Genomic DNA, 576,716 nt, shown 5'->3' with positions numbered 1-576,716 from the left:
TAGGGCAGGGGGTATAGCTAGGAGGTCAAATGCCCCTGGGTTCCATCCCCAAACCCACAAATAAATAAATAAATAAATAAATAAATAAATAAATAAATAAAAAGGACTGAAGGTGTAGCTTGGATGCCTCTGGATTCCATCCCCAGACCACTGTGTATGTAGTGGTACTTGGACATTGCTGGCCTAACTATAGAGCCTATCTTATTTACCTTAAACATGAGATAAACATTTCATTATTAATCTCATTTTACAGAAGAGAAAACCAAGGCAGGAGGATGGCAGTTTCGAGGCCAATCTCAGCAACTTAGCCAGGTCCTCAGCAACGTAGTGAGACCCGTTTCAAAATTAAAAAAATAAAAAGGGCTAGGGGTAGCTCAGAGATAGAATGCCTCTGGGTTCAATCCCCAGTATCATGCCACACACACAAAAGTATATACAAAAGAAAGAAAATATTTAATTTCCTAAAGAAGTAGAGGCTTTCTGATTTTATAGGCCGAGCTTGGCATCCTTCAGCCCTAAAGGAGAAACGTATTCTGCATCTCCTGTGTTTGTATCAACAGAGAACAAGAAAACAATAGAGAATCCTAACAATACTTGGCTTCTGAACTTGGAACCCCGTTAAAGATACTCATAGTCCACTCACTCACTCACTCACTCATTCACCCAACAACTGCCAGGAGCACCCATCACGTGCCAGGCAAGGTGCAGGTGCTGGCAACAGATGAAGCCCACACCGCATCTTCCCTCCAGAAACGCAGGTGCAGGTAGGAGAGTCAGGCAGGTCAAGGCATCATGGGATTGGGATGAGAGGCCTGAGGCCTGGGCAGGGCATGAGCATTTTGCAATTTAACTCTCTAGTAAGAAAACTCAGCTGCCTTACAGGGTTCTCATGACGATTCTGTACACAGAAAGCTCGCCGCCTCATCCCAGCACGAGTCAGCCGATCGCTGCTAGGGACGGTGGATGGAGACTGGTGCGTCCTCTGGCACAAGGATGCCCTCCCCAGGAACCCAGCGCTATCTGGCCAGCTGCGGCCTCCTCCCAGCAGCCTCCAGAGCTAGTTCTAACTTATAGTCCCTTGGTGGCCTCTCTTCTGGGTGCAGCCACAGTAGAATCACTGTCTCGCTGGACTTCATCACCCTCCCAGGGTGAACAGTCTCTCAAGGCGCTCTCAAACATCGCCCTCCACCATGCTTGGCTCGCAGAACACCCGCCCAGTGCTTTTGGCCCCATTTGCTAGGTTTCACTTTATCTTCCTGGGACAGGAAAATGACAGCTCATTACACAACTCCCTGGCTGCACCACGGGGGAGGGTCCCCCTTCAACAGTCTAAGGACAGAGCCACCTGGAGTCTCAGAGGGGGAGCCCCAGGTGCATTCGTGGGAGAAGCCGCCGAGGAGACATGCATGCTGCACCGCGAGGGAGAAAAAACGATCAATGACTTTTTATTTTGCCACTTCACCAAACCTTACCTCTTCTTTAATAGTTCCCTCTCCTGGTTTGTTTTGTCATGCTATCAGCAAAGGCAATCAAATATTACAAGTCTTTTCTAAATATTCCAGAAGCCAGATGGTAGGAATACTACCGCAATAAAGCAAAACTTGCCAAAAGACTGCGATGCGTGTGCTGGCTTGATGGCTCCTGGCTGCGGGGACTCACGCAGACACCTCCCCAGCCGTCCAGTTACCCCAAGGACCTTACGCTCACACCTCATAATTCTAAGACCAAGACCAGCATTCAACTCTGCAATCTGAAACGGGCTGGCAAGACAATCCTGCTTGTACGCCTCTAAGTTCTGAATTTTAGAAGATAGTGTAAAACCCCTACAACATGCATTAAGACAATTTCTCCCTAGATGTAATGTTCTTGTACCCTATGTCTGTACCACAGTCGGCGTATATTTATAACATGCTTGGCATTAAAAGCAAATATCTTTTTCCCTGCGGAGTTATTTTTGTAGGGTTTTAAAACTTTAGCATTTAATAAACATATTATTTATAAACCCTAGCGTGGACTGACCAGGTCTCTTCAGACCCTAGCTAGCACTGACCATTCCTCCCTGGTGAGAATTCTAAATGTTTTCCTTTGTCGTTAGTCCTGTTTTCTTTTCTCAGATCTTTTCTGAGGTTCCTTTATTTATTTATTGCGCATGTACCAGAATGACTGTACAATCACAACCTGTACTATATGGTTTTTCTGAACAATACATCTCCTAAAAAGAGCGTTGCCAGGATGGGCCAGCTGGCTTGCTCCTGTTCCTAAAACTGTATGTTCTCTCTCACACACACGCTTCGCCACCCCTTCTGCTGCTGGTGTGACACGATAGCACACTCACAACAGCCTGAGAACACAGACTGATGGAGGTAGCCTCATCAGCCAGCTTATGCTGCACACCTAGAATCTAAAGTCTAGGTGCCCAGGTTCTTACCCTCAACTTCCGTCCACAAGTCATGGCATCTCTGCTGCTTTTTATTTTCCCATCTGTAAAGCAGGTGCAGCAGTGATGATGCCTGTCTTTGCTGCTACTGTGAGTCTCAGGAGGCCTCTTTCTTTGGTCTTTTGGCTCCCTATCTAACCCCCCTTTTTGTGGTTTTTAATGTGTTTTTAAAATACATTAGCTGAAAAACTGCTGCAATCTTTGTGCTACTACTGTAAGTGATTTTGGCATTCCATCTTTATTTACATTTTTATTGGGGTAAATTTATCTAAGTCAAATGAAAGTCGCAAGGGCGTAAGTTCAGAAGTTTCCTAGGTGCACCCCGGTGACCACTACTGAGGTGGGGGGGGGGCATTTCCTGCTTTCTGGAAACCTCCCCTATCCCTGGCGAGATCAACAGGAGACCCAAAGGTCTGAGATCAAGACCTCTTCAGACCTTCATGGCCATGGGTTAGCTTTGCACAGAGTTTAGAACAAATCAAAACCAAAAAAAAAAAATTTTTTTTAAAAGAAAAGGCTAAAATCGCAGCGACAACTATTAGTGCTGACCGCAAATGCCCTCCCCCACCCCCCATCCTCAGTAACAAAGGATCCCAACAAGGCGAAGACAAGAAACACAAACTTTCTAAACCACCCAGGTCCTGCAGACAAAGGCTCTCATTTACAGCCGGGCCGGAGGTACACACCAGCCAAGTGACAGCCCGGCTTCCTGCTACAGAATAACTTTCCTCCCAAAGGCAGAGAGAGGGTCACCTGCTCGGAGTGTCCGGGTGCTGCTGGTGGTCCCAGCGCCCCCGCCTCTCCCCCAGCCGTTCTGCCCAGAACGTCTCCCAGGCAGCGGGCTCGCGGGGTCCCCGGCACCCACGCGGCTGGCGCGCCCCTCGGAAGGCGCAGCCCCCCAGTCCTGGCAGCCCGGGGGTCCTCCCCCGACGCTGTCCCCTCTTAGGGTCCAGTGTGTGTGTGTGTGTGTGTGGGGGGGTGATCTCCGCCACCTCCCCTGACCCCTCCAAAGCACTCCACCGCCCCTCGGGGAAGGCGGTCTGGACTCCAGCCCCCGCTCCGGAGCCCAGCGGTGTGACCTTGGGCGAGTCGCTTCGCATCTTCGAGTTGGCTTTCTCGCCGGGGACGGCTTCTGTGTCCCCGGAGCCACCCCCGACTCTGCGGCTCCTCCCGGGCAGCCCCCACCCCAGCGAGACCCCAGCCTTTTGTTCTGGGGGCGAAGCGAGGAGGGCGGGCGCAGAGAGCTGCGCTCAGCGCCGGGCCGCGGCGACCGGGGCTCCAGGGGTCCGGGGGTCCCCGGCGACCCCGTGGGGCCAGGTTCCCTCCGCGGTCCGATCCCAGCCGGGCGGGGGAAGCGGGTGCGAGCGGGTGGCGGGCGCTAGGGCAGCGCAGAGCGGAGCCGCGGCCCGGCCGGGGGCTGCAGCCGGGGTCCCCGCCCGCGCCCGCAGCCCCGCTGGCCGAGGCCCGGGCGCCCCGGGACTGGCCCCCCGACACCGCCCTCCCCGCGGCGCGATCGCACGCGCGGAGCAGCTACCTGCGTGGCCGAGCGGGACCGCCTGCAGCTCCGCGCCGCCCTCCCGCTCGGGCTGGGGCTGGGGCTGGGGCTCGGGCGCCCTCCCGGGCTCCGGGGACGGCTCTGCGGCCGGGCGCTCGGGCTGCGCTCGGGCTGCGCTCGGGGCTCCGGCGGCCGGGACGCGGGGCGGAGGCGGGGCTGCCACCCCCACCTGCGCGGCTCCGGCTCCAGGGCCCGCCCCGCCGCCGGCGCCTCCCAGGTTCAGAGTCCCAAGTCTGAGCTGCGGGGCCGGGGTCCGCCAGCCGCAGCGCCCCAAACCCGGGCCCCCCAAGCCGGCGACCCACGGTCCGCCCGCCCCGCCACGCGGGACACGCCGCTCCTGGGTTTACCCCCCAGATTCTGAGCCCTGCTGAGCTGCGGTCGGTGTCTTAAGCAATGGGGGTGGGGGGGTAGAAGGGACAGGACTGCCTCTTGTCCCCACGCAGTTCACGGTCTAGAAAGGGAAACCACCCTAGGGACAATTACCCAACACAATCGGGTGCTGTCGGGCCAGAGGTCTCTGCAGGAGGCGCCTGACCCGGGCCTGGGCTGCGGGTCACAGAAGGAGGAGTTGGTGTCCAGGAGAACAGAGGGTGAGCACGAATAATCTGGGTGATCTGAAGAGGCAGGGCCTGTCGGTGAGTCCAGAGGGAGAGAAAGCGCTTGGGAAGCTGAGGTGTGAGCCCCCAGAGCTCCAGGGGGAGCCATCCCGCCAGGCTTCCCGTTCAGACCCTGGAAGAAGCCCGGTTTGGGTGTGATCCACTGGGCTTGCTGTGTGGTCCCAGGAGCCCCGTGGTCTTGGGTGAGCAATCCCTAGCTCTCACGTTCACAGCCCCTACCAGATGGGGGAGTGCTTGTAGAGTGTCAGCCTTCACCATTTAGACACCTCGGGGCCAGCTGTGCAGGGCCAGGGGCTGTGCTGGGGAGGGAGGCAGAGTCTCTAACTCAAAAGGTCAGGAGGGCAAGGGAGACCAGTGGGCCTCTCCAGGAGGCTTGCTGGAAACCCTGGGAACCCAGGGGAGGGAGCAGTCATTGCCAGCAGCCTGGATCTCAAACGGGATTCCCACCTGTTCCCAGGTTCAGATTTTGTAGCAGCTGCTGTCAAAGTATGCTCCCCGAGCAGCCCTCAGCTACTTTCTTAATTACTCGTGTTTATAGCCTGACAGTGTGTAGGCTTGTGTTTATAGCAAGGATTAATTATGTTCCGGATGTCTTTCACTCCAAAATGGGCATTCCCCTGTGAGTGAGGTGAAGAAGGGTGTGTGTACCCAGTGCAGACCCCCACAAGGCTTGCCCCCCACTTGATGTCCTGTGCTCTCCACCCCTTCCTCCTTTAGAACCGTAACAAGTCACCGTGAACCTGGGACCTGAAGATCACACTCCAATCTAGAAATCATAAGCCGCCTGCTGCCATGGTAGTGCAAGCCTATAATTCCAGCTACTTGGGAGGCTGAGGCAGGTGGATCACAAGTTCCAGGCCAATCTGGGCGATTTGCCAAACCCTGTCTCAAAATTAAAAAAGTCTGCAGGTATAGCTCAGAGGTGAAGTGTCCCCTGGGCTTAATTCCCAGTATTACAACAAGTAAATAAACAAATAGATCACAAGCCATTTTGCAGGGATGATTGCTACACACACACACACACACACACACACACACACACACACTCCAAAATTTTACCCAGGGACTCTCCTTCTCTGGGTTCCTAATACTTCCTCTTAATGACTAATGTTTTGGGAAAGAAAAGAAAAAGAAAAAGTGAATTTGCAGAGAAAATATTTGCATGGGGCTGTAAAATTCCCATTAGATCTTCTGTGGAGCAGGCCAAGTGTGAGCTTATCAGATGGGAGGCTTATGTATCTCAAGAGATGGGTAGATATTGGCAGGTATCAAGTTGTTGGTTATTTATTATTATTATTATTATTATTATTATTATTATTTACAAAATGCCTGGTTTGAAGGGATGGGAGGGAGGAATTTGGTAAGCAGGGACACTGGGACTGAACGCTTCACAAGAATCTTAGGTTCAGATGCCCAGGGTCTCATATCTACCTGCAGTGCCCCTGCCGTTAGCATCTTGTCCCCATAGCAGGTTTCATTACTCTGTAGCTCCATTAGACTGTAACTCTGAGAAGGCTCTCGTTATTCTTCATGGATGATCCTCATTCAGTGGCAGATGCTAAGAGGCTCCTTCCCTGTAACTGAGCATTCTCTCCTTCTTCCCTCCAAACAGAACCCAGGGTCACGATTGGTCTAAGACTTTCATGACAATCCCATCCCGAGGGTCCAGACTTTCTTGCAGCTAGGGAAGAAGTCTTTGAGCCAGTTCAGGCCAATGAATTGTAAGAGGTCGTTGGCTGGGGAGATTCTGCAAAATGTTTTGCTGACCCTGCCTTTCCACTTCTCACTGCCTTTATGCCTCAAGTACAAATGAGATGTCTAGTGATTACAATGAGCACGAGGCTGAAAGGCCAGTATAAAGAGGACAGCAGTGGAGAAGAGAATCGCCCTGGTATTGCTAGATACTTGAGCCAAAGCCCGCAACTCTCCACCTTATGTGGAGAAAAATAGCTCCTGTTTATTTAAGCCATTAAGATTGAATTTGCTAAACTTGCATCCAGCTATGTTCCTAGTGACCTGGGAAAGGGCAAAACCCCCCTATCTGTTTCTGTTGCTCACCAAATGCCTATAAGAGCTGGTCTTTCGCACCTTCTACTTGCAGCGAAGACACTTGAAATGTGCGTTTATATCCGATCTGTAACTTCTGAGCTCTTTAAAAGAAAAACACTACAGAAATCTTAAACGTTTGCTTGTTTTACTCCTGTCCCGCACATCTTTACAGCTCAGCTATTATACAGCGGGGAGAGTGTGAAAATGGATTCACAGCTCTGACCCTGGGGAGCCAACAGCTCAGTAGATGACACACGCTTGTAAATAGAGCGTTGCAATTCTGTGTAACCAGGAGTCTGTCCCGGATAGAGAGCTACTATGGGAGAAATGATAGACTCTCAGAGGACTGGGAGAGGAGGGGCAGAGGATACCCGAGTCAAGCTTCTGTGGGTGAACAGGGATTCCTCCTGCCAGGAACTGGGGAAGAGAGGGCACTTCAGATGACAAAGCCTTTGAAGGAGCTTGCTGATCTAGCAGCCTCAAACCCCCCATGTCTAAAACCAAAGTTATGGTCTTCCTCCCAAACCTGATTCACTCTTAGTGTTACCCTCTCCCCATTCCTCCAGACTTCAGACATCAGACTTACCTAGTGAATCTGTCTATTTTCACCCATCTGCACCCCAACCCCTAAGACCTAGGACCTCCACAGTAACCTCTTGGTGGTATACTAGTCTGTTTTCCACCACTGTAATGAAATGCTGGAATGCCGGGTAATTATAAAGAAGATGTGTTAGCTCACAGTGAAGGGGCTGAATTTCAAAAGAGGGTGCATTAGCTCACAGGCTGAATTTCCAAACAGCATAGTTTGGGGTCTTGTGAGGCCCCTTTGGCAGCATCATCTCAAGACAGAGGCCACCACAGTGAGCGGCGACGGTGAGATCACCGGAATGTAACATTTAGGTATCGAAGCAGGAAGCTGGCGAGCGATTCAGGGGTCCAGCTCCTGCGAGAAGTAATCAGGCCCCCAGAGAACCGTAATCCTCTGAGGGGACACCTGACCAACTCCTAGTAGACCCCCTCTTAAAGTTCCTACCACCTCAACATCACTGCACAGAGAGGTCTCCCGAGACTCTCAGGAACACATGAATTCTTGGAAACACACCACGTTCACAGCCAAAGCACAGCAGCAGCTTGTCCCTCTAACATGTGACTTCTCTCTTCCAAACCATTCTTTACAGCGCGGCCAGAGACATCACCTTGAAGCCAAAGGTGACCCTAGTAACTGCCCTTATCTGGTGTTCAAGGACTTCCCTTTGCTCTGATGGTAAAATCCAAGATCCCGAGCTTTGCTGGAAGGTCCGCTCTGACGCTCTCTTCCTTCCATCTCTGTACTCCAGCCACATGGGCCTGCTTTCACAGCCTCCTGCTTGTAATAGTCCCCCTCCTCAGAGACCCTTTGGACATGCTCTTCTTTCTCTGTAGGGAATACCCCAAGTATGAACCTCTCCTCATTCTTTAGGTCTCAGCTAAACTCCTTGCCACTAGGTCCACTGGACCTACTGGATGTTCTTATAGCCTCCTGTGTCCTTCTCCTGTAGCACGTATGACAGTTGTAATGATGACATTATCTGATGGATTATTTGATTAATCCCTGTCCTTATCAGATTAACATCTGACCAAGGTACCCATGACCTTAGAAGCCACATGTCACCAGTGTATCCTCATATCACAGCACAGAGACTGGCACACACTCAGTACACACTCAGCACACACTCGCCGAGTTAGGGAGAAAAGGGACAAGTTGGGGTTGGAGCCTTGAGCTGTACATTTGAGAGATGCTAATCATTTTTATTAAAAGTTAAAACTTTTAATATCAATATTGAGGAGACTTCTTCCTCTTCCTCCCTCCTCCCTCCTCCCTCCTCCTCCTCCTCCTCCCCCTCCTCCTCCTCCTTCTTTTTGGTGGTACTGGGGTTCCTGGAAGCCCTTCTACCTTCGGCCTACACTCCCAGACCTATTTTTTAATATTTTTATTTGGAAACAGGGTCTCTTAAGTCAGCACAGCTGGCTTTGAACCTGCGTGATCTTCCTGTCTCCGCCTCCCAAGCGCGGGCATTACAAGCGTGCGCCACCACGCCCGGCACAGAATCCACTCGTTTTAAGTGCATAATTTGATGGATACTGATGGATGCATACTCTGGTATAACTCCACCTATTGCCCAGGAAAGTCTCCGTGGGTCTCTTTGCCACCAGTCCTGACCCCCAGCCCCAGGCGACCACAGATCTGATGCTACAATTTGCGTTCTGTTTTCTAGAATTTTGTGTACTAGAACCATACACGATGATTTGAGGCTCATCCCTGTGTTATGAGTAGTTGGTACCTTTTTACTGCTTTATGGATATACCGAAGGTTGCTTATTCACTTACCTGCTGAGAGACATTTGCATTGTTTTCAGTTTGGGAATATTGTGAAGAGTTGCTCTGAATGTGTATGTAACAGCCATTCCGTAGATAAGCATTGTTATTTTCCTTGGGAAAATACTTAGCACAATAGTTTTAAGAGTTAATCAACATTGAAAATAAAGCCTGAGATCCATGGTGAGATGCTATATGAGCCATATGAAGAATTGAAATAGAAGTTGAAGATGCTACTGAGTTAGAACCCTCATACGCTGCTGATAAGAATGCAAAAAAAAGGGTGCAGCTGCTGTGAAAAAGTTTGGCTGTTCCCCCAAAGTTAGGCATAGCATTAAATCTGACTCAGAAGTTCTACTTCTAGGCACATACTAAAAAGAACTGAACACAGAAGTGTAAACAAAAACTTGCACAGCAGTCCCTGCTTATCCGTGAGGCGAGGGGACATACTCCAGGACTCTCAGCAAGTGTTTAAAGCTGCCATAGTACCAAACCCTACATATACTAGGTTTTTCTGAACGTAAAAGTTTATGATAAAGTTTACCTTACAAAGTAGGCACAGTAAGAGGTTATCAATAATAACTACTAATAAAATAAATCCATTATGATGATATACTACACTTAAATTGTCAACATCATTACTCTTGTACTTCAGGGCCATTATTAAACCGAATAAGGGCCCTTGGAACACAAGCAATTTAAAACTTATAAATTGTTGATTAAATTTTCCATTTAAGATTTTTGGATTACAGTGGACTGTAACCTTAGAAAGTAAAAGTTGCAGATATAAGGAGCTACTGTGTGAATTTTTATGCTGCACTATTTCTGAGAGCAAAAGATGAATACAAGTCAAATTTCCTTCAGTAGATGGACAGCTTCACACATGTTCTTAATGTATAGTGTCTGTATAAAGTGTAGTATGTAATGTGTAAAGCTGTAATGTGTCCACAATCAAATATTATTTAACTCTAAAAAGGAACAAAGTATTGATATGTGGTTCAGCATTGGTAAAGCTTGAAAACATTTTCAAAGTGAAGGAAACCAATACTGGATGAATCGATTTGTATCAAATGTCCAGACAAGGCATACCTATGGGAAACAGAGCAGTCAGCAATCTCTATGGCCTGGAGGAAAGGCACCGGGGAGGGCTGCTTACCGGAACAGGGTTTCCATCTGAGGGAATAAAAATGTTCTAGAACAGACAGAGGTGAAGGTTCTCCACTACTTGTGAATGGACTAACTGCACTGATGTGCATGCTTTAATATGGTCTTAAGGGTGAATTGTATATTCTATACATTTTATCATAATCATAATAAAAACGATGAAACCTTGGAGGAGTACAAGAGTCTAGGGCTGGTCTGAATCTTCGGTGAAGTTCCTGCCCCAGGCGGAGGCTCTGTCTTGAGCCGGTGAGAGTCAAGAGCTGTGGGTTCTATCACTGGATGTCAGGCTGGGCTGTGCAGATTCCGGGGTGAGGGAACTGGACTTCAGAGCACGGCACACAGAACAGGAGGAAGTTCTACTCAACCCGAGTTCTGTGCCAGAGGAAAGGTGAAGGCATGGTTCACTACTGTGAATGGAATAAAGAGACCAAAAGTCCGCCATCCCACAGTGCACCGAAACACAAAAAGGTTGAGGTCTACCATTTTCCCTTGTGGAGTAAGAAGAGAGGAGGACCGAGACTGTGGAGAACACACAGCCTTACAGACAGGCAGGGAAAGAGAAGTGAGCCCACCGGGCCTGTGGGAGAGGAGAGGGAAGGGTGAAGAGCCCAGCCAGAGCGAGGCCACAGAAACCAAGGGGGAAAGAGGTGGCCCATAGCATCGTGCTACTTGAAGGAGTCCCGTTCAGTAGCCCAAAAACGTGACAATGGGAGGAAATCATCGGCGACTCTAGAATCTGGGAGTCGGTGCAGTAGGACAGGCAGACGCCTGATCCTGGAGGTCTGAGACGTGACAGGGGGCTGGGAAAGTGCAGAACACACGGAGCGGGTGGGTGTGTTTTTAAAAACCCAGAAAAGAGGAGAGAGGCAGGGTCAGGGCCACAAGGGGAGAAAGAGTCCAAACAAATTCTGTTCTTAACATGTAGGCACAGAGAAAAGAGCCTGTGGAGAAAAAAGGTTTCAAGATTTAGGAGAACAACCCTAAAACAACTTGTTTCCATTTGCAAATGGATAAAGGAGTGCTCTGAAATACTGTCTTAGAGAAACTGAGGAAGGATTTGCTGAACAATATTTTACAGTTTTCAAGGCCTTTGATCTCTCTAAATAAATAATGTAAAGTAGTATAGAGTGTGAATTTTAAAGCAAAAAAGATGTGGATTTAAGCTGTTGCCAATTATGTCTGATTTTATGATATAAATAGTGTGTCAAACCCTCAAAATCTTAGTTCTTTCATCTAATGAATGCAGTGATTTCTGTTGCACTTCGGATTCACTGGTGGGATTCCAAGAGGCAGGTTCTATGAAATTCATAAATTGAGTGCACTTTGCTTTACCTCTGGGGGCCACTGAAATGGAGGGAACACTACCTGCCTTACCATATATTTTTGTTGATTCCATGCTCAGTAGAAACAGCTCTGAAAATATAATTATTATTTGGAGTGAGAAATGTGACTGTAACTGTTTCCAGGTTACAACCTCTCTCATGCTATTTCAGAAAATTCCCCTTCATCTACAAAAGGCCACTTCCTTTTACAGTGTGACTAGAAAGGACAGTCAAGGCGGCAGAGGAGTGAGGATGTGATGGACCTTCAGAGTCCCCTGTCACCTCTCCAGGTCTCTCCCTTTCTTTCTCTTTCTTTCTTTCTTTCTTTCTTTCTTTCTTTCTTTCTTTCTTTCTTTCTTTCTTTTTGTCTCTCTTTCTCTTTCTCTCTTTCTCTCTTTCTTTCTTTTTGGTACTGGGAATGGAACCTGGAGGCATTCTACCTCCGAGCTACACCCCCAGCATTATTTTTTATTCTTTATTTTGAAACAGAGTCTCCCTGAGTTGCAGAGGGCCTCACTAAGTGGCTGAGGCTGTCCTTGAACCACGATCCTCCTATCTCAGCCTCCCAAGGACTGGGATTACAAGCGTGGGTCACCGCTCCCGGCTCAGTGATCTTCTAAGATTGGCTTTCTTCACCTTGTCATTTCTGGACTATTCAGTGATCCATGTGGTTCATTATCAACAAGGCAAACTCTATTTTCAGCTTCTTTGGTGGAACAGTCATTTGGACTCTAGTGATTTGCAATTTATTAAGGGTTTCCTCCTGCGTTGTCTGTCACAGCGATCATCCTCACTAACTGAATGGGCACCATATTTGATGGTGTAAAGAAAGCTCATAGAGTAATGGACTTGCAATAACTCCAGGGCCGGTGAGAAACACCGTCAATAGGAACTCATCCTCTGCTTTGCCACCGTGTCACAGGCGGTCATCTCCTTGCTGAGCCCAGGGCCTGTCACTGTGATGGTCATTGGATGACTCACGACATCTCAGCTTGTTGGCGCCCACCGTGGCAACTCCACTAACAAGCCCCCTTTTCTGCTCCTTCTCGGGAACTCTAGCCCCAGCTCCTGCTCCCCAGGCAGGCAAGGACCATACCTTCTTTGGTTTTAAGTAGAAAAAATAGTTTTATTAAAGGTGTGTTTTAATTTTGTTTTTAATGATAATAGATGTTCTTTAATTCCCTGTAGGGAGAATTTGGAAAATACTAAAAATGGCAAAGAAACCAATTTATAAATCGTCCATAATTACTTGACAACCACCGATAGTTTTTTTTGTTTGTTTGTTTTTGGTGGTACTGGGGTTCTTGGAAGCCCTTCTACCTCCAAGCTACACTCCCAGACCTATTTTATACTTTTTTTTTTTTTAAACAGGTCTCTTAAGCCAGTGCGGCTGCTTCAAACCTGCACGATCCTCCTGTCTCCGCCTCCCAAGCGTGGGGATTACAAGCGTGCACCACCACGCCTGGCCACCGATAGTTTTTTTAATGCGTTTCTTTGAACGCTCAGAGCCGTCTGTGTAACACGCACGTGGACGTGTCCTGCTGTTGTTACTCTACGACACTGTGCAGAGTTCCTCGTCCTTCTGTCGTCCAGTGGTGAGGATGGGTGGCCCGGGAACCTGAAGCTTCATAGCAGTTCACCTGTCACTCCGGTGACAGTCGCTCGAGATCACCTTGACTTCAAACTCCAATGATAATTTGGAGTGAGATTGGTGAACGGAAAGTTTGCAACTACACCCCTGTGTGACCTTTCACGAGGGGTCAGATCACAGGCTGGCAAGGAGAGGAAGGGCGGGGAGCTCAGTTATGGCAGGATGGGATCCTTCTCGTTCCTTCTCCTGGTTGGGGTCAGCACGGAACCCCAGCTTGGCCGGTGGGGACAGGCGTAAGGCTTGACCCACCGCTTTGCTGCTTGTCTGTGTTGTACACACTTAAAAGGCCCTCCAAGTGTTCTCCGATTGCTGTCTACAGGAGAGAAAGCCTCCCAGGGCTCCTCTATCACCTGCTCTTTCAGAGACAGCGAGAAGGAAAAGAACACCTGGGCGCTGTGTACACGTGACATAACACGGCGCACGCCGGCCTGTCAGCCCGTGAAATGCTCCTTGGAATCGCGGGATTTCTTAGTGACAAATGCACACGGTGAGTTTTCAAATAATCCTTGTCTTGGGAGAGATGTTATGTTAGCTGTCTCCTTCCCAGATTCATTTTGACAGGTTCTTTCTGTCTCTACAATTTGTCTCGTTAATGCATTCGGGCTCTTCCCCCCAGTTCTTCTTTTCTTTCTATCCACAGTTAAAAATGGGTTTCTAAGGACCCAGGAGTTAAACAGTCTGGTGCTATGTAAACCATTCTAGTGTATCTTTTGTTCTAACACCTTCAAACTGAATCGGTGAAAACGAACAGAAATGCCATGTGCGTGGTGTGTGGTGTGTGTGTGTGTGTGTGTGTGTGTGTGTGTGTATTGTTTGCATTCTGAGATAAAATGGCATTTTTTTGTGATTACTGAGATTGAGAGTGATAAACCTTAACGCAGAAACCTTGATTTCCTGAATCTATAGGATTGAGGAAGAGAGGAATTGCTATAGGAGGGAGGAATTGCTATAGGAGAGAGGAATTGCCTCCCTAATAAAGATAAGCTTAATGTGAATGAATCTACTCGTTTATTTCATTTAATATTCTATTGAGAATAGAATATTCAGGGAGAATGGCATTGAAATAATTTGGATAATTTAAAGAACATCATGGCCGTTTTCAGTGTTGAAATATTTATTTTAAGTCATGCAAGATAATCCACACTGTTTAAATATATGCTAACATGCTAATACAAAAAGCAGAGTTTTCTTGTTCCAGCACGCATCTTCTTCATCTCCAGGGGCAAAGGCTCTCAACTCTTTATCTGCTAATCTGTCCATATTTTTAAAAATATTTGTGAACTTCTCTTTCTCAGTTCATCTATTTTAGACTTTAGTGGCTGACTTCTCTCATAATAGATAAGGATTTAGCTTTTGTAATTGCTTTATTTTTATATTTTCTCAGTTTTCTGTCTATTGCTAAATTTTCTTACACCCTCCTCCAGTTTCTCCATACAGATTTCAGATTGTCTATTTATTCTGTCCTCCTCCGCCAAACTGGGTCGATCGCTCTCTGGACCTGCAGACCAGCTGCCCTCCTGGGAATTTCCCCACCGTCCTCCCACGCTGGCCCCTCTGTCTCCTGGATCCTATTTCCCCCTCTTTCATGATTTTTTCCTAAGCAAATCTTTCAATGGTTGAAATTCCCCACACATTGGGTTATTTGTTTGCCCAGGTTTGGAACTTGAGGATGAAACCCCGTTTCTCAGGTTGTCAGCATTGCGTCTCTGCTTCTGGCTCTAGGGATGCTGTGGAGAAGTCGGTTTCCATCCTTAGCCCTGATCCTCTGTGAACTTACCTTGGATCTTCTCTGCATCCAGCAATCTGAAATATTGCAAGCATGGACCTCAGTGGGATCCTCGCTCACTCATTTTTCTTGGTACATAGCAATTACCCATCTGGAAACAGTTTCCTTAGTGTAATTCTGAGTATATTTGAGCCATTTCCTTCTATCCATTTTCTCTGTTCACCCTACGTAGACTTGCTATTAACCAAAAGTTGAATCCTATGACAGACTGTTAATTGCCTACCTAAATATTTGCATCCTCCCCTTATTTCTTTGTAGGAAAACTATTATTGGTCAATTGTGGTTAAGCACCCAGGTAAGAGTCCATTCTCTGACACCTTCGCTGTTAAAGGAGATCAAGTAAATAAGCTCTGGTCAGTAAGTTATAAGCAGAGGCAACAGTGTAGGATTTCTTGGAAAACTGCTTTTGGAGCTGACTTAGCTCAGAGTGGTGCCCTTTGACCCTTCTGGCTTCTCATTTCCTTGCGCTAGAATGCAGACAGAGTGGCCAGAGCTCCAGCCGCGATCTTAGACCATGAAGTCAATTCATACACATAAAATATGCATATAAAAGCTACCTGCAAATAGGAGCTGCATGCTGAAAAAGGCAGAAAAAATGGAAGAAGTCTCTCTGGGCTGCCGTACCAACCTCATTTTAAGAGAGAGCAAACCCTTGTGCTTTTAAGCCAATGGCATTTAGCGTTTTGGGTATATATACCAAACCTTAATCTGTACAGGCCTCCTACATGAATAGCCACATTTTGATTTTGATGCTGCTTTCTCTGTTTTTTTGGCAAACCTTTTTGGGTTCTTGAAATTTCCTCTCTCATTTTGGCTTTGATTTTTGTATCATTTCTTGGAGTTCTTGTTCTGTGATTGTCCTTTTTTTTTTAAATGCAAGCAGTGTCTTCTCTTACCTCTGTTTTTACTTTTAGGAGAGAGGGCAAGTTTTCTTCTGTCTCCAGCAGTGTTTCTGTCTCTAAGTTCCTCATAATCATCACCATCACCATCATCATCATCATCATCATCATCTTCTTCTTCTTCTTCTTCTTCTTCTTCTTCTTCTTCTTCTTCTTCTTCTTCTCCTCCTCCTCCTCCTCCTCCTCCTCCTCCTCCTCCTCCTCCTCTTCCTCCTCCTCCTCCTCCTCCTCCTCCTCCTCCTCCTCCTCCTCCTCCTCCTTCTCCTTCTCTGTGTGTGGTACTAGGGATTGAATCAGGGACATCCTATCTCTGAAATATGCCCCTAGTCCTATTTTTAAACAGGGCCTCACTAAGTTGCAGAGGGCCTCACTAAGATGCTGAGGCTGGTCACAAACCCAAGACCCTCTTGTCTCAGCCTCCCAAGTACTGGGATAACAAGTCTGCACCACCAAGCTGGCTCTCTTTGTCACTTTCTTGTGTCTTTTTCATGTCAGAGGAAGAGGGGCCTTTGTAGTTAAATTCTAAGGAAGAGCTCCACGTGCAACTGGCAGCTCTGTGTCTGCAGAGGAGCTTTGGTCATGGGCCAGCTGCTCCACAGAGGCCCCGGAAGGAGGGAGTCCTTTACGCCATCTTCCCCTCATGTCAGCATTTGAAGGTATTTTTCTCTTTTTTTTTTAAGTTTTATTTTTTTTAAATTTTTTTGGCATTTTTTTTTATTGGTGCACTGTATTCATGCATCATAGTAGGATACAAACTTTTGTAGACATACATGCACACATCACCCAGTCAGCCCCCACCTGATCCTCACCCCATCCTCTCCGCATCCCTCCCTCCCATGCTTGGCTTAGTGGTTGACATCTAGTATTATAGCAATTTATCCAAAATTAAAAATGATAATCTCACATAACAGTTTCATTTGTCTGATACCAAGCTTTTGATGACTTAAAGATAACATTTCAATATTTCTTTTTACTTTCTTTCTTACCAGAGAATATTTTTTTTCTATTTTTTTAGGTGAAACTATCATATATTTATATATTTATTTTTCATGAAAAAATCTATCCTAATATGGAATACGGACTCTAGATATCCAAAACGATCTTGAAAAAGAACAAAGCTAGAAGATATATATTTTCTGATTTCAAACCATATAAAGCTACAATAATTGAAACAGTGTAGTACTGTTCTAAAGGCAGATATATAAACCATTGGAGTTAAATAAAAGCCTAGAGCTAAATTCTTCCCTATATTGTCAAGTTATTTTTGACAAGGTTTCCACAAACATTTGGTGGTGGAAATAATAATCTTTTAACTAAATATTTTTGAAAAATAATAATTACATGGAAAAGAATAAAATTGGACCCTTACCTAATCCCATATACAAATATTAACTGAAAATAGATAAAAGACCTAAATATAAATCTTAAGACTATAAACTTTTAGGAGAAAATCTGGGTCATAAAACCTCACAACATTGAAATTGGCAGTGATTTCTTGGATATGATTTCAATGGCACAGGCAACAGAAAAGTATACAAACTCCCTAAAAAATATAAAAATTATTGTATATCCAAAGACAATGTAAACAGAGTTAACAGTTACTAATAGAATGGGATAAAATATTTCCAAATGCTATATCTGAAGGTATATTAATATTCCAACTAGAAATCCTAAAAATTAACAACAATAAAGGCAAACAATACCATTTAGAGATAGGTAAAATACTAACATAAATAATGAATCTCCACAGATAACCAATCTTAGTTGTCTGTTGGATGGAAACTCTTGTTTCTCTGGTTCTGGTGTGTGTTACCTATTTCCTCTTTGTAGTTAATCTCTTTGAGTATTTTCTCTAGTGCTGGTTTTGAAGACATAAATTCCTTCAGTTTCTGTTTGTCATGGAAGCTTCTTATTTCTCCATCTAATTTGATAGAAAGTTTTGCTGGGTAGGAAATTTTTGGCTGGAAGTTGTTTTCTTTCAGAGTTTGGAATATGTTACTCCAAGCCCTTCTGGCTCTCATGACTTGGTTTGGGAAGTCTGGAGTGATTCTAATTGGTTTGCCTCTGAATGTCACTTGGCCCTTTGTTTTTGTTGCCTTTAAGATTCTCTGCTTGGCTTCCACATTGGTCATTTTGACAATTATGTGGCATGGGGATCCTCTTTTCCGATCCTGTCTAAAGGGAGTTCTATAAGTTTCCTGAACCTGTGTATCAACCTCTTGCTCTATGTTTGGAAAATTTTCTGCTATTACTTCCTTGAAGAGATTGTTGATCCCTTTGGTTTCACTTTCTTTTCCCTCCTCTATTCCAATTATTCTTAGGTTAGCTCTCTTAAAATGGGCCCATATTTCTTCAATATCAGGTTCCTGCTGTCGGATATTTTTTCCTAGATTAGAAACTATGCGTTCATTTTTGGAATGGTCATCTTCTAGGAGCGAGATTTTGTTCTCCATGTGGTCTAATCGGTTGTTTGTGCTTTGAATTGAGGCCTTTACTTCATTAATTGCATCCTTTATCTCTTTTTGGCTCTCTCTGAGTTCTTTTCGAAGCACCTCTATTATTTCTACAGTTATTTTCCTGATTTGATCTTCTAGAAATCTCTGATTTTCTGTTTTATCGGGTTCTGATGTTGTGGGGTTGTGGGCATTCATTGCTCCAGTATTATTCCTCTTTCCCATGATTTCAGAAGTTTGTGCCTTCTCTGGGTTCTTCCCTTGGGTCACTATGACTTCACTTAAGGTGTTCTGGATCTCGAGTCAGTAGTATCTCTGACCCCACTACTCCTTTACTGGGTTGTATCACAGAGTCTCCGACCCAGAGAGTCGATAGAGGCTGCTTTAGACTGTGGGGGGTGCTAGGTTGCACGTTCTCCTATGGTGTGATATCTCTGCCACCGCCACTCCCCCACTGGGTCAAGTCCCAGGGAGTACAGTACTGGGATTTCTCCTCTGTGGCCCGCAATTTGACTCACTGTTCTTGAGTACATAGATGTAGCTGTACTGGACTCGGTGAATTCACTGCTGCCGCCGCCGGTGGCAATATGGTGCTACTGCCACGCCCTCGGCCGTGAGGCTGGCGTATTTTTTCTTCTCTGGTTTTGAGTTCCACTCTGAGTCCCTGCAGCGTGTGCTGAGTTCAGCCACTAGGAGCTTTAGATGCTCCCTGCGCTGAAAGATCCCGCCTGGCTGTTCCGCAGCGGCTCACCTCGGCTTGCTGTAGCCGTGTGGTGAATTCGCCGCTGCCGCCGGCAATATGGCGCTGCTGCCGTGTCCTCGGGCGTGAGGCTGGTGTATCTCCTCTGTGGCTCTGAGCTCTGTTCTCAGTCTGCTTTCTCTCTGGAGCCTGGTGGTTTTTTTGTTTCTCTGGTGATGGTGTTTTCTGGCTATGAAAGGCGCTGATTTTGTGGTAATGGAGATTGGTTGTTAGCGGGGCTCTTAAGCCCCGCTTTTCTCAGTCGCCATCTTCCCGGAAGTCCTGAAGGTATTTTTCTCTGAGTGTTGAGTTTTTCTAGCAAAGGATCTTCTAGTCTCCCATAGGATGCAGTAACCCAACTGTGGAAGCTTTGGGACCTGAGAGCTTTGCAGATTCATTGGCATGCCGGCCATCTTGTTCCCTTGACCTCTCTCCCACCCTCTAGAGGGGCCTGCTGTCCCAGGGTTGGAATGTCTGTGGTTGACCTTCTTTCCTTCTCTTTTGTTGGTATTTGGGATTGAACCCAGGGCTAGTCTATCTCGAAGCTACACCCCCAGCTCTTTTACTTTTTATTTTGAAGCTGGGTCTCACTAGGTTGCTGAGGAAATCCTTGAAACTGTGATTCTCCTGATGTAGAAGAAATAAATAGATAAAAAGGAGACATACAGGAAGGAAAAGTAAAATATTACTTTAAGAACCTTGTGCTAAAGTGCCTTAAATTTTATTCCCCAAGCCAGTTCTCTTTCCCAGGTTTATTTCTACCAAATTCTTGTAAATCTACAGATGCAAGAGTTAAGTAAAAGAGACTGGAATTGTCCTGTACATCATTAACAAGACAGATAGATACAGTATCTTGAGAAACCTACAATTTAGGAGACTCTTCTGGTTGTCTATTGATCCTATAATGAAGTTCTTAATCAGCCTGAGGACTCTAAGGATGACCAGACCACCAGAAACAGCCTCGAGGCTGCAGGACTGAGGTCGCCCTCACATATCCCCTCCTGCTCAGCCCTCATGAAAGCCCCCTCTAAAAGAAGAGCCCAGAGCCCCCAAAGGTGCCTCTCCCTCTTGAGACGACCCACATTCTCCCTTAAATATTTATTTCCTACTTTCCTAAATAAACCTCGGTCTAGGGCTCTAATTGGTGTGTGCTGAACTTTCATTTTATCATGTAAAGCAAGGACCCTGTTGATCCTGAGTTAAGGAATCAACCCTTCCCCTCTGACACTCCTGTCTCACCTCCCAAGTGCTGGGAGTGCGGGTGGGCACCCCATGCCCATCTCTGGATTTTGGTTATTTAAAATCAAATAATAAAGCCAAATCTCATTACTGCCTTCTTTCTTGATTTGGCTTTAGAAGTTAGCGATTGATTAGCCAGGTGTAGTGGCGCACACTTGTAATCCCATTTGGGAGGCTAAGACAGGAGGGTCGTGGTTCGCAGACAGCTTCAGCTACTACTTAGTGAGGCCCTATGCAACTCTCTGAGATCCTGTTTCAAAATAAAGAATAAAAACTAGGACTGAGGGGTGTAACTCTGAGGTAGAATGCCCCTGGTTCCATCCCCAGTACCACAAAAAATAAATTTAAAAAAGAAGTTAGTGATTGATGATGTAACTTCAAAGGCCTAGAGTATCAATATGATGGGTAAAAGGCAGCAAAGGCCCCTCCCCTGACACACACCATAGAAATAAACCAGGAAATGGGTAGACAGGGACCAGGACCTGAGCCAAAGGCATCTGTGTGCCCCTCCGCCTCCAACTTGCACCTGCCATTGGCCTCGAAGGCAGGGTGTCCCCTTTCTCCTCCATATAGTCCTGATCTCAGCAATCCCCTCGCCTTTCATTTTTGTGGAGAGAGAAGACTGGAGAAACCAAAGCTCCAGGCGTCACCTTTCATGTGACTCTTCCTGTGAGTGGCGGCCAACACTCCATCGTATCTGCTGATGAAGAGGGTCTGTGAGTGGCGGCCAACACTCCATCGTATCTGCTGATGAAGAGGGTCATGGTGCGGTGATAATACACTCATGGCAATGGGAGTTGGCAGGAAATGCTCAGAAGATGAAGACAATAGCAAGAAGAAGAGCTGGCTGTGCTCTGGGCTCTGCCATGTATCATCTCAGTGACAGTGATTCGTGCAGGGTGCACCAGGCGCTTTATCTGCATTTGTCAGGTGAGGAGAATGAGGTGCACAGAGAAGTAACTTTGTCCCCAATTGCACTGTGTAAGGTGAGGATCTGGGATTTAAAAATATGTCTCTGCCAGTGGGAAAATGGAGGGAGGAGGGAGTGGGAATAACAGAGGTTAGAGGAAGGGGAAAAATAATGTTCTGTTCATATATGAAGGTTTCGCCACCCATGTCACTGGCATGTGTGGGGAGGGAGGGGGCCAGGGGGTGGGGTGGGAGAAGGGAAACACACCAAGAGATGAGTCACATGTAAACGTGCCACTCTGAATCTTACTGCCATGTATGAATACATCACATCAATAACACTATAACATAAATGAACAAGTAAGAAATAGAAAACATGGCCTGTCTCCATTGGTTGCATAGAGATGTTATAATGTGCTTTATTTTTGTCTTTCCTAGACATTAAACATGGAGTATATTTTTCTACATTATTTTCTGTGCATATGCTAATATTTACATTTTTTAAAATGGGATATAGTTTTAATCTCAATTGTGTTTTTAAAATAAAACGATGCTATATTTTAGTAACTCGCTGGGCACTTAGTAATTTGCTCATTCAATGCTGATAGTTCATCTCCCTGGCTATCTGCTCTCTTTGGTTGATGAACCATACACTATCTTCTCTCTCTTAGTCTTTATAAATATAATAGTTTTCAAACTTGCAATCAGACACTTTACCTGTTAAGGAATGAGACAGTCCACCCTGCTATTAGCATGAACTTTTAAAAAGAGGCTTATTATATCTCTCATTCAAGAATTTTAAGAGCCAGGTGTGGTGGCACACACTTGTAATCCCAGCAATGGGGAGGCTGAGACAGGAGGATCCCGGTTCGCAGACAGCCTCAGCTACGTAGTGAGGCCCTCTGCAACTCAGTGAGACCCTGTTTCAAAATAAAGAATAAAATAATAGAGCTGGGGGTGTAGCTTGGAGATAGAATACCCCTGGGTTTCATCCCCAGTACTCTAAATAAATAAATAAATAAGAATTTTAAGACAAGCTGAAGATACTCCTGGCTGATCTGGTGTAATGAAGACAAAAGTAAAATTAAAAACTAAAGACTAACATTGGGTTTCTGTCCTAATTTTAGCCCCTTTTCAAACCTCGTTTTACCCATCTAGGAAGCAGGGATAACAGAACTGGATCCTGTAATGTCCCAATCAAAAAAAAAAAAAAAAAAAAAAAAGCCAGAATGCCCGGAAAGCACCTGCAGAACAATACAGTCTTTGTGTTAATTAGGTAGTCGATTTGGTGCAAAGAGAAAATTCCAAGCTGCCGAGGAGGCCACAGTAAACTCTCTTCCTCCTTTATAAAAGCACAGGTGCTCACTTAGGATTGGAACTGCTAGGCTTCTAATTGAATAGTATATCTATAGAGCCAGACAGCATGGCCTATGTATAATCCCTGTACGTGGGAGGCTGAGATGAGAGGATTGTAAATTCAAGGCCAGCCTCAGCAAGTAGCAAAACTCTCAGCCACCTAGTGAAACCCTGTTTTAAAACAAAAAAAATACAATAGGATTAGTGGTGTAGCCTAGAGGTAGAATGCCCCTGGGTTCAATCCCCAGTACCACAATACTCCCCAAATAATTATATATCTATGTATATAGTTATTTTAAAATAATCCAAGTGAAAACAAATAATTAAAAAACCATATAAGCTTAGCTGCTGCAGGCTGGATGGAAATCAATAAACCAGAGCCTTCTCCAGTCCCTCTTACGAGGCATCACCGTGCACAGCTGTCCCACAGCTGTCCTCGGTTCAAGTGACAATTTGCAGAGCTGCTTGAGCTTTGAGTTCTTGGTGAGGCTAGGGTGTGACCTGTCACCCAGAAAACAGTCAGGATTCCTCTTTCTCTCTCTTGAGAAAACAGGGAGGAGGAGACAGAAAGATTTTGGAGACTTCCAGAATCTTCAGGCTGGTTCAGTGGGCAGCGCTCTGGCGATCCCAGCACCAGTGAGCCAGACGCGTTTTTGCAACTGTTCACAAACTGCAACGAGATGAAAACTCAATGAAGAAAAAGAGCCCTTGGTATAACCGCTGATCTTATATAACTCAAAAGACAAGATTGAAGGAGAAAAAGGCAAAACTAAGCCCTGGTCTAGCTTAGCGCACAGCAACACAGTGTCTTCCTTGGAGGAGACAGATTACTTATTTATTTATTTACTTGTTTATTTATTTATTTTTTCCTCTTTGAAATTATCTGGGAGAAAAACAGGAGAAAAACAGAGGCAGGGAATGGAACTCTAGATTGTGTCCCCAGAGGAATTTGAAAAAGAAATGTTCTTTTGGCCTTAAGTTTTAAAGGCTGCTCAGTGTGGTGTTTGCCATCCCTCCTGGGAATAAAGCGCGCCCTTGTGCCCTTTTATCGGCCCCCAAGATCACAAGAACTCACTCGCACGTCCTGTGAAAGTGAAGGAGCAGACAGCAAGTCCGACCTTCTCGCTCTTCCCGGGGCGGTATCCCTCTCCCTCTGGAGACCTTAGCTGGTGCTCCCAGCCCTGACATCCATCTTTATTTGCTATTATTGCTGCTTGGCTGCCTTCGGAAGATGGAATCAGGGCCCATTCTCAGTTTGAGTAATGACAGGATTCACTGTTTTCCAACAGGCAGGCTTCCAGGAGCTTTTAAGGAAATCGTTACAGGTTAAATCATCCCAGGTAGGGGCCTTAATGCACTTGCTGGCAGTTGCTTTCTGCAACCTGAAAGCTAAACAGTTTCTTTCTCCTCCTCTTCACAAGTGCATTTGAGGTTTTTTTCCCTTTTTTTGAAGCTCAGGTAATGTCAACTTTTAAAAAAAAATCCCTAAGAGCTACACAGAGGGCAGAATCAATCTTTGCTCTCAAATTGAAAGCTTTTCAGATTTAATAAACTTAAACTGAAGGTGAAAATCTCATTAGCCTTTGGAGGGGGAAAAATCTTCTTTTTCTCTCTTAGGAAGGGATTGAGGTTGCCCAGGGAATGAGCCTCAAAGCAGCTTAGCGGCCTCCCGAGGAGCCCTACCTCCACAAAATCTACTCTGGATTTGCACAATAGCCTCAGAGAGAGGTCTGAAAGCCCTTCCCCAAGGAACCCAGTGCTGGTACGCCTGCCTGCGGGAAAGCACAGGTCTTGGAATTTTAAGCCCTGATTCTATGGCCTGGCTCCTACCTACCCGCTGTGAGATCCTGGGCAAATGACCTAACTTCTGGGTAAGTCTCCTTTACCTTGTCTAAATTTCTGGGGTTGGAGACACTAGAAGTGCCTGTTTATTTTCCAAGGCTGAGCACAAAACACAGACATCTTCATGAAGATCTTTGTGCTTATTAATGGTTGCTATATTAGTTATATGTTTTTATATTATTATTACACTATATTATGATGTCATTTACATTATTTCAGCTTCTCCGTTTGTATGTTTTTTAAAGCATCTCAAACACAATGTGTTGCAAAGGGAACTTGTAGTTCCTACCCCCTGTCCCTTCCTGAAAGCTCCCCTCTAAAGATCTGCTTTATCAGCCTCTAACCTGGCAAATGGGCTTTGAACTGTGTCCCACTGTCCCCTTGTGGACTTCCCAAATCACAAGAACGTGCTCAAATCATCCCATATAAATAAACTTCAGAGGCAAAGAGGCTGCTTTCCTCTTTCTTCCTGGGAGACATTACTCTCCTCCCTTCCCCAGCTGCTTAGGAATCATCTTCGCCTCCTCTTTATTTTAACCTCCATTAACGAATACTAATTGAGCCCTATTGGTTCTGCCCTCAAAATCTACCCTAACCCTCTGTCATGATTTATGACCATCATCTTCTCGCACCTGGTTGCCCTGCCGCCAGTCTTGACCTTCATCCAGTCTTCCTATACCCAGCTCCAAGCAGTCTTTTAAAAAGGTAAATTAGTTGGGCATGCTGGCCCAAGCCTGTCATCCCAGCTACTTGGGAGACCGAGGCATGAGGATTGCAAATTCAGGGCCAGCCTGGATAATTTAGTTAAACCCTAGGGCTGGGGATGTAGCTCTGTGCTAAATACCCTTGAGCTCAATCCCAGCAAGACACCACACACACACACACACACACACACACACACACTCTGTAAATCAATGCCTTCCAAACTCTTCTCCAGGGCCCATAATCCCCTACGTCATCTGACCTTCCTACCTCTCCTACTTCGTCTCCCCTACTTCCTGACTTGTTATGTCCCATTTACACCCACATATCAGGTCTGCTCACATCTCCGGGCTTTTGAACCTTCCGCTCCTGCAGCCCGGAACACTTCCCCGCAGATCGACTACCATGCAGGACTTTCCTCAGTTACCACCTCCTCAAATTAAGTTTTCTGATGCCTTCATCTACGGTTACTAGAGTCATTTTTCCAGATGAGCTGAGTTTCAAATATTGCTTTCTAAAACATGTCCAACTCCAAAGCACAGACCATACCCACAGGCTGTGACGGGAGGCTGTGATCTGATGACTCCAAATTGTTCTTTGAAGATGATGCCATTAGCTGAATGAGAAATGTGTGATGCTGTGAGCACTGGTAGGTCGTAAGGCCACACGGGGGGGGGAGGGGGGGCAGGGTACCAACAGGGTCAGGTGCCAGGAGCATTACAAAATAACCAGACAATGTGTGCAGAGAAAATCAAGGACAATTTACTAACTAAGATGATAATCATGAGCATTTCTGCTCAAGACAGAGCAATCACAGTAAAAGATTACATTTCAGTCTAGAGTGCCCTGAGTATCTTTTAAAGAAGAAATCCGTATCAGCATGAGAAAGGACCGCTTAGGTGTGTATTTTGCATCAAGACGGAGCAAGTCCATTCGCCTACTTGTCTACTTCTTTATTTATAGCTCTAGTGTAAAAAAAAAAAAGGGGGTTGATGACTGGAAGGAGAAAGTTTTGAACCAGATCAATGCCCATGGATCCAGAAATATAAGCCTAAGAGAAAGAAAGAGAGGAATAAAAAGAAGAAAGGTAAGAAGGAAGAAAGCTAGCTGTGTGAAGGCAAGCTGGAGTCTCTAGGGGCATCAGTCAGTGGCTGGGGGTGGCCTCAAACAAGCACAGCTGTAAGAGAGACTTACCCACCTCCTCAGCCATGGCTCACTTAAAAAAAATCTTATTATTTTAGTTTGAGGTGCTGTAATAAAACATCATAGACAGAGTGGCTTAATCAAGTCACATGTACTTCTTACAATTTTGCACAAGTCCAAGATCCAGGTACTGGCAGATTCATGTCTGGTGAGGGCTTCCTTCCTGGCTTGTGTTGGCAATGATAGCCAGATCTATCATTACACAATACAAATTGTTTCTTGTGTGTCTTTTGTGTGTGTGTGTGTGTGTGTGTGTGTGTGTGTGTGTGTGTGTGGCACCAGGGATGGAACCCAGGGGCATTCTACATCTAGGCTGCTAGGTTCCCAGCCCTATCTTTATCCTGTATTTTAAAACAGGACTGTACTAAGTTGAGGAGTGCCTCACTAAATAGCTGAAGCTGGCTACAAACCTGTGATCCTCCTGTCTCAGCCTCCCAAGTACTGGGATTACGAGTGTGCGCTACCACACTGGGTAGTGTGTGTCTCTTCGTATGAGGGCACTAATCCCACTCTTGGGGGCTACACCCTCATGGCCCAATTACCTAAAGCCTTCATTTCCTAATGACAGCATTTGTCCCTCAAAGGAGGTAGTAAGGAGGCTCCATTTGAAGCAGAAACCAGAATCTCACCAGACACTTGAGTCTGCTGGTGCCCTGATCTTGGACTTTCAGACTCCAGAACTATGATGCATCGATTTCAGTTCTTTATCAATAACCCAGGCTGTGGTATTTTGTTATAGCAGCACAAAGGGACCGAGACACTCGTGAAGATATCTCCTCTATTTTCCTTTCACACTCACATCTGTGATCTTCCTCAAGTAAGTTTTGCCTCATTTACTTGTCACAACTTCTTTCTAGTAAACCCTGTCGAATGATTTAAAATATTCTGAGGTCTTTTAATTCAAAGATTTATGGTGCCATTTTCAAGTTGAGATTCAAAGGGAGCCTACATGCTATTTATTTCATCTTGGCAGAGCTTCCAGAGCTCTCCAGGCTGGTTTCCAGGTACACACTAATGCACTGGCAGCGCCCTTCCTGAATTTCCACCCACAGTCTGAGGCCTTGTTCACAGACGCACCAGAAGCAGAGACGAGGGAGGTAAAGAGCCAGTCATTATGTTCTTTGAAGCCTTAACCCTCCAACTCAAAACAGTTTAAAAAGTTTTTAGGTGTAGAAATACAATTGTCCTTAGGTTGCGTTTTTACCAAGAACGTGACTGCAGTGCTGGTAAGACAATCTCTCCACCGCCTTGGGCCCTCAGTTCCTTGGAGCTGCCGAGGACAGTCTGACCACTGGTGCTTTTTTCCTGGGGTGTCGAGGAACGCATGTGGCTCTGTCCCAGGCCAACCTTGAGTGGGGTAGATGACCCTGCTGTCAGCTAGCCAGCAGCCAGCAGCCATCAGAAGGACAAGGGAGACAAGGCCACCCCTGCCTGGACACAGACGCTCTTCTGGTTTGGAGAGAGATTGTTCTCTGGAAAAGTTCACGTATCGGTAATGCAAAAATGTTCAGAGGTGGAATAATTGAATCACAAGGCTTCTAATCTCACCAGAGGATGGATTAATAGCTTGAGTGGATTTATTGGGTGGTAATATGGGCAGGTAAGGTGTTCCTGAAAGCGGAAGGTCACTCGGGCTGTGGCCTTGGGGACCTTCATCCCTTCCCCTTGCTTCTGGCCTCCTTGATGCAAAAGTAGTGCCCCTCCACCCACCCTGCCACCACCACCGCCATTTATGCGTTGGACTGAAACCAGCCTTATGGATGGAAACCTCCAATTCTCCAAGTCTCAGTAACCCTTTCTTCCCCAAAGTTTTTTGTGTTGGTCAGGTCTTTAGATTGCAGCGGTGAGAAGCTGACTGAAACAGACACAGCTGTCTCTTCTTCTGAGAAAGGAGCTTCCTATTTTAGATACCCCTGCAGCGTCCCAAAGCAGAGCCCTACATCCCTCTGCTCTTTACTGCTTGCCTGCATCCTTTATGCGTTTCACTCCTCTCGGTCTTTGCTACGTAGCACCACTTCAGAGGGGTCACACGAGGTACCCAAATTCACATCCCAGGGATGGCGGGTCTGGATGCGAACCTAAACTTTTTGGTCCTCTGAACTAAATGATTCTACTTCTCATTTTTAGACAGTTTCTTTGCAGATGGGTTGTTTTTAATCCAGAGTCTCCTTTGCATTCCTTTGGAAAGCCTCAGATTTTACAGAGACAGCGTTTACCTGTGCAATCGGGCCGGCAGAGGCCCTCCCTTTCCTCAGATTCAGATTATTAAAAGGTTCCTTGAAATTAAAAAAAAAAAGTTTTAGAGTCTGGGTGGGATCAAGAGGAGCTCACAAGGAGCCCTGCTGGCTGCCAGGCGAGGCGTGGGCGGCCCAGTCGGAGATGGTGGGGATGGTAGATGGAGTCCTCCGCTCCTGTGTCTGCACCAGTCCTGTTGGGGCTGATCTCCAGCCCCTGAAGGCGTCCCCAGGGCTCCGTTAACATTCCTCGGCCTCAATTGTATATTTCCTTCTCTCCTGTGATTACATGGAAGAATAATGATGCTTATAATAAATAATCAAAGCCTTTTGTAAATAAAACATAAAGTACAGAATGTTCTGAGCTTTTCTTCTGATTTTCTTCCCACGTGTTGCCCCTCTCTGAGGTACACACGTCCCACGGCAGTGAGCAGCCCTGAGACTGGTTAAAAATGTGTGCGGATGTTATTATTATAATCACAGAACCTCTGGGTAGCAGGAAACACCCACTGTGTTTGTTCAGTGGGGAGCTCTTCCAACCAAACGAATTATACAGAAGGTTCTTGGCTTAGGGTCAGAGGCAGAGGGCGGAGAGAAAATAGAGTATCCCCCTTATCTGAAGGGGGATATATTCCAGGATCCCTAGTGGGTTTCTGAGATGGATGATAGCACCTAATCCTATCTATAAGGTACTATGGTTTTTCTGTACGTATATGCCTATGCCTGTGCTAAACATTTACCTTTCACTTAAAGGAAGCACCTCATGTTTGGTCGGAGCAGGGACGGGGGCAGCCCCCCACCCCTGAAAGTTCCAGCTGGCTGATGCATGTAACTGCAGTTAAACAACAATGGCCTAACTACCCTGGCTGATGCGTACAACCGCAAACACATCTGTCACCCAATTCTTGACACAGGTGTTGCTGAGTTCCAAGAACTTCGATACGGACCACTGCTTAAGAAACAACAACCTACCTGCCCGGAAAGCCCCCAACTCCCCGCTCTCCCCCGCCCTCAAGAAACAGCCCCATAAAAAGGTTCAACCTGTACATTGCAACTTTACACCTCACAGCTTCTCCTTGAATATCTGAGTTTCCAGCCTCGCCACTCTTACGCATTGGGCCATTATTAAGTAGAATAAGCATCACTTGAACACATGTGCCGTGATACCACACGGTCAATGGGATAACCCATATTGCTAGTAAAATGACTACCAGGCAGGTGCGTATACAGCCTGGATGCACTGGACAAGGGCATCCCCAGGGGGAAGGCAGAGATTTTATCGTGCTTTTCAAAAGGCACACAAATTAAAACATTTGCATTATTAGATTTTGCAATTTTCCACTTAGTATTTTCAGGCCATAGTTGATGAGGGCAACTGAATCTGTAGAAAAATAAACCACAGATAAAGTGAGGGGGGGCTGCTGAGAGAGAAGGCTGTGAGATGACAGGAGGAGAAAGCACGAGTTTTGTTTGAATCAGCTTTTCACTGCTGGGACAAAGGACCTGAGAAAAACAACTTAAAGAATAAAATATTTATTTTGTCTCTCAATTTAAGAGGTTTCAGTTTATAGGTAGCCATCTCCAAGGCCGAAGCATCGCAGCTTCTAGAAGGGTGTGGCAGAGGGAAGCTGCTCAGCTCACGGCAGACGGGAAGCAGAGAGAACAGTGTCCAGAAGCAAGATGGAGTCCCCAAGGGCTTGCCATTAAAGGACTTTCTGCTAAGTCCTGCTCTTACAGTTTCCACAACCTTCCAATAGTCCATTCAAATAATAATCCACCAAATGGATGAACCCACATAGCCCTCATGATGCAGCCCCTTCCCCAGAGCCCTGACTCTGAGCACTGCTACAGTAAGTCTTTACCTGAGTCTTGGGGGACATTTCAGATCCAGAGCACAACAAGGTGGCAGACGGGATTGCAAAGTTTTTCACAGGAGAGGCCTTCCCTGGGTGCATCAGGGTGAGACAGAAGAGGACATGGCCTGTGGAAAGCCTCACCATTGGGTGCCACCCAGCACAGAGGGAAGCAGAGCTGGCTTTCCCACGCTGAGCTAGCATTATGTTGAGTTTGCTCAAAGTTTGGTGCACGGACCAGCAGCACTGGCATCACCCAAAAGCTTGTTTAGAAGACAGAATTGCAGGCCCAATCCAGGCCTTCGTAATTGGAATCCCCAGGTGACTTAAGTGCATACTTAAGGCAGAGAATCACCAAACCAGGAGACAGCAGGCAGGTAGGAGAGGGGCTTGCAATGTGGGTTACAGTGGGACATCAGTGGAGGAAGCCAGGAACCAAAACAAACAGGCAGATATTGAAAGGTTTGTGTAGGGATAGTTCAATCAAATTCTGGAGAGTTTCTTAATCTGTTTGTCCAGAGAATCTTAAAGGCATCAGGCTTTGAAGGGACTACAATTTATTTTGCTAAAATAGATATAGAGTTTTGCCAATTTAACTCCTGGAGGAAGGTCCGGATACTAAGCCAGCCTGCTGGGGCCAGATAAAGGTTTCTAAATGTGGGAACCACAGAGAGTTGGAAGTGAGAAGATAAAGTAAATTATGGAGAACTAAGTGTCTTTTGTGCATATGTTTTTGTACAGCTTTGTCCCAGACACAAGAGATAGGCTGGGAAGGCAGGTGCTTCACTGAGCTGAAGGAGCCGGGAGGAGGAAGGAGAGAAGAAAAGAGTGGAATCTGTGAGGATCTTGAGTGTATGCAAATACAGGGGGAACTGAAGAGCTCCACCTAGCCAGAGAGGTGATTCCATACATGAGAGAAGTCAGAAACCAGGTTGGTTACGTAGGATGAGGTCAGAGTTTGAAAGTCCCTTACTCCCAGACTGGGGAGTTTGGACTCTGAATTATGGAACTCAAGCTTCTCAGGCTCATTATGAAAGCAAAGCTGAATGAGACAAAGTGATTAAACTATTACAAACACCACAGGCTCCAGGTTCGAATCCCAGCCCTGCCACCTATCAGCTGGGAGGTCTTAGGCAAGTGACCTAACATCTCTGGGCTTCAGGATCTTCATAGAGAGACCCTCCATCAAAGGCTGGTTGTAAGGAAAGTTACACTGTCTGTGAAGTCTTAGAAATGTTCCTGGAATGGTAGTTCCAAGAGCTGTTATTGCTGTATTAGTATGGTCATTGTTGTTATCGTCGTGTGTGTGGCTGCTGCAGATGGGCTGCAGAGATTAGGCGCAGGAGAAATGGTTTCCAAGTTGCAGGGAGTCACATCAAATTGGGAAGAGAGAGATGACAGTCATCCTTGGAACTTACCCCAGGATAAAAACAGCTGATTTCATTCTTGTGTAAGCAGCTCTCCTGTTTACCAAGGGCACTAATAATAACCAGCCTCTGCAACTGTTCCACATATCACGGACACCCCCGCCAGCTCAGAGCGCGTCACGCACAGCTCCTCCCCCCTGCCATGGGCACGGGGTCACTGGAGTGCACGCTGAACAGGTGGGAGGGAGGATGAGTTGGAAAGTGACCTGACACTAGGGGTCAAAGGGAAGCCCTGGCTCTGCCCGGGACCCTCGGACTGCAGGCTTTTGTGCCAAAATGCCATCCATGATCCTTGACCAGCTGTGTAATTACAGGAAAATATCATGGCCCCACGCTGGCTTTGGGGTCATTGGCCTGGACTCGGAGGCTTGCTTAAATCCTGCCCCCTGCTGCTTTCAGTCTTGAATTTACCAGGATTGTTAGAGACTGGCATGGCGGTGCATGCCTGTCATCCCACTGCTTGGGAGACCGAGACAGAAAGATTGCAGGTTGGGGGTCAGCTTCAGCAATTTAGTGAGATCCTGTTTCAAAATGAAAAAGGCTAGGGGGTGTAGCTCAGAAGTAGAACACCCTCTCTCCCATTCAATTCCCAGTTCAAAAAAAAAAAAAATTGATAACCTTTCCAAAGATATTGGCTCTGAGGAGTTGAACTGGTAGCTTTATTAATTTAAAGATGAGGCAGGTGGCTCAAAGGATTTCTCTCCCTTCCTCCACTGTTGTAAGTGAAAGAGTTCACAAGCACCTCTTTTAAAATGTGAATGCCTTGCCGGGCATGGTGGCACAAGCTTGTAATCCCAGCATTTGGGAGGCTGAGACTGGAGGATCGTGTTTTGTGGACAGCCTCAGCTACTTAGTGAGGCCCTCTGCAACTCAGTGAGACTCTGTTTCGAAATAAAGAATAAAAAAAATAGGGCAAGGGGTGTAGCTCAGAGGTCAAATGCCTCTGAGTTCCATCCCCAGACCCGCAAAAAAAAAAAAAAGAAAAGAAAAGAAAAGAAAACAGAGTGATTGTTCACATTAAAAATTAGCATGTGCTCTGCTAATTATAGAAAATTTGGAAAATATGAAAAAGCAGGAGCAGAAATTACATTTTGATTTTTTGGTAAAATAACATTCACTCTTAATGATTCCAAAAATTGCTTATTCGAAATTACAGAAAAGTAGGCAAAATTCAATCTCTTGTATTCCCAGTATTTAGAAATAATTGCTCCATGAATTTTGATATGTTAAAAGTTAAGTCAACTCAGGAGTATTAACAGTTCTTCCGGGTAGTATAAAGAAAGGTTAGATGACAGATAATATAATATTTACTCTGGGTGACAATTAAATTTTCCCAAGTAAAAGCATCTTTTGAGTCAATGAAGATAAGTTTTAAAGATGCAAAATATTATTATTCAAATTCTTATGCTCAACTATAAAAATGCCCATCGTGTTGTTCTATGTGATTCTGCACTTAACAAGGGGGGGAAAAGACTTTTTGTTTAACATTTCTTCTGGCACAGAGCTCTAGCGGAGTAAAAGTGTAGCCATTGTTAGCAAGTTCTGGAAGAACAACCGTGGTTATTGTTTCGCATCCTCAACATACAAAAAGCAAGAAATTCGGTCTGATCTGATGGGTGGAGGTTATCGTTCAAGTAGTATGAACATGTATCCTCGCGCTGCGTGAGGAAGAGCAAAATAAGATGGTCAGTTAGTTGAAATGACCCAGGGTCAGACTTTGCTCTGAGACTTAAGGATGCACCAGGGTTCCTGAATTTGGGGTATAAACTGACTAAGGCAAGATTTTCTTATGCTCTAGAACTATAATTTTGCCCTTCTCCCCATACTAATTTCCATCCGTCTCTGATTCGGCTAGATTGTTTGAGTATCTCACCTAAAGAATGACTAGGAGAGGCGTGCCTTATGAGTACATAAGCATCTGTCCATTCCTTCATCCATTTACCCAAAACATTCATCACGGCCAACATGTGCTGACCTCAGCTTTACTCCTTTAACCTAGGCATACTGTTGTATTTTTAGGCAATACATGTGTGCCCTTAAAGTAAAATATGGAAACAAGAGGCCTCAACATAGCAGATCAGTTTTTAATTTATCATTATTATTATTTTCAGTCCATGGTAGTCAAAACAGAGGCATAAAGTACATGGCCTCTGATACTGCTACTGCCTCTTTGTTTTTCTTTGGGAAGTGGTTGAAGACATTTGCAGGGCATGTAGTGCATTTTTATTTATTTATTTATTTTTGGTGGTACTGGGGGTGGATCCCAGAGGCTTTCTACCTCCGGGCTATACTCCCAGACCTTTCTTTACATTTTATTTGCAAACAGGGTCTCACTAAGTTGCTGAGAGCCTCACTAAGTAGCTGAGGCTGGCTTCGAACCCGTGCGATCCTCCTGTCTCAGCCTCCCGAGCGTGGGGATTACAAGCGTGCGCCACCACGCCCGGTGTACATTTTTACTCTTGTTGTGGGAACAGTGAGCTCTCTAGAAATAGTTTCAACCTCTAACATAATATGAACAGCTCATTGAGTTTCAAGTATTCTGTTAAATTTGTGACCTTTTAAGAATGGCTCCCACTAAGAAAGCTATTTACCCTGTTCTGGATGCTGCCAGACAATGCTCTCCATAGAAGGCTGGACCCTGCATCAGAAGACAGTCCACGGCTCCACCTTCCAAGCATCTTTCCTTAGGGGGACTTGAGCAGCAGCTCATTGAGGTATTCTACAACTGCCAAAGACATACTGCTAACCCTATAGCTGTGAGCCACAGAGTCCACATACGTATATCTGGTTTGTTTTAGCATGTCACAGGCAGACATTTCCCCTAAAGCATCTGTGATACTTTACGAGGCAGGGAGCCAGATGTCTACTGTGCTCGAGGAGATGAGAAGTCCCAGAAGCAGCCTAGGGAGCACTAACACTTGGACCTGGGAAGTTACATGCATCCTTAATTGGTTGCCTTAGTCCATTTTGTGCTACTATAACAAAATGCCTGAGACTGGGTGATGTATACAGGACAGAAATGTATGGCTTACAGTTGCAGAGGTGAGGAGTGCAAGATGGAGGAGCCTAGAGTCCCACCTCCCCACATTGCTTTTGGTTTTCAATGCATGCTTTTTTGAGGGATACCTTCAAACTATAGCACCAATCTCACAGATGGAGTTTTGGGCAGTGAGATTCTATTAGTGTTTTCTGGTCTTTATCTCTGCACTTTGAGACGTCCCACCATGGCTGAACAGTTCAACCCTATTTTTGAGCTTTAATAGGGACAGATTGTCTCACTAGAGAAAAATCTGTGACACTCTGGACTGGCAACCCATTTGATTCTCTTTGAACAGAAGACCCTTGAAGTGAGAAAATTCCATTATGAAATAGAAATGGTACATCTATTTTTTTTTTTTTCTTTTTTGGTGGTACTGGGGTTTCTGGAAACCCTTCTACCTCCAGGCTACTACCCATTTTTATATTTTTATTTGGAAACAGGGTCTCCTAAGCCAGCGAGGCTGGCTACGAACCTGTGCGACCCTCCTGTCTTCGCCTCCCAAGCGCGGGGGTTACAAGCGTGCGCCACCACGCCCGGCTGGTACATCTATTTGATTGGAATCTGATCTCAAGTCCTCAGCCTAATTCATAAGCCAGTGGCTGTTCATCCAAAAGGCATTTTGGTGACCCCACCTGATGGCTTTCTGGAACTGCAGCTTGAGTGGGAGTCTCAAATGCAAGATTTATCCCGATAAGAAAGTCCTGTTTCCTAACAGGATAGCCTTCTGCCATGATGGACAAGTCCCATGAAGGACTACTGCATTGGCTACTTTGGAAAATGGGTAGAATTTCAAGAGACACTTAGCCATAGAGCTTTCTGTCCTGACACTGACTGAAATATACCTCTCATAGGCATGAGAGGTTCTTTTGTGGTTTTTTTGTTTTGTTTTGTTTTGTTTTGTTTCAGTACTGGGGATGGAAGCCAGAGGCATTCTATCTCCAAGCTATACCCCAGCCCTATTTGTGTGCGTGTGTGTGTGTGTGTGTGTGTGTGTGTGGTACTTGGGGTAGAACCCAGGGACTTTTCTACCTTCAGGCTATACTCTCAGACCTATTTTATACTTTATTTGGAAAGAGGGTCTCACTAAGTTGCTGAGAGCCTCACTCAGTAGCTGAGGCTGGCTTCGAACCTGTGCGATCCTCCTGTCTCAGCCTCCCAAGCGTGGGGATTACAAGCCTGCGCCACCACGCCCGGCCTCATGAGTGGTTCTTAGAGGACTTACTTATAACCAGAACACTATGTCACTCAAGGTTGAACTGTTTAGGGCACAGTCATCAGGGATGACTCTGTGTTAACAAATACAACCACTCAGCTATGAGCTTGACCTAAGCACCTTTTTATAAGAGAAGATCACATCCCAGATACAATATTTGGATAAAAAATTTATCAGATCTCAGTGGTTCTCATATCCACGGAGGTCTGCTAAACCCATACTGAAACCCAAACTGTCACAAACCACCATAAAGTTACATGTTTTTTTCTATTAATGTCCTATGTAAGTTTTAAATTTAACATTCCATTATATTAAGTTCCAGAGCAATGTCCTTTTCCCCTTGTCCTGGAAAATATCCATAGAATGAATTTCCCTAACTATGTAACCCTACAATTTAGAAAAAGCTTGTTCCAGCAGTACTTGGAATATCTGTGCTCTAGAGTGAAAGAATTGTGTGACATGTCCATATTGACTCACCATGACTCAATTGAACATTGTGTAGGACTGTGTTCTGTTTAGGCAGCTCATTTAAACTTTTTTAAACTTTTGGAGAGCTAGTTTAACTCCTGTTCTTCAATCAGAAGTAACTCTACGTAAAGTTCTATTTCAATGTCGCTTGTTCCTGAGCTGTCAGAAAAATAGACGTTTTATGGTCTAAAAATAAATATAATAAGTTTCCTCATTCAAAAATGGCAGAACAGATTTTATACAACTGTTCCACCAAATTGTCCGCATGACACTGGGTTTGGAAAGTCTCAGAACCCAGAATGATACCATGGAAACTTTTGGGTATGGAAATAAGGGCTAGAATGGAAGGCACTCCCTTTCCTTCCTTGCTTCTGAAAAAAGATAACATTAGTTGTGTGCGCTGGGTGCACACCTACACAGTGCCTCTGGCCCCACTTATGACCCAAAGCAAAACAAAATCCAGCACCCCCAAGCCTAAAAAAAGCTCCAAATTCTCACAACCCGCAGGAATGCAAAGACAATTCATTTGCAAAGTTTTTCTTGGCAATGCCCCAGGTTCATAAAGAAAGTCCTCTATTAGCAGCCAGACTTTCACTTACTATTACTATTTAAATCATTACTCTAGAGTTCTCTAAAGAACGTTCCGGGAATTACTAGCTCTTGAAGATAAGTATTATTTGCACAAAATGTTACAGGGTCAACAAAAACTATAAGAAGTACTGACTAAAGGCTTCACTGGTTTATGGACTTCAGGACCTCTTAATGCAATGAACCTCCACGAGTGAACTAGAGAGTGTAGGTTGGGACTCTATTTTCTAGTAACGATGGAATGAAACACTAAGAAATTCTGCATAAAATATATGATGTTAGCCGGGCATGGTGGAATACATTTATAATACAAGTACTTGGGAGGCCGAGACAGGAGAATTACAGGTTTAAGACCAGCCTTAATGATTAGAAAGACTCTCAGTGCCGGGCGTGGTGGCGCACGCTTGTAATCCCCGCGCTTGGGAGGCGGAGACAGGAGGATGGCGCAGGTTCGAAGCCAGCCGCGCTGGCGTAAGAGACCCTGTTTCAAAAATATAAAATAGGTCTGGGAGTGTAGCCCAGAGGTAGAAGGGCTTCCAGGAACCCCAGTACTGAGATCCTGTTTCAAAACCAAAAATTTAAGAGTGGTGGGTATAGCTCAGAGGCTGAACACTCCTCAGTTCAATTCCCAGTACCACACATACATACACAAAAAAAGCTATGATCTTATATGCATAGTTGAGCAAAATTAGAAAAAGCTTCAGAGGAGAAAAACAAACAAACAAACAAAAACAAAAGGAGACAGAAAAGTGGCACACACATTAAGCTAGTGCTGAGCCGCGTCTAAACTGAACTTTCAGTCAATCATGAAAAGCTAGTGCTGAGTTTTAGAAGTTGCATGAGGGATAAGAGTGGGAACTGAAACCTCTGCACTAAGTCTGGGTCCTTAGATGACGACTAGGTCAGGTGGAAGAGGAGATTGAAAAAAAATCATTCACAGAAAAGAGAGAAGATAAGGAATGTTTCTATCTTGATCTACATTATAAGTATGGGAAATATTCCTATATTCCCATTGGGATTCCTAATCGTGTACTACCTTTATCATCTGAGAAAGCACAAGGCAAGAAGTTAATTTAATATGCTTTCAGATTATAAAGCACTATAATGCCTGGAACAAGCAAACAAAAATTCCTTCTGAACAGACTTCTCTCCATGAAAGCTTTCCAACATTCACACATACAAAGCCCATTGAACCTGAGCTCAAAATCCAGAATCACAAAACACTTAAGGAAACAAATTGTCCTGAGTTGGTAGAAACAATTAACATCAAAGTTTTATGCCCATGGACTTCAGATATTGGAACTATTGGATAGAAGATATAAAATTAATTATTAAATTACCTAAAGAAAGGAAAGGGAAAAGCAAAACCATGAAGAAAGAATAAAATGTTTTGAAAGCAGTGATAGAGAAGGGAGGGAGAGGTAGGATAAAGGGAGGGTGGACGTAATCAATGCACGTTACAAGCATGTATGACAATGTCACAGTAAAACCCACTGATCTGTACAATTAATCTGTATTAATAAGCCGGGCGTGGTGGCACACGCTTGTAATCCCCACGCTTGGGAGGTGGAGACAGGAGGATCGTGCAGGTTCATAGACAGCCTTGCTGGCTTAAGAGATCGTTTCCAAATAAAAATATAAAAATAGGTCTGGGAGTGTAGCCGGAGATAGAAGGGCTTCCAGGAACACCAAAAAAAAAAAAAAAAAAAAAAGTGTTCATAAAAAGATACTTTTAAAATGATCAGGAAGATTTGAAAAAGAAACAGAATTTCTAGAAATAGAAAATAGCATTATTGAAATTAAAATCCAATGTTCAGATTAAACAGCAGATAAGACATTGCTAAAAACATAATTGTAAACTAGAAGATAGATCTGAAGAAATTATCCAAATTGCAGTACAGAGAGACAGAAATAAAGAAGGTTTAAAAAGACAATGTGCCGATGTTACTACATCCAGTCGGAATTCCAGAGGAAGAGAATAGAAAGAGAAAATAATATACAAATGGGCAACGGCAGAAAGTAGCTGGAATTCATGGAAGATACCACTATAGGTTCAGAATCACAGTGACTCCGAGGTATAATTAACTAAATTCATGTCTAAATCTATTGGAATGTAGTTAGGAAGACAAAGAAAATATCTTTATCTGTTGAGAGATAAAAGATGAAAAGTAGGTTCAGTGAGATACCGATTAGATTGACAGCATGACGGCAGACTTCTCAACCACAATACCAAAGCTGGAAACACTGGAACGTTGAGTGAGATCCTGGGAGAAAAATAAGCACTGATATAGAATTGTATGCTCAAAAGAAGATGAAATAGAGACATTTAAAAATATTTTAAAAAACTGAGCCTGCCTCCAGCAGACTTTCATTAGAAGGAAGTTTCACTAAAATAATATATTTTTGGAAAAACAAACAAAATTGGCTCTAGAAAGTCCAAGAAGTAGTGAGCAAAGAAATTAGTTTGAAAGGTGATAAGTCTGAACAGTTTTATTGTATAAAATAGTAATATGAAATATAGATTACATAGATAATATTATATATAATGTTATTAGATAGTAAATGTAGATGTATAGATAATAAATATATGTTATTATGTAGATAATAAAATAAGATAGAAACAAAATACTGATTAAGAATAGCCTGTAAACAGGGATAGAAGCAATCACAGTAGAAGAAAATGCAGAATTTCTCACTTTTATTTGTGCATAGGTCTTAAATTTGCAAGCATCCTGTGGGAGTATGTTGCCAGGAAGTGTGCTTTGTGTTTGGCTTGGCAGAGATGACTTCAATAGAAGTCTTTTGGCATCCTGCATCCTAGACAGGGCTGGATAGAGCCGCTTTTGCCCTGCCATTTAGAAAGTCTAGTGGCACTTATGTTCATGGCTGGTTAGTGTAGCGGCGCCAAATAAAATACCAGACACCCGGTCGCATTTGATTTCTAGATTAACAACAGATAAAAATTAATCACTGTTTGCCTGAAATGCAAACTTAACTGGGTGTCCTGTGTTTTTATTCACTAACTATGGCAACCCCAGGTGGATGGAGAAGTGGGGAATGAATTGAGATGAGAATGATGGAGGGGGAAGGAGAGGTCTATGTGACCTCGGGAACTCCTACCCCTAAGTCTCAAAAGGACCAAAGAGCGAGGGTCCTCACACACATGTGCAGGTCGTAGATGAATAGACTGTGTTAGTTGTGAGTTATTACCTGGGATCAGCTTTGGGCATTTCTATGCTTTGCTGCCCAATCACAGCACAAGTGCAATGGAATGTGCCAAAGAAGGAAGAAGAGACGAGGGAAGGACCATCGATTCTGACAACCATCCTTATCTGTGCTCCACTCCCAAGGACTTTGGAATATAGTTCAGCAAAGGGTTTGCTCAGAAGTAGAGCCACACTTTATAACTAGGGGTAGGCCATTAGTTATCATCTCCTGTAAACTCTGTCCATGAATCAGAACTCTGAAACCATGATATACTACTAATAATAGGGGATACTAATTAGTAGTGCTTCGGTGTGAAGATGGTCTGGGTGTGTCGACTAAAGGGTCAGGTGCTGGTTGCTTGGTCGCCAGTGTGGTGGAATTAAGAGGCAGCGGAACCTTTAAGAGGTGGGGCCTCGTGGAAGGTGATTAGGTCATTTGTGGACGTTGCTCTCAGAAGGATTCCTGTTGGTTTATATACTGAATTCCTGTGGGAGTAGTTGTTATAGAGACGCAAGCCTGGCCCCTGAAGGTCTTTGGCTTTCTGTCTGGTTGTGTGATTGCTCCCTCTTGCACACTCCTACCACAGTGACACCCAGCATGACATGATGTAGCTAAAGAGGCCTTTGCCAGTGCCAGTGACATGCTGCTTGGACATTTAGCCTCCAAAACTGTGAGCTAAGTAAACCTCTTTCTTATATAACATATACAGACTTAGATATTTTCTTGTAGCAACAGAAAACAGACTAATACAGTATATATAAACAAAACTGTTAGAGTGGTACGTGGAGGATTATGGTCAGACCCTAACACCGTGAATACCAGAAACATGCCCCATCTTGTCATATTTGTGTAAGGCAAACCAGTTACATCTGGCCTGGATGAAAGACCCCTTTGTCCCTAGCGCTATATAAGCCCCTCCCTCTGACCCAAGTCCTGAGGATCCACGGATCTTGTTATTGACCACGCTTCTGTCAGTCCCTCAACATTGTGTTTGGTGGAATTCTGCACCTGTAGCTTCTTTCTTTGGTCCCATAGCACCTTTCACCTAGGCTGGTCAATTGAGTCTCCAGGAACAAGATCTGCTGGGAATGTCTCTCGACTCTGGCTGCCCATCGGAGCCAGGCTGAGACGCCTTATAAGAAATCTAATGCTTTTGTTCTACCTTCAAGGAAATGTAATTTACTTTACCTGGGCAGGCGCGGTACATCAAGATCTCAGGTGAACTTCTGTGCATCCCGTGTCGAGACGTTATGTTGCAAGTGTGTTATCTCATCAGGACCCACTGGAAGGACTTAACTGGGTCCACTGCACAAGTCTGGGGCCTAGGAGGCAGAGGACTGCTGAAGAATCTGTGTTCATATCATAGCGTAGCATTAAAAATCTGAACCAGGCACGTGGTGAATACCTGTAATCCCAGTACTTGGGAGGCTAAGACAAGATGATTGCAGTTTTGAGGTCAGCCTCAGCAATTTAGCAAGACCCTCAGAAACTTAATGAGATGCTGTGAGATGGACCGAGCTTGGTCGGAGCACTGAAACCCGTTTTTGGAAGGTGGGGCAAAGGCTTCGGCTGATTTCTGCAAGAGGCTTCTCTGCAGCGATTTCCCTCTCTTACCAAGTAAAACTCCTTCAAGTCCTTGTTCGGCGCTAAATGTGGGGTTTATCCCCGGGACTTGGGAGAGATAAATCTGAAATGACTGACACGGACAATTGCCTCCTCTCGTGCAATTGACAATTTATTTCCCAAAACCAAGATTTTTTATATTCTTCCCCAGTGAAGTTAATAGTAGAAGAGTGTAAACACCAAAGGACAATAGTGAAGGACATGTAAACAAAACAAAGGGAAGATCTGTGACATTACTGGTCTTGTGATTAAAATCAATCCCTTGGCCTTGCAGATGGGCGGCTTTAGAAGGCAAATTCCAGAAGGGACAGGCACGCCCAGGGCTTTGGAGAATTCGGTTTTTAGAATCTCTTTTAACTCATTCGGAACTTTCCGTTCCTAGGGCTTAGTCCATGTAGTTGGCATGGGGAAATCAGATGGGTGCGGGCCGTGTACGTCTATGACGATCCAAAGGACTGCGATGAATGTCTGTCAGGTCCTGGCTGTAAACAACACTCACAATACATTTTTAGCAGACAGTGTCCAAAAAACAACACGAAATTTTTAGATTTAATTATCAGATGTACTTCCCTAGTCTCTACCTGCTGCTGAGCACTTTCTTCTTGGGAACACACAAGCGGTAGGCTTATTAGAAACCTACTCCTCTTTTAATAATCCACCTTCATACCACAATCCTTCTGCAACTTGCTTTTTAACCTTCCTGTTTTTTATCCTGATCCTTTCTTTCCCATTTGGGACAATCTTAGGATAAACTTTACTTCACACCAAATGCTTTCTTATTCTTGCAAGATTTCCTTTCTTTATCGCCATCAAAACTTCATACCTGCACACTTATTATATCTGTCTTTTGTTCTGATGTAACTATTTCCTTAGCCAGGTGGTGCCTCTTTGTCTCTGGGCAGGGCACGTACTAGGTGCAAGGCTCAAGAATCTTCCTGGCCCTCGGCTCTATTGTATTGGGCAGTATCGGTTGCTCATCAACTAGGCTGCTTTGAAGTCACACAAAAAGTTTACCTTTCCTATATTCAGGCTGGATCACAAGGAGAGTAGGTAAACAGAGACACTGGTTGCCTTTCTTGTAGTTTTAGGGCTAATGGCCTCAGTTGACTCTTAAGGCTTTTACTATAGGTTAATGATTAGAATCAAGGGCAAAGATAGAGAGGAACTCTGCATTGTAATTGCTGCAGCCTGAATGCTTTCACAGCACTTAAACTATAACTAGATTTTATTATAGCTTGGAGCAAGGCAGGGGGAGTCTGAGGGCTCAGACATATATTACCACAATTTTTATCTTCCACGGACTCAGTTTCTCCCATAGTCCTGAGTTTTGGGACCCCGTTTTACATCACTGGAGCTATTAGTATAGAATCATTACCAAAAGGATAATAGCTTATAAAAGAACATCTAAGAACAAGGAGTAGTTTGACCAGGGGCCACGCTCCCTCAGGGCTTTTCCTCCTTGAGGTTTCATGCCACGTCATGCGTGCAGGGTCACGCGCACTCCAAGGGAGGCAGCTGTGGCAATGCTGTTTCAAAATAAAATAAAAAGGGCTGGGGGTATAAGTTGGAGGTAGAACACCGTTCAATTCCCAGTACCAAAAAACAAGATGTGGTTCTTCTCTAAACTGCATGACCTAGACTAGTTATTTTTAGTTTTTATTTTATCCCTACAAGAAGGATGGTGATGGTAGCAATCCTTACAGTATTGTAAAATAATACGTCAAGAACTTGACAATATAGGGAAGAATTTAGCTCTAGGCTTTTATTTAACTCCAATGGTTTATATATCTGCCTTTAGAACAGTACTACACTGTTTCAATTATTGTAGCTTTATATGGTTTGAAATCAGAAAATATATATCTTCTAGCTTTGTTCTTTTTCAAGATCGTTTTGGGTATCTAGAGTCCATTTTCCATATTAGGATAGATTTTTTTTCCTGAAAAATAAATATATAAATATATAATAGTTTCACCTAAAAAAATAGAAAAAAAATATTCTCTGGTAAGAAAGAAAGCAAAAAGAAATATTGAAATGTTATCTTTTTTTTTTTTTTTGGTGGTACTGGGCTTCCTGGAAGCCCTTCTACCTCTGGGCTACACTCCCAGACCTATTTTTACATTTTCATTTGGAAACAGGGTCTCCTAAGCCAGTGCGCGCGGCTGGCTTCGAACCTGCGCGATCCTCCTGTCTCTGCCTCCCAAGCGCGGGGATTACAAGCGTGCGCCACCACACCCGGCTTGAAATGTTATCTTTAAGTCATCAAAAGCTTGGTATCAGACAAATGAAACTGTTATGTGAGATTATCATTTTTAATTTTGGATAAATTGCTATAATACTAGATGTCAACCACTAAGCCAAGCATGGGAGGGAGGGATGGGGAGAGAATATATATATAGCTGGGCCAAAAAAAAAAAAAAAAAAGAACTTAGAACAGTGTCCAGCTATTACGGTCATCCCTATGAGTAGGTTAGACTAGGTGCATACTATTCCTTAGTATTTATCCCAAAGAACTAAAGTCAGTATACTATATCAACACATGCATAACCCATGTTTTTTTTTTTTTTTGCGGTACTAGGGATGGAACCCAGGGGCATTCTACCTCCGAACTATACCCCCAGCTCTATTTTTTATCCTTTAGTTTGAAACAGGGTCTCACTGAGTATACCCCCAGCTCTATTTTTTATCCTTTAAGTTTGAAACAGGGTCTCACTGAGTTGCAAAGAGCCTCACTAAGTAGCTGAGGCTGTCCGAGAGCCGCGATCCTCCTGTCTCAGCCTCCCAGATGCTGGGTTACAAGTGTGCGCCACCACACCCGGCTGCACACTCATGTTTATAGCAGCACAATTTGTAATAGCTAAGATCATCGTGTCTGCCCACGATGAAAGGCTAAAGAAAATGATGCGTATATACACAATAAACATTTAGTTCTCCATAAAGAGGAACAAAATTATGTCATTTGCAGGAAAACGTGGAGCTGAAGAATATCATGTTTAGTGAAATAAGCCAGACTCAGAAAGTGAAGGGTCATGTGCTTTCTCTCATATCTGGAAGCTAGAGATAAATCGGGAGAATGTTATGGAAATAGAAGGGAGACCATTGCGAGGTGGAAGCGGATGGGAGAGGGGAGAAAAATGAAAAGTACTGGGGCATGGAATGAATTAGTTTATGTTTTGTGCATGCATAGATATGGCACAATGAATCCACTCATGTATAGTTATAATGCATCTATAACTTTTTTTGTTTTGGTGATACTGGGGTTCCTGGAAACCCTTCTACCTCCGGGCTACACTCCCAGACCTATCTTTTTTTTGGTGGTACTGGGGGTGGAACCCAGAGGCTTTCTACCTCCGGGCTATACTCCCAGACCTTTTTTTTTTTTGTATTTTATTTGGAAATAGGGTCTCACTAAGTTGCTGAAAGCCTCACTAAGTAGCTGAGGCTGGCTTCGAACCCATGAGATCCTCCTGTCTCAGCCTCTCAAGCGCAGGGATTACAAGCGTGAGCCACCACGCCCGGCTTTCAGACCTATCTTTATTTGGAAACAGGGTCTCTTAAGCCAGCGCGGCTGGCTTCCAACCTGTGCCATCCTCCTGTCTCTGCCTCTCAAGTGCGGGGATTACAAGCGTGCCCGCCGCACCCGGCTATAACATTTTTTTTAATTTAGGTTAGAAGAACAACTCCCTGACGACATGTTCTTGTGTGTTTCAGGCACCATGGGGAAATGTGGGATTTATGGACGCACACCCTGAGAGCGAGTGTGTGCGGTGTGACTCCCCAGAGACCATCATGGCTTCTCCCAGCACAGTAGCTTCAGAACTGAGAGTCTGGAACACATGCCAGCCACCCAGCTCCACCGCGCAGGGCAGGGCGCCAGGGCCACATGAGCGCTCTCGCCTCAGGCTAGCTGTCCCCTGGGATGTATGGCACTTTTCCTTCCTCGGTATTGCTTTTAAAACTCCAAAGGAAGCCGGGCATGATGGTGCACGCTTGTAACCCCAGTATACTTGGGAGGCTGAGACAGGAGGATCGCAGGTTCACGGACAGCCTCAGCTACTTAGTGAGGCCCTCAGCAACTTAGTGAGATCTTGTTTCAAAAAAGAAAGAATAAAAAAATAGGGCTGGGGGTGTAGCTCAAAGCCCAGTACTGCAAAATAATAAATAAATAAATAAATTATAATATAATATAATAATATGATAATAATATAATAATATGATAATAATAAATAAATAAACTCCAAAGGATAGAGATATAAAGCCACTATCTCACTAATCCCTGTCTGAAATTTTGTGCAGGGGAAGGATGCTCAGGGTATCACAAAGCTCACGAGGGTGCTGGGCGCACAGACACCTGCCCTTGAGCCGAGGGGAATTGTAACAACAGTGTCAGCAGGCGGCCTTCATCGAGTAAGTACTAAATTTCAGGCACTGTGCTAGTGTTTTCTTCTTTTAATCTCATTTAATCCTCAACTAAAAAATACCATCTTTATTTCTCAGATGAAGAATCTAAGTCCTGGAGCCTCGTCCAAAGGCGCACTAGTCAGGAAGTTTGACTGAGAGTTCATGCTGTTAACCGCAGTGCTCTCCTGACTGACATTCCTAAGGCACTTGTCGTATCCTTTCTTCCGTGGGGAGGTATGGCATCATATATAATCTGGTACCCCAGATCTGTGGTCAGCATTTGGAAAGGGGAAAGCAGACCAGAATGACGGTTCTTTGGTATTTGAGTTTAAGGGAGGGACCTTGCTTTGTGCCAGGTGGTGGTGCCTGGAGAGAGCGAGGAGGGGTGGAAACAGGACAGTGTGAAGCCCCTGGCAAGCTGTTTAGATAAGAGATTTCCCATCCATCTATTACTCATTAGCCATCTTAGAGAGGAAGGGTCTCCAGCTTATCATTGGAAGGTGATAGGAGTCAGATTCCTTTTTTTTTTTTTTTCTTTTGTGGCACTGAGGATTCAACTCTGGGGCATTCTACCTCTGAGCTCCACCCACAGCCCTATTTTTTTTTTTTAATTTTGAAACAAGGTCTTATTCAGTTGCAGAGGGCCTCACCAAGTAGCTGAGGCTGGCCGTGAACCTGTGATCCTCCTGTCTCAGCCTCCCAAGTACTGAGATTACAAGGGTGCGCCACCATACCCGGCAGACTCCTGGGTTTAAACCTTCACCTTACCACCATCACCGAGTCACTGGGAAAGCTGCAGAACCGCTTTCTGACTCAGTTTCCACACAGTAAAACTGGGGTATTAGTGGTACCACCTTGGCTCAGTATGAATATTCATGAGTTAATATACACAAAACATCCCCAAACAGTGACTGGCTTCCAGTAAATGTTCAGCAATTATGGCTGTGGTTACGTTGCGTTTTTGGCATGAGGGCTGTGTGGAGAATCAGACAGCAGTTCAGGATCTCAGACTGAAGAGGCAGATTAATATGGTCGTCCAGCCTTGTCTGCAGTTTCTCTCCTTCCCGCTTCATTTACCCACAGTCAACTGCAATCAGAAAATGTCAGCGTTTGTCAGAGACCACATACACATAAGTTTTATTACAGCGTATTCTTATAATTGTTCTATTTTATTACTTCTTGCTAATCTTTGACTGTGCCTGATTTACAAAGTAAGCTTTATTTCAGACATGCATGTGTAAGATAAAGCATAGCATATGTAGCGTACGGTCCAGTACTGTCTGTGGCTTCAGCATCCTCTGGGGGTTGGAGTGCATCCCATGTGGGTAAGGGGAGATTCTGATTCTGTCACTGTGGTGTGTGTGCTGAGAGGGCTGTGATGGGGGCTGCAGCAGGCGCATCTGACCTGTTTTAGGTTGAATCTGTGGAGAGGAGTCGGGATGGGCTTCCTAGAGCACTGATTTCTTTCTAGTCTTGCAGGACACAAAATTAACCAGCGGAGCTGCAGCAATCCAACTAGTGAGTAAGGAGGCACTGAGAGAAATCAGCTCACATCTGCAGGGTTACCAGATTTAGCCACAAAAAGCACAGGATGCCCTGTTAAATTGGAATTTCAGATCAACAACAGGATACCTTTTTAAAAATCAGTAAGTGCCAGGTGATATTTTTAGCACAAGTATGTCCTATATTTTGTCTAACCATACACATTATTTGTTGTTTATCTGAAATTCAGATCTCACTGGGAATCCTGTATTCTGCCTGGAAACTCCATCATTTCACATAGAGGAGGTTCTGCATGCTTCAGTGTGGCTGGAGAAACGGGGAGGGAAGGCAAAGCGGGGAGGACGTAGATGTCAGATCTGGAAAGACCTGTGCCATGTAGAAGGATTCGGGTTTTATCCTTTAATTAACGAGGAGCCACTAGAGAGTTTCAATCACTAGGATGAGAAAACACAGAGACGGCAGTGTTAAACGTGTTACCTGGTGTGATGGAAAAGTTTTAGTTTCTATCGCTGCATGACAAATTACCCCAAACCCAGTGTCTTAAAACAACAAACGCCAGGCGTGGTGGTGCACGCTCGCAATCCCAGCATTTGGGAGGCTGAGACAGGAGCACTGCGGTTTGTGGACAGCCTCAGCTAGCTAGGGCTCCCCCAACATGGGTTTTCTATGAGGCTGTGGACAAGATGTGGACCAGGGTTGCAGGCACCTGCAGGCTTCCCTGGGGTTAGAGAATTTCCTTTCAAGGTGGCCCGCTTGCTTGTCGTCAGGAGAACGTTGTTCCTTGCCACATGGACTCTCCATAGTGCTACCTGAGCATCCTCTCAACATGGCAGCGGGCTCAGGGAACCTGGAGGGTAGAGAGCTGGGCACATGCCCTTGTGATCTTGACTTTGGAAGTCAAGCACTGTTATTCCCATGATATTCTAGTGGCAACACAGGTCAGCTCTGCCCTGTCCAGGAAGGTATGTAAGAGAACGCATGCAAGAAGGTCCGATCATGGGGCTATCTTGGAGGCTGGCTGCTGCAGTGGGGAACTTCTCTGGTGATGCCTCTGATCTTGGAGGTGGAGGATTACGGCAGCATGGGATAGTGAAGAAAGGCTGGGGGAAAGAGATCTGGGAGGAGAGGGAGACACAGGGAAAGGAAAGGGGAAGATAAGATGGAGCATCTGCAGCCCATTACAGAGAACGTCAAAGCCATCCCAGGAGAAAATAGACAAATCGCTTTTTCTTCCAGACGTGCTTTGAAAATGGCTGCGGAACTCCAGAGAAGAGCCCAGAGGCTTGAAGAGTGGAAGCGTGGGAAGGTAGTACCTCAAAGCCCAGCCTTCTGAGCTCAACATTAAGCTTCTTTGGTGGGACGGGAAATGAACATGCTTAAAGAGAGAAACGAGTGTTAATTGTCCACGGGGACATAATTACACATGGTTTCAGCATTAATGGATAAGAGAAGTGCCACAAAAGTAATCTTTGGTTCTATCTATCTATCTATCTATCCATCCATCATCTAACGTCTGTCATCCAATTATTTATCTTTATTCATCTATTCATCCATCCATATATTATCTTATCTCTTCTATTTTCTACCAGATTCCCCCCCAAGAAGGCATAAACTTGTTAAATAAGTTCAAATGACAGACATTTTAGCATGTGTTTTTGAGAAAAGTTCAAATAGAAACTAACCTGTAAGATGAGCGCCCTCTGCTGCCAATTGTAGGAAATAGATATTTTGTCTGGCTATAGCAAACAAAACACGCAGGTAGGTAGGCTATTTGGCTTGTCTATAATAAGAAAATAATAATAATAATATTACATTCAAATAAGCAGCATATTTACCTCTTTAAATACCCATGAAAATTTTCCTGCTTTATAGAAAGACAGGTTTATACATCTTTCAATGTGGTTTTATTCTTTCAGTAGATTTTCATGCAAATATATGTAAAAAATGTAGGCACTAAATAATGACTCAGTTATCTAATCAGGAGTGTTTTCTGAACTAATTAAGTGCCATCCATCCCCTGCTAGGTGCCGAAATCCAGGAGTCACCACCAGGACCACCCTACCAGGAGCAGAAGAAAATGGCTTTGTGCGCTCCAGCGCATCAGGAGCAAGTGCTGACCTCCACAGGAACTCGCTGGCCATTCCTGTGAAGGAGGGGGCAGAAGGACAATTCCTTGGCCTCGAGGACACAAGAACAGAAGGGATGCGTTTGTTTCGCCTTCCGTACTAAGCAACATATTGAAGTAGAGGGCCTCGGTGCCTGTCTCCTCTGGTCATGCTGGAGGCGCCCTCCCCAGGAGGCGGCCCAGAAGCTTCTCCACTTGCCATGCCCTCTCCCTGCTCTCACTGCCAGGCTGCTTGGTGGCTTTGGGTTCCAGCTTCTGAGCCTGCATCCCGCTCTGCTGCGTCACTTCTAGCTCCTGTTTAACCCAGGATTTTGCAGGACTATTTTGTGGCTTGAGCTTTTGCATTGCTGTGTGTGAAGCCCGGGACCTGGTGCAGGTTGGGCAGGTGCTCTACCACTGAGGAATCTTTCTTCTTCCCTCAGTACTGGGGATGGAACCCAGGGACATCCTACCTCTGAACTACACTTCCAGCCCTACTTTTTATTCTTTATTTTGAAACAGGGTCTCACTGAGTTGCGGTGGCCTCGCTAAGTAGCTGAGGTTAGCCACAAACCATGATCCTCCTGTTTCAGCCTCCCGAATGCTGGGATTACAAGCATGTGCCACCACACCTGGCTACTGAGCGATCTTGATCCTGAAAGATTTGCAACTTCAGGCAGGAGACTGACTCTGAGATCAGAGTCATCCCAGCCTCTACCTTGGAAAAGGCTACATTTGTTGGCAAATTACCTATTTTTTCTAAGTCCCAATTTCTTCACCTATAAAATGGGAACAATAAAAGAATATACTTTTGTTGGGCATGATGGTATGGGATTGTAATCCCAGTACTTGGAAGGCTGAGACAGGAGGATTGCAGGCTCGAGGGCAGCCTCAGAAACTTAGTGAGACTCTGTTTCAAATAAAAAATAAAAAGGGATGAAGTAGATGCCTTTGGGTTCAATTTCCAGCACTACAAGACAAAAACAAAAGAATTATGAAAATTATAAAAATTGTGAAAATTATAGCTAATAAAGCACTTCAGTTAAATGTCAACTGTCATATTAATAAAATAATTATTAGGTGCTATAGAAATGTTCCAAGCAGAGGACAAATATTAATAGATAAATATCTAGTGGCCACGGCCAAGCCAATAAGAGGAAGATTTAAAAAATCAAGAGGGGTGTTATGTTCATAACAAACTAATTTAAAAAATACATAAAAATAAATCTGGAGGTAGCGTATCAAATGTTAACAGTGTTTATCTTTGAAAGGAGAATTTTATAGGTGTGTCTTTCTCCCTCTCTTTTTGTCAAATTTTCTATAATGAGTATGTAGGTTTTTACAATGATGTAATGGGTCTGGATTTCACCTGTGCTTCAGGATTTTTGAAGAGCTTCGCATGAGGTGGCCTCACTGTAACAGCCGAACTATGTCCCCATCAAGCGCCATTCATTGTGAGTCTTTTCCTTTTTTCCAACATAAGGAATACCATGCAATACGTGTTCAACTAACTTGTTTCGTTCTGTAGTATGCCTGGAGGTCCTGCAATGGCAATGCATTTGATTTTTTAACTGTTATATCCAATTCTCCAGAAAAGGATTTGCATAGTTTATTCAGTCTTTATACTAATGATGAACACTATGGTATTTCTTTTTTTTTAAATTTTTTTTGCTGTACTGAGGATGGAACCCAGGAGCATTCTACCTCCAAGCTACACCCCCAGCTTGCTTGCTTGCTTGCTTGCTTGCTTGCTTGCTTGCTTGCTTGCTTTCTTCCTTTCTTCTGGGTCTGGAGATGGAACCCAGGGGCATTTGACCTCCGAGCTACACCCCCTGCCCAATTTTTATTCTTTATTTTGAAACAGGGTCTCACTGAGTTGAGGAGGGGCCTCCCTAAGTAGCTGAGGCTGTCTGCGAACCGCGATCCTCCTGTCTCAGCCTCCCAAATGCTGGGATTACAAGCGTGCGCCACCACACCCAGCTTTTATTCTTTATTTTAAAACAGGGTCTCACCAAATTTCAGAGGGCCTCACTAAGTAGCTGAGGCTGTCTGCGAACCACGATCCTCCTGTCTCAGCCTCCCAAATGCTGGGATTACAAGCGTGCGCCACCACACCCGGCTAACACTAGGTTATTTTTAATATGTGTGCATGTGTGTGTTATATGCGCCTGTGTTTGTTACTGAGGATTGAACCCAGGGTCATTCTACCTTCTAGCTGCACCCCCAGACCAATTTTATTTTATTTTATTTTGAAACAGGATCTCAATAAGTTGCTGAGAGCCTTGCTAAGTTGCTGAGGCTGGCCTGGAACCTGCAGCCCTTCTGAATTACAGGCATACCTAACCGCGCCTAACTTATTTATAACTTTTTATTTGTACATTGCAGATGATCTGAAATCCACACTCATATTTTGTGGTACTCACTTCTGGCTTGAAATCAATGCTCTTATCCGTGTCTTTTTATGTACATATGGAATTGTTTCTCTGAATAATAAAAAATCAGAGTTGCTGGGTCATAGACTATATGCTTTATTGTTTTTAACGCATTATGACAAATGCCCGCTGCCCTGGCTCGTTCGTCTGGCGATCCCTGTTTTTGGAGGGGTGGTAGGATGTTCTCTGACTTCACTGTCACAGCTCAGAATATTCCTTTGCAACCCAAATTGCTGTGTTTTGATGCCGATGTTAACCATCTGGGTTATATCCAGCGAAACGCCTTCGGTTATTGTCAACTGATCGCCAGTGAGAATGTGTTCATTCTCTACAAACTTTAGTGCACTTCCAGTACAGCAAAAATTGGAAAGAAAAACAAAATAATAACTACATTTCCATTTCTATACTTTCCTGTAGGTAAGGTTCTGGGTGCAAGATTGGGTCCTGCCAATTCTTTTTTGTAAAGAAAGATGCATTATCTGGAACTGAAAGTGGTACTTTGACTAGAGCTTCTCTCTGTTGCTTTGGGGGCTGTTTTCTGATATCAGGTATGTTCATAGAATCTAGTTTGCTTGTCCACCCCCCCACGGAATCCAGCATCCAGTCTCCAGGTTTGTGGATGGTGTGGGTGCCTGTAACTCCCATTACGTCTTGGATCTCATCTGTACTGGCATTTTCGGGGACTCTATAGTTCCACAGGCGTTCTCTTGATTTTTCAACCTTCGCAGGTGGAGCAGATGTGATGGTTTTCCTGGCAGGCCAGGTCATGTTGTTCCTAGAGATTTGCAACCAGATCTCCTCCAGTCCTTTCGCCAATTTCAAAATAATCCATTTCTCTATATTAAACCCCATTCTGCATAAAATTTCTCTAATGAGGTCTGTTCCTGCAGTCAAATCTTGACAGACGCATGCTTGCTAATTTTAAATTCTCAGTTATGGGCAGTGGCCCTGCTTAGCCATAATTGATGGTCTCAGTTTCCCTGTTGGTAGAGAAAGTTCAGAAACTCTTAGCATTTGGTACAATGAATTTATACAGGGAGAGAGAGAGAGAGAGAGAGAGAGAGAGAGAGAGAGAGAGAGAGAGAGAGAGAAAGGGCAGTATTTAGCTGAGCCTCAGCTACTGGAGCTAACAGATCGGAGACACTATATCAAGGTGGAAAGGAAGAACCACCCCAGGCTGAAATTCTGTCCCCAGTTTCTAGCCTTGACTCTGCTCCTTACCAGTTAAATGACCTTCGTAAACCCTTCCCTTTCTTGAAATGGTTTCCACGACTTTTAAAATAAGAAATCCTGGAGATCTGAGTCAGGCATCATGGTGTTACATGCCTGCAATCCCAGCACTCGGGAGGATGAGACTGAAGGAGAACAGGTTTGAGGACAGCCTCAGCAATTTAGCAAGACCTTATTTCAAAATAAAAAATAAAAAGGGCTAGGGTAGCTCAGAGGTAGAATGCTCCGGGGTTCAATCCCCATTGCCCCCAAAATCAAATAATTTAAGGGTCTGGATGACGTTTAAGGTCTGGTTTAGCTCAAAAATGCTGTAGCACTATAATCCCAGATGCATGGAATGGTTAAGTGCTAAATCACCTCATGGCCCACTAAACCCTAAAATCCTTGCAAATGACACGCTCACTCCCCTTCCTCCTTATTCCACTCGTCAGCCACTAAGCTATCTCTGTTCTTCCTGCTTGCTTTTGTTTCATTTTCCATTAATAGTAAATTGACATAAAATCGCAGTTCCTGAGAATTAGAGGAGTTGCCATGGAAACAGCTTCGCTTCATTCCTTGTAAACATGAAGCTGTTGATGCTAATCTCTGAGATGGTGGTAAAAAGAAAAACAAAATAAATGTTAGCGTAAGAATGACATCTTGCTTTCAGAGAGAAGAACGTATCCCGAAGGTATGCAATATAGGTATGCACAAATAATAAATACATACATGTATGTGTAGTGCACTTGCCAAGATTTGGAGGTGCCCCCGGTCTTTGGGTCTCCCTGACCCAGTGTGCGACAGGATGTGGCAGGACTGAAACATGGTGTCGATCCTGAGCCCCTGAAGACAGAGATAGCCATCTCAGAACTCACTGCGATCAAAGTGAAACAGTCTTCATTGCGGGCCTTTGGTTGTAACTCAAAATTATCTTCTGTGGGGGCACACGGAATTTTATTTCTTCTTTTCAAACCATCTTCAGAAATATTTCCTTTTTTTCTGGTTTTATTGAGATGTCATGCACATACAATAAAAACGATTTATTAATGTGCCTTTTGATTGATTTTGATGGTTGCATGAAGACACGTAACTTCCACCAGCATCAAGATGCAAAATCGGTCCATGGTTCTAAGAAGTCCCCTGTTGTTCCTTTACAACACACACCCTCCACCTTGTTCCACCCAGATAAACACGATCTGCTTCCTTTCCCCACAACTTTGTCTTCAGCAGAATAGTGTGCATGCAGTATTGCGTTGGACTTCTTTTACTTAAAATAATGTCTTTGATACGCCGGGCATGGTGGCGCACGCTTGTAATCCCCGCGCTTGGGAGGCTGAGACAGGAGGGTCGCACAGGTTCGAAGCCAGCCTCAGCTACTTAGTGAGCCTTTAAGCAACTTAGTGAGACCCTGTTTCCAAATAAAGTATAAAATAGGTCTGGGAGTGTAGCCCGGAGGTAGAAAAGCCCCTGGGTTCCACCCCTAGTACCACAAAAATAAAATAAAATAAAAATGTCTTTGATACTCATGTAGGTAGTTGAATATAGCTTTTAGTTCCTTGCTCTGTGTGAGGTTACATAACATGGATAAACTGCAGTGTGTTTTCACTGCCAGTTCATAGAGATTGTGTTACTATAGATGCTGCTCCTTAGGAGTTTTTTTGTGAAATCAGTTGCTATTTCCCTTGAGTAGCAACCCTGTCACAGAATAAGTGAGTTGTGTAAGTGTGTAGGGTTTCTTAACTTTATAATAAATAACCAAACTCCTTTCCAAAATGGCTTCAGCACTCTGCATTTCCACCTGCTATGTGGGAATGGGTTCCAGTTGCTGCACATCTTTGCCAACACCCACTATCATCTTTTGCGCTGGCTCTTCAAAAGTTTATGGACCACATTTGAGCAGGACTGCTTCAAGCTATTCATAGGAATACTTTCTGTAATTAGAAAATACATATATCACTTGGGTATGAGGGGATGGTGGTGCATACCTGTAATTTTAGTATTTGGGAGGCTGAAACAGGAAGATTGTAGGTTGTAAGCTTCAGAAACTTAGCAAGACCCTTAACATTTTAGTGAGATCATGATTCAAAACAAAACAAAACAACAAAAAAGGGCTGGGTGTGGTGGTACACACTTGTAATCCCAGCATTCAGGAGGCTAAAAGAGTTGGATCGTGGTTGGCAGACAGCCTCAGCTACTTAGCGAGGCCTTCTGCAACTTACTGAGACCCTGTTTCAAAAATAAAAAGACTAGCCGGGCGTGGTGGCGCACCCTTGTAATCCCCGTTCTTGGGAGGCAGAGACAGGAGGATCGTGCAGGTTCGAAGCCAGACGCACTGGCTTAAGAGACCCTGTTTCCAAAAATAAAAAAAGTATAAAATAGGTCTGGGAGTGTAGGCCAGAGGTAGGAGGGCTTCCAGGAACCCCAGTACCACCAAAAAAAAAAAAAAAAAGACTAAAAACTAGGGCTGGGGGTGTATCTCAGAGGTGCAATGCTCCCAGATTTCATCCCAAGTACTGCAAAAAAAAAAAAAAAAAAACATAAGAAAAGAAAAAGGGCTGGGAGTGTATCTTGGAGGGGGAATGCACCTGAGTTCAATACCCAGTAATGCCGGGCGTGGTGGTGCACGCTTGTAATCCCTGCGCTTGGGAGGCGGAGACAGGAGGGTCGCGCTGGTTTGGAGCCAGCCGTGCTGGCTTAAGAGACCCTGTTTCCAAATAAAAAATATATCAAATAGGTCTGGGAGTGCAGCCCGGAGGTAGAAGGGCTTCCAGGAACCCCAGTACCACCAAAAAAAAAACAAAACCCCACAAAACCCAGTAACACACACACACACACACACACACACACACACACACACACACACACATTTTTTGCAATCAGAAACCAGACATGCTGGTTATCTGCAGCCTGAACAATAAGCTCTAATGATGAAAACTTCTTTCAATCAAGAAAAATGAAAACCACCTAAGTCTATCTCTTTTTATGGACTTCACTTTTAGTACTGATATTAGAGTACACTTTTTGTTCAAGAAGCACTGTGAGTTTTCTTTCTTTGCCAAATAATGGAAAGAATGAACCCCAACCTATCTCTGACATGCCTCGTGGCCTTGAAAGCGCCTCCATTAGCCTCTTTTCTGGCCTCCTAAGCAGAAGTATGGTGGACGCAGTCGGGCTGAGGACCACAGGCAGTGATGTACGAGCTGGATCGGGTGCTGGGGTCATAGAGAGACTCCTTGACAAAGACCATACAGGACATAATTAGGAGCCAAGGAGGATGGGATGGAGCCCCAGAGGCAATGGCTCAAGCAACTTTCCAGTTCAGCTCAGCTTCTCAAACCTTTGGTGCAGGGAGGAGGAAAGAAGCCATTGATCTGGGATGTCAGGTTAACCTTTGGCTTTTTCTATCTTCTGACCCTTTACAAGGCAAATTGGAGTTATGACACAGTCAGGTAAACCAAGTGCCACACAATTATGCCTGTGCTCTGAAATACCTACCCAGGAGCCCCAGCGGCAGGTTGATTTGCTGATTATTTGTGACGGCCAAGCACATTAGGTTGGACTATGGGGGAGTGCATTAAAGCGTTCTTATCTCTGATCTCTTACAGAGGATGGGTCAGAACTGAGTAGGCTTATTTTGCTAAATAGTGCTCAAGAAAGTCCATTAAGAGATTGATTCTCGAGGAAGCAATTGTACTCCACAGAGAATAAAAGCAGCCTCAGAGTGTGGGAGGTTCTGTACCGACAGCAAGGCCACTGCGCTGAGGGGCTATTTTTGGCAATTTATTCTGGATTGGGATACAGTTATTAAAGACACATGAAGAAATATACCCACAGTAGAACAGAACACACATTTCTTTCCCACAAGAAGTTGGGGTTTGGAAAGGTTTATGCCGAAGAGTTATCTTGGGTAAGAGAATCCAGGAAGAGTAATTTTGAATTTGGAAATTCTCCTCTTTTTTCCCCCTTTGATTATAATTAGCATAAATTACACTTACAATGGCTCTGAGGATTAAAATGTGCTTACCTTTTAGGCAAAAATACCAGGTTAAAAAATTCCCAAGCTTAAGCCAGGCGTGGTGGCGCACGCTTGTAATCCCCGCATTCGGGAGGCTGAGACCGGAGGATCGCGGTTTGCGGGCAGCCTCAGCTACTTAGTGAGGCCCTCTGCAACTTAGTGAGACCTGGTTTCAAAATAAAGAATAAAAATCAGGTCAGGGGGTGTAGCTCGGAGGTCATATGCCCCTGGGTTCCATCCCCAGACCCCCCTCAAAAATATATATTCCCAAGCTTATCAATAGGGAAGGGAGGCGCTACAGAATGCTTTGCGCATTTTACAGACATTCATTACATGATCGTTGTTGGGTCTGCAAGTGTGCAGGACTCTCTAAAGGGTTGATTTAAGTAAAATAAATTTTTTTTTGTATACGTGGGGGCATGTATAGTACTGTGGATTAAACTCAGGGATATTTTAGCCGGGCGTGGTGGCGCACGTTTGTAATCCTCCTGTCTCAGCTTGGGAGGCTGAGACAGGAGGATCACCCAGGTTCGAAGCCAGCCTCAGCTACTTAGTGAGGCTCTCAGCAACGTAGTGAGACCCTGTTTCCAAATAAAATATGAAATAGGTCTGGGAGTATAGCTCAGAGGTAGAAAGCCCCTGTGTTCTACCCCCAGTGCCACCAATAAATAATTAAACTCAGGAATGTTTTACCTCTGAGCTACATCCCCTTCCTTTATATGAAATTTTTCTTATTTTGAAACAGAATCTTGCTAGGTTACCATGCACTGGCCTCGAACCTGCAATATTCCTGTTTCAGGCTTCCAAACACTGGGATTACTGGCATGTGTTACCATGCCAGCTATAATTTCATTTTTTTTTAATTAGAAAAAAGTAGGCACCCAGTTAGGTGGTGCGTACCTGTATTCTCAGTGCTTGTGAGGCAGAGACAAGGGAATTGCACGTTCAGGGCCAGCCTCAGCAACTGAGCAAGACCCTGTTTCAAAAAATAAAAAAATTAAAAGGGCTGGGAGTGTAGCTTGGAGCTAGAATGCCCCGAATTCAATTCCCAGTTGCAAAACGAACAATCAAAACAACCCTAAACATGCAAATGAAATAATTAAAAGTAGGAAAATGAAATGACTGGACTTTGGGTTAAGGCTGCTGGGCAGAGATAGCTGACCGCCCTGCTGCCAGCACGCACACTTTCCAAAACTAGTCAGGAAAATGAGCCCCCAAATCAGTTGCAAATTACAACTGCCAAGGATCAAACACACTAGCCAGCTCTTGCATTTGAGGATAAATGCATTAGCCTGGATGTCTAAGAGGCTGCTGATCTCATGGTAGGTGGAAGCTCCAGAGACTCCGATCGATTTCTTGGTGCCAAGCTGCCTGTTAGCTCTCTGTTCCACAGAGACCACTCTGTGAGGCAGCCATGTTATCTGTGCTCTAGCTCAGTACCTGACTTTCCACTTCTTCTCCAAGGCTGGGATTTATAGAACAGGAGAGCCAGGTGTGGTGGTGCACACTTGTAATCCCAGCATTTGGGAGGCTGAGACTCTGTTTCAAAATAAAGAATAAAAAATAGAGGTGGGAGTGTATCTCAGAGGTAAAATGCCACTGGATTCAATGCCCAATACCATAATAAGTAAGTAAATAAATAAATAATAAATATTTTAAAATGTTAAGTTATTCGCTGGGCGTGGTGGCGCACGCTTGTAATCCCCGCGCTTGGGAGGCGGAGACAGGAGGATCGCGCAGGTTCGAAGCCAGCCGCGCTGGCTTAAGAGACCCCGTTTCCAAATAAAAAGTATAAAATAGATCTGGGAGTGTAGCCCAGAGGTAGAAGGGCTTCCAAGAACCCCAGTACCACCAAAAATAAATAAATAAAAGAATAAAATGTTAAGCTATTTGAAAATGTAATTAGTGGGATGTGACTTTCAGAGTGTAAAATTAGCTTTTTTGAAGCGTAATGGATACTTAATTTCAAAATGAAAATAGTTTCCTATTTTTCTGGTTATGGAAATTAAATGTAAGTTTAAAGGGGTTCTCTATTTTGTCTCTTTGGAACTGGGGATCAAACCCAGAGCACCGCACCTGAAAAGCAGGCGCTTTGCCACTGAGCTACATCCTGGCCCCTTAAATGTAAGTTTACAATTTTAGAAATTATAGGGGGGGGGAGAAAGCTGTGCATAGTGGCACCTACTTGTAATCCCAGTTATTTGGGAGGCCGAGGCAAGAGGATCATAAGTTCGAGGCCAGCATGGTCAACTTAGCATGACTGTCGCCAAAAAAAAAAAAAAAAAAAAAAAAAAGATTGGGGATATAGCTCAGTGGTAGAAGACTCCTGGGTTCAGTCCCTAGTAGCACGCGTGTTCACACACACGCACACACACGCGGGTGTGCGCACATACACATAACACAAAAAATCTCAAAAGAAAAAGTACAAATGAACCAAAGCAGCATCTCTCGGAGATAAAGATGTTAAAATGAGTATATTCCATATGGTCCTGTGTGCATGTGCAGGCACACACTCTTGTAGCATTAATATTATTTCCATGAACTAGAGCACACTCATGTGGAAATATTTTTTTTACTCAAGACATTTATAGAAATCTTTTAGAGTCAAACTTATATACTTTTACCATCACATGTAATGATTACACAGTGTTCTGTTGTAGCTATGCCCCCAGTTTTAAACTAGTTTTCTGTTGATGGGTGTTTTAAACAACTCAACAGGACCAGGGCAATGCAGCTAGACATACTGCGATTTATTTTTAGAAGAAAAGTCTGTCTTTTCCTGTTAGTCTATTTTCTAAGAGTGAAAATAGGAGGATGACCTTGTTTGTAGGTGATAGTATCTAAGAGTGCGTACAGCCTATACACTGAGAGTGCACATACCAGGCACACACGCCAAGCACACACGCCAGGCACACACAGCAGGCACACATGCCAGGCACACACAGCAGGCACACATACCAGGCACACACAGCAGGCACACATACCAGGCACACACGCCAGACACACACAGCAGGCACACATACCAGGCACACACAGCAGGCACACACAGCAGGTGTGCGTGCAAAGGTTTTCTCATGTCACCAACTGTGACGTCCTGGCAAGCCCTATAAGAAGCGAGGTTTACACGCACACGGCACTTGGTGCCCCCCATCTCCCCATTTCCCCCCTCCCACTACAGGGTACTTATGGTGTGAGACTATAGTGCACCAATAAGAGCGTACTAAAAAGTGAAGAACAGGGTTTAGCCATGTATACGGTGCACGCATGCCATCTTAGTACTTTGAGAAGTTCAAGGCCAGCCTCAGCAACTTAGTGAGACCCTGTTGGAAGAAGAAAGGAAGGAGAAGAGAAGAAAGGAAAGGAAAAAGTAACAAAGGAAGGAAGAAAAGAAGGAAGGGAGGGAGAAAGCAAAGAAAGTAGGGGTGTAGGTAGAACACCCCTGGGTTTGATCCCCAGCACCACACACACACACACACACACACACACACACACACACACACAATAGCACAAATAGCTCCTGTCTATCTTTCGTTAACATTATACCTACCTGTAGAACATTTATCAAAACTAAGAAATCAACACGGGCTCGTCCATAAATCGACTGCAGACTGCGCTTGGCTTTTCTCAGTATCTCTTCCCTCTTATCCAAGACCTAGAGTAGGCATCCTGCTGTGTCCACTCGACGGGTTCATGTAGACGTCTCTGAACAGTGAGAACTTTTCCATTTTGCCTTGTTTTTCAGGAGCTTGACAATTGTAAAGAGTGCCAGTCAGGTACCATGTGGAATTCTCTTAAGGTCATGTGATATTTTATCAAGGTGAACCTGGGGTTATGATTTTGCGGAAACAGTACCGCAGAGGTCACACACTGTTCTTGTTGTATCATGGTAGGAACACGTGTGTAATTAATAGGGCTTATCATGGGTGATGTGTACCTTGGTCAGGGTGAGGTCAGTTTTCTCCACTCCAAATTACTGTTTCCTGTTTCAATACATACCAGTCCGTGAGTCTCTGAGTTCAGCCCACACTCCAGGGGAGGGGAATTAAGTCTCACTTTTTGGAAGGATATATAAATAAATACTGTGATGTGTTAAAATTGCCATGATAACTAATAAGGATTTTGAGAGAGGCCTTTTCTGTGGTGATGCTGGAGATTGAACACAGGATATTTTACTTCTGAGTTACACTGCCAGCCCTATTTTATTTTATTTTATTTTATTTGAAAACTGGTTCTCACTAATTTACTGAGGGCCTCGTTAAGTTGCTGAGGCCGACTTTGAACCTGGATCCTCCTGTCTCAGCCTCCCAAGTATTGAAATTATAGGCATGTACCACTTTCCCCAGTGAGGAAGACTTTTTTTTTTTCCCCTGTACTGGGGATGGAACCCAGGGGCATTCTATCTCCAAGCTACACCCCCAGCCCTATTTTTAAGTCATTTTACATCTGAATCAGGGTCTCACTGAGTTGCAGAGGGCCTCACTAAGTATCTGAGGCTGTCTGCAAACTGCGATCCTCCGGTCTCAGCCTCCCGAATGCTGGGATTACAAGCGTGCGTCACCACGCCTGACTGAGGAAGACCTTTTGAAGCTTTGCAAATATCCTGACTTGTCCACTGGTGTTAACATTCACGTCTGACTTTGGCTACACAATTGTTATTCTGGGATCCTACAGATGACTTCCTACTGTTATCTTTATTTTAACCTGCTTTGTTTGGAATTCTGTCTGTAAGGGAGACTTTCCACCTCTCCTCATCTATTTACTTACCCAGTCATGTATTTATATCAGTATAAACTCAGATATTTATTTCATGCCTTGGGTTCTTGTATAATACTGTCCTTATTTGTTTTGTTTTTCAAATTATTCCAGCTTCAGCCACTCGGAGCTGCCCCAATGTTCCTGTGGCCTGTGACCTCACTTCTGTCCCCACCTTTTAAAGAAGCATTTGCTTCCTGGTGCAGCAGTCCCCCTTATCTGAGGTTTTGCTTTTTGAAGTTTTAGATGCTTGTGGCCAATTGCAGTCTGAAAATGGGAAATTCAGAACAGTTAATAAATACCAAGTGGGACCATGGGATGAAATCACTGACACGCTGTTCCATCTTACCCAACACAGGAGTTACCCCTCAGCCCCGCGTATCCACACTGTACATGCTACCTGCCCGCTAGCTACCCAGCAGCCGCTCTCCTAATCATGTCTCAGCTGTCCAAGTGCCGCAGTGCTTGCTGTTAAGTGATCCTTTGGAGTAGCCTAATACTACATCACAGCGACGGTGTCATCCATCCTCCTTCCTCTCACGCACAGGCCTCCTATCATCTCCCATCATCGCAAGGAGGAAGAGCTCAGTAAAGTATGATGTTTCGAGAGAGCCCACATCCACATAGCTTTCATTACAGCTTATTGTCATAATTGTTCTATTTTATTATTTCTGTATGTGGGTGTATGCACTAGAGATAGAACAAAGGGCCTTGAATAGTTGTTGCTGTTAATCTCTTACTATATCTACTTTATAAATAATTATGCAAATGTATGCACTGGGTCTGGTGCTCTCCATGGACCAGGCATCCCTGGGGCTCGGAAGCTATTACCCTGGGGAAGGGGGATCCACTCTACTGCGCAGGTGCTCCAGATTCGTCTTGGGGTTTCCGTGCTGCAGGCCTGAAAGGTCCCCTTTGTCCAGGGGACTTTGCTTCTGTTACTTGCCAGTGGTGTTTAGAAGCAAGATCAGGCGTCCGGTGTACACCTTACCCCTGGGCCAAAGATATTTCTAGGCCCTCTTGGGAGATGAAACCAGAAAATACCTATGCACGTTAACTCATAGAGGTACATATACCTACATACATATATTTTACCTGTATATTTTAAAAATAAATATTAGCATATCCTAAATATATATGTGCCTTCTATCTACATATATTTTGAAATAAACATAAATTCTTCCTAATATATTCAGCTCTAACTCACAGGCTTCATTCTAACCTTTTCTGGAGAATATTTTTATTTTTTATTCATTTTTGCGGTGCTAGAGATTAAACTCAGAGGCATTCTATCTCTGAGCTGCACCTCTCTACCCTATTTTATTATTTTTATTTTGAAACAGGGTCTCACTAAGCTGCAGAGGGCCTCACAAAGTGCTGAGGCTGGCTATGAACCCGCGATCCTCCTGTCTCGCCCCCCCACCCCAAGTACTGGGATTAACAGGCGTGTGCCACCATGCACAGCTGAGAATATTTTAAAATGTCCTTGCCCAGCCCCAACTCAGGCCAATTAAACTAGAAATTCTGCAGGTTGGGCCTTCATTGGTGTGTGTGTGTGTGTGTGTGTGTGTGTGTGTGTGTGTGTGTGTGTGTACATTTTTTGTCTAAAACTTCCCAGATGAACTCAGCTAGATGGGCGCAGTGGCCCTTCCTTGCTTGTCTCTTGACGAGGGCTGGCTCCATGGCCCAGCTGCCCCTCTGTTCCCTTTGGGGTCCCCAGGCCGGCGCCTCCTTCCTCCTCCGGCTCTGTTCAGCGATGTGCTGCGCTTCTACCCCTAGAGATTGGCTGACTTAACGACAGGAGCCTTCGAGAGCAGCTGCTAGTGTTATTATCTGTTCCTTTTAATCCTTGGACTAGAGGAACTAATCCTGAGCCACCAGCCCTAGGAAGGAGACCTCTGCTGGCAACCCACGACAGGTCCCCTCACCCTGGGACCCAAATGGAGGCTGGATGCACTTAGGGAGAAGGGCTGGTATGGCTGGGAACTCAGGGATATGACTGCGGTGGCTTTTAGACCAAGCCACTTCCTCTCAATCACGTGCCCAAACTGCTAAACTCAGGTTATGGAAATAAAAACTCTGCAGGTGTCAGAAAGACCAGAGAGACAGAAAGAGCTGGTCTGTTAAGGAGAAAGAGCTCAACCTGCAGCTTTGTAATTGTTCTTATAGCTTATACAACTCTTGATAGAAAATATGTCTCCCCCACCCCATTCCTCCTCCTCTTCCTCCTCCTCCTCCTCCTCCTCTTCCTCCTCCTCCTCCTCCTCTTCCTCCTCCTCCTCTTCCTCCTCCTCCTCCTCCTCTTCCTCCTCCTCCTCCTCCTCCTCCTCCTCCTCCTCCTCCTCCTCCTCCTCCTCCTTTCCTTCTGTTGGTAAGTCTAACAAAACCTTCAGGAGTAGCATCAGCAGCGTTCTGTTTCACTCTGGAAGTCAAGTATGGAGGAATGAGCGGGCATAAAAAAATGGAATAATTTTAAATGAGTGACTGAGGTGTTAAAGTGTTCGTTTCAGAGAGATCAATTATCAAGGGACAGAGACAACGAAGGTTGCAAACGAGCCAGCTAGGCACTATCCACGGTCTTGGCTGTTAGGAAAACAGGCTGTGCTACCTGAGGCTCTCTGGGTTCACAGTTCCTATAGAGAAATCGTAAAAGTAGCTGGTGAAGAATTCGCACACACAGTTTCTTTTTTTGTATGTGTGTGGATTGAACCCAGGAGCGTTCTGCCTCCAAACTACAACCCGGGACCTACTTATTTTTATTTTGAAACAGAATCTTGCTGGGTCTCATTACTTGAGAAGCTGTCCTCAAATCTGAGACCCTCCTGTCTTAGCGTCTCAAGTGCGGGGATTATAGGCGTGTGCCACCACTCCCAGCTATGGCGCTGATTTCTAACACTAGAGGGACGCACTGTGGTTGACATTGGAGGTGGCGTGTGAAGTCTCCTTTGACAACTCAGACCCGCCGTACAGGAGCCAAGGCATAAATATTTCTGACTGAGTCAGAATTACTATCTAGGAATTGCTATCAAGACTCGGGTAAGGTTGTGACTGGGAGTAGGCTGGGGTCGTCTCAGCTTTCTCCTCTTTATTCCTACTCTCTCTCCCCAATCCTCAGTGCTCACCCTGCCCATGGGAAAGCTATCTACTTCCTGGATGGGGGGGGGAGTATTTGTATCTTCAAAGAAATCTTTTGGGGAAAGTCAATATTTAAACCAGTGGAAGGGATGGTCACCTGTGAGCCATGGTGTGTGGGCAGAGGCCTTCAGTGGAGATATTTCTTGGTGAAGGACTTTTCCTTCAATCATACTATGTATGATATGTACCCCTCACCACCACCACCATCAATTCAGCTCTCAAAGAATGGAGCGAAAGAAAATGGGAATGTGATATGCAATGTCTTGTGGAGACATTCATAAATAGTCATGGCCAGTTAACATTGTAGGATATATTACATGGATTCTTGATAGAAATCTCCCACTAGAAGCCAGGTGCATGGCACACACCTAAATCCCAGTACTTGGGAAGATGAGACAGGAGGATAATAGATTTGAGGCCAGCCTCAGCAATTAGTGAGGCCCTGTTTCAAAATAAAAAATAAAAAGGTCTGGGGAATAGCTCAGAGGTAGAATGCTCTGGGTTCAATTCTCAGTAACGCGTGCATGCGTGTATGTGTGTGTGTGTCCGCATGCACACACAGAAAGAGAGAGGGAGAAAGAGAGAAAGAGAGAAAATCTCCCACTACAAATGCATGATTCTTCTCGAATTTGTAATTAAACCCTTGTGGCCACTTCCTGCGTGTGTGTGTGTGTGTGTGTGTGTGTGTGTGTGTGTGTGTGCTGGCTGATTGATATTTGAAGAAACAATTTCAAAAACTGACAAAGGAAAAGCAGAGCCTTTTCAAGAACGTCTTGTTTTGTGCATATTTAATAAGAAAGGGAATTCAGGTTAGGGAACACATATGATTTATATTAAGAGTTCCTCAACCAGCACATAGTACTGGGAACAGAACAAATATTTATGGGTGGATTTTTAATACCTGCAATCCTAAGAGCAGGTTGGAGGTGAGTGCTGGACTTTTATTCCTTCTTCAGGCACTGGGGGTGGAGACTGGAGAGCAGAGTGAGCTTGTTAGAGGCCTTGGGCACGTGGGTGCGGCTCTAGGGACTGAAGGCTTCCTTCCAGAGCCTCTCATTCCTTTGCTGGGCCACGCCCAGGGCCGACTTTCTACTAGGCACCAATGGAGGGCTCAGGACATTTTTAGGAGTCTATGAAAAAGTTTTAACTTTTTCTAAAATGAGAAAAAAGGTTATATCCACCTTTTATGATATTTTATATCATAAAATAGAATCGTTAACTATTTATTTATTTATTGGAACTGGGGATGGAACCCAGGGGCATTTCACCTCTGAGCTACATCCCCAGCCCGATTTTTTATTCTTAATTTTGAAACAGGGTCTCACTGAGTTGTAAAGAGCCTCACTAAGTAGTAGCTGAGGCTGTCTGCAAACCACGATCCTCCTGTCTCAGCCTCCCAAATGCTGAGATTACAAGCGTGGGCTGCCACACCTGGCCTGGCGTTAACTCTCTTTTTTGGTGGAGGAAGTGGCCCATGAATTCCTAAGGCAGCTCTGCTGACGCTCTTCCAACCACACAAGTGAGGAGGCTGTCCTGCTGTGTCCCTCTCCAGGACAACAGGCACCACCACAAGTCACACCTTTCGCCACAGCCTCCTCCTCTCCCCTAACTGCCCCCCACCTGAAAATCAGGTTTAGGGATGTCTATCTTACTTGTAGCAAAATTCCCTGCTTACGTGTGGCTCTGTGTGTTTTATGTGTGGCCCTGTGTGTTTTATGTGTGGCCCTGTGTGTTTTATGTGTGGTTCTATGTGTTTTGACAGACTCATTCAGTTGTAAACCCACCACCAGAATGAAGACATGAAATCTTTCCACCATCCCCAAATGCCTTCTCTGTAGGCACCCCACTCTCACCCCAGCTGAGCTCCTGGCCACCGCCTATTCATTGCCCAGCGAAGTCTTATCTTTTTCAGAACAGTGCACAAAAGGATCCTTACATTACAAAGTCTTTGAGTCTGCCTTTTTTTCCCTTCCCAGCCGAATGCATCTGAGATTTATCCAGTAGTATTCATTTATTTGTATTTATAGCTCAGTAGTACCCCATCTAGAGTTGTCTTATTCTTTTCTTAAAAAATCTATTTATCAATGAAAGCCCATCAGATTTTTTTCCAGCTTTTGATAATAACATATATAATAATCCTTTGCAGGTATGTTTTCATCTGAACACAGGTTTTCATTTACTTGGGTGAATGGTACTTGCTTAGGGTTGCTGTGTATGGCTATAACTACATCTTCCTACCCATCCTCTTCAATACCTGTACCCTAATCACCAAAGGCCATGGATATGTTATATTAATATGGCAAAGGGGACCTGGGCTTGCAGGTGGAATCAAGGTTGCTAATCAGCTGGAGTTAGGTCATCCTGGATTGTCTATTAGGCCCCACGCAATCACAGGAGTCCTCAAAGCAGAGTCCATTCCCGGCTGTGGTGCGAGAGGGATGGTGACAGAAGGGGTGCAGGGAGTTCGTGTGCCGTTGCTAGATTACAACATCATGCATCAATTTTCCTGCATTTCTGGAAGTCTGAACTCTAAACCAGTGTTGGCCAGGCCCAGCTCCTCCCGGATTAATGTCAAACTTGAAAAGAATAGACAGTCCCTGGTTAGCAATGGTTGGACAAAACTTTTTTTTTACTTTAGGATGGTACCAAAGCCATACCCATTTAGTAGAAACTCTGCTTTGCATTTTGATCTTTTCCTCAGCTAGGAATATGATATCCTCTGGAGATGCTGGATGCTCTAGCTCCCACTTAGCCCCCAGTCAAAGGGAAAACGAAGGACATTCCAGTGTGTTTTTAAGCTGTGATGTTCTGTAGGGGAGGTGGATTAAATGCATTTTCGATTTGTGATAGTCTGAGCTGATGATAGCTCAGTCAGGACATAACTTCCACCCACGAGCATCCCTGCTATCCCAGTAGGAATTCCAGGGGCCTCATTTTACAGATCAGGAAACAGAGGCCACAGGTGTTGGGCAACTTTCCCAAGGTCCATTGGTGGAGAAAGTGGCTCTGGGTCCCCTTTCCACAGAGAGATCTATAAACCACGGGCCACCTCTTCTTTTCTGTTTTCTTTCTATTGGCCCCTGATACAGTATCGGGGAAAAGAATACCTTTGAACTAAGAAAGCGCAGGCCGATTCCCAGGATGTTCTGCTGTTGACTAAGAGCCATGTGAATGGCCCCCTCCCTCTTCCCTTTGCCTGTCTCCCCGCAGGGAGCCAGCCCATTATGGCTGCCACACTGGCCCATTCAGGGCTGCGTCCCTGCAACTCTAGGAGTGGCCCACTGAATCGCCAGCTCCTGGGAGAGTGCCCAGCCTGGAACAAGGGATGCAATTTGTTGGCCTCATTGTTCATGTCCTGACCAAGGAATACGTAAAACAAACAGATGGTCTCAGGTCTCTTCTAGTTGGCAGTGTCAGGCCTGTGAGGGGACAGTTGCTTGGGAGTCAATGCATGAGCCAGACAGAGGCGGCAGAGGAGGCTCCGTCTCGCTGTCCCTGCTTATTCTATCTGTGTCATCATCTCCCATGCAACCATCCTGTCAGAGTACTGTCTTCTATATGCCCTGTCTCCTGACCTTTGACAAATCGCTCTTTCTAACCTATTTTTTTTTTTTTTTTGGTGGTACTGGGGTTCCTGGAAGCCCGTCTATCTCAGGGCTACATTCCCAGACCTATTTTATTTTTGGAAACAGGGTCTCGTAAGCCAGCGCGGCTGGCTTCGAACCTGCGCGATCCTCCTGTCTCAGCCTCCCAAGCGCGGGGATTACAAGCGTGCGCCACCACGCCTGGCCTTTACTTTTTATTTTGAAGTAGAGTCTTACCAGGTTGCCGAGTATCTTGCTACTTGCTGAGGCTGGCCTCAAAACTGCGTTCCTCCTGCCTCGGTCTCCCAAGTACTGGGATGATAGGTGCCCACAGCCATGCCTCACTAATTTTGACTTTCTAATAGACTTTCTAAAGATTTGAGCCACCTGTTCTTGTAAATCGTTGGGGGTAGGGCATGGGAAGAAAGAGAAAAATATTCTTTTTCTTTTTCCGAAGGAATTGCCATTCAGCAGCAGCATCTGTTGCCATTTTGACCGAGTGAAGTGAAATAGAAACAAGTGCTTAGTGATCAGAGGACAGCGGAGACAGCCAAGTCCAGAAGCTGCTCTGGTCCAGCCGCGGCCGGCTCCCCTCTGCTGCGCTTCCAGGAGCTGGACACCCGCCACTCCACGCGGCTCCCAGGGCAGCACCAGGGGCCGGAGCCCGAGCCCTGCTCCTGGGAGGCTTCTCACTGCCGTCCACGGGAGGCCCGGCAGCGGGGGCCAAGCGTCATGTCTGCTCCTGGGGACCCCAGGGGCCGTGGCCCCTCTGAAAGCAGAGAGCCGTCCAGCCGGCCATTTTTCTTTCCCTTTCCTCCTCCAGCTCTGTCACCGTCCTTCCACAGTTCCCGTCCTTTCCAGATCCTCTCCCTCCTCTTTATCTCTGCCAGTTCCTTACTTAAGGGCTTTCCCACGAGGTGCGCAGGCTTCACCGCCGGCTGCGGACACACCAGGAGTCCAGGTGCAGAAGCCCCTCAAAGTGAGCTCTCAGTCACTGTGGTGGTACATGTGTGTGCCAGAACTCTGGAGCCTGAGGCAGGGGGGTTGCTGGTTCAAGCCCAGCCTCAGCAATTTTGTGAGATTCTTAGTGACTCAGCAAGATCATGTTTCAAAAAAAACAAAAACAAAAACAAACAAAAAAACATATGTATATATGCTTGAGGGGTATATTCAGAAGTAGCATGTCCCCGGGTGGGTCAATCCCCAGTACCATATACATATACGCACACACAAAAAGAAGGGAGGGAGGGAAGAAAGGGAAGGAAAAAATAAAATGAATAATAAAAGAAAAAAGTGAATTCTCAATACAGATAAGTGGTCACTACCTGGTAGATTGGCCTAAGACATACTATTTAGCCTTACCTCTTTGCCTTGCTCAGAGAGTGACTATTAAACGTAGTGTAAAATGGCGTTTTCCTCGCTGCTGTTGCCCTGACTCTAGCGCGCCACCAGGTGGCGCTCATTCGAGGCCTCAACTCATCCTTTTAAAGCATCTTGGAATTCGCCCCTTTCCATCTTTTAAAAGCTTTTCTAGGTGTTGGTGTCCAGCCTGCAGATTCTCCTCCCACTGGCTCAGGTTCAGTCACTTGGGGACAAATGACCGGAACTGCCATTATCCCCACAATTACAGGGCTGTTTCCCTTTTAGTGCATATTCATTGTGAAAATCTGTTTGGATGTCAAGGACACATTTTCTAGAATGTTCGTTAAAGGGTCAGAAGGCAGACAGTACAGGGTTGAGTCTTGACCTGTTGGCCTCAGGTAATCGATGTTATCTCTCCAAACCTCAAGTCTCTCATCTATTGGGTGGAGCCAGAGAAGGTATGTGTTTCAGAAAGTACTTCTAAAAACACAGAGGAGATAATATTAAGGGCTTGGTTCAGTGCCTGATACACAGAGCTATTAGTGTTACAGTCATTATGATAGAGGAGGTTTGTTTTGCATTTTTGCAATGTTTCAAAAGGAGCCTCAGTAAATATACCTGGCCATGAACATGTAAAGAAATTTTGGGACCATCTCATTTTTTATTTTATTTTATTTTACTTGTGGTACTGGGGATAGAACTCAGGGGCATTCTACCTCTGAGCTACACCTCCAGTCCTATTTTTTCGTCTTTATATTTTTTGAAACAGGGTTTCACTGAGTTATGAAGGGCCTCACTAAGTAGCTAAGGCTGTCCTTGAACCATGATCCTCCGGTCTCTGCCTCCTAAATGCTGGGATTACAAGCGTGTGCCACCATGCCTGGCCCTGGGTCTTCTGGAAGAGGTCAAGTTACTGTCCATTTAGAAAGGCAGTTTGCAAAGAGCTGAGAAATTGTAGAGTGTGATATAAAACTGACTCAAGAGCTGCAAAAGATGCTGAACCATTACCTTATGGCAAGAGGCCCCATTGAAGCCCAAGGCATGTAAATTTTATTCATGACCCCCCTATGCTAGGTAGCCATGCTCTGCTAAAACTATATGAATTCTGATTCCACGATGCAGTAGCCCCCTTATCTAACAGAAGGATACATTCCAACCCCCCCATGGATGCCTGAAACAGCAGAGTCATGAACCCTATATGTTGTATGTTTCTCCTATACATACATAACTATAATAAAATTTAATCTATCAATTAGGCACAGTATGAGAACATTGATGAAACAGAACAGTAATAATAATATATTATAATAAAAGTTAAGTAAATGTGGTCTCTCTTGCTGTTTCTTTCAAAGAGGGTAAGCTGAACTCAAGCACTGTGATACCACAACAGTCGATCTGATGCCTGAGATGGCAACTAAGTAACTAACAGGCGGGTAGCAAATACTGTGTGGATACGCTGGACCAGGGAAGATCCAGGCCCGGGTGAGTGGAAGGGACAACCGAGCTCTCATTCATGCTCCTCAGAAAGGCATGCCACTTAAAATGTATGAATTGCTTATTCTTGGAATCTTCTATTTCCCATCTTCAGACCATGGTCGACGGCAGGTATCTCTAGCAAGTGAAACTGAAGATAAGGAGAAACTACTGAACAGGAGTGAGTTGGAAATAAGAAAAAATTATACTCAGATTGCCCATCAGAGGCTTCTTTGAGCTGTATGACTAAATTTTAAGTCTATTTATACACAGTTTCCAACAACAAAATACAATCTTATTTTAGAAGGTTTTGGAGAATGCTTTGTGAGTTGACCTGGAAACAGAGGTCATGCCTCATGGCCGGTGTAACCAAAGACAACCTGAGACAGGCTTGCTGATGGCAGCCCCCAGTTGTTATCTGTCGTTCCAACTGATTATTACAGCTATGCCCCACGTGGTCTCGATAAGCAGAGACCTTTTTATTTTTATTGTTCAGAAATGCTTTCATTGTCAAGATGCTGCACGGATCCTCTATGGCCCGTGTGGTTTTTGACAAGAAACTCTCTTCTCTACAGTCACTTCTCCTGGGTGCTGGGGAGAGGGCGGCACCAGCAGGACTCAGGAAACCAGGCAAAGCCAATCACAAGCCCTGTTCTTTTGGTCACAATGATTGACTCAGAGATGACCCAATGACCTATTCAGAGCCATCGGGACAAGAAGAGACCCTTGCTGAGAAGTCTGGCACAGCCTCACTGAGTTGAGGGATGAGACACCAGGCTTCACTGAGCCAACATGTGAAGAAAGGCAGCTGCTGGTGAGCTCCTTGGAGCCATCTCTGTCGCTGGACTTTTGATCTAAGTGAATCAATACCGTTTTTATGTGTCGATCCAGCTTGCCCTGGGGTTTCCATGCCAATGCCTCCAGGACTGTTGTGCAGCTTCATGGAGGCAAAGCACAGCCCAGCGCCTGGTGCAGGGGTCGCCTGGAGACTCTCTCCTCTCTCCCAGCAGTGGTGTCTCTAGCTTCCTGTGCTGGGTTGCTCAGGGAACACTTCATGGAGGGCACTGCGCTGGGTCTGAAAGTTTGGGAATGACGTAGAAATAGGGAGCAGAGGAGGGGGAAAGGGAATTTCCTGTAGAGTCCTATCAGGAATGAGAAATACAGGCTTGATACACAGTGAGGAGACAACCAGAGGAATCAGGAATCCTGGATAGGGAAACCATAAACCGGCCTGCCAGCAAGTCCAAGGCCTGGATTGCTGCAGATCTCCAGCCAGCCGGAGCTTGGACTTTGCCTGTCAGATACAGAGAAATGTTGCTGCCTGGCTTGACCTGACTAATCAGCATTAATCTGACAACTCCCTGGCTGCCCACGATGACTGGGCAGGGCGGACATTTCTGAGGTGGGCTAGATAGAGCTCAGGCCTTTCCCAGAGCGGGGCCGAGCAGAGGCTGGGGCAGCAGAGGTGCAGGTAGGTGCGGTGTTGGTGTGCACCGGGCTCTTGTGCACCTGACCTCTTTTGGCAGGGGATGAAGACCCAGCCGCCAAGCAACAGATCCCCGTTAGTAGCCTTTGTCCCTGAGCAATGAGGATGGCGTTTCCCCAGCAGCCGGGGCTTTGCTTGGCTGCCTTCAGTCTTCTGTTTCTCGCCACACCCTCTGACTCACCCTCTGTGCTGTGGGCGTGTGTTTCTTTTCAGAGCCCCATAATACATTTCTAAACATCTCACTTTAAATTGTGCAGTCGATTCATAATGGTTTATACTTACTTTTTATGAGATTGGAAAGGAGGCCTGGTAGAATCTTACTCACAAAAGCAAAGAGGAAATCAGCAATTATTTGTGAATTTGACATGCAGACTTTGTGAAACGTCAGAGGTAGAATAAAGCAAAAGTTTACTTTCAGAGCTATGAGTATGGAATCATGGGGTAAGCCGTGACTGAGGACCAGGAGACCCGAATTCTCGTAAAAACTCTTTCACCCACAAAGTAACACACACTGACTAACATGCCTTGGGCATGTTCCTTGACGTTGCCATCTTTGAGTTTTTTCCTGTATAAAATGAGATGGCTCCATCAGAGGTCATTCTAAATTTGCCCCCAGCTCCATCATTTCAAGCATCTATCTTGAGAGTCCACACTGGGTGCAGCTCTCTGCTGAAGTAAGGCAATGCACAGGACTTTACTCTGTGCACAATATGTCTGCAGGAGCAGACCTTCTTCCACTTGCTGGGGCTGGGAGTGTGGCTCAGTGGGAAAGCATTGGCTTCACGTGCACAAAGCCCCTGTGTCCAATCTCAGCAACACAAAAATGAACAAATATGTCCATTTGTTTAGTTGGTTATGGTGACCTTAACAAGACCTAGAATCACATTAAACTCATATTGGACATAGAGATAAGATGGAGCCTCCATTACATAATTTTTCTATTTTTCTTTTCTTTTTTTTTTTTTTTTTGGTGGTACTGGGGTTCCTGGAAACCATTCTACCTCTGGGCAACACTCCCAGACCTATTTTATATTTTATTTGGAAACAGGGTCTCTTAAGCCAGTGAGGCTGGGTTTGAACCTACGTGATCCTCCTGTCTCCGCCTCCCAAGTGCAGGGATTACAAGTGTGTACCACCACACCTGGCTTACACTCTGATATTTATAAATTAAATTGCACTGCTTTTAGGGCAACCCAAGTATCCCCCACATTTTCTAGCCTTCCGAATCCACATAAAGTGCCTCCACCCTGGCCTCAGACGGTCTTCCCGAGAGCTCTGCTCACCTCCACACCCCGACTTTTGTGGTTCTTTTGTCCATCTTGCCTTCACTTTGTAAGCGGAAGACCTCTCTCCCCACACCTGCTGGGACCCACGGGCATCACGGGTCAAGGCTGCAGCACAACAGGCTCGGCCAAAGGTTGGAGCTCACGGATGCTGCCTCCCTCCCTGGCCGTGCTGGCTGTCCTCCAGGCATCCTCTATCTTTGCTCCTTGATAAGTATCCACTCCCTGGTCCCTAGTCCTGCCTCTTAGGCAGACAGAGAAAACCCAGGCACTCTTGGCACCATCTTTATTCATGAACAGTAACGTTTGCACCCAGAGACATTTTAACCCTGCTCTGCCCAAACCATCCCAGCCCAAATTAAGCATAAACAGAACATCTATGCAAGTCTTTTTCCATTAGGAAAAAAAAATCTCCTAAGGAGAATTCTGTCATTACTCCCTTGAAGTGAGGAGCAGAAACAGCAAACTGCCCTTAAAACAGCAGGCTTTTCTTCCTCCTACTCTGTTTACTGAACACTCTCATTTGGATCTCTGTAAAAGCTGCCACAGGATGCTTAAAACCGAAACGTCACATGCTGTGAATGGGGACCTGTAGATACCGCGGATCCCAGCAGGGCGGGAGAGGAGCCTTCCCGAGCACCGTGCCGTCTTGAAGTGATCGTGATTTTCAACTGATGTTTGGCCTTTTAATCAGATGTACTTGAAGTCAGCTGAAGTTCAAGCTTTAGTTTGTTGTCAGTAGTTCAGTGGGCTCCATGGTGAACGGTGAAGATCATTTCATCGGTAGCTTCGAAGGTCTGTTGTATTGTATCTACTGACTAGATTTTTGAGATGTGTGTTGCTTTTGTGTTTCATCGTCTAATCCTTTGCTGTTAGAGTAGGCGGATATATGCATGATTGTTCATACAAAATGCTCCGTTGTTTTCAGTGAATTCCTTTCCAAAGTAGAGTGGGAGTAAATAGGCTAGGTGGGCAGGAGATTTTACATGAAGTTTAACAAGTCTGGCCATGGGGATAAGTAGTATTAAAAAGCTTTAGCAGATGAGGTGTGGTGACACATACCTGGAATCTCAGTACTTGGGAGGCTGAGACAGGAGGATTGCAGGTTCCAGGACATCCTCAGCAACTTAGACCCTCAGCAACTTGACGAGACTCTGTTTCAATAATAATAATAATAATAATAATAATAATAATAATGATAGACTGTGGGTGTAGCTCAGAGGTAGAATGCCCCTATGTTCAATTCCAAGTATCGAAAAAAGAGGATTTAGCAATCGGTAAAAACTTGGTGCTATTAACTGCAAGGATGCTAGCTGATGAGGTGGGGGCAGCTCCTGGAGTGCCCCCTTCTCAGGCAGACATTACTTCTTCAGTTGTTGGATCCTGGAGACGTCCAGCTCTCCTGAGAGCTGGGCCACACTGGCTGCTTACCATTGTTACGGAGGTATTTCAACATATAAATAGCCAGCAGGGTTGTACCAGTGTGCGCCTGCTACCCTGAATGTAGATACAGAATGATAGGCTCCCTGAGTGGGGAAACACTGCGTCTCTAAAGAAATCATCTAGATGATGCCTCTAGACCATGGTCTCCCGCAAAGCAAGGGCCACAGGTGCTCTGTGGCGGGTGAGTGCCTCGGTGAGGGAATGAATGGACCAATGCTCATGGCTGCAAACCCAACGGGCTATAGCTGGCCCTCCCTGGCCATCTTCAGTGGGAAGCTCTGCGCCATGCACTGCGGCTGCCCATTTCGTTTGTGAATCTCTTCCGTCTTTGTGTAGAAAAACTGGACTTTGTGTAATTTTCATCTTTTATTTTCTGAATAATGTCTCTAGAATACAGCTGGCTGCATCTCTCTCTATGTATAGTCTACACATGTTCGTATATATCTGTTAGCATACATCTATTATTTGTATGCATGCATATACACGCAGAACAGAATAGATGCAGCTAATGTACATGTATATGTTCTGATTTCTCTTTTTTTTCAGGCAGCTTCCTCTTCTCATCACAATTCCTTAGCCTCCACATTCTGTCCTTTATGTCTTCGCACCAAAGTGGATGAGGACTCAACAGCTTGGAGGTGTGACGACTATATAAAAAAGTAGAACAAAACAAAGAAGAGGGACTGAGAGAAGAGGCACAGATGGAGCCCATGGGCTCTGAGCACTCCTGCTTTGGCCCCACGCTCAGAGCAGCTCTTTTGAAGAGCCTTTTCAATGGACCTTGCAAACCAGAGCTCTGCAGAAGATGGAGCTATGGTCAGTAATCTTGGGAGACAACTGATGGCTTTGACAGCCTGAAGCCATTAGGACATAAGTGTGCTCAAGAGACTGTCCTGCCCCAGGCTGGGGCACATCAACAAGATGACACAGAGAGTCTGGACAGCCATGCTGGATTTTCAGACCAGCAGCCAAAGTCCAGTGTGACCACTGGAGATGTTTATTTTGTTCAATTGCCTTTGAATTTGGGGCAGGGGGCAAATTTGATATATTATTCACGTTTAGCATGAGTGTGATTATTACTGCTTCCATTCATGATAAGAATAAAATTAAGATGCAAATTGATTCCGTTTTTCACAAGCACATCGTGAGATGTATGTTATTGTCCTCAACTGACAGCTGAAGATTACATAGGACATCTACGGAGCCAGGCACTAAGTAGATCCAAAGTCTATATGCCCCACCCTCCCCCCAAGGATCCATGCTGTGTGACCCGAGAAGCCAAGGTCCGCCCTGACAGGCACGAGGCTCTTCTGATTGCAGAGGGACAGAGGAGGTCTTTGAGTGTCAGTTTTCCTCCCACTTTCAAAAGCAGGAACCTTAGTATTTCCTCACTTCAAGAATATCAGAAAGAAACAGGGTGGCCTTTGCGGGGCTAGAGAGAAGATGAAGTCCCAAGAATCCACAGGGGTCAGAAGAATGGACACTTTCTAATAATATACTTGCCCCCAAAGGCGGGAGGATATAAATATTACACCTACTAGGTAATAATAACACACCATATTAAATTTTAGAAATGACACTGTGGCTGCCAATTTTCACAGCTGCCAATGACCCTGGCCCAAAGTTATTTGGTTATCAGGGAAATGCCAGAATGGATAACGTACACATCCATGGGTGCGCATGGTACCTGCGGTCAGTCGAGCCTCATTACTCGCAGATTTCATACTTGCACATCCACTCTCTTGCTGAAATTCATTTGCAATCCCGTGCCCATTCTCATGGCACTGTGGTTGTTATCAGACTTAAGTAGAACAGGGGAAAACTTGTCACCCAATGTGTTATCTTCCAGGCAGAGGACCAGCCGGGCGATGCTTCCCTTTCTTGCGTCTGTTCTCGTCCTAGGAGCAAGCCTCCTTTTCCTAGTTCATTGGTGCCACTCTTGCTCACATTCTTGTGATTCTGGTGTTGATTTTGCCATTTAAATGGCCCCAGCATGATGCTCAAGGGCCATCTAGCACTCCCAAGATAGGAAGGCTAAGATGTGCCTTACAGAGAAAACGTGTGTTACATAAGTTCAGGCAGGGCTTACAGTTACTGCTGTTGGCTGGGGTTCGATGCTAATGAGTCAACAGTATATATGCAATAAAGGTGTGCTTCAATGAAAGTGCACATAAAACGAGGTTGTATATTAATCAGTCGACAAAGTGCTGTGACAAGAGGCACGCAGGAATGGTACTTAGAGCCGGGTGTGGTGGTGCACGCCTGTGATCCTAGTGTTTGGGAGCCTGAAACAGGAGGTTCACCGGCAGCCTCAGCAACATGATGAGATTCTCCACAACTTAAGTAAAAAATAAAATAAGGCTGGAGGTAAAGCTCAGAGGTAGAACAAACCTGAGTTTAATTCCTGGTACCATAGAAACAACAACAACAAAATGATATGTGGAGAAAACAATTATCACTCACTAAAGTACATTTTTTAAATTCGGGTTGAAAGGTCCCATAATCCTGTAATTGCCCTTTTGTTTAGCCAGCCATGTTTTTGATCAGTAGCAATTTGATTGTACCATAGAGAAAACATTACTTAACTACTGTTTGGAGGAGTGGGAGTGTATAGGCCTTACTAATTTGTGACTGTTACTACAGAACATTTACTTGGAATATGACTACATTCCAAGCAACATTTTCATTCCAGAAATCTGTCCAAGAGTTTCTTATCTGCTTGATAAATGATGGACTTTTTAGCACAATATTTGGTCCAAATTTCTCTGGCCATATATCTTTAAACAACTTAGCATTACGCTTAACCACCAACTCAGATGACCGAGTCAAGCCCTACCGCAGACTAGCACGGCCACCTGCCTTCCCAGCAAGGCCAACTGAACCCTCCCCGTCCACTCCTCCCTCTGCTGCCTGGCGAGGCCTGAACCAGGTGCTTGTCAGTCTTATTTATATTTTTGCAGCTTTGCCTGCCAAGAGTTTCCCAGCATCTTCCAGTCTTCAGTGTTTGCTCAGATCCACCGTCGCCATATTGCTCAAATCCAGGAAAGAAATCAACTAAGCGGAAGTCATCAGAAGAGAGGATATGTATCAGTTAAAAAGAAATTGAACTTAGAAAAGAAGGCAAGGTTGCCATTTCTTAGTCGTATTTATGGATAAGTAATCTTATAAAAAGTGGCATGTGTGGTATAAAGAAGCCTGCATTGGAAAAGAGGGTGATATTTGTATCCACAACAGTAAACACCTATGTCAAGTAGCCGAGGACTTTGGTGGGCCTGATCCTGTTTAGGTGTAAAGGTTGAGGTTGGACAGAGTATTCGTTAGAGTCCAACTCAGGTGAAAATGCCTAGATTCTATGCTTCTTGCTAGATTACTCAGGACAATCCTGAGATTTTGCAGACTGTCTTGACAGGAGAAAGACTTCCATGTACTTTAGACCTGAAGAATAACGCCTAAGAGAAGAGACACGTCACATTGGATCTGATAGTAGGTCCTGTTTGCTGAAATATGTTAGTTTTTCTCCATTTGATCCTTTGAGATTCAGGTATAAGGGATCTGTTAATTCATGTAATCAATGTATCACTGAGCCCTATTATGTTCTAGGCACAGTCAACAAGAGAGAACCAACGTACGTGAGTGCTCTGAGTTTGATAATAATTGGATGTTCAAAGTAGGTTGATAGGTTGATAGCCTGATGTTCTATTAAATTATATTCCTCTGTGTGTGTGTGTGTGTGTGTGTACACACTTGAGTTTGTGTTGCTGAGGATTGAACACAGGGGCATTTTACCTCTGAACTATACCCCCTGCCTTATTTTAGTTTTTATTTGGAAACAGGATCTTGCTAAGTTGCTGAAGTTGACCTCAGACCTGCAATAGTCCTGTCTCAGCCTCAAAGTACTAGAATTATAGGAATGCAATACAACACCCAGCCTCAAATTATATTACTTAAAAATATGCTCCAGCTGGGTGTGGTGGCACACACCTGTAATCCCAGTACTTGGAAGTCTAAAGACATAAAGATAGTGTGGTTGGAGGCCAGCCTCAGCAGCCTAGTGTGGCCCTCCACAATTTATTAAGATCCCATCTCAAAATAAAATAAAATAGAGCCGGAGGTGTCGGTCAGAGGCAGAATGCCTCTGGGTTCAACCTCCAGTCACGTGAACACCCACATCATTTTAGAAAATAGGAGAAAGCTCAGAAACCAAAGGGAAACGGTTTTCTCTGCAACACAAAGGTAAAGAACTAATTTATATTTTACAAATGAGATGAGGAATTGTGTAGTAACCTGAGTTAATAGGCACGAGACTTTTTAATTTATTTTAGAAGCCATAAAAACTGCCCTCGTGTCCCAAACTGCTACCCCTGACTCATCATTCCTGCAAGATGTTTTTATTGAACAACTTATCTACTTGCTGTGGGTCCTTTTGACCCGGCTGCGGCTGCCTGAAAGTTTAATTTATTGTCTTTGCAATTTTTGTATGCTCTTCTCCATCCTTTGTGAACAAGATCAGGCAGAATGAACTATTAGCTTGATTAACACTGGGACCTTTCTACATTTGGAGTATCTCCATTTTGTCCTGCCCAGATTTGGGTTTTCAGAAGGAGCGAAAGCTTCCAAATCTGCTATATAAAGGATGATGGATTCCCTTTTACTAGAGTCAATACCATTTCCAATGTAAATAAACATTTAGCAAAGCAAATCACATGCTCCTAATAGCTTATATTACAATGTCAAGCTGTTTTAGTTTACTTACACATTATCTATAAGTTGGGGCCTCACTGCCCTTACTATGAGAGGCTCACCCCGACATATTCTTTGTACCTACAAAAACCATGATAGTTCCAAATTTAAGAATATTTTTGGTAAAGCTTTTTTAACCTAAAGAGTTTTTTTAAACTAAAAAAAAATGATCTCTGCCCTTTCCATCTGTTTTATACATTCATATTCTTCTTAACTTATAGCTTATTAAATGGGGGATATTTCTAAAAGTAGATGTCTTTTATAAGTAATGTTTCCCAGAGGCCTTAAAATATACAGGTTATGATTCTTATTCACTTAGAATGCCAGGTATGGGACAACAAGATTGTACTATACACCTGTAATCTTTCTTCATGGGGTCAAATTAATAAGAAAATTTTTATTAATATTCAACATAGGTTATTTTTTTGTGTGTGTTGGGGGGGAAAGAATGATTCTAGGGGTTGAAGCCAAGCATTCTACACCCCAGCTCTTTTTATTTTGAAAAAGGATCTTGCTAAGTTGCTAAAGGCTGGCATTGAGCTTGTGAACCTCCTATCTTAGCTTCTCAAGTACTAGAATTACGGGCATATGTGACCACACTCAGCTATATTTTGTTTTGAAACAGGATCTTACTAGGTGGCTGAGAGTCCTGCTAAGTTTCTGAGGTCTCAAGTCTGCAATCTTCCTGTTTCAGCCTCCCTGGTGCTGGGATTACTGGAATGCGCCACCATACCAGGCTAGAAATAGAGCTTTTTATTATTATTATTTTTTTTACCATTTAGTTCAACTAATCATGAAGAGTAAGACATATATAATTCATTGTGAATCCTAAATATATAATTCCTTCTTAGATCTCTCTAAACAGAGGGGGAAATCATTATTTATTTCAAGGTTTAATTTTCCCATAGGAAAGAAGTCTTATGTATTTGTCTTAAGTATAACTCTGAATGAGTCTAAAGAAAATAAAATTCGTCTAAACCATTTAACTGACTTTTTTTTCCTGCTTAGAAAATCCAAGACTTTAAGGTTTTAAGTCAAAAGTCCTGTAACATGATCTTGTATTATCTTAAAACTCAATCATAATTAGCGTGCTTTATCAAACCTACTAGAAGAGGGAGCCATTTTGATAATGAAAACTTTGCCACGTTTTACTGTGTTCAAAGTAAGGTAGAGAATTAGGAAAGATAAGGATTCCTTTTTACAGGCTGTTTATCAATCAAGAACATATCTGTTCTTGGGACTTAGGTGTGGTCGAAGTTCAAACGATTTGCTCATAGAAGGCATTTTTGAAATGTATAGAGTAATCTTTGACCTTTACTAACTTGAGTCAACCGTGTACAAGAGTCACTTTCAGTAATTATTTTTGCTCTTCAAAACAGTCAGAGAGCCGGGTGTGGTGGCGCACACGTGTACTCCCAGCATTCGGGAGGCTGAGACAGGAGGGTTGTGGTTTGTGGACAGCCTCAGCTACGTAGGCCCTCCGCAAGTTAGTGAGACCCTGTTTCAAAATAAAGAATAAAAAATAGGGCAGGGGGTTAAGCTTGGAGGTCAAATGCCCCTGGGCTCCATCCTCAGACTCTCAAAAACAAAACAAAACAAAACAAAAAAAACATCAGAGAATTGGGATCAGAAAAGAACATAAAGAAGTCCATGTGGATTCTCAGGACTCTCCATTTTTTTTTTGCTTAGTGTTTGTAATTTTATAGATTTATATGTGTTCATAAATATCAAATTTTGAAGAAGAAAATAAGGAATGTAGCCGGGCATGGTGGCGCACGCTTGTAATCCCGCGCTTGGGATGCAGAGACAGGAGGATCGCGCAGGTTCAAGCCAGCCTAGCTGGCTTAAGAGACCCTGTTTCCAAATAAAAAGTATAAAAATAGGTCTGGGAGTGTATCCTGGAGGTAGAAAGGTTTCCAGGAACCCCAGTACCACCAAATAAATAAATTAAATAAAAAAATAAAAAATAAAGAATGTTAAATAATAAAAACGGCTGTTCATTTCTATACCAAATATCATGCTTAACCAGGGAATTATTCTATAATCATGGTGATGGATCAACTTGCAATCATTTAGGGAAAAGTGCTAGTCTGACACCTGAGGACTCACTGGAAAGGAGTAAAAGGGGATTTGTTTCCAGTGGCACCTGGGATATAGATGTGGTAGGTTTTGGTGTTAGTCAGATGTGGGGGTGAGGGAGAAGGAGAGAGAAAGTTATTTAATAAGTATCTGGCTTGGGTTCCTGGGATTTGAGGTTGGAATTTATTGAATTTGGAAAGAGATTAGGAGAATCAGGATTTTAGATGAGAAAAAAAATAGAGCTTCGTTGTGATGTGCTGATTTTTAGGTGGCCACTAGATCGTCCAGTAAATGTAGTATTTACTCACAAGGAAACAAACTCAAGGACATTACTAACTTGTCCGAGGTCACACAGCAGGATTAGACACACAGTGGGCTCCAGATTCTTTGTTCATAAATACTTGTTCTATGTTCCTTTCAAGTTTGGGGGCTGTAAGATTGTAGAATGCAGTGTGCCCCAGTAGCATAGAGACACGCCGAGATCCATAATAAGTTATGAGAGGCTTTATTCGTGGGGGATCGGCCTCCAGCCCCCGCGTGGCCGCGGGGGCCGGTGGCAGGCGGGAGAATGCCTCCCTCCCTCTCCGGGTCCTCTCTGAACTCTGCTCCTCTTCTTCCGGGGCGGGAGGCCTGGTCCCCGGAATCGCAGGGCTCCACCTCCTAGGCTCCACCTCCTAGCTCCCTGTCCCAACCTTACAGGGGCAGACTTTTCTCTAAAGACACAGGCCTTGAGAAGATCTGCGTGTTCCCAGTACCCCAGTCTTTGCTTGTTTGTTTGTTCTTTTGGTGGTATACAGGATTCAATTCACACTTCCAGCCCAATATTTCTTTCTGTCTAATCCTATAAGACAGTGTCAGGATATAAGAGAATAATTCAGCTACTTCTCTAACAGCTTGATTCTGGAAAGATCATTAACAACTCAAGTCTCTGTTTCTAGAAGGAAGGAGTTGAATGAGCCAGCACCTATCGGAAGGGCTTTGGGAGTAAGAATGGAAGAAGCCTAGGAAGAGGAGAATGTGAGCAGATGGTGTTTGTCCCAAGAATACAAGGCTTGTGTATCCTTCAAAAATTAGCCAGTGTGGATTTACAATGAAAAATAATGATGTAATGACAGAATAGATGTAAAAACTCATTGGATAAATTAAATCTGTAATACTGATAAACACTAAACAAACTCAAAGGGAACTTTCTTAATATGACAAGAGTCATATACTAAAACGATCACCGTACCATGCATAGTAGTTAAAAGAACTTTTGCCTGAAGATTGAGGAAGAGTTAAAAAGTGGACTAAGATGGTTGCCACTCCTGTTTAAAGAGCATACTAGAGGTTCTAGTCAGTGTAAGAAGGCAATAAAAAGGAGAAGAAAAAAAAATAGAGCCAGGCGTGGTAGTGCACGCTTATAATCCCAGGACTTGGGAGGCTGAGACAGGAGGATCACGGTTCGAGGACAGCCTCAGTTACTTAGTGAGGCCTTTTAGAAGTTTAATACATACAGGGGAAAAATGCTGACTAAGTATTCACAAAATAAAAAACTCTGCTCTGTGAAAAAGAAAGGAGAACGAAAGTCAAAACACAGAGTGGGTGAAAATATTTGCAAATCATATATCTGAGAAAGGATTTATATATCTCGAGTACACAAAGAACTTTCAAAACACAAGAAGGGGCCGGGCGTGGTGGCGCACGCTTGTAATCCCCGCGCCTGGGAGGCAGAGACAGGAGGATCGCGCAGGTTCGAAGCCAGCCTCAGCTACTTAGTGAGGCTCTCAGCAACTTAGTGAGACCCTGTTTCCAAATAAAATATAAAATAGGGCTGGGAGTATAGCGCGGAGGTAGAAAGCCTCTGGGTTCCACTCCCAGTACCAACAAAAAATAAATAAATAAATAAATAAAATAAATAAAAATAAAAAATAGGCAAGCTATTTGCTTCATTCACTCATATTGAGGGAGGTGGGTCAAGGGAGCAAGGTGACCACAGAGGTGTTCCCAGTGGGTGCTCGAGGCCGCATGAGCATGGGTGCCTGCCTGGCTTAGGAGACCTGCAACAGGAATGGTGTGGGGCCCCACCACTCCTTAGGGGACCGACGGACCAGGGGGAGCTTTGTGGCTGAGCTCGTGCCCCTGGTCAGCACCTGACCCTCTCACTGGTGCCTGCACCTGTCAGTGTGGCATGGGGCAGAAAATCTGAAGAGCCCAAGGTGACCTTGTCCAGCGTGGCAGAATGCCAGAGAGATGGAGAGAGAGACAGAGAGGGGGCGGTGCACTGCCTAAGGGCTAACCTCATTTTCCTTTCATCTCCCTCCCTCCTTCCTTTCTTGTTTTCATCTGTCTTCCTCCTCTTCCTTCTCTCTCACTGGTCTTTCTCTCCCTCTTCTTTATATCTGCCTCATTCCTTTCCTCCTCTTGCATCGGGCCAGCAGGATTACATATATTAACTGAATTTGACAGAGACGTTGGCAAGGCCACACCTGCTCCGAAGGTGTCGGGGAGACTCTTCCAGTGTCTGCAGGCTCCAGGCAGCCTGGGGCGGCCACCTCCACCTCTGCCTCCTCCTCAGATGGCCTCTCTGCCCTCCCTGTGTTTGACCTTTGCGACAGCAGTTGGCTGACTGCCTATGACTAGAAAAAAATGTGCAGAGCCCACCTGAATCATCTAGAATGAGTTCATTTTAAGACTCTTAAACCTAATGATAATTGTAAAAACTCCTTTCCCAAATATTATATCCCTAGGTTCCAGAGGAAGGAAGTATCTTTTGGTGGACACTACAGATGAGATTCCAGCCTCCAGACAATATTCTAGGTACTCAACCTCCAGATAAAAGCTTTCTGTTCTCACTAGTTTAATAAGCAGAAGAGTTATTTATTTATTTATTTATTTATTTATTTGGTGGTACTGGGGATGAAACCTAGGGGCTTTCTACCTCCGGGCTACACTCCCAGACCTATTTTATACTTTATTTGGAAACAGGGTCTCACTAAGTTGCTGAGAGCCTCACTAAGTAGCCGGGGCTGGCTTCGAACCTGCGCGATCGTCCTGTCTCAGACTTCCAAGAGCTGGGATTACAAGCGTGCGCCACCACGGCCGGCTAGCATAAGAGTTATTGATGATGAATGTTTACTTTGCTTCACACTAGAACAAACATGTAAAAAATAAGTATAATTCATTGGTACTGTACTTATGGAAAATGGCCATCCTGTTAGAGATAAACAATAAATCTGAAAAACACCCAAACTAACCAAATAACAGCGACTCCCTTGTACACACAGCATCATACTATAAGACAGTAGAGAGTAAAATAGTTCAATAATATAACAAAACTGTGATTAAAAGAAATATAGTTGGAGAAATAAGACTAGCATATGTCTCAGCAACTTAGTGAGACCCTGTTTCCAAATAAAATATAAAATAGGGCTGGGAGTATAGCGCGGAGGTAGAAAGCCTCTGGGTTCCACTCCTAGTACCACCAAATAAATAAATAAATAAATAAATAAATAAATAAATAAATAAAATAAAATAAAATAAATAAAAATAAAAAATAGGCAAGCTATTTGCTTAATTCACTCATATTGAGGGAGGTGGATCAAGGGAGCATATGTCTAGCATATGTCTCACAAGGAAAAGACAATTAAACCGTTAATAATAAAACATAAGCCAGGCATGGTGGCCCACGCTTGTAGTCTCAGTACTTGGGAGGCTGAGACAGGAGGATTGCAGGTTTGCGGCCAGCCTTGGCAACTTATGAGGCCCTCTGGAACTTAGTGAGACCCTGTTTAAAAATAAAGAATAAAATAGGGTAGGGGTAGAATGCCCCTGGGTAAGGAGATGGATAGAGGGCTCACATAAAAGCCACAGAAAACAAATGTTCCAAATGATGATGAAGCTTACTTATAACAGGAGAAATGCAAACTACAACGACTTTGAGTGACATACCATGTCTTACCTATTAGGTAGCTAAAATCTAAAATTGTGATCACATTCTCTTGGCAAGGCTGTGGGGAAACAGCACTTTCAGACATTGCTTGTGAAACATAAATAGGTTCAACTTTACAGAGACAAGTTGACAAAATCTATATAATCTTGTGGGTACTGGGGACTGAAGCCAGGGGCATCACACCTCTGAGTCACCCCTCCTGACCTTTTCAATCTCATTCCATCGATGAGGATCTGACTAAGTCGCTGAGGCTGACCTTAAATCTGTGGTCCTCTTGCCTCCGCTCTCCAAGTACCAGGATCAAAGGCATGCACCCTTGCGCCTGTGATCTATATTTATTTATTTGCTTTTTGCCCTTTATTTATCTACAAAAATTATCTGCTTCATGCCCTCTCTTTATCTACAAAAATTGTGAAGTGTATATTCTTTGACCCAGCATGCCTATGTTCAGGATTTTATTTTACAGAGAAATTTGCAGGGTTGTAAAATCTGTTTGAATGATTCTATAAAGCCCCGAGAAGCAGAACATTGGAACTACACCAAAGACGTTGGAATAGGAGGTCGGAGTCTTGACTTGGTGATGCGGGGAGCCCCCTGGGTGGGAGACCAGGTAATCCTCAAGTCAGCCTTGGGACCCCAGCCTCTCCCTCATGGCCCTGACCACCTCTCTCTCAAACGGACATCATCTTCTCTGCAGCCTGCTCGGTCACCTCCGCTTTTCCTGTAGCTCTCAGCAAGTCACAGAAGGACTGCAGAAACACTCTCCTGGGGGCCATACCTAGGAGCATATGGGAGAACGAGGGCACCGCCCCTCGGAGGCAGTTGCTGCCATGTAGATGTATACACACTGGGCTCACATCTGGCACAGCCAACATAGCCTTGTACTGCCCATGTTTGCATAGACAAACATGCAGATATGAGGTCAGACTCAGTGCAGACCAGAGACCCATCTGCACTGGGCCTCCAAGGGCCTCACAAATTCTGGATACCCTTTGGAAAAAGGCAGACACATGCATTCCCAACTCGCTCCCCCCACGCTCACGGTAAAGCCCTGCCAGTTAGGAATGGAGTCTATTTTCCAGGAAAAGGCTCATCATAAGTCATCCCATTTCTACATGTTTATGTTTCCAGACTCCTAGTACCATCCCTCCTGGAGTAGAATCAGAGGAGAGTGAAGAAAATAAAGGAGAGGTTTTCCATAGACTCAGCTCTTCAGCACCAACTGGCTATGAAGCCTTGGGCAATTTCTGATTTTTTTTTTTTTTGAGATTCCATTTCTCTTCAACAAAATGGAAAGACAAGTTCTATTTGCCAAATCAGTGAGCTTTTACTGCCGATCCAGCCTCCCCCAAACATAGAGGCCTGAGACATCATCAGTTGATTCTCTACTTGGTGCTGCAGGTCACCAATTTGCACGGGGCTCAGCTGGGTGGTCCTGGTCTCCTCTTAGCTCTCTCATTCATCTTCAGGCAATGGCTAGATGACCTCAGGGGCAGCTGACTTTGGTTCCATGTGGCCTCTCTTCTCTAGCAGACTAGACCAGAGTTGTCCTAGACTGAAGGTTGTAGGGCAGCCTTTGCAATTTAGTGAGGCCCTCAGAAACTTAGGAGACTCTGTTTCAAAATAAAATAATAATAGCAAAAACAGGGCTTAGGGCTGCTGGTGTAACTTGGAGGTTCAATTTCTAGTACAAAAAAAAAAAGTCAAAGAGGTTGAGAGATGAACAGCAGTCTCCAAACTATTATCATTCTTACTACACAAACCTACCATCCTATTATTGTCTGCATCTGAGGCTTAATTTGTTGGCTGGTACCTAATAGGCACATTGAATAATTAAAGAAATGAATAAACTCGGTATCTTATGGGTAAATAAATAAAATGAACATATGAATGATCTTAAGTCATAAAGCCTATGAAGCACTAGCAATATCTCCGTTCTCTTGTATTTTTTTAGGGTCCTGAGTGTACTGTGTTTTCAATTATAACTGTTGAGTTGCACGTCAGTTTTAAAAACCCCAAAATTAGATATTACGTTACAAAATTAAAACAGCTAAATGTCCCCACCGTTAAAGGGTGCAAGCATGTGTGTCCGAGAGAAACTCCATAGCTTCTCAGAAGCCCCGGGACAGACACACTTGCACGTCCACTAAGGTCGTGCAAAATGTGAAGTGTTGTTATCTCCTCCAAGGGAGATGGGGTCAGAGAGGCCAGGGAACACCACACCAGCTCCTTTTACTTATGGTTGCCCAAGCAGCAGAAGTGGCCGCAAAAGCACTGGAAGGCTGCAAAGAAAAAGCATGACCGAAGAGGCCCCAACCCAGGCCCCTGGGAAGCTGGTCCCCAGGAGGGTTTCCACGCTGGGGTGGACGGCGTTCCAAGAGCTAGAGATAGAATGTGGCCAGTGGACTGAGCGGAGCCTGCTTTGGCTGAAAAGGAGAGGGTTTGGAGAGAAAACACTGAGAAAAGGAGAGAGGGAGGGAGGAAGAGGAAGAAGAAGGAGAAGAAGAGGAGGAGGAGGAGGAGGAGGAGGAGGAGGAGGAGAAGGATAGGAGGAGGAGGACGGGGAGAAGAAGGAGGAGGAGAAGGAGGAGGAGAAGGAGAAGGAGAAGGAGAAGAAGAAGAAGAAGAAGAAGAAGAAGAAGAAGAAGAAGAAGAAGAAGAAGAAGAAGAAGAAGAAGAGGAAAGGGAGGGAGACAGACAGAGAGAGAAATATGGGCAGCGGCTGGCCCACACAGGGCCCTCAATGTACTGCCAATGATTTTACACTATCTTGAGGACTCTGGCTCATAAATGAATGTCAAACAGGAGGAGGTATTATGAAACTTAAGCCAGCTCCAGCTGGAAGAAAGACAAATTTCTTCCCCATTCTGAATTCACCCCTGACGTTTGCTACCATATCTTTACCCGTGAGGTTCAAATCGTTTACTTAGTGCCTGGGCTTCAGCATCCATTAGCATTTGGTACCCAACTCTCGGGGGTAGATTTCCAGTGATGGTTGCTGGTGGGGCACACAGCGACTTTTCAACCAATCAGTGAGCCAGGCTGTGCCTTTACAATGCACTTAGGGGCTGGAGAAAGCGGGAACCAGCCTGAGAGCTCTGTGTAGGTGCAAGGGCCAGAGGCGTCGCATTTACATTGATTCTGACATTCTTTAGGGCTCCCTTTACTTCTTAGTAACCAATCTCTTGTTGCTTTAGCGTATGCTGTGCATAGTAGTTTGTGTATGTGTATGTATGTATGTATGTATGGTACTGAGGATTGAAACCAGGGGCTATGAGCAACACCTATAGCCCCCTTTTTTAAAAATTTTAAAACAGGGTCTCATTAGGTTGCTGAGAGTCCTGCTAAGTTGCGGAGGCTGGTATTGAACCTGTGATCTTCCTGCCTCAGCTTGCCAAGTGCTGAGATTACAAGCATGTGCCACCACAGTGCCTGATTTGGCAATAGTTCTTTATATTAAATGTTCCTTGTTCACCAGGTGTGGTGGCGCATGCTTATAATCCCCGAGCTTGGGAGGCAGAGACAGGAGGATCGCACAGGTTTGAAGCCAGCCTCGGCTACTGAGTGAGGCTCTCAGCAACTTAGTGAGACCCTGTTTCCAAATAAAATATAAAATGGGTCTGGAAGTATAGCCCAGAGGTAGAAAGCCTCTGGGTTCCACCCCCAGTACCACCAAAAATAAAATAATAATAATAATAATAATAATAAAATAAAAATAAAATAAAATAAATAAAAATAAATGTTCCTTGTTTAAGTCACCATGTGGTTTCTCTCTCCTGATTAGACTCTGACTGATTTATAATCCCTAGAAATCTCTCTCCCTGCCAGACATGGCCTGCTTCCCCTGAGAGAAACAGATCCTGGCCCTAGTAAGAGGTCAAGACTAGTTGCTTGTGTTCACTGAAGGATCAACAGATCCTGGTAGATTAACCAGGAGTCCATGAAGGTATAAAGAATGACCATTACACCTTGAATTTCCCTGAGGCCCACAACTAAAAGGGCAGAGAGACATGTAAGTATATCCATATTATGTGGCCGGTTGTGGTAGGTAACCCAGGGTGACCATGTCCCAATAAAGGGATCCACAGTGCTAGGAGAGGGAGTCCCAAGACAGTTAGGTGCTGTGTTAGCTTTCTGTTGCTGTGACAAAATGCTTGAGATAATCCACTCTAAGGAGGAAAGGTTTATCCTGGGCTCGCAGTTTCAGGGGTTTCCGTCCACAGTCACTTAGACTCTCTGCTTTGGGGCTTGTGGCTAAGCGGCTCATCATGGCGGGAGTTGTGTGGGAGGGGCGGCTGCTCACCACATGGAGACTGGGAAGCAGAGAAAGGAAGGGGCTGGGGTCCCAGTGTCCTCTTCAAGGGCATGGCTCCAATGACCTAGCTTCCTTCGTCCAGGCCCCACCTCCAAAAGGTTCTACCACCTCCCAGTAGAGCCGCAGGCTGGGGACCAAGCCTTCAACACAGGGGCCTCTGGGGGACCTACAAGAGGGGAAGAGACTCCTGAGTTCTGTGCTTTGGTTGAGGACTTGCCTGTTGGGTTGGGGGAAGAATATGCTGGAGGTTACAGGATGGACGGAGTCCGCAGACCTGGCGAGACACAGCCACACACTGGGAACGGCCAAGCCATACGGAACGTCTGGATAGGGCGGCAGCCCTCATAAAGGTTTGGCCCTATCCTGCAGGGTTTTAGACTGAGGGACAAAGAGTTAATAAATGGTTGTCTCCAGCCCCTGTATCCGGAGGGGATGTGCTCCTGACCTTGGACAACATCATTAGTTTAAACAAGAACATGCCGGATGTGGTGGTGCACACCTGTAATCTCAGTACCTGGGAGGCTAAAACAGGAGGCTCACAAATTCAAGGTCAGCCTCAGCAGTTTAGTGAGTCCCTCAGCGACTTCGTGAGACCTTGTTTCAAAATAAAAAATAAAAGAGGGCTGGGAGTGTAGCTCGGAGGTAGAATACTCTTGGGTTCTATCCCCAGTACAACACAAAAACAAACACAACATCAACAAAAACCCCAACAAAGAACAATCATTTTTTTTTGACCCTTGAGAACTAGTTATAAGGAAGAAATGAATTTGAGGTGTGAAAGCACACTTTTTGTGTGTTTGGGGATCAAAGCAAAATATGCTTTGAGGCATCCTTTTCAATGCTAATGCATGGTAATAAAAGGTCATTTCTGTAACTTGGGTCTGAACAAGGCTAATGAGGCCCTATGTCCCTATATAGCAGGTCACATGGTTGTTTTTCCTTCCCACCTCCCACCCCACAATAGTACCACGCAGCTGGTACCTTCTGCTCTAAAGTAAACACCAAGCAGTACATGTGTTAACTTTTACAGCCACTGGCTTAAAATAGCAGAGTACTAAGAGAGTTTTAGTGCTGGGATCTAAACATCATCTCTGCAGTTTACAGATGGGTAAACAAACACCCAAGTCACTGGGAACTCCAAGAGCAAGTCAGAGGGCACCAGACAGAACAGGTGTCTTGGAAAAATGCAGGAACTTTCTGCCGCCATCCTTGAAGGGTATGAACCAACACTTATGTTTATCTCCTAGCTACTGGAGGGAATTTATAATCCAGGATGCTTGTCACTCGTAGGAAATACCTTAAAAACAAACAGACATGAGGCGGCCTAATATTGGTCCCCTTTCTCTGACTCTATCTTAGGGCTGGAAATGTTAAGTGTCTTCAACCTCAACCTTAGGAGTTTGGGGCCGAAAATTTTTCTCTTCTCGGTAAACAGTGGTGGTGCACACCCTAGAAATACAGACACGCCACTCTTGGCTCTTATTAGGATGAGGTTCTGCCAGCAACTTGGACATGAGGACTCTGAGTTTATCATTTTATCTGCAGCATAATTGGGCTAATTTCCCTGTTTTGCATATCTGCGAGTTCCATTTATATTCCGCCACCCATTTTATTTACCAAGGTCTCTAGCTATTGCCGATGCGCAACTGTTCTTTGGGGCAGGATCTCTGAGTAAGTTTCTCGTCACTCCATCTCATCAGTGACAATCTTTGCTTACCATGAATGGTATACATCCCAGGTTCCAAATCTGCACGAGCATCTTCAGACAAGGAGGTTGGCAAAATGCTTATTGGGGGGCTGGGGAAGCCCCCTGGCCCTCTTCCACATTTCTGAGCCCAGAAAATACATGTGTGATGGCTCAGAGGGAAAGTGAGGCGGGACCAGGGATTAGTGGGAACAGTGCTATCTCGTGACAGCTGGCTTCTCGGTGGCGAAGTTTGCCTGGGGTTCCACCTCATTTCTAGTCTAAGGTCTTTTGTATGTTGTCATCCAAGTATGTAACACTCTTGTCCCACTTTCTATTTGCCACAGTGATAAAGTTGGTCTTACTACAGAAAAGAATTTTTGTATAGTTGAAATAAAATCCTCAATGAATAAAATTGACTTTATAAGTTGGTTTTAGCAGGGTGTGGTGGCATATGCCTGCATTCCCAGTACCTGGGAGGCTGAAACAGGAGGATCACAAGTTTGAGGTTAGTCTCTACCTTAGTGAAACTCTCAGTAACTTAGTGAGACCTTGTTTCAAAAAACAAAATAAACCGGGTGTGGTGGCACACGCTTGTAATCCCAGCATTTGGGAGGCTGAGACAGGAGGATCGCTGTTCACGGACAGCCTCAGCTACTTAGTGAGGCCCTTTGCAATTCAGGGAGACCCTGTTTCAAAATGAAGACTAAAAAATAGGGCTGGGGTGTAGATGGAACCTAGGTAGAATGCCCCTGGGTTCCATCCCTAGTACCGTTAAAAAAAAAAAAAAAAAAAAAAAAAGAAGAAAGAAAAAAGAAAAAGGAAAAGAAAAAGAAAAGATAATAGGTCTGGGGTCTAGCTCAGAGGTAGAATATCCCTGGGTTAGCCGGGTGTGGTGGCGCACGCTTGTAATCCCCGCACTTGGGAGGCTGAGACAGGAGGATCGCACAGGTTTGAAGCCAGCCTCAGCTACTTAGTGAGGCTCTCAGCAACTTAGTGAGACCCTGTTTCCAAATAAAGTATAAAATAGGTCTGGGAGTATAGCCCGGAGGTAGAAAGCCTCTGGGTTCCACCTCCAGTACCACCAAACCAAACAAAACAAAACAAAAAGAATGTCCCTGGGTTCATTCCCCAGTACAAAATTAAAGAATAAATAAATAAATAAATATCAGTTTTCCTACTATATTAGTCAGGATAGTTATGTGTATGTGTGCGTGCACACACAACTTCTGGTCTGGCTGGCACTTTTCATTAAGGGAAAAATAATATTTTTTCACAAAACGTCCTCCCTGTGGTCATTGGGTCTGACACGCAGTCATTTCTTTTTGACTAACCTTTTAATTAGAAGTTCTGTCTTTTTTTCATTTTTTTATTTCAAGTCATCAAAGTGTTCTGTGTATCTGAGGAAATAACTATTTTTGAGCAAGTTGAAGCCAGTGCTCCTGTTCCTTTGGTTTATATCTCCCTTCTAAGGATTGGCCGGACCAGAGTTACTGAATTATTACAGTGTTTCAGAAGAAAAAATCCACGTGTTAACCTGAACTGAGCATCCTAACTGCATTATGAAATTGAGCCTGTGTTCTTGAAATCCAAGTCAGGGTGGGATGAAAACAGAAGTCCATACAAAGGGACCTTCAGGTGTCCTGTAATACGACTCACTGCTCAGCCACCAACTTAGGAAAGTCAATGAGACAGAAACTACACTGTGGACCTGGTTGTCATGGTTACAAGTAGCCACAGCACTAGACTGTCCCTCCTTCCCTATCATCTAGAAGCATGTTATTAAAATTTCTTTAGTGAGTGAAATTTTATTTGGAAAGGGCTTGAAAGAAAACACGTTCTCTAATCTAATGAATTCCAAATTTAATTCAGCAACCTTGTTCTTTTATTTACTGTAACTTATCTCAAGGCTTAAAAGCTTCGAACATTTGTAAGCATTATGGGGATGTAATTAATTGTCTGTAAAGTGCATCCATCCCCTAGAAGACGCGTTGTTGAATTATCTCATCTTACTCATGATCTTATTATCCCGACAATTTTCCTTGGATTTTCATTTCACCGAGCTGGGATTAAATCAGTGTATTCCTCCCACTGCATAATTTAGGGCTGCTTTAAAACGATGTAATTACAAACCTCAATGGCGGATTGTGAATTGCATTCACCCTCATAACTGTCATGGGGTGCTTTTCTTTCAGAACACTGGGGCAAAGATGTCACATCAATGAGCTCCACTCCTCTGTCTGCTATCAGATACCTGCAGCAACTGGGACTTGGACGGGATCCAACCCCCGGCACGGAAGCTTGGGAAATGCCAGTGTTGTGTGGATTTAGAGGAATTTTGAAAAAGAAAGTTCTTTAACAATAAAATGGTAAATAAAGAGTTAGTGTAAATTTTTTATACCATCCAGTTGCAGGCTTCATTTTCTAAATAGGTACTGACCTAATCTACTGTTCTTCTTGAGGGAGAGATAGGACATTTTAGATAATAACCTTCTCTCACTACGTTGATTGCTTTCTATGGAGTGAAATTAAAATACCTACTTTTTTGGCCGGGCGTGGTGGCGCACGCTTGTAATCCCCGCTCTTGGGAGGCGGAGACAGGAGGATCGCGCAGGTTCGAAGCCAGCCGTGCTGGCGTAAGAGACCCTGTTTCAAAAATATAAAATAGGTCTGGGAGTGTAGCCCGGAGGAAGGAGGGCTTCCAGGAACCCCAGTACCACCAAAAAAAAAAAAAAAAAAAAAACCTACTTTTTTGGCCGGGCGTGGTGGCGCACGCTTGTAATCCCCGCGCTTGGGAGGCGGAGACAGGAGGATCGCGCACTTTGAAGCCAGCTGCGCTGTCTTAAGAGACCCTGTTTCCAAAAATAAAAAAGTATAAAATAGGCCTGGGAGTGTAGCCCGAGGTACAAGGGCTCCCAGGAACCCCAGTACCACCAAAAAAAAAAAAAAAAAAAAAAGACCTAATTTTTTCCAGAGCATCATTAGACATCTGACCATGAAGAAATTGTCCACTCCCAAGTTGCCAACTCCCTCTTTATCCTTTCAATCTGGAGATGGAAGACCCATTTCAAATTAATGTAAAGTCTAGGAAGCCCACCCATGAGTCTATGGTCACAAACTTTTGGGTTCTACAACAAAAATTATTTTTATGCTACACACACACACACACACACACACACACACACACACACACACAGCAACAACCAAACAGAAAGCTTCCCATGTACCTTCTCTTTCAGTGTGAGGTGTTTTTAATCTTTAGGGTAAGGTCTCTGGTATATGGAAACTAAGGTGCCCAATGGGTAACTCTCATTATTCTGCTGGTACCCAATCTCAGTCCCTCATTAAAATTCATTTTGGCTATCTGCATCACATTGCTTTGTTAAATTTCTTTAAAGAACCCATGTTTTTTGCTATCTTATAAATTACTAATTAGAAACAAAACCAGCCTATCTATTTATAATTTGAGCAGCTCTAAGTTCTTTTTGTCAATGAATTTTGATCAATATAATTTCTTTGCCAGGCATTTTTGGATGCTGATAAATGAACTAAACTGTAGTGGGAAAATCATCTCAGTGTCTCTTAACTGCAGCAACTACTTGTCATTTTCTGGAAGCAGGTGGTATTTGTTTACTCTTGGGGTTCGTAACAAAAGCAAACAAGTAGATTTTTGTTAAGAAGCTTCAGGTTGGCAGATCTAGGCTTTGAAACTAGACAAATGCAGACATCAGACTGAAGAAATAGGCTGTTGAATGGAAGGGTGGGGGAAGCAGCTTTGCCAAACAGAGTGAGTTTAGCCCATTTGACGAAATCCTTCTAGACAGTTGTTATAAGAGGTTAACAGTAGGTGCTGAAAGAGTGTATTGTGACTTTATGAAAATCCACCGAAGTATGAGGAGAATTTAGGAAAACTGAACTAGTCCCTTCCGTCCCCAAATTTGGGTCCTAAATTGGAATTATCTGGCTAATTGGTTCCAGTCTGGAAGTTGCTGGTCTCTAGAAATGTTCTCTTCCCTGCAGCTTTCCCGACAGTAGCTGCTCTGCTGGTGGCAAATGATTAACAGTCACCTTGGACTTTGCTTACTCGCTTTAAGTATGATGGGGTTCAGTCTTGGAATGGAAAAAAATGCAAACGTCACCTTAAGCCTTACAGGACAATAATTTTAATAGTCCACACTACAAGGTGGTACAGGGTTGTAGTTCCACATTGTAAGCGGCCCAGCCTTACTTCAAAATGCTTTTACTTAATGGTTTCTTCTCCCCATCCCTTCGCTTATGGCGGAAAGTCTACAGAAATACCCTAAAATGATTCCGCAGGCGTAAAAACAGCGCTACGAGGTGGGTTTGGGGAGTGGCGCCTTCCTCATCGGAGTGGGGGTCTGCCAAGTGCACTTCACTCCAAAGTCTGCAAGAAGGACCCTCCTCGAGTCCACCCCTCTGCCGCCACAGGTGGTAGGAAAAAGGCTGAGACCCCATAATGATGCCAACTTCCTCACAGGCAGGTTTCTTCTCTTACCTCGAATAAATATCTAATGCATCTTTGAGTCATGAAATATTGAAAATTCGAAAGACACTTTTCAATTTCCAGAAAAAAGTAGTCTTGGAGGCCACGCACGAGTATCGTGAGTTTGGTGGGTCCAGAGAGCACGCCCGGGGGTGGGGGCTCAGGAGTCCCGGGGTCTGGGGCGGCGGTGGGGAGAGACCCGGGGCGCTGGCTGCGGCTACAGCTGGTCCTGGTGGGCATCCTCGGGGCTGCCCGCCTCCTCCGGGGCCCTGTCTCCCTCGGGGAGCAGCGTGGCGCGCACTTTCCTCTTCTCCTTAAAGCGACCCGAGCGGGAGATCTTCAGATTTCGGCGGCTGCTGCCCGACTTCTCCCCGCAGGACCTGTCCGCCCTGGGGGGCTCGCCGGCGCCCGCGAGGACATTGGGGTGCCGGTTCTCCCGGGAGCTGCCAGTCCAGTCGGGGCTGGGCGGCGCGGGCTCCCCGGGGGCGGGCTGCGCCTCCACCGCCGGCTCCTTCTTCTTGCTGCCGCTGGTCAGCGACCTCCACCAGGGCCCCGAGCCGCCGGGGCCGCCGCTGTCGGCCATGGGTGGTCCCCGGCCGCTCGCTCCACCTCCTCCCGGCGCCCCCCGAGCCGGCCGCGGGGCAGGAGCCCGGTGCTGCGGGAGAAGACAGAGCGAGGTCACCGCGGGCCAGTCCCGCAGCCCCCAGCCTTGGCCTTCCTCCAGGGGGCGCAGTGGTCAGTGCGCCCAGGCACCCGGGCACCACGCGGCCTGGACCGACCCCGCGCCGGTGCTGCCCACACCGCAGATGCCCAAACTCACTGGCTTAGAGCCCCCGGCTCTGGAAATAACATCCACTCAGTGCCCCCGGGCGCTTCCACGGCCTCATTTTTATTCTACGCCCCCCACTGCACCCGAGGCCACGACCACCACCCCTCCAGGACCCGTCCAGTGCCCCCGGGGGAGGTACCGCTGCCTTTGGGAATCTGCGCCGCCGCCCACAGGTGACCCACCCAGCCGAGCCCGGAGGAGGGCGCTCCGAGCCCGGCGAGCCAGGCCACCGGTGATTAAAGACGACCGGGCCTGAGTCAGAGGATCTAAATTTCCCGCAAAGGTTTTTGCGCTGTACACACCGGTCCCTGGGTCTTTTTCACTGTGATACTTTGGAGACCTTATATCCCAGTAAGAGATTTTGTGTGTGTGTTTTGTTTGTTTTCTTTTAAGGTCTTTTAGCCCCGGTGGCACAGGCTTGCAGTACCATTACTTGGGAGGCTGAGACAGGAGGGTCGCAGGTTCAAAGCCCGCCTCAGCAACTTAGTGAGGCTCTCAGCAACCTAGTGAGACCCTATCTCTAATTAAGAAATTAAAAAAAAAATCGGACTGTGGGCGTAGCTTGGAGGTAGAATGCCTCTGGGTTGAATCTTCAGTATCAAAATTAATAATAATAGTAATAACAATAATAACAATAATTCCTTTAACCACTTCTGTCTTGTGACTTTCAGAGAAGCACGTCTGGACTTAACTTCCCGTAAAGACCGCGATCCTATTTCTTCGTTTTATTCCTCAGAAACCAAGCTGGAGTTTTCTTGAAGACCGACCCCCAGCCCAGCCTTGGCTGACTGAGGCCAAATGGCAAATAGCCTCTGCCCTTCTCTTAGTTCGGTATTAAAATATGCACCGAGCCTGTCTGTACCTCGCCACTCAACCCTTGAGAATTTTAGTTATAAATTAAAGGCTTCTGTATTTTTCCTTGCGCAATTCCATCCTCCGAAGAAGAGAGCATATGCAGAAACTCCAAAAACGATTTGCTTCTTTAAGTTTTTAAACTTAAAGTGCCCTTCTGCGGAGAGAAAAAAAAAAAAAAAAAAGCTGCTTCTTAGCACGCATCTGCTAATACCGGGAGCGAGGCGCCTCTGCCCGCCCTCTGCACGGCTTATCGGGCACTACCTCCCTCCACCGACGCCTGGGATTCGCTCCCGCCGCGGCGGGGTCCAGCTTTGCGCCCCTCGGCTCTTGGGGTTCTTGGGGTTCGGGAGCGCGCAGGGAGGGAAACTTCGCGGCGTTAGTGGCCGGCGCTTCTGCTCCCGGAACTGCCTGGGAGAGGAAGTCCCAGCGCCCACGGGAGGCGGCCTCCTGGCGCCCCGAACCGTGGCTCCCGCTCCGCTCCTCCTCCTCCTCCTCGGATGCCCCGAGGCCTTACTCCAGCAGAGGCTTTGAAAACAATAAGAGAAAAAGCAGCCCAAGTTCTTTGGGCACAGAAGGCACCCACGCCCTTAGTTCGGTTTGCAAACATCCTACTCCCTCCAACTTTGCAAGTGGGACCCCCTCTTCCCCCAGGCATTTACAGACGGTGGCGGGGGCTGTCTGGGTGCTGATCTCTGCCCTGGATACTTTGTTCTCCGCAATGAGCTACTATGTGTGCACGGAAAGGCGCCGTGCGAATTGCACGCCAGGAAAAGTGCGCAAATGAAGCCGAAGGAGAGCGCGGTTCTGGAGCACCCGCGGCTCCCGGCTTCTCCTCCCCCTCCAGGTCGGTACTCGGGCGGCTCGGGCAGCGGCCCAGGGCGGCGCGCTGCGCTGGGCTCCCCTGGGCGGGCGCGCAGCCACCCGGCCTCGCTCACCTCTGGGTCCCGGACACCGCGGCCCTCCGGGCACCTGCAGCTGGGGCGCGGGGTCCCTGCGCGCGGCCCCGGAGAGATGGGCGGCTGGCAAGGGTCCCAGCCGAGGCCAGTAACCCAGGGCCGCCGCCGCGGGTTTCCCCGGCACTTCCAACTTCTGGGCGCTGCGGAGACAGCCCCGGGCTCGGGTCGGGATCGCTGCCCCAAGGTGAAAGCCCAGGCAGCCTTTCCCGGTCAGTAGCCTTACATTCTTTGAGCCCTGGCTGCTCGCGCTGGGGCATCGAATGGTCCTACGCGTCGGTAGGGACCGGGGAATGACATCTGCCCACCTGCTGGTACTCGGCCAAGTGATTGGAGAAACCAGAACCCAGCGGCAGAGGGAGGGAATTAAAAAAAAAAAAAAAAAAAAAAAAACCCGGAGGCTGCCGCAGGTGCAGGTAGGCACAGCGCGTTCCCGCCCTCCAGGGGACCAGATTGGATCAGGTCTCAGACGTGGCGCCAGCCTGGAGGAGTCTGATTGGAGAAAGGCGTGCGGCCCTGCTGCTGGGACCGGCTCCCTCCTCCCCAGGAAGAGACCGCGGAGGCCGGAGTCGGGAGGCCCAGGCTGCGGTTGAGCTTCGCTGGGTAATGGGCGACCCCGATTTCTTCCCAGGCTCCCTGCTCCCTACGTGCCGGGATCCCAAGTTTTGTGACTCGCGGAGGCGGCTTCACACTCGGGTAAAATGTTGGAGAGTCCCAGGCGCCCTTAGTTAAAAGGCTGTAACGTTATTAACCAGCTTGCTGTTGCCAAGCAGGCGCAGGGCCACGCGCTCGCCGTGGATTAGCTCATTTCTGCCTCACAGTAACCCCAGAAGGTAGGTACTGTTATTATCCTGGGAAACCCCGGCGTACGAAGGTTAAATGGGCTCCCAGGGTGGCCTACAGATGCGTGACAGAGCCGGGTGGGACCCAGGAGGTCTGACACCGCTTCTCCCTCCCACAGCCTGCGGGGCAGGCCGGTGCTGCGCGGGCAATCGCTTAACACGATTAACATCCTGGTAGGTTTGGAGGTCCAGGGAAGAGTAAATCGAAACCCCGAGTCACCGCAGGAAGCTAATCTGGATTCCCTCAAGATCCAGGGTGTTTTGTTCCTGGGCACATATCAGCACTGTTGTTAGTTGTACAGGAAGGTGTTGATATAGGCTTGTTTGTTTTTCTAATGAAGGCAGAAATGCAGCTTGCTTCATCTTGCAAGAAGCTTTTCTTTGCTGAAGAACCATTTCGATATTCTGTGAGCTCATATACATACAAGCAGAACTCCTCTGAAAGACTGCCCGAGTCTGCAGCGGCTGATGTCCGCCTATCTTCTGAGGACGTTTTATTGTAAAAGTAGTGAGGCATGATGCCGAACTCAAATAGTGTGCAATACAGAATAGTAGACAGACAGTAATAGAGTATTTCACTACGTGAAAGAAGAGGTAAATAGAAAATATTTCATGGGATTAACTTGGATACTTTATATAATTTATTCTTAGTTTGGGATTCCTCAGATTTTTGTATGCACACCAGTGTGTATTTGAAAATGACGTGTTCTTCATGGATTTCATGAAGTCTTCGGGGATTTCTTGGGATTATTTTTAAGTGTGAACATTCAATCATAGCATCAGGACTGAGCAAAGACAGGCGGCCAACTTCCAAGGGAGGATGGACAGTTGGGTGTAATGCTGTCAATTTGCACTTGAAGAAATGGAATTTTACTGTCACTAGGAAGTTATGGAGCTTGTCGATTACATTGCTGACCACATTGCTGACCATACTGTTGACCACACAGAGGGACAAATGAAGATATTTAGGAAAAGAAAATCAGTACTTCCAGATGGCTCTTCATCTACTGTGATTTTTCAATAAATGATCATCTGCCAACTCTTGAAATAAAAATTGGATTCTCTTTCATCTCCCACCCCACTTAGAGTCGACAACTTGGACGGTTCCTGTCATTTTTCATCAACTGAATGGCACCACTTTGCCAGTAGCCCTTGAATGCAAGGAAGAATGGCAGTGGAGACTGGGACCCCAGGAGAGCTGAGCTGAGGTGGGAAAGGGGTGGGATTCCAGGGGAGTGGCAGGTGCAGCAGCCTTGCCCCTCCCATGAAGGAGCTCGGGGTGTTTGAGGGGCAGAGAGTGGGCTGGCGTGACCTGAGTGCTAAGAGAGGGCTGCAGGGCTCTCAGAAATGGAAGGCTAGGCGTTACTAGACCACGCAGAACCTCACTGCAGAGGTAACATGATGAGATTTGTGTTTATGTTTCACTATAACCGTGTCAAGAGCAGATGGAAGAGGACACAAGCCTGGGCTGCAGGGGTAGCAGTTAGAAACTGCTGGAATAATTTATGTGGGTTATTCTGATGGCTTGTAGAATAGGGGTGGTCATGAGGCATGGAGAAAATTAGATGAATGCAAAGAAGTTTTGGTGGTGCAATCAAAAGTGTGCTATATCGTTTAATTCAAACACAAGAGGAAACTGAGTTTAACCAGCAGCTTAACAAGAGAGATGCTTTCGCAACTTACTTTGAAAGCAGCAGTGATCCTGTGATGGGGTTTTGGCCCATGGGGCTGGAAGGAAGACTAGGAAATGCTTCTTCCTCAAAAAAGGGCAGCACCTCCTGAGAGGAAAACATCTCCTCCATCTTGATTCTTGCATTTAACCACAGCACAAGGGTGTGACATCTGGTGCTGCAGCAGCTATATGGCAACGAGGAAGCAACAGGTGTGAGGATGGAAAGAGGCATGCTGAGGACAGCAGGGGAGCGTGGAAAGTATCTTGGTCCTTGATGCTACCGGTGAGCCCCTGGCAGAGCCTGGACCACAGCCTCCAGACGTCTAATGCAGTGACACACCGTCACAGCTTGAAACAGGTCCCGGCCACTTGCAGCCAAACACATTCCTACTCAATACAGATTACTGTAGTTCCCAGAAAACATGCTGTGACTCCAAAAAGAGAAAAAGGTACTGTGGCTACTATTTTTTTTTTTGTTTTTGACCAATCCAAAATCTTCTTCACAAAAGATGAAGGATTCAGTGAAAGAAACTTTTGTTTTGTTGTATTATTGTTGTTGTATTGTTGTTGTTGTATTGTTGTTGTTGTTTTGTACTAGAGATTGAGCTCAGGGGCATTCTACCTCCAAGATGCACCCCCAGCTTAACTTTATTTTTATTTGAAACAAGGGTCTCGCTAGGTGTGGTGGAGCATGCCTACAATCCCAGTACTTGGGAGGATGAATCAGGAAGATCCCTGGTTCAAAGCCAGCCTCAGCAACTTAGCAAAACTCTCAGTAACTTCAGTGAGACCCTGTTTCAAAATAAAAAAATAAAAAAGGCCAGAATATAGCTTGTAGGTAAGATGTCCCTGGGTTCCGTCTCCAGTATCAAAAAAGTAAATGAATAATGAACTTATTGTTCTTAATGTTATAGTAATTAAATATGCTTAGACTGGACACTGCTTACATTTGTTGATATTTTATCTTGACTTTTTTATCTTTTGAAAATGTGCTGATAATTTGAGTCAGGGCACTTTTTTCTTTCTGTTTTAAAATTAAATTGCTGCTATCTCAGATAAGCCTTTAAATGCAATAAATGATAGCCCTCAAAGATAATAAAGAATGACTTCTTGGAAGACTAGCATTGGATAGCAGGAATTAAAATCAGAATTTTTAGAGGTCAGACCTGGCGCTTGCCATCTTAGCAAACCTGAAATTGAATAAGAGGCTGGGAAGTGGATCACCTTACTTTTAATCATCTACAGTGGAAAACAACGATGGAAAATGTAAGAAATATAGCTAAACAGATAAAGAAAATAAAAATCACATGTACATATTTTTTATCCAGAGCTAGCCATGGTTGTGTTTTGGAATTATTCCTTTCATTCTCTTTAGCCCCTGTTTTCACATCTTTACTCTTTTCTTTATTACTTTCCCCCTCCTTTCCTTTATTCCTTTCTTAAAACGACCACGAACAGCCTTTGATCACTAGATATGCATCTCCCCACTCGGTCCCTTTATAGTTTTCAGCATACCGGCAGCTCACTAATCCATTTGTTCTTTCTGTGCTTCACCTCAGGGTCGGAGTTAATTTCAGAAACTTTTAGACAATGGGCACCGCACCAGGAAGACACTGGAATCCACTATATGTTGTGGCATATCTAGAAGTTCAAAAATTATAGCCAGAGAAATTGGGCACAGTGGCGCATGCCTGGGCTCCTAGTACTTGGGGGCCAGTACATCTCACAGGTTTGAGGCAGAGCATGGTAACAACAATTTAGGAAGTTTCAAAATAAAAAATAAAATGGGTTGGGAGTGTATCTCAGAAATAGAAGGCCCTGGGTTCAATCCCCAGTAACACACACACACACACACACACACACACACACACACACACACACACAATTGTAGTCAAAATCCTTCTAACCATTTTGGTTTTACACGTTTCCTGACCTGAACAGGGTCAGTTTGCCCAGTGACAAAGCCAAGCCGCACTCCTCTGGCCTCTGTGCCCCGACCCTCAGTCTCATTAGCACCTTACTTTGTGCCCCAGGATCTTAAGTCTCAAAGGTTTGGGAGTCATCGGCCTCTCTGCTCACCCCTCTTCACCAAAAGCTCACGCAGTTTCTTTGTAAACAGTGCAGGCAATCCACTTATCTGCTGATGGACACCTAGGTTGGTTCTATAGTTTGACCATTGTGAACTGTGCTGCTGTGAACATGGGTATGCGTATGTTACTGTAGTTCTTTGATTTTTCACCCCCTTTGGAATGATACCCAGGAGTGGTATAGCCAGATCATATGGTGGATCCATTCCTAGTTTTCTAAGGAATCTCCACACTGTTCTCCATAGCGGCTCAACTACTTTGCACTCCCACCAACAGTGTAAAAAGAGTTCCTGTTTTCCCACATCCTCGCCAACACTTGTTGTTTGACTTCTTTGTGCTTGCCGCTCTGATTGGGGTTCGATGGAATCTCGGTGTAGTTTTGATTTGCATCTCCCTGATGGCTGATGATGTTGAACATTTTTTTATGTCAACAGATGAATGGGTTATAAAATTATGGGAAATATACACAATGGAATTCTACTTAGCAATAAAGAAGAACAAAATTATGTCATTTTTAAGAAAATGGGAAGACCTGGAGAACATTATGTTAAGTGAGATTAGTCAAGCACAGAAAGAGAAGAGACATGTGTTTTCTCTAATACGCTCGAGCGAGGGAGTATTTGGGATGCCAGAGGGACTCCAGACAATGGAGGAGATCCTCAAGGGAGCCAGGGAGGAAGGACAGAGGAGGAAGAAGACTGAGGATCACTAATGGAAATGCTACCTGCGACTCTGTGTGTACAAGTGAATATAACATTGTTAACCTGGACACTCAGTATCAGGAGGGAGGGAAACGGGAAGGTGGGTGGGGAGGGCACCAAGTACTGTGTGAATGTACGCCATTGTCAGCGGGATCTCATTATGATGTGGGACTGTTAAAAAAATATATAAAATTATATATATATATATATATATATATATATATATATATATATATATATTGCTGGCAACCCAGACCCCTTCCCAGCTTATCCTCTTGTTTTCCCAACTGATATTATCAATACAAGCTGATGTTTTGAGCTGAGACTGATGTGAAAGGTGCTCTGTATGTATTCTTTCATTACATAGTCATAGCAACTACTAGCTATTCTAAGTACCACGGTGCTTAGAGCAAAACGGTTGCCACAAGAACCAGGATCCCAGATGAGCAGTCTGACGCCGGAGCTTCTGCCCCCAGGCAACCGATGACACTACATATCTTGAGGTTCCTCAGGTCTGCCCTGGTCATCCTTGCTGCACCTGTGGCTTCAGGTACCATTTATTGGAGCATGACTCTTGGACATGGTAGCTGTAGCTCAGGCCTCTCTCTTGAATTTCAGAGCTGAGTGTTTATTCTGTTCCTTGACATTTCTGCTGAGCTGACCTGAGACTACATCAAGCTAAATAAGTGTATTACCCACCTCCCAACACCCCTTCCACTCCCGTTACTGCCCTCGTTGCAGAATCCTCTGGGTGATTGGCTCCACACCCATGCAGTTGTGCAAACCAGAGACCACGGTGCCTCCGTAGTCCACGTGGGCTGCTACCACTAAATGTGACAGAGGAGATGGTTCCTGAGCTACAGAGATTTACTTCTTGCAGTACTGCAAGCTAGGCAGTCCAAGATCCATGGGCCACCAGATTTGATGTCTGGTAAACTTCCTGTATCATAGACAGCATCTTTGTGCTGTGTCTTCCTGTGTGGCAAAGGGGGTGGGAGAGCTCCCTGGGGTCTCTTTATTAGGGCATCAATCTCACGGATGAGGACTCAGCCCTCAAAGCCCGATCGATCGTCTCCCAAAGGCCCCACCTTCAATACCACCGCGTTGTGGGGTAGGTTTCAGCATACACACTTTGGGCAGATAGAAACGTCCAGCCTAGAGCAGCAGCCCGCTCAGCACCTCCCTCCTCACTGCACCATCCAGCATCTCTCAAAGCCTGTCCACTTGATCTCTAAGAAGCCTCTTGGATGCAGGTATCGTCCTCCATTTCAACTGCTTCTCCACGGTCTAAACTTTCACCATCTTTCTACGGAACTGCAAAGACAACCTAACCAGAAACCCTCTTTCCTCCTCTGTCCTGCTTCTTCCTGTATGCACACACTACCCGGAGCACCCATTGGACAGTGACCTCCGCGCTCATCACCCTACAGCGATGCCCCTTGTACACAGGATAAAAAATGTTTCCATCATAAGCTGTATAAACCTAATGAACATAATGCACCAATGACTATATTAAAAAAAAAAAACAACCTTAGAACTCCAGCACTTAAAAAAAGTCCTAGCAGGGCGTGATGGCGCACACTTGTAATCCCAGCGCTTGGGAGGCTGAGACAAGAGGATCTCACAGGCTCTAAGCCAGCCTTAGCTACTTAGTGAGGCTCTTAGCAACTTAGTGAGATCTTGTTTCCAAATCAAGTATAAAATAGGTCTGGGAGTATAACCTGGAGGTAGAAAAGCCCCCGGGTTCCACCCCCAGTACCACACACACACACACACACACACACACACACACACGTCCTAACAAATATAATAGGATCAACCCATTTAACCCTCCTGAGGATCCCATGAAACACAGTATTATTATAGGTCAAGAAGCTGGCAGGGGATTGGTGGCTTATGCCTGTAATTCCAGAATTTGGGAAACTGAGACAACAGGATCATAGGTTTGAGACCAGCCTCAGCAACTTAGTGAGGTCCTTATCCACTAGGGAGACAGTTTCACAACAGAAAAAGATAGGGTTTGGGTTGTAGCTCAGAGGGAGAACACCTCTGGGTTTAATCCCAAGTACTTAACTTAAATAGATCAAGAAACTGAAGGGCTAGGAACCGAAGTTACTTTTCCAAGATTACAGAGCTGGTCAGTATCAGAGCCCGCATTTGAACCCAGAAAGATCTGCTTCAGAGTCCAGGAACCTAACGAATCACTCTGCCGTGTCTCTGCGTGAGCACGAGGCATGCCGTGATGTGTCTTTAGCGCCGGCATGGCGCCCAGTAACAGAAGTTCTCAGCGGTATCGAATGAGTTAATGCAGACAGCTGAGTGCTTTGATTATAATAAGACCAAGTTGTTAAAAAATGTGATAAGCCGGGTGTGGCGGCACACGCTTGTAATTCCAGTACTTGGGAGGCTGAGACAGGATGATCGCAGGTTTGATGCCAGCCTCAGCAACTTGGTGAAGCTGTCAAGCTGTCAGAAACTTAGTGAGACCATGTTTTCAAATAATAAAATATAATGGGCTGGGGATATAGCTTGAGTTCAAGCCCTAGTACCACCACACACACACACACACACACACTCTCTCTCTCTCTCTCTCTCTCTCTCTCCCTGGTGCATGCGCATGCACACACATACACGCACGCACACACATGAAATGCAATAAAATAGTGTGCGAGTCAGATTTATCATTCCATGAAATAATAGGTTGACTTTCTTCAATCCTAACATACAAGGATAGTAGGAAGTTTTTCTTGTGTGTGTGTGTGTGTGTGTGTGTGTGTGTGTGTGTGTGTGTTGTGTATGTTACTGGGGACTGAACCCAGGGATATTATACCTTTGAGCCACAACCTCAGTCCTATTATTTTAATTTTGAAAAGGGGTCTCACCATGTTACTGAGGGCCCCCTATGTTGCTGAGGCTGGCCTCAAATTTGCCATCTTCCTGTCTCAGCCTCCCAAGTGCTGGGATTATAGGTACACCTGGCTCTATCCGGTACATTTTTGTTTTTTTTTGTTAACATACTGGAAGAACACAGTCATGTTGAAATGCCCTATGAAAGAGATGGAGTTCGTTGGTGGGTGCACGTAGGGTGGAATAATGTAATTGCAGACGATGGCTATTGGGGTTTGATTAAATTTCACCCTTGGGAATAAATAAAATGAAGGACATTAAATCCTGGAACAAGGCTCCACAGGCTTCCGGACTCTTCGGAAGCAAGGATAATTGTTAGAAAAATCACAGGCGTCAGTAGAAGTCGTGTGCTGTCATCCAGGGCAATGTTCTCCAGCTGGTCACCCGATTGCAGGTCAGGCCGGGTTAGCCACACTCCCTTAAGAGGAGACCTGTTCTCTGCTGTGGCTCGTTTCCCCTTCAAAGTGTCCGTCTTGCTATGCTCCGTTTGCTGCCGTAGGCTTTCTCCTTTGTGGTTGGTCGAGGTGCCAGCCCCTGACGTCACAGCCACGCAGGGAGAAGGTGGCCGTCTGATGGATGGTAGCACGATGCAGGAGGGGCTCTTTGGGTCTCCTCACCTTTATCAAGGCCACTGCCAAATAGAATAGCATTGGCAGTCTTTAGAAAATAGCTGCTTTTGCTGGGTTTGGTGGTGCGTGCCTGTAATCCTGGTACTTGAGAGGCTGAGACAGGAGGATGTTCAAAGCCAACAACTTAGTGGGACCCTGTTTCTAAAAATAATAAATAAATAAATAAATAAATAAATAATAGATCTTGGGGCATAGCTCAGAGGTATGATGTCCTTGGGTTCAATGTCAATACCCAGTACAAAAAAAAAAAAAAAAAAGGAAGGAAGGAAGAAAGAAATGGTTTAATAGCTGCTTTCCTAAGTCACAGGTTGTCAGGGACCCAGCAGCAAAGGTTGAAGAGATCATTTTTGCTCCGTGCTAACACAGGCAAATCTCAGAGATACCCTCTAGTTTGTGAACATTCCGACTTAGGCATTTAGTGCTGTTTCCTTGACATAGAAACAACTTCCTCTGCTGCAGCTACACGTCCTTGGCAATGATAGTAAACTGAATTCTTACCACGGGCTAGCATCCATCCAGGGCCACTCTGAGAGATAAGTGCTGGTCAGTCTTGTAGTTTCATCTAAGCTGAAATAATTTTCTTAGGGTCACAGGACAGGAGAGGTGAAGTTTTTGGAATCAGTTTGAGATATCAGCAGTGTTCTGTATGAAGGCTACCACATCACGAGAGAGTCATACTTAAATATTTCTAATTAGATCATTGTCTTCAGTGTGTCCCACTCAAAGCAGTGCTACGTCAGACGCGATTGCATGAGCCGGGCTCTATCAGAGCACCAACATAGGCTCAGACCCACGCCGGGGGTTGTAATTACATATTTCTGTTTGATGGTTGGTTTGAATGGCAAGCAATGCAGCTCTGGGAAAATACTTACTATATTTAGGCTCTGGTTTCCTTCTCTACGTGAAATGGGAACAATCCTGTCCACTCCGCTGGGTGTTACTAGGATTAGCAGAGCCGAGCCTGCCACATGATAGATACCCGGTAAATCTGTGTTTCTCCTTGACTGACTTCTTCCATTGGCTGCGTGAGGAAACCCTGGGAACACACTCTCCCAGTCAATCGACCAGTTCTGAGTGTTCCTTGAGGGCCATGATACCAAGTCCTGGAAAGCACTATTAACACTGGTGGATGGGCCTCTTCCCCTTCCCCAAGAACACGATGTTAAAATTCATCGTACAATATGCTGTGTTCGTATACAACAATTTGCTTTGAATTCTGTTTTCAGGAACATTCTTAATGACAAAATCAAATCAAGCCCATGTTTTCCGTATGTGATTCAAGAATGCCCTTCATTCTTCAGCGCCAAAATTGCATTACCTGAGGTTAAAGGAGGAAGCGTTAAGCTTGAAAGCGATGCTACAAGAAAAGGATCGGCATGTTGCAGGATACAGCCCTCCACGTAAGGCCACTGCTAGACTGTGGCCAAGGGCACGGGCCAGAGAATACGGCCAGTATGCAGAGCTTCATTCATTCCTGGGATCTCGACCTACATCGCTGAATCGCCCCAGAGAGGGGAGGGGCTGCAGCGTCACATCTCTGCTGTTTCAGACATGATGGTGGTGCTTTTTAAAAAAACTTTAAATTTTAATAAAGTAATATATGCATGTAAGCTTAAGAGTCCTTTTGTCTTGTTTTATTTTGTTTTGTACTCAAAATTGAACCCAGGGGCATTCTACCTCTGAGCCATACTTGCAACCCTATTTTTTTTTCTTTTCTTTTCTTTTTTTTTCTTTTCTTTTTGTTGTACTGGGGGTGGAACTCAGGGGCATTCTACCTCTGAGCTACACCCCTAGCCCTATTTCTTATTCTTTATTTTGAAACAGGGTCTCACTGAGTTGCAAAGGGCCTCATTAAGTAGCTGAGGCTGTCCTTGAACTGCGATCCTCTTTCTCAGCCTCCCAAATGCTGGGATTACAAGTGTGCGCCACCAACACCTAGCATGCCCTATTTAGTCACTGTTATTATTATTGTTTATTATTATTGTTATTGTTGTTGTTGTTGTTATTATTATTATTATTATTATTATTATTATTATTATTTTGAAGCAGAGTCTCTGTAGCCTCAAACCTGCAATCCTCCTGCCTCAGCCTCCCAAGTATGGGGATTACAGGCTTGTTCTGGCGCCTGGCTGAGTCAGATGTTACAAAAGGACTTATAGGAAATTACAGGAGTTTCTTACCTTATTCCTTCTCTCGGGCCTCTTCCCTCACCACTTCCAACAACTTTGGCTTTCTATTTCTGGCATTAAGAGATCTCCATATTTCTAAATAGCATGGGTATTATGCGTTCTTTTGATCCGCTGACCTTAGTCATCCTGTACATTTCTTGATAATACTTGAAGTACTTCAAGGATTCAGTCCTCTTATGCCCACAGGGCCTCTGCCCCCGGCTCCCACGTTCCCATCGGTGGATATTAAATGACAGCTCTTGCTTCAAGGCCTGTTCCACGTTTGTTGTGCCTGTAGATTGTTGGGGTTAAACATAGTGGAGTACGGATGCTCATTTTCTATCTCATTTCATTTCTTTTCCTAAAGTTAATGATACACATTTTTTCAATTTATCTTTGCTCCTATGTCTAATTCTTCCTACACTGTCCGAAGGCTCCTGGGTTCACACTCTGTGAGTTCAGTCGTGTCCGTCATCCGCGTGTCCCTCTGTTTTTCCTGGTCGCACCGCTCCTGGATACCTCCTTTTTGCAGAGTTCTCTCTGGCCCGGGGGACCCTTGAGCTGGTCCCGCTCCTGGCTGTGAGCCTCCCCTTCCTGGTGGACTCACCTGTTCCCACAGACGCATCGTCAGGTGGAGAAGCAGAAGCAGAGGTGGTGGCGGTCCTCTGTGTCTGTCCCTTAACTCACACAGGTCTGGTCTGGGATGCTTGTCCTCCACGCCTGGTGCCCAGCTATCCTCCTGAGGTCTCCTTTTACCAGTAGTCTCGAAAGTTCCTTAACCTCCCCTTCAGCCCCCCCCATATATGTGCATGTGTGCATGCATGTGTGTGTACACATGTGGGTGTGTGCACGCATGGTGTATATATGTGTACACGTGTGCACTATGTGCACGTGTATGCGCATGTGTGCACACGTGTGTATGTATGTATACATGTGTGTGCCCGCATGTGTACACGTGTGAGCATTGCACGCACATGCATGTGTATGTGCATGCGTGCATGTGTGTGTATGCACGTGGGTGTGTGCATGTGTGTGAGCATGCACATGCAGGTATATATGTGTGTACGTGTGTGCATTCTGTGCACATGCATGTGTCTATACATGTGAGTGCCCACATGTGTACGTGTGTGAGCATTGCATGTGCATATGTTGTGTATGTGTTCATGTGTGCATGCATGTGTGTATGTGGGTGTGCGTGTCCCACAGCTTATACTCTTTCCCTTCGTTAGATTCCTCTATCTTACTTTACGGTTCATTCTCTCAATTCTACTTTTTTACTAAAGGTCAGTCCTCAGTTTTAACTTCATTAAATATTTCATTTCACTTTTTTGTGATATGGGGGATCAAATCCGAGGAGGAGCTTCTTCCTCTGAGCTCTATTTTATATTATTTAGAAAAATTTTGAAACAGGTCTCAGCTAGGTTGTCAAGGGTCTTGCTAAGTGGCTCAGGCTAGATTCAAACCTGCATTATTCCTCCTGGGATTCCCACTGGAAATCTGTGAGAAAGAAGTAAACATCTATTTTGTTCAATTTAATGCAATTTGGGTTTCCTGACACTTGTAGCTGAACCTAATACTAACGACTTCACCAATTTTATTCACGTCCTTTCAGATAAAGCCATGCGACTCCGTAATCACAGACTGATTTCATACATGAAATGTAAAAAAAAAGATTTGGTTCGTAAGCAAGGCATGATGGCGCACGCTTGTAATCCCGCCATTCGGGAGGCTGAGACAGGAGGGTTGCGGTTCACAGCCAGTCTCAGCTACTTAGTGAAGTCCTTTGCAACTCAGTGAGACCCTGCTTCAAAATAAAGAATAAAAGAAATAGGTCTGAGGTTGTGGCTCCGAGGTAGAGTGCTTCCGGGTTCCGTCTCCAGGATCACACACACAAAATTCAGTTTTGCAAATGCTCAATCACTAAGCTACATCTCTAGCTATGATGTAAAATTTAAAAAATAAAATAGCTACATACACAATTCTTTAAATATATTAAAAATACAACATATGATGGAGTAAACATTAGGAGTATAAGGATTTCTTAACTTTAGGACATTTATTTATGTAATGTACTGTGTTCAAAGGGCAAAGGAGAAAATGTGAGCTAAAGATTATCTTAAGAGATTTTAGCTGGGTGTGATGGTGCAGACCTGCAACACCAGTACCTGAGAGGCAGAGACAGGAAGACTGCAATTTGGAGGTCAGCCTCGGCAACTTAGTGAGACCCTGTTTTAAAATAAAATAAGATAATAAAAAGGGACAAGGTGCACATCTCAGAGGTGGAATGCCTTTGGGTTCAAAAAAAGAGGGAATCAAACACCACTCATGTTTATTAATGAATGGCGAGTCAAGCCGTGCCCATCAGGTACTCTGGCTGTAATGGACCACAGGCCAGTTTAAGCAGAAGTGGTTTGTTAGGGACATCAGGTAGCTTACTGAGTCTTGGGAATAGTCCAAATATATTGACAGACAGTATCTGAAGCCAGAGTGGATGTGATCGCCCAGGAGGAAGTAGGGCAAGAAGTGTCTTTGGAGACGCACATGTACCAGGGTCTTGGGCATTATAGAGGGAGAATGGACCAAGGAGCCCGAGGATGGGGAGAGCGGCACTGCGCTGTGAGGGGCCGTGAGGGGCTCTGCTCCTTCCCCCAGGCCCCTCTGGCTTCAGCACTAATCTCATGAGGCTGGTGGGTAGATACGGAAGGCATTGATTTTCATGTTTCAAAAGGGAAAAACCCAAAGCTTAGAAATGTTGAAAGCCTTGATCTGGCCTCGTGGCTCTGAACCCTGTGCCCTCGTAGGGACACCTTGCTGTTTTTCCGCCACGTCCCTCTGCAGGTTCAGTGTGGCTAGGTTTCCATAGCGAGCGTCACCATAACTTTGCCAGGTAGCAGTAAAGGATGGTGCCTTCTAACTTTGAGGATGGGCAGCTCCTGGCTGAAGTACCGTAACAGGGACCCCCCAAGCTGTTGGTATCTTAGCAGAGCACAGCGTGTTTACTCAGAACCCTGAACTCTGTACTCAGCGTTGTCCATAGATTATCTTAAGCTCACAAGAACTTTTTGGCCTAGGGACTGTTAGTAGTTCATCTTCATGGCAAGGAGACAGAGGTTTGGAAAGGTAAATAACTTTCCCACAGCCACAAAATTAAAAAGTGATACAACTGGTACTTAACAGGTGGCTGTCTGGACACAGCCCCTGACCTTCTCCCGTCTACCTCGCAGTAGATCTGAACTCAATCTCACACCGTTTTCACTGTAATCGAATTACAGACACAAATCCTTATATTCTTTAACTGGGTTTTGTTTTGAGGCTTATTTATTTCTTCTGGATAACAGAAAGGAATACAGTGAACATCATGTGAGTTAATGAGGATTCATTTCAAAGGAAAAGTCCTAATTTAAGGAGAAACCTTCAATCACTGAAGGGCTCGATATTAGGCAGAGCTCCAAGTGATGGCAAGTCAAAGAGCACTTCCAAACTGTCCTACTTCTAGAATCTCCTCCCCTCCATCGCACCCAAATGGGTCATTATTATAGAAGGAATATGCTATTAATTTAGAAAGCCCAGGGGTACCAACTGTGTGCGAGCAGGGTGGCGGGGATGACAGGTGAAGCGGTCAGACCACACCCCCATCTTCCTGATACCAACATTCGAGTTGCCACTACAGTTGTGAGGCTGGGACCTGCAGAGACCCTGGCCACCGAGGGAAGGAGGTACGGCCGTGGGAGAGTGCAGCCTCTAAGAACATAGACAGTCCCCACAGTGCTACAGAGCTATTTATTGTCTACTTTTTGCTAAGGGATCCTCATCCCCCCACCCAGGCTCCAAATACCTTGAAATAAAGCAGATCCCAGCTCAGGTTTAAGTTTTAAGTTCTGACTATGCAAAACCACCACTTTTCAAGCTTTACCTTGCTTTGGAATGACCTGGAGTACTATTGTTTTTTCCTTTTTTTTTTTTTTTTTTTTTGGAACCCAAGGATGTTCTACCTCCGAGCTCTACCCCCAGCCCTATTTTTTTTTAATCATTTTATTTTGAAACAGGGTCTCACTGAGTTGCAAAGGGCCTCACTAAGTAGCTGAGGCTGTTTGTGAACCGCCATCCTCCTTTCTCAGCCTCCCAAATGCTGGGATTGCCAGCGTGCACCACCACGCCCGGCACTTATTTTTGTTCAAGGAAAAAGATACCGTAGAGTCCCAAGCACTGACTCAGCAAGTCACCCTCAGGAAATCGCCACTGTAGTACACCCCCAGCCATGTCATTGCTATCGAGTGACCTATTTTGTGAACCACTGATGTATACTAGTCCTGTTCTGCTTTGTTTTGCTAGTGACGGGTTTGGCCGTGAACTGTGGGGCCATTGGGGCCAAAGTGAGTAGCCATTTGATGGGGGACCCCTGGGGAAGCTTTCCTTGCTGCTAAAGGGACACACGAGACATTCTCTTGCCTGTTCTTATAGCCACCTTATTGTAGCCCGAGACAAGTGCCAGTAAGCTGAGCTTGGTAGAAAAAGAAGGGTGGTACCTATTTCAGAGATGTCTTACATTTGGACTTCTTGGTGACACAGTAAATGTCCTTAGTAAGTCTTTTTATTGCCTGAGTTTTACATCATGTGCAGAAAAACTTTGACGGCTAGGTCTACTGATTTTTTATGGGTTAATAACTGTCTTGTTATTAGAAGTAAATAATTTATGCCCAAGCCTTACAGTCTGTATAGGCCATTGGTATCATACTGACTTTGCCACATGAGGTGGGGCGGGGCCGCTTGATCTAGGAGACAGGAACCTGTTGGTCCCTAAAGATATCATGGGTTTTATTGTTAACCTGCTGGAAAAGACTCTCACCACCACCCCCAAACAAGGCACATTTCATGCATACATCATTGTGTGTGTGTGTGTGTGTGCAGATATGCTTGTTTTTTCCTTGATTCTTGTCTGATTTACTTGATTTTTTACCTAATCCTTGTCTAATGACAAAAGGATTTGTGTCTTGACAAAGGTCCCTTCTACTTGGACCTGGGAGTCTGAACTTACTTTCAAGGTGAATTTTTTAACTTTTATATATTTTTTATTTTTATTTTTGGTGGTACTGGGGATGGAACCCAGGGGCCTTCTACTTCTGGGCTACACTCCCAGACCTATTTTATATTTTTTATTTGGAAACAGGGTCTCTTACCAGCGGAGGCTGGTTTGAACCTGCGGGATCCTCCTGTCTCAGCCTCCCAAGCACGGGGATTATAAGCGTGCACCACCAAGTCCGGCAACCTTTTTTTTTTTTTTTTTTTTTTGTGGTACTGGAGTTCCTGGAAACGCTTCTACCTCTGGGTTACACTCCCAGACACCTATTTTTTATATTTTTATTTGGAAACAGGGTCTCTTAAGCCAGTGAGGCTGGCTTCGAACCTGAGCGATCCTCCTGTCTCTGCCTCCCAAGCGCAGGGATTACAAGCGTGCGCCACCACGCCCGGCTTAAGAAGCACTTTTAATAATAAACACTTCAGAATGTGAATGAGCACATTAAAGATTCTTAGTAATCTTACAGTTAAAAAAAAGCTATTGAATTACTATTTTATTGCCAATAAGTGATCTTCTCATTGTGTCTTAGACTTTGCTTTTATAATGGTTTTCAAACCTAGGAATTAACTTGCCTTAAAAATAAGATCAGAAAGCCAAATTAAAAAAATTACAAAATTAAAATTAAAAATTAAAAAAATTAAAATTAAATTAAAAAAATAAAAAATTACAAATTAAAAAAATTAAATTAAAAAAATACAAAAATGGGTCTGGGAGTGTAGCCGGAAGTAGAAGGGCTTCAGGAACCCCAGTACCACCACTAATAATAATAACAATAATAATAATAATAATAATAATAATATCAGAAAGAATGATCGTACTTACATTTCATAAATGAAAAATCATGTCATAAAAATGCATTTAAGCTCTTTTTTTCTTTTGTAATTTTGTACTGGGGATGAAACCCAGGAGCATTCTATCTCCGAGCTACATCCCCCCAGGTCTTTGTATTTTTTACTTTGAAACAGGATCTTGCTAAGTTGCTCCAAGCTGGCCTTGAACCTGATTGATATTGAAGGAGCTTAGAGCTGGGCATGATGAAACATGCCCTTCACCATGTCATCCTAGTACTCGGGAGGCTGAGACAGGAGGATAACAGGGCTTTTGATTGGCTCGTGCCTCTGATTCTTTTAGCCCCATTTTACCCACTGTAACAGGATCTCATGTTACAGCCCTATAACTTCCTGTTCTCTAAACCTGCCAATTCATGGGCTGACCTTGGCTTGTTCTCCCCAGGCAGGGCATTGGCTTTGAGAGAATAGGCCTAGACACAATAACACATGTGTTGCTACGTGGTTTACAGTGAGCTTTGCGTTTTCACATTCAGGATCTCAGCTAACCCTTAGAAAAACTCCAGGGAAGGAAGGAAGGCAGGTATTGTGTTATTATATCCATTTTCAGAATATAGAACTGAAACAAAGTAAGATCATAGTGTTTACAGATTAGGATGTTGGAAAAATAGGTCTCATCCTTGCCGTCTGGAGCACTCCAAAATAAGTTCCAGTGATTAACAACTCTCTTAAAAGCTTGTGAAGTACACGGTTATCGATCGAGCCCAGGGCCGTCGTATTCCACCCCTCAGCTATACTCCCAGATGCTCCATCCCTCAAGTCCCACCTTTCCTGGTTGCTACTGTGCCCTCCTGACTGTACCACCGCCTCCAGCCCTTCCTCACCTCCCCACAAAGTTTCCTGGCTTTGCCTATTTCATCAGTTTTGTCGTTTCCTGGACCTCTCGTCTTGGTTCTCTTTACTTTGGCTCTTTACACTAGCTGTCTGAGTCTGTCTCACCCATTTCTCACCCTTTTCTTTTGAGCTCCAATCATTGACCAGACATCTCCACCTGGGTGAACCTCTGATGCCCTAACTCATCATGAAGAAAACACTCCGGACGTCTCCCTCCAGGTTCTGCTCTCCTTCCTGTAGTCTCTTGTCTCCTCAATCTTCACTTTGATGAAAAGAAAAGAAAAAAAAAAACCCAAGTAATATCATCTGTGACTCTTTCCTTCCTTTTAATTTGGAAGCACACTGATAAGTCCTGACAGCCTTCTAAATAACTCATATCACGCCACTTCTCAATTCCTCCTGCTGTGAACCAAGCCAAGCAGCCGTCGCCTATCATAGCCTCCCGATCTGGGTTGTGTCTCTGGTCTGTTCTCCATTCTGTGTTTTTAACTATTTTCTCCACCGAGTCCCTCCTGAATCCTTCTCTCCACAGTCTGCCTTAATTTATAACAATGCACATCTGACCCACTATTCCCCACCTGCCCACACGTTTTCTGATTGATGGATCCACAGTCAAGTAAACCATCCTTTGTGTGTGTGTGTGTGTGTGTGTGTGTGTGTGTAGTACTGGGGATGGAACCCAGTGGCATTCTACCTCTGAGCTACACTCCCAGCCCTTTTTTTATTCTTTCTTTTGAAACAGGGTCTCTCTGAGTTGCAGAGGGCCTCACTAAGTAGCCGAGGCTGGCCGTGAACTGAGATCCTCCCGTCTCAGCTTCCCAAATGCTGGGATTACAAGCGTGTGCCACCACACCCGGCTTAAGTAAGCCATCTTTTTATTCTTTTTTTTCTAAATTTTAAGTAAGCCATCGTTTATTTATTGATTTATTTTTATTTTTTATTTTTTGGTGGTACTGGGGTTCCTGGAAGCCCTTCTATCTCCTGGCTACACTCCCAGACCTATTTTATATTTTTATTTGGAAACAGTGTCTCTTAAGCCAGCGCGGCTGGCTTCGAACCTGCGCGATCCTCCTGTCTCCGCCTCCCAAGCGCGGGGATTACAAGCGTGCGCCACCACGCCCGGCGTAAGCCATCTTTTAAAAGTATAAATTAGATTGTATCCTTTGCTTCTCATCTTGCACTGGCAGTAAATACAAAGTGCTGCCTTAGATTGTATTCTGGAGCAGGAAGAAGACATTAGTGAAAACACTCATGGGATCCAAGAAACTTGGAGTTTTTAATGTGTCAGTGCTGGTTTCTTGGTTTCAGTAGATGTACCATGGTTATATAAGATGTTGGCATCAGGAGAAACTACTTAAGAGCCTATAGGAACTCTGCAGTAGTTTTGCATCTTTCCTACTAAATATAAAATCAGTCCACAATTAAAAATATATTTAAATAGAAAACCTTAGTACTCATTCCCCTTATGTGAGTGTCCAAAGCCGCTAACAGGACTAGCTTTCTCTCTCCGGTCAGAATAAACTCATTATTTAATAATAACTCATTATTTAATAATAAACTCATTATTTTTCCCATACAATAAGCCTTTTCCTTGACTCCAAATATTGTCTGGCCCATTAATAAATATTTGACAAGCCGGGCGCGGTGGGTGGTGGTGCACTTCCAGAATCCCAGCATCAGGGAGGCTGACACAGTAGGATCGCAGTTCGAGGACAGCCCCAGCTACTTAGTGAGGCCATTTGCAAATCAGTGAGACCCTGTTTCAAAATAAAGAATAAAAAGTAGGGCTGGGGGTATAGCTCGGAGGTAGAATGTCCCTGGATTTCATCTTCAGTACTGCAAAAAAAAAAAAAAAACTTAGCAGGTACTTGTTAAAAATGAATGAAGCAAAGGCTGACCATGATCTGGGGCTCGACAGGAGTTGGGGGTTTATAAGCCCCCAGACTGGGGATTCAGTAGAGTCAGGGACCCCGCTGTCCTCATAGTGTGCTGTGTCTCTTTCTGGGCTCTTTTTGCCCTGTGCCTTTGGCCCACTCCTCCCCTTCATCCTTCCAGGCTCTTCTTGCTTCCTGTGCCAGCCCCTCCCAGCTGTGGACAGTTTAATAACGAGGTTCAGAAAGCAGTGCTGCCTCCTTTACGGTTTATGGGTTATTCCAGTGTCAGGGATTTGGAACCAGGTGAGGAGAGCCAGAGGGCCAGAGAGAGAGGGCACGTCCAGCAGGTTTCACAGGAGAGCCGGGCAGAGGGGCAGAGTGCTGGAATCACAGCGGAGAAAGTGAGCTTGCTTGACTGTTCCTTGGTCTTGCCTGGACTCCGATAGAACCCGGGACATACGCTTTCTTCACACGCTCTCCCCCCCCCCCCATGCTCCCCTTTCTGAGACATGGCTCTTAAAATAACAGTGAGAAATAATGATTAGATCACGTCAGATCATCACTTCAGATGCTACACTTGGAATGCTGTCCTTAATTTTCCGGAGGGGTACTTCATTCCCAAGGTCGCCCGTGGCTGGTCACAGGTGGCCTTAGGATTCCATCAAGGGCTTTTGTGAATCCAAAATTTCTCTTCTGCTTTCTTAAAGGGCCTCCCTCCACAGGGCACCGCTCTGTGGGGGGCAGGAGTGCAGAGGGTCTTCCAGAAGGTGGAGCAGCAGGCTCCTGCCTCATGGTGGTGGAGGAGGGGGCGAGCCAGGTTGGGCCCCGCGGCTGCTTCCCCTTCTCCTCTGGCTTGTTATCTGAGAGCCAGACTTTGAAGATCCGTGACCCACATACCCCAGCCCCCCACAGTGACACCACGTCCCCCAACACGCTCCAAAATGATAGACAGAAGAATTTAATACATGTAATACATGTAGTGCTTCTCCTTCCATTGAGACTATCATAAGTTACAAAGTATTGTGCACTTCACAAAATAAAACCATTTCCAGATAGTTCTCTGACAGTATCAAGAAGTACATAAACTACAACGAACAGATCTGTACAGTTGAGAGGAATCCTAATAGCAGGGACCAGGGCCAACCTCTTGACCCTAGGTGCCAGTCGAGTCCATCCGTCCGACCACTCTGTGTCCCTCTTTTCTCTCCACTTAACACACAGCAATTCTCTTCTGGACACTTCAAAACAGACTTGTGAGTAATTACATAAATCATCTCAGATAGACAATCAGAGGAAAAGACATTGTAGTTTGATTTAAAAAAAATCAGGATTTACAGCTTTTGATGTCTTAAATATTTAACCTATGTTACAAAATATAGAAATCTTGGTGTGAAAGGTTCATGCTAAGATAAATATTACCAGGAGGATGGAGCTCTAGCAATAAAATCATATTAAATTATTTTCCATACAGAACTACTTTTCTCAAAGGAACAAAAAATCTGGTAAAAACCAGCCTTATTCATTCTTACTTTTTAAAATAGGTTTGTTTACAAAACAAAAACGGCAAAGAAAATGTTCCACAGTTATTCTACAGGTTCACTTTCTGTGAATACAGAATGTCACACACACACACACAAAAATACAACTTGCCATAACATATAAATTCAGAGGGCTTGGCCAGAAAAGAAAGGGAGGGGGAAAGTGCTGACTTTTTACATGGCCTGGATACATCCAGTGTGCTCAAATTGTTCCATGTAAAATGACCCCGTTCTGCATGTTTTAGGATACTCATTCATGATACGGGAAGGTTATGACCAATTCCAAAACGTACTTTGGAAATTCACAAAATTTTTATGGAAAAAATTTCTAGATGTTCCAGATCATCTTATAATTGCCACAAACGTATACAAGTGCAGGATGCCGGTGCTTAGAAGCAGAGACTATCAAAGCAGGGACCCAGGCGGAGGGGGAAATGTCACTGAAAAGCACTGCCAGGGACAGAGGTACGCCAACACCGCGGTCACGGTGGACCCTCCCAGAGCATCACAGCAAGAACGCGGGCCTAGGTACCCGGGCGATAACCAATGCACTGCATTGAGTTCTATTTGCTAAAATAAAATACCATTCTTGCAGCTAAAATAAAAAATACATTTTACAATATAGGTTTCATTTAACATTTAACATATAGAATTGTCTTTTTGTAAATGGAAAAATGTATAACTGTATCAAGTACCTTTATGAGTTAAGTTCCCTTTGATGACTGATAAGACTGAAGCTTAAAGGTCTACGTTGTTTTACTTTTTCTTTTTTTTTAAAATAAGTTAAAGAAAGATTATTTATTAATCACTCTTGCAGCCAAACAGACATACATACGAGGCACAGCAAAAGACCCGAGGGGAGGGCTCTTCCCACCCTCGCTCATGTTCTCACGCGGAAGAGGGTGTGTCTATGAGACACAGTACTGGACCTTGCCGTCCACTGCGGTCCAAAAAACTCTGTCACTTGTTTGAAAAGCAAATCAAGTGTAAGAAATGTTTTTATTCCTCTAGCTCTATCAGCTTGGATGGGGCTGGGGCCATTTAGCGCATTTCCCTGATGGATCAGAACAAGACATCTTCGTTTTCTATTAGGATCTGCACAATCAGCTTTTGGTATCGCATGTCGTGCAGCGTGGTAAGGGTGCTGTCCTCTGGGGGCCTCATCAGGGTGGGCCCAAACACGATCCCCAGGTTTTCTGCATTCATGAAGTTGTCCTTCTCGTTCATAGTAACCCTACCAAACAAACACACACACGGAGACACATTGAAGGCTCGTGGGTGGATTTACCTGATGATTATTTGCTTAAGTCTCAAGACTAACTCTGCTTCAGGAAATTGCAAAAGAAAATTGGGAATCGGAATGGCAGAATGGGTTTTTTTTTTAATGCATTCTTCTGATTTGTTTTTATTTTAAAAATCGTTGCCGGTTGTCTTCAAACAACCAGTGGAAATGAATGGCTTATGTAAATTTACCCCGGAGACAATTTTGAAAATTAGAAAATCAGTTCTCTCTGAATAAATGCAAAACTATTCACTCAAGAAATATTGGTTTAAAGAGGCAGATTATTGACTGCCCATGGTGCACACTGGGGTTTACCATGGAAGTCTTTTTTGCTTCCAATGCTCCTCACATCCTAGGGATGACGCAGGGGCACTTTGGGCCCCAAGTGGGGGCTCTGGCAGCCAGGCCTGGGGCTAGCCCCAGAGAGTCAGCACAACCCACTTTCAAGGAAGATCTGTCTCCTCTCTGGGTCCAGGAGGAAGGCTGCTGACTTTTCCTATTGCTCCAGGGACAGAGCAGGGGCAGCTCTGGGAGGGAGGGAGGTGTGGGCTTACTTTTTGAGATGGATCATTAGGTACCGCAGGGTCTCGTAGTGGGCGGGAGGCAGCAGCATCAGCACCTCATGGACCGCCTCCAGCCTCTCATCTGCATTGGAGACTTCTGGGAAGATGACACAGTGAGGACATTAGTGCGGGTCTGCGACACTGAAGTTTTCAGAGAAACAAGAAGTTTATTTGGCTTGTTTTGCAATGCAAAGACATTGTCAGAAGGGCCTGCGAGCTCTGCCTGTGCTACAGCACGGTCATCAAGGTATTGACGGGGTTAACCCGATGGACGCCCAGGGGAGGGGGCTGGATGCCAGGCACATTAACCATGGGAGGATGAAGGCTCGTGTCTGGATTTTGGGTCTCTGGTGGGTACTAACAGACACTCAAAGAAAGCCATCCTGCCATTCCTCCTGGGATGTAAGTTACCTAGCTGCTCGAACCTTCTCTGTCTTGGACCACTGGGACTTTGGGAAGAATGAATTTCCCAGGGGAGCAGGGCCATAGTTCATTTGGAAAGTGCTTTGAGCACGGATCCCAACCCGGCCTGCTTCCTCCTGTCAAACATTGTATCTACCTAGACTTATACCTAGACTTTTCAACCTTTAAAGATTTTTATTAAAAACCCAAACCAAAAAAAAAAAATGTTTTTCAAAGTGGGCTCGACTTCTATGTCATGTGTCTCGGAGCCTGCCTCCTCGTTACTGTCTGTTCCTGGGAATGTGGAGCCCCTTTCCCTGGTGTTTCCAAGTTCCCTCTGCTCTCCCTGAACACGGTGGGCCCACTTGATGTCCACTGGGCATCAGCTGTGGGCTGTGGGGGGACACACGCTGGCGACGCAGGCCTGGACTTTGAGCTCAGTACTCTACACCTGGCTTTTTCTCCTCAATAAAACTGGGCTATAATGGTTGGCTCATGGGGTAGATGAGTAGATTAATCTGAAAGACACTGGTGAGGGGTCTTATCATAACACCTGACATAGCTTATTCTTGGCCCTCTATTAATTCTGAAGAACATCCATCGGGCAAAAGATGGGATGTGACTTTAATCAGTTCACACTGTGATCTTGCCTAATGGGTGAAAGTACTTAACACAGCCCTTCTTGAAGAATGTCTGATTTTTTTAGTATAATAATCTTCATACTTTCAACAATAACAAAATGGGCCCAAATGTGCTGGATCTCAGCATACAGACAGGAAGAGGCAGAACTCCCTGGCACCCAGCTTCTGCCCCGCAGAGTTGATTTAGTTCTGGTTCAGCCCAGCTGGTGAGCTACGCCTACTTTCTGTTAACTGTACTGTTGTGCCCTAACTTGGCAAGACAGGTACCCATGCAATAATTCAAATGTTTCTATTTTTTTAATTTTCTTTTTTGGAGGTCCTGGAGATGAAACCCAGAGGTATTCTACCTCTGAGCTACACTCCCAGCCCTATTTTTTATTCTTTATTTTGAAACAGGGTCTCACTGAGTTGTGAAAGGCCTCACTAAGTAGCTGAGGCTGGCCAAGAACCACGATCCTCCTGTCTCAGCCTCCCAAGTGCTGGGATTACAAGCCTGCACCACCATGCCCGGCTTATTTTTCAATTTTCTCAAGGCTGAAAGCACTGCGCTTAAAAGTTTGGTACAAATAAGAAATCAGTTCTCGTACTTACTTGCTGCCTCTATAAACTTGGAATAGGTATCGTATGTGATGACAGGGATGGGCAAGTCTCTGAAGTACAGTTTCAGGGCTCCAGTGATGATGTTTATGTCTGGATAGACATTGGCAGATATATCTGCCTTTTCACCATCTGAAAAACAGTCAGTGACCCAATCCCTAATTAGTACCTCATTTCTCCAGGTTAAAGCATGCACAAAAGAGGGAAAAAAAAAATCAAGAATGAATGTTCCTGTCAAGTCCCAGCTAACTCCATTTCTTGGCTTTTAATACCACCGAGGTACAGGAGGTAGGAGGAAGTCTGGCGAGGGCGAGGTAGAGTCTGAGGGTAAGCTCAGGTACGAGGGCAGTGAACTTGGGGTGCTTTGATTTCCAGCCTCTGCAACTTGCTAAAAAGAAAGTCCAGCAATCCATGTTGCGAGCACAAAGATCCACGATAGAATAACGACCCGATAGGAAATTAAAAAGCGTCACGAGCATCAACTCCATCTGCACCTGTATTCTTTGGACTAGGATTTGAAGGTCACATGTATGAAATGATTGTTGAGTACCTGCAGCTTCTACGGTCTCTTTCGGGCTCAGTTAACTTGACCCTTCCTCTCCCAGCCCCAAGGATTTTAATCTGGAAAACTTTAGCCTCGCCTCATTAGCCCTACTCCCGATCTATATTGTACTGCTTGCCACTTTTTACAATCATTCTCAAGATATTTTTGTTATTTTAAATATACTTTTATTGGTACACTATAATTTATCATTATAACGAGGCTCTAAGTGAAAGGGACACACATGTACACAGACTTGGTACATTTCCCTCTGGATCCTGCCTTGCACCCTCATCTTCCTTGTATATATTTTGAGATTGGCATCGTTAACTTCTTATGTGGACGTAGCTCTCCTTGACTTCTTTCCTTCATCAAGTCTCTTTTTCCTCCTTCCCACCACCACAGAACGGAATTTTACTCAGCCATAAAGAACAAAATTATGTCATTTTCAGGGGAAAAAATGGATGGCGCTGGAGCACATTATGCTAGTGAGATACACCAGACCCGGAAAATCAAGGGTGACATGCTTTCTCTCATATGTGGAATCCAGAGAGAGAAAGAGAAGGAATCCAGAGAGAGAAAGAGAAGGGACTTCATGAAAATTAGGAGAGTAGTGGAAGAGGGTCAGGGGAGGGAGGAAGAAAATGGTGTTACAGGGAAGGAAACGGACCAGATGATGTTATATGACTACATAAAAGTATCACTATGAATCGCACTATCATGCACAACTACAATCTACTAATGATTTTTTTTTGCAAGAAAAGATGTTTTCTAGGCAAAGATGTACATGCATTCTGGAAGTATAAAACAGTATGAGCTAAGGTGGTTCTTCGTGACATTTAAGATGTGTTTGGGGAGAGCTGGGGTAACAGGACAACCTGGGCAGATAGCAAAGGCCACACCACCAAAGACCTTTAAACCAGGCTCCATCCTGTAGGCCAGGGGTCCCATCCCTGAACTGGCTGCGCCAGAATTATTTGTTTTGTTTATTAGAAATATAGACACTTGAGCTCATCCAATTTTTTATTTGAATGAATCCTCTGGGTGGGCCCCAGTGATCTGTATTTTCAACAGGTTCTCCAGGTTGGCAAATATCTGACCTAAGAGACAATATGACCTAAGAGAAGAGTTGATAATGGGCTCCTGGGATGGGGATGTGGAAGGAGCCCCGGGGCCACGTGGACCAGCCTCCCACTCCAACAGCATGCTAACCCCTCCCTCATTGGCCACCCGCCCACAGCCACAAAGGAACACTTCCCTCAGAGGTAGCACTGGGGCATTTTAAAGCATCCTTGCTCAGCTTCCCGGAGAACAACCGCAGCAGTGGCTCTGAACCCCCATCCTCACTGTGACCAGTGTCCAGGTCAAGCAGGAAGGGGGCAGAGCATAAGCCAGTGATGTTCAAGGGGGCGCGAGCTCACCTCTATCAAATGCCATCTTGACATCTTCGATGTGTTCGGTGAACCCGGAGACTCTGTAGAGGCCTTCTGACTTTAGTCCTGCGGGGTGTGGGAGGGGGCAAGAGAGGGAGAGACTTCAATTTCAGCTTCCTAAAACATTAAGAAAAACTCCAATTTCCTATCTCCACTACATGCTCTCAGGAAATTAAGAAATATGGTTAGTGATCATATATATTACAAAATACTGCATTAGAACCTGGACTTGTCAGTTCCTGTTTCCACGCCAGTTTGTTTCTATTCGCTTGTTAGGAAGAGGAATCTCATTGGAGACCTGGTCACCTTCCTGCCTGCCTTGCACGGTGAGCCGATATTTAAGATTCTCATTAACTAGAGCCCTGTACTTCCTCTCTGTCAGGATGCTGGACATCCATTCCATTTAATTGCTGTGGACTGCAGTCTGGCTTTCTCTCTAGCAGCTCCTTCTCCTCCTCCTCCTCCTTCCCTCCTCCTTCCCTCCTCCTCTCCTCCTCCCCTCCTCTTCCTCCTCCTCCTCCCCTCCTCCTCCTCTTCCTCCTCCTCTCCTCCTCCCCTCCTCCCCTCCTCCTCCTCTCCTTTCTCCTCTCCTCCTCCTCCTCTTCCTCCTCCTCTCCTCTTTCTCCTCTCTTCCTCCTCTCCTCCTCCTCTCCCCTCCTCCTTTTCTCCCCCCTCCTCCTTTTCTCCCCCTCCTCCTCCTCTTCCTCCTCCTCTCCTCTTCCTCCTCTCCTCCTCCTCTCCTCCTCCTCCTCTTCCTCTCCACTTCCTCTTCCTCCTCTCCCCCTCCCCCTCCTCCTCCTCTCCTCCTCCTCCCCCCCCTTGTCCTAGTCCTCCTCTCCTCCTCCTTCTCCTCCTCCTCCTCCTCCTCCTCCTCTCCCCCCTCTTCCAGGACTGGAGATTAAACCCAGTGGTATTCTACCTTCTAGTGATATACACAACCATATTTTATTTTCATTTTTTTAAACAGGGTCTTGCTACTTGCTGAGGCTGGCCGTGAACCTTGTGATGCTCCTATCCCAGCCTTCCAAGTACTGGGATCACTGGCGTGTGCCGCAGCGTCCAGTTTCCCCTAGCATCTTCTTAATCCATGTGCCATCCTGTATTTAGCTAGATATGCAGACACCCACATGTATGTAATACATATTCTCCTGATTTTATTGGAGAAATTCAAAATTTATAGCCTTTTATGTGTAATCATAAATAAGATAATTTGTGAAATAAACCTGACTGATTTAATTCTTATGTCATCAGATGTGGGAAATTTAAATTCTATTTATTGATTCTGAAAACTTGGTCCTTGTCTATTTAGGCCACAAAAAAGATTTGGTATTTTGGTGTTCCCTGAATTTATCAGCTTGTTAAGATATGTCCTAAAACGATCCTGCTCTTATATATCCAGTGGGTGATATACAGGATCAAAAGTGTCACGAGGAATAGAGGACCAGGTTTCAAACCTTGTATGTCAAAAGCTAGTAGCCGGGCGTGGTGGTGCATGCTTGTAATTCCAGTATTCAGGAGGTGGAGACTGGAGGATCTTGGGTTTTTGTGGACAGCCTCAGCTCCTTAGTGAGGCCCTTCACAACTCAGTGAGACCCAGATTTCAAAACTAAAAAGACTAAAAAATAGGGCTGGAGGTATAACTCAGAGGTACAATCCTCCTGGGTTCTATCCCCAGTACTGCAATTAAAAAAAAAAAAAAAACCTGGCTATTAAAACTACGGCAACAGCAAACATAAGTAATTAACTTCTATTGCATGCTCAGGTCTCTTAGAGCTGTGGCTTCTGCTCCTTTGCTGGGTCTCTCTGGGCACAGATCCCTGCTTCGCACTGGTCTATCTGTTGTGCTATTTCTGCGGAGTGCTATTCTCCCTGTAGACCTTCTCCCTTTTGGGCACGGCGGTAACTTTGTATCACTGACGTTACTCCCAGGAGGATCACCATGAGAGGAGCCCAGTTTCTCCAGAGAAGCACAGCTCCTGTCCTTGGCCCTGTCCCCAAATTCCAGAGCCTCCCAAATAGCAGGACCCGGAGCCACTTGTCCCAGTTCCTTATCCGGAGTCTGGGCACCCCTCCTGCCCTCTCAGCCACAGCAGCAGAAAGGAGGAGGCATTTTTTTTTTAAATATGAGATTAAATGAGCCAGTTCTCAGGAAACAGAATAGCTGTGGCTTTTATCCTGCAAAGGAGAGAGGAACCATTTCCTATCTCTAAAAGGTTTGAAATAACAAGCTATAATGTCTTACTTTGTTTTTTTCTGGAAAGAGTGGAATAGTTGGCCAGTGAGTAGATGCCTGTAGCATTCTTATTATATATTCTTGTTTTATATTAAACTGATCTGGACACAATAACGGACAGGAAGTGTAGCAAAATATAATGCAATCATGGCTCAATTTTGCAAGTTGAATTCAGTGATGGAAGTTCTCGCTGGCCAGACCCACTTCACTACATCACTGAAGATTTTATTAATAGTGGCCAAAGTAAAGATAAAGGAACAGAAACTCCATCTTAACATAAAGAAACATTTTGGGGGAACTATTTCTATCTTTCTTCCTGCCTTGATTTTGTATTGCATAGAGATAACCTTTATATATGTGTATGTGTGTGTGTTTCTAGGGATTGGACCCAGGGGCATTCTACCTCTGAGTTACACCCCAGCCCTTTTTAACTTTTTTTATTTGTTTGTTTTGAAACAGTCTCTCAAGGTTGCTGACAGTCTTGCTAAATTGCTGAAGCTGGTCCTGAAACTGTGCCCCTCCTGTCTTGGCCTCCCCAATACTGGGATTACAGGTGTGAACCACCGTGTCCAGTGAGATCATCTTTTAATTCTTCACTTTGAAGTAAACAGAATCTATATTAGGAGTGAATTTTATATGCTATGAGGTATATGTGTTGATCAATGATTTATTATTTAATACAAGCACATTTCTAATATTTTTAAAAGCCCACTGTGGTATAACTCTTTTCTTATTTATTTATTTTTGGTACTAAGGATGGAACCCAGGGACATTCTATTTCTGAGTTACACTCCCAGTCTTTTAAAAAAAATTTTGAAATTTTGAGACAGAGCCTCACTAATTTGCTGAGGCTGGCCTTAAACCTATGATCTTCCTGTCTCAGACTCCCAAGCACTAGGGGTACAGGCATGGGACACTTTGTCCAGGTTGATGTGACACTTTCTTAATTGTCTTCAAATAAGATGGAAACACCTCCGTGTGTGACTCTGTGGTGCTTTGAAGGCAGTATGTATTTGGTTGCTCTCCAGATTCACTACATTACTATACAAATGTCTTGGGGTAAGGAATGGTGACTTTTAGCTCCTCAGTGTCTAGTGCATAGTAAGTGCTCAGTAAACATTTGCTGAATGCGTGCATGGCTTACATATAAAATGGAAACTGGCATGGTTGGCTGGACTTCATTTACCTCTCTGTGTGTCTCTCTACCCGTGTGCTATCTTTTTCCCAGAAAGAGTAGAAGAGTGATCCAGTTTCCTTGACAACAGTAAAACCATAACAACGAAATCACTCTAATTCTAGAGGATGGTGTGTTTTCCAAACCTCTTGCTTCAATTTCCCGGATGCAAATGTCGACCACCATGGGCCTCTGGGTGTTGTGCGCCTTCACGAGCGTGGTGAGGTCGCAGCAGTACACTTTCTTGATCCTCTTCAGGTCAGGTTGGCAATCGTTGGGGACGTGCTTGGAACACTGCTTGTGAACGTTCAAGCCGCAGTCTGTAAACAGAGAGGCCACGTGAGCCTGGCCTGGCCCTTATGTCAAAGCCCAACACAATTACATACTGCCAGAAATAAAAATGGCAGAATTTTTGGATGCATCTCTTGGGCACATCCATCCATTTAGCAGGGATACTCTGCACTAGAGGAGGCTGACCTTCATCTTTACTCTCAAAACTCTACATAACTGCATTTATCTCATTACTCTTTCTCTGTTGCTGAATCCTAAAAATGGAACACCTTGCTCAGATAGTTTAGGTAGTCAGACTGGATGTTTCCCTTTTTGGGGCTGGGAGCACTCTGGGTCCACAGTGGGCTTTTGGGTTTGAGTTCTCAGCAGTAGTAGTCATGGCTCATAAAGGGCACTAGGACTTATGCTAGGTCAGTTCCTTAAGTCTTCAATGCCCCATTAGCGGAAGACATAGTTATTCTCCCAGTGGGAATCTCTGCTCTTTGGTTTGGGAAGCCCAGGACCACTGGGGTCCTCCCTGCTTTTCCTAGAGTTTCCAGTCCCTTCCTCCTCGTTGAACAGTTTGGGAGGCTGCCTTCCCCGCTCCTTGCTTTATTCTGGCACCTGTGGGTAGAGACAATGTCCACCTGCGCACCAGTGGGAGGACCTGAGAGTTTATTACAATACCATGTAACGTGATGATTAGAGTAATTATTTATAAAGCTCATATCAAGATCCAAACCTGAAAAGGTGCTTTTAAGTTCAGTGAACACATTAAAAGCCAAGTTAGCAGTTAGTCTTGACTGATGGAATTTCTCTGACAATAAAAAATACAGTTAAAAGAAGGTCCGATCTACCTTCTGAAAAATAAAAATTTAATGCTGAAGTTGTTACAACTTACTGTCTACTCCATGTCTTGTATTTTCTAGATATGAAAAATAACATTTTTACATGTGCAACACACACACACACACACACACACACACACGAATACTGTAATAAGCTGCTTTATAAAACAACAAAAAAAGAACTCAAACCACACACTGAGGATTTGAGAAGATCTGACATCTGTCAAAATGTCAGTAGTCATTTCTACGTGGCATTCAGGTACATTTACCCGACTGAAGTGTTTTTGTCTGTCTGTCTTCCAAAGGAACATGCCAGTCCTAAGCCATCTTAGCTCTACCAACACGAGCAATTCAACAAAATTTAAGTAACATCCAACTATACTTTGGTAGATTTAGCGAATGCAAACTTTGGCTGCGTGAGCTAAATAGAACTGGCTGCTTTTCTTGTTTGGATTCCCTTTCATAAAATAGGGATCATAATAGCTCCATCTCCTCGGGTGATCCTGAGGATCGAATTAAGTCAACAGAAAGTACTCGGCACAGTGTCTGAAATATAGTAAGTACTATGTTAAGCGTTAAATCATATAAAATAGAGCATATGGTGCTGGAAACATAAAAGGCATGCCAAACCATTCCTAAATTATCTCTTTAGTAATTTTTACATCTTATAAACTTCATTTACATTTTTAAGTTATAGTAAAATATAAAGAGATTTACCACTGTAGCCATTTTAAGTGTGTGGTTCAGTGGAATTAAGTGCCTTCACATTATTTTGTTACCATCACTACCACTTGCTCAAGGCTTTGTTCATCTTACAAAACCCAAAACTCTCTACCAGGTAAAAAATAAGTAACCCCACTCCTTCCCCAGCCTAAGAGCCACCATTCGACTTTCTCCTCTATGAACTAGAGTGGGACTGCTCTCGGGACCTCATGTAAGCGGAACCACACTGCACATGTCATTTGTGACTGGTTAATTCCAGTTAGCATAATGTCCTTATGACTCACCCATGTTGTACATGTATTAGAATTTCCTTTTCCTCCCTCCCTCCCTCCCTCCCTCCCTCCCTCCCTCCCTCCCTCCCTCCCTTCCTCCTCCTCCTCCTCCTCCTCCTCCTCCTCCTCCTCCTCCTTCTCCTCTTCTTCTTCTTCTTCTTCTTCTTCTTCATCCTTCCATCTTTCTTTCTCTTTTTATTTTCTTCATTCATTCATTACCCTGGACACTCTCACAGGTAGCGAGAGGCATGTGGTTCTACCTGGATCACAATAGCACCATCCTTTCACTTTTGCCCTCTTGGTCCAGAAGGGCTTGAGTTTCCTTCTTTTTTTAAGGCTGAATAATATTCCCTTGTATGGCTATACTACATTTTGTTTAGCCATCCATTAAACAATGTACACTTGGGTTGCTTCTACCTTTGGTTATTGCAAATAATGTTGCTATGAACAAGTATGGATGTGCAAGTGTCTGTTGGAGATCTTGCTTTCAGTTCTTTTGGGTATAAATCAAGGTGTGGAATTGCTGGATCATATAGTAATTCTATTTTAATTTTATTACAAACTTAATATGTGAAGCAACAATGATGTTATGCATATAGTTTAGATGCTAATATTTTGTTAAATGAATATATTTTATAACCAATATGAAGATATTTAGTTCTTACAAACTACTAGAATTCTATGTGCTACAAATAGAGTCTAGATGACTAAGAAATATTTACAATATAACTGAGAGTGTTGGCTCTTCAACCTTTAATGATCCGTTTTTAGCTTTCCTGTTCTTTGAAGGAAATATAAGATCAGAAAGTAGCCACTAGAGAGAACTAACAATATAGCCTGAGAATGTGTTTGTATTTAAAAAACAGAAACAGAAAAAAAATTAAAAAAAATTTTCATTCCAGAAAAAGTTGCTGACCACAGCTAATGTGAAGCCCAGAGTTTTGTTCTCATAATATTGACTTTGGACCAATTTCCCGTTGCAATTGGATGATGCCAGCAATGAAAGACATTTTTTCTTGGGGATACTCTGGACAGGCTGAATTAACGATCCCAGGATAATTCATATATATATATATATATTTTTTTTTTGGTAGTACTAGGGTTCCTGGAAGCCCTTCTACCTCCGGGCTACACTCCCAGACCTATTTTTACATTTTTTATTTGGAAACAGGGTCTCCTAAGCCAGCGCGCGCAGCTAGCTTCGAACCTGCGTGATCCTCCTGTCTCTGCCACCCAAGCGCGGGGATTACAAGCGTGCGCCACCACGCCCGGCGATAATTCAGATATTCTACCACCAGGCTTAGGGGTTGGGCCATGAGACATTTCCTGATTCCTGGCAAGCCAGTCTTGTGTGTTGATTAGGGTATTTGAACACAGATGGAGAGGCTGCCCCTGTTTTGACACCTGTCTCAGAGTAGGTGGAATTATCCAAATTACATGCAGATAACTTAGCCATCCACATCTCTACAGGGGTGAGTGCTGTACCTAGACAGTAGGAGCTAAGGAAGCCCCTTCTAGGCAGAAAGGGAGACTTAGATGTACAATCCTGAAACCAAAACAGACAACAGAAAAAGATTGCCACACTGTGCTATAGATGCATGATTTTGTTTTAAATGCTTTGTAAGATTTTTTTTTCATAAAAATTTGTACCTTAGCAAGGAGGAAACCAGAAGCCAGCCATGGGATCAATAGAAAGCTGATCAGTATCAGAGGAGCCTGCGTATGCTCCCAGTACAACTTCTTGCCAGAACAGCAGAGTAGGGTGATTAGGAAGCCCAGCTCACACTAACCCTTTGCTATGTTCAGCATATTAAGGTGTGTTGTGAGCTGTGGGTATGTGCATCAATTCTAGGTGGAAAAATACTCAGTTTTTATATATGTGATATTAAATGAAGGTGTGTGATTTTGCTGAGGGCAGAAAGAAAACCCAGAACCCTGGCTTTGGAGTCTGACAGCCTTTGAATCAAGGTTCTACCACTTACTCTGTGGCCAGAGGCAATTAACAGTGATCTCAAAGATTTCATTTCCGTTTTCACTTAATGGGAGATAATTGCATCTTCCGGAAGAGTCTGCTGGTGAGGTTAAACGACATGATAAGTAGAAAGTGCTTAGCTTGGTGCCTGTGGCAAACACTCACCAGCACTACTACTATTTTTAATGTCCTGCCTTTTGTAGCAAGAGGGGATGGGAAGCAAGCATGGCTTTTCTATTTATGTGATTCCATTGGTTTTTTTTTTCCTTTGAAAGAGTTCTATCTGGGGAAGCAGCAGATAGGTCTTAGGAAAATATACTTCATTCTTTTTTCTTCTTTCCTTGTATAAACATGAGGTATTTCTTTTCATTCTTGCAGACACTTAAAATAGTTTCCCCTTTATGTATAGAAAGGCCTGAATGCAGACGGCTCTACTTCTGAACTCAGCCAGGCATGGTACACAGCTCTGGAGATACCCACTCACCCAACGTAGTGGCACTTTATATCACTGGAAAAGGAAAAGCAAAAGGAAAATTTCATGTCTACCTGAACAGCGGACTCCTTGGGCGATCAGCCCCCACATGAAGTTGGCACAGTATTCACACCAGTGCGGGCCTCGGAATGTGTGGACCTGTGCTCAAAGAGAAGAAAAGTATCAGAAAATTGAGTTACCTGGAGGCAGGCAGCCTGGAGTGTCACATACGTGAAGTTGAGAAACAATGGCTTCAGGAGGAAAGGCCCCTCCCTGGCCCCTTCCTTCCAGGTAGGCAGGGTTGCAAAACAGAGAAAGGCTTTCATCTCTGAAATTCGCTAGTGATCTACTATGCCCCAGTCAGAAAGGAATGCGGAGAAACGGTAAGATTTCAGGGCCTTGCCAATGGCTGAGAGAGGTGCCTCTCATACTCCAAGCAAGGCTCTGTGTGCAAAACCCAAGATGGCCTGTGCTGGTTCGTTCAACCTGCATTTAGCTCATCAAGTTCTGGAAGGCAGAACTCAATTACTGTGTCCTTTAGACTGAAGTTTCTCCATTCATCTGTAGGATATCCAGCCAGGTATAAATAAAACATGGTTGTGGGATAATTAAAAGGTTCCAAGTCTTTGAGCCATTTCCAAAAAAAAAAAAAAAAAGGCATTAAAATAATGAAGGAGTTGGCTGAAAATGCAGGTTACCAAGAGAGATGATGGAAATACTTCCTCCAGAGAGCTAGTCTGTATTCAGAAACCTAGTCTATATTCAGGCAGCCTGGTCTATATTCTGGTGAGTTAGCCAAACGTTTTCCTTGGTTAGCCAAAGTGCTGGTCTCATAGTTCGGTGACAAGCCAGCTGCTAAATATTCTCAATATCACAAAGGAAGAATTGTCTTATCTCTGCTTCATCTGGTACAGGTCCTTCTGGAATAGGACTGTGTATTATTACATTATGAGTTTAAACAAAAACGGAACAAAATAAAAATAGTTGTTCTTTAGTGCTAAAGATCTTTAAGAAGCAGAGCTAGGGATTCATGGTAAGCAAATGTGGCCGGGGTAGGCCAGAAGCCACTGTAGAGAGTTTACTGGGGATTTTAAAACAAGGAACTGGTGGATGGTAATATGATTGGCTGAAATGGGGAAGGCAGGCTTTTGGGGAGAAGCTCAAGCATCAGCTTTGGGCAGGTTAAGGTTAAATGCTGCTGATACCCAAGCGTTAGGGCTAAGCAGGGATTCACACAAATCTGGTGGCTCGGAGGAAGGATGAGAGCTCAAGGTATACACTTGACCATCTTTGACATATAGGTAGTATTTTAAATTGTGAATAGATCAATAGTGATAGAGAACATAAAGCAAACCAAAAAAGAGAGCTCAACTCTATGCCCTCAGTGTTTCCACATTTAGATAAAACCAAGAAAGTAAACTATTTCAGAAGCCAGGAGGAGAAAAATGTTTTAGGGAGGGAGTGGGCTGCCATGTTGGCCATGTTGAATGCTGGTAAAAGGTCCAATCAGATAAGTCCTAACTGTCGATTCAGATACATGGAAGTCATTCCATCCTTAGCAAGAAGTCTCTGAATTGGTGAGGACAGAACCCAGATTCAAGGAAAGTGAAGAATAAGCAGGCAGAGAGATGGAGAGACGTATAGACAGCAAGTCTGGCTATGGAATCCAGTAGAAAAATAATTAAGATAGACTCAGGAGAGATGTGCGGTCAAGGGAGAAGCCTGTTGACTGGCTGATGGGTTTAATACAAGAGGTGTAAGACAGTGGAGGCATAAAGAGGAGAAAATAGAGCCAAATACATGATGTCTCTGAAAAGTCGAGAGGTGGCACTTATGTGTGGAAGCAATATTCACAGAGAAAAATAGTCAATATTTTCCAAAATTAGTAAAAGACAAAAAAATCCCTTCACATTAAGAAAGGCTAAATGAGCGCTGGGCGTGGTGGCGCACACTTGTAATCTCCACGCTTGGGAGGCGGAGACAGGAGGATTGAGCAGGTTTGAAGCCAACCTCGCTGGCTTAGGAGACCCTGTTTGAAAATTAAAAATATATATACATATATATACATATATACATATATACATATATATATATATATTAGGTCTGGGAGTGTAGCCTGGAGGTAGAAGGGTTTCCAGGAACCCCCAGAACCACAAAAAATAAAGAAAGGCCAAACAAGTTTCAATGTGCTCAGAGAGAAATATTGCCAATCTAAACTTTTTTTTTTTTTTTTTTTTTTTTAGATAAGATGTTAAGTTTCCCAGTCTCGGTCGGTATATAAGAAGAACTACTAATCAGCTGGGAATATTTTAAGTCAATTATACATGAATTAGATTTTTCTAGTATACAAAAAAATATAAAAATGCATGCGAGAAAAAGAGAAATGTAGATTTGACCAAGCCAATAAAAAGCAGGAAAGGAATAAAAAAGTACAGTAAATATATTTTAAAAATCCTTATCTCTCTCTAAAGCACAGCAAATATAAATGACTCTAACTCATCAAAGAAAAGATACATTTTGAATCAGATCTTTTTATTTATTTTTATTCATTTATTCTTTGGTACTGTAGATTGAACCCGGGGTAGGTATTCTACCTCCAATTTATACTCCCAACCCCATTTTATTTTTTTTAAATTTGAAACAGGATCTTTCTAAATTGATAAAAATCTTGGTAAGTTTCTGAGGCTGGTCTCGAACCTGCCATATTCCTATCTCAGCCTGCCAAGTACTGAGATTACACGTGTGTGCCACCACACCTGGATCAGACCATATCTTAAAAATCATACTCAAAATATAATGAGAAAGAAATGTTGGGTGTAAATAAAAACATACCTAGCAAATAGAAACCAGATATATAATATTTTATAATTTGTATAAATATTTGCGTATTTATATGCCCATATATTTGCATTATTAGTGATATAGAAAATCATAGCATAATATTTATTTTTTACTAGGAAGATATAGTGATTTTGAGTTTATACATATATGATAACACAGTCTTGAAAATATAAAGCCCAAATTAAAAGAACTATACGGAGACACTGACAAATCCACAATCATAATCATTTTGACATCAATTTATTAAAACTATTAATATTGAAATAGTCAAAGTTAATGTAAGAAAGAGGCTTCATATTAAACAATTCTAAGGAGGTACACTGTTTTAAAATGTACATGGAACATTTACACAAATTGTCTACAGACCAAGCTTCAATCTATACGAGAGTGTTGACACCCTATGTACTATATTTTAACTATAATGCAATAAAATTACAAATGAAAACGAATAGGTTGCCAAAGCACAGTATATTTGGTACAATATATTTGGCACCAGTGATACAAGGTGAAATGATCAGAAACCAAATCTACATAAATGGAGAAATGGTATATCTCGGAAGGGGTGCAGTAGGACAGGCCTGTAACCCCAGTACTTGGGAGGCTGAGACAGGAGGATCACAGGTTCAAGATCAACCCCAGCAACTTAGCAAGATCCTGTTTCAAAATAAAAGATAAAATAGGGCTGGGGGTTAGCTTAGAGATAGAATGCTCTGGATCAAATCCCTAGGACCACAAAAACAAAAAACAAAGCAAAATAAATCAGTGGGGGAAGGATGTCAGAGAGATGAATTATTTCCTATTAATTCACCTATTTGCTTTTCCATTGCCTCACCATTCCCTCCTTATTTAGTATTTAGATGCTGATTACTACGTTGAACCTGGCCCTGTGCTAGTCCTTGAACAGACAAAGTTGAGAGGAATCGGAGGAGGGAGAATGGCCTACACTCAAGGATCTTACGAGAAGCAGCAGCAGAAATAGTCACATATCAGGTGATCCGATAGAGCGTTTGGGGTCCTGTGGTGGGATAATAAAATAACGCATTCTGCTGAGAAAGCCGGGGAAAGTGATGAACTGGCTTGTGAAGGATGGACAGAAGCTTGGAAAGCAATGGTGTTGACCGAGGAGACGGTGACGTGGGGACCACATTCTAAGAAGAAGAAATCGCACAGCCGAGGCCAACAAAACAGGGCTTGGTTTTCCATGCAAGTCACTTGTTTCTTCGAGATGGCACAAAGGGATAAAGGGATCTCATGGGAAGCATCCCCATACGTTGGGGAAAAATGAAAATATGGTGTTCAGAAATTAGGAGAGCAGCAATCATGTCCACTGCACAAAACACACTTTATACTGACAAAAGAAACTGGCCCACCCACTGCTTCAGGGAACACGAACGTACTAATTACAGACTTCCTAAAATTTGGCTTCTTACAATATTAAAAAATAATTGTGTACATCCAAACTGTGTTTAATGCTTACTTATTAGCCCTGCCCATATTTATCCGCCTCATTTCCCAACAAGTCTCTCCATGGCCTCTGATCCTGTTTCTCTAGATGAACACAGGCAGGGAGACATTTCAGACGAGCCCGTCACTCCAGTGTCCCCACAGCAAGCAAGCAACACAGGAACAGAGGAGAACCATGAAGTTAGCTAAACATTATTTTAGGCCCGCTGCCTAATTTCCTTTTGGGGATGGGCCCTGTTTATTTTCATGGCCGATAGATTGTTCAATTTTCTTTTGAATCCACAAGGACAATCTCTAGACAATAGACCTCACTTGAATGCTCTGGGAGCCCATTTAATTTGGGGTTGACCTATAATGTCTATGCTCTCAATGAAATACTCCATATCTTAAAAGGCACTAATCGGCTTTTTCCATTCTCTGAAGTTTATTGATTTTCAAGAATATCTTTTTAGAGAAAGAACATTTTGAAAACTTTAGGGCAGTAACTAAAATACCCTAGACAGGAAGAAAATACCCCAGACAGGAAGAATGTCTGTCCAAGACTATTATACTGGGCAAGATCTGCCTAGAATTCAAAAACCACACCAAAAAAAAAAAAAAAAAAAGATGGTATTACAGGAGATAAGGTATGTTGTATAAATGGCCCAGCAGTTGCCATTTAGTTCAGTCCCAGGCCATGGTGAACATCCGCAGCTGGGTCTTTTCTAAATGAACAGGATGTTATTTGTCTTATTTCTGCTGAGGCTGGAAGGCAGTATCCTCCAGGGGTTTTATAACAAGTTTGTTTTGATGGGCCACCCAAATGTCCAACCGGTTCAGCCCAGGGTCTAGGTGTAAGAAAGCGCTGCTCACGGTGTGCGGCAGGGAAGTTCTGCAGGGCTCATCAGTGTACGTTAGGGCCTCTGAATCTTGGCACCATTAGCCTTCAGGGCTGGAGCGGTCCATGCAGTGGGGGCAGCTGACTTGTGCATTGCAGGATGTTGTGAAGCATGCCTGACCCCTCCTCGACGGATGCCAATAGAACCTTTTGGTGGGGACAAACCACAAATCGCTCTAGGCATCGTCAGATGTCCCCCCTGCTCTGAGGGTGGGGGTACAAAGTAATTGTGATGGACGGCCATTGGTATAAGAAAACCATATCTCAGTTTGCTGTTTTTATTATTTATTCAAAAAACAGGAACGTGAGCTGGGCGTGGTGGAGCATGCCTGTAATCCTAGCTACTTGAGAGTCTGAGGAGGGAGGACGCAAGTTTGAGGCCAACTTTGAGAACTTAGCAAAACTCTATCTCAAAATAAAAATAATAAAATAGAGCTGGAAATTTAGCTCAGTAGTAGAGTGCTTGCCTAGCTTGTGAAAGGCCTTGCGTTTGATCCCTAGCACCCCTCCCAAACAACACATATACATTAATAAATAAATAGAAAGGGCTGGGGATGTATCTTAGTTGTAAAGCATACCTGGGTTCAATCCATAGTACTGGGGAAAAAAGGAACTTAATTGTTTTGCTATGTCTTGCCAAGGACTCTTTAGGCCAAAGGCAGGTATTTCTTAGCTACTTTGCCAAAATCCAGAATCTTAGCCAAAAATACTTTGGCTAAGATTCTGGGTTTGAGGGTCCAGTCCAGCTCCTGCCCAGTGTAAACTGAAGGGCAGGAAGACAGGGGGCTTGTTCTATTACCTAGAAAGTCTACAATATTTTGCCAAAGGGTTTTTCCTATAACTTACTATATTTCCTATAATCATGTGACATTTAACTCATGTGAGAAATTAAATTCAGCTTTGGACTTTCCCCTCCTGCAAGATCAGATGAAATACTGACCTTGAAGTGAACCTTTTCAGATGGAAGGAAACACTCAGAGGGGACCACTCAATCTGTAACAGAGATGCTCGGTTCCCTCCTCAAGGTCTATTGAGCAGGAGCAACGGGAGAGGTGGAGTTCCAAGATCGGGTTCTCAGCTGGATCTGTCGATCAGCAGTGCATTTAAAACAGGATTCAGGACATGGCCCCAAGGCAAAGTCCAGGGCAATATCAGTGACTTAGTCTTGTTAGACAAAGTTTCTTAGAACAAACTCCAAGTTCCCAGCTCTACGCCAGCTCAGCAGCCCAGCTGTGGTCTCTGGGAGACTGAAGAATCCTGGCTTCTTAGGCAGGCCAGATTTTTGGGAGCTTCTCGGGAAACACTCCTCAAACTGATTTCAGGGACCAGCGACCAAGTAATTTATACCAGAAATACCAAGGTTGAAGAAGTCCCGGCTGCTAGTGAAGGTAATGAACAGTCCTGACCAACTGTACATTTAGAAAAATGAAAAACCAGGATTGAATCTCTAAAACATCGATCGCCATAAAGCCACGTGGGAATCTCCTCACTGAACAAAGTCAGATATTCCTGTTCTATCTGATTCCCTCTCGGGATCCACAAGGGTTCCAGCACCAACATTATTTTCACACGTCCTTGTGCAAACAACTCCCGTGGCTTCCTGTCGTCCAATGGAGGCTTCTCAGCCCCAGCGCTGACACGGGCTGGACAGTTCTTTGTCATGGGGTCTATCTGGGGACTATAGGATGTTCGTTGCATCCCTGAGCAGTTCTGGGTGCTGTTGGTACAACCCAGGTGTGAGAATTAAAAACAAAAGCCAGCCGGGCGTGGTGGCGCACGCTTGTAATCCCCGTGCTTGGGAGGCGGAGACAGGAGCATCACACAGGTTCAAAGCCAGCCGCACTGGCTTAAGAGACCGTTTCCAAATAAAAATATAAAATAGGTCTGGGAGAGTAGCCCGGAGGTAGAAGGGCTTCCAGGGACCCCAGTACCACCAAAACAAAACAAAAGACAAAAGCCATTGCCAAAGGCCCCATGGTGGGGCAGTATCACCCTGCCTGGGAATCCTCAGCAGTGGACAGTCACCACTGTCCTTTGCCTCTGACACAGACCAGCCACAGTCCCTAAGGAATGAATGGTGAAATAGCTTCCTTTTCTGAGAACCTTCCAAAATGACCCAACAAATACGTACAGACAATAGTTGAAGATGTAATAGATAAGATGATGCTTGCCTGGGGTGTGGCTCAGAGGCAAAGTCCCTCTGGACTCAACCTCCAGTACCCCCCAAAACAAAACAAACCAAACAAAAAACACTAAACTACTAATCAAGAAAGCCTCAGAATAAAACCTAGTAGAAGTCAGCAAAAATAAAAAGCTAGTGTAAAATAAAGGTATCATACACAAATTCTGAGCAGATGGTGGGCTTTTGATAATAGATTTCTTTCTTTAGTGGCTTGTTACTAAAAATAAAAAGGGCAGTATTTATAGAAGGGGCCTGCTTTCAGAATGTTCTTCTCAGGACCATGTAGAGTTTCTAATTACAGTTAGCTGGGTGGGGAGAGGGCAAAGGCCTGAGCAATGACGGGGAGGGGGCACCTCCTCCAGCTCATTCTTAGGAACCGTGGCACGAACAGTACCATTGAAAACCACAATCAACTGCTGCAGCCACTCTAGGGTCTGTAAGTTTCAAAGATGTCTATTTAAAACCCGGAGAGACACACTGCTGCCTGGCTTTGGTATCCCTCTCTTGAACACTTGTCTGTTCTTTGATTTTTCTTCACTCAAGAGCTGAAAGTTACAAGAGGTCACGCGGAATAGATATTAAGTTTTTAAGTAAACGTTTAAAAAGCTGTTGGTATTTTGCAGTGATAAATATTTCAGGGGTCACGTTAGTAACAGTACTCTTGAAAGAGATAAGATTCACTATCTTTTGCTTTTTAAATATCTTAAGATAAGTTTCCTATTCAGAGATCTAAGATTTAAGACTGACAACTAAATATACTGTGGATGCTTTTAATATAAGCTCAGACACAGGACATAAATGAAGTCATTTCATATAAACATTATGGTAAGGCATAATCTCAACTGTATCTTAAAGCCAAAGTAATTGGAATTTTCGAGAGGAAATTCAAGAAGATCCACCCTGTCATCCATGGTGATGTATCCACAGGATGGAAAAAAAAAAAAATCAGGGATTTCTGCCAAAAGTCAGAAAAACACTTTCTCGAGACAGAAAAATAATGAGGGCTACAAAAGAAAACAGGAAACAGAAAAAAAAAATAACATCGACCTTTTTATGTTTCAAATTAGCCCTGCCACTATTAGCCCTGTAGGGAGAGAATCATCAGAAGTTGTGGCATGAAACTGCAAATTTGCACTCTAACGCCAACTTTGCGGGCTGAGTGATTCTGTTTCTCAGTTAAGTATAAATGCCTGCACTGACCGCTTTCTAAAAGCAGAAGCGGGGAAACACGCCGCACCAACGTGGACTTATATTTCCTAGACACACATATTTTATCAAGGACCAACAAGCAACAGAAGATCAGTTTCCTTTGACACTTTGACCAAAGGCTATTTAGTTCCAACAGTCAGGAGGGCTGCTGGCCCTCGAGGAAATCAGGGTTAAAAAAAAAAAAAAAAAGACTATTCCTTCTTATTTCTTCTTTTTCTCCTGCTTCTTCTTTTCTTCCGGAACCCTTTATCTCCAATCTCTCCAACTTCCAAATTGTCATCCCATCCCATTTAGTGGGGTATATTTCTAACTCTATCTTCTCTCTCTCTCTCTCTTCGGTATTGGGGATGGAACCCAGGGACATTCTACCTCCCAGCTACACTTCCAGCCCTATTTTTTATTCTTTATTTTGAAACAGGGTCTCACTGAGTTGCAAAGGGCTAATTAGCTGAGGCTGTCCTCGAACCATGATCCTCCTGTCTCAGCCTCCCCAGTGCTGGGATGACAAGTGTGCGCCACCACGCCCGGCTTCTACCCTGTCTCATCATCTGAAGCAAAGCAATTTGGCATGAGATTTGCCTACCGGCCCTTCTTGGACCACACAGTAGAACGGAGCAAACCGGTCAGACTCTCCTGAGAGCAGGTCATGTCTACAAGAGCTGTTCTAAAACAGAGATGGCAGTCACTCTGGAGCCTAAGTGCTCATGGGAAAGTCCACATAAGCTCCCACCGGCTTTCCCTATCTTCATGTTTGGTCTGGTGAGCAGAATCCAGCTCCGCAAGGCCACAGGGTGCCCGGCACCGAGCACACGCCGAGCAACGGCTGCTATCTCTCCTCGTCATTTGCTTTCACAGCTGGCTACACAGAAATGGAGTTAGCATTGCTGAGAACAAAAGGCAAAACACAAAATGTAAACCCGACAACTGTTTGCACTTGGCTCAGAGACAGCAAGATTCTCTCCAGCCACTCGGAGTGGAAAAGTACCGCTCGGCTTTCCCAGAGTGTCTCTGAATGCCACCAAGTGCGCATGCTCTGTTTTTCTTGCGCTGGGCATAAGAAGATGGAGAGGAAATGGACCCAGTCCTGCAGAACCGAGTCCATAGGCAGATAAGCATTTGCAGGCAAAAAGCATGGAGCTGACAGTGTTCCAAGGCCTTCAGCCGGATGGGATACCAAGCAACGGTGTTAAGCACGTAGCTAAATGTGGAAAACAAAAACAAAAAAAACGGGTGGTTTTCTAGCATTCCCACACAGCCCAGAGGAAAACCACGAAGGGCCCCTCCCTACCCACCCTCGTCTCTGGCCGCACAGCCTTACCTTGAAGTTGTGTGCCTTCTCATAGTTGAATTGGTTGCCGTTGTGCGTGAGGGCAGCCCGTCGAACCAGGGAGGAGATCTGCGGACAGGCAAAGAGCTTGAGAGGAGGCCAGAGGAAGCTGCTTTTCACTCCCACCTTTACCCCAAACGCCAGGGCCAGCAGCTCCTGGCGTTTCCTGCCGGCCTTAGACTTCCGAACCACTGCACGGGCTTTCTCATTCTCCAGCCACAGCTCCCGGGAGAACATTGTGCTCTCAGATCTTTCTAGTTTTCCCTGCGGAGCCCGGGAAGCTCTGCGCTGTCAGGGTTTTCCAGCTGCGGCTAATGTTAGGCGGCAGATTTGAAGCAGCTGCGTCCTGTCTGCAGCGGCCTCTGGCATGTGACCTGGGAGGGCTGGAGTGATGGAGGGCCTCGCTTCTGAATAAGGACGGGCCTGTTTTGTACTCTTTCTTAAGGCCAGCGTGTGCCTGGAACAATAGCACACATTCATGCACGTGGCAACCCCCAGAAGTGACATCCAGTCAGCCACGGGGGATCCAGGAATGCAGAGGCAACATCGCCAAGGGGTGACCTTACCACCACATTACATGCACGTGAACACACACACACACACACACACATACACACACACACACTCCAATGAGCTCTGATGTTCAAAGCCTGAGGTTGTATCCAATTATTCCAGGTCTTTGAATGCCATCCTGGGCCGGACTGCAGCAGATTAAACCTTTAACCTGATGACTGCTTAATCTTACAGGGATAAAATCTCATCTCTTTTTTAAAATCCGCCTCAATACTCGAAAGCTTTACTCCCCCCTTCCCCTTGTGATACTGTGGATTGAACCCAAGGGCATTCTACCTCCTGAGCTATACCCCCAGCCCTTTTTGTTTTTTTGAAATAGGCACTTGCTAAATTGCAAGGGGAGGGGTCTTGCTAATTGCTAAGGGTGTCCACAAGCCTGTGACCCTCCAGTCTCAGCCTCCCTACTCCTGAGATTACAGGTGTGCACCACCACCTTCATTTTTATTCATCTGCATTTTTGTTCCTATATTTTATTTTTTATTCTTATGCTCACCTTTATTCTTATGGCATGCATTAGATTGGAACCCACTGAGCGATGACTGGGGCACTGAATATGAGCAAAGCATTTCAGCTCTGAGTTTTCCAGGCAAAATTACAAAATAAGAGGCGGAGTGCTTGCTCCAGGGAGCCTCCTGCTCCCCTTCCTTCACCCGCTTCTCCCCACGACTCCCCTCAAACCCACACAGACAATGTTCCTTCACTAAAACCAGAGCATTACGCAGTTGTTTTTCTTTTAAATAAAAGATCTTCAATGCTTCTCGGTTAGGGCCCCAGCCTACCCAAATACCCTTTTAAGCTCATCATCTATTTGATGGCCTCTGAGGAGAACACATAGTTTTGGGGCCCAGGTCTCTCCACTAGCAGAAACAGGAAAATCATGCTATCTTGTTGGTGAAATTTAATGCAGCTAATGCCAGACAGTCAAATCAATGCATTAGAAAGTAGAAAACAAGAAGACACAGATGCCTGGACCATGACAGAGATGAACATTCACGAATATTATTCTGTATACTTGGGATACAGACACTCTACCACTGAGCCTCACCCCATCCCTTTTACTTTTTTCTTTTCTTTTCTTTTTTGGTGGTACTGGGGTTCCTGGAAACCCTTCTACCTCTGGGCTATACTCCCAGACCCATTTTTATATTTTTATTTGGAAACAGGGTCTCTTAAGCCAGAGAGGCTGGCTTCGAACCTGCGCGATCCTCCTGTCTCTGCCTCCCAAGCGCGGGGATTACAAGAGTGCGCCACCACACCTGGCCATCCCTTTTTCTTTTGAAACAGGATCTCACTAAGTTGTTGACCTCTAAGATACACCGCACTCCTTTTCCTTTTGAAATGGGCTCTCAGTAAGTTGTTGAGGCTGGCCTCGAACCTGGACCTTCCTGTTTCAGTCTCCCAAGTACTGGGATTACAGGCCTGCCTCACCATGCTTGGCTTTGCCCACGTTTTTCTGATCATACTTATCACTGTTTTTATGTAGTCATTTATAACGGGACTTACGCGCCCCTCTTACTGAGAACTGTGACAGGCCACTGCTTAATTTACCTTTGTTTCCCCCACAACAGTGTCTAATCAAATTCTTGCCATAGAAGGCACACACACAAAAAAGCGCTCAAGAGTGCTCACAAATCCAGGAAGCCAGAGTTCCAGGCAAGGCGTGGGGCAGTGGGTGGTCTCCCTCACCTTCCTGGTCACTGTTCCAACCCCAAGGACAGCTGGCATGGACAGGGGTGCTGATGTGTGTGGCCCAAAGGTAAAAATGCTGGAAACAAGGAACACAGCTCCTTTCCCAAACCTCCCCTGCTAGCAAATCAAGACCTTTAGCCGGCCAGTGGGCCATGCTGGGTAAGAACAAATTCTGTGATCTGAACTAGGCTAATCATATAAACATACAGCTTTAGGATTGGGTAAACTGTAACAAAAAAGAAACTCCTCCTTTTGGAATATGGGTAGTTGAATACAAGGAGATCTAATATTTGCTCTTATGCCTTTAATTATAACAAGTAATTTTTATTCCTACAGTGATTTCTTGTTCAGACACTCTTGCAATAGAATTTACCCAAACACAAGGCACATTCAGACGTGTATAGGAGCCTCACACTGTCCCCTTAAGAGTCTTCTTTACGGTGCCTGTGTTAGCATTGGAGATAGCATGACTGCATTGTGTAGACGACCTTGGGTCACCCTTTTATTAAAGGAAGATGATTACAGCAATCTCTTGGAGAGAACTTCCCTCATAGAGAACACATACACACAGAGCTTGTCTTTATTGAAGCCCCAGAGGACAGCTGCCTGGTTCTTATATCTCCCACAACATGAATACCCTCTTCGCCGTTCACAGTGGACACAGACTCCTTTTGCCGACAGTCTTATTTTTTTTTAACAGAATTTTCCATCTGACCTATTGTTAGCTATACCTTCGTGAGACAAAGCACACTTCTCTGTATGTTCTGCTTAAACCAGGGATTCTCCTGCGGACATTGGGGCTGGATAATTCCTTGTTGTGAGAGGCTGTCCAATACACTGTAAGGTGTTTAGTAATAGAAACTCCCCAGCCAATAGTCCCCATCACAAGGATGATTTCTCCAGGCATTGCAAGCATGGCCTAGGGGTGCAAAATTTCCCCACGTGAAGAATAGCTGGGTTAAATTCACAGCACAGAAAAATTCAGCATGCTCACTACATGATAGGCATTATGTGCTCCTTATATTTCATTTGTTTTATAACCCTACAAGGTAGGTTTTGGTATAATCACCTCCATTTTATGGTGAGAAAATGGGAACTGAGAACTTAAATAATTTGCCCAACGTCACATAGCTGCTAAGTGGCAGATAATAGGCTCAACCAACTAGATCGGTGATCTCCTCCACCAAGGAAAACTTCCTTTAATTTTTTATCATGGTAAAATATACATAACCTAAAAGTTATGTTGTCTTTTATTTTATGCTAGCCATTTTATTTATTTATTTATTTATTTATTTATTTATTTATTTGGTGGTACTGGGGTTCCTGGAAGCCCTTCTACCTCCGGGCTACACTCCCAGACCTATTTTATATTTTTGAAACAGGGTCTCTTACGCCAGCGCGGCTGGCTTCGAACCTGCGCGATCCTCCTGTCTCCGCCTCCCAAGCGCGGGGATTACAAGCGTGCCCACCACGCTCGGCACATGCTAGCCATTTTAGAGTGCAGGATTCAGTTGCATCCAGTGCCAACATTACCACTGTCCAGTTCCAGAACATTTTTGTCCTTCTAAAATGACCAGTGTCTGTCTATAGTCACTCCCCAATCCCCTCTCCTCCCAGCCCTCGGCCACCACCCATATGCTGTTTCTATAAATTTCCTCATTCCATAAATTTCATATAAAGGGAATCATATAAGATTTGCATAATGTTTCAAGGTTTATTTATGGTGTAGTTTGTCTCAGGATTTCACTTTACTGCTAAATAATAATTCATTGCGTGTGTATAGATACATGCCTATGTATCACATTTTAATGATCTGTTCATAAGTCGATGAGCCTGTAGATTGTTTTCACCTTTCAGCTATTGTGATTAGTGCAACTAAGAACACTCTTACACACGTTTTGTTTGAACACTTGTCTTCAGTTCTTTAGGGCAAACCCTAAATCTGTGTTTTCCACCATCCTTTAAAACTATCTCTCATTCCAGTAATGCTCACATTTAAACATATCTAGCAGGTGGATGCCAGAATGACTCTCCTCCCCAAACCTTCTCTGGTAACTCACAGGGCTGGTGTTCCCTGGACTGTGTTTTGAAGAAGGGGCTCTTGTCCTCCTGGTGCCCTGGATGGAAGCAGGCACCACTAAGAAAGGTGGGGCTCTACAGAAACGGTGAAATGAGCTCACCACGTCCTTTTCCTGTTTCCCTCCTTATAAGTAAAGATGCTGGGCGTGGTGGCACACGCTGTACTGGGAGGCAGAGACAGCAGGATTGCAAGTTCGAAGCCAGTCTCCGCAGCTTAGCAACATTCTCAGCAACCTAGTGAGACCCTGTTTCAACATTAAAAAAAAAAAAAAATAGGGATAGGGGTGTAGCTCAGAGGTAGAATGCTCCTTGTTTTTTTCTTTTCCAGTTCCCAGTACTATAAATAAATAAGTAAATGAATAAATGTTAGGATTCTATTTTCTAAGAATCCTGGCTCCAGGAAGGAAAGCGATGAAACATTGTCAGGAGAAGACAAGAAGGGCAGGGTGGGTCAACGGGTGAAGAGACTTGGGCGCGAAGCCCTCTGGGGCTGCCTGTGTATGGCAGGCCCAGGGAAAGGGGATGCTAGGGGAGAGAGGGACACCCACCCCCTGACTCTAATCCTAGCACTGTCAGGCCGGAGGGACCTTAGAAGTTCACCTCCTCCCTCGGCACAACAGCTTGACCAAACCATTCGCATGATTAGTACCAATTTCTAGCAAAGGCGATTTACCACCTGTCCACAGTTCTTCCATCGACTTACATTATGGGGCTACATTTGAAGGAGGGCTTGTTGAAAATGTCACCATCAGTCCCTGGATGGTCCCAGTCTTCTGGCCCCTGGCCCTTTATACTTCTCTTCCTTGAGTCTGGACCTCCCCTAGGCCCTGTACAGTCACCACCCTGTCAATGAGGCTTCACAGGCTCACAGCACTCCACAGTGAGAATCAGCATTCCTCATGCCAGGAGAGGGCTGTCAGGAGAGGCCGCTAATATCCCCCTGGCGCCTGTGGTGGACTGTCTTGTGTCTGAGACAAAAAGGGTTGTCAAGGTATGAAGAGACTAGGAAAAGCTGGGCACAGGAACTTATGCCTGTAATTCAGGGAATCGGAAGGCTGAGGCAGGAGGATCACAAGTTTGAGGTCAGGTTGGGCAACTTAACCAGACCCTGTCTCAAAATAAAGCTGTAAAAAAGGACTGGGGAACAGAGCTCAGTGGTAGAACACTCGACTAGCATGTGCAAAGCTCTGGGCTCAATTCCTGGGCTACAAACACAACAACAACAACAACAACAACACAACTCCACAAAAGAATAGAGATGTTCCTATACTTTGAACCAATGATTCTATTTCTAAGATTCTCTTAAGCAAGTCTTAGGATAAAGATTTAAATACATACACGCGCGCGCACACACACACACACGTAGTAATATTAAGCAAAACCATATCAGAAATGAAAAAAATCCAAAGTGCAATATAGGGAAAGTTTACATAAATTACAAAACAAAGAGCATATCATATAAACATTAACCAAGACGATTAAAATAAAATTTAAGATTAAAATCACATTTAATGATAGAATTTACCTCTAATGTATTATCAGTGGAGAAATAGGCTGCTGAGCCATACTTAGTCTGATTCTCAGATTTGTAAATAGATACACAGAAAATATCAAAAGAAAACATGGAACTATCTCTTGTACACCAAACTGCACAAGATATGCCAAGTTACTTCTAATAGAGAAATTTTCATTAGCTTTTATTTGCTTCCGTATTCTTTCTCTGTATTTTGAGAGATTCCTCCGATGATTATGTTCTATGCTCATTATATAAACATGATTTTTAAAGGTACATTATGAAAATGTCATTAGACTTAGCACACATATGTGACAAACTCTTAAAGTCCTAAGTAACCTCTGAATTGATTTAATCCACCTCCTCCTTTTTTTATTTTTAAACCAGTAAAGTAACCGAGGCTCAGAGGAGTTCATTGATTTGCCTTTCACAAGCTCCTGAACAGAGCCAGACCCAGGGTCCCCTCCCTCAAACCCTCCAGTGCCCCTCAAACTTGGGCAGCCTTGGGAGTCCCTGGGAGGGCTTGGTAAGATGCAGGCTGCTGCACCCAACCCCAGAATTCCTGGTGCAGTCCATAGGAGGCTGGGCCTGAGAACCTGCATTCCTAATGATTTATGATTCCACTGAAGCTGTGGGCTCAAGCTTGTCCAATAATTAGAATCTCCTGGAGAACAGACACCCCCTCCCTGGAACACCCTTAAGTTCCACCTCAGCCTGACTGAATCCTAACCAATGTTAGGAAAACAAAAGTATGAACTTGGCCATTACTGTTGAACAAATTCCCCCTTCCCTAAAGAACTGATATCTGTCAAACACAAAAGGCCATCAGGTTTTGATTCACCCTGCCCCACCCCCACCTCCCCTAGACTCTCAAGGTAAAGGTGAAAATCCCTACCATGGCCTGCGGAGTCCTGTGGTCTGGTACAGGCCACCTTTTTGGCCTTGTTCCCCACCACCTTCCTGGGTACTTCATTATGAGCTAGGTTCCCTCTAGCCTGCTGACTATGAGCTCAGGCAGGTGAGATCTGTTCATCACAATGCGGTCCGATATCATATAAGTGCTCACTAAAATTTTGCTACAAGAACAAATACATACCCAAAGCTACAAAAGATCTGGAGGTCAGGGGGGACTCCCCAAAGGCTTATCATCATTGCCATTTATTTATCTAGTAAATTATTCGTATTTGCCTCTGATACAAAAGCCAGGGGCCGGTCCTTTGGAGTTTCCTCCGGACCTGAATGTCAGATTTCTGGCGCCATAAGAGGAAGCACCAGAAATGAAAAGCCTGCCTCAAGGTTGTCTCCAGTGTCACAGGCCTAGGTCCTTGGGGACTTTAAGGCCCTGAGGCTAGGCTTAGGGGTACAATAATATTGAAAGTAACACTGTATTTGTAGACGATGTCATGCGTACTCTACATCACACATCTACAGACGCTGCCTTTCCCCTCCGAGGAAAGTAGGATAGGTGTCATCATTCTAATTTTATAGATGAGGAAACTGAACTGCTGGCAGACATGTCCTGAGGGTTAGATTCAGGATTCCAGGCCCACTTCCATGGGACTCTCTGGCACCCAGTGTAGCAGATCAGCAGCCCCCGATGCGGGACTCATTCCTCCTCTCTGTTCCCGATGCGGGACTTTTGGCAAACTTTCAACACTTGAAAAAAGACACCTTTAAAAACCACCAGTGGTTCTTCTAGTAACACTATTTCCAGTTCAATTAATTCCATGTCTGATGAGGAGCTGGCTACCTTCCATTAAAATAGCTTCCAATTTTAGCAAGTGTTCACACCCTCTCTTTTTCCTTTAGATTCTCACTCTTCTCTCTCCACATATAGATCTAGGGTGCTAGGGTTGGGTGGTGGCACTGGGCTGCATATTTTCCCAAAGCTACAGAACATCAGGTCCTACTGTTATGATTAGAACGTGTGTCCCCTCGAGGCCTGCGTGTGGAAGACTTGCCTGTGCAGCTACTGGGAGGTGATGGAGCCTCGAGGAGGCGGGGCCTAGTGGAAGTGAGTTAGGTCACTGGGGGCGTGGCTTCAAGGGGGATGTTGGGATTTAACCCCTTCCTGTTTCCTCTCTCTGCTTCCTAGCTGTCATGAAGGGAAAAGCTTGGCTCCACCCCATGCTCCCCGCCATGATGTACTTCCTTGCCATAGGCCCAAAGGCAATAGGGCCAAGTGACCACGGACTGCAACCTCTGAAACCATGAGTCAAAGTAAACCTTTCCTCCTGATAGGTTGATTGCCTCAGGCATTTTATCACAGTACTAACATGCCTGCCTAGATCCAGAGACACGTAGCAAAGTGCTGCAGTCATTCATTCAGCCCAGGATGGTAGTGGGAATCTGTTTTCACTCTTTGTGGGTCACACTTCAATACCTTGAATGTGTGGAGAGATAGTGGGTATACTGACTGTGTGAGTACTGATTGCTATTCTAGTGTTTAATGTATGCAGTATCCTAAATATATCTAGGAAGGGTTTCCGTGTGGATTTCAAGGGGTCCGGCAGATCAGATGCAGGATGATTCCACTCTGGATTTTGCTGTGGTATTGCAGAGCTTGTTCTCCATTCCTCTCGTCAGCTGAGTAAACTAGAAATGCTAAATTGCTAAGTGATGATCAAAAGAGTTGCTTTCCTTCACCAGCACTGCTGAACCCAGTCTGATTGATACTAGGTGTGCGGAACACTTTCTTACAGCATGGCGACTCTTCCTTGTTCTCCTTGGAGCTGTCCTGTGGGTGTTTGCTACTTTCTTTGCATGTGGTTTACAGGCTTGAAAGAACAGGAGGAAAACAAAGACATACAACGAAGTTTCAAACTCATTCCCATGACTGCAGAAGAAAGGAAAGAGGCGAGGGTGGGTGGCTGCCCTCTCTCCTGCCCTCGTGCTAGTTAAAGCAGTGGAATCCTGGTTTTATGCTGGTTCATCTGAACAGCAGGTATACATGGCTGGCCTGGCTCTCGCCTGGAGCTGCTCCTGACTCCCAAACGTGGTGTGTTTTGATCTGCAGCAGAGCAGCCTTTGTCTCTGATGGAGGGGCATGAACGGCTGCTGCTCTGATTGTTCTCCAGGGACTGATAGCCACCCTCAATAGGAGAGACAGAGGAGCACCGAAGGAAGGGCTCACCGCCCGTCCTGGAATCTACCTCCTCCATTCACAGCAGTCGGCAGTCACCCAGCTGAAGGGCCTGGGGGGTCTCTCGGCTGTCCTGGCGTGTCTTGTTTAGAAGCCAATGGAACATCTGATGTCTCTTGGGCTTGAGCATGGTGTAATGCCATCATTCCTCCAGCTGCTTTACTGAGACTCTTGTCAACAATTCTGGCTAGTTACCGACGTTTCTCCCAGGCTGCATAAATGGAGAAAGAAAGATGCTCCCTTCACAGACAGGACGTTAGGTTGCATTAGGTGTCGTCCTCATTTCGACACACGGTTGTTTGTATTCTTGTTTTGTGTGTGTGTGCAGTTGGTGTGGAAGCAACACAAAGTTCGACAGGAGGGTCTATCAATCTATTTCTTTAAAAGAGAACTTTAAAAAAATCTTGGCCCAATTTCTTAAATGCTGAGCTTAAGAAAGTATGGCAGGTCTGTCACTAAGAGGATGGATTACCTGTCAACTCGAGCTTTGGTAGACGTCAGTAAAACTAAGATCCAAGTGACCCCTGTTAGTTCAAGGGAGAAGCAGCTCTTTCTAAACCCCGGGCTGCCGTTTCTTTCTCTGGACCTATGTCTCATCCTTCTGTTTTGTGTCCATCTCCTTTGCTTGTGGTTTCAATATCACCACATGACTCCCATTTCTGGCCAGAGAAATGAACGCCCCCAAAAGTGTGTGACTTATGAATTTTATTACGCAAGTCAGGACACTCAGTTTCTGGATCTGACTCCCAACTCTACAGCAGAACCAGGTTTATTTCTCTAACCCTTACTCCTTTTCCACTGACCCTCATGCCGCAGCTGAGCCTGAGAAATCTCTGCTGGAGGCCACACCTCTGCCAAATTGTACTCACTTGTCACGCCACAGTATGAAAATGTGCAGATCATCATTAGAGAACACGGCAGACAAGGCCTGAGCTGCCGCCTGCCAGGATCCTGGGTCAGCAATTGGACTAACCTCTGTCTAAAGAAAACCAAATCTAACCAATCAGTTGTCTTCTGCCCACGAGCTTTCCTAGGCTGCAAATGACAGAGACTTCTGTTAAACAGTTTTCCAACATTTCAACAATAATAACATCTCCAATCCTTAACTGTGCTTTGTACAGTGAACAATCATTCCCCCCCCCAAATAAAAAATAATAAAAATCAGGCCTGACACCATTCCCAGCTGCATGGCGGACACTGCCCAAAGTAGTTCCTTGGGAGACCTGAGAACTCAGTGTTCTGAAATAGGGATTTTTTTGTGATACTAGGCATGAAACCCAGGGGCTTTCTACCTCCGGGCTACACTATCAGACCTATTTTATATTTTATTTGGAAACAGGGTCTCACTAAGTTGCTGAGGGCCTCACTAAGTAGCTGAGGCTGTCCTCAAACCGTGAGCCTCTTGTTTTAGCCTCCCAAAATGCTGGGATGACAAGCATGCGCCACCACGCCTGGCTAATGTTTTCCTTCTGATTCTGCTGGACTCTTGTTCTCTGTGGCCGTGTGTGTCTCCTCATCACTAGATCCCTGGCTTTAGCACACTGCCTGGCTGCGCAGCACTCAATCATGTTCCCAAACGAATCAAGAGACAAGTGAGTAAATTCAGCGATGATTCTTGGAAACTCTGCATCTGCTTTAAGCATGCGTTTCCCTCTACAATGTATTATTTGGCCAGGAATACAGAGAGAGGATCCTGACTTTACTACATGACTCTCTCCTACAGGAGGAAAGAATCGAGTACTAATCAAGTATTCAACAGCACGCGCTAGAGCACATCATTACCCTGCGGTGGTATGACACTGTAGGATGAGGGCCACTTACTGTTCCTGGTAAGTAGCTATTTATGCACCTTTTTATCTTACACAAAAGGAAACCAAGGCCTAAGGAAGGCAGAGTGCTCTGTCCAAGGTTCCCATGCAAGTTGGAAGCAGACTGGTGCCTTGGAAGAGGCTTCCAGAGCCCTTATCCAGTACTCCTCCTGCCTCCGCCCTGGCCTCTAGCAGCCCTCTGCTCCCTTTTGGGGTCAGGGAATGGCCCTGTCCCAGAAGCCATGTCTGAAAAGGTTTTGGAATCTGAGACTTACCAATGCTCTAACAAAAAGTCCCAAGGCCAAGATGATTTTAAGAAATCATTATTGGCCCAGAAAAAAAAAAAAAAATTGAACTAGAATTTGGAGCTACAGGCTTTTCTCCCCAGAGTTTCAGGTTGTCACCCACAGATCTGGAAACAGAGCAAAAGCATCTCTTACACCGGACGGTTGTGAGGGACCCTGGTCAGAGCTAGCATTTCCAGTTCTGCCCACAGGAGACCCAGGGCCCCCACAGACCCTCAGCGTGGCCAGGCCCGGCCAAAGCCAGACCACCCAGCTTCCTCTTCTCAGTGAGACAAAAGATTGTAAGATTAAGATTCACTGACACTAATTAGGCAAAAACTTCTAATTTGTGGGAGTTTAAACACATGGGGATTAGAGGAAAGGATTCGATGTGTCTGTTCATAAGGCGGGGATCTGAGGACCATTTTCAACATTTACCCCTACGTTAAGAAGATGATATTGATGTTGGTTATGTGAAAGGCCCACAGTGGGTTGGGGGCGTGGTTCAGTGGTAGAGCATTGCCTAGCACGTGTAAAGCCCTGGGTCCAATCCTTAATACTTCAAAAAAAATATCACAGTGATTAAAACATTTTATGATTAAATACATTACTGTATTTTACCCTAAAAACAACCCCATAGAATAGGTCACTTAATTCCAGTTTGTGCAGAGAAAACTGAGGCTTGGAAAGAATGAATTTGCTCAGTTGCACAGCTAGTAAAGGACAGAGCTAGCTTTCGAGGCCAAGACAGGATTGGATCGGGACCCGTGCCTTTAACCTTTACGCAATTTCTGCTCTGGCTTCGGCCCTGCCTGGCCACAGTCTCTTCCTGGCAGAAGTGTATGTGGCTGTCTCCAAGGCTGCTGTGGGCTGTGTATGGGGATAGTTCAGTCCCTGGAATTGCTGACTGGCCTCAGAAAGGAATTCCTCGTTCCTTTCCCCATGCAGTACAACTCAGCAGATGTTATACCATGTTTTGTAGTAATTGGGGCCACTGTGGATTCACAGATGTCTCACCTCAAGAATACACAGAGAAGGTGAGCTGGGAAAGTTTCAGAGGACTAGCCCGCATGGCCTAGCCCTGATTTCTCTAGGGCAGCAGCCTCTTTTTCATAAAAAAAAGAAAAAAAAAATTCCAAAGGAGGTAGAAAAACAGAAGAGGGAAAAAAGAATGAGAGAAAGCAATCAGCCCTGCTAAGTAAAGGTGTGAGAATAAAAACAGGAGGGTAGAAACATGGCGGTTCTTCCTGAAACCTACAAGTCTTGGGGGAAAAAATTGAGTACTTAAAAAAAAAAATCTGTGCAGATCTCAGCTTTTCGGAGCCTTCAGAAGTGGGGAGCCTGGCCCCCGAGCCATCCGTTCCTGGCAAGACACATTGCTATGGGACAGGTAACCAAGTGATCCCTGAGAAAACCTGAACCAACATAAAAGGGTCCTGGGAACCGGTCCCGCCCGGTTGACTGTAACTTAATTCGGAAGTAGGGACACTTCTTTGTCCAAGAATCCCGGTCAGATTCAAGGCAAGGGTGTTCTTGCCGGGTTGGATTTCATCTTCTGGGCACCACATCTGTCCCTTCCTGAATTCTAAGATTTTTGTCACACTACTGGATCAGTACACGAGAGCTCTGAGATGAGCGAGGTAGAGACGGCCAAAGCCCTGTCTCCCGCGGTGCTGGCCACACCAACAGCGCAGTCTTCCACGGGGTCAAGTGGCTGTAGGATGTCGAGAAGTTTGACAGCGGCCATTTGATAATGGTTTCAAGTTGATGGAGCCGACTCTTGCTCTGTGATCTTGGCCGAGCTGTCCCTTGCGTTTGGGCCTCCAAATGAGGACTTAGCAAGGACCACTTTCCATTTCATACAGATGCTCTTCAGAAGTAAAAAGTTGGGGTGGGGCTGAGACATCAACTATTAGGTATAACATCAGAGCTTCAAGAGAATGAAGCGAGGCAGTCAACAGAATAGTGCGTGTAGCCAGGCATGGTGGGACACACCTATAATCTCAATGCTTGAAGGCTGAGACAGGAGGGTTGCAGGTTTGAGGCCAGCCTCAGTAACTTAGCAGGGCCTTCCACAATTCAGTAAGACCCTGTTTCAGAATAAAAAAATAAAGTAGGGCTGGAGGTGTAGCTCAGAGGTAGAACATCCCTGGGTTTAATCACTGGCATTGCAAAAAAACCAATATGCATTTGTTGATGATGTGTGGTATGCGTGAATCTATGCGCATATATGCACAAGCCTGCCACACAGCAACTGTAGCTCTCCTTTAGAAAACTAATATAGTTGTGACACTTTTCTTGAAGAGATTCAAATAGCATCAGTAAATCGCACTAACTCTGAAATCTTCACCAAGTGAAAATAGAGACTTGTGCTTTAATTGTTCAATTTTATAACACCTATCCCTATCATAGCCGAGAGAACAGCGCTGCCTTCCCAAGGGGCAGTTTGAAATAAAGCAGGAATGGGAAAAATGTCTCCCAGCCTTATGCAACACACCGGACAGTGACTCTAAAATGTTAGCAGGAAGACGTAATTTGCTAAAATTGTTTTAAGAAAGGCTGAGTAACGGAAATTGTATTGTTACTGCCATGCATTTACAAACTTTGGGTAATGTGTAACACTTTAAAAGTGCATGCTAATTCATGAGGCTACGGAGTCAGGGACTAGTATTGTGCTGGAATATCTCCAGCACTGAGCGAAAGGCTTGGTCCCCGGACAGCTGCACGATGCCTCAATGCCCGCCCATCTTGCTCCGGGGTGACGCGGCTCACTTCCTCACACTAAGCTGACACTGAGTGTGCGGGTCTGGGTGTGCTAGCACCTCAAAACCTGCCCCTCTCAGGGCTGGACTTTCCCTAATTGCTTCTCCTATTTTCTTCCGGATACTCATTTAAATACTAAATAAAAGGAGAGAGTTCTCTCAGGCTAGAGACTCACCGTTGTAACCTGGAGCAATCTCAGAGTGAAATTAAAATCAATTAGATCCCATGTGGGTATAATTAGAGTAACCGTAGATACAGGAATAGAAAACGATGATCTCCAGGGAGACAGATACACTGTTGTGTGACTGTGTGTGACAGGCACCGCTCAGCACTTGCCAGAATGGCTACAGAGCCTCCTTCTGAGACGTCGTGGGATGGGCTTGCAGACATGCGCCAGGGGATGGTGGTGGGGGTCCAGCCCTTTCCAAGGAGGCTACAACTGTGTTCTTCCTCAGCTGGGAAGGCACAGGTGACTGTGTTGTACTGGTGGCAGCTCCAGGGATGTACTTGGCCTGACCACAGGAGACTGGAGGAGGCCCAGTGATGGCTGGGAACTCTCTAACAGGGACCCTGGCCGCACTCACTGCCTTTGCTGGAGATCTCTGAGCCCAGGACCTCATCCTGGTGTCCTGAGCCACAGAGCATCCCTAGGGCTAGGACCCGGCATGAGTACTCCACAGAGTAACCAAGTAACCCACTAGCAAAAGTCTGTGAAAGGGCCGGGTGTGGTGGCTTATGCTTGTAATCCCAGCATTCGAGAGGCTGAGACTGGAGGATCACGGTTTGCGGACAGCCTCAGCTACTTAGTGAGGCCCTCTACAACTTAGTGAGACCCTGTTTCAAATTAAAGAATAAAAAAATAGGGAAGTGGTGTAGTTCGGAGGTCGAATGCCTCTGGGTTCCATCCCCAGACCCCCCCCCCCCCCACACACACACACACAAAAAAGTCTGTGAAATATTCTGGAAAAAGAGGACACTGGTGTGTTTCTGTGTGAGGCGGGAGGGGATCTGGTTGGCAAGTGGGGAAGATGAATGCATGCTTTTCAGGGTCTCCCAGCTCCTTTGTCTGGTAGAGAAACAGGAAGCTGCAGAACGCCCTCTACAGCCCACATGGGGAGCAGCAGGGGGCTGGACCTGCGCCCTCTCAGGGACCCCACCTGCTGCATCCTGGGAACCAGGGGGCCATGCTTCTCTCTAAAGACTCCTGCACACCACCGGAGTCACAATCTCACCCAGAGGGCCTGTGAAAACAGACCTGGGGGCCCCGCCTCAGATCTGTTCATCAGAATGTTGGAAAAGGAGAGGAGACAGAATCTGCAGTTTTAAAACGAACAGGCCTACAGGATGGATGTTCCTGCACTGGAACTGAGGCGTTACCCTGGGGCTCAGTTATTTGGCACCTGGGGTGTGAAGAGGCTCATGGGGGCTTCACTCCTCCTAGAGACTTTGCTGTCAATCCAGAGTGGTCCTCCTCTCTCTCTCTCTCTCTCTCTCTCTCTCTCTCTCTCTCTCTCTCTCTCTCTTTCTCTCTCTCTTTTTCTGGTCCCCCTCCCCCTTACTTCCTTCTCCAGCCACACGAACTAGGCCTGGTATCATGGTGGATGCAGAAAATTAGAGATGACTAACATGTACGCCTTCACTTCAATGAGTAAATATTTGCCGGAGTGGAGGAGATAGACATCTAAACAAATAGTCGTGAAACACTCTGTGCTATTGGCATGGTAAAGGTAGGTTCTAAGTGTTCTGGGAGCTGGGCTGAAGAAGCAATAAATTCAGAGAGGCCAAGAGGGAGGACTCTAAGCTCATGGTTAGAAGGAATCTTTGAGGAAGGAGCACGGAGATGGGCCCTGAAGGAGGAGCAAGAACTTGTTAGCTTGAGAAAGGAGAACAGAACATTCAAAGTGGCTGGCCAGAGAGTCACACAAGTTTGAAACACATTTGGGAGCAAGCCTTGGCTGACCCCTAAAGAGATTTTTTTTTAAGGAAAGGAACTGTGTTTTGTTTACATAAGTTTTCCATCTTCAACCTCCAAGAGTCTAGCATTATATGAATAAACCCTTGAATAGTGTCAATAAAATTAAAAAGAAATGAATATTATCGATAGACTGCTGTAGTAAACAAAGCAGGCTAAACTCTGCTAGCATCAGGGCCTCAGAATCGCTAATAGTAATAACGCTTGAGGGCACTGTCAGTTCTCAGTGGGATCAGACAAAATACAAATTCAATCCATCAGTATTCGATTTTTAAAAATGCAGGCTTTGTAGCAAAAATAAAGACCAGTTACTACAGGCCCATTGTAATTATCATCATCTCACAATATAATAAAAATAATTCAAACATTTCTCGAAATTTTTAACTTTACGCCACCATTATATGCGCTAGCTATGTATTGATCCCCGTAACAACATCACCTAAATAATACCATTACTGTCACTGTCATTTACAAGTGTAGATGACATCAACATTGTTATTTATGTAAGTTCTTTTTACAAGATGAATTTTCAGAGTAATGCTTTACAGAAAGTACATGTTTGACTGCAAAAAGATCCTCTTAATATGAATCTGGGCAACTACATAATATTCTTAAAAACCTGCAGTAGCCAGGTATGATGGCTCACATTTGTAATCCCAGTACATGGGAGGCTGACACAGGAGGATCACAGGCTCACGGCCAGCCTCAGCAACTTGCGAGGTCCTCTGCAACTTAGGGAGACTCTGTTTCTAAATAAAGAATAAAATAGGGCTGGGTTACAGCTCAGAGGTAGAACGCCCCTGGGTTAAATCTCTAGTCTCACACACACACACACACACACACACACACACACACACACACGACCTATAGTATCTTGTAAAGTATTTGAAGATAATTTATGATTCTGCTAATTTATTGTAACTTAGATTTGAGACTAAATTATAACTTTTAAGGCACATAGACGTAAAATCATATTAAGCACGAGCTTCTCAAGTACCAATTTTATTAGAGAGAGAATTTTCCCTGACAAAGAGTCATTACTATGATAGAGTTAATGTTATTATTGGTTTTGACTCCACCCTCAGATCTGCAGAAGGGACTCCTCCCAGGACTTATCTCAGACACCCCAAAGTTTGGTTGAGAACGAAAAATGCAAAGTAGTCATGTTCTGAGTGCCTGGGTGCTATTGCTTCAATTATTGTGGGGTGAGCTGGGGTGGGCAGCCAGAGGCGGGGGCGCACAGGCTGGGCAGCTGGACTAGGGGTGAACCAGGCTCTTCAGGCCAGGTGTCAGGTTGCCCTGGGTTCTCTGGGGGGGGGGAATGGAAACGCATTAGCATTTTTTAGATCTAACAGCACCTGCCAGCCCTCTCCAGCATCCTGCCCCTGCTTCTGGTCACCAAGGAAAGGCTCAGCAGAGTTGACGTTTGAAAAACAATGTTTATGAGATGGATATCTGAAAAGTGGGGTAGGAATAATGGTGTAATTAGAATAACTGTGGTTCATTTGGGAGGGAGTGGGGAAAACCACATGGAGACATAAGCAGGAAGCAGAACACAGGTTCTGGCTCCTGTGCTGCCACCTGGAGGCAGCTGGGTGACTGCGGCTTGTCTTTTACCTTTCTGTCCTCAACTGTGAAGTGACCTGCTAATCTTTTTTTTTTTTTAATTTTATTTTTTTAAATTTATTTTTATTGGTGCATTGTAATCATACATCACATTGGAATATAAGACTTGAGAGGATATACAAGCACACATCATCCAATTAGCCCTCATCCAGTCCCCATCCCATTCCCTCCCCCTCCCTTGATCCCATGCTTGTTTGGTGATTAACTCTGATACATATGTTTATGTACCTCCTGCTTTTTAAAGAGGCTCCATCCTCCCCTATTCCATACCCTCTGATTGGTCACCTTAATTGCTTCACTATAGGGCCCTTTCTATAGCTCGACCACTTCCTGTTGCCCATTTCCTCCTAGTTATTGCTGATTAGGGGAAGCATCTGGTTTTAATTTTCTGCGATATTTCTCTGTGCATGCCGTGTTGCAAATACCGATCCCACTCTTGATGGCCCCAGTTGTGGCCTGGCTACCCGGTGGACTGATCAGACCTCGCTGGCTCAAACAGCAGCCTTGCCTCATGGGAGGCCCCAGCGCTGGCCTCGCTGGCCCCAACACTGGCCTAACCCTAACCCTAACCCTAACCCTCAGCAGGCTCCAATCCCAGCCTCGGAGGCCTCAATAATGGCTTTGCCTCACGGAAGGCTCCGATAGCGGCCTTTGGCCCCAGCACTGGCCTAACCCCTCGGCAGGCTCTGATCCCGGCCTCGGAGGCCCCAGCACCGGCCTTGCCTCACGGCAGGCTCCAATCCCCGCCACGCTGGCCCTGGCACCGGCCTGACCCCTCGGCAGGCTCCGATCCCGGCCTTGAAGGCCCCAGCACTGGCCTTGCCTCATGACAGGCTCCGATCCCAGCCTCGTTGGCCCCGGCACCGGCCTAACCCCTTGGCAGGCTCTGATCCCGGCCTCGGAGGCCCCAGCACCGGCCTTGCCTCGCAGCAGGCTCCGATCCCGGCCTCGCTGGCCCCAGTAACCGGCCTAACCCCTCGGCAGGCTCCGATCCTGGCCTCGGAGGCCTCAATAATGGACTTGCCTCATGGCAGGCTCTGAAACCGGCCTCGCTGGCCCCAGCACTGGCCTAACCCCTCGGCAGGCTCCAATCCCGGCCTCGCTGGCCCCAGCACTGGCCTAACCCCTTGGCAGGCTCCGATCTCGGCCTCAGAGGCCCCAGGACCGGCCTTGCCTCACGGAAGGCTCCGATGCTGGCCACTGGCCCCGGCACTGGCCTAACCCCTCAGCAGGCTCTGATCCCGGCCTCGGAGGCCCCAGCATCAGCCTTGCCTCGCGGCAGGCTCCAATCCCGGCCTCGCTGTGACCAGCTAATCTTAAGGCCCTGGCTAGCTTTAAATCAATGCAGTAAGCTGGGCATGGTGGCACATGCTTGTAATCCCAGCATTCCGGAGGCAGACACCAGAGGATTGTGGTTCATGGACAGCCTCAGCTACTTAGCGAGGCCCTTTGCAACTCAGTGAGACCCTATTTCAAAAAATAAAAAGACTAAAAAATAGGGCTGGGGGGTGGCTCAGAAGTACAATGCCCCTGAGTTCCATCCCCAGTACTGAAAAAAAAAAAAAAAGATCAATGGGGTTACTGAATTGAATTTCAAAGCTGTGGCATACGATTGGCACTATAGTATTAATAATACTTATATTACCAACTCAATACTAAGGTTTAATGAATTTTAATTTACTTGATAAAATTAAGCACACCTGGGGGGCCACCTTGGGCCCCAAGCATGCTAGGCAAGCACTCTACCACTGAGCTGCATCTCCAGGCCTCCCAGAACATGTTTGCAAAAGTTATGTTGTGCTAATCTTGCATTACCAGAAAGCCGAGGATTCATATAAGGCAATCTTGGGATGTCATAAGGATCCTCTTGACTTGCCACTTATAATTATGTCAAATCCTACCACAATTTTGGTGGTGTACTGGAACTGGCTCCTAATGTGTGCATTCCCTCCTACTTCTAATGTGTGCGTCCCTTCTTGGCTTGGCTTGGTGACATCACACCGGGGCTTCAAACCAGTGATACCAGAAGAATTTATACCATGAAAATAGGCAAATGCTACTTGTCAGGATCTCTGCTCACCTGGCCCCATAGGAAACATTCCGAGCTGTTAAGCATTTAGCAGCACCTCACAGTTTAGAACCTTTTTAAATTTTGTTTTATTATTATTTTTTTATTTTTATGTGGATCATATTGAAAATGGCATACATTCAGACTGTGCTTGGAACCCTTTCCCCCTCCCAACAATGAGTGTCCAGGTTGACCAGGCTAGAGTCATACTTTTACACACATTTCAACGTAGCTCCTCCATTAATCAGCCTCAGCCTTTGGGACTCCAGCTAATGGAGGGGAACCTGTCTTGAACTGTCTCTAAAAGGGTCCATAAAGTTTTTTTCTTTCTTTCTTTCTTTCTTTCTTTCTTTCTTTCTTTCTTTCTTTCTTTCTTTCTTTTTTTCTTTTTTTGGTGGTACTGGGGTTCCTGGAAGCCCGTCTACCTCCAGGCTACACTCCAAGACCTATTTTATACTTTTTTAAAATTTATTTTTGGAAACAGGGTCTCTTAAGCCAGCGCGGCTGACTTCGAACCTGCCCGATCCTCCTGTCTCCGCCTCCCAAGTGCGGGGATTACAAGCGTGCACCACCACGCCTGGCCATAAGGTAATTTCTTAAAAATTATTTTAAGTGGCTGTTTAAATCATGACTTTAACAATTTTGAAAATATAGATACTTAAAAAATACACTGACTTTTTAAAAAGTCAGAACTCTTGATGTACATTTTTTAAATTGTACTAGGGATTGAATTCAGAAGTATTCTGCTTCTGAGCTACGCCCTCAGCCTTAGTTTATTTTTATTTTGAAACAGGGTCTTAGTAAGTTGTGGAGGGCCTTAAGTTGCTGAGGCTGGACTGAAACCTGCCATCTTCCTGTCTCAGCCACCCAAGTATTGGGATTGCAAGCATGCACCACCACACCTGGCTTGATGTACAGTTTAGGTCTCGTAATGTTCAGTTATGTTAAGCATAGAGTTTGTTATGTTAACCATGAGTTTCAACAGCTGCACAGTCTGGTAACCATCATTATTTCCCAACACTCTTTGAGGTTGGACACAGTCACATGACTTGCTTTGGCCAGCCAAATGAAGTAGTTTTGGGTATCATTTTGGAGCTGGATTATTGAAAGAGGAAAATATGGGGCAAAGGTCACAGTCATCCAGTGATGGGCACAGCACGTGGTTTGTAAGAAAGAACCGTTGGATGCTTTGAGAGCCTGACATTTGGGAGGTTTTTGTTATTGCAACCTAACCTAGTCTATCCTCACTGAGATATTGATGATTGCGATTAGTTGACTAAAATATAATGAAAATAAAACCCTACTCTGTAGCATTGTTATTTAAGGCCCTACACACTTATGCGTACACACACACACACACACACACACACACACACACACACATACGATCTCAAGTCACACCCCCAGGAACAGCTGGCACCCAAGCCCAGGATGCCTGTTGCCAAGGTAGTTTCATTAACTTTCTACTAACAGCACTGCACTCCTGCTTGCCCCATGAGAAGGCTGATCACCAGGGATGGAAGTGGAGCTGGGGCTGGGGACTCTTCTCCTGCAGCACCAATCCACCCAGCGGAGCTCCAGCATCAGCTGAATAGGCCGATTTCCTTCCTTCCTTCCTTCCTTCCTTCCTTCCTTCCTTCCTTCCTTCCTTCCTTTCTTCCTTTTTGTGGTACTGGGTGGGGGGACTTTCTTCCTCCGGGCTACACTCCCAGACCTGTTTTATAATTTATTTGGAAACAGGGTTCACTAAGTTGCTGAGAGCCTCACTCAGTAGCTGAGGCTGGCTTCGAGCCTGTGCAATCCTCCTGTCTCAGCCTCCCAAGTGCTGGGATTACAAGTGTGCACCACCATGCCCAACTCAGGCCTTTCTATTTTCTCTGAGCCAGCTGACCCTGCCTTGGCAGGTTTCTTGCTTTCCTTAATAAAGGTTGTTCCAAGGCCCAACTCATATTGTGTGTTTTCGTGCAATTATGCCTTGCCTTGGCCCACGAGATGTGGCCTTTTAGAATGCACCCATCTTAGAAGACAATTTTTCTCTAAAACCTGTACTACACCAACAGCCAGTTGCATATTACAATTTGCAAAGCACATTTACACACGAATTCACTGGCTTCTCAAAGACCACGAGACAGAGACAGCTTTATCGCTCCCTGTTTTATAGTGAAAAAAACAAGACTGAGAAAGCACCAAGTATTGCCGGAGGTCCCCCAGGGAATCAGCCACGAAACCAGGACGAGAAACAGGTTTTTCCAAACTTCTCCCCACTGGCTGCACCCTCCTCTTACAGAGCGACACAGTGGATTCCCGCCAGGGCTGTCTACTCTTTCACTCTTCCTAAAACATGTTTCATGCTATTGACAATTCAGCTTTATATCAGATTACATTTACACAGCAGAGCTGGCACCAGCCACCCATGTCCAGTCTTGCAGAGAAAGGAGAAATGTAATTCTCCCTCAACAAAGGCTGAACAAATAATGAACACTTTCAGAAAAATTCAAGAAAAAGTCAACAGGGTGGGTTTCTGTGTGCCACCTGGTCGGGCTGATCCCAGAGGCAGGAGATCAAGAGGGCTTAGCAGGGTGCAGGGGTCTGTACGACAGGGGGACTGCAGATAGACTGTGGTGCAGAACTTAAACGGCATCCTCCTTGGTGGCTGGACCTTCTTCAGAGCCCTAAGAGTGAGGGCCTTCCTCACATCTGCAACCTGGTCCCCACGCCTCCCTCACCCAGCCTTGGGATGCTCAGCCCTCATCCTGAGCCGATGGTCCACCAGATGCTGAGGAGCAGTATTGAAGGCTGTGTCTCCAGAATGAGAGCAGAAGCAACGAGAAATAAAACAAAATGAGATCTCTCTTGCCCACACAGTACCGGCTAGGTAATTTGCGGGACGCTGTGCCAAATGAAAATGTGTGCCCCATTTCTGAAAATTAAGAACTTCTAGCAGGTGTCAGCAGAGTCCTAAATCAAGTGCAGTCTTTGGAAGCATGGGGCCTAGAGGCTGCGCAGGCTGCACACCCATGACACCCTGCCAAGTGCATCCTGCCTGTACTGCTGGCTTCTTTCCGAGGTGCAGGGGCCATGGTGAGATGCCCTCCTTTAGCCAGAAGCAGGTCTCTAAGGATGTGCCAGGTTGCTAGGAGACCACCTTTAGGAATTCTACAGAGATTTCTTACCAGTGACCACTCAAATAACATTGGTATGGGTCAAGGATGGGTCTGGTTCTGTTTTGAATATAATTAGGTTAAAAGCCCATGAGTCCATCCACAGAACACCTCTATACCTTAGTTTTCTTGCTTGAGTTGGTCTATAACTTTGAACCTTTAGGCAATGAACTCACAGGGGCTCAGGATTAAAACAGATCACTGAAAAACTATATTTGAAATGGATACAGCCTCCCCTCAAATTTTGCCTCTTCTTCACATGTAAGACCATTAAAAAACCCAGATATGTTGTGATTAATGCAAACACAAATTCAATAAAACATTATTGAATTTACAGTGGATTTTTATTAACTATGTTATTTTTCCAACCCATAGATTTATTTATTTATTTCGTGGTACTGGGAATGGGACTTAGGGGCATTTTACCTCTGAGCTGCACCCTCAGCCCTATTTTATTATTTTATTTTGAAACAGGGTTTCATGAAGTTGTGGGGGACCTTGCTAAGCAGCTGAAGCTAGCCATGAACCTGTTGTTCTCTTGTCTCTGCCTCCCAAGTATGAAACCATAGATTGATTGATTGATTGATTTTATGGTACTGGGGGTAGAATCCAGGGGCATTCTACCTCTAAGCTATACCCTGAGACCTATTTCATTTTTTCTTTTGAAACAGGGCCTCACTAAGTCGCTGGGACCATAAATTTAAAAGAAGTATGAAGAAAGGGTTTCTGAAACTCTGTATTTATGTACTAATACCAAATAGTTCTTAGTTAGACATCTGTGTGTGCGCTGCAGTTCAATCATGGTTTTAATCTAGAATCCCAATATCATCACGAGATTATGGTTAATCCAAAATTTCACCTGCTTTGATTTCATTCGTGGCTCGAGTAAGTATTGACTGAACACTTACTATGTTCCCGGTACTATTCTCAGCATCTAGGAAACGATGATTATTATAGACAAAAATCTCCGCCCATATGGTGTTTATAATCATACAAGGAGAAACAGACAGGAAACCAATAAGTTAATAGGGATAGTAGATGTCAGGTGCTATAGTATAATAATAATATATATATATATATATATATATATATATATATATATATATATAATATAATGTGTTTGTAACAGCCACAGAAATCACTACAAACGTGGTGGCTGAAAACAATACAAATATATTCCTTTCTTGCTCTGAAAACCAGAAGCCCGAGATAAGGAGATAAGATTTTCTGGGCTTCACCTCCCTAGGAAGGTTCTAGAGAGGATCCAGCTTGTGCCTCCTCCAGCTCCTGTTGGCACCTGCGCTCCTTGACTGGTGGCTGAATCGCTGCAGGACCTTCAGGTCTCCCTCTGCTCATCTTCACACGGACTTCTCTGCCCCGCTCTGTGGAATCTCCATCTGCCTCCTCCTTAATAAGACACCTGTGGTGCTCATCAGTGCCCAAGGACAATCCAGGACAATCTCTTAATCTCAAAATCCTTAACGCAACCACAGCTCCAAAACCTATTATCCAAGTTCAGGTGGTGTTTGCCGGCTTCAGGGATTAGTATCGGGTGTCCCTGGGGGCCATCATTCTATCATCTTTCTATAGTCTGAATAAACCACTCTTTCTCACTCCCCTTCCTTCAGTGCTAACTTGAGCTCCTCTGCAGCTCAGGTTACTGGGTGCCCAGTGAGGAGACTGAGTCACACTCACAGGCAAACAAACATGACCGCTGTGAACACATGAAACCGACTCCCTGTTTACCTTCAAACTGTTCTTCAAGGGGAAGTGCAATGCACACCCTGAGTTTCTTAGACTTGTGCCCATTCCCTGCGGGAGGTCCCTGATGCCACTTCATGGAACTGAGTGAAGATTGCCCACCACAAACTTGTTATATTGTCTGGAGGGAGCGAAATGGAAGTCACCAAAGGATTCCCCAAGAGTAGACTTCTGCAGAGCAGACGCCAGGTCTCTGCCCCCCTGGAGTCCTCCTTTTCTCTGTACCTGGTCTTTGTCTGAGCTATTCCTCGTTCCACAGACACCTGCATTCCTGCCTCTGCAGCAGGGCATTGTCTCCCCCTGCAGCCCCCCACAACATCAACCAAAGCCAACATTTGTTTGGATGACCCATGGGGCAGCTCTGTGCTCTGTACAATACGGAGCTCAGAAAGTGACTGTCGGTGAGGCTGAATGGGCTCACTCATTGGCTAGTGTCAGGTCAGTGTAATGCACCAACCATGAGTCTGGCCTCCCTGTGGATTTGCAGGGGCTTGGCTTCGGGATCATCCACGGGTACTGCCTAGAAGATACTCAAGTCCTTTATATAAGTGTTATCGTGTTTGCATGTAACCTGTATCCACCTGCCTATATAATGTAAACCCACCTCTATATTACTTATAATACCTAATACAATGTAAATGCTATATAACTGTTATACTATATAATTTAGGAATAATGACAAGGAAAAAGCATGTCTGTTCGATACAGATAGTATTTTTTTCCAAATATTTTCCATCTGAGGTTGTTGGTTCAATCTACAAATATGGAGGCAAACTGTATTTTAGGATTCACAGGCCTGAGTCTCCATCCTTCTGGGAATACTCCATTCTGCCACCGCAGTACAAAAATGTTCATTGTCTGTATTTAGACAAATGGGCATGATTTTGTTCCAATAAAACTTTATTTACAAAATAAAGCTTATCTACCCCTCTTCTAGAATCACAGGGCAGATTTTGACTTAACCACCAGAGTCTGAAATATTTCTCTTGATCTAAGGAAAACATTAGCCTTGCTTTTCTTTATTACCTCTCCACACGTGGCTTCCTGGAACACAGATTGCTTTTGCAGATACTCCCTGGGTACACATAATTCTAATAAAGCTTAATTTCGTAGAAACTCCTACTTTGCTTATTATTCTCAAGTTGTTTGCTTTTAATTCTCTATGAGAAATAATGGGGAAGCACTTCATTCTCCCCGCTGGGTGGGCAGTATCATATGAAGCTTCCACTATCCGCCAAAAAAGTGAATGTTGTGAAATTAGCAAAGTCTCTCTTGTAATCTGAAGGTTCCATGACTGAATTTCAACGGTAATTTCCAGGATGTGGACTGGTGATTTGTAAATCAGAACTGCCAGATTTGATGACGTGCTAGGCAGAACCATTTTCCTAAATGGTCAATTTACTAACCATTTAGTGTGGTCCAGGTCCTGTCTGGATGTGAGGGCTGATTCATGTCCTCAAGGAATTTATAGTCATGTTGGGGATAACAGAAGTCAACGGGCAATATAATACAGAGCAAAAACTACTAAAGAGGGGGGATAGATTATGCTTAAAGACCAGAGATGGCTCTTCTGAGCAATAGAGACCTGGAGAAAGCCAAGTGGGAGAGTATTTTAGTCAAAGAGAATGGCTAAGCCAACTCGGGCACGGAGGTCCAGCACAGCTGGTAATTGGAGGGGAGGAAGCACTGGTGACCCAAGGAGGCAGGTGTGCAGCAGAGCACTGGAATCTCACGGGATCTATTAAGGGGATTAGTGACTTCTGAGAGGTGAGGGATGGGGTGAAGACGACTTTGCAGGAAGGTGACATGGCAGGGTGTTTAAATGCTAAAGAATAAATTAGCTTGAAAATCAATGAAAGCCTGAAAGCCATCATGTGCTTCTCTAAGTAGAGTTTAGAAGCCCTTGGCTGGTTTTCTCATATGTGGAAGTTAGAGAAAGGGAAAAAAAAATGAAGAGGCTCTCATGAAAACAGAAGGTGGACCAGAGGACCGGAGGAAGGGGACCATGGGGAGGGAGGAGCAGAAGGAAAGGGGAGGACGGGGAAGGAAATTGACCCAATTTTGCTATGTGTGTGGACAAATAGGTAGCAACAAATCCCACCATCCTGTGTACTTATAATGCCCCCCAAATAAAATTAAATTAATAAAGAAGAAACAAGAAATCCTCATGTGGCTAATTCATTTCTGACCTGAAACATTAACACTATACTTCACAAGAGTAATCCCTTAATAACTAAGCAATTGAAGGACACAATTCGTGTATGACATTGTGAACTTTTGAAAACGGCAGGAGAGAGAAAGAAAAGACCCACACAGCTCAGAAAATAAAGAGAGAGGTGTCAAAATTCAAGGTAGTATGTGCCTATAGCCAAAAAAGACTTGACAAAGGAAACTCAGAGCTCACATGCCTCTTTCCTCTCCAGGGGCCAAGTCCCTGAGGTAGATAGCCATCAATCAGGGAATGAGGAAGCTCCTGCAGCGTCCTGCTTACAATATTCCTCAAAAATAGCTTGCCAAAAAGAACTGTCTGATGAACTTAAAAATAGGTTTTTTCATCCCAGACTAATTGAGCCAGAACTTGTGAGTTTGGAGACTGGTACTATTCCAAAGCTTCTCCTGGTCATCCTAATGGGTGCCCAGGATCGGTCCACTGTTTGTTTTTAATGTGTCAGTTTTATTGGGGCATACTGACATACAATAAACTGTTCATATTTAAGAGGTGACATTGGAGACGTTTTCATGTGTTTTTCACATCACACGGCAAGTATGTGTTTACCTGCATACACACGTACAGGTGTGTGGGAACTCACACACACAACTTAAAAACCACCACCGCATCCAAGAAAATGGCTATTTCTAATGCCTTGGAGTGTTTCCTGGAGCTCCTTTGCAGTCTCAGCCTCCTACGTCTAGTTTTGAGCAATCTGATGACAACATGCTTGCGTAGAGATTTTGGAGTTTGTTGAGATTCTGGAACCTCTTGGCTTATTCGGATGGAAAATATGCATATGAGAGAAAACACAGCCCTTGACTCTGAGACTGGCTGATCTTGTTTAGCGGGATGTTCTCTAGCACCCGTTTTCCTGCAAATGACACAATTTTGTTTTTCTTTAAGGCCGAATAAGACTCCAGTGTGCATGGACACCGTATTTTCTTTATCTACTCCTCGGTCGACGGGCCCCTGAGTGAGTTCCATAGTTGACAGTTGAGAACTGTGCTGCTATAGACGTGTGGATGTGTGCAGCACGATAGTATTCTGACTTTGAGTTCTTTTAGGAAGATGCTGGTACGCTGGGGCATATGGAGGTTCCACTCCTAGTCTCTTGAGGAATGTCTAAATTAGGCACGATTTGGATTACTGACAATAATATCTAAACTAGTGCTCTGGGGCCACTGTTAAGTAAGATTACAGTATATCGAGCACAAGCACTCTGATATTGCAATAGTTGGCCTAATAACCGAGAGACTAAAGAGTGGGTGGGTAGCATATACAATCCGGAGACAGTGGGCCAAGGGTGATTGGCAGCCCTGGTAGGATGGAGCCAGCAGGGCAGCGCAAGATTTCCTCACGCTATGCAGAACGGTGTGCCATTTCAAACTTGTGAACTGCTTATTTCTGGTATTTTCCAGTTCATATTTCTTGGACTATAGTCACTGTGGTAACTGAAACTGCAGAAAATGTGACCAGTTTAAGGGTGGACTGCAAGATTCCTATAAATGCTCCCCACCTTTGCTTTTGGATGGAGTGAAGAGTTACTTGGAAACAACTTGGTCCTTTATTGTCTTGCTTTCCTGATTGGCTAGGAAGATCTGCACCTAGGGATAATGATGCCTCCATTCCTGGGACAAAGATGTTTTAAAATGACCTTGTACGTATGCGTTATCCATGATAGTGTTATTTATGCTAGAATTAATTAAAAGACTGTGTATGCCCCCGTGCCCACTATAAATCGACAGATGAACATAGACACAGATCTATGCACGGACTACTCTTATACAGGGAAAAATGAAACAGTAAACAGCAAAAACTCATCAGGCTGGACTGTGTGCACATGGAAACCTGGCTGTGGGTGGTGTGAAATTGGAGGTAATTTCTCCAAACTCTCAGAGTGAGATGGTTCAGTTATTAACAACATCTTCTGCTATTATTTATACAGTGTGGGATGGAAGAAGCCCTTCAAAATATCACTAAAAGTGAGCCAGCCACCTTTGTAACAAACATTCCCGGTTTCCACAGCATAAGGCTCAGGGTGCACAAAACAGTGGAATCCTATTTGGCTGGAACGGCCCCACCCTCCCTCCCACATAAACCAATATAACTTTATAGGTGGCTGTAATCTGAGATGTGTGCGTGTGAGTCAGAGCTCCACTCCATGGGGGTGGGGCGATGGCTACATGCAATGCCTCTGCTTTTGCTTCTGAGCTCTTTGATTTCTTTTCTTAAAATAATTTAATTGAAATGCAATTTGCAAAGCATGTAATTAAGGATTTTAAAGTGTACAATCAACTCTGCCCATCCATTTCACTGCAAGTTCCAGAATTTCATTCCTTTGTGTGGCTGAACAGTATTTCATTGTTAGCACCTACGATGTATTTAACCATTCATCTGTTGACGGGTGTTTGAATTATTTCATTCTTTTGGTGATTGTGAATAGTACTAGTATGACCATTAGTTTGTGTGTAAGTGATGGTTTGAGTATGTTTTCATCTGTTTTCAATTCTTTGGGACATATACATGTATGTGCATATATATCAAGGCTGAGAATTGTTGGGTCATAGAACTCTTCTTTTTTATCTTTCTTTTTTTCAATTCTGGAGACTGAACCCTGGAACGCTCTTCCACTGAGCTGCCTCCCAGCCCTTTTTATTTTTTATTTGGAGATAGGGTCTTGCTAATTTGCCGAGGCTGGTCTTGAACCTGTGATCCTCTTGCCTCCTGGGTAGCTGGGATTACAGGTGTGCGCCACCATGCCCAGCTCTAGGTTTAACATTTAAAGGAACTGCTCGATGGTTTTCCACAGAGGCTGACAATTTGACATTTCCACCAGCCATGCATCAGAGTTCTGATACTCACATCTTATTCACTTATTATTTTCTTATTGGAGTATCCTAGTGAGTGTGAGGTGATATCATTGTAGTTTGGGTGGCGTTCTGTTCATGATTGATGGTGTTGGCCATCTTTTCTTGTGCTTATTGGCTATTTGTAGATTTTTATTTGGAGAAATATCTTGCAGGTTCCTTGACTGTTTTTAAAATCAGATTGTTGGGTTTTTTTTTTTTTGTCATTGCATTGTAAGAATGCTTTATCTTCTCTGGATGCTAGATGCTTATCAGAGATATGATTTTCAAATATTTTCATCCAGCCGGGCGTGGTGGCGCACGCTTGTAATCTCCGCGCTTGGGAGGCGGAGACAGGAGGATCGCGCAGGTTCGAAGCCAGCTGCGCGCGCTGGCTTAGGAGACCCTGTTTCTATATAAAAAAAATATAAAATAGGTCTGGGAGTGTAGCCCGGAGGTAGAAGGGCTTCCAGGAACCCCAGTACCACCAAAAAAAAAAATATTTTCATCCATTCTAGGTTATCATTTTACTTTATTGACAATTAGAATTGCATGCAATATAGAATTGCATGCAATTTCTAGGTCAAAGGATCACAGTCTTTTTTTTTTTTTTCACTGTTCATGTTCTGGTGTCATATGTAAGGATTCATTGGCAGATACAAGGTAATGTGTTACATAGATTTAAGGTTTGTTTATATATATTTCCTGTAAGAAATGTTTTCTCCTAAGTTTTGTTGTTGTTGACTTTTTGGGGGGGAGGTACTAGAGGTTGTAACCAGAGGTTGTAACCATTCTACCTCCTAGCTACATACACATGCAGCCCATTTTTTAAAATTTATTTTAATTTAATTTAATTTAATTTTGAAACAGTGTCATGTTATGCTGCTAAGGCTAGCCTCAAACCTGTGATCCCCCTGACTCAGCCTCCCTAGTACTGAGATTATAGATGTGCACTCCCATGCCTGGCTTTCCTAAAGTTTTAAGTAACATTTAGGTTGTTGATCCATTTAGATTAACTTTTGTAGCCGGGCGTGGTGGCGCAGGCTTGTAATCCCTGTGCTTGGGAGGTGGAAACAGGAGGATCGCGCAGGTTCAAAGCCAGTCTCGCTGGCTTAAGAGACCCTGTTTCCAAATAAAAAAATGTAAAATAGGTCTGGGAGTGTAGCCCGGAGGTAGAAGGGCTTCCAGGAACCCCAGTACCACCAAAAAAAAAAAAAAGGATTTAAGTATGAATGTTCTAAATCTGCTGGTGTTGATATCAACAAGACACCCAGAAGATGCTCCATCTGCTTCTGGGACTGGGGCTGGCGTGAGGCTGCTCCCTGGATCTGCTTCTTGCTTTTGCTTTTACTGCTGTGCCCTGTTCCGACCGTCCCTTCCTACCTACGGTTAGTCATCTCTACTGCTTTCTTCCCCACACCTTTCACTGTCAACTTTGTGTGTGTGGCATGCGTGGAGGGGGAGAGCCTCGGTACGGCCCTGCCCGGCACCCAGCACCCAGGTCCCAGGTCCCAGCACCCATCTCCCAGCTGAGGGTCAGAAGCCTGTGTCTGGAAGTTCCTTGGCCACTCCCATCACGCAAACCTCCTGAGGCCCTACCTCTTGCTCCACCCCCTCCAGGATCCAGGTCCTAAATGTATATTTAGCTTAAACACAAGGAACACAGTAGCTTTGATGTTAATACTTTTTTAAAGTCTATGCTGTGAAGGCTCTCTCTTTTATAAGTGACCCATTGAAGTTTATTTTTTTCTTCTTCTTCTAAACAATGGTTTATTTGCTCAGAAGAGAAATTATGCTAAGGTCCTCAGCAAGAAGAAGTGAAGTCTTCTATGGGTTTTAAATGTCTGAAATACTGGACAGATACAGGTCTTGGATGCCTCTAAGGTAACCGGCTATGGATGATTAGCTGACAAATCTAAATTTATTAGTTAAATCTAAATTTTCTAATTTGCCTCAATGAAAATACAGCAGATTGTTTTTACAAGAATAGACGGCCTCTGTGATTCCCAGAGCAGAGGATACGGGGTGCAGGTGCTTAGACGAGTCACCCAGATAGATGGGACCTCGTTACTAGCATCTATCTGACTGGTGCGATACCAAGCAAAGGACGAAGATAACTGCAAAAGATGCATGCAGGTCCAGCTGGCCTTTATTTTTCTCTCTCTCTTTTGGTTGTTGTGGTCTCAGCTGCAAGGCTCTTCCAGGTCAGGCGACTGGACATCTGGGTTTGTCTAGGATACTTCCTGTCCACGCCCAGATAACTATGTCTCATTTTACCCTCACGAAGCCTGTACACAGTAACTAGTCACCTTGATGGAAAAGATTGTTTGTGGTCAAGACATAGAACACAACTACTTCCCACCTCTGTGACTATGTTTCTTTTAACTCCCATCAGCCCAGTCTTGTCTATACTACCCATCTGACAAATCCCATTTCACTCAGCAGATTTTCCTTGGCACCCCTAACACTCTTCTTAGGTTTCTAGATCTTACCACATTAGGCCATAAAGCAACATGATTCTTGGTTTTATTCTTTTGTGAACACATCTCTTTTTGCCAAGGCATACTTTTTTAAAAAGTCCACCTCCACAGCACTCAGCACTGGGCAACCAGAGTTATAGATGCATAATAAATATTTGTGAATTAGCAAAAAGAAAAAAAAACAGCCCCAAATTAAACACTTCTGCCAGTAAGAGCTGGTTCTTCTGATGGAAAAACTATATCTGTTCAAGAGCTGCAATCCTTTCTGGTAACTTTTCTGGAATGTCTTTTTATACACTCGGAGTTACGGAACCGTCAGCCAACAGTGGAATATCAGAGTTACGGCCGCCCACCTGTCAGCTCATTCCACACAAACCTCTTTCTTCTGATTGTAGCGGCCAAATTATAGCTCCAGAGAAAAACATAATTATATTCCTAAAGGCCAGGCATAGCTGCCGAATGCACCCTAACTACAAACAAAACAACAAGAGATAAATCAGGATTCCAAAATATTCCAGGGACTATTATAAAATGACATTTGTTGCCCTCTGTTCTACATTTTAAAAATGTTTAGCATTTGTCTGATTGATGGACAGGTAGTTAAATGTTTCATACTTCCATATGTATTTAATAATAATGTTGGTTTATTCTGGCGTATACACATATCCATATTCACACGCCCCCACCATTCCCCGGGGTAGACTCCCCAGTTATGAAGCTGAATGAATTCATCAATGCCTGTTTATACCTAAGAGGAGCTTACATCCACAAGGATTCTGGTTTGTCTTCTTGCATTTTGAAAAGGCACCATGTTTAATTATGCTTCAGAGTTCAAAGAATTTTGTCTACACAAAGGGGAAAGCTGGAGAGGACAGTGAGAAGGAGTGAGAAAGAAGGCCTTTGTAACTAATTGGGGAAACACAATGTAGCCTTTTGAGTTAGAATCTTTTCACTGGTCAACCTCAGAAAAAAACCTTTTTTTTTTTTTTTTTTTAAACTGGTTCACTCAAACCAGCAAACTAGAGTCAATGAGTTTGTCCAGCAGACTTTCTGCTGATGGCAGAAAGTCAAAGGAACGAGAGGAAACCCAGCTCTCAGCTCTCACACCAAAATCTGCAAGAGCATCAGGAAAGGACCAGTGAGGATGCCCTTTTCCAGGGCACCTGGGATGCCAACCCCTGGATCCTGCAGAAGTCGAAGGGCGTGTGACCGGACCCGATGCTGCCTACGCCATAGTAGAGTGAGGTCCAACGGCCGCGGCCTCGGGGCAGGAGGACAGGGCTTTGTGGAGAAGCAGCAGCGTTTCCATCTCACTCAGGGCAGAAATACATGTCACCCGTGCACCAGGAGCAGCAGGGAGAGGTGTCTAGGAGCTGCTCAAAAGCAGGGCATCGGGATCACTTGGAAGGCGGAGGGAGGGACGTGGAAGGGGAGGAGCCGGAGCCGAGGTGGCCCCTGCGGAATCTGGCTCGCTCAGGTGGCCTCTCTTCTCTTTGATTGTCCCAGTCACTTGTCAGTCTCACCTTATGACTGTTGGCATGGTGAAACTGCGACTCCCTTACACCCCCAAAAAACACACATCATCATCTGGTGTTAGAAGTTACACAGTCACCTGGTTTATTACTACGTCACAACAATGGCAATCAGCGAGGCCCTGTGGGGGCGGCCTCCTAGGAAACCCACAAATGAGCAGTGAGTGTGGGGCCCCCTGAGGAGAGAATCAACCCAGTAAGAACTCACCTCCCCTCTGTACCCCTGCCCTGTGGGATGAGCTGGGAGGAGGAGGGAGGTGAGCTCAACCCTTCCCGGGGAGCAGCACCCCCTCGATGTTAGCGATGGCTGGGCAAGGAGAAATTTATTTCTATACCAAGTTTGGGCTTTCTAGTCTTGTTTAGAACTGGAAATTCTAGTGATTAAACTCACACTGCGTTTTGAGATTGAAACTGATGATGGGCTTTTGACGAGTTACAAGTGGTTAGAAAAGCCAGGGGGCATGGCATAGTTTCTATCCCAGTAGCAGAGGAAAATCTTCCCAAAGATAAGGATATTTTTTTTTTTAAACTGGGGATTGAATCTAGGGGCGTCCTACCCCTGAGCTCTACTCGCAACCCTTTTTATTTTGAAGCAGGGTCTCACTAAGTTGCTGAGGCTGGCCTCAAAACTGTGATCCTCTGTCTCAGCCTCCCAACTTCTAGAATTATAGGTGTGTACCATTGCATCTGGCTCTAATCATAAAGATTTTATCTGGGCAGTTGTACTTTAACCACATTCTATGAGCCGCACTCGTGCCACACACCAGATCCCCCTGTGCTGATGCACGTCAGGGGCAGATTCCTCGATTCTCTGCCCACAGTGACTTTCTCCTTCTTTGCCAATAAGAGCCTGATTCAGTTTCGGCAACAATGTGCCCAGATCAGGGCATTGATCATGACTGATCCAGCTTTGCGTTCTTGTTCCCTAGTCCACGACTGGGCTTTGGGTGCAGTGAGGACCAATGGAAGGCGACGTCAAGTCTTCTTGGAGGGGGTTTTGTCCTGTGCACGCCCCTTGCCCTCTGCAGGGACTTTATCACGTGATGCCTGCGATGGCACTGCGATCTTACTGTGCTCTCGTTGACCATGTCAAGGGAAAGCACACGGTGAGGCTGCAGAGAGGCCGGCCATGCCAAGAGCCTGCATCCGCAACCCAGCTATTGGCCCCAATCCATGCTAAAGCTGCCTGTTAGTTAGTCAGCTTTCCATCACTGTGACACAAGAGCTGAGATAAAATCTTAAAGGAGGGAAGGTTCATTCTGGCTTATGCTTCCAGAGGTTTCAGTCCGTGGTTGGCTGGCTCCATTGTTTCTGGGCCTGTGTTGAGGCGGAAAGAACATCATGGCAGAAGGGTGGCAGGGCGTAAAGCTGTTCAGATCAGAGCAGCTAGGGAGGAAATCCTAGGGGGGGAGAGATAGATAGAGATAGAGAGAGAGAGATGGGGGAAGGGAAGGGCCGGGACAAGATGTGCCCTTGCAGAGTACATCCATGGTGACCTAGTTTCTCCAGCTAGGCCCCCACGTTCCATAGTTTCTAGCGTCTCCCGTAATTCCATCAAATTGTGAAGCTGTATATGGATTACTGTGCTGAGCACTGCAGAGTCCCCACACTTTTACCAAACGAGCCTTTGGGGGATGCTCTAGTCCAAATTGTAACGCCACACATCTCAGCCTTTGAGGTAAGGAAACGATAAATGTCCCAATGGCTTCGGTCCTTCAGCTGGACGATGTTACTCAGCAAATAATTGCTGCTTTTAAATACTAAAAAGGATGTTAAGCTATGCACCCTATCCAAAGCGTCTTCCTCTTCAAGCACAGTGAAGAGTTTTCAGAAAGATGAGGATCCTAACAAGGATTTATTTTCCCTTAGGATCAGCACAATCATATTCCTTATCCATCTTAGACCTTCACTCAATTATAATATAAACACAGGAAGGTGCAGCTACAATCTTCCTACAACAGTATGTACACAGTGGTCCCTGGTATACAATGGTCAATGCATATAGCACAAAAGCCTATCATGCTATTAGATATAACATTTCCAAATGTATGTATAATATAAAGACCTACAATTTACCGAGTCATAGTAAATTTAAAAGTCAAACTTTCACCTAATATAATTTTGTCTGAGTCAATCACTAGTGCCACCCAAGTTGTTTGGCTCTTCATGTATCAGTGCTATAAAAATCACTTACACACTCTGGATAACTGAGCCCTAAGGGTGTGTGTGTGTGTGTGTGTGTGTGTGTGTGTAAAACTTTTAGTTTATTCCAAAAGTTTAAGGTGGCTGAACAGTGATGAAGCCTGCCAAAGGAATCACTTTCTCAATTCACAAAATGGGTTACACATGGGGGTATATCCTCAAAGCAAACCCCAAACAGGCACTACAAAAAAACAGAGTGCGTCTCGGTTTAGTTTCAGCCAGCCCTTACTGAAGGTGTCAAAAAGATCAGAAACAGAGAACAGTTCACTCCTGTTGTTTAATCACCTGGTTCTAATAAGGCTGACAGCTCGTTTTTTTCCTTTGGCTAAATGTGTAGTCGTTTCAGTTAAGTCTGCCAACTTCTACAACAGCAAGGCAGAAGGTGGGCTCCTGTTACAATTCTAAACATTTCTGAAGTTATCTGAATAAGTTTAGCCAAATATTACTGGTCTTGGAAAACCCTAAACAAGCTATATGAGATACACCTAGGGCGACAGTCAGTAAATCCTGCCGCGGCTCAGCTCTGGTAAAGAGCCCAGGCCCAGCCGGGCGTGGTGGCGCACGCTTGTAATCCCCGCGCTTGGGAGGCGGAGACAGGAGGATCGCACAGGTTCGAAGCCAGCCGTGCTGGCTTAAGAGACCCTGTTTCCAAGTAAAAAAAAAATATTAAAAAATAGGTCTGGGAGTGTAACCCGGAGGTAGAAGGGTTTCCAGGAACCCCAGTACCACACACACACACAAAAAAAAAAAAAAAAAAAAAGAAAGAAAAGAAAGAAAGAAAGAAAGAAAGAAAGAAAGAAAAGAAAAGAAACAAAAAACGAGCCCAGGCCCACATTCGCGTTCTCTGGAGCATCAGCCTGTCAGTTACCTTAGCAGTCTCCCTGCAGCTGGCCGTGGCCGTGCACCTGAGTTCCAGCTAAAGAAACAGGAAGGGGAGCCCGTGCTCTTTCCAGGACTGGCTGCAGAAACCTCCTTGACAAGATCTTCCAGACTCTCCTGCCAACCCAGTACAACCAGGATCTCCAATTTTTTGGCTCATAACCTAATTACACTGTTAAATTTATTTAATTATCCCAAGTATTTCTGTATTTTTTTTTTTTTTTTTTACTTTTTCTGTGGCACTGGAGATTGAACCAGGGGCATTTTACCTCCCAGGTATTCTCCTTTTTTTGTGTGTGTGTGGTACTGGGGTTCCTGGAAGCCCTTCTACCTCTGGGCTACACTCTCAGACCTATTTTTTTATACTTTTTTTTTTTAATTTGGAAACAGGGTCTCTTAAGCTAGCACGGCTGGCTTCGAACCTGCGCGATCCTCCTGTCTCTGCCTCCCAAGCGCGGGGATTACAAGTGTGCGCCACCACGCCCGGCTCCAGGTACTCTACTTTGAAACAGGGTCTTGTTAGGTTGTCATGAGTCTTACTATGCTACTGAGGCTGGCCTTGAACCTGTGATCCTCCTATCTCAGTCTCCCAAGTACTGGGATTTCAGGCATGCACCATCATGCCCAGCTGACTTTTAATTTCTTTAAAATAATAGATAAACATGTTAAGCCCTACATGCTGATATAAATAGTATATTTTATGAAAATTAACCATATTGGTTCAACCAAAATAGTGACAAAAGTAGCATTATTTTATACTTTAAAAATCTCTTTATTTCTAAGTTAATGGAATGAGGTTGGATTCTTATATCTGTTTCTGTATTCTATCTGATCTATTGTTTTGATTGAAGATTATGAAGCAAGCCCATAACTCACAACCAGAAAGGGAAGGATTCATGTAAATGGTCAGAAACAGTCTTGAGAGCATCCTCAAAGCCCTTAGTTCATACTTGGAGAGCCAGTGATTTAGGAAAAGACAGAGCCACATGATGTCAGCTGTCTTTTTTTCTGGATACCACACAGAAAGTCCAGAGAGACAATAGGTGTTCCAGGTCATTTGCTAAGCAAGACTGTCTTTGTTAATATGTCTCTATTCCTGGTAACTGTATCAGATAACTCTTAAGTACCATAAGTTCCACATTTCCTTATAAATATTTTCAATCTAGCCCTGACAACTTTAAGCTGGGAATCCATAATAGTTTACTGCTATGAGCCTCAGAAAGGGTAAGAAATTTCTTAAGGAAGCATTTTTTTTATGTAAAACTCACAAGGTTCTCTTATCTCTGAACCTCTCTCATAGTTCACTCTCAAATAAATGTTCTAGAAAGTTTCAAAAGCTGAACACCACACTCATGCACAGACCTGAAAAACATGTGAAAAACTCAGTGAGTTTGTAATTTATTACATCAGTAAAAAATTAATTTCTTTCAAGGGAGACATTCATGTGTATTTGAAAGTAAACTATGCCAATACAATTATTTATTTTTATGTATCACATTACCATCATCATCATCATCATCATCTGTGGTCCTGGGATTGAACCCAGGGGCATTCTACCTCTAAGCCACATCCCCAGCCCTATTTTATTTCTTATTTTGAAACAGGGTCTTTCTCACTAGGCTGAGGAAGGCCTCACTGAGTGGCTGAGGCTGGCTGTGGACCTGCAATCCTCCTGTGTCAGCCTCCCAAGCACTAGGATTAAAGGTGTGTGCCACCAAGCCTGGCTATTATTTTTATTTTATTTGTGGTACTGGGAATTGAACCCAGGGGCATTCTACCACCTAGTTACAGACCACTTCCCCAGCCCTGTTTACTTTTTGTTTTAAAATAGGGTCTTTCTAGGTTGCTGAGAATCTCACTAAATTGCTGAGGCTGGTTTCAAAACTGTGATATTCCTGTAGGCTCCCAAGTACTGGTCTGGACCTTCCTTCCCTTATCACCCTCCCTTCCTCCCTCCCTCCCTTCCTCCCTCCCTCCCTTCCTTCCTCCCTCCCTTCCTTCCTTTCTTCCTTCCTTCCTTCTAAAAGATAAGAAGCAGAAAATAATTAAGTTAAGCCAGGGGAAAAGCCGGACCATCCACCCGACATCACAAGGTCCTAAACTTTCGGCACAGGTGTGGGCCTGGGTCTCCTTAGGGCCATGAATGGAGTGGTGACCAGTTTCTGAGAAGGATGTCCTTAGGGGTGTTTCAGTGTCTGAAAGTCCCCCAAACCTTAGTGACCTCTTTCAGCAAAGGTCTCTCTCAGTCACACCACAGGCCCTCTGCTGTTTAGCTGGGGCTCTGCACCCTGCCTCCTCTGGGACGCAGCTGGCCGTGTGGCCATCTTGAATGTTGCTGGTTCCCACAGCAGGAGGAAAAGACAGCTGTAGAGTCTTGGACAGGTGGGCAGTACCCTTGCTTGCGTGAAAATGGCACACGTCGTTTCCCATCATATTTCACTAGTCAGAAGGGCCATTTAGCCCCAACCAACCACAAAAAGGTCAGATCACAGCCTGATAGGATCTCATGAGCAACACTAATGGTTACCATGGAGACCGGTGTGCAGGACCGATACAGGGTACCACCTCACAACGGGTAGTGAGTGAGCCTCCTGTGATCATCAAAAACTCCCAGGGCGGATAAAAATCATTGTAAAGCATGATCCGGTAAAGACAGTACTATGTGAGCCCATATAATAAGCCCTGGGATGTAGCTTTGTCAGTTTTGGTTAATATAGGTAAAACCCTCCAGAAACAGGCCTCCAGGGGCCGGTGGGGGGTGGTAAGGCAGATGAGGGCAAACTGTCCTGAGCTGAACAAACTGTCCTGAGCTGTAAAGGATCTGTCCCACTGAAGACAGAGGTGGGGTGTCTACTTTCAATAGATTTGTTGCCAGATGAGTCTGGGACTACCAGAGCTTTTTATTTTATTTTATTTTAAAAGAAAAACTAGAAATCCAAGTGTTTTATGGTTTTTGTTTTGTAAAAGCCTCCAAACTAAAACTCCTTTTAAAAACAATGGGCAGTCGGGCGTGGTGGCGCACGCTTGTAATCCCCGCGCTTGGGAGGCTGAGACAGGAGGATCGCGCAGGTTCGAAGCTAGCCGCGCGCGCTGGCTTAGGAGACCCTGTTTCCAAATAAAAATGTAAAAATAGGTCTGGGAGTGTAGCCTGGAGATAGAAGGGCTTCCAGGAACCCCAGTACCACAAAAAAAAAAAAAAAAAAAACAATGGGCAACTCAGTCAAAACATGCCTGTGAGCCAGATGTGGCCTGTAGAGTCTAGTTTGTGGAGAAAGTGCACGTCGCTGACTCCATAAGGCCTTGGCTGTGAGGATAACTGAGGATAACTGTGCTGATGTCCCCAGGGGAGGGGGGCACTGAACGTGCGGTCTCGCAAAGCATCGCTCAATGGTGGACTTCAAGGTCAAGTTCAGTGCTGAGGATGTTTGAGCTTTATAGGGACCTGTCTGGGTTTGGGAGATTTTCAATTCCCTGGGTTCAAGGCCTGGACTTGTTTCTGCACCACTGTGTCCCCAGTATCCAAAACTCCAGTATCCTGGCAAATGGAAGGTTCTTAAAAGAAATACCTGTTATAGTTACATTGCACGGAACTAATTTAAACCTATTTCTGAAGCAACAGAACATAGATGATGGCCTTTATTTTCACTCAGGAATGCTAAAAAGATGATTTCTTCTTCAGGACATTCTATGTGATTCTAAATTGCTTCTTTGAACAGAACCTTTCAGTGTCAATCAACAAAACTATAGTACAGCAATGTGGCTGAGTTTGCCCCCACCAAAAAAAAAAAAAAAAAAAAAAAAAAAAAAATTTCCAAATTAGGCAGCTCCACACAGTCCCCAAATAGCCAGTGCTGGCAGGAGGCGACAGAATGGTTCTCCCCATGCAGCTATGAGTAGCTGGGAGATGGCGCTGAGAGGAAGGTGGCTCATCATCCCAGCATTGGGGAGGCAGAGACAGGAGGATCCGGGTTCGCAGCCAGCCTCAGCTACTTAGTGAGGCCCTTTGCAACTCAGTGAGACCCTGTTTCAAAATAAGGAATAAAAAATAGGGCCGAGGGTATAGCTTGGAGGTAGAATGTCCCTGAGTTACATCCCCAATACTGCAACAAATAAAAATAAAATAAAAATAAAAACTACATGTAGGAATGCAGTCTACCCATAGCCACATGCCATTATAAAAAAAAGGTTAGCTAATTTGGATTACTTGTTTACTTGGAAAAGAAAACTAGGTCTGTCACTAGTGAATTTGATATCTTTTGGGCACTTTGTCATAGGATAATGGGGGATTTCATGACGTATGAAAGATTTTCATGATTATAACCTATCTCATGAGAAAGTATCATTGGGACCTTGTTTTTGTCAAGTTACTTGCATCAATATGTATATTATTAAGCAATTATTTTGCTACTGTTCTAGAGTTGTTACCTACATTTAACCACTATGGGTCCATTGACCCAATGGTTTAAAAAATCACCCAGACTATGTCAGCAGTGCTGGGGCCAGGCTGGATCCAGCTGGTTCTCATTTACACTTAAGAACCGCCAGACTCAGAAGTGGCCCACAGTCTACACATTGCTGACCTCTTTCACTTCATTTTTAAGTGCGTACTTTCGTTGAGTTGAAAGAAAACCTGTGTTCGCTTAAGTCACGCCCATTTCAGGTTCCTTCAAGCTATCTAATTAGCAGATACCTTCTTCCTAGATATTCAAGGTTAGGACCGGTGGAATCCAGGTTAATGAGTATTTTAATTTTATTATCAAATTCAACATAGATCATTTAAAAAGGCCATAGCTTGCTAAGGAAGGCATGTGTTATATTTCTTTCTTTGCAGGTGAAGGGAAAATGATGGAGGTATACAAACACACTGATTCACTTAATAAACACTTAATTGGAATGTGTGTCCCAGAGAAGGGGCGGAGGACTTTGGAGCAAAGAAGGTTGTGTCTTTTTGAATTTTTTCCTACCAAGGGTTGAATCCAGGGTCATTCTACCACTGAACTAAGTCCCCAGTATTTTAATTATTATTAAAACATTTTTTTGAAACAGAGTCTCATTAAGTTACTGCATACTAGCCTTGGACCTGCAAGCCTCTTGTCTCAGCCTCCCAAGTACTGGATTACGGGTGTGCAGCACCGCAGCCCGTGTGAAGGCCGTGTCTTGCAAGGATAAAACCTTCACATTAACACAACTCTAAGGGACTCAGTTTGGCCACAAGAAGTGGGATAATGGGCTTTGTTTCTCTCCGCCTCTCCCCACACCTAGTGAAACTTGTATAAAACAATTCACCAAACTCAGGCCGACACGGATGATAATGAGCTTTAGTATAGCGTCATCATTTAAAAATGAAAAAGAATAATTAGCTCAGTCATAATGTTATTAACTGAAAAGTTGCCTATAGCAATCATCCCTTGCAGATCCAGAAAGTTTTCAGGTGTAAGTCCAAGCCTTCAGGCTTGTTTGATGGGACCTTCTCATGCTGGTCCATCCCAGCAGCCTCTGCCCCTGCATGTTCGGAGCCTTCCTGCACCAGCCTACCACCCAGATCCACCCCAGCCTGAAGCTCCTCCCTCCTTTAGAAAGCCTTCTCTGCCAGGAAGAGCCTGCTTTCTTTAGGACCCCCATTAGGGCTCTTCTGGCTTCAGGAAACAGAAACCCCACCCCAATTAGTGCTAGAACAACAAGAAAGGCAAATGTTTGCGCACATGAATCCAGGCCGCACCTGCTCTCAGGGAGCTCTCAAGGATCTCCCTGGGTCACACACACCACACCTGTCCTGGTTCCTCCATCCCCCACAGATTCCCTGAGCGCTGACTGGCCAGGTGGCCGTGTTCACCCACGCCTAAGTTTTGTTCTTTCAGAAGCTCGGGCAGAAGGACTTCACTTCCTTCTCAATTCTTCTAGGGAAAGACCCCAGGGGCTGGCTTACGGGGCTATGTCATTGGCCTGTCCTGAGCTGGTCGCTGTACCCGTGACTAGTCAGCATGGAGAACAACCGTGATTGGCACAGATTAGATGCTCAATGAAGAGGTAGTTGTTCTGGTCACTTATTATTATTAACTGAGCACAAGTTATTCATAAGCAAGCCCTCTGGTACAGTGAGCCAAGTTCTGGAAGAGCTTTCTAACATACAGAGAGGTTGCCTGAGGAGGAAGGCTTGGGGGGATGGGGGAGACTTTGCTGGGAAGGAAATGCCTAGGCCTGGCCTGCACAAACGAGTGGGCATTCCCCAAGCCAGGACCAGGGCGGGTGGAGAGGGGCTGTGGAGGGACACTGCAAAGAGCTGGATGACACTGTGTCAGCGAGGCCCAGGGGCATCCACCAGCTGCTGGCTCACAAAACGTCAGCTGCTCTGCAGTGGCCTCTTAGACATGGTGGGGAGGGAAAGTGCTATAGACAAGAACTCAGAGACGTGTGCATATGTGTTCAGAGCGGTGAAGACAAGGTCATAAGGTCACGCCCCATGGTGTGGCCACTCTCAGGTGGATGGGAGCTATTGGAGACATTTTCAAGTGAGGATGGCCAGGGGCCTGGGTTCCATTGCACCTGCCCGTTGGGTGGTCATCAATACATTACTCCAGCCATCCAATTCCTGCCGCTCAGAGCCGATGTGAGGACTGGGTGCACAGCCAACCAAGAGCTGCATCCTACTGAGCCCAGCACAGGGTAGATGTCCAGTGAACACCAGCTCTTCTTCCTTGCCTTTGCGAGACCTGGTTATCATAACATTTGACTTCCTAGAGGGGGCAAATAGCCAGCGAATAGAAAACCCCACGCAAATCAGTCTGCAAACCCTGAGTTCAGAGGGTACTTCAAAGCCATGATGAGGAAGAGCTAGTCAGGAATTGCTGTCCAACACTCCTAAGGGTTAGTGTGGTTTTGATTTCCTCTCAACCCAGGTTATCCATCCCATTGTGATTGGAAGAGGGAATCATGCTTGTTGCCGAAGATGTGCATTTCATGCTTACCACGCTGGGGTTGAGTGAAGGTATACAGAGCTTTACAATATTACTGGGCCCTTTTACAATTCATGTAGCTCAAGGCTAAAATTGCACATAGGGGTTTTCTTTTGGAAATCAGAGGTAGGTATGTTTGTCTGAAATGAACACTCTCTTCTTAAAGAAGTCTCTTGGCCATACATATTCCTTCCCAACAACAAATTAGTCAAGAGCAGATGCTTAGACTCGTGGCCCAGAGACAATGAATACTGCTATTTGAGAGGGGAATTTATTCCCAATATGGTGTTTTATTTGGAAGCTAGTCTGTTTCCTTTGCCAATGTGTTGTAATGGGCAGGAGAGCGGGTTCAACGTCAGAAGAGCCACAGTCTAGTTGTTAAGTGCTCCCTCAAGACTTGGTTTTCTTGCTCCTTTTCTGGTAAGAAGGAGAAATCCTTAACTTAAAGGTTGTTATGAGGCTGAAATTATGTACTTAAAATGGATTCTAGACAATGACACAGCCTGTAATCCCAGTACTCGGGAGGCTGAGACACGAGGACCTCAGGTTTGAGGTCAGTGTGCAGTAACTCCCAGTACCACAATAAACAGATGACATAATTAATAAATATAATGTTCTGTTTTGGGGGGTGTACTTATACATTTCCTAAAATCATTCAAGATTGAATGCAATAGAAGTGGCTGTATCCTGAGTTGTTTCCTGGAAGTTGGAACTGTCTTCACTCTGTTGAAGGTCTGCTGAGACATCGAGAATCCAGAATTCTGCTTAATTTCTGACCGTGAACTTGAGTATTAAAGAACCATCAGCTGCAAATGATGGCGGTTAAGTTCTTGAATAATTTTTAAGTCACCAAGTCACATGAGGCCAATAAAAGTTGCAGGTATAAACTTTAACTTATTCTTCTGACGGTTCGACTTCATTAGGTTCATTAGGGACAAAGTGAAATATTAACTTTCTGGAAACTTCAAAGTGGTTGTGTATAAGGGGAGGCAAATCCAATGGGGACATTTATAAACGATGATCATAAAACCCAGCCGGACCTGTCATTGCTGAGGAGTGAGTAGCGCCAGTTCTGTGACCTGTTTCAGCAGTAAAAACAAGTAGCTTAAAATGTGGCCTTAACAGTTTCCTTCCCACTGACGCCATGAAAATTATCCAGGCCCCGCCTCTTCCTCATGGGTGACCTGGAAAAATTCCCACACGTTCTTGACTTTAATTCATAAAAATGACAGAGGTAAGTTTGCTTTTCTTTAGTCTACAGGCTTCTATTGTCTGCTCCGCTGATGACCTGGAGGGTCCTGTGTCCAGCAGTGGGGTCTGCTGTAGATCGGGGCCATGCATCTTTCCACATTTTAAAAAATATTTTCTAGAAATATCACTCGTCAATGCATATGTAGTTTGTCGGAGTCTTGCTAAACAAAGACTCTTTAGAATATTGCCTTAAGTTCTTCCTTTCTTCCTTTTCTTTCTTTCTGTCTTCCTTTCTTTCTTTACTGGGGATTGGACCCAGAGGCCTTCTACTCCAGTCTTTGTTTTACTTTTGGTTTTGAAACACGTCATGTTAGGTTTCTGAGAGTCTCACTAAGTTACTGAGGCTGGTCTTGAACCTGCAACCCTCCTGTTTCAGCCTCCCAAGTACTGGGATTACAGGTGTGCCTTGATCTTAATTGCATTTAATTATTAAGAGGTCTACAAATATAATTCTTCAGAGCCTGAAGGCAAAGGCTAGGGGGATATATTCCAGCAGCGGCTTTGGGTTATCTCCCATGTCTGTCTGATGATCTGGACATAACATTCGTACCTATTCTAGTACACAGTAGATGACCCTCTTCTAACTTAATGTCACCGTTTAAGGAAGGGTGGTAAATGAGCCTGACCTGGCATTCCCACACTCTCTTGATGCTGCTGGCCAGTGGGGTGAGGGGGATGCAGGACAGAAGAGAGCGGTGGTTGCTGACAGGCCCACGATGGTCCTTCTGGTTAGGAGGAAAATGCGGCCAACTTAACGCAAACATTACCGGACCCAGCTCAAAAGCAAACAGGCATTGACTGACCAACCACTGAAATGTGCAGGAGAAGGTGGCGGCCTGCAGGGGCAGGTCCCTCAGAGGCTCGGATCTGCTCCTCAGGACTCAGTTTTCTCCTTGAGGTCCCATTCTCGGGCTCTGGGTGGGTGGGAGGCCTCAGAACACAGCCTCTACTTCCTGTTGGGCTCAGCCAAGCAGAGGGAAGGTGAGAGGTTATCTCCCCAAACTCACAAGAGGCTCTGACTGGACCACCTGTCTGCCCTTGGATTGACCTCCATGGATGCTTGTCAGCTGAGAGTGCGAGGGAAGGTGGCTCTGGGTACAATTTCCAGAAGATGGTGCTCAGTTCTGAGTGGAAAATATGACAGCTGTCAACTGTGGGAATGGAGGCCAGGAGCCATGTGTCCTGATTAGACCAAGACAGTGGCAGGAGAACTGGAGAAGAAGGTGGCACCTGAAGAGCTAGGCCCAAGAAGATACCAGGGGCCACTCTAATTGCGTCCCATCTGCCACGTGCAAGGTTCCTGTGCACTTTGGGCCTCAGTTTCTCAAGAGAGTGAGACCAACTTGTGGCTCTTTTGGGGACAACGGTCAGCCCTCTGTATCCATAGGTTCCAAATCCACAGATTAAGGCAACTGAGGACTGAAGATATCAGAAAAGGCTAGGTATGGTGGTGTACACTCACAATCCTAGTGCTTGGAAGGCTGAGACAGGAGGACAGATGGTTCAGGGCCAGCCTTAGCAACTTAATGAGACCCTGTTTCAAAATAAAAAAGATAAAATAGGCTGGGGTCATAGCTTGGGTGTAGAATGCCCCTGGATTCAAACTCCAATACCTTCCCCCCCAAAAAAAAATTTTTTTTGAAAATGGAAAGAACTTAAATCTGTGCTGAACATGAACATATACAGACTTTTTTCTTTCTATTATTCACTGAAAGAATACAGTATAACTACATGGCATTTACACTCTACTGGGTATCACAAGTAATATAGAGATGATTTAAAGTATAGGGAAGGTATACATGGGTTAGATGTGGATAATATGAAAGATGTGAGCATCCATGGATTTTTGGTATAGGAGGGAGCTCTGAAACCAACTTACTGAGTGTACTAACAGGAAACTGTACAGATCAGAATTGCCTGGAGAGTTATTTTCAACGGACAGAGGCCTCAGGCTCAGTCCCGCCACTCACCCTTGTTGGAAACCTTGGGAAGAAATGCGGTTGTGAGCAGGGCTGACCTCTGAGCTGGACCCAGAACCCCATCCATGCTCCCTCCTCACTCTGTGGCTGGGCACAGTGCCGGGTGATAGCAGTGGCCCAGTAATTCCTCCCAAACAGCAGAGCTGTGCGCATGGACACACACACACACACACACACACACACACACACACAGATATACACACTCACGCTTCTGTGGAAGGCGGGCTCATCGCCCACCAGCATCTGTCTGGAGCAGCAGTTCTTAAGGTGCAGGCCCCTCAGTGTTTGGGGACCCCAGGTCCCTTGAGAGTGCCCATGATGTCAATACTAATTTTATTAGCTGCCCATTGAAGTGATCAATCAACACTGCAGCCAACGTTAAGAAACTAATGCTTGCTACGTTTTGCTCTGGTATACTTTAAAAATTTCTTATTTACTTGAAAAGGCTACAGAAACACCCCATCTGTTTCACACTCCCATACCTGAGCCAGAGCTCCTTCCCACACTTCAAACAGAACAATCTATCATCAAGGTTGAATATTGGAGCAGATGTGAGAATCCAGATGTCTCTTATTAAGCCAGACACTAAAGAGATTTACAATAAAATGTAAAAGCAATGCTGATTTCATGATTACTTTTTCATTTGGGAAAACCGGATTTTATTCCCATAAGCTATGCCATTTCCATTAACACATAATGGTCATGTGTTATTAATGTTATCTTTATGGCTGTTACTTTTTAAATCGTTCTGTTTTGCTTTCTAGTATAATAAATATCAATAGATAGGATTCGTATAAACAAAGTTCTTTGAGGTCTTCAGTAAGTTTAAAAAGTATAAAGAGCCCCCAAGGCCAAGAAATTTGAGCGCCTCCGATTAGAGTCCTGGCGAGTTAGGGACGATTGGCAGTAATTGTCCTGGGGATCCCTGGAACTATTTTCCTACACTCAGGCCCACAGCTACTATGGTTTCGCTGAGAATGAGCCCAAATGCAAAAATAGACACCCACCAACTCCTGCGTGGTCCGATCTGTGCTGTAAGATCTGAGGAAATGGGACGCTTCAATGAGTTTATCGCTGACAATTCTTTCTTGCTCATTACACCCACATCTGTTAGGTTTAAGTCCTTTGAGATTGCCGCCAGCACGTAACTCTCCTGTAAGCCACAAGAGGGCACTGTTGCATAGAAAATAACTAGGGATGCCCCTCTGGCTGTTTTCCGTAGATTTTGGTTGAGTACAAGGAAGAAAGAGGGACTGGTCCATCCTATTTTAACACACCGGGGATGTATTAGGATAACTTTCCTTTTTTGTTCTGGTGAAGCTCTGGCCTTGAGGACACTGACGGGGACACTGGTAAAAGGAGATGCTTTCTAACAGGATGTAAACCTGGTGAATGCGATAACCCAACTTGCAGCTTTGCTGTAGCAGGTGCTGCCCATCGGAATTGCCTGGAGCACCCAAGCCCAGATGCCCGGGCTTCATACCAAGTAGCTACACCTGGATTTCTGAGGGCGGCTGGAGATACAAGGCTTGTTTTTAAATCCACCCACAAATTCCAGTGTGCAGCCAACAGTGAGTGTCACAGTCCTATACACTTTGTCACCAAAAAGTTTCTAGCTACCCCGTAAGAAGGGGACACTGCCCTTTCCTTGTTCCGCCTTTTGTAGTCCCACTCCAGTTAAATATTTCCCATAGTTTATATTTTTGCTGATAATCTAGGGGAAAGAAGCCAAGCAAATCCCTGCACCAGCTCAGGTACCGACCACCACGAGCGCTGCTGTGTTAACCGTTCGGAGGCAGGACTTCGTATGGGCGTGGAGAGGCAGTGGAGGTGTGCCAGAGTTAGGGGGAAAAAGCTCTCTGGATTTAGCCCCTCATCTCATCTTTAATGCAGGTTCTCAGCCCCTGGCTGCATTTTTAATCACCCGGGGAGCCTCAGAATTATAGCTCCTTGAACTGCATCAGCAGAGATACAGTGGGTCAGGGGGGCTGCACACAGGTATTTGTTGAAGGCCTCCCCAGTGATTCTAACCTGCAGACCCCCGAGAACCATTGACGACTGTATCAGCTCCTGTTCGGGCTGGGTGATAAATCCCACATCAGGGGATTCTGAGAGAAAATACTGCGTGGCAAAGCTGGTTTCATGAGCAGATGTGATCTAGGCTCTAGTCCACGCTTGGCGGTGTTGTAAGCTACTCTGTTTTTATGTCTATGCATATGTGAGGGTAGGAAGATGGTGGCTGTGGTCATGCTGTCCTGGTCACTTTTACTAGCTAAGTTATGGTCATCTTGGCTCCCGAGAAAAGGCCGGTTATGTCAGTTACCTAATATTTCCAGAGTACCCCCTGCAGAGAAAATCTGTAGGTTTTCCAGACCCTGTAATAAGAGCCCAAATGATTCACCTCCTCAATTACATTAACAATTCAGTTGGTTTTTTGGGGGGCGTGGATGAACAAAGTACCTCTGCTTGGCAAACAGCAACTGCCGATCACATCTGAATTTTAATGAAGAAACAAAACGCGCCCACCACCAGAGACCCAGAGCCCCTTTACAGGGGCATACCCATCCATTGCCATCCATTGCCCAACTCTGCATTGGTGCCCAGTTGGCTTCTGAACCCAGCTAACTTCACATGGGTACTGAGGACAGTGTCAGCACAGAGTGCTCAGAACTGCTGGGAGCTCAGGGCTCTCGCCTAGCACACCTGCACCGGCCCTTCTGGGCCACATCGCCCTCCCAGGTCCATCCTCCATCCTGCCTTTGCTCAGGGTAAGGAGGCTGACCACGCCCCGGCCCATTTGCCCTCTGGCTTCTGCTGGGTGTGGTTAGTGAGAGGTACCCAGATACCAAGAGGCGGAAGATCAAAGGGCGGGAGGAGAGAAATTGGGGCATCCCTCCTGCCCTCTTGGGCAGTTCGGCACACCTAGTGGACTGTGGGAGCCCCTCCCCCAGCTCTCCTGAAACTCCAATAACCCTGGAGCCTTCCTTGGTCCCTTGGGCACAGGGGTGGTGACCACTCCCACCCATGCCAGCCCCTGAGAGCGCTCCCTTGTTACCAAATTCTCTCAAGGATCTCAGCTAAATGTGTCTTCTATTTCCTGCTGAGGCCTCCTGGGATGCCTTCCAGGCTGTGACCTGAATTCATTTTTTATTTCCCAGTGATTCACACAAGAGTCATGGAGGTATAACTTGTAAGTCTCGGAGATCTTAAGTCAAAGATAACTTCTAAGCAGAGGTCTCGGAAAGGTGACTTTTTCTATCTGAACCTCCCGGACTGCTTTGAGATCTCTCTGTACTATAGAGCTGGAGGCTTCAGTTTCACAGTTCTGTAAAATAAAGGGGCTACTCAAGCTAGGCTCCAAGAGACCCCTTCTCCAGGTAGGATTTCAATGAAGAAAAGAACTTGCCCAGAGAGAAGAGGCTGGGGTCAATGGCACATACTCTCAGCGTGATTCTGCGAGACACTGCACCTTAGATACGCTGGGGGCAATGTATCCCTTAGACATACTGGGAGCACTATGCCCCTTAGACACATTGGGGGTAATATACCCCTTAGATACGCTGGGGCAGTGTTTCCCTTAGACACACTGGGAGGAATATGTCACATTTTAAAGCCATTCTCCATATTTTGTTTGACAGGTAAGCTCTTGATGTGGTGGGTTTTAGAATCCGAAAGTGAGCAGAGGAATTCCCCTGCAGGTCACTGGTCAACCTCTAGGCGGAAGTAGAGGCCCTCAAACCACAGGCTCTCAACGGGTTTGCAGAGGAACCTGGAGGCTTGTGCAAACCGGGGTCTGCAGGGGCCACAGGGAGTACCTGAGCCAGCACCCTGAGATGGGGTCTCCCCTGCCCCCTGGCACACAGTGTGCAAGCCCCTGTCTCAGTTCTGCTCTCCAGGGGACTCAGGTTCAGACAGGCTGCAGAGTTCATGCTGAGGAGCTTGACCTTTGTCCTGTGGACAGAGCAAATCAGCAGCCTGCCAAAACCAGCACAGAGGACACTGCTCAGCAGTCTCTGGGGACACCGGTCATGAAGTGTGGTCATGGGGTTGGACCAGAACAGCCCAGATGACCTCCACCTGCTACCAGCCATCTCCTCTGCTGGCCCCAGGGCTGGGTGTCTACTTCTTGGCATGGCCACTGCCACCATTCCAGAACAAGACAGAAAAGTGTGGTGAAATTCCACATGAAGCTGTCTGGACAGGCCAGCTGGGTCGTATGGTAGAAGCAGCAAAATAAACACTGAAAAGATTACTGTGGCTATAAAGAGTGGACGCTAGAAAGTAGATAAAAAACAATGGCTTCCAATAACAATAATGCTGCTGCTAAAGACCACAAAATGGTGGGGGCTGGGGAGGCCACTGCCAAGTATGTGGGGTATCCAGGTGAGGCAAAAGAGCCTCGAGCAAAAAAAAAACCGCTCCCTGTGGCTTCCTGGAGGATTACTCCTGCAGCAGCTTGAGAGAGGGAGAGAGAGAGAGAGAGAGAGAGAGAGAGAGAGAGAGAGAGAGAGGGTGGGCGAGGGCTGGGGGCTTCGGGAGGGGTGTGGGGAACGCGGGAGGGTCCAGGGTGCACAGCTGGGGAGTCTGCGTGTGGTAGTGGGAATGCCAGGGAACATGGTCACTGGTTCCCAACCTTTAGTTCAAGTCCGCTAAGCACAGACTCCCTGTCTGCAACCCCAGGGAAAGGTAAGGAAAAGGTGTGCTGGGGAAGGCGTGGGTGAGGAGGAGCAGGGACACCTCCCACCCGGGCATTGCTGGAGCTGCTCTGTGAGTGCCTCTGTGGTGCTGAATGTGGAGTTGCTTTCACATAGGTGAATTTAAGACATAATCCTTTTTTTCTTGTTTAATTTTCTTGAATAGATGCCACACATATTAAAATTCAAGGAATATCAAATGGGGCAGAGAAAAATCTCTATGGAAACCCTTCAGGCACCTTCCCCTCCCCAAAGGGAACCAGTGGCACTAGCTCTGTGTCCTTCAATGGAGATTTTAGGACATGGTAAGAGAAAAGTATGTGTGCAATCACTTTTTCTCCTAATTTATACAAATGGCAATAATATACACGCTATGTTGTAAATTTCTTTTTTTTCCCTTTAATGACTTTTTGATGATCTTTCTGTATCAGACCTTATGAGGATTCCTATTTTTCTCTGGGGGTTTAGTGATATTCCTTTACATGGAGATGCCATCATCACTTTAAGCAGCTCTGAGCTGATGGGTATTTAGGTTGTTTTTTAGCTTTTGTTGCTCTAAAAAACAGTGAGATAAATGAATACAATATGATACAGGTCGAGCATTCCTAATCCCCAAATCTGAAATTCAAAATGCCCTGAAATCACTTTGGAGCATTTTGGATTTTAAGTTTTTTGGACTAGGGATGGGCAACTGGTAACGTCTATTTGAAAATTCTGAATTCTATCCAACCCATATAGTCTTAAAGTGTGCTTTTATTTTACCGAGGGTACAGATGATTTTCCCCCTGTAAAACATAAATACAACTTAATATGGCAAGCCATATTTATTTAATAAAGATGTGCTGTTGAAAATATTGTTGTCATTATATTTGGTAGGGTATATTTCATAAGAAAGTGTAGTTCATGTAGCTAGTAACAGAGGTGCATTTTCAAAAAACAGATCATTCAAGATGGAGTGATTGTAGCATCCGTCGATGTGGGATGGCCAAAGCTAAGGGTGTTTACTTAGAGCAATACGGGAATTGGGGCAGAATGAGGTCCAGCTGCTGAGTAGATGGAGGAGCTCTGAACTCGACCAGGAAGCATGGGTCTGGTTCCTCGTTCCACCACCATGAATGTGGACACTTCAATAAGATGGAGGTGGCCATTCCTGCCCTGTGCACCTGGCAAAGCTGTTCCAGGGGTAAAATGGAAAATGACTTCACATCTGTGAAATCTGTTTGTGAACTATAAATGAAACGCCTGAACCCGACTTGAATCACGTTGTCACTCTCAAATGGCTCACAGTGGCATTTGGAAGGTCGGTGGCTAATCCACCTTTTGAATAGATTCTAAAATACATTTCATAAATTTTACCGGACACCTCCGTTTTAATTAAATGTGCTGGCATTTATAACAGTGGCCCTTATACATCATAATGTTTTAAAAATGAATTAAAGAACCAGAAAGGAAACAAACTGCTATTGGCTGACCATCACAACTTTTTTTCTGCATCTTTGCCATGGGCCTACCTCATCTGTAGTTATTAAAATCAAGTTCCCTGCTAACAACCTTGACAGGAAATAAGTAACTTGAAAAAAAAAACACTCAAATATGGTGGCACGGGTAATATCTTTTTGCCAATTAGCACTGCTAATGTTCTTAGGGTCACAAATAACATTGTCTTTCCAGACTCGTCTGGAAGTCATCAATGAAATAAAGGGACGCACAACGTGTGAGTTCACTGGAAACAGAAATGCCGTTATTTTTTTATTTGAGATATATTGGGAAACTAGCTATTTTGCTCATTAAAACTCCCAAGATGCACCATTTTCAAAGCAGACAGTACCTCAGGCTCTTCCCAGACAACCCATTCAAGTTTCCTCTCTCTTTTCTAGCCCTGCCTCTAGCGGCTGCTGACCTGCCCTCAAGGGAAATGCAATCTCTGGCAAGCCTGAGACTTTCAGTAACTCCACCTGTCAATACTGGTCGGGGAGAAATGGATGGATGCCTTCGAAGTTACTTAACAAACTACTAACAAAATGAGTAGCTGCCAGCAAGTGAGCAGGCCTGGTACCCAGAACACTCTCTGGGAGAGCCACGTAACCCGTCCTTAGCATCCCCAAATATCTGTACCGAACACACCTACCCATCAATCAACCCACTTGCTGCATGTAGACTTCTTCTTTCCATATTGTCTTTATTTACCTTTTCCCCAAAAGGTAAAAGTGTCCTGGGAATGCTCATCTGACAAGATTAACAATCTGATTTTGTTATGTTGGTTTCCTGATAGGACTATCATGGGAAGTATCAGCTTCCATTGGGCAAACTTCCCTCCACGGGAGGACCAGGGCCTGGGAGTCAACAGCCTCAGTCCTGAGGATCTACACTGCCCCCCAGCCAGAGGATGGCCCTGGCCCTGGCCCCTTTCCCTAGCCCTATTGCGCAGCCTGCATTCAGAACAAATTGCCTTTTTTGGTGACACTGCCCTCTGCCCTCTGATTCAGAAATATAAACACCACGCCGGAGATTTATTTTACAGTTCATCTCCTGATTTGTCACAGCTGGGAAAGTCAGCTTCCAGGTTTTCTATTCTAAATTACTTTTGAACAGATCTTGCAAACAGACGAAGGGATGGTTTTCATCTGGACCAGAACAAACTCTGAACACAGAATTCAAGACCTCTATCTCTCTTTCTCTTTCTGTTAAATGTAAACAATCAACACCCTTACAATTTCCCAAATCCATTTTTTGTTTTTGGCAAAAGAATACCAAAAGACACAGGAGTTATCAGAAGAAAATGGCAAATTATTTTTTTTTTCATGGGCCAGCTGTTGGGGGAGGCGCTCCTTGCCTCTGGAGATCAATAGTAAACCGGTAACACCATCCATCCCTCTCTTTGCAGGCAGGATAGCAATGCCACCTGTACCCTCCCCATCAGAGCTTCCTGGCGAAGCTTCACCATCCAGTCCATGCCAGTTCCCAGCCAGTCAACCTGAGGTTCCTGTGCTTCCCACCAACCCTGGGTACCAGGGGGCCTGCTGCAGTTTAATAAAGGCTTAGCAACCAGCAGAAGGCGTGGTGCGCATCCCCTGCCTTGCTTCTGTGTCTCTGTCCCCAGTCCCAGCCTGCAGTGGAAGCCAGGCCCGGCACGCACTCAGTGGGGGTGGATGGTGTAGCTGGCTGTCACTTTCTTTCAGTGGAAAGTAGATACGACCAGGCAAAGCAGATGGTCCCTAAAGGGGAATATCAAAAAAATCTGCTCGCAAACTGTGCCTTTCAGATAGCAACTTGCTAGAGAGGGAAATCAGGTCTCCTTCAGCACATCCCACTTTGATACACCCAGCGTGCACACCCGTAGTGCGGCACAGTAATACTTTTGGGAAAAAAGGACAGCCCAGGTCTTCAAGCCTCCCAGAGAAGGCGGTCATCACTGCTATCTGTCAGGACAGTCTTTAAGTTAGCCCACCTTCAAGAGGTGACTGGCCTGTGCATCACTGGATGTCACTCAGCCTAGGAGAGACAGACACACATATGCCTTTCATTTGGCTTGCCTGGTGGGACAAGAAATGGAGCCAGTGACATCACAGATGACAGAAACACAGTTCATTACAATGGTTCACCTTTAAACATTACTGGAGCGTCCTTTTCCCTTTTCTTTCAAACGCCAAATCAACTTACAAATAATTATGTGTCAAAATCCTGGCTCTGACCCTATGGGTTCAGGCAAATCATTTAACAGTTCTGCACCCCACTTTCCTTCTCTGTAAAATGAGAAGATCAAAATGGGAGGCTTCTAAGGTCCTTTCTGACACTGACATTCTTTGGGTAGGATGGGTCTCCACCAACATATCGCAATCACACCCATCATCAACCACCTCCTTGTTAAGCACAAACTGGAAACAGAAGGGCCGCGCCTTCTCTGCCCGGCTCACCTTTTCCACGGGCGTGTGTTCTTCATTGGTGACGCTCGCTTTTCTTGATTCGTTTTTAGACCTGCTCAGCCTTCGGGACACTTTCTCTCTGAGTAGAGTGGCGTACCCGATGTGCTCGTAGATGGGGTTTGTTGTCATTTTGGAAATGTACTCAGCAGCTTTGGTCTCTATATACAGCGTTATCAAGCCATCTGTCACCAGGTCGTGAATGGATTCGAACCTCTTCTCGCCCACAAAGTGCTTCCCGTCGTGGAAGAGCCGATAGTTCAAGGTCTGGTTTCCAAACCTGCTCACGAGAGAACAAGGGGTTCCAACAGGGTCAGGGTGGGACGCGGAGGGATTCCAAAGACGGCGCTGAGCATGTCCTGTGCGCCAGGCACAGAGCCAAGCACTTGGCATTTGGAGATGAGTACGTCACTCTCCATGTTTGACGCTGAGGGAAGCTGAGGTGGAGCCCTTGAGGGCACCGGCCGGAGGGCACATGCTGGGGATGAGGTGGGCTTTAACTCTGGGCAGTCACTTGGGGCCATTGGAACCCATAAGTTAATCAGGCTTCAGTGACTCACAGGATGTTTCGAATGACTTATCAGATTCTTATTGAGTGTTGGCAATAGCGCCCGATTGACAAACATCTTACCTATAAACTTCCTTAGTGAAAACTGGCAAACGATACCACCACCGCCAACCCTGTTGACCCTTAGTGTTAAACCTGTGACCGCCACCAGCAGAGCACCTATACCTCCAACACCAGTGTGTTCAGCAGAAGGAGTCATTCAAGGTGTGCTCAGGATACCACCACTGCTGGGGTACCCCCAGCAATCTCACCTACTGGGTCCCCTCCCCTGTCTCCCTGGCTCTCCCTTGTGGACCCCAGTCCTTCATCTCTCAGTTCCTGCTTGGTTCTCTGGGGCCCTACATAGATAGCAAAGTCCTTAGCAGACCTGGAGCGACTGGTAGCTTTGGAAGTAATTCTGCATCATTTAAGATATTCTCAGCATCCCCCATCGCAACTTGGAAAGCTTCTTCCCAAAGCTACAACATCAAGGTGGGAGTGCAATGCCCCCTGATACTTGGATGCTTGGTGAACAGCTGGGGGAGCCCGGCCCTTAGCACCTCATGATGCCCCATCTTAATCCAGTTTTTGGGTTAAGATGATGAGCATGCCCTGTCACACAAAACTGGCGGGAACTGAGGCGGAGAATTTGCTGTCAGGTAAATCAACATTTCAGGCCAACGCAGAGGTCGGAACACTAACTTTCCAGATCATTCTCTGCTGTGCTCTGTGTCTGTAAACTTTATCCCAGTATCCTCATCTGATAACTTCCATGGGCAAGGAAATATATACACAGCCTTTGGTACACTGTTATTGCTTTGGAAACAAAGTGGTAATGAGAGTTAAACAGTAAGAGGGAGCGATTGTGTGTGTGTGTGCCGAGGCTCTGGGATGATTCAAAAGTTCTGGAAATGGGTAGTGGAGGTGGCTGGCCAACGTCGAGAATGTACTGAATGAATGAAATGGACCAAATTATGTTATGTGCATAGACAAAAATGTAACAAAACCTACTGTTCTATATAATCATAATGTACCAATTAGAAATGTTTAAAAAAAACTATAATAGATAAATGAAAAAAATGGTAAAAATTGTTATGTAATATATATTACTGCAGTTTTTTTTTAGTGGGAAACACATAAGTAAAGGCACGTCTAAAGCCCTGGGACCAATGATTGTAACGCGGCTCACCTTAGAGCCAGTGTGTAGCATCCTGGCTGTCTCTGGCTTTCTCGAAGGATGTAGGCACCTTCCACTCCACCCAGAAGCTCATCAGCCTGCTCCCGGGAGATGATGCCGTGAAACCTGGGGGAACAAGACCACCGCTGCTCTGAACAGACCACGGACAAAGGAACCACAGAGATAAGCTGAAAAGGATGGCGGGGCCCCGAATCTGCAGCCTCTGCCTGGACGAAGGAGGCAAGGCTCTTGCAGGTTTGAGTGGAGTCACCTTTCAGTGGGACGTTGTGCAACGTGGACCCGCTTGCTAACTTGCCCCGGAAGAGAGAATAAGCACCCACGGGGGCGGGCGGGAGGGGCACCCAGTCTACCTGGCTTTCTGCTTTGCCCTTAAGCTGAAACCAAAGCCTCCGTTTTTCTTAATCGTGGGGGATAACAAAAGGGCGATTATCAATTTAGCTCCTAACTCAAACAGAGAGAGCTATGCATTATCCTGATTGCAAATGAACACTTATTGATCGGCAACCTGCTTGCTCGGGGCTGGGCATTCTAATCCTAGAGGCTTACTCTCGGGAACAAGGGCCAGCTATAAACAACATTCTTCTAGCCCTTTACATTTTGAGGGCAATTTCTTAGGGATATGTCTAGAAAATGTATCTATTTTTCTTTTTTGAAGGATAATGTGTATTTTCTTTTTCCAGCAGTTTTTTAAAAAGCAGGCATGCGTGTAGAAACTGTGGTATAGCCAGAGAGCCTGGGGCCTGGCCAAAGCCTCTCTGGCCTCTGGAGGCTGCTGTTTGAGGCCTGGACAGACCTCAGAGTGACCAGAGAGGGAGAGGTGAGGGGAGAGTGAGGGCAGCACCAGACTGCTCTTCCTGTTGCCGTCAAGCAAAGGTGACTGCTCGCCCGGATCCATCCTCAGTCAGTACCACCCTGTTCCGTCCTCAGTCAGTACTTCAGAGGAAGGTGGGCTGGTGTGGGGCGAGACCCCAGGCTCCTGAAGAGCCACACATCTTTCTAGAATTAACTAATCTTAGAAAGCTTTGGGGAATATATCAGAGAAGGCATTTTTCAGAAGAAAACAAAAACTAACAAACAAAAACCTTAACCTTCTCTGTTAAAACAACTAGACAAATTTTGCCCCCACGCCCCCTTTATGCATGGTTTAAAAAAGCCCAAATATTCCAAACGAATTTAAGGACTGATTTTTCAATGTCTGCGAGGAATGCCCTTGGTAATTTAATGGGTATTGTGTTGAGGCTGTAGATAATGGCCATTTTAATTATACTTATTCTGCCTATCCAAGAACATGAAAGATCTTTCCGTATCCTAAGGTCTTCTTTGATTTTTTTCAACGTTTTATAAATTTTTGTAGAAGTCTTTTACCTCCTTGGTTAGGTTTATTCCTAAGTATTTTTTGTGGAATATCCTGAGTGGAAGTGTTTCCTGGATTTCTTTATCGGTGGATTTATGTTTGGCATACAGAAATGCTCCTGATTTTTTAAGATTAATTTTGTATCCAGACACTGCTAAATTTGTTGATCAGTTCTGTGTGTATGTGGGTATGTATGTGTAGTACTGGGAGTGGAACCTAGGGGCCTTCTACCTCCCGGGCTATACCCTCATCAAGAATTTCTTGTGGTTCTTTGACAAGAAATGTGCATGTGAATATTCTGAATACGGTGTGTTTTACTTTTTGAGTGAAAGATAAAAGAGAGGGGAAACACAGAAACGGAAGCTTTTAAGTTAATTCTCTAACACAAATGCTCCTTTTTGTGGTTAAGAAAATGTTTCCTTGGTTTCTTCTCTGTAGAGTTTACATCATGAGAACCCAAAGGTTACCCAACCAAACCTTCAGGCAAAAAAAAGAAAATGCACAATAAATAGTTACCTTCTAAAATCCATGTGCCAAAGTGTCATACATGATGTAGTTTAATTCTCCTTTAAAAATTAATTGTGCTGTTTGCAAGCAAAATCCAATATATTGAGAAAGAAAGTCATGCTACAACGTAGATTGGATGTGGGGGTGGGCGAGAGAGGCCGGTGTGCCTGAGCAGCCATTCCAGAGGGCTGGCTGAATTCCCAAAGCCCAGCAAAAAAGGACCTAAACTGCAGCTGAGGCAATTAGGAAGGAGCCCTGGGCTGGGACCACTAAGAGGGTCATTAATCACAAAGGCCAGCTTTGATGGGTAAGGGAATAAGAGGGAAACGGTCTTGGAAGGACCAGGAGATCAGGGAAGTGGACTTGTAACTAACTTTGTCCCCGGATTGGACCCTGGGAAGAAAAGGGACTGTGCGTGTCTTCTCCCTGGGGATTGTCCCACCGCCCTCTCTCGCCCTCAATCTGTAAGGGGTTTGCTCACCACAGTCTTACACTATAAATTACTTTTATGGCCACGCATATTTGTTCTGCGGCCAGTTTCCAAGAAGGTGAAACAACAAAACAAGAGCTGGAATTAAGAGGAAGATGGGGGAAGGCAGCGGAGTGGAGGCATGCAGGCACCAGGGCTGCACCAGGGCTCCTGTGCCCGGCTTCGGAGCCATCTGGTTTTAGGAACCTGCAAGGAAATAGGGTGCGTTCCCTGACCACTGCATTCATGAGGTGCAGTGGACGCCAGGAATTCTCCTACAGTAATAGTCTTTTACACCCTAGATGTTTATATTGTATTCACCGTGAAATACAAAGCCTCGATTATTAAAAAATGCTGCCTTAAATTTCAAATACTTGCCAGGCACTCAGAAGCTGCTTTTAGGGAGAAATTGCCGCAGGAGACACTTTTCCTCCCACTTTAATGGAAACCGAGCACCTGAGTGTTTTAAAGAAGATCCAATACAAAGGAGTCTGATTGCATTTATTCTTCTTATTAAACTCTGGCACAATGAGCATGTGATGGAGACCACGTATTAGGGAATTTTTAATATTCAATATTTAAATGACACATGAGGTGACTACTTATTAAATTGTTAAAACAAAAAATAGTATAATACATACTCTCTTCCATAATATTTTGGTCTGTTTTCCACCTATATTAAAAAGAAGAAAGATATTAATAATGCATCTGAATTCAAATCAGCAAGATAAAAATGCTATTCAAATAAACAAAACTAGAGTCCTGGTAGTAATTTTATTACAGATTGTATTCCCCGAATCAGAAATCCATGAAGCTGTGGAGTTAATCAACACATTCTACTATCCTGGGTGTGAATGAAACCTAGAATTATTACATTTTTCTACTCATGGGGTTCATTTCCCTCTCAAGCCCTATCGCCCAATAAAATAATTTTCAGAAGAATTAAAGTGATGCTTTCTTAATATTAAGGAATTTATAAAGATATTACAAGTAAGGCTTCATCATAGAGGACCAAGCTAACAGTTCTGGCATGAATAAACCATGAGCATTTATTTCAACCTTCATCTAGTTTCGCTACATATTTATTAAAAACAAGGGTTAAAAAATAAAACAAGTTAAATTTTATCTCTTTCTAACTAAAATCGGTATTCTGACATTTTTATTTTTTAATCAGATGACAAACGGGGTAAAAATCCATTTGATGCCAGAGGTACAAGACATTGACGGACCAGAGTCACGACTTTAAAACTCAGAATCTTCCAGAAAAGTCTTTTCAATCACAGCTTCAGCCGTGGGGCTATCAGATCAGATTTTGATCATGTAGATGGCAATCTACTTTCTTAAGAACCTTGTCTTCTTGTGTTTATGGTGTTAGAGTTGGTGAGAAATTAAACGTGAACGCTCATGAATGCTACTGAACCTCAGGGTCACTCAAAGTCTAGCGGAGCCACGTTAAGCTATGGTCTTCCTTGATGGCTGCGCATATAACAGCGAGTTTATGTTGATTTGTTGGGGGAGTGTAAGAGCCAGGCAGCGATTTTGTCTAAGGTGTTTCTTTCGGCAGCTACGTGGGCTCTTTCCTAGGCAGGGCTTATAGACAGGCAAGGTGGAGGGATGTGCAGGCACCAGGCGGCTTCCTGGTGAGCCTCCATCCTTGAAAGAACGCAAGGGTCCTGAGCAGGCAGCGGGTGCCGTGGACCCGGGGGAAGCTCAGAAGGAGGAGTCCGGGCTCTGAGGACCAGCCTTACAGCTGTGCCTCGGACATTCTCAGCTGGCACAAACTAATCATCTAGACACTTCTAAATATGTGTTCACTCTTCTGTGCATTTTACGCCTAAAAAGCACTCGACCAAGAGGACATTCGTAACTCTTCATGTCTGAAGCCTGCTCTGTGTCATTGTGAAGGAAGATTTAAGTGATATCATTAACAGAAGTACAAAGTGTGGGAAGAGGCGCCCTATCACCTGCTGTCCTTTCTATAAATGATGTGAACTGTTACTCTACACACCAGGAAGCTTCTTGACATGAGTTGAACATTTCATCCTTTGTACCATTCTACTGAGTTCTGAAGTTCCTTCTTACTTTTATGATACTCTCGATACGTGATTGCGATACCTATGTGCCACAGAAACAACCTAGAACTAGAAACACCAATAGACCTAGATAATAATAAATAGCAAGGTCACTGGGCATGGTGGTGCACGTCTGAACTCCCGGTACTTGGGAGGCTGAGACAGGAGGATCACGGGTTTGAGGCCAGTCTCAGCAAGTCTGCAAGACCCTCTGCTGAGATCCTATTTCAAAATAAAAAATAAAATAGGGCTAGGACTATAGTTCAGAGGTAGAATACCCCTGGGTTCATTCCCCAGCCCCAGCCAACCAATCAACCAACCAAAACAGAATGGCAAACTCTTCCCATGCTTGGAGAGGCAATATTCCAAACTTTAAAATGACTCCCCCCTATTAAAAAATGCACGGAATCTGAGCTTTCCTGTTGGTCCACGGCACCCCGCTGCCTGCTCAGATACTTGCATTCTTTCAATAGAAGGAGTAATTTCAAATGTAGGATGATTATTGATTCCCACCTTTTTAGCTAAGCCCTAATACAAGTTCGCAAAATCTGCGTCTAGTTCCTATCTTTGTTCCCTTCCCCTACACTCTTGTTCTCCAGAAGGAAAGAGTAATTAATCTATCTTCCCAGGCGAAGAGCATCATGGAAAGAGCTTACTACTAACTCCTGGCATGCAGGTAAGTGGTTAATAAATGTTGAATTTAATTGCAGTGTGCTTATCAGGTTCAGGGCTCTGAGTCATCTCTCAGAAGTAATGACCTCGAGGGCGCAGGGGGCAGCTGTGAGGGGCTTGGGGGGGAGACAATTCAGGGGACAGCTAACAGAGGGCCCCAATAGGGAAGGCGATATTTATGGATTCTCGAGCTCCACCTGCCCAGAGGGTACACTGACCCAGTTGAGGGATGGCTTTTCTGTATAAGATGATCACTAGAAAGTAAAACAAGTGCGTTACATGGGACACAGCACACTGAGTATTACTGGAGATGGCTGCTAATATATACACCTGAAATCGGTTCTTCTTTTATCCCCTCTTCTTTCCTTTCTTCTCTCCCTCCCTTTTTTCTGGAACCTTACACAGGAAGAAAGGAAGGATGGGGAGGGAGACCGAGCAGGGATGGGATGTGGACGGCTGTGTGGCCACTGCGCTCACTGGCCCAGGCCACTGTGACAGCAATTAATTTCAATCTTTTTGCTCTTTATGTAGTTCTTATAGAAAATACGGTTGTATTTGTCAGTGTGTGTGTGTTGTGTGTGTGTGTGTGTGTGTGTTAGAGAGAGAGAGAGAGAGACAGAGAGATAGAGAGAGAGAGAGAGAGAGAGAGAGAGAGAGAGAGAGAGAGGGAGAGAGAGAATGAATATATGAATATGAGTGTCTGGGATGAAAAACATTTTAAAACCTCCTTCTTTTCCTAAACTTTTTGCTCATGGGCATTTAAATACAGTCTCTGCCCTTACACCTAACTTAGTGGTTGTGTGTGTGTGGAGGGCACTGGGATTGAACCCAGGGGCATTCTACTTCTGAGCTATACCCCCCACCCTTTTAATTTTCTGTTTTGACTTGCTAGGTTGCTGAGTCTCACTACATTGTCCAGGCTGCCCTTGAACCTGCAATCCTCCTGTCTCGGCCTCCCAAGGCCTGAGATTACACATGCGTGCCCCCAATACCTGCCTAAGAGCTTAGTTTTTAAATGAAGTGACTCCCCAAAATCATGGAACATCTACATTATTTCAAGTTGGATAATACTGGGTCCTCAAATCCAGACAAAACCCAGTCAGCCGGTGACAGGCCTCTGAGGGCCAAGGGACCAGCCTGGAGAGACATGTAACCTCACACAGGGACCCGGCAGTGCCTTACAGACCCGGCCTACTCGCGCTTCAGGAAAGGTCTTCGTCAGCCACCCGCGGGACTCAGGGCCCAGCTGTGAGGCTTGGCTTTGTTAATTAAAAACATTTTTTTGGAGCCCAGGAGCACTGTACCTCTGAGCTACATCCCCAGCCCTATTTTTTTAGTCTTTTTATTTTTATTTATTTTTATTTTTTATCTTTTATTTTTGGTGGTACTGGGGTTCCTGGAAACCCTTCTACTTCCGGGCTATACTCCCAGACTTATTTTTATACTTTTCTTAATTTTGGAAACAGGGTCTCTTAAGCCAGCGTGGCTGGCTTCGAACCTGCGCGATCCTCCTGTCTCTGCCTCCCAAGCGCGGGGATTACAAGCGTGCGCCACCACGCCCCGCGTTAGTCTTTTTATTTTTGAAACAGGGTCTCGCTGAATTGCAAAAGGCCTCTCTAAGTAGCCGAGACTGTCCTTTAACCATGATCCTCCGGTCTCTGCCTCCCGAACGCTGGGATTACAAGCATACGCCACCACGCACGCCCGGCCGTATTTGTTATTTTTAAAGAGTGTCAGTGCTGAATCTGAGTTCCAGTTGCATGGGAGGCTCTTCAGGGAATGTGAACGAGGCGGGGAAGAGGATGGTAAACAGAGAGGAAGGCAACTCTGACGCTCCGGCATTCCCACTGAAAATCATGTTTGTAAAAGTCTGGCAGCTTGGTGGGAAAATGGAAGATGGCTTCAGACAGGACATAGATTCAAAAAGGGACAGAAGATGTGCCCTGTCATGTGAAGGAAGGTATTTTCAGGAGCTTCCCGGACACCGTGCACAGCAGCTGGAACCGCCTTAGCCTAGCCACTGCAGTAAGACCGGATGTCCACTGGTGGTGTCTGTTCTTGAGAGTTACTGCTCCAACTACAACAAGTTTAAGAAAGCCATTTTTTGGTAGGAAAAAGGGACAGATTGTTTGCAAATCACAAATCAGGATCCTCTGATGCTGGATCCTTAGACCATGCCCTGGCTCAGAAAGGACCCCCCTCTCCTAAAAGAAGACCGGGTATGGGATCCTTTGAATGAACAAACACGGGCGGATCTGGTACAGACACTGCAACCATGCAGAATGGCGGCCGAGTCCTTCAGAAGCGTCACTAGACACTCCATTCTAAGGAAGCGCCGTGTGCAGGAGGCCGGTCCACTGAGGCCAGCAGTGCATCTGTGCTGTCCCTGCTGATTGAAACACAACTGGGTTCCTCTTTTGGAAGTGCTATTTAAGAGCTGTTACGTGTGTGTGTGTGTGTGTGTGTGTGTGTGTGTGTGTGTAGCTGGGGGTGGAGCCCAGGGGCTTTTCTACCTCCGGGCTATACTCCCAGACCCATTTTATATTTTATTTGAAAACAGAGTCTCACCAAGTAGCTGAAGCTGGCCTCGAACCTGTCTCAGCCTCCCAAGCGCTGGGATTACGAGCGTGCGCCACCACGCCCGGCTAGAGCTGTTACTTTTGAACCTCACAGCTGCTCTACGCAGAGTAGTCTGGAGATTCAAAACAGAAACTCCAGGATGCCTGTTAAAGATTGCAGATCCCCAAGGGCCACGTAAGCGAGAACTGCTGGGGGTCAGGATCTGATGTGCTATTTAACCCAGCCCCCACGTTATTTTAAAGTATGTGCTAGAGTCAGAATCTCTAGCGTGCAGAAGCCTATGTCTGCGTTTTGAGAATGGATTGTAGAGAGAATGTTATTTCAGCAGACAGGCCTAAGTTATTCAGAGGCGTTTCCGTAAGTGGGTGAGTGATCATACTGGGAAATTCATCCGGGACTAAAATGAGGCATGATCACAAGATGTTATTTTCACTGCGTCTTATTCTGCAGGTATTTATAAGAGCTATTCCAAATACAAAAGGAACAATGGGAGCTTGCAGGAAAGAAAAGACAGCTTTTCAAGATGATAGGCAGAAAAGCTTCAAGCACGTGGAGCAAGCAGTCCGCCCTCCGGATCCTCCAGGTCTGGACCCACAAACTTCACTCACTGCAAACGAAGAGTGTTTACAAAAAGGATTCCAGAGAGTTCCCAAAAGCAAAATTCGGGTTTCTGCATGTCAAGCACCATGTTGAATCCACGTGAATAAAGTGAGATATAAGAAATCTATGAGAATGAAGTGAGGTGTAAGGATTATATTAGGTATTACAAGCAATCCACACACAATCTAAAGTCTATGGAAGGGCGTGTGCACACTTCACCACTTAATATAAGGGAATTGAACCTTTGAAGACTTTGCTATCTGAGGGGGGCCCTGAAACCAATCTCCCAAGGGTATGAGGGGTGATTGCACCTGTTAGAATAAGATCTACTTCATGACTGTAGCCACGGCTCCAATATGGTGAAACCGCCACACTGAGGATGACTTGGTGCATCCAGCCCTCCCATACAACGCACGCGCTGTGCTCCTGCGCTGGTGAAGCCCACACACGTTTCTGGCTTCCTCACCCAACAACCCATGGTCCAACCATGCTGAGCTATGGTAGGTCCATATGTGAGCTCCTCCAATCTGCCCATCATTTTTTTTTATATATGTTCTTATCTTAAGGTCTTGAATTCTCTTTCCAAAACGGGCAGCTCAGACGAAGGGTGAGGAACAGGGTCTGGATTCAGACTGCCTAGCTTTGGGGCCAGACCTATGTGTGTGTGTGTGGGGGGAGCGTACTGGGGATGGAACCCAGGGGCATTTCTACCTCTGAGCTCCACCCCTAGTCCTATTTTTTATTCTTTATTTTGAAACAGGGTCTCACTGAGTTGCGGAGGGCCTCACTAAGTAGCCAAAGCTGTCTGCAAATTGGGATCCTCTCGTATCAGCCTCCCGAATGCTGGCATTACAAGTGAATGCCATTTCTCTTTTTCTCGGTTTTCTTACTTTGTTTTTTATTTGTTGCAGTACTGAGGATTGAACCTGGGCACATTCTACCTTTGAGCTACACTCTCAGCCCCACTTTTTTGTTCTTTATTTTGAAGCATGGTCTCACTGAGTTGCAGAGGCCCTCATTAAGTAGCCGAGGTTGGCTGCGAACCTGCGACCCTTCTCTCTCAGCCTCCCTAGTACTGGGATGACAAGTGTGCGCCACCACGTCCGGCTTCCCACCTTTTTTTTTACTGGTGGGAGGTCGCAACTGCACATGATAGTAAGTTACAGTGGTGCCTTCACACACGTACACGCCGGTGTTGGGTCGGTTTCCTTCCTCTCATTCCCCATTCCCTTCCCTTGCTCACTCCCATCGCATGATAGAGTCATAGCAATACATTCATATGTGGACATGACATCATGCGGTCTGCTTCTTTCCCGTGCCCCTCCTTTCCCTCCTCTCCTCTTTCCCTCACCCCCTCTTCTGCTACTTTACTGTTCTCTATACTAATTTTCAGAAGACTCCTTCTTTCCATGGGAATGATGGCAAAACTTATCTGGTTGTTGTAATAGTTAAGTGAGCAAGTAGTAGTGTGATATGTTTGCACAGTGCCTGGCACACAGAACCATTCAAAGAGTACTAGCCATTTCTGGTACCCAGCGAGGGCCTCCTCTGTATCAAAGGAAGGGCCAGGTCCATTCTTCGCTATGTTTTTAGAGCTCCTTTGATCTCTCTCCACTAGGAAACATTACTTCACTGAATTCTGAATATCTGCTTGCTGGTCTCTTCCCTCCTCTGGGAGGTTTTTGGTTGTTTGTGAGAAAAGGCCTCATCAGTTTGCCCAGGCTGGTCTTGGATTCTTGGGCTCAAGCCACCCTCCCACCTCAGCCTCCTGAGCAGCTGAGACTGTAAGACACACCCCTGTGTTTCTGGCTTCCTGTGTTTCCTGAAGCAGCAACTTTGTTTTTCAGGGTTTTGCCCCATGTCTAGCACAGAATAAAGACGCCCTTTCTTACTGGAATCTCCTGCATTTCTGCCACGCATGTTAGGCAGCAGAATTTCAGAAAGCAGGCACCTATATTTCACTACTTTATGTAGAGAAAAAGAAGCATTCGTGTTCAGAGCACCGCCTCATCATCAAATTTTAAAATATTAATAAAGTGTCGGGCGTGGTGGCACACGCTTGTAATCCCCGCGCTTGGGAGGCGGAGACAGGGGGATCACGCAGGTTCGAAGCCAGCGGCGCTGGCGTAAGAGACCCTGTTTCCAAAAATAAAATAGGTCTGGGAGTGTAGCCCGGAGGTAGAAGGGCTTCCAGGAACCCCAGTACCACCAAAAAAAATATTAATAAAGTGCTCTCAAAATCTTTTCAACAATGCAATATGAATTTCTGCATAATACGAAGCTTATACGGTCCAATTGTCTAATTGTTTGCCTCTTTATGGAATAAAGACTAATTGGATTTATGTTCAGTATGCACCTGAATAGAAAGGAATTTCATTAACCTTCTATACAGAGCATGTACTGTAATACAAATTAACAATGAAACAACATTGCCAAAGATTCAAAAGTTACTCTCTGATGGCCTGGAGTTGGTTTTGCCTGCAGGTGTCAGAACGAAAAAATGCTGAAGGACTCGTCCCACAAGGAAAAGACAGGGACCTTTGCAGTATGCTCCAACTCAGGGTCAATTAAGAAAACACTGAGTTATGAGAGAGGCCCCCTTCATAGTCAGTGCCCGCCACTCAAAATGTGACCAGGGACCAGCAGGGTCTGCGTGTCTCTTGAATCTGCAGCTCAAAGAAGAGTCACAGGTGACGTTCTCAGAGGCAGGGTACCCATAACATCTTGGCATAGCAGGTTTTCAACTGGGAAGAACTGCAGCTAAAACTTCCAGCAAGTCATTATCGCGAACGTTCAGAGTCAACGTTCCCAGAGCAAAGCATGTCTGTGCTCATTAAAAGTTTGCAGAACGTGGCAAAGGATATGAACGTGGAGTCTCGCTCAGCATCAACCCAGCTGCGACGTGAGCCTGGGTAGGTTATTAAACTTCTTCGCATCTCATTTCCCCCCATTTTCAATAGTACTGGTGTTATAATAACGTGCTATTTTAATAAGGCTCTTTTGGAGATTTGATGAGATTCCGCCTATGAAAAACTGTGAGACTTAGAACATTGTGGTAATAGTTCAACATTTATTGAGGGGGGCCTTTGTGCCAGGGACTGTCCTGAGGGCTTCATGGGTAATCTCACACAAGTACAAACAACACCGCCAGGGAAAGGAGGGCCATTATTTTACACAGAGGTGCTAAGGAGCCAGCTAGCAGCTGCACCCAGATAGGACACCCTAGCCAATGGGCTACACTTCTTCTCCAGCAGAGACCACTCAGCATCAAGGCTTTCAATGGTTCTCAGAATTTTGCAGTTTAGCTAGAGAGTACATTACCTGGATGATTCTTAATTTCTCTTTGCCAAGGCCACCCACCGTAAGATGCCTTTCATCTAGCCCGCATTCCAACTATGAGTTAGAGAGTGAGTGCTTTGAATAAATTTGCCTAGAAGTACTGCTTTTTGTAGTTTTTCCAGGACTCCTCTGTGACTGAGAATGAGGCGCTCCCAAGCTACCTGATATATCCCCCAATTTATTCTTCTGGTTTTAAGAAATAATCCACAGAATTTTTAAAAGCTTGGAAGAACCGTCTGGTGGCAGCTGTATAGTGAACGCCAAGAAGCATAATCCGTAAATGAGTTTCCCTCACAGTCAGTTCTTATTGCCGAGGTAAAAACAAGTTCTTTTATATTCAACATAAAGACATTTAAATAATATCATGAGTCCTCTGTAAACAAGGTTTCCGATTATTGAAAACACAAAGCTTCCATAATCCCTCAGCAGCTGGTATGTGTGCAATTTTTACTTAACAGAAATAATTTTAAAACCCAATTTAGCAACCTGCTACACAGAGCAGCTAGACTGCTGGATTCTCAGAGCTACGCATCAAGAGGGAAGGGAAAGACTTTTGACGGGGGGGTTTGTGCTGGTGACACTGGTGCATTTCATCCACAAAAATAGGTATGGATAATTTCTTTCTAACCAGACATCAAAGATCTCTGTTGAAAGGGGCAAAAAAAAACCCAAGTGTTAAAATTTACATTCTTGGAGTCAAAGTGCATCAGTGAAAATCAAACAAACACCAAAACTTCCCACTTATTTCTATCTCAGATGGAAAGGCTTACGTTTTCTCATGGCGTTACTATAATGCTTCTGGAAGCAGCAAAGAGCACATATAGGCGAATTCCTTCTGGTTTTGACCATAATATATCAGAGAAATCTACCGGCCATTTTTTTTTTTTGTAATTAACCTTAAAATGTGAACAATGGTGATACTCAGTTCTGACTCAAGTCAGGAAGTTTAACAACCTGACCTAGACATTCTGTTGATAGTTAGATGCACACAAATTCCCGGCGAGGAGATTCAAGACCAAAGCGGTTCCCATTCAGTCGGTTTGTTTTCTACCTTCACGTTTTCTCCCTCAGGATTTGATTTAGAAATCAGTAGCCGGGCATGGTAGTGCGTGCTTGTAATCCCAGCATCTGGGAGGCTGAGACAGGTGGATCACAGGTTCTCGGCTATAATTTAGTATGCTATAATTTAGTGAGCTCGTTTCAAAATAAAAGGGCTGAGGGCATAGCTCAGTGGTAGAAGGACTGCTTCTAGATGCGATCCCTAGTAACACACACACACACACACACACACACACACACACACACACATAATAGAAAATATTTGTTTTTGATAATACAGGTAATTTATACATTTATTTTTTTTAAAAAGACAGTACTGGTGAAATACCCCCTACTAATCAAGAAAGTAGCCCAGATTACAAAATTAAGCAGATTCAAATGTCAACAAGATTAATAAGGGAATCCACTCCCCACTTGGAAAAAATTTAAACAATGAGAACTATAAAAAACACTAAAGAAAAAAATTTAAGTTATTTCTTAGGAGTAACCATCCGTGCTATGTAAGCATGCCAATGGATGTGTAAAGCCCGGGCTGCGCTGGGCTCCAGCCCCTGGAACGAGGCTGCTTTGGAACTCTGCTCTGTCTACTGGAATGGGAACGGCTTCCCCACTCACAGCCCCTCCAGGGAAGGAGGCACCGCGGCACCAGTGTGGAAGAGTCATCTGAAAGTGAGTCCAGGATGGGCCTCCAGGACATTCTGACCTCCTAGGTTTTATTAGATGAGCCACTGTGCAGGATCCATCGTGAGCGAGGGGCATGGAATGCCCGGGTATTGTATTTAGATCTGAAAAGCAAAGGCTGAGGATTCTATGCAGAGACACTCCCAAGTGCCACCCACTCCTCCCACCCTTGCTCCTTGGTGTGGTCTTCCGGTTCTGCCCTCCTGACCCAGCACTTCCTTGTAGGTGGGACTGGGAGAAGCAGAGGAGAAGCCCATTGAGAACGAGTTCTGTCGCCATGGATACTTCATTCCCCAACAAACAGATCAAGCAGCGACCACCACCCACACTTTGCAGATGGCTACATCACTTGCAGATCACCAAAAGGTGTAGAGCTGAGATCCAACCCAAAATCCGGTTGATGTTGACACCAAAACCCACAATCTTCTTCTACACCAAGAGGAAGAGAAACTGTCCAAAGGTCAAGAGAGTTAATGCACTCAGAGAACACACCAATTCTGCTGAAATAGCCGTGCGGCTCTTCACATTGTTAAAATGCCCAAATATCTCTATGCTGGGGACCTGGGGAGGTTGACTGGCCCAGGAAAATCTGTTCATCATAGCTGAGGGTGCAACCTCCTCCACTCCTCTCCTGTGAATTCCTCGCCGAGGCCTGGAGCCAGACACCACCGGCCACATTCTTCCCTCTCCTCCCGCCACTCTCCTGCAATCCGTCACCAAGTCTTTCTGTTCTGTCTCTGCTCTTGAAATGGCCTCCCATCTCCACATCCACTGAGCCTTCCATTCTTGTGGGCCACTGGCCTGGTCAATGCTTTGACTCATCTCCCCGTCCTTACTTCTATTATCATCCAACCTGTTTTTCACACCGAGATCAGGCAAATTTCATCGCCTTTCTCTCTGCTCAAAACTCTTCACTGGTTCCCCACTGCCAGATGGTCAGACCTAAACAACTCAGCGGGACCTCGCCAGACCACCCTACTCAAAAGTGTCACCCTCTCTTCTTGGCACATCGCACCCCTCTTTTCTGGCTTATTGGGTTCCCATAGCATTTATCACCCTCTAAGATATTATATATTTTACCTGTGTGGTGTGATGGTCAGTTTTATGTGTCAATTTGGCCAGGCCATGAGATGCCCAGACAGCTGATTAAACATTGCTTCCGGTTGAGTCTGTGAGTGTGTTTCTGAAAGAGGTTGGCATTGGAATCGGGAGACTGAGGAGAGCAGATGGGGCTTCCTAATGTGATGAGCCTTATTCAATCTGGTGAGGGCCTGAATAAAGCACAGGGCAGGGGAAGGATGGCGCTTTCTCTCTCTGCCCGACTGCTTCGACTGGAACACTACCATCTCCTGCCCTCGTGCTCCTGGTTCTCAGGCCTTCTGACCCAGACTAGGAACCAGCACAGTGACTCCAGGGCCTTCCAACTGCACCTCCGGCTCTCCTCTGCAGACCGAGACATGGCGTGGGACTTCTGATCCACCTTATAATAGATCTTTATTTTCTAGTTTTGTTTCTCTGAAGGATCCTAACCTGTGTTTAGTTTAGTTGGCAATGTCCTCCATTCAAATAGAAACTACACCAAGGGCAGAAATTTTGTGCCCCATCTCTAGAGTCTAGAGCAGTGCTGGCACTTAATAGGTGCTCAATAAATATTGATTGAATAAAGACATGATAGCTTACGGATCTTTCTGGGATGGCCCTCATGTATTTGGGCACATGTGCTCTTACCCTACCACATACTCATGTCCCCATTCTTTTTTTTGGGGGGATCACTCTGCCTCTGACCTATCCCCCAGCCCTATTTTATTTCTGTATTTGAAATAGGGTCTGAGTAGGTGGCTGAGTCTCACTAAGTTGCTGCACCTGGCTGCAGACCTATGATCCTCCTGTGTCAGCCTCCCAAGTGCCAGGATTACAGATGTGCACCACCACAGCCAGAACCCTTCCCCAGTTCTTGATGAGGCCCTATTTGCTTGTATTTTTTAGCCCACTTTTTGGTAGACTATTTCCTCTGTCTCGAGTTGAACACGGGCTCTCCCATCTCTCTGTGCCTTAACCTGGATTTTAGAAATAAGAGCTGATATGTTGCATTGTGGGAAGACCTCTTGGGCCCTGTTTCCTAGTCTCTTTCTGGACCCTACAGAGGGCTGAGTTAGGGCCAGACACTCTTACTGGGTGTTTTTTGGGTTTGCTGGCCTCTCTGGGCTCCGAACATGAGCTCTTTGAGGGAGGAGCTCTTGTTTTCTCTGTTGCCCAGCACGTAGACATGTCCCCTTCACAGAGCTCAGCTTCAAAGAAGTAACAGATTCATTGAAAACCAGGTTTTCTTAATGCTCCTAAGTCTCTTCTGAGAATCTTAGAAATTTCAATAGTGGCATCCATGGAAAGACTGTCAGTAGTTGCAGCTAAAATCTCGATACTTTATGCCTCTAAGGCACAGGGACAAAACTTTCTTTCTCCCAGCCTTCTGCATCTGCAGCAGAGACTGAGGAACACAAAGAATGGCAGGACCCAGCCCTTAATCCAGGTCCCACATTCTTTAGACAAGGGGATTGAACATGTGAACCCAGATAAGTTGCTCCAATGTTCTGCCCCTGGAATTCGCAGCAGGAACAGAAGCCATTAGGAGACACTGTCAAGTGAGTTCACAGGCACCGCGGAGCTTAGCAGCCACAACCACTGAGAGTTATTAAGAATTGACCACGTAGCTGGGCACGGTGGCACATACCTGTATTCTCAGTACTTGTATTACAGGTTTTATCTTTAGATCAAAGACAGTAGCAAGATTCTCAGCAACTTAGCGAGACTTTGTCTCAAAAAATAAAATATAAAAAGGGCTGGGGGTAGCCGGGCATGGTGGCGCACGCTTGTAATCCCCGCACTTGGGAGGCAGAGACAGGAGGATTGCGCAGGTTTGAAGCCAGCCGTGCTGGCTTAAGAGACCCTGTTTCCAAATAAAAATATATTTAAAAAATAGGTCTGAGAGTGTAGCCTGGAGGTAGAAGGGTTTCCAGGAACCCCAGTATCACCAAAAAAAGGGGGTTGGGGTGTAGCTCGGAGGTAGAATGCCCCTGGGTTCAATCCCTAGTATCACAAAAAAGAAAAAGAAAAAAACTTACTATGTCCCAGGCATTAAGTACTTTACCTGCATCATTCAAACCTCACCACCTCTCCAGAGGTGAGATACATTATCATATTCATTGCTAAAGGACTAAGCAGGGCACAGGCAGGCTAGATTACCCTGGTTCTCTGGTGCTAACCCTCCCCCTCTGTTGCTTGAGGAACCTCAGTCCTGGACCGGATACCCCTGGAGATGTCTTACTGGACATCCTTTTTGAAATCCTTTGATCAGCTTTTCTTCCTGTTCAGGGGATTTCCTCGTGTCCTTCCCATCATCCTCCAGCCCTCCCTTCCTCCCTCTCTTTGGGTGCCAGATGTACCCAGCAGGGTTTCTGTGTTCATGATGGAATTCTAAGCACTACTCCTATTAATTCCTACAGCAGAGCCATGCCTCTGTATGGTTTTCCAAGCTCACCAGGTGGATTCTGACTCATACCCAGGCCTGGAAAACATGCTTGGGGCAGTGATTCCAAAACCCTGAGAAGATGCACACTGTCCTAGAAAGTCGGCACCTTCCCAGGACCTCTACGTGGATTTGGCTCAGAGGCCCAGGCACGATGGTGCCCTGCTCATTTTCCCAGCTGCACATCTGACCCCTCCCCTTGCTGCATCACCATGGCACTGTGGTCCCTTGCAACCACATATTGGCTCCCAACACACCACTGCCCTCCTTGTTTGGACAACCCAATTAGGCTCTGACCTGGCACTCCAGACTGGAGCTCTGCCCTCACCCTCTGACATCCTGATGCCACAATTCCAAACCAAATGGCTGTTTCCTCCCATCGAGCCAAATCCCGCAGAGGCCACATTGGCCAGATTGGCTGGCCTCCCAGCAGGGAAGGAAAATTAAACATGCTATGTTGGCCTGCCCATCCTTCTGATATCTCCTATTAGAAGGCATCTTATTTAAAAATAGAAAGTCTTTTTTTTTTTTTTTTTTTTTGCGGTACTGGGGATGGAACCCAGGGGCATCATTCTACCTCCGAGCTACGCCCCCAGCCCTATTTTTTTTTTCTTTATTTTGAAACAGGGTCTCACTGAGTTGCAAAGGGCCTCACTAAGTAGCTGAGGCTGGCCGTGAACCACAATTCTCCTGTCTCGGCCTCCCAAATGCTGGGATTCCAAGCGTGCGCCACCACGCCTGGCTCACAAAGTCTTGTGAAGAGAAATCAAAATCCAGGATTGAATCATGGATGAACATTTTATCTTACTATCCAACCTCATATCCCTTGTGTTTCAAATTTTTGCTTCTTCCCTTCCTTGGGTCTTCAGTGCAAATGAGAATCTGAGCCTCTTCTCTACAGAATAAAGACCCCATTATTAGAGACATCTCTGCCACCTGACTGCTGTTCTTCAAACTAAATAATCCTTGTTCTTTTAACCTTTTCTAAGAGGCTTCACTTTCCCATCAGTAATTCATCTTCATTATTATCCTCAGAACGCTTGTTAAATTCTCCACATACGTCTCAGGCCCAAAGAGCTTGAAGTACCCAACAGAATCGAATCAAATCAAAGGAAAACAAGCACCGCTGCTGAATTTCTAGAGGGGAGAGACTGGGTGAGCTCGTCCAAGTCCTCTCTCCTGTTGGTAAATGCCTTCCTCCAAAGCTTAATGCTATTTGGGTTAAGTGGTATTGTATGTACTTTGGAAAAAGCAAAGAATGTCTATCATTCTTATTCTTCTCCTGGAAGCTTCTTTTTCTTTCTCCCCCTTCTAGAAGTGCAAGAATATTACACGCTCAAAGTAATGGAAAAAATGAATATATTCAAAGAGAGAGACAGGTAGACAGAGCTTGGGAGATGGAAGAAATGAGACTTGACTGGTGAAATGTTCATTCACTTAAAAAAAAAAAAACTAGCCCCCTTATGGAGGCTTTTTTTCCCCCCTAGTACTGAGGATGGAACCCAGGGGAATTCTACCTCCAAGCTACCCTCCATCCCTATTTTTTAGTCTTTATTTTGAAACAGGGCCTTACTGAGTTGCAAAGGGCCTGGCTAAGCAGCTGAGGGTGTCCGCGAACCATGATCCTCCTGTCTCAGCCTCCCGAATGCCTTCAGAGTGCTGTGCGTTTGTTCTTCTACCCGGAAGGTGTGCCTTGTATCCCTGCATCCTTCCCACAGGTGAGAAAGCGCAGCCCAGAGTGGGTAGCTCCTTTGCTGTGATAGGTCACCAAGGCCAGCAGCAGACTCAGAGTTGAAAGCCAGTCCCTGACCTCGGGCCCACAGTCAGTTCTCTATATCATAACAATGCCATAAAATCTAGAAGTCCGTTTTCTATTATTTAAGACAGGCAACCACTGATAATTCCCGATATGATGGTAGATAAGAGTGAAAGTGCCTTATTAATATCTGTCCTCGCTCCCACCCACTCTTTTTATGACAACTTCTCTAGTCCACATTGTGGATTCCTGAGCATGACTTTGGTGCTTTTGCAGCCTAGACACGGAGCTGCTCTCCTGCCCGTCAGGCTGCACGCCCCGGGGGATATTTTTGTTCCTGGGCCAGAGCACACCTGAACTTTGTTCTTCCAGTACAAACAGTCTTTGTTTTCTCTTCTTGACACTTTAGTATAAAAATTTTCCAACATTTGATAGGATAGATGAAAGGTTGAAACATCTTTATAACGTGCATGCATACAGCTTGGCTATATTCCATATTATTTTATGGTATTCCTATTTGTTTATGCCTTTATTGCCCATTCACTTAACTTTACAAAAATGGGTTTGGGAGCTGCAGACATAGCACTCTTCACCTTGCAAGTCATTCTTACTAGAAATTAGAATTTATAGCATAGACACTTTAGGTAGGAGGGTAATACTAGCTTTGTTCTTGAGATTGAAGAAAGGGAGGTTGGTTACATGCTTAGGTGATGTTTCCCAAAAACAACCCCACACACCCCTCTGGCTCCCTGCTCCAGGGCACCGTGCCACCTCTTCTAACAGGCTGCCAGTTCTTGGCAAGGGATAAAATGACCAGGAGACGAGCAAGGAGACGAGCACCTGCCTCTTGTGAGTGTCTTGGCCTCTCCCACCATTTACATGTGCTAAATCTGGAGGCCAAGCTGTTCCTTAGAATGGCTTGGAATAAAATCCTTCCCAAATTATAGAGCTGGCATTTTCTTTTTTATAACACTACATAGTATTTAGGAGATGGTAGAAATTCAAGACCAATACTTCGAGTAGATGGGTGCCAGCTCATTTATTCTGTTTTATTTGTATTAACTCACTCTTCAAAATTACATTTGCTGCAGAGATAGTGATCGACTAACTTTTTCCTGCAAGGGCTAGCTAGGAAATCTTTAGGCTTGGAGGACCATGTCATCCAGTTCTGCCACAGAATCCTGAAAGCACCCATACAATATACAGAAGGGAGTGAGCACTGATAGGCTCCAATAAAACTTGATTACAAAATAGTCAGTGACCTGAAGTTTTCCAGTGCCTCTTCTAGACCAATAGATGTGAGAGCCCATTTCCAAAATTCAGTTTTAGGACATTTTGCAGTTAGCTCAAAGCACAGAGTTTGCCAATACCTCATGGTCCTTTTAATTTAATGGGAGGGTGTGTGTGTGTGTGTGTGTGTCAAATAATCTCTTGGGTTTTTTTGTTTTGTTTTGTTTTGAGGTACTGGGGATGGAACCCAGGGGCACTCTACCTCTGAGCTACACTCCCAGCCCTATTTTTTATTCTTTATTTTGAAACAGGGTCTCACTGAGTTGCAAAGGGCCTCACTAAGTAGCTGAGGCTGTCCGCGAACAGCGATCAAAGCCTCTCAAATGCTAGGATTACAAGTGTGTACCACCACACCTGGCTTTAAATAATCTGTTTGTGAGCATGCCTTTTCATTTCCTACACTAGGAGAGAACCATTAGTTTTTCAGCTATGGTATATTGGTGCCAACTTAAAACACCACAGTGAAGTAAGGCAGAAAATGATCAAATTCTATTTTTATACAGTGGAGATTATTGAAACACAACAGTGTCTGATCTGCATTCTTGAATTGAAAGCTGTTGACAAGACAGCATTAACCTTGGTCTTTGAGGAGTTATGGACTTCTGAGCCCCTCAGCAGAGCAAAGGCACACTCTGGAAGGGTAATTTGAGCCTTGGTAGAAATATCCAGGAAGATGCAGGACTGATTCATCAAACAATCGATGTGTAATTACCTAGAAGGACACAAGGTGCTGGATGTAAACCAACACGCCTTTGTCAAGCTGTGCCAAGGCTATTTAATTTCCTTCTATAGTAGATAGGGAGATGACACTGGCCATGTAAATAAGGAAGAGGAAAAAGATACCATCGCTAAAGCAAAGCTTGCTATTCTGTTCAACAAGACAGGGAAGATGCGGTGTGCTCAGAGTTGAGGGTGAGTGAGGCTGATCTGTTAAAGGACATGGCCGAAGGTGACTGATTACCAATGGCTCGGTCAATGTCAGCCTGGAGATGACAGGGGAGTGGTAGACTGAGGCGAGGAGGCAGCGCTGAAGGAGTGTCACTTCTGGATTGTTTTCTATTAGCAAATTAGTCACCTAACATCCTGAATCAAGAGATACTCATTAAACACACGAATGATTGGCTGATTAATGGACCAAGCATCTTAGAGAAAAGAAAATGTGATTCAAAGTATTCTGAACATAATGGCAACGAATTCGTTATCTTTATTAATAAAAAGATGTACACAAAACCAGAGGAAATTTAGCAATGATGATGTGTACATAGTCATAGGTAAGCAAAATATCTAGAACATTCCCAAAGAGCCGACTTTCATAACAGTATATCCTGCACGTGAATAAGCATGAATATGAGCCATCTTGTTAGAACTGAGTTTGAACAGTTATGTTAACCTGCGATACAGACATAACCGTGGAGGTATAATACCAGAAAACAGATGAGGATGGAGTCAGGGGATCCAGCTAAATTAAGCCTTCGCTTACAATGATTCACATTTGATCTCTGCGGTGTAAGAGAGTGTGGGAGAGTTAGACACAGAAAAGTGAAAGCATGGTTTTAAAAGATGAAAAATAACATCCAGAATTAGTACTTTTAGAAGAAACAGAGGATGACTTGGTGTCTGCTTTGAAATTCAAGAAAGTCTAGCACAGTGCAGGGCAACCAGTATCAGGCGGCAAAAGCCTCTTGATTCTTCTCTCCTTAGGACATAGGGAAGGCACGTGGAATAGCAGACAGGATCAAGAAGAATCCGTAAAACGCTGCCCCTCTCCCCTGAGTGAGCTCCAGGCCCCCTCCCACCTGGCAGAGCTGGTTAAAGCTCAGGTTGCTGGGCCCCAGCTCCAGACATTCTGATTCTGCAGGTATGACCAGAGAATCTGCATCCCTGACAGGTTCTCGGGTGATGCTCTTGCTAAACCAGAGAAGCACTGGGTTAGAAGCCGAGCCCTGGCCGTGGACTATCTGGGTGGGAATCTGGCCTTTGTCTCTCTCACACTGCTTGTCTCATTCCTTTCAAGTAGAATGAGAGGGAGTACACTTTTCGTGGGATTGCTGTGGGGGCTAACATACGTAAAGCTTTTGACCTAGTGCCCGGAGCATGCACGTTAGCTCTCGTTGCTAGGAAAAGATGGACAATGAGTAAATAATGAAGCCATGTCATTCAGGGTAGTCCTGTTCAAGTGGGGACTGCCTGAGATTGCGCTATCCGTTACACCACCCACATTTTTTTCTGATGGAAAATAGAGTCAAGACTAGAAATTGGTTTTCAAGTGTCTCCATGCTGGGGCAGCTGAGCCACAGTCCCCTGGGTGACAAGGCTCATCCAGAATAAACTGTGACCTGCTTTGATCAGCATTACTTCCCAGTTGCAGTTCACTCAGTGAGCAGAATCCTGAAGCATGTCTTTAAAACCCCACCAGGGCATCCAGTGCTAGGCACCTGCTCCTCTTCTCCACAGCTACCCATGGCCAGCTCCGTGGTGGAGCGTGATATTTGCTTTCTGTTTGTCTGCTGTCTTCATCCACCTTGCAACTATAACATAATACCACAGATGGGGTAATTTATAAATGATAGAAGTTTATGTGGTGCATGGATCTGAAGGCTGCGAAGGCTGCAGGCATGGCACTGGCATCTGGCAAAGGCTTTCATGCCCTACAATATGGCGGAAGGACCAGTGAGAAGCAGGGAACAGGAAGTCCTGCCCACCTCAGCCCGTGTAAAAGATACCTGCTCCCTGGATGGCTGTACTGCACGGATCCATTCATGAGGGCTGCGCCCCAGTGACCTGAAGGCTTCTGAAGGTCCCACTTCTCAGCACTGTCACAATGGCAATTCAATTGTAACAGGAGGTTTGAGGCCAGACAATCTAACACTAACAACAGCGTAAGGTTGGCCTTCCAAATGGCCCAGATTCCTCGTAAAAGTTCTGTCTCAGTTTGGGTCACCCCACTCCCAGCCCTCCAAGAAAAAGATGGTTTCTGTGGTCACAGTTGTCACGGGCTAGTGAAGGGTGACAGAGGATAGCTTCTACAGGACACAAGGCCATCACTGGTTATTTTTCTAAAACTACGAACAGTACAGCATACTATGCCATTGCAAGTAATTATGTACATAATGGAATACATGTATTTAAGTTGGACTTTTTTTTTTTTTTTTTGGTGGTACTAGGGGTGGAACCCAGAGACTTTCTACCTCTGGGCTATCCTCCTAGACCTATTTTATATTTTATTTGGAAACAAGGTCTCACTAAGCTGTTGAGAGCCTGTTACTGATCACCATTTAATCTCCACTTTATTTTCCTCATTGCACTTTTATCTCAATTTATGCTTTGGCAGACGTGCTGCTCCTTGTGGGCATGATCCAGCCCCCTCCTCCAGACCCCTGGACACTGCTTCGGGCTTCACCTTCAAAACGTCTACATAGGTTCCAGATGCACACTCGCGGAGTCGGCGCTACCTCAGAGGAGGTTCAAAGCATTCCAAAGAGAATAAATGCTTTTTTTCTGGTGGGGAAGGTGATGCATTTTGGTGGATCAGAGTACTTATCAATAAGAAGGAAATATTTATGAAGAAAAGCTCAAAACATTTGGTTTTATTTTTAGGAAGCAAAAACTCCTATGTCAACTTTTTTCTCTAACATCAATTTTGCAAGAGGGTTTTCTTGACTATCCTACAGAAAGTCTAAAACCAAAAAGGTCTCGTTCAGAACAAAAATCACAAGAAAAAAGGCTGTTGCCTCATGAGGGAGGTGAAAGCCGGGAGCAAAGATGATGAAGAAGCCGCCCTTTATTCTTGGATGTGTCAATATTACAAAGAAAAAAAGAGACCAGTGGAGAAGATCTAGGATGAAAAGAATAGAAATACTTCTTACCAGGGAAGAAATAGCCTTCTGATTACTACACATGAGGCCAATTAAAGGGTAATGCAATTGATTTTGTATGTGACTTGCAGAATCAATCTCATGGCTTTAAAGATGTACGTGCCTAGATGTCTGGAATAAGCAGGATTTTCACGTCCCACCAAATGCACTTTGTTTTAAAACATTTATTGTTGATGAATATGGAAGAGGGGGACTCCTTTGAACTTTCTTAAAATATTTCATTTGAAAGTTTCCAGCGAGTCGAGAACGATTTGGAAAACCACGATCGCTTGTTAACATCTCCTGACATGCTTAAGACAAGACCAACACCCAGAGCCACACAACTGTGAAGTCTAGGCGGATGAATGAAAACTTAGAAGATGTAATGAAGGGACAGAACGCTTGTGTGGGCTCCAAAGAAGAATTTTACAGATAAAGATTAAATTGGTAGATATTTAGCGACACCAAAAAAACTGGGGAAAATATGCACAAAGAAGGAAGGACTATTTCAAGCAGCGTTTAAAAATGAATGCAGTTCTCTGGGAGAGAACACAGGTAGCGAGGCACCACTTCGGTGTAAGACTGGCCATTGTTACCTGTTCTTTAACTTCTGACAGCCAAGAACAAAACTGGCTCTGATCATGAACTCTAGAAAAGTCCCACAATCCACGTTTGTATTAAAAAAATACGGTTTTTTGAAATAGATTATTCTGTGTCAAGAAATGAAGTTGCAGGAAATGGGGAACAATCTGCAATAATAGTATGTCATTTTACTTCTTCTCTTTAGACTCCAGCAATTTCAAAAGAGACAAATGACACCGAACCATTTCTAGTCACAAAAGGGTTTCTGCGTGTTTGGTATAGCCTTTCGGTAATTCTAGTGAAATTAGACTTTAAGCTAGTCACGCAAGTAAATCTTGACATTTTGGCCTTTTGGAAAGGCCTAAAAGAAACTTGGACTATTCCAGGAAAAAATATTAGTCTGTGTTTAAGAACCTTACCAACTGCCAAAAGCCCAACTCCCTACCCTAATCACAGCATTGAATAAACCTGATATGCTATTAGTAATAGCTTGAGGCCTCTCAACTCCTTACGTTAGCGATATCTAGCCTTTTTAATTTTTTTTTATGAATTTCCTCCATGTTTACGGATTACCCACTGTGCTGGGCTCTGCTGCATGCCAGGAACATGCCTCTGATTAAGGCTGTCCACGTTTCTGGAGCATGCATTCTTTTGCGGAGAGAAGTACAAGCAACAATTCAAGGCATATGTTCAGAAAGTATATTAGCGAGTGTCTTAAGTAGTCGTCCCATGTCTGCAGCTTCTCTTTCTGCAATTCCAGTTCTCGTGATCAACCATGGTTTGAAAATATTAAATGGGAAATTTCAGAAATAAACAACTAGTAAGTTTTAAGTAACTTACTTTACAGTAAGTATTAAATTGTTTTATTTTATTTTAGTGGGTTTGGGGATGGAACCCAGGAGCATTTGACCTCTGAGATACAACCCCTGCCCTATTTTTTATTCTTTATTTTGAAACAGGGACTCACTAAGTTACAGGGGCCTCACTAAGTGGCTAAGGCTGTCTGCGAACCGCCACCCTCAGGTCTCAGCCTCACAAATGCTGGGATTACAAGCATGCGCCACCACGCCTGGCTTCTGTTTTATTTTTATTTATTTTTCTTTTGGTTGTGATACTGGGGATTGAACCCAGGGACATTCTACCTCTGAGCCACATCTACAGCCCTGTTTTATATTTTATCTTGAAACAGGATCTTGCTGTGTTGCCAAGGCTGACCTCAAACCTCCAATCCCACTGCCTCTGCCTCCCAAGTACTAGAATCATAGGCACGTTGCCACCAGGCCCAGCCTGTTCTGTGTTATTATTATCACTAGTCTCTTACTGTTAAACTTTATCACAGGTATATGGATAAGAAAAAACTAATATAGTATGTACAGGGTTCAGTACTAGCCACCATTTCAGACACCCACAGGATGTCTCAGAACATGTCTCTGGGGACAAAATGGGATTACTAAAGTACAGACGAAATAAATAGGGTGACACAAGAGAATAGCTAAGATGGTGGAGGTGCTGCTCATTTTATGGGGTTCAGGGAGGGCCTCTGTTATTGGGTGATATGTGATCTGAAGCTTGGACTTGCCCAGAGCCTGGGGAAGGGGATTGCAGGCAAAGGGCCGGCAGTCCAAGAAGAACGGGGCAGCAGGGTACGGGCTGTGTCCCTGGGGCCATAGCAAGAAGTTTTACTCTAAGAGTGAGGAAAAGCTTTGGAAGGTCTTGACTGGTGTGTAACAGTGATGATCTGGGCTCCCGTCTGATGAGTGGAGCGTGCGCGTGCGTGCGTGCGTGCGTGCGTGTGTGCGTATGTGAATTTTGGCTGCAGGAGAGTGGGAAGCCAGGAGATCAGGCAGGAGGCCCCTGACTTGCACCATCCCAGGCAAGAAACTAAGTTGGCGCCAACCACATGCTGGCCATGGATTGGAGGGAAGCAAGCCATGCAGGATGTATTTGGAGGTCAAAGTGACACTTTGTTTTTGTGGTATAGGGAATCGAATCCAGGGACATTCTATCTCCCAGATACATCCCCCACCCAGCCCTTCTATTTTTGATTTGGAAACAGGGTCTCGCTAGGTTGCTGAGAGTTTCATTACACGGTTGAGGCTGTTCTCAAACCTGTGATCCTCCTGTCTCAGTCTCCCGAGTACTGGATCACAGGTATGCTCCACCATCTTCTGCTCAAAGAACAGAAGAGAAGGGGTAAGAGGGAACGAGGAGGGTCCAGGTTTCTGAAGTCAGGTGCCGCTGAACAGACGGGAGGGGACCCAGGTCTATTTTGGACATAGGCTCCTGGAGGACTATGGGATATTTACTTGCCGAGGCCAAGTGGACAGATGGACAGAGGCATCTGGAGCCCAGGGGAGAGGTCTTAGCTAGAGCAATGACTTCAGGAGTCAGTATTTTGCACAGTTCTGGCAGGCCACCCAGGCACACATTTGGTAATTAATAAATGCTTGTGAGTGACGGATTGATGCTTGACAGAAAGGGCAAGTGAGGAGTTTGCATCCTGGAAGGCGTTCTGTGTCTCTTGGCAAGGAGCACTCAGGAAGTGCCCGCAGAGTGCCAGGTGCCGCGAAGCCCCATAAATATTAATTCACAGCAACGCGGCTCAAGAAGGCAATGAACTGTTACTTCAGTGGCCGACCCTGCCTGGCTTGACTGGCGCTGGGCTTCTGTTCCTCGTCCTCAGGACCTTCTGTCCTGGTGGTTTAGTTCCTGACCCAGGCATCTCATTCTGTTCTTCATCGATGTCATTTTGCCCTCTTATTCAAGGAGCTGCCATTGCTCTGACTGTCTCCAGTGACTGTCGTACAGCCCGCTCTTGACAGTTTTCTGAATCTGTCTTAAACTGGGAGCATCAACTGAGTGTCAATTATGGCCCAAGAACCACACTAGATGCTTCCCATATTGATAGTAAATTTGAAAAGCCAGTGTTTACTTTTAGGTTCCGTCTCCATCTCCCTGGAGAGTAAGAAATTTGCTCTAAGTCACACAGCGAGAAGGCAGTGCAACCAGAAGTCAAGAGGAGACCAAGCCGACCTGCAGCCGAGCCCCCTTTCCTCTCGGGCCTGCTAGCTTGCTGGACTTTGCAGAGTCAGCCTGTACCCTTGTCTCACTAGGGGGCTGGCATCTCCTGTGATCGGTTATCAAGTCAGGTTCTCTGTGGCTTTACCCTGGATCGACAGTGTGTCTTATCTATGCAACTGCACAGTGCATTTTCCCAAATGTGGGCCCTTATCCTGTGAACTTAAAGACCCTATCCCAACATAGTTTGTAGAGAGACAACAGAGAATGAGGCTGCTAGAGAAAGTCAGCCAGGACCAGGGAAGGAAGGCTGGGAAGAGATGGACTGAAAGCTAACGAGGAGGGCAGAAAGCTGTGTGTAGAGGGAAGATATGAGCCAGGCATAGTGGCACATGCCTGTAAGACCAGCACTTGGGAGGCTGAGACAGGTTCAAGACCAACCAGCTTCAGCAACTTAGCAAGACCCTATTTCAAAATAAAATAAGGCATGGGGGGTCTAGCTCAGAAGCAGAATGCCCCTGGGTTCAATCCACACTTCCCCTCTCCCCAGAATGTGGACTCCTATTAGTTAAGAGGACAGATGAACTAGGAAAAAATGTACAGCAAAAATAATTCATCATTCAAACGAAACAGTCTATGTGACTATATGTAAATGTGTTAATAATTCTTCCATCTCTGGCCATACGCTCTAATGGGAAGGCTTTCTGTCTTCATTAGGCACGTCCCCCGAGCAGGCAGGTGCGTGGCCAGCAAAATCGTTTGACTAAACACCGTCTGCAGCAGGAAAAAGGGTTTCGGTTTCCCCAGCATCCAAGAGGAGGCAGGACTACCACTCTCCAGAGGCCAAGTTCTGGGAGGCCTGGCAATTTGGGAAGGAATTACAGTTAACTCAGACTGGAAGACAAAGAGAGGCTGCTGGCACCCACCTGGGCTGCACCTGTTCCTCCAGCAAGCCTGACCCTGTATCACCTGACACCTGCCTGGCCGGCTGGGCCCCATGCTGTGTGGGTAAGAAATGGAGCCGATGAGTCTCCATTTCACATCAGGGTTGTGGTAGGAACGGGGCATTGGACTTCTGTAGGCCAGCTGGCTAAGGCTCAAGCACCAACCAGGCCCCAGTTATGAAGGGATCAAGCGGTAAAGGTGGAAAGTTGAAAAGCTTGGCTTAAGAGTCAGAGGAGAGCAGAAGAGCAGAAGGAAAGCCACACCCCATGGTCTTCAATGACAGCGGACAGTGATGGACGCGCCATCTTAAATGGAGTCACAGCGGGCACTGTGACTTGGAAGAGTTTCTAAGAAGACATCTGAAGGCGCCCATCTCCTCTGCTCACGTTCCTCCTGGCTCAAAGGACAAGTGACAAGGTCTTCGGGGTTTTGAGAAGCAAAGAGGTTTTCTCTCTCACACCCCCACATGCACCTACAGAGGTAAAACCTTAAATACGTATTTCGTTATATCGTACTTTTCTTCCTTTCTAGTGCGACACTGAGCATGCCAGGAGCCAAGTTCTTGGTTATATTTCCAATGTCTACACCAAAGTTGAAAGGAATCAGGCTCTCCGGAGAGTCCTGCTGAGTACAGGAACAAATGAATGGCCGCCGCTGTTCCCACGTGGCTTCGAGAGCTGTGCACAGCCCTGCCTGGCGAACCTTTGTTAATGGCCCCGGGGAGAAGTCTTGGTTGTGCTCCTTTAGGTATCCAAGCACCTTATATCTCTACATATGGTTATAATTGTTCTGCTGTAGAAACATTAAATTAAAATCAGGAGTAAAGGAATGTTTACTGGCTTGTTTCCTAAATCTCAGTGAAAACACCATTATTTAGAGTATTTCACTTAAAGATTTATGTTTATTCTCTCTCTTGGTACTGGGGTTTGAACGCTGAAGCATTCTACCTCTAAATTATCCCAAGTCCTTTTTTATTTTGAACCTGGGTCTCCCTAAGTGGCTGAGGGTCTAAGTTGCTGTGCTGAGGCTGGCCTTGAACCTGTGATCCTCCTGTGTCAGACTCTCAAGCACTGGAATTATAGGTGTGTGCCACTGCACCTAACTTCCTATCTTTTCCTATTTTAATATTATTTAACACTGAAGGCCAGCAGACTATAAAGTTAGCAACAGGGGCAGATCAGACTAATAAATTGAAACTCATCTTGGATTTTTTCATAATTATGAGATAATTTCTTCTGTCTAGTAATATTCTTAGGAAGTCCAGAATGTGGTAAAACTGAGATTTCCTGATAAGTGTACTTCCACAGAAAATATTTTATGTAGAAATAGTTATTACTGCTAGGCTAAATTAGAGCTTAAGATGTAGTTATATATGTCCCTAAGTCTTTGAAACAGGTTCAAACCGGATCCAGAAAGTATTGATGCTGTTGAATGAACCTCCTGAGTGTTGGAACTAAAGTCTTTCCTTCTTGACTGGTACATGTGGTATGTTGAAACCTCTCTGCTTCTCTACATTTAATCAAAGTTAATAACAAAAATAAAACAGGGACCTGTGGGCCCTTAGTTTGAAGATTATTATCTGGCTATTAAAGAAATTGGTCAGGATAAAAACAGAAAATACAGTCTCAGTCCTGCCTTCAATTTTTTTTTTTTTTATGGTACTGGGTATGGGACATTCTACCTCCAAGCTACACCCCCAGACCTATTTTTTGTTTATTTTCATGCAGGGTCTCACCGAGTTACGGAGGGCCTTGCTAAGTAGCCGAGGCCATCCACAAACCACGATCCTCCTGTCTCAGCCTCCCAAATGCTGGGATCACAAACATGGCCACCACGCCCAGCTGGAAATCTTGCTGGTACCCCAGGTGACTAAAGAAATGATTAGTGAAGCAGGGGCTGGAGAAACTTCAGTGAGCTGGTCAGGATGTTTATGAGTTGGTGTATTTTTAAAGCTATCTCCAAGATTTAAGACAGTCATGTTTCATGTACAGCTTTATTATTTTATACAGGTCAAGTAAATATTATGGAACAAAGATTTGCTAACTATGGATTTTTTTCTTCTTCTGGTACTGGGGGTTGAGCCTATTCTACCTCTAAGCTATACCCTCAGCCCTTTTTATTTTGAAATAGGGTCCCACTAAGTTGTGGAGGTTGGTCTTGGTCTTGGATCTACAATCTTCCTCTCTTAACCTCCTAAGTACTGAGATGATAGGAGTGTGCCACCATGCCCAACTTCTAACTATGGATTTTGAGAGTACTCAAGTATGTATTGTTTGTACTTGTTCTCTGTTTAAAATGCTTCACACACACAAATGCTAACATAATCAAAACTACAGTAACACCACTACCGCCGAAAACCGTCCAGAAAACATCCTGAGTTTGGGGGTAGTGGACGTTACACAGGATGTTTGAATTACCTCTGCAATATCTAAAAAATGAAAAGCTTTCTATTTGAAATTAGTTTGTAAGTACTTTTAAAGCCATGTCTTCTTTCAAAATATAGATTATGAAGATGTTATATTTGGTGACACTCTAACTCAGACATTAATAAAAATCAACTCCCAGGAAACCTGAAATCCCTCCGATATCAGCAGAGTGCTGACAGTTCCTCACATTTAACAAGGTGCATTGGAAATAGGTGGACACTCACCTCCCGGGGACAAACGATCCTCTTGGGACGAGGTGCCTCTTGCTGTAACTGGTACACTGCCAACAAAATAAAAATATAATTAGAAAACTTCACTATAGACCTACATGGCTTTAAACATTTTCACCTCATTCATCCTCAGGACTGTGAAAAAATAAAAAGAAGAGGGAATCCAGGCACATTTTTTGGATTCTAATAAAGTCAGATCATTTATATGGAAATGAGTCACCGTGAACGTAAACTGGCAAAATTGATTTTTAAAAAACTCTTATATGGCCAATTTGGTGTCATTATTGTTACTGGCATTGTTCATTTTACGGTTTTCATGGAAGGCTCGCTAGAGCTGAAATTCTTTGGACCATTTTAGAGATGAGGCTCTGCTGTGAGTACCTGAGTGGTGAGATCATATAATAGCGTTCCTGAATTTAAATGCCGATATTTCTTGACATAGCAGGAAAAGAAGCGGTGTTAGGAGCATCATTTTCTGAAACGCTACAGTTACATACAGACAACTGGTCCTCTGAGTGAAGAGACACCAAGTCATCATTTCTCTCTCTCTTTTTCCTTTATTTTTTCCCCACATATCACCATGGATTCTCAGCCATTTGATTACTTTCCTGCCATTGCTATTCTTCTTTACTGGGCCTGTTCACATCTTAAATAATAATAACTCTGTTCTAACCTGTTTCATGATACACTTTCAGGCTAAAGCACTGAGGGAAGCAGGTAACTGAATATGATTTATCACATCATTATTTGTGTTTTTTTCAGACTATGAGAAGTGATTTTTCTGCTGCTCAGCCAACTCCCCTACCTCCCCCCCCCATACTGGGGATGGAACGCAGAGCCTCCCAGATGCTAGACAAGTGTTCTACCACACAGAGAGAATATGTATTACGATAAGCACACGTTTATGATTTATTCTTAGGACCAAAAATAAAGAAAAAGCATCTTAGATGAAGGGCGGACAGTCGTACTCTATCAGATATGAAGTGACAGAATGTCTATGGTAATTCAGGCTCCCTGAGGTCTTCAGCAAAACATTACTGTTTTCTAGCTAAGGAAGACTATACTACCCAGCTGTAGCACAGAGGAGCAGCTATCAAACCTCTAGTAGGTGTCATCGTGCCACGTGTCTAAGGTCACACACACAAATGATGGTGCCCATGTCACTTAAAGACAACGATCTCTACATCTAAGATGAAAGCAGAGCTCAACAAAGACAGGGACACCAAAAACGACAAAGAAAAAGGCAGTCTCTAAACACCTCTCTTTTGAGAAAGAGCCCACAGATCCTAGTGGGCCAAGCTATAGGAAGTGGGATTGGGTGGACGAAAGATGTGCCTCCTTCCCTAGGAGCCCATGGATGCAAGCGCATACATTTGACTTGTGCTGTGTCCTTCCGTGGCATGCGTGGAAGGTTTTGCCTCTGTTTTCAGTGTTCTCTTTGCATGTCTGTTGCTGAATCCTCCTTGGCCTGCCCGTGGCTCACAGGAGATACTCAAGGCTCATCTTAAACCCTCTTCAGATTTCATTTGCTTTCTTCCTCTTAAGGACATTATTCTTCATCTAATACTGCATTTATCACCCACATGCAAAGGGCTCCCGTCTCTTCTTAGAATCCTCCTCCTAGAAGCCCGGGCTGAATATTTACCTTCCTACAGATTCCTCCCGAGTGCACTTCAACACATATTGAGTTGAGGTGAGGAGCGTTCTCTGCAAGTCTAGGCCTCTTCCAGAATCCCGATACCAGAGAAGGACCAAACACCATTTGGTTTCTTCAGCCAAGATTTCTAGATATCTTACCCCAACTTCACAAGGCCAGCTGTCCTTAGGCTTGTCACTTTGCTGTGAAAGTCCCTCGAGTCTGCCCATTCATATCCGTTAACACTGTCAACAATGTTCTCTATCTGGTGATTGACCTGAGCAATTACTTTAAAATGTCAATCAGATCATTCACCTTCCCTGCTCAAAACCTTCCCTGATTTTCCATTGCTTAGGGATGAAGATCAAAGTCTTTAACATGGCACAGTCCTCTAAACAGTCTTGCCTCTGGGACTTCTACAGCATCAGCATTCATCATGCGCTCTGCTCAGCCAAGTTAATTTCCTCCCCTTTCCTAGACGCCAGTGTGCCCTTCGACCTTAGTCCTTTGGCTGATGGCATCCTCCTCCCTCTCCACCTCTAGTTATCTGTCCCTCCTCATTGTGACTTCAGTTAAAATATCAACTTTTTGAAGAAGTCCTTCTTGACATCTTTCACACCAGGCCCCAGGACATCGCCCTACTCCGTGCTCATATAATTCACTGTGCTTTCCTTTACGTGGCATCCTATTACAGTTCTGTGGTTATTGATGTAAGCTCTAAAGGGAATTCTCTCTCTCCCTCAGTCTTGTAAGTCCTACCATGAGGAAAAGGATCATGCTTGACTTTGCTTAGTTCTGCATCCCCGTGTTGGTTGAGATGCTATAGACTGAAATAGAAATAAAACGACAGCCTCTTTTCAAAAGAATTCAGTCGGCTTTGCTGAGATACAGATGAAACTAGTCAGTAGGTACGGGCGCTGGCCCCATGCCGCCTATTCAAGGCTGTGGGTTACAGTGCACATCAGAATGGGGCTGTTAAGTGAACTTGGTGTGTATCCCAATAGACGCCATGTTCCTTAAAGACGGGGAAGGTTCTCTACACACTGACATGGGTGATACTCAGGGTCTTCTATCAAGTAGAAAAAGCAAGAAGATACACAGTGCACGATCAGACCTCTGTATCCTCTGCTCTACATCCTCCGGTTCAGCTGACCGCTGCGTGAAGATATTTAAATTGCATCTGTACTGAACATATATGACTTTTCTCCCATTATTTCCTAAACAATAAGTACAATAACTATTTGCATATGTGCATTGTATTAGGTATTAAGTAATCTAGAGATGATTTAAAGCACACAGGAGGATTGTGTGGGTTATGTGCAAATACTGTGCTATTCACATCAGTGACTTCAGTGTCCATGGATGTTGGTATCCACAGGGGATCTTGGGACCAATCCCCACAAAGAGCGACTGTATACATATATATATATATATATGATATATATATATATATATATATATATATATATATATATTCATTCACACACACAAACACACCCATACATACAAACAGACCATACATTTTCATTTTAAGAAAAGGAGTAGTAGCTGGGCATGGTGGTGAACATTTGTAATCTCAGTACTTGGGAGGCTGAGACAGAAGGAGGGAGGTTTGAAGCCAGCCTCAGCTGCTTAGTGAGGCTCTCAGCAACTTAGTGAGACCCTGTTTCAAAACAAAAAAATAAGATGGATTGGGGGTATAGCTCAGAGGTAGAATGCTCTTGGGTTCAATCCCCAGTACCACAAAAACAAAACAAAATAAAGGTGGGGGAAGGGCTATGGGAGAGAGGATCAGAGGTGGCTACGGAAAAGAGGGAATATGAGAATCAGTTGGCCAAGGGAAGACAGAGAAAGCATTGAGACATTCCACTGTCCCCAGACTGAGCATGCCTCCCTTAAATCACCATGGAGGCCACACGGAGTCCCTTTATTAAAGTCCCAGCACTACTAAGCTGCAATCTAGCAGGATGCTAATGGGTACCACAGGAACCAAAGGGGCCACAGATCCTGGAATCACAGAGGCATAGATGCAAGTGGGACTGCAGAGTTCACATCCTGATAATCCTGCCCACTCTTCTCTTCCCACTGCTGGGGTTCCTCCTCCTCCTCCTCCTCCTCCTCCTCCTTCTCCTCCTCCTTCTCCTCAAGACTGGGATTGAACTCAGGGGCATTCTACCTATGAGCTATTTTATTTTTTGTTTTGAAAAGTGTCTCCCTAGGTTGCCAAGAGTCTCGCTAATTGCCCAGGCTGTCCTCAAACCTGCCGTCCTCTTGTCTCAGCCTCCCAACAGGCATGTCTTATAGGGTCTCTCGAAGCCAACGTTGCATGTAGGGTGAGGAGGAAAGGCTTTGTGAGCACTGTTTCTAATGGAAAAGGCAAAGGAAGCCTACCAGTGGTGAGAAAGCAGTATTTTTAGCTAAATGTTCCTTTGCAATTCATATCTGCAGACACGTGAGCCTCTGCTCCCCGCCAGACATCGCAGTTGGGAGGCGGGCGGAGGAGAAAGGAACACGGCACACTTCCTGCCTGCCATGTGGCAAGAAGGATGCTCTCTGGAGTCTTTACAAGAACCCAGAAAAGGCAATGTTGCATCATTATCACCCTGCTGTTTCGGATGAGGGAGGGAATGAAGCCAGGGCAAATCTGTGTCCCAGGGCATTCAGCTGCAGTGTAACCTTTCTGTAAAATTTTCCATTTCCATTTATTCATTTGCTTGTTTATTTTTATTGGTGCATTGCAGTCCTACATCTTAATGGAGTACAAGATGGCAGAGGCATACATGCACACATGGCGTAGGGTTCCTAGGCCCCAGGCCTTTGTACTGGCCGGCCCCTTCACCCCAACTGCTTTTCCTCAGGATAACTAGATGGGTTCATGCAGGTGTCCACTTAAATGTAACTTGTCAGGGAAGCAAGCCTTCCCTGCCTGTCTGTTTATAACTCCACCTCCTCCCTCTGCTCCTCATACTGGTTAATATGAGTATCTTCATAGCACTCAGGACAACTAGCACCATTAATAATAAAACATAGGTCTATTTATCCTGTCTCCCTCCCCTGAGTCCAGTGAAGCTCTGTAGCACAGGGCCTCTGCTCTGTGCCCGTAGCCTCCCAGCACCTAGAATAGTGCTGGACACAGGTTACATGCTTATTGCATATTTGAAATGCATTACATCTAATGATCCAGGGGTCGGAATGCAATCTGTGCCTTCTAAAGAAAGCCTGGTGCTGGAGAGGTGCTTGGAGAAATAAACAATCAAGATGGAGCAAGAATTTTAACGAGGAGGACGGGAGGAAGTCATTCTATTTCCTTGGGTGGCCAGGATGGCTTCCCAGGGAGAGGCACGGATTCTCCTTGAGAGATCAGAGAGCTTGACAGGCGGCCATTGTGGCAGCTGAGCCCAGGTGTGCAGGTAGGAGAAGACCACACGGAGCCCGGCCACGATGCCTTGCTAAGGACCACAATGCTCTCCTGAGGGCAATGAGGGGGCAGCGCCAGGATTTTAGCAGGAAGGCAACGCGAGGAGTCCGTTTTAGAAGAATAGGATAGGGCCATTCAGAAGACTAGAACCTGCCATGTTCTGAGTGCCTACTGTGTGCTGGACACATTATGAGCATCTTTTCACTGGACTCTGCCTAAGAAGCCTCCATGACAACTTATTCTTCCTCTCATAAAGTGGAGGAGACGCCTGCTGGCTTTGAGGACACCCATGGTCTCACAGATATTAAGGCGAGGTTGGGAGCATTCAGGGTGATATTTTTGTAGACAAAATAGAGATTCAAAGCCTGGTGGGAGTCAAGATAACAGGAGTGGAAATGCAGGTGAGAAGGTGAGTTGGTTGTACAAGAAGACTGAAGAATTGGCCACAGATTCAATGGGAAAGTGACTGCGAAATGGAGATGCCATTCACCGAAATAAAGATGGTGTCACCGGGCCATTTCTGGACGGTTCCTCTCCGGTGTCAACAGCCCAAATGCCAAAGCTGTCTTCTAGGAACCCTCTGAGCTTCAGGAAAGAATAAAGCAGTAGTTCATCATTCACACTTCCAGGCAGGGTGACTTAGAAGGTGGGGACCCTCTGCAACCTCTTAAGCCAGGGATGTGACTCTCCTTTCTGGTCCCTCAGCAAGACATTATCAGTGGATCGCTTATTTCTCAGTCAGAAGGTCTCAGAATCCACAAGACCTGTTCTATGCTGGCCCAAGCAATAGAAGTTGGCAAATAGGCAGAGAAACTCATTTACTGCCTGGGTTAAATGTCTGTCTACACAGATAATGAGGTGGTAACCAACTGTCCTGGAAGCCAAATAAAAAAACAGAACCCGGTTTTCTATCTTAGCTTCAAATGAGAGCCTGTCCATCATTTTCAGGGTTAGCTATCACCGAATCAATATCTGTTAAAAAAAAAAAAACAACTTCAAGACACGTTTAATATAGCTGCAACATGTCATATGATCCGAAAATGTCACTTCTTGAATTTGCTTTGTGCAACAAACACGTTTCACAAGCAACATGCAATAATAAATGTCACTTTTGGGGTGATTCACGTCCACCTATCATGTGATGGAATTTGCTTTTACAGCAATGTCCCAAATATGTCCCAGGCACTCCCCAGCCCCAGGCACTCTGCAGCACAGGAGAGAATTCTTGGGGCTGAAGTGAGTTGTTCTGCAGAAACACTGGTCAGTAGAGCATGTGGAGAGAGAGAAGGGGATCTCCTGCTCCCCTTCTCTAAAAGAGGTCTAAAGCTGATAGAGAAACCTGAACATTTTACCCTTTCTTCAGTAATAAAACCCGATCCATCCTTCTCTAGGGACACAATTAACTTGCTGCTGAGGGTGGTATATAAAAGCCCGGGGGTGCTGAAGCCTGGCCCATCAGCCACCTGGAGATTCCTCAGGCATGACCTTGCAGTCCCCTTCTTTCCAAAGAGCACACACAGATCTAGGAGCCGAGTCTGGCCACACGGTCGTTACACTGGGCCAGTACTACCCTGCCCACTGTCTGGGTCTTCCCAGTTTTCCTGGAAACATTTGTGGATCTGAACAGGAAACTGAAGGTGTTCTGATGTCTTTCTTGGTCCGACTCCACCCTGTGCTGCTAGGGAAGACCTGGCCTTGCTAGCCAAAGTCATCTTGATGGGGACTTACTTCTTCATTGTGACAAACCCAAGGCCAAAGCTTGAGGGGCTAAAACCAGGAGGATTCCAGGTACACTCATGCAGAAGAAAAAGCCATGCGCTTTGAAGAATTGTAGATCTCCATTTTTCCAATTCAGAGCTCTGGGATAGGGCCAAAAAGTAATTACTCTAACTATCTCCCAGGTGATTGTGCAGCAGGGATTATGCAGATCAGGGTTGGGAGGTTCCAAACTTTTCCTTAGAAAAATGGGCAGAAGTTCCTGCTTCACCTGCTGCTTGGGGGAAGGCTCCTGGGAGAGATGTCAGCCACCACACCTGCTGCCAAATTGGCATTTGGTCTCTTCAAATGAAAGCCTTTCAGAGTATACCCATGATGGCTGGCTTTTGAATCTGTCTGTTGGGGTCATGCAGTTCAGAGAGTTCTGGCCTAAAGTTTCAAAAGTGGCTTCATTATTATTTTTGAACTTGAAAGTAGCTTTTCTTTTAGGCTGCTGAGACCAATCCTGTAGTTCAGTGGCTGTGTCAGTGTTTGGGGTTTGGTTTTGAGAACTGAGGGTTAGCTGAAGATGTATGATGCTTGGGGATTATTGTATACAGGTAGCTCAGTAAATGGTAGTGTTCACTTCAAAGAAAAGGAGAAGAACGGGGTTGGGGGCGGGGGCAGGAACTTAAGGCCTTCATGTGACCCCAGGGCTCCTTGAATCAAGATCTAATCTTTCCCATCCTTGTGGCCCCAGTGTCTGGCTTAAGGAAGAGACTTAATATGCATTTGTTAAGTGAAGAATTATGTCAACGAACAGTACATATAATTTGGGAAAAGTGGTTTCCAAAGCCCCTTACTCTTTTAAGCTTCTAAATCTGACATCTGTGGTTATCTCCCAAGAATCCATTTCAAACTCCCCCCTCTAATATTACCCAAAGTTTTCCAATCATACAGGTTATATAGGATTGATCTTTCCCCAAGTTCAAGTGGTGGGTCCTGATCAAATTAGGAAAGTTAGCGTATCCCAACTCTCCCTGTCTGCAGTGATGTAGTCATGAACAGACTGAAACTTAATTCAGTCAGAGCTGACACTTAATTCTGAGACTTTGCTTGAAGTGTGTGTCTCTCTGCCACCTGTCTTGAAATAGAAAGTAAGATCCCAGGGTTATTGGTAGCTATCTGGGTATACCAAGGGAAGAACGTGTTATGAATGTAGCCAAGCATTGATTCCATAGGAAAATGGAACCAAGAAAGAAAAAGATAATGTACAGAGCTGTGGTAATGTTATTTGAGTTGCTAGAATAAGTCATTCCTGTAGCCAGTGCCTCTGGGTTTTTTTTTGCTTAAGTCAATTAATGTAATTGAGTGGCATATTCTGTTACGTGTAGCCCAAAGTATCGCAATTGACAATAAAACTTAAAAGCAGTCTTTTGAAGCCCATCATGAGAAGTAAACTTTTATCTCTTAGAAATAATGTCATAATTGAGACTAATGCTTCACAACAAATAATAACAAAATTATAGTCAATAAATAATAGTCAAAGAGAGCACAGACAGCTGAGCATGGTGGTTCATACCTGTCATCCTAGTACTTGGGAGGCTTAGACAGGAGGATCATAAGTTTGAGGCCAGCCTTAGGAATTTAGTGAAGTCCTCAGCAAGTTAGCAAGACCCTGTTTCAGAGTAAAAATAGTAAAATTCTGGGGCTGTAGTTCAGTGGCAGAATGCCCGTGGGTTCAATTCCCAGTACAGAGAGAGAGAGAGAGAGAGAGAGAGAGAGAGAGAGAGAGAGAGACTGACTGCAAGAATGCAGACATAGCTATATACTTTTTGGGGGTACTAGGGATAGAACCCAAGTGCATTCTACCTCCAAGCTATACCCTCAGCCCTATTTTTCTTTTATTATTATGAATTTTGAAACAGGGTCTCACTAGGTTGCAGAAGGCTTCACTAAGTAGCTGAGGCTGGCCTTCAATCTGTGATCCTCCTTTTCTCAGCCTCCCAAGTACTGGGATTACAAGTGTGCACCACCATGCCTGGCTTTTAATACTTCTTTAATCACTGCAAATTGTTACTTTTTAAAACACGTCTCATACAAGTCTCATACAATGTCAGACATGTACTTTACCCAGTAAACTATATGTAAGATTTGATAGTACCAAGTATTTTTTAGAGTTAAAAGAATATATGTGTGATGAAAGAACATGGATTTCAAATTGATTTTTTTTTTTTTTTTGGTGGTACGGGGGTGGAACCCAGAGGCTTTCTACCTCCGCGCTATGCTCCCAGACCCATTTTATATTTTATTTGGAAACAGGGTCTTGCTGAGAGCCTCACTAAGTAGCTGAGGCTGGCTTCGAACCTGCGCGATCCTCCTGTCTCAGCCTCCCAAGCGCAGGGATTACAAGCGTGCGCCACCACGCCTGGCCTCAAATGGATATTTTAATGATTTGGGTACCATGATCTAAAATCAGTCTCTCAGAGGAGGACTTGGGAGCATTTCAAAGATAAGGACTTGGTGATGGGCATAAGGTTCAGAATAGGTTTACCAACCAGCCAATTCAAATAAAACAAACTTAATATTCGGGTAGCTTTGTTGGACTTTAAAGAAAATGATGTCATTTTAGCATATTTTATCCGCAAGGCCCTCAGATTCCTTCTCTCAGTCATCTTTCAGGACCTGCATGAAAATTTAATGTGTTCTGTGCAGTCTTCATAGTCCCAGGCGGCACAGGAGTAGTACTCAGTTACTAGAACCCATTTGCAGTTTGTTTCTTGGTTTCCCTGTGTCTCTTGTTGGACTGTAAATTGCGGGGGGAGGAACATTTCTTTCACTATTAATTCCTAATACTTATGCTGTGACATTCAGAAAGTGTCTCTGAAAGATTGAATGAGTGAATGATCATCTTGGGAACCTGATAACAATTTTCTGAGGTGCTTCTTAGAGCGCCCCAACACCCCAACTCAAAGGCTTTGTGAATCCAGGCCAAAAAAAAAAAGGTCCTTTCTCAGCGATAGTCTCTTAAGGCTTTGACCGACATGTTTTTGGTGTATGGCTGACACAGTCTCCACATCACCAGGGACCCTCAAATAGAGCCTGAGTGACTATTAGGTGGGTTTAATAAAAAGAAACTTTCCGTGTGCCATTAGGTTTGTATCAAATGGCCTAAGCCAGCCCTCTTGCTAATAAAGTTTTATGATTCTAAAGCAAATTTAAAAACACATCTTAAGATTAAAAAATCAAATTTAAACCCAATACACTAGGGTAAAATTGAAATTGTGGACATTTAATTAGCAATGTTCGTTCTAGCTTCCTTAGGACATAAAAGTGCTCTTAAGAGATAGATTGGGTGGCCCAAGGTCACTTAGAAAAATACGAGGTGAATCTGAGCCACTGCCATCTTTGTGCTTCAGGAAAGATCTCTGCAGTGACATTTGCTCAACAAATATTTATAGGGCGGTTAATGTATGCGAGGCTGTACACAGGGCCCAGTAAGTCATGAAGCACCAGCACCCTGCACTGCAGATATTGAGCTGATTTACTGTCAGGGTACTTCACACTCCATTAGGAAACAAACAAACAAAAATATCCAATTACTAAGTCATTAGCACTGAAGATCGGAATGCAGGGCACTAGCTAGAAAGGGCCTTGGAGACCTGCACGGCCCCTTCATTTCACAGACGGAGGAACAGACTTCTGTGATAAAGAACGATGTGCCTCTGTGTGTGCTGACACGAGGGGACAAAGACAAGATATTCACCCAGTGAAACAACACCAAGTATGGCATAAAGACACTGGGGGGAGAAACCCACCATCAGCAAAAATGCCCTGCTGTTGACCATTTTGTGTCTTTGTGTTTCCAACAATAGAAGGGATAGGCTTTATGAAGATGACAGAGGTCATTCATTGGGAAGGGGGAGGGGAAACTGGAATATAAGATGGAGGCTGCTTTGTGGATTATAGGAAATATTTACTCTCAGCTCTATGTATTTCTTCAATGTTTTTTTTTGTGGTACTGAGGGTGGAATCCAAAGGCTTTCTACCTCCGGGCTATACTCCCAGACCTATTTTATACTTTATTTGGAAACAGGGTCTCACTAAATTGCTGAGAGCCTCACTAAGTAGCTGAGGCTGGCTTCGAACCTGTGCGATCCTCCTGTCTTAGCCTCCCAAGCGCGGGGATTACAAGCGTGTGCCACCACTCCCGGCAATGTTTGTTTTTAATGTTGTTTTTGTAACAAACATGTACCTATAGGTATATGTGTGTGTGCCCGTTGTATATAGATATATAACATAATACCATCATGATCACTAAATGATGGGGATATTTTCAAACCTAAGCTATATGGTGCATACTGTCATGTAGGCGGTTGTGTGGTCTATTGCTAATTAAGGTGTCATTATGCAACAGATGGCTATCTATCTACCAATATGTGTATGTATGATGGATGCATATACATATTTATAATGTATATGTATACATGTGTTCCCACATGTATGTATATATGGATGTACATATCCATATTTATGAGTATGTATGTGTGTATATATGATTTCAATAGAAAAAAGTCTTAGATTCTTGTATGCATATGTGGATTTATAAATACATATTTATGGATATTTATTGATATATACACATGTATATGTATATATATATGTGTGTGTATATATATATATATATACATATAATTTCAATAGAAGAAAGTATTGGATTCCTGTTATGGGTCAAGGCTACATCTGGGTCCACCATACCACTTTTTGTGACACCTGTGCCCAATTCCTTAGCCTCGCTGAGATGTAGAGGTTATCACAGTCCCCGTGTGTTGGGGCAATGGTGTTCAGCACTGTAGCTGCACAAGGCAGGTTTTCACTGGTCACCAGCAACAAGAATAAAGACAGTAGTGATTATTATTACTGCCACCTTGCAGTGCAGCCTGAATACACAGGGGTTTCTACCTTACCCAGTCCTCCTCTCTCTGTGGAGAATTCCTGACTTAGGCATCTGATAGCAAGGAGAGAGAACGAACTTGAGGTGATGGCCCTTGCTTGTCTTCATGATGGGAGCCGACCGGGCCACTGGTGCTCAGACATGATCTCTGTCTCTAAGGGGTCACCCTTAGTGATCAAACATTATTCCTTGCTATCTGTGAACGTCTTGAAGGTTACTGTCACGTGATACCGCAGCCTTGAGGTGAGTGGCCAAGAGCATAATTTATGAAAGTCAACACTCTCTGCGCCCACTGAATGTGAACCAAAGACCCCAGATGGAAGGTCACGGGTACATCTCCCTTCTCTGAGCATCCAGAAGTGGGAGGCGGGTTGGAGGCCCGTTCAGGGAGAGATGCTGAGTTAAATCTCTAGGCTCTGTACCCCCCCACCCCGTGGGCGGGAAACGACAGCTCTGGGGTTCAGTGCCGTCACGTGAGACGGTGGGTGTACGCTGCCGCACCAGCAAGTGTTCCCAAGGCCGACTGGCTAAGGGCTTCTGAAGAGGTTTTCGTTTTGGGTACTCACAGTATGATTTCCATATCGGAGGCTGATACTCCTCAGCATCTGGAATAAAAAGAAACAAAGCACTCTGTCAGCCCGCACATCAAACTGTCAGCCTGTGTCTCCATGAGCTGCACGTGCTCACCTAGGGGAGGGGACACTGTAGGCGTGAGGGAGGGCGTGTGCCCAGAAATCCATGGACCCAACACCGCTCCCTTCAGATCACTTACTGAAACAGAATCCATTGCCTGACAATTTTCACAGAGCCCAGGACATCAAAAAGAGATTTTTTTTAAAGCAATTAACTTGACTGGACCCTGTAGTCATCCTTTCAAAGGGCATTTAGTCAGCTTGGCATAATAAACATTCAATTTATCTCATAGTTTCCAGTCTCAGACCTTCAGCCCTCTTGTTAAGGTTGGGGGCAGGACGCAAAGTGGCAGGTACAGAGTATTAAATGTGGCAGGTTGCACAGCCCAACTCACTGCACCCCTCAAAGGCTGGGGCTGCCTCACTGAGCCACAGGGTTTGGTCGGAACTGCACTATCTCTTTGCATTAGCTCCAACGTGGGGTCTAAAAAAAACTCCACGAACCGCTCAGTGATCAGAAGTGTCATAGCAAGAATTAGAACAAAAGGGAGAGGACGGTATTGGTATTTGTCAATCCAGAAAACAGGCAATGGAAGGAAATCTGCTTGTTCAGTCCCTCAGCTGACAGCTGAGCTTTCTTGTTATTCTGGTGCGGTTGTAAGTCCTCCAGGTCTCGGTTAGAGAGCCTGCATGGAACATACTGCAGCCTCGGGGACACAGGAGGAAAGTCCCTCCCCTAGTCACAGAATGTGGAGCCAGAGGAGAGAGAATGGTTCTCTAACCCAATGACCTTTTGGCATCCGTTTCTCCCAAGGCAACCCCAGCCTTGGCTTCTGGACCCTTATCATCTTCCTAACCTTCTGCAGGCAAATGGTTTGAGAATGTTTCTCTCTGAGAAACAAATATGCTATTTATTTACCAAAAAAAAAAAAAAAAGCAAAAGCAAAGAAGCAAAAAAAAAAAAAAAATCCCACAAAGGAGGTGGTAACTTTTCCCAAATCCTTTTCAATTACATCTGTGTACCTTAAATTAAATTATTGCAAAATTAATATTTTGCTCTCTGGGGCCCACTGCCTCACTGCTCAACTAAACACTTGCAAAGGCCATTTTTTTCGTTTAAGTGCGTCTGTGGCTAGAAACTGTGTGACTGGGTGGTTAGCCGCACACACGCGCACGGCACTGATGATGGCTTATGTTGTCAAGCAGCTTCGGTTTGCTGAGGGGCCTTCAATGCCTTTGTCACAGTAAGAGAATAATATCTTGTAATAATGAGCTTCTAAGCTGGGCGTGGTGGCGCACGCTTGTAATCCCAGCATTTGGGAGGCTGAGACAGGAGGATCGCAGTTCACAGACAGCCTCAGCTACTTAGTGAGGCCCTCTGCAACTTAGTGAGACCCTGTTTCAAAATAAAGAATAAAAAATAGGACAGGGGGTGTAGCTTGGAGGTCAAATGCCCCTGGGTTCCACTCCCAGACCCACATAATAATAATAATAATAATAATAGTAATAATAATAATAATAAATAAATAAATAAGCTTCTACCTAAACAGTAAAATTCTAGAACCATCCACGCCATGCCGCTTCACTATATGGCAAAATGTAGATGGCATCTTCAAAATTATTTTTCAAAGATAAGATAAATAAAGATCAGCGCGCGCGCGCACACACACACACACACACACAATTTGCATAAAATGTAACTCCACCTAACTGTAGCGTCTCGTTATTTCAGATGAGGTTTGTTCTGAGTCAAGTACAAGCCCAGACATAGAAGTGTCAAATCTCTTGAGACTCTAAGCATCGCTTTCTAAAAGTCGAGGAGGAGACCCTACGACAAGGGAGTCGGTTTTCTCTACACAAGTCTTTGACTACAGTCCAGACGCTCAACTTGAACCTGCTACGGTTTTGTTGCGTTTTCTTTCCTGAAGTCAGAAGTATAAATGAGATCACTTCTCACTCTCCATTTTAGTCTTGCTGTTCTGAGAAAGACTTAGAATTTCATTCTATCGGGAACATCAGCCTCTACCTTAACTTTCCTGCAGGCCTCCCTGACGGCCTTGCAAACAATTTCCCCTCTCCTCTTGCTCCCTGTTAGCAACATAGCACTGGGATGCAGGACAACTGCCAACAGAAACGAGATCATACCACTTCCTTGCAGAAATCACATGGTACCTCCCCTCTGCGCATGGAGCAAACTTCGAGCACCTTCCTCCGGCCTAGAGGGCCCTGGGTCATCAGGAGCCTGCCCACCTCTCCCACTCCACTGCAAACACTTCTCCCTTTCTCGTTTCTCATAGAGCCATCCTGGCTTTCTCCTGGTTCCCAGACAAGCCAATCTCGCCCAAGCTCCCAGCCTCTGCAATTGTGGTCTCTTCATGTCAAATGCTCTCCAATAGATATCGACATGGCTCACTTGCTCCATCCCGTAGAGCTCGGCTCAGATACACCTCCTGGGAGCTTCCCTGCCAACCTCCTGTAAGGTGGCCTTCCCCCTACCTGTCTCTCTCCAAACACACAGCTTATTTTTCTTCACAGCCTTTATTACCATCTGAAATTATTTATTGATTTGTTGGTTTGTTGTGACTGTTTTCACCCCGCTCTTTGTCAAACTCCATAAAAGCAGGGATTTTGCCTCGTTTGCTCTGCATCGCCAGCCCTGGGACGGGTGCCTGGCATACAACATTCACCCCCAGAATGAAAACAAGGACACGTGATATACATGCATAAACTCCCAGGCTGCAAATCCCACTTCTTACAAGTTCTATCGAGTAACTTCAAGTCCCCGATTTAGATGCTTTTTGTCTCTCAATCTTCGTCTATGCAAGACATGAACAAGAAGAAACTCCTCCCAAGCCGTGGGAGCACCCCGATTCCTCGGGGCATTGTGGGAATTAATGAGCTAGTGTACATGACGTTCTTGGGACATCGCTGGGCACACAGGGGCTCTGAATGGAGCCCCACCAAGCGGCTGTGCAACCCCTGTCCTGATCCCTCCTGGTGGCCTGTGCTTCTGTCTTCCCTCTCTCGACTGCAGCCAATGACTCTCTCCACTCTTGCCCCCAGATCTGAAGCCTGTAATTAAGTCCCAGGGCTGTTGTCATGGAAGGTTTTTCTTGCCATAAAAGAATTCAAATTGAGAGGCCATTTGTCATGCTTCAGCGGAACAACTATAATTACCTTGGCCTTGGAGACACAGTTCACAAACCACGAAAGCACAGTGAGGAGGCCTTGGTCAAGCAACAGGGCACCAAGTATTTTTAATATGTCGAAACAAAGCTTTGCTTGCCCCCAGCACCGCCCCACCAACACACACACTATTTGCCTGGCTCTTCAGTGACCCTCTTCCCTCTCCGGGGCCTGACCCCTGGAATAGACCTTCAAGGTCATGTAGTCCATGTTTGTCATTTGGCTAATGAAGACCAGGAAGCACAGACCCATTGAGTGGCCTCCTCAAGGTCATAAAACAAATAGGAGGAGAACCAGAGCTGGGGAGTGGTCTTCTAGACTCTGGCCACATTAGTCATCTCTGCCAAGAGGCCTCTTCATTTACATATATTGGAATCACAAAAACAAAATTACCATATAACAGATTTATTACTTCAATTATTGGGAGGCTTGGAAGATATAATTAAAAGGAAGAAAAGAAAGAAAATTAGTGGTATGAAAAATCACCCTGAAGTCAAGTGGTGGGATAGGATTCAATCTATGCACATCCCCCCCCAGGTAATAAAGTCTTTTCCAAAACATATAAGTCTGTTAAACATTTTAGAGAAATGGGCATAATACAGAAGGAAGAGAAAGTAGTGAAAGAGCTCCAAGTTAAAAATAATCTGCCACTGAACTCAAAAGACAGTAATATATTTTTAGAAAGGAATAAGAATTCTAAGGATCAGAGAGACTTAGAAATACATATATTGCTTAAAAGCACTGAGTAATATGTATTTAACCTTTCAAAAGTACGTGTTGACCCTTGACTCAGCAATTCTACTTATAAAAAGCTGGCCTAAGGCATTGAGTGCATGTGTATAAAAGGGTATGTATATGAAACATGTGGATGATATATACATGTGCATATGGGTAAACTATATATACACAAGATATATATATATATATATCTTGATATATATGAACAAGATATATATATCTGATATATGAACATGATATTTATTGCTCCTCTGTGCATAAGAGTGTATCTAAAAGCACAGCAAGAAGAGATGGTTAAAATAGTTATACTTTGCAATAGAAGTGATAGTTTGGCCCATAGCTCTGTGGTCAGGAGCGGAGCCTTGGAGGGAAAATGTCTAGGTTCAAATCCCAGCTCTGCTTCCTGGTTGTGTGACCTCAGGCAAGTTATCTAATTACTTTGTGTCTCAGCTTTTTTTTTTTTTTTTTTTTTTTTTTTTTTGGTGGTACTGGGGTTCCTGGAAGCCCTTCTACCTCCGGGCTACACTCCCAGACCTATTTTTATACTTTTTTATTTTGGAAACAGGGTCTCTTAAGCCAGCGCAGCTGGCTTTGAACCTGCGCAATCCCCGTCTCCGCCTCCCAAGCGTGGGGATTACAAGTGTGCTCCGCCATGCCCGGCATCCGCTTTTTAATCTATAAGGTGGGAGTAATAATACTACCCAACACACAGGACTGGATGGGTTGATCTGTACAAGACATTTGGTCTGTAAAGAGAAAATAACAAATGTGCTTCTTGTCATCACAGCCAGGTGCAGTTGAAAGCCCTAAGACAAGAGGCTGAGAGAGAGAGAGAGAGAGAAGAAGAAAGAGAGGGAGGGAGATAGAGAGAGAAAGAGAAGAGAGAGGAAGAAAGAGAGCAAGAAAAAAGAGGAAGACAGAGGAAAGATGGGAAGAGAGACAGAGAAGGAGAGAGACAGATACTGCTGTGATGAGACACTACTTGATAAAGAAACGTAAATGAAAGATGGACACAAGATAAATTGTGAGAGAATAAAGTAAAGTGCTCGGTCTGGTCTCCGGAGCATGGTTGTTCATATAACGCACGTTGTTATATGATCCATCTTTAATCATAGAGAAATGTGCTGCTTTGTCAACCCAGACACAAAACAACTTATTAACTATGAATCCATTTTTAGGAAAATGGAAATGTTTATTTACATAGAAATTATCGAGACGTCTATAAGCCCGGTTATTAAAACTCATTACACCCAAAGGGAAAATACGGGTGAATTCTGTTCCTTACCTGAATCTTATAATTTTCTGCACAGTACAAGCTTGTACACAAGCTTATATAAAAATTAAAAGAAATGAGGAATAATACATTTGTAGGCATGCTAGGTGATATTTTTAAACACATTCTCTAAATCAATCACCAGCTAGGTAAAAAAAAAAGACAACGAAAATCGTTGTCATAATCACACAAGCAGCAGGTGCAGCGTCCATGCTAGAAGCGTGAAGGGGCGGGGAGGTAGGAGGAAGGCGTCTGTAGCAGAGGGTCATGCCCAGCCCCCACCCAGGCCCTCTTTACCCCTGAGGCTTGAGGAAGGAGACAGTTCAAATAAGGTCATGTCCACATATGAAGGTATGGCTACCAATCTCACTAACGTGTGGAGAGAGAGAGGAAGGGAGTCCGGGGAGATGTAGGAGAGACACTGAGTGCTGTTGTGTGTGTATGAGTATAACACTTTGATTCTCACTCTTAATTCCAATGCACCAATAAAAATAAAAATAAAAACTTCTGTGAAAAAAAAACACACTGATAAGCATTTTTTGTTTCTTTTTGCGGTACTGCTGATTGAACACAGGGACATTCTAACTCCAAGCTACACGCCAGCCCTATTTTATTTTTTTATTTGGCCGCAGGGTCCCTCTAGGTTGCCGAGAGCCTTGCTGAGTTGCTAAGGCCGGTTTCAAGCTTGTGATCGTCCTTAGTCTCCAAAGACTGGGATTACAGGTGTGCGCCACCATTCCTGTCAATTCTAAGCAGGCTTGGAGGCAGTTACTTCCCTTCACTAAAAAGAAATAAAAAGGAAACAAATATAGATGCTTAAAATTATCCAAACTTTATAAAAATAGGCAATAAGACCACTGAGACAAAATAATCCGTAAAGAATCTGAATATATTAAATAGAAAAAATTTGGTTAAGGGACCCAGAGGTGCAGATTTAAACTTGAAGGCCACCTCGAGGAAACCTTATATGCTAAAACAATAAAGCCCTGAAAAGATAGGTCTGCCATTTCAGTCTTAGGAGATGACAACACATTCTAGGATTGGCCCGAAGTGTCTGAGACACTTCAGGGTCAGTCAGCCTGAGGGGACAAAGCGGGGTAGAGCCCAAGTGTCCTAAAAAAATCATCTTTCATGATCAAGGGCATAGCAGAAATAATGTAACCTCTATTGTTTTTACTAAACGAATTGTTGAATGCCAGGAAAAGCCCAATAATTTTCCAATGGGCCTTTTAAGAAAGTCACCTGCTTCAGAAAAAAGCACCATTAAGAGACTTGTGTGAATTCCTGAAGCTTTCGCTCCTTGAATAGCTAAAGCGAAAATGTACAGGAATGGCCTCATGCCTTGTCCTGCAATTTTGCCTCTTGAGTTTGATGATGTTTGTTAGCCGTGTGCCTGTGTCGGTGCACACGGATTCGTGTCTGTTTAGCTGTAACTTGGTATTCCACCTTGGATTCATCCCAATATAATTCACTTATCTGTGTAAGAGTCTCCAAGTAAAAGACATTTAGGCTGTTTCAGCTCTTTGCTAAACAACGCTGTGCAGTTATTTGGTCTGAGTAAGTTGAATCAAGTGGGTGAAGGGTCTGTGTATGTTTCATTGTAGAGGCTTTGGTTAGATGAGTGTGGTGGCTCATGCTTGTAATCCTAACACTTGGGAGGCTGAGACAGGAACATAGCAGTTTCAAGGCCAGCCTCAGCAATTTAGGGAGACTTTGTTTCAAAATAATAATAATTTTTAAAAGCTGGGGGTTTAACTCAGAGGTAAAAGTGCTCTGGTACCAGAACAAGAGAAGCTTTTGTTAAAACCATCTACAAAAATATAAAAACAGCCGTGCCATTTGCAACTTTCAGCAATGTTTGCAAGAATGCCTGTTTGCTCATAATGACACTGGCTATTACTAATATAGATCTTAATTTGTGATACCTTTAGAAAAATCACTGGTGAGATCTTCTAGGTGGCAAATAGAAGCCCAGAGCACTCCTGGGAGTGAAATCGCAGAACCATATGATCGGGGGGTGGGGTGAAAGCACACGGATCCCACACATGTTGGCAGCTCCAGCTGGAAGGTGGTACTCTTCCAGGCATTTTAGCTCCAGAAATCTGTTGATTCAGTGGACTCACCTGGGGAGCAAGTGTAAAGGAATTTTGGGACTGATTAATGAGGAAAAAAATCAAAGAATGCATGTGCTCCGCTTGGGTAGGTGACAACCGAAGAGGAAATAACTGTAAACATGAAGAACAGCCAGGCCCCTTCTCTTGGCTGAGTGGAGGGCCACTGGACCCAGAAACAAACACATGCAGGGGCTTTGGGAAAAGGAGTGAAAAAAGCCAGTGGTGGTGGCCCACGCTTGTAATACCACATTCTGGAGGCTGAGACAGGAGGAGCAGGGTTCGAGGAAAGCTATGTAGTGAGGTTCTTTGCAACTCAGTGAGACCCTGTTTCAAAATAAAGAATAAAAAATAGGGCTGAGGGTGTAGCTCGTAAGTAGACTGCCCCTGGGTTCCATCCCCAGTACTGGAAAAAAAAGGAAGGAAGAAAAAAGAAAAAGAAAAAAGGAGTGAAAAAATTGCTTATACAGAGGAGGATCTACCAATCCAGAGATGACCCATCCCTTAGTCAATTATGGCATGGTGGGGGGAGTAGGAAAAGAGTGGAAGGAGAAGGCTCTTCCTCTGCCATCCCGTTGCCCAGAGTAGCCACGTCCTCGCTGTCACTTTGATTTATCCATGCACACACCGCAGAGCACCTGTTCCAGGAAAGTTGGTTGAAAACAGGTTTTTCAGTCAGGCACAGAACAGCCTCACAATTAGATGACAGTTCCGAATTTGTTGGGCGATTAGCTTAATGGGCCGGGAATGGGTTGAAATACAAATGAAAACCAACAACAACAGCAGAGGTGGGATGCTGTGCCCGTGCACGCGCTGCAATATGTCTGCGGCACGCTTGCATCCAACCTTCAGAAGTGTGTGTGTGTGTGTGTGTGTACATGAAGCCCCTGGTAGACCCCTGCAGCCACATAGTGCCAGAGCCAAGTAGAGAGAGTATCTACAAATTGCCCCCAAGCATTGAGACGGGAAGGCTGCTCCACTGCCTTCTTGCTGTTGCTTATCATTTGCACACGGTCCCCACGCTCCCCTGAGAACTTGCATGTCCATGGATTACTCTTTGGACACTCCGCTTGGGCGAGGCTCCATTCCTCACCTCCATTGGCTGGTGTGCATCTGGTGATGTATCTCATCTTGTATCAGAGATTTTCTTGCAGAGAACAAGTAATGAGGCAAATTCCAGGAGCTAGCTGAAATTTGCTAGGTCCCAAGGAGGCTTATTCGAAGATGGAGAAGCCACCTAGAGCCTTGGGCTAGAGTTTGCGGCCACTAGAGGGCCACACCGAGCTTCTGTTTCAGGCCACTTACTCTGTAGGAGGGTCATGATGAGATGTTCCCAGTACACAGGTGTTTACTGAGTAAGTAAAGCCAGGCTTTGGGTAAGTGGCCGGGAACTGGCAGGGGGCTTAGAAAGCTCTGCTGTCTTCCCTGGGCACCTTTCCTGGTCATCCCGTGTGCCGCCCATTTAGCCCCCGTTCTTCCACCACTGAGGCCTTTCTTTAGATCCTTGAATACGTCAAGCTCATTCTAGTCTCAGAGCTCATACTCGGCCTCTTTCCTCAGATTGCTGCATGCCTTATCATCCGGAGCTCGGCTTAAACCTCCTGGCTCCTGAGAGAGGTCTTCCCAGGCTGTGGTTTCCCAGAGACTTGCTTCGGGATTTCGCAAAGCCTCTTCCCTCTGGATTTTTTTTTTCACCTTATGCTTATTTATTTCTTTGTGTATATATTACCTTCCCATGCTAAACAGACTGCACTGTGAGAGCAAGCACCTCGTTTCTCTTTCTCTCTGCTATCTGGGTCTCCTTTACCCTGTAATCTGGTTTAGAAGAAGGCACTGGACAGTGCCCACTGTAAACACGTGGATACTTCCTCTGGGCAACACATTCCCCAGGCAGAGGATAGCACCTGGTAACACAAGCCCAAGTGGGATTTAACCCCACCGGTCCCCTCCACCTGGCTCAAATGAAACAACTGGAATGGTGTTGACTGCTGAATTCTAGGACGTAGTAGGTGTTCAATCAAGATTGGGTAAGTGAGGGGCAGATGCATGCAGTTGACTGATACAAGCAAATAAGGAGACAGCTGCCGCCCAGCCAGGGGATGTGAGAGAGCACAGATGGCAGCTTCCCAGCCTGCGGGAGGCTGGGGTGGCTGGGCATTAAGGCCCCTCTCTGTGCCTTGACCAGTCACCCCTGGCCTTAAGCATACTCATCCAGGGCTCTGCCGGGAGCAGTCCCAGGGTAGTAGAATCCAACAATAAAGCCTAATGTCCCCGAAGAGAAATCAGAGAAGCAGAAACTTCTGGCCCCACAGCACGGTGAGCCTGGCAAAGAAGTCCCCTATGACCAGCCATCACCGTGGGTGACCGATGGTAACCGGGCCTCTGTGGCAAATGAGACCGTGGTGCTGCTGTGATACTTCCTCCACCAGTTAATTTAGCCCTTTGCCTTTAAATTCAGCCTCATACAAAATTTTAAGACATGGAAAAAATGTGAATAAGTTCCTTGCCAAAGTGTAACACACGTGGGCCTCTACTCAGTTTCCCCATGGAGTCCTCTTTGCCGTCCCAGATCTCCTGAGCACAGTTTCTACCATCTGCCTTCCTGGCCACTTTCTGGCCCTTCCAGTTTCCTCTCACAAACCAGTTTCCTCTCACAAACCAGTTTCCTCTCACAAACCAGTTCTGAAGAGGCACAGACAGGGCCAGGCACAGAAATGGCAGCAACCCCACTTCCCTGGAACCGTTTTCTGTTCCAGTCAGCATTCTCACAGCCATAATCTACACACCTGGCCATGCAACTTAGAGGCCCGTGCATGCAACATGCAACATGTGACATGCGACCTGCAACATGCAACATGCAGCATGCAACATGCGAGGCCGAGACCGTGAATCTCAGGACATGGTAGCGGTAGGTGGAGAGAGAAGAGGACATGGGCTGCGCTCCTCGTATCATGGAGGCCGGGAGCAAGAGAGCAAGCAGGGATGAAGGAACCACAGATACTCTCCAAGGCTGCACCCCAGAGATCCGGCCCTCCAGCCACACCCGACAAGCCCAGGCCACTCCCTAGGTAAATCTACTACCGTGGATTTATCCACTGCTGGGATTATAACCTTTGTGACTCAGGGACATAAGTGAGTTCTTTAGAGAACATTTCATACCTAAGAATAAAAGGAGGAGAGAGTGAAGACATCGAGGAGGCTGGTCAGTAACCTAGGTAGGCAACACAATGACCTGAAATCCCATGGTGACAGTGGAGATCGAGGGCACTGGAGTCAAAAGATGTGGAAGAAAGAAAATCTGTAGGGCTAGCACTGATTTAGATCCAAGTGGAGAGGGAGAGAGGGAATGGCCTCCGGCTTGAGTAGAGAGAGATGAGTGAGGTTTGGCTTGTGCAGCTGGATGGACAGTGACTCCACTTGTAGACAGGGGCATGCTACAGCAGACCCAGATGTGGCAGAGAGCGATTCCCCTGGCTCTCCACTGCCGGAAGAAGATGGAGATAGGATAGCCAGGTCTAAGAGGCCTGCAGTCCAGAAAGGAGATCTGAGCTGGAGTTAGTGTATACACTAACTAGCTGCCTGTATACACTAAAGCAGAGGACATGGATACTCAGAGTAAGACAAGGAGGCCCCGTACACAGCCAAGAGATGCTAGGTGCAGCGACACAGCAGGTGAAGAGGAGGGGAGTGAGCTGAGGCCGGCAGGATAAGAGGGAACCCAAGGATGGGGTGACCTAGAAGGCAAAGCATGAGCCACCTGGGAAGGGGGAAGTGGTCACCGTATCAGAAGCTGTTTCAGGGAGATAAACAGGACAAAGGCCACTGCTGCAGCAATAAAGGGTTTCAATGACCTTGCAATGCATTGTGGGTAGAAGCCACAGTCAAGTGAGATACAAGGATAAATGGGAAATGGAGAAAGTGGGGCTTCTGGACAGGAGTCTCGCAGTTACACAGAGGGGTGAGGGACTGCGGGAGATGAAGGACACAAACTCCAAGCTGGTTATCACCTATCACCTTTGCCAAACCATTTGCAAGGTCCCCGGGCTCCCGGGACCTCTCCCAATTTACTAGTTCTAAGTTGTTCTAAAGTGCAGAATTCTCCCAGCATGGTGAGCTGCTTTCCTGGTGGGCCGTTCCCTCCTTTATCATTCACATGCAATCTCCTCTGCTGTTTCTTTAGAGACAGCTTCACAGCTACCACTTCCATCCAGCCTGGCGAAGTGTCTCTCCTCCCCATTTTCTCTTCCAACATCTGCCCGCCTTTTAACACATTCTTTTCATCAGAGGAATGTCTTGCTGGCTTTCCTCCAGAAACCCTCTTGGGCATTCATTTATTCATCTGACAAATATTTACCTAGAGCTCACGGCCTACTTGGCAGGAAATACTGCACTAGACACGGCTGCAGATATAAATGTGAGACGCAGAATCAAACCACAAAGAATCAGTTTGGAGGCAAAATAAGACGTCAGCTCATTCACCCATTCAAGCACTAACCGACTGCCAGGCAGTGTCGGGCCCTGGTCATATGTCTGTGTCACAGTGACACAAGAGAGAAAGCAGTAGTATAGAGAGAGACGGAGTGCTGTTGGAATAGAGAGGAAAGAGATCATTTTACTCAGTTAATTCTTGGTTTTGTTGTTATTCTTTTTGTTTGTGTGTGATATTGGGGATGGAACCCAGGGGCATTCTACCTCCAAGCTACACTCCTAACCCTATTTTTTATTCTTTATTTTGAAACAGGGTCTCACTGAGTTGCAGAGGGCCTCACTAAGTAGTTGAGGCTGTTTTCAAATCATGATCCTCCTGTCTCAGCCTCTCGAATGCTGGGATTACAAGCGTACGCCACCATGTCCAGCTTGTTGCTATTCTTATATTGATTCTACGATAGTACTGATCATTTTCCTGAGAAGGTTAGCCCCTAGACAAGGAAACAATATAGATATACCTCCATCCAGCTCTCTATCTCTGCCATTTAAAAGAGCCACCATGTCCTCCTGTGATAATATTAATTGTTGTGGTACTGGTGATTGAACCCAAGGGGTGATCTACCTTTGAGCTACACCACCTGCCCTATTTTATCTATTATTTTGAAGCAGGATCTTGCTGAAGGTCTTGCTAAATTGCTGAGACTGTCCTCGAACCTATGATCCTCCTTTTTCAACCTCCCAAGTACCGGGATTCTAGGCAGGCACCACCACACCCCAGCTTCCTTTCCTCCTATTGTGGTAACATCCTCTGCATGTCTTGAGTTTACTCTGTCTCTCCAGATATATAAGGGGCTAAATGCTCACAAAAGCAACCCATAAATCAGTCGCTACTGATAAGCAAAGAAAGGTTTTTCCCCCCTATATTATATTCAGAATCAAATAGTCCCAAGATACAAGGTCAAGAAAAAAGGTGAAGCTATCTACCAACATCGGAAAACAATTTTTAAGTGCCTAGTATATTTCCGTTTAAAGAGTAGGCTCCTTATACATATTTTATTGAATATTTACAGTTTTCCTAAACAATCTGTCTACCACTCATTCACCTATTCATCCAACCACCCATACATCTAACTATCCATCTAACCAATCTATCATCCAACCATCCATTTATCTATCTATCCATCCATCCATCCATCCCCATCCACCCACCCACCCTTCCTTTCTTTCAGCAAATACTTTTGTACCAGACACCATGCTCCCTGACAAATACAGCCGTGACCAAGGCAGACCATTTCCTCTTTCAAGCTATCTTTAGTCCGGCAATGAAGACAAACAAAGATGAAGCCAGTAATTACTGTGAAAAGAACAGAGAATGTTCAGGGTTCAAAGGAGACGCAGAGCAGAGGTCTGAGGGTAAGTGTTATCTCCTAGAAAGGAGGAAAATGAAACTCAAAGAGATTAAGTCATTTTCCCCAAGGACCCACTGCCAGTGAAAAAGTGGAGATCAAATCCAGATGTTTGCTTCAGACCTGAGTGATTTTTCTCCCCCTGGTCATAGTCCCATGGGAGAATCAGATGCAGAAGCCAAGTGGAATTTTTAGTTCTTTCTGATTCTTGGCCTGTTTCAAATATATAATGTGGTTTACACATCGTAGAAAATAGCAGTAGAGAAGTAGGAAAACTTAATCAATTTCTGCCATCCTTTAGAACAAAAAATGTGAAATCTTACTAATACCTCCTCTTTCTCTCCCATTTTTTCTTCCCCCTTCTGTCTTTCCTTCCCTACCTCCCATCCCTCATCCATCCCTCCATGTTCTACCTCAAGGGCCTCCAGGACCCTTTGTGACTCCCCCCAGACCTCGTTGTCAGTAGAGATATTCCACCCAGACCCAGACCCAACTCATCAACTCACTCCCAGTCTGGCAACAAAGAGGCCCTGTGATTTAGAATAGTCCTTCTGCGTAACCGGCACCATTGATAGAATTGGTGTGGTTAATATAATTACAGTAATTCACATCAAGCATGGACATGTCGGCTGCTAGCTCCCTGCAGCCCACATCTGCCAGAGCATTGCTTGTCTTACAGACTGAAAACAGAACAGAAGCCAGGCACTTGCTGAGGGTGGCTGGCTCTACTGTCATTGTGAAGGAGAGAATTCTAGTGTCGGTGCCACAGGCAGGACCACACAACTATACTCTGGTCAATAAGTCCAAAGAACTTTGGGAGAGGGCCCTGGGCTTCTTGTGCTGGTATTCCAGGAGGCTCTGGGTTCCTCTCTTAACCTTGACTTAGGGGGCCTCAGTTTCCTTATCTGTAAAGACAAGGGTTTGGCTAGATGCCTGCCTGGAAGTGCTCTCCTAGGAGACAGCTCCATGAACCCTGAATCCTGAGTCACGATTGCTGTGTCCTTCTTTTGGACCCTCTGATCAGAGCTGTTCAGTGTGAGAACGTGCAGGCCTGGGGTTCTGGCGAGCCCAGCCTTCCTCCAGGGAACAGGAGAACCTTCCTGTGTCTGCTGAGGAAGCTCAGGGAGGAAACTCTGGGTCTCTGTCTGGTTGATGGTGTGTCCAGGGGAGGCAGAAGCCATTTGTCTCTTGGCTCTGAGCCATTCCTCGGGGCACTGTCCTGCTGGTAAAAGGCCATCTTCCTGGTGACCCAGCCCTATGGCACCTGGGGACGGGTAAGCCTGCTTAATTCTGGAGCTCATAATTAAGCCCACCTGGCTAAACGCTTTCCTACCAGTCCTTAATAAAAATGCAAACTTAGGCTCATCTTAACTATGTCAACCTATTATATTTGATTTCTTTGTTCAGGATAGGGACTATTAAATACCCAGAACCCCCTAAGTAAAAGTCAGCCTGTATTTTCCTAGTGAGATGCCCTCCACAAGATTTTTGCATATACAAATTTTTAGTGATACAAATGAAATTATATAAATGATTTAGTGATATATAGGAAATATCTACTTATAGGGCTCAATCCATTAATTCAGATATATATATTTATATGTTGTTGTTGTACTGGGGTTCCTGGACACCTTTCTATCTCCGGGCTACACTCCCAGACCTATTTTTATACTTTTTAATTTGGAAACAGGATCTCTTAAGCCAGCGCGGCTGGCTTCAACCTGCGTGATCCTCCTGTCTCCGCCTCCCAAGCGTGGGGATTACAAGCGTGCGCCACCATGCCCGGCTATAGATACATATTTAGAATCATGTTTAAAATAACACACAAATTTGAAATAATGGCTCTCCTCAATCCACATTTCATGAATAACTTTATTTAAATTCTCTCTGTGCATCTTTAAGTCTTAAATATTTTTCTCCAAAGCGTGTCAAGCAAGACAAGTCTGCTTGTCTCTTGATATGATGTTGCCATCAGACGCTGTATGCAGCCACAGTCACGGGCCCGAGAACAGGAGCAGCTGGGCTTTCTTCACCCTGCAAGTGCCCTCTTGGCACAGTACTCTCTTGAATGGTCTCTCAAGTAGCAAGAGGCTGGCCGCGAACCTGCAATCCTCCTGTCTCGGCCTCCCAAGTACTGGATGACAAGTGTGCACCACCATGTCCGGCCCCTCGAGTGGTCTTTTAAAAGTCCACTATATGGCAAGGATACACTACATTGTCAGGAAAGCATCCTAACCACCCTAAATGCTACCTTTTTACACAATTAAAAAAATTACATTCACTGAGCTGGGTGTGGTAATCCCAGCGTTTGGGAGGCTGAGACAGGAGAATCCAGGTTCTTGGACAGCCTGGGCTACTTAGTGAGGTCCTTTGCAACTCAGTGAGACCCTGTTTTCAAATAAAGAATAAAAAATAGGGCTGGGGGTATAGCTCAGAGGTAGAATGTCCCCGGGTTCCATCCCCAGTATCATATTGCCAATATATATAGATAGAGAGAGAGAGAGGGAGTGTGTTAGGCTAAAAGACCAATGTAATGTAGTTGGTGAAAATAGATTCCTTTAAATGTATTGTATAATGCTTATTGTTTGAGGGGTTTGAAAAGAAATGAGGTGGTTGATGTGGAAAGCACAAAAAAATGTTAAAATGTTAAATAGGTATACTTCACAGTCTGCAGTGCACAGAACAGTTCTGGAAGAAACAGCCAGAGGTTGGGCTTGTCTGTCTGTGGAGGAGATCTGGGGGTATCAGGAGAGATGGGGAGACTTGGCTTTCACTGGATACACTCTCGCATCATTTGAATTGGAAGGAAGAAATATTTTTTAAAAGACTGTTTACATTTAACTTTTGGCAACTGTTTTGGCAACTGACACTATTTGGGTTAAACTTTTTGCGGTTTTTTCTTTGTTGTTATTTGTTTGTTTTGTTTTTGTACTGGAGGCTACACTGAAGGACATATTACCCTCTGAGCTATACCCCATCCCTATTTTATTTTATTTTTAAATTTTGAGACAGAGTCTCTTTAGATTGTTGAAGGTCTAACCAAGTTGCTACAGCTGGACTTGTACTGACGATCCTCCTGTCTCAGCCTCCTAAGTACTGGGATTATAAGTGTGTACCACCACGCCCAGCTCTTAGCTTCTTTTTTAAAACAGGATTCTATCTAGGCATGGTGGCACATGCTGGTAATCCCCGCGCTTCGGAGGCTGAGACAGGAGGATCTCACAGGTTCAAAGCCAGCCTCAACTACTTAGTGAGGCTCTCAGCAACTTAGTGAGACCCTGTTTCCAAATAAAGTATAAAATAGGTCTGGGAGTATAGCCCGGAGGTAGAAAAGCCCCTGGGTTAAACCCCCAGTACAACACATAAAATAAATAAAATAAAACATTATTATATTAAGTGACCTCTACGTTATCGATAAAACTAACATTGATTACGGTAATTGCAGGTCTATTGTGTCTTTTCCAGAACATAGTTGGGAATTTAAGACAATGTAAATGGAGTTACTCAATGGTATGAAGGAATTTCGTATAAAATAAAGTTTGAGAAAACACCCTCTTGCTAAAAGATAGTTTTACCGCGAGCCTCTCATCACATCCTATAGTCAGATGTTTCACATGAGAGTCGTGTTTCACATTCACAGCCAGCCTGTAGACCAGGTATATCAGTCCCATTGCACAGGTGAGCGGCGCGTTGAGGAATAGGCGTAATTAGCAGTGAAGCCGAGTATTCAGATCTAGCTCTTCCGTCTCTGGGGACCACACTTCCTCCATTACAAATCCCGCCTCTCATGCTGGCCCCTGGGACGTCCTGGGTGTCCACATCACCACCACACTGGGTTTCTAAACGGCACTCTGAGCTGAGTAGCTTTGTCCCTTTTCACAGATACGGAACCCAAGACCCCAAACAAATTACTATCAGAAGGAATTATGGTCAGTCCTATGTTCCCCAGTGGTCATCTGGGGAAGGCTCCTTATCACATCTCATCGTGAGGATTCGGTACAGTGACTCACACCGCTGGCAACACTCCTGGGTCTCTCTACAGCGTTATGAAGTCCGTCTTCATATATAACCAACCTGATACTGGCCTTTTCAAGTAAGACACGGAACAACAGATGGAGCGTCGTCCCCTGGCGAGGGGAAAAGTTGGCTCTAAAATGAGAAACCTCTGAGACTCGGGGCTCAGTTTTTGCTTTTCTCCCGAGTTTTAGGGTTTACTTTAAAAATAACTTCATAGCCGGGCATGGTGGCGCACGCTTGTAATCCCAGCATTTGGGAGGATGAGACAGGAGGATCGGGGTTAGTGGACAGCCTCAGCTACCTAGTGAGGCCCTTTGCAACTCAGCGAGACCCTGTTTCAAAATAAAGAATAAAAAATAGGGCTGGGGGTGTGTGTAGCTCGGAGGTCAAATGCCCCTGGGTTCCCTCACCAATGCTACAAAAACATAAAAAATAAACTTAGTGCAAAGAAAATATTTCTAAAGATCACAAACACACACGCACACATAGGCCACGCTTCAGACGCCCTGTCGACCACACCACGAAGCCCAGGAAGCGTGTCTGTGACTGCAGGAAGGAGGAGCAAGAGGCAGGACCCCACAGTTGGGTATCTCACCCTGGATGACCTGCAAGATACCAATGCAAAGCTCGGCTGGAGACCAGGCGTATGTCACTTTGATGCCATCCTCTGCGGCGCTGTATGCAGGAAGGAAAGCCTTCCTGTCAACCCATAGCAGGGGACGGCATCAGCCAGTCAGCATATAATCAAAGGGTTAAGAAGACAAACCACACGTGGTCCCCATGATTTCCGTAAGAGAAAGTGTTTACATTGCATAACAGCAAGAACAGGCCCCTCCCTGCGCTCTGCCTTTGCCTGGCTATGCAGGACTCTCTTCATAGGGCTCCGGGCAGTGTCCTGCGTACTGGTGGCAGGGCCACATCCTCCTGCTATTTGCACAGTGGGACATTTGTCTTCCTAATCACAGCATGTGAAAGTTCCTGCTTCCACAATCAGAAGCTGAAAGCAAATATTAAAACAAACCTTTCCTTAATAGTCAGCTCCTGTCTGAGGCTGTCTGACCGGTAACCTCTGTTTATCTATGTTCAGTGACATTGTCAAAAGGAGCCCTGGTTTATAGACACACCTGTGCCTTTGTGAAAGATCACTCGCTCATTTCCTAATTTGTCCTTTTAATAAACAGCTGCCATCACTCTGCCCCTGATCCCAGCTTAGGAGCTGGGTACACATGGATGACAAGGTCTTTACCCTCAAGGATCCCCCACTTCTACAGGATACGGAGTTGACAGGACTCAGCGGGATGGGTTTGGGCACTTGTCCGGGGCAGGAGCCATGCCCCTGGCAAGTCTGAGTGGGAGGGGGATGGGTAAGACTTCAGACAGGAGGCTACCTTGGAGCTGGGCAGTGAAGGGTGAGTAGGAGTTTGCCTGGCTGTGCGCTGTGGGGAGGGAGAGGAAGGTGGAGGTAAAAAGACTGGGATGTTGTTCTCACTTCTGGGCTTTCTGAGCAGGAAGGAGACGTCTGGGCGTGCGCATTAAGTGTGTTTGATGAAGACATGTTTTCCCAATAAGGCTAGCTAATCTTTTCCACTAGGAGCCAGGACCTTGACAAAGGCCATCTTTCCCAGCTTCTATTGCAAAGGCAGCAGATCAGGAGATCAGGCACCCCGCAGCAGAAGGGCCGTTTGCAAACTGTCGGAGAGGCCGGGAGATGGCCACAGGAAATTCTCCAGGAGGAGTTTTCTGTCTCACCTGCTCTCACAGGCCAGTGGCCTGCTAACTCTGCTGCTCATGGTGGAACCCACCGCCATGATCATGCCTGCCAGTGTCTTCTGGCTTGAACCCAAGCCTTCACCCTTTCTGTTCTTAAGCCCCTTCCAAAGTCGAGCTTTGGCTGAGTACACACCATGCTCTCAACATATCTGTGTTTGGTCACTGACTGAGTGTCCATTAACAAACAATCAAAATGGAGGAAAACTAAGCTGGATGGTCCTTAGAAATGTCAGAATCGGTCATAGCTGCATGCTCAGTGCAAGGCTCGATTGAAATAAGCTTCTACTGTTCACAATGTCAACATGAGCAGCCAGTTACAAGCTGATTAAAGAAGGAAAAGTAGCCAGTATGGTGGTGCACACCTATAATCCCAGTATTTGGGAGACCGAGATGGGAGGGTCACAGGTTCAAGGCCAGCCTCAGCAATTTTATAAGGCTTGAGGCAACTTAGTAAGACTTTGTTTCAAAATTAAAAATAAATAAATTATAGGCCTGGGGTATAGCCCAGAGGTAGAACCCCCAGTACCACAGTCTCACACACACACACACACACACACACACACACACACACATACACACACACAGAGTTAGCTGGAAGCTTCCTCCCTAGGCAGGATTTGCTGAATGCCTTAGACATGTGGGTCTAATTTCAACTACTGACTAGTAAGGCTAAGATTTGGTGTCCAAACACAGAAATTGGAAAAGTGAAAAGCAAAATCCAAACCCAGAGTGCCTAGGTTAGGGGCCCCAAATTACACAGTAAGAGGTCCTGTATCTCCGGTGTCTGGAGCCACTGACGGAATACCAACTGGCAGCGTCCCATGTCCCCAGCTGTCCCCTCTGGCAAGAAGTGGCCCCTTGTGGGTGCTTTCAGACCACTTATATCCAGCAGTAGTAAGGATCCAGGTCAGGACACCAGCCTCCCGGGCTGTCTGGAGGGTTCCATAGGCGGCCCTTGGCTTTGTAGGAACTCTTCTGTTTTATGAACTAATCTGTTCTGCTGTAATGGGCTTTTCTCTCAGGCCTGGGGTGACAGAATGCAGGAGCGACTCCACATTGTTCTACAGTGAGTATCACTGCCCTGAGTAGATGGCTCTGGAAAGAAGGTACACTCTTTACTATGGAACTGCAGGTGCCTTAAATATATATCATATCACCAATATATTCAAGACTATTAAACTCAACTGATTTGGAAGGTGCTCACTGATTAGGATAACTTGTCTCTGAAATTTAACAAATGACTTATTGCAGGTATCAGTAATGCCTTAGAAGCCCAGCATGGTGGTGCACGTTTGTAATCCCAGTACTTGGGAGGCTGAGACAGGAGGATTGCTGATTCAAGGCCAGCTTCAGCAACTTAGTGAGGTCCTTCACAACTTAGTGAGACCCTGTTTCAAAAACTAAAAGAATACAATAGGGCCAGGGGTGTAGTCCAGACGTAGAATGTTCCTGGCTTCCATCCTCAGTACCACACACAAAGAAATAATGCCTTAGAAACAATACAGGCACCATGAATACAGATACCCCATGCATACAAGGAGGGCAGATCTGTCTGTACTAGACTTCCTCGCTTGACTCTGGTCCCAGGACCCCAAGCCTTTTACTTAGAGGACAGAGACCTGACAAGCATGGAATCTGATGGACATTTCCTAAAACCATTTCTTTCCAAATAGAACCATGAGAGGAATGTTTCTAACTTTTCACCTTTGTGGCTTGTTGATGTCAAATCTCCATGACTCTGTCTGTCCCAAATTTCTACACTAATCCTGGGCAGTGAAATTGTCACTATGAGATTGAATTTATTTATCATTCGGTTTTAGGATGTTGTTTAATCCTTTCTTACGAGACAAAGGCCAGATAATCTTCAAAGTGTCATGGCCTGCTAGACTCCATAGGGCATGGGGTTCTTATTATCTAGGGTTTTCTCACTAACTCACACTCTTGTCTCATCTGACTTTTATCCATTGCTCCTGAACACCCAAAGACCCCTGCCTCAGAATACCTTGCCTAGTGGACAGCCTGGGGTCGGGTGGGGATTCACTTGGAAAATCAAGAAGAAGTCAAGGGCCAGAAGAAAAAAGAATCCACCAAAAAACGCTGGTGGTAGGAAAGTCGTTTGTTCAGTACACAATTATGCCACATTTCATGGGTTCAGAACAGAATTCTGTTTCTACTTGTTGAAGCTGCTACTACTATTATGTTCATCCAACCTGTTTCCCACTTTTATTTTTAAAACTATACAAATAGAAATGGACTGACTTAAAGAACTCAACTCCATCTGTAGTCCTTCCATTGAGTTCTTTTTTTATCTCAAGAACCCCAACTTTTCCCCAATCTGCTCTTAGCTGCATAAATCGCTTGTGCTCACCGGGTCATCCCTCCAATGAGTAATTTCCAGAATAAAATTCTGTAGAGTGTCCCTAGAAACTTTCCAATAACAGCCCTGGTGTAAAGCTAGGGAGAAAGAAAGGGAGGGTCTGGGCTTGAGAGTATGATTTCCCACAGTGCTCATTGTGGGACAGCAAGGAAGAATGTGGACCCAGCACCAATCCCGAAGTTGCTCTGCACACCTCTTAGAGTTGGGTTTAGAATGGCCCCTTGGAGAGCTCATAAATTGGTAGTTGGAGTTGATTAAATTGAGTTATGAGGGTTGTGATCCCAGCAGTGGATAAGTTCATTGTAATAGAGCTGGAGAAGGTGGGCCCTGGAGATGCAGCCTTGAGGTTTTATGTGGCTCCCCCCGCCCTTGATATCTCCCTTGCTTCTGGCCTCCATGATGTGAGGAGCTCAGCCCACGTGCTCTCCCTCTATCTCTTTGATTCATATTTCCATGCCCTGAGATCCTCATGTGATCTGAACCCCAAATCCATGAGCAAACACATCTCCCTTCTTCTAAGCTACATGATGATGAGATCTTTTAGATTATATGAAAATGCAGATGAATACAACACCCCACCCTGGCCAGGTCCTGCAGGAACTTAGCACCGTGTCCCGCTTTAGTAGTTTGCTTGATTTCTACTTCCTGGCCCCACCAGCTATCAAGATCAAGTGGGTGAGCAAGCCTCCATTCAGCAGTAAGACAGGAGGGGAAATGAGTGCTTCTGGTTTGAATATGCATGGTCTTCAGAGAAACTCACTCTGAGGCTTGGCTACAGAGTGTCCCCCAGAAAAGCTCAAGTGTTGGGTATTCAGAGTTCAGAGGTGGGGCTAGAAGTGGAGGTTCCCTGGAGTTTGGCCTTGAAAACTATATATGTCCCTGGCTGCTTCCTGTTTCTCTCTCTACTTCTGGTTCCCATGAGTTGGATAACTTTCCTATACCACACCTGGCTTCCATGATGTTTCTGCCTTGGAGCCAGCCAACTATAGACGGGGCCTCTGGAACCATGAGCCAAAATAACCCTTCCCTCTTCTTTTTCTTGTCGGTATCTTGGTCACAGTGACACAAAAGCTGACTAACAGAGTCCTCAATTGGATAGTTTTGGGAGGTGGAAACTAGTTGAGGGTGTTTGAGCTGTGGTGGAGCCCAAGACAAAATCACCTTCTTTGAGTGAGTGAGTGAGTTTTGGTTCTTACAGGACTTGATTAGTTACCATGAGACTGGGTTGCTATAAGGTGAAGCTACCCTTCACGTTTTGCCTCTTCTGCATGAATCCACGTGTCTGTCTGATTTGTGCCATGAGCTGAGGCAGCATGAAGTGCTCACCAGAAGCTGAGCGGATGCCGGTACCATGCTCTTGGTTCTCTCTGCCTCCAGGACTGTAAGCCCAAATAAGCTTTTTTTCTTTGTAACTTACCACTCTCTTGTATCATGTTATAGCAACAGAAAACAGACTAAAAGTGTTTCTCAAATTGTTGCAGCTCTTGCTACCCTTAAATGAACCCAAATACTTCATGCTTTTATCCTCCCCAACATTGAGTCCGCATGTAGCAGAAAGGATATCTTCTGAGACAGGACCACAAAGCAAGATTGAACCTTCCTCTCTGCAGTTTGCATTATCAGCTAGCAGCTCTGTTTTTTTTTGTTGTTGTTGTTGTTTTTTTGTGTGTGTGTGTGTGTGTGTGTGGCTCTGGAGATGGAACCCAGGGGCATTTGACCTCGGAGCTACGCCCCCTGCCCTATTTTTATTTTTTATTTTGAAACAGGGTCTCACTAAGTAGCTGAGGCTGGCCACAAACTGCGATCCTCCGGTCTCAGCCTCCCCAGTGCTGGGATTGCAAGCGTGCATCACCATGCCCGGCTAGCAGCTATGTTTAACTGAGTGCTGACTATATCCCAGGCCAAGCACATGACAAGGATCTTTTGCCTTCAGCCTCTCAAGAACTCCATGGGGTAGGCATAATCTACTTTAGAAATAAGCAACAGGGCTTCAGAGAAAAAATTGCCCCAGACTGCCCAGCTGGTGAGGGGCCATGCTTGGGTCCAACATGGCCCTTGTCTCTCCACTGTAGCTGTCCTCGCCCACTATTCCACATGGCTGGCTGTTTATTTTCTCCTTCGTATGTATATAAATTATAACACTAGTTCTTGTGATCACACAAGTCAAACATTCACTCAATTTCTAATTCTTTAGAGACATTTCCTCATTCTTTCTCTCTCCCTCTCCTCCTTTTCTCTTTAACTCTTCCGATTACTCCCTATTTCCCCATCAATCCAAGGAGGAAAATACCCACTGTTTTTGTAACCCTCAGATTTTGAAGGGCAGAACTGACTTGGGGACAGGGGTTGCCTCTGCCTCTCCCCGGGGGTCTCCTCAGTGGTGGGAGCTTACCTCTACTAATTGAACTGCATGGATCTCCTTGCCCCTGGCTTCCGGTTGGGTTCAGTCAATGGGCGGCCTGGACAGCAAACAGCAGGACAGGAGAGAGATTCCCAGGTATGTATTTCTTGGCTCTACGCCAAGGCTGCAATTCAGGCAGCAGATGCGACCCTCCATGACTCCCACTCTCTCTGCTCCTCTCCTGTGGCTCTATCTGCCCCTAAATTATTTCCTCCTGATGCTCCTTCTGTCTCAGGGCCAATGTTGGCCACCTCCAGATGTTCAGAATCTCGTGGTTCTCTTGACATGTCTGCATCTCTGTCAACAGACCCCGCACCAACTTCTTTCTCTTCAACATCCCATCCTGGCCGAGCGTGCCTTCTGTGGTAGTCAGCATTGTGACCAAGACAACTCAGATAAGGGAAGATTCATTTTTGGCTCACAATCTCAAGTTTGAGTCCGTGGTCAGCCAGCTCTATTTCTTTGGGCCTGACGTAAAGAAAAACACGATAGTGGAAGGGAATGGTGGGAGAAACTGTTCCACTCATGGCAGCTGGGATGTAGAGAGACACAGAGAGAGTGCTGGGGAGGAGATATGCCCTTCTAGACCACGCACTCTGTCATCAATTTCTTTCCCTTAAGTCTCAATTAGCACTATCAATGGATTAACACATCAAATGGATTGATCCACTGATTAACCCATCAAACAAATTAATCTCCTGGGCAGTCAGAGTTCTCATGATCCCATCATTGCCTGAAGGCCCCACTTATTTACATATGAGACAGGAGACATTCCAGGTCAAAACCACAACACCTTCTTCCCCTGTAGGACCTTGACCAACAGCCTCCATCACATTTAGATAACAGGAAGGACCTGCCCGTTGCCATGACTACAGTCGTTTATTTTTGTAGCATTTTTGATGCACTTTTTTTTTTTTTTTTTTGGTGGTGCTGGGGTTCCTGGAAACCCTTCTACCTCTGGGCTACACTCCCAGGCACCTATTTTTTTTTTATATTTTTATTTGGAAACAGGGTCTCTTAAGCCAGTGAGGCTGGCTTCGAACCTGCGCGATCCTCCTGTCTCTGTGTCCCAAGCGAGGGGATTACAAGCGTGCGCTACCACGCCCAGCTTGACGCACTTTTTATAAACTAGAGTTACATATGTTGTCCAGAGGAGGAGAGGGAACTTAGCTATCCTACACTTTCCACGGCGTGGCCTCTATTCCACATGGCAGAGAAGGGAGAATTTCAGGCACTCACGCCAGAACAGCAGACTTACTTCCAACTGCAACCTTTAAATGTGAGTGGGTTGAATTTAGAATATGAATAAACACACTGCATAATTTCACATCTGGAATAAACGTCTACAACTGACTCAACGTATATGAGAAGAATTTCATCTGCACGCTTGCTTTTTCTAAAAATAAAATCCATAACACCGCCACCAGTACTTCTCCCCTTCACTCCTGTGTGATGTATCATGAGCACAAACAAGTCCTCAAATCTTCATGGATTGCTTTTCTTTCCTTCACATAATATACATGTCACAAATCTGCAATTATGGGATTTCTAGGAATTTAAAGATATTGTCTAGATATAAAATTATTCTTTTTTTTCCTTTTTTTGTGTGTGGTGGTACTGGGGTTCCTGGAAGCCCTTCTACCTCTGGGCTACACTCCCAGACTCCTATTTTTTTTTTTTTTTAATTTGGAAACAGGGTCTCTTAAGCCAGCAAGGCTGGCTTTGAACCTGTGCAATCCTCCTGTCTCCGCTTCCCAAGCGCGGGGATTACAAGCGTGCACCACCACACCCAGCGTTCTTTTGTTTTCTAACACACACACATATGCACACACACACTGACACACATATATACACACTATCCAAGAACATGAATTTTTTTCCTTTGAAGGTCAGCCGTTGGCCAAAATTAAATTCTGAAAAAAAATTACAAAAACACCTCCTTCATAGCCGGGCGTGGTGGCGCACGCTTGTAATCCCAGCATTCAGGAGGCTGAGACTGGAGGATGGTGGTTCACGGCCAGCCTCAGCTACTTAGTGAGGCCCTCTGCAACTCAATGAGACCTAGTTTCAAAATAGAGAATAAAAAATAGAGCAGGGGGTGTAGCTCGGAGGTCGAATGCCCCTGGGTTCCATCCCCAGAGCCGCAAAAACAAAAAACACCTTCTTCATTAATTGCAATAAATAAGTAAATAAGTACTAATCTAAGAGAGGTATTCTCTCCTTATGTTTTCTAATCGTGTATGCTTCTCAGAATAGTAACACTTGTCAATTATACTAACACAGAAATGGCCCAATCTGACCCCTATACTGAGAGGAACTCATTTAACTGATTCAAATAGGACACCTCAGTTGTAACACCAGATTATCTTATATGTCCAAAGCCACTAATAAGCATTCCACTATTAGATTCCATGCTGAATGAAGCCAAGGTCATTTTAGAAGAGAGATTGTCAAGTATAAAACATCTCAAGATGATTTTATGATATTAAAACAGGCTGAGGGGAAACTTTTAGTAAAGAATGAGTTAGCTCATTACGAGTAAATTAATATCACATAAACATTTGATTGGATGAAGTGTTGAGAAATAAAATAACGGAAAGGAGGATTCGCTGCACATAGAGTAGTCCCTGAAAAGTGAGATATGAATGGTCCAGACAGTAGGAGTTCTGGTGGTTCAATAAGAGAGAAACAGCTGGACATGCTGCAACCATTGGAACTGTTGGGGTGATACACTCATGTAATCCCAGAACTTGGGAGGCTGAGACAAGAGGATCCCAGCTTGAGACCAGCCAAAGCAACTTAGACCCTCAGCAACCTGGTGTTGCCCTTAGACACTTAGTAAGACTTTGTCTCAAAATTATAAAAATAAATAAAATAAAATATGGCTGGGATGTAGCTCAGAGGTACAATGTTTCTAGGTTCAAGCCCCAGTACAGTACATACATACATACACCGAAAAAGCACTTAAGTCCACAAAATTTCTCTGAAAAGCAGCAGTTTCTGTTTTAAAAATTGTAAGAGAAAAACCTTATAAATTATTGACTCAAACCTGTTCTCTTTATGGCAGAGGCTTGCTGACTAAACAATATAATATTAAAATGCTTTAGGAGGGTCCAAACAATGATGAAGTACCCCTATTTCTTGATAAGCCTCTGCAGATCAAGGGCACACTGAGCATTAATTATCACCACGCTGGCAGGAAGTCTGCAGAATTCAAGAACTACACGACTTTCAGAGAGGGAAGGGCTGTGAAATTATATTTTTTTATCGCCAGCTCTCTATTGATCTTCTTAGAGCAATTTCAGGAAAGTTGCAAACAAATAATTTATACCCGATAAGAAAAGACAGGCTCAGGGAAGATAGGTGATCGAAAAGAAAGCAAGAAAGAGAGAAAATCTCTGTGGCTGGACCGCCTTCTATTACGAAGGGCACGCTGTCCCAGCGGCTGCCATTTTTCTTGCCTTATCTGAAGGCTTATTGCCAAGACGAACGATGAGGAAGAGTTAAAGTCTTCCTTTCTGTTCGCTGTCAAGCCTTGCAATTTGCCAGCCAGACTAGCACTTGACTTACTCTAGAGCTCAAAGAATCGCCATGAAGTTCCGAGGGAAGAGAACAGAAGCCATTCCTGGATTCAGCTTGTCTCCGCTTAAGAGACTGGGGGTGCAGGAAGTTTCCTTTTGTGATCTAATGATCAACTCATTTTCACTTATTTGGCTTTGAAAGGAAACACTTTGCATTTTGCTGTGAGTAACCTCACATAGTTATAAAATGATCCCTTCGGCCCTTCTAAGCAGTGGTTTCCTGGGTAACCCTCTATCCGTTCATGGCACCCGGGGTGATATGCGCCATCCTCGGCCCCATTCCGGTCTTCTGAATTAGAAGAATTTGGAGATGTTGCCTCAGAAATGACAGTGGCTATTGGGTTTATTGCAAAACTTTTCCTCTCATCAGCAGATGGTGGAACTTCTTTCGTATTGGCAATGCTTAAAGCATGTCTCAGCTTGTTATTTTAGGCTATTGTGAGTATTTGACCTCCAGCACAAGACACAATCCGAAACAAGCCTGTCGACTTGAGACTTAGTTTATAAATTAGTCTGTTGATTTAAGGTCTGGATGATCTCTATTCCGCTGTTCCTTTTTTTTTTTTTTTAATTCAGCAGTAGTGTGCAATTTTAAATGGCAGGAAATGGTAATGAAAGGGTGGAGGTTTTTTCCTCCCAGTAATTATGTTCCAATATTAAAGTTACACAAAATAAAAACTATGGTTATTTAGCATTTTTATATTTTTCTTCATAACACCCTGTTGCTATGAAGGCTGCTTTTGTGAGCTTTTCTTCGACTGTCTGTCCACATTTGTATTCACCATATCAATTCAGCTCTAGTCGACTCTCAAAAGAGATACTTTTGCTAGGCCTTCATCCGGGTCTTTTTTTTTGGCCTAAGATTAAGGGGGGGGGCACAAAGATTTTACACTACAGAAAAAAACGGGTCAGTCTGTGTTCTTGTAAATCTAATCCCAAAGGAGTGTGTGTGCAGGGCAAGTCGTGTTGCCTAAAAAGAAAGTGTTTGCCAAGGCTGAATAAAGGACGTCCATTAGAAAGCGCCAGTCAGACCTCTTGGACTTCAGATAGGAAAGGGAGGGTCACCGTTCCAAAGCCAAGCAAAAACCAAAGGCTGCACAACCACGAGCTCTTCAAAACTCCGCAGCCCGGCTCCTCAAAGCCCACAGTCCTTGAAGGCACACTCTCCTGGGCGCCTGGGGAATCCCTCTCACTTAACGTCCCCAAGTCCTGCAGAATGTCTGACATTCAAATGTTATGCTTTGGAGTGGGGATTTTCTCAGACTATCCTGATCATTTATTTATTTTTTACTTTTTTCTTCTCCCTACTCACTTTCTCTAGAAGGTAGAAGGAGGTGCAAAGGGGGAAAATTCAGGTTATCAAAATGAATAAAAATACAAGCGCAAAGACCACACTGTTAAATTAACTTTTCAACTTTGAGATTCAGGGAAGAGATTTTTAAACGTGTCAAGTCGTAGGAGGCGTTTAAGGCCATAAACTGGTTATTATCCTACAGTATTTATATGGTGCTGTGGGCATTAGATGCTTTGCAACCACTAATTATACATTTCTCTGGCCATCCCAGTGAGGGAGCCGGGCATCTTTAACCACATTAAACAGGCAGGGAATCAGGAGTTAAGTGATGAGCCTCAGGTTACAGACTAAAGAGAAGGAAGAAAGAAGGAGTCTGCGACTAAAAATCTGTCAGACCAAGCACCCTTCCTGTCCAGCCTTATCCTTAAAATATCAGCATGAAATAGTGGTTGGCTTATGCCTGCAATCCTAATACTTAGGAGGCTGAGACCAGGGGATCACAGGTTTAAGGTCGGCTGCAGCAACTCAGCGAAGACCTTGCTTCAAAATAAAATAGGACTGGGGGTGTAGCTTAGAGGAAGAATGCCCTTGGGTTCAATCCTCAGCCCCCGCTCCACAAATACTAATGTAGAATTCAAACTTTGAGTCCAGCACTGATGAGGCCAGAAGGCTGTGGCTCTTCAAGGCAAAATCAAAGTCACCTGATGTGTTTGGTGTCGGTGGTTCTGGTGCACCAGACTCCCTTGGAACCCAGGCCTTATCAAAACACAAACTCCCGGGGTCTGCCTCCAATTCTTCTCTTTCAGGAAGCCATGGGCAGGGCTCGTGACTCCACTCCAAGTGTCTTTTTTTCTTAGAATGATGCTTCTGGTCTGGGAAACTCAAGTGCATGGAACCTACTTTATACTGGACACCAAAGCACTTACTCATATATATACCTTGGAATCGTCCCTCTCTCCCCAGGTAACACCAGACCGTCCTCCTCTTCCTACTGGCCGAGCTCTTCAGCTTCCTCATCCCTGGCGTTAGGCAGTATGTCCCATAGTTGGAAGTGAGGCCAGACAAGAAGGGGATAAGAGCCTTGGTTCTGTCAGGCGCGGCAGCACACGCCTGAGATCCCAGGACCTCAAAGATGGAGACAGGAGGATCACAGGTTTGAGGCCAAGGCACTGTAACTTAGTGAGATCTTATTTAAAAAAAAAATTAGGGCTGAGGTGTAACTCAAAGGTAGAATGCCCCTGGTTCATGCCCTGGTACCAAAAACAAAAACAAAAAAGAACAGACAAGATAAGGTGTCAGTTCTGACCTCCAGGATCTGTCAGGGTGGGTCATTCCATCAAGTCTCAGTCCTTCTGTCACCTCCATTACAGTATCTTACTTATCTGGTTCTTAAAGTGGGATATAATATTGTTTGCTCCAAAGGTTTAATTTAAGGGTTAACTGAGGTTACCTGGTATGGAGTCCGAGCTCACTAATAATTATGATTATTTTTCTTGTTATAGCTTCACTCAGAAGCACTTGTTGAACACCTATTATACTTGATATATGAAGGGTGATGGAGAAAGAATGACAAGCGCCGGCTCTCAAGGGATTTGATGTCTAAATTTAGAGTTGGACGAAGGCCTCAAAGTCCTGTGTGATCATGCACTGTATGGACAGCACCAAGGGCCAGCCCTTCGTAGGCAAACACAAAGGAAATGGCAGCAGCAACAAACATCTGTGTCGAGGTCAGAGCTTATGTACCCAGCACAGGTTAATCCTGAGCTGCTCTGGTTGAACAGGGGCAGGAGGAAGAGGTCCCTCTCCTCACCCGCATCCTGCTTTCCCAGGCTTCTTTGAGTCCCTGATCATTTAGAAAAACCGCAGAACTGGACACTCATCTTTCTTAAAACAGAGGGAACAGAGGCCCAGAGAGGAGACGTGGCATTTATGTAGGATACAGAGCCACATGTTTTGGTAACTATGGGATATGTTTAGGATTAAAATACTGCAAAATAAAGTGCTGGAAAGGACTGTACAGACGATTTAAAATGGAGTCGGTATTTTTATTTTCAGAGAATACAGCCTCACAGTCTCTTTAACAGCACATTCGGGGAGCAGGGCCCAGCATTCCTAACTCCTAACCCAAGTTTCTTTCTGTTACAGTTTTGCCTTTTGTTCCTGCAAACAAGACTCAGGATAGAGATGTCAGGATGGAGCTGGGAAGTAGTCCTCAGCTCTTTCTCACTCAGTCACGCCAGGTACAGTGACCTGGGAAGTAGGGTGTTTCTGCCTAATCAGGTCAGGTGTCTGCCTTCAAAACCATCCCTCTCCTGCAACTGAGGGAGAAGGTTTGTCCTACAAAGATGCTGGCACTTCATCGGTCAGTTTATGTTTCAAAGTACAACCCTTCTCAGCTGTAGCTACATTTTAATGAGGGTCACTTAAAGAGTGGAAGTAGTGTTCAGATGAGTTTGGTGAGGCTCAGAGCCAGATGATCCAAGAGGGCATGAGTCAATGGGCTGGAATTCCTAAGTGCCAGTGCTGGACGTCGATAGGAGGCACCTCCCAGGCACCACCAGCTTCCCAGCCAGGAAGAACAGGCTTTGGACAGAGAAGGACAAAACGCGGATTAAAAGAAGCAAACAGACCCCAAGCTTTGGTAAACAGCAAAAGACAAGAGTATTTAGCTTCTCCAAATGAATTCACATCTTCTCCCAGGCTCAGAGGAAACCTTCGAACAAGATGGTCCGCCTCCGGATCCAGGGAGGGCACCGGCAGGGAGCTGAACAAATTTCTCAATTTTCTTTTAAAGGGAAAAAAGGAGATTTCTCAATATATAGGTAGTGGAGCTACTTTGATTTCAGAAATTATCAATGGAACAGATTATAAAAAGAATTAGGCATGGGGGTGCCCTGAGAACCAACCCATCTCGCCAACAACTCAAGTCATACTAACGCCAAACACTTCTTTCTGAGATAAAGCCACAAAATTGGGAGACCAGAAAAAATGGAATAGACAAGAGGGATCTTATCATTTGGACATCATTACAAAACACAGGATAGAACCTGGTATAGTTATGTAGATAAATACCTCGGTGATGGACAATTACAATGGGCATAAGTCAGTCTTAGAAAAAAATAGTTTTTGGCCTTCTCTCAGGCAATATTTAACCTAAAGCAGATAATATTTTTATCCAAACTGTCTATGTACAGTGGACAAAATGATATTTCACTCAATTTTCAGGAAGTTTAAGCTCTTTATTGTTTGTGGAATAAATGCTTAGGAAGGTTAAATTACTACCAGTGCGACTCTCTGCAACTTAGACCTTACTTCAAAACCAAAAAAAAAAAAAAAAAAAAAAAAAAAATATATATATATATATATATATATATGGCTGAGAGTGTAGCCCAGAGGTAGAATATTTCTGGGTTCGATCCCCAGGACTAAAAAAGAAAAAGAGAAGAAAAATTAACAGGCCTGAAGGTATAGCCCATAAGTAGAACACCCTGGATTCAATCCCCAGTACTCCCCCCCCCCCAATAGCTGAGGAGCCAGATGTGGGTGTGGTCCAGGACTCATAGAAATCCTATTCCCATACACGGGCACTTTCCTACAGTTTCGAATGGCTGCTGTGGTCGGTGGGAACTCCCTATCCAGGAGTCCATCACGGATGGCTAGACAGTGCTTTCCAATGCGTGGGGGCGATATCCACCTCATACTTGGTGCTGTCCCCGACTGGGGTGGTGTCAACTTGCCTATATTAGCAGCAAAGACTCCCCTTGGGGACAAAGACCTAGGACTTCTTTCTGCCAGCTGAAGGAGCTCCTTCCATGAGCCATGGAATTGTACTGAAATCCCAATAAAACCATTCTAATGAGATGCTGGGATAACGAGCGCTTTCATCTGTGGGGCTCGGGGCCTTTTCACACCAATTATTGCTTTTTATCTTCACAATACTCCCACCATGATGAGGAGAAGCAAGTTTCATTTTGCCCGTTCTGTGGGAGGAGGAGGAGCGTGGGGAGGCCCAGGGAAGTCTGGCCCACCCTGAGGCCTGGCATTTGGAGCCTGTTTCTTTACCAGTCTCCATTTATGCATGGTAATAGCTGCATTCCTCCTTCTGCAGGACACTGTCCTCCTCACCAGGCATTTGAAAGCAGCACTAATTGAGGGCTGAATTAGAACTTTGGATTCCAGGGAAAACTGGCGGAGACCCGCAAAGCTCTTAGGAAACATTTTTTAAAAAAGTCACTTGCCCCTCATTAGCGGTGACTGACAGGGAAAAGACAGCTTTCCATGGGGACCTTCACCTCATCCCACCTCATTTTCTTCAATTATCTGCAGGGTTGATAATTCTCTGGGATGAAAAGCAGATCCCAAATGGCTTTTAAAATCACATGAAAATATCCAGGGCTTAAGAGCACTCTGTTTTGTGTTTCCGCCGTGGTATTTAACACAGTATGCCTTAGATTAGTTTGTCAAGCAGCTAAGTCATCGGATCTGTAGAGGAAATGTAGGAAATGTCAGCGCATCTTTTCTGTGTGTCAGGGTTAGGGAGGAGGAGGAGGGAGGGGTCGGAGCAGGTGCTGAAATTAGACGGCCTGAGTTCAAATCCCATCTAAGAGATGTGTGATCTCGGACAAGCTGACCAACCAACTGCTCTGTGTCTGATTTCTCCATCTATACCCAGGGACCGTGAGAGTACAGCCTCTCTCAGAGGACCAGAGAGGAACAGATGAGATCATCTGTGAGTGGCTGGCTCCTTGGGTGCGCGTCCCGCTCCAGACTCCATTATAACTGCACTGTCTGTGGACTGTAAGCCCATAGCAAGGTGCCTGAAACCAATCTGTGTATGCTTTATTCACCCACAATAAGATCATGGGTGGTTCACACCAGAGGGTCAATATTAGGAGAGCCTGCATGGATGAAATGTACAGAAAACCAAAGTCTCCCCCAAAGAGGATCTTTGCACTAGGGCTAATGATCTGTGAAGGTCTTCCTGAATTTTTTCATAGACCAGATAGTGATATTTTAGAATCTCATTCCAAAGGAAGTTTTAAAAGAAGCCACTTTCCAGCCGGACGTGGTGGCGCACGCTTGTGATCCCAGCATTTGGAAGGCTGAGAAAAGAAGATCAAGGTTTGTGGCCAGCCTCAGCTACTTAGTGAGGCCCTCTGCAATTCATTGAGACCCTGTTTCAGAATAATAAAGAACAAAAAATAGGGCTGGGGGTGTGGCTCAGAGGTAGAATGCCCCTGGGTTTCATCCCCAGTGTCACAAAAGAAGGAGGAGAAGGAGGAGGAGGAGGAGAAGGAGGAGGAGGAGGAGGAGGAGGAGGAGGAGGAGGAGGAGGAGGAGGAGGAGGAGAAGAAGAAGAAGAAGAAGAAGAAGAAGAAGAAGAAGAAGAAGAAGAAGAAGGCGACGACACTTTCCAATGCCTCATAAAGGAGAAATTTATTTAATTGCTCCCAGCCTCAGATCTGATTTTACGTGACTTAAATCCGGTGTGATCTCCTTGCATGCTGTGATTTAGCCCCATGACAGGATGTGGAGGGAGAGGAAGAAGGGTGCTTTGGAGGGGGAAGGGAGAGGATCAAAGGGTGACCATCTGACTGAAGAAACTCTTCCCTTGCTCTGGAAGGAGTGAATCAGAACACAAGAGGTGGAGGGAGAGACCGGGCAGGAAGGACAGAGCCCAAGGGCGTGGGCACCCAGCCGAGGCAGGACGGTTTTCTACTGGGTCTCACCGGCTGCCAAGTGTTGCTGCTCTAAGGGGAGATGCTGCATCTGAGAAGTGCTTAGTGGGTTCTGATGTTTAATATTTGCTTCACTTTCTCTCTTCCCATAAAGAGAATGTTTTAGAATGAAGTTACAGAAAATATACAGTCACAAACCCGTGGGGATGCCAGCAGAAAGCCTCTTTGACAAACGCTTGCAAGGATGTCCCTGGTGTTCAGAACTGCAGGGTCCTGCCACTCTGGTTAGCAGTGTGTCTAAACCCAGGGGAAGATGGGGTGACCAGCAGATATCTTTCCTTCGGGCAGAGACTGTGAAAATCTGCAAAAATATAAGTGCAGCCTGGAAGGTCTGGGCCTCTGGTCTCCTTCTACCCAGCTTGCTTGCTTTTTGACTTTGACACTGTTATGGTCTGAATTTAGAATGTCCCCCTGAAGGCTCATGTGTTAAAAGCATGTCCCCAGAGCAACAATACTCAGAGGTGAATTGGATAGGGGTTTAATCTATGAGTGTGTAAATCCACTATGGATTAATAATTTAAATAGGTTTAGTGGGTGGTAATTTTTTTGTGTATGTGTGGTGCTGAGGATTGAATCCAGAGGGCATTCTACCTCTAAGCCACACCCCCAGCTCTCTTTTTTATTTGCAGACAGGATCTCACTAAGTTGCTGATGGCCTCGCTAAACTGCTGAGGCTGGCTTCGAACCTACCACTCTCCTGTCTCAGCCTCCCAAGTACAGGGATTACAAGTATGACTTCCACACCTAGCTGTGGGCTGGAATTTAGGCGTGTGGGGTATGGCTGCAGGAGATGGGCCTTGGGGACTATATCTATCCCTTGTGCTCTCTCTCTCTCTCTCTCTCTCTCTCTCTCTCTCTCTCTCTCTCCCCCCCCCTCTCTCTCTCTCTCTGCTTCTGGCCACCATGGAGTTGAGCTCAGCTCTCCTCCACCACATCATGCTGCCATGATGTCAGCCAGCCATGAACCATTCCCCTGAAACCATGAGCCAAATAAAGTCCCCCGTCTCTGTCCTTTGTGCCAGATATTTTGGTCACTGTGACAAAAAGTAAGCTAAAGCAGACACACTGCGCAAATGCCTCTAGTTTTCTAAACCTTTGCTGAGCATAGTCCATTCCCAAATGGCCATGATCACCAAACACATCAATCCTGGCTCCACCCTCTAGTGGAGAGTCACAAAACACGGAAATAACCACCAAACGGGGGCAGGGGAGGGGAGGGAGGCCTGGCAACACTGGCTCATGACCCCACCAGAGCCAGCAATGACAAAGGCTGTGGTGTCACTTGTTCTGAAGTAAACAAAAGACCAAGGAGCCAGGCCCATCAGAACACCAACGCTGCCATATTGTGAACAGACAGCTTCGGGCGCTCGGAGCGAGGGAGAGACGCTGGGGTCAGAGGGGTTCTGGGCGGTGGAGACGGGCCCTGCTACCTCCTGCTGCCCTGCGTCACCTCTTAGGGCTGTCAAAAGAGCCGCTGATGTCTCTTTGAACGCGAGGACCGTGCATTAAATCTAAATGGACTGTTTTGGCAGCGGTTAGATCTGAATTGTGTCTACAAGGATGTAAAATTATAGGATGTTTGAGAAGGCACCACACACCATGCCTGGCACCAGAGAATACAAAGGACCCCTCTGTGCCACCGTGGAGATAGGGTGAGCGTTGGGTTTCTGTCCCTGTTGTGAATGTGCTCACCTTGCCCACCTCCTCTCTTGGGAGTCCCCTAGCCAACACTGCCTATGCTGTTTTTCTAACAAAGATGGGCTGAGAAGGATGCTTCTGTTAAAGCGCCATGTGCACAAAGACCTTCTGTGATCCTCAAGAATTACATACGAAATGAATAACCAACCAACTAACCTTCCTTCCTTCTTGACAGTGGTACTGGGGATTGAACCCAGGATCTTTCTACCCCTGAGCTATACCCTGTTTTATTTTGCAACAGAGTCTCGATAAGTTGCTGAGTTGCTGAGGCTGGCCTCTAACCTGTGATTCTCCTGTGTCAGCCTCCCAGTTACTGGGATTGCAGGTGTGACTCATCACTCCCAGTGCTGAATGGCTGGCAGATTTCACACGTGGCTCTGTTTCTAGGCATTGCACTATTGCTCAATGCAGGGGCATGATCTCTCTTGCAGCTCCCTCTGGGCCCTGCTGTGTGTCTGAGGAAGGGGCTGCCTCACACCTGGGCAAAGCAAGAACAGGAGAGCTTGCAGCCCACCTGCTGGGGACTGTATTAAAGGGGACTTGCAGGTTATGGGCTCCTCCGCACAGCCCTACGATCAGACGCTAAACCCATCTATGCAGAGATTAAAATTTCCTTTCTATTTCATGGGAAGACAAGACTCTTCTCTGTTGGGAGGCCCAAACTATTATCTCTTCTCGTGGCTTTCATTTAAAGGTAAGAGCTATTTGTTACTGTACAGAATCTGCTAAACCATTTGCATTATAAATTATGCCCAGGATAGTTCACTGAACTAGTCCAAGTTTCTTAGCTTAATAAGTTTGCAAGTGTCAAGATTTAAAAAATCAAATACCTGAGGCAAAAGAAAAGAAAAAGGCTTTGAAAGGCCAGCGAAGCTTCCTGAGACACCAAGCAAGCCTGGGAAGCAGTGTCTCTGGGCTTCATCTACCTTCTTGGCTGCTAGGAATTCCAAATAGCTGTCCCCATCCTGCCCCTCCACACTGCTCTGCAACAGGAGCCAGGGCTGAAGAGAAAATATCCCAGGCCCGTGGACTCCACAGTTTCTATCACCTGCCCAAATCTCTGCCCTCCTAGTGTGAAAGCAGCCAGACATGACAGCCAAACCCGGGAGTGCAGCCATGTGTGTTTCAATAAAACTTTATTTGCAAAAAGCAGTGGAGAGTCGGTTTGGTCCCTAAAGCCACAGTGTGACGACTCTTGCTCTAGGATCCACCTGCCTGGGGAGTGTCTGAAAACTCCACCGTTGCCTGGAAACTCAGTGCTTTAAGGCCAGACATGGATTTTCTCTCTTTCCCTTTTAATTTGCTTTTGGTATGGGGGATTAAACTAGGGGCATTCTACCTCAGGCTACACACCAGCTCTATTTTATTTATTTATTTACTTTTGTGGTACTAAAAATTGAGCCCGGGGCATTCTACCTTGGAGCTGTACTCCCTATATTATATATTATATATATTATATATATAATTATATATATTATATATATTATACTGTAGTTTATTTATTTATTTATTTATTTATTTATTTATTGGAACAGGGTCTGGCCAAGTTGCTGAGCCTATTCTTGAACCTACGATCCTCCTATTTCAGCCTTCCAAGTGCTGGGATTAAAGGCATATGCCACACTCCAGCTAGACACATTCCGGTTTAAGTCTAGACTTGGGTCAACCCAGCACAGATGCCTGTGTGCCCAGGCCCACCAGTGGAGTGGCATCCATAGTCCCACTCTGTACCCCAACCAAGCAAGCACAAATCCTATCAACTCTACCTTTTAATATAGCTCATATATATGCCATATTTCAATTATGTGTTTCTTGAGCGCAAGGACCATAACTTACTATCGTGGCTGTCTTCCCCTCCTTTTGTCTAATTTAATGTCCAGCATTTGAAAGGAACTCCACAAAATGTTAAATAAATTTAAAAATGCACAAATGAATAATAGCAGAACCCTGCAGCGCTCCTTGAATTTCAGTACATATACGAATCACCTGGAGAGCTTGCTTCCCACAGACCACACTTTGAGTAAAAGGGCCTAAGAAAATGCACTTTGGTTTCCCAGCCGACACACAAAGAGATTCCTTCCCGATTTTGGTGCCGACGCTGATTTCCTTTCATGATCATTTCATGACGTCATTATTTGCACCTAATCAAAACGCTAGAGAAATTAGTAAGCCCCGGTTACGGCACCAATGCAGTGTCCAATTTGCAGCGTTTATACTTGATTCCATTCCTCTGCTTCGGGCTTCTTGTGTCCTCAATTACCCCCTTTCCCTATCTTGGTGCCCACGCAATTTAATTTAAACGTAACTGTGCTTGTCTTCTGAGTCCTGGTCCTTCTGCAGACGCTCTGCCAAATGAAAATCCTTCTTATCAAGATGTGTTACTTATCGGGATTGTGCAAATGTCTTAAACAAATTATTATTGTTCAGAAATTCAAAAGAATAGCCTGTTTTCCCAGAACTCTTAGTACAATGACCAAATCGAAAGCTAGTTTCAGGCTACCGACACCTCCTTTTTATAGCAACAAGACATTTTTTTTTTTTTAATCAAGCAGGGCAAATAATTGCTTTCAGAGTTTCAGGAACCGTGTGACCCTGCCCTTACTTGCCCCTCCCCCCCAAAGAGAAGAATATACCAAAGTTATCTTAAGAAACTACCAACTCCACAAAAACTGAGCTGTTTGCTTTGACAAGTTAAAAGTATAACACTAACATTATTGCAAAAACGAAAATCACACTTCTTTGTATGAATTCAGCCAGTTAGATATTACATCCAGGGCAGCAGCTCTGGCTACATTCCACTCTGCCTGGAAACTGGCTTTTAGCACAAAGATGCTGCCGCAGATCCGTAGCCTGCGGGCTAATTTACGCTAAGTAATCTCAGCATTTTGGATAATTACATTTCCTCTGACAATTTCTAAGGAACCTGCGTGATACTGAATTGTGTCAGAAAATAGGTGTCATGGTGAATGTGGGACTCTAGCCAGGCTTTTCCACAACTAAATTATAGTAAAATGCACCATAATCAACTCACATAAATTGCTTTCTCCCTATACTTATCTTCAATGAGGAGAATCAAATTACCTTACCTGAAATTATAGAAGAAAACTATTACAAAGGTATGGTAGTTTTACAACTGGTAAACAATTTATAAGACCCGATTTTAATATATACAGATCTATGTATATATGGCAAAATTTCCTGTTTTTCCAAAATCAGAATGACCAGAAAGATCAAATAACTGTGCTTAAAAATATAGTCATCCCTCCATATTCATGGGGATTGATTCCCCCTCCCACACCAAAATTCACGGATATTCAAGTCACTTATGTAAAATGGCACAGTCTTTGCAGACAAACTTCATACATTCTCCTGTAGACTTTAACAGCTATAGATGTTAAAGTTATCAGTATATATAGTGAGTACAATGAAAATGCTATGTAAATAGTTGTTAGACTGTATCATTAAGGGAATAATGGCAAGAAAAAAATGGCTGCATATGTTCAGTAATTTTTAAAATAAATATGTTTTCAGTCCTTGGTCAGCTGGACCAAGTGCAATAGTGGAACCTAAGAATACAGGGGCCGACTGGATTTCCATTGGTTTCATGTTGACAAGTCAAGTTGGAGGACTCCCAAGATCCTGGTGGGTCTTTGAGATCATCAACGCAACATAATTGCTCACAAAACTTCAGAGCCAAAAAAGATTAGGAATTCATGTGCTCCAGCCTACACAGTTGGCAGCTGGGAGCTGAGCCCCCAGGAGGGGATCGTTTGCGAGTGGCAAAGCTGAGCCCGGGACCCAGTTTGCCTCATACCTCCCAAAACAACACACACAGAGCCGGTGTGGTGGCGCATGCTTGTGATTCCAGTACTTGGGAGGCCGAGACAGGAGGATTGCAGGTTCTCAGCAAGCCTCAACTATCTCCTGAGGCCCTCTGCAACTTAGTGAGATTCGGTTTCAAAAATAAAAAGAATAAAAAATAGTGCTGAGAGTGTAGCTCGAAGGTAGGATGCCCCCGGGTTCAATCCCCAGCACCACCAAAAAAAAAAAACAAACAACAACAACAACAACACAACAGCCTCTGTGCGCCACTGACTACCTGGTGTTAAATACCATCATCTTTAGGGTGTTCTGTTTCTTAGAAATTTGGCAGGTCATGTATGGCCACCTTATCTAAAATTTCAACACCACTTTTGTACTGTACATCCCTTCCTATTCTGTCTTTGCTCTTTATTATTTTCACATTTCTTTTAACGTCAGCTGTCTCCTATTTAGCAGGTAAAATTCCTAAGGAAATTTTTTTTTTCTTTCAAAGTTCACTGCGATGTCATCAAAACCAGTGTCTAGGACAAAGTGAGAGGTTGAGAAATAGTTGTCAAAATGAAAAAGAAAAAGAAAGAATCCTATATGGTATTCTTCATACCACTGAGTTATCAGGATACTTCCATTAAAAAATATCATCTATTTGACATTTTTCCAGAACTTTCTGACACGCTGAGCATTTTACCAGGCTGAGGTGAACCTCAGAGTAATAGGTTTATTTTCCTCATTCAGGGAGCTTAATTTAAGGTGATCCTATTATTGCAACCTGCTAATGCAATGTCATCTCTTATCAGCTTAATTCTGCAGATGGTGCCTCCGCCGCACTCCCCAAAGGAATTATTTTCACCTTCAACCTGAGGTTGGGACTCTTAAGATTCAGCAATCTGCTTCTTAGGATCATACGGGGGAAACGGAAATCTTTGCACTAGCCTGCCAAGGCTGAAAACGATGGGGTAGATAAACTCAGCAGGCTTGGCCAATCAACCTTGACATTCTCTCCCCCTCAGATGTAAGACTCATGAAGTAATGCAGTCCTAACCATGGACAGGTCCCCATATCAGGAATAGGCACAGCATCAGGTATCTCGTCTATTTGTTTCTGAGATGATCCCCAAATAGAAAGCGAATACATGGTTTTGTTTTCCAAGAAAATGATAAAAATCATAATTCTGAAAGAATTCAGAAAATTGTACTATGTATTCATAACTGAATGCTAAATGATGTTAAAACAGATGCGTCCATCTCGCGAATGCTGGTATCTTTACAGTGCGATTAGTTCTTAGGGGGTTGGTGGCACTGGAAGTCTGTTCCCCCATAAGCCCACAGCATTTATTTAATCAGGTGACAGTCTGTGGAAGGAGTACCCGGAATTATTCTACCCCAGAAAAGTTTGTAAAGACAGCAGAAAAATAAAGTGCAGTAAAGTCTTAATCGTTCACCCTTCTTTGGAAGTATAGGTCATTAAAAAATTGTTTCAGATTGCTCTTGAGTTCTACCCCTCCTTTCTTCTCTGTGCACCTTACAGTCATGTTGGTGACCTGGGCCACTTTAGTGAGGCAGGAAGTCTAGCCGCAAAGGGTGCGCATGCTTGTAATCCCAGTACTTGGGAGGCTGAGACAGGAGGATCACAGGTTCACAGCCAGCCTCAGTTACTTAGTGAGGCCCTCTGCAACTTAGGGAGATCTTGCTTCAAAATAAAGAATAAATAATAGGGGGCTGGGGGCATGGCTTGGAGGTAGGATGCCCCTGGGTTCAATCCCTAGTACTACAGAGAGAGAGAGAGAGGGAGGGAGGAGGGAGGGAGAGAGAGAGAGAGAGAGAGAGAGAGAGAGAGAGAGAGAGAGAGAGAGAAAACACCAACTGGAGCCAGTATTTGGGAGGCTGAGACAGGAGGATCACAGGTTTGAGGCCAGCTTCAGCAACTTAGTGAGACTCTCTGCAATTTTGTGAAACCCTGTTTTAAAATTAAAAAGTAAAAAGGCCTGGGGTGTAGCTTGGAATTAGAACACCCCTGTATTCAATCCCTAGCACCAAATAATAATGTATAGATGTAATCTGAGTGGACTAACAGGGACATGGGAATATTGACATATTTTTAGACGAGAGCTTAACAGAGCATACCTGCAAAAGATAATGTCCTGCCGGGTGTGGTGGAACCCACTTGTAATCCCAGCATCCCAGAGGCTGAGACAGGAGGATCACAATTCATGGCCTGCCTCAGCTATTTAGTTGAGGCCCTTTGCAACTCAGTGAGACCCTGTTTCCAAATAAAGAATAAAAAATAGGGTTGGGGAGGTAGAATGCCCCTGGGTTCCATCCCCAATACAGAAAAAAAAAAAAAAGGTAATGTCCTGCAAATCTGGACCATGTGCTTACTCAGGATTGGGGGAAACTATTGATGAATGCAATCTTTCTTTGGTCACACTAGGGCCATTAGCATTTGACGTAGGACCTAAGGAAAGAGTGCTTTCCATTCATGGAGACTGGAGGGAGACAAGAATGAAGAAATAGCCTATCCTAGTAGTCAATTTTTAAGCTAGTATTTTGCAAGTATAATAGGTTGTTTCGATTCCTGTAAGACTACATTTGTTTTAAAATAACGCCATCATTTGGGAATGGTCTGGGTTACCTAATACCTCAATTTCATTTTAATAAATGAAAACCCAGGGAAATGTATTTTTCAAGCAGGAGCAGTGAATTTTTTTCTGGGCTGCTCTTTGGAGGGGGAAAGCAGCCACTGGAGGAGAACGTGACCCTCTGCACATTCCTTGTGCCTTGAGTGACTTTGGTCAACTCTGTAACATCTCTGCTTAGCCATTAATAAAACAGAAGCAATGTCTACCCTGCAAGGTTGCTCTGGACTCTCAAAAATGTTGGTTTCTCGTTTCTCACTTCTGGTCCCAAACTAATCTATAGCCCTTGCTGGCACAATTTTGTTCAGACTAATTCCTCTCCATCTTTCCGACAGTTGGTGCTTTATGAGTTTGGGTCAACTGTTCGAAAGTACAAATTTGGTAAAGTGGAGGGAGAGGGAAAGTAAAAAGAAGGAGAAGCAGAGAGTGAGGAAGAAAGCAGCCGGAGGCAGCGGCACGGGAGAATAAGGAGAAAAAGACAGAAAAATGTGAAAACATGTGCAAGAATAGTGAACAGAAAGAATCAGGGAATGCTTATCTTTTCAGTTATGCATTGCACTTTCAAAAATATGTTTCAAGGCACCAAGAAGCATCAGGTGATCACGATGTGACTGCTGACCAGTCACTTGTATTTAATCTGCTGCAGAGCCCAGAACCGACACACGATTCCCAAACGTGGCTGTTGTGAGCCGAGTTGAGCCGCCGTGCCATGGATATGCACGTCCACGAGACGACCGTCAACAGATGAATGATACCAAGATGCTGGGACACACTCAATAGGATTCCCCTCAGCCACAAAGAGGAACAGAATTATGTGATTTGCAGACAAATGGATGGATCTAGAGGAAACTAGGCTACATGAGATTAGCCAACCACAAACATGGAGGGTCACTTGTTTTCTCCCATATGTGGAATCTGGGGAGATATTGGAATACAAGACGGACTCCACATAAAGGAGGAGAAGCCCTGTGGAGCAATGAAGGGCGTCTAGAGGCGGAACGTGGGGGAGAGGATTTTGAAGGAAACACTTGAATCGTCGCTATGCACATATATGAAATCATCAACACTAATTTCAGTATGGGGTATGGGGAAGGGACGGAGAGTGGGGGTGGGGAAGCTCCCAGTGTGCTGTGTGCACATGGTATGGCCCTAGCACGCTGAACTGCATGATGACCTGTGACTACAATGCACCAGATTAAAACGTGAAGGATTAGCCGGGCGTGGTGGCGCGTGTTTGTAACCCCAGCACTTGGGAGGCTGAGACAGGAGGATCGCAGTTCGCAGCCAGCCTCAGCTACTTAGTGAGGCCCTCTGCAACTTAGTAAGACTCTTTCAAAATAAAGAATAAAAAATAGGACTGGGATTGTAGCTTGGAAGTAGAATGCCCCTGGGTTCCATCCCCAGTACGGCAAAACACACACACACACACACACACACACACACACACACACACACACACACACAGGAGCCCAGCATTCAGGGGGCTGAGACAGGAGGATCGCAGTTTGCGGCCAGCCTTGGCTACTTAGTGAGGCCCTTTGCAACTCAGTGAGACCCTGTTTCAAAATAAAGAATAAAAAATAGGGATGGGGGTGTTGCTTGGAGATAGAATGCCCCTGGGTTCCATCCCCAGTACTGCAAAAAAAAAAAAAAGGTAAAAGATTTATGTTCACTTCCAGAACTGTAGGTACCTCTAATTAAACTCAGAATTTAAAATGAGAATTTTAGTGCACTCCAGTGATGCATAAACACAAAAGAAGCAAACATGACATCTAAATAATATCTATAATCATCTACCCAACTTGTCTTCCACATTTTCACCAGAGTCGAAGTGCCAGCCAGGCCCCCACAGTGTAGGCCAAAATCCTGCTCTAAAAGGGTGCCCGGTGAATGACTGATGGCATTGAATCAAATGCCATCCAATCAGTGTTTATTATGAAATCTCTCTAAGCCAGCCCCTGTGCAGTGCACTGAAATACAGATATGTTAAAGACATGAGCCTTCCCTATAACGTGGTGGAGGAGAGAGACATGTGAAAAGCTTTATGCACATGAGCTACAGCACACGGAATATACAAAGTGAACAGAGATGCTGGAGCCATGCTAGTTAGGTGTGAGTCCAACCCAGCCAGCCTCTAGCCATGATGCTCTGTCTAATCCCTAAATAGCTCTGTGCCTCGGTGTTCTTATCTGTGAAGTGGGGCTGTAATACTCACACGGGGTGCAGGATTGTGTGAAGGACGTATAAATTACCCAGTGCAAAGTAAAAGCCAAGAAGTGGAGATCAGATCCAAGGGTTCTGAGAGCACTTAGAACAGAGGGGGGCACCAAGGAGGGGCAGTTCCAGGGGCAGAAGTGGAAGTGTAGGAAAAGTTCTAAGAGAACATGTGCCCTTAAGCTGATTCTCTTTCCGTTATTGTTGTGGTGGTACCGGGGATGGAACCCAGGGAAATTCTACCTCGAGCTACACCCCCAGCACTAATTTTTATTCTTTATTTTGAAACAGGGTCTCACTGAGCTGTGAAAGACCTCGCTAAGTAGCTGAGGCTGTCCTTGAACCGCGATCCTTCTGTCTCAGCCTCCCAAATGCTGGGATTACCTGCTCCGAGTCTCTTAAGATGGGTCTCCGTCTCAGCTTGTATTCTATTGCTAACACAGAATGCCCAAGACTTAGTAGCTCAGAAAGAGGATTTTTATAGCAGATGGCTCTTGAGGCAGAGAAGTTCGGGACTGGGGGCCATCTGCAGAGGACCTCGTGCTTTAATAACCTGGTGGTGACATCGCAGGGCAGGGCAACCTGCGAGAGAGGCAAGAGGTGTTGCGGTAGAGAGCAGAGGGCCTGACTCCAGAGAAAGCTAAGTCATTCTTCAGAGCAAAGCATCCATTCACTGAAGAGGGTTCTACCCCATCATCCAAGCATTCCCAGTAGGTCTGACCTCCCTGTCTACGGCAATCCGATTTCAGTGTGCTTTTGAGTTTGGAGGGATGGACTCTATTCAAGCCATCAAAGTCCATGTTTGCCAGGCTGTCGGTTGAGCTCACAGTCAGTGTGAGCAGAGGCTAGGAGCAGGACTGTCATCCAGAGGTGACAGCTGGCGCAGAAGTGCACGCTGTAATCCTAGTGCTTGGGAGGCTGAGACAGCACCTCAGGCTAGAGGCCAGCCTCAGCAACTTAGGGAAACCCTGTTTCAGAAAAAGTCAAAAGGGCTGGAGGTGTGGTTTAGAGGTAGAATGCCTCTGGGTTCAATCCCTTGTACCCAAAACAAAAACAAAACCCCCAAAGATGACAAAGGCAGAGGCCTTGAGATCTGATTGAGGAAGCCGGCACAGATATGCAGAAGAGGCTGGCTCCACAAGGCTCCGCGTGTGCTACGTCACATGTGGGGCAGAGGGGAAAGAAAAGCCAGGCCCTGTGAACAGAACGAGGAATGTGGACAGAAGGGCAGGTTATCAGACTTCTTGCTATACCTCAAAGATTTGTTTTGTATTTTAAGTCTTCTTTCAATGGTCATTTTTCCCCAAACAAGTAATGAATAAATTTTGGAAATAGCCAATGTTAGAGACTGAATGTTTATGTTCAAACAAAATTCAAAATGGGTTTGAAATGCCAGCCCCAGTGTCATGATGTCGGGACGGTCACAGGGACGGAGCCTTGTGAATGGGATCGTGTCCTTCCGAGAGAGGCCTCAGAGAGCTGCCTTTCCCTTTATGCCTCATGGGAGCAAGGTGAGCAGGTGCTTTTCTGAGCCAGGAAAAGAACTTTCACCAGACTCCAAATATGCCAGCACCTCGATTATGGACTTTTCAGCCTTCAGAGCTGTGAGACTTAAATTTCTTTTATTTATATGCTACCCAGTCCACAGCATTGTTGTTACAGAAGCCCCAACCAAATAAGACAACCATCTAATTTGTGAAACAATGTTTTAGGGTTTTATGTTCTTTCTCCAAAGAAATATGTGCTTATTATAAAAAATCTGAGTACTATTGGACAATAAAAACAAAAGAAAAATATTTCACAATCCTATTCACTGCAACAACCACCCCATTTTGATCTTTACCTTTTCCATCTCTCATAGATTTATTATCCATTTTTAATTGCAAAACTGGGATCATATGGTATTCACTGTTTTACAGCCTGAGTTTTAAAAATTAAATGTGAACACAATTACATGTCATTTAATATTCTTATACATGATCAATTTTAATGGCTTCAAGTATTTCACTCCACGGATATATTGTAATTTATTTTTATGTACTCCCTTATGTGAACATTTAAGTTGTGAAAATCCCTGTTGATAAATCTGTGCATACATCCTTGATTTTAGTGTTCATTTTAATGTCTTTCACTGCATAACAACATCGAAGCTGGGGAAGTAATACGCCGTGTAGTTTATTGCATCCTTGACAATAATTACCCCGGCCACAGGTCCTTGGTCCCGCTACCCAGGAGATGTAACATGCCTACACCATGAGAGACAGATCCATCAGGTAGGAGAGACCCATCTGATGTGTATGAATCCTGATTACAGGGGATAAGAGGCACTAGGACCCCTCGCCCACTGCATGCAGAAGCCAGAGCAGGGACAGGGCTAGTGATCCTGATAGGTCTCCATCTGGGGAGGTGAAGCTATTAATAGCAAAGTAGCCTCCTCCTCATGGCCCTAGCCAGGGACCGGCGGGGAGGCCTTATCTGAGACAGAGCCAGAATCTTCTCCCATCAGCTCCTGAGATCATGATATTAAAGAACCCATAGACAAAAACACAAACAAACCAGTCTGGGATTCCATCACTACTCCCTGGTCTCCCTCCTTGCCACGCTCTCTAGTCAGGCATTTCCCGTCTTGGACTTTACTTGGAAAGGACAACGGAAAAGAAGAGAAGAAGCAAAACAAAAGAACTCAGGTGTCTGACATGGCATTTTCCTGTCACCCGGGGTCACCATGAACACATTGCTAGGTGGGGGGCAGGGAGCGAGGTCTCTGCCAGTGGACAGACTGAGAGGGTATCCGAGTGGAACTGCACCTCCCTTAGAAACACAACATTTGAATGAGTCGAGTCAACCCAAGAGAAAAATAGCCAAGCTCCTCCCAAGCTGCTTACTTAGAGGACCACTCAAGTTCTAAAACCCAAACAGCAGAGCCATCCCCAACATTTCTGATCCCCGGTGCCATCTACATTGCTATAAACTCAAACATGTTTTGGTTACTTCTTAAAATGGATAATTGTAGAAGACCAGGACCTAGGTGTCTGATTTGCTCTAATGGTAGCCACCCTCTGGACAAGACCTGCGTTCCCCACGAGTTCATCTGTGGGGTCATTTGAGCATCTACTCCTTACGCATGACTTATTACCGATGGCAATCTGTTCTGTGCAGGATGCAGTGTGGCCAGGTCTGTGCATGTGGTCATGAGCAAGGGAGATAAGTCTCATCCCCACGCAGCTCACGTGTTGATGGGAAGCCAGTCACACTTAACAAAGAGGCTACTGGATGTTTGTAAAGAAATAAATGAGTCCTCCACCAAGGGACTGATGAGGCCGACCCCGACTGGGTGGCCATAGGTGACTCGCGGGTGAGCATCCAGAGGAGTGCTGGCCAGTACTGGTTAGAGATGTGCAGGTAGGGTAGATTGACACAGACCTGAAGCGGGGATATTGGACTCAGATACAGTGCAGATTCACCACGGTGTGATATGAAAAAGGACAGATGACCACCCACATAAAATGGGCATGAGGAAGGGGGCATCCAGCCGAAATAAGACTCACTCCATGCCCTTTTCCACGCCAGGAAGTGCTGGTTCCAATCTTTCTTCTCTGTAACATAGCCCCGCCCCCTCTCCTTTTCCTTTAGATCCGGCCTTCTTTACATAGTTCCTCCGCTTAACTAAATGAACCTTTATGTTCCTTTATTCCCGCTTTTTTTTTTTTTTTTTTTTTTTTGAGAACTCTCTCCATGCACGGGAGCAAGAATGGAGGAGAAATTGCCACCTGGTAGCAATTCTGCTGTCCACTCCACTTTCTGGACACACAGGAGAACTGTTTGCTCGGCCCCTCTGCATCCAGCTGCTGTCCCAGGGCAGGTGGGCCAGAGAGACATTTCCTACCCCAGCCTGGCCCAAACGGCCCTGACACACCCCTAGGGCCTCACCAGCCAAATACTGGCGCTGCTGCTGAGGAGTCTGAGGAGGGCTGCAGGGACAGAGAGGTAATGACAGTGTGGCCACCGACACACACACACACACACACACACACACACACACACACACACACACATTGAGAGAGAGAGAGAGAGAGAGAGAGAGAGAGAGAGAGAGAGAGAGAAAGAGAGAGAGAATTGTGATGTTATGGGGGACAAGTAAGTTTTATTGTCTTTTTTTTTGAAATTAGGGAAATAGGGTCTCGCCAAGTTGCTGAAGGCCCTGGTAAGTTGTTGAGGCTGGCTTTGAATCTGCAATCCTCCTGTCTCAGCCTCCCAAATACAAGGATGGTATAGGTGCACGATACCATGACGGGTTAGTTGTATAGGCTCAGGAGGCTGCTCAGAGCAGAAGCATCCGTTCTCACCCCACCCCGCAGAGTGGCTAAGCCTCTCACTCGAGTTTTCCATTGGCTCCCACAGCCATCTTTGGTCGCCTAGCTCTCCGCCACGCCCCACATCACATAAACCTCCCGAGGATACCAAAGGATCAGGTTTCCATCATCTACAAATTGGGCTGGCTCTGTTCCTTCTCTGATTTATGTCTTCTATTTTCTTCCCGAGAGTCTACTAAACCATGAAGTCAAAACATTACGGTTAGGGCAACATCTGGGAGCATTAACTCCGGTGGCTTCTTGTGTGTGTTTGTTTTATATTCTGCACCTGTGCCGATGACCCTGACCTAGCCCCTCCACGAGGCCCATCTCATTTGTTATTTTAGGGAAAGGAATGACTCAGCACAACAGCAGAAGACAGAGACATTGATTCTTCGTGTTTCAAAATCCCCAGGCTGGGCCTGGATTAAAGATTTGGCTGGCTGGCTATTGAGTAAGAAAGGCTTTGAAGAATGCTTGTAGGCTGAGGAAGCTCGCAGAACCAGGGACTCTGAAAACACAGAAGCACAAAAGCACGAGGGTAGCAAGTGCCTCAGCCCTTCACACCCACGCAGATCCCCAGCAGCAGCGGATAAGGGAACCCACAGGGAGAATTGGGCACAGGGTCCAAGGCGCAGCACCCCCCTGTCTTGGCAGAGTGAAGAAAAGACAGGAAGGCGCCGTCGTGGAGACACTGTGTCGTGTGCCTCAGCAAAGAACTGAGACAGTCCTCAGTGAGCCTAGCACACCACAGGAACAGGTGAAGGACTCCCAGGAGCCCCCCAAGTGCTCAGCAATGGGGGTGAGCCCTGGGCAGTGTGCCAAGTCTCCTTCCTTATGGAAAGAAGTGCGTTGAATGTCCCATGACGGGCTCTGAGTCAACGCTCCCTGGCTGAGCAGGAGTGTGCACAAGGACTTTGGTCCAAGTTCTGTGAGCCCAGATCGGCAGCCCGTGTTAATGCACGGGGTTCTCCTGAGAGAGGAGGCTCAGATGCGCCCCAGGAGGCTCGAGACACCCAGAAAGGACTGGGCAGCTGGGACCCTCTGTCAGGAGAAAGCCTTCTACCTGGTGCTGCACTTAGACCCAAAATGAGTCAGAAACTGGACACATAGATATAGCACTTTTTTTTTTTCCATTTGTCTGTCGATGATGGATTGTTTTCCTCTTGCCTCCATGAGTAGCATTGCTGTAAACATGTGCATATGAATATCTACTTAAATCTCTGTTTTCAATTCTTTGAGTAGCAGAGAGTAATTTTTAACAGCATTCTATAGAAGGAAATTACAAACTGTTAGAAAAGCATAAAAGAATTAAAATTTACCTTTTTTAAGGACTCATAGAGAAAGTCATTGTTAGGGTTTTTTGAGCTATGTTATAAAAGCTTGCCTTATCACAAGCTTTTTAAGAAAAATGTCAAGAGCTTTTCTGTACTCTTATATTTATTAAGGGATTACACAAATGACAGTCATCAAAACAATTAGCAAAATTTAAACTTGTCATTATCATGTTTAATAAAAAAATTACAGTTTTCATTCTCTAAATTTGCTAGCAAAAATGAACACGTGCTGATTCAATTTATTAGAATTTTTATGCCGTGGTTATTCCATACATATATAAATAAACATTTCTTACAATATTTTACATGGTGACATGGAGCTCTAAGGAATACCATGTTTTATGAGATAAGCTCGCTTCTGTGTTTTATCAAATGCCTACAAATAAATCACATTTTAAACGGGTGAGTACTAGGTACACTTGCTGTCTGGAGAGCGCCTGGAGAAGAGCTTTTGGAAAAGATTCCTTTTGTTATGCAAATAGTCACCTGCTAATTTATCTGCTTCATTAATTCAGAGATTCATGCTTTCGTGGGTTCCGAAACGAGGATAACTTTTCTCGTAAGCTTTACCAGTTTAACCCATCGTATCATTTTGTTGGCTCAAAGTAGTATGCTGGGTCTTTGACTATTTTGAGCGTGATTAAAAGTAGAAAAAGCATCACTCAAAACTGGGAAAGAGTATGGGGGGCCAACGGTTTTCCAGGATTGTCCCTTCAGAAGCCAGTGTCAGCCAGGGGTGGTCATCCAGAACTGGGCCTGTCATCCCAGAACTTGGGAGACTGAGACAGGAGGATCACAGGTCTGAGGTCTGCTTCAGCAACTTAGTGAGACACTGTTTCAAAATAAAAAGGGCTAAGGATGTAGCTCAGAGGTAGAAGACTGTTGTGCTCAGTTCCTCCCTAAAAAAAATCCATGTCAAAGGCCCAGGAGCGACTTGCACGCTCCGTCCCACTTGGCCCTCTCCCTACTGTCACTTTTGCTGTTCATTTCACTACAGGCCAACACACCCGTCTTCCCTGTAAGAACTTTTAGCCTCACCCCCGATCCATGCTCTCCAAAATGCCCTCGTGGATTTTAAAGGCGCCGACCACTTTTGTCTCGCGGTCCATTGTCCCCAGCCTGTCTGCCATCCTCCACACTGCTGACCATGACGTCTGGCATAAAGTACACATTTCTCAGCTATAAGATCTTCCATAACACGGTCCCAATCCTCTTCCCACTCTTGCCTGCACTTGGTGTCGTGGATTCCCAGGAAATCTACTCTTTCAGGGTTCCCCGTGGGCTCCTACCACTAGGCCCCAATCCATGCTATCGCCTCTGTTTGGAATCCATTTCCCTTCCAAGTTTATTCATACCTGTGGCCCATTCCCACCTCATCCACCAATGATACCCGCCTTGGGAACCCAGGCTTTTGACGGTACTCTCACCTCTTAAAACGCCTAACCCTCTCCACCCCACGCACCCTGTGTTTCTATCAACCCTCTGTGTACCTCCTACCTGACAGAAGCTCAATGAAAATGCAAGGATTATTATGGGATTCCAAGTAGTATCAGTAACCTTGTTTGTTAATGACACTATCCTTATAAGAAATCACAGTTCTGAGTTAGTGCAGTGAGAATAATGCATTACACACACACGGCACTTACAAGATCTGTTACCTCCAGACCCCCCAGAACAGGGACATTCCCATTCTTATCTGACACAGGAGCAGAAAGAATCAAGGGGCCGGCCAGAAGCAATCAGTGCTGCTGTGTCCAGTGAGCAGACATTTCTGAAAGTTCTAGAAGAACACAGAGCAGTCACCAAAATGCAGCTCCGCCTGACTGAGCACCATAGCACAGCTTCTGCTGTGGTGTCCAGACCTATAGGATCAGGAGTGTCTTGGTTTCTGTGGAGCACCATGCATGTACAGGATACGCAGACTTCAGATGAAACCAGAGTGTGAGTTCCCTTAAGACAGAAATCACCATGGACCAGTACTGGATAGCCTCTTCTGTAAAATTCCCTTTCTTAAGCCAGAGGAACTATTAACAGGGCATCCCTCTGGATCTGCCAGACTCCCAAATGCAGGTCTCCCCGCTAGCCAGGATGCTATTCTAAAAGTAGCTGTGCATGGGCTGGGACTGGTGGCAAGGCTTTCAAAGAGACTTTACTTGAAGGAAGTGGCCCTGCACCCCTCCCTTCAAGGCAACTCGAGATAAGTTCACTCTGTATCTGGCTTTAGTCACGCTTCCTTGGATTCCTAAAGAGATTTAGAGAATTTAATCTTTTTTGCCTTCAGTTTCTTGATTGAGTATACATACATTATTTAAAAAGAATACTTTTTAAAAATACATTTAAAAATACTTTTAAAAATATTTTTTAAAAAAGTATTTAAGAATAATTTAAAAAATTACAGCCATGTAGCATGCAAACATACACAAAGCCAGTAGGGCTGTGAAGGAAATGCTTGCGCGCGCTCTCTCTCTCTCTCTCTCTCTCCCTCTCTCCCTCTCCCTCTCCTTCCTCTCTTTCTCCCCTCTCTCTTTATGTTGGGGAATGAACCCCGAGGCAATCTACCTCTAAGCTATACCTCCATTTTAATTTTGAAACAGGGTCTTACTAAGTTGTTGAGAGTTTCACTACGTTGTCAAGACTGGACTCGAACCTATGATCCTCCTATCTCAGCTTTCCAATGACCCTGGTCATTAACTGCCCGGATGGGAAGGGTGTAGGTGGAGTGATAGGGAAAGCCTGGCCACGGCAAATTCCAGGAAGAAAGGGAAGAAAGGACTGGGCGCCTGAGCACACAGCTGTAATCCCAGCACTTGAAAGGCTGCCATAGGAGGATCACAGGTTTGAAGCCAGCCTCAGCAACCCATTGAGGCCCTCAACAACTTATCGAGAACTTTTTTCAAAATATAATTGTACTGGGGATGTAGCTCAGAGGTAGAATATCCTAGATTCAATCCCCAGTACCACAACACAAAACAGTCAGAATTAGAGGGGGAAAATTGACAGGGTTTTGCCATAAAGGGAGCAGAGGAGTGGTTCTTGGAGGAGAGAACACTGTCAAGAAAGACTTTTGTTGTGTTGTGTATTATGAAACGACAGAAACCACAGCCTGTTTGTATGCTGGAGGGAACGGATGCAGGAGAAGGAGAAATCAATGATGCAGGAGAGAAAGAGAGGGGGCAATTGTCAGAAGGTGGGAGGGTTCCTGATGGGAAGAGGGTTTAGGGACAAGGAAGTGGGGTTACTTAAGAGTAGCCGGGACAGGATGGTTACCTTCAGAAAAAGCAAGAATCACATAGCTTCCAGGAACTGAAAGCAGTAGATGCGGATGAATGCAGCGAGAAGACAGCGTATTTTCTTCCAGAGTCCGTGCCAGCGGGGCAGAGCAGATCCTGGGACAGGAAGCAGGGCCATCGCGCAGGGTGGGCTCTGAGTGAAGCAGCCCTGTGACAGGACCTGACTTGCATTTGGGGAGCTTTCTGTACCTTCTAGGATCAGAATGGATGGCAAGGATGCAGGTGTGGGGGACAGAGAAACCAGTTAAGGGGTCACTGCAATCCAAAATGGAGGCCGTTCCAGACCACACACAAGAATGGAAAAATAATCAGATTCAGAATACATTTTGAATTCATTTAACTGTGGAAAAGTCAAGGAAATGCAGGGTATCTTAGGTGTTTTTCCCCCCTCCAAAACCAAAGCAAGAGATGTTATTACAGCCTTGAAATTCAAATCAATAAAATTCCAGTTGCTTTTACTGACAACAATCCAGTTTTTAACCAGCAAAGATTGTTCCAGAACAGTGGTGGTGTCAATAAGTGATGATGGAGAATACACAAAAATATGTTGGTATTGTAAAGCGCACAGAAATGGAGGCTGTTGTTAAAAGCATGGCATCTGCGTCTGCTCTAATCAGCCAATTGGCAGGAAGGAATCAATAAATCACAAAATTAGTGGAAAATATTTTAAGCTTTCCAAGATCAAAGAAGGGATGGTAAAATATTAACTTGATGTCCTTTTAACTTTCTTTTCTCAATATTTATTAGTGTTTGACCTCGGTTGAAATGAGAGTTCCATTATGAGCGCTTTTGATAAATGGATTGAAAGCTTGCTTCGAAGCACTCTGGCTTCTCTAAGTATTTTTCTATTCTCTAGTGAAATACTATTAGTCTGCATTTTACAGTAACTCTGCTCAGCATATCAAAACCATGTACCTCTATTAAACACAGAGAAGTAAGGGACCGTCCTCTCTCTGTCTCCTGCCACCCGTAACTACAGTTAAAGATATTCTTACAGATAAAGAGGGGATATATGCAAATTTACATGTTATGGCAAAATTGTCATTTTACCCGGGTATGGTGGCTCATGCCTGTCATCTCAGTATCTCAGGAGACGGAGGCAGGAGGAAGGGTGAAGCTAGAATAGATAAGTTAGTAAAACCCTCTTTCAAAATGAAAATAAATGAATAAAAAGGGCTGAGGATGGACGTAATTCTATGCTAGAGCCTTTGCCTAGTATCCACAATGCCCTGGTCCAGTCATGCGCGCGTACACACACACACACACACACACACACACACACACACACTTGTCATTATTTAAAAAACAACAACAACTGGACAGGATCCTGAGGGAAATGAGGTGAGCATCATATGTGTGTATATTTCTGTCCCTCTGTACCTCTATATGACGTATAAGTATAATACACCCATAATAGTATAAATATAAAAAAACACTCAAAAAATCCATTCCTGGTGATTCATGAGGCCTACATTAAACATATCTAAAATTTTGTGCTTGAAACAAAATATATGAGAAAAACTCAGCTTTTCTTTTCAAATTCCTATCATAGAATACTGCACGCACAGTCCTCCAGAGAGTACAAAGCAGACATCCCTTCCTCCTCTCTCCCTAGCTCAGATTTTTGTTGAAAAGGCTTCTAACTTCTGCAGCCTAAATGTTCGGTGCCATACTAAAGGGCATCTAAGGTAAATTCTACAAGAGCCATGGCTGTCTGGGCCACACAGTTAAGCTTCTCGGGCTCAATACTAAAGAAATAATTAAGGATGCACAAAGCTTTGGCTGTAAGAATGTTCACCACAAAACAAAAACTGGATCTATTTAAATGTCTAACAATAGGTCACAGGTTAAAAAAAAAAAGAAAAGAAAAGAAAAACTCCATCCACGCAACCGGACCATGCATAGCCACTGAAATGATATTGAATACTTAAAGCCATGGAAAGGTATTCTCAATAGACTTGAAAGAAAAATAATATGCATGGAGCCACATTTTTATAGGAAGAAAAATATGCTTAAATGTATATATGGACACACAAAAAATTATAAGCATCAACACCAAAAGATTTCTGTAATTACTTCTCAATGTAAAATCTGCAGGCAGTTTGTCCTGTTTCCTCATGTATGCTTTGTTCTGGTTTGTCCATAAATATCATCTTGTTGCTTGTGTAATTGGAAAAGTGTCAGTAAAAGTTACTAAGCATTATTGGTGGCGGTGCATAAGTCTCAAATCAGACTGAACAGCCAAATGCACCCCGATTCCTCCTGACCATGCTGGCTTAGACTTGTGGCTGTTTGCGATTAAGCCCTAACGTGGCCCACAGATTGCCTTCTTCCATGAATCTGTGACAATGTTCTCAGTTATCAGGCTCCCTGTATTACTCAGATATCAAAGGGAAAGGAATGAGAACAGCAGCCGAGATCCAGTACCCCAGGAGCCCCAAGGAATGGGGCTTTGCATCAAAGATCCTGGTGGGATGTATCATGAAGCTGGTTTTCTTTGCTGAAAGCAACAGGGGCTGCACAGAAACCAAATGTAGCCAGAACATCTGTGGGTGTTGGGGACAAAGATGGACAAAGAAGTACCAAGTCCCAGAAAGAGGACATGAGTGCATCGCAGATTTGGTCAAATGCACTTTGTGCTGTAAAACAGCACAGTTAGGGAGATTCCAGGTAATATCAGGAATGAAGCCAAATAAAAGGTCAAAGCAATTTTCAAAGATTCCCTTTAATTTAAGAACCAATTCCCCAAAGAACTAGATTCTAATACCTTGAACTTCAAACAAAGTGCTTTAAAAGCAGCTCTAAAAACATCAAATGGAAAGTATATTAAGGGCATGCTCTATCTATAAGAGCTTGCTTACCGCAAACTCAATTACTTGTTCCAAAGCGAGATACAGGGTGGTTGGGATTGACTGATGGCCTTGTCCTTATAACTGAGGGTGACGCCCCGGGGGACAGCAAGGCTCAGTCCTCTGTCTTGGTCACACTCCCAGCTAAATGTCCAGGTAAATGCGGAAACAGGTGGCTACGCTTTGCAAATCCACCTTGCACTGCATCTGCGTGGGACTTTATCTTTTCTGCCATCTATTTGGCTACGTTTATCTGTGCGAACAGTCAAATTGCCCTCCACCCCCGCCCCCAGGATAATGCTCCTCCCAAGTGTTTTCTTGCTGCCTTCACCCTCTGTTCAGTTTTAGAATTTGCCCTTATTTGATTTTGGCCTATTTTCCACTTCTGAGCAGAGGGGAAAGCATGTGTGGCTCTCTCCCCGGTTAGCTCACTCATGCCTAGCCTGCAGTCCTGCTGGCCTCTGTCCGGCTGCCAGCACCCCGTCTCAGAGACATCTGTTGCCTTGCTGAAACCAAGAAGCCCCCTAAGCATGTGAGTGGGCCGTACAGAACCACAGAGAGCCGCCTCCAACAAGAGGCGTATGTCCACTTCGCCTCTCTCCTGTCATTTCCTCCTCTAGCCCTGGCCTCAACAAGTGGCCGAGCCCCACACAAGCTGTCAGGGACAGATGCTCTGTGAAAAGAGGAAATTGGACTCAAAGATGCTACAGCTTTTTTAATTAATTCCAACCTAAAAGCCAAATAGCAAGCCATGCAATGAATACTCACTTGCAAATAAGCACCAAGCTTTGCAAAAACGAAAGCACGGCTTCAAGTTAGCGGGAAGCTTATTAGCTCTCTCAGAAGTCACAGTGTTCCTCGCTCCATGCTTCAGAGCTTTACACCTAGGAAAATGCCTTTGGCCCTGGTACATGGGTAGCCTGAGTTTGCTTTGGTAATTTTCTTCCGCTGCCGCTCCTGGGCCAAAGATGTTGGCAGGACAGAGGCCGTCCGCACATGGCCAAATGCTCCCTGCATCTATCCATCACTCGCCTCCCCTGGCTGGCTCCACTATCCCAAGTGCCTGCTCCACACCAGGCTGGGCTTCACGGGCCGAGAGAAGGAAGAGCCCCCATCCCGGCATCCCTGCCAGGCTTCCCAAGCTAAGGCTTCCCAAGCTAACGTCGCTCCTTTGCCTTGTCTGACGCGTTGCCTCCTCTCTCCCCAGAGTGCCAGGCCTCGTCTATTCTGCTCCCTTATTGGTTTCCTCTGCCTGTTGTCTGCCCATGAACGCTGACCAGGGCCTCTGCTACGGGCCTCAGCTTCAACGGACAGGTGCTTTGCTGTGTGTGAAAAATGATGAGGACCTGGGGAGAAGGCCATGTGCATTCCTAAGACAGAAAAAAAACAAAATAAACAAAAACCAAAAAATGTGAACAAAACCCCTCAGAGAAAAACAGAGGGGTAACGGTAGAATATGCACTATAAAGTATAAGTTATCACAAAATGCAGAGGAATCTGGTTAACTCAGATTTTTGTTTTTTAACTAGGGATGAAACCCAGGGGCATTCTACCTCTCAGATATACCACAGCCCCATTTTTTTTTATTCTTTATTTTGAAACACTGAGTTGCAAAGGTGATTAATTTAGAATTTTAAAATTGGTTTTCTATGGCTTCATCCATAAAAAGAATTAAATATATTACCTAAGGGGATCAAGAAATCTTTAATACTCTACAGATCAGGAAACCAAGAGAATTAACTTGTCTAAGACCACCTGGCCAAGTGCTTGCTGAACCTATAGGTCCCCAGGCTTTTTAATTTTATCTCTCTTCCCCTACAACCCTAGCCAACCAAATGGCTTCTTCCTTCAGAATGTATCTCTAAAAAATGTTAATTCATATTTAGTATATGTACTTATTTTATATATTTCACCTTTTTATATTAAAATCTTATATTGCTATTCTAAAATACTTAATGAATTGGAGATTAAAGATAAAATATATGCTTGTTATGAAAATCCAGTTGCAATATTTGGAGGTTTTTTTGATAATACAATTTTTTTTTTAAGCTGAATAGTAAGCCAGGCAAGGTGGGGCACGCTTGTAATCCCAGCATTTGGGAGGCTGAGACTGGAGGATCGCAGTTCACAGACAGCCTCAGCTACTTAGTGAGGCCCTCTGCAACTCAGTGAGACCCTATTTCAAAAAAAAAGAGTAAAAAATAGGGCTGGGCGCGTTAACTCAAAAGTAGAATGCCCCTGGGTTCCATCCCAAGTACTGCATAAAAAAACTTCTAAATAGTAAATTTCAAGCAAATACAATCAAGAAGATAGGAAGTAGACAAAATTAGCCTGTTCCAAGACCATCCTTGTCATTAGACAGTGATCAGAAAAGGAATATATAATTTGGGATTATTTTTATGTTATTGCTATTACAGAAGACAAAATTGGCAGCTGAATAAGAGCTTGATTTCAGGTAAGGAACCCAAACTTGCAACACAACTGGCTAACACAAAGTGGAATTGTTTGTTCTTAGGTTAGAAAACTTCAAAAGCATAAATAGTCTCACTTTATGTGTGGCTTGACGTAGGACTCAAATGAAGACGAACACCTGTATGGTATGTATCCAGTGCTGACACTTCTCAGGGTTTCCCATGACACCCTGGCACTCACTGCGTGAGCCGGAATATGATTCCCATTTTACAGATGATGAAACTGATGGGTGGAGATGATGGCAGTTAAGACCCGAGTGGTCTGGCTCCAGTGTCCTGATTTTAATCCCTGTCTCCACCTGTCGCTTCCTCTGTGTTGGGATCATTCTCCTTTAGAGTCTTCCTTCCTGGGAGCAAAGCTGTTGAAACAGCTGAGCCTCCAAACCTGAGAACTCCAAGTTCAATTGGAAGACCAAAAGTCTTTTTTTTGGCAGAATCCCCAATCAGTGTCTTTGTCTCTCACTGGCTTGAACCAAACATGGGTGAATCTAATGTTCTGATTGGCCAATTGCATATGCCTAGAACAGACGGCACTTCACTAACAACAAATGAACTTAATGCCCAGGAGAAGATTAGGAGCCCTGGCCCTGAGGAAACTGGGCTAGTTGTAGGAGAAGATGAATGATCTCAGACAGTCATGAACCATCCCCACATGCCCACTCCCATGGGCTTTATGACCCCTGCATGGGCTGTGTAATTGCAGAATCCTCACTTCAGGGTGGATCTGGGAGCTCATGAGTCCCCAGACTCCACAGGAGCAGGGGCTGTCCTCGGTGCCATCAAGAACAATGCCTCCATCTTTCCAAGATGAATCTTGTTTCTTACCTTGATGTAGAAAGGACAGAAGGGTGGGAGGTGATCTGCAGAAGATGTCTGCTTTACTGCAGCCCAATGGACACCTTCAGAACCATGCTCAGCTTACCCTTCTCTCCCTCAGCACCTAGTCCCTGTGCAGCCCTCACTGGTAAAGTGCCCCTCCCGCCTCCTGCAACTTGTCCTGATTTTCCTACTAGTCATATTCTGCCTTACGTGACTCCTAGCACAGACTCTCCTCTGAAGTCAAGATGAGCCATCCCTCGATCTTATAGGTACCCTAAGACTCATTATTATCTCCTGAATCATCTTTATACTTTCCCATTGGAGTCTGAGTAAGGAAAAAAAAGAAAGAAATGAAGTTGTAGGAGAAAGTGTTGTTCATCTCAGGGAAGGGAATTAAGGAAGATTGGTGTGATGTCCGCCATGGGAAAGATGCTGCAAAGCATTCAGGAGGAGCAAATGTGGATTGGAAGGACATGGACTCCACACCTCGTACCTGGACTCCACGAAACAGTGCTTAGTTTCTGACGGTACCTTTATGAGTTGGATGACTGCCACTAGAAGACCCAATTAGTTGGATCTGAAACTGTATGAAGGACACAAACACTAGGAGTAGGTCATCAGTGTGGTGCCAGAGGGCCCTGACCTCAGCCCTGTCCAGTTCCAAAATTCTGTCAATAACTCCAATGAGGATATTTATGACATACTTATCAAATTGAGTTGAGGAGCTGCTGGGAAACAGCAATATTATGGGATGACATAATCAGGATCAGACAAGATGTGCCTCAGATCCCTGATGAGACACAACAGTAATGAATGCTAAGTCTGTATTCGGGCTAAAATAAACACACCCAAATACACCATCATGGAGACATACCTTAGCAGCCACATGTGTAGAGAGGAGTTTGGGTTCACGCTATGTGTGGTATATGAGTCAACACTACACTACAATTGCCAAAAAGCAAATGTGGTCTAATGCTGTATTGATGGAAACAGAATATTTAGACTGTGGCTTACCCTAGGCTCGCCATATTTATGTGAAGCAGACCACACCAAGTTTTGCACTCGGTTTCTGACCTTACTCTAAGAGAAACATATCCAAACCAATTTCAGTAGGAAAGAGAGAACCGGCGACATCTACATGGGCATGGAGATGCGTGGTCTGGGGAATAGAAGGGTTATGTGAAACATGAGCCTGATCTTTAATGGTGTCATAAGTCATCCTGCAAAAGAAGGGCTCCATTTGTTCTGTGCATTGCTCATGGCTGCTCCTAGACTAATAATGAGAATTACGGGGGCCACTTTTAATGCAAATGAAAGAAGACCTTCTTCTGAAATAGCTGAAAATGGAAAGAAATATTATCAGCAATGCATGCCAACTGAGCTCGGGACATTGTAGAGGGAGATGTCAAGATGAGATGGGTTTTTTGATCAGATTGCTGGTCCTCCAGCTGTGTTTCTCGGGGATGCCTTGAGGAGGGAGGATGAAGATCAGGTACAGATAAGATCAGGCTCCACTGTGATATAAACCTCCTGCTCTCCCATCTATTGCTAGCAGAGTAGGTCCCCAAACCATCCCCATAATGGGTTTCTGCTGTGCAGGAATGGTTGTACTGAGCTACCGGACTCGGAGATCCCCATTCAACCCTGATATTACAGGATTTATGATTCTGAGATGACCTTTAGAGGCAGCCTGAAATGGGGATGAAGCTTGAGAGCTATGCAGCTAGACACCTGCGGCTCACATTCTCACATATTCATTTTCTATTGCTGCCTAATGAGTGAATACAAATTTAGTACCACTAACCAGCTTGTAGCCTCTGCAGTTCCTGAGTCCAGGCAGGGCTGGCTAAGCAACCTGCTCAGAGTCTCACAGCCTGAAGCCAAGGTATTAGCTGACTGTGCTCTTTGGTCAAGCTCAGGACCACCTTCCAAGCTCACGGTGTTTGCTCAGAGAATTCATTTATGACTGAGGTACTTGTTTCCTTGCTAGAGCTGGCCACGGGACTCTCTCCGTGCCTGGAAGTCACTCTCAGTTTCTCAGGCTGTTCACAACATGGGTCAGCAGAAGAGTCTCTTGCTTCAATTCTTGTTCTTTAAGAAAGGCCCAGGTGTTCTTTTAAAGAATCCGCCTGACTGAGTCAGGCCAACCCAGGATAACCCTCCTTTGGATTTAAAAATCAAACGTTCGGGGACCTTACTTATTAGATATTCAAGAGGCTCTTCCTCCTTGGTATGTAATAGAACCTAATCAGGAGACCGAACTCCCATAATACCAAATTTCAAGGTGAAATCGAGTTTTCAAAATAAACAGAAGAACCAGTAACAATCAATGTAGTTCATGGCAGATGGCTTTACAAGTCCTGTCAATACGGAAGAAAGAAGATTCTATGCGGGATATACAGGAGGAACAGGAATCACAGGGGCCATTTTAGAATTCTGCCAATCACACCTCCATTTCCACCCAAAGCTTCTGACCACGGGAACACTACTCAGCCTCTGAAACTCAGTTACTTTGTCTATAAAGTGGGGATGATTCCCCACTTAGAACACTTAGAATATAACCATGTGAGCTCTTGAAGTCTTGTTGGGCAAGCATGCAATACAACACCATGAAGGAAGACCAGATCCGGTGGAGGCTGGACACCTACATACAGCCCTTGTGTTTCCAGGCAGGAACAGTGGCCGTGGGTCAGACCTCACAGCCAGAGAGGTGGCTTCTGTTTTCTCTCCTACTGTCATACCTCCTCTGCACTGTCTAGCTCATTCCTGATACTTTCACTGTTTGACTCTTATCTCCTCTGCCACTTTGGGTGTCTACCACCTGCTTTCATCCTCCCTTTTCCCAATTTTTTCTCTGTGTCTTCTTTCTCTGTTGCTTTTCTCATGATTCTCAGTTTTCTCAGCAGAAGATTTGGCCCTTATCAGCCTGACGGCAAGTCAAGCCTGTCTTTCCTTCAGACTGGCAAATAATCTGTCATGGTCCTTATGATTCTGGCTATTTCTGTTCAAATTCACCATTCAATGGTTCTTAAAAATGTTTTTTTAGGTCTTTGATATTGTTTCAGATTCCTAAAGTTATTAAATTTATTTTCCCTTTAGGTGAAAATTCTTCCTTTACCAAGCAGATAAATCAGAAAATAATGTTTTACCTTTCAAAACAATTCTGCATCACAGTTTCCTTCTAATAGAAAAGTTCCCCAATACAGTTAAGGTATTTTTGTTTTATATAACAATTCATTCACAGAAACAATTTTCAAGAACCCTTTTCTATCATTTAAAGTGCGTCACCCCTGGTTTGCAAATGAAAAAATATAATGAAAGCCAGGCAGAGGGAAGAGATAAGGCAATTTCAGTCTACTCAAGTCAATGTAAACAGCCAACAAAGCTGTAAGGGTCAACAGTCTTAAAAGTATGATACATCTCAGCCCTGTGCCCTGCGTGTTGCAGGTAATCAGTAGAAATTTCTGGAGTTGAACAGAGATATCTTGGTAGCAATCTGTTGAACTGAACCAGGGAGCTGTCTCAGTAAGACAACCATGGAGCCTTTTAATTAGTATCCATTCCTCTATCTCACATCAAACTCCAAGGTGAAATTGAGTTTTCAAAACAAACAGAAGAACCAGTAGCAATGGATGCAGCTCATGTCAGGCAGCTCGTGTGGACAAATGAGCTGACACGCACCACCAGGAATATCTTCAGCGCTTGTCCAAAACCAGTTGAGGTCATTGCTCCCGTCCCGACCTGTTCTGTCATGCCGCTGCAGAGTCAACAGGACTGCCTATGCACTGCGTATGGAGGAGGCTGAGAGGGAGTCCTGGGTCCTCCTAACACCCTAGCCATTCCACTGCTGAGGAAGCAGACAACAGATGTCATCAGCAGATACCTTCTGATGATCAATATACTCAGGTATTATAAGAATGTGTCCCAGGAGCCAGTGCCCAAGAAACACCACCAGCCTGGGACAACTGGACCTCACAGACAATTAGGTAGCTCCCCTGTCATATATACATATATCACACACACACACACACACACACACACACACACACACACACACCTACCTCAGCACTGCAAAGGGCTGGGCTCCCCTGCCAGGGAACTCACTTTTCAGGATGTAGACAGGAGACAGATGAGCTAATGTGTAGAGTTAAGGAAGATGAGAATCCCCTGGATACGCAGACCCTTCTCAGCTCACAAGTGTCTAAATACATTATTTCATATGACCCTCATAGCCACAAGGGGACTTGCCAATACAAGAGTAACTTGGTAAAACTGTTATAGAGAAAAACTTGGTGATGATCTTTAAATTTACCAACATGCATTCATTTGCTTTGGCAAAGCAGTTCCATTCCCAGGGGTGTATCCTACAGATATACATGTGAAAGGCGCTGCAGCATCATTCACAATAGCAGGATGCTGGAAACACCCGAGTGTCTGTAAATGCAGGGGTTGCTTAAGTAAAGACCGTTCTGTGTCCTTCAATGGAAAAAAAAATTGCTTTTGCAATACTGGGGATAGAACCCAGGGGCGTTCTACTTCCAAGCTATATCCCAGCCCTATTTTTTTTATTATTTATTTTGAAACAGGGTCACAGTAAATTGCAGAGGGTCTCACTAGGTAGCTGAGGCTGTTTGTAAACTGCCATCCTCCTGTCTCAGACTTCCAATGCTGGGCAGTGGAAATGTTTTGTTGAGCAAAAAAAGCAAAGTACAGAATAACAAACACCCTGTTAGCATTTAAAAAAAAAAGGAAAGAGAAAAAAAGGAAGAAAGAGAAAAAAAGGAAGATAAAAGCTGTGATGCAGAGATTCAAGAAAACACACCCAAAAATATGGTGTCTCTGGGAAGAGGAACTGGGGAGGAGGATAGAAGAGACACCTGTCACTATTTACCCTTTCATGAATTTTGAATTGCAAATCATCAGAAGCTAAGCTTTGTGAACACCTAGTTATTGCTATGGTGATATGAGTCATAATGTGTGTGTGTGTGTGTGTTTTATACTACTAGAGATTGAACCCAGGGGCATCCCACCTCTGAGCTACATACCTATTTTATTTCTTATTTTGAGACAGGGTCTCACTAAGTTGCTGTGGCTAGCCTTGAACCTGTGATCCTGCTGTATTGCCTTCCCAAGTACTAGGATTACAGGTGTGTGCCAGCAATCTTTTTGTTTTCTTTTTTTAATGATGAAGTTGAAGCTAAGAAAGAAAAGTGACTTACCCACAGCCACATGATTTACAGTCACAAGTTGTTTCCACCAAGGCCTGTTTCCAGGATTACTGCTGATGTCTATCTTCTCTGCTAATGACAGAGCGTAGCACCGTGCCTCTGCCCACAGCTGGTGGAGTGCCTCTGACTTAGCAGAATACTCGTTGCATTAATTATTGCAGGAAGCAATGAAATGAACAGCAGTAGTGATGGCGACTGGGCCACCTACAGCCTCCTGGCGCATCTGGTAGAGCATCCTCCTTTAGTCACAGTGGACATGGGTGCTCGCTGTCCAGCCAGCCCCGCCATTCATAGCTGATCGGTCCTTCAGCTGTCCGCTGGGCTGGACCTTTCTCCACTCACTCTCTGTTTCTTAAATGTTGGTGTCCCTGGGTTTCTGGTTCTGCACCTCCCCTTCCCTTCCTTCCCCTTCCACACGCTAATTCAGTTCACTCATTCATTGCCTCTGACTTCATCCCAGCTCTCACTTGGCCAGAGGTCTGTTTACTTTCACAGAAGCCTCTCAACAGGACCCCTGTTTATTTCCTTACCCTCCCCACCCTAATTCTGCTGCTAATAGATTGTCTTCCTAAAAGAGAGACCTGGCTTTGAGAACCTTCTATCGGCCCAGGTGACCAGAGGACGCTGGAGCTCTCTGCATGTTGACCAGAAGCTTTCCAGACTCAACTCATTCAATCCGTTCCTCACCCCGCCAAGAGCCACACGCTCTGCCTTCTGGGAGCTGGTGCGTCGACCTGGACGTGCCTCCCCTCCATTTCAGGCTGGGCGCCTCATCTGATGGAGCTGACTCTTGCGCCCCACCACAAGATCCCCTGACACCTTGGGCTTGTGCCTGTCACTCCTAGCTGCGAGCAAGCCTCTCTTACGGCACTTCTGATACTGCTCGCAATTGGTTATATAGGATGGTCTCCCTGGTGAGGACAGGAGCTGTATTCTGTGGCCCCGAAACCTGGAGCAAACAAGGGTCCTCATAAAAGTTTGTTGACCCAGTGCCCTCCAATGTCTGAACCAGTAACTCATAAAGATGCTGTGTGTGTGAACCATGACTCTCCTAACTGCCGCCTATAATCTGGGTGCGATAGCACCCGGCTGTAATCCTAGTACTTGAGAGGCTGAGACAGGAGGATCACAGGTTGGAGCCCAGCCTCAGTGACGTGACAAGGCTCTCAGCAACTTAGTGAGACCGTGTTTCAAGGCAAAAAATAAAATAGGCCTGGGGGTGTAGCTCAGAGGTAGGCTGTCCCTGGACTCAATTCCCAGCACAACAACAACAAAGTACCATGTGTATCCCTACAATTTTCTTGATTCAACCCATCATCTCTGTGATGTCTGTGGACCCCATTACCAAGGACAGCTGACGCGGGCAGGGAGAGGAGGAACACAGGCTGCCATTTCTCAATTCTTAGGGGGTTGGGGCTGAATTCCAATTACTGCCTGCAACTCAGCAGCTTTATTTTCTGGTTGTCCTTTTGACTTTGTAAATAATCACAACCCACAATTTCAGGAGTACTGCATTAATATTCCATAAAAGAAAATTGATATACTGAGTCCCCCGGGAGAAGCTGGTGCTATCACTCAAGCTAGACTCGAGGCAGGCAGGGAATGGCAGGTGGAAGTGGGGGCGCTGGGTGAGGGGCGGCCGGCCTCCCTGGAGACAGGCACTGGAGGGAGGGGAGCCTGAGGGACAGCCAGCCCAGGGCGGCATGCTCACAAAGGGGCCATCGCCCTCACCAAGCAGGTGGCAGCCTTATGGTCCAGCTAATCCTTCTCTTTACAGAGGACATGGCCAGTAGCCAAGTCCAGGGGGCCCATCTCAACTCCTCACTGGGGAGGGCCAGCGAGCCAGACAGGCCCCCCGCCAAACAGGTGGTAGCTCATGGCAGGATTTCCAACCAGCAGGGCACTAGGGTCATTGTAAAAGCTCAGTCATCAGGATGGGGCTAGCCCTGCCCAGCCCGCAGCCCTGTAGGATGCTGGTAGCTCGGAGGGTCTGGGGTGCCCAGGGCTCACCCCGAATCCACAGATACCAGAGCCAGAAGACAAGCTGCAGTCTCATCTCACCGAGGATGGGGGCCCATGCATGGACCTCACTCCACCAGCTGTTGGCAGACTGTGGCTCCGAGCCCACTTCGGCCAGCCACCTGTTTTGTAAATAAAGTTTTACTGGAATGCAGTCTTGCTCACTCACTGATGGAGCACAGCGGCTGCTTTCTCGCTATCAAAGCAGAGCTGAGTAGTGTAGACACACTTGAAGCCTCAAATATCTGCCCTTAGAGTGGGCCAGCTCCCAGGCTGCACCTCACACCTCAGACCTGGCGCAGTCTTCCAGAGACTCTCATATGTACGCAGGCTTGCAAGCCTCCAGCCTGATACAGCCACTCATAAGAGGGTCCGTCTCAGCCGTCCGCAGCACAGACAGTGTGTTCCAGAGCTTTAGAGGGATACCATCCCGACCTGCAGCCTCACTCTGATATAACTATATGACTGCAATGGACCCAGGAGGCCCTGCACCCCGGCCGCTCCGTCTGCAAAATGGGGATAATGACCTCGACTTCCTGAGGTCAGGGAGAAGATTAAAGAAGAGAGGAAGTAAAAAATGTGAGCACCGTGCCCTGCATGTGGCTACGCTTGACATATGGGAACTAACCGGGGACGGGGAACTGGCTGAGAGTGCGGCCCCACCACAGCTCACAGCAAAGGTGCTGCAAAACTGATCACGGTGGGCTCCCACGCCGCCTGAAGAGAGATGTTAAGCCTGGCGTGATGGCATGCACTTGTAACCCCAATACTCGGGAGACTGAGACAGGAAGATTGCAAGTTCAAGGCCATCCTCAGCAATGTAGAGGCCATTATCAACTTACCAAAACCCTGTTGCAAAATAAAAAATAAAATAGGGTTGGAGGGCAGCTCAGAGGTAGACTACCAATGGGTTCAATCCCTAGTACAAGAAAGGAAGGAGGGAGGGAGTGTGAAGGAAGGGAGGAAGGAAGGAAGGAAGGTACTGGTGTCAGAAGCTGAGTACAACCCCCACCCTGCCCCAGAGGCTGCTGGGGAAAACCCCCACATATACGTACTGCTTGGACTGCAGCCTCTGTGAGCAGATGAATGGGTTGGGAGAGCTGGGTAGACACAATGTCTAAGTCCTGCTGGTTCCTGGTTTTGGGCCCTGGCTCCCATTCTGAACTCCAATTGTTCACCTCCTTGCAAAGCTCTGGCAACTCGTGGTGAGTGGGTACTGCTTAGAGGCCAGATACCAACCCCCAGCTCTCACTCCTGGGGCCGCACGCTGGGGCTGGGGCACGTTGAAGTTACCTGACGTCCACCACCACGAACCTCTGCCTGCTGCCTTCCTTTACCTGCCTCTGTGCCAGTGTTTGACATCCGTCTGCCAGATATATATCCAGCTTACATGAAAAGGGTTCTGGTGTGCTATACACAGGGGATTGTTCTCTCAGCCAGACAATCTGGCGGCCAAAGATGCTCCTAAGACATCTGTGCCTGGACCATTCAATTAACAAGAGGAGTACATGCTGAAAAATCTGCGAGGCTCCCTGCTCAGCGAATGATCTGCATTTGAGGGTCATGGAGGATGACTCTCAAATCTCACAGCTGCAGACTTGGGTCTTATTCAGAATTAGTAACCTTTCCTATCTGATGTAAAGACAGGTGGCTCCTTAAATGTAAGTCCAAAGGTCTTATGAACCCTCGTAGGGTTTGGTGATCTTGCCAAATCAGAAAAGAGCAAGCCACAACCCTCTCCAGCTGGGCCAGGGACATGACTCTGCTTGCAATGAGCCGTTCCTTCTCCCACGTTGATATAAGCCCTGTTCTAGAAGGACTGAGCAGAGGAGCTGGCCAATTCCATGCTGAATCTGGACAGTGCACCTATAAGAAAGACAGGCTCAGCACCACACCCGGCCTCTACCTGCCCCTAAAATTGGCATCTCACATAATCACCTACAGTAACTAAGCGTCAGGCCCCAGTTAAGGGACAGCCCCTTGGCACAACGAGAAAATCCAGGAATGAGCCTGTGGAAAGATCTAATTATCATAATAACAATGATAACAATGGCTTCCAGTTTCTGGGCGCTTAGGATAGGCCAAGTGGTTAACTATACACAATTTCTTATTTAATCTTTACAACCATCCTGTGAAGACTTGAAGAATTAAGTACTCACACTACCACAGAGCTGTGAGTGGCGGAACTGAGATTCGAACTCGGGCCTTTATACAGCTCATTTTGAGTTTCTGCACTAAGTTATACAGCCGCCTCAGAAAGAGCTGGCATGCCCATGTGACATCATCTTGCCCCACCCAATTGTCTTGGATTAGGACAGGGAAATATGCTACCCAGTTTCCATGCAAAGGCCTCCAGTCAACTAGAGAAAAAGTGTGTCCCTCTACCCTCCTGAATTATCACCCGGGGCTCTCCCTCTGGGTGTACCATGCATACATCTTTTCTAAGCTCTTCAGGAACTCTACTTGACTTCTGGCCCAGCCCCTCCTTACACCGTCCTATTGGCTGGCTGGAGAGTACTTGGAGTCTTGCTTCTGATCTCCTCTTGGAGAGAACCTACCCTTGGCTCAGCCTCTAGGCTGTCAGATCAACAAATTGCTCACCAAAGAAGCAGGCACAAATATGGATGATAAAAACATAGTGTCTTTTATCTTATCTAAAAGGAATAAGAAATCTAGTTCTGTCACCTGCCAAGCACAGCATGGCAACCTGCTGAGCTCCAGCTGAGATGCAATTTGCTTCCACTTCCCTCTGGACTCCAGCACTGTGACTGCACTGGGGAGGGCATCCGCCCCAGAACCAGCAGCTTGAGGTCAGTGCTGGCCCAGCCACATGCTCCCTGAGGGACCCTGAGGAACCTCAATCTCCTGATGTAACATGGGGGTAACAATGGCACCTCTCTGAGGCAGCCAGTGCTGGCCACCTGGAGGCTAATACAGCAAACCTAGCCCAGAAATCAGAATCAAACCTCACCCAAGCGCCCCGTACCGGTACCCTTGCTTATTACTGATGCAGGCAAAACCTGTCCCACTGGGCCTATATAATCTATAGGGTGGCATCATTCTGGGCTCAGACTCAGCTTCGCTTTCTGGGCCTCAGTGATAATATAGTAGGACCTGCTATATCCTACTCTGGCCTCTGCTTCCTGTTCTCTGTGAACCAAGGCATCCTGTAACATCTCAAAGCTCCCTGGTAAGGAGGGAAATAGTACACTACCTATCAAGTACTCAGCTTGGCTCTGGGACCAGATAAACGCATCATAAGTACCACTATATTGCTATATCTATTAGTGCACTATTAAATTAGATATTGTTTTTATAATTGTGATTATATTGTTGTTTCTGTTCTGGTTATATTCATGTATTTAAAAATAACTGCCCTGCTTCCAAAACAATGTAAATGATCGTGTGCTACTACTATTCAAGGACCGGAGTCTTACACATGAAAAAACACTCGTGTACAAAATTAAATTGTTCTCTTAACTTGTCCCCCAAGATGTAGTGCATGACTCTTAATAGTACATCCCTGACACTTTCTCTAAGACTGAACTACCACACCTTCTCTAACTTAATTCCCTACCCACCCTGAAATTTCTACTTTTTAAAAGGGAAAACCAAAGTTTAGAGAAGCCAATAATAAAAGCTGCCATCTATTTCATGACTGTTATGTGCTATAAAAACTGTTTTAAGCTAAATATGTGGCACCTGCCTGTGATCCCAGTACTTGGGAGGCTGAGAATGGAGGTTTGTAGGTTCAAGGGCAGTCTCAACAACTCAGCCAGAACCTCAACAGCTTAGCAAAACCTTGTTTTAAAATTAAAAAATTAAAAATGGCTAGGGGTGGTGTAGCTTGGAGGCAGAACGTCCCTGGGTACAATCTCTAGCACCAAAAAAAAAAACCAAAAAACAAAAAAACCTCTTTTAAGAAGATTCTATGAATGTTGCTATGCTATTTTCAAAACAACTCTCTGAGACAGATGCTACTGTGATGCCCATTTAACAGATGGGGCAGTGGAGATGCAGAGAGGTAAAGGTCACAGCATCGGTTCCCCAATTCCCTGCTCTGGTAAGGTTTGGCAGGGGACACGGAGAGACATATTCCAGGGACCTTTGCTATGGCAAAAGTCTTGACTCTGTAAAACACACAATGTTACACACACACACACACACACACACACGCACGCACGCACGCACGCACGCACGCAGGAATGCTGTCTGTCTCTTCTCTATAAAATTCCATGACTGAATCTACAGAAACCTCTACCGTCTCTGAAAAGGTCGGAGCAAGGGTGAACGTAGTTTTCCCCAATGACAGAATGAAATTGCATATTTTCCTAGCCACATTAGAAATGATGTCCCTGCACTAGAGCGACAGCAGAGTGTGCTTTGTTTGGCTTGGTGAACGGCTTTTCTTTGATCTGCAGGTTGGCCGCAGACTGACTGGCTGTCATTCCCTCCAGCAGGCGAAGGCTGGCGCTGAGCGAGACCAGCCCACAGTCCTTCTAAACCACTGCTTCCTGATTGTGCTCATCGTGCTATTGTCTCTGTTCAGACACTGTCTTAATTAGTGCAGGAAAAAGGAGAGTTTCCATTGACTGAGCTGATCCCGCACCCAGGAAGTAGCAGATAAGTTGGGTAAAGGGCCAGCTATGGGTCAGCTGAGTAGCACATCAAAGCTGCCCTTGGGCAGTGGAAACAGGAAGCTCGGACAGACAGTGGGGGCAGCTGCTTCACCATGACAAGATCTTTGTTAACTGTGAAGAGGAAACGCGTATGTGTTGTCCCGGCTAAATGGAGCACATGCAATGTGAGGTCCGCATGTTGAAAAGAGTGGGAAAGAGACTGTCGCATGCTCTGGATCATCTTGTTTTCTGATCCATGAACTTGGCCAGACTGCCCAACAGGGTAGTCAATGTCGATCTTAGCCTAGTTTGTCTCTGCAATGTTTGGGGAAGATTCAAAGGCACTATGCCAACATCAGAAGCCATAAAATTTTATTTTCTGGGCTCATGAGTACCCACTCTCTGCAGATGCATCAACGTCATCACACAAGAAGGCTACATGTTAGACCAGAGAGAGCAAGTTTGGGGGGGTTTGCACCTAGGCAAGCACTTCTCAAAGCTTGGTCTCGGGAGCCTGGAGTCCTTAATGCCTTCACAGGAGGTCTGAGAGGTCAAATTTATTTTTTATAATAATGCTCAAACACTATTTTACTCGTTCACTCTCGTTCTCTCTCAAGTGCCTCTGGAGTTTTTCAGAAGGTACTTAATGAGATATGGCAATAGACATAGACTAGATATAGAAGCAGATATGAGATCCAACTGTTTCCCACTGAGACAGAATCTAAGGAGGCTTGCAGCAATGTATAATAAAGACACCATTCTCACTAATTCATTCTCACTAATTACTCTGGAAGATATCCTCATTTTTTTGTTGTTGTTGGTACTGGGGTTCCTGGAAGCCCTTCTACCTCCGGGCTACACTCCCAGACCTATTTTTTACATTTTTATTTGGAAACAGGGTCTCCTAAGCTAGCGCACGTGGTTGGCTTCAAACCTGCGCGATCCTCCTGTCTCTGCCTCCCAAGTGCGAGGATTACAAGCGTGCGCCACCACGCCTGGCCCGATATCCTCTTTTTAATACAAATGATTCCTATTGGCTTAGATCAGGAATGTTCTTCCAAAGCTCATCTGTTGAAAGCACGATCTCCAAGGTAACCAGGGTCAGAGGCGGGCTTTAGGCAATGATGATGCCCTGAGGGCTCCGAGTTCACCAGTGGCTTGATCCATGTGATGGATCAATCCTTTAATACCTGGATGAACTACTGGAGACTGAACTTAGCTGAAGGAACTAGGTCACTAGGGGTGTGCTCTAAAAGAAAAGGGTTTACCTTCTCCCTGGCCCCTTTCTCTCTCTTTCTCAGCTTTGCAGATGTCATGAGCTGAGCAGCTTCACCCTACCACATGCTTCTGCCATGAAGTTTCTGCTTGGAGCCTGACGACCATGTCTGGAACTCTGAAGTTAGGGACCAAAATAAATGTTCTCCATCTAAGCTTTTCTCAGGTATTTTGATCCCAGTGCCTCTAAGCTAGCTAACACAATACATGAAAGACAAGTTGTTTGAAGTAGGTTGATAAATTACTTTTTGAATTTCTCGCCTTTCGTTTCTAATATGGCAAATATTGATCAATAAGCCCCCTTATAATAATGACACCATTCTCATTCATTATTTTGAAAGATATCTCTTTAATAGAAACAATTCATATTAGTTTAGATATATAGCAAATCTCCTTAGATTCTGGCTCAGTGGGACACAGTTGGATCTCATATCTGCTTCCATTGCTTATCAAATATTTCCTGAAAAATTCTACTATGCACTTGAGAGAGAACGAGAGTGAACGAGTAAAACAGTGTTTGAGCATTATTATAAAAAATAAATTTGACCTCTCAGACCTCCTGTGAAGGCATTAAGGACTCCAGGCTCCTGAGACCAAGCTTTGAGAAGTGCTTGCCTAGGTGCAAACACCCCAAACTTGCTCTCTCTGGTCTAACATGTAGCCTTCTTGTGTGATGACACTGATGCATCTGCAGAAAATGGGTACTCATGAGCCCAGAAAATAAACTTTTATGGCTTTTGTTGTTCCTTAAATATTCTTATTTAAGGCTCCCGACCACTGTTAGGAGAATAAGGAGGTTCTAAGCTCAAAGGGTTTGGAAGCCATGGACCTGGAAGAACCCGGTCACTCTCTTTCTTACCCAGTTAGACCGTGTTCCTTCTCCAGCCCAGCTGCCCAGCATCCTTTTACTTCCAATTCACCACTCTCTCAAGCTTGGGCACAGGATTTTACTTAGTAACCTTATAACCTACATTGCTTCAAATCCTTAGTATTGAATTGTCTTTATTCTGCCTCTGACTTTGGTCCCAGAAGATCATAGTTGTTTATTTTTCCCAGCAAGGCAGAGAAAATGACTATCCTCAGCCCCTCCGGTGTCAATCAGGCACCATCAACATGCACATGGGGGACCTGGCTCATCCATCAGCACTGACAGATGCACCTCTGGGGATTGACAATGGACAGAGGTGAGTCCAGACCGAGGGAGTCAGAAACACTTCAGAGCCTGAGCCTCAGAAACTGCAGGGGTCCTGCATCTGTGGCAGGAGATGCCAGCCCATCAATCAATGGGCAGCTCGTGACAGATCAAGTGTCCTGCTCCATGGGTTAAAAACGCCATGACTGACATGGAAACAAGACAGAACCACACTGTCTATAGGTTCTGGGGATCTCAGAATCCCTCTTGGCAAACACAGCTGGAACCCTATCTCCAATTCTCTCTTCAGCCACGGTGACATATTCACCGCCATCTAATCTACCGCTAGAAAGCTGCTGCTGGACACCCTCATGAATAACTGCTGGTGACGGGGTAGGAAGTGCTCCCTCCATTCCCTCCAGGAGCTGCTCATAGCAGCAAAATGACCAGACTCCAGTTTTAATTCATTCCTGTACTTTGCCGGCTTCTTGCAGGCAATGAGAATATGATGAGAAAAGACAAAGCCTCCTAAGAAGGCAGCGAAACAAAAGCCCTACAGAATTAATTTACAATTCCGGCTAATCAGTGTCTCAAGCATAGGAACTGATTCTGCAAAAGGAACCTCTCCCTGGTTCTTCCTTGTACACGTTACTTCCTGACCTAGATTCAGTTGTCAGTCTGGAGAGAAAGAACCTGGTTTCCTATACTAAAAGTTCCCCTGTGGCTAGGTATGGTGGTGCACACCAATAATCCTAGTACTTGGAAGGCTGAGACAGGAGGATCACAGATTCAAGTACAGCCTCAGTAAGTATTGAGACTTTTACCCACCTAGTGACACCTTCTTTCAAAATAAAAATAAATCCCAGCATTCAGGGGGCTGAGACAGGAGGATCGCGGTTCACAGACAGTCTCAGCTACTTAGTGAGGCCCTTTAAAACTCAGTTAGACCCTGTTTCAAAATAAAGAATAAAAAATAGGGCTGGGAGTGTAGCTTGGAGGTAGAACGCCCCCTGGGTTCCAACCCCAGTACTGCAAAATAAATAAATAAATAAATAAATAAATAAATAAATAAATAAATAAAAAAAATAGGACTGGGCATCTAGCTTAGAGGTAGAATGCCCCTGGGTTCAATCCCAGTAACACACACACACACACACACACACACACACACACACACACACACAATCGTGTCTCTCCTGAGAAGGCTGGAGTTCCTAGCAGAATTCACTGAAGAGGCCATAGGAGAGAGACATCTAACTAAAGGCACCCGCAGTCCAGACAGCTTCCAGAAAAGGCTCTGGATCATTTATGAACTACAAACAATTTTATACTTAGAGCCTGTTCCAGAATCATAAGGTTCTGCATTCAGTGGGCTGGCATGAAGATATATTTGTTTAACTGTTTATGGGGCATGGCCAGGAGGGATTTCACTACATGCAGACAACAGCAAGTGGCTGGAACCTGAGCACTTACTGGTGGAATCAGACAGCAACCTACCATAGCCAAAGCTAAATGCCCTGGAGGACAGCTCAGGGAAGGATGACACACAGGGCTGACACAGAGGCGCTGAGGTGGTGGCCTCTCACCGGCGGGCCCCTCCCCCCCAGCCTGCTCCTGCACCCTCCCCCACTGCAAGGGCAATCACTTCTATCCAGCAGAGTTTTGAAATCCGGAAAAAAGCCTCACTGTATGCTCTCCTAATCTTTTACAAAGATTATCAAGATGATTCATTCCCAAATCTCCTGAACTAAGAACACTGAGCATCCACTGACTAATTACTTGAATGCCTTTAAGGATTATCTGCATGCAAAATATCAGATGAGAGTATAAATGCAAATGTTTATCATGTAAAATATCAGAGGAGATTTTCAAATGCAGATGTGTATCACAAAATCACTATTCCTATAAAAAAAAAACCACAACCACCAGCACACACCTGTTGCTCGCAGTCACACATTCTCTTTCTGCCCCTACTCCCCCACTTTCTGCTCTTTCTCCAGTTTCTGTTTGTCTCACCCCTCTCAATAGCCACAGTTGTGTTCCATGACTTCCGGCCTCATGTTACACTCAAAATTAAAAAGCGACCCAGCAGCTGGGCGTGGTGGTACGCGCACACTTGTAATTGCGGTACTTGGGAGGCTGAGACAGGAGGATCACAGTTCCGAGTACAGCCTTAGCAAGTAGTGAGACTCTCATCAACCTAGCAAGACCCTGTTTCAAAATAAAACAGTGATGGGGGTACAGCTCAGAAGTAGAATGCCCCTGGGTTTAGTCCCCAGTAGTATACAAAAAGGTTACCCAACAACTGGATAATATTTGAGAGCATTTTTCAAACAGTGAAATTGGAAATGGTAACTACAGGTCCTTCATTTAGAAGGCAGCTTACGGGGCTTTCTAGAAGAGAATGTTAGATTTAGCAGCAGGCTAACTGACAGTAGGAGTGCTCTACCACCAACTGAGGTGATCCTGAGGATGAAATGAAACAGCACCCATGAAGCACTTAGCTCTGCGCACAGCATGGGGAAGGCATTCACAAGCAGCAGCTATTATTATTATTAGGCAGCTTTTATGATTTAGGCCATAATTCAGAAAAGGAAGCGAATTAGAAAGAAACTGTAGCTACCAGGGACTTTCTCTAAATCCATCTGTGTATTCTACCTAAATTGGTTTTACAGAGGACAAGGCCCTTACATTAATCTCTCTGATCTCCAGAACAAGTCTGTGATGTAAGTAGGACAGGCAGAGTCACCCTACCTGACAAACCCAGCAAACGAGCCAATGAGAGGGTCAGAAAGCTGGCGAGATGGTTGGGGTAAGGTTTAACAGGTACCAGGGAAGAGATGGAACCTGAGAGGAGACTGCATCCTCTGTGGGCACAGAGTCAGTCCTTTCATGGTAAGGTCCTACTTTATCTTAACAACTGATCTCCAGGAGAATTTAAGAATAAAATGCTAACATCCAAGTGATATAAAAGCAAATCCCTGCTTTTCCAACTGTGTCCCATTTGAATGGTTGGGGACGTTTCCTAAACTCATACACCAGGTAGAAGTTATAGGCTCCCCTTCCCTCCAGGAGCAGTGCCTGCTGCTTTGGGGGGAAGATCCCTGCAGGTGGCTGTGGGAGGAGCAGTGTGCCCTGTGTGGGGACTTGGTTCCCAGCAGCCCAGCTGTTGTGCCACCTTCTGTGGCCCCACCCCCAATTCAGCAGAGAAGATTACAGGCTGGCAGCTGTCAATTATCCAAGCCAGATCCGACTCCCTACGGCATTCTACATCTGGAAAAGCCTTCCTTGGGAATCCTTGCGGGAGCTCTGTGGATTTTCACCTCTATTATTATCTTCAAAGCTACCCAGAATATTATCTTCCAAATGCAAAGATTAAGATAAGTTGAAAATGCACAGAGTTGCTAGCAATATTTTTAAAATCTTTTTAGCCAATGCTGGGACCCAGGGAGATACTATTTCTTTAAATGGCACGACATATGCAAGACAAAAAAAAAATTGAAAATGACAGATACACTATCAAATGATCTTTACTCCATCCTGTTATCTAAAATGGATGACAATTTTTAGCCAGCCATATCCACTAAATATGGATAAATTGCTCACCAAACCAGGGTTTTAACTAAGTAAATAAAATAAAGAAGATGCACATGCATTAAAAATATATGCTGGGTAAAGATTTCAGTGCAAAATATTTAGTCTTCTCCACGGAAAAGAAACTCCCACAACACAAATCAATACTTCAGGCTGCCTCCCTACGTACCCTGCCTAAGTGGGGATAGTGCTAGGAAATCTGATTAGTGTTATCAGCAAGAGGCCAAGTTGGCTGTCCTGCTCCAAAGAGAGTCATCCGAATTAGATACCAGCCAAAACTCGGCTTGGTAATCATGGCACGTGGACACAGAAAGCTCTGGCACCTTTCCTTGTCCAGTTCTGTTGGGAGGACTGTGTGGCGTGAGGAACAGACAGATTCAACTGCACCTGTTCGTCTAGGAGTTCCGGACGCATGCGCACCCAAGTCACAGACACTAGAGAAAGTTCAGAAGGCTACCTGTGCTCGTTCAGGGTCCTGGGACGCGCTGCCCTCATATTCCTCTCTGTATCCTCTGATTAGACAATCCAGACACTTATACTTAGTGTCCAACACGCAGAGGGCTCTGGGCTGAGATGGCCTGCCTGCCATGAGGAAAATGGAGAGGTGACCAGGTACTCCAGACCAATGCAGAAGACACGAGGGACCTAAGTGCTACCAGAGTGGGGATGTCGGGCCAGGGAAGGAAGCATCAGAGGGAAAGAAGGAACTTGACCTATATTGAACTTTCCTCTAAACGACAGATGGACTTAAGCAGAAAATGTCCTCAGCTTCTCATCTGAAACAGGAAGATGGGTCAGATTTGCAGTTAAATCTGCTCACGTCCAAAGGATGATCACAGAAGCTCACGCCGGGCTTTCGAGATGTCTCTACTGAAGACACTGAGGCTTCCTAGGAGGAGGAGTGGTCCCTCTGTTGGCTCTGTGTGTGTGGTCAGAGGTGTGGACAGGAAGAGCAAAGGTGAGCAGTGCTCAGAACGCATCTATCACCCACGATGAAGATGTCACAGCGGAATGAAGCAGCCAGTGGACTTGAGCTCAATGCTCGGTTCCGCTCTCCCTGGCTGGGTGACCCGAAGAATATGGTAGCTCCTTCCAAAACTCACTGCAATCATAAAATGGGGTGAGGCCTGCCATGGCATGGGCCTTGTTAATACTTGTTAATATATTTAAAACTTGAATCTCAATATTTTCCAAACAAATGGTCAATAAACATCAGATCCCATCCAACTCTCTTCACACCATCTTGCTGCACACCGGAAATGACAATTACCAAGACCAAAGGTCATGGATTTCTCCAGAAAAGGCACAATTTCAAAAACTCTTGTTATGTTGGTCCATCTGACAGACAATATGGTGAGTTGTTATTTAGCAAATAGATTCTTCTTCTTCGAAGCTGAAATTTTCTCCTGTTGAGTGTCTTATGGATGAGCATTCATTCTTCAGACTCTTTTGCAGGGGGAAGGAGAGTGTGCAGAATAGAGAGGAGGGAGGAGAGGAGAAGTTCAGGAAGGAGGAAATGTTTATCGAGTTTTCCTCTCTCTGGACCAGGCCTTCTGGTGCACGACCCTGAGTAAGTCCTAATAGTGTCCCCGATAGTATCCAGCAGAATTCCAGTTGTGGGTGAACAGTATTTCATAAAACACCACAGCTCTTGGAAGTCACCCGGGCAGCGGGTCATGCAGCATGAATCTAAACTGGGTCTGTTTGAGGTTCATTTTACTCATGCAACTGTCAAGATTTTACATTTTAAACAAACTCCATAAGCTGACTCAGACTCAAAGCCTTCTCTTTTTTGTTATATTCATCCATCAAGGCAGAGAGCTCCTTGTTCTTAATCTAGTTGGCATCTAAATTCCAAATTCTCTCTGTGGTTTATGTTGGATCGGTGTGTCTCTGCTAAGGAGTCCCGGTTGCCTGGCCACATCGCTTAGGCAGTCAGCAAAGCTCGGCTAGTTAGTTCACAGCCTGCTTGGCTTCCAGAAAGCCTTGCCTGGCAGCCGGAGATCTTAGGAGGCAGAAGAAGGTGCAGAATAACCCCAAACTGCAAGAGGTTCATGGCAGTAGGACTGGTCAGTAGTCTAAGTCTAGAAGAACTAGTGAAAGGTGTGCTCTCTTCTGAGACATCAGGGCACAGATCTGATGAGGAACTAGAGAGTTAGGAAGCCAGGCAGGGGACCCAGAGCATCCTGAGGAAGTGGGAAGGCTGCCATCAGGAGACAAATGGAACCTTCGAAAATTGAGGCTGAGTAAATAGTGCTTTTAGAATGAAGAGGAATTGAAGAAATAAGGGTATCAGCAAAGGCTATGCAGGTGAAACAGCAAGAGACCAGAGGAGAGAGGCAGGTGGCCATGCGCCTCCACCTGCAACTTCCTGCTCCAGAGGCACAGTTCAGGAGACACATTCTAAATTCGCCACACCTTCCCCTTCTTGACTGTACGATAACTTGAGAGAATTGACTCCTACAGATATAATTTCTCAGCAAATTGATCTTTTTTTTGCTGGGAAACATCAAATCTTCTTTTAAAAGGCCAATTATTTACTCCACTTCAATCTGGTGGTATTTTTTTTCTTTCTTTTAACAATTGTCCTTTTAATTTTTAAAGATTTACAATTATTCTGTAATCTCACTACTTAGGAGGCTGAGACAGAAGAATCGCAAGCTCAAGACCAGCCTTGGCAACTTACCACGATCTTTCAAGATATAAAATAAAAAGAGTTGAGGGTGTAGCTTAGAGATAGAATGCCCCTTGGTTCAATCTCCAGTACCAAAACAAAGCAAAACAAAACAAAAACACTATTATTTTAAATTGTGCCAACATACATATAATGTAATGTAAATGTTTTCCTCTTTCTGTGCATGTTTGTGTGCGTGTGTGTGTGTGTGTGTGTGTGTGTGTGTGTGTGTGTGTGTGTTATTGGGGACTGAACCCAGGGGCACTCTACCTCTGAGCTATACCCCCAGCCCTATTTTATTTTTTATTTTCAATCAGGGTCTTGTTAAGTTGTTGAGGTTGGCCTTGAAACTGTGATCTTCTCATCTCAGACTCCCAAGCACTGCCAGGCATGGTGGCGCACCATTGTAATCCCCATGCTTGGGAGGCGGAGACAGGAGGACCGCTCAGGTTCGAAGTCAGTCTCAGCTGGCTTAAGAGACCCTGTTTCCAAATAAAGTATAAAATAGGTCTGAGAGTATAGCCCAGAGGTAGAAGGTCCCTGGGTTCCATTCCCAGTAGCACACACACACAAAAAAAAAAGACTCCCAAGCACTGGGGTTTACAGATATGCACCACCACACCTACCTTCTTCGCCATTTGTGTGTGTGTGTGTGGGGGGGTACTAGGGGTGGAACCCAGGGGCTTTCTACCTCCAAGCTATATTCCCAGACCTATTTTATATTTTATTTGGAAACAGGGTCTCACTAAGTTGCTGAGAGCCTCACTAAGTATGGCTTCCAACCTGTGCAATCCTCCTGTCTCAGCCTCCCATTCATGGGAACTGCAAGCGTGCACCACCACGCCCGACCTTCTTCACCATTTTTTTTGGGGGGGTGGTACCGGGGTTCCTGGAAGCCCTTCTACCTCCGGGCTACATGCCCAGACCTATTTTTTATACTTTTTTTTTTTGGAAACAGGGTCTCTTAAGCCAGCGCGGCTGGCTTCGAACCCACGCGATCCTCCTGTCTCCGCCTCCCAAGTGTAGGGATTACAAGCGTGCGCCACCACGCCCGGCCTTCTTCACCATTTTTAACTGTCTAGTGCGCAGCACGGAGAACGTTCACACTGTTGTGTAAACATCGCTCACCATCTGTCCCCAGAACTCTTTTTTCCTTTGCAAAACTGAAATTCTATACCCACTGAAATCTAACTTCTCTTTTTGGTAATCAACTCTCCCTTTATAAACAAAAATAAAAGAAATAATTAAGTAAAGAAGAAAGGGAGTAAGGCGTGAATGAAGTCAACACGCAGAAAACAATTCTATTTATTCTACTCTCGGCAGACTTCAGAAAACCCCAGAATTTTGCTGTCGAAATTGACAGTCTAATTCTGATATAACTTAATTCTCTTTAAGGCAGCATAATTTATGCTAGGCCAAAAAGAAGAAAGAAAAAACAGTTTAAAGTACTAACCACAGGGGTTGTTTTGTGAGTGACAAAGAGCAGGGCGAGCACTTCCTTTGAAATGTATTAAAAAACAAGCACAGGGACCTGACACAGAGAATGTTCAGCACAGCACTAACTCCAGACATCTTTCCCCTGAGAATCTTATCAAGTAAATGCTGCAACATGCAGGAGATGATATCCTCTGTGCAGCCGGGCAGAAATTCTAGTGGCTCTCCAGCCCCTTAGCATCACTTAAGGTAGCTTTGACCCAGTGGCTGGGCTGCTTTGACCCCCAGCTAGGGATGGGAGCCCCTGGTCAACAGTCATTGTATAGGCTTCCCCTGAGAAACAGGTCCTGGGAAGAGAGAGAGAGAGAGAGAGAGAGAGAGAGAGAGAGAGAGAGAGAGAGAGAGAGAGAGAGAGAGAGAGAAAGAAGAAGAAGAAGAAGAAGAAGAAGAAGAAGAAGAAGAAGAAGAAGAAGAAGAAGAAGAAGAAGAAGAAGAAGAAGAAGAAGGGAGGGAGGGAGGGAGGGAGGAGGGAGGGGGAGAGGGGGAGAGGGAAGAGGGGAGAGAGGAGAGAGAGAGGGGAGAGAGAGAGGGGAGAGAGAGGGGAGAGAGAGAGGGGAGAGAGAGGGGAGAGAGAGAGGGGAGAGAGAGGGGAGAGAGAGAGGGGAGAGAGAGAGGGGAGAGAGAGGGGAGAGAGGGGAGAGAGAGAGGGGAGAGAGAGGGGAGAGAGAGAGGGGAGAGAGGGGGGGGGAGAGAGAGAGAGAGAGAGAGAGAGAGAGAGAGAGAGAGAGAGAGGAGAGGAGAGGAGAGGAGAGGAGAGGAGAGGAGAGGAGAGGAGAGGAGAGGAGAGGAGAGGAGAGGAGAGGAGAGGAGAGAGAGATATGGGCTAAATACAAATTTAAAGTCATAGAATAACCATGAAGAAGAAAGCAACAGATCCTGACATTTGGGCTTTCTCAATGCAGAGCCCACTTTGAGAATCTCACACTTCGAGAATCCCATGAGGCAGGAGAAACCCACCTTGGGTGCAGAATAAGAAGGACCATTGCCCAGTAAGACACTTGGGGACAGCAGCCAAGACGGGTTATGGGGAGACTCCAAGGAGAAGAGGAGGAAGGAGCCATTGACTCACCACAGAGAGGTGCTGGGGAGCGGAGGGTGCAGAGGCCAGGAGGCTGAGGGCTGAGCTGCGGACCCCGGGGTCCCGACATTGAGAGGCAGCTGCAGGCCTCCCTCCCTGGGTGGCGTCCGCCTTCTCTCTGTCTGCCTCTGTCCCTCATTTTTCCTCGGGCACAGCCTCCTCACTGACCTCCAGACTTCAAAGCGGAAGGCCTCTCTCCCTTACGCCATACCTTCATCCAGTTGCCTTCTTCTGGGTTTCCTTCTTCTCTTGCTGTTGCAGGAGGGCCAGTCAAGGTTCGTTGGGATGAACTGGATTTTCCCCAAATAACCGTGTCAATATATTTCCCGCTCCACGTGGTCTTCTCCAATGTGGTACTGATGCTCCCCCAGGAGCAGAGAGAAGTGGGTCTAGGTCCCCACTACTCAACAGTAGAAAAAGACCTATTTTATTAGGTAGAAAAAGTAGACATCAGTAGAAAAAGACCAGGCCAGAAAAAGTAGCACAGCTTCCACCTTCCAGCTTCAGAGGAACTTTTGTGCAAGGATCCCGAGCTAAGCTGACAGCTGCAGGGTGGTCACACTGTGGGGAGGCCCGAGTCAGTGGGCAGGCACCAGGAGAAACTCCAGCTAAGCCTCCAAGTCTACTCAGTTGAGGTCCCAAGTACCTTGGAATAAAATGCTGTGGACTTAGCTTGTCTCCTATGTGCTTTTCCAGATATCTGACCTACAGAACCCATCAACCTAATTAAGAGGTTTTTGTTTTATTACCACTGGGTTTAAGGAGGCTTGTTTTGCAGCAATAGTAGCTGTTACACTTCTTTGCCTGTGACACTGGTGTTCTGAGAGTAAAATCTCCATCTGATGTTCTGTGAGTAAAACTGTAATCAGACTTGAGCACGTGTGTGTGTGTGTGTGTGTGTGTGTGTGTGTGTAGGGCTCTGGAAATAAAGTAACTATCTTTTTCCCAGTGAGAATAAAGGAGATAAAGTTGTTCTGTGCATAGTAGTACACTTCTGTCATCCAGTATTTGGGAGACTGAGACAGAAGGAAGGCAGGTTCAAGGGCAGTCTCAGGAGCTTGGTGAGATCCTGTTTCAAAAGTAAAATAAAGCCGGGAGTGGTGGCGCATGCTTATAATCCCAGAGCTTGGGAAGCTGAGACAGGAGCATTGCACAGGTTCGAAGCCAGCCTCAGCTACTTAGTGAGGCCCTGTTTCCAAATAAAATATAAAATAGGTCTGGGAATATAGCCCGGAGGTAGAAAGCCTCTGGGTTCCATCCCCAGTACCACCAAAAAAAAAAAAAAAAAAAAGTAAAATAAAAGGGTGAGGTTGTAGCACAGAGGTGCAATGCCCCTGGGTTCAATCCTCAATCCCCAGTGCTCAGCTTGAAAATACAAATCTTTAAGGCCTAAGAACTAATTAATTGCTCACTTAGGTAGAACTGACATTTGCATATTCATAATTATATATTGGATAAAATAATATATTTTGAAATATTTTTATATTCACATTTAGGAAACAAGTTTATTAAATTCTTGACATTTATCATCACTATGGTCTGAGCCAATTTTTGAGTAGACTAACAGGCCTAGGAACACACCATGCTCCCAACCTGTCTGAGCTAAAGCAATCTGCACATGAGAAAGTCAGTGGAAATTTTACCCCAGCCCCAACTTTGCCGCTAGATAACTGACGGGGGGCCAGTGGTGAGCAGATTATCTGCAGATATGCAGGCGTCAGTTCTGCTAAGTCGGTTCTGGCCACTTCCGTTATTGTCTTTTGACACGATCTGATCTGAAAAGACTTCCGTACAGTGATAAACAACACACTTCAATGAGTTGGAGCCCACCAGCAACCACCGAAACCCTGAGAACCTGCTTCCTTTTTTAAGTCCTTCGATTAGGTGATCTCTTCAAGCACCCCGGGACGCTCTGTATTCAAGGTAGCTGCTGAACTGTGCACCGCCCAAGCATGCTGTGGTTCAAGGCTGATTTGTGAATGGAAGTTCTAGTTAGAAAAGACTTGGAGGGAAACAGATGTAAGACAACTTCTTACGTGCTGAGGATTATTTCTTTTTCAAGAGAAAAACAATCACTGTGCCTTTGGATAGATTCCTGGAAAATGCCTGTGGAGGGACGGGGGACTTGTGGCCACTAGGGTGCTAGGTGGTGAGTAGGATCTGGAGGTGGTGAGAGGGGACACCCGGACGCTGAGCCTGCTGGGAGGCGGCAATCATGATACTCTAGGAGAGGGGAAGTGATACCTTACTACTGCTCTCAATGGGCTTTAAAACAACATGAAATGTTCTGGGAACGTTAAAAGTCACAGGGATTGGCCAAGTTAGGGAAATAGTGGATATGGTGCAGACACCAGACTCCAGGCCTGTACCTTAAGGGAGCTGTGCGACCTGGGACAAGTTACTAAGCCTCTCTGAAATCCAGTGTGCTTCTCCAGTCCATGAAAGAGTTGTATGGAGAATAAGATAACATATAAAATAGCCAGCTGGATAGAAAGTTCTGGAGACACTCTATCAAAGATACCTATAATTATTGACAAGGGCCTGGATGTGGGGTCGAGGGGAGAGATCATGGCCACCTTCAGAATTTTTAAATTCTTCCTAGAATGGGTCATTCCCAGATGTTTGCATTCTAAAAAAGGCCTAATATTTCCCCTCAAGAAACAAAGTGTACTAGAAAGAATGCAATTGCATATATAGAGATAGATATAGATATAGATATAGTGTGTGTGTGTGTGTGTGTGTGTGTGTGTGCGTGTGTGCGTGCGTGTGTGTGTGTGTGTGTGTGTCCGTCCAGGGGCATTTTTCCTTGAATCTACACTCCAGCACTATTTTATTTTTTATTTTGAAACAGGGTCTTGCTAAATTGCTAAGGGTCCTCACTAAGTAGCTGAAGCTGGCTTTGAACCCACAATCCTCCTGTCTGCCTCCCAGCGAAGCAGCTTATTAATTGGATATTGATTCTGAATGATAGTCTCTAAGAGCTGCAAATTGCTTTTGTCCTAGTGAAATGAAATATGGCGAGAGGAACAAAGGCCTTGCTGTCTCTGCACACACACACATGTGACCACACATACATCACCAAACAAAACAGGTCTGGTGTCCAGAATTAACAGCCTAGAAAATCATGCTAATGACGTAAATGTTCACCTGGAGAGAAAAAAAAAAAAACTCCACACTCTTAAATTTCAAGGACCATAAAAGGGAAATGCTAAGATAAAGGCAGCAGGTGGCTGAGCTTCCATAAGGAGCCCAGGCTGGTGGAGTAACATCTGGGGATAGATGTTACTGGGTGGAGTAACATCTGGGCGCTGCCCACCCAGGCCTCCTCTTCTCCAGGAGACCCTTCCCCTACTCCAATGCAACTTCACTCAGTGGCCCAGAGAGCTTCCCCAAAGCACCTGTGATGGTCCAGATGCTGACTCCACCCAGACTCGAGTGGACACAGCCAGCGAGGGACCACAGCAGCAGTCACGCTGCACCCGCCTTTACCAAAGAAGAGTGTGATAAAGCACTTCAAAATTTGCATTTACATGACTCAGATCCAATGCTAGGTGGAAAGACACATGGTCATCTCTTGCATCTACTGCCTTCTTTCAATGTTTTTTCATTAGTTTATATTTCCACTGTGTGCTTTTCTCCTGGCTTTACTTAAGGTATAATTGACAAAGCTGTATACATTCTATATATTCGAGGTGTAAACACTATGGTTTGGTATGTGCATACCTTGTGAGATGATTCTCAGAAACAATAATTAATATTTCTATCACATCTGTCACCACACAGTTCCTGTTTGCATATATGTGAGTGTCTTAGGGGTAAAGCAACTTAAGATACTTGCTCTTAATAAATTTTAAGCATAAAAGACAGTATCATTAACTATGGTCACCATCTGTCTATAGACACTCCAGGATTTATCTTATAACTGAAAGCTGATATACTTTAACAAACATTGTTTCTTCTTGAAAATAGTACAAATATGTAAAATGTGTGTAGATATGATTGTGTATATATAAATGCATATAGTGAATGAGTCCACGCACACAGTCTTCCCTGATCCTTTTAGACATAGCATATAATATCCACTGCCATGCACCTTTCTTTTGCCCTTTCTCCATATGCTAAAAATCTCTTCCCATCCTACATGCAGTGTTTCCTGATTCTTCTTTTCATCGCTGGATGGCCCTCCACAGTGTACTCAATCGCCCCCTCTCAAACTAATTCCCTGTAGGGGGACTCCTGGCATTCCAGTCTTTTGAGATCATAATAATGACGGAGCAATAACCTTCGATGTTATTTTATATATTTTTAATTCAGATAAAAGTGCGACCACACGTGTACGTATGTCAGATAATCCCACGTTCCCCTGGCAGAAGTTGCACTGTTTTACGCATGCGTCGGTAAAATGGAGTGCTAATTTCCATTTTGAAAGTTTGGTTTGTCCTGATGTTTTTATTCTGTGTGATTTTGTGGGTCTCGTGGGTTTCAGAGCAGACACATTTAGAGAGGGGCTGCCCTAAAACTGCCCTCACTACTACAAAATATATTAGAACGCCTCATTTTCCCTCTTGGGTCAAATTTGCTAATTTGTCCAGACAGCAAGTGTGTGATTCTGGAGGAACTACTAGATAAGCTCCGGAGATAAAACTGACTTAGAAGACTTTATGGAAGAAAAGGGATTTAGCCAGGCCCTGGAGAAAACAAAACAGTTAGGCTGCCAGAGAAAGACTGCCAGGTTCCAAAGCAAAAAGATGTGCATAAGATACAGGAAGAAGGATGAACAAACTGACTGGAGCAAGATATTGTGTTGATTCTTAAGCATAGAGCCCAGAAAATGTAGTGCGGGACCTAATTATAGAAAACCTTAAATTCCGTGGGGAGAAGTCTGGACGTCACAACTTGGGCTATCTGAAGTGAGCACACACCTCCTGGTTTGCTCGGGACAGTCCGGGCTTATCTCTGCTGCCCTCGTATCTCTTTTAATATCGAGAAACCCAATTTGGATGATAAATCACAACCTTAGTTTTTGCACCCAGAGGGAACACTGAAAATCTGTGGACAAAAGAATAAAGGAAAAGAGGTAGTAAAAGTGGTGTTTGAGCAAACTAAATCTGAGTATTTGAGTGTAAAGAATGGATGACGGACAGGGGCTGGGGACAGGACTAGGGACTAGGATGTCACTGGGCCGGAGAACAAGAAGGAAGAGCAGCACCAGAGGAAGGGTGGTGGGCCTGACTCTGCTCTGCTAGTTCCGAACAGAGTAATTTCTTTAGCTTCTGTTATAACAAGAAGCTATTCGATCAGGTCCCTTAGGTCAGCTCTAGTACTCCACAATCCCCGGGGATGGTGGCGCATGCTTGGAATCCCCGCCCTTGGGAGGCGGAGACGGGAGGATCGCGCAGGTTCGAAGCCAGCCGCGCTGGCTTAAGAGACCCTGTTTCCAAATTAAAAATAAGTATAATACTCCATAATCTATGGGATTATTGCTCCCTTCTGGGAACAGGGGTGTGTGGAAGAGTAGAGGGAAGGAAGACGAATGGTGGAGGAGAACAGACAGAAGGGTAGGCACGAGGGGCGAGGGAGACAGATTTGTTGCCCCTGAAATATGAAAGGGAAGACTGGGGGGCAAGCCATGAGTCTGGGAGCTCGGTTTTCTCCGCGCTCCATTTGAGACCACAGAGCAGGCCGTGGAAGTGGCGCACAGGAGTGCTGGGTGACCAAACTTGGTGGGATGGCCGCGCTTACAGACTTCTGGCAAATGCCCCGCAGGGATTGGCAGTCACACTCCTGCTCAGGTGTGGTCAGCAGCGATGGACACAAAGACAACAGGTGAGCAAACAAAGGTTGGGGGGCTGAGTTTCAGGCCAAGCAGCCTGGAAAAGCAAGTGGGCTTTCAGTGGCAAGGCCAGGTGGCAGCCCCGGTCTATCACCAAAGGCTCTGAAGGAAATCTGCTCTGACCCGGGAGGTCTTTAAGGAAAACCCATTGCTTCCCTGGGTGGCATGGACTCCAAGGAAGCATCACGTCCACTGCTTGGAGTTTGCCTCTCCAGTGATAAAAGGAGTTGCAGCCAGAACTCCTTACTGTAAAGGGGTCTTTGGCTGGTGAAGAAGCTTATCAGTAGGTCTGAGTGGAGGCCAGTGTCCATCCCTCCTCACATGCTGGAAGATGGGCTCCCTGGACCGCTCGAGTTCTCCTCTCCTGGAGCTCACACTTTTGAGCTAGGCCTCAAAATGCCATCAGAGAGCACCCCTGCCAGGCCTGCTTGATATATCTGCAAGTTATACCGAATAGACATAGGCTCCAAAGCAATTATTTGAACAGGAGCACCAGCATGGTTGCGGAGAATGAGGAGACTCCCCCTTCACCGCTCCCAGGCTTCCAGTGTTTTATTTTATTTTATTTTGGAGGGAGGTTGTGTGGGAGGCATGGGGTGATAAGATCAGAATTAACTAACTAAATCGCCTATAGATAAGCTGTACCAAATGTATTAAAACCATAATGTAAAAGCTAAAATATTGTAGTTATGCTCAAGTTGAGAAAATGCAAAATGGTGCCTTTTTTGTAGTACTGGAGATTGAACCCAGAGACATTCTACCTCCGAGCTACACCTTCAGCCCTATTTTATTTTATTTTTAATTTTGAAACAGGGTCTCATTAAGTTATAGGGGGTCTCACTAAGTAGCTGAGGCTGGCTGTGAACCTGCAGTCTTCCTGTCTCGGCCTCCCAAGTACTGGGATTACGAGAGTGCGCCACTATGGCCAGCTTGGCCTTTTCTTTTGAGTGTTCGGACTTTTTCTTCCTAAGAATACTTTTGATTTTAAAAAAGAAAAGAAGCATTAATACCGCGTAGGAGTGAATCACTAAGTTCCAGCTTTATTAGAGATAAAGTGTTGGCAGCAGGTCACATGACTAGAATTCTGAAACAGAGAAGTCATCTAGGGCTTGAGGGCAGAGCTGTCTGTTCATTCACTCACCCCCAAACCTTTAATATGCCCTTGGCAATAAGGTCAAGTTCATGACAGTATCTCAGTGTGCTTAGTGTTGACCCTAAGCCACTGATGACCATAACGTCACACCAAAATGGATGAAGAAAGAGACAGGGCACCTGTAACCACCCCAGCTGCTCTGAAAAATGTCTGCTCTGACTGTCAGGAAATTAAATACCAAAGGAAAGGTAAATTGGATTAGGTTACATTTGGAAGAGAGTTCCAGGAAGAGGCTTGGTAAGTTCTAATTGCATTTAATGGCCTCAAACTGGATCAGTTTCTAGAAAATGATTTTTGCATACCACAAGTTGTATTTAGAGATTCTGTCCTGACACAAAGCATACCAAGAGTAAAAATGGACTAACCTGTAGTGAAAGAAAGAGCGTCAGTAAATCAGCCAAATTCTCCACAATTGCTTACCAAGAAAAGAATATATAAAAGGCAGAGGGCTGGGGATAAATTATGGCTCTTTGTTCTCATGTATAAAAGATCCTTTCTGAACTTGAATTATCCAGCTCGCCATCTTGGTTGTCTGCAAAATCTGTTCCAACTAATTGTCCATTTGTCCTACTGTCGATTTCACTTCGTCTCTTAAAATGCAACGAATTGGAAAGAAGGATGATGGAAAGGAAAAGGGAGAAAAGAAAGAGAAAAAACATCCCAATCAGGTATTTTTTTCTGAAGGTCACTCAATTTCTTCTTCCAACCTCATTCCTGGAAGGGTGGTACCCAGCATTCTCATTATGGCAAGAAGGGCTTCCCCTTGCTTTGGGATTATTCCTTTCCAGATCCAGAGTCTCAAGATGGGATGGAGGGTCACACAGGCACACTACACAACTGCCTTAAAGCCCCTCCTTTGGCAGCCTCGCTCTGCCAGAATAGGGCTGGCTGGGCTGGGCAGTGAGCTTGCTGGCCCTGCCCGGAGCCATTCCTCTGTCTGAAGCTGAATTCTCAGGACAGTAACCAGGTAAAAGGAAGCACAGAAATAGCTCTCCCTCTGCACACAATCCACCCACCCACGGTTAGGAGCCTCTGTTTTTACCCCTCCTCCTTTTCCTCTGCGTCCCCCATCAGCCCCTCACAGTCCATCCCTCGGGTCTGCCTTGCAGGTCTTAGTCTGTTGGCCTGAGCTCTTCCTTTAATCGTCTTTCAGTGCCTCCTCCGAGTGGCCTCACCCCTCTGGGACCTGCATACTGTCTGGTTGGAGCAACGCCATGCCGTTGCTCGGAATGTCTTCTGGGCTGGACATTACATGTGTAGGCTAAGCTCCCTGACCTAATCTCCCTGTAGTCCAATCTCTGGACTACAGAGGCTGAGGTCCAAAATCAAGGCGTCGAGTAAGCCATGTTCCGTCTGAGGTCTCTAGGGAAGAGTTCCTCCTCTCCTGCTTCGGCTTCATTGGTTGTCAACAACTCTTGCAGTGCTTGGCTTGTGGCAGCATCATCCCAGCCTCTGCCTCCATCAACACTCAGCTTTCTATCCTGTGTGTCTGTGCACAGCTTTCCTTTTCCTATAAGGACCACGGCTATTGGATTTAGGGACTGCCTGAATCCAGCATGATCTCATTTTAACTAAGTCCAGCTGCTAAGACCCCATTTCCAAATCACATCCCATTCTGAGTTCCGGATGGGCATGAATCTGGTAGAGGGAAAACTATTTAGCTCACCAAAGAGGCAGGGCTTTAGCCTAAACCTAGGTTAAAGCCTGTCTATAATAATTAACGGGTTAAAAATTATGAGTTTGATCTATTTCTGTATTTGTGTCATATAAGATTCTTTAAATGGACATCAAGCTTAAGGCATCTTCAACAACTAAGAGAACAAACCACTGTCACCCTGACTTAAATCGTTTGAATCTTTCAAACGAGCCCCATGCATCAAGCCTTCTACTGCCTTGAATTATATATAATTAAATTCTGTTTCCATGATGAACACCTTCTCAGTTCCAAATCTGGCTTCACTTTCATAGTTGAAAATAAACATTCACAGTTCACATGTGCTGGCACATTTGTCAGCGTTTGCGTCGTAGAACACTGTGCTGGGGAGAGAGTGAAATCTCTGTTAATCCAAACATTACTAATACATCTGGACTGTCTTAACTCCCCTCTGAGAGCCCGCCTGTGTGTCACTCACACAAAGGTACCTTAGAACTGTGTGTCAGAGCATCCATGGGCTCAGGGCTCAGTGCTCACCCCCCGAGGTGGTCTGTATGCATTTCTTTGCTAGAACAACCCTTAAAAAGGCAGCCTTATCCCAGGCAGGTAATTTATTTTAAATCTCAATCCCTTGCAAAACACTCTACACGGGAAACACATGGAGTTGTTCCATGCGTGTTATGAGACATAAGCAAGTGGGAAACATCTTTCAAGTTTAACAGGAAATTAGAGTTCCTACTCAAAAATAACCAATTCATTAGAACTTTATGTTACTTAACAATAACAACTCAGGATGTAACTCTTAGAAGACAGTATCTTCTGCACATTTCTGAATCAGAAACCCCTACTGGCAACACCAGGGTCCCGAGACAGGCCCTCCTTTCATTGGTGAAACATAACTAGGTTAATCTCCTATCTGCAACATTACAGGATAGAAAGGAATTTTAATTCTCTTACAGAATTATCAAAGAAGAAGCTTTTGGTCATTTAAGTATTAGGAAGAATGCACTTCTGATCCAATAAATCTTCTATCTAATTTTGGTAATGAATATCTAATTTCATTTGTGCAATGCAGATAAAAGGCTATTACAATGAGAAACGTATCAGGAAAGGTGCTGCTGTAACCGCCACCAATGGCTGGCTCCTCGTGTTTGCCTTTCATCTCAGAGAATTCCATAACACTCGAACTGCTAACAGATATCTGAGCTTACTGGTGTCTCTGGAGGCGAACAAAGACAAATATACTAGACAAAACAGTTGCAGGTGAACAATAAAATCACAAACCTTAGGCTAAAAAGGTTAAGTCAGCCAGCTCTTCATATTCATAGATATTTCACTCTCTTTACAGGCACGAAAGTGGAAGACAAGGTCATCCTTCTACATGGGTTCACAACCACAACCCTGAAAGCCTCCTTCCTTCCTTCCTTCCTTCCTTCCTTCCTTCCTTCCTTCCTTCCTTCCTTTTCTTTTTGTGGGTCTGGGGATGGAACCCAGGGGCATTGGACCTCTGAGCTACACCCTATGTCCTATGTTTTTATTCTTTAAGACAGGGTCCCACTAAGTTGCAGAGGGCCTCCCTAAGTAGCTGAGGCTGTCTGCAAACTGCAATCCTCCAGTCTCAGCCTCCTGAATGCTGGGGTTACAAGTGTGCGCTGCCACGCCCAGCTACAGTCACCTTTCTAAATTAAACCCCAAAAATGGCATCGATTATTGATATTCATGCCACTACTATGCCTGAAATGTCTTTTCTATTTTTCCTCACAGATATATCACAGAAGTAACTGTAGTATTTGTATATTTTCAGTTGACTACTTGATTTCATAACTACTTGATTTCATAACATCTGTGGCACTGGAGTAGCTGTCCAGCATAAGTTACTTTCCTGGATGCTGTATGTATGTATGTATGTATGTATGTATGTATGTATGTATACACACACACTCAAGGATCTTATAATCAAGGAGGGAATAGACGAAAGACTTAGAGCAGAAGGCCAAGGGACCATGCTGGGGTGGAAAAAGAAACCACCGTTGACTGCAGGAATCATGACCTCCTTTAGGATGAAGGAGCGTCTGAGCCTGGAACCTGAAGGGCAGAGGCTCCAGTACAGGAGAGATGCACCGGGACACAGGAAGGACAGGCCAAGGACACTGGCCTCCAGTCCTGGCTCACCCACAGGCCTGTGGCCCAGGTCTAACACATAAAGCCTTCAGATTCCATCCTCAATTTGCTGGTGTGCGTCTCTCAAAGTAGAACCTGAGTTCTGTGTGTTTAATGAGCTCTCTGGTGTGTTTAACTCCTCTGAGGGGCTCGGGTTTGGAAGCACTGAGCAGAGAGAATTAAAGGAGCTGGGCATGGTGACACGCGCTTGCAATCCCAGTACTTGGGAGGCTGAGACAGGAGGATGGAGGGTTTGTGGCCAGCCTCAGCTACTTAGTGAGGCCCTCTGCAATTTAGTGAGACCTTGTTTCAAAATAAAGAATGAAAAGTAGGGCTGAGGGTATAGCTTGGAGGTAGAATGCCTTTGGTTCCATCCCAGTATTGCAGGAGAGAGGGGGGTAGGAGAGGAGAGGAGAGGAGAGGAGAGGAGAGGAGAGGAGAGGAGAGGAGAGGAGAGGAGAGGAGAGGAGAGGAGGAATCTACAGGAAGATTCGGAGCTCAGGATGGGTGAGGCAGAGGGCCTGAGGCCTGGGAATGCCAGGCTTTACATCTGTGAGTAGGAGAATAACATGATCAGAACCGTGTTTCAGGAAAAGGCATCTGACAGTGGCCCAAAGGCAGACCTGATGGGAGATCCTGGGTGATGAATTCACGCTAGGGCAATCTGCATGAGAGCCAGGGCCCAGCTAAGGTCCCCTGACTGAAGTGCACAGGAAGAAATAGAAGCTGCAGCCAGGTGTGGTGGCTCGCCACTGTAATTTCAGCATTTGGGAAGCTGTGTCAGGAAGATCACAGGTTCAAGACCAGCCTTAGCAACTTAATAAGACTCTTAGCAATCTAAACTAAATCTGCTCGAATCTACCAAAAAAATCAAAAGGGCTGAGGGTATAGCTCAGAGGTAGAATGCATGAGGGTCCAATCCCCAGTAAAACACACACACACACACACACACACACACACACACACACACACACACACGTAGCTACAGAAAGATCACTGATGGGAACTGATTGGTGAGCTGGAGGCAGAGTAGGAAGGCAGATTGGCAGGGGTGAGGGTTAAAGGAAGGTCTGACTATGAGGCCCAGAGTCCCGGGTGGACAGCCTAGAGCTCAGCTCTCTGGTCTGATAGCAGTGTCACTTTTTCTTGATGTCAGCCTCCAGCCACTAAAACCACTGCCTGTGTGGTACTTTCTCTCTGAACCCCAGTGTCTCCCCCTTCACCAGCTTGGCCAGGCTTCCCCGTCACCCACGGCAGAGTCAGATCTGAAGGCTGCACCCCTCTGCGGTGGCTGGGCCTATGTTCCAGGCCTCAGGCACCTGCAGCCCCTATCAAAGCCTGTCGCTGCCTGGTCCCTGAGCTCTGCTCCCACAGACATGACGGACTGGTCTCTCTTGGGCATCAATACCTGAGCAAGGCAAAGACCACGTGGTTCTAATGCAACAGTGCTTTTTGTATTAAAACAACAGTTCCACTAAAATCAAGAAGTGTCCCACTGACCGTCTGAAGAGAGAGAGCAAAGAGGAGCTTTGGTTTGCTTGGTTTCTGCCTGGCTTTGCTTTGCGTTGGAAAGCAGAGCCCTGGGAAAGGAAAGCTGGCAGAGGAACAATAGCACAGTGTCCAGGCTCCTGTCCCAACCCATCAGGCAGCGATCTGATGGAGGCCAAGACGGCTGCAAGAAGGTCACAGCCATGTGACACACCACCAGGCACAGCGAGCCGTTTTGTTCATTTTGCTTTGTTTTCTGTAACCCAAGGGCTGGTGATCTTTGTAAGGGGGAAAAACAACCAAGCTCCAGCGCCTTTCAAGCCACTGAGCAATGTCTGGGCGCCGGTGGTCTCTGTGTGGGATGCCCCATAGCCACGCTGGACAGCAGCCTGTGTCCCCCTGGCTGCCGCCGCCCAGGCAGCAGCTCCTGCTGGCAGTGGGCAGAGGCTGGGGAATGTGGTCCCAGGACCCATAATGCACTTTCTTCTGTTGAGGGTGTTGGACAAGGACTTTCATAAATGATGGAGAGGGGCGAAAGGAGGCAGCCACAGCATGGCTGGGTACCATATGCAGGAGGAAGGAGAGGCCTGTTCTGGCCTTTTTGGGTGACCATGTTATTACATAAATATCAGCAATATTTGAAATCCAGAATCCAAAACGTGTGGCTCTGACCGTACATGGGACGTGTGCTTCCTGCACTCCAGCTATGCCAAATGGTTCTCTCTGCTCTTGCCTCTGCCCTCGCAGCCCCTCCTCCTAGGGCACCACACCCCCCTGCTCAGCCTGGTGAAATCCCATTCACCTTTCAAGGCTCGCAAAGATGTCACTGCTTCCACCAAACACCCTCTGACAGCCCTAGGCATGACAGACTCCTCTAATAGCATTAGGCACACATCTCCATCAAGACCCACACGTGGTCATAAGGGCGAAGTCCTCAATCAGGCATTAGTGTCCTTCTAAAGAGATCCTGGAGGTATTCCTCATCCCTTCCACCAGCTGAGATTTAAATGAGGAGATGGCCATCTCTGAGGAGCAGGCCCTCAGCAGGTACCACATCTGCTGGTGCCTTGGTCTTGAACTCCCAGGGCCCCAGAGGCAGGAAAAATTCCAGGCTGTGGTCTTCTGCCATAGAGCTGGCATGACTAAGACACACACTTGACTCAAGCAGGCCACTCTCCAGCCACAGCCATTTATTATTTATCTCTGAAAACACAGCCCATGCAAGCAAGCAGTTGCTCCAGGGCCCCTGCAGAAGGTGTATGAATCATGAATCATTCTCACCAATAAATAAGTTGCATCTGGGGCTCTATCTGCCCATTTGCCTCTGCCCCTCTGGGCTGCGTGGACCAAGACCAGGACCAGGAAGGGGACGAGAGAACTCTGGGAAATTTTCTGCTTCTGCCCAAGGTGAAAAGTAATTCTCTCTGTGCAACTGAAGCCCCAGACGATGACCTCACTCTGGGCGTCACCATAGTTTCTCCCATAAAATAGGGAAAAGTTGTTGTGCAGGAGGAGAGTCTCCCCCGTGTTACCAAGGCCCTGCAAGGGCTGCAGGGATGTCTGCAGAAAGAGCCAGAATCCTCCCATCACTGTTCATTGGAGGTTCTTAGCTCACCCTTAGAACGACCTAGTGGAAACAGAGATGGTGTTGGCCTGGGTGCATTTAGTTTGCAAGTGTGTACAGGACCCCCCACCCCCAGTTCTAGGGGCCCGGCTGGAAGAGAGGGTAGTGAAGGCTTCCAGAAGGAGACCGCTGCTGTGTTTGAGACATGAAAGGCTCTTCCCTGAGCTCATCAGTGGGAAGGGCAGAAGGCCCCAAGCGGCCCGAAAAGCGCAAGCAAACCCCCAGAGACAAGAAGCAGAGACTGCCCAGGGGAACGCCAGTCCTTGCCATCTGCTTCCCCTGGGAGGCAGTGCCCAGTCCTAGTAGGCTTTGAAGCCAGACATCACACTCAGGCCTTGGGCGGGACCATTAAATTCTCTGCCCCTCGGCTTCATCATCAGTAAATATGGATGGTAACACCTTGCAGGGTTGCCCTAAGGATCTAGGATGTGGGGGCTGGACACGGTAAAGAATATGCATTAGCTGGGCGTGGTGGTGCTTGCCTGGAACCAAGGTACTGGGGAGGCAGAGACAGAAGGATCACAGGTGGAGTGCAAATGAGAACGAATTCTGGCTTCTGATTATCAACCATGATGGAGGGATGCTAATGTGTGGCACATACCCCACTTCCTTCTCCCTCACCCAAGTCTACTCTAGCAGGGCGCTCCTTCCTGGCCAGCCCAGACCCAGGCTCTGCATCCACATCGCCTTCCCGCCTCTACATGTAGGCGGCAATGCTCTGAGAGGTCATTAGAGGTCAAACGTGGCCCTCATGGCTCAGCCTTGCTGACTTAAGGCAAAAATGCTTGCTTTAAAATTCTTACAAAGAGTACTGGAAATGATAGGGTGGGGAGGGGGGTGTCCGTTCACTTGGCTGGCGCATCCTTCAGTGTGGGGAGTGAACTGTGTCCCCTACTCTCTCCTCCCCCTTCTCCCCTGGCAGGTTCGCTTCTAAATCAAAATTACCACTGAAAGGAGAAGGGGAAATCCCAGACACAGAACTAAGAATCCAAGAACAGATATAAGCAAACACACCACCTGGGACTGGGGCGATTGCAGGGTGTGGGGCAAGAATATAGTATTTTTGCCAACAGACTTCAAATTAAGTGCCACTCAATGTTTCCCTTTTAGTTTAGAAACCACTAAATAAAAATGAAGAAAAAAAAATCAGGAAGTCCCCTCCTTAGCATTAACAATAGAACAATCCAGTGCGCTTGCGCAGGGTGATTTCTTTGTAAAAGGAGAGGCACTGAATGTTCAGATCCGCCAGATCCCAACTGGTGGTGGTGGGACCTGGGTGCACTTTGGTATCTATAAATAGCTCTGTAATCACGACGAACTGCAATTAACTCCAGACTTATTTAAATTATGTAATTTGAGATGGAAAGGATACATTATTGGCAAGAACCTTCATAACCACCGGGGGATTTTGGACTCCTCTTATATCCTTGGGGCTGGTGAAACTCATCTGTCTCTACGTTCTAATTGCTTCCACCTCCACAACTGATAACACCTACTTGTGTGGATTTCGCAACACATTTCTGAGGTATTTTAAGATTCTTCTCATTCAGAAATTGTATAGCACACACGAAGTAAAATTATGTCTCTTTTCCATAAAAAATGCCTTCTTTATAGTAAACTAGAATATTGAAGTCTGAATTTTAAAAATAGGCAAATTAAGATATCATCATATAAAATGCTTCATTTATTGCTCCAAAGGACAATAATAGAATTATTGTTCAAAGAAGAGGTGTGTGTGTACATTTTAAGTGATAAGTCTACTTAGAAAACTCTGACTAGAATATAACTTTTCCAGATCACACCTGTGACACAAAGTAATATACACCTATATTAACTGGACATGAATAGGCCCACATGGGGTAGAAGAAGCCACAAGTGGATTTTTTCTATGAAAAAATGAGACATAATAAAAACAAAGGTAGCTTTTCTTTTCTTTTCTTTCTTTTTTTTAAAGTAGGGATGAAACCCAAGGGCATTTTACCTCTGAGCTACATTCCTAGCCCTGTTTTATTTTTACTTGGAAACAAGGTCTTGCTACGTTGATGAGCGTCTCACTACTTGCTGAGACTGTTTCTGAACCTGCAATCTTCCTGTCTCAGCTTTCCAAGTACTGGGATTACAGGTGTGTACCACCACATACTAGGAACTGAATCCAGGTGGCATTCTACCTCTGAACTACACTCCTAATCCTTATTTATTTTCAAAAAAGGTCTTGCTAAGTTACTGAGGGTCTCGATAAATTTCTGAAGCTGGCCTTGAACCTGTGATCCTCCTGTCTAAGCCTCTCAAGTACTGAAATTACAGGCATATGCTACTGTGCCTGGCATAAAAAGCCAGGTCACAGGTGTGATCTGGAATATTTTTTAAAAGTTTGTTTGTTTGGGATTTGATATTTCTGCCTAACACTAAAAGAGCGTCATTTTTCTGAAAAGTAGTTTCATCCCAAAACTATACCATTAAAGCTTAGCAATGAACTCATTCAATTAAAATGAAATTCTCAAAATAACTAAGTCACCTTACAGAAAACACAAAATAAGCCTACATACTCACAGTGATCTCCCTCAGTGATATTTATTTGCAAACTTGTCATTATTTATATAAATGATGAAGGCATTAATACAAATGAACTCATTTTCCTACATGTGTAACTATTTTTTTCATGTGTAAAAAAATTTTGAAGTTTATTTCCCAAAAAAAGGGAAAAAGTTGTTAAGAAACAAAAAGACATTCACCCTGTGAACCACGATTCTGCTCTCCTCATGGAAATAATATCTGAATCCTTCACTTTTCTCATGTTTTGTTTTTCTAGAAGGAAAGGCAGTGCTGCAAAATTGTCCAGATTGGCATCAAAGAATCTCATGTCAGGAGGTCAGCACTGAAGCTTGCACCTTTCTTTATCCAAGACTGCTCTGTAAATGGGCGTCCAAGGTAGATCCCAGTGCTTTCTGAGCCTAATGAACATGCAGTCTTGTTGAGGGTCTGCCCACATGAACCTAGTCTTCTAGTTACGGGGGGTGGGGGGGTCTATAGTACTGAGAGGCCCATCCTGTTTCCACAAGACAGGTTGCTGGCTGCCTTAAAGGATGCTGCTAAAGGCTGCACTCTTTCCTATAAACATGGAAAAAAAAAAAAAAAAACCCAAGCCAGCAGGATGTACAGGGCAGCCATTTAATGAACAACTCCCATTGCTCTTCAAATTAGGGCAGGACCTCAGATGATTTGCACTCAGAAATCTTAACAGTGCCAAAGAGATGGTTTTATGCAAACACCATACCACAGTCCCTGGTTTCTGGAGTTTGGTACCTGCTTTCCAAAGCCTTTGGTGAGAGCTGGCACAGGCAGGCAGAACGCTGTTGAGAAACAGTCGGGGCAATGCCTGCAGAGGCAGCCAGCTCTGGCCCACGCCTGCCTTTGCTGCTTGTGCTATGGGGCGTGAGGGCGGGTCACTCAACTGCCTAGAGAATCCAATGAGTTCGATGATCCTGTGTGTGAAGTAAATGAGTTTTACGAAAGTGCCTGGATAAAGCCTGGTGCACAGTAAACCACACCTAGCACACGGTAAGGACCAGGCCAGTGTTTGGCTTATCACTGGTGTGCTGTGTCCTGTCTGGAGGGGCGCCATGAGCTACTGAGGTACAGGGAAACCTGAGGCCGTCTTGCCTCCTCCAGAACTGGGCCCCGGCACCCTCCCCTTCCACCCTGTGACTCCTCTCCTGCTCATTTTGTCCCTTCCTTCATACCAAAAGCTCTTGCAATGACTAAGGCTCCTGAAGGTAGACTCCCTTTCTCAAGGTAGACTTCCTTTCAGATTTCTAACCTTGGCTCAAACATCAGCACCTCCACACAAAACCTCCCTTCCCTATTATGGAGCTGGGGATCGAATCCAGGACCTCACAGATTCTAAGCACACACTCCACCACTGAGCTACATACCCAGTACCCAAAGCCTTTTGTCACAGGCACGCCTGCACACACACACACACACACACACACACACACACACACACACACACCGCCACACACACCCCGCTGCCCCCTGTCCTTTGCACACACTCCTAATTTGTTTCTGTTCATATTTTGTCTCTTCTGTAGGCCTGTGAATCTCTGAGGTCTAGGCTGCGTTCCATCTTTTTTTTTTTCTGTACACACAGCAGATAGTAAAATAACTGTCACCTAACAGATATTCAATATATAATTGTTGGAAAAATGCAGTTCCTTCTACCTGCCCTGATACTAGCGTTCTCCCTCTGATTGTGGCTCAGCTACGATGCTGCATCTGTTTCGCTGAGAATTGAATCAGAGGCGCTGATTCAGTCGCCATACCTGCCTCACCTGGGAGGAGGAATAGATGCTCATTCTGCTTTTGAAGTGAGATGCAATTCCGGGAGGGAAGGGGGAGCAGAACAGGACAGCAAATGCTTCTCCGGAGTTCCTGGGCTAGTGCCCTGTTCTGTTTAGAGAAGCAGGGGCTGTGGGAGCCAGGCTCAGGGGACAGTGTCCCCCAGGAGCCTCCCTAGGTGAGGTTCTTCATGTTCAAGAGATCCAGGTGCCAAACCCTAAGCCAGCTGGTGAGCCACCCAACAAGGTCAATGGTGGCTAAAGGTTGGCTGCCTGTGGCTGGATTTGGGTCCCAGATAGATTTTGTTTGGCCCACTATGCCTGGAAAAGTATTCAAATTTGATTTTAGTGCTTAAAAAATAGAAATTGGGCATTAAAAAGTCTAGTTTTATGGCTTAACTCTTACAAGAGCTGGCAGTAAGAGCCGCCCCACCTTGGCAGGAGGGAGGGGAGCAGTGCTGCCCTCTGTAGGTGGGACAGTGCCCTGCAGCTCACCGGGGCCCCACCTGACTCCATTGTTTACCTGCCAGGGACCACGGGATTAGTTTTCATGCCCAAGGGCCAGGCTCTGCCAGAGAACCCAAGCACAGATGTGAGGAGGTGTGAACTGGAGGACTCAGACCAAATGTGGGAAGATGGCCGGAACCAAGAGATCAAGAACTTGCTGCTGGTTTGTTTATTTGAGGTTCTGGGGACAGAATCCAGGGCCTCTCACACACTACTGCTGAGCTACACCCCCAGCCAACTACAGCTTTTATAAGAACTTTGCTACTTAGGTCAAGGCTGGGAGGGGCTGGAAGGGCAGTGACAGCTTAGAGTGTGTGTGTGCGAGTCACGGTCAGCATGATTTACTTTATAATCTGAGACTCTCGCGCACCAAGTAAAAGCACATTATATTAAAAAAAAAGAACTGATGTTTTTTAATGTGTGGTAGCAAGCCAGGCACGGTGGTGCCCACCCGTAATCCTGGTACTTGGGAATATGAGATGGGAGGATTGCAGGCTGAAGGCCAAGCTGAGCAACTTAATGAGACCCTGTTTCCGACTGCAACATAAAAGAGGTCTGGAGGTATAGATTGGAGGTAGAATGAATGTCCCACATTCAGAATAAAATGAATGAATGAATGAATGAATGAATAAATAACAGCAGAGGCCAAAGCTAATGACTTTTTGCTGTGTGTGTAACTCTGAATTTATACCTCCAGTTAGGGCCTCTTCTGAACCCCAGACGCCCACATCCAGCAGCGGACCTGACATGTGTAATGAGTGTGTCAAACTGGGTGAGTCCAACACGAGCCCTGGTGGCTCCCCAACCCCGTTCCTTCTGCCGTCTTTTCCATCTCAGTTAATGGTACTTCCAGGTTCTTATCTCCGATGTCGCTCTGACTCCACATTCCTCTACATTCCTCCATCCCAGGGCCAGGCCGTCGGCAAACCCTATTCTAGCTCAAATATGCTCAGAATTCAACCGTGTCTCTAGCACCACTGCTGTAATTTTGTTTACCTCCCACCTGGACCACTGCAGTCACCCCCGACTTGCTCTTCCTAATTCTGCCCAAGCCTTGTGTTCCAGTCTCAACGCAGAGACCAGACAACTGTGTGAAACTCAGCTGGGCTTAGCATCTTGTAGTGACGTCCCATTCACTCAGAGTGACAGAGGCCCTGCTGTGACCTTCAGAATCTCCCCTGATCTGTGGACCTCTCTCTCTCTCTTTCATACACACACACACACACACACACACACACACACACACACACACAGCACAACACACCTTCACTCCTTACTGCACCCCTACTCTCGCTGTCTTTCCAGTCCTCAGGCACATTGTTTTTTTTTTTTTTTTTGGTGGTACTGGGGTTCCTGGAAGCCCTTCTACCTCCGGGCTACACTCCCAGACCTATTTTTACATTTTTATTTGGAAACAGGGTCTCCTAAGCCAGCGCTCGCGGCTGGCTTTGAACCTGCGCGATCCTCCTGTCTCTGCCTCCCAAGCGCGGGGATTACAAGCGTGCGCCACCACGCCCGGCTGGCACATTGTTTTTGACTTCTGTTCCCTGACTTGACCTCTCCTCTCAGACATGCACTAGCTAGCTACCTCGCTCCCTTACGGTTAGCAAGAAGTCTCCATCTCGGGAAGGGCTAGAGTTCAGCCCTTCTTCATAATTTACACCCCCATCTTACTCCTAGTTTTGTCTTCTCTAAAATGTACCTACTTTTACTTATTCTCTGCTGCTATTAAATAGAAATAAGCTTCTCACCGAAACTACTTTCCTGTGTTTTATTAACTGCCATATACCCTCAGTGCCAATTAGTAACTATGTGTTAAATAAATGAATATATATTCTCTGTATATTCTCTATTTTTAAGAATATGTGTACAGCCGGGCATAGTGGCGCACGCTTGTCATCCCAGCATTCGGGAGGCTGAGACAGGAGGACTGCGGTCACAGACAGCCTCAGCTACTTAGCGACGTCCTTCGCAACTCAGTGAGACACTGTTTCAAAAATTAAAAAAAAACTAAAAAATAGAGCTGGGGTATAGCTCGGAGGTACATTTCCCCTGGGTTCCACCCCCAGTACTGCAAAGAAGAAAAAAAGAATATGCTTACATATGATCATTCTCCTACAAAAAAAAAAAAAAATTAATGGTCCTGACATCATTGAATTGCAAGATAATATACATATTAAGCCTAGATTTTTTGGGGGGTTACTGGACATTTTACCTTTGAGTTACACCCCCAGCCCATTTTTAATTCTTTATTTTGAAACAGCGTTTTACTGAATTTGCAAAGGGCCTCACTAAGTAGCTTAGGCAGGCTGTGAACTGCAATCCTCCTGTCTCAGCCTCCCAAATGCTGGAATTACAAGCGTGTGTCACCACGCCTTGCTAAGCCTAAAATTTTAATTGTGTGTGTGTGTGTGTGTGTGTGTGTGTGTGTGTGTGTGTGTGTGTTTTGCTGGGAACTGAGCTTTCTACCTTCAAGCTACACCCCCAGCTCTTTTTTATTTTTTGTTTTGAAACAGGGTCTTGCTAGGTTGTTGAAAGTCTTCCTAAGTTGTCAATGCTGGTCTCGGTCCTATGATCCTCCTGTCTCAGCCTCCCAGGTACTGGGATTATAGGCATGTGGATATGAGTGTGACAGAGATTCAAATAATGAAGTGACAGAGACATCACATGTAACAAGTGCTGGGCAGTGCAATGGGAAATGGCAGGCCTGTTCCCTTTGGAACCTGCAGGGGCCTCTGCAAGCGTATGCCGCCAAGGACCCTGAGGCTGCAACTTGGCATGTGTGAACTTTTTCCACCCGCTCCATCCGTTAGTCAACACCTCCTTTGTTTCAGGAGTCTCCTATTTGCATCTTCAACCTCCCTGGCTTGGGAACCTCTCCCACCCTGGGGCCTCCGCCCCATTACCCAACCTCCTGGCTCAGAGCTGATCTGTCTCAGGGCTCAGTGCAAGGCTGAGCTCCACTTGGCTTTTGCCTGAAGGCTGGATATTACAGCAGAGGAGCCCAGGAAAGTTATGGCAGAGACCCTGGCTCCATTGAGCTGCTCCTCCACCCCCTTTCTCTTATTTATCAGAGTTTTGAAGTTACCTGAAAAAAATATGTAACAAGTTACATGATCACTTCTACCTATGAGGACGGAAAGTCTAAATGTTCTGAACACTTTGGGACAAATATATGTTTAAGAAGTATGTCATGTGTATTCAGAAATGCAGTTTGAAGCCCATTTTAAAAGGCAAGGGGATGAGGAATTACTGAAACAGTCAGGAATCCAATGAGGAATTCACAGACGTGCAAAGGCAAGATACCCAGCCGGAAATGTGCAGCCTTCTACCCAGCGGCCCGAGCTGAGCTAAGGGTGAGATAAGACTCTGCTCACGCTGATCACATCCAACGTTTCCTATTGTATATATTAATATATTATGATAGAAAATGTGCCCATTGAGGATTCTTTTTTTTTATTTATTTATTTATTTTGCAGGTCTGGAGATGGAACCCAGGGGCATTTGACCTCTGAGCTACATCCCCTGCCCTATTTTTTATTCTTTATTTTGAAACTGGGTCTCACTGAGTTGCAGAGGGCCTCACTAAGTAGCCGAGGCTGTCCGCGAACCGCGGTCCTCCGGTCTCAGCCTCCCGAATGCTGGGATTACAAGCGTGCGCCACCACGCCCAGCTGCCCATTGAGGATTCTAAAGGCTCATCTGCCTCCAAAACTGGTTGGAGCCGAGGCCGTATTTTGAAGGCCCCTATCAAAGAAGCTACCTGGGTGGCTCTGGTACTGTCATCCTTGACGCCTTGATGTTGACCAAATAATGTCCTCCAGGATGGCCATACCCTCAACCCTAGTGCCTGCGACTATGTCACCTGACATGGCAAAGGGCATTTGTCAGCTATGATTAAGAATCTTGAGATGAAAGATTAGCCTAAGGCGGGTGGGTCTAGGAGGAGACACAGGAAGGAAGTAGAGGTCAGAGTGATGCCAAAGAGCAAGCGTGGGCCAGGCCGGAAGTGGAGTCCCACTGCGCCAGGAGTGTGGTTCTGGCCATCCAGCTCATTCCTCCAAACCTCCAGAACTACAGATTTGCCTTGTGTTTGGCCTTTGATTTCTCGTCATTTGTTACAGCAGCAACAGGAAACTAGTACAATTTCAGTCTCATATCCACTCATCAGGAATTCCTGGCTGAGGATGTCCTGGTGTTCTAGGGCCCAGGCATTGTGTGCCACATCACGGTTGATGATGAGCAGCCACGCGAGCTCCGCGCAGAGCCAGGAGTCCTGCCAGACACACCACACTACCCAGGCACGCATCCAGGGACAAAGACCGGCTTCACCTCGAGTCCGGGGTCACCTGTAACCACCCCCACCCCCTCTGACTCTTATCTGCTCCTTAGCAGAATTTGTCAAGAATTACCTGGATAAGCCCAGCACAGCCTCAGCACGTTAGTCAAACCCTGTTTTAATATAAAAAAATAAAATGAGGCTGGGGGTAGATGCCCCTGGGTTCAATTCTCAGTACAAGAAGATGAAGAAGAAGGAAGATGAGCAGGAGGAGGAAGAGGAGGAGGAGGAGGAGGAGGAGGAAGGGGAGGAGGAAGAGGAAAAAGAAGGAAGGAAGGAAGGAAGGAAGGAAGGAAGGAAGGAAGGAAGGAAGGAAGGATGGATCTACTGAAGGGCAAGTTCAAGATGAGGGTGGCATTATTCACTCTTACTCTTCTTTCTTATCTGCTCAAAGAACAAAGAAATCCTACTGTTCCCCTTAGGCTCCTGTTTGTGTCTAACCTCCTACCTTCCTCCAGTGAAGGCTCATTTTAATACAAGATCTGATAAACCCATTCACAAGCAAGCATACCATGGCTGGGACATGTTAACTACACCTCCAAGAGGCATTTGCTTTTCCACCAGGACCAGGACAGAATGGTAAGTTCCTCCGGGACAGAACTACATACAGGTCCCTGACGACTGGCATCTCCTGCCTGGAATTTATCTGGCCTTGGACCAATACTTATGGAGTAAAATCATAAAACCACACAAGCAAACAACTTCCTCCCCTCTGCGGTCTCCTCTAAGTTCTAGCATTTCCTGTGATGCAGAGATAAGGACTATTTCCATGAATGCTCTAAAATCAAGAAGACCTTGGGAAGAAAGCACCATCTTTCTAATGTTATCTTTGCTTTGAAATCTCTCTCTCTCTCTCTCTCTCTCTCTCTCTCTCTCTCTCTCTCTCTCTCTCTCATGGTACTGAGGATTGAACCCAGTGGAGGGGCATTCTACTCAGACATTTTCTTTTCCTTAATTTTGAAACAGAGTATTGGGCCTCATTAAATTGCAGAGGCTGGCCTAGAACCTGTGATCCTCCTGTTTCAGCCTCCCAAGTACTGAGATTGGGCATGTACAGCTATGCCCAGCTGTTTTCAAAATACTTTTTAAAACACCAGTGTAGCCGGGCGTGGTGGCGCACGCTTGTAATCCCCGTGCTTGGGAGGCGGAGACAGGAGGATCGCACAGGTTCAAAGGCAGCCACGCTGGCTTAAGAGATCCTGTTTCCAAATAATAAAGATATAAAATGGGTCTGGGAGTGTAGCCCAGAGATAGAAGGGTTTCCAGAAACCCCAGTACCACCCAAAACAAAACAAAACAAAACACTAGTGTAATTATTCTAGTGGTAAGAAATTTTTCCTAAAAATGAATGATATAAAGACAGAAGAATGACTTGAGCTGTGACACTGCTGCAGTAGACTGAGAGAAGAAAAATAAAATTTGGTTCAGTTTCAATTATACTTAACAGGGCCCCACCCCTCTAAATTACCCTGTAGCTTCGCTGGGCATGCGCACAGCCTGCAGCTACTCTGAGTATTAAAGCAACAGACCACCTGACAATCCAGGATGCTCCTACACTCATCATTACCACCATGACAAGCCTTAACAAAGCCCTGCAACCTGGGGCTAGAACTTGGGGTCAATGGCAGTCTTCTGTGACATTTGTGGGTCCCATTAAATTTTATGCAAAACTTTGTGATTATGTGCATGTGTGCTTAAAGACGGTGTGGCATTAACTGCCTTGTGAAACGCTTTCTGCCACCGTGGCTGGTACCCGTAAGGACACCTGTCTCCCTCAGGTGCTATAAACTTTATCTCTTCGTCCAGTCAGCTGGTCGCTGTATCTGTTTCCTATTGCCGCTGTGACAGATGACCACATACTCGGCTGCTTCAAATAACACGTGTTCATTACAGGTCAGTTCTGGAGGTCAGAAGCTTGGAATGGGTCTCAGTGAGCTAAAGTTGAGGTGTTGGCAGGGATGAGACTCCTCTGGAGGATAGCGGGAATAGAAAATCATTTCCTTTTATCTTCCAGCTTCTAGAGGCTGCCCGAAGTCTTTGACAAGGGTGCCCTTTCATGTTCAAGTCTAGAAGTTGTCTGTTGAGTGCTTTTCACTTTGAACCTCTCTGACATAGACCCTGCTGCCCCCTCTTCCGTGGTCCAAGGACCCTGTGAATACATGGAGGGAGGGAGCTGTATCCCAGGGAGATGCAGGATGATCTCCCCATCCCCAGGTCGGCTGATGGGCAGCACTGGCCACGCTGCCTCCTGCCACGTGGCCCAGCATAGTCACAGGCTCCCAACACTAGGGCCTATCACTCTGCCTTCCATAATCACTTAAGAGACTTTTCCAACAATCACTTTTATTCCGAGGTTTTGCAAGGGATTTTTGAAGTTAAGCTGTTTTAACATAATTCTTACTCTTCAACAGACAACAATTAAAATGATAATAGTGGCCTCTGTTCCACATTCACTAAATGCCAGGCTCGGTTCTAAACAAATTGCAGGATTTAACACATTGAATCATAAATCCACCCTAGGAGTCAGGTAGTATTATTATCACCATTTTGAAGGAAAGGAAATGAGGCACAAAGAGCCTATATTTCTTGTCATAAAACTAGTTTGGTTGGGTTTAAACACAGGCACTCAGACTCTGGAACATGAGCTCTGAGCCTGTCTCAGTTTACTCTCTAATATAAACCTTAGAAAAACTAAAGAGAAGGGGACATTAATTGAGTAAACGTAAATAACATGAACTGTAGAAATAATGTACATTCTCAAACTCAAGAAAAGGGAAATGCAAAGTAAAATAAACGAATCTTAACAAGAAATATTTAGAAGACTGAGCCCTATTATACAGATGAGAAGAAATCAATGAATATAATCAATGAATAGTCATTGTTAACACTGTTCCTTTAAAATAATGTCTGTCATAAAAAGAACTGAAGTTTTCACGGGGAGTATAAATAACCGTTTAGAAAGAAGCCTGCAAAATTTAATGGCGTCCTGCATTCGACGGGCGTCCAACAACTCTAAAATATGTGTGTGCACACCGAAGAGCTACGCACTCGGCTCAGATGGAGAAAACGGCCCCAACAAAACGCCTTTTCCACGAGAAACATGCACCTTTGTTCTGAGATGGAAATAAATATCAGACTGCTTATCGCACTTTTAGATTTGAAGCTTACCAGAATGAAATTAACTCTACAAAATTTAAGGATGGCTGCTTCCTAGGCATGAAAATTATATCAGTTGAGTACAACTCTACAGTAGATAGATAGATAGGAGAGGCGGGGGGGGGATCATTTCTCGAAGATAGCCGCTCAGATTCTGGGAAAGTGATTTAGTAAGGCTTCTTGGCTATAGAAAAAAAAAAGGATGGAAAGAAATCTGACAAGCTGTGAATAAGAGTTAGACGCTAAACTAAAGGTTAGAGAAATACAGAGGAATTTTTTTTAAGTAGAATTGATAAAAAGACTGGAAGAAAGGGTTAGAAAAGAGAAATTCCTATTTCAAAATTTGACTATAAAGATGACAGTGAGGTCCTGGATCTCTGGTCTCCTAAGGACGTCCTCATAAAATGTCTTACGTTTACAAGTCTGTTTATAAATCCAAAGATAAATTTCCTCACTGGCCTCTCTTGGCTGCAGCCTGGGGTCTCTCTCAGGAATGAAAGTGTGGCTTTTTTAACTGGGTGTGGTGGTACACGCTTGTAATCCCAGCATTCAGGAGGCTGAGACCGGAGGATCGAGGTTGGGGGATAGCCTCAGCTACTTAGTGAGCCCCTCTGCAACTCAGTGAGACCCTGTTTCAAAATAAAGAATAAAAAATAGGGCAGTGGGTGTAGCTCAGAGGTCGAATGCTCCTGGGTTCCATCCCCAGACCCACAAAAAGAAAGAAAGAAAGAAAGAAAGAAAGAAGGAAAGAAAGAAAGAAAGAAAGAAAGAAAGAAAGAAAGAAAGAAAGGAAGAAAGGAAGAAAGAAAGGAAGGAAGAAAGAGGAAGGGAAAAAGAAAGTATGGCTTTCTCGGCTTCTTACCCAATCTCCAGGAATGGTATGATTCAGAAACAAAGACACTAGGGACAAAGTTGCTGCCGTTTGTATGAGGAAAATGTGGTTTATGCTTCAAATGATTGATGAGTTCTCTAATATTAGTAGTAATAAAAATAAGGACTTAAACTGCAACAACCCAAAGACACAGGATGAGAAACTCGATTAGCGAGGTGATCTGTCCATGCAGGAATCATGATTGTACGTGATGATAAGGCTGGAAAAGCAACTGCAACCAAAAAAGGAAACCTTCTGACTCATTTAGCTAAACTGCAAAGTGTTCAAGAAACAGTTTCTTCTATACTGCGACCAATAATCTGAAGTCCTGATGATAGTATCAGAGCTATAATTTGGTCCCAAAGGAGACATCTAAAAGGCTAAAATAAATAAGCTGGAAAATATCCACCCTCAAAAAAAATGCATTACCAGTATTTTTTTTAATTTCCATAGCAATGACCCTATAATCTCTTTGTGCCTTTCTGAGAGTAAAATGTTATTAATAAGTAGGCATTTCTTTGTTTCTGTTGCTTTTTATTTTCATCAATGACTCTGAGGAAAGAATCTCACGTGAACACCAAGTGGAGAACAGCAGAGAATATCTTCAAAGACAGAGTCCAAAATGAAGGTGCTTTGGGCAAATTAGACCAGTAAGTTCAGTAGATTGGAAAAAACAAACAGCACAGCCCAGGACAGAGAAATGAGCCGGCTATGGGTAATGCAGGAAAAATAAGAAGATAATATTGTACTTCGTCGTCATCTGTAAAGATAATGCCGTTGAAAACTCTCTTCCCCAAAAGATTCGCCTCTTCTCCAGCTGGTGATGGGATTTTGCTAATTTAACTGCATTCTCTTCCGCCCCTGTGCCTAGCTACAGAGCCAAGAGGCAGGAGCTGAACATGGGACAGGGTCCCACTAGGCCCTTACAACCAACTTGGATCTGAAACTAAACCAGCAGGTATAAATGAAGGACAGAATAGAATATTCCCCCCGTGTGAACCCAGTATTGGGCCAGACACATGTCATACACCTTTATCAGAACCGTTACATGTCCTCCTGCCAGGCTCATACTCGCAACATGCGTGGAAGAGGGTAAGTTGGAAAAAGGTTTTTATCAGATTCTGGCTGTGTGATCATAACTGGACCATCTCACTTCGCCTCATCTGCAACACGGGCCCAATAAAACTACCTGCTCTCAACTGCAAGATGAGTATAATAAAAGCGCTTACCAGCCTCGCGAGTTATTTTGGGATGCAAACTGGTAATATACCTGGATTCACTTTGTAATAGGTAAATATTATCAGAGTACAATGTCCAGTCCTAAGTACAAAGAATTATTGTAACAGGGAATGCAAACACAACGCTTTGTAAATAAGCCACAAAAACTGTAACATGATTTGGGGGTGTCACAGGGATATTGTTCTTTGGGGAAAAAGGGGACCCAAAAATTGGGCCATTTAACAGTCTTTAAACATATGAAAATCCTTCATTGGCCTGCTAAAAGAAAAACTAAAGATAAAAGAAGAGGAGCTGAGTTTATACTTTATTATAAAAGACTCAGACAACTTATCTTTACAAAGAAGTTTTGATTAGCAAAAGTTGGGATATAGTGAGACAATAAAATGTTCAACATCAAAAATACCTCCTAAGTAAGCAAATACTTTTCTGAAGCAGCAAAATACAAGCATTTCAAAAAATGAACAAATTATCTTAGATTTCTGGAGCAAAGTCACAAATTTTCTCTGACAAGGATCAGATGAGTTTATTTTAGGTGTTGGGCCACATGGCGACTGTCGCAAGTGCTGGGTACTGCTGGTGTACTTGAAAGCACCGTGCACAGTACTTAGGTACTAAACAGGCATGGCTGAGTTTCAATAAAACTTTATTCATAACAATAGGTGGCAGACTGGACTTGGCCAGTAGGTCATGGCTTTCCAATTCCTCATCTAAAGGTTTCTTCTAATTCTAGAATTCTAATCTATTAAACACACCCACAGTAAGTGGTGACAAGCCAAATAAAAATTGCCACCATATCCTCTATTGCCACTGAGGAGCCTGCCGTGGGAGGTGGGCCATTCTTTCTGTCTAGATCATGGGAATATAATTCATTGATCTTTGTAATCAGCACATTAGAATAATGCAACATCAGTAATTCCCTTTTTTCCTTTTTAGTAAAACATAACACTGTTTACATATATTTATGACTGTAATATCCAGACTTTGCTATCCAAGTGTATAATATTACAATCTGGTGCTCTAAAAAGCATATGCCACGTCCTCCGCTTCTTCATGCTGTCTGCCAGTGGGGAGTATTTTTAGATCAGGTGAAGACTTGCGTGGGAAGATGCCACCTCTGTCCTCTTTCTAGCTGCAGCTCTTACATCTCAACCTTCTTTTTCATCTCACCCCAATCTTGCAGAAAGAACTGAGTGGTACACCAAGCTCGGGAAGGAGATCGGAGCCGGGAGCAGCTGATCAGACCGGGTGAGCTTTAAGGGTTAAAGCCAGAAGCTGGTCCATCCTGGAGTTCATGGGCCAGGAAGGAGTGAACATCGCTGTGCTGGAAATCAGGCCAAACTGGAAGAGAGTGGGAGCCAAAGGAAGAGTGGGTGTCGAAGGAGAGTTCAGGAAGGAGATGGGGTTGCAGTAGCAGAGGCCCATTTTTCTGGCGCGCTTCCTGAGGCTGGTGGGCGGGTTGGCCTCCTTGGAACCCTGAGGTCTGGGCAGACAAACAACCCCTTTGTCACTGTGCCCAGAGCCAAATCGTCTTGGACTTTGATCACATCAGATTCTCTGCCGTACTGGATTTATTTCCTGATGCTGCCCAGTGGGAAGGCTGTGGGTTTTTCTTAGTATAATAAGTGAAATGCATCTAATAATGCTGACCTAGTCATTCTAAAGCTGTAACGCACATACACCGACATATCTGTGTGTATAATATCTGTGTGTATATGCATGTACTATATAGCCCGTCTCCACTATCCATTAAGGATTGCTTTCAAGACACCCAGAATAAACCCAGCATTGTAGATGTTCACCTGCCTTATATGAAGTGGTGAGATACATACATCTTCATATTGTCTACATACATCTTCCCATATTTTTTAAATCACCTCTAGATTACTGATAATATTGAACACAACATAAATGCTATGTAAATGTTTGTTGTATTTTATTTCTAAGAGAATGATAATAAGGGAGAAATCTAATTTTATTCACTATAGATGCAATTTTCTTTGGATATTTTCAATCTGGTTTATTAAATCTTTGGGTATACAACCAGAAGACAGAGAGGGTTAACTCCTCTCTCTCTTTCTCTCTGTCTCTATCTCTGTCTCTTCACCCCTCTTTTTCTCTCTCTCTCTCACCATATATATATGCACACACATACACACACGCCCAAGTTGGCCCTCTGTGTGTGTGAGTGTGTGTATAGATTTTGTTTTTATTAAGGTATCTCTTCTCATGCATTATAAGCAGTGACTTGTAAAGTACCATGACTTAAGTAACTTGATATCATATTTAGATCTTATAAAATACATAGTGCTGAAACCTTTTTGTATAGCTTAAAGCCGTTTTGTACAACTTGAGCTTGTTGAATGCCAGCGTGTATGTGTGTGTGGCTTTGCAGCCTTGATTTATTAGCAGGAATACTCAGGATGAAATAAGGAAAGACTGACATTTTTCTGAACTTGGACTATAGATATTTAGACTATATCACTTGTGGTTATTTCTGCTGCAAGTGACAGATTTCAGAAGTCCCAATTCTAACTAGTTTAAACTAAAAGAAAAAAAGATGTCTGGTGTAGGCAAAAGGGCACAAGAAGAACTTCAGCCACCGCTGGATTCAGGTTCAGACGACGACTAGACTTGGCACTCAGTTCTTATCCTGGTTCTACGAGCCACAGAGCGTGTCTACCTCAGGCCCCAGATGGACAGCTCTGCTACCCACAGAGAGTGCCCATCTCAGGCCCAAGAAGGATGACTACCAGGGAGCCCAATTCGAATCGAGTTAACAAAAGCCAGAGCGAATGGCTGCTGGTTCCAATGAGGTTGCATGCCCTTTCCTGCCCAGCCCAGAGGGCTGGTTCTGAATGCAGCTGGAATCACAAGCCACCCTCAAAAGCCGCAGATCTAGATGGACTTAGGTAGGAAAAAGAGGGAACACCCCACAAGAAAATTGGGAGCCTTTTCTACAAGAGGGAGGAGCAATACTGAATCCAGAGCATCCCCTGCTGTGGAACAAAAGACAACTGAATGGAGTGCATGTGGCGGAAGGCAGAAAGGGGATCACCGAGTTGGGAATGCGACTCCAAATCAGAAACATATGAAAGTGGAAATGGGGGCGATTTGACGTGTGCCACAGTGCCTAGGGAGGTGAGAAAACTCCTCTAAAGGCTCCCTGAGGCCAACCTCAACAACTGAGCAAGTCTCTCAGAAGCCTAGTGAGATCCAGTGTCTCTAGATTCAACCCTCAGTACTACAAAACAGACAAAAACCATATGCTTCTCTCAAACTTTAAGCTCAAGTTTTCTTCCTGTTAATTACTTGGTGCATAAATCAAGAATATTAAAAGAAAAATTAATGCCAAGCATGGGGGCAAATGCCTGTAATCCCAGCGCTTGGGAGGCTGAGACAGGAGGGTCGTTATGGGTTCAAATCCAGCCTCAGCTACTTAGTGAGGCTCTCAGCAACTTTAGTGAGACTATGTTTCCAAATAAAGTATAAAAAAAAATAGGTCTGGGAGTGTAACCCGGAGGTAGAGAGCCCTTGGGTTCCACCCTGAGTATCACAAAAAAGAAAAGAAAAGAAAAATTAAGATCACTAGGATAACTCCAGAGACAACTTGAAAAGTCATAGAATAGGCAAGATAGTATAAATTTGATTCTAATTTATATAAATTAATTTTTTATACTCATGATATATAAGTGGGTTATGTGGAGGTACTCAGGGTAATTCTATCTTTAAGCCACACTGCCAGCCCTATTTTATTTTTTATTTGGAAATAAGGTTTCAGTAAGTTGCTGACAGCCTCACTAAATTGCTGAGGCTGGCTTTGATACTTGTGATACTTCTGTTCCTGCCTCCCAAGTACTGAAATTACAGGTATGCACCACCTAAGTGGGTGATTTTAAAAATCTGAACATTGCTATATTTAAGAACACATGGCATTTTAGCCAAGACCTTAAAACACACAGACATGTGCTCTATGAAGTTCCCAGGGAGGTATTACAATATTGACTGTTCATGTCAGGAAATACTGTCAATTTTTCTCTTGAAACAAGCAAACAAACAAACAAAAAACACCAGGTTGTGGTGGTGCCTGCCTGTAACCCCAGTTCTTGAGAGACTGAGATACGAGGAATACAGGTTCAAGGCCAGCTTCAGTAACTTAAAGTCTCAGCATTTTAGCCAGATCCTGTTTCAAAATAATAATAACATAAAGGGCTGGGTATATAACTCTGAGTTAGAATGCATCTGGGTTCAATCACAGTAACCCCCCAAAAATGACAATTAATGTGCTTTTTATTTTAGCTGCCTATAAAAAAAATCAAGGACTCAGGCTTGCATTTCATTCCCGTGTCGTTGCTGAGCTGGTCTCTCCCCAGACTTATGTAGCTTACTTACCTCTTAGGAGTTTCCAGAAAGTCTAAATACTTTAGGTCTTTGGTTCACTTTTTCCCCTGTCATAACAATAGTTTTCTAAAAGATTATTTTAAAATGTTAAATTTCCCATCATTTTTCAAGGCATTTGGAAATGCCACGGACAGTCGATTGGGAAAAAAAAAAAAGACAATAAAGAAAGACAGCTCATTGTTCTGCGTGCTTTCCCCACAGAGAATTTATGTCTCAAAAGATATTTTTTAAAAAGGAAAATTATTTAATATGTCTCCCTAGCCAGACCAGAAACTGCTATAAATTCAAAATTCATTCTTGCACAATGTTCCTAATTATAAGATAAGTAATCTTCCTGCGTTCATTTAATTCCACCCTATTTATCTTTTCGAGTGGAATGGCACATTGCAAACACCATTTGGGGAGTTTTACTAACTAATAAAGGCGTAATCCCAGGGCTTGTAGGACACAGGGAAGCTTGGGAACTCTGACATCCTCTCAGGAACCACAACTGTCCCCACGTGAGGTAGGACCCTAATCCATGGCTCCTTCCTCAAATAGTGGGTCTCAATAGTGGGTCTCAAATAGCTCGCAGCAGATGAGCAGCTCCTCTCCTACGTGGCCTGCAGATGTAGGAAGGATTCTTAGCTGTATTCAACTCCTGGACTAGACTTTCCATTTCGTGTAAATCCAGGATAGGAAACAAGAGTCCAACACCACAACGCCACGCTCAGTTTCACAAAGAGAATCTTTGGAGATGATGCTCTAAACATACATGCCCACGTCCCCATACTCATGGGCAGTCAGAAAGTGTCCACAAGAGACACAGGAGTACATACACACACACACACACACACACACACACACACACACACACACAGCTTTTCATATACTGGCTTCAGTGGATTGATCTGAAAATTCAATCACTTCATATTAGACTGTTTCTCTTAGACCACCCATTTGTATATATAAACCTCAATAATGACTTTGCAATAAGGTTTCCCAATCTTTGGGGGCTAATTCACCAAATCTAGAGTTAAGAGGACAGTCTTTTAATCAGGCCACATTTCCCCCCTTTCGGTTTAGATAAATTATGGATTAATTTAAGTAATTTGTGAGGTATGTGATCCCAATCAGTAAAGAAGTTTGCATTCTTAGTCTGCCCCCTCTAAATCTAGAAGGAGTTTGAAAAGGGCTCGGTTTCTGGGTTCCAGGGCCAGGGCCTCGGTAATTCCCTACAACTAAAAGCAATCTCACTGTGATTGAAAATGGAGGTGTCAACTCAGGCAGGCTACAAATTGCCAACAGAGAGAAGAGCCATTTTAGATTACTTCCAAAGCCCAAATAAATTCTCCCAAATGGAAATCTGCCTTTATCCTTATTTTCTATCTCCAGGAGATGATATGTGTTTTACTCATTATGAATCATTCTCTCCGTCCCTTTTTACTAAGGCCAAACAGAAGGAGGAAAATGTACTTACAAGCTGCCCGCACCAGACTCTGCATATGATAAAAAAAATAAAAATAGTACACAACAAATAAGGTTATCCAGTAATTTACCATATATCAATGTACCTTGTTTGAATAGCACTTTACCAATACAAAATTATTGTACATAAAATAGTGAAAATATGTGACAAGTGGTTTGTTAACTTTAAATTCTCATATGGATTAGCTGTTATAGGTCATTTGAATTGTTCCTTATAATAAGCTTTTTAGTAAAAAGAGTAAACAGAAAGTCTGTCCTTTTCATGGATACTGAAGACGGAGCCAAAAACATTCAGTGACCAAGTCCATGCAGTTACTAACAGGAATCGTCCCTGAGCCCATAACTTCTGATTTTTCTCTCCAGTGATTTCTCTTTAAACAACAGAGGGTTTTTGAAATAAGCCCTGTTTGGACATTCAACAAACAGAAAAGGTATTTGTGTTTTGAGTTTTTGTTCTGTTTTATTTTCAAAGTGTGGCGATTGAACCCTGGTCCTTGTACCTGCCGTGCACACACTCTACCCTGGAGCTGAAGCCCCAGATCCAGTTTCATTATCATAACGTAGTTATATTACTAAGTTATACGTGTAACTTAGTGAAGATTTAATGGCATCTGACCACAGCCTAAAAGTCTATCCTTTGTGGCACTATTTATTGTCTTCACATGTACTATTCCTTAACCATAAATTCTTTCACAATTTCCCATAGTTGGGAAGCGTCTGGGGCGAAGTTACATCGACGGCTAAGAAGGGACAATTTCTCAACTGGAGCAGCACCTCGGCCTTGCTGTTCCTTCTGCGCGTGGCTTGGGACGGTCTGGTTATGGAGTAGCAGTTGAGACCCCCTCTCCTGCCGGGTTTGTTGGCTGCTCCTCCTACTGTGAGCTTCTTAATGGTCTGATAAAATGTAATTATCTTTCCCTTGATGAAAAGCTTTGAATTTTTAGAGTTTCTAAAGCCAATAAGAAATGGTACATGGGCATGGGGTAGATATGTAATAAGGAAAATCTTTATCCATTGCTGAATGAAAAGGTAAACTAAATTACTTTAGAAAACTCTGGAAATATTTTATTTTGTAAAACTGAATATGTATACCCTGTGGCTATCTATGTATATACCCTGTGGTCTTGCAATTCTATATAAGAATAATCATAGCAGCATGTCTTTGGTATAATCCTAAATTGAAAACAACCCAAAAGTCTAGCTGTAGCAGAATAAATAAGTACATGGAGATAAGCATATAGAAATTGGAATATTCTACGGCAACAAAAATGAATGAACCATGGGTAGACACAATATATTGGTAAATTTCAAAACAGTGGGGGACAAAAATGTAGTTTACAAATATGTTCATAAGTACATATTATATTATTCCATGCATATAAAATTCAAAACCAGGCAAAATACATAAAGTCAGCATTTTTATTAACTTGGGGGATGATGGTAATGAGAAGAGGGCCCCTTGAGGACCTGGGTAAATCTGCATTTTCTTGTACAGAGAAGAAGGATGTGAGAAAAAGAAAAAATTAAATCAACAAGAAGCGATCTCAGAAACTACCAAAACTTAGAAGGTAAGCTGATCACAGAAAATTCTAAGCATAGGGACAGTGGAGAGAGTGAATTCTCTCACCAGAAGTCTGTAGTAACAGCCTGGTATGGTCAGACTTTTTAATTTTAGCCACTTTGGTGGGTGGGTAGTGGTAAGGCAGTGCTATTAACACCTTTCCCCAACGACAAGTGACATTAAGTGTGTTGTTAAATGTGGGTTTACAATTGTGGTCTTCTCTTCTCTGAAGGTTTGTTCCAGTATTTTGCCCAATTTTTAACTGGGCGGACTCTATTTTTCCACTTGCTTTGGAGAATGCTTCGTATATTCTGGCTATTAAGTCCTTTGTCGTACACGTGTATGTCTGTAACCATTGTTGCCGGATTCTCTTCCTCTGCTCCACTTGTGTACAAGTGACCTAATACCACACCATCTTACGTTCTATAGCTTTACCTAAGTGTTAATATTTGACAGTCTAATTTGTCTTTTTCTTTTTGAGTACTACTTGCTTAGTCAGGACCCTTTGCATCCCATTTAGATTTTGGACAAGTTTGACAGTTTTCACAAAAAGACTATTTAGACTGCAATTGCGTTGAATCTATAAATAAAATTGAGGAGAAGTATCGTCTTCATAATCATCTAACCAGTAACGGTTATATCACTGAATGTTTAAAATGATCTTTTATTTTTGTCAATATATTCAATAATTTTTATTGCAAAGGTTTTACGCATCTTTCACAAGATATACTGCTAGGTGCATCATTGTTTAACATGGCTATAAATGATAGTTTTAAATTTTATTTTCCAATTATTTGTTTCTAGTATAAATTTCTGTAACTACTGATATGATAACATGGTTTCTCCTCATTCTTTTGATTAAACTTTGGCTGGTTTTAAAATGTTAAATCAACTATAAATTCCCCAAATGAGTTCCATTTGATCATGACATATCCTTTTCTATGTCATCAAACTTGACTTGCTAATAAAAATGTTTGGGGGTGAATGAGAGATACTGGGTAGTACTTTTTCTTACTGGTAAGTTTATGTCAAGCTTTGGTTAGACAGACTTCATAAAATGAGTTAGGAAATATTACATCTTTTAGCTGGATATCATGGCACATTTTTATAATCCCAGTACTTGGAAGGCTGATATAGGAGGATCACAGGTTTGCAGCTAGCCTCAGCAAATTAGTAAGACCTAGTTTCAAAATAAAAAATAAAATGGGACTGGGGGTATAACTCAGAGATAGAATACCCCTGGGTTCAATCCCTAGTACCACATGAAAATATATAGTAATATATTAATCTATGTTAATTATATTTTATACTTTATATATTATGTTATATATTATATATAATAAAATATGTATGATATGTTAAAGTAATTGTTATATATTATAAAAGATATATATCTTTTACTATGATGTGGAAGAGTTTGTATAAAATTGGCATAAATTCTATTTTAAATAATTGGAAGAACTTATTGTAGGTCTGGAATTTAATTTCTGAGATGGCATTTTACTGTGGTTCTTATTTAAATCACAGATACATATATATATGTGTATATATATGTATGTATATGTATATATATGTGTGTGTGTGTATATATAGTACTAGGGTTCCTGGAATCCTGAAAGTCCTTCTACCTCTGGGCTACACTCCCAGACCTATTTTATACTTTTTTATTTTTGGAAACAGGGTCTCTCAGGCCAGCACGGCTGGCTCCGAACCTGCGCGATCCTCCTGTCTCCGCCTCCCAAGTGTGGGGATTACAAGTGTGTGCCACCATGCCTGGCTGCTGATAATTATTTCTACTCATGTTTATTCTGATAAATTAAATTCCTGAAGAATTTTATCAGATTTATCTAACTTACAAAATGTACTGATATAAAGTCAATCATACTATCTTCATAGCCTTCTTTTAACCTATCACCTGTAGTTATGACTCTTTGGGTTTTTTTTTTTTCCTGATATACCTAAATTGTGTTTTCTCATCTTTTGTTTCTACACTGGTCTGCTAGTGATTTATCAATTATACTATTTTTTCCAAGAACTATGCTGTCTTTTGTCAAATTTTAAATATTGCATGTGTCTTTCTATTTATTTCTGTTCATATTTTTATTATTTCCCTCTTACCTCCCTCCACCCTTTTGGCTCAGTTTGCTCTTTTTCTAGTTTCTTGAGAGTTTAAATTATTTCTTTTCAACTTTACTATATTGATTTTAAAAGTATAATTTCCATCTGCCTTAGTCAGCCTGTCACTGTCGTGACATAAGGAATTTAAAGGAGAAAAAGCTTGTTTTGGCTCATGGTTTCAGGTGTCCGCTGGCTCTGTTGCTGAGTCTGTGGTGATGCAGAGCATCATGGCAGAGCTGGTCCTCCCATGATGGCCAGGGAGCATACGGAGAAGATGGGAAGGAGACAAGAAGTACCCTTTCAGAGCATGCGCCGGGTGACTCGGTTCTCAGCTCCTCCAGCCTTGCCCTGCTGCCTACAGCTTCTACCACCTCTCAGAGGCTCATTCAGCCACCATTGGTTTTACCACTGATAAGATCAGAATCGTTCTAATCAGTCACCTCTCCAAAGCCCCACTTCTGAACAGTGCTTTACTGGGGGCCGAGCCCAACACATGAGACCGTGGGAGGCATCCCAGGTCCAAACCATAACTTCTTCTAAGGACTGGCTTAGTTTCGTCTCATTTTATAATCTTAATCACTCATCTCAAAATGTTTTCCTATTTATAGTCTTTGCATCAGTTATTTAGAACTATTTGCTCATTTTCTAAATGTTTGAAGATCTCCTAAGTATTTTTCTACTATTGAGTCCTAATTTAATTTCTACTGGTCTGAACATATATAATGATTCTAGTCCTTTGATATTTACTGGCACATAATAAATGGCCAAATTTTATTTTATTAAATGGTCCATGATCATGTAAAAGGACTCATATACATTTGGAAAGAATGCGGTTTGGGTTGTGGTGGTCTATGTTGGTCCATTATGTCAAGTCAGTTAATCATACATCTCGATTTCTTTATTGACTTTTATCTTTCTAAAATTTCTAGCAATGATGTTTGGGTTTATCTATTTCTTTTCTGAGTTTTGCCAGTATTTGCTTCATTTAAGTTAAAGATGTGGCAAATATGCATAAATTTAGGATGGTTTTACTGCCTTTTATCATTGAGAAATGGCCCCTCTTTGATTCTCAAATTTTTCCTCTAAAGTCTACTTTTTATATTAATATAGAGACATAATCTTTCTTTTAGTTAAATTTTTGCATGATATAGCTACTTAAACATTTTACTGCCAACATTTCTAGCCTATATAAAGTATCTTTAAATTTTAAGCTTTAAACTTAAACTGGGCATGGTGGTACACACCTGTAATCCCAATACTCAAGAAGTTGAGGCAGGAGAATCCCACGCTTGAGGTCAGCCTGGGCAATTTAAGTAAGATTATGTCTCAAAATTAAAATAATAAAAGGTCTGGGGATATAGCTAAGTGGTAGAGCCCCCCTGGGTTCATTCCCCAGAATCACAAAAATAAATATTTAAAAAAATTCTTAGCTTTATAAATATCTTACATTTAAACCTACAATTGTCCACCTTTAGCCTTTAATCCACTTGTTAATCTTTATCTTTTAACTGGAACATTAACACCACTGACACTTGGTATAATTACTGGTATGGCTTCTTTGAGGTTTACCGTCTTGCAATTTGCTTGCATTTCTTCTGTTCTTCATTTCTTCCTGTATTTCTTTTTAACTGCCTTTTAGATCAATCTTTTGTAGGAAATGATTTTTCTCTCTTTTTAGCATGTTAGTTGTAGCTTCTTTTATTATTTTAATGGCTACCCTACAGATTACAAAAATACAACCTTGCTTTATTTCAGACTTCTTTAAAGTAGTCATTTGACCCCATTCCTAAACAACATCTCCAAGCATCCTGAACAGGGTTGGGAGATACTGTGCTTCTTACTCTGGCTGCACCTGGGTAACACCAGCCTTACCTCCAGGAGATTCTAATTTTTTAGATCTAGAATGCGGGCTGAGTCACTGTTTTCAAAGCCTTCAGTGTTTTAGCAGTAAGAAACACCAGATCCGTTTCTGACAGGAAGCAGCCTAAACATCTTGCCTCTATTAAAACCTAACTTCCCAAAGCACCTCTTAACCTTCAGCATAGATACCGTACGCCCCACCACTCCACCATCCCGCCTCACTAAGCATGCCCATGCTGTACATGAACAGAAAGGAAGCCAACCCAGAGGCTGAGGGCAGAGGAGCCCTATGCTGGTGGAGGCTGAGGGTTGGGAGCATGGGTGGGAGGAGATGTCACAATCCCAAATAAGACTAAAATCACCCGGGGCCCTTTACAACTTCATAATGAATTCCAATAAACCGTTTCCTTTGAACTGTCTTTTGTATTTAAATGTAAGCTGAAGAGGGTTAAAGCTGTGTCGAAACCTACTTTCATGAATATCTAAACTCAACAAGTCAATTTCATGTTTTAAACAAAAGCGAACGTCTTCCGACTCCAGGGCCAGCTCACGAGGATGATAAGCCAGCCAGGGCATCACGATTAAACTCTTCTCCTGCCAGCTCCTTCAAATCCAGGAAGACATGCACACCTTGCAGTGCAGAAGCATTTGCTCCGATTCAGGCTAAACCTCTGCCTTCCAGCAGCTGCCAGAGGGATGACGCGAAGAGAGAGCGCGAATTATCAGATATGTGTCTTTTATTCTGATCTCTTTAGAAGCATGTGCACACTCCAAAGGAAATCACTTACTTGCTTGCTCCGAGCTACTAAAGGAAGAAGCCGAATTAAAAACAGTGAACCTAAAGGACCTGAGAGGCTTTAAAGACATCCTGTGACCCAGATCCCAACCAAATGTTTATATTCAAATTAGAGGGCATTGTTAGAATTCTTTTATCTCGAAGATCGATTTCCTATTTTAACTGAAAAGATGTGATACATCACAACTTTCAAGGCAGCCTCATCTGGGCAAAATTCCAAGCGCTCACAGGTCCACACAAGTCCTCCTTGGCTGTCACAGGAAACACTGATCACAACTTAAGGATGCTTTTCCACTCACACTGGAAGACTGATAAACAGCTTTGGAGCAGTTTCCAGATTGACAGGATCATCTACGTGAAGGAATGTTCCATACACACATAGTTAGCTGGAAAAAAAGTGCTGAGTCTTCATAATTACTGTGTAGAAGAAAAAGCCACAGTAGAGCAATAGGTCAGATAGCTACTGTGGTTTGCTCTCTGCCAGGCACAGCCTGAGATGATATAAAAATAATTATATGCACAAACCAGATTTTCCAAAGTGCTTATTTAGTTTCTAGGTCAGTTTTAGCTGGAGAAATCCCTCGGAAGGCTAAGTTTTACAGCTGACCATGAATGGTTATTTCACTTACAATACTTCTGTAAAATGTTGCATCTACATAGACATTCAAGGGATTGTGATGTTTATTCCTGAAGGATTTTTCCTCCTAATAAGAGCTGTTAGTAAAGAGAGAGCAGATCAAAAGCCATGCTGCTGTAAAAGCTGGACACCATCTGCATTACCATGTAATTAAAACTTCAGCTATTGCAAATAAGTTCTAAACCAAGGGCTCAACCCACCCAAGAATGCAAACTTAGTCTCTGCATGTTAAAGTCTTATTTTTGTAATATTAGCAAGCTCTGTGAAAACATGCTAATTTTTCCTTCATCACAGTTTAACTTAATCCTTGATAATTTACATATGAAAAATTGCAACGGTATTTTCTGCCTTTGTAGAAGAAAAATTGATACATCAGTCAGTCCTTGTGATTTCCAGGCTCCATCAATGATCTCAGAAATGCAAAGCATGCTCTGTCTTGAACCAACACAGAACCGAACTAAATAAATAAGATGGTAACTGTTAGGGGGGCAGAGAACAGCCCCAAGTAAGCTGGTTAGCGCACAGAAGGGCAGAGGCCAAGTCCTCCCCAAATGATAAGCTTAGGGAAGACAAAGAAAGAAATGTAATCTGATAACAGATCTTTCTTGAAGAGTTCCATAAAGAGACAATAGACAGTTTTCGGAGACATGGGCCCTGGGTTTCAAAGTGGGCACATTTGCTCCATTAAGAAGAGAATAGTAGATGCAGGTTTGGGCAGGCTGCCAACCTCGCCAATTATCTGGGTCCCAGAACAGTCTTCAGTCCTGGTGGGATTTCTACCTACCAGAGTATCCTCTACCAATTTCCCCAATCCTAATTGTCTTTTCCTTTCTCTCAGATACACTGCAGGGTCTCTATGTCTCTGGAAATTAATCACTATTTGAGAGATTAATTGGAATTTTAAGGCTATTAATTGTAATTTCCTCTTCCTCCTGCTTTTTCAATTTTAAGGGAAATCTACAAGGATTCTTTTAGTGACTGAAAAATATATTTAAAAAGAACAGAGGTTCCCGACCCCTAAAAATAGCTGCTTCCCTGACATTTTGACTCTGGTTTGTCAATCATCACACTACCTAGAGAAGTGCTTAGACTTAGCTGCCAAGTCCACCTGGGGATTTTTCAAAACGTGGTTTACATATTAAGATTAATTAATTATAACTATTAAAATGTTACATGCGATCATTTCCACTCTTGAAGAGAACTCTCTTTTATCCAGAACCAATCACTTAAAGAAGAAAAATAATTCCAAAGCAAAAGAAAAGATAGTAGCTAAAACTTGGTCCTATAGATTATACTCCTTTGAAAGTTTTTCCCCCTGGAATTAAATCTGCCTTAACACACACACACACACACACACACACACACACACACACACACACACACTATAACTTTCCACCAGAGCAAATATTTGACCGAGAATGATACAGAAACAGTATTTTTTTTTCATTTTTTTTTATTGGTGCATTATATTCATACAACTTATTGGGGTAAAAAACTTGTGTGTACAAACATGTACTCATCGCTGATTTAACCCCTACCCAAATCCCACCCATTCCTTCCCCATCCCTCCCTCCCTTGCTTGGCTTAGTGATTGACTTCGATATGTTTAAGTACATCAGAAACAAGTATTTTTAATTCCAGTTTCAACAGAAGTAACTGTCTCCTGGGACAACATAAACATAAAATTGTAACTCAGATATTAGAAAAGACATTGGGAAATAGACTTATTTTGACTTGTGTCCTGATTTTTAAAATGTTTTTCTTCTAGTAATAAGTTAGAACTGCAGGCCTGGGTCCAGGCTAAACAGAACCTTTCATCAGAATGTTTGGGAGACATGTGTCATTTACAGAAACAGAGAGAATGACAAACGGGGGGTGCCTCCTGGGGCCTGACCTCCCCTACTGGGGAAAGTGAATGAGTGGGTAGCCACCCCTCACCCCCCAGCATTCCTGTTCTCAGCCAGGGAGCCATACCTGCACTGCCGCTGGCAAGGATGCCCAGGTAGAAATTCCCCCGGCTTCCATGAGAGGGTATCGCATAAAGAACTCAGAAGTGGTAGCAACTTGAAGGGTGCTTTGGTTTCATATGGAATATCCCCCAGAAAAGCTTATGTATTGAAAGCTCGTCCCCATACAGCAAGGTTCAGAGGTAGAGCGCGGCTGGAGGAGGCGAGCCACTGGGGATGTGGCCTGAGGGCTTTCCCTGTCCCTGGCCACCTCCTCTCACTCTCTCTGCTTCTGGCCTGCATGAGGTCAGCAGCTGTTCCTCCGCCATGCCATGCCGCCATTATGCTTCTGCCTTGGAGCTGGCCAACCATGGACTAACCCTCTGAAACCGTGAGCCTGAGATTTAGCTCTTCCTCCTCTAAGTTGTTCTTGTTAGGCATTTTGGTCATCACGATGAAAAAGATAACAAAAGAAGGACGTTCCAGTGATGAATAGTTATAACCAATGATGACTTCACAAGTTCCACAAAGTTTCGCAAAGTCTATATTCACTCCCCAACTTTGTAGTGTGAGGTCCTTGACAGCGAGGCTCATGTCTCCATTCATTCATTCATTCATTCATTCAATTTTTAACAAGTTAGGGTGTGGCAATCCTATTATTAGTAGCTGGTGACCCAAGAGTTTCTCCTAATGTGGAGCGATAGTCCACTGGAGATAGGTTTGAGTAAAGAGTTATAAGTGTGCTAATTCTCTTTAAGTTCCTAGCACCAAGCATGGTGGCTGGTACCAATTATGCACTTCGTATTTATGGAAGAGAGAAGGAAAAAAGGAAAGAAAGAATAAGAAGAATAAGATCCAGGATATTGCCACCTCCCACACAATTAGTATAGATAAAATATTACAAATTGTTATAGGTAAAATATATAGTAGATAACAAAGTACGTAAGGAATAGTCAACAGTGGGTTGACTATACCTCATATACTCAAACATAAAAATATTTCCTTATCTAAAATTATAACTATTATACATATATTCAGAAATGACATTTTTCAGTAATGTATGTCCTGACAAATTAGCCTCTAGCCGATAGTTTGTTGGGGAGATTAGAGCAGATGCCACTACACGACGTACACTCTACGACTGACTGAGGACCATAAGCTCATGCAACAGAAGGGAATAAAAGAATTCCGTAAGACTTGAGATTGACTTAACACTTCCTGTCAAAGCATCAATACTGACTCAGAAAAGCTTTCCATCCTGGTAGAGACAGACGAGAGTTCCTAGGAAAGTCAGGTTTGGATCCAGCTGCCACGTCCAGCCTGGGCTAGTCAGATTTTACTGTGACAAAAGGCCCAAGAGAAACAACTTAAAGAAAGAAAGATTTCCTATGGCTCACAGTGCAGAGGGTCCAGTCCGCGGTCAAGTGGCCCCATGGCTGTGGGCTGTGGTGAGGGGTCGTGTCTGGCAGAGCTAAGCTGCCCCCCCCACACAGCAGGAAACAGAGCAAAGAAGGGGCTGGAAGCAAGATACAGTCCCCAAGATCACACCCCCCAAGGCCCCACTCCCTTCAACTAGGCCCCACCTACTGCAGTTCCCAGCACCTCCCAACAATCCATTCAATCAGGACTCCATCAATGGATTGACACTTGATCCAAACCCCGCCCCCAAAGCCCCACCTGTGGACGTTCCTGCACTGGGACCATGCCTTCAACATCTGGGCCTTTGGGGACTTTCTACATCGAAACCAAAGCATGGTCAAAATGGAGCGACAGGCCTGTAGGCTAGAGGAGAGGCTGACCTAACTTCTACCTAGAAAAAGAAGTAGAGCAGTAACAAAATCGTGAGAGCCATCACGTACCTGGAACTGTGCTGAGCCACTGGGGTGGTGGAAAGATGGATAAAACCAGGACCTTATGCAAGACATTACTGTTATTTGTCGAGTCCCCCAAAAGAGACCACATTTGAGTACAAGTGAACGTAGAAAAGGGGAATAAGATTGAACTGACTCATTTGAGGGGATGAGAAAGCACTTTTTCACTAGCCCTTAAAAAACACCATGTCCAGAATTAGAGGAGAGAAAGCGGGGCCTCGGGCTCATTCCATGAAGGTCGCCTGGGTCTCTGCACAGACCAAAAGCAAAGAAAGACACCACCGACGAGACTGAGCAGGCTGAACTCACACTGAAGGGAGTGCGCACACACGACCATGATAATGAGATGATCTTTCTTTAAAGGGTCCTTATCTTCTGGACATACCAACTGAAATATTTACAGGTGAAATGTTGCCAGGCCTGGGATTTACTTCAAAATAATCCTAGGGATGGGGGTGGAGTGCGGATGCCACGGTTTGATGGCTGTTGAAATTGAGTGATAGGAAGTCTGCTATACTTTTCTCTTTATTTTAAATATATTGGATATGTTCCATATAAAAAGCTATTTAAAATAAGATTTGGGGAAAAGGCCTGCTAAACATGTAGAAAAAGATATAATTTCTAAATGACCATCCAATTAAATAGTGTTACACAGCTGGACATGGTGGCACACACCTGTACTTGGGAGACTGAGACAGGAGGATTGCAAGTTCACAGCCAGCCTCAGCAAGCAATGAGATTCTCAGCAACCTGATAAGCCCCTGGTTCAAAAAAAAAAAAAAAATGCTTGCATTATATAGCTCGGAGGTAGAATGCCCCTGAGTTCAATCCCCAGTACCATAAAAAAACACAAATAAATAAACAAGCTACTCAGTGTAGCAAGTTAAAATATGAACAAAAGTTCCACAAAGCCATATTGCCCAATCTGACCAGCAGCCCTCCATTAGGATGCTGTATATATCCCAGCCACACCTCAAGAAAGGAAACTGAATCGATCACATCTTTGGGGTTCTAGACCAATTTATGTTTCTCAGAAGGGCAGTCGCTGCCGGGCGTGGTGGCACACGTTTGTAGTCCCAGCATTCGGGAGGCTGAGACCTGGAGGATCGTGGTTTGTGGACAGCCTCAGCTACTTAGTGAGGCCCTCTGCAACTCAGTGAGACCCGGTTATAAAATAAAGGACAAAAAATAGGGCAGGGGGTGTAGCTCGGAGGTCAAATGCCCCTGGGTTCCGTTCCCAGACCCACAAAAAATAAAGTCAGTCGCTATCCAACAGCTGATTCCCAAATCAGTTTGTGGGGTCCTGGCTAGCTTTTAAATGAATGAGTACAAATACAATCAAAAGGAGAGTATTAGAACGCTTCACACATGACAAGGTGGATGCTATTGGTAGAACTCATGCTTTTACATGTGTGCACACATGTGTACATGTGTGTGGTATGCACATGCATGCAGTGTGTATGTATGTGGTCTACTCTCAATATAATATGCACAGTGTGTCCGCTAAAGCCTAAGTCAGATCATGGCAGCCCGTTCTAGAACCATCCAGGGACAACCTGACTCGCTCCGTGCAGGAGCCAAAGTCCTTGTGGATTCCAAGCGTTCCCTTACTGCTGGGTCCGCTGGCCTCTCTCACTCCGCCCCCCGCTGGCCTTGCTTCTGTTCTGGGGACACCCAGGTGCACTCCTGCGTGGGACTCTGCACCTGTTGTCCCTTCTGTCACAGCGCTCCTGCTCCACCTTGGGGCTCCAGGGCTCCCCACTCGGGTGCCACCTCCCAGCAAAGCTTTCAGGAGCACACGCTTTAAACCTCAGGACCCCTGCCCTGACGCTTCCTGCCACTCCTTTTCATTTCTCCCCATAGAACTTCCCACCTTGTAATATCTTTTATAAGCTATATATAGAATCATTACATATGAAGATACTTAGATATAATTATATGTAGTCTTTTCTGTTTATTTTGTATGTGTGTGTATGTGTGGCACTTGGGATTGAACATCAGTGTTCCACCCCTACCCTTTTCTATTTTTTTATTTTGAAACAGAACCTTGCTGAGTTACCAAGTGCCGCCTCGAACCTGTGATCCTCCTGACTCAGTCTTTCAAGTTCTAGGATTACAGGCATGTGCCTCTGCACCTGGCTTTCTATTTGTATGGAAAACACCAATAAGCTGGGCGTGGTGGCACACGCTTGTAATCCCCGCGCTTGGGAGGCTGAGATAGGAGGATCGCACGGGTTCGAAGCCAGCCTCAGCTACTTAGTGAGGCTCTCAGCAACTTAGCGAGACCCCATTTCCAAATAAAATATAAAACAGGTCTGGGAGTGTAGCCCAGAGGTAGAAAAGCCCCTGGGTTCCACCCCCAGTACCACACACACACACACACACACACACACACACACACACACGAGGTCTAGAAATGTTTGTTTCATTCACTGCAATCGTATCTCACACACCTAGAACATGGTCAGTACGCATTTAAATATACATGGACTGAATTATGTGCACGGTGTGGGTGTGTGTTGTGTAAGTGTATATGGGGTGGTGATATAAAGTTTAATTTTTCATGAGGGTCACAGTGAAGAGACCTGTGTAACACTGCCCTGGAGCAGGCCTGGGCTATCTCGGGGCTCCCTTGGAGCCCAGGCTGAAAAGGAAACGTAGGGCCGGGCGTGGTGGCGCACGCTTGTAATCCCCGCACTTGGGAGGCAGAGACAGGAGGATCGCGCAGGTTCGAAGCCAGCCGCGCGCGCTGGCTTAGGAGACCCTGTTTCCAAATATAAAATGTAAAAAGAGGTCTGGGAGTGTAGCCCGGAGGTAGAAGGGCTTCCAGGAACCCCAGTACCACCAAAAAAAAAAAAAAAAAGGAAACGTAGCACACACACACCCAACAGTACTTTAAGTCTTATGGATTGGATTGGGTGCCTGTAACAAATGGTGCAGATGGGAATTACTATCTGAAATATATATGTACAAGGTTGGAGACGGGGTGGTTCTCTTGGGAAACCACTACTGCATCATAAATTGGCAAGAGGAAAGAAGCAGAGGCAGAAAATCATAAAATTTTCAAGAGCCTTGCAGGTGATCTGGTCCAACCTCATAATACCACAGATGAGCATCAAAGTTGCAAAATGATGTCATTTGCCCCAGGTCACATGACAAGTAACGCTGAGATAGAACTATCATAAACTTGGGTCGCATGGCCTCTGGTTCAGCGATCTTTACACATCCTGGCCTGTCCTAAAAATAAAAAAATAGGAACCCGTTCTCCAAAAGCCTTCTGCCTATTTTTTCTTTGTAAATAATCTGTGATTCTTTCTCCAATTAGATGCCAATCATCTCTTCCACTGGAGCCTTGACAATTTGCAGGGATCTCTGTTTTAGAAACAAAGAACTACTAATGATCACTGTTTCCCTCAAATCAAAGCTTTAAAATTTCCTTACCATGGCAACCAGAGGGGGTGAATCATCTGCTATTATTCCCTGACTTTCTAATAATATGACTCCAGCCTTTTTGGTCAGGCACGAGGATGTTATTTTGTCAAGAATCAAAACCTCTAACCTTCACTGTCCTACTTCTTATTAGGGCTCAAGAATCTATCCAGTGTTGATGCATCGATCTGCATTTCCATGACCATAAATGCAGGGCTTCAGAACCATTGAGCACTACCAAGTGAAAACAGTGTATTGGGGAAGGCTGTCAGAGCCTTCATTTGGTAGGGCAGCAGCAAAGAAGTTTCAGGGAGTGAGGGCATTGCAGAGTAAAAGGTTGCAGTTACTGCTGGGTCCCTTGACCTTGACCAGAGGTGTGTCATAGAACCCTGTTTCTATGGTGACCTTAAGAGGTGCTCCCCCACTTCAGGGAGAATCTGACCTAGGTCCCCATTCCAGGAAGAGGTCACGGCTGGGTGAAGGGTGTCACAGAATTCTATTTCCTTGTCTGTGATTGGTTTATACCTAAGCATCAACAGCACGATACCGAATGAGCATGGGGCAGTTTGCTGGAGGGAGGGATACTCCTGAGAGCTTTCTTCCCACAGAGACAGGAGAGAGCATCTCTTTTCTGTTTCTAGCTATGATGCCAAGGACTGCTATTGTGTCGCTTTGTTTGTTTGGATGGGATTGAACCCAGGGGCTTTCTACTTCATCTTGGCATCTTAAGGAGAGTGAGGCTGAGAACAAAGCCCATCCACCAAGAGGGTGGAGCTAGGAGGATTTCAGAGAGGCAGATCTGGTGAGAAGCCTGCCGGCTGGCATACAACACCACACCACCTGGGCACTTCTTGTTAGGGTTTTCTGTATTTGTAACAGAAGTACCTTGACCTGGATGATACCTGCACCCTGGTCAGGAAGTAGGAAAGTGTATGTGTGTTACAGTATACATGAACAGCACATCCCAGGAATTCTGTGAGAGACAGTTCCTGATGCCTCTGTGACACGAGGAAGAGGGGACCAACTCATAAAATCTGCACCTGGAGTGAGATGTCAGGGCAGCTGTAAAGGCCAGCACAGGGCACAGTGCCTGTCATAGGGGACCAGGGGCAGCCAGCTTCCACCTGTTGGAGGACAAATTGCAACAGAGCCACGGTAGCCCAGCCTTACTTCCTCCTCTGGATGCCAGGAAAACACTGAGCGAGACCTGAAGGACAGAATTGATTTGTGTTGGGGCGGCTACCTCAGCTGTTCTGTGGGGAGAAAGAAGGTCATGCCACGCACAGCTGGAAGGAGAGTGGGCCATCCAATAAACTCAGAGGGTTCACTGAAGGTTGAAGCCTTGTCCAAGGAAAGTCTTTGGGGACTCTGATCCCCAAAGACACTTCTATTAGCTCCATAGTAGAGCCAGATCTCTCTCCAACTGGCAGAAAGGATATCTTGCTAGAGGGAGCACTAAACATAGGGCCAGAGGAGTGGTTCGGCATACCCTGGTGTCTACACTAGCAGGTGTTTAAAAGAGGCTAGTTAATTGCAGTCATTTGAATGTATGATATGTGGTTCTAGCAGTTTTCCTCCTTGAGATGATTCATATTTTAGATCTGAACAAGAGCATTTTTTCTTTTCTTGCTTGGGGTTAAAGTAAACACCATGAGAATACCTGAAAGAACTACACCTGTGCGGGATTTTAGTCTTTCTAACAGAGTAGTCATACTAAAACAGTGTGATCCGACATGATCAAAGCATGTCAGCTCTTTGATTAGAAACAACAAAAGAGCCGGCAGAAGATATCCTTGGGAATGTCTGCCCAGGCCTCCCTGTGCTGGAGGCATCTGGAGGCAGCAACAGACCCAGCGTGGCATCAATAACGCTCAGGAGCACCTGAGATACTGTGGGGACACTCGGTTCCTGGGTGACTCCTGGCTTGTGATCTGCAGTGAGGGCCTGAGAGGTGTGCCCAGGGTGAGAAAGATGGATAGAGGTCTAATTAACTATGGTTGAGAAATGCACTAATGCTTTATCCAACATCACCAGAGGAGGCCTGCTGATCTCCCTCATTCGTTAGCTGGAAAATGGACGCCACGGCCTCTAGGGACACAGGAAGGGAAGCACTTGTCTAGGGGAGGCTGAGCTGAGCTTGGAACCAGCGTAGGTAGTAAGTCCCTACAGACTTGTCTCGGGAGGCCAAGGCTGGCAGATGGGAGTAGAAAGACCCCCAGAAGAGAAGGGCCATCCCCAGGGGTTGGTCAGCAGTGAGCATGATCTGCAATGTCTTTTATCTGGTCCGAAACATCCTGTCCCACACAGACTCAACCTCTGAGGTTTTCCTGTCTGCTCACCTGTGAGCATTTCACTTTCTCATTTCTGTTATACCAATGTTTGGCTTTGTGTGTGCATGCGTGTGTATGTGCATGTGTGTTTTACTCAGATTCGAACCCAGGGGTGTTCTACCCCTGAGCTCTACCCCTAGCTCTTTTTACTTTTATTTTGAAACGGGGTCTTGCTAAGTTGCTGAGGCTGAGCTTGAACCTGTAACCCTCCTGTCTTAGCCTCCCAAGCACTGGGATTACATGCATGTGCCATCACACCTGGCTGGAATTTTTTTTTAAGCAATAGCTCTAATAAGAAATAACCTGTTTAAAAGAGAACGATGACTTTTAGTATATTCACAGATATGGGCAACCGTTATCACAAATAATCACAGATCAATTTTATTACCCCACAAAGGATCCCCTACTCATTAGCTGTCATCCCCTTTTCCCTTCAACCTTCCCAGCCCCAAGAAACACCTAATCAATTTTTCATTTTCATGATCTGTCTATCTATTGTAGAGGCTTTATAAAACAGTACCTTATCGTACGCAGTTTTTTGCGAATGGCCTCTTTTACTTACCATAAAGTAGTCCAGGGTCCTCTCTGTTGTACCAGGTAAATTACATCACTTTCAAAAATTCCTCTGCAGATTTCTGCTGAACTCTAGTTTCACTACTTCCGTTTCCTGAGGGACCACTATTCACTTCAGAAATCTGCTTGTGAACTCAAGTCAAATTCAGAAGTCCTGATTCACAAAAGGTCATGTGATTTTGCTGGAAGTCTATTGCCATTAAGCGCAAATAAGACATACTGAGTTTCTTCTTAAAAGAATTGAAAATCACTGAAGCATGTGGATAATATGGGATCCTCACAGAACCGATGGCGGGGTCCTTACGGAACCAATTGCACAAAGTGGTGAAAGCGGGGCCTCGGCATTGGTCCTGAGACAGAGCACTTGTCACATGGACATACCTAGTTCCTGATGGGACATACCTCCTGATGGGAGACCCTGTGCAAGGCACTGGAGACTCAGCCCTGAACAAAATGGTAAACGAGCTCCCTTTGTGAAGCATGCACCGAGTGCCACGCGACCAAGTGTTTCTAAGGGGACCTGGGCATGGCGGCGCACGCCTGGAATCCCAGCACCTGGGAGGCTTCAACTGGAAGACTGAAGGTTTGAGGCCAGCCTCGGCAATTTATTGAGACACTCAGCAACTTAGCGAGGCCCTGTGTCAAAATAAAAACTAAAAAGGGCCAGGAAGAAAGAAAAGAAAGGGAATGGGCAGAAAGTCCAATATAGTGGTTACCTTTGGAGGGAGGGAATGAATGAAGATGGGAAAGGGAAGGGAGATGAGTATGAGGGAGATACAAGGACAGGTAAGGTGCCCGCGTTGGGTGGGGGCTTCCTTGGAATTGTGCTGAGATGCTTGGTATGTCCTATTACAGATACTGTTTTGCATATTCTAACACATTTTGGAGTTTATGATAGCACAAAAGCAATAATAGTAGAGACCACAGGAAAGAAAAACCCGGTACACTGCAATATACTATGTTGATAAGCTATGATGTTCAGGTTAGGTGCACTGGTTGCATTTTCAACTTATGATTTTTTTTTTTTTTTTTTTTTTTGCGGTACTAGGGATGAAACCCAGGGGAATTCTACCACCCAGTGACACCTCCAACCCTATTTTCTATTCTTTGAAACAGGGTCTCACTTAGTTGCAAAGGGCCTCACTAAGTAGTAGCTGAAGCTGTCTGTGAACCATGATCCTCCTGTCTCAGTATCCCAAATGCTGGGATTACAAGCGTGCACCACCACGCCCAGCCTCGATATTTTTTAATTCATAATGAGTTTATCAGGATGTAATCCCATCATAAATTGAAGAGCATTTGTATTCAATACTACATAAAATTTAAGAGTCATTCCTTTGGATGGGAAAATATAAACAGTGGCATCCCTTACAACTGGGCAAGCTAATTTAAAATGTTGTTGGGAATATTGAATGTATACTAGTGTCTTATAAAAAGGAGAGAAATTGTCAACTTGCGAGTTACACGTTAAAAGGGTGTTGAAGAAGAGCAAGGTAGTGTATTTAGGAGAAACATGCCCAGATATCTCAGAGATCATGAGCTCTGAATCAGGACCTGTCACTCAGGAAAGGAACCTACGAAGTATCTTAGATTTGGAACTATTAGAGACCAGAGATTTTTGTTCCGTTCACAAATTTTCAATGTTCAGCTTTCTTTGACAGGCAGTTATATCCTATTGTTATAACAAGAATTATTAGCTCATTTTAGGGATAAGAAATAAAAACTCAGAGTCCAGGTTAACAGAGTTGGTGCAGGCGCTTAACCAGAGCCCTCACTTCTAAGTGCCTGTCACAACACCTCTTAGATCTCATGATTCAGATGAGCCCACAATGGTTTTTAAAACCCAGGAATGGGTATTAGAAACAAGTACCAGAAAGTTAAATTTAACCCTAGAATAGTTAAATGAGTGGTATGTGCATGTATACCTCTACCATCCTGTACCCCATTAAGATGTTTGATTACAGCACGTTTGTATTCCCCGCGCTCAGGAGGCTGAGACAGGAGGATCACACAGGTTTGAGGCCAGCCTCAGCTACTTAGTGAGGCTCTCAGCAACTTAGTGAGACCCTGTTTCAAAATAAAATATAAAATAGGTCTGGGAGTGTAGCCCAGAGGTAGAAGGTCCGTGGGTGCCATCCCCAATACCACACACACACACAAAAAGATGTTTGACTACAATGCACCAATAAATATTTTTCAAAAAAGAAGTACAATCTACTCTATGGAGATAGAATGTATATAACTCTTCTCTGTGAGAAAGAGCCCAGCTGATACTGTGGATGGATTCAGACGCGTTTTCATAAAGGTCCAGAAGACAGACTTACACCCAGCTCTTTATGCAAGTGAGATTCCGAGGGCAGCTCTGCCCTGAAAGGCTGCTGTGCATTTTTTACAAAAGACCCTAAGTGCTAGGCCTGGAGTTAGAACACAGAACCAAGCAAGTCCTGTGGTAACTATTATGTTCTCAGAAGAAATGACATTCTACCACTTGCCTAGGACCTGCTAGGGTTGTTCGCAATCCTAATATAATTTCAGCAGTTTACAAAGTCTCTGTCGATTGCTTTTCTGCTAAGGAAGAATTTAAATTTAAAACAAAAGGATGTGGGTGGGTTTGGATGCATAAAACCCAAATAGGGCTCTCATGTGGCTAAAAGCTCAGTTCTAGGACATAGTAATGTCCGGGGGGGATTCTGGACCCTGGTCACTCAGCACCCCAGACATTGCTCATGAGGGAGGTGGCAGAGAGGACACCGGGCTCAGAGACAACCAGTCCCAACTCCCGCAGCTAGCTCGAAGGGGATATCCTGAAGGAGACATCATAGTGCACCCTTTGATATGAAAATACTATTATTTACCTAATAAACATTGCTAGTGTCCTCACTCTCTGTGGGGACAAGCACTGTAAAGCTAGAGGGCTGGTTCTTCTATAATAAAGTGAATCTGAATGAGCAACTTAAATCAATATTAGGCAGCCAAATTATGTGTATTAATATCTGCACAGCATTAGCATATTCCCAAGTGAGTTTTTTCATTACTAAAAGTAATGCGAGGCTTGACTTCATTTCCCTCGATAGTTACATATATGTGATATAAACTTGGTTAGAAATAACCTTGGTTTGGAATCTAATCCAATTGGAGCTCTGTATATACAGGGATGCGCGCACACACACACACATACACACACACGCACACGCACACGCAGGAACACACATGCAGACATAATCAAGTGTGCATTGTGTGTGTGTGTGTACATTCACACACGGATCCATGGCAGGGCACCACTGTGCAAAGGCTCTCACACGAGAGTGTGCACACAGGTAGAGAGAAAATGGGTCCCTCACATCCTTGGTCCTTTTCAACCTCATCATTATTGCGGTCTTCTCCTGGATGCAAAAGTGTATATAAATCTAACACGTAAATATCCAATGTTGAGAATAAGAGTGAATCAAATACAAAACAAAAGGAGAGCAAAACCTGTCTCAAAGGAATCTGATGAATGTTCCAACCTGTCCTGTCTATGGCGATTCATTTCAAAATCAAGGTACAGATTCTGAAAATTAATAATATCCCTCAACGTCTGGGACTAAAATCAGGGCCCGAGAACTGGGGCGGCTCAACTCCTTGGTGGAAGAGGTTTCTGATGTGGAAGGTGTACAGTGCTACAAGCCGGGAGTCAGCAGCTTGTGTATGGCAGAATCACAATGATGGCTGGAGAATTAACCCAGGCCAGTGCTCTCCGATGCAAAACGATCTGAGCCACATGCATACTTCCAAACTCTCTAGAAGCTACACTAAGCATTTTAAAGAAAAGTTAAATTAATTTTTAAATGTATTTTTTGGTCCTGGAGTTTGAACCCAGAGGCATTCTACTTCCTAGCTATACCCCAGCCCTATTTTATCTTTTTTATTTTGAAACAGGTTCTCACTAAGTTGCTGAGACCAACTTCAAACCTGTGATCTTCCTGTCTCAGCCTTCCAAGTACTGAGATTATGTACATGGTGAGCCACCATGTGTGGCTTTTAAATGTTTCATCAAACCTAAATATTAACATTTCAACATGCACTCAATGTTTAGGGGGGTTTTTTCGTGTGTGGGGGGGGTCTAAGGATGGAACCTAGGGACATTTGACCTCCAAGCTACACCCCCTGCCCTATTTTTTATTTTATTTTATTTTGAAACAGGGTCTCCCTAAGTTGCTAAGGGCCCCACTAAGTAGCTGAGGCTGGCCTCCCGAATGCTGGGATTACAAGTGTGCACCACCATGTCCTGCTTCAATTTTTTTTAAGCTATTAATAAGATCATTTGCATTTTTGTCTGGTTTGTACTCAGTCTTTGAATTCTCGCTCGTGGTTCACAGTTGCAGCCCATCTCGAATCAGACTGGCCACGTTTCAAGGGTCAAGGGCCATGTGTGGTTGGCATATTGGACAGAGCAGGTCGAAGCCTCCAGAATCAGGCCCTAGCAGATCAATGCTGCGGCTCCAACAATCCAATTTATCCCCAAAGCCATATTCTTGCTTCTTATTTTCTGTGCTATCCCAAGGTTGTCTCTTGGCTTTATTTTTGGGGAGCAAAATCATTTAAGGGAAAGCCTTTGCATTGCTGGTGTGGTATTATGAGAAAGAACAAGGCAGTGGTAGGCTTCATCTCAGCCAGGACTTCGAGGATGCAGAGGGTAATGATGAAGACAGTGAAATCCAGGCTCTGGGTGGGCCTCCATGAGAAAACAATTGTGTAATATTATCACCCCAGTGATTCCATGAATCATATCACCCCAAGTCTATGATCTGACTTCATCAGTAAAGAAGCCACACATGCCAGTCTTCTGGCTATTATAGTTTCTGTCTCCAGTGGCCTCAGCACCGCCTCTTTCTTGACAGCTTCTTGACACCTTAAAGATACCTTCCACCTTTCTAGTTTGTTGTAGTAGAAGATGGTAAAAGAAGTTCAAAAAGGAGAATTGCTGCTGGGCATGGTGGCACATGCTTGTAATCCTCACGTTTGGGAGGCTGAGACAGGAGGATCGCGCAGGTTCAAAGCCAGCCGCACTGGCTTAAGAGACCCTGTTTCCAAATAAAATATAAAATAGTTCTGGGAGTGTAGCCAGGACGTAGAAGGGTTCCATCCCCAGTACCACCAAAAGAAAAAAAGAAAGGAGAATTGCTTCCTTCTCTTGGGAACTGTCATGTTCCTGCCTCTTAATTGCATGCATTTCCTCCCAATTAAGTGAGCTCAAACTTCCAAAAGCTAACTTTATTTTCTAAAAAGATTCCATGCATTTGCTCTGCCCCCTACATGGGCCTTTTGCAGAAGAAAGAAAAAAAAATCTAACCAAACTGCCGATGGCCAGGTCTGTAGAAAACCTCTTTTAAATGACATGCTTGGATACGCCACTAGCAACCTCGGTCCACACATTCACAATTTTCCTATTTTCTTTACGATGTTTTGGAAGAGATACAATTGTAAGATCCAAACTTTTTCTGAACATGGGCAGTTTTCCCTCTTTGAGGGTGAAATTGCAACTCACTGTGGACTTATTTCAAAATGAATTTAAGTTAACGTTAGGAAAACGGTCGAACTTTTTTTTTTTTTAAAGCAATTTGAATCAAACCTCAGGACTAGAGGAGTTTTACAGACATTTTAATTATCCATGCCAGCATCCTCCTCCGGAGGTCATTCCATACTCTTCTCCAAAGTTAGAAAGAAATTGCTTTTTTTTAAAAAAAAAATTGTGCAAAATTAGTGAAATATAACCTAAAGAACAACGGGAGCAAACACAGAAACAGGAGAGCATTTAATTAAATCTTCTTTCCTTAGCGTGTTAATGTTAATTAGTTGGGCCCCTATCTTTGAACCAGTTCCGTCCCATAGAATTTTCTGCCCAATGATAGATAAAAAAAAATGTTCTGTATCTGCGTGGTCCAATATGGCAGCCACTAGCCACCTCTACCAGAGTATATTCTCAAAGTAACTAGAAAAACTGAACTTACTTTTTATTTCAACTCAAGTCTTCACATGTGGCTAGTGGCTACCATTGTGGACAGCAGAGTTATATATAGTTTGGGCAGGCCAGGCTCGTTAAAGGCTTTGGGTTTCCACAGGTCTGGAGAGCTAAGACCCATTTAAAATACACAAAGCACTTTATGACTTCTTTTTTGAAAGTATTAAATAATTAAAGAGAACAGCCTCCATGAAGCCACACAAGAAAAAAAAAAAAGTCTGCAAGAAATTCTCCAACGATGGTGCTCCTCTTTGGGATGGGTCGGGGAGGGGGATGGGAAGCTGATGTGCTGATGGAGCTTGAGCCCCGGGGGTCAGTTCCAGCTCCGGCTCTGCCACCAACTCCCCGAGTTCCTGGGACCCTGATCTTCTGACTTAAATGACATTGGAATCCGTTAAACAAACGCCACAGTCTCTCCTTACTCTATCTACTCAGTCTAGCCTGTATTTATTGGGAGATCATTTAAAATAACACTTTATTCTTTGGATGCTATGCTATAAAAAAAAGGTGAGGCTGGTGAGGCTGAGAGGTCCAAGTGCTAAGATAAGGTGATGCTGTAATTAGACCGTATTGTACAGATTACATTTAAAGATTAACCACCACAAAGGTGCATGAATAATTGTAAACAAGTAGGGATGTGGGGTTTTCTGCACGAGCAGCTGGCAGCCTCCTTACATAGAGGCACAGTACCAGTCTTTCTCTTTCTGTCCATGCCTCGACCCCAGGACTTGAGTCTCTGACGCCAGTGGGCAGTCACAGAAGTCCCTGGCAGAGCTGGCTCATGGAAGGGCCAGCACATTCCTGACACTGACTGGTTCCCTCTAGCCAGAGACTTTAAGTAAACCTCTGCTTTGTTAGGAACTTTGAGAAACATCAGAGTATTCTGTAGCACCAATCAGGCTGCACCAAAAATACAGGCATCCAACTAACTCCTGACCTGCATCCACGTAAGACAGAATGCCTGCTTCCTTTCCCACACACCACGTGCGCGGAAAGGCAGGAAGGTGCCCAGGGAACATGACTGATAGTCACAGTGAAACAAACCAAATGCGGAGCTTATGAAAACATCTCGAAATAGAAATCAGACAAACAGAATCACAGGTGAGAATAGAAAAGGAGCATAAGAAGAAAAGTGGGAAGAAGGGGTAAGCCATTTGTTTTGAAAATTAAATGACATTTCAGGAGCCTAAGATGCAGACGCATTCATGAAAGATGAAAGATTGGAGGGTGATGGTAGATACTATTAATCATGTGCTGATCTAGCACTCCGTCCATTTTTCTTCCTCTGCCTCACTCTTGGCAGGAATCTTGACCTTCTGGCAGAATCTCTTTCCCAAAACATACCAATGCAATACTGCTCACGTACAGGTTCTCCAAACCAAATGTCCAGTTATTTTCCCCATTGTGCTCAAACAGGATTCCCCACCGAGCAGCAGAAGGCTCTCAGCAGGGCTGGCACTAGGGCCAGGACCCAGGGGGCAGCCCAGAGGACACATTGTCCAGTTCAGCTCCACGCACACTGGCCTCAAAAAAATACTTGCTGCTCACATCCCTCACGAGTTGGGCAAATGTTGGAGACATCCAATATGCTTCATGGGGCGAGTGAGGGGGCTGGCCTTTGAGCAATATACACAAATCTGAATCTGTGGACCCCTGTCAAACACTATAACACACAATATTGTGTTAGCTTTCCAGGTAGTTTTCCATCACTGCGTTAACACAAACCAACTTAAAAGAGTTGAACTCGTGGTTTTGAAAGTTTCAATCCACAGTCACTTGGTCATGTTGTTCTTGGGCCTATGGCAATGCAGAATAGTATGGCAGAATGCATTCTGGCAGAAGAGATGGAAAAGAAAAGAGAAAGGGCCAGAATCCCACCATCCCCTCAAAACCACGCCCCCAATGACCTAACTTCTTTCAGAAGGCCCCGCCTCTTAAAGGTGTCACCACCTCCCAACAGCGCCACCCTGAGGATGAGCCTTATACAAGACTTTGGGGGACATTTCAGATTCAAACCATAACAAATATGCTTAAGAAGAAAAGTGTCCTTACGTCTGGGTTCTGTATAACCAGATTCATCAGTTACGCCAAATGGACAATGAAGGCTAAAATGACCATCAGGATATCAAGGACCAAAGATTCTCATCAAAGTGAGTGATTTCAGCTGGACATGGTGGCGCACGCTTGCAATCCCAGCACTTGGGAGGCTGAGACAGAAGGATCGCGGTTTGCAGCCAGCCTCAGCTACTTAGTGAGGCCCTCTGCAACACAGTGAGACCCTGTTTCAAAATAAAGAATAAAAAAAAATAGGGTTGGTGGTGTAGCTCAGAGGTAGAATGCCTCTAGTACTAAAACAAAAATAAGTGATTTCTCTCTCTGGCTTAATTTTAGCTTTTTGGATGTTTGATTTGCAAGTTTTTAATCACAATTTTCATGCCTGCGATTTAAAATAAAACAGATAATCAACCTTTCCTGCCAACCGAAGTGATTGTAAAATTCAGTTACCATCAGTTATCATTAAAACAAAGGCAAAGCAATTTCTTTTGCTTGTAATTGAATATCCCAGAAGGAAATTTCTGAAGAATCTAAAGGTCTAAATGAGGACTCCTCGGTGTGAGCATCCATTTCAGTAATGAAGCTGCTTTTTAGTATTGGATCCGTGGAGTTTCTTGTTCCATGTACATACATACGTCTTGCCAGAATTACGACAGTTACCTTTGCCTGCTGCATCTAGGAACATGAGACTGTATATGTCATTGGTTATGACTTCCCCCAATAATGAGTACAAAAATTTCCTTTTTTTTTTTTTTGTGGGTCAGGGGATAAAACCCAGGAGCATTCGACCTCCGAGCTACACCCTCTGCCCTATTTTTTTTTTTATTCTTTATTTTGAAACCGGGTCTCACTGAGTTGCAGAGGGCCTCACGAAGTAGCTGAGACTGTCTGCGAACCGCAATCCTCCAATCTCAACCTCCCGAATGCTAGGATTACAAGCATGCGCCACCACGACTGGCATCCTATTTATCATTAGTAGGGTCAAGACCAGTGTAATAGAAAAAAATAGCCTTATTATATCTGGTCCACTATAGAGCTATAGAAAATCCACATAAATACTGTGATCAATTCAGAAACATGTTTTTTCCAGTTAACGTTTTGATGATACAGTGATGATTTTTACCTTTTTCCATCTGTACTCTTAAAAAAAAAGTCTATGTCAACTTCACTTTTATAATACCACAGGTTTATGTTTTCAAAATCTTAACTTCTTATCTGGGGGTGGAGGGGGCTTTTTAAATATTTACTACTCTACCTTGTTCAATTACTGGAAAATATCTCATTTATTAGTTTGGTTGGCTGGTTATTTTTCTTGACTCTGTTAAATTATCCATTTGGTAATACATTCCTAATAGGCAGAAAGTTCTTATTTCAATTATAAAACCAAATGTAACCCATGATTATTAAGAAAGCTGTTTTGCAAATCAACCATTGTTTATTTCAGAATATAATCAAGTACCATGGGCTAGATTAAAAGCTTAAGAATAAGAATTTTCTTTTTTGCGATTTAAAATAATAAAAGTAATCAAACTTTCCTGCCAATCTAGGTGATTGTGAAAGTTAATTACCCGCAGTTATCATTAAAACAAAGGCACGGCAATTTCTTTTACACGTAATTGAATATTCCAGAAGAAAATTTCTGAAGAGTTCTCAGAAAATGTATTTTCAAATTAATTTTAACTTGATTATTTCATTTGTTACGTCTCGGTTGGTTACTTGGAATAAATGACACACTTGGGTGATAAAGTTAAACAACCGACGTGAGGAATTACTCTCAGGAAAATCAGATGACTGGGTTTAGTACTGAACACATGAATGGAGCTTGGCTCGCAGGAGCACAGCCTCAAGCTGCACAGCTGCTCATCTAAGAGAAGTGGGGCTGTGTCGAGTTCCCTTTCTATGTGTTGGTCCCAACAGAACCCACAGGTCCTTTTCTTATCCTCCACACTCTACTGCGGCCTAGGGCTTCCAAAGCTGTTCCATCAGACCTACAGCTACCTGAACAGAAAGAAAACCTCCTACGTCATCAGCAGCAATAAATGCCCCAGTCACACTGGCAGGCTGCTGCTTATGGCCCTGGAGGCATGAGTTTCCAGGAAGAGAAGCCCCGGGTCAAAGGATCAAACCCCTTAGGAACTCAAAAGGAGGCCACCAACTTCTACATTTCCCAGCCTTAGGCCTTCCACTGGGATCTGCCTTCTCCCTGAAATGCCTCTCTGTCTATCTGCATTCTGAAAAAGTCCTACCTGCGCTCCGAGGTCCGGCTCAAGTATCAGCCTTACTACCGCTCCACTCTGAGGCAATTAATCCTAGCCCTGCACTCCGCTCCCCAGAATTCACCTTATTATACTGAACAAAGGCTGCTCCTTGCTGGTCAGTCTCTGCTTCCCGTGGTAGGGAGAGGACCTTGACTCCTCTTCCCAATCAAACATTCAGAACAAGGCCTGAAAGCTGGGAGACCTTCAGGGAATGCTTAATGGACTCCAAACTCAAGACCGATTGCAGCATGTGATAAAAGAAGCCGATTTTAAGTGTGTTGGACTTGTTTCTGAATCTAAAGACTGAGCCAATGAGTACCTTCTTTGTTTGTCCTTCCTCAAGGGAGAAAATATATTCGCACCAAGAACTTATTAAGTGTTAACATTTGTGCTGAATACTCCACACCCATCATCTCATTGAACCCCTAAGTACTCCCATCAGAGCCCCATCATCAGTAGTAGCCCCATTGACAGATGAGGAAGCTGATTCTCAGTGAAGTTAAGATACCCAGCTGGTATGTGATGGAGTCAGAATCCAATGACAAGGATCCCAGAACTCTAGGGCTAGAAGGAGTCCCTGGATTGTCTCCTCAGTAGTTAACCTCCTTGAAGCTGAGGCGTATCACTTAAGGCCAAGCATGTGGCAGGCCCTTGCATCGGATTAATAGGTTGATGAAGCGTACTAACTTCTCAGACTCCGGTCTTTGCCTGAGAGAACGCAGCTGCCACAGACAGGCTCCATTCTTTCCTGCCCAACACCTCTCACAGGTGTGAATTGCTTGTGTCTTCTGAATTATTCATGATCCACACAATGGTAAGTGTGATTAACAGGACTATAATTCAGTATTTTTTGAGACAAGGCATCTGATGAATTGGTGGATTAGCCAATGCGCAAGATAGGCTGATTCATACCAAATAATATATCCATGTCTACTTTTCCAATTTCAGCTTTCATGCAATTTCCTGGTCTCTGCTAGGATTAAAAACAGTGGTACATAAAGCGGGAAAGAGAACCATTATAAGCATCCCTACTCTATCTGCAAAGCAATTACCATCATCTAAAGCTTCTAGCGTGCGGCCTTAAAACAACATATTCTTCCCAGGGCTGAGTTAGAATTTCTCAATCAGGTTTCTTAAACTCTACGAAGATCTGAAAATTCAGATGCCACAGCGTCTGTAATTTATGCCACCGGTAAATCATGCGATAATACAGTCTCCTCGTCCTTCCTTCCTTCTTCTTCCCCTCTGCCACCCCCCGCCCATCCGTTCACTTCTGAGTGGGGAGTTTGCTGAGAGAAGTAACCATAGGCTAATAAGAAGCCAACACCACTGCATTTTAAATTCAGTGTTAGTCAACCAAAATGAATTGAAAAGCAGCAGCCGTGGTTTGAGGGAACTAAAAATACGCTGTAGCATCTGCTGAGTTCTCAGAATCAAAACCACTGGCGGCCAACTTGTTGCTCCTCTTAATAAGATATGACTGTGCGGCCCCATTGGCTGCCCCTACCAGAAACTTAAACGGCATGGTACACCTAGCAACGCTAAGTGTATTCGTTGGCAGTGTCAAGGAAAGGAGATGCCACTTCCCTGGAACTCTGCCTGCCAAAGAAGGATGGCAGCTGGCTTTCAAGTGATCACCTTGAGCCACGTCACCACTGCACCCCAGTTAAACTCACCTTGCCTTTATCACTTAACTAGCTAGGCATCTAGAGATGCGGTTCCCTTTATGCCTGGCTGGCTGTCCCATGCCTCCAAAAGGTATCTCTCCCTAGGAGTTTAATTTGGGGGTAAGATTAAGGGAATGCAATAGGCTGTGACACCGTGTTAATATATGGAGCATGGCCATTAGGACTTCAAGATCTTCTTGACCCTTGAGTGCTGCACAACACACTTAACGTTTGACAGCTGTCCCTCTAGGGGTTGTTGTTAAAGTTCTCCCTGGCCAGAGGGGAGAGAAATTCTGCCTACCCAGCACCATTCTGATTAGAAGCCAGTCACTGTCAGAAACTAGTAGGGTTGCTTCTATTGATTACTTTGGGTTCATTAGCAATTGTTTTTTCCTCTTTAGTGAGACCTGCTGATCAGCCCTAGGAAAGCTTAAAGAAGCCCTCCCCTGGGCTCAGCCACATTTAAAAGGTGGAGAGGAAAGTAAAATTATAGATTATGACAGGAAAATGTCTCAGGGGCCACATAGGAAAATCACACACACGTTCCAAGAGTCAGAGTTTGGGCTCGACCTCCCTTTCCCTAAACCCATTGCAGTCAGGACGGAAACGCACAATCTCTTCATTATCGTTTATCTCAGACCCTTGTCCCAAGCCACTGACTCTACGGAGCTAATTTCTGAAACAAACAAAGAAATCTAAGTCTTCCAGGTGCGAGGGCTCGACCCGCTCCGCTCCGGAGCGGGGTGCCCAAGGTAGCGGGCGCGGCACCGCAAACACGTCGGGGCGCCGGCAATGCCACAACCCTGCCCGCCGGCCAGCCCCTGGCTTCAGCTTCGCGGAAAGTGCTGGGCTGCCCGGCTCGGCTGCCCCGCGCCCCAGCCCCAGCCCGTGCGCCCCAGCCTGTGCGCCCCTCGCCCCTCGCCCCAGCCCGTGCGCCCCTCGCCCCTCGCCCCAGCCCGTGCGCCCCTCGCCCCTCGCCCCAGCCCGTGCGCCCCTCGCCCCTCGCCCCAGCCCGTGCGCCCCTCGCCCCTCGCCCCAGCCCGTGCGCGGTCCGACTTCGGGCGCCAGGTGCACCGGCTCCGGGTAGGTGCGGGCGGACCCAGCCCGGGAGCGGGCAGCGGGCAGCGGGCAGCGGGCAGCGGGCAGCGGGCGGGACGGCCACAGGTAGTCTCCCCGCCCCAGGGCGCGGGTCCCGCGCGGCCACTCACCGGAGGACACGGAGGAGCCGGACAGGCTGGAGTTGCTGGACGCGGCCATCCCGGCGCCCGCGCGTCGCTGCGGCTCAGCCCCGGTGCGGACGCGGCCGCCGCTGCCCCCGCGGCCCCCAGCCCATGGCCAAGGGCCGGCCTCCGGACCGCCGCGCTTCCTGCTTGGCCGGCTGCCGCCGCCGCTCCGCGGTGGTTCCTCCCTCCCGCGCCTCGCCCGCCGGTGTCGGGGCGCCGGGCGCGCAGGGCGGCGGGCGGCGATCGCTCAGCCCACCCCCGGCCGCCGCCGCGCTCGGCTGCGGGGACCTGGGCGCCCGCGCCCCCCGCCGCCTGCCCGGCCCTCCGGCCCCCGCCCGCCGCGCTCGGGGCGGCCCCGGCCCGGAGGGAGGCAGACAGACGGAGCGACCTCCCCCTTCTCCCTCCGCCCCGGCTCCGCTGCTCGCACACAAAGGAAGGAGCGGGGACGCGGGCGCTCGGCTGCTCCGGCCGCCTCGGGCCGCAGGGGGAGCTCGGACGCGGGGCGGGAGGGACTGGACGGGAGTGGGCCCCGAGGGGCTGGGGCGGCGCCGGGCGCGGGACCAGCCCGGCTCCTGGGGCTGGAAGGGGACCCGGGCGGGGGTCGCCGCTCCCCGCCGGGCTCAGGAGCACCGAGCCCGAGCGGGTGGGGGATCCCGAGGCCGCAGGCTGGGTCACTAAGGGCACGGTGCTGGGCAGAGGGGGCCTGGGTGCCGGGGGACGGTGGAGCGCCCCTTTAGCTCCCTTCCAACTTGTCCTTTGTTGTCCTGGCCCTGCCAGAAAGGTACATTTCCTACAACCCCCGGGGAAGCCTCTCCAGCCTCACTTAAGGACCCCAGCCACGGACAGTGCACACGGGTCCTCTGGGCTTCTGAGGCTGGCCTTCAAAGAGATAGAGTCCCAAACGTCATGAGGCCCGCACAAAGCCGGTGTCAAAGCGAAAGAGGTTCTCTGGCTGCGCCTTGCAAAAGATCCTCACAAAGGCACTAAGACTTGGCTGCAGGTGCCTGGGCCCTTTCAGGATGAGGAACCCCTTAGGTGTGCGAGAGAACGCCGCTGGGGCGCAAGGTGTGTACCTTCCTCCGGTATTTAAACCTAAATTAATTTCACTGGGAGGAAATATCGTGGAGATTTTTTTTTAAGTCTATTTCACGCTCCCAGCAGGGTAATCGGTTCTTTCAATCCTGAAGCCACAGAAAACTGTGAAATTTAACAGAAATTGTTAGATCAAAGGCAAAAGCGAACATTAAAGGAATCAAAGTACTCTCATTATATAGCAAAATGGAAAGTGTTCGCATCGGGGGTAGTTCGATTTCAAAAACATGGTTAAAAGGACATAGTCCATTTAAAAATTATCAGGAGTGACCCAGGGACGGCAGCCACGTCCTGGGGGATCCGCACCTACCAAACACCTAACGCTCAGTGAATAATAAATGTTAAATTATCACAAAATGCACTCATGTCACATTTTCTAGTTGATTTAAACCTTTTTAAAAAAATTCCCTCCAGGATACCATTCCAGTGTGACCTCCCAATATATATATATATATATATATATATATATATATATATATATATATATATATATATATATATATTAAATATGGCTTGCAGAAGAGTAAATCTCTGTGAGCACTCTCTCCTGAGTCACAGGGAACTGTGACTTCTTAGCCCTCATTAGCATGGAACAACCCTGTCTGGGTCAAAGAAACTCAAACATCAACAATTCCCCGCCCCCATTTTTTTTTTCAGGTGCAACAAAGCCTTGATATGGCCTCATCTGATGCCTCCCTGGACATCACCCATCACACCCTTGACTTCTCAATCAGAATAGAACTTCCTGTTTCCCCAGAGGGTTTTGTCTGTTTGTGTTGGTGTGTGTGTGTGTGTTTACTGGGTATTGAATCCAGGGTGTTCTACCTCTGAGCTGCCCCCAGTCCTTTTTATTGTTATTATATTTTGTTCTGAAATTAGGTCTCAGTAAGTTGCTGAGGCTGGCCTCAAACTTTCAATCCTGTTTCAGCCTCCCAAGGATTGGGATTACAGGAGTGCACCACCATGCCGGCTCCCAGAGCTCCTTTGATTGGAGACAGCATTTCCTTATTTGATTAATCTCTATGCATTGCTCCAGATCTTTGGAGGGTGGACTCAAATATATTACCCAGTTCAATTTAATCATCTGGGTTATCTGTGTTCAAACTCTGTCTCTGCCACTGGTTAGCTATGAGATTGCGAGCAGGTTACTTAAGGTCACTGAGCCCTGATTTCTCCACCTGCAACAAAAGCACCAATGATGTACAGGATGCCGCAAAGGTTGAACAAGATGCCCTGTGTGAAGCCAGGAGACACCCGGCAGAAAGCTGTGTTGCAGAAGTGATTGGAAACTGTCCCCTAGAAAGATGGAGTCTACAGTTTGAACAACTTTCTCTTCCTCCACCGGCATCTGGAGATAACCAATCAGCAGTGACTTAGTTCATTAAAAAACTTTCTCATTTGGGGCCCAAAGTTTATACTTTTTTTTTTTTTTTTGCCCCAAACTGAGCAATAGACAATGGCTTTCATTATTCCTCATAGAAATCTTACAACAGAAAGTTAGATTCTGTTTCCAAAGTTCGGGCGATAGTATTTGCCTTCGTAGAGCTTTAGTTAGAGAACATAAGACAAGCCCCCTATAAAAGATGTCATTTTTACTATTGAAATTGAGAGGTGGAGAGATGGAGCAGTGCTTGCTGCTAACGCACCCTCCCTCCCTGTCCACACAAGCCTTGCACAAAAGTAGAAATGAAGAAGACTCGTGAGGCAAAGTCCCCTGCCTGTTGGTAGGAGAATAGACAGTAACTCTAAAGCCCATTATTTTGAAGAATAAACATAAAGCTGCAGATTCAGGACCGAAATCTGAAAGCGGGGGGACCATTGGGATCCGCAGAGCGTAGCCTGTGGGGAGACGTCAGCAGGATGGCTGCTCGCTGGCTTCATTCTTCAACGCAGAGGCCTGGGCCCTCCTTACCAGTAAATTAGCAAATGGGTCTGAAACAACCTGTGAACCCCCTTCTCCGACATAGGCTCAGGAAACTGCGTGTGGACATTTCGAAGTATTTCTTCAAATGGAACCAATGAGAAAATAAATAGTTCGTATATTGTATTCACTCTTGTGTGGCTTGAAGTGATTCCATTTGCCAGGGGAAAAGGGAATATTGGTTCTACAAAGGTCTTAGATCTGTCTGAAATCTAACCTGTCATCTCAGAATTATTTTAGATATCTCTACCATCTTTCTTCAGATATGAAGATCTGTGGCTGAAACGAGTACTGTGGAAAATGTGGTCTTCACAGGATTGAAGATGACCATTTGGCTTTCACCTGGCATTCAAAGGCTTCCAATTTCCCCTTCCCAAGTTTATTGCTCATTCTCCCTCCACAAATAACCTTCTCTCACTGTTCCCTGTGCCTCTTCAGCCAGCAGCAGGGCTCTTCACCGGGTTCTACCCGCTTCCTGCCCCTCCCGTGATGACTTGCCCAGAACGCACTTTGTCTGGAGAACCCTCTCTGACTCCCCAGCCAGACACCATCTCCCCTGCAGCTGAATTCCCCAGAGTCCTTCTGTACTTTTCACTGGCAGATCTCTGCTCCGTCCCGTTTTAATGGTGCTTTAGGGGTCTATTTTCTCTCCCTGGCCCATTAAATTTTCCCCACGGGCAGGATCCTTATCTGCCTACCCCAATATCCTCTACCATGTCTTGTATAAGTGCTCAGTAAACATTTGCTGAATAAATGAGCAAACCAAGACAGCAATGCCTTCCTACAGGGGTCTCATGTACACCTCAGTCACTGAGACCACCGAGCAGCACAGAACAAGGCCATGGGTGATGCTTCTAGAACACACAGGGCAGCGATGGGTGTGTAGGGACACCGTCTTTGCCAGTGAAGGGGGAAACTGAAGGGATGGGAACAAAAGGACATTTTGGAGGAGGAAAGGTTGGTCCCCGCCCTGCCCGCCATCCCTGGCTGTTCTGTGGCTGGTACAACTTGTGTGATTTATTGTTTACGGGTAGCTCTTACATGACTGTAATCTGTTTATTTTCTTTTAGTGTCCCTTTGAAGTTTAAAAGCAGACAGGAAAACACCTCAGGGAGAATGTGGCCTGCCTGGTGGTGGGCACTGCGCTCTCTCCTTTCAGGTGCTCTGGGGTGCTTCTCGGTGAAGGTCATTCCCTTTCTTTCCCTGTGCTAAACAAAATGAAATATTTCTTACTCTCAAGATTAATCCGGTGGCTGGCGCTCACAGGAGAACAGTGGAGCTATTCGTCAAGTAGCTTTAAATATTTCATGGCAAATAAGTCTACCGTCGCCTGGCAAGTGGCCCTTTTTTTCTGCCATCAATTTCTCAATATCAGTCTACTCCTTGTGGCTGTGAGAACTGCTTCCCTTTGTAGTTCAAGTCCTACTTCGAATACAAAGATAACTAGTTCTGTTAGAGAGAAAACATTGGCTCTTTGGAGGTACTGTCAGGAGGACTGGAGGCATCAGCTGGAAAGCGCTCAGCTCCCTTAGAAGTGTGCAGGCAGCTGGGAGCCAGCTCCCCACGCAGGTAGCAGCCCTGCCTTCCATCCACAAAGCAGAGTCCACACCTGGGGACAAAGGGAGGCTGCCTCAGCTACCCAGTCCCCCGTGTGCATTGCCTGCAGCTGGGGACCCCTAGTGGCCACCTCGCTGCAGGCCCAGATATTTCTGCTTCTTGCCCATGAGCAGCCAAGGGATGTGGGGTGTTGTCTGGAGTTCCTTTTTGGCCACTTCGCACGGGAGGATTACAGTATATGCCCACAAGGGCACGCACGCACACACACACACACACACACACACACACACACACACACACACACACACGGGTCAGCTACATGAGAGCGAGACACAGCAAGGGACAGAGGAAGAAATGAGGGCTTTTCTTTGTTAAGAAACAATAAGCATAGAGTTCCAAAGTCATCAATTATGCTTTCTTGTATGTATTGCATCTTCTGGCTTTGTTTTCTGACATTTAAGATCAGAAATTTCTTTTCTGCCTTCGTTGTCCTAAGAGAAATCCAGGGTAAACTAAAGGGAAGAGACCCATAAGCTCGCTCTGGGTCAAAGTGTGGCGTGAGTTTGCTTTTCGTGGCTTCTAGGGGGTCCTCCTGGCTTTAGGCTCTTTTGCTCCCAAAACTGGCTTTCATAAAGCCATCCTGTGGGTTTAGTCTCTCCTCAGTGTTCATTTATTCGTGTGTTTGTTAATTCACGCAGGAATGTTTACTAAGCACTCGCTGTGTCAGGAAGTGTACCATTTCCCTGGGAGTGAAGAGATGGGGAATCGTCCTTGCCTTGGGGACCCTACAACATCCTGCCCTCCATCGCTTTGTGGGATGCTTAGATTTCCATCGCAGCAGGGTGTGAAAGCACAGAAACGATCTCCAGCGAGCACTGCAGTGCGCCTCCATGCTGCCATTTCTTTATTCTCAGCAGTTGTTGATTTTGTTAACAAAACCTCCAAAATTAAATCTCAACACTGATTCTAGACAAGTGGTGTTTTCTCATTCGCAAGTTTAGCTTTCCACCCAAAGAACAGAGTGGATATGGTACCGATATTAGGTCCATAAGGACATTTCTGTGGGTGACAGGTCACATGTACCATTGTGGTCCCTTAAGATAATATTGGAGCTGAAAACGTCCCGTTGCCTGGGGACATGGTAGCTGTCATGAGCTTGTACTAGGAGCCATTACTCAGGTGTTTGTGAAGATGCTGGTGGAAACAAAGGTGTTAACTGATAAAAGTACAGAACATGCAATTAGGCACGTGCACAATACTATATAATGATCCCAAATGACTACGTTACCGGCTTACGTACTTACCCTAAGTTTTGTCATCATTTCAGAGCATACTCCACTTATAAAGTTTACTGTCTAGTGTATGGCTACGCCACACAATTCTGGCAGAGCCTGATATATCTGGTGTTTATCAGGGGAGGATTGACCTAAACCATCTAGGTTTGTGTGTGTACATGCTATGATGTTTGCACAGCAATGAAACCGCCTTGTGACGTGTTTCTCAGAAAGAATCCCGTCATTAATACATGACTGTACTGTGACTGTTCTCGGACCTTGCCCCAAGAAAATCTGAATCAGTATGTCCATTTCTTTCTCTGTGGCAGCTATAAATTCAACAACAAAACAGAGCTTTTTTGGGGGGAGGGAGCGATTTTAAGTGGACACTGGGGGAAAGCTAATAGACAAAATATCCGGGCCCATCTTCTGATACAGAGAACATATTTTAGCCTTTTACAATTATCTCAGATTGTAAAGCAAAAGGAAGTGATTCTGGAAACTTTAATATGTTTCTGAGGAGTCAGGAAGACCCCATCGCAAGACTAGTTTGTCATCTATTAGCTGTGTGCCCTTGAGCAAGTAACTTCAGCTTAGTTTTGTGATCTTTAAGATGGGGTTAGGAATCCCAATTTTCAGAGTTTGTGAGAACCAATTGAAATAACAAGCGCCAAGTAGTGTCCAGATAGAAGCCCGTTTGTGATCCTGGAGCTCAGGACGACTGTCTTGCTCCTTGGGGCCAAGCGCAGTGTGCTATACCTGCCTTTCTAGAATAGTCTGAAATGGTTGTAGTGTTCAAAAGTAATTTTCATTTCTACCTACACCCCGCACTCTCCCCTGTGCGAGGGTCTCAAAACAGATGAGTTAGGCCTGGGCTCAATCTGAATTCAGATCCTGATTTCAGCTGCATACATATTGTTTGAAAGCCTTGGACAAGTCACTTAACCTTTCTGAGTCGTGATCTTCTCTTCTCCTCTCTCTCTCACACACACACACACACACACACACACACACACCCCACTAAGCACATCAGAACATCTCCCCCACCCATTCTCCACCAGAGAGAGCCCTGACTTCAGCGAGAGTCTAGGCAGATTGCCTAAGCTGTCAAACGTGACCCCTGTAAGACAAAAGGCAGGAAAGTGAGACTGGATGGCGGCTCCTGTTGCTTCCGTGACTATCATGACCATTCTTGTCACAGTTTCTGCCGCTAGTGATGGATGGAAAAAACACCATCCGCATGGGCGTCTTTACTGTGTGCAAGGTCCATGCTTAGCACTCTGTGTTATAAAATATACATAGCGATCCCATCAGCCGAATCACTACCTCCATTTTCAACCGGGGGAACTGAGACCAAAAAAAAAAAAAAAAAAAAAAGAAAAAGAAAAAACTTAAATAACATCATAATCAAAATATACAACAACTCTATCTGCTGGGCTTATCACCTCCACTTTGTTAAGATAACCAAAAATACAAGAACACAAATAATTTGCCAAACTCACAGCTACAAATTTGCATCCAGCTTTGGCTGTTCTTTGCAGAACTCACCCGGAGAAAACTCACACTTGAGTTGTGTTTGAAGTTTCTGCTTGGGGTTAAATATTTTGCTGTTGGAGCCTTTACTTAGGCTAGAAACAGAGGCTGACAAAGAAATGTGCCTCGCTTTAATCACTCAATTTGTTTTCATTTGAACCTAGGACTGATACTGTCAATTTTTGTTGCCTAAAACACAAACCTCCGCTTAGATCAAGCCCCAAGGAATTCTTGGCACTTGTGTTGTGGGCTATGAGGTTAAGAAGCTATTCCCCACCTGAGGGGATTGAAGAGCCAAGAATATCCCCTAATTAAAACCTCCATGATACTTGATGTCCATAATCAGAACTTACTTCTTAAGCGTCAACAGTGCTGTAAACACCTGTTACCAACTGGTCGCCCTTGGAGGACCTCAGACATTGAAGAAAGTATTTTCACCTAAGCAAGTTTTCTTATGTCCCCAAAGCTGACTTTCATTTCAAAGAGAGGGCTAACAGGCAGAACAGGTCTGTGCAGCATTGAATAAACCTAAGGACTATCTGGGGGTCTTGCTAAAGTGCAGGTTTCGATCCAGCAAGCCTGGGGCAGACCTCACACCTCACACTCTGCCTTTCTTTCTTTCTTTTTTTCAATACTAGGGATTGAACTCAGGGGCATCCTACCTCCAAGCTACACCCCCAGCCCTATTTTTTATTCTTTATTTTGAAACAGGATCTCACTAAGTTGTGGAGGGCTTCACTAAGTAGCTGAGGCTGGCCGCAAACCTGTGATCCTCCTGTCTCAGCCTCCCGAGTACGTATGGACATAGGGAGATTACAAGCATCGGCCCAGCCACACTCAGCATTTCTAACAAGCTAGAGGTATTGCCAGATTTGGGGCAATAAAAACAATGACTTGCAATTCCAAGTGCACCTTAGAATCACCAGGAGGTTTTGAGAAATGCCAATGTCCAGACCACACCCATGAATAACCAAATCAGAATCTGTAGGGGGTAGAAACCAGACAGCGGTGTGTGTGTGTGTGTGTGTGTGTGTGTGTGTGTGTGTGTATGTGTGTATATATATATATATATATTCTCAGGTGATTCCTACATGCTACTAAAGTTTGGAACCTCACCTGAGAGAGAGACAGGACTTGGGGAGCAGATTAAGCTGGTGAAGAGGTTGGCTGCAAATGGTGAGGGTCAACGTTGCTTCACGATTTTGCCAGGTCTGTCTCTGATCATAATGGAAAGATAAAGAATCAACTCCTTGTCAAGATCTTTTATAAGATGACACAGCCTAACCACAGGCATCAAGATGCAAGAAAATAGAATATAATATTAGGACACAAATCTTTCCATCAGCGTGGGAGCGATTCGTCTTCCAATTTTAGTCCATGTTATGATTTTTAAATATATGTCCGGATGAATAAGCATAAACAATATGCACTCACTTTAGGACCACTCCCAAAAGGCCGGCCGCTGTCAGAGAGGCAGATGTTTCCCAGTAAATCCACTCTATCATTTCTCAATCAGAAAGAAGATTAGAAATGGGATTTTCAGCTCAGATGGGGTTGAAGGGTGATGTTTATGCCAGAGAAATACTTCACGCCACAGCTAGAAAAATTGCTTTTGGGGGAAGGGAAACCCTCAACTTCTTATGTGTTCTGAATATATGAAAATGAAATCCTCAGCACGGATGGAGGGAGGTGATGTCACAGGCGAGGTCACCCACCATCCGCTTCCAACCGAGGCAGCAGCAGAAGGGCAAAGGCATTTTAGCTGACTCTTAATATGCAAAGATTTTATCCTTATGCATGCAAATGTCCATCCCCAGGGCTGACCATTCAGGTAGGAGGGAGTGCCAGTGTTTGACTACTGGAACGAATGTATGAGACATCAACTTATAAAGAGAAAAGGGTTATCTGTGCCTACAGCTTTGGATGTTTTAGTCCATGATCGGTTGACCCTATTGCTTTGGGGCCTGTGATGGGAACAGTTGGAAAAAAAAAAAAAAAAAACCAAAGCAAAAACAACAACAAAAAACCATTAACATCACACAGAAAAGCAACAGAGATAGAGGAAGATACTGGGGTCCCAAGGTCTCCTTCCACTGACCTAAAACTCCCTCTAGGCTCCACCTCTTAAAGGTGCCACCACTTCCCCGTAGCTCTATGACTGGGACCAACACTTTATCCATGGGCACTGTGGGGGGGCACTTAAGATGTAAACTGGAGCAAATAGCTAGTTTTAAGTGTCAACTTGACTGGGCTGTAGGGGGAGGAGATGTTTGGTCAAATATTATTGTGGGGGTTTCATTGGGGGAGGTTTTCAGATAAGTGTAACCTTCAAATGGATGGACTGAGCCAAGAAGTTGCCCTTTCTAACATGGTGGCCCCACAACACTCAGGCTTAAATCCAACAAAATGCCCACCCTCCTTTGGGAGTAAGAGAAATGTTGCCAAATAGTCCTCAGGCTCTGCAGACTGGCTCGCCAGGATTAAACCACGACACTGATTCGTGCTGAGGTTGGAGTCTGGTGGCCTGCAGGTTGGGGCAAAGCTATCGGCTCTCCTGGGTCTGCGGCAGGCCAACTCACCTGCAGATCTAGGGCTGCCTCACCTCCCTAATCATAAGAGCTAGTAGCTTATAATAAATATCTCTTGTCTATGTCCAGATATATCTATACCTATATCTCACATATGTATCCTTAATATATCCTATATATAATCTATATGCATGATTTTATATATTAATACATGTAATGTATATAATATTCCCGCATATTATATTATATTATATCATATATAATATATCATATTCCCATATATATATATGTATATATATATTATCTCTGTGTGTGTGTGTTTGTGTGTTTGTGTGTGTGTGTGTGTGTGTGTGTGTGTGTGTGTGTGTGTGTGTGAGATATGGTGATTAAACCCAGGGGCATTCTACCTCCTAGCTATACACCCAGACCTTTTATTTTGAAACAGGGTCTTGCTAAGTTGCTGCGAATCTCACTATTGCTGAGAAATGGTCTTGAACCTACAATTCTCCTATCTCAGCTTCCCAAGTACTAGGATTATAGACGTGCACCACCATCCCTGGCTTACGTATTTTGCCTACATCTCTCTATTCCCTCTACATAGCTTATATCTTCTTTCTGTATATCTCCTATTGATTCTGTCTGTCTGGAAAACCCAACCTAATATATATTGATACACGGAGGTAATGTCATTCTGTCATTCCTCTTTTGTATTCTCCCAGGTTCCCTAATGCCTCTATAATGATCATGTTTAAATCACTGATGTTTGAATATATATTATGCCAAGTTTATCATAAACAGCAGAAAAGATCACGTCCTGTTACATCCCTGTTCCTGGACTTGGCCATCACGTGCTTTCTCAGTCTGGAGCCCTGCAGGACCTGGACAGCTGTTGGCACCGAGGCTGGGCCCCCGGAGCGGCTGACTCAGGGGTGAGAGTCTGAGCTCTTAACAAACCAGTGGCTGATGCCGAAGCGGCCGGCCCCTGGGCCCTGCTTGGAAAGACAGAGTCTACCACCACCAGGATAGTGACACCACTCATTGCTGGGGAGCCAGCATTTACCCTCCTCTTTCTGTGTTTCTGCCACCAATGTAGCACTTTTCTGCCATGCCTTTTGGTGCTGACACCACCTGGATTTCTCATGGAACTGGCAGAACAAGGATAGCACTATAGTGTCATGCAGGGTTTTTTGTTTTTTGTCCCTCTTTTCTGTTTCAAGAACCTTCTCTACAATACAATTTCAAAAATATTTCTAGAGAGCAACTGTTTATCTTTGTTCTGGTTTCCCAGGCCATTTAAAGGCAGCAGGTTGTCCTGATTTTCTACATGAAAGGGCAGAAACAGGATTAACCCAATAGGATGCTGTCTGATATTCTCTTCTGCTCTGTCCCATGAATTTAATTTTCTGTAAGCCTGGTTTCAAGTCTCCTTGGGAGAGCTGTATTCAGGAACCCTAACGTTTCCTGCCCTCCTGTGACATTCAATCTTTGTCTATTCAATGTGAACAATCCTGTGGGGAACTGGGCTGACTCCGCTTGTAATCTGAGATGTGTGAATGTATGGAAGTGTGTAGACTAAATGTATTGAACGTTGAACTAATTTTTTTTCCAGTTTGGATCCAAATGTGTGATATTGGATAAAAATACTCTAGGGTTAGACGTGGGTAATATTGACTAAACTTGTCAAGTAGTTGAATATGACATCTGGCAGGGCTTGTGAAGAAGTCTGAACGACATTACAACTTTATACATTTCCATTTTCCTGTGGGTCTGCACATCCCATTGTGTTACAGTCTATGCGTCACGCCACGATGGCTCGCTTTCATTTCTTCCCGCTATTCGGGATCTTATTTTATTATTGTTAGAACACTGTCAGATGAATACGACTCTTTTAAGGCATTCAGAATAAAAATCTTCCACCACTGCTAACCTTCCTCTGCCCTCCCATTTTTCAGACTATCATTACCTCCTCTTCTGCAGAGCGTCCTGTCATGGTCTCATAATAGAAGTTCAGTTCATTTGCATATGCATTTACATGCCTTCATTAGGAGGAAGACTGCTAAGTAATTAATGAGTGTTATTTTGCAAAAAGGATATAGTCTATTTACATTTCATACTCAAAGCACTGAAAGAAATGTACATAAGTAAGAAAGTCATTTATAGAATTTATGTTATTTAAAATGTTTCTTATAATGTAATTCATGTTTCCTATAATATATCAGTGGTAAAATAGGGAAGGGAGTAAAAGAAAAAAATCACTCACGTTTTCACTATGTGAATAATACTTTAATACGTTTGTTTTTCCCTTATTTTCTTTGGGGATTCGCAGCATAGTAGTCTGCTTTTTGTCGTTTACATTTTGTAGAAATATAATCGTTCATGTAGAAAAAATTTTGTTAGGACCTATAGCAAAAGTGTCTACCTTGGTGTGTTAAAATTATTAGTATCTATTTTATTTGACTCTCTTAAATTGTGTAATTTTTTAAATGAGTGCATTTTGCTTTTTTTTTTTTTGCGGTACTGGGGATAGAACTCAGGGGCCTTGTACCTCCTAGCAACACCCTCAGCCCTATTTTTTGTTTTATTCTTTATTTTGAAACAGGGTCTCACTGAGTTGCAAAGGGCCTCACTAAGTACCTGAGGCTGTCTGCAAACTGCGATCCTCCAGTCTCAGCCTCCCAAATGCTAGGATTACAAGTGTGCACCACCACGCCCGGCACTTCACATGATTTTAAGTGGCTGTATTAAATTCTGCTGTATGGATCTGTAATAATTTATTTTATTATTTCTCTATTGAGTGAAAGTTACGATGATCACAGTGTTTGCCTCCTGACACGTGCACTGGAATAAAAATCCGTGCTTATCAATCTAATCTGTGTTTTGGGGCTTGATCACTATGAACTGAACACATGGATAGCAGGGTGCCAGCTGCACAACTCTATACATAAGTGAAACTACACAAGTGCTTAGTTAACACTAAACTACAGTGTCTGTGGTGGCAGCTGAAGGATGATGACCGTGGTCTTTCCCAAAGGCTGTGAAAGTGCATGAAGTCCTTGATAAAAATTGCCAAACCACCTTCTGGAAAAATTATTTCAATTGTATTCATTCTGGGACTTATCACGTATATATCAAAGGGGAAAATTAAAATGTCCTTTTAAATTCTAATTTTCCAGGACAAAAAATGTTATCCCACTGCTACATTTGAACTTGGCTACTAGTGAGATTAGGCTTTTTCCATATGTTCATTACTTGTTTTTATTTCTTCTTTTGCAAATTTCCAATTTTTAACTTTTACCAAAATAATAAGAACTGAGTCCCTGTAATTACCCAGAGAAGCAGTTTGTTTGTTTGTTTGTTTGTTTGTTTTTTGTGCCACTGGTGATTTAACCAGGAAGCAGTCTACCTCTGAACTACCCGAACCCCTAGCCTACCTTATTTTTGTATTTTTCTGAGTTGTTGAGGCTGCCCTTGAACTTGTGATCCTCTTGTCTCAGCCTCCCAAATATTGGGATTACAGGCACACACCACAAAAAGTCCTTTTTCTTGCCTTTGTACTGCAAATAAGAGATCTCAGCAGGTTATGGAAGCCAAGGATCTTGCCCAATGCTACACAGCAAGGGAAGATCTTGGCTTTTGAAACCAGCTCTGACTCCGGAGCCGAAGCATTTCCCCACACGACTATGATGCCCTTAATGGCCCTGTCAATGTCCTCCTTGGTGGAGTGGTGTGTGACATTATACCTTTTGATTAGTCCAATTTATGAAAAATTATTTTTATTGGCTCATTATTTGCTACCTTGACATGATTTGATATGTTCAAGTCTTTCTTCTATCTGTTTACATGACTTCCTTGTGCCTTTATGCTATTGGCCATCACATTTTTACATATTTTTAATTTATTCCTGATATTTTAAGAATGTTCGCTGTGAAATATTTCCCTTTCTAATGAAAAATAATTTGGGGGAGCAGACTGAATTTTCATTGTCAGGAATTGAACACGTGTGACTGCAGTGTGTGAATGTTTGAAAATGAAATAATCTACATCATTAATGAAGGAACCTCTTAATTATCAGTGGTGTTTCCACCATCTGCAAAGAAACATAATAAATTGAAAATATAAGACAAATAACAGAAGATCAATCAAATGCTTAGTACTGTGTTATTTTAATGCTTTCAGAATAAGAGGGTGATTAACTTCAGCTTGTAATATCTAAGTAAATATACTGGGGATAATAAATTACTCCTCACATTGGCTAAATCATTGAGTGCTTTGCAAAGGAAAAGAAAAAAATCGAAAATAACGAACACTACATAGCTTCTCCAAAATTCCCGCTCTTATCTGTGTTTAGCGTTTATAGAGTGTAGAATAGCAGCTGTGCGTGGCGGCACACTCCGGTAAAGTCAGTACTTGGGAGACCGAGAAAGGAGGATCCCATGTTCAAGGATAGCCTCAGAGACAGGGAGACTCTCATCAACCAAGCCAGATCCATTAAAAAAAAAAAAAAATGGCTGGGTGTAGCTGGGAGGTAGAGTGCCCCTGGGTTCAATCCCCAGTGGCTGTCTGTCTGTCTCTCTCTCTGTGGGTCACAGCAGTGTGACACAAAAAAGCTCCCTGCCCAAGATTAGCAAAAATTAATCAATCAACTCACTAATTAATGGAAGAGAGTGGTCCTTTCAAAGGGACCATGAGGACTCTAAATATGGCAGCACAAGACTGAAAGACCATCTCCTATTTTCTGACACCACAAAACCCCTGGATCCTCTTCAACCATAAGAAGGCAGGAGACTGCTAAATCAGGACCACGGAGGTGGGAATTCTTGCTAGCTCTGGCAGGGGCAGTCCTGAGCAGATTGTTTGATTACTGAAGTAATATAATCCCTTTCACCCTATGTTGTAGAATTCACTCATGTCACTCGTGTTATAATTCATCAAAGTATAACAAAGCCCTTACTATGCTCTGAGCATAGCTATATGCTTTACGGATATAACAGCAAACAAAGTTCCTGACCTTGAAAGATGAAATGAACTTGCAGAAAAAACAATTAACTTAAAAAAAGATCAAAATGTTCAGAAGTGACTGTTCAGACAAACATAAAATGAAGCGCCCAGCAATCTCTCCGTGGGTGTGACATTTCAGTGGAGACGTGCTGGTGGAGTCAGGCACAAGCTGGGATGTTGGGGGGACAGGAAGCCAAAGGAGCAGCCCAGGGAGCAGAGGGAAATTGGGTCAGAGGGCTGAGAAGGCACCAGACCCTGCCAGACACCCGGGTCACAGTGGAGACTTTCTATTTATTTTTAGACGCAATGGACAGTCACAGAAGCTTTTAGGAAGGGAAGGATATATTCTGATCCACACTGAAAGATCACTTTTGCTGCCTCAGAGAAGAGGAAAGAAAGGAAGAGTGTGTTATTTCAGCGGTTTGGAAGGAAGCGTTTGAGGGTGTGGTTGGAGCATGTAACAAAGGAGACTGTCAAACTTGAGAGAATTTGAAGGTGGAGCTGATGACGTTATTGGGGGCTGGACTGTGAGGCGTAAGGAAGGGTCACCAGGATGGCTGCCAGGTGTCTGGCTAAGCAGTAGCTTGGTTGGTGGAACCATTGCTTGGTTGATGGTGAAGGCTCAGGGAAGTGAAATCACACGTGGTTTGGGATGTATGCAGTTTGAGTTAAATATCTAAGGAGATGTCAAGTAGCAGGGCTTGGAGAGAGGTTTGGATTGAAAAGAAAGTATTTAGTTATACATAAATAAATGAATAAATGAAGAAACGGATGGATGCTTGGGTGGGTGCATAATTGGATGGGCAGATGTTTAGAAGGAAAGAGATTGGAGAGAAATAGAAGAAAAACTGGATGGATGAGCAGATGCTAGGCTACTTCCCAGCCCCCAGCTCAGGCTTGTTCTTGAAATATCAGTATCGCTATTCTTTACTGTCAGAGTTTGTTTAGGCTTCGACAGCTCCTAGGCTTTTATTTTCTCTCTCAGCACTGAGGTTTGAAGTCAAGGCCTCACACATGTTAGGCCAGCACTCCACCACTGAGCTACATCCCAGCCCCTAAAGAATATCCTTTTAAAGCTCTTTCTGAGGATCTGCTAGCAATCCCTTTCTACTTTGTCTGCAAATGCCTTTATTTTGTCTTTCATTTGGAGTAAAATTAGATTTTTGTAGAATTTAAGCCAAACAGTTCATTTTCTTCAGAACTCTGAAGATTGTCAGCCATAGTATTCAAATATGTTTTCTTGTCAATAAAAGTTCACTATTAAGGTAGTTATTTTTCCCTTTGGGCAATCTTTTCTCTTTTTATCACTTTTGAGAGTTCTTTTCTCTTCTCAGTTTGGGAGGAGGGCAGATATTTTCCTTTAGTATATCTAACTATGACTTCTGTTGCAGATGAATGTGTTTGGTGTGTGGGGAGGAGTAATTCCCCCACCACAACCACACAAACAGAAAAACTGAGAAAAACCGCGAGTTCTTGTTCTGAGCTAAGTATAAATACACATTAGCCCGAACTCTTGCTGAAGATTTAAAGAAGTTTATTAAAAGATAGAAATACAGAGAATAGGAACAGCTCCATACTAGACTGGCATGGAGGGATGACTCGAATGAGTACACCAAAGGAATTGCACGTGGACTCAGCCTTTTATACCCATGACCTCCATCTTGTTCACGTAATCCTGACATAGTAACCATCCCTGTAAGGTACCTCCCCCAACCAGGTGTGGCAAGGCTTCTCCTTTCCTGAAGGGCAAGGTCAAACCCTGCCCCATCCTTTCTAGATCATCTTGTAGATCTGTCTTTAGAAAGCAGAAGTCCTAGCTCTCCTCTATTGACTTGTTAATTATTTTGAGCTAGGTCAGTTTACATTGGAATAGCTGCCTGTTTTAGGCAGAAATCAAGTCCTTTCTTTACCCATGTCTGCGGCCATTTTGACACAACTATTTTGAAATATACCCATTATTTTCTTTTGAAATATATTAATCAGAGCTTTCCCAAATCTTCCTAGGCTGTTCCCAATACTAGTACAACTTCATTTTTTTTTTTTTTTTCGGTACTTGTGATGAAACCCAGGGTCATTTGACCTCCAAGCTACACCCCCAGCCATATTTGTTATTCTTTATTTTGAAACAGGGTCTCACTGACTTGCAAAGAGCCTCACTAAGTAGCTGAGGCTGGCTGTGAATCGTTATCCTCCAGTTTCCGCCTCCTCTGTTACAGTTTGAGAGAATATGGTTTTGAGGAAACTGTTCCCAGGGACCCCTGTTAGAGTCCCAGACACAATTTCTCTCAAACCACAACAAAACCCCAAATAACCAAAAACAGAAAAAAAACGCGAGTTCTTGTCCTGAACTAAGGATAAGTATTCATAGCTCGAATACTTGTTGAAGATTTAAAGAAGATTATTAAAAAGATAGAAATACAGAAGATAATTACAGCCCCATGCCAGAATGGCATGGGGGGAGGGTGGTCCAAGCCAATTCACCACCCCCAAGATACAGGACGTGGACCTGGACTTTTTATACCCATGACCTCCATCTTGTTTACGCAATTCTGATGTAGTGAATGTCCCTGTAAGGTACCTCCCCCAGCAAGGTGTGGCAAGGTGTCTCCTTTCATGAAGGTCGAAGGTCAACCCCCTGCTCCATCCTCCCTAGACTATCCTGTAGATCTGTCTCTAGAAAGGGGAAGCCCTAGCTCTTCTCTATTGACTTGTTCATTACTTTTAGCTAGGTTATTTTACATTGGAATAGCTGCCTGCTTTTAGGCAGAAATCAAGTCCTTTCTTTACCCAGATCTGCCACCATTTTGACACAATTATTTTTGAAATATATTAATAATCAGAGCTTTCTCAAATCTTCCTAAGCCATTCCCAATACTGGTACATCCTGAATGCTGGGATTACAACCGTGTGCCACCACGCCCAGCCTATGGCTTCATTTTTATTTCTTCTGCTCAGGATTCATTACCTTCTCAAATCTAGGGGTCTTGTCTTTTTCCAGGTCTGGGAAATAGCCCCTATCTCTCCGAACCTCAGTGAAGTAGACCTTCCCACTCAATGTTTCTTATCTTCTTCTATTTTTCCATTTCTAGGTTTCTTTGTGCTCTGAACTAATTCTTTCTCTGTTGGTTCTCCACCAATTTATTCTGCTACTTACTAACTGAACTGAATATAATTTTAATATTTTCATCTCTACCATTATACTTGGTTATTTTTCAACTCTATTGGATGATTTTTTCAGTCTAATATTTCTTTCTTTCTTTCTTTCTTTCTTTCTTTCTTTTTTTCTTTTTTTTTTTTTTTTGGTGGTACTGGGGTTCCTGGAAACCCTTCCAACTCTGGGCTACACTCCCAGACCTATTTTAATACTTTTAAAATTCGGATACAGGGTCTCTTAAGCCAGCGAGGCTGGGTTCGAACCTGCGCGATCCTCCTGTCTCCGCCTCCCAAGCGCGGGGGTTACAAGCATGCGCCACTGTTGCGGTGAAATATGTTCGGTGTGTGAGGGGAGAAATAATTCCCCCAACACAACCACACAAACAGAAAAACAGAAAAAAAAAAAAAAAAACACCGCAGGTTCTTGTCCTAAGCTAAGAATAAATATGCTTAGCTTGGACACTTGCTGAAGGTTTAAAGAAGTTTATTAAAAAGATAGAAATACAGGAGATAGTTAAAGCCCTGTGCCTGAGAGTGGCACAAGGGGGCAATTCAAATGAATATACCAAAGAACCCCAGTATGCTGAGTTCTTATCCTGACCAAGTCCGGGGCAGGTCCTTTGGTCTGTAGATATGCTGTCCTATCTCTAGCCCAGTTTTCTGCTATCTCTGGGCAGGAAAGGGGGGACAATCCTGTCTTCCTGACACAGACCTTTCCACCTTTGTTCTGCCCCCAAGATATGTTAAATTGCTTCTCCAGGATCTGAGATTTCCTCCCATCCCTTAGGCCATCTTCTCTGCTTAGAAATGTAAAGAGACCTCTTCCCTGGCTCCGGCTTTCTTTCCTTCTCTTTAGAAATGTAAATTACAAGTCCTTTCTTCCTGCCAGTCCTGGCTTTCTTTAGTACAAACAATATATTTTCAAAATTGGAAATCTTTCCCAATACTGGTACAATAATACATTTTAAAACCTCTCCCCAATACTAGTACAGCCACCATGCTGGGCTATATTTTTTATTTTGAAACAAAGTCTCACTAAGTTTCTGAGGGTTTCACTAAATTGCTGGAGCTGTCCTTGAACTTGTGATCCTCCTGTTTCCGGCCTTCCAAATAATACTGGGATTGCAGGCATATGCCAAAGTGCCTGGCAAAGTTGAATTCTTTTATATATCTATATATTGCCTTTTTGTGCCAGTTCCCTCTGGGGGGTGGTATCACCCACTTTGGAAACTATGGTGTGCCAAGCACTGGATGCTATAAACCAGAGATTCAGGAGGCAGTCGGTGGCCTAACATGGCACACTGTTTTCAGTAAACTTTGTTTTTCTAAGTAGCAAGAATACACTCTGAAACAGTGATTAAAAGTATAGTAAACATAAACCAGTAGCACAGTCATTTATTATCATTATCAAGTATTGTGTGCCATTCATAATTGCATGTCTCTACTTTTATATGATGGGCAATGGGTTTGTTTACACCAGTATCATAAGAAACACACAAGTAACACACAGCTTGCACTGTGACCTTATGGTGGTTAAGATGTCCCTAGGCCACAAGCCATCTTTAGCTCGTTATAGGCTAGGGGATCACCCTGGGGTCCACAGCTGTCACTGGCTAAAAGCCATTCAGTGGCCTGTGACTATATTATTAACAGTACCACCTGCCATTTAACAAGCAGCCCAGTGGGAGGATAAGTTACGTGGCCACTGGGGGTTAGGCCAGGCTCATGGCCACCAGCACCCAGTTGATACCTTTAGGGCAATAGCTGCTGCCTGACATACTTTTTCTTTAGATTCTTACTGTCTTTCTTTTCTAGTGTTAGAAAACTTAACTTTCCTATAAGCTCAGGCATGAATTTAAAAATTTATTTTAGGCACACGCTTGTAATCCCCACGCTTGGGAGGCTGAGACAGGAGGATCACAGGTTCAAGGCCAGCATCAACAATTTAGGAAGACCATGTCTCAAAAAACAAAAAAAAGTTGGGGATGGTGGTACATGCTTGTAATCCCAGTATTTGGGAGGCTGAGACTGGAGGATCATAGTTCTCAAACAGCCTCAGCTACTTAGTGAGGCTCTTTGCAACTCAGTGAGATGCTGTTTCAAAATAAAGAATAAAAAGTAGGGCTTGGGGTGTAACTCAGAGGTAGAATGCCCTGGGTTCCATCCCCAGTACCACTAAATAAATAAATAAACAAATAAACAAATAAATAAATAAATAAATAGGCCTGGATGTGTAGCTGAGAGGTAGACTGCCCATGGATTCAACCCCCAGTACCATGCATACCCCAAGAATATTTTTAAAAATTATCTAGCATTTTAAGTGATATATGGCAGTAAGGCTCCTCTAGCTATCTAGTATATAGCAGAAGCAAAAGTTAACAAAGTGTTTTATAATGTTAAAATTATAATAGTTCACCTCTTTCCTTGTTACCATTAATGATTCTCAAAATTGTTGATAAAATGATGCTGTAGAAATAAAAAGCAATGATTAATAATATAAAATTAATAGTTGAAAAATAGAATCCATTAATATAAAAGATTGACTTTACTAAGCTTTTCTTAAATACTCTAAAAGTCCAATTTATCTAGAGGGTGTTAACATGAATAATTTAAAATTAATTTTCGAACTGCAAGGGAAATCAAATTGATTCTGGTGGTTTCCTAAATCAAAAAGCTTGGTTATTTAAAGAAACATTTTTGACAACTGACAAATGGACGGATACCTGACTACAGATAGAGAGACAGATATATTATTATAAAAGCATCCTAAGGTGCTATCATAAACAAGGTCAATCCTAGATTTGGTAGCTAGAGGATGCCTAGACAAACCAAAAAGTCAATTAACCAGTTTCAACCAATCAACTGACAAAAATCAGCTAAGATCCCCATGGCAACTATGCTGCTGAGATCTTGGTGGGCTAGACCCTGGGGTGGAGAGGATGCTGAGCTTTAGTGTATATAGTAAAAGATGCCCCATTAAAGGCCTGGATAATCGCAGAGATCTTCCCAAATAAAGAAAGCTTGGTAGTTTTCGGATTCCATTTAGAAGGGAAGGTAATTTGATCACGTGAACATGATCCGGTTGTCCATTGTCTTCCTCCTTCACCATTGCATGAATGTTTCACCCTTGCACTATTCTCTGCACACCAAGTTGTACACTCTATTTGAGGGGCCAATCTTTGCAGATAGAGCTTTGTTATTATTCATAATCAAGGGTATAGGAATTGAGGATTGCCCTCCAAATCAGGATTTTTGTGGTATTGGGAAATGAAGCTAGGGGCATTCTACCTCTGATCTATACCCTCAGCCCTTTATTTTATTTTATTTTACTTTGAAACAGGGTCTTGCTAGGTCTCTGAGAGTCTCACTACTTGCTGAAGCTGCCCTCAAAGCTGTGATCCTCCTTTCTTAGCCACCCATTAAATCAGGTTCAAGTTCCATTTGTAATGACTATTTGTGAATGTGTGTGCTTGAGAGCTTCAGTTAACACAACTTCTCTCCTTAAAGTAACAGATTAGAGCCAGGTGTGCTTTCACACACACACTTGTAATCTCAGTACTTGGGAAGCTGAAACAGGAGGATCCAGGTTTATGGACAGCCTCAGCTACATAGTGAGGCCCTCCACAACTTAGTTAGACTCTGTCTTAATGTAAAGCATAAAATATCAGGCTGGGGGTATAGCTCAGAATTAACATATTCCTGGGTTCAATCCCCAGCACTACACACACACACACACACACACACACTATCTGGTGAACAGTGGCAACTTTATTAATCAAGTTACAAAGTTACATGTCTAGATTCAGCCTACACTAAGTGATATTCTCTGAATTATCTCCTGTCAGGTATCTGGTTCATGGAATTTGATTAAACAATGTCCCTTAAGGTTTTAGAGTTTGTCTTCTCTGTCTACATGACAAACGTTAACTCTCTGACCTTGAACTCTGTATACAGAGAGCCCTTGATAAAAGCCTTGGGGCACGACAGAGGAGGAGTCTGGGCGTCATTCCCCTATGGGATCCCCACCCTGGTAGATTAACTGGGGGCGTTTCTCCTGACAAGCTCAGGCTGAGGGCTCTGGACTGGCCAGTGCTACATACACCGTTTATACATACCTTGTTTATATACATACCTTGTTTTCCAAGGTGTATGTTCTATGTTAGTTTACATCCCCACAGGATAGCCAAGCCCAATTAACAGATTATTCTTTGCAGATCTGTGAGACCCTCAGGGTGCTCTGAACACTCTGGGGTTTCTGGGCGTAAGGTGGTAAGAAGCTTGGACAGTGGTGTCCAGCCGCTACCTCAGGTGAAGGCGCAGCGCATCCCTAGGCAGCGGCAGGGTGTGCGATCCAGGCTCAGCACCAGAAGCAAAGTCAGCCGCTTCCTGAGGGCTGCACTCCGCATCTCGACCCACACACCACCTAGGCATTGTGATAAGAGAAATGTGGGTTTGTATCCCTTAGAGAAACAGCTCAGTTCCATCATGGAGCACTGTAGTCATTTTAGCCTGAGGTTAGCCATCTCAGGAAGGGAAAAATACTCGAAGACGTACCTATCTCGTGTAACGGTTGGGTTTTCTTCAAAACATGCATTCAGTGAACTAAAACATTTTAAAACAAGGATACAAATGACTTACATGAGCCCCTCCCCATCAACCACTGGAGAAAATATGAACGACGGGAAAAAACTGACACGAACAGTATCCAAAATTAATCAAAGGAGGCAGGGCACATCTTCGGCATCAAATGGAACAAATGTTTTACTGGAGACAGATAAAAGGAACATGGGTGTGAAGGAAGGCAGATTAAAACCTTGCCTTTGAAGATTCGCTGTTCCCCGGAGTTGCTCTGGTAATAAAGATAGAAGCGGAATCTGTCAGATGTAAAGAGGAAGGCAGAGTGGCGCTAGTGTCACCGCAGCCAGTTGTTAAACAGAAGCCCCTGTTGTAGGATTCCTGGGAGTGCCATTCCAGAGGATGGGCCTCTGCTGGACTAGTCAAGGTCAAATGCAAGGATAAAAGGTGCCAAGACTCAGCAAGGCGTGCTGGCACACACCTGTAATCTTAAGTACTTGGGACACTGAGACAGAGGATTGCAGGTTCAAGAACAGCCTCAGCAAGTAGTGAGACTCTCATCAACCCAATGAGACCCTGTTTCAAAATAAAAATAAATAGGACTCAGGGTTTAGCTTGGCTGTAGAATGCTCTCCTTCAAACCCTAGGATTGTAAAAAAAAAAAAAAAAAAAAAAAAAAAGAAAGGAAGAAAAGAAAGAAAAGTGCCAGAAAGGAAGAAAAAAAAAGAAAGTAAAGTGCCAGAAAGGAAGAAAAAAAAAAAAGAAATAAAAGTGCCAGAAAGGAAGAAAAAAAAAGAAAAGTGCCACAACTCTTATCTGTACCCAACAGTCAGCTACTTAATCTCCCTTTTACAAGTGACAGGGTAATCTAACAATAATAAAGAAGTTGTATATTTTTAAAATTAGCTAAACATCATTATAATTAAATATATAAAAACAATATAGGGCAGAAATCACTAATGGTGCGTGTATTTTTTTGTTTTGTTTGTGGTATTGGGGATTGAACTGGAAGCAGTCTACCTCTGAGCCACACCTCCAGACCTATTTTATATTTTTTTAAATTTTGAAACAGGGTCTTACCAAGTACTGGATTACAAGTGTGTGCCATTGGGCCTGGCTTTGTTGTTTAAAATTAACAACTAAAGCCGGGCGTGGTGGTGCAGGTTTGTAATCCCTGCGCTTGGGAGGCAGAGACAGGAGGATCGCGCTGGTTCAAAGCCAGCCTCACTGGCTTAAGAGACCCTGTTTCCAAATAAAAATATAAAATAGGTCTGGGAGTGTAGCCTGAAGATAGAAGGGTTTCCAGGAAGCACAGCACCACCAAAAAATAAATAAATAAATAAATAAATAAATAAATAAATAAATAAATAAAAATAAAATAACAACTAAAAGCACTATTATAAGCTTTACATGCACATACACACACAGTACTTCAGAGGGTTATGGAAATGGAATTATTAAACTCTAAAAGACAAAGTCCTCTGTACATGAATACCTTAGAAGTAACTCAATAAGATGATATGTTTTAAAAGATTGAGTGATAGAATGTTCTTTCCAAAGTCTTCTGTAGTGGTTATATCTGGGCAACACGTGTTTTCAGAGTATAGCAGTATATTTTGAGTTCTGTTCCTTCCTTCCTTCCTTCCTTCCTTCCTTCCTTCCTTCCTTCCTTCCACACTGCACATTGAATCCCAGGGGCATTCTACCTCAAGCAACAACTCCAGCCCCTTTCTACTTTTTTATTTTCTACAGGGTCTCACTAGATGGCTGGGAGTCTCGCTATGTTGCTGAGGCTGTCCTTGAACCTGCGATCCTCCTATCTTGACCTTCCACGTAATGGCATGTACCACCATGTCCGGCTTAGTTATGTGCCTTTCAACTGAACACACAATGCATAGACTAGCTATAACAGGTGTGAAAGAAAGAAAACTGACAAGACTGAAATAGGGAAAAGCCCACACTTGGCTCCATGAGGAGCGTTTCTTCTTGTAGCCAACTGGAGAACGTTATGTTAAGTGAGAGCAGTCAGTCACAGAACGTCAAAACGTGGATGCTCTTCCTGATAGGCGGAACCTAGGGAGACAGAGGGTCATAGAAGGAGCTCTAGACAAAGGAGACTCTACAAATGAGCAAATCAAGCGACCTCACTGAGAGGGATGGAGGGGGAAGAAGGAAACTCCCTAATGCACAAGCATATCAGAGTCAATCCCTGAGCAAACATGAGAAGGAGGGAGGGGAAGAGATGGGGAGGGAATTGGGGAGGGCTACATGAGCGATGTGTGCATGTGTGTCATTAAGATGTAGGACTATAATGCACCAATAAAAAATAAAAAATTAAATTACCTGTAAAAATCAAGCCATCATTTGAGTTCACCTCCCGAGTGTGGCAGGTCTCCTTGCCGGAGCCGCAGGAGCCATGGATGTGTTCACATTAGCAATCGACTGCTCCAGCCGCAAGCGGCACACATCTTTTCACAACTCACTGGTCAGTACGAGTCACAGGAACCCACCAACCATAGGGGCCAGGAAGTGCAATGCCTCCTACCACGAGCACGGAAGGAGGACCACGGGGACAATTTGGGGAAAGCACGTGATGTCCACAGACACTAACTTTCTTTTTCCCATCAGACTGGCACAGCCAAATATGCAGAACAATAGAAACTCGTGTTCACTGCTGACTGAAGGGTAAATAGGTATAACCACTTTGGAAAACAATTCAGCGTTACTTAGGAAAGGTGACAATTCATACTGTCTTCAACTCAGAAATACCCCTGAAACATATCTACCTTAGACAGACTTTTGCATATATGCACTGAAGGCCTTCAAATATGGCCACAGGAGCACTGTTTGTAAATAAATAAACAAAAGCAAAACCTGGAAGTAGCCCTCTTGTCCACAAAGGGTACGTAGGTGATTTTTTGGACTATTCACTCTATGAAAGACTGTTTAGCACAGAAAATTTGGCTGAATTTCAAAGATATCATAAGGAAGTGAGAAAAAGTAAGTCAAGGATTACCGTGTTTTGGAAAAGGGCAAGAGTAAAAATTAACACATTGCTTTAGGGTTGTATACGGAAGCAAAGCTAAGTACACAGATCGAAGGGGCTGACTGACAGCCAGGGTCCGTGTCGCGCATAAGTCCCGTGACTCCTGAATGAAGTGGGAGGACGCGCTGTGCTCCACAGCCCACCAGGAAAACGAGGCTCACACATCCTGAAGAGCCACCTAATGACTTAATGGGCTTTAAAATGGGCGGCTAGGTTTTAATTTTCTCTTTCAGCGGATTCCCCGGGGTACTGTGTACTGTACTGTGGATAATAAGCACGCAGGGTATTTTCATTGCTGCAGGATTTCTTATTTGGAAATCAGCTTTAACTCACATTCCTCTGGTAGTTTTTACTGTCAGAATAAAATAAAAGCCCCCGAAGGAATGTTCAGCCAGAGCTGATATCTGCTGGAATGTCAAAAGTATTTAAGAGGTAAGCATGTGTGAATATTTAAAACAGGATGAAATGAAATACTACTACTAATAAATTATTTTTGAAGTTTGAATAGGGGCAAAAAAAGGAAGGAAGAAATAAAAGCAGAAAATCCCTGGGAAAGGCCGGACCTGGTGGCACATGTCTGTAATTCCAGTAATTAGGAGGCCGAGGCAGGAAGATCAGAAGCTTGAGGCCAGCCTAGGCAACGTAGCTAGACCCTATCTCAAGATATTTTTTTACACCAGGGTGAGGATGTAGCTTAGTGGCAGAGCTCTTGCCTAGCATGTGTGAGGCCCTGGATTTAACTCCAGTAGTATAAAAATAAATTATTATTATTATTAATCTCTGGGGACACCTTTATGCTGCACCGTTAACTCTACGGCCAGGACTGGTGACCTCAATTATCACAGAAAGCTGGGGTCCTGCAGGGATGACGTTTCAAGCACACCATCAACTGCGCGTGGGAAGCAGATCCAGGCCAGGGCGCTGAAAATCCCTCTCCTCTCTGGCAAACTCTCCAAGCTATGATGTCACATAAAGACCAGGCTACACAATAAAAAAGCTCAGTTTTCCTGCCAGGATTTTTGAAAATCAGCTATCGTGGCTCCTACACGCACACGCTGGGGCATTACGTGTTATCTCAGCTTTCTTTGACTATGGACCGGCTGTCATCTCAAGGTGTTGTTCAGAGTATCCCATTCATCTTCTCAACAGCCCCTCTCCCAAGTAGCCATTGTTTGCTGCATTGTCCAGTGATGGAAATGGAGGCTCCGCAAGGCTCTGTGTGTGATGTAAACTGCCTGTGCTCCTGAGACAGTCCTTGAGCTCCTTCTTTTATCCATTCATTCATTCACCCATCCATCCATTCATTCATTCTATTTTTAGCATACTGGTTTAAGAAAAATCTTCTTGTACTCCAGCCTAGCCTACCTTATTTATTTATTTATTTATTTATTTATTTATTTGTACTGAAAATTGAACCCAGGGTCATTCTACCTCTGAATTATACTCCCAGCCCTATTTTATTTTTTATTTTTATTTTATTTTTTTGTGGTACCGGAGATGGAACCCAGGGGCACTGTACCTCCAAGGTACACCCCCAGCCCTATTTTTTAGTCTTTTTAATTTTTGTTTATTTATTTATTTATTTATTTATTTTTGCGGGTCTGGGGATGGAACCCAGGGGCATTTGACCTCTGAGCAACATCCTCTGCCCTATTTTTATTCTTTATTTTGAAACAGGGTCTCACTATGTTGCGGAGGGCCTCACTAAGTAGCTGAGGCTGTCCACGAACCTCAATCCTCTGGTTTCAGCCTCCTGAATGCTGGAATTACAAGTGTGTGCCACCATGCCCAGCTTTATTTTTTTATTTTGCGGGTCTGGGGGATGGAACCCAGGGGCATTCGACCTTTGAGCTACACCCCCAGCCCTATTTTTTAGTGTGTGTGTGTGTGTGTGTGTGTGTGTGTGTGTGGTACTGGGGTTCCTGGAAACTCTTCTACCTCCGGGCTATATTCCCAGACCTACTTTATATATATTTTTTGGAAACAGGGTCTCTTAAGCCAGCGTCGCCGGCTTCGAACCTGCACGATCCTCCTGTTTCTGCCTCCCAAGTGCAGGGATTACAAGCGTGCTCCATCACACCTGGCTACTTATTCTTTATTTTGAAACAGAGTCTCACTGAGTTTTGGAGGGCCTCACTAAGTAGCTGAGGCTGTCCGTGAATGGCGATCCTCCGGTGTCAGCTTCTCGAATGCTGGGATTACAAGCGTGTGCCAACTACGCCTGGCCTAATCTTTTATTTTTTGAAACAGGGTTTCATTGAATTGCGAAGGGCCTCACTAAGTAGCTGAGGTTGTCCACGAACCGCGATCCTCCTGTCTCAGCCTCCCAAATGCTGGGATTACAAGCGTGCGCCATCATGCCGGGCTTATTTTTTATTTTGAAACAGAATCTTGCCAAGTTGCTGAAGATATCGCTAAGTTTCTGAGCCTAGCCTTGAACCTGCGATCCTCCTGCCTCAGCCTCCCAAGTACTGGGATTACAGGCACGTTCCACTCCACCTCCTGGCTACCCCTCTTTTATGCAATTTTTAGCTGAGATAGAAACTCAGAGGAAGGATAAATCACTGTGTTCATTTATCTGACATTTCCTCCACTTTGCCTTTTTCTGGGATAATTGTAAAAAAAATGTCTTTCAGGTTCTTTCAGGACTATTCACGAAAGAAATCTCTCTAGGAACTGCAAACAAGAAATAAAACGTTAGTCCGGAAGAGCAAAGCAGAATGATCACCATCGCCTTTTTACATTAGCACACGGCAAGTCTAATAATCTCCATAGAAAGTTGTTTTTCTTTTTTTCTTTTTTAGCATCCTCCTAAGTGCCTCTTGAAAACCTCAGTGACATCCCAGATAGCTACTGACTAATTTGTTCTGGCAGAAAAATGAGTTCACTGTTACTGAAAATATGTTTTCTATCACCACATTGAATCCAGGTCAGCGAGTGGCTTTTCCACTGGTGGGAGGGAGTAGATTGACTCGCTCCCCGTGAAACGGGGTGGAGAAGAGAGAGACAGCCAGCGTTAACAAAACACCAGAGAGACAGCCGGCGTTAACAAAACACCCACCGCAATCAGTTGTCTGCAAGGGGTGTTTTAATAATTTGCACTAGTGTGGATGTTTATCAGCCTGAACCTTTTTTTTTTTTTGACAGTTGCTGGAGATTTAAAGAAGTTTATTAGAAAGATAGAAATACAGAAAATAGAAATACAGCCCCATGCCAAAATGGCATGGGGGGATGACTCGAAATGAATACACCCTCGGCCTGAACTTTTTAAGCTAGGCAAGCCTGCGAATTAGCAACTGGGGAGAGCTAACTTTTTAAAATTGTCTCCTTCTTTCTTTATTTTATGGATGTGCTGTAGTTTTACAGCATTATCAGGGTACAGACTTTCAGAAAAATACATGCACACAACTCTTGTAGCCCTCCCGATTAGCTCCACCCCATCCCCTGCCATCTACCTTGCAAGTCTTTGGGATTGGAATTGGCGGTTTTGTATACATGCATTGCATTCTTTATGACTTTCTTTACCCCTTCCCTAATCCCCCTCAACCAATCACCTGTGGTCTCTGTTTATCTTTCTGATGTTGTCCTCATTTTCAAATATCTCTCTAGCTTCTACACATAAGAGAGAACATACATCTACTCATTCTCTGGGACCGGCTATACTTACTTAGTATAAAAAAATAACCCAATAAAAAATGGGCTACTGAAACGAATAGGCTCTTTTCAAAAGAAGAGATACAAATGGCCAACAAATATATAAAAAGTGCTCCTCGTGTTTGGCAATCAGGGGAATGCAAATTAAAAGTACGCCGAGATTCCATCTCACTCCAGTCAGAATGGCAATCATTAAGAGTGCAAATAATAATGAGGGCTGGCAAGGATGTGGGGAAATAGGAACCCACCCGGTTGGGCTTGCAAACCAGGACAGCTGTTATGGAGATCAGGGTGAGGTTTTCTCAGAACATTGGGAATGGAACCACCATATGACACAGAGATAGTGTTCCTGGGCATCTATCTTCTCAAAGGAAATGAAATCAAAATATGATAATGATACTAGTGTATCCATGTTCATAGAGGCATAATTTACAATATCTAAATTATGGAGCCAACCTAGGTGTCCATCAGTGGATAAATGGATCACAGAACTTTGGGATATACACACGACAGAACTTCACTCAGCCATTAAGAACAAAATCTAAGGGCTAAAGTGATGTGTGCATATATGCCTCTAACATCTTATACTCCATAAAGATGTATGACTACAATGCACCAATAAAAAAAAAAGAATAAAATCACATCATTTGCAAAAAAAAAAAAAAAAAAACGGACGGAACCAGTGAGAGCTAACTTGAAGCTGCTTCAAGCTTAGTGATGAAGATAATGCCATTTCTCTAAGGAAATTCTGAAAATAGAGGATTAAGGGATAACAGTCTACCACCAGCTATGAGCTCCCTCAACCAGCAGGGCTGGCTGGGCCTTGACTGTGATTTTTGAGATTGATTGGGCATCCATAGGGTCCAGCGGGGGTGGTGTTTCTCTTCTTCTCACACAGTGGTGTGGGTAGCTACCGTGTACACTGCCAATGTGGGTGCTCAGGATGCTAAGTGGGAGAAGAGAATGCTCCTCATTATTCGTTTGAAAATAAAGAATGAAATCCGGCAACCTCCAGCCTTTTCATTTCCCGACAGTCTGTCAGCACGGTTAGGGTCCTGGCCTCCTTCCCACAGGTGGTGACTTCCTGCTGATATCAGGAGGAGGCAGAGTGGACAGATGCTTTTGTTTTTATGTTTGCCGTACAGCCTTCCTTACACCCAAATCGGAAGTCCTAGCTACAGCTAGCCAGGAGAGCCGATCCCCTAGACAAATTCGCAGATGGGCTAAACAATTGTCGATTTTGATAAAGAACTATAACTGCTTGGATTTTGTCTCTGGAAAGGCAGCACAGAAGCCTGATAATTTAGCATAATGCCTTTAGAAGCTATGTGCATGAGCAGTAGTCTAATGAAAAGCTCCCTGGTCAAAATCACACCAATAAATGCATATTTAATTAGAATTTATAGACAGCTAAAGGGAGAAAAAAAGTCAAAGGTTCTATCTCATAGATGACCTTTACAGAGATGCCTCAGGGCACAATTTTCACCCAAATGAGATGAGATAAGATGTAGCTGGTTATTTAACAAGTTCACTGTCTTTGATAAGATTTTAACTCCCCCCCTCCCAAGGTTAGAGCTTTATAGAGATTTTGGATTTTGGAGATGGCTTGGTGTCACAGTGGTTTAGGGTTGTAATTTCTAATTAAGTTGTATCCTTCAAGTCAATTTTAGAAAAGTAAGTAACAAGTTTAATCTGCAGCACTCAGTCACTGGAATTTGTTTTGACACTTTTAGAACATGGAACCCAGCGTTGAGATGAGATTGCTTTGCAACAGATTCAGGAGGAAGGTGACACGTCACAGGAGAATTTTTAAATCAGTGAAGGAAGAGAAGAGAGACAAGATGCCCTCAGAGTAAATACGCGATTCTCCAGTTGTTGCTGAGTGCTAACCTTGCACACAGTATCTAAGCTCCGTCCTATCCCAGCATGCTTTGCTGTTCTTCCCCCTTGGCTCTCTTTAGGTTTAAGGGGAGAAAAATAAGGTTGACACGGGAGTGAGTTTTCTGCTAATAGCCAAAGGGCAGGGGCGTGGTGAGCTCTGGGAGCTGGTGACCTGTCCAGATTCTGATGGGATACTCCAGTTCTGTCTGCAACGACAGAGGTATTTAAGAAGTGTCCTTTCCAACCAACCTGCCCGGCTTGTCAGATGAGGAAGGACTGGCCGGGATGACCTTGCTAAAGGGACAAGATTGGAGCAGGGAACCAGAACAATAATGTGAATAAGTCTTTCAAGTTTCTGAATGGAGGGTACTAGACACAAAGTTTAGAGGAATGGAGGTGTGGGGATGGGGTAGACCGAGTTTGAATTTTGCTTCTGACACCTAATATTTCTTTGACTGTGGACAAATTACTTAATATCTCTGTTCTTCTGTGACTTTCATCATAAAATGGAGAACATATCGCCTGTTTTAGGGTTATGAGAAGTTTTAAATGAGGGACTATGTGTGTGGTATACTACACATGCTTTGGTTGATCGTAGACACTTGATACTTCTTAATTCTTTTCTCTTCCCTCATCCTTGTCTTCCCCTGTGCTTTGGAAAGAGATTTAGTGCTTGATTTTCTTTTTTTTTACTTAGGCTATTAAAATACATTTTTCCTTGAGATGGTCTAAACCAAGTTTAGATGATAGTAATGATACTCCACAGCCAGATGTGGTGGCACACGCATTTAATCCCAGTACTTGGAAGGCTGAGAGAGAAGAACTGCAGGTTCTTGGCCCGTCTCAGCGGTTTAGAAGACTGTCTCACGATAAAAAATAAAACTAAAAAAGGGCTACAGGTATGGCTCAGGGGTAGAATGCCCTTGAGTTTAATCCCTAGTACCAAAATGAATGAATGAATAAATAAGTAAGTAAATGAACACATAAGAACAAAAACAAAAAAAGCTTTACATATTGTTCCAGTGGGACCATTTCATGATACTTGGAGTATAAGAAATGTCAGATCTTATGCCAGATGTGGTGGCGCACGCTTATAATCCCAGTACTTGGGAGGCTGAGACAGGAGGATCACAGGTTTGTGGCCAGCCTCGGCTACTTAGTGAGGTTCCCTGCAACTGAGTGAGACCCTGTTTCAAAATAAAGAATAAAAAATAGAACTGGAGATAAAACTTGGAGGTAGAATGTCCCTACCTAGGTTCCATCCCTAGCACTACTACAAAAAAATAAATAAATAAATGTCATCTTTTTAATACTTTTCAAAAATAATCTAGTTTGAACTCACATGTGATGAGTTCGGCAAGGAGGTCTGAAGTCTTCAGGGGGATGGCGGGAGGCTGGGGAAGGCCCTGCTCTAGTTTAGGCCACATGCGCGAGCCTGGTGGTTGCACACTAGGGGAGGGCCAAGCTGCAGGGCTTACGCCTCTGTTGTCTCCTGGGTCCTTCATCACACAGGCATGCCCCGGCACTCCATCTGTCCCTAGTGTCCCTCCAAGCAGACCGCAGAGCTCCCTCACACAGCCCTCACCAGAGGCTGTGCTCAGAGCCCTGCGCTCCTGACATGAGCCTTTCCTGGCACCTGTGCTATCTGACATTCCTGTACCAGGTGGTATGTATTCAGAGACTCCGTAACTAACAAACCCACTGCCTTCTTCCTGCAGTATAATAGAATAAGCTAGGCTACGATGCTGTAACAAATAGGCCTCATGCATTATTAGTAGATGACATCAGTCAGCAAAGTTTTATTTTCTCTCTTGGGGTGCTTGAGGTGAGAGTACAGATGGAATCTCGCATATAACATGTCTAAATACTCAAACCTTACAAACCAAGATAACAAATCATTGCATAAAATATGTTCTGCTTCTTCCTTTGAAAGATAGACCTTCATAGCGACCTGGAAAACCAGGTTTGAGTTTAGAATTCTGAGACTTCTTAAAGGTGTGACCTGGAACACCTTTTAGCCTGTTCTTTTAACCTCTTCCAATTCCACATACCCTACTAGTTATATCTGAGCTCTGTAAGAATGCCCCTCAGATGCCTCCAGGTGGAGGATTAATGTGAGAGTAGCCCTGGGCTCTGGAGGCAGGCTTGTGTAGATGTGGGCGAGGACGTTCCCTGTTGTCCCAACCAAGGAGATGAATTCGCAAACGTGGAATCTGTGAATGATGAGAACTGGTAGTGCTCCGTTTGTTTTCTTGCTTTTATTCTCTGTCAAAAGTTTCCTGAAACTCACAACAGAGTTCATAGAAAGACAAAAACTGGACTTCCTTTTTTGGGGGGGAGGGAGTTCTGGGGATTAAACCCAGGGGTCTTCTACCTCTGAGATATACCCCCAGCCCATTTTTATTTTTTATTTTGAAATAGGGTCTCATTGAGTTGCCGAGGGTCTCCCTAAGTTGCTGAAACTGGCCTTGAGCCTACAATCTTTCTGTCTCAGCCTCCCAAGTGCTGGGATTACAGGTGTGGGCCACCACATCCATGGGAAAACTGGAGTTATTAATTCTTCCAATCATCGGAGAACAAAGGAGCCCAGAATTTAAGACTTTCATGTTGAGTCGCTCTTCTAAGAACAGACGATTCCTTTCCTGTTCCTTGTGCTGACAGATCTCTGGATGGGGTGGAGAACGCCGCAGCCCAGACCACTCACCTCCTATCATTGATCATCATCATACGTAGCATAGGGCGCCCCCTAAGTGGCTTTCCCAGCAGATGCTCAGCTTGATCAGCCATCACTGCCAGTTGAGGTGAGGAGGGGAGTGAGGGCTGGACTGGGGCAGTTGTCAGATCCCTTATTGAGGATCGTTCAGCCTCGGTGAAGAAACCAAGGCTGAGACAAAGGTAGTAGCCAGGGAAGAGTTCAGAGAAGAAAGAGACCTGGGGGCTGGCTGTCCTCTTTCTAGCTGTGCTCCTAGCAGGCAGCATCTCAAAATGCGGGCACAGTCTTTCCAATTGATAGGAGCGAGCCAGGCAGGGGGTGTCAGCTGTTCACCTTCAACCAGTATGCATAAAAACCAACATATTGTCTTATGCAGTTGTTTGAAGATTTAGCACAAAAGGCTGCCCCTCAGTCAGAGTATCTGCATTCCTTTATTTGGCAATGTTACGGAGTTCTTGAAGTTCTGCCATGCAGGGTTGAGAGTCACATTTCTAGATCCATCCTGCTCTGAATCGTGCAATTAATCCTGGGCCCAAATCTTTTTAGTATGCAGAGCAACTGGACTAACCATTTCCATGAGAGGAAAATACAACCTGAGCAAGAGGGGAAAGGAGACACCAAACGCCATTTCCTCTGTGCAGTTGCTTTGGGCTCTATGATTGGTAAATGTCTTTCCTCCAGCCAACCAACGGCCCACATGCTATGGATCAGGCAGTATGCTAACGACTCCACGTGCAGTTTCATTAAACCCAGCTCACCCTGTAGGGTTGGTGTTATTCTGCTTTCGTACAGGAGAAGGCTGAGGTTTGGAGAGGTTAATTAACTCATCCAAGGTCCCACAGCTAATGATCTGGGATTCAAATCCCCATCAGTCTACTCCTAAGGCCATGCTCTTAATCATGTATTAACCTGAGTGTACCGGCAGGTCCATCACAATATCTGCATATACCTTGCAAGGCAGGTCTGAGAATTAAAAGAGGTGAATATATGAAAAGCATTGGGCCAACCAGAAGCCCCCATGAAGGCCTGCTGTGATTATTTCTCTCCGTTTCACACTAGGCCAGCTCTGCGATCCTTATTGGCCAAGTCGATATTAATCCTATAATTCATCCTTAAACCACTGAAGTCTTGTTTCCTGGCTTCCTCGGTAGCCAAGGAGAAACTGCAAATATGCCTTTTGTAAGAAGGCTTAACACCTGCTGCCAAAGGACGCTAAAGCATCTGGATCATAAGAGGAGTAGAGACTCGCATACAAAAGACAGAGATTAATTTGGACGTTGTTTAGCTACATAAACCAGGCGTAAGGAGGCAGGCGACCCAGGGAAGGGCAATCCTGCTGCGAGGGGGAGCACTTATTATAAATAATTACCATGTAATTATTCACAACTTCCCTGGAGCCTGCAGCCTCCAGCTAATCTTAGGAGGTGCCCCTTCCCTGCCCCGTGTAAGGAGACTGGAGTGCCTTGGCGAGTTGGTGAGGCTCGTGTGTGTCTGTGCTGTGTGCCATGCTACTGCCCCTGGTCCTGCCTCTCACACAGTGAAGCCCGAATCCTTATGGCTAAGGAGCAGAACATCTGAGGAGGGGTGTCTTCAGCTGGATCACCTCCCAATCTTCGTCTAACGGTACAAGCCTTTTTTTTCAAAAGTGGGGTGTGGCACATCTGACTTCTTTTCTCAAGCAAAGCCGCTAGAAAGCAAGTTAATAGACTGTGCGGGCCGTGATGTACCACTTTCGGTGTACCACTGAGCTGCACACTCCGGCTGCCAGGTGGCCCCACTGAAGACAGGTAATAACCCTTAAAAGGAGCAGCTGGCGGAAGCCTCCACAAGGGCAGAGACAGACACTTCCAAGAGGGGCCGGCTGCCTGCGAGGGTAATCAGTTCTTCTTGTTTCCTTTCCAGTTCCTCATTAATCTTCGTAGCAGCGGCAACAAATGTGAAATCAACTTCCAGACCTGGGCAACTGGAATTGTACTTTTTGTACAAGAGGTGTAAACAAGCTGTTTTCCCTGTCTTCTTAATTGGAATGTAAGGAGCTGTAAGGCGCTGTCCCCAGGACACTGAGGGATGTGTTTCGGAGGGGTGTCCAGAAAATTGAGCATATTGGATTGGGACAGGTGACAGATTGCAACCGGAGGCCCGGAGCCTTACAGATGGTCATGACCATCATAGCTACCGTTTACAGACCCCTTTATATCTAAGCATGTCTGTGCTATCTCATCTCGTCCCCTAAATAACCACTGCAAGGTAGCTGATACTACTTTTATTGAGCATGGATGAGAAAGCTGAGATTGAGAACCTTCACTGATGCCGGGCGTGGTGGCGCACGCTTGTAATCCCCGCACTTGGGAGGCAGAGACAGGAGGATCGCGCAGGTTCGAAGCCAGGCGCACGCGCTGGCTTAAGAGACCCTGTTTCCAAATAAAAATACAAAATAGGTGTCTGGGAGTGGAGCCCGGAGGTATAAGGGCTTCCAGGAACCCCAGTACCACCAAAAAAAAAAAAAAAAAAAAGAGAACCTTCACTGAGGTCACAAAGTAGTAGGGTCCAGATCTAAACCATGCTCTGATCTACCACGGCCTTACGAACCAGACCCTCCTCAGAATACACAGGTGCAGAAAACACAAGGGTTCAGGGAACCCGGGAATCATCAGGACCGATCAACCGAACAACTTAAATTCTGTTTTCAGAGAAGCCAATCAGAGAAGAAGGCAGAACCAGTGTCTTTGCTGACCCATCCTTCTGTCCGTCTTTGGATACTCTGAGTTCAAAAAAGTGGATGGAATATCACTTGCAGAAGTTTGATTCTTCTGCACAAGTTCTGGATTTAGATTCTTCAACTATTAAGTTGTTTATAGTTATGGACTCTTGGGGATAAACATTTTTGGATGTGTCCCTCTTTAAAATATTAGAAATATTTGCTAACTGTACCCACGATGCTAGCCAGTGGTGTAAAGAAGGAATCCATTTGTCTCTAAAAAAAAAAAAAAAAAAAAAAAAAACCTCACCCAAACCATCTGCCTCCCAGGTACCCAGCAGTTGTCCCTGCACAGTGCACAGCCAAGGCAGAAGCAAACCCGAAGGCAACCTCTTGCTGCAGTATGGCTTCTGGACAGAATTTTCTCACAAGGACTATGAGATGCATCTCTTCAGAAGCCACAGTCCACTGGCAGATGAACATTAAGAAAGACAGGAGCCTGCTGTGGTATCATATACCTGTAATCCCTGTGCTTGGGAGGCCAAAACAGGAGAATCACAAGTTTGAGGCCAACCTCAGCAACTTAGCAAACTCAGCCACCTAGTAAAACCCTGTTTCAAAATAATAAACAAGAGCCGGACATGGTGGTGCACGCTTGCCATCCCCGCGCTTGGGAGGCTGAGACGGGAGGATCGCGCAGGTTCGAAGCCAGCCTCAGCTACTTAGTGAGGCTCTCGGCAACTTAGTGAGACCCTGTTTCCAAATAAAATATAAAACAGGTCTGGGAGTATAGCCCGGAGATAGAAAGCCTCTGGGTTCCACCCCCAGTACCACCAAAAAATAAAAAAATAAAAATAAATAAATAAAATAAAATATGGTTAGAGTGTATCTTGAAGATAGAATACTTTCCCTGGGATCAACCTCTAGAAGAAAGAAAGAAAAGAGAAGAAAAGAAAAGAAAGAAAGAAAGATAAGAAAGAAAGAAGAAAGAAAGGAAGGAAAGGAAGAAAGAAAGAGGGAGGGTATAATTTAATAGAACTAAACAGACTCCTTCCTCTTTGCCATGTCAGGTTCATCCGTCCTCAGGTTCTCTCCGTGCTTCTGAGAGAATTCCAGTTTCTGTCCCACAGAACTACGTGCATTGAGGAGCATTGCTCCCAAATTCATTTGACCTGGAACCTCAGAATGCGATCTTATCTGGAAATAAGGAATTTCCAGATACAGTGACATGGGGTCATACCGAAGTAGGATGAGCCCTAAACACAGCGACTGGTGTCCCTGTAGGAAGAGGAGAGGACATTCAGGACACACGCAGAGAAAGACGTGCAAGGATTTCTAGGAAGTGAGGCAGGGAGGGCCTCTTCACAGCCTCTGAAGGAGTGCAGCCCTACCACACCTTGACCTCCAACTCGCACAGCTGTGAGACTGCAAGGTTTTGCTCTTTTAAGGCACCTAGTTTACGGCGATCTGTCATGGCACCCCTAGGACACCAACACAGGAAGGACCTCACACCAGGCCCAAGCCATACCACCTTTGGCCAGGATGGTTCTTACTACACCTTCCCAGCTCTGCCTCTTACAACGCATCCCCCCACCCGGCAACACGCATTTCTCTTTATGTGTGCCGACAGAATTGTCTTCTTTAAACCAAGACAACCTTTCAAGGGCCATCAGACTAAGGAATTCTGCCTTCTAGATATTTTTCCCAGAAATAATCAGACACATACACACAATTTTTGATCTGAAAATATTTTTTAGAGAACTAAAAATAAGGAAACGTTAGAAGCAAACCAAATGACCAAATGCTGAAAAATGGTCAAATAAATTATAAATTCATATGACTTAGCATTATACAGCCATTAAAATTATGTTTTTGAATAACTTGTGAAAAGAATTGGGGTATAATGCTGTTAAAAACAGGACATAAGCCAAGTGCGATGTTGTATGCCTTCAGTCCCAGCACTTGCAAGGCTGAGACAGGATAATCACAGGTTTGAGGAGAGCCTCGACAATTAGTGAGACTCTCATCAACCTAGCAAAATCATGTATGAAAATAAAAATAAAAATTGAGCTGTGCATGTAGCCCAGAGGTACAATTCCCCTGAGTTCAGTCTCTAGTACCAGAAAACAAACAAACAAACAAACAAACAAACAAACACACACACACATCCAGTTGGCAAAATTTCTTTTCTTCTTTTTTATACTGGATATTGAACCCTAGACACTCTGCCTTAGGGTTACACTCCCAGCCCTTTTAGTTATTGTCAAACAGGGTCTTATTAAGTTGCTGAGGCTGGCCTTCAACCTATGATCTTCCTATTTCCACCTCCCAAGGACTGGGATTATAGAAATGTGCTACTGGGCCTGATGCAATTTCCATTTTTCAAAACATGTTTGCATAGATCAAAGATTAGCCAGAAATACATGATTTTTATTAACTCTGAGAAGTTGCAGTGGGATTTTTAGAAATCTGATCTTTTGGAATATCCTATTTCTCTAATAATCATATATTATGCTTATAAGGAGAAAAATAAACAATATATCTTAATCAAAAATTTAAAAATGTTCCACTGCAGTAGTTTTCAGCCTATTTTTTTTTACCATATCTCCTAGTAAGAAATATGGTTTTCATTATGGCTGTAATAGGATGAATAATGGCACCCAAGTTGTACAGGTCCTAGTTTGGAACCTATGACCATTTCACCTTACATGTCCAATGGAACTTTGTAGATGGGGCTAAGTTAAGGATCCTGAGAATGGGAGATCCTCCTGGGGTATCCAGGTGGACACAATGTCACAAGAGTCCTTGTGAAAGGAAGACAGGAGTGCCATCATGAGGAGAAGGAGCTTTAAGGATGAAACCAAGACCCTGGAAGGATGTAAGAACAGAGCCAAGAGCCAGAGGATGCGGGCAGCTGCTCGAAAGCACAAAGGGCAAGGAATCAGGAGGAACAGAGCCTTGTGGACACCTTCACTTAAGACTTCTGAATTCACAATCAGAAGACAATAAATTTGTGTTGTTACAGCAGCCACTGGACACTAATACAATTAGCAACACACACATACATACATGCACAGTGAAACAGAAAGTTTTGCAAAATGTTATTTACTATTATTTGCTATTCTATTGCCACTGGCTGAATTGTGACTCACAAATGCACACACATGTACACGCACACACTCAAGTTAAATGTTGAATTTCTGATCTTCATGCGGCCTTTTTTGAAAATAGGGTCTTTACAGAAGTAACCAAGTTAAAATGAGGTCATTATATGATTGATGTTTCTATAAAAAGGAGAAAGTGGGGCAGAGACAGGCAGACATAGCAGGAAGATGCTGTGAAGAGACATAGGTAGAAGGCTCTGTGGAGAGAAAGAAGAGGTCGGAGTGATGTTGTCACAACCAAAGGGTACATGTGTCCTCAAGATGCTGAAAGGGGGAGGAAAACATCCTTTCCCTGTCATTTTCAGAGGGAATATATCCCTACTGGCACCCTAATTTTAGACTCCCATTTTTCAGAACTGTGAGACAATAATTTCTATTGTTTACAGCCACCCAGGTTTTAGTACTTTGTTACAGCAGCTCTGGTAAACTAATACCTCTTCTATTGTTCTGTTCAATTTCATTAAGAAAACATATTTCCTAATCTACTAGTTCAGAAGGACATCAGCCTCCGGAGCTCAGCAGTAAAGCTCCTCCCAAGCTAGCTTCCAATTGGATTTCCTAACCTCAGCTTTAGTCAAGTCCTGGTTCACTGTGTCCAGCTTTATGTCACCTCCTCTGCTGACGAGCCCCTGCCACTTTAGGAAGGCACTTGGTTCTTGTTGCTGATGCAAGGGCATTCTTGATGGATCCTAGTTACAACATAAATATTATTAATACTAATATTGATATTATTGAGAGATCAATTTATGCATCTTCCTCACCTCTTCTCCAACTGAACTGCGAGTTCCTTACAGCCCAGTACTTGGGAGGCTGAGACAGGAGAATCACAGGTTCTGGTCTAGCCTCAGCAACATAGTGAGGCCTTCTGTAACTTGACAAGACTGTTTCAAAATAAAAACTAAATCAGGACTGGGAGTGTAGCTCAAAGGCAGAACACCCCTAGGTTCATTGCCCAGTACCCTCAAACAAAAATAAAAGCAAAACACATATACACAAACAAAAAACACAAAAGACTTTTCTTGATTTTTAAAAAGAATGTCTAGCAAAAATTCTGACATACAAAAAACTCAAATACAGGTTGTTCTGAACATGCTAGAGTAGTGTTCATCTTTATTGACTTCAGAGTCTAAATGCTACAAATGAACAGAGTTGCACTTGGGAGCTTGCTTCTTTTGACTCTAAGTTTTAATTACAGTCATGCTTCACTGAACAACAGGGGCACAGTCTGAGAAGCTCATCATTAGGCGATGCTGCTGTTGTGAGGCCATCCTAGATGTACTTACGTAACAGTAGATGGGGAGCCTACTCTATGCCCCAAGTTTTGCTTTTGACACACAAGGCTCTATGGTAGAACACCCTGCTCCTAGGATGTAAACCTAGATAGCATGGTCCTGTACTGCTGAATACTGCAGGTGATTCTAACAACCATGGTAAGTATTTGCAAATGTAAAGGTAACCAACTATTGAAAAGGTACACAGACATGGTATAAAAGATTTTTTTTTTTTTTTTTTTTTTTGTGGTACTGGAATGTAACCCAGTAGCATCCTACCTCTGATCTACATGCCCAGCCCTATTTTTTTTTTTTATTCTTCATTTTGAAACAGGGTCTCATTGAGTTGCAAAGGGCCTCACTAAGTGGCTGAGGCTGTCCGCAAACCAAAATCCTTCTGTCTCAGCCTCCCGAATGCTGGGATTACAAGCGTGTGCCACCATGCCCGGCTTCGTAAAAAATATTTTTTAAAAACGGAATGGTTGTGGCTGTATAGGGCATTTACCTATTGGAGTTGGCAGGAGTAGAAGCTGGTCTCGATGTGTAAGTGAGAGGCGAGTGACTGGGAAGGCCCAGGACGCTATGCTTTCACTATGCTGAATGAATTTAAATTTTCTTCATTAAAAATTTAACCTTAGCTGCCGGGCGTAGTGGTGCACGCTTGTCATCCCAGCATTGGGGAGGATGAGACAGGAGGATCGCGGGTCAAGACAGCCTCAGCTACTCAGTGAGGCCCTCCGCAACTTAGTGAAACCCTGATTCAAAATAAAGAATAAAAAATAGGATAGGGGGTGTAGCTCAGAGGTTGAATGCCTCTGAGTTCCACCCCCAGACCCGCACATGCACACAGAAATTAACCTTAGCTTCCTGTAATTTTGTACTTTGTAAGTTTTAAACTTTTAGACTCTTTTGTTAAAAACACCTTGCTTAAAACACACATTGTATAGCTAAATAAAAGTACCTTCTTTTGTCATAGTCTTATTCCATAAGTTTTTTCCTATTTAACGTTTTTGGATTTTTCTTTAATAGTTTTTATTGTTGCGTTGTAATTATACATCATAATAGGGTTCGGTGTGTAAAACACACACACACACACACACACACACACACTTGTGTTGTGTTTCCTTCTGGATCCCACCGAGCTCTCTGCCCACCCCATAGATATTAAATTGGCATTGATAACTTCATATATGAACACAGGATTCTTTGAACTGTTTCATCAAATATCTGCTCTCACCTCCCCTTCTCCCACCCCAACTCCCCACTACTCTTCTAGTATCTCCCTACATTTATTTAAGGTCCTTTTTACTCACCACTTTCTCTCTAGCTTCCACATTTGAGTGAAGCGTATGGCCCTTTCCTTTCTAGGATAGACTAATCTTGCTTAGCATAATATTCCCTGACTCCATCCATTTTCCTGCAAGTGACATTATATTTCTTTCTTATGGCCAAGTAAAATTCCATTCTGTGTGTACACCATAGTTTCATAACCCAGTCATTTGCTGACAGGCACCTAGGCTGATTCTATACTTTGGATATTGTGATCGTGCTGCTGTAAACATGGATACGTGTATCCCTTTATTATTCGGATTTCAATTCCTTCGGGAAGGTCCCCAAGAGTGAGACATGGGGGATCCATTTCAGCCTTTTGAGAAACCTCCAGACTGATCTCCATAGGGCCGTACTCATTTGAAATCCCACCGACAGAGTATAAGGCTTTCTATTTCCCCACATCCTCACCAGCCCTTGTTATTCGTATTCTTTTACTTTTTAAACTTTTTGAAAAACTAAGATACAAGCACACCCGTTATTAGCCCAGGCCTACCAAGGGCCAGGATTGTCGACACTTCTGTCTTCCACTTCCCGTCCTATCCCACTGGAAGTCCATCAGGGCAGCAACACTGTGCAGCTGTTGCCTGTGACACCAGGGCCCTCTGGAACCCTCCCAGAATCCTTCTGGAATCCTCCTGAAGGTCCCATCCAGGCTCTGCTCTGGATAAAACTTCTCAGGATGCCTCCACGGGGGTTTGTTGGTCGTTTCTTTTTCCATCAGTTACTTGCTAGCAGACCATGCACCGTGAACATTCCTCTCTGTGAACGGAAGCCTTTCAGGGCTGGTCCCTGCTTTGCACACTGTCTGGGGGGATTATCGAGTTCTGCCACGGGTCTGCCCCACCCTGCCCTGGGCGTCTTCTTGGAGGTTCTACTTTTGCAACTCCTGCAGCTTCCCTTTCCTCTTGCCTCCTCTTCAGCTGCGTGCTCCTGTGCCAGTTCGGACGACTCTTCAGTTCCTCGGGAGCCATGTCTAGGAGCCTGGGAGGCCTCACCACACCCAGGGGAAAGGTGTTTTCATCTCAGCCTCAGCCTTGTTGATTTTCACAACCTCCTCCTCCTGGCACATTCTTTGAAGTTCTGGGCAAGCCTCTCGAGTGTCTTTTGATGCCATTCACACCCTCCTTGGTGGTACACCCCCCCAGCCCAGGCAAGGTCCTCGGTGTGGTCCCAGCTGTCGTAGTCCTTCCAAAACAGCGTTATCTTAGTGCCTTCCTCGGTCACAGCAACAGCAGCCTGGACGGAGGTCTTCCTCAGGTGGCCAGCCTTGGAAAACTGTTCTAATGCCTAGATCCTTTGTTTGAATCAAAGAAAGGACGTATGGAGGGAGAAACGTCACTTTGATACTGGGATGGAGACCATCACTAAAAGGGAAGGAGGCTCTGCAGGACCAAGATCTGGGAGGCAGCAGGACTCCACAAACAACTCTTCTCCATTTCACCGGCGGGCGTGGTAGCTCAGGAGGGCGTCCCGAAGAGGAGCTGTTTCACCTGCAGCTTCTTCCTGCTCCTGAAAATGTGTGTTTAGTGATAGACCTGAAGGCCCTGGGGTCCTCACTCTGCCAGATCACAGAGGGTTTCCACTTGTAGCCTGTGACACTGACCCCCAAGAAAAACTGTTATCCTGTTCTTAAAAGCCCTGAAATCCATCACTGACGTGGCCTCTTATGGATGAAAGTTCTTGCAGGCTTCCATTTCCAGAATGAGGAGAAGTCATGCCAGACCTCAGACAGCTATTTTACTCCACAATCAACTTACCTGGAGTTTCTCCAAAATTTCCATCTGTGGCTGCCTTCAGATCAGCCCCTACAGACTGGTCATTCACATTCACATTACATAACAAATTCTGGAATCCTTTCAACCACCCAGAGCTAGCAGTAAATTCAAACTCATAGTTGGGCGAACATTTTCTTTCAACATCACAAGTAACCTTTCTGCCCTGGCCATGACCATCTTGGTGCTGACAGGAGAAGGCTCCTGTGTCTGCTCTTCAGGCCATTAGAAGATATCTGATTATAGGCCCTTCTCAGATGTTTGCTGGCCTTGTCTTCGATGATGCAGATTTTTAGAAGCTTCCATGACTTTGTTCTTCACCATCACAGATCTGATGGGATGGGATGTGCCGGACTGATGACCAAGACTGATTTCCATCTTTGCAGTCCTTAACCACTTTTTCTCAGTATCCTTTGGTGGTACCGAGAATACAACCCATGGGCATTCTACCACTGAGCTATACCCTCAGCCCGATTTTATGTTTTTATTTTGAAAGAGATTCTTATTAAGTTGCTGAAGGCCTTGCTAAGTTGCTGAGACTACCTTCAGACTGAGATCCTCCTGTCTCATCCTCTTAAGTACTGGGATTACAGTCTCATCCTCCCAAATACAGAGGCACTGCACCAGCACACCTGTCTCTTGATCACTTTTAATTTTGTTTCTATGGCAACCAGGAGGCAGCCTCTTCTTCCTGGCTACATTAGAAGTGAACTTGGCATGCTGAGGGGCCATGATGAACAAAGCAGTCTGAGATGAATTCAAGCACAAGAGAAAGGGATGCCATCAGGTGATGCAGAGAACAGGAGATGCAGGAGGCTGTCTCAGGTGATGCAGCAGACCGATTCACAGTGAAGGTATTTTTTGTTTTTTTAATAGAAGAAATACAATCCAAAAAATGTTAACAATATAGTGTCAGTAAACCATTAATATACGTCAGCAACATAATTGTTTATTGGGCCATCGAGTGTACTAACAATATTGTTTGTGCTCTACTTTTAGACCACTGGCAATGGAGCATGTTTATTTAAGGCAGCATTACTACAAATGTGAGCAATGTCCTTTCCATGGCATTACTGTATCACTAGACAGTAGACATTCTCAGTTGCACCATAAATTCATTGCATCACCCTGTGTATGTGGTCTACTGTGGACCTTGTTATGCAGTGCATGACCAGATTTTAATAAAAGTAATTGCAATTTTTTTGCTTGTAGTGAATTATGCCATTTTTCACTCCAGGGAACTGAGACAGAAATTAAAATAAAACATATCTTAATCAACATTCACAAAACTAATTATATAATAAACTTAAGCTTTTCAATGATGTCTTTGTAGGTTGCAACATTCATTCCTTTGAAGTTATTAGAGCTGTAGTTAATATTTGGGGGGCATTCTTTTTAAGTAAGGATGCTAAAGTATGGTTCATTTTGTATGTATTATAAAACTCCGTTTGTTTTTCATCTAATAGGCTTCATTTTGGAGCACAGCAGGCCTTGGCTAGTAGCTGTCTCACTTCCTAAGTCCAAGGAGCACTTGTCTAGGGCTCACCTGTCACAGATCAGGAACTAGAGACCAGCATCACCCTGGAGCCCCACATTCAAGTGCAGAACCCACACAAGTTTGAACTTGGCCTTTCATGTCCTTAGGAAAGTATTTACCTGCCAAGGTGGGAAGGCAGTATTACCTGTGGTACCTAAGAGTTTGTTAACTTGCTTGGTGACTTTTAAATATTGAGGCAGCCGGGCGTGGTGGCGCACGCTTGTAATCCCCGCGATTGGGAGGCGGAGACAGAAGAATCGCGCTGGTTCGAAGCCAGCCTCTCTGGCTTAAGAGACCCTGTTTCCAAGAATAAAAAAGTATAAAATAGGTCTGGGAGTGTAGCCCAGAGGTAGAAAGGCTTCCAGGAACCCCAGTACCACCAAAATAATAATAATAATAATAATAATAATAATAATAATAATAAAATAAATAAATATTGAGGCATCTGATTTCTAAGACCTTTATTTGTGATCTTGCCGTGGGCTCTGCAAATCTTAAAGGTGGGCTGATATTGGCCTTGAAGGAAAATCCTTTTCCCACTAGTAAGTTTTTCTCCATAAAGAGACAGTGGGCAGGAGGCACTCCTATGCACAACGTGCGGTGCTAAACAGCAGCTGCGGACGCTGTCTACAAGACTTACAAGGAACTGTTCATTTAGTCGTCACACCCGCCAGGAGAAAACTAAGATTCAGTGACATTAAGAAATTTGTTCCCGGCCACAAAGTCAAGGCTTCTGGTAGCCTTAGATGCATCACGAACTCCTCCAAAGTGAACGAAGAAAGCACTTTCGTCGGCTTCATGTGCGCATGTGAGAACACCCTTGTCAGTCTCAATCCCCTGGAAGGGGGAGGGAGAGGCTGGGGAGGGAGGGAAGCCCACCAGGTGCAGTGTGCATGTGTGAACTACGTCATGATGTAAAACATTAGCACCGATAAACGTATATAAAATCGAAAATGGCTTAAAACAATAACGATCCCTGGTTGGTGGGCTGGCGGCCGCTCTTCTCCTGGTTGCTCCTGGGCTCGCTCCTGCAGCCACGCTTGGCTGGGGGGTGCTGGGTAAGGTTCCCAGTGGCCAGCAACGACCCCCAGGATCGCCTCTTATTTACTCACCACTGCACTCTCCTGCCTTTTTAATTTCTGGTCTCCTCTGGTGTCTGGCTTCGTGCCCAGCACCTGGTGGAGTCACTTACAGGCCCTGTGACCTTGACTCCCGTGACAGGAGTCTCAGTTCCTCACCTGCAAGTCTGAGATAATTATGATAGAGAGCACAGATTTCCGTGTAAATGCAAAAGTAGCGCTCCAAATGGGTGCTGGCACGCTCTTTTCTTTTCTTTTCTTTCTTTTTTTTTTGGGGGGGGGTCTGGGGATGGAACCCAGGGGCATTCTACCACCGAGCTACACCCCGGCCCTATTTTTTATTCTTTATATATATATATATTTTTTGGTGGTACTGGGGTTCCTGGAAGCCCTTGTACCTCCGGGCTACACTCCCAGACCTATTTTTACATTTTTATTTGGAAACAGGGTCTCCTAAGCCAGCGCGCGGGGCTGGCTTCGAACCTGCGCGATCCTCCTGTTTCTGCCTCCCAAGCGCGGGGATTACAAGCGTGCGCCACCACGCCCGGCGCTTATTCTTTATTTTGAAACAGGGTCTCACTGAGTTGCAAAGGGCCTCACTAAGTAGTAGTTGAGACCGTCCTTGAACCCAGATCCTCCTGTCTCAGCCTCCCAAATGCTGGGATTACAAGCGTGCGCCGCCACCAGGACGCTCACACTCACTCTTAATGTGGGTGGGATGTTGTTGATCTACGAATGTGGGTTGATTTTTTCAAACAGCTGGGGGCAAAACACCACTTGGTTTTCAGACAAACACTGAGAGGGGAAATAATTTTAAAATAAGGGGCTGGAATTCTAAGCAGTTAATTAATAGTGGGAAAAAACAACTAATACTAAAAACGAACAACTCAGCCTGCATTGTACCAGTGGCTAAGTTTTCTCAATTATATTTATTTATATATTTATTTATTTTTGAGGTACTGGGGATGGAACCCAGGGGCATTCTACCTCCGAGCTACCCCCTCCCAGCGCCCCCCCCCCTTTTTTTAAACAGGGTCTCACTAAGTTGCAGAGGGCCTCACTAAGTAACTGAGGCCGGCCTCGAACCGAACCTGTGATCCTCCAGTCTCAGCCTCCCAAGTACTGGGATTACAAGCGTGCACCGAGGCAGACTGTTATTTTTAGGATTCCACCCCCGGGCTGTTTGGTTGTTTCAGCACAAAAAGTGCTGACTGGGCGCGGCTAGGTTTCTGGGAGTGGGAGGTGGGGACACACCTTTGGCCCTTTAGGTCTGCATCACGTGACCCTAGACGAGCGCTTAAGAGCTGGTGCGGCGGGCAGCTCCACTGGAGGGGCTGCAGCAAGCCTGCGGTCCTGGGTCGAGCTGCCGATAGCGCCCCGGGAGGAGCGGCGCCTGTCCAGCGTGAGCAGCGCCTGCCCCGCTGCGTGGTGGGGGTGCAGAGGGACCAGCCTCCCTGATACTCTGCACGCACCGAGTGTGGTCTCCCTGGTCCTCCGCGTCAAAAGGAAGGGAAGCGCCTCGCGGTGAGATTGGGTGGGGGGTCTTGGGCACCTTGGACATTTAAATTGGAGGACTGGGGATGCTCCCGGTGCACCCAGCCTGGGAAGGCTTTTGAAGGCTCCAGGCACAACCTTCGGGGTTCTTCCAGACCAGTAGACTTCTAGTCTAGGGGCCCTTCCAGGGAGTGCCACGCTGCGGGTCCTGGGTCCTCTCGCGGGAGCGGAGGGTTCAGGCACATACCTGTCCCTCCCTTCTAACCCCCTCCTGGCGAATCTGCCTATGAATTAATTCGTGGATGCTGGGAGGAGGGAGGGCGGTAAGCGCCTTCTTTGGGTTTGACAGCCCCATATAAGGAGACTTGGCTTAAGGAAAGGAGCCTATTCTTGGGATGTGGGTTAGGAGAAAACCAGAGACAGCGAGGAGACAGGTGCCAGCGGCTTCCTGCCACTGGACTGCTCAGTCCTTGGGACCTTCTGAGGCAGGGGCGTTGCTTTGGCATATTGTGGATTTGAATTCCAGCTCTGGCCTTAGCTAGTTGATGCCCTGGGGTAAATTACTTAAGTTTACGTAGCCTCAGTCTCCTGAGTCTCCTTTTTTCCCCTTGAATACAGAATTGTTATATTAGAAATAGAAATATCATGTACAAAGTACGTGCCTAGCACAGCGTTTGGCTTTCCAGCGAAAGGTAATTTACCTTTTTTTTCTTTTTCGGGTCTGGGGATGGAACCCAGGGACATTTGACCTCCGAGCTACAGCCCCTGCCCTATTTTTTATTCTTTATTTTGAAACCGGGTCTCACTGAGTTGCAGAGGGCCTCAATAAGTAGCTGAGGCTGTCTGCAAACTGCGATCCCCCGGTCTCGGCCTCCCAAATGCTGGGATTACAAGCGTGTGCCACCACACCCGGCTGGTAATTTACCTTTTGAGTTAGGATCACTGAAGCCACTGGTGGACGCGGCCTGCCATGTTTAACACTCCTGACCATGTAATAACTGTGGTCACCCCGACTCATCCTCCGTGGCCTCACCATCCCCGGCTTTCTGAGCAGCCCCAGTGGGTTTAAGAGAAAGTGCTTGGGTCTTGGAGCTGGACAAGTTCCCGCTGGGATGCGGTTCCCAAGTCCACGGCTTGGGTGACAGTGGGGAAGGCACTTCTTCTCCCTCAGGCTTCATTTCCCCATCAGGGAATGAGGAAGGAGGACCTCATACTTCCCTTTCAACACATAACTACGTTTTACTTGTTTTGTGGGGAATGAGTAAGAACAGATATGAAAGGAGAATTTAAAAAAAATCAGTGAGAATACATTTTATGAACTTGAAAAATAACTTTAAAATTTTTGTGTGTGCATTGTCGTGCATAATAGCGATACGTTTGTATATGTGCATATGTCGTTCACAGTGAGAAATGAACATTAGGGAACATTCATCTTGGTGGTTTTTGAAGATCTGTGAAGGTCTGTACGTGGCCGGGATCGTCAGCTCACTGGGCTTGCTGAATTCATACCCTGGAATGGTGAAGGAAGAGGGAAAATCAGCTTTTTTACTCATTTTAAAAAGGGGTTCATTGTTTGGGAGAGGCATGATTGCCTATATAATACACATTAATCCATCTTATGAGTCTTTATTTTTCTTGCATTATTGGGGATTGAATTAGAACCTCACGCATGCTAGGCAAGCACTCTACCACAGAGCTATACCCCCAGCCCTACAGTGGGATTTTAGTTATCCTTTTATAGCCTAAGTAGTAAGTGGGCTTGGACTGATAGTTTGAAGGACTTAGAAGTGTCCATGTGGCCAGGTATTCTGGCACATGTCTGTAATCCCAGTACTTGGGGGGCTGAGGCAGGAGGATCACAGGTTCAAAGCCAGCCTTGGCAGCTTAGCGAGACTGTTCAGCGACTTTGTGAGACCCTGTTTGTTTGCAAATAAAAAATAAAATAAGGCTGGGAGTGTAGCTCTGAGGTATAATGCCCCTGGCTTCAAATCCCTAGCAACACACACACACACACACACACACACACACACACACACACACACACACCACACAGTACCCATGCAGCATGACTGTATTTTGTTAATGATTTTGTCTTTGTTTAGGAAATCACATGATTTATTAGAGGAAAAACTACTACCCTGGTGTATTGTACCTGATATTACTGCTATCCTCTCAGTCCAATATGCCCCTACCCTTCAGAAGCAGTATCTCTGACTTTGAAATTCTAGAATAAGGAGTCATTAATATTTTACTTAAAAAAATAAGTGGCTTCCCTAGCATACCTAACACCCTGAGCTGGATCCCAGTGCAAACAAATAACAAACAAACAAACAAACAAAACAAACAAACAAAAACAACTGCATTGACACGGACAGTGGTTAAGTTGGACAGAAAGCTTCTAAGAAGAATGTATTTTTATGGTCAAAACCAAGATTGGAGATTGAAAATTTGAAGATTTTAGCAGTGATTGACTCTGTTCAGCGGACTGCATCAAGTGCCTTCTTTATAAAACATAGGTTCCTAAGCATTACTGAACTGAAACAGGATGCTGAGACTTCTCTCCCCTGGCAACTAGTATAGGTACAGCCTTGATTGCAAACCACACGCTTTTATTGCTTTAACTCAGAACCTGGAGCAGATGGGGGGGGGGGATGTGACTAATCTCTTAGACAAAATAGTCTGAAAAGACAAATTCTTAGCGTCTTATCTTTCTAAAACAGTTGGGGCTTATCTCTTAACCTTTTCTCTGTAGTCTAATTGTAGATCGCGCTTGTCTTTAAGTCAAACTGGGACTCAGTTCCCAGCAGAAACGTTTATTTGCGCATCCTGGGATTCGCCCGCCTCCTCTCCTATTTGAGGCTTGGGCTCTTACTGTTCCTCTTGGACTGTGCCACTTTCCTGAATGCTTCCTGTGGGCCAGGCTCTGCTTTAGGAGAACTTGCTGATAGCGTTTGGTTTTCTTACATCTATGCTGGAATGAACCATGCGTTAGGCCAGCGTGGGCTCCTTGCTGTGTCTCCGCTGCTGTGGGAGGTTATTCAGCAGGAAAGCTCAAAGCAAAGTTGCACAATTGGCTGTTACTGGGGGGTAGGGGTATCTGCCCCCTGTCCTGTCCCATTTTCACCCAACTTCTTGATGGTCCCAAAGGATCATCCTTTTAGACAGCCAACCCCTAAAACTAAGAGGGTCATGAAATCTTCCTACGTCTCTCAGATTAACAGTGGCCTCATTCATTCTGCTTCAGAACATACCTGCAGTCCTCACTTTCTTCTATTCGATCCTTCAATCTTCTATTTCTTTTAAGGGTGAAATGTGGAAAACCCTTTTCTAGGCTTTATTTTACCCTTGCCGATCTCTGGCCTCTCTCCAACATTCTGCGTGAGTGCAAATCTAAGGTCACTTTTTATTCTATTTTCCTTTCCATGGAAGACTTTGGAGGGCCAGGGGGCCGGGATGTGGAGCCCGTTGCAAGATCACCCCAGCTGACTCTGGTGGCCATGGGAGTCGTGCTGTCTCCCCAGTCCTTTTTTGTGAGCTCCAAGTAGCCAGTGGCACAGTAGGTACAGTAAGCATTGGGATTTGCGTTGTAGGTGGCATCATGATTCGGTGAGAACTGAACCAGTGCAGGGTTCATTTGGAGTGAGTTACAGGACTGAGTCTTTGTTACAACATCTACCCAGTCTGCCTGCCATTACTGCTTTTCATGTGTATGATCTCTATCTGCTCTCTAAAATAATGGCTTCTGGAAGGCAGGTGGTATTTCTTTTTCATCTTTGACTCCCCATAAGTTTTTTTTTTTTGTGTGTGTGTGTGTGTGTGTGGTACTGGGGATGGAGCCCAGGGGCATCTACCTCCAAGCTATACCCCCAGCCCTATTATTTTATTCTTTATTTTGAAACAAGGTCTCACTAAGTTGCAGAAGGCCTCACTAAGTAGCTGAGGCTGTCCGCAAACCTCGATCCTCCTGTCTCAACCTCTAAAATGCTGGGATTACAAGCATGCACCACCACACCTGGCATTTTCCATCAGTTTTGGCAAAGTGTTCTACCCTTAGGTATGTGTCCTATAAAATCCTTAACAAATGGAGTGCTGGTAGAGGGGACAAAGCCATTTGCATTATTGAAACTGCGGAGGGGCTTATATATTTGAATCAACCAAGAAATGTGGTTGTTTAGTGTAAAGGAAGGGTAGAAAGTTTGCTGCGAAAGATCTGACTGGGGAAAACCCATAAGGCCTAAGTCCAGCAGCAAGAAATGTAGAAAGTTAACGAAAGATAAGCTGTTCTGAGGCATGTCTGATCCCCACTATATGGAGCTAATATTTGACGCAAAAGGAAATCGGCAGGCATAGCCCAAGCTGAACATGGAAAGTGTTCTTTCCTGAGTTTCTCCATGAAGGATACTAGTGTCGAGGAGCTAAGAGCAAATCAACTGGAAATTTTCCTGTTTTGCTTTCTTCACTATTGAGTATTGGAGCGTTTGTGTAATGCACTTGGCTTGGAGGACAGTGACCCACTTGTACCCCTGTGGCACAGAGACTTCCTGAGCTGGGAGAAGGTGGCACTCAGTGTCAAACCAGGACCCCCCCCCCCAGTTCACTGGACACATGACCTAAATATCAGGGTCTCCCAAGTCTAGACTTTTTTTTTTTTTTAGACAAATTGCTGGAAGCCACTGATGAATAATTTGTTGATAGGGGTTTTTCTTAAAATCTATGATCAAAATAAAAACCATGTAGTTGGACCAGTTTTGTGGCATAGACCCAAAAGTTGCCATTTATAGGTAACTAACTGGCTTTATGTACGCTGATGTATAGGGTCAGACTCCCCAGAGTGTGCATAGGAACTCTCTGTCTCATCAAGGTGGCCGGCTGGCAACCCAGAGCCTTCTGCAGTTGTAACCAGATTTTATTGGCTGAATCCTAGAAGTTCCAGGTTGGGAGAGGTTATGGGGAATTATTTCACCCTATAATCATCGGAATTTACAAATGCAGGAATTGAAGATTGGAGGGAGAAGGGTATTGATTGATCCAAGGATATACCTCTAGACACAGAGGAGGCTGAGGCTTGAACCTGTGTCGTGCAGGCACTGTGAAAGAGGCCTTTGCAGAGCTTCTCAGAATGGAGAATCCAGGCTGCCCTCCATGGTCTGGCTTCATTGTCTCTTTTACCGTCTCTGCCATTTTTATGTTCTCTCAACACACCTTTCAAGCAGGATGTTAAAGCGTAGTGACCAAAGACCATTAGGAACACAGATAATGGCACAAAATTACTTTTCTTCGTTCACTTACAGCAAAGGGTGACCATGCCCAAGAGCGGGGACCTGGGAGGAGACTTCCTGAAGTCTGGCCCTGTGCTGCTGAGTCAGGGAGGGGCGGGGAAAGGGAACCATCTGACTGGCTTGACTTTCTCCACAGTCTCAGTTCAGAAGGTGGCAGGCCAAAATAATACCCTTGGTAAGAAAACAGCGATTGCCCAGAAGGAGGGAGAGCCAGGCATTTTACAGCTGCACTGTGGCCTTGACTGTGCAGACATATTGCCAGGGTTCTGCTCGGACTATCTCAGCCTGGTCAGCAGCAGGGCTGAGTGTTACTGTCTTATCTTATTCTTATCTTTCGTATTCTTATCTTATTCTCTGTCTTTTTGACTCTGCCTGCCTGTCTGTCTGTCTCTCACACACACACATACACATGCACCACAAATGCTAGACACATACACACACGCACACACACACACACACACGCGCACACGCACGCATGCACGCACGTACCACAGATGCTAGCTAAACTCATGGCAAACTCAAGTAGTGGGCAGTCTTAGTTAATGGTACCACCGTTCAACCGTCCAGTTCTGCATCTTACCATTCAAGCTCTGCTGATTCAGTCCCCGCCATTTCCCTGCGCTCCGTCAACCTCCCGTTGTCCTCGTTGTGTTTATGGTGAAGGCCTTCAGCAGTTCCGAGTTACTGAGGGCAAAGATATTTACTAGACTCTCTACCGTCAATCCTCTCTTCACTTCTAGATTCCTGCTGTTTCTCTGCTTCCTGCTGACGCTCACATCCTACTTCTGCATTGGTTATTTTTTGCTGCTGGACACATTTCAAAATGGAATCATTCCCCTGACACCCTTCCCTTCCAGTAGGAGAAACAGCAGCGCAGGAAGAGAGGGGAGACTCACTTGACCAGAGGTTCGGGTCAGGGAAACTAGTGTGGAGATACGGAATACTCCCCGCGAGTTTAGATTAGGACCTGGATTAGACCATGGCAGGAGGAGGGCGAGGGGGAACGGTGGGCTTGAGAAACCACGGAGGATGTTCGGCTGGTGATGGACGGTGAGGAGACAGCACGAGGTGGACAGATGGGTCAGGAACAAACCCCGGGCTCCCAGCTTTAGGATTTGGCAGCATAGCGGTATTTCCAAGCAAAACAGAAAATAGAGAAAGGGGGACACATTTAGGGAAGAAGATGGTGAATTTAGTATTTGAGTTCTTATTCACTTTTGATTTTTGTCAATGTAATACATATACAGAGGTGAAAAATTCAACATTTCAACTCCCATAATAAGGCTTTTTAATTTCACTCTTTTCATTCTTCCTTTCTCTGAGATCTATACTTTTTTTTTGTGGGTCTGGGGATGGAACCCAGGGGCATTTGACCTCCGAGTTGCCCAATTTTTATTCTTTATTTTGAAACAGAGTCTCACTGAGTTGCAGAGGGCCTAAGTAGCTGAGGCTGTCCGCAAACCGCCATCCTCCTGTCTCAGCCTCCCAAATGCTGGGATGACAAGCGTGCGCCACCACGCCCGGCTTCTCCTATACTTTCATCTATTTATTATATGCTATTTACCTTCATATTTTAAAAAATAATCTGCCTAGCCTCATTTAATTTGTCTTAAAATTTGCTTTTTATTAATTTGAGGTATTTTCTATTTACCTTGTATTCAACTAGGTGAGAACTTAGGACTTACAACGTAGTTCACCTCCCGACCTTCTTACCCTGTATCCTGTTTAGTCAGTTTTCTTCCTCTGCCAGGTCAGTATCTAATATTGCCCTATTACATAAGTATTGCTCACTGCCAAGTACCTCGCTATAATTGCAATCCTTTTCTTGTACAATTTTATACACTCCATTGAGTTAATAACTGCCTCTATTGGGATTGTCCAAATGCTTTTTAAAAGCTGGCATTCTGTTCTATTGTTACCTGAATGCAAAGTCTTATCTCTATAGGAGAATGAGTTGTGTGTGTGCGCATATATATGTGTATATCTATGTATTTATATTTGTTCTTGTTTGTTTTGTTTTCACAGTCATTCTGCTCCAGTTTCTTCTGATTTTTATCTTTTTCATGTACTTCCTGTTGCATTTTCTTCCCAGCTGGAGGCTCTCCTGTGGCTCCATAGTCCCGGGATGTAATGACCGGGTGGGCGCTCCACTGTAATGAAGGCTCCAGTCAGCAGCTCATTGATGGGAGGGGTGTGAGGACTTTCATGGAAGGACCTCATGTTTGCAGGCGCCTTCTCTGACAGAATTCACGTATTGCAGAGAAGGATCCTTCAGCCTCTTGGGCGCGGTGAGGACGGCTGCATCTCGCCCTCCTTGTCAGCTTCTTAGTACTTGGTTCCAGGAGTGGGGTATGCCAGTGTGTTTTTTAGTTTCCAGCATGGAGCCTCACTGTTTCTCATATTCTCAATTCTAGAGTGTCTTTGGTTCAATTTTCGGAAAAATAACTTTTTAAAAGAATAGCTCTGTTCCCTCCTCTGTGCGTGTGTGGAGGGGACCCAAAGACCAGTGTGTTTTGGAGGCGCCACCACCGCTCCATTGCCGGCCTCATGCCTCCCGTTACTTCTGCGGTTCCCAGGGCGTTTCTAGTTTTGCGCCTTCCCGCAGTTGTGCAATGTGGCTTCACTTGTTTTGCAATTATGTTCTGCTTTCATTCTTTATGAACTGCTCTCAATCCGTCTAGCAACAAGGAAAGTAATCAGTCACATTGTCTGTTATCTCTCCTGGTTTCTTAGGCCTTGGGATTTATACTTTTAAACAAATATCTTGACTCTCATTTTAGGGAGGTTTCCTGTGGGAATAGGAGTAAATAAATACTTTCAGGCATCCTGTTTTAGCAGCAGTATTGGGTTCCAGATCAACAGGTTGAGTTTGACTAACCCACAGGACGTCAGGTGACTGTGTTCTAACCCAGTGGTTAGATTGACACTCTTGAAACTTGGAGAAGAGCTATTTTGAGCAGGGTCAGCAGAAGGTGCTCTTTGAAAAGGCTGACCACGCTGGAGAGTGCATAGCGTGAATGATGGAATCCTGGGGGAGCCCCGTACTTAAGGAGGAAGCAGGAAAAGATTATGAGGGAGAAAATTCTAGAAAACCCACAAAAGCACAGACCGCAGAAGGGAAGGCAAGGATAAGGTTGTAAAAGGGCACTGTGAACATGGCAGAAAACTCAAGACCGAAGCTATTCTTTTGAAATTGGTAATAGGGAAATTAGTGATTTTAGCAAGTGATTCAATACAACAAGTAACAGTGAAAACAAGTTTTGTTTTATTATATTTTATTCTTTTCAGAAACTGCTGACACAGGGCTGGAGATGTGGCTCGGTGGTAGAGATCATTCCTAGAGTGCATGAGTCTCTGGGTTCCATTCCTAGTATTGGGAAAAAAAAAAAGAAGAAGAAGACAAAAAATTTTTTTGCAAACCAAAGCAGCACTTGAGGGTGTTTCAGTGGCTCAACTATACCAACAAGTCTGTGGCTTTTCCTAGGGTCTCCACCTTAGATACCATTCACATTCGATTTTAAAATTATTAGTGGGGAGATTCGGTGCGTTTGTTGCCTGTGATTGGCTGTATGAAGACGTTGAGCTGGTTTGATTTGAGAGAGCATCTCCCACCTGCCGGTTCTCATCTTTCCAGCATGGGGCTGCAAATTCTGCATATGGCAGATGAAGCTGATACCATTTTATTTTATTTTACCATTTTATTTTATTTTATTTATTTTTTTAAATTAATTTATTTTTAAAATTGGTGTATTATAGTCATATATCAATCACATTGGAGTACAAGACTTGAGAGGATATACAAGCACACATCATCCAATTAGCCCTCCTCCAGCCCCCATCCCATTCCCTCCCCCTCCCTCCATCCCACACTTCTTTGGTGATTTACTTTGATACATTTGTTTATGTACCTCCTACGTTTTAAAGAGGCTCCGTCCTCCAGTATTACATACCCTCTGATTGGTCACATTAGTTGCTTCACTATAGGGCCTTTTCTATAGCTCAACCTCTTCCTGTTGCCCTTTTCCTCCTAGTTATTGCTGATTAAGAGAAGCGTCTGATTTATATTTTCTGCGATATTTCTCTGTGCATGCTGCGTTGCAAGTACCAATCCCACTCTTGATGGTCCCAGTAGTGGTCTGGCTACTCAGTGGACTGATCCAGACCTCGCTGGCTCAAGCAGCGGCCTTGCCTCATGGGAGGCCCCAGTTCTGGTCTCGCTGGCCCCTGAACCGGTCTAACCCCTAAGCTGGCTTTGGTCCCGGCCTTGGAGGCCGCAGGAGTGAACTTGCCTCACGCCAGGCTCCGATGCTGGCCATTGGCTCCTGCACCGGTCTAACCCCTTGGCAGGATTCCAATCCCGGCCTCGGAGGCCCCAGCACCGGCCTAGCCTCATGGCAGGCTCCAATGCCGGCCTCGTTGGCCCCAGCACCGAAGCTGATACCATTTTAAACACACATTTCTTCAACTGTATCTAGAATGAAAGGAGCCAAGACACTCTAACACTGAAGTACATTTAATTTTATTTGACCCAGAATTTTCCCTTTTTCTTGCTGAACTAGTATTCCATAAAGTGGGAAATCCTGGCTTACAATAACGGGAGACGTACTTTATATCATAAACCAGTCTAGCTTTTCTTTTGTTTTCTTGTGGACCACTCAAAGTTCACTTGGATGACTAGCAGACAGCTTAAAGCAGAATTCCTGAGGCTTTGGACCTTCCCCTCCTCATCCCAACTCCTTCCATCGTCTTCCCAATTTCCAGTAATGGTTCCTCTATTCACACTGTTCGATGCATTATTAGTTTGTATTAGATTGCAGCATAACAAAATGCTGCAATCAAGGTGACTTAAAACAATAAAAAATTATTGTGTCACAGTTCTGGAGGAGAAGTCCAAAATCAGTGTTATCAGCAGGGCATACCCTTCTGCCTTCCTTGTCTCTTCTAGCTTTTGGTGTTTGCCAGCAATCCCTGGCGCTCTTCGGCTTGTATGTGCATGACACCACGTTCTACCTCTATGTGGCTGTCTTCTCCGTGTCTCTGTCTTGATATGACTTTCTCTAGTCTATGTTTTTCACTTCTTATAAGGACATGAGTAATGTCGAGTTAAAGCTCCACCCTACTCCAGTGTGACTGCATCTTAGCTTAACTAATTACATCTGCAAAGATTCTGATTCCAAATAAGGCCATATTTTGAGGTCTTGGGAGTTAGGACTTCAGCCCATACTTTGAGTAGCAAAATTCAACCTGTAGCAATGTATGCAGCCACTCTGGACAAAAAAGTTACGTTTCTCCTTGTGTTTTTGTTTGCTATGACTTGGATGTGTCTCCCCAAAGTACAAAGTAATGAAGAACAAAGCTTCATTAGTCCTGACATTCTGTGCCTGGTTTTTGGAGGTGGGGCCAGAGAAGGTTATCAGGCTTAGATGAGGTCAGGAGGGTAAGGCTCCCATGATGTCATTTGTGGCTTTATAAGAAGAGTAATTGAAAACCAAGCTGGCCTGTGTGCTCTGTGGCCTCCCAGTGCCCTCTGCCAGGATCTGACACTGCAAGGAGGCTCTCACTGGATCCTGACCACAGGCTGGTGCTGGGCCTCAGATGCCCCAACCTCCAGAGTCACCAAGTAAACTTCTATTCTTTATAAATAATCTAGTCTCAAGTATGAACCTGGGCAAGTAACTTAAATTTTCTGACCATCAGATTCTATTCTAAAAATGAGTTGATTATAGCATCTACCTGGTAAGGGTTAGAAATTCTTTAAAATTCACACACACACACACACACACACACACACACACACACAGAGAGAGAGAGAGAGAGAGAGAGAGAGAGAGAGAGAGAGAGAGAGAGAGAAATATCACAGTTCTTTGTACATAGGAGGTATTCAGTAATTGGTAGCTGTTACTGGTGTTTGTACCAGGATGGTGCCTTTGATCTGGAGCCTGATCTTTCTATTTCAAAACTCTTGTTGACACAGCAGAATGTGTCTGCTTTTCTGCCTTTTCACGGGAACGCGGGTCACTAGCGTGCCAGGTGATATTATTTTCTTCAGTTCCTGATTCTTCTCATTTTGTGCCTGCCACATAGCTTTAGCTCGTCTCCTCTTCCCGCAGGTCTGAGAATCACAGTGGCAGAGATAGTGACGGGCCGTTCATTAGAGAGATTAGACACCATGGCCTCCTGCCAGAGGTGCAGCCTGTGGAAGGGAGATAGGTGTGTCAGTGTTAGGGCCATGTCCGTGCAAGGCTGCCTTTACCTTGTGGTTCATGTGCATGTCTTCTCTGGGAAGAGTGCTTGAAATATTGAGATTAGAAATTAAAATCATGTCTTAAGGAAGATGAATAGCAAGTGGGTCATTTAAAATCAAAACTCTTCTTTTACCCATTTGTTTGCATGAAAATCATTCAAGGAAATAGCTAGCTTGTGGATTTGGGTTGGTATTTAACTCAGGGTTGGACGATGGCCCTTTATTACGGAATTCAAATGATTTAGATATGCTTGACTAATTTTGAGAGCAGACTGAGACAATAAGAATATTTGAATAACCGAAGGCAAGAGAGTGAAAGGCAGATTTGATTGAGAGCTGCAAATAAACTTGGCTTGGCGTGTTGGCCGATGGTGCAAACCTGGGAAGTCAACCAGTCCTCTGGCCTCACGCTTCTGGTTTGCCAGATGAAGGGGCGGGGACATAGGCACACTGGATGTCTCCTGTAGGTTCATTAGTTCCAGCCATCCACTCAACAAATATTCACTTAGTGCCAGTCATGTGCATGCTGTTAAGGAGTCTAGGCAGGACTAAGTACAACCATAACAACTATCATTAATATAACGGTACCTCACCTTTGTGCAGAGCCTTCTAACTCGCCAAAGAATAAGATTGACTTTGAGTCTCTGAGATTCTGTGGCTTGGGACACATCTTGCTGGAATGTTAGGGAAAGAATGACCTGTTCTAGAAGCCTTATTCCTAGGAAACGCAAGAGGTCATAACCAGGTAGTGATAAGGGATAAGGAACAGCCCTTTTTTGCCATGTCTATCAGTTGCTTCATTTTGTTTTAAGATAAAGCAAAAAAAAATCAGAAAAATTACTTATTTATGATTATATGATTAAATATTATATGATTAATTATTGTTGAAAACTTGGACATTCTTAAGAAGTACTATGTAAGGAGAAAATATCACACATCCAATCTAGTATTCTGCTTTTCTATACCTAATTTTTTATCCTATTTTTTCAAAACATCCTCAGTAGAGTTTCGTTTCAATTGATACGTGTAATTCCATCCTTTGGTGTACAGTGACTTTTTTGTCGCATGTCTTATTGTTGGGTATTTAAATGGTTGACAGTTTTTATTACTCTAAAAAACATGGGATAAATAGCTTTGTTTAGTGTTAAAAAATTGTACATTAGACATGGGGTTTCCAATTATTATTTAGGTTTAATAAGACAATTTTAGCAAGCCACATTCTTTTGAGTTTTGGTTCTTTTAGTAGTGCTTGAATTTACCTAGTTTTATCCTGTTTTAAAATATTAAGAGGAGTATTTTGCCTGAATCCTTCAAAATGATATATTTGAACTAGAAATAGCACTACTTTTCCTCTATTATTTAGAGTAGATATGATAAACTGTATGGTTAACAGATCCCCCCCACACACACACACACACTTTTTGGAGAAATAGCCTCTATCTAGTACAGGTTTAAGGAGAAGTGGGGGTGGGGAGAGGGCACCAAGCACAGTCTGGATGGATGCCATTGTCAATATGATCCACATAAAAAGAAAAATAAGAAAAATGAAAAAAAAACCAATATGTTTGGCAAAAGAGTAAAGGAAAGTGCTCAATAAATGTTTAATAAACAAAAGGATTCCGGTTAACTTGGGAGAGGCAGAAGCATTTGAGACGGTTGTTTTTTAAAAGCCCACTCCTCTGCCTTGGTACCAGCGTTCATTTTCATTAGAAGGGATGACAGCTGAGCAGAGCGGAGGAACTCACTGTTAGATTAGAAGCCCGAACTGAAGTATGTTGTAGCTTCAATTCACCTACGTGGGAAACCGTGACTCGAAGGGTGATTTGATTAAATGTTAATGAGATCTACTGAATTGACCCAACTCTTACTTTTATGTATTCGATTTATGTCAATTAAAACAAGACTCGTTTTACCTCTATCACTTTTTAACATCTCTCAGTCAGCCTCTGCTTAGGGAAGTGCCGTGACTCCCGTGGTTATTAAATATTAATGGCTTCCATTAACGGGGGCTGGAGGTATGCCGCTGGAAGACCGAGAATGGATAGCGGGGTTGGTTTCTGGTTTCTGCCTCCAGGAAAAACCAACTCTTACTGGAAGAGCTTCCTCCGTATTTTTTCACACCACATTTTCCTCCCTCTCCCCGGTGAATTGGAGAGTTGGATTGTTGATTTCAGGCATTCTTTGAAGTATCTATGCTGTGAAAACCTCCGTGTAACAAGTTCATGCAATTACGTATATATCTGAACACTGGCAGAGCAGCCAGTACCCTTGGGCTCCTTGGAAACCTCATTTCAGTTTCTAAATTATTTTTGTTCCTTATTACAGTCAATAATAGACAAAAGCACTTTTAGGCCCATACTGTATTGATTGGACTTATTTACTTTAAGCATGGGGGGTTTTATTAAGTTAATCCTGAGAGACATGACGAGGATCACATATTTAATCAAGTTCTGATTATAAATTTTTGTTTTGATGGCAAAATGTGGCTGGAAAGCTTTTCAAATTTGTTGCAATGAGCATTTTCCTATTATGCCAAATTGAGCCATGTTAAGCATGTGGTTAATAGATGTTTATACATTTTGTATTTTTAAGATGTTCTAAATGACTTGGCATTTAGAGCGCAGAGCAGTCAAAAGCAGGCGTCACATTTGCAAATGTGTACAGTTCTTTTTGTAGCCAGAAATCGGACAGAATGCGATATGTATCCTTTAAATGTATTTTACTTAGAATATTGAGCTAAAAACTGGGATCACGCTCAAATAGTGCAGAGTAACAGCAGGGCAGTGCAGGTGTAGTCTGGGAAGGGGGAGGTAAGAGAGGAACCCACCTAAGGAGCCAGGTTTATATAAGAGTGTCAGAAGCCTCAGTCATCAAGGTCAAGAGTATTTTCTTGCAGTCCTTGAAAAAAATTCATATAGTGCTGAAAAGAATCCATGATAGAAAAAAGTTAAGTCAAAATTTTAAATAAAGATGCGATCTGGCCCTACACCTGCGTGCCTCTTCTCTCCCCTAGTCCGGGCCCTAAGGGCAAATCTTAGTTTCTGTTCTGTCACATTCTGGCATGAGACACTCCTTTGAGTCAAGTTTTTCATATCTAAAATTGGTGGTAATAATTCTCTATTTCCTGACAGAGTTATCAGGAAATTCCAATCAGCTAAAAATACATGGGAAAGCCCACTGTCGATACAATTTATATATACATTTATATGTGAGCTCAGATAACTCACTATGTAATTTTAAGCCATTATGTTGATTATCTTAGAAAAAATACTCTAAACACGAGATAAATACACTAAGCAAACCTAAGACTGGACGATCCTTGGAAAGCTTTGCAACTAATACATTTCAAGGCCTAATTTCTTGAGTTTATCTGCCAGGAGACATCAAGAGGAGGGACTTGCAAGTAATTGTGGGTCCCTCCCTTCCTTCCTTCTTTCTTTCTTTCTTTTTTTTTTTTTGTTCTTGGATACAAAACTTGGTGCTTCATAAGAGATGGAGGAGACAACTGGAAATCTGTTGCTTATTTATTTATTTATTTATTTGTTTATTTATTGGCAGTCCTAAAGATGAACCCAGAGGAATTCTACCTCTGAGCTATACTCCCAGCCCCATTTTTTTATTCCTTATTTTGAAATGAAGTCTCACTAAGTTGCAGAGGGCCTCACTAAGTAGCTGAGGCTGGGCCCAAACCTGTCACCCTCCTGTCTCAGCCTCCCAAGTACTGGGATTGCAATAGTGCGCCATCATGCCTGGCTCCCTGCTTACTTTCAGTTTTTCCACAAAGTATTCATGACACCTGATGTCCCAGCTCTGCTCCAGCTATTTCATGTACTGGTGACGTTTTTCCTATTTCTCCCACCACCTGAATTCTCCCTCCTGTTTTATTCTTATCCACCTTAGTAAGGCGACATGGGGGGTTGGAATGCGCACCCTATCCTTGCCCTCTGATAGTGGTGTGATTGTCTTATCACTTATTTGGCAGTGGGTCATGGAGCTCGTGTCTTGAGGCTTCCTCTAAGTCTCCATTAAGTTTACTTTCCACCCAACACTTGTTAAAATACATACCTTTCTCCAGTTACATTATAAAAACGCTGAGGAATCCCCCTGTAGCTTGCCAGAGACAGGATGACCAGGGATTGAGTCTTGTTTGTGGTGATATCGAAGATGCTCAGAAAAAGAGCCTTTGCACACTGTGATGCTGTTGATTGAATACATGAATTTCTTGCATCTACAAGGGCTGGGTAAGCGTTCACTCCCTTGATTCATCTGTGGAATGTTACTGTGTTCATTGTAGACCCCGCAGAGGACCAGTTGACGCCATGTGGAAGGTGATGGTTTTGCTGGTCCCCCTGGCCGTCAGCCCCGGCGATGGGCTGTTTCGCTCCATATACCAACGTGGCCGAGTTTTCCTGCCACCCAAGGGAGATGCCGGGGACCCGTTATTCCTTACACCTTATATCAAAGCTGGGAAGATCACGGAAGGTAAGTTTTAAATCAGAACAGTACTTTCAACAGTTTCAGGCTTTTTTTTTTTTTAAAGTCTGGGGATGGAACCCAGGGGCATTTGACTTCTGAGGTACATCCCCTGTCCTATTTTTTCTCCATTTTATTTTATTTTATTTTTTTAATTGGTGCATTGTAGTCATATATCAATCACATTGGAGTACAAGACTTGAGAGGATATACAAGCACACATCATCCAATTAGCCCTCATGCAGCCCCATCTCAATCCCTCCCCCTCCCTCCATCCCATGCTTGTTTGGTGATTAACTTTGATACATTTGTTTATGTACCTCCTGCGTTTTAAAGAGGCTCCATCCTCCCCTATTCCATACCTTCTGATTGGTCACCTTAGTTGCTTCACAATAGGGCCCTTTCTATAGCTCGACCTCTGCCTGTTGCCCCTTTCCTCCTAGTTATTGCTGATTAGGGGAAGCATCTGATTTTTATTTTCTGCGATATTTCTCTGGGCATGCTGCTTTGCAAGTACCGATCCCACTCTTGACGGTCCCAGTAGTGGCCTGGCTACCCGGTGGACTGATCCAGACCTCGCTGGCTCAAGCAGCAACCTTGCCTCATGGGAGTCCCCGATTCTGGTCTCGCTGGCCCCGACACCAGCCTAACCCCTCAGCTGGCTCCGATCCCGGCCCTGGAGGCCCCAGTAGCGGTCTTGCCTCACAGCAGGCTCCGATGCCGGCCATTGGCCCCGGCACCGGCCTAACCCCTCGGCAGGCTCCGATCCCGGCCTCAGAGGCCCCAGCACCGGCCTGGCCTCACAGCAGGCTCCAATTCCAGCCTCGCTGGCCCCAGCACCGGCCTAACGCCTCGGCAGGCTCCGAACCCAGCCTCGGAGGCCCCAAGAGCAGCCTTGCCTCCTGTCAGGCTCCGATGCTGGCCGTTGGCCCTGGCATCGGCCTAACCCCTTGGCAGCTCTGATCCCAGCCTTGGAGGCCCCAGCACCGGCCTTGCCTCACAGCGAGCTCCAATGATGGCCTCGCTGGCCCCAGCCCCGGTCTAACACCTCGACAGGCTCCGATCCCAGCCTTGGAGGCCCCAGTAGCGGCCTTGCCTCACGGCAGGCTCTGATGCCGGCCATTGGCCCCAGCACCAGCCTAACCCCTCGGCAGGCTCTTATCCTGGCCTCGGAGGCCCCAGCACCGGCCTTGCCTCATGGCAAACTCCGATGCCGGCCTCGCTGGCCCCAGCACCGGCCTAACCCCTTGGCGGGCTCCAATCCTGGCCTCAAAGGCCTCAGTAGCGGCCTTGCCTCATGGAAGGCTCTGATGCCGGCCACTGGCCCTGGTACCGGCCTAACCCCTCGGCAAGCTCCAATCCAGGCCTCGGAGGCCCCAGCACCGGCCTTTCCTCACGGTGAGCTCCGATCCCGGCCTCACTGACCCTGGCATCGGCCTAACCCCTCGGCAGGCTCCGATCTCGGCCTCGGAGGCCCCAATAGTGGCCTTGCCTCACGGCAGGCTCCAATGCTGGCCATTGGCCCCGGCACCGGCCTAACCCCTCAGCAGGCTCCGATCACTGTCTCAAAGCTCCAGCACCAGCCTTGCCTCATGGCAGGCTCCGATCCCAGCCTTGCTGACCCTGACACCAGCCTAACCCCTCGGCAGGCTCCGATCCTGGCCTCGAAAGCCCCAGCACCGGCCTTGCCTCACGGCAGGCTTCGATCCTGGCCTCACTGGCCCCAGCACTGGCCTAACCCCTTGGCAGGCTCCGATCCTGGCCTCGGAGGCTCCAGCACCAGCTTTGCCTCACGGCAGGCTCCAATCCCAGCTTTGCTGTGTCTGGCACCGGCCTAACCCCTTGGCAGGCTCTGATCCCGGCCTCAGAGGCTCCAGCACTAGCTTTGCCTCACGGCAGGCTCCAATCCCAGCTTTGCTGTGTCCATCGCCGTCCTCACCCCTCGACAGGCTCCAATCCGAGCACCCTCTTCGCCAAGCCATTTGTCCCACGTTCTCGAGGGTGCATGGTGGTAACATTCTGCCTCTGGGGTTATTATTTCAAAGGTTCCAGGTGTAATGTATCAGATGTCTGCCTCCCCTGAGTACTGGCCACTGCCATTGCCACTGCCTCCACCATTTCAAATCCTTCCCAGGCTCTTTTTCCACTCTGAATGTTGTCCAGTGTTCCTAAGCATGCGTGATGGTAGCATTCAACATTTGGTGTAATTTCTCCAAAAAAAAATAAGGTTGGTAGGATCTGCTTTCTGCTTTTCCTGAATACAATTCTCGATCGCCATGGCGGAGACCGCTTTCAACACCGCCTTTCTCCTTGGTCTCCGCTAAACACTCTCCTTACAGGTGATGTCCAAGATTCTTAACAATATAGAGAAACAGCAGTCCTCCTTCACGGGGAATTTTTCCATGAGTTCCAGTGCATTTGGATAAGTTTTGTCTGCATCTCCAGTGTCCTGGCATCCGCCACGGCTTTCTTAACTCCTCTCCGATATTTTTCCTTTTTCTTTTTCTTTTTCTTTTCCTTTTTTTTAAATAAGAGAAGACAGTATATGTGGTTTGAGGAGGTAATGGGATCAGGTACTCAGTAGCACTGTGACCCTGTCGGTTTCCCCATGGGTCCAGCGTGCTCCACACTACTCCCCCTGGGGCCCAGAATCCCGTGACCCGGGCCCCAGCTGGCGTGCCCCGCGTGACCCCCACCCGGGACCCAGGTCTGGCTACGCATGGTCCGGCCTGAAGCTGTCTGCAAACCGTGATCTTCAGGTCTCTGCCTCCCAAATGCTGGAATTACAAGCGCGCTACCACGCCCGGCTAGGCATTTTTTTTTTAAAGCAATTATCCTACAGGATGCCAAATACCTTCTAATATTTTTGCTCAATTATTTTATGTCAAACATTCACAATTTGATGCTGAAATCATCTGTGTTCTGAGATAAAACGAGCCGGCTGGGTTACTTATGTGGTTGGGTCACAACCTTTCCTTGTATAAAACGAGTGAGTTCCTGACCCCAGTACCCACTTGACAAGTCTGCATTGACCTTGCAAGTTACTAAGTGTCAGTCAAGCCTTTCACCTGTCAGCATCCCGGGATGGTGTGACCCCTGTACATGTGACAAGCAGCGCAGAGGGAGTCCCAGGTGCTGCTGCACACTACACCCCCCTGGCTTCCCGGCCTCCTCCTCGCTGCGCCCTCACCCGGCACGGTCCCCACACAGTCCGGGCCTCGGCTCCCTCATCGGGAAGATGGAGATTGAACAACGTCCCCAACTTGAGGACATTTTGAGAACCCGATGAGGAAAATCACACGTACAGTTTTTTTTATCTTATAGCTCACTCTCCAGGTATTTGAAATGGCCTCAAGTATAGACTGTGGATTTCTTCTGTTATTATTGTTTATAGAAAAAAAGGTGTCACGGGTGTTATTGGAAACGAGAATTTATGGGTTACCTCTGCTCTTGGTTTTGCTTTGTGCGAGGTCAGGCAATGTGTAGATGAATGATTTAATCTGTCTGAAGCTCAGTAGATTCTCGAACTGTAAAAGAGTATCCAGGCAGCTACTTTGTAAAGAGAAGCAGAGAAATGGGGTGGTGGAAACGGAGTTAAGAAAGCAAATTTAATAGGGTGTGAGGACAAAGAGTGTTTGCTGGGGCTGGAGTGGACTGGGGTAAGGGGCCTCTGTGCGTGTGTGTGTGTGTGTGTGTGTGTGTGTCTGTGTGTGTGTGTCTGTGTGTGGGTGTGTGTGTCTGTGTGTGGTTTGGTACTACATACTGAACCCAGAGGAGTCCTACCTCTAAGCTACATCCCCAGCCCTATTTTTTTTTTTTTAATTTTGTAACAGGGTCTTCCTAAGCTGCTGAGGCTGGCCTCAAATCTGTGGTCCTCCTGTCTCAGCCTCCTAAGTACTGGGAATAGTGTGCCCCTGTGCCTACCTGGAGTATGTGTTTAAGTAGGAGAGAGGCTTGGTAGATGGAGGCTGCTCAGAAGCACTTTTATCCCTGGCTACAGCCGGGAAGGCTCACTTTGCGTCTGTGTGATAGGATGGGAATGTGTGGCACTGGACATTTTAGAAATGATTGCGTAAAAGCTCAAAAATACACTATGATTATCAACTGCATTGTGATGTGAGACTATAATGTGCCAATAAAAACATACAAATGAAAAATTAAAGAAAATTTTAGAAACTCAAAAATAAGTCTAAATACTCTGTAAGGAACTTTAACATAAAGCAGTTTTTTTCATTTGATGTGTTCTCAGCCAAATAAGATATCATTATTTTCTTTAAAATCAAGGCATTCTTATTTGTTTATTTATTCATTTATTCATTTATTCATTTATTTAATGGTACTAGGGATTGAACCCAGGGGCATTCTACCTCTGGGTTACACCTAAAGCCCTCTTTTAAAACAATTATTTTTATGTTGAAACAGAGTCTTCTAAGTTGCTGAGGCTGGCCTCCCACCTGTGATCCTCCTGTCTCAGCCTCCCAAGTGCTGTGATTACAGGCCTGCACCATAGCACCCAACTGACATTTTCATATTTTAAGGGTGTGTTTCAGTTTTGCCCATCTGTCTTTTTCTGATATACATATGGCTGCAGGTGTCACCATCTCTTTCCTTGGGAAAGGTGGAAAAATTCAAATAATGTATTTGGTATATTATATATATATATTTATTTATTTATAATTTTTTTGTGATACTGGGGTTTCTGGAAACCCTTCTACTTCCGGGCTACACTCCCAGACCTATTCTTATACTTTTTTATTTGGAAGCAGGGTCTCTTAAGCCAGCGCAGCTGGCTTTGAACCTGCGTGATCCTCCTATCTTTGCCTCCCAAGTGCGGGGATTACAAGTGTGCGCCACCACGCCCAGCTATTTGGTATATTTTAAGAAGGACTTATTTTTACTTGATGTAGAAAACTCCTGAGAAGACTGTTGCCCAATCACGTAATGTGATTCCTTTTGATGCATGTGAGAACGTCCCAGGTTTGTAACCCAAACCCCCCAGACTGGGTCACCTGCACACACTCCAGCTCCCTTACCTGGATACTGATGGTTTAGATTGTGTTCATGAACAAGAAGTGAAAGCGTTTAAAATAAACCACTTATCTCAAGCTGAAACCCAGTTAAATAATTATCACAACCGAGTCCTACCAATCCGCAAACAAGGACATTGAGACTCAATACTTCATATGACTTGAGAAGGGGACGCTGGGAAGAGCCAGAGGGCTGCAGAGATGGGCGTAGCATCGCATCAACTGGCTCCTGTTCTGTGCCTCGCCCGCTATAATCTATTTCCATTTGCTTCAAACACTTGTGGCCTTCAAAAGTGAGCAGGTGTGCACGCTTGAAACAGTTAATAAGGCAGAGCATGCCAAAGCACCAGACTATTCCATCTGAACTAGATGTGCTGGAAATTGGGGAGAAGAAAGCTATTGGTTAAAATAATCCAGGGAGAAAATAATTGTAGTAGTCGTAAAGTAATAACTAACCGACACTTGGTAATTATATCCCCAGTACCTAGCACATTACACATGTGTAATAGGCTGAATACATATTTATGCGATTTAAATTTGGGCTCTCATCATGTGCGCCATGGTTATATTATATCCATTAGCTCGTTTTGTCCTCGGAGCAACCTCAATGGGGAATGCATAACTGTTCCCATTTCATTACAAAGAAACTGAGGCTTCCTCAGAAATTAAGTATCTTGCCCAGAGCTGTGAAACCGCTTAGTGGCTGAGCTGGAATTAAAACCCGCATCTGCCCACCCCAGAGCCAGCACTGCACGGCGGAGCCTGGGGCCAGCTCGACTTGAGGGCGTGGGCAAGATTTGGGTTAACAGCGAGTGGAAGGTCCACGCTTACTCAGTGAGCGAAACCCCACACAAATGGGCTCAGCGAAAGTGGCCCCGGCGTGCCTCCCCGCGTTGGCCAACTGGTACAACCAAGCGAGACATTTGAGAAGTCGGCCGTACCTCCTGTTCCTGTTTCTGTTGCCTACAAGCGCTGCACCATTAGGGGCATACGCAGGTGCGGAGAAGGGTGCCGAGGGGGTTTTTATATTCTGCCCTTTGGTGCCAAGCCTGGTAGGTCTTCACACTTTGAATGCCAACAGATATTATTATCTGAATATTTCAGATATTCAGTCTGCACAGAACGACCCTTTCTGAAGTTATGTTATGCAGTCAGAATCTTTGAATGAAATTTTAGGTGGCTGATCCAAAAGCCGGGACATCTGGGTATTCAGATCCAGCCCCGACAACATAATTAAGGATAATTTTATTCATCCGCTCTACTGAAAGTTCAGGAAGCTCTGGACAGATGGTCAGCTCGCTTCTCCAAATCCCTTTTGTTTACCGAGTTCGTCAGTCAGAACCCGGGGAACAGGAGCCTTAATATCACAATGGAGCGCTTTCCTGATAAACAGTAGTTCACAAAAAGACAAGAGACATTTTATGTTTTTATTTTAAATTACCAATTAGCTGGCTTGGTTTCATGTAATTGTAACTGCGTGTTTACTTTCTCTGCAGCGAGAATAAATCTCTATTCTGTGAGACAAAAATCAATGCAGGAGGCAGATTTTAGCATGTCGACAAACACTGCAATAATCACAAACTTTAAGACATATTTTGCGATTGTGTCCTAATTATTACCACTTATGGACTGGAGTGTCTCCTCAGATCTGGAGGCTGCCTGGGTGTGGGTGGGTCTGCCTTGCTCCCGGAGGAGCTGGATCCGGCCCTTCCTGCTTGGCCACACTCCGATCATCCCGAAAGTGATAATGTCACAAACACAGCAGCAAGGATAAATAATGAGAAGGAAGTGAAATCACTTCAAAGAACGCCTCTTCCTTTTGTGAACTGTTTTTAAACATTTTTATGGTGAGTCACTGTGCCAGCAAGTTAAGGAAAAAAAAAAAAATCTCCTGTGTTTTCCACATGACATTAATAGACTCTGGATAGCTGAGCAGGACATTCGGAAATACTCAAAATCACGCTGGTCAAAAAAACTTTGAATGCTTTCGCTGTGACTTGGAGAGTGGCAATTTACAATGTGAACTGCTTTTTCGTTCTATATTTCTTAGGATATGGATCAGGTCTGCCTTCCTTAGGAAGTCTTCGTAGTGGCCAGTGGCAGTTCATTCATTTATTTTTCTCAGTCCCCCATCCATTCATTAGCATCCATTCATTGAAAAGTCTTCATGGAACGTCCTAAGTATATGAATTAGCACGCTGAGTCCCCGGGGATCCCAAGGGGAAAGCGCAAATTCCCTGCCTCCCCAGCTCCTGGTGGAGGAGGAGAGGGAGGAGACCTACTTCACAGGAAGCACCAGGAAGCAACTTCTGGTTCCCAGGAGGGGCGGGAGAGCAGCCACCTGAGCCTTCTGGGAGGGACCCGCAGGCCCAGCGCAGCACCTGACAGATGGGTTCAGTCTCTCTCACCCACTGCCTGTTCCCTCGAGCTCTTTCTGTTACACACGGTCTCCGTTTCTCCTTATACTTTGACCTTTCTCATTTTTCTCTGTCTTCGTTCTCCAGTCTCCTGCTGCGCCTATTTACCTCTCTCTGGTTTACCCGACACCCGTTTCCAAATGCTCAGTTTTTACTTCTTTGCTCTCCGTTTTTTTTTTTTTTTCCTGCGGGGGGATGGTGGGGAAGGAGGGTGAGAAGGATTTTGAGAAGATCAATTGTTTTACTAATAATATTTCAAAAGCATTTTATTTTTTAATTTTTTAAAAATTATTTTTGTGGTACTGGTGTTCCTGGGAGCCCTTCTACCACACTCCCAGACCTATTTTTATATTTTTATTTGGAAACAGGGTCTCTTAAGCCAGCATGGCTGGCTTCGAACCTGCGCGATCCTCCTGTCTCCGCCCCCCCGAGCGTGGGGATCACAAGCGTGCGCCCCCACGCCCGGCTTGCTGTGGTCATTGTTGTTTCTTGCTGCTGAAGATTCTCTGCAGGGTCCCAAGATAGTCCAGGGCATCCATCGCATGGGGAGACAAAAAGTTCTAGCTCAGGTTGATAGGATCTGAGAGTCGCCCCCTTACCCAAATAAGGAAGAATGCACCAAGGATGTAAATCACAAGCAGAGTTTATCATGCTTCAGCTCTTACTGGCAAGCCAGGGTCAAGCCTCCTTCACAAGCCTAACTGTCATTCAGAGGAATTGTCCAGTAGCTACCAGAGGAATGCTTCCTTCTGGCCGGGCTAACGTTCAGCCTCTTAGACAGCAGGCAAGTGGTGGGAGCTCGACCCCGAGCCCAAAACAGACCTTACTTTTATAGTCCAAGAAGGGGCGTTCACACTGGGATACAGCCAATAGGTTTACAAAGTAAACAAGTGCAGCCATCTTGTTTTACTGTTAAGTTCCTGACACTTTGGAAACATTCTTAACAGAAAAAAAGTTCCAAACACTTTAACTTACTTCTATATCCTAATATTTTAATTTTATAAGGGGAATGGGATGGCCCTCTCAATACTCTTATATTCCTCATTTTATAAGGGGAGTGGGATGGCCCTCTCAATACTCTTACAAGGTCTCTCCTCTTTCTATAAAGCCACAGCCCCAGCGAATTGGGGCCCCACCCTCGAAGCTCATTTAAACCTTAATCGCCGACCAGAGGCTCCACCTTCAAATCTATTGTTGAATTTAAATTCCTACCTGTTGGTTTTGTTTTGTTCTGTTTGTTTGGGTACTAGGAATTGAAATCAGGGGTCTTCTACCTAAGTGACACCTTCAGCCCTATTTTATTCTTTATTCTGAAATCAGATTTTCTAGGCTGCTAAGGGCTTCCCTACCTGGCTGAGGCTGGCCTTGAACCTGCAACCCTCCTGCTTCTGCCTCTCAAGTACTTGGAACATAAGCATGTGCCACCCCTCTGGGGTAGATTCCTCCCCTCTTGATACCTCTCAATGGGGGTTAAATTTCAACACAACTTGTTGTGGGGATAGTCAGATCATAGTGGGAGAGATAGGTCTCACGGGGGACAGAATCCAGTTTGAATTCAGTAACTTTCCCAGGGAAAACTGGACTGAGCTGCAGAAATCTCGCAGCCTTCTGGTCACCATTTGGAGCAGCCCACAGGCCTGTGATAACGGTGTCTTCCCTTGAAGAGACCTTTCTGTGACATCCAGCTCCTTGCTGGACATGTTCTTTCATTAGATCCTCACAGAATGCCCAGGAAGGGGGAACAAGTATCCATATTTTGCACTAAATCAAAGATGTGCAGAGATGGGCAACTTGCTGGGGGCTTGGCCAGGTTTACACACCCAGGTCTGTCCAACTAGGAGAGCCATGTCTTCCTCTGGGCCCGCCTCCAGGCCCCTCCAGCTGCTGTCAGTGGAGGTCCTTCCTCCATCCCCACCATCACAACCCCTCTGCCCCCAGCTGCTCCTCCTGGTCATAACCAGCAGGTGCCTCTCTCAGATGACAGCAGCTGTGCCCCACCGCTGGCTTCTCCCCACGGCGTTTGCGCAGGAGACTCTTGAATCCCAGTTGGCCAGGAGGACCCCATCTTCATCGATGAGACACAGAAGCGCGGGGAGGTTGAATGCCTGCCCAGAGGTCACAGGGCTGGTCAGCAGTAGTGCTAGGCTCAGCAAAGCACTAGGAGAAAGAAACTGTGTTGTTGGAGCTGGGCTTTCTCTTCAGGAAGCATGCTCACTTAAAAGAGGAATCTGTGGCCTCCACATCATGGGATGCTGGTGAAAGTTCAGTAACCAGCTGCGGTGTCAGGGCCCTGATTTGTTGCACCCCCGATCCTGGGTGTGAATGTTCTCACACCAGCTGATTTGACCCCAGCAGAGATGGGGCAGGATGGGAAGAGTCTTGCCACATCTTAGAACCTGTGGGCTCTAGCTCACCACCACGACATCTAGTTGATGATAGGTATGAAAGCTTCTGACAAGCTTTTTTTACCTCCTCACCAGGCTCCAATTGGTCTCAGACTTAAACAGCCTTTGTGTGTGTGCATGTGGTACTGGGGACTAAACCTAGGGACATTCTACCTCTGAGCTATGCCTCCCAGCACTTTTCATTTTTTTCTTTGGAAACAGGGTCTTGCTAGGTTGTGGAAAGCCTCACTAGATTGCTGAGGCTGTCCTCATACCTGCGATCCTTCTCTCTCAGCTTCTGGAGTACTGGGATTACAAGTGCATGTTACAGATCTGTGCCAACACGCCGGGCTCTTAAATAGCATTTCTTGAGCCACTGGTCTTTACTGGCACAATTCTTCACCTCCACTGAAGGAATTGAATCTCCTACCTCAGCTTCCCGACCTTCTACTTCCTCTTCCCATCCCCGGTACCTCCTTTCTCTTCCTCTTCCACTCCCTTCCTGGTCACTGCTTCTTCTCCCACTGCCTGTGGCTTATACCTTCTCACCAACCCCATTTGCAAAGCCCTGTAGCAGAGCAGGGAGAAGGAAGAAGCCTGCAGCTAAGTGTAAATCCCAGGTCTCCTTCACTGACGGTGGGACCTTAGTCAAGTCACTTAACCTTTCTGTACTTTGTTTCCTCATGTGTAACGTGGGGATAATAATGATGTTTCCCGCTTAATGTAAAGCCCTTGGCACAGGGCCTTAGAAGCGTTTGCTGCCACTCCTATGAGTTACTCTTGGTGTCCCCTCACTCAGAGGGACTCTCCGCAGCCCTCTCCTTTGTCCTTGATTTTGTCTCTTTGCTCCGTAAGAAAGCCAGGACCTCTGCCTTCCCCAATGCCCTGTGGTCCTCTTTGGCTCCCCCTGAGTAGCCATAGGTCACCCTGGCTCACTTCCTTCTCCAGCCCAGCTCCCTGGGTCCCTACAGGCCTCAGTCAGCCCCCTTAGTGGACCTAACAGGTCTTCCCCTCCAGGACGACAGCGTGGGGAGCACAGGTCCCCCAGGAGCTGCGTAGCCACCTTGATTTCCTTGCGCCCCCTCTTTTGGGTTAAGTGACTATACCCTGCCCCTTTCCGTGTGGCCCAGTGTGAACACCTTGGCTTAGGGAAGGTATAATGACAGGTGACTTTCTTGTCTTCTCCTTTAAAAATACCTCATAGAGCTCACAAAATATTTGTGGATCCAGTCCTATCATATAAGGCTTTCACATTTCACTTGCCCTTGGCTAGACCGTGAGCGTGGCGTAGGTGGTACGTGGCTCAGCCAGAAGAGAGTGACAGGTGCCCCAGAAAGCACGTTTCCTGCCACATCCTTGGCGGGCCCTCTGATGGCTTCACCCCTGGTTCCTGGGCAAAGTCTCCCCAGGGCTGAGAGGTCTTCATGGCACTTTTCTCTAATCCTGGGTAAATTTTCTTTTCCCCTTCTAGCGAAAAAAATGAGCTTGGTCAGCCCTTTCCCAGGCATGAACGCAGAGAGCTACGCGGGCTACCTGACGGTGAACAAGACCTTCAACAGCAACCTCTTCTTCTGGTTCTTCCCGGCTCAGGTAGGCCCTGGAGGGGACCAGGTCAGGGACCTGGGAAGTCTGGGCTGGCTCTTGCTCCAGGGTGGAAGTTGCCTATAGCCCTGCGGGCTTATCTTTTAAAAAATCTTTTATTATTTTTTCCTTTCTAAAAATAAGTGCCAGCAACTCTGCTTGGTATTCCTGTTTATGGGCAGGAAGCAAATGCTTGTGGAGATGGGGGAAGCTCCAACTTTTGAATTGCTTGTAGCCTTATTTGGAATAATAATATTACTACCTTCCTGCCATGGTCTTCTTCCTATCTTCTTGTTGTATTGTTCTAAAAATACTTGGGGTGGGGATGGGCCTAGAAGAGCCCAAGGAGGGAAAAAGTGGGGGAATCTATGAGGAGTTGCATGTCTAAGCATGAATAAATTTAGCCCCACACAAGGACTGCATGGGTCACTCAACTTCTTAGATTCCTTATAGACGTAGTAGAAATGGCTGTGTACTTCACTGGTAATTTTTAACTTATTTCAGGTCACACAGTTTTGTATGAATGAGATACTTTAAGCTTAGGGTATAAGTGGGTGTACTGGCACAGGGCTGGAAAGCACACACAAACTTTATCCCAATACAGAGTGATTTCCTATTATAATTCTCCAAATTGGAGTAGCTTTAGACGCCAGAGAAAGCAAAGAAAAAAATCTAGCCCTGTGGTGTGTGCTCTTCATATTTGCATACTATTTGCATATAGCAGTGCTGCATATGTAATAGCTGGGTAAATTGCTTAATCCAGGGTCATTTTCTAGTCAAATTGTTTGCATTGGTACTGTTGGATTATATGTTGCTGGCTTTTCATTTCTGTTTTTTTCAACCACATGGCCCCTGAGGTGGCTCATCCCAGGCCAGTCCCCTGTGGGGTAGGGGTAAGGTGTGTGATAAACGGAGAGCTCTAGGTGACTTCTGGGTTGGGCCCACAGGAGTGCAGACTGCCACATTCTCTGGAAGGCTTTCTGGATGCTTGAGCATTTGGTTACGTTTCTTCTTCTGTGTTATTAAGTGAGGCAGCGAGGTGCCTAGAGCACAGAATTTAAGGAGATTGTATCAGGCTGGGGCAGGTGCAGGGTCGGAATCTCCAGTGTCCTTGGGTTGCCCCGAGGAGCCCAGCAGAAGCCAGAGGGCAGGGGCCTGTAGTGCCATCAGAGGCCCCACCACGCCCAGCTGGTGGAGAGGGAGAAGTGTGGTCCTTCAGGAGCAAACGGAAAGTAACTAGAACAGCCACTCTCAGGAGACACGGTATAAGTTAGGTCTAGGAATACGACGTCATTCTAAGACGTGGGAATGTTCTTTGTATTTTTAAATTATTTTCATTGTAGTTTAGATTGACCTAAAGTTGACTAAAGGTTTTTGTGAGTTTCTAGGAGGGAATCTTTGTTTTCTGCCTTTGGTATTTGTGTGTATTTCTTCTTTCCACGCCTTAATTAATATCCCCCCACTCCCCTCTCTTACCTCCAAACCCCAGACTCTAAAATTTCATACTTAACTATCTGGAGAAATACACACACACACACACACACACACACACACACACACACACACATATATTTTCTTTTCTTTTCTTTTTCCTCTTTTTTAGTACTAGGGATTGAATCCTGGGGCATTCTACCTCTGAGGTGTACCCCAGCCTGATTTTATTTTTGATTTTGAAACAGGGTCTCACTAAGTTGCTGAGGGCCTTGCTAAATTGCTGAGGCTGGCCTTGAACATGTAATCCTCCTGTCTCAGCTCCCAGGTACTCAGATTACAGGCACGCACAACCACGTCTGGTGAGATCAATGTTTTAATATTCTACATACAAGTGAGCTCACGCAGAACTTGTCTTCTGTACCTGGCTTATTTCTCTTGCCATGATGTCCTCCAGTTCCATCCATGTTGTCACAAATGATGGAATTTCATCTTCTTTTTTTTAATAGGCTAATAGTATTCCATTGTGACACATTTTCTCTATCCAGTCATCGGTTGATAGGCACTTGGGTTGTTCCATTCCTGTTGGTGAGAATGTAAGTTAATATAGCCATTGTGGGCAACAATATAGAGGTCCCTCAAAAAATGAAAAATAAAGTTGCCATAGGATCCAGAAATCCCATCATGACTATGTATCCAGGCAAGGAAATCAGTGTGCCCTTTTCCCTGTAGCCTACAGTAGTCACAAGTTCTTGGTGTCCGGATGTAGACATCTTGAGGGAGCCATTATTCTGTGCAAAATGACACTTGACACATTTGACCACTTGGCAATTTCTCAAGATGCTCTTTCTCAGTGATTCTCACATTTTGTGGTATAAAAGAATTACCGCTGACTCCCCCCGCCCCCCGAAATTCTGACTTGTGAGTTGGGCGAGGTCTGCAAGTCTTGGCATTCCCAGGTGGACCGCACTTTGTGAGACCCATGCTCCAGCCTGTGTCCATAGCTCCAGGCCATAAAGGAGCCCAGCTTCCCTGATTGTGGGATGCGGTCTCCCATGTGGGGCGAGGGTTGGAGTGGGCATCTGGATACTCAATTGCAGTTTCGGGGGCCAGCATTCATAGTTCTGCTTGGCATTTCACCAGGACTTGTTGCATCTGCCTTGCACTTTCTACTCCCACGCCCACCCCAGCTGGAGGTACGTGACCCCTTCTTTTCTCTTCCGCTTTGGAACCTGTTGGTGTACTAATAAGTTCCTCATTGATTTCTGAATGTGCGAGCTTCTTCAGTAATGATTCAGATTTGTGAAAACAGGAAGTGATGGTGAGGGAAGAGACCAGAAACCCAAACAAACCCCAGTCCAGATTTGTACAAACAGGAATTATGGGTGAGGGATGAGATCAGGCAGAAACTAAACAAAGACCCAGCTTTTCTTTCTCCAGTTGCCTTTGAGCAGGATTTGCGTCGAATGGCTTCATCTAGGACGTGAGAAGTGTGCTAGGCCCACAAAACTGCTCAGGAAAAGGGGGTTGAGGTCTGCATTCTCTAGTGTTGCAAGACCGATCTGAAACCCCTGCACTAAATAATGTCTAGGCAGTCGGTTGTAAGATTTCCCCCCCTTAATTCAGTGAAAACCTAGCTGTGCATCCTCTGAGCAGGTTATGTTCTTTTAGGTACGATTCTATAGTCATAGACACGTCATACTAAGATGATCCAAGATGACCTGACAGGCAGCAGGCACAATAGAAAAGATCTTTATGTACAATGTTCTATTAGAAATGTTAGGCACAGCTTTGAGGAGAACGGCAGAGATGAAGAGACGGTGTCCCTGGACAGGTGTCACAGCTCGGAGCTGGGATGGATTCTTGAAGACCTCCTTGCTGTGAATCCCGCACACAGAGCCAGGTATCTGAGGCCACCAGCTGTAAGTTATAGAACAGGACCGGTGTGGGTGATACCGATAAAGCCTGTTTGAAGGAGAATCAGGGGTCGCCTGATGGGGCGGAGTTGCTTTCACTTGGCAGAAATACAAGTTCCTTGCCTGTCACGGGGAAGCAGCTGACATTGTCATCGGGAGAGAAATGACACCAGGAAAACCCACAGGTAGAGGAAAACAGATCCAGGAAGGCGGCCACGCTTGTCACAGCCTCTGAGTAATTTTTCGGGATACTGTTTCTCAAATTAGCTTTGTTTTCCTGTTGTTTCTAGAGAGTCCCCTGTGACTGTACATGCATCAGTGTATAATAAATTCCAGAAACTTGAAATTGGCGTGTGGTGGGGATACTGCAGGAAATGAACTGGCATTCTGCATGGAATACAGAGTAGAATGGAGCCAATGGCTGAGGCAGCCGCTCAGTGGCAGTCGTTAAGTGGAATCAGCCACGTGCTGAGCACTGGGCTCCGTCATATTCCATCCTCGAGAGAACTCGGTGAGGAAGGAGTCATTATTGTCATTTATACATGATGATGGGGAGGGTGTAAGCCACGAGCCCAAAATTGCCCAACTAGGATATCAGCAGACCTGGGATTGAACGCTAGTGCTCTGCCCTAGGAATCTTTGCTGTGGACCATTCTGTGTCAGACCTGAGAAGAGCATTCGTGGAAGGAGCTAGGAAATGATGGTTAGAAGTTCAGCTGCTTGAAAGAGTCAGGCGTGGTGTAAACCTGGCTTTACCATTAGCTTTTCCTGACATCACTGAGCACCCATTTTCTCCATGTGAAAATGGGGGTGAAAGCTGGGCGTGATGGCACATGCTTGCAAGCCCAACACGTGGGAGGGTGAGACAGGAGGATGGGAAGTTGGAGGTCAACCTCAGCAGCTTAGTGAGACCCTATTTCAAAATAAAAAAAGATTAAAAAGGGGTGGGAGTGTAGCTTAGAGATAGAATGTTCCTGCTTCAGTATCAAATAAATGAATAATAAATATTAAAATGGGGATCGAGGGCTAGTATGTAGCTCACTTAGTAGAGTACTTGCCTATCATTCATGAGACGTACTAGGTTTGATCTCCAGCATAGTAAAAACAAACAGGCAAACAAACAACCCCCACACAAAACCATGGGGATCAAAATAGCTACTTAGCAGCGGTTTTGAGACAGAAGAGATAATGTAGAGAAGCTTTTGGATGACTTCCAGATTGGGAGTGAGTAGAGTTGCTATTGTTATTTCATTATGACTGTGATTACTTTTGGTGTTATCAACACAGCCCTGTGTCAGAACTAAACCCGTCACAATCTGAGAGGTTAAGAAGGACAGGAAATAGAGGGAAAGTCCAAATCAGAAAGACCTGACCACCAGCCAAGAATGTGGATTAATTGCTACTGGATGAGGAAATTACCAAGTGAAATTTAGATTTGTCACATTTAAGAAGATAAAGAGACATGTGGGTGATTAGTTTTTTGAAATTATCATCCTTCTCATTAAAAAGAGATATCCGGAAAGCACTGGACGTGGTCTTATAAGGAACATGACTAATTTAGACTCATTTAAGCAAGACTTGCAGATTAGGTAGCTCAGATGCTGGAGCCCAAAGTCCAGGCATTCGGTTAGGCCTGGGGCCCTTATTGATGGCCCCATCTTATTCCTATGGCGAAAGAAATTACCAGAATTACTGGAATCCCAGGATGTTTTTGGTGCCGGCGAAGGGGCTGGCGTTGGTGACAAGCGCAAGGGGCCTGGGGTGTTTATGTAGGATCTTCAGGTCAGACACCAGGAGGATCGAGAGTGAAAGGGGCCGCTCTGAGGCCCCTAGACCCAACAGAAGGCGTCCACTGGAGTTAGAAGAGCATATTCCGAACCACAGTTTTCTCATATAGATGTTAGACCTAGTTGATATCTGAGGCCCCACCGTATTCTTACTTTCTGTGGTTCCATTGTCCAAGTGGGCCTGCCGACCAGACATGCTTCAGTAGGCCACCCAAGATGTAAAGACAACCAAGAGCTCCAGATACAGGTGTGGGTTGTGCACAGGAGCCTGAATTTGTGTGGCCGCTGTGGCAGCCAGCCTCCAAGCTGACCTCCGGTGGGCTCTGTCCCTTGGTATATGCGCCTTTGTGCAGTCCCTCCTCGTCTGAAGCAAGATCACTACACTAAAGCAGGAATGCTGGTGTGTGGCCTGGTCTGTGTTATGAAGGACAGTGATGCTTGTACCTTGGCCTCTTGCAACCCTCACTTGGGAGGGAAGCCAGATGTCTGTTAGGAGGGCACTAAACAGCAGTGTCGGGGAGCATGGGGGGACCCCCCGACCAGCACCAACCTTGAAGGAGGCTCCTCCAGTCCCGGCCAAGCTTCCAAAGGGCTGCGGCCCAGGCTGATGTATTAACTGCAATCTCAGCATGTAATGGTGCCCCACGTTGTTGGCACCAAAACTGTAATGGTTGTAGATGTCAGCGTGAGTTCTTAGCTACTTTAGAAAAAATAGCCACAACTGTACTGCTGCAAGCTTAAGCAAAGTTTATTATTACAAAGGTAGAAAGAAGGGACAGATCAATAAAGCACTATGTCAGAGAAGACGCAGTGGAGGGCCTTGAAGGTAAGACACTGGGGTCTCTGAACATGTAACATTTTTTTTAAGAATTCATTATCTCCTTCTTCCCATCCTGCTTAGCCAGTAGTCATCTTTTCCCACTGGCAGGTTCGCCAGTTATCTCTGCTGTGTAAGCCTTTCCTCAAAGGGACAGATGGGTCTGATCAAAATGTATTACTTATACCAGGCGTGGTGGCACACACTTGTAATCCCCACACTTGGGAGGCGGAGACAGGAGGATCACGCTGGTTCAAAGCCAGCCGTGCTGGCTTAAGAGACCCTGTTTCCAAAATATATATATATATATAAATAGGTCTGGGAGTGTAGCCCGGAGGTTAGAAGGGTTTCCAGGAACCCCAGTACCACAAAAAAAGTATTACTTGCTTAACAGAGTCAGAGGGCTGCATGGAAGAAGCCCGCTTTGTCTTTGGTTTAATTTTAAGGCATGCATTGTCTACCTATGTCTTTGGTGAGTCCATAGCCTTTCCCTATCTCTATCTGCTAAAACGTTGCTTATTATGTTAAAAATTGTCTTACAATAAAGAGAAGAAAGACATAGTCTTTTAAGGTATGAAGGTTTTGGGCTGTAACTATTTTGTGTAATTAATACTTGATATCGGGTCAATATGGTTTGCCTGTTTTAACTTTAGCCTAACCTATTGTGAAAATCCATATAATCTTGGTGTCTAGCTGGGCTAGCAGCCAACTCTTAGCTAACCAAGGTCAATTCTGGCTGCAGGTCTTGGCTGACAGCATAGAGGCAGAGAAAATGATTTTTATTGTTCTGCCTAAGTATGAAAGCTTGTTCTTATTACCAATTAATACAGCTCTTATCAACAATTAATACAGGCTCAATCCCCGTAAAACAGAGACCCTGAGTCAGAAACCCCAGCCAGACATCTCCAAATTCCGTACAGAAAGCACAAGGGCCAATGCATGTCATTGTTGCCATAAGCCTTTAAGTTGGGGAGAGAGGCTCTGCAGCGCTGGATGATAACTATTACAGCTCCTTGTCATGAATTCAAGGGGGCTGTAGACATGCCAACCAGCATCTACTCCCCAGCCCCGTCGGATGGGAGCTTGTGGAGTGGTGACTGCTATGCCAGTTTTGTGTGTTGTTGTTTGTGTCTTGGCCCCATGACTAACAGAGTGTAAAGGTTTTTCCTCTTGACTAAATGTGATCTTAAGCTTTGTCAGTAGAGGGCGCTGGAGGGACACTGCAGGAGGAAGTTGGCTTCTCTTCCACTCCCAGTTCTGTTTTGCAGCTTATTGACCCCGCTGTCCAGTCTGTCAGCAGTGCAGGTGGAAACATTCAGCCATACTCTACGATGTTGTGCACCCAGCCCACAGCACCCTCAGCAACCTGGCTGTGTTCAGGTGGCCACCTGGCTTCAGGGCTTCCCAAATCAGCACACGCATCCCAGGCCTTTCCAGCCAGCAGGCTCCTGACAGCTCTGGGCCAGGAAACCCAGGGAAGGAACTCAGCCACCTTGTGGGCTGCAAGCACACCTCCTCCAGTGAGAGTGGACCCCAGCCCTGGAAGAGCCCTGATGCCTCCTGGGTGGAAGCATCTATGAGCATTCTCCAGGGTAATCTGTGTGTGTGTGTGTGTGTGTGTGTGTGTGTGTGTGTGTGTGTGTGTGTTGCTGGGGATTGAACCCAGGGGCATTCTACCTCTGATATACACCTCTGGTCCTATTTTATTTTTATTTGGAAGCAGAGTCTCACTGAGTTGCTAGGGCTATTTTTGAACCTGGAATCCTTCTGTCTTACCTTCTCAAGTACTGGGATTAAAGGCATGTACCCTATGGTTAATTTCTAGCTATAGTTACACTCTGGTGGGGGTGGGGGAGGCAGGACTAGAGGTTGAACCCAGAGGCATTATACCTTTGAGCTATACCCCTAGCCCTATTTCATGTTTTATTTTGAAACAAGGTCTCACTAACTTGTGGGGGTTGGCCTTGAACATGTGATCCCTTGTCCCAGCCTCCCAAGTATTGGGATTACAGGTATGCACCACCATGCCCAGCTATAGTTACACTTCTTTATTTTAAATTTCCCTGTTCTATGGTGTACACAGGAAGCCTGCCTGGCATGCTGGTCTTGGGACACCACCGAGGCTGTGGCTCACTGTGGAGCCAGCCTCCTACCTCTCACCCTCACCCTCACCCTCAAGCATTGGTGTCTGTGATCCTCATGTTCAACAAGGCCAGAGGACACACAGAAATATAAAACAGAATTAAAGGCCAATGTTTCCAGGTTAAAAAAAAAAGAGAGATCAATTCCAAAGTGAAAATTACTATGTGGTCTCTGCCTTCTGATTGGATCCTAAACTATATAGCCATCCATTCTTCCTCCCCTTCTCAGACAGACTCAGTGCAGGAAGTGGGTCAGCCAGAGGGACCAGGAACAAGAAATGCCTCATCAGCAGGAGCAGCTGGACTTTTCATCTCAGCCTTTTCTATCCAGGACCACAGGGTCACTCTTCTGTTCCTCATTCTTGCCCCTTGGCAAGTCAACACACCCTGCTTCTCCAGGCATTTGGCTGAGTGGGCTGACCCATAGTTTTCAAGTTTACTTGTTCTTGGACCAATTGGCAGGGATTAACAAGCACCTCTGTCAGAAGCATAGTATGATTGGCCCAGTTTGTTTTTCCTTGGGCCAATCAACTGAGGCCAAGGGTGCTGAGTCATGTGATACATGCCCATGGCTCATGGACTTTCTCCCAAACATAGAAAAAGAGTTGAAGCCGGGCATGAGAGTGTACGTTGTAACACCAGTGGTTGGGAGGCTGATACAGGAAGATCACAGGTTCACAGTCAGCCTCAGCTACCTAGTGAGGTTCTCTACAACTTAGATCAGTGGGGGAGGTGGAATTGGGGAAGAGCTAAATGAGGGGTATGTGCATGTATGTTTCTACCATCTTGTACTACATTAAGATGTGTGACTTCAATGCACCAATAAAAACAAAATAAAATAAAATAGGGCTAAGGGTATTGCTTGGAGGTAGAATACTCCTGGGTTCAATCCTCAGTACTGAAAAAAAGTCAAACATCTACGTACAAGAGACATTCAGAACATCAACAAGCCAAGATGAAAGAACTTCTCCATGCCACATAATAATGAAAATGATTAAGAGAGGCCAAGGAAAGAGTTCTAAATGGATCTAGAACAAAAGAACAGGTGACATTTAGTGGCAAAACAAGAGGTTTCTAATGCCATGCCCTTTGTGTTTGCCCTTTGTGTTTCTAGACCTTCTTTAATGCCTATTATCTGTAAATTAGGTCATTTCATATTATCCCATATTTATTGGATGTTCAGGCCATGTTATGCATTGTCTTCTCTATATTGTTGACCATATTTTCAGTTTTGAATGAACTGGCTTTCAAGAGTGAGACTCTATTTTCCATGTGGTATCATATGCCAGAGGTGGTTTCTATTGAGGTTTTTAATTTATTTATTGGTGCTTTCATTTTATTCAAAGCCTCTTTTTGGTTCTTAGGGCCTCAATTTCTCTATTTATGTGTTCTTTAATTTTCTATACACTTTTCCAGATTTCATTTCTGAGGTCTTTGATCATATTGAAAATCAAAATTCTGAATTCTCCTCCTGGCATTTTCTGCAGCTCAGCATTGGTGATCTCCCTTATTGTTTAATTTTGGAAGTGTAATGTTTCCTTGGTCTTTATGCTCATGTTTTCAGGTTTGTATTTCTTTTGTCTTGGCATCCTCTTTCTTTTTGTGTAAGAGTATATATTTGCCTCAACAAATCTATCTTAAATGATCAGAATTTTGAGTTTTTCCCTCAAAACCTTTTAAATAAGATATAGTTCTTAGCACAAACAAATAAGAGTCTCTGATTGGTTACAGGCCACCATGCTCTCCAGGTTCAAACTCAGCAGGGCCAGAGACTTTTGATGTTCTGTTTATGGTTTGCAGTCTGCTGATTGGGATGCAATGCCCCACAGACACTACCACTGCTCTGCTGTTTTTCATAGCTTATGAACCAATGAAACCCTGAAGAGCATTAACCTCTGGCTGCTCTGGTCACTGAGAATAAGCTCAGCAGGGCAAGAAATTACTATATTTTAAGCTTGTGTCCTAGATGGCTGAGCTTTGATGGTCTAGGGACACCACTGCTGATTGGCTGATTTTTTTTGGTGGTACTGTGGGTGGAACCCAGAGGCTTTCTACCTCTGGGCTATACTCCCAGACCCATTTTATATTTTATTTGGAAACAGGGTCTCATTAAGTTGTTGAGAGCCTCACTAAGTAGCTGAGGTTGGTTTCGAACCTGTGCAAGCCTCCTTTCTCAGCCTCCCCAGCTCAGGGATTACAAGAATGAGCCACCACGCCCGGCTTGATTGGCTGATTTTGATCACCAGCAACCCTCTCAGTTGTTGGCCTGTGTGATGGCCAGGAACAAACTCTGCTGGTGTAGAGTGTTGCATTCCAAGCCTGTAGCTGTGATCATGCCAACTCCTACTGTCCCCTAGCCTTCTTGATTTGGGGGTTCAACTCTAGCAGGGAGATATTGTACCATTCTGACCTAGGACTTGGGTGGTTCAGTTATTTAGCCCCAGGACCACCTCTGCTACTATAGGCAGCTGAGATCACATGAGACCTAGTTGACCTCCAGCCTTAGTGTTGCCGGGAACAATACTTCCAGGTACAAGTTTATAGCCTTCCACATCTGTAGTATGGTTGTCTGAGTTTGTTTTTTGGTTCTTTTAACCCCACAGAAACCACAGCTGGTAGTCCTGTGCTAATTGATGTAGACTCTGCAGGGGTGCAGGCAAACTGCTGACCCTAGGTTCTACCTGCCGAGGTGTCCCTAGGGAATATCTTCTAATTCCTGTTTCCATCTTGTCCTATTGTAGCCCCCACCACCATGCAAGTCCCTGTAGCTGCACAGACCCCCACTGAGTGCCAGTCGGGTTTCTGCAGGAAGAGACAAGTTCAGCTAAAGCCACAGGAGTCCACTAGCAGCCTGGGGAGTCACAGTATGGAAATATTCAAACATGGAACGGAGAATGAAATTGCTTTTGATGGTGGTTTTCTGCAATCACTGGCTCAAGAAAATTCTGCTTCTTCTTTGCTGGAATTTGTCTTTGAGAGCTGCTGTCCCCAGTAGCCATCAGCCCTGACACAGGCTTACCAAATCTCAGCTATTTTCTTTTTGTGCATCAAAAGGGGGAAGTAAAATCTTTTCTCCACCCTCACCCTTATTTCTTTTAGATCATAGCTTCCTCCAGGAGGTATGGGAAACCCATTAGTATCTTATGAAGGACTGAGTCGAGTAGAAAGGATAGGAAGGAAGATGGTAAAGAGGATTCTAGCAGGCTTGAAGCTGCTTCCCATGGATAAAACAAGTCAGAACTTGATGAGAATTAGAGGGAGCTCAGGAATGATGTAAGGAGTCTTTGAACAGACAAAGAATTGGAAAAAGGTAATTTTCCATATGATAATACAATGACAGCATTGTAAAGAAAGATGTAGTAAGCATCAGCACAAACAAGTAAAATTCCTTTGAAAAACACAGATGTATTAAGCAACGTGTCCGTATGTGTTGGGATTATGTGTGCAGAATTAAAATGATGTTGCATACCTATTTAATAATTCTAGTCACAAAACTAATTGCTTTAAATAAACGCTCTGACTTGATTAACACCATTACTTTGTCAGCTGAAGTATCAGCAGAATGGGGATCTGTATGGCAAAGGGGGAGTCCATTCAAACATACTTGGGGGAATTTAAAGACATTTACTTGGGTTACTAATGACTTCAATTAAGAAAGAACACATTACTTAAACCAAGCAAATGATCAACCTTTGCATATAGAAGTGTGAAGAAGGCCTTCATTAATTTACTAATTGCACTCCACATCTTAAGCAGTACCGTTGATTGGATCTGTTAGTGATCTGATTGCTGCTTCTCACCAAACACGGTATCTTGGTAGATATATACCCAGCCCTGGGGACTGACAGATATCCATCTGCCTTGAATTGGACTAACAGATGGCCTACAGTTTGGGCCCAAATTGTTGCCCTAACATGTAGTGAGTTATCTTAAATTCCCTACTCACCCCATAATGTCCTTTGTATAAAATACACTCATATTTCTTGAATGTACAAAAACTGGTATGTCTTTACTCCCAACCCCAATACATCAACTCCATTTTTCAGTGGTAGAATGCTCTGTGTAAGTTCTCTCTCCTCTCTAGGTCTGGTCTGATATGGGATGAAGGTGAAGAGGAAGACTCAGAGCATCAGGAAGTCACAGAGTAGAATTTTTCCACCACCATTTTGAATAAGCAGTGGCGTGTGCTAACGTTGATGTAGTGACAATTCCTTCTGTAAAAGTCTAGGGGACACAATAACTGATCTGATACAAACCCCAAGGAAGGAGTGGCTGTGTGCACGAACTGGCCACCAGGGGTCGCCAGGAGAATTGAAAGCGCTCCTGAGGCAAAGCCCTAGTTGTTCCTGGTTCACCAAGGAAGGGCCAGATGTGTTACTGGCATACTGATCCTCTTCTCTTGCTAGAGACTTCTCACTTAAAGGTTCAGGACTCTTGTTTAGTACTTAAAATGTCTCTTACCCTTCTTTTTCTTGGTTCTGGGGATTGAATCTAGTGATATTTTAACTTCAAGATATGCCACCCAGTCCTTTTGGTTTTTTATTTTGCAACAGGACCTCTTTAGGTTGCTGAGACTGGCCTCGAACCTGCAATCCTCCTGTCTCCGCCTCCCAAGAACTGAGATTATGGGTGTGTGACCTTTCTTTTTGATCATTAGTTCTTGTTACAGGACTCTGACCTGTACGTTATGAGTAAAGTTATAATTTTCTTTTTAATTAAATACCTAACTATTTACCAGTAGGGGATTATCCATCTCTCTGGTCTCAGTTCAGATGCTGACGTACCCTCCCAGGCCCTCTTTGAGGACTCAATCTGCTGCCCCTCTATTATTCTTTCATATCATCCATTGATTTAGTTGATTATTATTTGTCTTCCCACCCCACCAGAAAAATAATTGGAAATAACACTTAAAAAGAGGTACCAGGCACTGTTCTCAGCAATGCATGTGCGTCTGCATACACTTTATGAGGCAGACATTATTACTATCTGTATTTGCAAACAGAAGACCCTGAGGTACAGAGAAGTTAAGTACTTTGCCCAAGGACACAGCTGTAAGATAGCACCCTTGGAATTCCGTCCCTGGCAGTCTGGCTCCAGAATCCATGTTCGTAACCATGAAGTATTAGTCTACCTGGCCATGAAGAGGACTTGGTCTGCATGTGCAGCCTCATATAATACCTTGTGATTAGCTGGTGTTAGGTGTTCAGTGAACTAGTACATTTTGGTAAATCTGTAGAATAGCATGCCGTACAGCCAAATGATAGTATATAGTTCAATAAAGAGATGCCCATCACATATTCTTAAGTGAAAATAACCAATGTATCAAACGTGGCACCGTCTGATTCTATTTTTGGGAAAAATGTGTGTATATAGTCTATATAATGTCTACATGAAACATACACATGTGTGTGTCTGTGTGAGTGTGTGTGTGCATACACATATGTGTGGAACACAGAGAAAAATCTGGAAAAGCAACCATTTCCATGATCATTCCTAGGGAGGAAGATCCATGGAAGAAGAGGTTTATAAATACCCCTATTTTTTTTTAAAGGGCTTTCAGCTGGTTGTGGTGGTGCATGCTTGTAATCCCAGCATTTGGGAGGCCGAGACAGGAGGATCGCAGCTCAAGGCCAGCCTCGGCTACTTAGTGGGGCCCTCTGCAACACAGTATCAGTATCATTTCACCTAACTTTCTCATCAGAGCATTCAGGCAAGCCTGTGAGGTAGGCCTTATGGCCATTGGACAGATGGGGAAACTGAGGCCTCAAGGAGCTAAGGGCCAGGATGTTTCAGCTATCATTATGATTTTTATTATAATGAGGATTATTGTTATAATAACAATTATGTTAGAGATTGAACCCAGTTGCAAATCCTGTTTCAAAATAAAGAATAAAAGATAGGGCTAGAGGTGTCACTCAGACATAGAATGCCCCTGTCTTCCATCCCCAGTATCATAAAAAAGGGGTTCGTATTAATAATATATTTTCTGTGATATGGAGAATTTTAAGGAAAAACAATGAAAGCTTTTGAAAAAACAAATACACTGATTATCCTTTTTTAAATCCACTCTCAAGTGACAGATTCAGAACAATAAATACTTTTAGAGTTCTGAATGTGTAATTCTGCATTAGGTCGTCACCTGCATTTGATCCCAAGTCTCACGATGCGCTTTTGTTCGGGGCAGCTTCGTTTACTTTTATTCTTACCTAAGTGTGGCTGTATTCTCACAACCGAGGGCTTAATTTATCACTTGAAAGATGATCACATAATTTTCTGTTGTTGTGGACGTGATATTATGTATTAGAATACTATCGTGTCACGCCGCTATAAAAGCTTGCAGGTTATGTTGCAACCAAATCTTGGGTATTCAGCGGTAAGTGTGCACTTATATTTTCTGGCATCTGACATTTGCATTTTATTCCAGATCAGGGTCAGATTAGTTCATGGCTGGATGGCTCATCAAAATAGAAAGACAAATGTGGGGGGTTTTCTTTAAGAACAGGCTTCTTCCGGGGCTGCTGAGCCTTGCTCGCCTCCTCAGGAAGGCAGATCAGCTGAGGGTGGAGGTGTGTGTGGACCTTAGGATTTAAGCATTCCAAGAATGCAGGGTCCTGTGCTTCACGGTTGCATAAGAAAGATGTTTGGCGCTGAGGTGTTTGACTTGACTTTGTAGTGTGGCCTCTCAGGCTCAGGCTATTTTTCTGAGAGCCCAGAGGTCTCTTTCATTGGACCAAGTCACAAGAAGGGACATGGCAGGTCAGGGGAGGCCCGGGGGGAGGACAGAGGGTATGCCTGGAGAGCAGAAGCTGGGCCATTGGAGAGAGCAAACTCTCCGTCCTCACAGATCCTCAGCCCTGCCTGCACACCAGAGCCACGTGGGTTGAGCATAGGCAGAAGTAGTTTTTAAAAAGCTCTGTGAATTATTTTAATGTGAGGTCAAGCTAGAGAGCCACGACTCACCAGTAACACACTGCAGCGTCTGGGTATTCACGGGCGCTCTGGGAGAAGTGTAGGCCCCGTGGCCTTGGGACTGGAGTGGCCCTGCAGCACCTCGCATTCCCTGTGGCCAGCCAGTGCAGGGATGGCTTCCTTCCATATCCCATGATTTTTCTACCTTTTTTTTTTTCCAGTACTGGGAATTGAACTCAGGGCCTTACACTTGCAGGCAAGCATTCTATCACTGAGCTACATCCCCAGCCCGTGATTTTTTACCTTTTTTTGGCCATACTGGGGATGGAACCCATGGACATTCTACCTCCGAGCCAATCCCCTGCCCTATTTTCTCTTCTTTATCTTGAAACAGGGTCTCACTGAGTTGCAAAGGGCTTCACTAAGTAGCTAAGGCTGCCCATGAACCTGGATCCTCCTGTCTCAGCCTCCCAAGTACTGTGATTACAAGCATGCACCACCATGCCTGGCTTTACCTTTTAATGTATGTGATTTCCTCCCACAAGTAGAAGGTAGCCTTGAAGAGTGGTATTACATAGCACGTGAGAGAATATAAGAGGGGTAAACACCACATATTCAAACAACCAACACACATGTGGTTCCGTGTAGGCTGGGGTGGAGCTGGGTATGTTTGTTTAGCACATTAGAGTTGACAATATCATTTTACCTAACTTTTCATTAGAACATTCAGGCAAGTCTGTGAGGTAGGCCTTATAGCCATTGGACAGATGAAAAAACTGAGGCTCGAATTAGCTAAGGGCCAGGATGTTTCGATGATGATGATGATGATGATGATGATGATGATGATGTTATTGTTATAATAATAATTATGCTGGAGATTGAACCCAGGGTGTTCTGTTTCTGAGCTATATCCCAAGTCTTTTATATTTTTTACTTTGAAACAGGGTTTCACTAAGTAGCTGGGGATCTCCTAAGTTCCTGAGGCTAGCCTTGAGCCTGCAATCCTCCTGTCTCAGTCTCCCAAGTACTCAGATAACAGGCATGTGCCACCATGCCCGCTATGTCTCAGCTATTAAGAGGGCAAGCAGAGCCACGGCCTGCCTGGCTCCCAATCCTAGGGCTTCCTCGGCGTTCGTTCAGCAGCTTTAAAAGGCTGCCTTTCATGCTGTTCCTGCTTCAACTTCCTGAACGAGACCCTGTTCATTTGACTTGCGCGGGGACATTTGAACCCTTGAAGCAGGAGGACTAGTTGGTAAAAAAAATAACCAGGTATGATGAGGGTCAAGGGAGCAAGGAAAACCCAGCACATCCCACTTACCTATCCTTCCATTTATAGTCGGTTTGCATACAGACTATCAATAAATTCCTTGTGTTTACCTATTATGGCAATAGCTAGTGTTTGTAGACCATATCTCTGGGCTTTGAATCCTTAATCTTTCTAATAAATACATTCAGTGTAGACACTGTCATCGATTCCCATTTTACAGGTGGGAAATTAGGGTCCAGAGAGCTTAGGAGACTCAGTTTGAATCCAGCCTGTCTGGGGTGGGAACTCACTCCTTAATTCAACTGCTGTCTTCTGCAGCTATAGCCTGTGGGTCTGAGGTCTTAGGCTGGCTCAGGGCTTCTGCCATTTCTCCCTGTTTCTTCATCATATTAACATTTGCATTGTTAGGCTGTATGTTTCATTGGGCATGGTGCAAGGACTTTGGTTATGTTACTTCATTCCCTATAGTCAGGGTTTTCTGTCTCTTGATAAGAAGAGACTTAATTACATAACAAGAAGACATCATCAGACATGGAAATACTATTTCAAACCAACAAGAGATGATCAGTACTTTCTTGATCATGGAGAGCGGCCGTGGGGTCAGGGAAGGCTTTGTGGGAAATAGTCAACTATGGAAGATAGAGTGGCTTTGGTAAATGGACTTGGGCAAATTCCGCAGCCCTGGGTTGTGTTCTGTTCTGTGTGGTCACAGGCTTCTCTGTTCCCTCTAGGTCCAGCCAGAGAGTGCGCCTGTTGTCCTCTGGCTTCAGGGTGGCCCGGGAGGTTCCTCCATGTTCGGACTCTTTGTGGAACACGGACCGTACGTTGTGACGCGGAACATGACTGGTGAGTGTCGCTCCAAGCCTATTCCTACGGAGGAATCTTCACTGTTTATATCTGCCCCCAAATGCATTCAGAGTAAACACCAACCCACAAAGGAGAGCTTAGCATTCCAGACTTTAAAACAGCATTCTGTCAATGTCTGCCCAAGGAGGAGGAGCCACTGGGGTGAGGGTCCTCACTGGCCTACTTTCTCCCTTGAAATTTGGGTGAAAGGTTCTAAGCTATTTTCTCAAAGTCTGCTGCTGACTCAAGCATTCTCGGCTTACAAACACAGTTGGTGTTTATTACTATTTGGGAGAGCTCCTTTGTATGGTTCTGATGGAGGGGAATTTTAACCTTCGTTTTTCACATGAGCTGAGCACTGTATTATGGCTGGCTCAGTGAAATGCGCCAGCACCTTGGAGGCAGGTTGCAGTGGATGGGGCCGCGGCAGGAATGGAGAAAGAGCCACATCCGCTTTTCTCCACTTCATCCTCTTATTTGGGGGGGGGTGGTTTATTTTTCCTGGGTCAGAATTCAGAGTGTAAACCGAGTTGTGAGTCATTATGAAAGCTTATGTGCCTGTTGACATTGTTGTTCTCTTCAGCCTTGGGTGGGTGGAAGAGAATTCAAGAGGATTGGATGTTAAGGGTAATTTACAGCACTGAACAGATGGGAATTATCACATGGGGGGGGGGTCAGTATGTATTTCTCCATGGACCAGTTCCTCCGGTTTCTGTTTTCAAGCTTTGTATTAGATCCAGAAACCCTCTGGGTTGGGAAAAGTAAATGACCAAAGGTTACAGTGCTGGTACCTGGTCCCCACGACGGTGACAGTGCAAAACAGTATCACGGGGATTAGTGTGTGTGTGTGTGTGTGTGTGTGTGCACGTGCACGCACACATGTGCTGTGCTCTGGACAGAGTAAAGCCGTACATGAACGTTCTTTTAACAGCTCAGTCTCAGACCCTTTCTCTATCTTACAGTTCGTGCCAGAGATTTTCCTTGGACTACCACCTTGTCCATGCTTTATATAGATAACCCGGTGAGTACAACCCTGGGAGCTGTCTCTCTGTCTGTGTGCTGCTCTCCTCTCTCCTCTCTCTCCTCTCTCTGCTCTCCTCTCTCCTCTCTCTCTCTCTCTCTCTCTCTCTCTCTCTCTCTCTCTCTCTCTTTCTCTTTATTAATTACAATCCTGTACATCATGGCCTTTCAGTCAACCACATATATGACCACATATATGATAGCAGTCTTGTCAGATTATGATGGAACTGAAAGATTCCCCCCACCCTGGATTTTTACTGTATCTGTCCAGTATGGAGATGTTTAGAAACACCACCACTCAGCACTGTGGTACTCAGTACTGTGGTACTCAGTACAGCACCGTGCTCTATAGGTATGTAGCCTAGGAGCAGGGGACTATTGTATGTATAAATGAGCAATTTATAGGGGCTGTAATATATACACAGATGTACACATATCACGAAGTCTAAGTACGTAGTTGTCTATACCTCGGTTTGTGATGTTCCCACAAAAGATTCACCTACGGACACATTTCTCGGGCTGTAACACCATTGTTACACACTACATTTTTAAAATTAGAGATCTTTTTTCCTTTTTAAAATGGAATTTAGCCAGGCATGGTGTCACACGCCTAAAACACCAACGTTTAAGAGGCTTAGACAGGAGGCCTACCTGCAATCCCAACACTTGGGGGAGGCTGGGACAGGAGGACTGCAAGTTCAAAGCCAGATTCAGCAGCTTAACAAGACTCAGCAACTTAGAATTTGTTTCAAAAAATAAAAAATAGAGCCGGGCACGGTGTTATACACTCGTCATCCCAGCATTTGGAAGGCTGAGATGGGAGGATCGTGGTTCTCGGCCAGCATCAGCTACTTAGTGAGGCCCTCTGCAACTTAGCAAGACCCTGTTTCAAAATAAAGAATAAAAAATAGGGCTGGCGGTGCAGCTCAGAGGCAGAATGTACCAGGGTTCCATCCTCAGTACCGGAAAATAAAATAAAATAAAATAAAAATAGGGCTGGGCTATAGCTCAGAGGTAGAATGCCCTTGTGTCAAATTCCAAGCAACACACACACACACACACACACACACACACAAATTTAAAATAAAAGCCATTATGTAATTTAGCTTCTCTGTTATCATGTTTTATCATATTGACTTTGGGGCTGTTGCTTGTTCTCTTCTCCCCTTCCCTCATTTTAACCCCATGAAATGTCCTAATTATACCATCGAGGGGAAGGGATGAACCTTTTTACTGATGCTATGGATTCCCACATTACAGGTCATTGTTTAGCATCAGAATTTCTAATTTTTCACCTAAAAGTCTAGATAGAAAAAGCCCAAACTGGTTTTCTGACCTTTATAAAGCAAGGCATATGCTTCATGTAGGAATAAAAAGTGATATTCTCCTTGGGAACTTTCTGAAACTGGTTTCAGTAAAGCACAGAAATAGGAGAGTGAATCAAGGCTGGCTTCCTTCCACAGATTCAGAGTATCTTTGCCCCTTACTAAAATCTCCAACTACTCTCCCTGTGTACCTGATTCACACAGAAGACAAATAGGAAGAAAAAAGAATGTAGATATGCTAGCTTTTCTTTGTTTTGTCAACTACCCTTTCCCTTAGTCTATGATTTTTTAAATATTTAAATAGAAGGTGAATTAAATACTGTGTTCTCTTGGGCATTTGGGGAGAAAAGTTAAAAATCTTTACAGCTAGCAGAGAGTACAGTCTTTATACAAGGGAATGACACAGAATCACGATAACTTCTATTTTGATTAATAGCTGAGTTATCTGTAAACTTTGAGATATAAGACCATATTTGTTTAATTATTATTATTTTATTTATTTATTTATTTATTTGGTGGTACTGGGGTTCCTGGAAACCCTTCTACCTCCGGGCTATACCCCCAGACCTATTTTTATACTTTTTTTTTTTTTGAAACAGGGTCTCTTAAGCCAGCACGGCTGGCTTCGAACCTGCATGATCTTCCTGTCTCCGCCTCCCAAGCGTGGGGATTACAAGTGTGCGCCACCACGCCCGGCTTATTATTTTTTATTTTTTTGGTGGTACTGGGGATGGAACCCTTCCATCTCCGGGCTACACTCCCAAGACCCATTTTTTTTATATATTTTTATTTGGAAACAGGGTCTCTTAAGCCAGCGCGGCTGGCTTCGAACCTGCGGGATCCTCCCGTCTCCGCCTCCCATGCACGGGGATTACAAGCGTGTGCCACCATGCCCGGCTTAGATTAATTATTTTAAAACTCCTACTGAAGACAAAATGGAGTAATGGCAATATGGCTCGCAAAATAAAGAAGAAAAACACAGTTATTGTTATTGGTTTTGTTTTTTTTTTTTTTTTTTTTTGGTGGTACGGGGTTCCTGGAAGCCCTTCTACCTCCAGGCTATACTACCAGACCTATTTTTACATTTTTATTTGGAAATAGGGTCTCCTAAGCCAGCGCACGTGGCTGGCTTCAAACCTACGCGATCCTCCTGTCTCCGCCTCCCAAGGGCGGGGATGACAAGCGTGCGCCACCACGCCTGGCTATTGTTATTGCTTTTATCTCCAGCTAGAGAGTTCCTTCTTGGCAGGACAGAGCAGCTCACCCTGCAGGTTCCAGAGGAACGACAAGGAAGGTGAATTCTTTCTCCTTAAATGAGCATCTGGCGGGTCCCAAAGCAGCTGCTCACCCGTGGGCATAGCTTGGCGTTGGTGTTCAATCTGGGTTGCAGGTGGGGAGTAGCTGAGGCTCAGCTGGCTAAGTCATGGGAGCTGAGGACCTCCATCTGAAGGCAGAGGCTCAGCCTTTGGAATAAATAATCAGGGTTGCCTTCCACCGTGACTTTTAGCCAAAGGCCTCCATGGTGCCTGTGTCTCTGTGCTTATATCTGCAAATTTATTTCCCCTGCAGGTTGGCACAGGCTTCAGTTTTACTGAAGATACCCGGGGATATGCTGTCAATGAGGATGACGTGGCACAGGATTTGTACAGGTAAGATGCTCTGAGCCAGGCATGGAGGTGCTCACCTGGAATCCCAGGGCTTGAGAAGTTGAGACAGGAGGCTCACAGGTTCAAGATCAGCCTCAGCAATTTAGCAAGACCCTGTTTCAAAACAAAAATGATCAAAAGCTTTTTAAAAGCCGGGCATGGTAGCATACACTTAGGAGTCTGAGACAGAAGGATCGCAGGTTTGTGGCCAGCCTCAGGTATTTAGTGAGGACCTTCGCAAATTAATGAGATTCTCTTTCAAAATAAAAAAAAAATAAAATAGACTGGGCATGGTGGCGCATGCTTGTAATCCCAGCATTCGGGAGGCTGAGACTGGAGGATCACGGTTCATGGACAGCCTCAGCTACTTAGTGAGGCCCTTTGCACCTCAGTGAAACCCTGTTTCACAGTAAAGAATGGCACATGCTTGTAATCCCCGCTCTTGGGAGGCGGAGACAGGAGAATCATGCAGGTTTGAAGCCAGCTGCGCTGGCTTAAGAGACCCTGTTTCCAAATAAAAAAAAGTATAAACATAGGTCTGGCAGTGTAGCCTGGAGGTAGAAGGGTTTCCAGGAACCCCAGTACCACTCAAAAAAAAAAAAAAAAAAAAAAGGAATAAAAAAGTAAGGCTGGGGGTGTAGTTTGGAGGTAGAATGCCCCTGGGTTCCATCTCCAGTACTGTAATAAATAATAATAATAATAATAATAATAATAATAATAATAATGATGATGATGAAATAGGGCTGGGGATGTTGACTGGTGGTAGAATACCCCTGTGTTCAATCCTCAGTACCAAATGGAAAAAATAAGATTAGGGAGTAAATTCAGATTTATATAAATACCGGGGGAAAAAAAAAAACAGGTTCTTCCTCAAATTTCTTGGACAAATCACATCTTTAAAACTTGTTCTTGTATTTTTCGGTTTTGCTGAAGGCATCAACATGCACAGTATTTGTAATTAAGAGCAAATCATTTGTTTAAAAAAGGGCAGTTTGCAAAATAAAAATGTTTTTGTTCTTTTATAATTCTTACTAAAAAATTACCTGTCAAATGAAAAGCAAAATAAAATAGAAAGGGCTAGGGGTGTAACTCAGTGGTAGGACAACCCTGGGTTCAATCTCCAGTACCAGAAAAAGAAGAAGGAGAAGGAGAAAGAGAAGAAGAAGAGGAGGAAGAGGAAGGGGAAGAGGAGGAGGAAGAACCCAAAATTATATACACATAATTCCTCCTTTTTCTTATATCCATTATAGCTATTTTAATACTTTTTTTTAAAAGTATGTGACCTTTCTTATTTGGTCTGAGTTTTTCAGTTTACAGATTATCACTGGAGACCGAGTCCTGAATCCTCTGAGGTCACTAGGGTACCACAAGCTGCATCATGATAATCTATTAAAAGAACCCTATTGCCCACCCGCCTGGTGAGCAGCCCAGCCAGTCCCCAAAGTGAAAGTGCATCTGACCAGAATCCGAGTTTTGCGATCTGACAAAAGCTTCCCGCCTTTCTCTTGTTTCTCCCCAAGGCACAGGGTTAGGGGAGAGAAGCAAGAGCAATTTCCTGCCCTCCTCCCCCCATGACTTTCCTCTTTCTCTCTGCTGCCCAGAGAGGCCTGTCTTTTTCAAGTTCATTTCCCACATCTTACGACTGTAACTCTCCCTCATTTCCAGGGTGGGGGATGCATAGGTCCCCACACCTCTGCTCCCAGGTGCAGCAGATCCTGAGGACACCTTAGCCAATGCCTGCAAAGGACACATCCCCGCCTCTCACTTAGCAGTGTGTGCTCTCATTCTTCAGACAGGAAAGCTACTTCTCACCCCCACCCCACTCCCCAGCCAATATTGGCTCAAATCCAGACAAGCTCAGTTGTTTAACTAGCAAACGCCCCGGGGGCTGAGGTTCAGAATTAAAGAAATATATCAGTCCCCTGGAAGACAGAGCATTCGCTGCAAAGCCCCTTCCCCCTCCTTCAACGATGCTTCCAGTTGACCCTCCATGTGGATATTTACTGTTGGCATGTGGTCCATCTCCCCTTGCACGACATGTAAAGAGAACCTATTTCAAAGCAACCATTGTTTATAGCTGCTTTAGGCTCCAGAACTGGAAAATAGCTAATCAAGGCTAGTGCAGAAAACTGATTTCAGCTGTTTCCTTTCTAGTTTACACTATTTGTTTCCTTTGGTGACTAAATTCTTCTCTCCAGATGGGTGTTTGGAAAAAGAAAGTGGCTCTTAAACCTGGAAATGGGCTGCTGCAGGTGTAAAGAATAGACCTTTCTTCCTCGCCCTTTGAAGACCATATTTCTTTTCTTTATTTCTCTTTCTCTCTTTTTTCTTTCTTCTTTTTTCTTCTGAAAAGCCCATTTCTTTTTTCTATTAATAGTGTCTGTCTGGAAGGAGTCGCCTCCCAGAGGGCCACTTTCACATCCATGCTGTTTTTCTTTGTGTTTGGAAATAAAACTTTTTCACTCACAAGCTGTTAAGTCAGTCTCTCTCTCTCTCTCTCTCTCTCTCTCTCTCTCTCTCTCTCGTGCTCTAGAGATGCAATACCTCCTTGGCTTAGGGGAAAAATGACTAAAACATAATACATTTCCTCACCTTGGTTTGGATCTCCTTGTCAACTGAGACACGCTATGTGGCAGCGGGTGCTGGTGCTGCAGCGGTCAACAGCCCAGAGCCCCTGTTCTGCTGCAGACAGAGTCCAGGGCTACAGCTGAAGTCATCTTCTTGGCCACCAAGTGGGGGCGCTGATGTTGTTCTGTCTGCCATGTTGGTTTCTAGTGGGAAACACTGTGATTGGCCAAAGCTTTCCAGCAATGTGACTAAGAAGCTGGCTTCATATTGACATCGTGTGATCCTGCAGGGTGAACAGGGTCCCGAGCACAGCCACCCTGAATGTAAAGCCATTGGAAGAGGCCCCTTTCATATTCTCCCATGCAACAGAACCACCGAGATTCTTACTCCTGGGCTTATTTCTTGCTCTCGGGGGCTATTCTAGCTTGGTTTGATATAGGGATCCTTCCTGGAACATCTGGTCTTTGAGCTTCCTGAATGTGATTTGGGTTTGTTATGCCGCTGGCTCCACAAGCAACGACCAGATTCCAAAAGGGCCTTTGGGTCATTTCCATCCACCCTCTTCCTCGGCATCCACCGACATCCCTTTGCAAAAGACATTCTCTCAGGAATAATTTTCTCCTAGTCCTTGCAATCTGTGTCTTTGTATTGTCCTTTAACGTATCTTTCTGCCAGCAGGTAGCCTTTCACTAAAATTCTGTTAAACAAGTACAACTGTGAAATGGAATCATGTGTCTGAAAGACACATGCGTTCTGTGCCGTGTAACTTACACTGAATAACTGTATGGAACACCAGTGCTCATGCGCGCGCGCACACGCACACACACACACACACGTATTAGTGGATTAAATATAGCTTAGCAATGCTGCCTATACATTTGAAATTTTATACAGACATGATTCTATTTTTAAGCAGACCCTAAGCAGATAATAAAGATGGTCCTTGACGAAAATGTAGGTAAACGAGCAAATGGCATATGGAAATTTATCTGATTACCAAATTTACCTTTTCATCATGTTTTACTCCCATGTGAGAGAGCTATCAGCCAGGTGTGGTGGCACACGCCTGTCATCCCGGCACCTGGGAGGCTGGGACAGGAAGGTCGTAGTTCTGACGTCAGGCTCAGCAACTTAGCAAGACCCTGAGGAACCCGGCAAGACCCTGTTTCATAATAAAAAGGAAAAAAGGTTTGGAGTGTGGCTTGGAACTAGACCCCCCTCTCCCTGTGTCCAATCCAAAAGAAAGAAAGAAAGAAAGAAAGAAAGAAAGAAAGAAAGAAAGAAAGAAAGAAAGAAAGGTGGGTGGGAGGGAGGGAGGGAGGAAGGAAGGGAAAAGAAAGAGGCTTTAAAACCTGGAAATAGGCTATTGCAAGTGTAAAGAGTAAACCTTTCTTCCTCTCCCATTGAAAGCCATCTTTTCCTTTCTTTCTTTATCTTCTTTTTTCTTTTCTTTTTCGGGAAAGCCCATTCCTTTTTCCCATTAATAGTGTCTGTCTGGAAGGATTCGCCTCCCAAAGGGGCACTTACCATTCACATTTATGCTGTTTTTCTTTGTGCTGGAAATAAAACTTTTTCACTCACGAGATGTTAAGACCTCTTCTCTCCTCTCCTCTCCTGTCCTCTCCTGTCCTCTCCTGTCCTCTCCTGTCCTCTCCTGTCCTCTCCTCTCCTCTCCTCTCCTCTCCTCTCCTCTACCTATCAAGGCTCTACCTAGCAAAGACACATTTTAAAATATCAAATTAAAAATTTTAATTGTGAAATTCAGTCTATGATAATTTCTTCAAGTGGCTTCTTGCTTTAAAAACCTCAGCCAGGAGCCGGGCGTGATGGCGCACGCTTGTAATCCCCGCGCCTGGGAGGCAGAGACAGGAGGATCGCGCAAGTTTGAAGCCAGCCGCGTGCGCTGGCTTAGGAGACCCTATTTCCAAATAAAAATGTAAAAATAGGTCTGGGAGTGTAGCCCGGAGGTAGAAGGGCTTCCAGGAACCCCAGTACCACAAAACAAAATCAAGCCAGAAATAGCCCGGGACATTAGCTCTTTCACTTAAATAACCAGATGAAGCACCGAATGCCCAGTTAATTTTGAGTTTCAGATAAGCAACGAGTAGTTATTTATGTACCTGTGATCCAGGCGCTATTTGTGCACACTTACTCCAAGACATTGCTCTTTATTTGAATTTCAAATTGAAGTGGACATCTCGTATTTTTACTTGCTAAATCTTACCACTTACTGATTCGTTAGCAAATACCACAAGGATATAAGCTCTAAACTAAAGCATAAGGCTTGATTGTGCGAGTCACCCTCTTGAATGATCTCTTGCCTTTCAACAAGCAGAAAGAAAGGGAAGTCGTGTTTTGCCTGAAGGTTGGAGAGGGAAGGGTGGAGGATGAGCTCCTATTTTTATCCCTGCTCTAAAGCCGGTTATTGCCAGAACTACCGTGGAAGCTCTAAAAACACGGCTGCCCAGATCGAGCCTCTACAGAGGCCACTGGAAATAATAGATAGAGAAATACCCTGAAACTCCACCGCCGCGGTTCATCATGAATTTTTATGGAGCCTTTGAAAATTAAGTACAGCCAGGATCGTGGTGGTTGTAATGGTCCAATTTTGCTTCTCTGTAACCCTTGAACTCTTTCCTCTCCCTCTCCCCGGTTCTTAGAGCCTCCTGGACTTTCATCTTCTCTGGAGTGCTGATGGGTTTTAGGCCCTCAGCAGGAAGCTGGGGCAGAAACCCTCCTGCTTCTCACACATGGCAGTCAGGGTCACAATTTGCATAGATCCTCAGGTTTTGTTTCTTTTGTGGGGTTTGGGTCAAGTAAAGAATTATTCCAAAGTTCACTGTTTTCTTGCTTATTTTGAAATAATCCTTTGAGTGTACTTAACTCTTTTTCTCCATTGTTCACTGACCCAGCGCTTGGCAATTTTTAGCAATTGTGATTTTTCTTTTTGTGAACCTGGAGGCCAATATACATTTACTTCACTACCTGTGTTCATTCTCTGGTTTTAAGTTACAGGCATTTTGCAGCTTTTTCTGTTCTTTGGGCGTGAAACCCCTGAAATTCTGAGAGCTCCATTAGAAACCCTTAAGGTCCACCACATTTGAGATTGGTCAGCAGCTAAGATCTCCATTGCCCCGAGTTATTGAAGTCTGCGGTTTGCATAATATTTGTTAAATAATAGGAGAAAGGCTGGCCACATTTCCTTAAGGTCCCCTCAACAGCTAGTTGATTCAAGTGGTAACCCAGAGGTTTGGAAACCAGCCCAGAGTGTTACTGTCCATCGCCTAAACTTCTTAGGACCACAAAGCAAGCCCACGTGAGTTGTCTAACTACCACCTGGGATGTGGTGTTATTACACACATGAGACTTTATTTTGTAAATGTCCGACAGGGGCATGCACGCAGGATGGTGTCTGATTTCAAATAGGAAACCTATCGCCAAAGGGGTTCCTTTGGTGGGATAGCACGGAGTGATTCCAGCTCATTCTTCTGATTCTCTTTTGTTCTTCCTTGGCAGTGCCCTCATTCAGTTTTTCCAGTTGTTTCCTGAGTACGGAAAGAATGACTTTTATGCCACTGGGGAGGTGAGTTGAAGTCGTGTTCTCTCGTGCGCTAGAGAAATCATCAGGATGGAAATATATTATGACAGTTGCGTATTCGTTTCAAAATGCATGCATATATGTATATTATATATTAATAGTGAGCTAGCCCATATTCAGAATTCTCCAGTTATCCCCCAAATATCCTCCATAACTTTTTTTTTTAAAACCAGGGCTCAATCAAGTTTCTCACATGAGGAGGGGTCCAGTGGGTCACCGCGACTCAGTCTTCTGCCTTTTATTGTTTTCATCATGGTGGTTTTGAAGAAATTAGAGGAGTTTAGACACATGTAGAATTTGTCTGATTCTCTCCTCCGTGCTTAGATTCGGTGCAAACCTGCTGGTAAGAACAGGTACCCCTGACCCTCCTCTCCATCCAGGTCCAGGTCTAGCATACTAGCCCAGCTTCTTCACCAATAGTTCCTTCCATCCTCTGAAATTTCACATAATGTATTTGAATCCCATCTTCATCTGAGAAGCAGTAACTGGGGTTGGAGGGACGGCATGGTGCCCAAGGCCTACCCCAGTGCCTGGGAGGCTCAGGGTCATGTTGGAGTCCTCACACTCTGAACCTCAAGACTCGTCTTTGAGAGATGAGTAATCTCCAGAAGAAGGTCCACAGGGCACCAGAGGAAGGGCTCAGTAGCCACATCTGCAAATGAGAACAAAATAGTCTCTGTTTTCCAAAGGAATGGCGAGGTAGGAGCTTTCTCATCTTGGGCCTGCTTTCTTCTCTTTCTGAGCCCTTTGGAAAGGATATTGTGACTGTTTTGCACACTATGCTTAAGCTTTTCTATAGCCAATTGTCCAGTTGAGATTATTTAGGACCTCTACCAACAATTCCCTGCTGTTTTGCCTGTTTAACCAGTTTCAGAGACAGGGTGGGTGGAAGGACAGGAAGTGACACTTCTGTCATTTGGCAGCAACCCCGGAAAGTGCTCCCTCTCCCTCCCCAGAAGAAGAGAGAGCTGTTTAGTGTGCGATTCCTTGTCTGGGGAGTAGTGTGGCAACGCTGTTAAACATGATGTTGAATGCTCAGCGAAGCTGCCAAGTCCTGGATGAAAAATATGACTTGTCTATTTTATTTCTGCCTGGTGGTTTTATGCATGTAATTTCCAAATGTGTGTGGGAAAGGATGATTTTTCTTTTATATTCTTTGCTGCCAGGAAGAGTGCTCTCAAGGGAACCTGTGCTTTCTGGTTGACGAAAGAAGATGTGGATGAAGGCAGGCAGGGCCGGGGGTGGGGATGTGGCCAGGCAGCCGCGGCCCCTTAAGAATGACACGAGAGCCATTCTGTCTGAGGACACATCTTTTGCATTTCTCTCTAGAAGGAACACGCTAAATAATGTCGCCTTGAAGGTCTATTAATATGAGGACGCTATGCTTCTCCAGTCGACTTGGCTCCCTCTGGTCTGCAGTTTTAAGGTCCTGAGGCAGAATGGAGAAATGGAAGGAATTCTGGATTAATAATTAGGAGGCCTGGGAGCTTGCTGGATGATTCTGGAAAAGTCTTTTTAACCTGTCTGGGGCTCTGGTTTTCATCTTAAAATCAGAGGGGTTGGCTTTTAAATTAGATCACTTCCAGGGATATTTTGCTTTCTTAGAAGTTTAACTGCAGTTACCTAGACTTTGACTGCATCTGTCTATAATTGCAGTTTTAACATACTACCAACCCACCACCCTCTCTCCACTATCGCACTCCCCCCAAAAGAAGTGTTAAAGATTTTTCAAGAAAAAAAAAGTCCCATTCTTTTCTGAACTTTTCCTCACACGCTTAGAGAGACTAAACAAATAATATTGCTCATTTTTTAAAAGATTTTTGTGCATTTTAATTGTTCATGATAGCGAGATTCACAGTAATATATATGTTTGTTTGTTTCTTTTGTGTGTGTGTGTGTTGTGGTACTGGGTTTCCTGGAAACCCTTCTACTTCTGGGTTACACTCCCAGACCTATTTTTATACTTTTTAAAATTTGGAAACAGGGTCTCTTAAGCCAGTGTGGCTGGCTTTGAACCTGCGTGATCCTCCTGTCTCCGCCTCCCAAGCGCAGGGATTACAAGCGTGCGCCACCGCGCCTGGCTCAGTAATATGTTTCTACGCACATAACATTACTTGGTCTGCTTCCTTCCCCAAAGGTCTCATTTCCGTCCTTCTCCTGTCCTCTGCTCTCCTCTCCTCTCTTCTCCCCTCCCACTAATCTGCTGGTCTCTTTCCTTATTCTCACCAGGTTCTCTTTCTTTCCTTTGTTCTCTGGCTTGCACATCTGAGAGCAAACACATGGCCCTTGGTTTTCTGAGCCTAATGCCGCTGAATTCATAGCATCATCCTTGAAGAATAAATGCCTAACTCACAAGTGGTTTCCCACGTTTTGGTGCAGATGCACCAGCCCGACACCCTTCCCATTCGTGTGCCCCGAGCCAGGGAAGCTCCTGGGGTCTGGAGCAGCTGCGCAGAGCCCTGACTTTGGTGTAAGGGAGTCTGGAGATAATCATGGTACCTATTGCATCTCATTGTTTTGAGCATTTAATTAAATAATCCTCCTCAGCTACTTAGCATACTGATCAGCTGTGCTGAGCACCCAACACATGATGCCTCTTATTACCATTCATGTTGAAAAGCTGGCTTCTTCTCTTATGGCCCCAACACATGTGGCCCTGCACGGAGACAGGGGCTGAGGGGGGAATCGATGCTCAGCACACTCATTGCTGGGCTGTGGCATGGACTCTTCTATTTTGTACCTATCATTTTTGAAATAATGTGTGTGGGGAATTTGAGGGGCTAGGGATCAAACCTGGGGCCTCGTGCATGCTAAGCACACGCTCTACTACTGAGCTGTACCTACAGCCATATTTGGCAGCTGTACTTGGGAGGCTAAGATAGGAGGATGGCAGGTTTGAAGCTAGCTTCAGCAACTTAGTGAGACCCTGTTTCAAAATTAAAAATATAAAGGGCCAAGTGGTAGACTAGGCCCTGGGTTCAATCCCCGGTATCAAATAATCATAAATTAACGATAATAATAATTTGTTGTACCTGAAGATAAAGACAGTGCAGAAATTATTAGGAGTCTGGTTCTTTGGCTTTTTACATGGAAAGCAGCCAGATGTGTCTGGACCCACGCAGGCTCCTGGGCCCTGCTGCGTGGCCCAGGCACCGCACACCAGAGTGAGCCGCACGGGCCGCGGTGCACGCCAAGGAGAAGGGAGAAGCACCTTTGTCTCCTTCCTTCTTCCTTCGCCGCATTTCTGCCTAGAGCACCAACTGGAATTCATTTTCTCTAAAGAGAGACAAATGTGTCTGTAAATCACCCCTCCTCGAGACATGAAAAAAATGTACTTCAAAAAGAAACAAGCTGTGTTTAATTCCCGTAATTAACTTTCTTTCTAAGTGTTATCCTTTCCAAGCCAGTGACTGTTAGTGAGCCTGCTCTTGCTCTTGAGGCACAAACGCACTTTGGAGTCCTCTCCAGCCTCCCAGCCCAGCTCCAGGTTAAACAAAACAGCCCTCACTGGAAGGCAGGCAGGCGGGAGGGCGGGCCAAGGGAGGAAGGTCCAGCCCCGAGTTTTCTGAGGGTACAGCTTCACGCTCTGCACCCAGGAAACAGTGCTCATGGGTGATTGTGGAGAGGGGCGGAAACACTTCCAGAATGGCAGGACAGGTGGGCAAAACTGGGCATCTCTTCTCCATCAGCAAGAAAGGGCAGGGTCTCCCTTTAGAAGTAGGTTCACAAGGGCCAACGTAGGCGAAATTCTGGAGCTATTTATACAATTGTAAGTGACCTTGATGCTTTCTTTTTACCCACATGGGGAAGGACAGTGGGGAGCACGGTGCCTGACAACCTTTGTTGAAATCATGATAATCTTTTGGGTTAAAGCACAGGCTTCCCCCGGAGCAAGAGCCATGTAGAATTTGATTCCTACAATACTCCGTGTCTAGTGAAGGATACAGAGTGAATTGACATGAGGCTGTTATTAAAGTAAAAACCCCGGTGACACCTCCCCAGCCTCTTGGCATCGCCCTCCGTCGCCGTCCCTCCCAGCCCCAGGCCCTAGGATGCACCTTTCCAATTTCTTATTTTCCAGGCCCACTCTCGGCCCAGCCTCCCACCTAATCCTCCCTCTCCTTGGTTATATTGTGCTCGGGATTATTTCTCTTCCATGCTTCTTCCCAACCTTGTAACGACTGTTCTTCTTCTGTCCTGCATTCTGACTTCTCAGCTCACTGTGCATTAGAAAGGACTGATACACTGAACCTAGTTCCGCACAGGTACAACATGTTTGTGTCTGAGTAGAGAACAGTGCTACCCACAGCAGGATGTTGTAATGGGGGACTGAAAGGCACTGGCGTGCAGGTAGAGGGGTGACATCTAAGTGGGGTGGAGAACGACCCTGGTGATAGGCCAGTGATCATTCTGCAATGATAATTGACCCTGCTCTCCTGCAAGTCCAGCCTCCAGGGCATTGCACATTGTGGCTAGAAGGGAGCTTCAAGAACATTTAGTTCAGCCAGGTGCAGTGGTGCAGGCCTGTAATCCCAGTACTTACGAGGCTAAAATTGGAGGATTGCAGGTTTGAGGCCAACCTCAGCAATTTAGCCAGCCTATATCAAAATAAAAAATTTTCAAACGGGCTGGAGGTATAGCTCAGAGGTAGTATGCCACAGAGTTCAACCCCCAATGTGTGTGAGTGTGAGTGTGTGTGTGTGTGTGTGTGTGTGTGTGTGTCTATAGAACATCTAGAAACATCTGGGGGGTGAAGAATATCTCATAGCCGTGGTGGCGCATGCTTGTAATCCCAGCATTCGGGAGTCTGAGACTGGAGGATAGCGGTTTGAGGACAGCCTCAGCTACTTAGGCCCTCTGCAACTCAGTGAGACCCAGTTTCAAAATAAAGAATAAAAAATAGGACAGGGGGTGTAGCTTGGAGGTCGAATGCCCCTGGGTTCTATCCCCAGACCCGCAAAAAAAAAAAAAAAAAAAGAATATTTAGTAGATCCTCATACAAGAATATTTATTTAGAATGGACCACCCAGCAGGCATTTCGCCAAGCACTGCTTCATGCCTTACCTTCTTTAAGGCCACTTTATGAGGCAGTTACTATTACTATCCCCATTTTAGGGCGAGGTGACCAAGGCTTGGGGAGGTTAGGTATGCTTTACCAAGGCAACCCAGCAAGAGAGCAGAAGGTCTAGAACTGAAACCTATGCAGCTGGACACCACAAAGCCTAAAGATGGAGCTGTAAGAATCGGCTGCAGGCCGCGACCCTGCTTGCAGAGATGCTCTCTGGAGCTGTCCTGCCCCTGGAAACCGCACTGTCTCCACAACCTGCCTCTTCCCACAGAGCAGATCTCTTTCCAGAGAAGGGAGTCAGGCAACTCCTTTCGTGTTTCCTGCAGATCTCTAGGGTTGTAACCTTATACAAAGAGAAAAGAAGCTCCCCGGCTCTTTGAATGTCTCTGTCTCTCTGGCCAAGACTTAGTTTTAATCATAAGGACTTGGCTTTGATCGTAAAGTTTTATAGAGTAAGTAGAAGTTTCAAACGATATAAAGACCTGAAGTCCTTGGAATGCAATTATTTTTTCAAGGCTTGGAAACTTGCTGAATTTTATGAGATAGCGTTCAAGCTGTTCTGAACTCTTGAGCCCATGACAAATGTCTATTTTCAATTATGTCCATCTGCACTGGCCAGTGTTTTCTTTTAGAATTGAAAACGGATTTGTGGCTATTTAATGAGTTTAATAATACAAAAATCAAGGTTCAAGCTGCGACCCAAAGAACTGAACAAGGACATATGGAACTGTTTTCACATTGGGCCCCTGGCTTTTGGAGAGCATATCCAAATCAAATCAATACGTATTTACTGATTCCTTAATTGCATGGAGAAGAGTCAGAGTCTATCAGAAGTCATTCTAAGCTTGGTGTGGTGTGAACTAACTTGCCAGACTGAGCAGCACAGAGGCAGCAATTGAACCTGATGAGATGAGGTGGCCAGGCTGGGGACAGGAAATGTCGTTAGACTGTTATGCAGCTTCAGCCTTCTGAATTTTATCTACACGGAGCAAACAAAAGGCTCAGTTGGCCGACTGTGGCCCAGGGTGTTCAGACTCTTTATTTAAAAGTCAAATTAACCATCACCTCTGTTTTAAACAAAAGGGTTTATTCATCTGCTTGAGTCGGTTGGCTGTAAGCTGGCTCTCTCCAACTTTGGCGCTAAGGTCAGAGGAAACGGAGAAAGGATGTGTGGTTCACCTGTGCCTGTCACTGATGGATTTTTTTTTTCCTTTAAAGAAGCATATTCTCAACACTAAAAGGGAACATATCATTTGGAAGGCCGCATGCACCTCAGCTTCAGCTTCTGTGACTCCAGGTTGGCTACAGATCACAATGTTCCTGCTATGTGTCTATGCCTGCAGATTTTGCAATTCCTTTTTAAGCTCATATTCAAGAGAAATAGATGCTGTGATAAAATCATATTCTTGTTAGAGGCCTTGTTTTTAATTGCGGCAGTGTGGTCTCGAAATTAGATGACGCATGGTCTAGAAATGTCTAGGAAGTGGTAGAGATTACCATAGCAGCACCGAAGTTCCAGCTTCTCTGGTTCATTAATTTTCTGAACTGACCATTCCTCCTCAGAGGAAACAAGATCCACAAGCAAAATAAGATTCCAACTACCCCAGGGCCAGATGATGTCAAGGCTGCTCTAGTCCAAACCTGGCACTGTATCACCTGGGTCTAACACCGGTCTTCGTGGCTTTCTGTGTATGTATGAAATTCTCATCTAGGCATTGAAATTCTCTTGTTCCTTCTGAGCCACCATCGAGAATGGGGGTCCTTCTACCTTAGTTTGTGCCTGGGAGGAGTTAGACTTCGGTATGAGTACAAGTTCTTCCAGAAGGGAACCCACCACATTTCTTTTGGTGACAGAGGTCTCACTGGCCAGGCATGAAGGACCATTTCAGCTCAGTGGCCAGGGAAGTGGGGACCGAGCAGGACAAGGGGTTCAGAGTGTTCCTCAGCATCCTGAACACCTCATTGCTGAGGTCGACACCCTTGCTCCCCCCTCACGAACCCCTCTCTGCCAGGTGGAGGTTAGAAACTAAAGCCTAACTCTAAATTGGGAAACTTTGGGTTCCAATTTTACTGTGTTTCACTTCAAAAGCCATTGCTCATTAACACCGGTCAAGCTCTGCAAGTTTTGCCATGAAATGTCCACCAAGAGGCAAGGCAGAGGATGAGGGTAACTGAATCTCCTTGTTTGTCTTTCTACTGAGCATCAGTAGAAAATACAGCCGGCTGACAGTAGCTTAGAGAGGAGTAACACCTGTGATATTTCTGCAAGAGGACATTGTTTCCATTATGATATGATTCTATGACGCTCTTTTTTCCTTCTGGAGGAGTTCACGAAAGCTTGATTCTAGATATGAGAGCTCTTTTCCTCCCTTGAAAGTAAGCCTGCTATGACTGTTGTTGAAGCATGCAAGGTGGGAGAGAGAGATTCAGACTGAATACACAATGAAAAGTTTCTTAAGTCTAATTTCATTGTACTTTTACACATCTGGGTAATGGACCAAGCTTTACATTCTCGCTGGACTATTTTTACAAGTACCATGTGCTCATCACGTGATTCCCATTAGGCTGTTCCAAACATAAAGTACTGAGAAAGCCTGCAGACAGAGACTCAAAACAACTCTGAGGCTGTGATGTCCAGGCCTTTTCTCATGGGGGAAATAAAAAGTCGAGAGCTGAATTCCGACATCCTTCTGATGTAGCAGGAGAACGGGAGGTTTACTGCTTCTTTAAGCTCCAGCAAACGCAAGAGTACACAAACACACCCTAAGATCTCTGGTCCTCCTTGTTGGAAGTGCATTCAAACAGCGTCGCCATGGGGAAAACTAACCAAACAAGAGCAGTGCTAGAATTGGCAGCTTGAGCTCCTTTAAATGCTAGGAAGGAGTAATAAAGAGAGACCAGAACCCAGATGTGTCAATTTCGAACCTTGTTTGAGTTGTCCCGTAAGGTGTGTGTGCGCGCGCACGCACGGGCACACACACACACATCTGGCTGAGTTCCTCATCTGAAGGTCACTGCCAAATTCTGAAATAACGTGTCAGATAGTCTCTGGCTGCACTTTTCTTCTCTACTCTCCTAATTGCTTTGATGTTGCTCTGTGCTTTTATGAGGCCAGGATCTGATCTGAAGTTCGAAGGTTGGTGTTCACTCCCAGACGTCAGGGCCTTTGCCGACCAGCTGCTGCCCACACTGGCGAGAGCTGTGGGGAGGTCGAGGAACCACAGGATGGAGCGCTCGGGCCCTGGGTGTGGTTGTCATTGTCAGGAATTCAGGCAGAGTACAGAACAAAAGGAGAAAGGGTTCTTCAGATTACAGAATCACAGTGTTAAGCCTAAGGGACCATGTAATTCCTTCCTAACTCATAAGGCAGCCACATCTAAATCTCACCCCCTCCCCAAATAGGAGATTCTGTTCTATTCATAATATACACAGGAAGGAGAAAGCTAAGCACAACATACCATACGTGATTTATTGTCTGGTGTTCCTTTGAAGTGTCTATGGTGTCCAGAGAATTGTTAAATTGAGAATTAAATCATTCGAGAAGAACAGGTCTGTTTTTGCAAACAAAAAAAATATACATACATCTCAACAAAGAGGGTGAAAATAATTGAGATTTCATTATAATGTTTCAGTGACTGTTTTCCATAAAATAATCCCATAATTGCCTACTGTGTGGCCGCCTGAGTCACTCAACCAGCAGAATGATCGATGGGACAGGCAGTGAAGGATTTGTCACACTGACACAAAGCAAGAAAGTGGGTGATAGTCATTAGAAGCAAAATAGAAAAGTCTGAGGTAGACATCTTCACTGTTAGGGTGGCAGATGTGAACCGAATATTGAAGAATCTGGTTTGGGGAGTGATCATTGAACTGCCTATCTCGCCATCTTGGTTTTCATACATGGGTCAGCTCAGCAAGCATGCAATGGCTAAAACAGGACTGGGTCCCAGCACAGGGAGACCAGAGACCCACAGCGCATTCCAGGACCGTCGACTGAAGTGTGATTTGATGAGAGGAAGGAGAGCCATGGAGTCAAGAAGCCTGGATAGACTTCCAGGCATACGTGTGACCAAGATGCACATTGCATCTGTTTTACTCATTGCTAACTGTAAGAAAATAATGTTCACTGTAAGTGGACTCACATCAAAGCAGGTGGAGAGCCTGGTTTACATATCACTGCAGATGCTTAGGAGTACAGTGGGCTCCTTCATTTCCTGCCTGGTTTTATCCCAGGCGGTTGCATGGGGAAGATGCTACAAAAATGGGGATGTTTTAGGCTTAATGTTCCATAACTCCTTGTATAGCAACTTAAAGTCCATGTCCCATCCATCCCAGAAAGAGTCAAGAGAGGTGTTTGGTACCAGGTCTAACAGTTAAGCAACCTGAGAGTAGCATGGGAGCATATACTTTTAAGCATTTGTACCAATTTCCAATAGAGAAAAACATGTTTAGAAGTAATGCCAGGGAAGTCATTTGTTTTTCAAGTATGTTTCCATATACTTCGTTTGTGCAGGATAATCATGGTAATTAAAATTCATGACATGGTTAACTTTGCCCCATGGGGTTAAGACAAGCCTTCCAGGATGTATTTTCAATGAAAGTGCGAGCTTGACAAAGGCAGGTTCTGTTCTTTATTCACCTCTGTGTCTCCTCAACTGTCCTACATTATGTTAACAGACAGGGTGCCCAACACAGCCATTGGTGAATGGTTACTCAAGAAAATGTGCTTTTTGTCATCTTACAGAAATTTTATATAAAGACTGTTCACTAATTGCCACTAATGAGAACGTAGCATAGTTCGGCAATGAACTGAGTTTCAGACACGAAACACATCTTTATATCACAAGGTAGCTAAAACACACTCACAAGAATGAACGAATACATTGCTTTGGCTCAATGCTTTGCCCAAATAATTATTGTTCTTCAAGAAGACTACATTGACGAGGAGATCTTACAGACATCACTTAAGTAATATCCTTTTATCCAAACTTGGAAGGAATTCAGGTTTTGGAATAGTTCGTGTTAGGTTGTGTTCAATTCTGGCTTTACTACTGTTTCTACCTTGAGTTGATACCCTGCCTATCTTGAATGGGAATCGTGGTATCTCCAGCATGTGATTAGGGTATGGATTAAAGGAAAGCTCTTGGGTGTTCGTAGCTTTTTAATTATAGATCTCTGGACAGCTTTGGAGATCACGTGAGGACCTGAGATAGGTACCCAGAGAAGGCTTCTAGTCTACTTTGAGCACACATGCATCACTGTTTTTAACCTGTATTATTCATTCATTCATTGTTATCTATGATCCATTATCATAGACTCATTCATTCAACAACTGTTTACTGAGCATTAACAGATGAACAGGCACAGCGGGTTCAAATAAACAAAGTGATGCCTGTCCCTGTGTTAGGAAATTGTGACTCCTAGTATGAGTGGGAAAATAGCCACGCACATGATAAACGAGAAAGAGGTTGTTGGAGAAGAAGGATTGAAAGGAGAAAGAGAGAAAGGAAAATATGGAATAGGAAGGAAGGAATGTTGACATTTTAGATTGGGAAGCGAGGGAAGGAATCGCAGAAGGCCTCGCTCATGTGGGGGGCTGAGCTGTGTGGGTCTCTGGGGAAGAGCTGTCCAGGTGGAGGCAGGAGCACATGCAAAGACCTGGCGGGCAGATGCTTGTCAGGAGCCAGGGACATTAGGAGACCTAGTGAGGCTGGAGACAATGAGAAAAAGGCAGTCGAGGATGGGGTCAGTGAAGGGAACAGCCTTCATGCTCCAGAGAAAGCGCTTTGCTTTTCCTCTGAGGCAGGTGGGACTTGAGCAAAGGACTTCAGCAGCAGAGTGGCGTGGTCTGGTTTACGTTGCGGCAGGCTCACTCTCTTGAACATAGACTGGATGTGGGGGGGGGCAAAACAGGGGAGGGGTGAAGAGATTCCTGCAGCCACCTGACAAGAGGTGGTAGGTGGAGCCCCCCGAGAAAGCGGGCGTGAGAAGACACTGGCCTTGGGGCTTGTTTCCATTGAAAAGGTAGAGTTCATGTGCGTGGCTGGTGGATGCACAGGGGCTGCCAAAGGACAAGCTACAGAATGGTACCAAGATTTTTGGCCTGTGCCATTGAATGAATGGAGGAAGAAGATTGAAAGGAGAAAGAGAGAAAGGGAAATATGGAATAGCAACATAAATGGAAAGGGAGGCTGTGCAAAGGCTCGGAGACCCGGGTCCTCGTTCGGAACAGCGAGTTCATTGTCGGACGCCCCGGTGGGGATGTCAAGAGGGCAGCCTCTGATGGAAAAAATATAAAACTGTTTTTCAAATATTATTGAGCCAGTAGTTTCCCTTTGTCCTCATAGCCTAAAGAAGACGTGGTACCATGTTTGATGAGGGAAAGGATGCACACAAAATATTTTTGTGCTTCAAAAGGCTGAAAATAGAGATAAGTGCAAGTGAAAATTTTAGTGGCCAAAAAATATTATTTTTTCCTTTCCTCTTTTCCTAGTCCTCTCATACAAGTTGATTTTTAAAAAGGGCATCATTTTATGGGTTTTGAAGTCTTAAGTTTAGACTTTGATTTTTTTCCCCATTAATTAAAACTTTGAATGACACTGTCTGGTAAGAAAAGCCCCACAGGTGGCCGAATTGTGTTCACTGGCTGGTGTTACTTTATTTGGGGAGGAAATTGGAATGCTCAGCTATTGCATGCTTGTTATTTGGTGTGTGTGTGTGTGTGTGTGTGTGTGTGTGTGTGTGTACCCTAACCTGCAATTTGCATGTCACTTGATACTCTTTGGTATGACAAGAAGGAAGGAAAAAAGAAAGGAAAGAAGGAAGGAAGGAAGGAAGGAAGGAAGGAAGGAAGGAAAAGGAAAGAGAACTTTCTTTGTTGTGAAATTGCCACTTTGAGGTTAAGAACTAGATGGTATACCTCATATGGAAATACCAAGGTGTCCGTGTTATTTTAGTTAGCATAAGCACACATCATTGTGCGAGCGTCGTTCGTAGCGGTCCCTTTCAACATTTGTCTTTCTCAGTCCTATGCAGGGAAGTACGTGCCTGCCATTGCTCACTACATCCATTCCCTCAACCCTGTGAGGGAGTTCAAGATCCACCTGAAAGGAATCGCTCTTGGAGATGCATATTCTGATCCCGAATCGGTAGGTATCTTGGTTTTCCTTTACCTTAAAAATAAATAAATAAAACAAGCCAGGCGTGGTGGCGCACGCTTGTAATCCCCGCGCTTGGGAGGCTGAGACAGAAGGATCGCGCAGGTTCGAAGCCAGCCTCAGCTACTGAGTGAGGCTTTCAGCAACTTAGTGAGACCCTGTTTCCAAATAAAATATAAAATAGGTCGAGGTATAGCCCAGAGGTAGAAGGCCCTTGGCTTCCACCCCCAGTACCACAAACAACAACAACAACTTTATTGGTGCATTGTAATTATATAACTCAATGAGATTCAAAGTTGTACCACGTACATGCGCACGTTGGTAGGTGTAGTTCCCTCTATAGACGTGCCCCACCTTTTCCTTCCTCTCTCCATACCTGTGAATGAGTTTGGTGTGAAACCCTGTATGGCCGTAACCTTTGAACTGCTCCATTCCTCAGTCGTCAGTGCTCCCCACCCGCCTCCCTCCTCCAACCTCCTCCTACTATTTTACTGTTTTCTCTCCTCGTTTGGACTGAAGACCCTTTATTTCCATTTTCTCTCTGGCTTCTACATATGAGAAAAGACATACAACCCTTGACTCGCTAGCCTGGCTGGTGTCACTTAGCATAATATTCTTCAGCTCCAGCCATTTCCCTGCAAATGACACAATTTTGTTATTTATGTGGAGTAAAATTCCATTGTGTGTCTATACCACAGCTTTGTTAGTAGTTTGTCTGTTTATGGACGCACAGGTTGATTTCATGATTTGGCTATTGTGAATTATGCTATTATGAACATGGGTAGGCACATGTCATCATAGCATTCTAACTTCAGTTCCCTTGGAAAGGTACCAAGCAAGGGTATGGCTGGGTCATTTACCTTTTACAACCTAAACAGATTGATTTTTTAAAAATCAGATGGACAGATACATGGGCTACTTTTACCTTAGAGGCCTAACTTGGTAAAGGGCAATGCCAGCTGACTTTATGCCTTAGCTCTTCGAAATTCACCGTGTTTTTAATGTGTCCATTTATGATGCTAGCCTGCACTGGCTATCAGTGTAAGTGCGAGTGTGCTGTGTGTGCTTGTGCGTTGGGTGTGCCTTGTGCTGGTGGGGTGTGTGGGTGCACCTGCATATTTTGTGGTGCGTGTATAATCGTCTTACTTTGTCATTGCAAGGGCGACAGTTACGGACGACTCCTATCTCCCTCAGCAGCGGGCTTCCTGACTCTCACCCTCTCCATCCCTCACGCCATGTGTCTCCTTTGTCCTCAGATCATAGAGGGCTACGCACCATTCCTGTACGAAATTGGCTTGCTGGATGAGAAGCAGAAAAAGTACTTCCAGAAGCAGTGCAACGAGTGTGTAAAACACATCAAGGAGCAAAACTGGATGCGGGCCTTTGAAGTGAGTTCTGGGCCCCGTGTTGCCCTCCAGCAATTAAAACCATCTGAGGGGCGGGGTCAGCAGAAGCACCGTGGTGCTCCGGCATTTTTCTGTGAGAGGAGCATCTAGCTGCGAGATGAGCGGGCACACGTTGAAGAGATGGACTGTCTGTGCCCCTTTGAGTTTACTTTGGCTGCATTTTAGACCTGAGCTTATCTTGGAGCGTTTATCTAGCTGGGTCTTTTATTAACTGTTCTGATTTTTTTTTTTTCTTTTTTGCGGTACTGTAGATGAAACCCAGGGGCATTCTACTCCAAGTTACACCCCCAGCCCTACGTTTTACCCTTTATTTTGAAACAGAGTCTCACTGAGTTTCAAAGGGCCTCACTAAGTAGTAGTTAAAGCTGTCCACGAACCACAATCCTCCTGTCTCAGCCTCCCAAATGCTGGGATTTCAAGCATGCGCCACCATACCCAGCTCGTCCTGATTTCTTAAATGCTGTGTAGGCCTGAAGGTGTAGCCTTTAGGCCTCCCACTGGATGGGAGTCAGAAGAAAGGCCGCCCCAGGAGTAAATGCATACATCTCCACATGTGTGCTAAACCACTTAGGAGGGTTATATTCACAGAGTTTCAGCTGGAGAAGTGACCCCAGTGTACCACAAATGTCACCCAGTACTATGTGTCAGGGAAAAAGATGATGAAGTATAGTGATTTGAAACTTTTGCAGAGCCATTGGTATTTGGGAATATTATTACATTGTTCCTCTAAAATTCAACTTCAGGATCTGAGAATATGGTCATATTCTTCACCCTTTTCTTTCTTGGTTATTTAAAATGTAAGAGTCTACTAAATAATAGGATCCCGGAAGTTGGGCGTTTGGGGCCACTGCAGACAAAGGCCATATGTAAACAATCTTGCTTGGGGCTCTATGCCACGTTTATTACGAGTCATTCTGTTTGACATTTTGGTTAACGAGGCCAGGACTGATCTTTGAGAACTCTCATCTGTTTTAATGAACAAATTAAACCTACACATACACTACAACAGCGTATCTAAAGTCATTATGGATTTTTAAAATTTTGCAATTTTGCAATGCATTTGTAATACTTTGATTTGGTGTATTGTAATCTTGCTGGGTAGAGAGTGACAAAAACCTACAAGTACACAAGTTTTGGAGCTTATTAGTCTTCTGGACCTTGCAGATAAGCTGATTCAGATCAAAATGAGAGACATACACACTTGGGGAGAGAGAGGAGTCAGTTAAAGCTTTCCTCCATCTTACAAGTAGGGTTCCAGGACATGACCCCACATTCTGGAGGCAGTGTCTGCCCTGTCTAGGAGGTCTGATGGCAGCAAGCTGTGCAAATGGATCGAGAGAGGGATGTCCTCACCATCCCGAGGGATGCTAACCGGCTCTCCTTTCTGTGCCAGGACACCAGATATAGCCACAAAGTGTATATTCAGAGTTTCTTGTGCAAGAGTAGACATGAAGGAAGGTGACTCTTACCCAGCACCTGAAGAATCATGCTTCAACTTGCAATGTTTTCAAGGCTGATTTTAGCTGTCTACTGTGGCAATCAGACAGAGAGGGGGAGGAACTTTTAGAATTTAGCATTGATTCTAAATTGTATGGGGCATGAGACTGATTTTCAAATGAGACATTTAATGTGCTTTTAAAGAAGTACACGGGGATTCTGCACCAAGGGCAAGGACATCTGAGAAGCCCAAAGGTCTGAAGAGGGCAGGCAGCAGACTGTGGTACATGGTGCAGCATCCCAAATACTCAAAAGGGCTGTGGACAGTAAACAGCTAGTGGTTGAAATGTTTCAATGACTGCAGAGAAAGACTCCAAGAAATCCTGACATCCAAGAGAATATGGATGTCAAAATTGCAAGCATTAATGATAAAACCTCGGCTGGGCGTGGCGGCGCACGCTTGTAATCCCCGCGCTTGGGAGGCGGAGACAAGAGGATCGTGCAGGTTCGAAGCCAGCCGCACTGGCTTAAGAGACCCAGTTTCCAAATAAAAATATAAAAAATAGATGTCTGGGAGTGTAGCCTGGAGGTAGAAGAATTTCCAGGAACCCTAGTACCACCCAAAAAAAAAAAAATGATAAAGCCTATTTGATGCTCTGCTTCTGTAAAACTAATCAAAGAGCAGTAACTCACAACTGGACTGGACTTTAGACATAGAAGATACTACTCACTTGAGTGCACATGTGAACACACACACACACACACACACACTATTGATGATAATGGTGGGGCCTAGAGGGGTACAATGAATCACGAAAGGACGCACAAATAGATTATGGGAGGCCCCAAACTAGAATTGATCCCCCTGACTCCACCCAAGTTTTTCTCTTATAGCAATTTTTAGGCATTCTGTAAAAATCTTGGGGCACCTTAAGAGATTCTACAAGATGCAAAACAGTCAATTTCTCTTCCTGTGACCATGTTCTGGGTCTCAAAATTTCCTTCATGAAACACATTTTCCTTATGAAATCAGCAAAAATCTGGATTTCAGACTTTGGGACCGCCCACCTTATTTGTTTGACACCAAATGATTTTTTATTCTTTCTGAAAGCAAAGCCGTTCTTCTGTTTTTTGTTTTTGTTTTTTTCTCCTCCTGTCATTCTGGGGAGTGAACCAGGGCCTTGTACAAGCTAAACACATGCTCCACCACTGAGCCTCCTCCTGAGCCCTAACACATCCATTCCTAAACGTTGATTTTATGTTCTCATTAATGTGGAAGGTCATTTCTCAAGATGAATTAAAAATAACTATGTTTCTTCAGGACAACTGCAGGCCTATGGTGCCCCTTCTGGGTAGGCAGATTAGAAAGAAAAAAAAAAGACCTCCTCTGGGCTGACATAGTCCTGGGGTTCAGGGTTTGGCAAGCAGATGCCTCCGCTGCTAGAGGACAGTGGCCCTTTCTCCAGATGCAGCCCTGCGCCAGGGTGGCCATCATGGCCAGCAGAACTTCCCTGGCTCCCTGCCACAGCTTACCCTCAGCCAGAACACTCTGTTCTGTACAAGCAGCACAAGCAGATGTGGGGCCCAAGCGTGGCTGGAAAATATTGAGGACCAGGCAACACCCCTAAGCCCCTTTAGCACTTTCTCCAATGCCTTAGGCTAAACAGCCCTGGCTAAATGCCCCTCGCTGGCACACTAGGCCTGCCCCATGCACCGCATGTAGGGGGAGAAAATACACCAACCAAGCTGATGGCTCTCGGCTCCACTGACCACCATTACATCAGGAATCCAAAGATGACATCCACTATTCCACACTCCTGCCTGTGTGCTCAGATCTTCTGTTCTCTCTCCTTGCACCTTGAGCGAGGGGTCAGAAATCCAGGATAAGGCACCTTCCCGCAAGGCCCACTCCTGCAGTCTAAACCTGGCCTCAAACCTGTCATCCTTCTGTCTCAGCCTCCCAAGTACTGGATCACAGGCACTTGCCACCGTGCCTGGCTTCAAATGCTACCTTCTAAGTAAGACCCCCACTATTTATTGTCCCCTACACATACACACACACATGGCACCTATTCCTCTTGTATTCTTCTCACTCCCTAATAGTAGATATTTAATATCCTACCATGCTCCATATTTGACTTAGCAATGCTTGCTTATTGGCTCACCTAGAGTCTAAGCTCCTAGACAAAGGATTTAGGGTCTGACTTCTTCACTGAAGTTTCCCTAATTCCTAGGACAGTGTTTAGCACAGAGGAGATGTGTAATAAACGCTCTGAATTCAGTGAAGAGATAGAAAGCTACTGGCTAAATGAAATGAAATGACAGATGCCTGCGCAGTCTACCCACCTGACGTTTTCCTTTTCTTTCTCCATCTCTCCTGACCTACTAGGTACTAGACAAACTCCTGGATGGCGACCTCACAAGCGATCCGTCTTACTTTCTGAATGTGACCGGATGTTCCAATTACTATAACATTTTACAGTGCACGGTAAGGATAATGTTTTAAAGCCCATCGTAATGTTTGCTTAAAACATTTGGCAAAAACCAGGCCTCCTCTAATTTGGAAAACAGCGTAACTGACTTTATATTGCACAGATACGTCCAAACCATATTGCGTGCTTTCCTTTAGCAACCTATAGGATTTGTTTCCCATCAGTCTTGTCATCTGACCATCAGCCTGTATGATATTCCAGATAGAGAATGAGTGATATTCAAGATAACGCAGAACGCTTTCTTTTGATTTTTTTTAATTGGGTGCATTGTATTTTTACGCCATATTGGGGCGCAGAGTGTTAGAAAAATACACGCACACAACTCCTGCTGCTCTCCTCTGATGAACTCAGACGCCCCAGATCTTGTTTCACAGAGGAGCTTTTGTGATGGGTGGGGGCTGAGGTTGTCATGCTGGGGACCTTGGATTTTGGAGCATGTTTACGAGCCTCTTGAAAATGCCCACATTCTTTGTTCTGTACTTAAGATGGCTTGGATAATCAAAACCGCCAAATCCTGTGTGAAAATATTTGCTTTGTCTTCCTTCTAACGTCAGATGTTTAGTGCATTTAGTACGGCTCTCACTTCAAGCCCGCTGGAACATTTCTTAAAGTATTCAAGGAGTTGCTTTCCTAAAAGTAGGCCAAAGTTGATGTCTTTTGTGCAGAATTAATCAAATAAGAGAAAGAGAGCCCAAGTGGGGAGTTTGGGTTTGTATAATCTTTGTTGAGTCCGTATGACAACACATCCTGTTTTGAAAATTGTCTTGTGAATTATTTGTAAATAAAATACAAATTCAGCTTCAGTAGAAATCGCCAGTCCTGTGCTTTTGAATTTAGATTCTACCAAGAACAAAACATACGGTAGAGAAGAGAAAAAAAAATTGTGACTGCTTCTTTTCTCTGCAAGATAATACACTCACAAGTCAGCAAAGATTATTAATGAAGCACACACTGTCAAAGCTTAACACATTTATTTTTGTCCTTTTGTACCTTTAAGTATTTTTTTTAATAAGGCGCATAGACAACTTCGTCTCCTTCACAAAATACCATCTGTTTTTACATTTGATATATTCACCCCTGGCTGGTATTTTTTTCCCCCCTCCGGTGGCTTAATAAGCAGCAGAACTTCGAAAAGAAATCTGTGTCTTTTCAACTTCCACACCAACACCCTCGTCTTTTGAGATCCACTGACCTTCCCACAGAGCCACCAGCAAGAAGCAGTTGACTTGGATAAGCTCATCTCTTTCCTTTGCCTGTTTTTTCCTTCTAATGGGGTTGCTATGTGGAGACATAGATTGCAAGACATGGTTTCCAGAAAGGAAAACTTTAGCCTTGGCCAATTGGATATTGGCTTCAAGATGAAGCAGGTCATGCAGATTTGTCCTTAGTAAAGGGATCTCGCTCAAGTCACCGGAAATCTTCCATGTGAAAATTTCAGGAGTGGGGACAGGTTAACAGCCACGTCCTCTCTTGTTGATTGCTTTTTTCCTTATGAGAAATTCATAGCTATTCCTAGCGGGCTGTTCCTGCCACTAAATCATATTTCCTGTTACCTTTATGATGCATCCTTTGCCAGGAACCTGAGGACCAAGGTTACTATGGGAAATTCTTATCACTCCCTGAAGTCCGACAAGCCATCCACGTGGGAAACCGGACCTTTAGTGATGGGGCCGAAGTTGAAAAGTACTTGCGGGAGGACACCATGAAGTCGGTCAAGCCCTGGCTAACCGAGATCATGAACAACTACAAGGTGAGCAGCTGGCCTCCGTCACTGCCTATTTGTGGGACTTTTCATATTTCTCAGAGCAGGGGTGAGTTTGTCTTACTTGTTATTTTGTCTTATGTGTCATTTGTAATTTGCCTTAAGGACGAAACAAAACAAAAAACCTCTTATGCCATTTACAAACATAACGGAATGTCTTAGGATTGAGCAGTGCACAATTAGCACTGCTGTCCAGGAATTCCCTGACCAAATGCATCCTTACTAGACTGTGCTCAGAACTCCCCATCCCTGCAAGGCCCACTTTTCTGGCCCTGCCCCTAATACATAGAGTTTGACCTGTATCTCTTATTTATAGTCACCTGAAACTAGTGGCATATGGAGTCTATGACCCAATTATAGGCCTGCAGAACCTGATGAATTTACTTTGGAGGAAAGAAAGGGTTTAACTAGATTAGGCCAGCATGTCCACCATCCTGGAGTTTGGTTCTGCTGAGGAAATATAGTGGCCTCTGCTGTTGGTCTGCTTCAAGCCTTTTCTGAGCATCTCCAGAAAGCACTGCTGCTCGGCCTCTTCTCTGACTTCTATTCATGGTCATACTTAACACATGGGACTGCCGTGTGGGCCTTCAGCCCGACAGCCACACTGGCACTAGCCAGGAGAAAAGACCGTGGTACCAAAGATACAGCCAAGACACCTGTCTGCAATCCGTTAGGTATTTATCATCCACCAATTTATTTTAAACCAAAAAGAGCTTAGTGCTTGATTTTAAGACATAATCTAGGCTTGCATTTTAAGACATAATCTAGTATAACATTACGGAATGCCAAGTGGTTTTATCGAGTGGGAGAAGTTCCTACTCATTTGTGCCCCTGGGAGCTGTATTTTCTCATTGTATAAATTTAACTAGAAGTCTTTTTTCAACTGGCTAAGGCAAGGGTGGGGCTTACAGTTTATTTGATGATAGAATCTCTGGATATTGACCAATCTTCTTAGGCGATGAACGGGATTGATCAAAGAGACTTTGCTGATTAAAAATGACCCTATAGCTCTGTGCCTGTTGCCCAGGTAACCCAAACCCACAGTTTTAATCTGCTCACGCTGCTACAGCATATACCGTAGGTCGGGTCATTTATAAAGCAGCAGAAATGTGTCGCTCACAGTTCTAGGGGTGGGGCTCCATCAGGCACCTGCAGGTTTAGTGTCTGGAGAGGGCTGCTGGCTGCCACACAGAGGGCTCCTTCTCAGGGCGTCCACAGGGCATCCTTATGTCACAGAAGAGCACACGCGCTCCCTTCAGGGCTACTTTCATGAGTCCCAATTCTATTGATGAAGGCGACACCTCATCACCCTAAAGTCCCCACCTCTCAGCTCTATCACTTGGGGCATTCAGTCTCAACCTGTGAATTTGGGGTGGGGGTATACAGACATTCAAACAGACCATATGGATTCCATTGAAATCAAAGTATTTGCTACACTTTTCACTTCTGAATGAGAGAGAGAGAGAGAGAGAGAGAGAGAGAGAGAGAGAGAGACGAGAAACAGTTTTGTGGTACAGATAAACCACATTTCCGTAATAAAAAGGAAATATGCAGTCAATCTGAATGTAGACCAAAAGAGTTGCTGCTGCGGAAACAGACTGGGCATCCGCTGATCCAGCTGGCCCAGCCCCGCAGCAGCGATTATCTCTGGCTTGTCTGCTATTGATGGTGAACCGCAATGTATATGTAATGGAATCAGAACAACACAGGTTGGCTTCAGACATTAGTATCCTTCAGGTTATATTTATGGAAGACGCCGTTCTCATTTGTCATAGAAAGTAGTGTGCCTGCTTCTATTCAGAGGAACATAGAAGGTGTTTTTTTTGTGTGTGTGTGCCAGTGCTAGAGTCATCTTAGCCAAGGTAGAGCAGCGCTAATAGGTGAGGAAGGCCTCCGTGAGCACCTTCTATGTTTTCTCTGTGAACATTAATCTTTGTGTAAACTGCTCCTGATTCTCTTCTCATAATGATCTACTTTCATGCTCCAGGTCAATTTCTTTTCAGATATTTCAGGTGCTTGGGTGGTCATTTGAACTATCATATTGGAAGTTTCCATAACAACTAAAATGATAAACAATTTGAAATCTTCATGATGAATCAGGTCCAAATAGTATTGGGATTTTTGAACCTGCAGGTAAAAGAGCATGATGCTTGAGAGCATATTTGAAGTTGGACGTTTGGGGTTTGAGTTCTGGTTCTGCTGCTCGTTGGCTGCGTTTCTTTGGCAGAAGATATTTAGCTCTCTGAGTTTCAGCTTTCTTGTCTGTAGAATGGGAATAAAAATGGTACTGATGCGTGAGTTCCTGTGATGTTTAAATCAGGCATATAAAAATAACAAAGATAGAAAATATTTCAACAATGTAACTAATCAGGTTGATTTATTTTAAATGTGTAAATTTACACATTTAATATCTGAACACTCTAATTAGCAAATCTCGACTATTTTAAAGAATTTGCATCATAAATCCTATTTTTAACTATATGGAATTATTTTAGGAGTCAATATTGAAACATCAAAAATGCAAATAAAATGTAATTCTGTTTAGCTTATAGATAAGAAATAATAGAAAAAAGGAGGAATGCTATCGAAGTAGCAGCAATTTTAAAAGGTAATGCAGAAACAGAAAGAAGCAGATGCCAACAAATAGGTAAAATGGAAAAAATTCTTCAAAAATGTAACTCATAGTGATTCAAGAAGCAATCAAACGCCTTGAGTGGTTCTTAACCATGGAATAAAGTGGATCAGGAGCCAAAAGTTCTTCCACAAAGAAAGCATCAGACCCAAATGGTTCTGTATGTAAATTCTACCAAAATTTCATAAATTGCTATAATACTAGATGTCAACCACTAAGCCAAGCATGGGAAGGAGGGATGGGGAGGGAACGGGATGGGGATTGGGTAGGGGCTAACTGGGCGATGTGTGCATGTATGTCTACAAAAGTATTTTCTTTATACCATTATGATGTATGAATACATTGCACTGATAAAAAATATATATATATATATAAAAACAAATAATAAAAATAAAAAAATAAAAAACTTAAAAAAATAGATTATTCCAGCCCTATACAAATTTGTATATATACAAAGAGAATAGAAAACACCCTCGAACTGTCCTAGGGGATTCTGTCATATTATTACAAAAACAGATAAGGAAGTGACAGAAAAATATCATGGAATAATCTTTCTTATGGACATTGATGTGGAAATCCTAAACAGATTATGTAGAAACTCTAGTCTGCCAGTGAATTTAAAAAATCAAGTTGAATTGATCTTCTGAATGCAGAAAACTTTCCCACTTGAGAGGCTGAGATAGGAGGATCACAGGTTCGACACCAGCCTCAGCAAATTAGTGAGTTTTTTTTTTGTTTTTTTTTTTTGGTGGTACTGGGGTTCCTGGCAACCCTTCTACCTCTGGGCTACACTCCCAGACCCATTTTTATATTTTTAATTGGAAACAGGGCCTCTTAAGCCAGCACGGCTGGCTTTGAACCTACACTATCCTCCTGTCTCCGCCTCCCAAGCGCGGGGATTACAAGCCTGCGCCACCACGCCCAGCAAATTAGTAAGATTTTAATCAACCTAGAGAGACGCAGTTTGAAAACTGCAAAACAAAACAAAGAAATAGAACTTGGAGTGCTGCTCAAAGGTAGAATGCCCATAGGTTCAATCTGCAGAACTAAAAAAAAAAAAAAAAAAAAAAAGAAGAAGAAGAAGAAGAAAAGAAAAAAGACACAAAAAGAAAATGTTATATAATTCACCACACTAAACTATTAAAAGAAAAAAATATTCATCTTACTAAAAGGAAAATCCTAGATTGGTTAAAATTTACTTCCTGTTAGGATAAGCACTTTAGTAAGCTAGAAACAGTATCTGTATACATTTTCTATGGTTGTGAAAAGAAATTAGCAGAAACTTGGTTGTATAATAGCAGAACTTTTTTTCCCACCCACAGTTTTACTGGGCTGGGATCAAGGTGATAACTGGGCTCCACTCCCTCCAGGGACTCCATGGGGCCAATTATTTCTTTCTACTTCCAGCTTGCAGTGGCTGTTGGCTCTCCGTGGCTCGTGGCCGTATCATCCCACACTGCCTCTGTGGCCATCTTGCTTTCTCTTCATATGAAGCCCACCTCCCTTTTATTTTATTAGCATTTATTTATTTATATTTATTTATTTATTTTTTAGTGGTACTGGGGTTCCTGGAAACCCTTCTACCTCCGGGCTACACTCCCAGACCCATTTTTTAAAAAAATTATTTGGAAACAGGGTCTCTTAATTTTCAGTACTGGGTATTGAACCCAGGGGCATTCTACCTCTGAGCTACACTCGCAGCCCAATTTTTCATTCTTTATTTTGAAACAGGGTCTCACTAAGTTACAGAGGGCCTCACTAAATAGCTGAGGCTGGTGTTGAACCTGCGACCCTCCTGTCTCAGCCCCCCAAGTACTGGGATTAAAAGCATGCACCACCATATCCAGCTCCTACCTCCCTTTTATAAGGGTACATGTGATTGTAACTTAGGGGCCTCCTAAATAATCAGAACAATCCTCAACTTAAGATCCCTAGTGTAATCACATCTGCAAAGTGTTTTTAATCTTCTCTTATTTTTGCTACATAAGGTAACGTTCACATATTCCAGGAATTAAAAACAGATATCTTAGGGGTGAGGCATTATTTGCTCTCCTATGGGACTTGCTTCACCTGAGAAAAATCTACGAAAAACCTACAACAAGCATGATGCTATTTTATGAAACATGATATGCATTCCCTTAAAAATCAGAGTTCATAATGATGTCAACAAATAAATGATTGGGGGAAATTTCAATGAATACATGTACAAGGAATAATGGCATAGACGATCATTTTTTGACAAAAAAGAAAGTGTTATAGCTTTTTCAGGTGAGAATCCATGACAGATGCTAAAATCAACCAGTGCTTTAGGATGAGCAGCAGGATACTGACACCATTTCAACCTGTCCCTCTGCAAGATTCTTATTATGAAGGGAAAAGTGATAACTTGAGGAGGGTCCGACCTGGCGCACACGCAGCATGGTCAGCATCCCCAGTACTGGTACAAATGGGCAGTTGTACTCCCGTAGTGCTGTATAGGGAAAGATACATCTTTGCAATGTGACCTTTTTGCCCGAGTGTAGAACATTACTTTGATCAGGAGGAAGCATTCCCACAAAATAACTGGCTGGTGCTCCTTAGAAGATTATAAAAGAGAAAAAAATCTGAGGAATTATTCCTGATTGAAAAAAAAAAAAAAGAAACTTGAGAATAAACATAATGTGTGACCCTTCTTAATCCAGAACCAGAAAAAGATGATGAGTGGGACAATTAGAAATTGCTGAATAAAGTCTATAGGATAGCAAATAACATATGTTCATGCTTATTTTCTGCTTGTTTTGTTTTGGGGTTTACATATTTATTTGTTTGTTTGTTAATTGGTTCTGGGGTTTGAACCCAGAGGCATTTTGCCTCTGAGCTATATACTTAGCCCCGTTTCTTTATTTTTTTAATAGGATCTCACTAAGTTGCTGAGACTCACCTCAAACCCGCAATCCTCCTGTCTCAGCCTTCCAAGTACTGGGATTTACAGGTGTGAATTTTCTGGTTTTCTTTATGTGATTATGTGAGATAGTCCCATTTGAGAGAGATACATAAAATATATTACAGTAATTATTTGTGCTATTCCTTTACCGGATTTAATGAAATATGATTCACATCCCACAAGATTTGCCCAGTAGGTTTCAGTATATTAATGAATTTTCAAAACCATCAAACCACTCTAATTTTAAAGCATTCTTATCATCCCCTCCCCAAACTTCTATTCATTAGCATTCACTCCCACATTCTTCCTTCTTCTAGCCTCTAGCAACCACTAATTTGCTTTCTGTCTCTGTGGATTTGCCGATTTTGCACATTTTCTGTATGTGGAGCTGTGTGAGCCAGTGTTTTGTGACTGGTTCCTTTCACTTAGGGTAATGTCTTTACTGCCCATCTATGTTATAGCATGTATTAGAACTTTGTCTATTTTTATTGCCACATAATATTTCTATCTGGCTATACCACATTCTAGCCACCCATTCATCTGTTGAAAGGCATCAGCTTCTTTTCACCTTGAGGCTCTTATAAATAATACGGCGATGATCATTCCGGTGCAAGGTTTTGTGGAAACATATGTATTCAGTTCTCTTGGGCAGATAGTTGGAGTGGAAGTGTGTGGCCGTATGTTAACTTGATAGCGTCTTGAAGAACTGCCAACTGCTTTCCAGAGTAGCTTCACCATTATAAGGCTCCAACGGCAGGGAGGAGAGTTTGCATTTCTCCAGCCCTCGTCGCCCCTTGCTATCGTCTGACACCTTCCTTAGAGCTACAGAGAGTATGAAGCGCTATCCCACTGAATACTGATTTGCATTTCCCTGGTGACAAGGGATTTTGAGCATCTTCTTATGGTTCATTTTTATATCTTTGGAGAAATGTCTGTCCAAATCCTTTACCCATGTATTAACTGAGTGTTTTTTCTTTTAACTATTGAGCCGTAAGTGTTCTTTGCATGAGCCAAAACAAGTCTCTTTTCATATATGTGATTTGCGAGTATTTCCTCTCATTCTCTGGGTTGTCTTTTTCATTTTCTTGATGATGCACGTCAAGGCCCACAGTTTTTAGCTTTAGCGAAGCCCAGTGTTTCTGAGCTTTATTTCTTACGGTTTTGGTAAGAAACCAATGCCCAACCCAAGGTAACAAAGAATTTTTCCTACTTTGCCTCCCAAGTTTCATGGTTGGGCTCTTACTTTTCATCAGTCAGAATTAGTAAACTACATATGTGACAACATGGAGAATCTTAGAAACATAACATGAAGTGAACAAAATATGTCACAGAAGAATGCAGACAGAATATGCTCCAGTGAGCACAAGCCAGTAATATATGACTTGAGATACATAGGTTTATGTTAAAACTTTTTTCCAAAAGGAAAAAAAAAGGAGGCTGAGATAGGAGGAGTGCAGGTTCGAGGCCAGCTGCAGGAACTTAGTGAAAATCTGTTTCAAGGGTACAATGCCCCTAGGTTCAATTCCCAGTACCCCCCAAAATAAAATAAAACTAGATTCCATGATAGTGGTCATCTCTGTAGAGAACAGAGGGTCTTCACTGGGAAGTGTCCCAGGTAGATTGGGTTTTGTTGGTAGCCCAGGAGTCCTTAAGGGGTTGGTGCGTTTGTGGTTGAGTTTATCTGGGGACTTTCAGACTTACAGATATGCTGTAGCACATTCTTTATCATGTAAAGGAATAATGATAAAATGTATTCCTAATAAAGAAATAACACAAATAAAAAGGCAGATAACAATAACCGTGCTGCAGATGTTTAGCTGACCGTGTTGGACACTTTTGGGCTGCTCAGTGTGGCAATGCCCTGAATGTCTCCCAACGCTCTGCACAGGATCGGGAGGCATCATGGTGGACACGAAAGACGGTCCGCTCTCACAGAGATCCGACTACTTCACATCATTCAAAAAGCAGATGACAGAATAACCTTTGGCATCTGGCTCTGCGTGCCCACTGGTGGCCATTTGGCCTTTCCAAATCACACACTTAATCTCTCCCTGACGGTGGTGTTGACGTGTGCTCGGAGTCCAAAGTTTTAATTGCTTGAAACTGAAAATCGCTTTTATTTTCTAATCTGTAAAATCCACTTTCTCTTATAGACATTAAGCATTTTAAGGGCAGCTGTTTTGTGGGGATTTTTTGGGTGTTGTTTTAGTGTTTTGTTTTATTTCTTTGTTTTGGTCCTGAGGATCAAACCCCGGGCTATTCTATCTCTGTGATACACTCCCAGCCCTATTTTATTTTTTATTTGGAAACAGGATCTCACTACATTAAGTTGCTGAGGCTGGCCTTGGACGTACAATTCTCCTGTCTCAGCCTCCCAAGTACTGGGATTAAAGGTGTGCTCCAGGGCTCCTAGTTTCTTGCCTGTCTTATTCATGATTCTACATCCAGGGTCTAGACAGAGCCTGACACATAATAGACGCTTAATAACCTTTAAGAAATGGAATGATTGGCATGATAACAAAGTGATATAAACCTTGGCAGAGAACAGGGTACTTAAAGTGTACTTCCACTACAGCTGTGGCTTTCGGGTCTCCATTTGCATTATAAGCAGCTGGGGAGCCTTCAAATAGTACCTGACCGTGGCACTCCACCAACAGCGCGGATGGCGTTACCTAGGATGGCAACTAGCACATAGCACTCGAGAGGAAGGAAGGCAGGAAAGGAAATAAGGAATGAATAGCAGAAAGAAGGTCTGATCATTTATACAATAAACTATCTTTACCATAAACTTCCACTGAATTATAATCAGTACAGATGATTCACTGCTTTCATCACCGTTGGTGACGTTGTGTATACTATCTTCCGTCCTCTTTTTAGCAGCTTCTAAAACAAAACCAAGCGGAAATAAACTCTCTCAAATATTGATTTCAAGCTGGATCCTAGCTAGGCAATGTGGCGCATGCCTATAATCCCAGCACTTTGCAGGCTAAAAGAGAAGAATTGCAGATTTGAGGCCAGCCTCAGCAATTTAGCAAAAAGCAGTTTCAAATTTTTTAAAAATATATAAAATGGGCTAGGGATGTAGCTCAGAGATAGGATGCCCCTGGACTCAATCCCGACTACAAAAAAATAAAAAATAAAAAAAAGATGTGTCCTGATTTTTTTTGTGTGTGTGTATGTATGTGTGTGGTACTGGGATTCCTGGAAACCCTTCTACCTCTGGGCTACATTCCTAGACCGATTTATATTTTTTTAATTTGGAAATAGGGTCTCTGAAGCCAGCGCGGCTGGCTTCGAACCTGCGCGATCCTCCTGTCTCCGCCTCCCAAGCGCAGGGATTACAAGCGTGCGCCACCACGCCCGGCAGATGTGTCCTGATTTTAAAAATAGTAAAATGTGATGGGAAGACAGAGCGACTCGAGAATCCTGGAAGCATAGCCCACACTCCCGTGAGCTGTTGGCTTTAAAACTTCTCTTTGTAGAAGTTCTTGTTCCTTCATTCTTAGTGATAAAACAGTTTTTTGTTCTTGTTTTCCTAAAAGCTGAATATATATATACATACATACATACATATATGGCCTGTGAAAAAATTTTTCCATTTTATTTTATTTTTATTTTTTATTGGTGCCTTGCAGTCATCCATCTTAATGCAGTACAAGATGGTAGCGGCACACATGCACACATCACTCAATTAGCCCTTCCCCAATTCCTACCCCCATTCCTTTCCTCCTTCTCATGTTTGGCTTAGTGATTGACTTTGATACATCTCTGAATGTACATTATGTTTGTTAGGGAATTTCCCACTTCTCCCTTCCCATCTGAACATGTTTCTGACTTCCCTTTCTCTATCTGGTAATAATTGTTGCCTTCATCAAAGGTATATGGTCTGTATTTTCAAAGACTGTGTATACACGATTGTGCACATGGGTGCATGTGTGCAGGTTTTGGGTATTTCCTGTCTAAACCCATTATTTCAACAAATGGGACCTACAGTTCTCTAAGCAAAGGCCATTTGAATCCAAAGCCATGGTTTCCCTTGGGTTTGGGGTCACTCCTATTGCAAAGTTGTCTGGAAGGCCACTGTAGTTTTAGAGGGGGCCAAATGCTAGTTCTTAATAATACATACTTGTGTTTTTAGAGGTGAAGTGGCTTTGGGGTAGGGCTTACTATGCTAGACTTAAAAGTTCATCTAGTCAGGAAATTATAAATATAAAGTTACATTTCCCTGTCACTTATCATTCTACAGCTCATTAAATTCCACCTAATCACATCTTCAGAAATCTTAACAGCCAGGTGATTAGAGCTATATTTACTCCTCCTAGGCTATCAAAAGATCTCCATTTAACAGTCGGTAGTTTCTGATTAATGGATGTGACTTAGAAGTTTGAAAGGTAAATATTTCTAGTAATTTGAACTCATGTTAGCGGTCACTCTAATTGCTCGTGGCATTTTCCTTAATCATCCTGAGGATGACTAAGTGTCAGTGGTATCAGTGGCCAAGAAACTAGAGCTGATAACTGTCTAGCATTCCAAGAAAAATGTACCACTTAAATGGGGCTAATGTGTCAACTGTTAGTTGGGTCCTCAAACCACGGTGAAAAAGTCTGCTTTCCTTAGCTGTGAGCTCATGCAACCACTTTTCTTCTCAGCCACAGTGGAGGGAGGCAGTCTCAGTACTGTTCCATGAGAAACTTCTGAAAAGAGAAAGTAACTCCGGTGAACGTGATCAGGAGAGGGAAGTTCAACTTGGAACATTTATTTTATGTCATTTTAGCTGATAGATGGGCGGGTGCCAAATTATTTACTTACATATTTATTTATTTACTTATTTATGTATTTATATTTGCAGTTCTGGGGATGGAATCCAGGGGCATTCTACCTCCAAGCAAAACCCCCCAGCCCTCTTTTTTATTTTGAAACAAGTTCTCACTAAGCTGAAGAGTGCCTCACTAAGTAGCTGGGGCTATCCATGAACCCGTAATCCTCCTTTCTCAGCCTCCCAACTACTGGGATTACAAGCATGCGCCACCACGTCCCCCGGGTGCCACTTTACGGGCAATTAAAAGTAGCGTCCATTCAGAAATGAATGTGCATTGTGGAGTTCCTTCAGAGTTCATTTTATCTGTTTCAGTTATAATCCAAGTGTAAGAGCAGCATTAATTACTTTAAGTCATGCTTTTCCAGACTTTTAAATTTCTTTTCATCCTTAAGCATTTCAATGAATAAAGAAAAAAGAGATAATATCAATTATTAAGGGAGCTTGATTTCAGCTGACCTTGCCGTACTTGGACATCTTTTCCTGTTTGTTGTTCAAATTTGTGTTGGGTGAAATGTTTGCAGTGAGAGCCAGTGTGTATTTTTGTTTTTTCTAATTTCATGAAGCCACTTGATAATATATTTGACCCCATGATTCGTTTTAAGTTGCTGTGTGTGGTGGCAAACACCATCATCGTCTCGCAAGGGCTTTCTTGTGGTGATGGAAAAGCCTCGTGCTCAAATATTAGAAAGTACCTTGTAATTTATGACAACAGGAGAAGTAGAATTTATTCTGGAGTCACCCAAGTCTGGCAGGGTAAGGATGGTTTGGAGAGTGGGCGAGAGAGGACAAATGGTAATAATATTTCCAGGAGCCAGCAATCAGTAAGCTACGGGAGGCATAGCTAAGCCCAGTTGCTATCAAATCCAACTGCTTCGAAACACAAGCATTTCCACCAGTTCACTTTACGTTGAAAAGATAAACGGGGGATAGTTAGAGGAAAAATTCCTTTCTGGGTGCATTTTGTAGTGCTTATTGTATAATAAATAGCGCCACGCTGTAGGACCTACTCAATCTGTATGCATTATGTCACAGTATAACCAGACGAGATGCAAAAAGAATACATAAACGTTCCAAAGGACTGGACCACTGCGAGTCAGTGTGTGTCCCCACCATCCACCGGGGGGTGCAAAGATGGAGTCACATTTTGGTTTTTAATTTTTTAATAAGGGAAATAATAAGCGCTACTCACATTTAATGTGCATACTGGGCCTCGGGTACTGACTTCGTCTGTATGTTAGCGACACCATCAGATGGGCCCATCAGGGTGAGAATGCAAAGCCACGTTTTGTTCTTGTTTTTATTTCTTCATTATCATCACTATCATCATTTTAATCTATTGGCCATTTGGCCTGACTCTAAGCCCAGTCTCACTAGCTCACTCTCTTCCTCCCTCCCTTCCTCCCTTCCTTTCTCCTTTCTTTCCTCTCTCTCTCTCTCTCTCTTTATTGTTATTATTGTTTTGGTACAAGAGATTGAACTCAGGGGCATCTTTTCTGAGCTACATGCCCCAAACTATTTTGTTTTTTAGTTTTTTTTCTTTTTTTTTTTCTGGTGATACTGGGGTTCCTGGAAACCCTTCTACCTCCAGGCTACACTCCCAGACCTATTTTTATATTTTTATTTGGAAACAGGGTCTATTAAGCCAGCGAGGCTGGCTTCGAACCTGCGCGATCCTTCTGTCTCCGCCTCTCAAGCGCGGGGATTACAATTGTGCACCACCACACCCGGCTGTTTCTAAGTTTTTGAAACAAGGCCTCACTAAGTTGCTGAGGCTGGCTGCAAACCTGGGGTCCTCCTGTCTCGGCCTCCCAAGTACTAGGCTTACAACTGTACACCAACACACCGGGCACCCAGTGCTTTTTCTGTGGCGTTTTCCTCTTCTTCTGTCTGATATTGGAGAACTTAAGTCACTGGCAGTTGGTGCGGGTTTAATAGAGAAAATGGCACCTGCATTCCCCATTGTCCAAGGAAGACACAGTCACAACCTCCGGGCTCTAGGAAGAGTTTTTCATCTCTGGGTCTGACCAGTCTGTATTGTGGAAGTTGTCCATCCACACCCATCTGTGCATCTATTTTCTTACTCTCCTCAGTATCATTATTATTATTTCCATGTCTTGTCCATGGGCCACAGTGAGCACAGGAGCACAGGGTTCCGAGGTGACACATAACTGATAAAAGCTGGGAGCTTCAATGAAGCTTTCAGGAAGAAGCGCTCTGGGCAGGCGCCATGAGCCTCTCCATCTTGATTTTCCTGCCCGCGATGCTCGTGACACCAAATATTCAGTCTTTTTCTCCAGCCTCCTGAAAGTCTCCGTATTCATTACAGTGATTGGTGCCATCCATTTGAGCCTCCTTGACATTCTCTGGAAAGAAAAGGGAAAAGGTGCTTTATTCTCCAAACAGGAGGCAGTTGTGTTTTTGGATGAGAAAAAAAAAAGTCACCAGCAAACCTTGTTGCAAGCTAATGAGGTGGCCTTGGTGAATGGAGCCATTGAGAGACAGGGCAGAGAATCCTGCACCTGCCCGATACCAGGTTTTCCTGTGCAGATAAAAACCTGAAGAGCACAGCAGCAGCCCCACTTCTCCTGCTCTTTTTAATTTGGAAAGGAGGAGTTGGCTGCGCAACCGGGCACCTGTCTCTTGATGAAATCAACCGGATTGGAAACCTCTGTTAACTTTGCTGCCCACTGGGCGGGAGTCTGGGCTGCCAGCGGCAGGTGAGAATTAGACTCCTGGAAGGAGCTTGTCTAGCCCTCTGGATGGGTGTCTCCAGGCTGTCACACTCAGCCCTCTTATAAGAGAAAGACAAAGCATTCTTCATTCACAGACAACTGGAGTTTTCTCCAGTTGAAAGGCAAACGTGTTATGGGTGAAGGGGACGCAGCCAGAATCCAGGTGGACCGCAGGTGGTCTGCCCAGTGCGTGCGCTGTCAGTGAGCACCCGCGGCCCCTTCCATGGTTCCTTTCCTTTTGAGAGCTTTTGAGCCTCGAGGTGAATGGCTGTAGGTCACTTAGCAGTTCTCCAGCATCAAGACTTCTAGGGGCACCTGGGGCAAATCTGGCTGGGGAGTCATCTCCCCCTGATCCCTGCCCCTCTCGTAGTCCTTGGTAAATCCCAGCAGCACTAATTATTTTGAACTTGAGGGCTGGTCATATGTTGGGGTGCAGGGAGCTGGCAGGTGGGGTTGATGGCCCCTCCCACAGCTCCTGTCTTCTCCCCTGTAATCCACGATGCTATAGGAACGTTCTCTTTCCTCTACAATGGCTGCTCTGGAGTCACCTCAGTCCAGCTTTGTGACAAGAGACAGCTTGGCCGAGAGCAACAATCCTTGAAAGTTACTTCTGCCATTTGGCAATGGTTGACAAAGGGAGTGGTTCTTTCCAGGATATACCCAGGCCAAGGGGCACCAGTGTGATCCAACAGAAACACGACTCAAGCCACATATGTCATTCTGAATTTTCTGGGAGGCACATTAAAAATGTAAAAGCAACAGGTGAGATGAATTTTATTACCATGTTGTCCATTATGTATACAATATTGTATCAAATTGGAAGGAGTACTAAGAAATCATTGAGTTTTTTACCTTCTTTACTTTGTACCATGTATTCAGAATCCAAAGTGTGTTTTAGCCTCATAGTACATCTCCATTAAGACTAGCCACAGACTAGACTACCGCTAGAGATGGAACCCAGAGGCATTTTACCTCTGAGCTGCACCCCCAGCCCTATTTTTTATTCTTTATATTTAAGCAGGGTCTCACTGAGTTGCAAAGAGAGGACTAGCCACATCTCAAATGTTCAACGAGCCACTGTAGTCGACAGTATAGATTGCTGGTATTGACTTAGCTATCTATAAATTAGAGCATTTTTCCTGTGTCCTGCAGGGCTGCTTCTGGGCGGCTGGGTTGTGTGCTAATGTGTACTCGTTAACTGAATACACGCGATGTGGAAAGAGAAAGAAATTGGCCCCTTGACCCGCCTCTTAGTGAGTTAATATCATTGACGAACACGCTGTAGTCTTTGGACATGTTCCTTCTTTGTGTCCTTGAGGCTGACCTCTGGCAGCCAGGACAGGCCTCTCCTGACGAGGTTAGCGCAGGGGTCAGGAGTGTCAGCAAGACGCTTCCAGGATTCTCTCTGTTCATCATAACCCAGTTATTGACCATGGTCCGAGGAGATTCTTGAGAACCAAGAGGACCGGAAGAGGGCGATGAGAACAGACACTAAAACACGTAGAGCCAAGCCCCCAGAGCGGGCCTCAGGACTCTTCCGTTCAAACCAGGGTCAAACGGTGTATGGAATCATTATTAAGGTCATTTTAAGTGTGCTGTTGAACTTCTCAAGATTCCCTGGGTTTGAGTGCTGGCTCTCTGGACCCTTTTCAAGTTGGCTTTGCTTCTCGTTTTCTTCTAAGAGCAACTAAATTATTTAGCATGAAGCTGCAAGAAAGCGGCAGTAAATTTTTTGGCTAAAGTCATTATTTGTATAATCGCTGGACACCCACTCAAACTTGCTGCTCTACTTTCATTTTTTGTATTCATTTTGGCAAAAGCAGCTGGTGGGGGGATGGGAGCCATGTGGGGTGTTCACTCTCAGCCCACATAACCTCTTTCCCTATCTTCCTTTTTGCTTAAACTCCTTCCTTCTTTCCTTCCTTTCCTCCTCCTCCTCCTCCTCCTCCTCCTCCTCCTCCTCCTCCTCCTCCTCCTCCTCCTCCTCCTCCTCCCTCTCCCTTTCTTGAATTGCTAGGGATTGAATCCAGGGATGTTCGACATCTGAGCTACATCCCAGCCCTATGTATTTTTTTTCCTTTTGGAAACAGTCTCACTAAATTGCTGAGGCTGGCTTCAAACGTACAGTCCTCCTGTCTTAGCTTCCCAAGTACTGGGATTCAGGTGTGCTCCACCACTCCTGGCATCTCTTTTTTTTTAGAAACAGTGTGGTTACAGAAGTGACCACTGTTTCATTCAATAGTTGTGGGATTCTTTTCTACCCTAGTTTTCTCCAAATGTCCCTGGAAGCTCAGGCTTCCTGAGTATTCCATCCCTAAGTCCCTGAAAAGTCGCCATGAAGCAGGATCAGAAGTGTAAACCATGGGCAACGAGTCCCAAAACTTTGTGCAAGGAAGGATCACAACTCTATCTCCAATCTGGAACATTTCCAGATTGGAAAATCTGGAAATAAATATTATAGTCAGCTGAGTTAGACTTTGTCCTTCTCTGCTGAGCTTTTGGGAAACCTGTGGGAATGATCGTCTGTTGAGCTGAATGTTAGTGAAATTAATTCTCTTCTGTTCAGGGCAAAGGCACCGGTGGGTTGTGCTAATTGCTTCAAGCAGAAAAAAAAATCTCCTGAATCCCTTGGAGTTTTTAATAGAAGAATGATAAGTAAAGCAGGCAAAAGAGGAAGTGTGGAGGGTTGCACTGTAGGACTTTCATTGATTTAGCATCTGTAGGAAAAGGTTCTTTTTTTAAAAAAATATCTTTTTTTTTTAATTTTTATTAGTGAACAGGAGAACATTCAAAAGTAAGACAGATAGAGGCCAACTGGGAACACTGTTCAGCCTGGAACAGCTTAGGCTGCTGTTCAATCATTTCCCCAAACAGGAAACCACAAAATGTTAGAGATTAAGGTCACTAGATCACGGGGAAAGAGCATAACTTTGTCTGCAAAGTATTATGATGTATTGTAAAAGGGCCAAAATATAAGCATAAATCTTTCATCTAAAAATGCAAAACTCCAACTTTGTCATAAAAGCACATTTTGCTTTCCTGTGTAGGGAGAGACTGAAGCTGCCTCCTGCAGAGAATCCTGAGATTTTCCTAATGATGGAGGGGACCTGATGCATTAGGAGAAGGGGGAAAGCCTTGTGTTCTCTGCCAGTAGCACAAGTTCTGTCTTTTGTTTTGTTTCTTTTTCTTTTTTAATGACAACAAGAAGACAGGTAAAGTTTAGGTCAGGAAGTGAGCCTTGCATGGTTTATTTTCAATTCTTGCACTTTTATCTGATAACAATAAGAATATACCAAAATGTATATACACTTCTTCCCCAAACCCTTCCAAGATGAATGGGCTAGATTAAAAACATACTTCTCTCTATATCTATCTATCTATCTATCTACCCCTCGCCTTTGGTTATCAGGTGGATAATCTTATTTAACTTATTTGAAGTAGAAATCTGAGTTTAGAGGGTATAAAGTCTTTTTTTCTAGGTGGGTCTGCTGAATAATTTTCTGCAAGTATGAATGCATTCAGTTGCTTTCTTTCTACATGGAAATAGTAGAAACATTACCAGCATGGTGGTGCATGCTATAACCCCAGTACCTTGGGAGGCTGAGACAGGAGAATCTCAAGTTCAGTGCCAGCCTCAGTAACTTACTGAGGCTCTCAGCAACCTAGAGAGACCCTGCTTCAAATAAAAAAGTAAAACAGGGCTCAGGATATATCTCAGAGATAGAAAGCATGCCTCTGTTTCTTAGGTCTATACAGGGAAAGGTTTTCTTGCCAAAAGAATTAAATCCGTGAATAAACTGCTGATTTGTTTACATCTAGAACCTGAACCATTTTGGGCTCAAGTTGTTAAAACAAGTACCTTTTTCCAGGCATCGTGGCACCCACTTGTAATGCCAGCATTTGGGAGGCTGAGACCAGAGGATCACGGTTCGTGGACAGCCTCAGATACTTAGTGAGGCCTTCTGCAATTCAGTGAGACCCTGTTTCAAAATAAAAAATAGGGCAGGAGGTGTAGCTTGGAGGTTGAATGCCCCTGGGTTCCATCCCCGACCCACAAAATAAATAAACAAACAAACAAACAAACACCTTTTTAGAATGGCTTAAATAAAACTGCCTCTCGCTGGCCCCTCCTCCGAGGAAAGCCTCCTAAAATGACAGAGATTTGCCTCTCCTGACTGGTCACTGTCCTCCAAACGGTTTTAAAATTGTGCCACCTTAGGAGGTCAAAGGTCACTTTTCTTATCTGTTCCCAGGGTGCTTTGTCCTCAGATTCTCACAAATTTATGTCTGTTGAATAAGTAGAGATTTCATGTGAGTGGATTAAACAAGTTAATAAACACCAAACACACTCCACAGCTAAGTGAGTGTCCACTCTTCCCAACTCAAACGCCACTTCCCTCTCCTCTCAGATGGAAGTGACACTGGGTGCTCCTGAGTCCAGACAGGAAATGAAATAGCTGTGAAGCGGTGCCCTGGGACCAGCCAATCTTTCTTATTCCCGTGGCAGAGTTGTGAATAAGTGAAGGTGCCCAGGCCGCTGTGTGTACAGACGCGAGGGTCGGGCGGCCGTGCCTGGGGCACAGTGTCTGCGGGGCGGGGCGGGCATGGCCAGGCCTCCAGTGTGTAAGGTGGGCTGTTTTGGCTTGAGATCCTGTAACAGGGCACCACAGACCAGATGCTTATACACAAGAGAATCTCTCACACTTCTGGAGGGCAGACATGGGCGGGCAGCGTGCAGCGTGGTCACCTCTGGCGAGGGTTCTAGGCGGATGAGATCTTGTGTGGCGGAAAAAAGCACTGGGAGCGCTCTGCAATCCTTCATATAAGACTAAGAATCCCTCTCATAAGGGCTGCTTCTTCGTGAGCCAGCCGCCCTCCCAAAGTACCTGCTTCCTGTTATCATTGTACTGGGGGTGAAGGTTTAAACATCGGAACATATGAGAGAGACAGTCAATGCATAGTACTGACATCTAAATAAAAAGCAACAATAATGAATAAAAGAACATATCTGTACCTGCATGCAGATCTCAGGCAGCTGATTTAAGACCTCTGCACTACTGTACAGGTATCTATTTTTAGTTTACAAAGACATTAGTCAAAGCCTATTCTTCAGGCTATATTCTTTTTTTTTTTTTTTTTTTCAGTACTGGGGATAGAACCCAGGGGAATTCTACCTCTAAGCTACACCCCGGCCCTATTTTTTTTTTTTTTTTTTTGGTACTGGGGGAGGAACCCAGAGGCTTTCTACCTCCGGGCTATACTCCCAGACCTTTTTTATATTTTATTTGGAAACAGGGTCTCACTAAGTTGCTGAGAGCCTCACTAAGTAGCTGAGTCTGGCTTCAAACCCGTGCGATCCTCCTGTCTCAGCCTCCCAAGCGCGGGGATTACAAGTGTGCGCCACCACTCCCGGCCAGCCCTATTTTTTATTCTTTATTTGAAACAGGGTCTCGCTGAGTTGCAAAGGGCCTCACTAAGTAGCTGGGGCTGGCTGTGAACTGGGATCCTCCTGTCTCTGCCTCCCAAGCACAGGGAATACAAGCGTGCACCACCACCCCTGGGTTTTTAAAAATAATGTCTCATATCCTATTTGACTGTCCCAAGAGCTCTAGTATGCTCAGAGTGTATAGATAAGTATCTGAGATTGCTCAGAAAGGATAGGGTTGAAGAGTTCTGTCTGCAAGCTTTACTCAGCCTGTATAAGTCTCTGCGGTTGCTATATCAGAGATGACACAATGTGACCCTGTTAGAATTCTAAGTCCTAGATCCTAAATCACAGATCAAATCCACAGGTAGTGTTTACATTGAATAAATTGTTGTGCTATTATGTATTTTATCTTGCTTCAAATGTGGTGATAATAGTATCATCATCATAGTATTTGTTTACTCCTGTTTACTCTGTGCCTGAGATGCTGAGGGCTTTACGTACATCATGACATATAATTCTGAGCTGGGTGTGGGGACATGTGCCTGTAATCCCAGTACTTGGAAGGCTGAGACAGGAGGATCACAGATTTTAAGACAGCCTTAGCAATTTAGTGAGGCCCTGTTTCAAAACAAAATTGGGCTGGGGTTGTAGCTTGGGTTCAACACACACACAGAGAATAGTTGTGTTGATTCATAAATATTTTTCTTTTTACTTATCCTTCTCCTCCTGTGTGTGAGTGTGCGTGTGCGTGTGCGTGTGTGTGTGTGTGTGTGTGTGTGTGTGTGTGTCTAGAGAATTGAACCCTGAGGCATTCTACACCAGAGCTACAACCCCAGCCCTATTTTATTTTAAAACAGGATCTCACTAAGTTCCTGAGGGCCTCTCTAAATTTCTGAGGCTGGCCAAAAGTCTCTAATCCTCTGGGCTCAACCTCCCAAGTACTAGGATTGCAGTCATGAGCTGCCACGCTCAGTTTGGATGGGCTAACTTAATCAAGATAACCCTGCTAGGTAGTGGTAAAGGTAGGAGTCAAACCTAGCCCGAGCCTGTGCTCTAGACTAGAAGTAAGAATCTGTCTCCATCTCCATTCTTATTGCTGTGGTCAAAAACACTGACCACGTAGCTTAGAGGAAGGAGTATTTTATTTGCTCACAGTTTTTGTAAATTCCAATTCAGTTCATGTCAGACTGGGTCTGTGAAGTTCAGGGAATGGTGGCAGAAAGCAGAGAATAGGAAAACACAAGCTACATTCTCACATCACAGAGGCCAGAAGCAAGAAAGACAGTGGGGAGGGAGAAGGACTTTATACACTCCCAAAGGCCACACACCCAGGGACCCCTTCCTAGCAGCCAAGCCCTGCTTCCAACATTGCTGCCTTATTTCCATGTAGGCTAGGGAAACATTCTAAATCAAAATCATTGCACTGTCTTCATGCCAAAAAGGTACTTTTACCATTAGGCTTGCCCCTTGTGGATGTAAATATAGACTAAATAGGCCGGGCAGGGCAGGATTAGGTGGGATTATACATTGGGAGGCTGAGACAGGAGGATCATAGGTCCAAGGCTACCCTCAGCAATTTAATGAGACTCTGTTTCAAAAATAAAATGGATTGAGGGTGCGGCTCAGAGGTAGAACATCCTTGGGTTCTATCCCCAATACCAAAATAATTATAAATAATAATAGCAGTATAATAATATGAAGAAGGAGAAAAAGAAGTAGTAGCAATTGTCATGTATTCTTTTAGCGAGCTTAGGCAAGAGAGTTCAGAACACACACATGGACTCCTGCAGATGCAAGCCTGAATCCCTGTCACCTGTTGGGTGGTCATGGGTATACTGGCTCACCTCCCTGCATCTTTGCCTCCTTGTGCCCGCGATGGAATAAATAACACCTGTCTGCTTTCTAGAGAAAGAGCACTCGAGTATCCTGTCATAGATCACACCACATGTCCATCCTTCACACATAAAAAGCAGGACACCATTATTGACAGTACCCACTGGGACTGTACCCATTGAGGGCAGGATGGCCTGAAGTGTAACTACTGGAAGAAGGAGAGTAGACCTGGACACACAAAACCAGCAGATGATCCTGCGTGGCATTTAACGATAATCTCTACTTGCAATTGTCAACAGAATTTATGGGGTATCAGGCGCTAGCCAAGCGCTGGGGGTAGAGCAAGCACTGAGAGTCCCTGTCCTCAAAGTGCTGACGTGTTCCGAGGTGCTTAAAGAGGGCCACTTTCTCCAGCAGGCATGAGCTTCTATAGCCAAATAATGCTCTTGCACAAGTCCTTGTTGACAAAACCAAAATGAAAAAATGGCAGAAATATCAACAGAGTTGGACACACAGAGATCATCGCTGAACTAGGGATAGGAACTGTGTCTCAACTCAAAACGTGTCTAGAGACTTGGGGCGGCACAAAACATTTAGTTGTGAGGAGCCAATAAATGCTGCTGGGTTTGAAGAGATTGAGCCTTTTTCTAGGTAGGAGTTTGGAACTCTGGGATGTAGGACTCATTTCTGGCATCTCCCAGTATCAAAGTTTCCTTGATAGCAGAGTGGAGGTGGGTAGTGAGACCCATGGAGGTGTGATAAAGTAAGCCTGGGCCTTAGCTGCAGTAACGCCATGATGTCACCCTAGGCGACCCAAGGCACTAATGTTTATTAGCCTGAGAACTAAAGTTCGTCACCAGGTGCCTTGCTAGTCACGTGTAACTGTCTTTTTGGCTTCTGTAACTCCTGCTTAGCTCGCACCTGCAGAGAAACAAGGGCTGTTAGGAACTTTCTATTCTTAAACCAATCAAAAGGTGAACAGAAGAGACTGACATGGGCTGTTGAGTTCCTGCACCATGCTGTTCCTGGTTTCTGTACTTTCTGCTTGACTGGCGCACCCACTAAAAGGAACTGTTGGGAGTTGTCCATATCTGGGAGAACCTAAACTCTTTACTCCTGAGCCTGTGATTCTGATGTATATAAGGAGCCCTGAGAAATGGCTCAGGGCTGCACTCAGGACTAAACACCCTGCAGCGTAGTCACCAGCCGGCTAATAAATAATTTATTTATTAATTTTGGTACTAGGGATAGAACCCAGGGGCATTCTACCTCTGAGCTACATCACATGCCCTCTGAGCTACACCCGCAGCCCTATTTTTTATTCTTTATTTTGAAACAGGGTCTCACTGAGTTGCAAAGGGCCTCACTAAGTAGCTGAGGCTGTCCACGAACTGTGATCCTCCTGTTCTCAGCCTCCTGAATGCTGGGATTACAAGCATGTGCCACCACGCCCCGCTTAATAAAGACTTTCTATTCGGCTTAAACTAAGTCTGAGTAATCTTCTCTGGTGGTCACTCTTTAACAGAGAACTGTGAGGATAAAGCCATATTTTCACAAAAGCACTTTGAAGAGTTGAAGAAAATAAAATAAAAATTCTTTTCTCATCTCTTTTGTGACAAAAGAAAAAGGTGCTTGTAATCCAAATCACCTAATGCCATCTTTCATAAATGCTTGAATTATGGAATGAGCTTTTTAAGATTGTCTATGAATTAAAGTTAACCTCTTTACCCAGTTGTCATGAAAAATTGACAGCTGGTAGTATCTGAGTGAGTCCAAGTTAGTCCTCTCAAAAGATCCATCTTGTGTCATCATTGTTGGTTTGCTTTTTCATTGTCAAAGCATTCTGACCACATTAACAAAGAAAGACAATAATCTAGCGAAAGCAAACCAAGCATACTTTAGCTACTTTAACTGTCAGGATTTTGATGTTTCCCCCAAATTTGAAATATGTATTTTAAATATAGTGATTATGGAGTACACATGAGTAGCGTTGCAGGTCTGCATTGACTATTTTCATAGGATAAGCATTTTTCTGTGTCATCACATAACCATCAATTTCAATGGACTTACCAGCTAGTCCTCTAAGGAGAAAGTCTGTAAAAGGAATGCCTTTGCTCCTGGACAGAATCCCCACAGCTGAGCAGAAGGGGAGGTGGGGGAAGGGCATACTGGGGCACTGCCGGGTATGCTGCTGGAAACCAGCTCCAACCAGCCCTTCCTTGCTCCGTATTTTTGTTCAAATCTCTCCTGACAAGGGAAGTATAGCTAAAAGCTGCAGTCATTTCTGTCTCCTCTCCTCTCTCTTTTGACCTTGTTGCTTAAAATACCAGAAGCCTCAGGGGCAGGTTTGCCCCAGACTGTCCCCAGTGTTTGCACTGCGAAGCATGCATGCTGGGAAATTCCTCAGTCCTGAGCAAACTGTCAGAGTTGGTCCAGGGGAGAAGAGGAGTGAGCGTGTGTACATCCTTTACAATCAGCCAACACCAATCAGCCAACAGGCTGGGTTTAGCTGCTGCCCTAGAACTTCTCTGACTCTCAGGACCAGCATGCATCCTGGGTTTTTGGACCACATCACCAGTGTATCCCTGGCTTCTCAGCTCACAGACACTGGATCCTGGGATCTCTCACCCCCTCGTGCAGTCCAGAGGTACGCACTGCCATTGAGGGCTTAAGGCAGTATATATGACATTATTTAAATATAAAAGCACTGGGATTGTTATATTGAATGTTGGCTGCCTTTAATGCCAGGTCTAAATGGCTTCATCAACCAGGCTTCTCCAGGGAGGCAAGGCCAATAGGATGCATACAATTCCAAGCGTGGACTTAGCAGAGTGGCTCACACTATGAAAGGCTGAACAGTCCCACAATGGTTTCTGCAGGCTGGAGAAACCAGTAACCACTCAGTCTAAGAAGCTGGACTCAGTCACAGCCCCAGGCTGACGGCCTGGGAGCCCCCGGAGAGTCACTATTCCAAATCCTTGTTCAGAGACTGAAGAATCTGGTGTCTGATGAGCCTGAGCGATAGCAGAGGCAGGAACACAGCCACCAACAAATGTGTGCAGCTTTCTCCTTCTGCCCTTTTGCTCCATTTCATTCCCAGCCTTTGGGATAGTGCCACTCATGTCCAAGACGGGTCTTCCCAGTTTGCTGACGCACGTGCCATCTCTGGAGACACCCTCACAGACACCCCCGGCGTGTGCTTCACTGACTTGCTCAGCATCGCTAGTACAGACTAGTTAATAACCAAGATGGGCCATTGCAATCGTTAGTCTGATTTTCTTTCTGTATTTGACTTATGTGCCCTTTAGATGCCAAAAATGTTCTGCTTGCTTTGCGAAGGATTTCCATTGGCCAAAAAAATGGGCTTAGTCCAGTTTGCAGATGCAAGGTTACAGTTTGGTTCCTCGCCAAGCTTGTTATTCAGAGTCGGCGCTCTTGTTTGAGATGAGTATTGAATGAAATGTGAAAGAGCTCAGGGGTGGGTTTCATTTCAGTGCTGTTAACATCTACTCTAATACTGTGAATATCAGCCCTTTTTTTCCCCTGTAATCTGGATTTTGCTCTAGTCGCGTAAGAATAAAAGAAAATTCACATTGACCTCTAAGCATAGTGATGATAGCAAGGGTAGCTGCAAGAGATACTTGGGGAAAGATGCAAGCAGTAGATAGCGACCAAGGACAGCAAGAATAAATAGACGCAGCTGGGCGTGGTGGTGCATGCCCGTAATCCCAATACTTGCGAGGCTGAGACAGGAGGATTGTAAATTCAAGACCAGCCTCAGCCACTTAGGAAGACTCTCAGCAACCTAGTAAAACCTTGTTTTAAAATAAAAACTAGAAAAACAAAATTATATCATTTGCAAGAAGATGGAAAGCCCTGGAGAACATTATGTTAAGTGAGATCAGCCAAGCACAGAAGGAGAAGATACACGTTTCCTCTAATATGCCCAAACTAGGAAACACAAAGGATACCAGTGGGACTCCAGATATTAGAGGGGAAATACTAGCTAAGTTTGAATGGAAAGATAGGAGAGGAGGAAGGCGGATCTTGATTAATGAGGGTCTACACCTGAGCATGTGTAAAATTATGAATAAGACATGGTTAACCTGGACAACCATTGGCGGGAGGGGGGAAGGGAAAATGGGGGCGGGGGGAGAGGGCACCAAATATAGTTTAAATGTATACTATGTATGTTCAATAAAAAATTGTTAAAAGAGAAAAATAAATAAATAAATAAATAAATACCAAAAAATAAATAAATTAAATTAGAACTACCCAAAAAAAAGAAAAAATAAATAAAATAAAATAAAAACTAAAAAGGGGCTGGGGCTATAGCTCGGAGTTAGAATGCCCTTGAGCTGAATCCCCAGTACCACTCACATACACGAATACACACACAGAAAAAGTCAGTAGATCCTCTTGTGTATTTGCTAATTTATCAGCATCTTTCCATAGAATTCTCAAAGGAGAACTACTTTACACAAGAGTATCTTTGTTAATCAGCTATAATCAGGCCCTCCTGGAGTGGTGAAGGCCCTAAGCCCCATTCCCTGGTACCTGTCATATATAATTGCTTCCATACTGCTGGCCAAAGTCTCTGTAGGTGGCTTTGCATAGGCCATAAGTGCTCAAAGTCTTTGAGGTAATTTTTTCATGTAAATAATGCCGATATTTTATTTCTGTAGTTTTTTTTTTTAAGGCTGTAACTCCATCAAGGTTTTTTCCTCTGGGTTCTGTACAGGAGAGTGGGGATGGCAATGGTGATCAAGGCGCAGGAAAGGCCTCATGCTTCTGCCATGGAGGCCCAAGGTTATTTCATCTTCTGATTCCTGTCTGCCGCTGCTGGAGAATTTAAAGTGTGTAAAAGTCCTGGGCTTTTTAATTATGTTTAAGCCTTTTAAGAAGCCTGCCCCATGAAGGTAGAGATGAAAACAGGTGCTGAAACACATGATATCCAATTGGAGGATTTGACCAAAAGATGCCACTCAGACCAAATCAAAGCCTCTGGATAATCAGAGTCCAATAGAGTGGAGGAAAACCTCTTTGCTGGCGAGAGTGGCAACGCTTTATGAAAACTTATGTTGTATTTGTTGCATAAAATAGTGTAAAAAGCCGGGCATGGTAGTGCATGCTTGTAATCCCCGCGCTTGAGAGGCGGAGACAGGAGGATCACGCAGGTTCAAAGGCAGCCTCACTGGCTTAAAGAGACCCTGTTTCCAAATAAAAAAGTATAAAATAGGTCTGGGAGTGTAGCCCGGAGGTAGAAGGGCTTCCAGGAACCCCAGTACCACCACCAAAAAAAAAAGTGTAAAAAGATTAGGAAACAAAGGGGGAAAATGACTCAGATTTCTACCATTTATTTATTTATTTATTTATTTATTTATTTATTGGTGGTACTGGGGTTCCTGGAAGCCCTTCTAATTCCAGGCTACACTCCCAGACCTATTTTATACTTTTTTTATTTGGAAAAAGGGTCTCTTAAGCCAGCAAGGCTGGCTCTGAACCAGCACGATCCTCCCGTCTCTGCCTCCCAAGCCGGGGGATTACAAGTGTGCGCCACCACGCCCGGCAGATTTCTACCATTTAATCAACTGTATTTTTCCAAACTTTTTATTCCATATGTGTGAATGTGTATACCTATTTTATACTCGTGACTGTGAGATACCTTATATCTAACTTTCAGCTTTCACACCTAACGCTGAATGATAAGCATCTCCCGCTTTATGACCTGGTTCATTCATTTTATTTATTTATTCTTTCATTCACTTATTTGTTGATTGATACACCCCAGCACTTTCATTCTTTTTGAAACAGGGTCTACTAAGTTGCTGACCCTGGCCTTGAACCTGTGAGATCATAGTAGGATTACAGGCATGTACCACTATACACCTCAAACCCTTTAAATGACTTCACAGTGTCCCGTAGAATTACTGGATGACCGTGTATTTAACTGCTCACCAATTACAGGACTTTCAGATTGTGTTTTGAGTTCTCAACTATAATGAGACTCAGTGATTATGGTCATATAAACTTTAAATCCCGGGGCTTATTTTCACAGAACACCCACCACAAATTGGGATTGCTGGGCCAAAGGCTTTCTTTCAATACTTTGAAGTCTTTTATGCAAATTGGAAAACAGTATGGAGGATCCTCAGAATAATGGGAGCAAACCTACCATATGATCCAGCAATACCACTTCTGGGTATTTACCCAAAAGAATGGAAACCAAACTACCAAACTAATGCACGCGTATCTATGTTCATAGCTGCACAGTTCACAATTGCCCAACTGTGGAGCCAGCCAAGATGTCCATCAACAGATGAATAGATTATAAAACTATGGGATATGTACGCAATGGAATTTTACACAGCCATAGAGAAGAACAAAATCACATCATTTGTGGGGAATTGGAACCAGAGAACATTATGCCAAGTGAGATTAGTCGGTCACTAAAAGTAAAAAAGCAGATGCTATCCCTAATAGGTGTGAGCTAGGGGGAAAATAGGTCCTAGGAGAAACTCCATATGAAGGAGGAGAAACCATAGATGAGCAAATGAGGTGACCTAACTGAGGGGGACGGGAGGGGGGAGAAGGAAATTCCCTAATGTACATAATGTACATTCACAGACATATCAAAGTCAATCACTAAGACAAACATGAGAAGGAGGGAGGGGGAGGGAATGGGGAGGGAATTGGGGAAGGGCTAAATGAGTGATATGTGCATGTATGTCTCTACCATCCTGTACTCCATTAAGACATATGACTACAATGCACCAATACAAAATAAAAAAAGATGATAGATAATAGATAGATAATCTTACCTCCCCAGGTAATATAGCCCACACATTTTTGCAACCAAGAGAAGCCTTTTGCAGATCACCATGAAGAATCAGACTTCTGGAAGAAGGCAATATTTGAGATGGGGCTTGGGGTTATTATAGGTTGTCTGTGTGGCTCCCCAGAGGGAAATGACCCTCCGATGTGCAGGGCTGGCCTCTTTGAGCACTGCTTCCGAGGACCTCGATCCCTGTCCTCTCTCACTGGCTCCCCCCTCTACCTCGATGGGCTCACCAGCCTCGCCTTCTGAGGGCTGCAGGGGCTGATGGCTCCATCTCATTCCAGGTTCTGCTCTACAACGGCCAGCTGGACATCATCGTGGCTGCTTCCCTGTCAGAACGCTCCTTGATGGCCATGGACTGGAAGGGATTCCATAAGTACAAGAACACAGAAAGAAGGGTTTGGAAAATCTTTAAATCTGACGAGGAAGTGGCTGGTTACGTCCGGCAAGTGGGCGACTTCCATCAGGTATGGGAGTCTGCGGGGAGCGCGCAGGTCATGGAAATGGGATGGTTAATGGAGAATGAACCCTGAATACCCTAAGTCACGGGTGATGGTCCTACTTCCCCCGGAGAGGGGTCATCTAAGGTCATAGAAAAGTCCACAGGACTTGACTCCGAGTAGACTGAAGTTTAGACCTGGCTCAAGACATGAAGAGGTCATGAAAAAGACCATAGTCAGGACAAGATGGCTGATTAGAGAGAGTATAAAGTGAACTTTTGCAAGTTACTCGAAGATGGGTCAACATAATCCCCTCTAGCAGGTACGTGGCCATATTTTTATTTTACATAAGGGTTCCTAGGACAACAATCTCTCTAGCTGATACCACTAATGTGACCTCCACATCAGGGATCAGATGTTAACTTTCTTTCCTCATAATGTCCTTTTCCAGTTTTGGAATCTGGGCTCCTCTGTCTCTTTTCGGTTTCTTGAATAATATCTTCACGTATTAGGATAAGTCATTGGTGAAGCCATCTGGGCTGGACAGGTTCTTCAAGGAAAGTTTTAAAATTACGGATTCTACAAAAGACATGGGATCAATCACCCTCTCTGTTTCTTCTTGTATCCGTTTTCGTAGGTTGGACATTTTCAGGAATTTCTCTTATTTCATCTAAAACTTCAAGTTCATTGGCATAATGTTGCTTTTGTAGCACCATCCTACTCTAATTTATTATCTCTACGTCTGTGGCAATATTGTGTGCCTCTTTTGCCTCAGTATTCAACATACTTACTATTTATAGTTAAATACATATATATATATATATATATATATATATATATATATATATATATATATATATATATAATTTTGAAGCTCCAATTTCTATCTTTGTTGATTTTTTCTATTGTGTTTTTGCTTTCTTTCCTTTTATGGGGAGTGAGTAGTACCAGTAATTAATACAGGGGTGTTCTATCTCTGAGCTACACCCCCAGCCCTCTTTTTACTTTTTACTTTGAAACAGGGTCTCGCTCACTTGTGGAGGACCTCGAAAGCTGCTGAAGCTGCCCACAAACCCGAGATCCTCCCGCCTCAGCCTCCCAAGTGCCAGGATTGCAGGCATTTGCCGCTACGCCTGACATTTATTTTCTGTTTAATTAATTTGTGCGTTTATTCTGTTGTCTTCTTACTATTATTTTCCTTCTGTGTGATTTATTATTCTTTTTTAAGCTTTTATAGATATTTAGAAGATGAATTTTAAGCTTTTTTTCATTGCTAATATACACTCATTGTGATGAGTTTCTTATGCCTAGCCTTAAGTGTACTCTAAAATTTGTCATAGTTTCATTATAATTTAGTCTTAAAATATTTGCAGTTTCTATTGTGTTTTCTCCCCTTTGATCAATGGATTATTTTAGAGTATATTGCTAATTTCCAAACATTTTCTGTCTTCTATTCTTGCATTTATTTCAGGCATAATGAAACATAGCAGTACAGCTTTGTGGTCAGAAATATATTCTTTATAACTTCAATCATTTAAAATTTCCTTTGTGGTCCCCAATGGGGTAATTTTTGCCAAATGTCCTTTGTATACTTATAAAGAACACGTATTCTGCAATTGTTGGTTGTAATGTTTTATATGTCAATTAGGACTATTTCTAACAAGTTTTTTGTTCATTTTTTAATTTCTTTTCTTTTTCTTTTTTTCTGCTGGTCCCATAAGTTAATAAGAGAAATCTGTTAGAAATTTTCCACTACTATTAAAGATTTTTCTACTTTTCCTCTTACATCTATTGTTATTTTATTTTATGTAGTTAGCTGAATATGACTATAGACATGCTATACCTTCCTAGTATTAAATATATTATTTTTGTGAAAAATGTTTTATTTGTTAGTAATGCTTCTTGTCTTTAAAGCTTAATTTGTTAATAGTACAACTATGCCAGCTTTCTTTTGAAAATAATGTAAAATGGAAGTGGCATATCATTTTTTAATTTTTCTGCCAATATTTTTTTTTTTTTTTTTTGGCACTGGGAATTGAAACCAGGGCCATTCTACCTTCGAGCTACATCCTCAGCCCTATTTTTTATTCTTTATTTTGAAACAGAGTCTCACTAAGTTTTGGAGGGCCTCACTAAGTATCTGAGGCTGGCCACGAACCTGTGATCTTCCTGTCCCAACCTCCCAAGTACTGGGATTACAAGCGTGCACCATCACAACAGGCTTCCTACATTCTTTATTTAGCCTGTTTTATTGTTTTTAATTTTTGTTTTGATTCATAATCTCACTAGGCTGCTAAGAGTCTGGCTAAATTGCTGAGGCTGGTCTCAAATTTGAGACTCACTTGTCTCAGACTCCTAAGTACATTTTATTGTTTCCTTTTTTTCTTTGAATTTTTTTTATTGGTGCATTGTAGTCATACATCTTAATGGAGTAAAAATGGTAGAGGCATACATATTTTTCCATTCACCATTTCCTTCCTTCCTTCCTCCCTCCCTCCCTCCTTCCCTTCTTTTCTTCCTTTGTTTCTTTTCTTTTTTTGTGTGCATATGATACTAGAGATTAATCCCAGGGACATTTTACCTCTGAGCTACACTCCCAGCCCTATCTTATATTTTATTTTGAAACACCTTTTTTACTAAGTTGTGGAGGGCCTTGCTAAATCTTTGAGGCTGGCCATGAACCTAAGATCCTCCTGTCTCAACCTCCCAAGTACTAGGATTACAGCATGTGTTACCACACCCTGCTTTTCTTTTTTAAAAACATGTGTTTTTATTGGTGCCTTGTAACCACATATCATATGGAGGTTTAGTGGGATAGAAACATCCAATCACACAGCACCCAGCATGTTACTCTCTGGGTCCTCCCCTGCGCTCTCCCCTCCTTCATAATATTGAAATTGGTATCAATATCTTCGCAAATGTACTTAGGATTGTTTGAACTCTTTTCCCCATCGATTCTGCCCTTTCCTCCTCGCCTCCCTGCCCAAGTCCCCTTCTACTGGCCTCTCTCCTTGTTCACCTTCTGACCCTTCACCTTCTGACACTTGACCTTCTCCTTCACCTTCTCCAATCCCCCATGCATTTTCCTGCAAATGACCTATTCCGTTCTTCTTTATGGCTGAGTTAATTTAGACCTCGGTTGCTTCTGTAGTTCGGCCCTTGTGAGCTGAACTGCTATAAACATGGGTGTGCATATATCACTTCATTTTGCCTTTAATTCCTTTCCTTTTTCTCTGTTGCATTCTTTAGTATTTCTCAAGTGTTTTGTATCACTTCATTTTTTTCTCATCTAGAAACTTGCTAGCTATCGGTTCTTGTAATCTTGTTTAGTGATGGTACTACAAAGTACACTATAAAATCTAGGTTCACTTAAGCCTAACATGATTTAGAATTTTGTCACTTTTCAAGCCGGGCGTGGTGGCGCACGCTTGGAATCCCGCGCTTGGGAGGCAGAAACAGGAGAATCGCGCAGGTTCAAAGCCAGCCGCACGCGCTGGCTTAGAAGACCCTGTTTCCAAATAAAAAATGTAAAAATAGGTTAGGGAGTGTAGCCCGGAGGTAGATAGAAGGGCTTCCAGGAACCCCAGTACCACCAAAAAGAAATAATAATTTTACCACTTTTCAGACAAATCCCAGAACCTCAGAGCACTGATCTCTCTTACCAACTCTCCTTTCTGTACTAATTTGTAAATTCTATATCTAGGTTGCATAGTGAAAGGCCGTGTTAATAGCACTAGACGCAGCCTGTGGTCACTGCTACCCACAGATTAACCCTTTCAGTGCCTCTTCTGTCTTCCTTGCATTTCTTGCCTAAAGAAATCTCTTTAGTAATAATTTTAGAAATGTTTTGTTGACAACTTTGCTGCTTTTTATTAGAATGTCTTTTTTGTGGCCTTTTAATTGTGAAGGACGTTTCCCAATAATCGAATCTTGGCTTGGCAGTTTTTTTCTTCTTTCAGCATGTAAAAGGTGTTTCCCCTGTTGTCCCTGGACCGGCAGCATTTCTGATGAATCAGCCAGTAGTTTTATGGCTGCTCCTTTGAACACGACCCCTGTTTTGTTTTGTAGATTTTTTTTCCTGCCTGATTATTTCTTTTAAGATTTCCTGGTTTTGGTTTTCCAAAAATTTGGCTGTATTTACATGGTGTGAATATGTGTGCATGCCCTGCTCGGTTTTCTTGGGCTTCTTGAAACTGGCTTGAGGTCTTTTGTTACATTTGGAAACTTCTCAGTCTTTATCTCTTGCTCTTTGCTTGTATACCCCCCTCCTTCCTCTTCTTCTGTGCTATGAGAGTTAGAGCTTTTCATTTTATTTATTAGAGCTTGATTTCCCTCCCCTTCTCTCTCCATGTTTGTTTTGATATTTCCTACTGACTTTCATCGAGCTTCCTATTTGTATCTACTGTGATTTCTAACATGTTATTTAGCCCTTTTGTTCAAGAATTTCAGTTAACCTCTCTGCTTGTGACTGAATTTTACATACCCCCAAATTCATATGACGATGCCCATAACATGACTGTCTATAGACATTGGACTCAGAGGTGGTCATCACGTTAAATGAGACACCTTGATTGTGAGGTTGTGAGGCCCTGATTTAATGCCCTTCATGTCCTCATGAGAAGAGACACACAGAGCGTGTTTGCTCGCGTTCCTTCTGCTGTGTGAGGACAGCAAGCAGGCAGTGATCCGCAGGCCCGGGAGAGAGCCCTCCCCAGGACCTGAGTTGGCCACACGGTGGACCTGGGCTTCCCAGACCCTGGAATTCTTAGAAATCAATTGCTTTTGTTTAACCACCCAGTCCATCTGCATAGAACTGTTGAGAGGCTTCAACTAATAAGCTTAGAGCATTACCTGACTCAGTTAAATTTTACTATTTTTCTTTTTATGATTATTACCCTGGATACTTAGAATGTGTGTGTGTGTGTGTGTGTGTGTGTGTGTGTGTGTGTATGTGCATGTGTGTGTATATAAAAAGGAAGATTATAAATAATAAAGTTCAAGACTTTGGAAAATATTTCATTTAAAATCAACCTACTGAGCCAGGCGTAGTGGTACAAGTTTGTAATCCCAGCATTTGGGAGGCTGAGACAGGAGGACTGCAGTTCTTGGACAACCTCAGCAATTTAGTGAGACTCTCTGCAACTCAGTGAGGCCCTGTTTCAAGATAAATAATAAAAAAAAAAAATAGGGTTGGGAGCCGGGCATGGTGGCACACGCTTGTAATCCCAGTATTCGGGAGGCAGCCTCAGCTACATAGGGGCGAGGCCCTTCTCAACTCAGCAAGACCCTTTAAAAAAAAAAAGACTAAAAAGTAGGGCTGGGGGTGTAGCTCAGAAGTACAATGCCCCTGGGTTCCATTCCCAGTACCGGAAAAAAAAAAAATCAATCTACCTGGGAAAACTATGATATTAGTATTTGGGCCAAACCAGTGCTGAGCTGGCAGGGAGCGATGGACGGGAAACCTCTCTGTCCCTGGTGAGAAGCGCACCGCACACGCGGGCTGTCCTGAGGGGAGTCTGGGGGCTGCCTCCACCAGCTGGCCCTTGTCCCTGGATCAGCCTTGTGCGTGGTTCCAGTGCCGGCCATTGCGCACACGCGCTGCTCGGCTCCCAGCTCCAGGCGTCCAGCTTGGGATACCAGATTGCTGCTTCAGGGCGGCCTGTGCCACAGAGGTGGGAAAAAGACTTGGCTGCCAGTCAGAGATGCTGGCAAATACCAAGCTGAGCTCGCCGACTCTTCTTGTGAATGCAAAACACATTTAGAGATGAAATGGCGCTTCTCTGGCTGCCAGGGAACAAACGGGTAACAAAAGAAGCGGGGCCCACATATGTTTGGAATAGGGAGCCTTCCACCACGCAGCAAGGGATCTGCATTTTACGTAGGTGATTTTAAAAGGTTTCCCGGGATCTTGCTCTGCTCCTGCCTCAGTGTCGGACTGGGGTGTGTGGAGCTGGGGGCCAGACGAGGCAAGAGATTATTCCCATGTGGACAAAGGCATTCTCTCTGAGGCTCAAATCTGGGAACACTGTCCAAACGTCAAGCGTTTGGTAATGAAGAAAGCGGACCTCAGCCACGGTCCTGCTCTTGTATTAAACACACAAAACAGAAGCCCGCGCAAGTGTCTTCCAACAAAGGAAGCAGAACGCCTCTGCAGAGCGCCATAGCTCTTTATTTAAAAACTTCAAACCGAGCCGGGTGTGGCGGCGCACGCTTGTCATCCCAGCATTCGGGAGGCTGAGAATGGAGGATCGCGATTCATGGACAGCCTCAGCTACTTAGTGAGGCCCTCTGCAACTTAGTGAGACCCGGTTTCAAAATAAAGAATTAAAAAAAAAAAACATAGGGCAGGGGGTATAGCTCAGAGGTCAAATGCCCCTGGGTTCCACCTCCAGACCTGCAAATAATAATAATGATGATAATAATAATAATAATAATAATAACAACAACAACAACAACAACAACAACAAAATAAAAACTTCATACCAAAGGAGCCTTGTCTCTGGAATGTCAGCTCTCCCTCTCTCTGTAGGTCAAATGGGGCCCACAGAGGGAGCTGTTTTCCCCAAGTCTTCTGTGGCAGGACCTTCAGAGAGACTCGCTGCAGCACCCCAGAACAATGAACATTCTGGTTCAGACACCAGAAGAACAAATGTTCTAGTTCTTTTTTGCAAGGTCAGGCCAGGAAGTTAGCTAGTCGTGTGTGTGTGTGTGTGTGTGTGTGTGTGTGTGTGTGTGTGTGTATGTATGTGTGTGTGTGGTCCTAGGGGTTGAACTCAGGGGCGTTCTACTGCTGAGCTACACTCTCAGCCCTTTTTATTTTTTATTTTGAAACAGGCACTAAGGAGGACCTTGCTAAGTTCCTGAGGCTGGCCTGGAACTTTTGATCCTCCTGTCTCAGCCTCCCAAGTGCTAAGATTACAGGTGTGTACCAGCTCACCTGGCCAATGAGTGTGTTGTTTGTATCATTCTGTGAATCAGTGTCTGCCTTGTGATGTCATTTGGGGTCACAGATTCTTGAGCCTCCGTTAGTAATAATAATTCACTTTAGACTGAATCATCTCCAAGACATCTTCTAATAAAAATCTGAAATATATATTTTATGAGTGACCAGAGGTGCTCAATTAGCAAGATATATAGTGTTGTAGTGGTCTTCAAACGATGTCATAATTCTCTTTCTCCCTCTCCCTGAGAGAAAAAGAGCGTGTACTAATGTATCTTTTTATATCTATATCTAGAGAGAGAGGAAGTAAAACATACTATATTTGAAATGAAACCCCAGGCTCAGGGTAACCAAGATCATGGGCCACGTTGGCCGTGATTGCTGAGTCCAGAGGTCTAATTCTTTTCCTTAGCTGGCCACAGAGCATGGCTGTGACTGTTAAAGCCACTCTGTTGTCCCTTTGGGGACCTTGCTGTGCTCTTCTTCAAATATTACAGTTTCTGTTCTGTGTTGAAGTCAGGTCACCCTTTTATCAGATCACCCCAGGGATGCTTTGAGTCCACATTTAGAAATAAAACATTTTGGTCAGAATTAAAGCCACACTGATGAATTTCTTTAAGAACATGGTTCTAGTTAAAACTTTGCTAAGTATCCTGAAGAAAGCCATTAAATCATTTTCTGTTTTTGTTTTACTGAAAATGTTTTTCTTAAGACTCTTCTTCAGGGAAACATTGAAATAAGGTTCGAGTCAATGAATGGTTTTCGTTTTTGTCAAATCTTACTGTGTTTGGCCTCTTCTATCATCAGTTTTGCATGATTAACAACAGACAAGCTCATTTCCCAATTGCAGTTTTGAGTCATAGGTACTTTTATCAGTGTTTTCAGTGTCAATATAGACTCAGGTTTATTCAGTAGTTACAAGATGGATTATCTCACCAAGGTTGCATTTTATAGCTAGAACCAGTTTTAGATCTCATTTTCCAGGGGAAAACACTGAAGCCCAGAGGATAATGGAAGTCTCCTTCCATTTCATGGCCCTCTGAGATGAGATTCTCAGCCTCCTGGTTTCCAGCTCCAAGTCCTCTACTTTGTACATGCATACCTGCCATTGGGTTGGTGGAATCGAAGCAGTGTGCCAGAACAGGGGAAGTTGCACTCTGTACACGTATCTGCCCTAATTAAAGAGGGCCTGAGAAATAATGAATTTCACACCCAGGCCCAGATCTGAATTCTACCCATGCTGATCACCTCCTATAGACATACTGCCAGCTTTTTAAAAAGGCACTAGAACTTAGTTGGGGGTGTGGCCATAATAAGGAAAGTCAGGGCTTAATCGAGAGACTTGTGACATTTGTAAAAGAACACACACTGGCCGGGCGTGGTGGCGCACGCTTGTAATCCCCGCGCTTGGGAGGGAGGCGGAGACAGGAGGATCGCGCAGGTTTGAAGCCAGCCGCGCTGACGTAAGAGACCCTGTTTCAAAAATATAAAATAGGTCTGGGAGTGTAGCCCGGAGGTAGAAGGGCTTTCAGGAACCCCAGTACCACCAAAAAAAAAAATAATAAAATAAATAAATAAATAAAATAAAATAAAAGAACACACACTGGACGAGGCGAAGTGGGCAGAGAGGAGGCAGCGGTGGAGCCACACAGACAGCAGCACAGCGCCGGGCAGGGCACGTGCTCTGGCTCAAGGTCTAGAACTTGGAGGAGCCCTGGGTGAGGCCCAGAGAGAGATGGCAAGGGACTGACGGTGGGCTCGGGGATATGTGCACCTTTATTTGAGTGCCAGGGAGCTCCTGAAGGTTCGTAATCCAATTGTGTGTGTGTGTGTGTGTGTGTGTGTGTGTGTGTGTGTGTGTGTGGTACTGGGGTTGGAACCCCCAGGGGCATTCCACCTCCGAGCTACACCCCCACCCCTATTTTTTTTATTTTTTATTTTGAAACAAGGTCTTACTGAGTTGCAAAGGGCCTCACTAAGTAGCTGAGGCTGGCCACAAGCCGCAATCCTCCTGTCTCAGCCTCCTAAATGCTGGGATTGCAAGCGTGTGCCACTATGCCTGGCTTTGTAATCCAATTTTCACAGCTGTTTCAGGGAACCTCAAAACGGCAGCTGCAGGGTAAACTGAGGCAGAGTAGACCCTAGGAAGAGGCTGTTGTGTTAGGAGTGATAGTGGGAGGACAACCGCTATTTTACAAGACTGCTTTCTAGCTGAGAGGCCAAGCTGCAAGGTCCAGGCTGCCTCGCCCTGTTGGAATGACGGGGTTTACTGTGCATCCACTGCCTTACAACCTAGGGCTCCTCGGGAAGAGCCCAGGATGCTGGTGGCCTGGTCCTTCCCGTGGCTCTAGTAATCACCCTAGGGCACAAGCCCCATGCCAAGACTTACGCCTTGACCCCAGCCTTGGTCCACGTTTGCGTCACAGAGCCCTCAGGCGCCTGGTCTGCCTGACTCTCCTTAGGGGCTGCTCCCTGTCCTGTTTTCCATCAAAAATAAGACTTTCCACTGGAGGTCAATTCCAGAAAAATCTAAGGGAGGATCCCAGCATGCTAGGACTTGACCATCTGAAAAGCCTCCACAGTGGCGGGTTGGTGAAAGAGAAGCGGACCCGGAGCCAGGCGGGCCCAGTTGAGTTTTGGGTTTGCTGGTCTCTAGATGCCAAGTGAAGATGGTTGTTTAGAGAGATTGGGAGGGAGGTAAAGGAGATGCTGAGGGTGAGTCAGCCGTCGTGAGCCCCAGGCTGCAGTCCTCAACACACTTTTATGTCCTTGGTAAGTTTGTGGAATTCTAGTAGCTACCCTGTAAACGTTGCCAAGGTATTTACTGATTTTTAAATGAGGAAATAGAAGTGGCTTAAGGCTTTGGAGAGTAATAGTATCTAAGATTAAACAGCCCAAACCTTGATCTTCCAACCACACCATGGTGCCTGTAAGTGCCCGAGAGGAGTTGGAGTGCCTGGACGGCCGGGTCTGGGCACCATGGCTGCCCTGGGGCTGAGGGTGGTGGCGTGAGGGGAGCGGTGGTGCCGGTGGTTGCTGTATTTGGCTGCAAGTCCAGACCACACGGGCCGCTTCTTTCCCTAAAGGCGAGAGTGCTGGTTATAGGAAGCAGGATGGAGAACACAGAGCCTGAGGACAGTAGTGGTAACCACAGCCTGCAACTGTGCTTTGCTAAAGCTAGCGTTCACTTTAGTTTGTCTCTTGGACTACCCACAACTCACAAATGTAGCAGAGAATGACCGCAGTCCCTGGAGTGGAATGGACACTCAGGCCGGGGCAGGAACATTTCCGTGGATAATCCACGGAGCGCTAGCTACCTGCCTTCTTTGGATTTCCTGCCAAAGACCCATTTGTTTTAGAATTGTGAACAGCCTAAGGAGCATTAAGAACTGTCAGTTCCAGGAAGGTCTTCAGAAAGTCCTTGGTGGTGCCAACATGGCGGCAGCAAGCAAGGAGCAGTCAAGGTGACCTTTGCATTTGACTGGCTGGGAGGTGAAGAAGGTATTTGTTTATATATTTATGTATGTATGTACTATGTATGTTCTTGCTAAGTTGCTGAGGTCTCAATGAGTTGCTGAGATGGGCCTTGAACCTGTGGTCTTTCTGTCTCAGCCTCCCAAGTAAAGTGAGTATAGGCATATGCGACTGTACCCAGCTGCAAATGTTACTTTATTTTGTTGATTTTAATATTCGTTTATGGGTATATTGTAATCACATCATAATGAAGTTCAGAATGACAAGAACATGCATGCACACAGTTTTTAAAAATACTGAATGAGCCAGGCATGGTGATACATGCTTGTAATCCCAGCATTTGGGAGGCTGGGACAGGAGGATCATGGTTCATGGCTAGCCTCAGCTACTTAGTGAGGCCCTTTACAACTCAGTGAAACCCTGTTTCAAAATAAAGAACAAAAAATAGGGCTGGAGGTGTAGCTTGAAATTAGAATGCCCCTAGGTTCCATCCCTGGTACTGAAAAGAAAAACAGTCCCAAATGGAGGGAGGTGCCTGTTGCGTAGATGGAGACCATTATTACCAAATATTGTTAGTTCTCTGGAAAAATGTTCTGGTTAGTTGTTAAACACAATCTTCATCTCCCCTTTCCCCTGCTCCATGGCTTTTTGTAAAGAGGGGTGGGTATCCTTGTGCATGGGTCCTGCGCCCCCTTCTAGACCTGCAGCAAGTTCTCTTCTGGAATCAGTGGACAGAAAACCAGAACCCAACAACCAGAGCCCCCACCTTCCCATCAGAGCTGCTTTATGGCAGTCACAGGTTGGGTTTTCCAAAAGCAGACGTTGAAGCCAAGTCTGGGGTGCAAGTTATTAGGGACTGATACAGGTGAACAGAATGGAGAAGTAGGATTGAGCCCAGAGAAAACTGAAATTGTGGTGCTGGCCAGGAAAACCTGGCCCGGACTGGAGAGAGTACTCTCCAGCAGAGTGTTCTACACAGGGCCCAAACCTCCGGGCCTTGTACGCCCACCCACCGAGCCACCCAGTGTGGGCAGCACCAGGGCTGGTGTGGTGGTGGGAAAGCTGCTCTGTGCAGCTGGGGCTTCCCTGCAGGGTCTGCCTATTGACTGTGCTCCCTGCGGAAGGGGGTCATGGCTCATGTCTCTGTACCATGAAGGTCACCCAGACAATGCCCCTGCTAGCCTCCAGGGGTGAGGAGGGACTGCCTGAGCCAGGAGGTTGCCTAAGATCACATGAGAAATTGGTCTTCCTTTGTTTGCATGAAATATAATTTTGTTTAAGCTCTCACTTAGACAATGCATTTGTGTCACCATCTTTATGATAATTAATAATAGTAATTAATCTCGCTGTAATTATGTCTTATATTTACATTAGAGAGATGGATTGTGGGCCTTGGTTTTTGATTTATGTCAAGATTCCAAGATAGGAATCACTGATCTTTTCGGAAAAGAATTGTCAGGTAAATGTGCTCACTTTTCAGGTATAATGTAGAATAACATTGCATCATGGCAAAATGGCTTGAGAGAACTAGAAAGATGGCAGCGGCTGCGGTGGCAACTGTGGCCGCTGAAAAGGACATGCATTCCTTGGAAGAGCCTGGGACACCAGATTTTGGGTTAATATCAGATCGGGACAACTTAAGGAGACATTTCCAGCTGCGACTTCCTATCTAGAATACAGGAGAGAGAGTGGATAAGGGCGGAATTAGAAGCAAGATGATAAGAAGGAGCCTGCCATGCAAGAAAAATGATTTTTAGAAGAACATCCCAGAATGGATTAGAGAAAAGACCACTTCAGCCGCACATGCTGGGGACTCTTAACAACATACCTTATAAGAAAAATGACCTGGACATGGTGGAGGGAGCTGAGCAGTGCCAGGCAGGAGCCCAGACACGCGTCCTGGGAACTCAGCACGCCTGGCCGCCATGCTCCTCTCTGCTGTGCCGAGGGCTGCGGTACGCTCAGAACAGCAGATCCTGTTCTATGCGGGGAGGCTGTGGGCCTCTGCTCATGGAAGGGAGATAAAATTCATTGTTGCTGAGTGTTCGATCTCACAACCTCTTCAAAACACACATACTGTCTCCTATTATTAAAAAGAAAAATTGGAGAGGGGCCAAGATTGCGGCGGTGGCAACCAGGACTCAGGAGATGCAGACAGATTCTATCCAATTCACCTGGAACTTTTGGGAAAAAAATCCCCGCGAAGGGGGACTGCTGCTGCCGCACATGCTTAAGAATTCTGGACATCATATCACGTAAGGAAGGAGCTCAGCAGAGAACCAGGAGCAAGGCAGTGCCAGCACTGGTGCCCACAGCACTAGTGCCAGCGGCAGAGGTGGAGGTTATTATTTTGGAGAGGCAGAGATCTGATTCAACCTACCTTGATCCTCTGAAGAAATTGCCCCAAAGGCAGAATGTTACTGCCGAGCATGCTCAGGAATTCTGGACAATGTGCAGTGTGGGAAAAGTGTTTGGGAGAGAATTGAGATGGTGGAGGCAGCAGCAATGGCAGTGGCCAGTATTCAGGAGAGGCAGAGGTCTGATTCTATCTACCTTGACCATTTGAAGAAATCGCCCCAAAGGTACAAGGCTACTGCCGCACATGCTCAGAAATTTGGGGCAACATCCTGTGTGAACAAGGTCCTTGGTAGAGAGCCAAGATGGCTGTGGCAGCGGCAGCGGTGGTCAGTATTTGGTAGAGGCAGAGATTCAATCCAGTCCACCTCATAATTTTAAATAAATGTCCTTAAAGGTATACTGCTATTGCCACACATGCTCAGGAATTCTGGAAAACAAGCTATGTGGGAAAGGTGTTCAGGTGAGAACCGAGATGGCAATGGTGGCAGTGGTGGTGGTGGTGACCAGAATTTGGAGGGGCAGACAGATCCAGTCCAGTCCACCTTGAGTCTTGGAGGAAATGTCCCCAAAATTAGACTGACTGCTCCAGCCACACATGCTTGAGAATTCTGGACAACATGCTAAGTGGCAAAAGGGTTTGGGGGGGGGGGTATCAGAAGGAGTCCCACATAGCTGGGATTGACCTACACGCTGTGTGTTCTGGGAGTCATCAGCCTTCATGGCCACTGCACTCCTCTGCGCAGAGTGGGAGGCCAGGGTACATGTGGAACAGCAGAGCCTGCTTTCCGAAGAGAAGTTGTGGACCTCTGCCTTTGGAGGGAAGACAAAATTCATTGCCACTAGGTATTTGGGACCCCAGCTTTCTCATATAAAAAAATAATAATGGAAGAACACTGGGCATGGTGGTGCACGCTTGTAATCCCTGTGCTTGGGAGGTGGAGACAGGAGGATCGCACTGGTTCAAGGCAGTCTCACTGGCTTAAGAGACCCTGTTTCCAAATAAATAAATAAATAAATAAATAAATAAATATATATATTATGTATAATAAATAATTATATATATTATGTATAATAAATAATTATATATATATATAGAGAGAGAGAGGGAGGGAGGAGGAGGAGGAGGAGAGAGAGAGAGAGAGAGGGAGAGAGAGAGAGAGAGAGAGAGAGAGAGAGAGAGAGAGAGAGAGAGGTCTCCAGGAGTGTAGCCCGGAGGTAGAAGGGTTTCCAGGAACCCTAGTGCCACCAAAAGAAAGAGAAAGAAAGAAAGAAAGAAAGAAAGAAAGAAAGAAAGAAAGAAAGAAAGAAAGAAAGAAAGAAAGAAAGGAACATCTGTAGATGACCTGCTCATAGTGACAGAGACCAGAGCCGATACACAACAAGGCCGGTGCCGGGGACTCTGAGGCCAGGATAGAAACCTGCTGAGCGGCTAGGCTAGTGCTGGGGCCAGTAAGGCCAGGATCGGAGCCTGGCCAGAATTGGAGCCTGCTGTGAGGCAAGGTAGATGCTGGGGCCTCTGAGGCTGGGATCAGAGCCTGCCATGAGGCAAGGCCCGTGCTGGGGTCTCTGAGGCCAGGATCAGAGCCTGCCGAGGGGTGAGTCCAGTGCCAGGGCCAGTGAGGCCGAGATCAGAGCCTGCTGTGAGGCAAGGCAGGGGCTGGGGCTTCTGAGGTTGGGATCGGAGCCTGCCATGAGGCAAGGCCGGTGCTGGAGCCAGCGAGGCCGGGATCAGAGTCTGCCAGGTGGCCAGGCCAGTGCCGGGGTCTTCAAAAGTGGGATTGGAACTTGCAAAGCGGTGTACACAGAGAAAAATCACAGGAAATAAAAAATCAGATGCTTTCCCTAATATGCAAAAACTAGGAAGAAATGGGTAATAGAAGATCTAGTTGAAGAAAGGGCCCTTTGGAGGAGCAATTAAGGTGACCAATCAGAGGGGATAGGATGGGGGAAGATGGAATCTCTTTAAAACACATGATGTACGTGAACAAATATATCAAAGTTAATCACCAAATGAAGCATGGGATCGAGGGAGGGGGAGGGAATGGGATGGGGACTGGATAAAGGCTAATTGGATGATGTGTACTTGTATATCCTCACAAGTCTTGTATTCCATTGTGATATTTGACTACAGTGCACCAATAAATATATATATTAAAAAATAAAATGAAACAAAACAAAATGTGGCTTGCAGTAACAATGTATTGTTGCTCAGGATTCTGTGGATTGAATGGTCTCAGTGATTCAGGTTCCTAGGTGTAGGCAGGCAGGGGTCACTGTGCAGCTGCGTTCATCTGGGAGGTAGGAGCAAGCTGGGGTATCCAGGATGCCCCTCTCCTTCAGTCCTTTCTCTCTGTGTCTGCTTAAGTAGTACTCTGGGTCTGGCCTGGGTCTTGCAGCAGGTCTCCGAAATTGAGAAGCAAAAGATGTCAGTCCCTTTAAGGCCTGTGCTCAGACATCCCAAACTATTTCTTTTTCATTGTCTTGATCAAAGAAAATCACAGAGTAAGGTCAGTTTCCTCCTGGGGAGGGGGGAGAATTAGAAAGAACTGGGGAGGGGCACAGTAGTATACATCTTTTATCTCAGTACTTAGGAGGCTGAAACAGGAGGATCAAGGTTTGAGGCCAGCCTCGGCAACTTAGAAAGACCATCAACAACTTAGCTAGACCATTTCAAAATAAAAATAACGCTGAGTATGGTGGTGCACACTTGTAATCCCAATCCTGGGGAGGCGAAGACAGAAGGATCCCAGATTTGTGGCCAGCCTCAGCAACTTAGTGAGGCCTTCTGCGACTTAGTGAGACTTTATTTCAAAATAAAAAATAAAATAGTGTGAGGGTGTGGTTCAGAAGTGGAATAATCCCAGATCCAATCTCCCAGTGCCACAAACATAACTAACTACTAACTCAATAAGTCAATATGGACTAGGGTTACAGCTCAGTGGTATAATGTCTCTGGGTTCAATCTCCAGTACAAGAAAGAGAAAGAAAGAAAGAAAGAAAGAAAGAAAGAAAGAAAGAAAGAAAGAAAGAAAGAAAGAAAGAAAGAAAGAAAGAAAGAAGAAAGAAGGAGAGAGAAAGAAAGAGAAAGAAAGAAGAAAGAAGGAAGGAAGGAAGGAAAGAAGGAAAGAAGGAAAGAAGGACCCTCATTAATCTGTTATTTTTCCTAAACCATGTCTCAACCTTTGCAAATGCAAATTTTCAGGCCTTCTTCCCAGTGATCTTGATTGTATTGGTCTGGAGTAGAAACTGGCCATCACTATTTAAGCTTCTCAAGGACTTCCAATATGCAGCCAGTTCGGGAACCCTGAGCTACGTTGTCCTTTGTCCCTTCACTGACACCAACACGATCCCCATCTTTCAAGAACCCCATGTGTCTTGTGAATGGTGAAGCTTCCATTTTGGTTATAAGACCATTCTAAATCCCGACCTACTTTGCTTAAGTATGGGCCAAACCAGAAACTGGAGAACATGGTTCTACTCTTTAAACAATCAGCCATTGACCTCGAAGCATCACATTTAGAAACGTGTCTTCCAGTCAGTGATGTCCATTGGGGCAGCGCTGGATCTCTGAAACCCTCGGTCATAAAACTAAGCTTTAGCTTTCAGTCCCTTCTACACACTATAGGTTTACAGGTGGTCTCTTTGTCCTCTCAGGTCAGTGATAAACCATTGGTAACTTAGCCTTGTAGAAACATTCTTTTATCTACTCAAAGTATTAGCTTCCGTTGCTCAGCAGAGCTCTGTGCTGTGCTGAAGTGATGTGACCCTGCTGTGTAGTGTCTTAGATGGCAGAGTGCCCATGTTTCCCTCCAACAGAGGCACAACTGTGTGAGGAGCATCTGCTTTAAATACCAGCTGGAGTGCTGGTTTTCAGCACAGGTACTGAGAACTTGTTTCTGGCTGTGAATTGTTTATGAAATACTATAATGGGTTGATGGACTTGCAGGTCAGTAAAAAAAAAGTGCACTGTCAAACTGCAAAGTCATATCTTGAGTAAACTTAGCTTTTCAATTAGGCAACTCATTAAGTTACTTAACAAGGGTTCTTAACCTGGGGTAAGGGTCTATGTTAGGAGTCTTCAAGGGGCCAGTGAAGGAAGAAAAGGAAAAATAAACCCTGCATCTTTATTTTTTACTAACCTGTAACGGAAATAGAATTTCCTCCCATTTTGAATTATGAAATTTAGCATTTCCTCCCATTTTGAATGTAGGCGACAAATCACAGTGGCATTTGTAACACCTTTGACTTTGTCACCGAAGGAAAGCAGAGATTTTTCATAGCAAATACAATATCACATATTATGTCATAGGTACCATAAAACAACTTTCATGCTCATCATTACTTTAAAATCATGGTAATTATCAGACCCACAAATCTCTTTTCTTTTTTTTTTTTTTTTTGAGGGTCTGGGGATGGAACCCAGGGGCATTCAACTTCTGAGCTACACCCCCTGCCCAATTTTTTTATTCTTTATTTTGAAACAGGGTGTCACTGAGTTGCGGAGGGCCTCACTAAGTAGCTGAGGCTGTCTGAGAACCGCAATCCTCCTGTCTCAGCCTCCCGAATGCTGGGATTACAAGCGTGCGCCACCATGACCAGATCTCACAAATTTCTTTAACAGAATATGTTAATATAGAAGTAGACACACACATATAAGCTGTGTCACAAATTTATGTTCTTTATATTGACTATTTCAATATAATACATACATTCATGCTCCTGTATCCATGGTTTTATATCTGTAGAATGAACCAAGTACAGATTGAAAATGTAGTTGGACTAAGATGCTTATATTTATATTGAACATGTCCAGATTTTTTTTCTTGTCCTTATTTCTTAAACAATACAGTATAACAACTCTTTATGTCACATTTACATTGTATCAGGTATTATAAATAATCCACATTGATTTAAAGGATACAGGAGGATGTACCTAAGTTACATGCAAATTGTGCTATTTTAATAGAAGAGACTTGAGCATCCATGGATTTTGGTACCCACGATGGGTACTGGAACCTCCTCTCCCCAGCCCCCACAGATACTTGAAGGATGCATAATTGTGTGCATATATGTGTATGTGTCACACGTGCTAAGTATCATGTATTTTAAAGTGTTATTGTGGGAATATGCCCATCAATTACACCAGATGGCCATAGGGGTCTATAGCACAAAAAAGATTAAGAATCCATGCACTAACCCATGCATTCGACTATTTTGAGTCATCAAAAGTAATGTATAGACTCGCTAACCCAAGCCGCAGACTGTCCTTGGTGATTCCAGACTGAGAATTTAGGAGCTAAGCTATCAGGTAGATGTGGGCTTTGTCTTAGCTGGGGAACTTGTCATTTTGCTATTGTGTTGTCTCTAATTTTGTCACCCTGGTGATTCTTTTTTTTTTTTTTTTGGTGGTACTGGGGTTCCTGGAAGCCCTTCTACCTCCAAGCTATACTCCCAGACCTATTTTATATTTTTGAAACAGGGTCACTTACGCCAGGGTGGCTGGCTTCGAACCTGCGCAATCCTCCTGTCTCTGCCTCCCAAGCACGGGGATTACAAGCGTGCGCCACCACGCCCGGCACCCTGGTGATTCTAACTACTACCACTGTCACTGTAGTCTGGTGACTGGTGACTTTTTACCCGCTGGCTGTGTGACTCTGGGCACGTTACTTACCTCTCCAAGATGTTTTTCACCTAAAGGTGGAGAAAATAGGGCCTGCCACTCTCACGGGAGATGTTCCTCTCACTCTCACGGGCATGTTCCTGGGAGATGTAAATGAGCTGATGGTTATAAGCTGCTTGGGGCTCGCCAGGCTCCTAGTCGGCCAACAGGACGTGCTTGTTCTTCTGGCTGTTAGAGACTTCTGCCAGCATTTCTTTCTCTTCAAAGCAAAAAAGTCCTTTCTCTGTCCATAGAGTTAAGGGACGCTTATGCATTAAAAGTGCAATGGTGAAGTGAGATCATAGTACTTATCAGCTGGGCCTGGAGCTATTACATTCGTGTCCAGTTTCAACCTCACTGTAACAAAGACACTGTCTCCCTGAGAGCCAGAGTTGTAGGGAGGGCTGGTGGGCACTGGACAGTTTGCTCTATGGCAACCTATTAACAATAAGGGAAGCGGGCGTGGTGGCCCTCGCTTCTGATCGCAGCATCCGGGAGGCTGAGACAAGAGGATCACGATTCGCGGACAGCCTCAGCTACTTAGTGAGGCCCTCCGCAACTTAGTAAGACCCTGTTTCAAAATAAAGAATAAAAAATAGGGCAGGGGGTGTAGCTCAGATGTTGAATGCCCCTGGGTTCCATCCATCCCCAGACCTGCAAAAAAAAAAACAAAAAACAAACAAAAAAAAAAACAATAAATAAAAGTAGGCAGATTAGGGTAGTGAGTCCTTTTTGGTTGAACAATAATCCCAAATATCCCTGTTGCCAATAAACAAAGCCCATCTAGTTTTTATTTTTTTTATTTGTACTAGGCTTCTAACATATGGAAACAGGGAAGAAGGGAAATATAAGAGTCTCGATTTAGAAAATAAAAAGCAAACTATCAAAACAGAAGACCCAAATGTCTGGCAGCTTACTTCTCTTCTGCTGTCGAGCCTGGAGATGGATTTGTTTTTGTTCCTAATATTTATTTTCTTACAGCCACCCAAGTCCCAAGGTTTGGATTCCGGCACCAGCTCCTCTTCCTGAGCTCTGTGAAGGGATGTCTCAAGTTGCCTTTGCTGCAGTTCAGTGGCTTCTCGCTCCCCTCCGACCCTCTGTTTCGAGACACAAAGCCTGTCTCATCAGCTCTATGTCGGGAAGAGTAAAAAGGCACAGCAGAGAGCGTGTTATACCCTTTAGAGACGATTTTGTGATTTTGACGGCATCCATGGGCAGCTTTTTCTTTTCTTGTTAAAAATTAAATATTGAATATATACCAAAATATAGTTCTAATACCGATGTAAAGTAAAACAACCCATGCTAAAGGAACACGTTTGTACTTACCAATGAGTTTAAGAAATACAACATTAACAGTAGCTTCTCCTTCCTGTCTTATCCCTGCCCTCTAGCCCCGGAGGATAAACCAAGATCCTGCTGAACATCACCTTCTTCCCTTCTCTTTGTTGCTTTTGTAGTTTTACTACATGTATACATATCGACGAACAGTATTTTCAGTTTTGTGTTGAACTGTTTATAAAAGGAATTACCGCGTGTGTTTTGGGCAGTAAGGTGCCTGTGTGAGCCACGCTGTTTTGCGAGATCCAGCCATGTCGCTAGGCTCGGTTGTCCTTTATGCTTTTATTGTTGCATAGTATTCCACGTGAAAACCACATTCTTCCTCCAGTCCACTGTTGATGGGCATGTGGGTCGTTTCTAGCTTTTTTCTCTTGAAAATAGCGCTATATGAATGTTCTTGCCTGCATCTTGTGTCGGGTCCAGGAATGTCTACGAGTCCTGGCTGTTCCTCGCACCTGGGCTTGTTCAGTTGAAGGGACTCAGTGTTCTTTTCCAGTGTACCAACATTCGTGGTGTAATCCCGCTTTCTCTCGCTGCCTCCTGTCAACTTTTTTCGGTGCCATCAAATTGGAGGACTCTGCATCCACACAGCGAGGGCCCATATCTTGGTGGCACTTTGCTTGTAAAGGAGCCTTTCTCTTCTGATGCCCTATCCTAAGGTTGACCACCAAACTACCCAGCTTTAAAAAGAATGAAGAAATTTATTCCTGCATTACCTTTTCAATTCGGCTCTATTCAATAGCTTAGTAATAAGAAGCAACTAATAAGGGAGACAGGTTTTGACTTATGCCTTAGGTTTGCAGACAAGCCCTAGACCACAAGAAGAATCATCTGAATCTTTGATAAAAATGCATCTCACATCCAGCATTTGTCCAATGAAACAAGGAAGGCAAGTGGTTTAGCCAGTTGCTTTGCTGAACATCTTGCTAGAAAATTAAGGAAAGTAGTCATTGGGAAATATTCCCCACCCAGCTCCTGGGCTGGCATTTCTCACATCTGCTTTATAATATCCTTCTCATTGGACTGATTTTATTCATTTCCTAATGCTCGTCATAAAAACCACAAAGCACTACTTAAAAAGAAAAGAACACTGCATGTATACAAACCAATAAAAATAGGGCAGCATGTTGAGGACATTAAAACAAACACGAGGGCTATCCTACGTTATAAACTCCAAATCGAGACCACTTTTTGCTTCGTGGTGTTTTAAAGGATGCTATTTAAGAACCTTCTTGCTTTATGTTGCTGAGTTTAATTTGTTTCCTTTCCAGCAGCCCCCCTCGCTGGTCCTTACTAGTCTCCCCCCTCACTGTATATGCACGTTTGGTGGCGTCTTTACACCCTCTTACAAAGGCCAGAGTGAGTTAGTAAAGGCTGTGATCTGGTCTCTGCTTCCTTTCTCTACCTAAGTCAACTCCGACTCTCCCTCCTTTCCGGTTAGAATCCTGAGAAGCGCCCAGTCATTTTTCCAGCACACAACCCAGCGAATCCCAGGATTCCCCCTTGGCTTACAAGGCCCTTTTCTGCTCCCAAGACTCCCATTCGCCTTTTAAAGCTCAGCTCCAGCAGCCCCTCCAGGAAGCCCACCCTGCCCCTGAACGCCCGCAGTCCTCCTTCCTGCTCTAACCTGGCTCATCTCCCATGGCAGGTACCACACTAGGGGGCGGGGGCGATTTGAACTCTTCTTTGCCTTCCTCTTCTACTTGACCCTAAGCACTGGAGGCTGAGAACAGTGTATCACTGAGCTCTGCTGCTCCTGCATCCCCTTACCACAGCCGCTGGCGCTAAGTCAATGCTCAAGGAATTAAAATCAAAGAGGCCTGTCCGTCACCCCTGCACCCCTCTCCTTTGCCTCTGAGTGTGTGTGTGTGTGTGTGTGTGTGTGTGTGTGTGTGTGTGTTAGTACTATATCTCTCCACAAAGTCTTAGCTAATGCCCACTTGCACACACCAAAGTCTCTTTCTTCTGGAAAGTGGACAAAGAATGCTGAGATGATAGTTTAGAAGAGTTCCTGCCACCAAAGGCACTCACAAACGCCTCGATTATGTCAACTAAGGACAGTTTCCTTTCTGCGGTCCCTACGAGCAAAAATAAACGATTCTGGAACGCAAATTTATGGAAGGGGTGTAGAAGGTCCGTTATTCTAGTGTGCATGAAAGAATCCTCCCCTTTCTTAAAAGAATTGAATCCTTGGTTTTTGTTTTGTTTCCTTTGCTTTAAAAAAAAAAAAAACCCACACAGCTTGCTTCCTGTAAACAAAGGAAATCATAAACAATAGAGACTCGATTATTTGCCAGGAGTCTCTTTTCATTAGAGTGGACCAATTAGCATAAAAAGAAAGCTTCTAAATTAAGCTATCCAAATATGCTCTTAGTTAATACTCTCAGAGCTAATTTATCATATTATTTAAACTGTAAAATCGCCCGCAGATCTATTTATTAAAATAGAACAGCCAGGCAACAATGCATGATTTTCTCGTAGCTACTGAGTGGTTTTTAAGAATCGGTTGAAGTTTAAAAAAGAGCCATTTCATTAAATGGAAAGTGAGTAAATACGTAGAAGGCGAAAATTTAAGGAATTATCCGCCCACAGCGAACGGGTTTTAAACACAAATGGCGTTTTAAGAAGAGAGAACTGGGGGTTGGCTTTTTAATTTGAAGTGTCACTCGAGGCACACAAAGTCACTTGCGGGGAGATAACACAGAGGCAGACGAGCCAATAAGCAGAGGGAGGAGCGAGGCGGAGGCCTGCGCAGCGGGCAGGAGGCGCAGGAAGTGGTGGTGAAATACTGCGCATCCTGCACGGGCTACCTTGGCCCTGCATTCTGCCTCGCCTGCCTTTGGGCTTGGCAGTAAAAAGTGTATGCTTTGTTTTATTTCCACAACTGGCGTTGTGAAAATGTCAAGCCTTTTGGCATGCTCTGCATCCTAAATTCCAGGGACTCGGGGACATTTAGGGGTTCTGGGGTACCCTCAGGCTGTGGATCAACAATAGACTCGAATGTAAAACACCACATTCAATATGTAGTTTTCCTAAACACCCCAGCTTTGGTGCAAGTCGGGGTACGCTGGAACACATAGAAGGGTCTGTGGGTGCCGTAGCTTGGTCTAGAAACATTGTTATTGCCAGCTATACCAGAATTTAGGGGCTGGGGTGGTGCTGATGGGCCAGAATGGAAGCAGGGGACTGGGTTTCCTTGCTTTTCTGCAAGTATTTAAATCCAGCCTTTCTGATTTCCTGAATCAATGTTTCAGACAGGTTTCCAGCCTTGTACTTTAGCCGTTTTTACAGGTATTTCTTGGTGTGTTAGTCACTTTCCAGCACTGTAATGAAACACCTGGGGTCATCAATTTAAAAGGAGGAAAGGTTTATTTGCCTTTGGTTTCAGTCCATGGCCAGTTGGCCTGTTGCCTTTGGACTTGGGGCAGGGACCATGTGGTGGAGACGAGGAGCTGCCATCCTCCTAGTGTACAGGAAGCAAAAGAGGCAGGAAGGGGCTGGTGTCCTCCAGTGACCTGCCTTCCCTCCACCAGGCCCAGCTTGCTAAAGGTTCCACCTCCTCCCCAGAGCACCACAGGACACGGACCAAGCTTTCAGCACATGACTCATCAGGGAACACTCGAGAACCAACTCTGGCACTTGGATTCACTTTGACAAGGGGAGGGATGCCAAGTGTTTTCTTTTCCTCTGGAGAGACAAAATTTCCGAGAACCAGTAGTCTGAGGGCAAATGCAGAGGCACAGAATCGTAGCGTTGGCCAACTTTCATGGTATGAATATCACACATGTCTTTCCGACAGAGAATTGGGGGCGCTCTTCGGCTCTCCAGAACCTTCCTATGTTGCTGTTTGCAGGAAGTAAACTCCAGCAGGTTGGCCGGTTCTTATTCCATGTTACTGGAAAGACTAGGCGCCCGATCTGTGTCCTCGCAGCACCCTGGGCACAGAGAACCCGACGCGGTGACCTCTTTCCTCTCAGCCCCGCTCTCAAGCTCTCCTCCCAAAGAAACTCCAATTGTAGATCCTGAAGTGAGATGCTACAGAAGGGCAAATAATGAACCGAATTGTGCTTTTTATCCTTGCGTGGCTATTGAATAGCACAGCTAGACTTGGAATGGCGGGCCACCGGACCAAGGGAAGCATGGATGACTTTAATTGCATCAAGTCCTGTGTTGTTCCGTGGGTTCCTGAAAGGGGAAGAAAATAGACAGAAGAGCTTTTTGCCATTCTGCTAAGACAAGTGAGGTCTTGCCTGCTTGACATTTCTGTGTGGGGAAGAGAGGGTGCCGGGCCCTGCGTGTGGTGAAAGGGGAGAGGGGAGGAGGGAAGATGGGGTGAATCATGAATGATGTTGCAAGCCCAAGGGGTGAACCTCGCTGCAGACACAAGCCCAGCAGACTGATGGAGGTTTGATAGCACATTCAAACTGCTTTCCTGCTTTAATTAGGACTTTTCCCATGGGAAGGAAGGACTCAGAATATGGAACTCAAAGAAACCTGGAAAATAAATTTGCCCTTCTTAAAGAACATGTTATAATCCCTTTTTTTCTGGAAAAAAAATACAGCAATGGATGTTATATTTATTAATGTCACAATGTTGGCACTTTAAGTGAAAAAATATTCTTTTGACCATAAAAACTCAGATAATAGTACAGTGACCACTGGTTGAATGGGAATTATTTGACTCTATCAGCATATGTTGCAAAGTTAGTACATATTTGAGGATTCTGTGCCATGTAATATTTTAATGGCCTCTTCGATTCCTTATAGGAAGTAACTATTCTTGGAGTGACTGACCATTCCAGATTGGCTGACCCCTTTTTCGCAGTTTGAGTACTGAAAATTTTATATTCACAGAAACTTCTTTGTCCTGGGACAACTGGTCATTCTAAATCTTACTTGAATTTTACAAATGACAGAATGGAAGTGGCTACGTCACTGGCAAAGTCCTAGAGCTGGGCTCAAACCCAGATCTGCAGAGTCCCCGTGCTTGGCCACAGCGCCACTGCACACCCCGCTACACTCTACTGTGTGTTCGGGTCTCTGCCAACTAGGGAAGAAAGAAGGATCCAGCCCTAACCTTCACCCCAACCTCGCTGAAGTTTCATAGAGATTCTTGGAGTTGATATAGAGAAAAGCTTCCATAACTTTAGTGTGAGTGTGAGTGTGTGTGTGTATGTGCGTGTGTGTGTGTACATCTAATCTGGTAGTTGAGGTTAAGAGACTTGATGGAAAGTCACTTAGATAAATATCTGCTGCTCAATATGTATTTCATATCTCTATAAAGAGGGCATTACTTGGTCACAGGATTTCTAGTTTACTCTTCTAATCACACAGTAGTATCTCTTCTAATGATATGATCTGTTATTTAGGAGGCACAATGCATCTCTTTAGCCATGATTAATTTGCTAGTGATTTATGATTATATTATCTGTCCTTTTAATATTTACTTAAATATTGAGACATACACCCTGATTTAAGAAGTCACCTTCCATCTGGGCGTGGTGGCGCACGCTTGTAATCCCGCACTTGGGAGGCTAAGATAGGAGGATCGCACAGGTTTGAAGCCAGCCACGCTGGCTTAAGAGACCCTGTTTCCAAATAAAAAATATAAAGTAGGTCTGGGAGTGTAGCCTGGAGGTAGAAGGGGTCCATCCCCAGTACCACCAAAAATAAATAAATAAATAAATATAAACAAACTATAAAAAATAGGTCTGGGAGTATAGCTCGGAGGTATAAAGCCCCTTGGGTTCTATCCCCAGTACCACACACAAAAAAAAGAAGTCCCCTTCCATAGATTTCCATCTTCCAGTGTATCTTATAACAACTTAACTCAATTTCTTCCACCTTTGTATAGCTGTCTCTTTTTAACTCCTATGCAATTCAAACTCCAAAAGCCGCTATTATTACTAATATTCATATAATTTGCCTATATATATTCCTCTGCATTTGCTCCTCATTTTCCTCTATTTCCCTCCTTCTATGAGCGCTCATTTTCCTTCTGTCTGAAGAACACCCGTTACTGTTCCTTTCGGTGAAGGTCTGCTAGCAAACACCTTTGTTTTCCTTGAAAAAAATCTCTCTTCCCTCCTCCTCCTCCTCCTCCTCCTCCTCCTCCTCCTCCTCCTCCTCCTCCTCCTCCTCCTCCTCCTCCTTCTTCTTTTCTCTCTCTATCTCTCTCTCTCGGTTGTCTTCATTTCTATAGAAATTCTAAGTTGGCAACTATTTTATTTCAGAACTATAAAGATATGATTCCCCTCTCTGGCAGGTTGTTCCTGTTGATTAATCAGCTTTCTTTCTCCTTCCCCTTCCAGTGGGTCAGTTTATTGGCTCCAGTTGAGATAAGTGGTTCCAGTGTCTAGGATGTGGCAGAAAGCTTGGAGCTGGGTTTCCCGTCTGTGAGGCTCACCTGTCTGTCTGGTTCACTGTCACTCCCTGGGCGTGGTTCTTCCTGGATCTAAGGGGAAGCCACTGGGGCTATCTGGAGCTGAGATTTATTTTCAAACAATAAATAAAAGTAGGCAGATTGAGCAATGAGGTACTTCTAGGGCCTCACTAAGTAGCTGAGGCTGTCTGTGAACCACGATCTTCCTGTCTCAGGAATTTACTTATTTATTTGTCATTTTTTGCTTGGACTCTGGTCAGAAAGCCTAGGAAGAGTGAATCTCTCTCTCCCAGGAAAGGCAACACAAAATGTGAGGCCCATTTCTTGCTACGCTATTTTCTCCTTGCTCCTGGCCTGTCAAGTCGTGGTTGCTCTTTGGTGTCTTTTTAAATAAAGAGAGTGTGTGTGTGTGTGTGTGTGTGTGTGTGTGTGTGTGTGTGGTGCTGGGGCATTCTACTTACCTTCAAGCCATACCCCTATCTCTATTTTATTTTATTTTATTTTATTTGCAGAACTGGGGTTGAACCCAGGAGCATTTTGCTCTGAGCTACACCCTAAGCCCTATTTTATTCTTAATTTTAAAACAAGGTCTCACTAAGTTGCAGAGAGCCTCACTAAGTAGCTGAGGCTGGCAGCAAACCTGTGACCCTCCTGTCTCAGCCTCCCAAGTACTGGAATTACAAGTGTGCGCCACCACGCCCGGCTTGCTATCCCTATTTTATTTTGAAACAGGGTCTCATTAATTTACTGAGAGCCTCACTAAACTTCTGGGCCTGGTCTCAAATCTGCAGTCCTCCTGTCTCAACCTCCCAGGTGCTGGGATTACAAGTGTGCGCCACCACGCCCAGCTCTGCTATCTTTCTAATTCAGCTTTTCTTGGTGTATGGTGGTGTGAGCTTAGTTGGATACAAGCTACTGTGTCATCATCAGAAGTGGGAACCCTAAATTACACTTTTGTTGCAATTGACTAAGATAGCACACACTGGAAGTCCTTTGGACAGCACTGAAGTTTTGTCTGGGCTACAGGAATGAGAACCATCTGATGCCACATCTGGGCCTCCTGAAGACCTAGAAGTTTCCTTCTGCCTGCTACTCGGTAGACACTTGCTAGACATGGTGAGGGAGACTCCGTCACGGAAGGACAGCCTTCCTGGTGTCGCTGGAGCCACTCTGCCTCCACCTCTGCTTTGTTTTTTGAAAGCGTCTTGCTGACTCATCCTTTGTTAAGAGATGTCTGCTAACAAGCTTTGGGTTGTTTTCTGGTTCTCTAATTTCATTTCCAATTACCCTTTCTTTTGTAACATATATTTATTTGAGTGTGTATTTATTTTATTTCTACTTATTATTAGAGGTAAAAACTAAGATCTGCAAGCCAAAAGGTAAGATTGTAATAAAGGTGGAGTGAACTAAACGTAGAAAAAGAACTTAAGTATAAATCAGAAAGCATCGCCATCAAGAGACTTTTATTTTTGGCGGTACTGGGAATGGAACGGGGTGGGGGGTCTACCTCCCAGCTATACACCCAGCTCTATATTTTTTTATTCTTTATTTTGAAACAGAGTCTCACCGAGTTGCAAAGGGCCTCACTAAGCAGCTGAGGCTGTCTGTGAACCACAATCCTCCTGCCTCAGCCTCCCAAATGCTGGGATTATAAGTGTGTGCCACCACGCCCAGCCATCAAGAGTCTTGTGATTGTGCCTGTCATCTTGCAGTGTAAAGTGGGAACCATAACCTAGCCCATGTACTCTGCCTCTCAAACTTGGGTCTCCCATGGGGCTCTTTGCTCCCTTCCTGTTAATAGCACCGCCCTTTGCAAACCTGCTCCGGTCCGATCCTGAGGTGGGAGGATTCCCATCAATCTTCACATCTGATTCACTAGTCCTTCTGGTTCCTTCCCAGCATCCCCATCTCCCTCCCCTTCTCACTGGCCTTCCCAGGCGCCTCCATCATCACCCACCTGGTCTGATAGACGGCGTCCTTATTGGCCCCCTTTCCCCAATATCTCTCCCTATCCAAATCCTTCTCCTCAGAGATTAAGTAACATTTCTGTAATGCAAATCAGAGCGTGTCATTAGCCTATGCAGAAACCTCCTGGATCCACCCAGAATAGTCAGATCCATAGAGACAGATAGAAAGCAGATTGGTGGCTGCTGGCGCCGCGGAATGGGCAGCCACTGCTGACGGCCACGGTTTCCTCTGGGCTGATGAAAACATTCCGCTGCCAGAGAGTGGTGGAGTCACATGACCTTGCGAATGCACCACATGCTACTGACTCCCGCAATAAAAAATGGTTAAAACCACACTTTTAAAGTGTATTTTACCATGAAACACAAAAGCAAAAACAAACCCCTAGAGGATCAGATCTGCCGATCCCGCACGCAACAGGGGCAGCTCGTGGTCCAGCTGGGCTTTGCGTGTTCAACCCTCTGTTTTCCCGCTAATCCGTCATGACTGGGGTCACCTGCAGTGTGCCGTGCATGTGTGTAGTCTCAGGCCCCTGGCGTTAGCTTGCACACTTCCTTCTGCCTGTGTCCTGTCCCTCCACCCCAGCCATCTTCTCTTGCAAGACCTGTAAGAGGTTCCCCGTGACACATTCACATCAGCCAGCCCTTTATGAATTTCCCTCTGCATCCTGGCACCTAAACTGGCACAACTGTTGGGCACAGTAGTGTGCACCTGTCCTACCAGTGCCTGGGAGGCTGAGACAGGAGGATCACAGCTTTAAGGCCAGCCTTAGCAACTCAGCAAGACCCTTGGCAACTTAGTGTGACCCTGTTTCAAAATAAAAGATAAAAAAAAGACTGCGGAGGACTTCCGGGAAGATGGCGACCGAGAAAAGCGGGGCTTAAGAGTCCCGCTAACAACCAATCTCCATTACCACAAAAAGAGCGCCTTTCATAGCCAGAAAACACCATCACCAGAAAAACAAAAAAACCACCAGGCTCCAGAGAGAAAGCGGACTGAGAACAGAGCTCAGGGCCACAGAGGAGACACACGCGCCCGAGGACGCAGCAGCAGCGCCATACTGCCGGCGGCAGCGGCGAACTCAACTGACGGCTACAGCAAGCCGAGGTGAGCCGATGCAGAACAGCCAGGCGGGATCTTTCGGCGCAGACAGCATTTAAAGCTCCCAGTGGCTGAGCTCAGCACACGCTGCAGGCACTCAGAGTGGAAATCAAAACCAGAGAAGAAAAAATACGCCAGCCTCATGGCCGAGGGCGTGGCAGCGGTGCCATATTGCTACCGGCGGCGGCAGCAGCAGTGAATTCACCGAGTCCAGTACAGCTACATCTACGTACTCAAGAACAGTGAGTCAAATTGCGGGCCACAGAGGAGAAATCCCAGTATTGTGCCTCCTGGGACTTGACCCAGTGAGGGAGTGGTGGTGGCAGAGATATCACACCATAGGAGAACGTGCAACCTGGCACCCCCCACAGTCTAAAGCAGCCTCTATCGACTCTCTGGGTCGGAGACTCTGTGATACAACCCAGTAAAGGAGTAGTGGGGACCGAGATAACACAGACTCGAGATCCAGAGCACCTTAAGTGAAACCATAGTGACCCAAGGGAAGAACCCAGAGAAGGCACAAACCTCCGAAATCATGGGAAAGAGGAATAACACTGAAGTAATGAATGTGCACAACCCCACAACATCAGAACCTGATAAAACAGAAAATCAGAGATTTCTAGAAGATCAAATCAGGAAAATAACTGTAGAAATAATAGAGGTGCTTCGAAAAGAACTCAGAGAGAGCCAAAAAGAGATAAAGGATGCAATTAATGAAGTAAAGGCCTCAATTCAAAGCACAAACAACCGATTAGACCACATGGAGAACAGAATCTCGCTCTTAGAAGATGAGCAATCCAAAAATGAATGCATAGTTTCTAATCTAGAAAAAGATATCCAACAGCAGGAATCTGACATTGAAGAAATATGGGCCCATCTTAAGAGAGCTAACCTAAGAATAATTGGAATAGAGGAGGGAAAAGAAAGTGATACCAAAGGAATCAACAATCTCTTCAAGGAAGTAATAGCAGAAAATTTTCCAAATATAGAGCAAGAGGTTGATACACAGGTCCAGGAAACTTATAGAACTCCCTTTAGACAGGATCCGAGAAGAGGATCCCCACACCACATAATTGTCAAAATGACCAATGTGGAAGCCAAGCAGAGAATCTTAAAGGCAACAAAAACAAAGGGCCAAGTGACATTCAGAGGCAAACCAATTAGAATCACTCCAGACTTCCCAAACCAAGTCATGAGAGCCAGAAGGGCTTGGAGTAACATATTCCAAACTCTGAAAGAAAACAACTTCCAGCCAAAAATTTCCTACCCAGCAAAACTTTCTATCAAATTAGATGGAGAAATAAGAAGCTTCCATGACAAACAGAAACTGAAGGAATTTATGTCTTCAAAACCAGCGCTAGAGAAAATACTCAAAGAGATTAACTACAAAGAAGAAATAGGTAACACTCACCAGAACCAGAGAAACAAGAGTTTCCATCCAACAGACAACTAAGATTGGTTATCTGTGGAGATTCATTATTTTTGTTAGTCTTTACCTATCTCTAAATTGTATTGTTTGCCTTTATTGTTGTTAATTTTTACGATTTCTAGTTGGAATATTAATATACCTTCAGATATAGCATTTGGAAATATTTTATCCAATTCTATTAGTAACTTTTAACTCTGTTTACATTGTCTTTGGATATACAATATTTTCTTTTATTTTTTAGGGAGTTTGTATATTCTTCTGTTGCCTGTGCCATTGAAATCATATCCAAGAAATCACTGCCAATTTCAATGTTGTGAGGTTTTATGACCCAGATTTTCTCCTAAAAGTTTATAGTCTTAAGATTTATATTTAGGTCTTTTATCTAGTTTGAGTTAATACTTGTATGTGGGATTAGGTAAGGGTCCAATTTTATTCTTTTCCATGTAATTATTATTTTTCCACAATATTTAGTTAAAAGATTATTATTTCCACCACCAAATGTTCGTGGAAACCTTGTCAAAAATAACTTGACAATATAGGGAAGAAGTTAGCTCTAGGCTTGTATTTAACTCCAATGGTCTATATATCTGCCTTTAGAACAGTACTACACTGTTTCAATTATTGTAGCTTTATATGGTTTGAAATCAGAAAATATATATCTGCTAGCTTCGTTCCTTTTCAAGATCGTTTTGGGTATCTAGAATTCATATTCCATATTAGGATAGATTTTTTTTCTGAAAAATAAATATATAAATATATGATAGTTTCACCTAAAAAAACAGAAAAAAATATGCTCTGGTAAGAAAGAAAGCAAAAAGAAATATTGAAATGTTATCTTTAAATCATCAAACGCTTGGTATCAGACAAATGAAACTTTATGTGAGATTATCATTTTTAATTTTGGATAAATTGCTATAATACTAGATGTCAACCACTAAGCCAAGCATGGGAAGGAGGGATGGGGAGAGAATGGGGTGGGGATCGGGTGGGGGCTGACTGGGCGATGTGTGCATGTATGTCTACAAAAGTTTGTATCCCACTATGATGTATGAATACAGTGCACCAATAAAATAAAATTAAAAAAAAAAAGACTGCGGGTATAGCTCAAACATAGAATGCCCCTGTACAATACTCAGTACCAAAATACATACATAAGTAAATAAATAGGTGCAACTGGAAAATCTCACTGCAGGTCTATGTCTCTAGATACAGGGGAAATTACATCATTTTCTTTTAAAAATTAAAGTGGAATGAAGCTCTAAGTGTTTACGTAACCATTTATTTATTTATTTATTTATTTATTTATTTATTTATTTTGGTGGTACTGGGGTTCCTGGAAACCCTTCTACCTCCAGGCTACACTCCCAGACCTATTTTTATACTTTTCTATTTGGAAACAGGGTCTCTTAAGCCAGTGAGGCTGGCTCCGAACCTGCGCGATCCTCCTGTCTCCGCCTCCCAAGCACGGGGGATTACAAGCGTGCGCCACCACGCCCGGCTACAGAACCTTGTTTAAATTCATGACGCAGTCCGGGCGTGGTGGCGCACGCTTGTAATCCCCGCGCTTGGGAGGCAGAGACAGGAGGATCGCGCAGGTTCGAAGCCAGCCGCGCGCGCTGGCTTAGGAGACCCTGTTTCCAAATAAAAATGTAAAAATAGGTCTGGGAGTGTAGCCCGGAGGTAGATGGGCTTCCAGGAACCCCAGTACCACCAAAAAAAAAAAAAAAATTCGCGACGCATTTGTGCCCCTGGAACATCTGGAACCCATAAATTTGGAGGCACCCAAAATATACAGTGTCTGGCGATGAGACTGTTTCCATCCAGGGAGCCTTGAGTCTTGTCACATTCAAATATGAAATCAAGACAGTGCGCAGATCCAGAAGCTTGGATTGATAGAAGACACCGTTGCATTCTCTGTTTCTTTTTGTAGTGCTGGAATGGAACCCAGGGCCTTGACACATGCGGGGCAAGCACTCTCTCTGAGCTATATTCCCCAGCCCTGGTCTTTATTTCATATAAGCTGTAAAAATACTATCGTCTGAATTAAATGTTTTCATTTACTAAGAATGTCAATTTCTCTGAATTTCATTTTTTTCTTTAAGGTGGTCGTTCGAGGTGGAGGACACATTTTGCCCTATGACCAGCCTCTGAGGTCTTTTGACATGATCAATCGATTCATCTTTGGAAGGGGATGGGATCCTTATGAATGACAAGCTACTTTCCTAAGAGATAACATCCGGAGCTCTAATTTTGTAGAAGAAAACAATTTAAATTGAAGATGACATATACATAAGAAAATTACCTTTTTTATATCTGAAAGATGTTTCTCATCAATAAAAATGAATTATCTTTGAAACAAGTGAAGCTTTTAATTTAAAGAGAAAGTAACTGTGCAAAAGGAAGAATTAGTGATTTAATTCAGAGGCAAGATGAATGGGTTCTGTGACACTGATTCAGATAGCAATGGATAAATGAGATTTGGGGTCCCAACCAGGAACTCTGATCCCTTCCAAAGGTAAATGAAAAGTGCAATAAATAATCAAATCGCAATAACACCTGGTTCCATAAATAGCAGAAGATGTTGTTATAGGCTGCATCTGAAGGTATTTGGCAAATATTATCAGATAAGAAAAGTTAATTATCACCCCCACAGGAATAGGGTAGTTATAACTACAGTAAGGAAGATATTTTTTAATATATGAAATATTTGTAGGAAAGGTAGCTTGGAATTCTTTGAAATAGAAATCTTAGGCCGGGCATGGTAGTACACAACTGTAACCCAGTACTTGAGAGGCTGAGACAGGAGACTGACAGTCTCAGAAATGTAGCGAGACCCTGATTCAGAACAAAAACTAAAAGGGCTGGGAGTGTCGCTCAGAGGTAGGACGTCCATGGGTCCAATCCCCAGTACTAGGAAGGAAGGAAGGAAGGAGGGAGGGAGGGAGGGAGGGAAGGAAGGAAGGAGGGAGGGAGGGAGGGAGGGAGGGGGGAGGGAGGGAGGGAGGAAGGAGGGAGGCAGGGAGGGAGGAAGGAAGGAAGGAAGGAAGGAAGGAAGGAGGGAGGGAGGGAGGGGGGAGGGGGGAGGGAGGGAGGGAGGAAGGAAGGAGGGAGGGAGGGAGGGAGGGAAGGAAGGAAGGAGGGAGGGAGGGAGGGAGGGAGGGGGGAGGGAGGGAGGGAGGAAGGAGGGAGGCAGGGAGGGAGGAAGGAAGGAAGGAAGGAAGGAAGGAGGGAGGGGGGAGGGGGGAGGGAGGGAGGGAGGAAGGAAGGAGGGAGGGAGGGAGGGAGGGAGGAAGGAAGGAGGGAGGGAGGGAGGGAGGGAGGAAGGAAGGAAGGAGGGAGGGAGGGAGGGAGGGAGGGGGGAGGGAGGGAGGGAGGAAGGAGGGAGGCAGGGAGGGAGGAAGGAAGGAAGGAAGGAAGGAAGGAAGGAGGGAGGGAGGGAGGGGGGAGGGGGGAGGGAGGGAGGGAGGAAGGAAGGAGGGAGGGAGGGAGGGAGGGAAGGAAGGAAGGAAGGAAGGAAGGAGGGAAGGAAGGAGGGAAGGAGGGAGGGGGGAGGGAGGGAGGGAGGGAAGGAGGAAGGAAGGAAGGAAGGAAGGAAGGAAGGAAGGAGGGAGGGAGGGGGGAGGGAGGGAAGGAGGGGGGAGGGAGGGAGGGAGGGAAGGAGGAAGGAAGGAAGGAAGGAAGGAAGGAGGGAGGGAGGGAGGGAGGGGGGAGGGAGGGAAGGAGGAAGGAAGGAAGGAAGGAGGGAGGGAGGGAGGAAGGAAGGA

General features: G+C 44.7%; 3 protein-coding genes across 11 annotated transcripts; 1 reads left to right on the top strand and 2 right to left on the bottom strand.

Annotated features, from left to right (window-relative positions):
• Positions 1–97,580: 97,580 nt before the first annotated feature.
• PRR15 (proline rich 15) lies at positions 97,581–97,946 on the bottom strand (the record flags this gene model as incomplete). Its single annotated transcript, XM_080701150.1, has 1 exon — positions 97,581–97,946. The coding sequence occupies one exon, from the start codon at positions 97,944–97,946 to the stop codon at positions 97,581–97,583; it is 366 nt and encodes a 121-aa protein (XP_080557276.1).
• A 24,293-nt stretch (positions 97,947–122,239) lies between these two features.
• CHN2 (chimerin 2) lies at positions 122,240–392,425 on the bottom strand (the record flags this gene model as incomplete). 9 transcript variants are annotated; one of them, XM_080700818.1, is made up of 13 exons in its annotated part: positions 122,240–122,411; positions 123,014–123,119; positions 124,657–124,794; positions 126,625–126,702; positions 130,190–130,363; positions 134,675–134,759; positions 144,492–144,569; positions 199,840–200,167; positions 201,624–201,737; positions 204,604–204,635; positions 232,584–232,639; positions 244,859–244,897; positions 392,377–392,425. In XM_080700818.1, the coding sequence occupies 13 exons, from the start codon at positions 392,423–392,425 to the stop codon at positions 122,240–122,242; spliced, it is 1,449 nt and encodes a 482-aa protein (XP_080556944.1). The 9 variants fall into 9 exon arrangements, with proteins under 9 accessions (XP_080556944.1, XP_080556945.1, XP_080556946.1 ...); XM_080700819.1 differs by having other exon boundaries at positions 199,882–200,167; XM_080700820.1 differs by lacking the exons at positions 232,584–232,639; positions 392,377–392,425 and having other exon boundaries at positions 199,882–200,167.
• Positions 392,426–456,505: 64,080 nt separating this feature from the next.
• On the top strand, positions 456,506–575,162 carry CPVL (carboxypeptidase vitellogenic like; the record flags this gene model as incomplete). The annotated part of the gene is made up of 12 exons (XM_080701991.1): positions 456,506–456,668; positions 467,959–468,077; positions 485,068–485,182; positions 486,145–486,203; positions 489,097–489,176; positions 495,258–495,324; positions 507,433–507,555; positions 508,821–508,952; positions 512,797–512,895; positions 514,476–514,649; positions 542,151–542,333; positions 575,055–575,162. 12 exons carry the CDS (start codon positions 456,506–456,508, stop codon positions 575,160–575,162), a joined length of 1,422 nt encoding a protein of 473 aa, XP_080558117.1.
• Between the last annotated feature and the right edge of the window lie 1,554 nt (positions 575,163–576,716).

Source organism: Muscardinus avellanarius, assembly GCF_963383645.1.
Source record: "Muscardinus avellanarius genome assembly, chromosome: 9".
Taxonomy (NCBI): Eukaryota; Metazoa; Chordata; class Mammalia; order Rodentia; family Gliridae; genus Muscardinus; species Muscardinus avellanarius.
This window is presented reverse-complemented; position numbering and strand designations above follow the sequence as displayed.